Here is a 576,716-nt window from a genome sequence, read left to right as displayed (position 1 = left end):
TTTAACAGTGTATTCTGCCTTTTATGGCAAACTAGCTGTCCACAGGTTGTAAGAGCCTTTGCTCCTCAAATGTACTGTATCTGCCCTGCTAATTATCCGTCAAAATCCGCATGGATTGGACAGAGACCAAACTGTCAAAGGGAATTGATCTAATCTCTTATTTTCAAATTTCTTACTGTGTGTCGTACATCAAGATCTACCTTATTCTGGGATATCACAAAATGTTGGCACATATAGGCAATCCAATGCAACACTTCAGAAAGACTTTGAAAGCTTTTTATGCTGGACAGCCACCTATTATCCAGTGAGTGAGAATAATTCAATAGGAACTTAGGAACAGATCTACAGAGTGTTTTCAGAGATTTCCTGGTATGTCTGTATCAGTGACTATTCCATTATTTGTCTATTTACTTTTCTTTTCACAGGGAAGTTTCTTTTCAACCCTCAGTAAGAATAGCTGCCCAGAAAAGGCTCAGCCATTTCTTTTTACTTCCTTATTAACAGCTCATAGAGATGACAGCCAGAAATGGAGTCTAGCAGCCCTCAGTCTACTGCAGTCACTATTTCCAGTAGCTTACAGTCCATAAGCAAGCCGACAGAATTGGGAAGGAAAAACAGAATAGTAAAATTAAGCATGTGTTATATCATGGATGAACTAAATGTAATTTCCAACCAATTTTTTTTTGCCGCTTGTTTCGTAACACATGATAAATGAATCCTGACAGCACTATAGACTCAAGGAAGAGAGGGAACAGAGCAAACCTATGTTACAAGGCAGCTGAAAATCCTCATATAAAATCTTCAGCACTTTATAAACAGAGGATTCCAGCATGCTTGTTCTTTAGCTCTTGAACAGTGCGAGAGCAACATGCACTTCAGAAAACAAAGCAGGCTCCATACCCCACTTGAATTGCAAGATAGTCCTAAATTCTGTTTTGGCCTATGACTGGAACATAAATTAATCAATTTCTTTGGACATGTAACTATGAATATATACAAATAAATATAGATAATAATGTAGGCTAAAGAAATATAACATAAAATAAAACCCCCATGATTAGGAGATGATGCAGTTCAATTCCCTCTTGAAGGAATGACTTTGTGCTAAGCTACAGACAAGTGCATCTAAATATATTTAACAAACAACTTAATGTAGAACTGCAACTGCCCTGGGAAGCTCAGATCATGAGGGACAGTGATACAACACGTATGATATTCAAATGCTCAGAAGGGCAGGAGTCTCTGTGTCTGGTTTGGAACACTTGAATTCTTTAGTGAAGAAACCAGGAGTCAGATATTTTATTTTTTTTTAAGGTGGTAAAAAAGTGATCACACACCTAAATGGGGCTTTCAAAATGACTGTATAACTGGCAACTTTTGAAATCAAGACAGCATCCTTATTATTGTATGGCCAACTGGACTTCATATTACCCACCCACCCCCAGGGTTGCTCAAGAGTCTCCCCTGTGATAAATTGTAGGTGATGAGGTCTTCCTGTGGATGTTTGCTAACAGACCAGAGAGGGGTATGAGGCAGTTATGCTAAAATCCCATGGCATCATGACGATGCTTCTGGTATCCTCTCCTCCTCCACCAAAAGACCAGTATTTCTCAAGGAAATCAATCAGGGTTTTTTTTGCTAAAGAAACTTCAGTATGACATCCAAATATACACTGTAAACTATTTTAAGCATCCCTCTTTATTAAAAAAAAATAAATATGCCTGCTTTCCGCTCCAAATGCAAACTCACTTTTTGCTTGAGTCCAGTAAAGCAAAAGAGTAATAAGGATAGTCATTAGTTTTAAACATAGAACTCTTAATTGTGTAACGCCTTGCTACCTGGCTTAGCACTTTATTGAGGATCAGATCAGGCCTCTTCTCTCCCTAAAGCAGGTGATCTTCAGGATCTGACCCATTCATGCATAACTAAGATATGTATTCATTCATTCTGCTGCATCAGTTTGCTCTTTTCTCTCACATCCTGGGCAGGCACAAAATAGGCATTTGGCAATTTCAAAATGCTTTTATTTTAAAGAAGAAACATTTGTTTAATTTGCTGCTGTTATTTCAAGCAAATGAAGATCCTCATTTTCTTTGGCTTCTTGGCTTTGTATATTAACAATCACCTGGACTCAAGATTCATTTTAAGAGTGATGATGATAATTTACTATAGCTCTGTAGCTTGCTCTTCTTGCCAGAAGAGTTTACACAAACAATTTCAAAGCTTGACTGGAGAACCGGCCAGCATATCATTCTGGTCAATTGCTAGAAATGCATCAGGATAATGACACAGTAAGGGATTGTAAGGCAATATTGTTTCCCCAGAAGCCTTTGTCTAACAAGGTAATTTATGACCTGTTCTGGAATCCAGTCTTTACAAAACCATAAATTCACACTTGTAGTCAACTTCAAAGGGACCATTACCAGTAAAGGTGGCAGAAGGCATCAGACTGCTGCAAGCTAGATAAACGGATAAGTGAGACTTTCATGGTTTTCTCCTCTAGGACTGCTAACAGGACAAAGGCACCTAAAGGTGCAGCTGCTCCTCTGCATTTGGCCCTGTTATTTGCAAAGTTCACCACTGAATGTGCTACTTCCCTTTTACAAGGTGAGGAAAGCCTTACTCACTCAAGTGCAAAATCTCACAGCACTAGCAGAGCTTTGAAAGCTCTCTGAATAGCCTATTAACGCTTTCGTAGGGAGCCCATACTGTCCTATGAACACAATGACACGTAAAGCAAAACCCAAGGAGAAATAACAAAAAACCCAAAGAGTCAGTGCTTTGCATCCTGAAGAAAGATAAAATGAAAGCCCTGCAGAGAAGCCAGCTTGAACTGACATATGTGTCCACAACTGGAAAACTTCTCAGGGTTCTTGCAGCGCTGCCCTCTCTGTAGCACTGGATAAGCAGTGCATGTGTTTGCATCGGTGCTGCTAAGTTCAGCTGAAGCCCTTCCCTGAAGGTGGGAGATCAGGGGCCTCTGGGGGGAGTGCTGAATGAAAAAAAAAAAAAGAAAAAAGAAAACCCCCCCGCCAGATTTATACTCACTGCCTTTCAAACAAAAGCCTACCAATTTTGAGACAGTCATTCTTGTCACACTGGAAATTCACAGACCCATACATTTGAAAACAATACTCGAATAATCCCATTTTACTGGAGCAACAAAAGGGTGGTAGGGAAAGCAGGCAGCTGTCCCAGGTGATTAACTGTTCTGGATATCACCAATCTGCCTGATTAGCCACCCAGACAGCATGGGCTAGGTCAGTAGCTGTTGACAGAGAGCAGTGCCTTAGAAGTACTCCCATGCTGACAGTTCAAACTCCCACCTACCCTTCCATCTCTTCTGGAGAGATTAATTAATGTTTGCACAGTGTTACGAAGATCTAAAGAGCTGAGTGTGATCGTGGGTGCTGACCAGAATTGCTTCTGGTTACAGTATTGGAAGTGAACGTGGCATTGCTATGGGAAGGTGTGAGGGTACAGAACAAATGCCTTTTTTTCTGGCCCAACTATCTAGCAACAACAGTGCTCTAGTAGAGAAACAGAGATTCAGCACAGAGGCTGGACAGTGCAGGCTGCAGAGCAGCATAAAGGGAGAGATTCAGTTCAATAACGCCAAACCACAGAACATAAACTACTCTAACCCAGGCAGAGAACCACAGATTCTCTCCTGCTGAGGGCCATTAATCTACTGATATTTTTTTATTCCAGATTCACGCAGAACACTCCTTTCTGGGATGAGGCTGGAGGAGTTGTGCTTGCTTAAGTTCTCTGCACAGAGAAAAATTTAGGCCACTACGTTTGTATCCCTGGCAGACAAAAATGCCTAGCAAAAATATGATACGTGGTAAGATTATTGATGGATCCTGACTGAAGGGCTGGATGACAGGCTCAGTACAAGCAGCATCTGCTCAGCTCCATGGTCTGGAAACCAGCCCTTAACCCTATTATTGTCCATGCTATAACTTTGTCTTTTTAGTTGAAGTTATTAAGACATCAGTGGCAAAATTAGCTGGTGTCCTTTAGACATTTCTTTGGCCTGGGTAGTCAAAGAAGCTTGCGCTGTCTTCATTCATGGACAAGCTTTCTCCCTGGCACCAGAGGCACAGTAGAGACAATGTCCAAGTAACTTTGACGCCAATGAAAATTTTGCTGGGAACTTGACTTGCAGATTTAAATCTTTTGCTGATTGCCTTAATTTCTGCAGCTGCTTCTGACATGCTGAAGAAAAAGTACTATCACTTTTGCTTGAAACTCTAGTAAGGATTGCCTGTGTTTAACTGATAGTACTCTACCCTACCAGAAACGATGTTGGACTTCATGGAGAGGCACCTTGCCAGCTGCTGGGGAACTCCTGCTTGCCACAGCGACGTTGTTCCCCAAGATAAGATACTGCCTTTAAAGGGTCAGTTTTCTGCAAAAGCATGATGACTCTAATTTTTGATATTGAGGTTGAAAAAAAAAGCATTTGAAAAATGTGCACATGCTGCAAGTTGGCAGGACCTGGTATTTTAGTCACAACTCATCACTAGCCAGCTGTGTCTGCAACTACTCTCTCTCAGAACTCAGTCACAGATTTCCCACTTTGCAGTTTATTATTAAATAAAGAAAAAGTAGTTGTACTTTAAGTGAGCCCCAAAACCTCTGGCATTAGAAAAAATGCAAATGGTGGGCCGCTGCAAATGATGTCGAGTACAAGTATTCTGGTAACAATTACTAATTCTCTGCATCACAAATAACAACTAACTTCAGTTCCCCTCCATGACTTCTACCTGTCCTTAAACTACTCATCATTCAGGAGGTAATTGCTGCTGTTCTCAGCAGTATTCAAGAAGTTTTAATACTTGCTTGATAGCCAGTCTAAGCAAGACGTAGTGACTTGGCCCCTTAATCTTCAAATAGCAACAAGAACCCTCGATTCATTAATCAAGGAACTGTTACTTAACTGAGGGCAGGAAGAAAGGAAAAAAAAAAAAGAAAAAAACCCACAAAACCAGACCTAGACCACGAACACAGCCACATCCTCAGGATAAGGAAAGTTTTCTGTCCCATCTCACTGTATGCCTCACAATGCTCTTTCTTGAAAGGCTGACTCCCCACGTGAGCCAACACTGATGCAGTAGGACACCCCTATGCTTGAAGCAGGGGAATGCTCACAGTAACTGTAACCGCTGCCCTCACTCTGCTTTGGCAACCCCACTGGAACCTTGCTCCTCCTTTTTTTCTCTGCTTTCTCTATCCCAAAACCCTAAGCAGCACAATAATCTTTATCACAGCCTGGGCAGGAGCAAACTACCTTGTTGTGTACTCTCAGTTCCTACTACAGCAACGCAGAACACAAACTGTAGCATCACAAAAATTAGGTTGTCAGACAAGTCTATTTCAAGCACAAACGGCTTAGTCCCAAGATAATATATATAAATATGTATACATATATGTCTGCATGCTTCTGCTGGTTGTAGTGAATGCCCTTTAATTCATTCTATCCTGTCATCTTTACATTTTTTGTTTTACACCTTCCAAGTCTGAAAGTGTTCATTGCTATTTGCATTTACATTTTTCACACTGATATGAATACTGAATATTAAAGCTGGTCAAAAGAACAGAAGAATTGCATTTTTCTCCCAAAATTTTAAAATTAGGACATCATGCTATTTCATTGGGAAAAAACCCACACAAAAACCAAAAAACCCACCCACAAAAAAATCCCCAAACTTTACTATTTATCATTAATTTGTTAAAGTCTTACAGAATTAGTTTTTTCCCAGCTGGTACTGCAGTTTGGACTTCTTCACAATCTATTTTAGCCCTTAATTTAAGACAATAACTTGTCTCAGTTCAATACTAAACCGTGGAAGAGGTATTTCTGTATCTTATCCTATAGACTCATTTACAGCCACTATGTCCACTTTAGAAGAGGACACAAGCCTTCATTATCAGCCATCAAATGCTAAACCCAGTACTTTTATTGTTTCAACAATAAAAACTCCCACCTATCACATTGGGAATAAAATTGAAGCAAAATCTTGTACTGTAAGTTTCCTGTCCACCATAGTCTGCTACCATCCCTTGTCACAGATAATCAGATCATAACATTTTGTAGTTTAAGGATAGAATTTTTTTGAGTACATTGTTCCAAATGCCTTCCATAGTCCCCTCTTCTCCCCTGCTCACCCCACTCCCCAGAAGACTTGTAAACTACAAGTCTTGCTCCGCAGGTTCAGCCTGTTCCCCATGTTCTATTACATTACTTGTTTTTCCAGGGTTGTTTATTCCTTTTGTATGATAATAAAATCTGGCCTGGAATTTCATACATAAACTTAGGTCAGAATCACTGTGTCTTTAGCCTTCTAACTGAAAGGTATGGAATTTTTTTCCTGAAACAAGGGTAATATACCAAAAAATGTTGAAATAAAGGTTAAAAATATTAAAAGCAGCATATCCGTGAAAATGAAAAAGTAAACGACAGCTCACAAATCATTTCATGAAACACTGAATCAATATTTCTTTCTTTAAAACTGAAAGAGGGTAGACTTAGATTAGGAATAAATTCTTCACAATGAGGATGGCAAGGTCCTAGCGCAGGTTGCCCAAAGAAGTTGTGCATCCCCCATCCCTGGAAGCGTCCAGGACCAGGCTGGATGTGGCTTTGAGCAAACTGATCTATGGGAAGGTGCCCTGCCCATGGCAGAGGGGGGGGTGGAACTAGATGATCTTTAAGGTCCCTTCCAACCCCAACCATTCTGTGATTCTTAGAAACGTTACGTTTACAGACGCTTCACAGACATTAGTTAAACCTCCCAACAGCCCAAAATAGTATGTACCAGCTGTTGTACCAGCTGGGGGACCAGAGGAACAGCAAGTGGCATGTCCTAAACTACAAAGCCAAACCATGTCAGAGGGAAAATGAAACCGCCAAAGAGCTTGACCTCTACAGCCCTGCACAAGCCACTGGAGCAGGTCCTGTCATACCTCCTAAAATTTTGTCCTGAGGAAATGGGAGCTGTACTGATTTTGTAATATTTCTGCCCAAGTTTTTTGAATATTGGATATATTGACAGATTTGTAAATGCTGACACTAGGAAGAACTTCTGTCAAGCTCCTCCCTGGCATCCTGCATAACAAAGGCCAGAGTACCCATCTTTTTTAAGATGTATAATTAGGAAAGGTTTCAACATAACCATATCTCCATCTCCAGCCACTGAATATCCATCAGTCTTACTCATCATCCCCAATTGTGATGGTATTGTGTCTTTCATAAAGCTACTACTCATGCTGAATTTTTCTGTGCAATGTCACTTTTTCACTCCATGGGTTAAAAAGAATGAAACTGAGACCTCCATCCTGTCTTCTCAATCTCCAAAGTCTTTAGGCAAAAAGAAACAGCAGTGTTAACACTAACAAAATGAACGAGCCCCGAAAACTGTGAAGTGACATAAACCTCATACATTCTGTTGATTTACTGTTTGTCATTTGCCAGTGGTGCAAGCTTATGATATTAATATAACTGATTTTTACTAGGCTTGCACTTCAAAATGAAACTCTTGAGGCAGGATATCCATTTTCAGTAGTGTTGCTGAGGAAAGGTGGGTAAGTACACTCACCCACAGACGAAAGACAGCCTGCTCCCAGCTTACTGCCTTCCGATGTTTTCTAGCAGGTTTATACACATGCTCCTTGCATGTCAAGTCTGACAATACAGCGGGAGAGGGAGTCCCTTTTAATTTATGATGTGATCTAGTGTAAAATCTTGGGTTTGTATATAGGTTCTATTGTAAAGATATGAGAATTTTCTATTTATGCAAGTAAACTAAAGACATTTCACATCAGCTGATACTTCCACTCTTAAACACACTTCTGTGCAATTCACTCTGAGCTGACGTACATATATACAGCACTGATATACAAATTGGGGACTCCAAATATATTGCCACAATATTTTTTGGATTAAAAAGTATAAAAATCATATTAGTAGACATTAGCCCTTCCTAACTATATTTAGATATTAGGGTGACATCAAGTTGCTATATTTCTCAGTGAGGCAAAACTTCTTTCATAGCAGTCAGAACTTTGCTCGAGTAAAGCTCAAATGATTAAAAGTCTAAGAAGAAACAACACACACTGAAGGTTTGTAAGCAACATATCAGTCACTAATTGGCAGCTCGTAGGAACTTACAGTTGCCAGGGCAGGTTGGACTCTACTTGCCCACACAATAGGCCAACGTCAGCTGCTTTAAAGCAAGGAGCAAGAAAACTCACAATGAAGAGATAAGGAACAATCTACCCCTGCCTTTGAGGCCTCATCCCAACTCCTCTCAGACACCCATGCTGCTGTTGGAAAGCACTTTGGCTAAACCCTGCGTATTTAAGGTCATGCAAGTTGACACAAGTTGCCAGACCATCCAAGTGATCTAGTAGCGAAGGACAGGCTCCAGGCATGCACACAGTTTGCTTCCTTATGCTGTAACTCACTAATCTGAAAACTCTCCGTGAATGCCCAACCCCACAAACAGAAGACTCCAAAAAAGCCAGTACAGCCTCTCACCCTTATAACATGCTGCATTTAGAAAGAAATTCCATAAACTACGGTTTAGTCTACCCAGTGAGATCAGATGCCCTTGAATATCACTGGTCTCACAGCAAAAAATTATTTTATTAACCAGTGAAATGCTTTGCTTTTAGTAATACATCTGGTACAATCCTTTTCTAAGAGACTAAAACTTTAAACAAGCCAGCAAGTCCCAGAAAGTTCAATGGCAATTGAATTTGTGTGTCGTATCACAAGCTGTGTGGTCTTTGCTTTTCTTACAGAATCATTAGTTAACCTGTTTTCTTTTCCAGTTCAGTATACAGTTGTTTCTTTGAAATTGATATAGGTCCTCACCTTTACCTACACAAAACAAAATGCACCTAATACTATGCAGCAGTTTGCACTGCTTTACATCCAAAAGATTACCATTAAAAATTATTCTATTAAAAGACATTACCAGAGAAGTAAAAGGGGGAAAGCATGTCAAATAAAGCATGTAAAGCAAATAAAAAACCCAGGAAGCCTTACAAACTCCTAAACTGCAAGTTCTAAATGCAATCAGCCAGCATTCAAATGGCATTAGCAAGGAAAAAGAAAACAACCCTGAGCAGCACTGTTCTCCTGAAAGGAGTAGGGAAGTTAAGTCTGGTTTTCATGGTTAAAGGGAAAGAAGTTGGGCCTTCCCCTGGGAGCTGCTGGGATATGGTCACCACCAACAGATATAACACCAAGATCCACAGAAGTCCCGTTAACAAGCCAATGCGTCACTGCTTCCCACATCTTGTCTGTTAGCTTATCGAGCATAGGGGTTGCACTCTGTCTGAGTGCCACAAATCACTAGCTAAAATAGTTCTGCCTCTTCAAAGAGGAAGGAAGAAGATTGGGGAGTGGGGGGTGTGCAAGAGGGAGGAGACATGCTTAAAGTGATTTACGACCCCCCTTCGAGAACAAGCCAGAAGTGGGCAAGGTTTTTTTGCACCTGGACCATTATGAGGCAACAAGGATGATCTCTCAAGGAGCAGAAGACATTCAAATGTACAAGTCAAAGACTAGGATAATTCAATCTTCCCTAGGATCAGCTCAGCTTAAAGAAAAGAAAAATTCTGGGAAAAATATACATCTCCTCTCTCTTTCACAGAGTAAAAGGGAAAGGAGATTAGAAAACAAGAGGTCTTGTGTATTCAAAGTGCTAATTCAGAACTTCTTTCTCTAAGGCACTCATGAAACATTTTAATTGTCTGACTTTGCATTCAAAAACCTTGTTTGCAACTCTTAATTGCAGGCAGCTTTGAACAAATAATTGAAATGCATGGCTTGTGGGGCCTGCTTAAACAATTATAATGTGCTTTGCCAATAGGTGCTTTGTCCCATTCTTCTCCCTCCACCTTTTTCATAACGAAAACGAGCTAGCATGATATTTGGAGCAAAGTTAAAACCTTGCTAATTTGCAGCACTGAGATCTGGGACTGTGACAGTGGCCGTACCTGTACAACTGCTTGTATCAGCAAAAAATGCACTAATAGTTTAACTGAATGCAAAGAAGACCTTTTCATTTTCTGCTGAGAGCAACCCACTGGGATATTCTTTTCTAAATACAAATCCTTCATATGTCTGTTAGTTTTGCATTTCCTAAGATTTATGGAGCTATTTTCCTGAAAATTCCCTTTGTATGATTTAAGTAGAGGCTCTCACAAGTATATACAATCTTTCCAAGCAGAGTTTGAAAAATAATTTGAATAAAACTGTATCCTGTTCAGAAAACACAAATTATTTTGGCATGGTGTAGTCAAAACTGTTCTCGGCAACTTACTGTGTTCCTAAAGCTGTAATAATCTGCAAAAGAGTGTATTAATGATGAATTCACATTTATCCTTATCCAGAAAATACAAATCCGCTCATGCCCGTCTCTGAAGTTAAAAGTGCCTTTGTGAGAAAAGTGAAATTGGTTCAGGTCAGATTATTCAGTCATAACCTAAAATGGTCTCCTGTTATACTGCTCTGTTTTTCCTCTATTGGAAAGCACCTTACCTGTTTATATCTGAATGTGGTATATGATTCTCATGTTGATGTCTAAACATGTGACATTTAATCCAGGTCTGGGAATGATTAAGCATAGTTAATACACCATTTTACCTCAGACACTTGTTGGTGCTGGGTGCAGACAGGACAGAGGCTCTGAATTGGTTCTTAGAATATTCTTTTCACTTAAATCTGTTGAATTGTTAATGTGCTGACATGCAGTGATGAGTAACATATTTAGCAACTGCGATTACTACATTTGCCAAAACCAGGACTGCATCATGTGTTTCAAAGAGAGAGGAGAGCAATTAATTAGGTGCTCACTCCCTTTTAATGCAGTTTCCCTACGACATTTAGACTCTTAGCTGGGCACAGGCAGCTTGGACACCTGATCACAGTCACTCAGCTTCCTTCACCTCCGAGCACAGGTCCTGGCCTTCAGCAAACAGAACTTAAATCCTTGAGTTTCCAGATAAAAACATCAAATCTAATTTAATGAAAAAAAACAAACTGTAACTGTAAATAAAATTTAATCAAAATCTAATCTAATCAAATCAGGCTACTAAGAGCTGTTCTAGCTGAACTCCAGAAGCTGGAAAAGCTGCAAGAATTTTAAACAGCACAGAGACATGTACCATTCAACCGTCTGCCAGTACAAGGTAAAGACCTTCTATTGCTATTGCTCCTAGCTAACATGCTAAAAAAAACAGTAAAGAAGCTTTCTGTAGGCCCAGTTTTGTACTTCTTGCAGTAGAATCCACTGTGCAAAAAGCCCCTTATCTTGTTATCCCGCTGGTATTAAACAACATGAAAAGGATTCAGAACCTGACAGGATTAGACCATTAACATTTTCACAAGTAAACTTCACTGAGACTTTAGACATGTAAGCCAGTTTGGTTTTTATCTCCAGTGCCACCGTTTCAGTCTAAATAAATACCTTCTGAATATCTTGGCATAAAGAACCAACTCTATTTACAAGCATAGGTATAACTTCCTTCAGTTATAAGAAATTTGCACATATGCATTAACAAAATTTAAGCCTAAATTTATAAATCACCATGCAAGTTTATGGGGTCACATAACAGTTTTGTGATAATTATAATAAATGCAAGCTCTGGTAGGAGTTTAATAACTCATTCCGAAAATGCTTCCCATGTTCACTACCCATTTCATTGGTTACTCCCATCAATAACCCCACTAACATAAAAACAAGGTCAGCCAAGCAACCAAAAGACTGAAAAAAGTGAAGATCAAATTCTTACAAGCACACCAGGGCCTGATAATTCAGTTTCAGAGTGCAGACAATAACAAAACCAGAAAATGGCCCAACTGGAACCCATTCTCCTAATAAAGTCAGCAACGGAACAAAACTAACCCACAGTTATTCACTCTGTGATTTTCATAGTGTGTCATGCAATATGGGTCTGTCAATGTGGCATTTCATTTGCAGTTTAATCAGCCAACCTGGGGCACACTATGAACAAAGTAGCAATCATCCCCCTCCCCCATAAGTACTGTAATGGCATCATTTCCATAACAAACTCATCCTTCACCAGCATGGGATCTGGATATTTGAATTCTCTCTCAAAACACAGCCAGTTCTCAGAGCCAACTATATGAACATGCAACTCTGCAGCAAGTCATGAGAAATACTTTCATAAAATTTTGCCATTAGTCACTAGGCAAAGGACTGTGACTATTAAATTCAGAGTTTCACTGTGATGCAGGTTGCATTGGTCAGTGAAAGCTATGACTCCGAAAAAGAAACTAAGATTTAACAAATGCTTTAGGAGAGAATCTGGGTGCGAGTTCCTGGGTGTTGTAAGTCTACTGAAATAAATACAGTTAATGCTAGCAGAGGTCTGGTCTCCACATGTTCATTAATGGCATCTTTCTGTATTTGCTATCTGTATTTTAATACATTGCATTTAGATTGTGTTTTCTCACAGACAAAATAAAATAGAAATTTCTCTGTCCCAAGACAGCAGGACAGCCACACATACTAATATATAGCTTAGAAAGTGCATTTCCACTGTAGGAGAAAACCTTGCCATAGTAAACTGGGCAAATAAGGGATTACGTTACAGAGCTGTGATAGAAAACTACTGTGTGGAGGTATTTTGTGAGAAGAAGCACGGCAATAACCTGTATTCTCAGATTCCCTTCCAAGGTCCATCCTTGATCCTGTGAATCAAGCCCACTGGAGGGAATTCCTGCTGAAACCTAGAGCTGTGCATTCAGAAAGCACAGGCTGTACAGTTGCGTGAACAGACAAGCATTTTTTTCACCTAATAAAAGCATTGTTTAAAAGTTAAGCTGGCTAAATATATTAGGTGAAAGCATAAAATATTTACCATATGAATTGCTTGGTACAGACCCAAATTTTGAAAATTGTTTAGTGGACAATTTCCCGTGAAATAACTGCAATTCCACACAGGTAATTTAGTCCCACAGTTACATCTGTGCATGCCATTTTGAGCATTTGGGCCTCCCATTTCCTTGTCAGTTCCTCCAAGCATTGAGAAAACACCTCACTGCCAAAGTTCAAGAGCATAACATGTAAAAGAGGGGACTACACCTGGCTAGACTTTGCTAGCTTCTTTTACGGAGGAAAAAAGGAGAAAACCTGAGGGGGGGTGGGGGTGGGTGGTGAGAAGAAGGAAAGGGACAGAATTCTATCCCTGCAGCTGCTTAGTGATGCAAAGTCCCTGGCTGAACTCAGGAGATGGGAGCAGCAGAGTTAAGCAAGCAGTTCTGGGAGCAGCAGAGCCAACAAACTCATCCAGAAATTCATCTGTCTTAAGAGCTGGGCATCCTCTGGATTCTTTGCTGATTTTTGGAGCTTACTCAAAGTTCTTACTTGCAGTTTGGAGCTTACTGACTGGACCTTAGTGACACTGTTAATAGGGTTTGCTTCCTGTTTTCAAAAAGCTTACAGACCTTCAGTCTCTCAGCTCAGATTCGATGGGCATTGACCCACAGATCTGAATTTTACAAGGGAAGTACACTGATAGGCAAGGAGAGAATGACATATTCACAGCCGAAAAAACCACTTATTTCCTTAGAAAACCAGACTAAAAGAAGAAAGGATAGCAAATCAGAGGTTATGCTGAAAGACCTCTCTTCTCCAGTCAGCATGCCTCCTCTGCTCACATTCTGCAGCCTTGACTATTGGTGTAACTCAGTATCTCTGCACAAATCTCATTTGTGACAAATGCGACAACCCATCCGTTACTATCAGTAAAGCTTTTCTATCAGGTGATAGGTTGGGTCACCACTGCATGCAAAATATTTTTCTGTAGGATTAGCTTAGTTTAGGTTCAACATATGTAAATTAATTATTCCAATAGAATTTGTATTGCTAATAAAACAACCACTGCATTAGTTTCAGGACACCTGATCTCTAATTACAATATGACTCAAGACCCTTTCTTTTGATTTATAAGGTGCATATCAACTATACTTTTCTGTGCAAATATTTCACTCATCTTTTGTGCTTTATCTAGTATTCCAGCTACCTAGTAGCCAAAATAGTTCTGCTGAGAAATGTCTGAATCTTGCAAAAGCTTGTAATTACACATGAAAAAAATAAGTACTTTTATGGCACTGATGAAACATTTATCTAAAATAATTTGAAGCATTTGAAGATTTTTAGGCCACCTAATATCTTAGAACAGGAAATAATAAAAATATTTGCTTTATCAAAGAATTTAAACTAAGTTCTCTTCCAAGTGAAACTTTGCATGCCACACCGAAGAAATTTTAAAGTGTAGAAGGGAGGAAAAAAAAAAGCAGGCATCTTTACATTAGAGCAAGATCACGTTTCAACTAGACATTTTCAGGAAGCAAAATGGGGTGAGCTCAGCCTGAGAATCATATTGCTGAAGAGTGAATTTCAGTAGAACCAACTGAATAAAATAAATCAATAATGTATCTCCAAACCACAAGAAAAATTAGTATCTTGATTTGGATTTGGGCATGTAGTGGGATACAATACATTCATGCCAAAGCAAATTTCTAAAACAATTTTATATATGCAGCTGATAAAAAGAAACCCACTGTACCTTGCAAAATTACATTAACAGAGCAGAAAAGAAAAGCAGGGTGACAAGTGCAAGCAGAAAGCAAGCAATGGTCAGCTGACTGGCCTAATTGCCAGCTTTCAGTCCCATTCATGCATGCTGCAGTTGTTTCAAAATTGCATGAATTGACAGTGCTCTTTTAGATTTCTCAAAAAATAGGTTTGGAATGAAAATGCCAACAGTTATTACAGCTCAGGTGCCTGAAGCAACAGAATTATTGCTGAGGTGTTTAAGTGGCATGTGAGTTTCTGTTTTATTTTCATAGAGAAGTATGATTTTTGAAGTAACTGCTGCAATTGATGTGCAAATTTTGACACATTTTGTATGACAAGTGACTAGCCCAGTGGTACATCTGCAGATCAATAATAGTACATCTCAGTTACCTGACTAGTGGGTGTTTGGAAGGAGAAGGGAAAGGTTTGCAATCATGCCCAGCAGCTAAACGCTTCCCAGAGGCTTTTCCTCTCTACATTATTGAGCACCTGAACTGTTTTTATGGAACAAACTCAGATAGTATTGGCAATTCCCTGGTGTGAAAGGTTGAGGTGCATAAAAGCAGAAGTCAGAAATATATGGCTGCACTGATTTTAAAACATTCACAGATGACCTAATACTTTCCATATTCCAATGGGATATGATTTTCAATTCAATCTAATATGCAACCCCAAGTATTTCAGAAAAGTGGCTTTAGTTCCACCAAAATTCTCTGGAGATGTAAAGGCACCCACCTCAAACTGATTTTTCAGTTTTGGCTGCTTCAAAACAAAGGCATAGATACCCAAGCCCCCTTGTACTTATTAGGAAACAAAGTACTGAAAAAATATATCCTGAGCAAGAACAATAAGATACAGTCTTTGGACATGTAGTGCAAATGCCAAATTATTCCTCTTTCTAGAGAAGCCTTCTGGAATATTGGAAGCCCAAAGAATGCTTGATACTTTGCATTATAGAGTTTCTGCTTTCTTCCTCATGGGTATCTTCCCCTGAAAGGCCAGAAAGAATGTAGAAACTATCAAAAAACCTCTTTATCTCAAATATTATTATTTTTTTTCCCTGCAAAGGGAAGGAGGTAAAAATCTATGGAAATTGCAACAGGCTTCCTATGTAAAATGCTATGCAATTTTCTCTGCTAACATTTTTAAAACACAGAAATTTACTGAAATATCTTGGAACGCCTCTATGAAAAGCAGATATACACATGACCAATTCAAAGCAGTTAAAAAATAAGACCATACCTAGTCTGTTTTTCACAATGTTCCCAATTAAAAAAAAATTATAAAAATTGAAACATTTTAAATACATTCATCTCAACAATGTATTTTATGAAAGCAAATAATTATTATGTTACCAAAATGAGAAAGGTTATACCTGTCAAAATATCTTAGCAGAATAAAAGATTTATTTTTTTTACCTGATGATTTACTGCAATTTCATATCAGCCAGAAAAGGAAAAAGGGGGTTAATCAGGTCAGCTGGTGCAGAAGGTTTGAATACCAGTCTCTGATTTTATGGGAACTGCTGGCAAATGACTGGCTAAGTCATAAGAGACACAATTACCTGGTGCTATAGTCAGGGCTATGGCACAAGGGAAATAAAAGGATTCCACCTTCTTCTGACTTCAACAATGCAGTGTTCATTCACTTCAGAGGTTTATTCACTTCATTCAGATAATGAATACAAGCACAGCTGAATTAATCCTTTTTAATTTAGCACTATACCTGTGAAACAGCACAGGCAAGGACAGAGTTGAGCTGAAGGACAACAGTATGAACTTAAATGTAAAATGACACAATTTATTTGTCCCTAACTATAGTTCTAGTCTACCTAGAAGCAGCACAGTAAATTCTCTTACTTTCCACTCAATAAAGTGCTTTGTAGAAGGGTTTTATAACATCACCTTTGAAGCCTGTTCATCTTTGTTGCTTCTCACTCTTCAGCCTTTCTAGCCCAACCTTTCCATATAGTTTTATTAGGAAACAATTTATAGTATTATCATCAATAATTCTTTCTGTACCACTGGAAATATGCACAAAGATTTACAAAACTGATAAGGCAAGTTCCTGCTTCAAGGGCCTGTTAGTTGCTCAAGTCTTTATATGTATTACACTAATACACCTTATTGCAGGTTTTTAAAATGAATTATTAAGGAAGCTCAAAGTGAAACAGAGAAATTATCAAGAAACACCTACCTACAGATCCTAAATAAGAATAAAAGACCAGTTTGTTCTGACAATAGTGTCCAAAAATCCTTAGTTTTCAAGGAATATCTAAAACATTATTACCTTTAGCTCAGTTCTAATTTACTGATATCAAAGTTCGCAGCACCTGGAGCAAAATGTGCAGCGCAATACAACTAAAACAAAGAGTTTCAAACCATCCACACAAGAGAACTGGCATTCTGTCATCTCACAGTGAAAAGAAAGAAAAAGGGTTTCTCAAATTTACTGTTATGAATAAGCCCCTCTTTCCCCCCTGCAATTCTTCAGCTCCATGTGTACAGGCAGGACCCTGGGCCAGCACATGAAAAACAGCAGGCTGGCACATCCTTCATGCTAGCCCCTTGTTCCTTTCAATTTACTATTTAATTTAAAAACAAAGTCATGACAGTTGATGTGACAGCCTTGAAAACCGAGCCAAGAGCAAAATACAGTAAGATCTGCCAGCATCTGGCAAAGCCTAACACAGGCTCTGAGAGGAGTGGCCTGTACAGACTTTTTCTAAGAGTGCTATCTATCAATGCCAACTTCATTAAATATTTTGTTGACCATGAAAACATAGAAGACAAAGAGGAAAATCCACATCAGAGAAAATTCCACAGGAGAGCTAAAGCAAATGCAATCATGCTGCGAACATGCAGTTAACCCACTCGACTGGTACATACATGAGTGGAGTTCATCTTGTGGGAGAAAAAAAAGAGGAGGAAGTCTTGGGATAGCATAGAGAGAACGAAACTGGGGTAAAAGGAGCTAAGGAGGTAGTGAAATGGGAAAGGAACAGACCAGGGAGGTCAGAAAGCAGGCAGTAATCCACAGGATGGGGACAAAAGAAACTACTGGAGTTCCCACCATTTCATAACCCTCACATGGAATCAAAGATTCCTCAAACATTACCACTTCTCTGCTTTAGGCTGCCTCTGGCAACAGTGCCTCTCACTCACCTGCTGCAGAGAGACAATTTACTACTGCCATCAGCTACGCAGCGTTAATGTAGTTAGCAGAGTCACATGCAATGGACATGACAAGCAGATTACAAATTAACCATGGGTGAAGTAGGCTTAAAGAATTTCTGTTCTCTCAGGATACCACTAGAGAAAAAGTAGAAAAATAAGAGATGACATGACATATCAGAAAGACACAACATACAAAAAACTGTGCTGGTGAAATCTTTCAGGCTTACAAAACCAGGCCTTCAGAGATTGTTTAGCACTGGGATAAAGCCTGCCCATAGAGAACCTATTTAATTTCTCCTATGCATATGCATTTGAATATGTTTTTTAACCATATGATCTGTATTTCTCTTCCTTAAAAATGTCTAGGTTGTGGTTTGAGAGTATTCTTGTCTACTAGATTATCTATAGAAGTTGCAACTTCATTTCTTGCTGAAGTTGGTAAACATTAAAAAAAAAGGGTATTGGAAAAAAATTAAATGAGCAGTTATTAATGAATCTGAATTTGCTTTGGAAGACTGGATTCTATCCCCAACCACTACTTAGTTCCTCAGCAAAGTAAGATTAAATTAAACTTTGAAGAGATCCTTTTTCATAGCACATCATTCACATCTAGATTCATTATTTGAGATCTCAAAATCTCATTTGCTGATATCTTCACTTGTGCCCAAAATCAACGTGAGTTGTATCTGAATATAAACACGGTATTTAATGCTAAAGAGGATAAAAAATAAGGTCTTTGCTTCTTGAATTGTGCATGCAAATTTAGAGATTACTTTTTAACACACTATACCTCAACTAGTAATCTCTATAATGGGGCTAATCCTATTCATTCACTTCATAAAGGTGAGAGCAATTTCATTAATGTTTGAAAAAACTGCATAGCCCCCTGGGCAAATTAGTCATTCACTCTTCAAAGCAAAGTGTGAAAAGCATGTACTAAATAAATGTGTCATGTTTGAATAAGGAAAATAAGCTACTAAAACACAGACATCATATATTCTGGTCCCTGAAAATGGCCAGGACCTTATGGAAAAAATAAATACTATCATAATACTCACCCATATATAAAGCTAGCACTACCTGCCGTCAAGTTAAGGAAAGTCAGCATTCAGGGTTTGACTTGGCAAGCTTGGTCATGGGCTTTTGATGTAGCTTCCTCTGTGTAAGTAGATCCATACAGATTGAAAATCTACACCTTGCTAATCACAGTTCTGCTAGTTTTCCTTCTGCATTCTCAGAAGTAGTTTAGAAAAGAGAGCAATACCTTGTGAGACAGGAAAAGATCATCTGCTGTCACAAACCTCTTTCTTCTGTGTCTATTTACTACAATTTCCTGTTTGGTCAGCATCCTTTAAACCCCCCCTCTGTTGTGTGTCCATAAAATGTTGTGGTACCTTAATGTCATTTAAACCAGCTACTTACTTGTCCTTGCCTCTTAGTTCCTAACCTAGCATTTGTTACTCTCTGTATTACACAGTTCTTCCTTTAATGCAATCCTTCACTTTAAACTTGAACTTCTATCCAAGATGAACACTACCTCACCCTTCCTCATACTTCATGGCTGTCAGCTCTAGCCAAAGCCCTGCCACTTAGCCAAAGGTTACTGGAAATCCTAATCCCCCCTCAAAAAAGAAAAAAACCCAAGCAACATGACAGGGTCAGTGCACACAAAGTAAGTTTTGCTTAGTTTTCTTTCTGAGATACAAGAGATACCTAAAGTAAACCAGAGAAAAATTTAAATTAGTAAGAGAATATTTCTGATTATTACCTCATCAAGCTTATGATATAGATGGCAGACTCCTTAACTTCAATTTGTCATACCAACAGGCACCGACATCAGCAACAGTCAGAGCACGCAAGCTGGGAATGCAGGAATGTAGGACCTGACCAATTTGGTAGGTCAGAAGGTAAGAACAATTTCCAAGTTATGTATTTGCATGACTACCACACAGAGACCTCCAAGCACACTAGTAGACAGACTCTCTCACTTCATCTCTTTGTAGTCTACAGGGAGGACAGAGAGAAGCCACAGTGCTACTGGTATACAAGGAGACCATGATGTTTTGTCCGTGCTAATGCCCAGAAGGGAACAGTGCAATGGCAGTAGGGCTCGTTGATGTCAAACATCTCCCCATTTACACCTGCACAGATAGGAAGAATGAGTTCCGTCTAGTGACTGTGGCAATGATGACCTAATGGACATCAGAGAAATACTAAATTCAGCAGCTAATGTTGAGATAAACATGAAAGGTCTTGTTGCAAGTGACTGTGAATCCTCCAGCAGATTTCAGCAAGCTTTGGATCAGGCCCTGTTAGAGCAACTCCAAGCTCTGATTTTGATGACCAGTTCCAAAGCTCGCTCCTGCCCTTCATTTTATCAGTTCATTTTTCTCCAGCTCATGACCTCACTAGCAAAAGCCAAGATGCCAATCCAAGACACTCTGCTTTCACAGGAACACAAGACATGACTAATTTAGTATGATAAGCAAGATACAAGACTCAAATTACAAGTCACACATACCACCATGTAAGCCATTTCATTTAAAAATGAGCATAAAACTAAGTGCAGACAAGAGTAACTTTCATATCAGAATACAAATATCACTGGTATAATAATAATGTAAAATTAAAATATTAGAATCAGCTAAACTTAGAAGATAGATAGTAAAATGAATAATATATGCAAGTACAATCCAGAGTTCTGTTTTATGCATACAAGGGGAATAATTAACTGATCTGGAAACATGTAAATGAGGGCTTAAAAGCATTTTCAAAACAGCACATCCAATTTCAGTTACACACGCAGAAGTTGCTACATTATAATAATTAGATTTTTTTTCACAAAAGATTTATTTATTTTGAATAGGAGTATTAAATATTATACTAATTACTAGTTATTTTACTTTGTACCCAGGGAAAAGGAATGAATATTCATTAATTCCTCAAGCTACCAAACCCCAACAGACCTGACAGATTCCAGCATAGCTACTGATAAGTATGGGAAATGTTTGGTACAAAGTCAGGCTCATTCCACAAATCATAGCTCTGTCTTTCTCACATGTTAAATGCACTACAAGAAGCAACAGAACAACAAATAAAATCAGAATACATCAGTGTTTTTTCCTTTTCCTTTTAAGTGTTTTTTAGTATAATGCCCTTGAGAAAGCTTTTTATTAGTATTATTTTGGGAACGTTACATCCATTTTGCTGTGGTAGCAAAGGTAAAACTCAACATATTCTGGAGATAAATAATAATCATCAAAACATCTTCCGCTTATTCACCTCTTCATTATTATTTTATAATGGAAGAAGCTTTACTGGCTTCCTGTCATCATCATAGCAACTGCAGGAAAGACACTTGTTCATCAGATACAAACTAGCACAGAATAATCACCTACTTCTCAGTACCACGTAAGGATGACTGTCTAGCTTAAAGACAAGAAACCCATTCAGATTGCATAGGTTTTTTTATTTATTTGTTAAATTAAGACCAAAACTTTTCAGTGAGGAATGATCTGGGTATTCATAACTTTTGAAATGCCCAAGTGGAGATACCATATAGGTGCTTTATTTTTCAGAGACTGGAAACATTGCTATTTCCAAAACAGAGCCATTTCAGGGCATTTCCAAATGGCTGTCCAACTCAAACTCTGGAGGTTATTTTAAAGGTCACGGGTTACCAGCTTGGCAAATGGCTAAGACAAAGGGAATCAACCAGTCACCAGAATCAGAGGAACCATCAGGCTGAATCACTGCAGAGCTTGCTGCCTGCTGTCAGCCAGTGTTTGGACTCTCTCCACATGTGCGTGGATAACCCCTTCCAGGCTCCTCTGAAAACCAGCCACGCCTACCTAAACATCTTTAGAATGGTCAAAGACAGAGTGAAACCATCTGCCTGTAAGTTAATTTGATATTGATGTTGTAATTCCCATTTGTGTCATTTCATTCAAACCCAGAATAGTTGCAGACTGACTACATTTATTTCTCTAACTAGACCTAAAACTTACTGGAATTAGGTTGACTCTCTTGACAATGTCTCAACGGAAGGTATGAATTCTGCATGAGTTTGGATGCTTTCTGTTACTCTAACAGTAACTATTTCACTCTTCTTTTGAAATTGTCTTTATTGTACAGTTACATACAGTGCTAGATGAATTTTAACAAGCATAATTCAGAATGTATTAGGTCAGAATGACCTAATAGCCAATCCATTACTTTACATTATTGTAAAAACAAAACATTGCTGTTTATTGAAACAGTTTTTTTTAAAAAACCCTCAGAATTCACGAACTGCCTCCACATATCTCTAAAGAGGCCAAAATTTGAAAAGATGAAAAGATGCCTTAACAGAATTCTTACTTTAGCTGAAAGTTTTTCAACTTTGCACTTCACACTTTGAAATCAGTCTGCAATTTCACATTTAGATGCTCTCAAGAAAGCCTAAAATCTCTAATTTGGACACTCAAATTGGTATAAACAGACATTAAAAAAGTCCCTCTGTTCCCTATACACAGGATCTACATCTGATCTAGTGATTTAGATGCAAGATTTACGTAGCTTTAAAGAGTGTTTAATAACATACCTAAATTTTGCAATAACCCAAATTGTGAACTCTCTTAAAGATACCTCACACTGCTCTCCCCTTGTAATTACAGAGTAAAATAGCTTTTCTTCTACTGACTGCACATTGCTTTCCTTGTGCACACACAAAACAATCTCTCCTGAGTTTAAAGAATGAACTCTGTATAATCTGTTGAGAAATTATTTCATGTAATTTTTTATATCTCCCTCAAAAAGTCCATTAAAAAAATTAATTATCATATTAGAAGAACATATGTGTGTACTAAAGCTAAAACTACATCAAGTCCCTTCAGAAACACCAACCTTCTCCGAACTGACTATACCTATTTTGAGTTCAGACCTGGACTAAGTCTTACCACAATGAGAAGAATGAGGGGGTATTTTTGTTGGTTTGTCTTGCCTGAACTAACAACTAGAAATAGAAACACATTAAAACCCTGGCATTAATTTCACATTTCAGATGCAGTTACCAATATATTTGAACCAACTCTATCTCAGAGCAAAGCACAGAAGCATACAATGTAGTGCCTAAAAATGTATTGGGGGCCGATTACAGGTAAGCACTGGAAGCGAACTGATGCCAAATTCTTTACATCTTGGCATTATGTCCCAAAGGCTAACACTCTAATTCAGGCCATATGCCCTATTCCTAAACATTTAAATGAATCCTAAAGTTCTTTCCTGAAAAAGAGGATACGCGAAGAATTTTATCATGGAGTTAGCCAATTATTTCAATTAGTTATTACTTTTTCTTTTTTAAATGTTGCTTGTTCTTTTATAGACATGAGGTCGATTTATGGCATGCCATGATTGGTAGGAAACAATACTATGACATAAAATGCATCATTAACATTTTGAAAACCCGTATGATAGATCTGTATAGATAAATAACATAAAAGAAACCAATTAAAAAAAGGACACTGAAGTATAAATAATATAAAAAATTATCATCCAGCAAGCTACTGAAATAAACTAGTAATTAAGGTACTTACCATCAGTCTAAAACAATGCAGTCAGGATTAGGTTAAGTGAGCTGTGTGCATACTGGGTGGGGATACATTGGTCAGAATTATCCTTTACTAATTTGAGATAGCACAATAAAACATGCACTGAAATAATTCAAAGAAAATGTTATTATATTAAATGTTACCTTTTCCTGCTACTTAAGTAATTAATTATTTAAACTGTTACGAGAGAGTCTAGATTCACACACTTGTAATGACTAGGAAGATATTTAAAATTCATTACAGTACATTAAACTTCCACTGATTAGTTAGCATCACTGCAAAATAAATAAATAGCCAGTTTGCTTTGATCAGCAGAAATTCTGATAAAATCAGCAAAACACCAATTAAGATGTGAAAAATGTCACCTACTGTCATTATTCTAATGGGACTAAGACATATAGAAGAAACTGATTCAATGTTTATTTTCATATCAGCTGTACCTTCAAACTGTAAATCACTACAGCTTTTACTTGCATCTCTTTCTTACAACCCCAGAATTAATTCTGTAGATGGATTTACTATGGACCACATTGTACTAGAACAGACCATCCTATCATAAACAGAATAATAAGGTCTTGCTGCACTTCTATGAACTCCTGTTGGGAGGGGCAGTGGGGAGTAGCAATTCACTTAGAAATATGTGAACAGAGATGGAACTTGACGTGTGGGATTTTTGCCTGAAACTTTGTTCTTTGGAAGCAGGTGGAAGGGAATGAAATGATTAAGTAGAGGTGCTATATTTACAGTTACACACATTTCTTATTTATCAAGTTCCTCAGCTTTGAGGTCCCGAGCCTGCAAATAACCACATAGTTGCCTGTAAATTGGCTAGAACACTGAAGACATAGAAGGCAAAATCTCAGCAACTGGCTTGCAAATTTTAGCAACCCTAACTTTTATCAAATAAGGACATTTCATACAAATGAACAATTCCTATACCTAAACAAGCTTCTGACATTGCCAGTGTTTCTAATTTTACATACATATTCTTCAGCTGGAGTGACTGCTTGGTATCCAATTAAGACAATCAGGGTAAAAAACTGAACATAAGCTGAACTTCTTGAGCATGGCTGTGCATTGGTTTGAACGACTGCATGTTTCCTATCACCTGAGAAGCCTTGACGGCTCTCAGAAAAGAGCGCCACACCATGTATCCTATGTACCAGCTGCCCATACTGGAGCATGGGTAACACCAAAGAAAAATCTGTGGCCTACTAGAGACAAAAGATGATTAGTATTTATTCCCTCTGAGGGAAATAACCTCTCTGGGAGGTTATTTTGGTCAGATGTCTTCTGGGTGAACCAGTCCCCACTGTGAGGTGTTTCTCTATGTACACACACCAGTTTCTTTGTTGTTTATTTGCCTTTTTTAACTTTGAATTGGGAAGTTTTCATAGTATCTGGAATGGAACCTGAGCAGAAGAGTTTAGTAGTCTATCCACTGTTACCGCTTGGCCCCTTACTGACACTGTCAGCAACAGCTGGCACTTGTTTAGAGATTAATCATAGACTTGCAACCACAGGAAGTTCTGGAATAAAATACCAGTTAACAGGCAATTAGAAAACTAAATTACAAACACATACTCCTCTTGGGCTGGAGCTCCTGTGAGAGGTTAATTATGAGTGCCCTTGCAAAACAGGATTCCTATACCAAATGGACTTCAACGAAAGGAAACCAATGAGCTGGCACACAAGAGAGAAAAAAACCCCACCAAACCCAAAACCCTAACAGGTATAAGGAAGTCAGCCCAAAGATAAGAGCAGCTGGTGTGGCAGCTGGAGAGACATGAAGAGAGAAAAGTCAGAGTTTATGGGCAAATGTGAAAGAAGGCAGAGTGCATTGCACCTTAAGGAAAAATATGAAAACTAACCTTGGAGTCCATGAAGGAATTCAACAGTAAAGACTTGTCAGTTATAGGATATAGCTCTTGAAACAACCTCACAAAGGAATTCCTCAGTAAAGACTTGTCAGTTATAGGATATAGCTCTTGAAACAACCTCACAAAGGAATTCCTCTTTTCCCAGCTCTCATTACCCTTCTTCCCATGTTGACAAAATTTGCTCAGATGGCACAGCAGCAAGGAAAAACCACCACATTGCTTCCTGAGGTGTGAACACAGACTTTGGCCCAAGACTTGCTTTCTCCCACCACCTGCAGCAATGTCAGGCAACAATGCGACCAAGCTAAACCGCTGGCTAAACAGAGTACAGATACATACTGCCCTGCCACAGTCAGTATCAGGTTGCCATGAGCCTCTTAAGTTTCTTAATTTTGGTCTTGTGGAAAACCAAAACCAGTTGGTTTAACAGCTGTAACATTTCTTTAATTGGTATTTTGATTTTTACTGAATGATCATATTCTAAGAACAGATAGCCAGTATTCATGCTGTAGAACCCAGTTGCTAACCAGAATTATCAGGAATCAACTAGATACTTTTTGTTTCATTTTTTCTTTTTAAGTGGCAAGGGAAATAAGATTTATTTGCACAAACTACTATTATCCACCACATCGTAGTGTCTGAACTAGTTCTTCATGATGGCCCAGGTCTATCCGAACACAAAACAAGTGCACAAGAATGCAAAAAAACACCCAAGCAAACATTAATATATTCATCTGTTTCTCTAGCTGTCAGTCTTCATGCTCACTTTCAGGTCATCAGAAGGCAGGGAAAGTGCAGTCATGGGATACAGATCACGTACTCTAAAATGCACACCACATCATGGAGTCCTATCACCAGAATAAAAGGTAGCTTTGAGCCATACGCAGCTAATTATTAACAGGTTTTGGGAACAGCCAGGAAAAGGTGGGAAAGATTACATGTTTTCTGCTATGTGCTTTTTCTGTGTCCAGCATCTATAAGCCTCATGACATAAACAGGCATACAGTTTCTGTCACCAGCCCATGCCAGTATGAAATTTTGTAAATAATTATATTAAAAAACAAGGAAAGAACTCAGTGTTTAGTCTCAACAATGAGAAGAAATTCCTATTCTATGAGAAGACAAAATTTCGCACCAGATCCACAAAGCAGGTAACGAAAGTTTATGAAATATGAGGACCTGGCCTTACAGCTCTTATAATGCCTGCATATACGATGTGCGAAGGTGACATTAAAGCTAATGGTTCTGGGTAATCAAGAAATCCTCACAGTCTGTGGATCCCTGCTGCTCTGAGAAGGTGCCATTTTACGATAGTAGAAGAATGCAAGATGCAGCACAGATTCTCTGTTATCATACTTAATGTCCTTGGGTTTAAGTCAGCCCTTCAACACTATTTTCACACAAAACTTGTAATTTATTAATTCATGTTCTATGATGTTCATTGTTTATGAAACTTGCATCTTTCAAAACATTTTTCTCTACTATTGCAGTGTTTTCTAACAGGAAAAACAGGTACTCAAAATGTTACTCAAGTTCAGTAATTTGGATGGAAAGTTACAGATACACTGGTAATCGTAAATGGTCTGAGGTTTGAATGATTTTTCCACTCCAGTTAAATATATTGAGAAGTATATTCAAATAATTTAAAAGTGCTGGAAATAAGCAGTATTTGGAATTAATGGAAGCCATATATTCACCCTGTTGCATTCATTATTTTTAAATTATAGTTCTCACAGATTAAGAAATGCAGTGAAGTTAAAATGAAGCAATTTTGTTGCTAAATATTGTCATTTAGATTAAAATATATGTCTGTTGAATCCAAAAGCCAAACACTACTGCTGCTGCTGCTTTTATTATTTGTAATATCTAAAATAAACTGCCAACAAGCAATGAGCAACAACTGGGAAAACATTAAAAACTCCAGAAAATAAACCCCTCCTTGTATACCTGCCTCCCTGGGCAACCATTTTCTTACACAGTATGGGTTGTCAATCATATGATATGTAATAAATAAAGTAATAAATAAGGGATCTGTACATTATAGATGCTGTAATATATGGTTGAGCATCCAAAAGGCTAAAAGGTTGCTCATAACCCTCTCTCATCCATCAGTTACAGGCTAACACTCCTTATTTCAAATGCGCAACCTTTACCATATTGGTAGCACAGTAAATAATTAAAACCCTTTTATAAGCCATTTTTAAAATGAACATCACTGATTGGAAGTAACAATTAAAGGAAGAATGGAAATTCTTGTCCTGCCAAGAATTTCACCGGAGGTGACTCATGCAAATGCACAGGTCTAGAAACCCAAATATTGTTCTTCCAAATCCTCAAATCCATCTGGATTTCTGATCATTTCAAACCAGACCCTTTTTCTGGGGAAAAGTTCATTTGGAGCAAACTACCAGGCAATTTTACAGGCATCCTTTAAGGGTGTTTGGCAAAATGTTGAATGCTAGCAACCTTTGCTGACCACGGAATAAAGGGTCTTCCACACCAGAGCGGGAAAAACCTCATTCTTGAATACAGTATCACCACCAATCAACATACAAATGAATGCTCATGACTGAATTTTTAATTACATTTAAAAATTGGTTTCCTATGAGGTGCATTTTCATCCCAAAAACTCAAGACAGATGGTAAAGTTTTATTGTGACCAATTATCCATTTCAAAAACTTCAGCATATTTTAAAGGCAAACATATGAAATGCATTTTAAATTTATTTTCCTTCACATTTGTATAGAATTTATATAAACCAACCAGGTCTTACCACATTTCTACGGTTCCATATAGACTTTATCAACTTCTTTTTTTCATTCCATTCAATGAGCTATTATATTTTATATCAAATTTAAGCAAATCATCCAAGGTAAATTCTTTCAAGGGGGTGAGGATGTATCTCCAAAACAATGTTGCCAAATAAGTCACCATTTTTAGCATTTTCCTATATTCTTTCCACGCTGTCTTACTTTGGCATAATCAGCAGCAGAAGGAACACAAAAATACTTTAAAATAAAACCTGTTTCTCCATTGCTGTGATGCAAAAAGTTAACATGAAATTCCAGGAAGTCCTTGAGAATGCCCATTCCAAGGACCTCAGCAGTGGCACAATATGAAATGACATCTGAAGACTTCATCTACGGGGAAACTGAGGTGCTTAACTGACTCAAGACTTCTGGGCTGAACAGTATCTGTGTATTTTCAATTATTTGCCATTCATTGTTCTCTTCACAGCAGCTTCAAAACCAATATGCTGTTAGTTAGCTAGAAAAGAAAAAAGAAAACAAAACTAAAATTAATTTAAAAGAAAGAGAATGAGAAAAATCATCTACGTTTCACAAGCGAGAAGAATTTGTTAACACATTTATAAAGAAGTCATTTTCAGTAAGTACATACTCAGAACACTATGAAATCTTTAAAGGGTGTATGACTAACAAGTCAAGGAAACAAGTTTTCTTTTTACGCTACTTGGTTATCCTGTTTATTTCCTAATAGTTCTACATCCATAAAAGGCCAAAGGACTCTGACCTTGGCAAGCTAACTAAGCAAGAAAAGGCAATCATGTGTGCAAGGTTGTCACCTACACTACAAATTATGATAAAATATATCTCAGTATTGGAAAAAACAGCTGTATGTCTTCAGTGACATCCACTGTAGTACACTTAAGGATTTGAATAGGACAGCAATTTATTTTGCACTAAAATGTTTTATGGTTATCATAAAGCATTATGTCTTCAGAGACTGAGAGGTGATGTTTTTATGGACTGTTGCTTCTTGTTGCATTATCTTCACAGATCAAAAATTATCTCTTTTTTTTTTTTCCTTTTTTTTTTCCAGTGCCCCCCTATTGCCCCACTAATAAAAGATGTTGCACAATGGCTCAGCCTGATAAAAAGGAAACTGTGTTAAACAAATTGTACAAGGAACATATTTCTAACACATAAGAGTTTTACAATGAATGATTATCCAGCTAATTAGTGAAATAAATAATAATAATTGCCTGTCCCTCCTCATTAGACTCTTTAGAAAGAAAATGGAGCCCCAAAGCAGAGTTCTAGCTCTTGATTTGAAAAATTGGACCTGTTAATTTTGTTATCATTTTGCCAGAAAGCCAGTCCTCTTGCACAATGACAGCATGGAAAAAATGATAGGCAGACAGACTGACTGATGTGCAAGATGTCCCATTTTTAGCTTAATAGTTTTGAGGTAGTAATTGAGTAATCTGATGTGGTTAGTTTGCTCCTGATTTATCCCTTCTGAAGAGCCTGAACTACCAGTGAGGATTAGGTGGAACAAATATACCGTGTGTGCTTTTGACATGTTAATCTGATGGATTTCAGGCTTATCTAAGTCTATGTAAATTGTAGACAGTGTATAAATTGATTATGATTGAATATTATTAATATATCAAAGCCCCTTCCCCTTCATTACATGTTCTTCAGCCTCTGACCAATACCATGCTCCCACATGGCTGACACTGGTCCACGCTTCCATAACCTTTGGATTGTTTTCTTGTAGGCCACTTTTTTCCAGACGTTCCTTAAAATTCTACATTTTACACAGAAATAGAGTGCCTGCCAAAGCCAGCACATCTAAACACATTACTTGATGCTGAAAGAATTTCACTGGCTTCTAATGAGGCAGTGCATTAGCCTTAAGGGGTCTAGTTTCAATTTGATGCGTGCATTAAATGGAGCTACGCACGTCACGTAACTAATCAATTTATATAGGCATTAATATAGCTCTCATCACTGTGGTTTTCAAGCACTTCAAAACAAGCCCACAGAGGCCTTCAGAGGATTATCACAGAGAATGGGCCCACAAGAACCTTTTGTTTGCTGATATATTACACATTTTACCCTCTTACACCCCAAGTACTAGCAACACCTTGGAGGCTCTTGCACATTGTTGTTCAATACCAGTAAGACGGAAAAATCAAGATACCTTACCCAGGCCAGAAGAGATGAGACTAAAATATAGATAGGCTTTTAAGAACAAATATGGAATTTTGGTTTACTACCTTTAACACTCCCTGCCATAATCCCAGAGTGATTATACAAAATCTATAGAAAATATACAACCTGTCCAAAGATACATCCACAGAAGAAAACAGGAGTCTCCCAGTTTTCCACTGAACAGCACTTACATGGAGTCTCAAAATTCAAACCTCAGTGATTTAATCCATACATTCTTCTACCCACTTCACTGGCTCTTTCTGATACCTTCTCTTGTTTCCTTATCTTCATTCTGACTGCCAGCTCTAACTCCTCCCACTATGTTCCCCACTCCCTTGCAAGTCAGAGCTACAGCTTCTCTTTCCCTCTGCAAATCCCACATCAGCTTGGACGAACCTGGAGAGGCTTCATTTTTTACCAGCTGTCCTGAAAAGCCAGTTCATCGCTTTATATTTATTCCAACATATCCCTTTCAACAAAGTACAGTTACATTTAAGCTTTACACGAGGATTTTTTACCTGTTTGACATAAATAACTTCTTCAAATAATTTAATTATAATAATGAGAACAGCTGGGTGGAATCCTAACAGTGGCTTCATTCAGCTCAGCATGCACCTGCTTTTCACTAGTGGGAGCAAAGCTGAAATACACTTGATATAAAACTCCACTCCCAATCCTTGACACTAATTTAGTTGCAGAATGTATTTTTAGTACAGTTTAAAGATCACTAATTTTCTACACTGCATATATGAAATCAAAGCCACAACCGCGGCTTTCTCTTCACAGAAAGCAATGCACTGATATAATGGCTTTGTAACTTGTTTCAGACAGGGAAGGCAGTATCAGAACAACTGCTTTTTCACTTTACTTTTACCTACTGCCACAAAATTTGGGGCATCAGGACAAATAAATGCAATGGCCTGAATGTTAACACATTTACTTACCAAAAGTAAACTTAAGGTCAGTGTAGGGAAGTGGCCTTATGCCATGAACAAGACATGAACAAAACAAGAGTTTTTAAAGAGCCTCCTTCAGGCTGCCGCATTGTAACACTGAAGCACTTCCTAAACGACCCAACATTATTTCTTTGTATTGCTTTATAAATTTAGTCTTTCAGAAATTAAGCTTCAGTTTCCAATGTAAAAAGCAAAACCACCACCACCAAAACAGCAAAACCCCCAAGACAGTCTTCTAACTTTTCCATTCCTCACTAATTTTTAACTGAGATCATATAAAGCTGCATATTTTCACATGTACTAGACAAGGAAACTTGCTTGCTGAGTAAAATGGGTAAAAAATGGCTCTTTTTTACTAACATAGGGAAGCATCATTTTGGGTTATATTACCAGAGGAATATTTACACTTCTCTAACTCCTTTGTTTCTTTGGCTATGCTTCCCAGTAGAGTAAGCAGTCATCATTTTCTCATCTTTGTATTACACATAGCACAGGATTTCTTTTGTCATTATAAAACACTCCTGGAGCAGATTCCATTGACAAACACATAGAATGTCTAAATAACTTCCATTTCCCAATGTGTGATTCCCAAAAGCGTGATTCATAGCACATAAACAAGAGCTCCTCCCTAACTTCTACCTTATATATTCACATTAATAAATGCTTTTTCAAGTTTTTAACTACAGCATATTTTTCTAAGGTTTTTATTTAATTCCCGACTAACATATCCCACAGATGACATGTAATGTGCTAGACTGAACTGAGCAACAGCTAAGGTGGAAGTAAATACCCCTTCAACAAAACACAAACTCTGGAAGTTTTTCTCAAGGACTGTAGAATGAGTGGTGGAGAAAGGCGTGACCCAACTCTTGTTGCCTGTGTTCCGAGGAGGCAGGGCACAGCCATTCAGGCACTGCACGCTGCCCAGACAGGAGACCCTTTCTCCAGTGCTTGTGGTCAGGCTGCTGCTCCCCAACTGAAGTCGCTGCAGCTGGGAACATGGCTCTCCCAGAAGAGAGAGATGCATCCACACAGCCCAGGCTTGGGTCTGCTATAGCTGATGAGTTTGGGCTAACTTGTAGGATCAAAGGAAATTAACAACTGTTGCTGCAGAGTTTTTTTTGCCTTGATGTGTATGTTCAGAGATCAGTTCTCTTCTAATAAGTTCCAAACGTAGAGTTGTTAATGCGTCCACATAAAGAGCATGTCCTACATTTATTTTTATTCCATGTACTTCAAACAGTATCTGGATAAAACATCAATATCTCTCATTCTCATACCAGGAGAACTGGATTTGAATTGAGCAAATAACAGTTTTATATACCTAAAAGCTCAGATAAAACCCTGAAAGAAAACTCTAAGGTGTTCAGAAATGCATCTACATTCTCATTCCCAAGATGTTGAACTTGGGCTCATTTCTGATCCAAGCTTGTGGGTTCAAACTCAACTATACATTCCTATTTGTTATTTTAATAATCACGTTACTTTCATCTCCCTGTTCCAAGATAACTTAGTGCCAGCAGGATCAACCATATCATCACACCACAGTACCACAGAAAGCTAATATATGCTATTTCAATTTTTAGAAATTCTGATTCCTCTTTATGTAGAGCACACAATATGGCCCAGCACAGTTTATAAATCTCAAGTGAACCACTTTTCCAAATTATCTTGAGTCTGAGAGCTGTTCAGTTTTGCAGTCCTTCCTTTCCTTGATGCCATGTCATCTTCATTCAAAAGCTAATCCTTTGAAATATTCCTATCCTGACCGAAAGCGTATCTGGAGGGTCTTGGTGAATACGTAAGTATTTAATATGCTTTTATGTTTAATGAAGTTCTAAATCTTTCAAAGATCCCATCCCACGAAAGTTTTCTCCAAATTAATGCTTCTTACTGATCTAGCAGATTTAGGGACACTTAATTAAAAAAAACTAAACAACAAACCAAAAAAAAAAACCAAATAAAAAACCCCACACCCCATATTCCTCCCAGATATATAAACAAAACCCACAAGAGGGGCGGGGACAACGGACATGACACACACAAACCAGGACCCCCTCCCCCCAAAAAAGGGAAAAAAACCCCAAGCAAAGCCCCCTAAAAAGCTCCAACCCTGCAAAACCCCAGAATATAAAAGACTCAAACTGCTGCATTACATCCTACTGTGGAGAGGCATTTCAAGCTTAAGTCCTCAGTAAGTTCAGACACTTGTGAAGAACCAAGAGTGACAGTCAAGCTTCATGTGAGCAGTCCTGTGTGTCCCACGCAATTCACATGAGTAAGAGTGGGGAAAATATAAAACAAAATTAAAAAAGAAAATCAATACATTTCTCTATTCCTACCATCTTGCAACATCCACGTAAGTCTTCATTACCTTCAGTGGCAATATTATCGCTTTGTCATAATGGAAAAGAAGAGAAAGCTCCTCAAAAAGAGTGCAAAGGAGATGCTGGAAGAAACTGGAATTACAAAACAGAAAACAGAAGACTCTGAGGTTTAAGTGGCCAGTTTAGCCCAATCCAAGGGACACATCCCTGATTTAAACAGTTCAAAACCAGAGCTTGTTGCAGCCATCAGTGTGAGGTCCTTCCCATCCGCAAGAGCCTAGTTATGAAGGCAAGCCAGCTCAGTTGCTGAAGTCTTCAGATCACACTCTGTGAGTTACAAATGTGAATAACTGTCCTATGTTCCTCAGCTATCTGTTACAGAGTGATGGGTCTTTATTTATTGCACTGAGACACCACACTCTTTCTTTGACACCATTTACATATTGTTACTATGCCACATACTGCGAGATTGTGTCCACACATCTCTACACAAAGATAAAACTGTCAAAACAAAAACTTTTTGTAATGCTACTCATTAAAATCATTTTGTAAAGCTCATTAAAATCAATGGAAGTCTTTCCTCTTCACTGCAAGAGCAGAGAGACATATCCTTTCTAAATAATATATGAAAAACATACCACAAAAAGACAGGCAACTCAAGAAGAAAACACTCAAGGCAATCACAACCTATCCAAAAATGGACAAGCCAGGTTTGTCTTTAAGCATAGTTTTGAATGAAAGTCATATTGCACACAAGTGTCTATTATTAATCAATTGTAATCACAGCTCTAAAATGAAAAGTGAAAAAACCCTGCAACATGCATCATCCTGTTTAGTTTGGGAGAAGAGCAGCTATTTTGTCTCCGTCTTTAATGGAAGTGAAGCAGACCCCCCTCCCTGAAACATTAACCATTTCAAAAGATCTCATTAAAAGGTTTCTCTGTTTTCACTGGTTATTATGTAGCGACTACAAGAACACCTATAAATCTGATTGAATTAGGTTTTCAGGCCTTTATTCCAGATAATTTCTTCTCCCTGTGTGGACTTTCTCAGGAAATGAGATTTAATGAGTTATAGTCCTTACTGATAATCACAGGAGAGCTCATTAGCTTTCTGTCAGATTTGTACCCACTATCTGCCCTCAATATGCTTGTGACTTACTAGAGCTAAACATGATACTACAGAGAAAGCAGACATACTCAGGTGAAGCAATACAATAGATTTAAAATACTATAGAGATAAATATCTCTCCTTAATTTATTTTGAGAACTTAAAGGAGAAAAAAATCAACATGCCTTCTCTCCTTTTCTAACCTTCTTTCTCTATTATTATGGCATCATTGACAGCAAGACATACAGAATTAGAGAAAATTAAGAATGACATTTGAAGACTCCTTGCAGATACAGTAGCAGAGTAGTCTAAACAGTCCGTAATACAAGGCCCTGGGGACTGGAACACATGTCTGTTCTGGTGAACAAAATCGTGGCTTACCATGATCCTGAAAAGTATTTCAGATCAATGCATGAGGAAGTGCAGGTGAACCTGCTTTTTGACTGCCCCTCCCACATTTACAGTTCTCTACCTCAGTTTCAGGTATTTCTAATTGGGTTCTTTCCTCTCAGCCCATCATCTGCACAGCCTACTGCCTCCTGGTTCTGCCTGAAGGGCCTGGCTCTGAGCTGCTGTGCAAAGGAACTCTTAAGCCCCATGGCTGTAACGCTGGGAAAGATGCTTGTGCTCTCCTTACAATGCATTGTGGAACAGCAGTGATCATCTGATAGACTGAGATATGAATGGCCTTAGTCTTTTTGCACCTACAGTTCACATCTCCCGGAAGGGAAGGAAAAGTGAACATATGTTACAATGTTAACAAAGTTTATACAAATCATGGAAAAATTCTAAAGATGTGTTTTTTAAACATATTGAAAAGTCTGTTGAGGTAAGGAAATGACAGCAGCAAAGTAACACCATGTTGCTACATCTTTCTAGCGTGTTTATTTTAACACCATCAACAACACCCCAGATTAAGCCAAATTAAATTCCATCAGACAGAATGAAGATGAACCATAACAACCCATGACATTTTTTACTACATACTTCCCAAACTATTTTAACAACCTGCTTATTCTGTATAAAGAGGGCTGTTAAAAAGGCAGAAAGTTTCAGTGACTAACTGCATAAAGAAATACCAGAGGCCAGTGAGAAAAAGAGAAGAAATGTGATCAAATATTTGATCCCACTCCTTTTTCATTTAGAATTATCTGTTCGGATCTATCCTTTAATTTCACACTTGCACACTTCAGAACACATTTACTTTGTACCCCACAGCACTCACAAGAACACATCATCTTAATTTTCCATATGGGAAATAGGTGTGTGAGTGATTATTTTTGCTCTACCAGAAAGAAGATTCAAATACACATCACCAGCTACTGAGTCAGAAATTAGATCTTGTCTATGTTAGGCTTTCACACAGCTTCTATTCCAGTAATATATGAGCACTTCCATTACCATAATATTTGGTAGCTGTCTTCAAAACCTTCCCATAAGGTAGGAAATACGTTTATTTTCTTTCTTGCAGATGAAGAAGCAAGGCAGAGTAATCTTCCCCATGTTCACAAAGGAAGTTTGTAAATGAAAAGGAGACCCGAGTCTTTTGTGTCCAATGCTAGCGCACTTTATCATGAACCAACCCTTCAAAGCAATCAAATCATTTGAATGTAAATGCAACCAGCCAATTCTCCCATTAGGAACATGAGCGAAAGCTAAAAGCTGAAATAATCCAAATCTCGTGTGCCTTAGGATTCATACTGCTTTGCACTAAAACTCATTTCTGTCTAGCTTCAATAAACTTTTGATAAAAGTTTAAATGATAATGAGATATACATCCATCTTTGGCTTTTCAAAGGAAACTACCTTGGCCACAATGTAGATTGATGGTCAGAGCAACTGAGTGAGACCAGGAATTACAAATTCTGTCACTGCCTCAGGTCACAGCTCACAGCAAGCTAATTCACCTGTTTCATATTTTTCCTTACTATAAATGCAAAGGGAAAACAACTTGTAAGAGACTGAGATAATCCAGTGCAAACTTATGTTTAAAAAAGTTGTAACAGCTCTACATTTAAGGGGGTAATTCAGCTATTTATTACCAGTTCACTAGGTTTCATGGAGAAGTAGTAGCTTTGCATGTCTCTCACCTAGTTTTGCACAGGATCTCTCATCTCCTCTGTGTTGAGATGACCTTTCTTCTCATAAAGAGCCTCTCCTGTGGGGGCCACTGAAGCTGCAAGTTCCCTACCACAGCACTTCCAGGTAACCACGGAGCAGAGGGTCAGCTGCACGTAGCAACAGGTTGTGTTGACATCAGATTTGCAGGAAGATCCTACATTATTTGTCTAACCAGACCAGCTGCACATTTATGTATTTTTTTAGCTGTCATTTTCATAGCAACAGAAATGAGCAGCTTTTTATGCCATTATATGAGCTCTTTTTCCCAGGAAGTTAATGGTTTTAAAGTTTGAGACATTGCAAATAAGGATTGCAGGTGTAATTCCATCTCAGGATGACTTCAGGGTTCTGGTGTCAGTCATTAATCACTTGAGCTGCACTTTCTGGGCTTGTGATTTTGACAAAATCCCTTCATTTGAATTATGGCCTTGTATTCAGCACTAGGGTATGTATTATTCTACATATAATTTTTAAACACAAAAGAAACAGCATGGAAAAATTAGAATCTATCACTTAAAAGTCTAGTCCTCTTATGGCATAGGCAAACAGAACGCTCTTGGCTTTAACCTATGGGTTCCACTTCATACGTGGTGTATTTTTCATACGTCATGGGTTTTTATAAATTTGCAGTATAAAGCACCAGAGCTACGTTGCCAGCAAAATATGAGGAAAACAAATATGTCAGGGTAATGATGCCAGGACAATTCCTTATTGAAAAAAGCAGTTTATTAATACCTTACTGCTACAAGCTAGATCTTATTATCATCTTGGGTCATTTAGAATCTTATTAGGTATTCTGATGGTGGATGAATAATCCTGTGATAAATTCTTTGCCATGTCCTTCACAGTTGTCATAGCAGGATCATAAACAGCATTTATAACAATCTAGCCTGGAGGAAAAGGCTTACAATGGTCTGTTTAACATGCAGGAAATATTCAGATCGGCCGTGTCTGGTTAGATTTGAGACCCACAGGAGAGATACCAAAGTTAAATGTAGCATGGGTTTCTCTGAAGATTAGCTTTAGAAAAGGCTTTGGGTCAGGGACACGAGGACTAATGCCAATGATATGGCCACAAGCAGCCTTCTTTCAAGACAGCCGACTTGAATAAAAATGGTAGCTGCAAGTTGCTTTCTTACTGAAAAACCACGTAAGACTACTTGAGCTGCTACTTAAAGAAACATGGTTGAAATTATTTGCAATTGATTGGCTTGGAGTTCAGTCATCTACTTCAGTGATTATTATATGAAAAAATAGTATATGTACTCACATATTGAAAAATATGCAGATTTTTGCAGAGCTATAAGATAACTTGCCTACACTGTACAACTTCTTGAAATCTTGCAAGCTCAGAACTAAGTTCTTTAGAACTACTACAGAAGTACCATAGGTAAAGTAAATTCTAGGGGAAAAAATAAGTTTATATTGCTTTGAGTGGGTATTAAAAAAAAAAAAAATCACACAGTCTACAGATACAAACGCAAACACCTCCTTATCACTGAACAGAAATTACTTCTACCTGTTGTAATTCAGTGTCACTTGCTAAAGTAGGATACTAGTTACACAAGTCTAAATGCAGCAAGTGCATCTCAAACCACCAGAATAGAAGTTATTTTTAAAGGCTAATAGCAGTACAAATTAAAGCTCAGCTAAAACTAATTGTGCAGGACCCATTAGGCATATTTTCAGGAGAACGATAGTAGAAATGGGTGGCTTACTGAAAGGGACTGTGGTGACAGATTTGAGTACAGCCATGTGTATACACAAACACCGTCCATAGTAGGTGATGTTGCGCTCTTGGCACAAGCAACTGTGACTACAGAAAGTGAACAGGAAAATTTGCCTTTCTTAGAAAAAGATGAATTGCTTCTTCCACTTGAATTTTAATTACACTAAATGAACAAGTTCTACAGCTCTAGTCCTTAAAACAGAGCTTGACTGTTGGAAAGACAGCAAAAATGTCCACAGCTGAGAAGTGTAGAAATAGAGTTCTGGGACATTCACTGCTGCAATCATTTGGACACCTCCAATTAGAAAAACTCTGTCATATCCTGGAACTGGTTTGCAGCTTCAACTGCCACCTACAAGAACTGATCTTGCAGACATCTATGCGTGCACCCTATCTTACTACCAACATACAGCTACAGTCCTTCCAAGGATAGTATGTATGGCACTTAAGTTAAATGGGTGCAAGTCACAGTCACCACATGAAGAGCAAAGTACTGCCAATTGCTTAGAATTTGTTCCCAACTTTAAAAGGGAATTGTGAATATTTGTAAAGTTGAAAATGCATCTCAAAAAAAGAAACCTTAAGCTGATCAGGTGAACCCTGAGAGAGGAAAGGGGCAAAGCTCATCAAATATATTATTACTTAAAGCAAATAGTTCCCAAACAACTGCATTATTTTATCTCCTATATTATCCTGCTTTCCTCTAAGCTTTTGTTAGCTGACTGCAGATTCTCTGGGAGGTGCAGCTGTACCTTCATGGGTAGCTTTTATCACTTTGGACATGTACCAGCAGTAATAAATAGCAGCACTGTAATCACAGAGACAAAAGAAAGAGAGCTTTGAATTAAGCAGTTAAATGAACAGATAGGAGCCTGCAGGAAAATTTACAACTTAAGTTTAGCTAAAGTTGAGGCATGGTTTTTTTCCTTTTGTGACTAACATGAATTTTTCTGTTTTTTTCTGGTTTGTTCTGGTTTGTTTTTAGCGCAAATCTAATTGAGTGGAAGGAAAGCTCACTTGTAGCACTCCGGCTGCCAAAGTAGCGCAACATACATATTTCAATCACACTATAATCACGATGATATCTCAGATTTTCACATCTAAACCAACAGCAGGTAGGATATGGAATTATACTTCTGACTAAACAGAACTTTCATGGCATTTTTTCAAAATAATAAAATTCAGCATTTACTCCTTCTTAAAAATTGTGCCTTCTATTGAGAAGTAAAGGTTTTAATATTACGTTATATTTTTTCTATGTGAGAATTCCATTGATAATCTTGCTTGCCGATCAAAAAGCATCTTAAGTACACTATCACTGTGCACAGAAATTTAAAAATTTACTTTCTTTGTAAAAAAACCCATCACCAAATCTTTCCATCTGTGTTTTGATAACTGTACAGCTGTAAAAAGAAGGGCCACATGTGAAGATGATTCGTATTTTGGATGTGCAGATCAACACTTAACCAGATGGAAAGAGCAGCCGTGTAAGATTAATACCTTTTAAGATTGCAAGTTAACTGAAAGCCTTTGGAGGTTTAAAATCGTATCATTCTATAAATGCACAAAATCCCTTCCAAGGCATCTCTTGATATAATCACCTAAGCATATTAATTTACAAAACTTACAAACAAAGCTCTGATATTAACACATTTCAAATTCTAGATCTTCATAGAAGTTAGTCTTGGACTAAAAACTGAACTGTGACAAGAGAAAATATCTGCTTCACAAGTTAAACTTCCCTTTTTCTTCAAACTTAAAAGAGGTTAAATATGCTTATTTTAAAATAAGATTGCCTCTCCACCTTCTGCGCATGTCTATACAGCTGTTTTGGATTGAAGCAAAATCTCCGAGGCATTATGCAGTCATTTTTCTTCCCCCTCACCTGCTCGTGTACAATTTCTTTTTCTGCTGAAACCAAAGGGACTTCTGCCTCTGATCTGGCCTCATCTGAATCTTACCAACCAATTTCCTATGAACTCATATTGCTAGTGTTGCTAGTAAGAGCACGCGTGACCCAGCAAGAACATCTGTAGTTAATTTCATAGCATTTTTAGTGTGCTATGCGATATACGTTTCATATGCAATAGTTCAGTTTCTACATGTATTATCCCAAGTAGTGTTACTTGGCAAACCTTATAGGTAGGTCTTAAATTGACATAATCTAGCTCCACTGGGCTGCTTTTAACACTAGTCAGGTGAACTTATTTAAAAGAAAACGCACATTACTATACTCAAATTTTTTAGCCATTACTCAGCATTTTCATTCAGCTTGCCAAGCCCACCAATGGAACTGTTCAGAGAGCTTTCACAGTTTTCTACAAATCTGTCTGGGAAGATTAATTTCTGTTCAGCTGCTCACCCACAGCTTTTTACAAAAGTGCTAGTGGTAAAAGGTGCAGATATAACCCATTGGCAAAGGCAAAATACAATTCAGTATGAGCCTACTCACACAGAACAGAGCTTGCTTTAGTTCACTGCCACAGATTCACAACTCTCTAAATCGAGTTACAGAAGCCTGTGCTCAGGTAAGGTGACAACTATGACACGAGCACCTTCCCTCTAGCTTGCTAATTCACCTTAAGCCTAGCTCACCAGAGCATCCAGCAATCTCCTATAAGGCTCATCACGAACCCCAAGAACTAATTTTTTTCATAATTAGGCACCACCAACTCCCAGCTCAGAGGTTAAATGCCCTATCATAATTTTGGAACTTTGGGAATTTATTTTTCAGTTGGCACCTGTGACAAAGCCTTTAACAGCAACACCACAAAAAGACATTAACATTCACCTTAATGCGAAGGATCCTCTTCTTTTGTATACAGAAGTAGCATGAATTCCTAATTACAAGCAAAGGAATCAAAATTTGCTTGCCAAGTGTGCTGGCTAAACTATGAACGCAGCAGCTAAGGGTTTCACTTCCTTCCCAGATGCTAATGAGAAGGAGGGTGGGTCAGTGGCTCAGGGAAGAGAAGCTGAGTCGGGCTGGCCCAGTTCTGGTGCAGACCACACCAGCCAAAAAGGGACTGGGCTCCCTACTGTGGCTGCAGGCCCGGTGCTACCTGCAGTTTGTGGAGTGAAGCTCAGTCAGCGGTGCCTGCCTTGCTGCAATCACAGCTTCAGATGCATTGAGGAGATGCAGCATTTTATGGATGTGAACCCAACACTGGCTCCTAAGCAACTGCAAGTCAGATTATACCTTCAGTGGCCAAAATGCCTTCGAATTGTCACTCAAATGTAAAAAACCTGTAGCACACCAGCAGGGGAAATGATGACTCAGTCAAATCAGCTCAGCTGTTCACCAATACAAGCACCAAGCAGCAAGAATACATGCAATGCATCTTTCTACAGTTGTACCTTGCTGCCAAGAGTCATTGTACTTCTGTTTGATTTTGTTATTGACCCAGAATGTATATGTGAAAGCAGCCTATAACAGTGCAGAATATTCTACACAGGCATTGTACTAGCCTCCCAGGTAACTGAAGTGACAGACTAACAGTGTGCAAGACCAGCTTCCAAATCACTTAGCGCAAAACACAGAAATACAGTAAAGACTACTGAAGGAAGAACAGGTTCCCTGTAATTCCAAAGAGAAGAGATTTGCAAAATTTCCCATCTTTTTCCTAAATACTTTGCATTTGGTTCTGTATCCTCTTCATAAGTCTCGATGATCCCCTCCCCACTCACTCTGCTGCAAACAGAAGTATTAGTTAACAGGTATCCTAGGACCTGGCTTGGCATTCTCAGTGAAACACCTCTTTAGCTTTCCTCACACACTGAGATTCATTTACAAAACTACTTCCATTGAGAACGATCAATGTACACTATAAATCTAAATAAGTCCATATAAGATTTCGTACTGTAAACCAGCAAGATGCCCAAATGTTAGCCATGCTCTTTTGCACCTTACTGGCTATCTGTGAATGCCTAAACCAGTTGTCCTTTGGTATCAAAGCCACTCAGCTGTGAATAAGTAAATGCTTCTGGTGTACAAAGTGGATTAGATCAATTGCCTTTACAGTTCCTCATGAGTGAATGCTATATACATTCACAAACTGATTGTCTTAACTGTTGCCAATTAGAGCTTAAATGTCTAATTAACAAGAGATAGACAGAGTTCTCCACTGTTGACTTTGGACAACTGTGACCAATAGCTTTACCTGTACAACACAATGAGATGAAGAGAAGGAGAAAGTGGAAATGAGATGAGTTCAGAAATGTCTGGATAGCACTGATGTATATACATACATACGTGTATATGCATGTACATATATATAGCACAGGTTTACATTCTCCTGGCTTAGTTCTCAATACATAGTTTCTGCTAGAATATACCATCATTGTTTTCTATTGATTTCTCCTTGACTTCTATTGGCTTATCCTAGAAAATACAATCACTTTTGAGTATAAAGTAACTGTGAAATAAGAACCTACAACACTTCTATCCACAGTCATTTTTGCTACAATAACAATGGCACATATTCATGGTTCTGATATGCAAGTGTTTGGAAGCATCCTTGTAAGAAAATAATGTATGGACCATACTGTATTTCTCCTTTAAAAATATTATATTAAGAATTATTGATTTTCCTCTTACAATAAATGAGATAGGGAAAAAGCAGAATAACAAACTCTACAATGCAAACTTGCTGGATTCGTTGCAAGTCTGAACAGTTCATCAATACAGATTATGAACTACTACCAAGATAGGCTTTAGAGCCAGTAGCTAAATATACTGGCAAATACCTTGATCATGAACAGCAACAGCATTATTCTTCACTGTTCAAAGCAATTTTCAAGAAGTGAAATTAGGATTAGAGTATACAACTGCCCAAAGCTATACAAATAAATGCAGTTTAGTGCTACGTAAAACAGAAATCTGTCGAGAAAACCATTTGAAACTGGCAATAGATGCAGGCACTGCAAATAATTTTTCTGCATAGATGGATGATGCACCAGAGACCAGCTTTTATCATAAAAACTACAGTAGCAGATGCCAGTGAAATAATATTTAGCAATGACATGGACATTCTACAAAAGTCAATGAGGAAAAAAAAAATCTTCTCAGGTACATGTGTATGCTGTTAATCATAATTAAGGCAAGTGTGACAGTTTCTTGGCAACAGACACTGAGTTCCCTTCCCTGATGAACAAATCCTGCAGGAATACAATCTCTTTCATTACACGAAGCCTGCAGTTCTTTACACTAATATCCTTCACTTGGAACATTCCAAGTCATAGGGAAACTTTTGTTTTGTCAATTGCTTTCTGCTGGATAACCACATGATGACCTCCACAAAAGAAAGGAGCAAGTTTCTCATTAGTAAAGTAAAAAGAGCTTTAAAAACTAGTAATATAAACAAGCACATATACTATTGTAGACAGCAGCAGGAGAGTAGGGACAAAAGAGATTCACAGCATCCAAGTTAGGGACTTAATGCTATCCGTACCCTCAAAGAAGATTCAGAGCACCAAGTGGAATAGCAAAGCATGATTACCATAAAAGCAGCAAGTGAATGATAGTCCTGAATATGTATTTTTACTTGCATAATACAGTATCTATAACACCTAACAATGAGCATCTATATGTAAATATTTCCAAGAAAGTGATTTATAGATATACTTACTATTGACCTTTTAGTAATTAGGGGATTTCTGATTCTTCAACAACAAAAAAAAATATTGATGATTTGGAGGGAAGCAAGCATTTTCAGACAACATTTTTTTTTCCTTTAAAAAACCTTTTTGATTACAAGGTTTTGTCCAGCTGCAAGTTTTTCAATTCAAAACAAATCACATGATACCATGATTCATTAATTCTTTTCATAAAAGGAAAAAAAAGGTTGATTAAAAAATACTGAGCCATTTCAAGAATACACTATAAATGAATGTATTAGCTAAAAGGGTTGCAAAGAAACAGGGTTATGATTCTAAAAGAACGTGTAAATACCACAGAGAGAAAAGAAATCCCTTATAGTATGTATAATTACATTACTGATAATTATATCTCAGTAATGAGGAAATTACAGCAGAACACCAGCAAAGCCTCTCACAATAAATTGCACAAGTTTATGGAACAATCTCTTCAGGGAAGTGTGTGGAAACTCCCTACATCATGTGAAAGACATAAAACACAGGAGATGAAACATATTCACAATGTGCTGTGGGGACAATACTGAGCTGGAAGAGAGATGGACTGGTCTTTTCCATTTCTTAGCACTGTGCCATGAGCCTAGGAGTGTGGTTTAAAATCACCACGTCTGCTGTCTTCCAATTTTGTTGTCTGTTCCTGGCTGTATCTCACATTAGTGAGATCCCATAAGGTTTGGCAATTAGCATGAGGAAAGCAGTATGATAATCAGAAGAAATTAATGGTTTAAAAACATAATCTTACACCTCCCCTGAGACTTTTCCATGCAATTGGATTCTCAAAGAAAAGAGAGAAAAAAAAAATAATAATAAAAAAACACAGGTAATTGATTCTTATTAAGAGAATGATCTGCCACAAAATGATATCTATCTGTGTGAAAAGGATGTTAATTTTAAAGTGCTCTCAGAGTCAGTGTGAACCTAGTCTCTGACTAGCTTTCTAAGGAAAAGAGGCTCAGATCCTCCAGTGCCACCCTTCTCTTCTGCACCTGCTTGGAACAGCCAAGCACAACATGGGTCTTCATGGGCTAACAACCAGAATCTGAAAAAGGAAGGAGGATGTGACAGTGAAATAGCAATTTCTAGATTTCTGGCAGTAATTTCAATAAGAAAAGTGGAGGAATGAGCACGCACTGGATGCTCCTCTCAGTCAGTCACATGGAGAAGCTAGGACAGCTCATGAGTCATGGATATTATCAAACTTCATAAGCTATATATTGTACTTAACTATGTCCAGTGCTGAATTTTTATATGCTGCTTGGAAAAGACTGAGTTACAGACTTTATTCCCATGGTTAACTACACTATTAAACATGTGTGTTATTTATTCTGGCTTAAGTTCCTCTTTCAATGAATTGATTACTAATGTAAAAAAGCAGTCACATATACCAGAACACCCTTCCCCTCCCCGCTTCCCCCCTTCCCCCCCCAGCAGGGGGTAGGAACTAAGTGGATCTCTTAAGGACTTTTCAAAAAAATGAAATAGATGGAAACACTCAACACTTCAGTCCAAAATGCTGCTTCATATACTCAGTAAGTGACCCAGCTCTTCATTAAAATAGAGGAAAAATTCAGGATCCCTGTTGTGCAAGGAAAAAAAATGTTTCATATATAGCATTTTGACAAGCTAGTACAGGTGCTTCAACTCCACATTTTCTTTATACAGTTTTATCTATACAATACAAGTGTATTTCTGCAGCAGTTTTCCTGTGAATTTGTTCATTAGTAGTGTTCGTTCACACAGAGTAGCCTTGCCTCAAACATTTGCTCAAGTCAAAGAATAAGGCTGCATGCAAAATTCTGTTGCTCAGTTTCAGAGACTTCGTAGCAAAAATTAACGATCTAGTGCATCTTCCCATAACTGGAAATCAGCTCGCACAGCAGTTCGGCGGTCTATGTCAAACAGCGCCACCTGGTGAGCTTTGTCCTAATGACAGCATGTCTTTGCATGGTGCTCAAGAAGTTCCATTTTTCTCTTTTCGTCCAACATTGTAAGACAAGAAGATGAAAAAAAGGTAGAGAACACCCCAAATCCTGAAAAGTTGAAGTTAAAAAATTAAGATTTATATAAAATGTAAAAAATTTACATTAATCTGGATCTCAAAATTCCAAAATATTGCATACAATCTTATAGAGGTAAGTAAATTAAATTCTGCATGTAACCGAGTTATTGTTAAGTCCTTAATTTTTCTGTTTTCCTCTTCGATTGAAGTTTTGAAGCAGTGAGGTTAGCCATCCAAGTGTACTAATTCTACAAAAAGAATGGATTGTTTCCATTCAGGTGTTTGAAAACATTCATTTATACCCCCTTTTGAACACAGCTGCATCCCTAGGAGTGGTGAAAAGCATGCCTTCCACCCCTCTGAGAAGTTCTGCATCTGAACTCTACCCTCTGATTCTTTTCAGCCCCCTAGACATTTTGTCTTTCTCCAGACAAGATCTCTCCCTAACTTTACACATCTTCGTCTGTCAAAATACAACCTTCCACAATTTCTTCCATCAACCTAATCTTCCTTTCTACATCAAGTCATTGCCTCATGACCATTTTTCTCCAGGCAGCAAACCACATTCCTCTTGAACAACAATAGAAACAGAACATGTCACAAGCAAACAAATGTGGTCTTGTGGGTTTTGGTTTTGGAATTTTTTAGGGGGCGGTGGTGGTGGGTTTGGGTTTTTTGTGGGTTTGTGGATTTTTTTTTAAAGCACACCTTGTATTGTAGCATAGGCAAGACCTAGTCACTTGGAGAAGGCAGATCAGGAAGATAGGAGACTGACCTCAGGAAGAGACTCATCAAACCAAACTGAAATCAGCCATCATCAAGAGACCAGTTTATCACTAGTCACAAACCCACACTTTTCATAGCTGAGAGACAACACTGACCTCCCTGCAGGAGAGGTGGCTGTTGGTGCTTCCTCAGGAGGCTCACACTGCTGTTCCTTCTGCTGACTGGGACATGAGGCCATGAACACAACACTCGCATCAGACATGTATCCACTTTACCTGGGGAAGCTGAGCTGCAGAATATTATCTCAGACATCAGGAATCTCTACACTTCTAACAAACACAAATGATTTTTAAAACATATAGCTTATGTTCTTCACAGAACTGAAGCCCCCTTACAGTGACTGGCTTGCAGCATTATGCCCTTAACAGTTCCAAACAAAGCATCTTTTGTATCAGTCTGGCTGAAAAACAGCAAAAATACTGTATTCAGACAGATGTCAAAACAGTTCTTTTTCCCCAGGGAGAGCCTGCCTGACTGCCCTGCTGGTTTTGTCATTCTGAGAGCTCAACACAACTCTATTAGGATGAATTTTGTCATAAGATAAATTGCATGCTCAAAATGCCTCCTGAAGTTTCAAAATCCACAATTAACAATTTCATATTCATAATGGTAAACATCAATACATCTTCCTCATAGAGAAACTACCATCTGCATAAATTTAATGAGTACTTTAATACAGTAGTACTGTGGTAGCACACTCATGTCACTGTCTCTCTTGTGAAGTATGACAATATTTGCTAGAAAAATACTGATGGGATTGTGGTTTCTGAAATTATTTTCACAGGCTCCACAAAACAACTAGATATGTTCATGATTGCAGGAGAAACATACCTATCCCTCAGAGAGCAGTAACGTAGACATTGCTCTTTTAAATTTTATAAGGCTGGATATTCAAGGACCATGGAAGCTCACATCACTTTTCCCTCCAGAATCATGAATTGTGTTGATGTTTTTTTTTAATTTATACTCTGTTGTGGAGTATTAACCTGTAGAAAAGCTGCTAAAGGAGACAAAGATTTCCCTATAAAAATGTAATACCTTCTAAAATTAAATGTATTTGAAAGGAAAGCTGGATCCCAGGATGCAAATTTGTCAAATATCTTTCCCTGTTGCCTAGTGCCATCTTTTGCATTTTGGCAAAAAATATGAAACGGAAAAATATTTTCCTTGGTTTTGTTTAATTCTGCAGCACTGGATCCTTGTATTATCTGCTTGAACTGAGTTAAGTTACCAGAAAGTGAGCTTAGATTTCTTTCCCAAGCATTTGATGCCAAGTGTCACAATTAGCCCTTTGGCATTAGAAGTAGACTCCGTAACATATATAAAAGTATGTGGTTGATTATGTGCTTGGATGGAAATAAAGGAGAATGCTGTAGAGAACTCAGAGTTGGCAGAAGGTATGACTGATGCTCTCTTTGAGAAAATACAGTAACTCTTCATGAAAGATTGCAGTAAGCATTTTGAAAGAGGACGCACTGTGCAGGAAGAAAAAGAAAAATTCCACATGAGCTTTTTTGAAACTGGAGATAACCACTTAGACCACAGATGATACAGTGCAAATGGAGTAGCACAGCCAACAGTTTGATCCATTTTGTCCCAGACCATTATCATTATCTAATTACGCTCATAGCCCAAACTAAATACTCCTGATCTGTAGCACAGACACCTTTCCCCCTTATTTATAAAAACAATTTACAGCAGAGACATTCCAACAAGTCAAACTAACACTTATGTTATTAGAAACATTAATATTTGATATTTCCTTTTATAAGGAAGAAGTAACACAATATTAAAGAAGGAATGGCCATGAGCAGTTAAAATTAAAGTCTTTAATCGTCTGCCACATGACTTACCAGGCCTGACTCTGTAACACAATCTTTGATTCTATTAAACAATTCCATACTTTGCAGACTGAAAGGGTGTTCAGTACTTTTTGAAATACAAGTCACCTCAAAGTGTACAAAGTTGACCACAAACAAGAATCAGCAAAAACTGCTAGCCACATCAGAAAACATCAGAGAAAGCTTAATGTTTTTCTGAATTCCCAAGAAAAATGCTATGGCGAGAAGAGATTGAGTATTTCAAAGCAGCTGATTCACTGGTAGAGGTAGGATTTTTGCACAGTGGAAAATGAAGTATAAAAGGAAATTTTCCCTAACTGTGTAAATGAACAGCATCCACCCTCTGAAAGGCAATATGCTGTTAGCTTCTGACACATTGATGCTGTATTATTACCAAGGGCTTCTCTAAATTCTGGCAACAGTAAGCAGCAGTTTTCAGAGTTCAAAATTACAGACAGGCTGTTAAACACCCACTGTTCTCCAGCATTCTTTTACTTACCATCTAGTTTGTATTTTTGTTATGAATACTGTGTTCAACTTGTAATTTTCTAATCAACTGAAACTACAAAATACTGATTAATCTAAATGATAAGATAATTATAATGAAATCAGATGCACCACTGATTGAAGACAGATGCCATTCTGAAGAGAGTCATTGGTGCTTTAAAAATGGCATTCTTGGAATAACAGCAGGAAACCTAAAAGGATTTTTAAGTCAAATGTTACATTTTATAAGTAAATGCTATGACATACAACTATTTAGAAAGATAGAGTGGAACAAGATTGAGGGGGAGTTTTTGGCACATAATCTCTTAATGCTTTGTCTAAGAAGTCTTGTGGATGAAGGAAAAAGAACTCAGTAAAGGATTTTCATTATTAAAATGTTTTGTCTACCTGACTTTCCAAATCACTCTAACCACATCTTCTATCAAGATCACTTGAAATTACTGGGTTGTTTTCTGACATGGTAAAGAAAAATCTAGTTTCTCCCAAAATACCCTTCGGTCCTACAGAAAAAGAAACACATGCATCTCAGGTAGCTTCAGACTGATCTGGAAATCATAAGGCTAAGTTAAAAACTGTGAAGAAGACTTTTTTATTTTTTTTTAATTAGTCCTGATTCAAGTTGGGCTTTCACAAGTCCCAGCATTTCTCCTCATTCCAGGTATCTAATGACTTTCTTCAATTATTTTTTAACAAGTAGCGATGTACTGAAGTGATAATTTAAGAAGCGGTAGCATTCTTCAGGAAGAAGAAAAAAAAAAAAGACAAAATAAACCAACCAAAAAACTAGGCTAGAATTATGTGGCAGTAAGTTCACTAAAACCAGCAACATTCTAGTGTAAACTTTCAAAGAAATCAACATTTTTGTAGTTCTGGGCCTTTGTAGGTCTAGATTCCATGTTTTATAAAATACCAGCAGCTACACTTTAAAACAAATATAACTAAAAATTTTAAGAGACCATGTTTAATCCAAACATAAGTCCTCTGTAAGCTAACATGGGCGAAAACCCACCAAACAACCTATCCATTAAATTGCTGTTTTGAATACCAGGGACTGAACACCCCAGCTACACAACACAAGCCTAAGATCACAAAGCACTGAGAAAGTGCATGTTGTGGCAGTTCCACCCCATGTCTTGCTGTCAAGCAACACTGATCATGTCACCCTCCCTTCATCATGCCCTAGGCTGTTTGATTCAGGCCATGGGCGTGCAAAATGAATCTCACTCTATGTTTGTTTACAGACATATTTTAATTGTACCAGAAAAATGTTTGTAATGCAGGTAGCGTATCGTAATGTCACAGAGTGAGCTCCCTGCCTCATTTATGTGTTTCCTCTTTCCTCAACTAATTCCAATGTAAGTAATTTAATTCCCACTGCCTAAATTCCCTTTTTGGTAGCTGAATACCATATTAGTGCCCACTACCTTACTCCGAAATGCAGAGTAAGTAACTATACTGTCACAGAGGTGAGAAAGGGACCCCAATTACAACTGTATGGGGACTTGGATGTTGCAACAGGCTTTTGATCCACCCTTTTATGTTGCTCGTTACTCAAATTCCATTAAGGCTTACCCCCTTTTTTTTGTTGTTGTTTTGGTTTTTACTTCAGCTTCCATGCAGGTTTTAAGTTTATGTAAGATCAGTTAGGTCTGATTCAAAGGTGTCTTATCTGAGAACATAAAAAAAAGACTGAAGCAATTTTACATCTAACTTCCCTTTAAGTCTCATTACAGAGGAGTCTATAAGAAGTACAGCTAGGTCATGTTTTCTAATATGATTGTTTCAAGTCAGCAAACTGAGCACAGTGATGATGCATTTTGAATTTGCTGCTCAAGCACATTTTATAGATACTTTCCAGTGCTGGAAGGACTTGAAAAATTTTGACTGATGAAGTAGAGCAAACCAACTATTGTTCACCTGCCAATATCATTCACCTCTATAACAAATAATTTTCAAGGTACAGATAACTTGGAAGCTATTGAATACTTATACCCAAACAGATTTCATTACAAGAAAGAAATACCTTGGGATTTCCTTTCTTCAGAATAATCACCGTAGCATTTGTTATCAGTAGCTGAAGTTCCACACCACACTTCCAGCCCACAGCCTTTTTCTTTTTAAAGACCCCGTTATCACTATTAAAGCAATCTGCAATCAAATACAAGCCGATCATTCTGACGCAAATGCATCATACTGAAGATTGCCTCCTGTGAAGCCCAAGTTTTCTGAACTTATCTTGTGTCTCCCATAACATGAAACAATTAAAGATGTGCTGCATTAAGTTTACTAATCTTTAATAGATAACTGGAATTAGGTCTCCAAAGGGAGGGTCTGAGTGTGTGTTTACCAAAAGAAGAATGCCCAGGACTGACCAGAAATAAACCCAGAATGTTTAGTCTGATTACTTTGTTGGTTATCTGAATATAACTCACATTTTATTTAAAATTGTTTGTCTAGAAAAACAAGATTGCCACTGGAAACAAGAAATCCCTTAGCTTTCTTCTTTCCACTGGCAATCTGCTAACAGCAGCAAATTACATTCAAATTGCACATCAACTAGTATTAGTATTAATTGTAAACTAACCTCAGTTCACTTAATTGTGGGCATAATGAAGTATTACAATTAGCCATAATATATTATTTGAATAAGAAATATCAATATTATTTAGAGCAGGTGCCAATTAAAGCAGGCAGTGAAATATGCCACCAAAAAGGATTTCAATTAGAAATTCAATTTCAGCAATGACAAAGGTCCCCGTCACTCTGGTAAAATGGCTAACAGTACTAAAGTGCATCACCTCCAGGTGGGGAGGGAGGATAACTTGGAGCTCACCTGCATTTTGCACCAAGGATTTGACAGGAATTCTGGAAAGGCATGTTACAGACACAGCTGCAGACTTCTGCAGTACAGGTTTATACAGCACTGTGCAGGAGAAAGAGATTACTACATAAAACCACTAGGTTCAAGATGCTGGTGCACTGTTATTTCATCTTAAGATTGCTTGGGTCAAAGTGCACATTTCATATCTGTATAGTCACTACTGTTTGAAATTATCTTTGCTTAAGAATATGATAAATACAAAACATAGTTTTTAATGGATTTGGATGCAAAAACTCTAGGGCAAATAATTACATGCCCCTTTTTCAGTATTTTAAAACTCAAGATTAATTTCTGTCTTCTCATCTCACTTCTCTGCAGTTCTGAGCAAAATACTAAAGGTTGAAGTTTAAATCCCCACCGACATAAATTTGGATTGAAGGTGCTTAACTCTCCTAAAAAAGAAAAAGTTACCTAGTTTAGTGTTTCTACCCCCAGTTCTCTATCAGGATAAGGACATTCACTCTAAATACTCATGTCAAACCTGCTGCCAGATAGCATAACCAATGTTTTTGCCAGAATACATTTGTCTTTCCAGTAAATACATTGCATCCAGAAGAACAGTATCTGCCAAAGTGGAAACAAGCTGCATCTATAAGCAACCTAGACTAATTTATACCAGTTAAACTAGTATAAGACAACTTATGCTAAAGCTGCCAAAATCTAAATTTCTTAGCTTTCATACATTCTCATTGCTTCATGTCTCAGTTTGCAAAATTATAAAGTAAATGTAGCAACTCGAGGTTAGCAAAACATGGAAAATCTCAGGAGAAAAAATCAAAATAACAAGTATGTTCTGTGCATTCTACGCTTACTAGAAATGCTCCTTGGTTACGTTGGACTGTAAAATTGGGGTTGTTGAATGTTGCCAACAAAACACAGCATCAGTGATTCTTTTAGTTTTCCAAGTATTCAAGAGCACTAGTCAGTTCCTGACATCATGTTGCAATAACAAAGTAAGGAAAAGATTTTGATTAGCTAGGAAAAGTTGAAGAGAAAAATTGCAAGCTGAAATATGCTGCAAGTATGCTCAAAGTTTCAGCCACAGGCCCATGGTGATAGAACTTTTCTTGCTGTACATTAAGATAATTTCAGTATACTACAATTATGTGCCTAATTAAAATTAAGAAATTAGAACACAGTTAAAAGGAATGATATTTTGCTCACAGCTAATTTCATTAAAGTATTAATGAACAGGACTCATTTTATGGCTAGAGGGCAACTACTTTCTGCAAAGTACTTCCATGCTAGCTAATTTATTCATGCATGAAAAACAATCCAATGAGAAATGAGTGAGCCGGGAACTGCTGGTCCTAATTAAAATATTTAAAACACCATGTCTATTCTGTTCCATCTAGCCAAAGACCTAAGCTAGGAGCCAGCACGATACCAATTAACATGGAACAAGCAAACACACAACACCCACAGATTCTGATTAAAGTGCATATTATTGCACCATACAATATATTGTTCTACGCATGTATGTAAATGTTTAATTAACCCATGTCTAAATTTCTGTAATGTTCAGAAATCGATACTTTAAATCCTAAACAAGAGACAATCAGACTGTATGATGTTCACATTTATCACAACACTTTCTTAGCAAACTCATTGGAGTCGTCCTGCAATTCACACAGTGAAGTATTTCTTAAGGGAGGGAGGAGAGGCAGAAGCAGAGGAGGAAAAAGGAACAGGCAAAAGATTTTCTTCTCTGCATTTTAGACAGCAATGAGATTGCTGGTTGCCAAAGGCTTGGAAATGGAACGCAATGTTGGGTTAGCCTCAGGTAATACAGTATTTTTCATTAATAATTGAAGGAAGAGCCTGGGACTAAACCCATTTGTCAGTCTTGGATGGCAGCAACAAAAACAAAATAAAAATGCTTCCTTTATAAACCAAAGAGCTGTTTGTGGGGGAAGAACCCAAGGGATGGTTCCCACTAGAGAAGAACACTGCAAAGGCTCAGAGAGAAGTTGGAGACTTGCAAACTTAGTAGAAAGCAGGATCAGAAAAACAGAAAATGCTCTAAACTTCACACACAGATGAGAAAAATCTGAGTTCAAGGAGACTTGAAAAAACAGAAATTTGCCACAGTTTGCACCATCGTAGGTCTTCTTTTTTGGAAAGTTTCTAGGGTTCCCCCTCCCCCACAGTTAATCTTCAAGCATTTCATGAGATATCTGGCTCCCCACAGAGGGTTTTCTTCCCCTTTTCTATTCTGTTCCCCTACAACACTCATACACCAGTTATTTCACTAAATGCAGCAACTGAAAGAAACTAAGTAGCCTTCCTTGCTTTTTCTGGCTGACAGGGTAGCTAGTTCATCCCTAACAGATGAACAAGATTTGCAACCTGTTGATGGAAATGACAAACTAAAGAGAACACATGTTGCCAGAAATCCCACTACAGCAGCTCTCATGAAAAATTTCCTATTATCAAACCACGGAAATCTGTTAGCACAGCCAGTACTCATTCAAATTAATGTGTGCCCAGACTTCATGCACTGGCTGCAGAGTGGCGAGTTGGTAAGACAAGAGTGAGCTCACACACACTCTGACCCTTTTCATTGTCAGGTATTTTGTGCGCTGGACTTGGGTCCTCGCCCTTCTCTGATTCAAGGGAAGACACCGAAAGCTCTAATCCTCTGGACAGTACGAACACAGAGACAGCCAGCCAGAAGAGAAACAGTCATGAAGAGTCAGGGAGCTCCATAAGACTGAGGGTTTGGAAGGCAGATGAAGCTGAATGCAGAGGACAGTGAAACTGAAAGGCTGCAAGGAGCTTTTAAGGAAAATGTATAGGCCAAGAACAATAAAAGTTTCTGGCAGCAAAAGTGAAGAGAAGCATCTGTAGGGGAAAAGGCCAAACAGAAGATCTGAGAAACAGAGAAGAACAGAAAGACAGCAAAGAAAACACATGTGCAAATCCAGCAGAAGCAGACACCCTTATGCCCATGCTTAACAAGAGACATGAGCACATCTTCCCAGTCCAGGTGAACCAAGAGAATGGAAATACTAAAAAAAGAGCAGAATAATCACCCAGAGGGAAGTACTGAAACAAATTGTGCTTGCATTACAACAGTGGGATATAAGTCTGATAGTTCAAATGCAGCTTGTGGCTTTGCCATACAATGTTAGGTAGCACATATAAACTGCTCTATAAAAACACCACCTGTGCTTTGATAGTACTAGTTTGCAGTCAAGGAGTTACAATTGAAATCAGTAACAGCAGCCACCACTGCTGCTACCATTTACTGAAAGTGAGCCAGAGATGGTGGTGTCTAAGTTAGAGACTCTCTCACACAGTATTTTTCAAGTGCTTAGCTCAGTTACTCCTCATCAGTCAGCTTGAGTTGTCAAGGCTCTGCCGTAACACAAATAATATTGTGTGGAGTCATAATGGAACATCATGAATAAAACAGGTCATAATCTCTTGGAAATATTTCAATGCAGTTAAAAATCAGACTTTTCAGGACCAGCACAAAGTTCCTCTTCCCTTTGGAATATCCCACCAAGAGGAACCTAATGAACAAACTTTACAAAATGAGAGGTCTAGAGGATTTTTCTTTTCCTCCCAAGCAAGTTCATTCAGGTTTCAATCAGAATGGATTTTAAATTTAAATGCTAAGGCTTACAAGTATCAGAATATATCTTTTCCCTGAACACCAAAGGCAAGAGTTTGTGGAGAAAGAAGGAAGAAAGGAACAAAAGAAAAAGAGATATTGAGGAACTCAAAAAAGGACAAGAAACTACAGAGCACTATTAAAATCTCTAGGTACTGCTACCTTTTGCAATCTTTCTTTAAAAATTACAGTTAAATTTAAAAAGGAATGATCCACATCATGCTTTCTATCTGTTTGTTTAGGACTTTGACAAAGAAGCATTAAAAAAAAAAAACAGCTTCTGTATAATGTTACAAAACTTTACAGCCATGTCAATTTCAGCTACAACTTTTTCATATGTGCTAGCACAAACAGGGTCAAACCCAGGCAGCGATAGAAGAGCAGATAATGTAGGATATGGTTTAGTAGTGATGTCAGTCTGGTGGCATTCCTCCCAGACTCAATACTGAACTATAAGCACACTTGCAGAGTGTGAAAAGGCAAGAATGTTACTTGAGAAAGAAAGAACGTGAGAAAGAGGAAAGAAAAGGGATGCCTGGTGATAAAGAACGTAAGGGGATGAAGGTGGAATCAGACACATAAAAAAAGGAGCAAAGAAAAGATGTTCATAAGGGAGAAATATGGGGATTTAGGAAAGAAAAAGGAGATGAGTTTTAGAAGACAAAAAGAACAGTCAACACAAATGAGAATAGTGGTTTAACAGCCATAGGGAGTGCATACGGAAGCCAGGACAGCAGGACCATCTTAAAAATGAAATAAAATAAATTTATTTTAACATCCCTAACCTTTGGATTTAAAGGCCAGTCTCTGTTCAATCTCATTTGCTATCAATACTACCTACAGTGCTGTTGATCAAATTAGACATTCCAGTTAAACAAGGGTAATTTTATTAGCTTTAGTGCACATTCCTTAAGACTGTTTAAGTGCTTTTCACTGTTTTGCAAACCTTTTTTTAGCCTGCAGTGTCTTCTGTGACAGAACAATACTATAGCCTCCTAAAACGTCTTCAGTCTCCACATATGTATTCTGGTCTATTCTACCAACTCCACCAGTGAGCTGCATTGCATGTCCCACTCCAGCCTCTACCCACTGCCATAACAGCACAAACAAGTCAGGTTCAGGGTCTGCTTGGCGTACCAGACAGAAAGATGACTTACGGCTACCTCAGTCCATCCTCACCTTCTGTTATTCTTGCGCTCAGCACAGTACCTAGCTGAGTTATTTGTCTCAGCACCAACGCATAATAATTTTCAGAATCATCGTTATTATAAATTTATCACCAGCTAATGTTCTTTCTTTTAGTAAGTTTTTAGTCCTGAACTGGTAAAACATATGAATAGGACCTGTAGTTCCATACTCTACAGCTTGGAAAAACACCTTTACAGCTGATAGAAGACTAAAAGTTGTTGTGGTTCCCCCCTCAGGACTCTCTGAAAACATTAGCTGCATATCACTATCACTGAGTGGTAATGCATCTGGGACCCTTGGAACTCTATACATTTAAGATAAAATCATATCTCATGCTAAATAATTCTGCTGCCTGTCCTGTTATGCTTCACAAGGGATCCACTTAAAAAGATCTTGTATCCCATGGTAACCACTGAGGGAATTTTGCACAAACTGCTCCACATGGAAACAAGACTGCTCGCTCAGCATGACTGGCAAGATCAGGACCAAAGAGAGCTCTAGCTTGTGGGTTTTTTTCTTATTTTCTGATTCACCCCGTATAAGCAGGAATGGGTACAAATACAATATGCAATTGGCTTCATCAGTGTCGAAGAGCCTCTCTGTTATTCAGGCATCCCATATACCAAGAGCCTTCACTGTGCCTCAAACTCTGGTTGAAGCAAAGAAAGTTCTTCTAAGAAGTCTGCAGACTTTTTATCAGTGAGGTATAGTTTCTTTGCAAAGATCTAATATTTTTCTTGAGATTTACAACAGAATTTGAATAGCCCCTGTATGCTGTATACAGGGATATCACCTCTCCAAATTACTGGTGACAGGCAAACCTCTAAAGAATATACCTCTACGGATTTCATTACATTATTAGGATTTTAAAGACATTGCAAAACCGGTGTTTATCCATGATGCCTGATTTTCTACATTCTCCATAAGGAGACTGTGCTTTTACTTGTGTTCTAAATTAAGCAACACAGGTTAATTCCAACATTCTCAAGCAGCAGGAGCAAAGAGCAAACTTCAAAGGAGACACCACATTTTTATGCATCTTTAGCCAGACAAACATTAGTCCTTTTCCCTAACTGAAGCAGCTATTCTAAAGAATGTTAACTTACTGTTTTCTAAATATGCAGATGTTCTGTTGTCATAGTTTCATAAAGTAATGAACAGCTTCTTAATATTTAATAAACCTTGCATGCTGTCCCCAGGCAGGGAGCATAGACTGTTGATAGCCAACTACTAAATGTCCATTAAAATACAGTATCTCCTTAAAATGTGCTTAACAAACAGGTTATATCACCTGCAATGAAATGTGAATTGTTTAGCCACAAAACTGAAATACTCTTGCCCTAAAAGAAACCTAGATAGGTAGCAGGGAAAGCTTGTACTTCCTGCACTCTGTTCTGACTCAGAGAAAAGCTTCACCCTGTGACAAATGCTGGTCACGAGTGCCATTTAACTCAGTCTTCTGTATGGAAAAATGACAGACCAAAGGACTGTATCTAGTCAAAGAAAGTTACAGAGAAGCTATTTATAAAGCTGCTTCTTGGGAATCTTGTTTATTGTCTCTTGTGTGCAATGCAAGTCATAATATATTGCAATAATGATCTTCACTAATTGGATACAGAAGTCATTAATACAGAACAATAATATTTGTACACTTTAGTACTCGCTTTTTATGTTCTGAAAGCAAAAAATAATGCTAATGAGATTTGATAGAAAAAAGGAAAAACATTAACACAGCTAGGACTAGATGTTGCCTGCCCTTCATGGTGTTGCCACACTAGGGGTCCACCGATGCATCAGATTCTGTGCTGGACTTTGCCAGATGGCCTTGCAAGACGGAAGACGTGTCGAAGTGCTATGTAAGAAAGTGCCGAGCAAAACACAGGGAATTCCTTACTACTCCTGCCTGATCAACATGAGAGTGCAAAGGTTGTATCAACAGAGCTGTTATGTATTTGCAGTTATTCAGTAAAATCATCTTTGTCACCTGACTCTGCTCACAAATACCAGTTTGAAATAAAAGAAAAAAAAGATACATTAATACCTGGCCTGCTTTCAGCTGGTATAGAGTTAATTTTCTTCTCAGTAGCTGGTACAACACTGTGTTTTGGATTTAGTATGAAAATAATGTCGATAACACCCTATGGTTTCAGTCATTGCTAGGTAATGTTTATACTAAGTCAAGGACATTCCAGTTTCTCAGGCCCTGCCAGCAAGAGGGCTGGAGGGGCACAAGACACTGGGAGGGGGCACAGCCAGGGCAGCTGACCCGAACTGGCCAAAGGGCTGTTCCATACCATAGAACGTCACCTCAGTATATAAACTGGGGGGGTTGGCCGGGGGGCATCGGTCTGCACAGAGTGAGCAACTGCACTGTGTGTCACATGTTTGGGGTTTTCCCTTTTGGATTTTATTCCTCTCTCATTTTCATTACAGTTATTACTGTTATTATATTTTCTTTCAATTATTAAATTGTTCTTAACCCTGGAGTTTACATTTTCCCAATTCTCCTCCCCTTGCCCTGAAAGCAGGGGCAGGTGGAGTGGGGCAAGGGGCACAAGGGAAGCAAGTGAGTGGCTGCATGGTACTTCCTGTTGCCAGCTGGGGTTAAACCATGACAATATCAAAACACAAAAATGAAGTCCTCAGAAATAAATATGGAAGATAACTATCCCACCGAAGCCCAGTGTAGCCAGCAGAGAGTTTGGCTCTAGCTTTATAGGAAACATAGAAACAGGAAAAGGATAAACATGGTGCTTTTAATTGAAAAAATTAAAGAATATTTAAAATTGATCTCAATTAGCTCTGTAAGAATTTTGTGGACTGAACTTTAGCTTTTTAGGCTGTGCTTCTTCATATCTAATTGGTTCAGTGCCTGAAGAGACGGAACAAACATGATTAGAGAAAAGCAAGCTGTCTTTTAAATTCAAGAACCTCTTTGAATCTTGAATATCCCTTAAAAGTGAATTGGATCCAGCCAGCTAGTCCAGTGCTTTTGAGTTACAGGATCCTAACTGGGCTATATTTACTAATTTAAAAAGGTTGCAATAATTATAGAGTCAATATTGCCTAGATAAATGCACCTGGAATAAAATAATAACCCCCCCCCCCAACAACAACCAAAAAAAACACACCAAAAAAACACCTCACACATTCCCTGCAAGAATACAAACATAAAAAGAGAAAAGTTTGTACAAGACATTACAAATTTATTCTTCCACTGATCAATATTTATTGGTCCTTTTCTGCAGCAGCATGCGATCATATGAACCTGGGGTCATACCAATATGCAAGCCCTACCTGATTCGGAAACAAATTGGAAGTAAAAATGTTTTAAAAGGCTTTTACTCTGACATACTCAAGAAACAAGAAGGCACCATGCATTGCAAATAAAGAACACCTGCTAAAGAAATCCAAAATAATAATAGAATTTTATATTTTGTATTTCTTATCAAAGTACCACCATCCCTTATTTTTCATTAAGATTTTAACACATCTATTTGTATAACAAAAAACCTAACTGTAACTGTTCATTCTGCAAACACTCCTACTCTAACAAACTATATTCAACCTGTGGAGCTTTAAGTTTCAAAAAGGTGTGCAACAGTAGCTTTCCTGTGATATTCTCAGCAGATATTCTGATTGAAATCAGGATGCCATCTTTGCTCCTGGTCTTTTTCTGATCAAGTGATTTAGAAATATAACAATTTGAGTTATTCATAGGCATTACATTGCATGAGTGAGAACAGCCATGGAGAGAGTTTGCACGTTTCTTGGGAAAGAAGAAAAGCAAAGGTCTTTCATTCCCTTCCCATAAGGACACAGTTTTGCTGTATCTTTCAAGTGAGAGATCTACTTTCTGATTTTATAGAGTAGCTTGACTTGAATGAGCCAAAAGCCAGTGAACTTCAGATGCTGTGAGGAAATCATGGAATCAGGTTATGTTAATACTGAAAGCACAGAATTGCACTGTAGCCAGTAACTGTTTTCTCTAAATGCTTCAAAATTATTAAAAAGATGAAGAACTTTTTTAGGAACACTGAGATATATCTGCTGTGGTACTAGAGCCTTCAATGTCAGCAAGAAACTACAAAATATCAACACACTCAGATAACAATGTGATGCTAAAATGTCTATATAGAGACTGGCTTTTTCTTAACTTATTAAGGGAACCTTTGAGAATCAAACATCTCTTGAAGTAGATGAGACCTTGGTCCTTTCCTGCTACAAGACACAGTGACAGCAAATAACCATCACACTTGCTGAGTTCAGGCCTCAGTTTTCCCCACCTGTGACCTTCTAGCAACCACTGGATGAAAATGACCAATCAGCCACATTTGTTAGGCTGAGGTGTGGTTCTCCGTGTGATGAACTGCTGGGATCAGTAGTTCTATCCTGTTATTGCCCGTGGGTAAGTCTGCTTATAAATAGATAGGCATGGATAGTACTGCCCCATGCTTAAAGCTGAGGTCTAAAACCAGAAGACATGGCTACAATCAGAAACAAGAATTAGAACACAAGCTAAAGTTCAGGAAAGGTATGCTCCTGCAAAAAAAAAAAAATAAAAAAAATATGCTGCAAGCAGTATTCAACCAAGCAGGAAGGATGGATGCTGCTGCTCTTGGCATCCCACTGCAGAGTGACTCCTCCAATGTTTACTACCATTTCATCAGGGAGAATGTAGATATAAACACAGTTACCAATTCTGAATAAATTAACTGGAGCCAGACTACAACATTGCTATACAGTAAAAAGGTTTTGTTTCTCAGACAATCCACTGGGCTCCTCAAAAGCTGCACCAAGCTCCTGACAAGAGATCACCTCCTGCGAGGCTGCTGTTGAACCGCTGACCAACAGCGGCACCCAGTTTCCAAAGGGAATTTCTACCATATAGTTAACTAGCCATACTTTTTATATACTAAGGTTGAGTGTGGTGTATTATGGAGGAAAGTAGTTTTAATCTTTTAACTTCAGAAAACAAATGCTTATCACACATCAAAATCCTTCCTTAGTAATACAGAGACCTTGACACCCCAAATCTTGAGCTTAAGACTCCCACTCTGAGTAGATACTGTGATTAAGATAAATAATTAAGAACTGGGTATTGAATAAAAGTTATAGTTTACAGTAGTAGGCAGATAAAACCCTGAAGACTAATATTAAAAGGTTGAGTGATGGACTAGCATCAAATTTCTGAATTTCTTCAGCTTAATAATGATCTGCAAGTTCTCCCAGACAAACTCATTTGAAAGTTCCTGGCACTAGGTACCTCTCTGTCCTATATTTAGAACTTTTTTCTAGCATAATATGGCTCAAAAAACCCCTGTTTACACAAAAAGGCTTGTACAGCAGGCTATGAAATTGCATGTCCTAATGTCTGATTTCCATGACACTACTTCCAGCTATCACAATATATATGGATACAGTTAGGCAACATCTGTGAAGAAGGGTCTTTAAAGCAAAGAAAATAAACCCTAAACAGCCTGAACTGAATAATGAATGAGAAGTTTTGAAGCTTCCAAGCAAATAGAATGGCTGACTGCCTGTGGAAAGCAGAATCTTGAACGAAGATGCTATTGGTGCATCAGTCAGAATCTATCATTTAAACACCTTACACAGCACTCATTACATACAAAAAGGTTATTGAAATTATATTGCTTAAGCCTACAGGAGTGTTCCTGGGTAAGGAATGCTAAATAGGGCCCTAGTGAGTCAGTGAGGTGTTATTAGTGAACATCAGCCCTACTGCTCCTCTAGTACAAAAACTCACCAAAAAAACCTATTCCTCTTGCCCTTGTAATGTGACTGAGTTTGATTTTAAGTAGTTTTACTGACACCTAAAAATTCACTCTTCTAGCTAGTAGTCAAAGACACTAGCCCATTAGATTTTACAAATCTTCACACAGACATCATTGGCATATTCATTATAGGTGGCTATGCTAACACTCTGCTACTTGTGCTGTGGCTGCAATCTTGAAAGATCAGTATTTGTATCCCACACAACTGCATGCAGCAACAGTTAAAGTAGGAGCACACATCTAAAAGAAAAGATCTAAATTTCTAAAAGCATTTTATCACCTGCCTGGTTGTGAATTTGTAGTTTTAAGAATTTTAGAAAAATATAAAACCTACTTTGTTTTATCCTTGAGCTTGAAGTTTCATGAGGATTAGGATCTGACCCTGCCAACACCCTTAAATGAAGAGCATCTTTCATTTTCATAAGAGTCCATATAGAGATAGTTTCATTCTCATTTCATTCTACCACAATGCTATACCTAATGAGCTCTTTCTTTTGAGAAATATTCTGGGGAATATCATCTTCCAAAGCAGAAAATGTCTCAAATTAAAGAATTGCAAGTGCTGATTGGTTGTTGATAATATTAGTTGTCAATTATTAATTTAACCAAGAAGGTATCTGATACTTTATTTAGAAAATAATTAATTATTCTTACAAACATTCATTAAAAAACATACACATGCTGCATAAACTGGAGATGCCCCGAGCAATGATCCAAACAGGAAGCCTATCAGAGGAACACATCAACAAGCCTGTCATCAAAATAGCTCACTCCAACAGCCACTGATGCTGCACTCTTATTATAACTTGGATTAACTTAAAAAAAATATATATAACCAGTACTAGAATTTTAAGTAGAAAATGGCCTTTTTTAAATTTTATTTTGATACCACAAAAACCATTACAGACAACCTTCTCCCTCTGAACAAAAGGACTTTACGTATGTACGGTAACTCTTTTCTCTGTGGGTTTGAAATTACACACAGTGGTGCCAAAGGTAAGTCATTTCTAGAGGTTTAATACATTTCTGAGGGTTTTTTTTCTTTTTCTCCCTCTTGTGAAATATATTTGTGGCCCACAGCAATCACTTTAGACTTTTTAGACACGTCCGGATAGAGATAGATGACACAAGTAATCTACTTATCTTCCTTTTCCATCACCAATAAAAGTGACAGCCTGCCTAATTAGGCCTAATAAAGCAGCAGCCAAGAGAGGGGCTCAGCAGCGATCTAAAGAGAAATGGCATTGACCCACAGATACAGGTGCCGCCTTGAGGCAGTACTGGTATTGCTTTATCTTCAACACATTACATCTAGCTCATACCATATTCAAATGCAAGTAGCATGTTTTTCTCCTCAATTCTTAGATCAAGAACAAAAAAAAAAATCTCATCTAATCAAAAAAGGCACTGACAATTTTTCTGCCTCACATTAAAAGCAAAGAGTCATTCAGAACAGTGCACTCCATATTCTATTTTATAATATCACTTTAAGCTATTTCTTTGAATCACAGACATTTCTTTGTTAAGAAGGAAAATCAAAAATTCATCAGAAGAAGTTCTCAGGTTTTTTTTTTTTCTCTTTTTTTCCCCACCCCTTTTTTCCTCCCCCCTTTCCTTCCTTCAAACAGGCTATTGCACAGGGTTTTTAGCTGGAACCAACATTTATAGAAGTTAGGGATCCTTAAGCAATTATTAGCGATGAGAGTTTGACACGCCTGAGAGTTGTCAACAACTCACTTTAAATAAAGTAGAAGGAAAAGGAAATAAACGGTGCTCTCAGCAAAATTAATACATAGCCTTGCAAATTAAAGATGTAGTGTTTTTTAAACAAGGAAAAAAGTGAACTTTGCATGAAACAGCATTTTAAGTGTATCTTTGTAAAAATTATCAGATTGTCAAATGGCATGAAAGTAAATCAAGTCCGCAGCTACATGTGATATTTCTACATTTGCTCAAAACAATACCAAAAAGTGTCTTGGTTTTTTTGTCTAGAAGTATTCTTCATTCTTATTAGCTCAGATTGCCAAAGGCTGTTTTTGATCAACTAGTGCTAGAATACCACCACTTTCAGTACATTCCTTGCTAGTGAAGGGTTTGTACCAGGAAAGTTGAACACACAAAGGACTTTATTGCCAATTATTATTGAAGTTTCTCTCTTTTCTGAATGAAGCGTAAAGGCTACAGTTCTAAGGTCCAGAAAGGTTGTCAATGGTTTGCATAAGAACACCCTAAGTGCCCCTACCTCAAATGCCAGCTTGACTGTTATTAGTAAATAATGACAGTGATACCTGTTCCTGACAATATTTGGGTTTGATGTTCAAAATGGATGCATAGTATTGTGAGTGAAGCAATCTTATTTCATTAGAGAACTATTGCTTTGAAAATATGCAGTACTAGTCTCTGGAACAGACTGTCACAAGATAATCATCAAGACTCAGGCCACTGGAGGGGGAAGAGAGAAAAAAAAAGAAAAAAGGAATTGAATGTAACAATAGCCAACTAACAAATTTTTATAAGGAAACAGACTTCCTAGTTCAGAGCATTAACTAGTCCTTGAGCACCAAGAATTATTGAAAAACACCCTTTTTGTGTGTATCTTAATAACAGACCATCTTATATGCATATTTGCATACTACAAACATTCTGGTTCAAATCCAAAAGACTTTAAATTTAATCAGGAGATTTCAGCTTACCTTGATAGCCTTGATTCAGATCTTTAAAGATCACAGGAGAACAATGTTGCAGAAAATTAGAACACAGGAGAAGCTGACTGGTTGTGGATAAGAATAGAAAAACGCACAGTGATATTTTCTATCCTTTTTCCATCATATAAAAATGACCCTTCAGCATACAAGGCATTGGATAATGATACACACTAGTGGGTGCCAAAGAGCAGTTTTACTTTTAACTAATCAAGCTTAACTTGTTAAAACAGTCCTTCTAAGGAAAGGTTTAAATAATCCCTTACATTTAAATTCTAAACATAAAACTAGGCAAAATAATAAATGATGTCCATGCAATCAAAGCATGATGGAAACATGAAAGATATGAATAAGAAATCTATGAAAAGCTTCTTGGGAACATATGTAAAGCCATAGGTTCAGAGGCTGATATATCAACAGGCACAAATGGCAGAAGGACATACAGAACTGGGATCCGTTATTCTGATTTGACCGATTCTGATGAAGCCCAGTGTTCTGCCTAAAGATACTAATATTCTACTTCTCATTCATCAGTATGATACCTTCTCAACAGCTGATATCTTCTTGTTATTGTTTGAAGCAGGTTTTTTTTTTTAAAAGGAAAAAGGCTTTGCTGGATCACTAAGACAAAGAATGACCAGAAATTCAGAACTTAGCCCTCACCAAAATGTTTACCTCAGGAGCTCCAGAAAAGGCAGAACCACCACTGCTATTTTTAACAGGTTTTTGTTCCCCCAATTCTGTTAGAAACAGAATGAAATTTTTAAAACATTTAGCCAGCTTTAATAAGCCAAACAACATGCAAGTTACGCTGAGCTGTAACATCTGTAATTGGAAACTAAACTTAAGTAAGGGACAACCATCTTTGCTGATGTGTTGGTTTTTTTGTTGTTTTTTGGTTTGATTTTTTTACTAGCCAAGAACATAGGCATATTAACAGAACCACTTACAAGCACTGGGAAAATAGCTCTGCCACCAAAAACATACTACCACCAACATGATGAACACAGAAAAAGCGTAAGGCCACGTGAATGACGAAACACATTTTACCTACTCATTAACAGTAAGAAATTGCTGCAAGTTAGTCAATATGTTCAGCTTCAAAACCACTTGGGGTGGGAGGGTGGAATTGCTGTTACGATAGGCTTAGCCACCAGAATCACTCAAGCTAATGTTAATATCAGCTCTATTGCAATAAGTACTTGGAGGCCCCAGACTCCAGCCTCAAAATGTTCAGTAAAATTACCAAAAATGTGTACCTAGGCTGGGCAAAAGCCAAAGGATTTCCTTAAAGGCAGCAAAAACAAGAGCATCTTTTGTCTTCTTGTATATCCACCTTTTGTTTTTAGTGGCTGCCATCTTCTCTGTTTCCTATTTTAAAGCAGTCATTTCACACAGACACTCTGGAAGGTTATTTAAAGGGATCAAGTGGAGAGGCTGTAGTGGCTCAGCAGCATAAATTCAGATGACCTTAACAGACAGAAAAAATAATCCCTTACCTTTAGATTCAAACTACCTCAAGAGTCAACCTGTCACCCCGCAGCTAATCTCACTGGTTTAGGATTCTCAGCAAAAGAGGAGGATCAAGGAAAAAGAGGAGTTACCCCTAGATAATGTCTCTGCATAATCACAGGGAATAGGAATTAGCTTACTGTATTTATTGCTTCTGTCTTCTCCATGTTATGAAGGCAGAGAGTTATTCCTGCTCCTTTTACGCCATACTGAATTTGTTACTAAAAGGAGCCAGGACTTCTCCATAAGGATGTGGAAACAGCCCAGAGCAGGCAAGCACAAACATCAACATCCGCAGTTCCATGGGGTCTGAAGAGCTGGGAAAGGTAAATGATCCAACAGCATTCAGAAGGCAAGGGTTTTGTATGAGGAGGGATTATTTTGGGTCACTTACTCCAAGAATCATAAATTTGGGGCACAGAATCAGTTATGTTTCTTACTACCTGCATGCCAACTGTGCTTACTAATGGCGCTGGTTTACAACATAAACACCAAGCCCTTTCCCAAACCCTCATTTGAACAGATCCCCACAGCACTGAGGGCAATTGTGCTGAGAGCAGAGGAGAGATCCACCTCTGAACCAGCTCTTGATACTGTGGCATATGCTAGCTCAGCAGTGCTACCTCAGTCTGAACTGGTAATAGACTGACATAAACCCCTTAACCCTTAATGAAGTGAAATAATATAATTTGCTGAAAATGCTGGGCCTTCTTTTTATTATTTGAAAGGAAATAACAGATGTAGGTCAGCATATGAACATAACAGATGAACAGCATTTCACTGCCTCGCACTGGTCAAAGTTAAAATGCTCTGTTGGGACTCTTCTACCTGCAAGTTTGCAACATGCAACATCTTACTCATTTAAGACTATGGTTTCCACTTCAGTGCATTCATGATAGAAAGCTTGTCATTATATAAATTTATGGGCCAACCGGGCATTAAAAAGCATGTACATTGTCTTAGCTGTTTTAAGACTGGGAAGTTTTAGATATCACTAACAAGCACAATTTAAATGAATCTGATATTATTAGCAGTTTCTTGCCGCAGTGATATCCTCTTGTGAATGAGGCCATAGCTCCAGAAGTACAGTGAAGATCACTGCCAGATCCTGCATTAAGGAATGGAATTTTTCTGCACTAGCTTTCCAAAGACACTACAAAGCTTCCTGACTTGACTGAAGCCTGATGAGGATCGCTCTCTTGAAGACTTAGCCCAAAAGACATCTCTTAGCAAATTTAAGACAAAGTTGCCATATTAAACTTACAGTTAAGAGTATTCATTTTTGCTGACACCTTCCAAAAAGACATAACTAATTTTAGTTGAAAATATCCAGGAAGCTGTTGCTTTCTCATTTTTTAGTCCAAGGTTATATTCACATTAAGAAAAATCTTGAAATTGAAGTTGTGATCTTTTCTAAGTAGGAAGGAAAAGAGAAAAGCTTTTCATCAACTCAGTCCATTGAATGAATCTTTTACCTGGGTCTCAGATTCACACTCCTTGATACCTAAGCAGCAAATTCTTTTGGCTCTGATTTCAGTAGGTCCTCCTACAAAATCCTGAAAGTACATTCTTATGCTTGTTACTAGTTCTGCTGCTAGCAAAGACTTGTCCAACTAAAGTTAAGCAAATGTACTTTGTTAGATTGGATTTCTTGTTCATGTATCATTATCAGGAGCAACTGATGAAGAAAGAGGTCTAGATGGAACTGATGAGTAAGTGTTTTTCTGCCAAGTGGTTTTCTGCATGTTCCTGTCTCACCTACATCTTCCCTAAGTCTGTATGTACATCACCTACCCTCAAGCTGAGGAAGTACATAGATTGCCAAAGATAAATTTTAAGATAAGCTATGGTAGAAAGTGTTCCAAAAAACTGTCCTGTATTTTGTATCAAACATATCAAAATCCCACTTCATGCCCACAGAAATATACATTCTTCAAATGCTCTGTATGCTTACTTGCACTTTATGACCCCACACCTCAGAGTTCAAGGGCATGAGCATAAGAAGATACAAAGTTATGTATTTATGAAATCATCATGTGTCAACTTTTTCTTTTCCCCCCTTCTCTCTTTTTGTGAGGGATTGGGCAGGTCTAGAGAGGCAGATATTTGTAACAATGCCCTAAGGGTTAAATAATGATGTTGAGGGGGGGAAAAGTTAGGTCAACCTACATAGTTTTATATGGCCTTACTGACCAGTATGGAGCTGATCACCACAGCTAATGATTACACAGCGAAAAAAATTCCCCCCAGTGCTCCGTAAGTAAATAGAAAATGCTAACCTTAGCATATTCAAAGGAGCATTTTAGCATGCAGTCATTAAGTTATCTCTTGGTTATTTATTTCTTCTGCTTGTTATTAGCTGTGTGAAGAATATTATTCTAATTATGTCAGCCCAATCAGCAGTATTGCATGTCCAGGCTCATTTCCATTAGTTTGAGCTTTGTCTTTCACACTGTGATACTAATTCAATGAGACATCAAACATTTAAATCGACCCAGGATTCCGAGGTCAGGCAGTTTTGCCCTTCCACTCTATTAGCACTCGAGTGTAATTGTGTTTGTCACTCCCCGCATGACTAATAGTATCAGGGTGACTATCAGAGCACAAATGAGCAATGCACTAATATATTATTTTGTTCTATAATATCAATATGTGTTTATTCAGTGGTTGTGTTAGCCAAGTTGAAATGTTCGCTTTAATATAGTAACCATAAACTGTTCACTTAAACAGGGGCACTCACTCATACAATTACTTTGCAGCAATAGAATTTTGCTTAAGTGAGAAAAATGAAAAAAACTCACTTTAAAAATAAGCTTTCAGAGATGCAGCTTTGCAACCTCCATTTGGCCTAAAAGCATCAGTAAAATTATGCATAGTTCATACGCAGAGCATATATAACAATTTGCAGTGTATAAATATAAATGTATTATGAGCTATATATAATCAGAGAGTGCATAAACCATTGAAGCAATTTAAAAGCAGTTCGCATCTTTAAGAACGATTGCTAAAAACTTTAAAGCACCAGCCCTTGAACTAGAATATTTAGATGCCCAAAGAAAGGGAAGCCAAGGGATTTCCTTTACATCACTGCTATGGCGCAACCCACTGTGGAATTTCAGCATGTGGCTGACGTGAAAGATGCAGGTAATCACCAGCTGATGCTGCTCATGTACTTAAAGCTACACATTTGCTTTAAATTCCTGAAAGGGAGACATGACTAATTACCTCAAAACTTACACAAACAGGGAAAAAGGAGGGGAAAGACCCGAAAACCATATAAAAGCCCCCTAATTATTAATTCAGCAGATAATTATAAAATCTGATAATTTCAGAAAAACCTAAATTCATTCTCCTCAGAACAATAAAGCCTCTGAGTATTTTAAATGCTGCATCATTTCTTTAACAGATGGTTTCAGAATATCTAAAACTATCAATGTGCTTATTCATTTCCTTTCCTTGCTTATGTTTCAAATCAAGGTAAAAATTATTCTTTATACTTTCTAGAGCAGAACTTATGCCACCTTCGGGGGAGGCTAGCTTTCACCTATAGCATCTGCACTTTTGCACTTTCATTCCCTAGTACTGAGACAAGAACGCCTTTTTGTGCCAGTTTTAAAAATGCCAGTCAGAAGTATTACCTCACACCAGCATTACAAAATTAGCTCATTCAAGATTTGAGGGGGGAGCTTTTTTTTAATTGATCAAATACAACTTGCTTCTCAATAGTGTACAGTAGCTTTCAAGATTTTTAATGCACTACATAAAAGTTTGAATTATTTTCTATGAAGTTTATAATCTTAAATTCACATCCATTAAAAAAAAATCAAAACTACAAAACACACACAATTGGTCAATTCTAAGAGCCATCTGGCAAAATTTTGGGATGCTTTATTGGCTGTCATTATGTACGTGCACCCCTGCCTTTAGGCAGGGTTTCAACATAAGACTTGAATGTATGCTACAGTTTACACTTACATCTTGAAGTTTCACTGACTCCAAGCAAGTATGTGAAGATCTTGGTGACTCAAAATAATAATAATAATAATAAAATGTTCTTTTGAAGATGCTAAAAGCTCCCAGATTTTAAGAGATTCTGAATATTAAGAGATGAATGACCTAATCATCAATGTCTGCCTCCTCCAGGAAAGCACACTGTGTTTACATGTACAGTTGCCTATTTCACACATACATCTTTAAGTGCAGATAAGGTTCTTCCCGTAGAAGTGCATTCCAGATCATATCGGGAATTGTTTTAGAAGGAATTGTTTGTCCTGTGATGTTAACTAGAACAAGTAACTTCTGAAATTTCAGACTGAATAAAACCCACTCAGCAATATTAACTTCAGCATGTTAAGTTAGTATAAACAAAGCAAACAAACCCAGCTGACCCAATCCTTTTCTTCCCAGCTGGTTTTGTACTTCTTACTTTTCTTCAGCAAGATTAACAAAAAAACTACACCACTGACTGGGGACCAGAGTACAGAGATTTAGAAATGGCTTCAAGTTACAGGAATGGTATCTCAGCTGAACTTCTAGATGTTTGCACATAACTGAGCATTAGCAATCTGTACCCTCTTCACAGTCTCAGCTTGTTGTGAATCTGCAGCAGACCAGATTTGGCATCATGCCCAATCTAACTTATATATCTTCTCCAAATCATAAACTTCCTAAACTAATGCTTCCCTGTGCAAAGATATCGGGAAGAGGATAAATCTTCAACTTTAGCAGGCTGTTTTAATTCATTGAACCTGTGTATTAATTGAAAAAACGGTCCTTATAAATACAGATCAGAGACAAGTACATTTTCAAAGTACTCAAGTACAAAGAGACAAGACCTTTCACTATCTCAGCATCCTCTCAAGAGAGCAAACACATCTAACTTCCTACCACATCACATTTTCTGTTTATTTCCATTTCCAAGGGAATTGGAAAGTGCATTTATTAACTCTCCTAATTTACACAGCACCCTTCCTGTTCATTTACATCTTAGACAAAAATGACATTTTTATTTAATCTCCATGAGTTGCTCAAACAAAAAACAATCCCAAACCAGACAACACCACCTTTTATGGGATACATAACAAACGGGACAACCACTTTCTAGCTTCCATAAGAGTAGAAGCCCAAAGCATTGTCCACCCTGACACTGATTCACAATAGTCTTGGATGAGTTACCAAAAAGTATCTTTGTATCTCACCGATTCCTGTGTGTTGATGATGTAGTATAAGCCGCCAAGTGAAATTCAAGAGATTTATTTGGCTAAAGTATGTTTATTTCTCTACCATACAGATGCAGCAAATGTTTATGTTCTCTTCTATGCCCTTCCCAATTAGGGTATTATGTATTTCTAATGAGTAAAATTAGCTTTCATTGCTTTGAGTTTAACTTCAAAGATTTTTATCTTTCTCTGTGACAAGCAATTGCTATATATGGTAGAGCTGGTGCATGCTTTTCTATCAAAATATTTATTTTGATTAAAAAACAAGGAAAGTGTGGGTGGCAGGAAAAAATGCATTTTCTGCCCAACTCTAATTATATATGTATATATACACACATATGTGAAGAGTAAATGTACTGTTTTGCATACTTTGTTTTTGCCTACCCATTCATGGTAATTAAACCCATGTGTATTATATTTATTCCCAGCAGTTCAACCCTCCCTTTTGACAAATCAAATGTTTAAACATATTCTTTACTTCTAACAAGGCTCTATGCAATGCTAAACTGCTGCCACTTAGTTGCAGGAGCTTTGCTTTTTGTTATACACACATTGCTTTCTTAAAAACAACCAAATGTCCATCTCTCTCTTCTTTTTTTTTTTTTTTTTTTTTTTTTTTACTTTCCCCCTTTACTGATGCTCTGGTAAGCAGCAGCTCTAAACAGACAGCATTCTGCTTCCTACACAGAGCACATTACCCTTGTAACTTCTATGTGGCAACAAACGTCCAGCTGATGGCTTGTGAGGAAGTTGTACTAGCATTTTGAGGGTTACCCAGGCATCCCTAATTACACCCAGGGAAGGCTGAGAAGTAATTATCACATAGGTAGTAAAACCATAGCACAAAAGAAACCACTGCTTCCTAGAGAAGGCCTCTCCACAGATTGCATGCCACGGACAGCAGGCAGCATAGACAGCCTCAGAGGTTCCTGACTAAGTAGTACAAAGGAAGGTTAATGACAGAACTTCCTGTTCATGCCCAGTATGGTTTTGCTGATTTCAGTTCTATTTTCTATAAGATTTGATATGAATTCTTTAACTTTCTGACACAGGAATTATCTCCATCATCCATATGACTAGCTAGGTCAGATAGAATACTTGGATTCCAAGTCAGGCTGCTTTGTAAACAAACATATTCTGCAAATGAGTTACACAAGTACTGCATGTTTGGAAACAAAAGCTTTTCAAGAAAGCCTGCTATCACTCTAGACATAAACAAAAAAGTCTCAATAGCAATTTAAATGCCACTTCAAACTAAAACAATATGGCCCACTGGGATCAAGCTTATGAGCTGGTACTTGAGCTAACAATGCAGATACTGTGAACAAGGAATACAAATGCTAGGAGTGCTATGGTACAACGCTTTTGTCCACCAAACTAAATGAGGAAATGTTTGGTCCCATCACAGATAATCAAAGCTAACACTGAAAGAAAGCCTTGAGTTACTTTGAAATTTCTTTATAAAGACTACAGTGGTTACAACTTAAAGTAACAAAAAATCTGTATATTCTTCCCATTGATTTGTAAAACACTGTGTGTGTGTGTAGGAAGTTCACATACTTTAAACATTGTAAATTGGTGTGCTATTTTGCTAGCCAAAGAATGAAAACATAGCTTCAGGCATTCATCCTGGAAGACCTTTCCTTCCAAGAACAGAACAAATGAGGGGGGCAGGGGAATTTGGATAGAACAGACAATTTAAGCATTCAGGTTCACTGTACTCCCTACTTTTATTGGGAAGGAAAGTGTCCATGTTCTCTTTCTTATGCTTCTTCCCAGTTCCACACCATGTCAAGGCCTGCATATCTTTTATAACTTATTCATGACAAGTAAAAGATTGGCAGTTCAGTCAAACAAATAGTTCATAACGGTAGAGCAGCAGTACTAGCACTTGTCCAAGCCCAAGCAGAACTGTTGAGACTGCAACCCATCAGCATCCCATAATTCCACATGTTTTAGAGGAGGATTTTAGATTTGGTGAAGATTACAGTCCATGTGAAGGATAAACATAGGTAAATGTTAGAGGAAAGCCAATGCAATGCAGACAAATCATGGGTGTTTTTAAAGTAGTAACATGGGAATTTAAAAGTCAGTAGTCTCAAATAATTTCCTTATTACAGTCTGTTGAAAATCTCCATATTTCAAATCCTTAACTAATAGTTGTCTCATTAGTTTCTAATGCAGATTAGATTGTATTACTATAAAATGCCACTTACTACAGCTTTGAAACTCAACATGCATAAATTTATATATCTTTCTCTCTAAGAAAGCATTGATTTACCTCCTTGAAGTGAAACACACAGGTGTGACACTTCAAAAGGATTTGCCTTTATTTACCAGACAAAATTACAGACACATCACATTTGCAGTAGTGGCCCTGATTCCACTTTATGTGAGATATGTTGTCCCTTTGTTTGCTGCTGACAAGCGTAAAGAGCCACTTTCACTGCAGATAATAATGGTTAATTTATCACACAGAGCAGTGGCTGACCTCTGTGCGTCCCTGGCCCTCCATCACCTTCACACCTGCTCAAGCTAATTGTTAGAGCCAAGTGTAAATGAAAATCAACTGGGCTAATAATGAATGGAGGCCATTACTCGCAACAGCACGTTGCTTTACAGAGGTTTATCAAGCTACGATATAACTAGTCCCTTAGTCAAAGCTCCCTGTTTTTTTAAATGAGGATAAGGCAAACTCTTCAAGCCAGGAAAGAAAACTAGACAGTAAGGCAAAACACCTACACTTGGCATTGTTTTTATAGATCCTTAGCACAGTAAATAATAGATTGACTTAGACAATGTGAGCCAGAAATCCCAGTTCGTAAAGCTAGAATAGTATTTTTAAAATTCTGGAGCGGTGGAAAGAATTTCCCCTTTACCCATTTAACATCATACTAGTCTCCCAAGATTCATGGGTACAAGTATACTAGTTAATGAACAGGCAAACATAGATGAAAACCTAATGCAGAAGTCCCTCATAAACCATACCAGAGACATTCCTTGTAAAAATCACAAGACAACCTAGCATTTAAACAACTAAAACTTAAGGAACATTACCTTGCATGTACTCTTGCTCCAAATAGCTCAAAACTAAACCTAAAACTCCAAATAACTTGCTATCATTTAGCAAACCCAAGCTCCTACATTTATATCCATTTATCTTCAGATAATAAGAAAAGAAATTATGAAAGTATCCAACCACTTGCTCTCATAAAAAAAAAAAATTGTAAAATTTAGGGGGGAGGTTGTCCATAACTTCAAAACTGAGAATATAGAGTATATAAATAATCATGTAAGAGCTACTAAAACCTATTATAGGATCCCACGTCTGTAGTTGTTTTCTCATACAAAAAAAATCACCAGGCCATCAGTGGGTTTTATGTCTCTCCTCCAACCTCACCGAGAGAAAAAAAGACAATAGTTATATTCAGAATCACGCAACAGATAAACATACAGCTTGATAAAGATTAAAAAAAACCCCAAACCAAAAAAAATTCCACTTCCAGTTTCTCATCCATGTTCAGACTTTTTCAAGCAAAAACTCGGGGCCTACAGAGTGTGAACACTGTGTAACAAGCTTTAAACACATCTAAGCCGGGTCCTGCTGCCTTCAGTGATTTACCAGAAGAAAAGCAAATATCTGTCTTTTTGTAAGACTCTCATTACTCCTCTGTACATAACACCACAATTTTGATTTTTACTCATCTAAAAGGAACAAAGAGTATGTATTAAAATTGTCCATAATCTGATAAAATAATTGTATTTACTTAACTGAATCATTTTTATTAAAAGCAAATGCATACTTGTTCCCAGAGTATCATAAAAGCAGAGCTACTGATCAATTCAAAAGCACTTTCCCATAAGAAGTTAATAAAGAGAATGAAAACATGTATAATACTTTCCACCATGTACAGTGCATTAAGAATGTACTAGATGCTTTCAAATTAGTAAAATCAAGTGCTTTCTTGCATGAATCTGCAGGACAGAATCCAACATCAATACAAATAAATAGAGGAGCTGCAAAGAGTTACTGAACATCAGATTGCCTGTGGCAGGGCAAAGGCTAAAGAAAAATGGAAATAACTTGAAAGTGTGACATTTGGATTTTAGACAGTATTTTAAAAAAACCACCAAGGTCAGTAATACCGTTGAAATTGCATGCACACCATTCTGGGAGAAACCTCTCTGGATATATATGTATTTTACAGGTTCACACAAGCCATCCAGATTAATTTAGTAAATTTGCTTGACTTCCAGTTTTGCTACCTATTATATTTTCTCTTGGTTTTTTGTTCTCATCAACACAAAGCCAGCACAGAACTGTTATATGACTTTGGCTCCGTATTGCATTGCAAGACAAGGATAAAAGAGAAAATTCATCCAGGCTAACTTGTACACAGTCATAGCATATACAGTTTGAATAGAGTTCACAGGATCTCATCACACTTAACAACATCTCAATGACAAGCAAAACAAAAGCCCAAACTGATGTTCCATTTTCCTTAATGGGAAAATACTTTTCAATACGTGCCAAGAGTCTTGCGAAAGAAAATATAATTAATTTTGCACTCCACATGGTCAGACTTGTTTAATGACACTTACAACATTGTATACTCCACTAACTGGTGCTAGCTATTCCAGTGCTTAGGGTCCAAAAATCTTATTTGACATGAAGGTATGGCAGACAATAATTTAATGGAGCTGTACCCATTTACCCCAGAATGTGTGTGTTTATGAATAAGTAGTGAGCTATCTTCAGTTATTTCCAAAAGTAAAGTTAAAGACTAAAGAAATACAAGCACATGGAACTGTTGCTCATTTCCAGTGAAGGCTCTATGCCATTTCTTGTTATTTTTAGATCACAGAGATTTGCAGAGCTGCTTATGTTTCCCATGTCACAGAAAAAGGTAACTACCTGTTAGAATAAGTGATAACAGATTGCTACCCAAGCTACTCTAACTATTCTTTAGCAACTGCTCTTTTCCAGACTACTTAGGTACCCCGTTCCTTTCCCATATGCTGTCAGTTTGCACATGCTGTCACCGTAATAGCTAACATACTTTTTCTATAATTCAGTTTCAATTCAGTATTCTTTGTTCAGTTTTAGCTGCCAATTGAAAAAAAAAGGCTATTAAAAATGTTGAAGGAAGAAAAAAATTCTGCACAAAGTTGCCAAAGAACTTTACCCCAAGAAAGCTGTACGTTAATGCCCCATCATCGCTGTGACCAGGCTTGAGGATTCTCCCCATATGCAGAAAGCCCTGAATCAGGATGCAAAGGAAAGTCACTCATGTACAAGTAAAGGGCACACGTATTCTTTTCCAATATGTAGATCCCAAAACATTTTTTCAGAGTAAGAACAGATCCTTATAAAGAGGATACAAGCTTCCTCATGATAGACTTGATTCTCTTGGTTACCTTTTGAGCCTAACTAGAGGTAAAACCATAGACTCCAACAAGCCTATAAATCACATGCTGCAAAACAGGAACTTCAGTTCAACACCATTTTCTCTGTAACTGTTACGCTGACAACATATTTGTCTAGGAGATGGTGTACCTTCTTCCCATCCCCTCCTGCCCCACAAGATACATATACTGCTATCTGAAAGGGCATTGTGATTAAGAGTGCTTCGAGGCTATTTCAGCATCTACACCCCCTCTCACCTCCTCCCTAGCTCAGCTGAAAAACACTGTCTTTTCTCAGCATTCTCTACCTCCTCTGCTTATGCTCTGGCAGCAATGCTGAGCGTGGAGGAAAATTCTCAGTTCATCTATGGAAGCAATTTTTCAGACATTTTCCCAGGAAGACACCCAGGCCAGATGAGGATCTGTGAGTAGAACGGAAAACTGTCTTCTGCGCAGGTGCCCAGGGCTCTTCAAATACTACAGCAAGCATTCCAGCTGTCCATGATTTAAGTAAGGAAAATACATGTGCAGGGATGAAGAACTCTGATAAAGCAATTACTATGCTCATACTAGCACACATTTTGTATTATAGTCCAAAAGCAAGATCATTCTGAATATATAATCTAATTGTATTTTTAACTTTTATACCCATTAAAACTTCAAAGTATTTTATGAACAGAAAATCTATGCTACATGTCCCATGAATCTGTGCTAACCTTTTGGAGAACTAATGATCCTACTAAACAGAATTTTCCCTCTCAGTAATATTTAATACAGTAGAGGGCTTGATTGCGATAGCAAAAACAAGTTTTAGTTCCCTAGAAGAGGAAAAACACTCAAGAAGTCCAGGCTTGAACAACTGTTTTTATACACAGTTGAATTAAAAAGACAGGGAATAAAGCTTAAAGCAAAGTTCTATTTAGTGTTGCATACTTCCATATTAGTGAAAAAATGTATACTTGCAAGAGGGAAGCAAAACAGTCATTTAGATTATATAGCTTATAGAAGGAGTGCAATTCATTAATGGTAGGGGTATTCAGTACATCCAGTTAAGGGAAGCAGCCAAAAAGAGTTGATGTAATCAGAATATTCTATCCATCTATTAGGCATACAACATTTAAGAAAATTTACAAGCACCAACATTAACTAGTGTTCCCAGCCTTTACAATTTGTACAATGAACTCAGCCTTCAACAGACAGAATAATTATGCTAATAGAAGAAAAACTTTCCAAAAAAACCCCAGCCAAATCTAAGAGACCTGTCAATGCCAGTGTCATCAGTGGAGTGATAACTAGTAAAGAGCAGATATCAAAGGCTGTTTTTTTCTTCCCCTCCATGCTCTGTTCTGTTTGAGCCCATGGTGGTCACAGCTCCTTTAACAATATTTATAATGAAGGAACAACGTTGGAGATGTCAACCCTGATTATTCATAAAGGCTCCTCCTGCCCAGCTCTCCCCTTAGGCTAACTGTAAAAGTACCTGATTCCCAATTCTCAAACACAAAGGCGCACAAAGCTTGAAAGCTGAGCTGACTAATAAAGTTTGCATATCCCTAAGAACAAGAGCACACAATGAAGAAGAAAAGGAATGGCAAGATTAAACAAAAACAGTAAGCTTGGATGGGAAATAATAAAAATTTAAAGAGGCAAGAACTTAGATCCCCCCCCATACTCCTGTTCATTTACATTTCAGCATGTCCTAAGAAGCATCTGTTTTATCTCCTGACTGCTGCATCAAGGTATAATATACACCACAAAACTTAAATCACATTTTGGAGCTGGAATGATGAGAGGTTATGAGCCATATAACTTCTAGGTCATTGAACTTCAGCTCAAGAGCAATCTAGAACAAGGGGATAAGACTGACCTTGCAAACAGTTCTGGGTTACTGTTTCATTTTGGGCCTTTATTGGTACTGAAAATACATATAAATGTAGGACACACATTCAAACAGGGAACTGGGCTTACGATAGGACCTTGAGCTGGATTTGCCTGCAGTAGAGCTTCGATGCATCTGTGAGCACTTGACAAACAACAGGGGTTTGGAACTAGACTGTCTCAGATTTTTCTTAAACACACAGGGGACTAAAAGGAAACAAGGCTTTCTTTATCCCTCTGTTCTGCCTTGCTTACATTATGACTGACTGCTGGAAAGAGTAAGGGTCATCTGCCCAGGACAAGCAAGTGGGCAGGAAGGAAAATGAGATAAAGGGGTTCATGCTAGTCCAACCAGCCAGCTAGCTGCAGAAAGATAAGCCTCTTCGCTGGTTCCTTCTTGAGGCTGACTAACACTCAAGGCTTTGCCTCACACATTGAGAGGCCTGTCTAGTCAAAAGACATATAGGACTTTTATTACAAACTACTACTTCTTGAGAAGAGCCATGAAGCTGTTTGACTGCACACAGCAAGATGCTTAAGGTAGGAAGCAATAGTAACAAATACTGTATCTCACGAAAGCTACAGGGGCATTTTGAGGCAGGAATAATGAAGTACAGAATCATCCAATACAGAGTCTAAGCAAGACGCTGGGATGAACTTTCTAAATGGAGGAAATACACACGAGAGCCTCTCTCCAGAGTTCCCTTACAGGTATTTACTTCCATGACAGAATGGTTCCAGGGTTCAGAACTCATAAGCTGCCAACAGGCATGCATCAGAATGGCTGACAGACTCAGCTGGGTAGCAGAGCTACAAGTCATCAACACCTGAGATGACAGGTCCCTTGAAAGTGGGTCCAGTGGACTGCACTTGTTCAGTCTCTCTATCTGTAACCACTATGGGAAGCATACTTATAAGTAATGAACAGGAGCAAAATCTGTTTTATTCCATCTTGAATAAAAATGGACTTTCCATCACCTCACTTTCATAGACTGGAATAGTCATGGATACTGGGAACAAACTATTTTTATATTAGCAGGGTAACAATTTCAAGAGACCTCCAAAGCTGTATTTAAAGTGTGAACAAAATGGAAACAATGAAGCAGACGGAAAAATATATTAAGCAGTAACATTTTAAAAACAACTGTTACAGTGGCAAATCCACTACTCCACTAGCACGGTTTTTGGTTTGTTTCATTTTTACCACAAATGCACAAGACAACCACCTACAAAGCTGTGACAGACCTAGCATAGCTAGTTCAGCATACAAGGTAACCAAAATCTTACACAAAAGACAACAGGGACACAACTGATCCATGCAGTTCCCTCAGAGCATTGAAGACCTGTTGCTCCACTCAGTAAAGACAGGCTATACTTACAATCTAGAATAACTGATCTATGTCCAGACATGTCATCCCGGTGGGTGTGGCAGAAGATACAAGTCATCACCAATCAGTTTAATATACAGCTGAGAAAAGCACCTGAACTTTATAAATCTATAAACCAGGTAGCAGTGACAAATTTAGCAGAGTTAAAAATCGTAGCAATTATGTAGGCTCTCCATATAATTCTAGACAGACTGAAAAAACATTTTTCATTAATAAATTTACATTATCCATAACAACTTGTGTAGACTGGAACAGTCTCTCTGGAAAGGCTGAAATAGTCCTTAACAGTGACAACAAAGGACCCGCTTTCTTAGTGCAACTGCAGACACTTTCCTTTTTGTGCAAGACTCCTCTGCGCTATGAATGGAAATGGGCAAGGCCTATCTCAACTGATTTTACCAACACGTGTGTACCCTTGTGCGTCTTTTGCTGGAAGGAGAAAAGTTGCGTAAAATTTCAGAGTACCTCAGCCTAGATAGGTTTTCTGTCACCCTTTTAGCTCAAGCTATTCTGCCTCAGATGACAGGAAAGTCATAGTATTATCTCTGGGGCGTAGCAGTTTTGCCTTTACACCAGTGTTGCGCTGCTCTGATTTACCATACATTACACAAGGCAAAGGATGCTCCTGCGGGTAGTTTACCCACAGAGGGCATATTCTTTATTGGAGTATGTAAGCCAGCATTGCAGAAAGGTCAAACAGAACCTTCCTTTGAAATCTGCTTCACTTAATTCATAGTTTACAAGCGTGTCAGAAACAAACCAACTTTCCATCCAATATAGTCTTGAAAGATTTGTGCTTTTGAAATGTTACAGCTACCAAATTTCAGCCTTTCAAATTCTCCTTGTTGACTCCCCTACATACAGTGGGAGATAAAAACTAGCAATTCATTTTCAGTTAGATACTTTTTCTATCACAACCATGCTAACCTGATCTAAACAAGAGATGACTGCAGGAACAATTTAAGCACTGAGAAGTCCATAGAGCTTAGAAACTGGTAAAGCATCTCAGTTATACATCTTTCAAGTGGAAATGTTTCTGTTCAAGGATCAAAATGACCCATTTCAAAATTACCCAGTTGTTGTATCTTTGCAACATTTTTTCTTGAATTACAAGGGTCTGACATACCTAGTTCCTGCAGGAGTTATGGACCTGTGTCTAGCTAGCTCAACAGCTATGTCATTACTCTGTGACGTGCATGTATTTACAATGTCACTGTCCTCCAGAAGAGTTACCTCTGCTCAACTTTATTTATGTATCTTTGTCATCTGGAAACATAATTGGACACATTCATCTCAATTGCCACCCTCATGACCTCAGTGTAATCCTACCAGGAACACGTTTAGCCCAGTACTTGTGATACATATCTCACATCTCTAGCAAAAGAGCAGTGCATGGAGTGATGAGGGAGATGAGGAACAATACCTGACTCAGCTCACTAGCCATGAGGGCATGGCCTTTTTACTAATTAGCATGATTTCAAAAATAATTGGCCTTCTTGACTATGCCACAGATGAAGTTGAGCATGAGGAAAGAAGCACAGTAAACTCATTACTGTTTACTCATTCACTGCCAAATTGTTAAAAGAGGTCATTTAAAAGGTCAAGAATAATACTACACTACATGAGAGCTTTAATCTGAACATATAAGAATAGCAACCTAATTATGAAACCAGAATTAATAGGGAGATGGTACAGAAAAAGAAGATAAGCACAATACAGTCAGAGAAGAGTAATTAACCAAAATAGTCATATATCTTGGAACAAGCCAGCTTTACTTTTCTAGCCATTGTAGTACACTGCACATGAATTTTACAGTATACCTCACTAGTCCACTACCCATTCACCAGACTGCTGCCTGAACCTATTCACTATTTTAAGTCTCTGCAGCCCAGACAGAGATAAGAACACTAAAAAACCCTTCTTCTTATGTTCTGAGACACCCTACTGTGTGCAGTATGAGGTTGCAGGCCAGCTCTCCTGACCTGAGTCTTTAGGCTCCCCCCATAACTCACAATGGCCCTTCACAAAAACATCACTCATGAATTTTCAATAGACAAATGAGCTTTTCAGGAGATTCCTAGTAGATGCAAGCACCTCATCCTTTGCCAAGTTTTATACATAAGAAATAATAAGTCTTTAGAAAAAATAATTAGCCGGAAGTGACTCTTTACCCTAGGTTGCCTTTCCCTAGGAAGATCCACGAGCCCAACTTCCATTTATGAAATAAACTTACAAATCTCTTGCCCACTTACAGCTTTCCACTGATTTTACCAGAACGGCCCTTAATAAGGCACTATCCAGTGAAAGCAAGAACTGCCTTTGTTGAATAGGAGTCAGCTGCTTTTCCAGGTGGTTTGTATTTGAACAGATAGCCATTTCTATTTAATGGTTTTTCAGTGTTAAGAGTCACACCCATCCCAGCTGTTTAGTCTCTGTTCTATGTAAAGCTTGAAGACAGAAATGTCTATAACACTCAAAAGAGTTTGCGGCTCACTGAAGGCACGCATGGGAAGTTCATGCACCCTAGGAAGTTCTTCTGGGATCTTCAGTCTGTCTTTTCAGAGAAGTTCTAGAGCTTGTGAGCCAAGCTCGTGTGCAATTTACAGCTTTATTTACATTTGATAACACATCTAGTAGGACAACAAATTTAAAGTAATACTATCACAATGACCTTGTACTGAAATATTTCCACAAACAAATCTTGTTCAGTCTCTCTCCTTGGTACACAGCTTTCCCTGTAAAAACACTATGCCTTAAAGAAACAGGGGATGGGGAAGGAAGGAAGAATCACGTAAGCAAATTTCCCCCACACCATCACCACAAAAAACATTTAACCTTTCTCCTCATGAGCTCCTTGCCTCAGCTGTCAGGAGTTATTACCTGCCTTTGACATTCCAGCAAAGCAGTCACATTTTTGCAAGAGTGCCCATGAATCATCACACTGGAATTTGCTATTTTACCAAGAAAGAAGCACTTATTTGCATCTGACTACCTAGAACCTTTAATCAAACTCTCACTAGAAGCTAAGGACAGCACAAGAAACTTACAGCAAGTTTCAGCGGGGAAATGAAGTAACTGTTTAAAAATAACTAATTTCCTGGCAAGTCACTGCTGGTAAACTTAGCTTTATAGCATCTGCAGAAAAACATGCAGACATATGTGACTGCAGGAGCCAGCTCTCCATTTACTAAACCACACATTTAATTTAGATTTAATAAGACAGTAATTGCACATTAAGTACTCATTGACTACCTAAAATATATTTATTAAGAAATAACAGCTATGTAACTCATCTCTGTTAGATACTCACATATCTATTAGAAAGCTGTTAAACAGCATCTAAAAAATTAGCATTCGGCTAACATAAAATACACATCCTATTTAATCGAAGTGAAATACATGTTGAAGACAATTAAAGTTCCTGCTGCTTGCCTCAATTTTTCTGAACCAAGCTGTTCTCCCTATGTTTGAGGTCTCAGCACCAAACCTTTGAATAGCCATCTTTTTCTTTAAAGATTCAAGAAATTTTAAAGGAATTTTCAAGAAGAAATCTCAAGCCTTTCAAGAAATCATTCTTAGGGCCTCATTTGCTTGGCAACAGCACATCACCCTTCACAGCTCTGCTGCTCCTGACTGGGCCACAGAGGAGGGCTCTTTCTACCATATACTCCATCCTTCAGCACAAACAGGCTCCCAGGCAATTGGTTTCCATAGGCAGCAGGACTGTGCTCCTGTGCTCCTGTTGCTGTTCTTGGGATTGCTTGATTTTATTATTTAATATAAGGATACTCTGAAACTCTAAGAAGGCGTCAGCAAGCAGAAAAGTGGCTGTGGAGTTGATAACAGCTGAACTGAGGTTCTCAAAACAGTAACTTTGGATATAAAAGGAATTTGTGTATTACATCCCTACTTATGCATCAGTGAGGAATGTACCTGCCTCTGCTGAACAGGTACACACCAAAGAGATGAGCAGAAAGGGAGGTGGCATTCAATGAAGTAAAGAAAATTGCAGTCCCTAGGGATAAATTTTATAGAACTAAAAATAACACTCCAGCCACATCTGGCCTGGATCAAAGACAACAGACTTCTGACAAAGAGTTGGCGGGAGTCTGGCAAAAGACACCAAAACAAGAGCCAAAAGGAAGAGGCTGTGAAAACAGGAGTGTACGGACCCTGGTGACAAGGTCTCTACACAAATAGGAAATACTGAACTAACACATATACGAAAAGGAAACTTCTCTCTGAACATTTTCTTTAAGCCCAGAGAATTGCTTTTTGGGTACAAAAGAGCTACTGGGATGAAATGAGGTACATTCTATCCGGTGGACACTCCCTGGAATCACATCTGAAGCACCTATGTAGGGCAGCATAATGAAACTTTATTTCTGCTGCTCACAATTCATCAATTTTCTGGGTAAGTCCAAAACTCCTACAGACTCACTGGCCTCCTGCTGCAGCAATTAATTCACTTTTCCTACTAAGCTATTAATTAATTTTAAAAAGCCCTTGTTGTTGAGCAATGCATATACGTCGTTAACATCAGAGAACTCTTTTATTGCATTATTGTTTATTAAAACACAAACTCAGAAAAAAGAAATTGGGAAGAGGGAAGGTTATAAAGCAAAAAATCAGAGATGGGTCTGGAACATAGGCATACTCAGTCATGGAAATTCTGTTTGAAGCTTCACTGTCTGTTTTATTATGGATTCCATAGGCAGCTTCTAATTTAGTGCAGCTGTTAACACTCCTGCTACATCAAAAATTCCCTCTGCTGAACTTTTGTAGAGGTTTTTGTGTTAGACAAGCACCAGTCCTTTCCAACTTCAGTTTCCTAATTATGGTATTGCAGTTCTTGTTTGTACTGTAAAACCTGATCAGATTTTTAAAAAAACAAACACACAACCACCGAGTAATTTACAACTGTTGATAGTACTGTTTTTACTAGGTATTGCATCTACCCAGTGATACATGAAAGGTGCGCAATAGCTGGTCAGTAACCAGATTAGCAAATTGTTCCTAGGTATATTGATGCGAAAAGTGTATTATAACACCTTCTGTGACAAAGCACCATGTAAAAGCTTTGATCTTGCTATTCAAAGCCTTAATACTAATTTATTTTAACTGCATATTTTCAGAAAATTAAGATAAACAAATACCTCAATTACCAACAAATGAAGGGTAAAAACCTACAAGAAAGATTAACCCACTAATTGAACATTTAAAGCTTTAAATAGCAAACGAACTCTAAATGACTAATAAAAGGCTGCCATTGATAAAACATCTCTGATAAACAAGATAGATTTGTTTTTCTTCTAAGATGTTTACTACAGCCACCTTTCCTTCCAACAACATCCACAGAAGTGTTTCCCTTTTCTTTAACCTATTGAGTTTATTGTAGACAACACAATTCATACCTTTTTCCAGTAACAGTTGTTCTGAAGCATTTGTTCTGCAAAGTGACATATTGTGACAAATCCAATGATAATGGGGAATGTGGGAAATCTGACAGAAATACTTTACTCCTTGTTTCCACTAATGAGAATAAAACTGTAAGAGAGACACCTATCAAAAAATTGCAGTAAGCAATTTATTTGGTTGAAACACAAGCAGTGCTTTTTCTTTCCCTGCTCCCCTTTCTCTTACTTTGCTTAGAGCAGGCTTTTCATTTTTTTTCTTCATTTTGCTTTATATTGTCAACCAAGAACAGAGTTCCTGAGGAGACAAACAGGGGGTAAAGAAGACAAATCTGTCTCCTTTGTGTGAGAGCTGTAGGCCAGAGTTATCAACTCCTCTGCTATTCAAGACAGATTTGCATATCCAAGGCCACCCGAGGCAGAGAAGGCATTTGGAGTCTGATTTTTTTTTTCCACAAGAACACATCAGGGAGTGAAGCAAAATCAGGAAACTCTGAAAAAGATCCAAGTAACTACCCCTCAAAAAAAAAAAAAAAAGAAAAAAAAAGAAAAAAAAATCACCAAACTTTGTGGAGGGGAAAAAACTCCCATTCAAGAATTTCTTTCCTGAAAAAAAAAGGCATTTTATACATAATGAAATTTCCAAATATCCTTATTAAAGAAACTTCATGGACAGCAACTTGGCACAAGAACTTCAGATTGGCATCCATGCTGTTTCTGTATATGTCTTAATACAACACCACTACTCTGCACACAGGAATCAAGGATGATGGAGTAGCCAGCCTGCAAACCTGCAGGGTGAGTTACTTTCTCAGCAGTCTTGTACCTTAACTACAATTTGGTGATAGGAAAAATAAATAAATATCCTAAACCACAGATATAAAGCCACTGTGGTGGCTACGTACTACATTATGTATTGACTCTACCATTATTAATATACCTAATATTTGGAAATACCGGAGAAATGATACTGGTAGGGGGTAAGATTCCAATACAGTCAATCTCTAATCACAATGCATGCCTTTCTACAGATATAATACTGGAATTAATGGATCACATAATGTCAACACAGTGACACAGAAATTACTTTTAGAAATGCTCTCAGGAAAATCACAATTAATACAATTATATTTAAGTTAAAGTTAACCCTTTATTGAGAATATGTATGTGACATACGTGATGCTATGGAAACATTGTATACATTCAGTACTTCTATTGACTAATAAGAATTACCAGCTAATTAGCTGTTAATCTCTTCTCCTGCCATATAACCCATTTTTACACACACACTTGCCTTAATCTAATACAGAGCTACTTTTGGACTTGATTTTGCCATACTTCCTCACAAAAGCATTTTTTAATGCAAAAAGCTGTCACTGATAATGGTATAGGAGTACTCCGGTAAATCAAGGTGCTATTAAACCTGAATAAAGATAGCAGAATTTCATTCCATAATACACAGCTCAAAGACCCTAAGGTCCCAATTCTTGTCTAGTACCCATAATGAATAGCTCTTAGAAAAACAATCCTGACTGAATACTGAAGATAACGCGTACCATAATTGGTTCTTGACCTAATGAATAGTATCAACAACTACCTTAGCTAGACCTGAAACACTATTCAACTGCCCAGACAAAAAATCTCTCATAATGTACCATGAGACAGCATGCTACAGAACAGTACTTAGCAAAAAGTAATATACAAAGCCAAAATTTGTTTCAGCAATTAAAAATCAAAGTCCTGAGCCTAAAACTTTTAACCTGTCATTTGTTTGGTTTAAAAAGAGTGGTTGTGGATGTAACCAATTTTCCTGACGTGTCAGTAAGCATCCGAAATTAAACACTCCATAGAAACCACTAGACCTAACATAATCGTACCCATATTGTACGTTAGAGAGTTCATATTCCATGTATTTATTTATTTATTTATTTATTTATTTATACATATTTTCCAAAGAAAGTGAGGAATTTAGATTTGCTGAAGTGGAATCTGAATTTATTATCTTTACCCATGCTGTCAACATTTCTCAAGGATTTAGAAATTCGGCAGTTCAAGTGCAGGTTTCATGAGTGTTGACCACTTCCTGACATCTAGAGCACATCTCCACTTGCACCATTTTGCTTTGTTCAGCTGCAAATACTGCATGCATAATGAAATCACAGTACTAGTCACACTGGCAACTGCTTCCTCATTTCAGCTAAATGGTACTAGACAGGTACAAAATCCATTTAAAAAAACTGTTTCAAATGGGTTGTTAATGCCTGTTGCTACACCGGAAGTAGAATACTGCAGTTTCAAAATACTTACACCGAGTTGGAAAAACAAGCTTCTAGAGGCCAAATACACTTTGTTTCCTAATATATACAAGACTTTTAAGTATAAAGAGTGTGCTAACATCTAGACAATAAGAACAGTTATGATTTTAGTTCTAGTCTATTGGTTCAACTCAATGAGCCAGTATGCCCTGATTTTTTCAGTTCTAGAGGGTATGCAAGCCGTTTTCCTTGGGCTTTCTCTGTACACAATTATTTTTCAGACGTAAATAGACATAAATAATGCACACAGAGAATCTGAAGCAATTATGCCCAGCTCTCGCCCCCTTCAGGAACTACCCCAAATTAAAAGTATCACACTTAACAGTCTGTGCATTTGATACACTAGATTTTACTTTAGTATGTAATTTACCATACATTGCTACCTCTCTGGAACATTCTAACAGAATATGAGCTTTATTTTAATATATAAACTTTGCACTCAGGTAGCGATCCCAAATTTTCAGCACTAGATTTTAACAACAACAAAATAAACAGATTCAAATTAAAGGCCATGGTATAACTGCAGCAAACTAGGATTAAATTATCAAATATGAAAACAGAGGTTACTGTGGTGAAAAAAAGATCTGTTGAAGAACAAGGCATGCACTAAAATTCAAAAGTTAGAGGAACAGAGTCATGCGACCCAACCCCCCAAACATTTTGATTTTTTTTTTAATTCACTTTTTAAAATACATTTGCTTCTTTTTCTCTGCATTTTGGATTTTGGGGTTTAATAATAGTATGAGGCCACATTTTTCAAGTATTTTTCTAAATAGGAGTTCTGAAGGAGTATATTAAAAATACCGCACACAGAGAACCAAACCAAACCCGTAAAAGCCTCTCAAAATCACTGATTCACACAGGACAGAAGTTGAAGAAAAGAAAGAAACCCACAACCAAATACTCAGAGATCCGTTGAAACAAAAGCCATAGGTATTCACGGTCTGGCACAACATTTTCATGCCTTCCTATATGCAGAGAAATCTTAGTACAGCCACAAATACTAATGACAACATAAAATGGGAATTTTGCTGTGTGATACATTGGCTGGTAGCAAGTAAAGCAGCAGAACTACCTTCTCTGACCTTTCCATCGCCTGCTGTCACAAAGAGTTAAAGGCTAGCAGATGCATATATGTGAGAGGATGAGAAACCCAGCAGAACAGTGTAGAAACTTTGACCAGCCCAAGCTTTTCTTATACACCAACAAATTTCTTCTCATAATGGCATTTCTCACATGGTACATTACCTATTAATACAGTACTGAAATTAATATGTTCTTTCTTAGAAGCTCCACAGAATCCGTGTGGCTGAAGTGAGATTTCTCCCTGGGTGCCCAGACTGGATTCCCCTAATCTATTTCCTGTCTCCAGGTTAGCGGTTGCTAGAAATGTAGTACACAGCCTGTAGCTCCTATAACTAGTTGGAGGGCAAGGTAGAAATTCAAATCTAGCAAGGTCACTATTTTGCAATCCTACAATGCATTCAAGAGCAGCAAAACGAAAATTCATCTAATTATCATAACTGGTTTTTAAGCCTATGAAATTACTTCAAAGTATCTTCTAGGTCATCCAAGAAAGGTCTAAGATCTGTTCTTACTCCATCCATTTCAAAAGTATTATGACCCTCCAAGTATTAAAAGACTCATTTCAAATGGCAGACAAAAAAATTCAGCAGTGAATCTTAAACAAGAATACTCAAATCTCACATCAGGCTGTTCTGCAGGAAAAAGATAAGTAACATATAACATGTATATGTTGCTCCACAACACTTAGCATTCCTTTAGGATAAAGAATAGATCATAGTGCCAAGATGGTAAAATTGCACAAGCGCCACAAGCTATACCCTTGAAAGTACACTGTCATGAAACAGATAATATTTACAGGCAATTCTGCTCAGTTGCAAGTAATACAAGCCAGAGTTTATAGGTGTAATAATGAGATTTCACTGATTTTGTTTCCATTTGCTATGGTTAATTTTCAGAACAGCAGATTCTATAGCCCAGACTTTGAAGAGTGGACTGCTTCCTTTCCAAGAAACCTGGGACAGAGAAGAAGCTCCAGGAGAAGACAGGTCCTTAAAGACTGTGTACAGGCAATATCTGCCTTGGTTTTCTACAGGTGTCACTGTTTCAGCTTTTCCAGCCAGTCCTCCAAGGAAGAGAACAACAATTATTTCAGCCTTCTTGGCCAGGGGCAACCTGCAGTGATTAAGGCAATCAGTAGTTTAACAGCTACAGAAACTATGCAAAACAATTGCCATAAAATTTAACTCTTCTTTGAAAATGGGGCTGCTGAGAACCATTGTAGTCAGTTACGCTTCTTAGGGTATACCTTCAGAAATACTAATTCTTTTTTTCAAAGCCTTTATGAAAATGGAACTACAGCTTCTTAGACATTAAAGATCCTTTTGAAAAAGTTGATAGAAAGCTACACTTAACTACATTAGCTACAAAAGAGCATACACAATAGACAAGGTTAAGTCTTACAATAACTCTCTTTTCAGACTGATCTCAGTCAGTTCTTGCCCCTATGTTTGCAATACTGAATAGATTTCTTCCTGTACTGCTTGTAATTGCTAGGATTGGTCAATTCTCTTATACCTTTTAAATACCAGCTCCCAAACTAAATATCGGCCTCCTCAATGAAAGCAAGTCAAGTAATTGGTCACGCTGTTACACCATAAGGGACATTTTTTCAGCTAACATAAATCAATATGCTCTGTAGTCATATTTACAGATTTACACCCATCCTGGTTTAGTTATTATAATTTGTTTGCTATAATGCTCCTTTTTTTGTTAAGGGCTCTTAGCATTACCTCGCCTAGACCTGCAAGCAAGAAGATAGATAGAAAACTGACACGAGAACTGAAGGTTCTAAAATTCTGTCCAAAAATATCTTGTTAAAGAATTGGTAAAGTGACACCATTTCCACTTCCATATGCCCCTTTAGTATATAAAAATGCAAGAACTTTATCACTGTTTAATACAGTTTGAAAATATCATTTGAAGTATTATTTTTGAGTGAATGCAAATACACAGTCTCCCTGTTTATTACTGCCCCCAATATATTTTTACAAGGATTTGCTCAACAGCAGCTGAATGCAGGATTGGGAGAGCTTGAGGAGAATTTGAAGATACATGTAAAATCGAAGTAATTCAGTTGTAAAGTTACTTTAAATATTCAAACATTCAAAGACAGTAACAGCAGCAGAAAATTAACTTTTTAAAATTCATGTCTTTTCTAAGCTCAAATGGATTAGCAGCAGATTTGCGGTAATTAATTATAATTACAAGTTTCCTAGGGAAACATGGCATAATAGACTCATTAACTGTAATGGTACATTTGTTCTGTGTTTGATTCTCAGATTATTTTAACACAGTGCAACACTTGTTAAAAGTTTTTTGGGCCAGACACCTTTACCTACGCTGAATGTTTGCTGCCTCCATGAGTAGCCCCAACTGACTTCAAAGAAAACCCGCTTGGGCCCTTAATTAGACATTTTCAGCCTATGAAGGTAAAAGTCCTTCCTTCTTGGACAAATTCTGTGGTCTCTATTGAACATGCGTCAGTGGGACCATTTCTCTGGGAAGGACCATTGAATATGGCCTCACAGTTACTTCCTGGTATTCTCTTCACTCCTGAACAAAAGATACACCACCTAACCAAATATCTAACTAAATAGCACATGCTGTTTAAGAATGCACAGTTTAGAAGCACTCTTAATAAAGGTCTCAATTATATTTTTAATTTTCCAACTATCTTCTGTTTGATGCTATTGCTAAGCAAAGGAATATTTTACATCCTCATTTCATTATGGAGACATAAATGTCATTGAACTCCTTATGAACCAAATACACAGAAAACTCACTGCAGCCACTAATACACAGAGAACTCCACATAGCTATTAATAAAACTCCTCATACAAACCACGGCACTCACAATCTAGACAATGTCAGGAACACGAAAGCTGCCTCTTGGTGCATGCAGAAGATCCCCACTTTGATGCCCTTGTACTATTGTTCTCAGTTTGAAAATCAAGAGAAACCGATGATGCACTTGTCAAAGAAAGTAGCTGCAAAAATGAGGAACTGGTTAATTAAAAAATGAATGACTATTTATTTTATGGTCTTATGTGCACACAGGAAGTTCTGACGCAAAGAGAAATTAAACATCTTTTCATTTTGTCTCTATGCTTTGAGAACCATGCCCAGTAAGATTACAGATAGGAGAGTGATAGGTCCAGCAGGGATTTCTACCAATTAAGCTTCTACACTCTGGGGGGGGGTAGAGATGTTTTTTGAACCATGAGTTATTTTTGTACATATCATGGGTTGCAGTGTCTAGCCACAAAAGGGCTACATTAAGAGCAATGTTACAGGCTTCGCTCAGAGCTATCATGCTTTCCTGTAAGTCCAAACTCTAAGAAGATTTCAGTGAGAGAACTGAGAATGCTCAGTTCTGTAATACTATCAAAAGAATGATAGGAGTGCTTTTACCAACCTTTATATTTTCACAATCAAGGAGAAAAGGAAAAAAAAAAATAAATTACAAGTTTTAATTAACAACTGATACAGTTAGATGATGCCAGATTTTGTTCCACTGCCTACTTACATTATTTTCTCCTATGTGCCACCTAGCATCCCAAGAAGCTACAACTCAGTATGTTAATCTGTTAATGTCTATAGCTAAAACAGAGCTTTCAGATTACCACCTTTTTTTAAAATCAAAGGCACTGTTTATATCTGTTCTACATGCAAATAATGGTAGTATTCCTGGTACCTCTACCATACGGTGTCTTCAGAAAACATCAGTTCAGAAAACAATGGAGTAAACTACTTTTGAGTCTGTATCTCACAGTATTATGAATATCCCACTTTGTAGATGGACAATTCAAAGTCACACACATGCACACAGGATTCAACAAAGGTATTTTTCATTTGCTAGTTCTACAAGTCCATCAGACCACACCAAAGGTAACAATTTATGTATCCACAGACAGTATGATGTAAGTTATACAAGTGCGGCACCTATCTTGACTATTCCAGCTGATCTTTACAGGACTAGGATCAGGAGGCAATTAATGTATAACTTTACTTTTTTCCTTGTATAGAGTGAAGACCTGTATTTAGCATAGCAACATTTTGGCTTAAGTTTTAAGCATATTCTGAAGCTCAGGCTCTTTAGCAAAAAAGTAAACTTCATGATAATATAAAGGCATAGTATTATAAGCATGTGCTTACATGATTTTTTAGAATCTGGTGTTACAGGCAAGACTAACATACAGTGTCAGTTTTTCAGCTTGTCAAAATCGGAAAGACTAATAAAAGAAAAAAGCAAAGCTGCTTTGATGAAAAGCTATATAAGGTGAGAATATACTCTATTGAGAGACTAACTGAAGCAAAAATTTACTGAAGATCATGAGACAGATTCAGATAGTTGCCTTTATTTCAAATTTCTGTGAGTAAAGCAGGTATGGAATCAGACATTTGGAAAAAAAAAAAAAAAAGAAAAAAGAAAAAAGAATGGATAAAGCCACCCTGCCTGAAAGTGTCACTTTTTTCTTTTTTAAAATCACAAAATACTGTTTCATAACACATGAAAGAATTTATGAATAAAACTTTGATTTTAACCATTCATGTACATTAGCCAGGTATAATCTCCACTTCTTGGAAATGCATCCAATTTAGAAATGGGGTGGGGAGAGAGACTTAAACTAGATGTGCCTTAGGTTCCATTTTTCACAAAATTTTCTACCTTTATTTTACTCTTTATTTAATGCTAACTGAAATCTTAAAAAAGTAATTTAATCTGTTGCTCAGCCTCAGAATAATTTTCCCAGGACCATTCATTTCCTATTTTCACTTATTTCGCCCAGGCTATCAAAATGTAGACACACCTTGTTTTGCTTTCCTTAAGGCCAGAAGTGGAACCTGCAAATCTGGGATTCATATTTGGCCTGTTGCCTGAAGAACACAAGCTACTTCATTCAGTCTCAGCACAGAGTTGTTTTACTAGGTTGATACATAAAACTAGGCTTTCCTCCAGTTAAACAACAATAATTTGTTTCAGTTTGATATGTCCTTCTAAATAATGGTGTCATCAGTAAACATCTGGCTTCTTCCTAGCAGATTAGGCCTCCAATGAGGAAAGTGTGTTTATAATTCTAATTTGAAACACAGCACATTAATATGCTGATTCTCATAATGTTTGCCTTAACCTGTTTGGAGAAATTATGACTACAAATATCTTGTACACAACACCTCTAAACTACCAGCTTGTACAAACAACACAAGAGCCGATGCAGTCTCATACAGATGATTAGAACCACTTCAGAGGCAATCATGATTAGCACTTTGGCTTGAAGCCATATTTTACACATAAACAAAGCATCTGTTTCTGAGTTCCTGTCCCAGGCTAATAGATCCACCTCCACTATTACTAATAAGCCCATTCAAGAGAGCCAGATGGCCTATCTGAAACAGCCCTGGCTTTTTCCTGAGCTAGGCAAACCAGAGCATGGAACCAGAGTTGGCTCCAAATCATATTTCCTTGGGCTCTAGGAGCCAGTAAAATGACACGTAAACTGGCTCCACAAAAGAAGAATACAAATGCTGGTACTATCCATTATTCAGAATTGGTGTGAAGCCAACATCTGCCCCACCAGATGATCCTTTCATGTAGGTACAATGAAGGAAGATGAAAAGTACAGTACACTTCTGCAGGAGTTGTGTATTGCAACGCAGACTCGCCATTCCTTGCGGGATTTTTTTGCAGACTTCGCAAAATCCGGCCTGTGGCCAAGCAGTACTGCTCAGCTGTCCTTGCAGTACATTGTATGTACTTGACAATTGGGTGGTTTTACATATTTAATAAAAGTGTCAGATTTAATTAGTAGAACTGGGCTCTAAAAAGGAGCTTGTGCTCCTTAGTAGCAACTGCAAGTGCTGAGAGCCAAACAGAGCAGCACTTGGCTGGCTCAGTTCTAAGATCGCTTTTCTTTCCTGTGACCCAAGTTCTCATTTAACCAGTTCAGTTTCTAAGTAGATTAGAATCAAAGATGCTCCACAAGCCAAGGAGTTAATGCTGCAGGTAAACCCATAATTGACCTGGCCTAGGAAGACTATTAGAGAGAAATGTCTTTATATTTTATTTAGAAGAAGATAGGTGGCAGTGACAGGGAGAGATGGCCATTTAGGTTGCTTGCCCCATCAGACCACGTGTATAAAGAGAACTTCATTTTCCCCCTTCCACTTTGATGCATAGGGTGCTTTGTTCTACTATGCTGACAACTGAATTTCAGCAGAGTGTATGTCTGCATGAACTATCAAAGACAATTCACTACACCAGGAGCAAATGAACTTCACTCTAAGAGCAGCAGCAGGTCACATCACCCCTGCAGAAGTAAGGAAGTTTTGCAGAGATAAAGTCCTTTCAGAACAGCACAGACACAGTGAGCATGCTTCTTGTGTGTTACTATCCTGAAGCTACAGACGAAAAATCCTTTACTTCTGTCTCACGGGGATACCAGCAGATTTGCAAAGATGTAAACGTCCCCAAACACAGCTATCTTCCCCCCACCTTGCCATCAGAGACAGAAAAATGAATCACTGTATGAGGGGAAAAAACCCTCATGGAAATGTGCTGAAACAATTGAGGCCTGTCACTCCTCTTCATTAAAGGCAGGTTCCACAGTAGTTACTGAAGCTCTCTGGGACCTCTTGGGATAAAAGCCAGAATAGAAATGTGTATTGTTCTTCATATATTTTCCCCATACTGCCAGTCTTGTGAGCTATGCACACAGGGCATTCTTTGATTTTAAAGGAAAGCCCAGAAGAACAGTCACGTTTTACAGCCCAGGTCAAATGTGATCCTGAATCTGTGTCACTGTCCACACTAGTAGCTGAGAGCTCAGCTAGACTTTCCTTCGGAGCATAAAGGATTTAGTGGAAGATGCATAACCAGTATCATCCTGCTACTGCAAGGATTTCAGCTGTTTTTCCATGAAGGGATTATCTCAGTGCAGGTAAGCAAAGTATAAGACCTGAATAAAAAAATCTCTTTCTACGTTCCTAGAAATGTAAGAATGCACTACCATATACATCTGGAAAGAATGACACGCATGTTCCAGGTTTTCTCACTTCATATTTTGAACTGCACAACACTAGGCATTTGGGGGGGAGGGGGAGAGGGAAGAGAGGAGGTTTTTGTTTTTCCCAATGAGGGACAGAAAGAAGGAGCCAAGTAGAAAAAGGAAGGGAGGAAATGTGATCAGAAGCAAAACTGAAGACCTTGCTTCCAGAGGAAAAGCAGGTTCATGGGTCTTGCAGACTTCATGTAATTAACAAAACAAAATGCATAGCACTGATACCAAGCAGTGCCCACACTAGGCATTACTGAGACCAGCATGTTCTTGCAGGCTTTACCAAATCAAGTTATTTGGAATAAATCTTCGGGATTAATTCTACCCTCTGAGAAAGTTGGTTTAATAGGACAATTGGGAATGAAGTCTTAATCCAACAAAACATTATGTGTCCTGAGCAGCCCCTTGGAAAAGACACTAATGGAATTACCAAATTTTTACAGTAACTCTCAGAAGCAAGCTGACTTCAATCTGCTGCTTACGAGGCAGGGGGAAGCCCTCTATCATCTCCTTAGAGTGTGAAGTTCTCTGTACCTCTGCTGGACAATTACACTGCAACAAGGGTGCTGCCCTCGTACTCCTCTGCCAGCGCATCCTACTTTACCAAAGAGAATTCCCTCATGGTGCCACTCAGTCTTCACTTTTCCTGAGACTGATCATGAGGTTTTATCAATTTCATCACAACATAGGGATTATCAATCTAATGAAAACCTCAATGCTTTGCCATTTTTCAGAGAAGCCTTCAAATGCTATTTCCACTATTAATCTATTTGAATAAGAGCACACTGGACATATTGTGAAACAGTGTGAAACATGCATTATCACTCCTTTTAAGCTGAGTTGAGATCTCTTTACTTATTACTGCCCACCAAATGTTAATGCACAATTTATTTAATGCCTAGGTTTTGTGTGCTGAATTAGCTCACAACACAGCTGAGTGTCCCTTGTGAGTGAGTGCTCCATTTGCACGTCAAGCATCCTAGTCTATTTAGTCCTATCCCAACTGCTTAATGTCTGAAACAGAAGCATCCACTACATTCTTCCTGATATAAACAGCTAATTTAATACCCTTGGACAAAAGGGGCCTGGTGTTTTGGTAAGCTCCCATGGGCCTAACTATTACAAAGAAGGGATTGTTGAATACACACATAAAAAAAGAGGAAGAGATAGGAGGCAGGCGATCTGATCTTTATGACCCACTGATTATTCTATCAGTAAGTAGAAGCATAAATCTAGCTCCTGACCTAACAAAATACTATTTTACTTCCCTTTACTCTATATTTTATCTTTTATAGCCAATAAAACATTAAACATTACAAAAGGTTATGTTCTCACCAATATTTTCACTAAATGACAATAAATTCCAAATTGAGCCAAGCAGAGGTTTCACAGCAGCTATCCTGACAGTTGTTTGACACTTTTCCTGCAATTCACTCTGAATACACTAGTGCCACTAATACCAAGAAAGCCCATCTGGAAAATCTGACACTGAATTTGAATCAGTCTAATGACCCTCTTAATGATTTAATGGCAAATCTATACACTAATACAAAGCTGAGCTCTTTTCCAGTGATTTGGTATAGTAGTATTTACTGTGGAAAGTAGAATTCCTTCCCTCTCCCTGCCTTTTTGAACATCCCCAAATACCAAAATCAGTATCAGCTTTCTTAGCTGATCTCCCTGAGCTTTAGATCAAGGCTCTAGATTTGTCCTGGGTTTGTATTCCACATGAGTTAACAGGGGAAAATTAAAAGAAGGGGGGTGGGGAGGGTGGGAAGAAGAGAGATGAAGGGACTTTAGAAGGATCAGGAAGGGAGCAGACTAAATCTTTAATCCCTCGCAAGGCTAAGTACTCCAGTTACTCAGACTACAGGTGAACGAAGGACAGGCAGAGTGGAAAATGGGTCTGAAAAACTATACACATTTTATGGGCCATCGATGTGGGAGACAATGGCAGAGCATGTAGTTGTTTTGAACTGGATACAGTAAAAAACCACTCAGAACCACTGATCAGCAGAGTCTCCAAAGACTGAAGACAGGACAAGAGCACTGGCAGGACAGACATTGCAGGACAGACAGAACAGTTCTCCTAACACAACACAAACTTTCCCTAAATGTTTCAGTCTAAAGGGTTCACTCAGTCAGCAGCTGTTCTGTTTATTCCATGAAGCATTTTATGTTGAACTGTGCATTCTCATCTCATATGCCTGGTCCCAAGTTTTCAGAGATTCACTATTGTCCCAGTACAATGTAAGACCAAGACCTGCACCTCAGACAACTGTGAAAGTACTTAACCACCTAAGAAAATAAGTTCAGATACATAGGCTATGAAAATTGGATCAAAGCTCGAAATCATATTTCCCAATCAGTGTTTGAGCTGTAACACAATCTTTAATGGTCATCAGTCCTGAAGAATGGAACTTGGGAACTGAAAATATGAATGAGAACAGCTCAATACCTGTTGTAGCAGGTTTGCTATTTCAGGAATTAAATAAGAATATATTTTTTTAATTTAAAAGAGGAAATTAATCTCTAATTTAAAAGGGAAACTGAGGCACAGATAAGCTAAATTACTTGGATGTCACACAATAAATGAAGAACAAGAAAGGAACTGCAATTGTATAGATAATTCTGTCCCACACAGTGCTTCTTTTTTTCCTTCTGTCAATGAGTCCAAACTGCTGTCAGCCCAATTAAGCAGAGAACAGTATACCTTAGTAAGACTGTTCTAAAACATGCAGTCATATGCAGTCATGATTGCACTGGGAAAACATAGAAAATATTAGCTAGTACCTTGTTTGGGGGAAGAAGAGGACAACTATACATATTAACTACTATATTAATTCTGAATCAAGAGCAGTTTCACAACACAATGTCTATTTATAATTGGTGATGACTCAAATGATCCTTTCAATTATGATTTTCTCTAAAACAATTAGATTTTCTAGTGGCATAAGAATACATGACGACAAAGATTAAGCTAAGAAACAAAGAAAATCTGGGATCAACCAGCCAGGACATTTGCAAACCCAATTATCTTCACTGTTTAAGAGAAACTGAACAAGGTCAATGGAGCACTGTCCTGGCTGAACTGGAACACTTCAAAATGTGGTAAATACCTGACATTAGGAGGCAGTCATACAAAATGAGACTCAGACACAGAAAGGTATGTAGACGCCTAATTCCCATTGCTAAAAATGACAGGTCTAGATCTTCAAAGACATTGCAGTGCCTAGTATTCTGCATTGAAGACTAGAAGAGACAGACCTGAATTTATAGATGACTCAAGACTCAGGCTGAGCATTTCACTTACTTGGACAGCTCAGGCAGGCTCTTACAGCTTAACAGACACATCACACCAGGGACCAAAGTATTACTTTCCTATCTCATGGGTTTTGTTTGATAAATTACGCACAACATTTTCTTCTTTTCTTTCTAATATTTAATCAGAGCAAATCAATCTGTATATGTGTATTATCTGACACTTACCCAAATTCATGTCCTTTTAAAATACATTTCTTACACACAACCAAGAGAGGCATCTCTGCAGCTTATCTAATGTCAAGCTGTTTTCAGAGCTATGACCTACACTAATCCAAAATATATGCAAAATAATTCATTACAACGAAAGAGACAAGTAGACTGCAGTTTCTCTTCCTAGGTTCTATGCTGCCAAGTCCGAGTTCGACTCATGCACACATGGTCAGCCTCTGAACATTCTGTCAGTTCATCAGTTACCTTACTAAAATCCATTATTTTGAGCCTTTTGGGGCCTACCTAGCTGCAATTACTTGTTTTAAAACACTGCATTAGCACCATCTCTGATTACAGATACAGCAGCTTATTTCTGAAGTAACTGCACTTCTGATTTCTCTCCACAATCCTGTCTTCTGTGTATGGCAATAAATGGTGGAGGGAGGAAAAAAATGAAAAAGTCAAATCCCACCTTGTAGTTTTTTTTTTTTTAATCTTCTTCTACATGACACACAAAACCTAATACAGCTCATATCCAGACAGGTTTTGAACTGATAGGCCAACCCCGTTATCTCCCAGTAAAATAAATCAGCTCAAGACAGAAGGGGAACAGAAAAAGGAGGAAAATTGTCCCATCTACCCACATCAAACATGTAGCGTGTGAGACCTGAATGTATTCACAAAATAAAAAGCAGTTGTTTTAGTAAGACTTTCTCCATTAAAAAAAGGAAAAACCCCAGTAGGCCACCGTCCCAGATGTCATTAAAACTTACATCAGGCTCTTCTCACCTTGATTTACTCCAAAGATTTACTAAATAAGATCCTTTATTATAAAAGTGTTTAAAAAAAAACGATTCAAACCTTGAAGTGTTCAATGCATTTGCAATACACACACATTTGTGAGACCAGAAAAAAAATCCTCCTGTCATCCAATATTTGCAAAAATAGCATTATGAGGTAGTCACAGTTCAGAACCACTACATAGTACAATGTTTTCTGCTTTCCTGCTTTACAGGGAAAAACCACCCTGCAATGACAAAGGGAATTCAGAACTAAGAGTTCACAGTAAAACATAAAACACACCTAAAGAGCTCCTAACACAATTTTGTTTTTTTACTGGGGAGGAAAAAAACAGAAGTGGGAAAGAATCTCAATCCCTATTATTAACATATTTATTGTAAAATGCCAACTGTTGCTTTACTGATGTATTTAAGTACATAATTGTTAATACATTTGTAATAAGTTAATTGCTGTACCATCTCAGAAACAAAATTTAATCTACTATATAATCAGAGAAAGTCTACAAAGCAATACTCAATTTTTTTATTACAAAATCATTTAAAATATATTTTTCAAAAATACTCATCTTCCGTGCTTCATAAATCTAAAAGATTTCAGAAAGATTTTTTGTTGTTCATGCATTTATTTTAAAATCAAATAGTACTAAAGCTACTTTAAATAAACCTTTCTCTTTCATGGAACATAAATTCAAAACATTTAATAAATTTAACATTTCATAAAACAGTTGTTTTGGATCAGATAATCCATCCCGACTTCTACACATAAATGATAAAATATATTTCATGAGTATTGTTTCAGTAATAACAATAAAAGCAGATTTTTTATGATTTCTACAAATAAGTGATAAAATAGTATTTAATGAGTATTCTTTCAATAACAACAATAAAAGCAGATTTTCAGCTAAGTTCTGTGTATGCCTAGAAATAGCCTCCACGAGTCTTAAAGCTTGTTTTCACCTTACAAGTAGTAAACCATTACCTGAAAATAAGCAGGTATAAACCAGCCGGATGATACTTAGCAGAGGAGAGAAGAATATTGGCCAAATTACTTAGCAGCTATTCAATCAGGAATTCACAAGCAATATATCTGTTCTACAGTTAACATACCTGCATAATTACCTTGCAATCAACCTCCTTAAAGAGCAAGGTGTGATTTTTTTTCTATTAAGCATTAAACAGGACCTTAAATAAGCCATACTAAAAAAGAAATTCAATTAATATCTTCTTTTTTTAAGACACTAAAAATGCATAACCTGAACAAAAACAAATTCACCTCACATAACTGAACAAATTCTTCCTGTATTAAAATTTTTAAAAAGATTCCCTATTAGGAACACATCGGTCAGAGTGAAAGGAAGAGAAGATTAAAATACATGAATAAATGGAAATGTCTCCTTTAGAAAAGCTGCCTTAATGGCATATGTATTTTATTATTAGTAAAGATAGTGAAAATGCAAGGAGTGTGCAATGGCTAGCAATTAAATCCTAAAGTGCTAATATGGATATAGCAAAAGATACAGTGATGTATTTAATTTTCTACAGAGAAAATAAGAATGAGTACCTGTTTTAAATCAGGAAGCAGAGGATAATTTCAAGAGCAAAACCACTTCCTGCTAAAGAAAGGGGAGAAAATTCCTTTACAGTTATTGTCATTATTAGTCCACTCTTTGAAAGGTTATTTATAGAAAACCTTTCCGTTTTGAAAATTCACAACATGATTATTATATAAGAAAACATTTGGGTTGCCTATGCCTAAAAGAGAGCAATTATAAAATTTGGTTAAGTATTCTAGAGAACATAGACAATTTCTAGATACAGGAAAAATCCTGGAAGATGAAAATGAATTTTTGACATGAGGGCTTAGAGTCAGGGAATGTAAATGTTTGGAGAGAGCAGAGTTCATAATATATAGGGAGATATACTAGGATTTTTTTTGTTTTGTGTTGTTTTGACTGGTGGAATATTTGACGCTTTCTCCGAGCTCCCTCTTGTGAGCAGTTGCTGACAGCGCACCAAAAGCATCACCAACAGGAGGACTCGAATATCCTAACGAGCTGCAATTTTGTATTGTTACTTGTTTGTTAACGCATCATGCCCTAACGGACCCTGCAAATAGAAACGTTTGGTTCCAGTTTTCCCTTCCTAGAAAGAGCAGAATATAAATAGAATAACACCGCACTCCCCAACCAAAACCCAAAATCTGCTTCTTGTCTGAATAGTCCTCCACCCCTTGCCACAGTGAGGAAAAAAATCACACTTGAACAATGTTTATGAACAGTCGTAGCGTTGTTCAGAGAGCAAACATTTCCCATTTCAGACACAAAATTATATATACCTTTTTAATATTAATTAAAAAGGTATTTTAAAAGCAAGCATTTAAAGAAAGTTTCTATCTTGCAAGGATCCTTTTATTTTACAAGGATGTAAACGTTAGCTTAAGTTTTGACTGAACTACAATTAATTTTAATTAAACCATTCTAAATCTGTTTCTCACTTGTAAAACATCTTGCATTACTCCTTACCAATGCACCTCTAATAATAAACTGCTTGTAATTATAAGATGTTCAGATGCTGTGCAAATAGAGTTATAAATTGCAGAAATAAGGATTTTTGCACCACTGAACTAGCACAGCCTGATACAGACCTGACAGCTGTTCCACACTTGCAAGCATTTAGTGACTTTATCTTACTCTGAATTAGACAGTTTAGACTCTCACTTAAATGGATTCCTCTGAAATCTGAGGAAGGAAATTCTGTATACAGAACAGTAAGTCACCCTTATCCATACGTCCGGAAACCACACTGAGGAAATCACCTACCGCCATAATAGAAACATATTACTTTCTTAGTAGGTGTTTAAGCTGATGCTTGCCCAAAGATACACTTTAACCCTATATTCCAATGCGTTACACAGCAGGTCTGATAAGCGACTAGTACAAATCCAATTAAATTCTGCTATTGCTATTTGTATAATTTGGGACAGACAAAGAATCTGTGGCGATGAAGTGTAAAATATCAAAGGAAAACTTTTTGTTGTTGCATGTATTACTGGAATGGGAACTCCACAGAGCAAACGCGAAAAGCTAAATCAAGATCTGACCTGAAAAAGACTGAAACTGGAACCTTTCTTCACACATTCTTTGGACAGGAAAGATCTGGTGAGGCAAATTTTAAATATTTTTTTGCTTCTGAAGGTAAACAGTTCTTAAGATAGAGTAACAGTCTAAATTATATAATCAGCAACTAAAAGGTTGACTTTATTTTTTTTTTTAATTATGTGTTCAATTTGCCAGGTGGGGAATTTTTAGTGAAAGGTTGCAACACTGCCAAGCACCATTCTTCAAGGTATTCTTGACTTTCAAAGTCCCAGAGACTTGATTTTGCAGTACATCTGCATGGACAGGGGCCTACCTTGCATATTAGCAAGCCTGCAACCAAATGACAGGATCACCAGAGCTTGCACATTTGTTCCTACCTGAACATCAGCAAGCCAGTAATACAAAAAAAAGGAGAAAGGTTTTTTTAAAAAAATCAACACCACCAACAAAAAACTTCAGTTACATTCTAGAAAGCTTCTAGATCTCACAGGAGACTAATTTGCTTTCTAGTCTGCAGTCAGCAAAAATGGTCCTGGCCATTGAAATCACGCTGGTTTGTTTAACATTGCCTTGCTCCAAAGAAAGACTGCCTGCAATTTTGAACATCCTGTAGCAGTGAGGCAGAGCATGCTAGCCATCAAATTCTAGTTGTTCATTCCACTGACTGGAAAAATGCCTGCCGTTTGATTTCTTTTATAGGGCCACATTTGAGCAAGCAAAGTTTATAGAGATGACTTACCTAATTAGATTCAAAGACTGATTTGCTATCTCAGCGATAGTTTTTAAACGTTCAAATCTAGAGAGAGAAGCATTTTGTAAACAGGTGTGAATGACACTGCTCCATCAGGCATTAAATTGAAGCAGCTCCTGAAAAATAGTATCATTTATGCATTTAAGTTACCAATATTTCATCAACTGCTGTGTTTTTACACCAAATATCCCTTGTAGTGTACAGCCAATGATATTTCAGCAAGATTTCTCACCCTTTTAATAGCAGCATGGAACAGGCTACTGTGCTTCTCATGTCTTTTCTGACAGATTGATTTAAAAAGTCTCAAAATTACCTCTGAGAAGTGCATCAGCCTTTGAAACAGGGCTATAAACGAGGTAATGCCTGAGGGAAAACAGTTGATACTTGCAGGCAGTTCTGTATTTCCAAAGGAACAACAGCTGGGAAAGGAAAAAGCTATTTTCTCCTATGGTAATTATTTTATATTTATATTACAGTTGTACCCAAGGCCTCTGCACTAGGCAGCGTGTGGATACGCAAGCACCCAACGGACATGCAAACTTGGCCCTTGTGCCAAGATGGCTGCTCCCCTCAGCCTGCACATACAAGGGCCTCATGCCCAAGCTGGAGAGAAAGCATTGCCCTTAACTCATTTTTCCAGATGTCTGGATGTGACTTTCATACCATAGTAGGAGTTAACATTACCATAAGACAAGAAAAATGCGTTCTAGCAGGTAAGCTTACTTTGCCACGGCTACAACTGCAGACTGAAATACACGGAGGACACAGGAGTGCCGAGTGCCCTGCACCACTGCGGGGGCACAGTGAGCGCCTCAGCCCCTGTCAGCTTCGCTGTGTCGCCGACGGTGTCAAGTCGCCTCAGGGAGACACGAGCCCACCCAGTCTCCCCGAGGTGCGGAGGCGGCCAGGGCACCGCCGCCCCTGGGGCCGGGCCGGGGAGGGGGGGCAGCCCCCACCTCGCACCGAGCCCGCGCTGAGGCAGCCGGGAGGGCGGGAAGAAGAAAGGCGGGAAACTCCCCCCTCAGAGCCGCAGGCAACACGCGCTGCCTTCCCCTGCTTGTGCTTCCTGCGCTGCCCTCACGCAGCTCGGCACCCCAGCCCGGGCCTTGTGAAGGGAACACCTCTGTCACTGGCAGCTGTCTAAAATGCTTATGAGTGATTTAAAACTGTTTACCCCTTGCACACAGGCACAGGAAATGTTTAAATGTTTAAGAGGGAGTGAGAAGTGTTTGCCCCTCACACATGGGCGGAGAAAGTTGGGGCTCAGGGTTTAGTAGGAAAACCCCAAAACTAAGAGAATGGTTTTGCTTCTGCTGAGAAATTGAATCATTAAACACAGTAAGGGCTTTGAGTGAGGAAGCAGTGAACCCCAGGAGGAAAAAAAACACCACAGAAAACAGACAGCAAAGGCTAAATACAGTTCATACAGTTTTCAAATTAAAGGTCTGAAAGAGACCCATTGTCTTAAAGTAAAACTTCAGTTTTATTTATGTTTTATTAGAAACATCGCACAGAGAGGCAGTCTTTCACAAGCATTTGTAACCTCGTTTATCTTTGGAAGGTTAGTTTCTCTGGCTATATGCTGTTAGGGCCTTTGGCAGAGCCAAGCAGAGCACTGCTGCCGAGAGAAGTGCACACAGCACCAGAAAGCATACTACATCAGTGGTCTCGCAGATACAAAGGCAAGTCAAGGTTAGCTAGGCAAGTCAATCTTTTCTAGGATTACAGTAAAATGAAGAGCAAGAGAGGCACATTTGGGTTTCTTCCATCACAGTGTTCAGTCCTCTCCACCACACAGGTTCAGCAGTGCCCTCTGGTAATCCCCTTTTGTGTCTTGCTGTAAAGCAAGGGAAGAAAAATACAAAATATGTATGAGGAAACAGTCACAAAATATGAAAGTATATGCATTCTAGTCTAAACCTGTGCGGCAGAATGTTTCACAGTTGAAGCCTTGTCAGTGTGGAGGAAACTAAACTAAGTTTTACTTATGTGTAAACTGAAATTATTTATCATTCTTGCAATACAAATGCAAGGCCAAGGAAGGAGAGGAATTTTGGTACAAAAGAGAGCAACACAACAAAGGAAAGCTGAAGGACTGACTTCTGTTCCTTCTCACTGATCACTGCAAAGAACATATATCAAGTTCACTATTTTGACAATTTGCTTATCTAAAATTGACATCTTTAGGAAAAGGCTCTGAACTTCATCTACACAAGGAAGAATGTATCATATGCTGTTGTGAGGGTGTGTAGAAGATCAGTTTTCAAATAGATGCACAAGCTCTTTATCTATGCCCCAAAAGTTAAATAAAACCTAGCACCTATAGCTCCTGTCTGATCACAGAAATGGACAAAAATCACTCTAGCTAAAATGCCTACTCCCTGGGCACTGAAATGAAAGGGAGCAACCATTTAGGTGCTCTATTTTCATTCAGCAATTACAGAGCAATTAGGTTTTTTCTTTTCTTTTGGTCTGAGGCTAGGGACAGGTGAACAGAATTGTCTTTCATAACACATCAGCTGATTGCACAAAGACAACATACAGCCAAGTGGCTGCCAGGAGTTGTACCAGCTGTAGACGCTAAAGTTAAAAGGTGGGTTTTTCAATAGGGCACAGACAATAACATAATGTTCTCACTGCAGCCTCTAAAACACCTCCCGTTAATTCTAATGGTACAATTAATCCAATGAAGACTGATGCAAAGGTCCATGCAACTGATATAAAAAGAAAGCTGAAAAACTTACCTGGATAAAATAATAGAGAGATTTCCCGTATTTCCGCTTGAACTCACTCTTAATTTTCAACATGTCAACTTCACAGCGGGAGACCATAATCCTGATCAGAACCTTGTCACGGGTTCCCTTGCCCTATAAGCAGATACACATTTAGAACTGTAATAGCTGAAATGCATAAAAGGCCACTGTACCTAATGGTAAAACTCCAGGCAACTGAGATGTAACAATAAAAGATTTCTGAGGTCATTATTATGATTCCGGAATTTGAGCACGAATGTACCTTTCTCATCATCAGTGTTTGACCAACTTCCAGTCACCAACCTAGCTGCTTTAGACTGTTAAGCAGCAGTTCTGGTTCACCAGGAAGTCTTCATGGAATTGTTTAGGTTGGAAAAGACCTTTAAGACCATCAAGTCCAACTATTAGTCTAGCACAACCAAGTCCACCACTAAACCATCTCCTTAAGTGCCACACCTAGACAGCTTTTAAATACTTTCAGGAATGGTCACTCAACCACTTCCCTGGGCAGCCTGTTCCAATGCTTGACAGCCCTTCCCATGAAGAAATTTCTCCTAATAGCCAACCTAAACCTTCCCTGGCACAACATGAGGCTGTTTCCTTTCGTCCTGTTGCTTGTTACTTGGGAGAAGACTGACACCCACCCCAACACAACAACTTTTCAGGTAGTTATTTGTGGAGAGCAATAAGGTCTCCCCTTAGCCTCCTTTTCTCCAGACTAAACAAACACCCCCAGTTCCCTCAGCCACTTCTCACAGGACTTGTTCTCTAGACCCTTCAGCAGCTTCACCGCTCTTCTTTGGACACACTCCAGCACCTCAACGTCTTTCTTGAAGTGAGGGGCCCAAAGCTGAACACAGTATTCACGGTTCCTGGTATTGCCTAATGCCTGTCACCAGGCATTTCTCTTTCATCCCTTTCCTTGAGAAAATGTTTTGACACAAATTTAGTATTTTATTTTGGCATGTCAATAAAAGCTTTTTCTGCTATCAGCTCTTTGTTACTTGCAAAAGATGTGTCTAAGTTTGCTAATTATAATCAGCTGGCCTAATACAGATCATTATTATATGATCCTTCCCTGTATTTCCTTATACCAGATGCAGCTGAAAAGATGGTCTAGGCTCATAACTATTGAAGAACGCATTTGAACAATGCAAAGTCATTGTGAATTTATTCACATGCTAGTCACACATCATATGAATAAAAGCACCTAAGCAATCAAAATTTGGTGAAAACAATGCCAAAAAAAAAAAAAAAGTAGAAGGAAAGAACAGTCTTCCTTACCTTCATGGAATCATACAGTCTGTCTGCAAAGTACAGCTGCTTGTTCTGAATGCACTGGACTGGAGAGAGAGATAAGAATATTTAAACATCCTGCCCATACATGGAACAGCAGAACACAGAACCTTGGAGCCATTTTTAAAGACATGATAAGTAGTCAAAAAAACGTTTTCAGCAAAATTTTCTCCAAAAGGGGACAGAGAAATTACTTTCACCCGAGTTGTTACTTAAAAGTTGTTTGGCTAAGCTTGTGGTTGAACCACAAATGCTTACAGTCTGAGGAAGTACTTCCCTCCCGTTGCTAGTATTGTTTCAGAATGCTAGCCCTCCTCCACAGAGACCAGAACTCATTCTTCTGCTTCTATAAGCAACCTCTTTTCTGAAAACACTCATTGTATGCTAATCCATGAGATGTCCCCCTTTCAAGGCTGGGCTCTGTTTATTCTCCATTTGCATTACAGAACTCTCAGTTCACCCTTAGCCTGAAATGGATTTTCCTCTTAAAGAATTCCCTCTTAAACTTGGCAACATCCTTATCCTTTTCCTGTCATGCCACAGTACCAGCCTCACACCCTGCCTCCCCATTTCAGAGATTCCAGTGCCAAATCGACTCTTTAATTACCCTCTGGCATCCTGCAGTGCTTGTCTTCTCTCACACACATGCTATTCTCTCTCCAGCCCATGTCTATATTGAATACTTACTCTGTTCAGCTGCAGTTCCACTCTTTTGTTTTGTTTGGGGAAACAAACATTAAGACTCCTTACCAAACAGAAGTGGAACAAACAACAGATGAGAGAACACATCCATTTTTATTTTCAGCTGGAAATCAAGGTTTCTATTTTGAAGAGGGAAAAAATATGCTTCTTTTCAATACCTGTAATGTGCTAAAACATACTAGTGGATCCAATAATGCCAGCACGTCCAGTTTATTTCTCATCCAACAGCACAGAGGAAGATGGGCCCTATCCTTATCACGATTTACTGCAAGAGCACTGAAAATATCCTATCTAATAGTCTTTACTTCAGAGTAACTCACCAAGATTAAGGAAGGCATTCTCCAAATCTCCCTTAACTTCCTTCTTGATGCTCTCCAACATATCATACGGGCTATAGCTCTTGTACCTGTCAAACACTATCACAAGAAAGAAAATAGGTGAAATCAAAACCAGATCAAGAACTGGTAAAAGTAACCACCTGAATCAAAACCACAGAGACAGCAATGCCGAAATACATGATTTAAAAATACCTGTCCAAGTCCTTCTGAGACTTTTATATTAAGTACAGCCTAAGTTCGTCAGCTAATAGTGAAGTTCTATTGCTATTGCCTTTTTGTTTTCCTTGAGCATCTCCATAATCTGGTAAAATACCATCTTAACCCTGTACTAGTGTTTTTTGAAACAACAGTGATTTAGGCCCTGAAAGAAAAGCCTTCAAATGACTTTCCCATGTGCTTCTTACAGCAATATCAGAGCTGCTTTTGTGAGTCTTCACTGTCAGATTTAAACACATGATGTAGCTAAGCTACCCTAGAACAGAGGGAAGAACTAAAGGGCTTCTCAAGGTCTCCTGCAACCATGTTTTCTAGATTTGTAACATTTTTGTTCTCAAGTGTACATGATGTATAATTGAGCATTGTTACACCTGTGTAAAAAAAGAGCTCTACACACACATTCACACTGTGAGATTAACACATCCACAGAAATAACTGTATTTTCTGAAAGAAATTAAAAGCTAGGACATGAATTAAGATTTATGAGACCTCCTATTTTTATGAGTGCTTTTCACACTCATTTCAATCATATCTGGGACAAAATAGTTACCACTTCAGTATCATTTTCTCTTCTAGGAAAAAAATAAATCTGTCTCTTGAATAATACCTTTCTGCAGGTGGGGGACACTTCTTTCAGTCATAATGTTGATCCACTTGGGGACATCCGTTCCCTTTCTCTTCACACCAGCATCATAGAGCTCCTGGGGTTAGAATGAAAAGCAAAATCATTAAAATCAGGAGTTACACAAGAAGCCATTGCAAATGTATACCATTTCCTTACTGTAAAACAAGCACTCCTGGAACTGTGTCAGTGGGAGAAACACAAACGGACACATGGTTAGGCAGACGACCAGGACAAGATCTATGGATCTAGTCCGAAACTAAGCCTAATTGTTTCATATTTGCCTCTGTCTATAAATTTACTCCATATTTAACTCTGTTTACCTCTAAGTGAAGAACTGCTCTTGACAGGTACAGATGTAATAAGACAGATATAGATGTAATAAACAAGCATCAGCAGCCACTAAGTTCAATGATACTTCTCTGAATCTTACACAATTACTTGGTTGCAACCAGTGTTCACAATGTATGCGTTTCCTTTTGTTACAGACTCTCTCTGTCAATATGCCTAAGGGAAATACCAGAGAGCTTCTGTGTAAGTACTAGTCGGTAGCAACCCATGAAAACTGATAAAACTGACAACTGAAGTTACCAGGATTGCAAGTGGCAAACACCTTGACAGCATGCAAACATTACTGTGCAAGAGAATCTGAAATATACTTTCACACCTACTTTCATAAATGCTTCTCACTCCCACAGTATTTGTACTTTCAATATCCCCAAAAGCTTGAGCAACTTAAGATATTTAATGGTATTACCAGCACTTACCCTAGCATCTTGGTCAATCAGCTCATAATCAATCACAGAGGTATCTTCACACCTTTTGCCCTTCGAACAAGGACAGCAGTATTTAGAAGATGTTTAATATACAGTTAGCAGTTTGCTATACACGTTCTTTTCTCTTTGATTTTTTTAACCTGAATTTGCTAAAGAGTAACAGTACGCTCCATCCCCATTTTGAAGATGCTGCTACAAATGCTGCATTTCCAAGACAGTGAAAATATAAGGAAATTGAAAAGTGAATCAGAAATCCAATTGTTTTACTGGCAGCCATCAGTCAGTTACCAAAGGGCGGTCACATTAGGAAAAGTGGAAAAATAAGAACAGACCTACCTTGGCCAGGGCAACCATTAGCTTGCGGAAGTCACCAGATGTGTCTGATATAATGTCCTTTTCCAGTTCTGTCTTGTACACTAGAAAAGAAGAAATTATTTGCAAGTGAATGGTATCCTACAAATACTCCTTTACTAGAAAAACAGCCGCTAATTACTGTGTTTTATGCACATAAACAGCTACAAGTCAGGTGTGGAAGACAATGTAAACAAAAGCATGCTTGCATACTGCAGCAACAACAGTGCTATCACCTAGTCAGGAGAGTTTCCATGCAATCAAAGTCTGTCATGGAAAGGTAACAGGAAAGCCTGAAACTACTAAAAGGATGGGAATACTGTTTTAAGCTCAGTATCTTGTTAGATCATTCTTAGCTACCAATTAATGTTTGTTTGGTTGATAAAAATAGTATTTAGGTCTTTTCTGTTCAGGGATTTGACCGGACAACTGCAAATACAAATTTAATGCAAAAGACAAAATTTGTTATGATGAATCAAAAGGTATACTCTGTGCGATTCTGGTCTGATGTCTAAACTTTTCCATTGCTTTCCAAGTGACCACGCTCTATATTGCCAGAAAATCACATTCTTTCCTCTTTTCAACAGCAACCTAATCTACAGCAGCAACATACTCTTTGCTGATGTTTGTTTGGGTTTTTTTGTTTGTTTGTTTGGTTGGTTTTTTATATATATTGTCCATTAAGACTACATTAGTTTTGCTTGTCCTTTTTGACTTAGCTGGCACTTTACCACAATTGCTTGACAACTATCTAGCACTAGCACACAGCAGTTTTCTAATTTCAGTCTATTTGCAATGAAGCTGAACTCTGAAGCTCAGGCAAACCAACAGGCACTGGACAGCTGCACTGCTTAATTGCAATAAACATAACCAGAACAGCCAATATAAAAATAAAATTAGTAATTTTTGAGGATGGATCTTAGATCACTCATATATATATATTTATAATTAATTAAGAATTATAGCTTCAATCAGATAACATGCTTTAGAGAAGCTGAAAAACAGAATATATGCTTTTATGAAGTTTTATTTCATGCCTTTTTTGGCCAGTCTACCAAATAAACTTACAAGCATGTTTCAGTAGATTTCACATTCACCTACTTATTACAGAATTGATCCTAGAGTCCATAAATCTGACATCATCAATTCTGTCGCTATGTAAGCTACATGCGTTCTGTGAAAAAAACTCATCTAGACACAACTTCCATAAGTGGTGAATGTTCCCCAATTTGCTTGCTACCAAGCAACAAGATGAAACTATAAAACACAGACAAATATCCAGGACACCAGTACAAAATACTCTCTTATGTTCAACTGCCAGAAAATCAAAGCAGATGCTGTGTAACTAATAAAGTCACACCCAGGTGTACTTATCCAAGTAACTTAGTGTAAAAACACAGTGCATCGAAACTTTCAAAGTAAACTTACTTTCCTTGTAGACTCTGTTAATCTCACTAAGCTCCTGATTTGTTCGTGAGCAGATGATTTCAATGAGCGTGTCTTCATCAGTTCCCAGACCCTGTAACACATATATGATTCAATTAGGTGCTAGAAATGAACAGGCATACTTGAATGGTTTAAAAATATTTTACAGACATCTCCTTTCTCCCACTCTAACAATTTAACAACCATTCAGGGATATTTTTTGCTAACTGTGCCTCAGAAACCCCAGATGGAACATTTTTAGTGCCAAATACTACTCCGATAACTTTGAGATCCTATAGACATTATCTCTGGGCAACATGCCTTTGCTGTGAGCTTCTGTAACACTCAGTGGCCGCTCCACTAGCATAACTGGATGAGATCAACTTATCACGGCCCATGTATGATTGTTTTCTGTCCACTGAGAACACAGGAAGAAAATCTGATTTTTAGCATGCAAATGGGCAGCAATCAACTACTACTTCCCTGCTTTTCTTCCTTATCTCCCTCCATACACCTCCTCCACTGTAAATGCAAAGCCAAGGACGACACCAACATTAGCTTTGGCTCTGTCTCCAAGTCAGCAAAGATTTAAGCATGTTCTGAATTTCTAGCTTACAGACCCTCTTGAATTGTCCCTATCTTTCATGTACTTCACAATGCACAAATACAGATGAAACAACATTACTATTAGCTGTATTAAGAAATAAAAATTTATTTAGTACGACAAACTAAATATTCAGATTTTAAGTTTTTTTGAAAAAGCTGAATGAATTGAGAGGTCTTATGTAATATTTCAAAGCCACTTTTGTGATCAAGGTCAATGAAAAATCAGTACTTTGAACTAAGCTGCATTACTACAGTTTAAAAAGTGATATGGGTATTAGCACTATTACAAAAATACAAACCACATCAACATGTATCAGCAATCAGTTAAACCTTCTAGTTGCTCCGATACTCCAAAATAATGTGGCTTGATCAATGTGCTCTAAACCTCGTTTAATTATTTTACACAGATAAACAGTCAAATTAAAAAAAAAAATTAAAACTGCTTACACTGCAATATTCTTGTGCCTGGAGAAAGACAGGAAACTCTGAAGGACAGGCTCAGAACAGAAGACTAAGTTGGATGAGCTGAAGATGCTTCTCTCTCGCATGACCATTAAGGATGTCTGGGTTACTAGTTGGTACCGCTACCTAGCAGCCAGATGCCTCAATATTTTGAAATTTTTTACGAATAGGCTCCACTGGTGATTTTTAAATTGTTTTGTTTCTTACCTACCAGTGAACAATGCTCATGCTAATCTCATTACCCTCATCTTCCAGCATCACCAGGAGATGGAAAAAACACTCCTATGCCTCCTGTTAGGATGCTATTTGTTAAGCCCATCTGTAACAGAATGCTACTTTGTATGTGGCAAAAATGGGCATGGTTTCCACAGGACTCCATGAGGAGTCTGCTGGATAGCATCTTGGGAAAACTTCTCTGCAGTCTTTTGCATGTGGAAAATGGAGGTAATTACGTGGAAAAGTACCCTCCTGGAAAAAGTGTTGCTATTGAAGAAGGGGGAGGGGGGAGAGGAAGAGAGGACTAAACCCAAGCAGTTTTATAAAAATGGCTTACAGCTAAGAGAATTAGGAAAACTTTCCACAGAGTGGTTCTAATGGGTATTTGGGGAAGAAATGAAGGCTAACAAAATTAAAGACTTTCTAAAAATTTTTGAAGTATTTCATAAGAAAGTGTGCCAGAAAAAGAATTAACTCCTCAGAGATAACTTTGCTTTACTCAACTTTGATTCCCATGTCATAGTTTATGACGCTGTATGTATCAAGTCAAACTTAAGCTCAGGCATATTCAGAACATTAGACTAGGTGCCTGGGAGTGGGGAATAGCTGACCTACAGAGAGAATACAACATTCTACATTAGTGGCTACTCTGAGATAATGGCCTGGTCTGCGGGCTGTATATACAGCATAAAAGCTATGTAAGTATATGGTCATCCTAAATATATCACATGTAAGACGTTTAAAGAAACCCAAACGCAACAAACCGAACGATTTTGATTCACAGTAAATTACGGCTAGCCTCTACTTAAACCAGAAGAGGGCAGCATGTGGTTACTCAAATAATGGATTTGGCCCATAATTAGAGTTACCATCTTCATACTGGGTTGGTTTTTTGGGTTTGGGGGTTTGAGATGGGTTTTTTTTGGGGGGTGGTGGTGGGTGGTTTTGTTTGCTTGTTTGCTTTTTAACTGCTTTTAGAGTGTGGAGAAATTAATTAATTGGGTTTTTGTCTTGTTCTGAATTTCAACAGACAATACTTGATTTTTAATTATTTAAAAAAATACAAACCTGATCAAGTCCATTCAAAATTTATGTGATGATGACAAATACAATCTCTCAAACCTTAGTTTGCTTAGAAAGATGGATACACCAGTATGAGCACCTCTCAAAAGTCTTGATTCAGTGGCCTGCAGCGTGGATATTTCTAAAGTAGCAATCTATTCCATGCTTGCCTGTGATTGTAGGGGACCGAACACGGTGACTCACTGCTGTGCTGTTTCTCCAACGACTGCTTTTGATGCCCCATCCTCCTTCTCACGTTCTACACAGAGGCAGGTTTGGTACAGGATGCTCTTTCAAGATCAGTGATATGAGCCAGTAACTGAAAACTACTGTTTAAGCCTATAAATGCTAACGGAGGATTTAATAGCTCCAGCTAACAGCTGCTCTCTTAGTGTGTTTTTGTACTATGAGCCTATATATTGTTTTTTAAGAGCAGTCAGCAAAGCAGCAACCAGCCAGGACAGCTTATCACTTATTCTTGACCTGATTAAAATTATTTCTTTCCTTAAAGAGAGGATTTAATTAACAGTTTAAAAATCAGATGGTTCCAAAATTTCATTTTGGATGCCTTGCAACTGGATACTTAAACTGTAGTACTACAATAAAATAGTAATCAGTGGACAAGTTTGAAATCTGTGGCCTTGGACATGAAGTCCATACTCATTCTTGAGACAGCGACATCAGACTAACATACCTGAATTTCAAAGCTCATTTACCTTCATGGCAGCTTTCAATTCAGAGGCATCATACTGTGCTGGTGTCTTCAGCAAGCCCAAGATCACTGCCTCCAAATGACCTGACAGAGCAGACTTGAGCGCTGCAGAAAGTTCCTGCGAAAAAGGAGGGATGATGGAAGAAAGAAATTAATGCTTACTTCTGATCTCCAGAGAATTTAGCCTGTAGTGCTTTAAGTCTCCACGCCTACTGTTTCTTACACAACTGACAAGGAAACAGAACATAAAGAGCTTTTCTTTAGTGAAAGCATAAGAAAGAAATTAGGGCAAAGGAATTTTTTCTCATCCTTTGAAAATAAGAAGAAATCCACCAGTGGCTGACAAAGTGCTGGGAAGGATGGTGCAGACACATCTGAACAGCTCTGCTCCAGTCTTGAAGCGCTGACACTTTGCTGGAGCTAATAAGCACAGTGGATCTGCTTATTAGCGGATCCGAGTTTGACTCCCTGTGGTCAGTGCTTCACCAACATACTCCCATAGTTTTCCCAGTAGCACCGTTTTTCCTGTTTTCCCAGCCTTTTACTAGCTGAGACATCGGAAAATTGCCTGCACAGTTATTCCACTGTACAGGCCTAGTTCCTAACCAGCTAGTTGAAGAGAAAAAAATTGTCCCTAAGCACAGAAGAATTACCCCTGTCTTCAAGGAAACTATCAGAAGAGCACAGTCAAACTCTATTGTTAATTTTTAGTCAGTCCTAGAGAGAGAAACAGTCAGGTATGTTCACTTCACAGGATACATGCAAATGTGTAGAAAATAAAGTCAGAGGCATGCCCTCGTTCATGGGTTTCAGATGCAACTTGCATAATGCTAATTATCAGCTCCATTGTAGCGTACTTACAAAGCTGAAATCCATTCGATCAGCCTGGGCTTCACACAGATCAAAGTATTCCCTAAGCTAAAGTCTGCAGCATTGAGAAGGGAATTGCTGCATTTCAATTGCTGGTTTCTACACTAACAATCTGTGAGCTTGAGGAGCCAGGAAAAAGGGGGTAGAGAAAGTGACCTCAACAAAATTGCAGAGAAGTTTGTACCAGAGAGATAAAGAGCCAAGGCACCTAGTTAATTTCCAGAGTCATCTATTTAATCCAGGGTGCTAATATATGCTAATACTGTACGCGCTTACTGCATGAATTGGCCAAGACAGTGCATGGGGGTTTGGGGCATCTAGCTGCTTTAGTCTCAGAAACATTGTAGTAAAATAACTCAATTTTGGATATAATGTTTCATCGTTTATTTGTGTGAAAACAGGTTCTTCAGCCATTGGCTGAAACAGCGAAGATACCACATCTCCCTATAATAAATTTTAGGGCAATGCCATGAATTCCAATCAGTTGAGTGAAGTTTTTGCCATTTTTGCACTTTGGTGTGAAGGCTGAAGGAAATAAATCACTGCAGTAGGATTTACCAAAGTAACTGCAACAAAACACCTCAAACTGAACCAAGCGCCTGCCCTCACATTAGCAGGCTTCTGGAGAAGGTAAGGTCTTCTCCCCCCACCAGGACAGCAGGGTCTCCGCTCCACCATTCTCTGCCACAGCTAGCAGTGCTCTAAGAGAGAGGCGGGGAGCAGATAACAGACATGGTTATTTTATAAATAGCAAAGAGAAAAGGTTTTACTAAGTGTTCCAAATGAGCATCCGGATATTAGCAGTTCATTCCAAAGTTAGAGATTATTGGCTGCAGTTCGGACTGACCAGAAACACATGAAGACACCCATGCAAAATCCCAGTATTCACAGTTAGCTCCATAAACACTGGTGATGGGGAAAGATTGCATAGATCAAGCACCGTTCCTCAAGATTACCAATAGTTTCCATTAGACACAGCTCAACTCTAAGGAATGAAAACAGAGGTAGGTCTGACTTTTTAAAATTATAAAGATCTATTGAGAAATCCTGCAGCACACAAAACGAGCAGCCTAGTATAACACGACACATTGCCAGAGAAATATGAACAACCTGCTACCAAAGAAAACCATGAGGTACTGTCCCTAGAAGTTATACCTACATATCTTTTCATATCCCACTTCCTCCTCTCTTGCCATTCCCTTGTTTACTTCATTGAGTGGTTTTTACTGCAAATTTCCATTGTTTCTACAGACTGTTCTATTATATGGCACTTGCTAAACTTGATAAACTCAGTTTGCTCTTGGGTCACAGCAAGGAAAAAAGGTGAGAGAGAAACAGATGAAAAAAAGCTGCAGATTTTCTGGACTGTGCATTTTTGTGGTCATGCAGAACATTTACCAAAGCTTTAAGCAACACATTTCACCAAGGAGCCCCTTTACGCACGCTTCCCCTAGCGCACACAGGGCCTGACCGCCAGGGTGTAGATGTGTGCACACACGCATGCATCCAACTTGTGCCTGCTTCTGCATGTGGCTATAGCAGCCATGCATTAAAGTTAGTGAATTTCCAAAATTCAACTCTAGATTTACATTTGGTTTCAGATGAGCATTCTGGGCTGCTATGGGACGACTACCATTTGGGGTCTGGCAAACCTGAAAGAGATACATTCGTCATAATCCTAACTCTATACAAGTTTTCCTGGGTTTTGTGGGCATAACACTTCAATTACAGTAAGATTTTCTAAAGTTCACAGGTCAAGAGAACTGCTCTTGCCTTCCAGATAGCAAGACTCATCGAGCAGAATTCTCCACACATTTTACAGATTGCTCTCCGTGAGTAGATCAGTACCTGAGGTATTTCTGACAGAATAGTTTCTAGGGTAGTTCAACTCATTATATCACTTTGTTCCACATCTGCAGTGTTCATAGCACAACTGACTGTATTTTTTCTCACTTAAGCTAGAACTGTGAACAGAAACAGAATACTTGCCTTATGCTGAGTTGTTTAAACAACAGCAAGCATTTCCCTTTCATCTTTTCCTTCAAACTGAGGCATTTCAAGTCAATGGCTTTTCACTATTGTTTAGCATATTTCACCAGGGAATCCTGTGCCTGCCTGATGTGTCACCTGTTGAGATTTCTAGAGGTGCTAAGAAACCACCGTCTCCAACAGATGTCAGTTCCAGCTGTGCATACTCAACCAATTTGTAAGTCCCACCAGTTCTAAACTATGACAGTGTGGACAAAATGGATACATCTTTAATTTCAGTGAAAAGATAAAGCAAATAATACTTATTTCCAGTTTATACCCAGTTAACTGTGAAACTTGCAAGCCCTGAAAAAAAATCTAACTGTCCACAAGAAAAATATTCAATACTTGGTATTTCTTCATATTTTGCTACCTTTTTAGTTCTCCTCTGATAGGCAAAAGCAATATCCTGCCTCTGTTCATTGCTGCGGTTTGTCAGGATGTTGATGATGGTGACCTCATCCACACCTATAAAGACATAAGACAAAGAGTTAAAGAAGCTTTCTTGTTACTGTTCTCTTGGTATTTGTATGTCCTCTGACACTCAAAACATAGCATATGTGACATCTGGAGCAGAGCTCAACAGCTCTCATTAGTTAGTCTATGTCATGTCCTGGCCCTAGCAGAAAAGGCAACCAATTACAACCCAAATTTTTTATGTGATTCAGATCTTGGTGTACACAGGCATGTATACACCTCAAAAAAGTCTAGTTTGTGACCAGCTTTACTAATTCTGTTTCCTTTGTTTGTCTGTGCACTTGTGTTTGGTCACTAAGTGTTCTGCACAAAGTTGTGCAAGAACACAGGCTTTAAAATTGATGTGAACTTGTACTTACTAAAGCCTGCCCTGTCATTTTGGTTGACTGTTTTCAAATAAGGCTTAAGAAAGCACCTGTATTTTCTATTTAACACATAGTCACTTAACTATGACTCTAAACATAAAAATGAGAAAAAACAGTGTATTTCATTATCTCAGCAGCTCAGAAGACAGATGGGGTTTTTGACACTGGAAGAACTACGTATGTGCTATTTTCTTTGAAATATTCACTCGAAGATCCATGCCGAGTTTTAACTAGCATGCCCAGAGGACTTGGATGCTCAAACTCCCAACCAATCTTTTAAGTGAACTATGTACCAGTAAAGGTTTAGTTTTAAGTGAAGTTTTCCGAATCCATGCACTCTAAATGCAGCTACAGGCTGAATGCAAGGAGATCATTAAGATTTTTTGTGAGTTAAAAGCCAAAGCATCTAGGGTTCAATACTTTGGTTCTCAGTAGAACCTAATGCACACCACAGTTTTAGATCCTGTAGGGATCATCGATGCAGATCAATGCATATAGAGAAAAAGCTTTATGTTGTACAGGAAGCAGGATTTCCAGATGTTTTTTCCTAAATAGAGCTAATTGCTACTCTACGTTATTTCCAATGCAGGCAGCATCCTGTGACTTTTTCACTTGCTGCTGCTTACTGCTACTAACTTGCACTTCAGATTCCCCCTCGTTTTCCCCACTTCACTTGCTGCTTTCAAACTGGATTCTCCTGAACTTGCATTCCCTGGACTGGCACAGTTCTTCCTCTGATCACAATTCTCACCCGCAGCTTGGCCTTGGCAACTCAAAAGATATCCCAGAGCTTGGCTGTGCTGGAGGCTCTTGAGCTTCTTGAGATAAACATGGAGCACCTGACTTAGCTCTGTAACATGTTACAGGGCTCTGACCCAAGGGACATACAATTACCACGGCCTGCAAACATCCATGTCTCTCAAAGCGCTCTCTGCAAGGACAGCTACCATTTGTTTGTTCACATCAACAGAAAAAAAGCCAAGCAAGCTGTATTTATATTCCCTTAACTAAGTATTAAAGTCATATTAAATAGTTTCCCTTACTATGAGAGCTTATAGAAACTACCCTTGCAAGAACTCAGTCTCTGTTACTCAAAGGAAAATGTTTAGAAATGCAAGTCCTCCTGCCACAAGGTAAAACAACAGAATTGTTAACAACAGACATGAAGCAGCTGGGGCAGGGGGTGAGGGAAAGAGCTGGACTAACAAATAAGAAGAAAAGGGTGGCACACTTTGACACTGGGTGTATCTCAACAGAACTGAAATGGTCAGTCCAGGTGTACTTAAATGGTAGGTGGTTGAGATTTCCAAAGGCCTGGATGAGGACACACTAGTTTGCTCAAACAGAATCTGATTTTGAACTGAATTTTCTTACTCAGTTTAAAATAGCAAACACTGCTACATTTTTGCAAGACAATTACAATCTTTTTCCTAGAATGCTTTGTAAAAAGGTACAAGTGAAAGAATTGGAGCCCCCTGCCCCAATTCTTCAATGCACATTTGTGTCTATATCGCTGAATTCAGCCCCTAGGTAAAATGTCCATTTGTATTTCATGTATATTATTGGTTAAACAAAGCTCTCTGGCCATGCCATTCAAACACAGGTGGTGAGTAACAGCATAGCTGGAAGTAATGTCCAGATAATAAAGTCTTCCAAACAGAAGAGTTAGCAGAGTTTATAAATGGATGGACAGAGGAGGCAGCTAGAATAGCTCTCGTCATTATGCTCAAATACCAAGCTAACCTATAGCTATGCTGCGTAACCATTTGTTTTGGACTATTCTAGGCTAACTGGTGAAGCTTAGAAGAGGCAAAACTAATTCTCAGTATTATGCATCTAACACAGCGCATATTCTTCTGCAACAGGAAGATACTGTATATCTGGGGTTTTTAGTCTGATGAGTTGCGTGCCAGGTTTTGAAGCAAATAGATGAGTCTAATCTAGAGGTCAGAGCAAGCCCAGAGTTTCAACTCAAGTCTCTCCATTTACTACAAGTATTATGAATAGCTTCTTTCACATTTGCACACACATCAGTGTAAATGATGATTTTTTGATAAAACCCAGAAAGGACTGGATCAGCAGCTACTAGCAGGAGTCAAATCCCTGCCAGAATCCATCTACATTTATTTTCCTTATTACCCAAAGCAACCCCACAGCAACTGGAAGCAAAGGACTGCAACAGATATTATAAGATTAACCATACAAAGCACGAATGTTACAAAAGACCTTTTAGCCACTAGCTACAGAACCTAAAATGATGGGTCACATCCAAAATTCCCTTCTCCCTCTTCACCACATTTTTCACGATGAAATACTGTACTTGATAGCCTCACATCCTTAGCTCACGCTGAGGCAGACCTACATCAGTGCTCTTATCCACACAAGTTTGGCCTGCGAAAGCCAAAAGGCCCTGGAAAGCATCGTCTTAGTTGCAAATTTTCGTTTGAAAACATGCTGACTGCACATTTCAGCCATAATCTAATCCTGCACATTTTAAACTGCTCCCATTTTATGAAAGAAAACAAATTCTCCCAGCACAGAAACGGCCACACACAAACACACTGACACTGGGCCTTTCAGCTGTTGCAGGGCCAACAGCTAAGCCAATCTCTTGAGCTTTTTAATAAATCCTAAATTTAAACCATTCTTGGCATTCAAAAAAGGCAAATGACATTTTCAAGTTTTATCACAATTGTGATAGATTAGAAGCCCACAAACATTTGCATCCAAGTGTTTTATTCGTACACTTTGTGGATGGAAATATGAAGTTAAGTCATTGCTTTGGCATTTAATGGGAAATAAGTGCTTGTACTTCACGCTTGGGAATCGTACAGCACGGACAGGATGCTGACTCACATCTGCTGAGACGGGGTGGAGCAGGACAGCAGCTAAAATATTTTTCTTTGCTGTTCACTAAAATCTCTGGCAGTTTCAGGGTAATGAAACAGAGTTTTATTTCCAAATTTATTCTGGCTGGGCAGATTTTATCAGTGCATTTCTATCAATGGGCAACTGAAAATTAGATATTGTGGCTCATGATTTTTTTTTTTTAATAAGAAAATTCCTTGCAGATTGAAATGCAATTTGATAGGGGAGGAGGGGGCAGGAAGCAGATCTTAAAAAACCCCTCTCTGATCATTAACCACTTCTAAAAGAGGCAATCTATTGCTTTGGTCAGATTGCAATGTTATGGCACAATCAGCAGAAGAAGAGGAAATTAACACAACCCAAATGATCAGTTAGAGTTTTAAATTTTTTTGTTTACAAGACATTGTACTTCAATTTCCATGGGCCAAAACAACAGCACCAGCATTGTTCTGAACCAAATGGATGGTACGGACTGCCACTTAACTTTCTAGGATGAGGTGAGAAGAGAGCTAACGAACTTTTATTTTTCAAGAACTAGCATGCATTCATCCAGTTTATTTACTAGAAGTCTGTCCTCTTAAATTTCTTTTTCAAGAACAGCATGGACAGAATACCAGAAGCTATTTCTGTCCTATCAATATCTAGGTACTACAGAGATAATCAATCTGCATGAATGAATTAAATGAGGTTGCAACTGGCCTCAAATTATTAGTGGGAGATTTACATCAGTAGCCCTTGTGAGACGCCAACACCATTTTGCATCTGGTACTAACACAGTCTTAGGACTATTTGACTGAGCTCGTGATCTGCAATGTCTTATTTTCCTTGGATAAAACCCTGGTCCCACTGGAGTCAAAGGGAAAAATTTAGATAAAATAAGACCACAATTGCAGCTCTGCTATTTTGCTTAGCAAGATTTCACCAAACCATGTTGCAACGAGATATTTCTTTACTGATACTATTAATACTCTGAATATGTGATTGATGCAGTTTGGCACATTTCAGGCACTGTCTTCCCCCACCAGCATGTCAGCATATTTCATTTAAACTTCTGCATTAAATATTCTCTTAAAAGGTATGGGCACGTTGGATGTATTATATAAACAATGAATTAATCTCACAGAAGACCCCTGTTGTGGTCTATGTTTAGGTCCCATGTTTACACCTCATCATTGTTTTACCAGTTTCTGAATACAATTAATTTATTATAGACGCATGTTCTAAGCACTTTCCTACAACAAATTTGTGTTTGAATTCTGCCAGTCATGGAACAAAAAAGTATACCCTGAGACCTCAATACAAGGTTGCAGTTTAGGTTGCAATTAATTAACTATTCACAACCCAGTCTGATAATAAAATTATTTAACAAACTATTTGAGACACACACAGACGGAAAAGGCACACTTCAGCAGTCGTCTTTCCTACAAAGAATTAAAAGGAAACCTAATATATGCTCTGTTAATACTGTTCTATTTAGCTGGTTTCTTCTATTTAGGCTCATATACTCGAGCTAATCTAAACACAGGGCACAATGGAGCACTACAGAAATTAAATAGCCTCTTGTCCTATACAGCAAAAAGCCAACACTTATAAGCAACATGCTAAGGCACCAGATGAACTCACTACAGAAAAAACTAAGTAGCACAAAATGAAACTGGCACAGCAATGACATTTATTACAAGAGGAGCAAGCCAGAACTGTTAACAAGTTACTTGCATTACGCAAACTCTAGGATGAACTGTTGCTAGCTACAAACTGATTGTATATCGAATAGAGCTATTTTTCCACATCTCCCTTTCTAGGCTGTTGGATATGTATAACCCCCCTGCATTTAATCCAACTCCACTCAAAGCTCAGCAAAGGGCTGGGCAATATATTTGTGCAGGATTGTTTCTGCAGATAGATCTAAACCCTAATAAAAAAATCACAGTACTTCCCACAGATCCCACAATAGATAAAGAGATGGCTAACCCCTGAGGAATTAATCTGAAGAGTGTGAATGAATGCTGGAATATGTAGATATTATACAGAGCAGTTCAGACACTACCCCAGCTCTTTGCCCTAAACCAAATACACTGTTCAGCCAGTAAAACAAGTTTTGTCCATTTTACGCACAATCACCAAAATGGAGATTCATGACGCTGACTCAGGGAGTCCACATTACTGCAAAACAGCTGGATAATTAATTAGATGGTAATTTTTCAAAACTGGCCCACTCTGACTGCAAATATTGTACTTGCATATTGTTTATATCAAAATGCAAGAGGTATAACCCAAATGGTTTTTCCCTTTCTCAGTGGCAGAAAAGTTGTAGAATTTGAAGTACTGATGAGTCAAGAGAAAAAAAGTGAACACTTTCAGTGATAACCTCAGCAATTCTTGGCTACAAACTTCAAAAGTATATTCAAAGCATGCATTTAGAGAGTTCAAAATCTAACTTGGTCAAGATTTCATCAGTGAGGTCTGAGAAATCAAACACCTCCAAAAATAGGTATCGTAGAGTAAGGATATTAAAATGTTGGTCTTGAGACACAGGTGTGGTGGGGGTTTTTTTGGTGTTTTTTAATTTTGTCTTTCTTTCCTTTTTTGTTTTGTTTTTGTTTTGTTTTCTTTTCTTTTTCCACACCAGCATTCTAGCTTACAAGCAGAATCAAAACCACAGCGCATGTTCCTCACCTTTGGTCTTGATGGCTGTTTCCAGGGCAGCAGCATCCCGGTCAGCATCAAAATTTGAGTAGGCCTTAACGGTGGCATACGCACTTGGTGGGAGAGAATGCTAGAAGAAAAAGAAGAAAAACAACCTCAAAGTTAAACCATTTAATCCTGTCCTTGCTGCAGTTAGGAAAACGTGTGCCTCTTCGTCAACTAGTGTTTAGCCAAATTTTTAAATACAAGAACTGCCATAGGGTATCTGTGAAAATGGAATTCTGCTAAGAGCCACCAAACTCTGTTCTCCTGATATGTATTGTCCAGAAACCCACTCACAGCTATGCTTATTATAAAAAAAGAATATATACAAACAAATATCATATATTATTGCAGCAAAAACCTAACACATTCCAAGTTTACTCACTAAAACTCAGTCTTCTAAAATCTGGAGTTTTCTGGCTAGGTCTGAAGGAAACTGGCTACAGAAAGATAATTCACAGAAAGTTTAAGTCTGAAGTTTTTTAGATTTGAAGCCAATACCTTACTTTGGATTACAGGTTATAATTATATTTAAAAAAAAGAAAAAAGAAAAAAAAAAAGAGGAAGATGGAAGATTAACAGTAAGTCAGAACAAGTTTTGTGCCCTATATCATGGAATTTAAAGGTAATAAACCCCCCCACTTTTTAAGCCTATAGTTGTAGAAAACAGAAGTTACTATCTCCTTTTGGAACTCTATGCCTGCTGATACTTGGTTTAAGCAGCACGAGGCTAAGAAAATCAAATGACATTTCAAACTACCTGTGCTGAGAATAAGAGGATTTGCGGGTAAGATCACTTAGTAAACAGTTGCAACATTTTATAAGTTACCAGATGTTATCAGCTGTTTATTATTGTCCTCTCCTGAGGATTACAGCTGGTAACAGGAGGTCACCAGAATAGAGACTCAGCTCTTCTCAGCTGTTAGCTTGTTTCACCCTCCACGGGCACGTTAAACTAAACCACAGATTTTCATATAAATAGCTGAGAAATATTTACAAACCCCACCCCACCCAGTTCAATTTAGAGACCTAACCCTCTAGCAGAAAGGTGTCGTGACTAACGGCTGAAATGGCCATAGCTGTTTCCTAAGTGAATCAACGACCAAGCTTTCTTGGTAAAGACCCCCAAACCCGTTCGTTTCAGCCCCTAACTCCAACAGAAGGCCAGGTTCATGAACAGGGCTAAGCTATCTTTGTATCCCTAGCAGATTTTCTTACATGCAAACTGTTACAAGGAGAACAAATATTAACTAAAATATTCCATGATTTTTTACTCTATCCTATAGAGGTCAACTGTCCTGAACAGATTCCTCTGGCAGCAGCCACTGCGCCTTCTTGAGACAATCTGTGTTATGCTGTGGAGACAGGAACTCAAAAAAGCACCAATAAACTGAACCATTCTTTTGTCTCTTACCATCAGCTCAGTTTAGCAAAGTGGCCCCCGTCTGGCCCGGAGCCACACCACAAAACACAGCCTTTCCTGTTAGCAGATCGAATTGCTAACAGAAACAGTACATGGAGATGTGCAGGGCAGCCTCAGGCAAATCTGTGTGCTGAAAGATTCCTAAACCAAACCAGTAACATACACAACCATGTGGCACCGCTATCTAATTAACCAGCACTCCAGATAATCTGAAGCAAGTCACTTGGCACTTAGCAGAGTTGGGCACCTCTCCTTCCACCCACCTCTAACACTGTCTGAGTCATTCGGGCAGAGTATTTTACTGTAAGGTGACATCATATATGAGAAAATACATCGCATATTTGCAATCTGGGAGCCATCTTTTCTGCTGCCCTTCCATCCAATGCATGCAAAAGTTGGATTCGGATCCCCTGACACTCGTCAAACGACCCAGGAAGCGCCATGTACGTATTTATACCCAGGAAAGACGGAAACCTTCTGTTGGCTGCTCTACCAGTCAATGGACCATCTTCAAATTCAGCACCCACCAAAATTATGCTTTAGCCTCTCAGGTGACTGTCTTGGCTACTTCAGTGGAGTAGACAAAGTCTTACCAGGGTGATTATTGTGCTTATGAAAAACAGCCATTTAAACTCCAGACTATACGGTCTCAAAGCACTCCGGTACACTACAGTATGGCAGTACTGGTACTTTATGTTTTCCAACTGACATTCCATTTAGTTCAATACAAAATTTTCCAGGATGGGGCAGTAAAAGTCCAGTTAGTACGTAACTGCACAAGCAGCCTGGACCAGACTAAAGCAGAGAAAGATTTTTATTTTCTCCCTGCATATCTAGTGTGCTTCAAAGGTCCTCCAACTGGTCTGCTTCCTGTGAGCTTGATGAATTCAGTCCTACTGGGAAGAGCAGAACGCGAGGGAGAAGCATATATCATTAACAGGAAAGTTGAGGAGGCTTAATTGCTTCTAAAAAAACCAGGACCTTTTCAAGATATCTTCATCTCAGTATTGCCTGTCCTCAAAAAGCTCATCAGTCGGGTTTGAAAATTGAGTAAGTTGACATCATCCAGCAAGTAACCTATAAATCGTTGACTAAAATATAGGCTTCCAATCCCGAGTGCAAACATGGAGCATATGATGAAGCATAACAATACGATCTTTGTTACAGAATCTTTCTATACTCTCTTGTGGAGGCTGCAAGCATAGGTTAACTGCAGCTCATCTCCCTGCCCTCCTTAAAGAAGAAGATAACACCACGCTGAAGCAAGCAGGCAGGTTTCTTCACCTTGAAACACATCAGTCACTATGTCGCTGATACCAAATGCACAGATGCACACGACAGGACTTGAGTTCAGCTGTTTCAATATTGAAATTATCAAAATATTGAAATATGAAATATGTCTCAATATTAAACATGTTTTATTGAGAAAAATGGCTGGATGAATCAGTTAGTTGTAATATTGTAAATATTGTAAAATAATATTGTAAAATCAGTTAGTTTGCTGAATCATTACTTAGAGGAACTGGGCAAATCCTTTATGTAAATGAGCTACTCAGTAATTCCAGTTTCCAACTTAGGATCTACGGAACAAACCAGCTGCCTGGTATTTCGTACACTCTATGGCAGGATTTCTGATGAAAATGCTGGCATGGAACAGTATTCAAATGTGACTTTTGCAACTACTCACAAGCATTACGGAAGAAACATTTCTGCCCTTGAGAACAGATTGCTCAAATATTATTCCAGAAGTAATCTTCTGCTGAAACAAACACAGCCAAGAAGTCTGAAGAGCTGACTGCTTTTGCAGTACAAAATCAGGTTTGCTACTTACCTATAGCGCGTTAGCCAGGTCTTTGCAACAGCCGTTTCACAAAGATCATATGGTATAATTTATTTTGCAAGAAGTAATAAAAATAGGCAATAAGTTTGTTTGCACTGATCTCAAATCTGGAGTTACTGACTATAGAATTTAAAAGTATAGCAAGTTTATAAGCAACATGATGAAATAATGCATGGATAGGATTCACTTCCTCTTCAGTGACAGTCACAGAACCACAAATTCCTGACACTACACTGGTAACCCTACCATCCAGTGTTGCAACATAAGAAATCACACAAAGAGGCTGTGGCTTTCTGGTGTTTCAATACAACTATCAAGCGAGTGCAGATGTGGTAGAAAATACGCAATCAAACCCAAGGTTCTTTACGCTTTTCAAAACAGCAAATGAGAAAAGAAGTTTGAGAAAAATAATTTTTTGGAAGAGGTAGTTTGGTTTTGGTGACAACCAGTACAGGAATAAGATCCCCAATATTTTTATTCCAATTAAGTAATGTTCTCCATTTTTACTTGAGGGGGGGGGGGAAGGGGGGAAAAGTAAAAGAAAAGAAAACTCAGGAGGTGTCAGCAAACCCAAACACACTTCCGTCTTCTCCTGTCATGCTTAACTCACTTGTTCCTTGGGACCACAGATGCAAACCAGCCATGCTGTTTGTCCTGTGATCTCTTTCATGTGGCCCAGCATATGAATATTGCTCATGCTGCTGGCCAGTTGGAAGGACTGTCATTAAATCTGGTGACCTCATATAACTGTCCTATGGTTTACAACTGCTTTGTGGCTGAAAACTGATCGCGGCCGACTAGGTTCTTAGTCAGTGTAAGTTTGGGTAGAAGAGATGTGGGGAATCTTGTAAACTGTACAGGTCAGTACAATTGTTGGTAGAGAGCCCTGCGAAAGAAACAAGATGTGGCATTTAAGTAAAATAAACTTTTCTTGTTTAGATAGTAATACTTACATCTCCTTCAAGGCTGAGCTTGCTTAAAATTTCATGGACAGTAGACATCTTGAAAGAGTGCTGGAGGAAGAGGAAAAAACAAACCACAAGTAGACTTAAATATACTTACAATTACATCAGCAGATTTAAAGGGTTTTAAGCCACACCACCATTAGTAGTGCAACAGTGAGAGGTCTTCATTCTATTGTAAAATAAGAATTTATCTTATTATACCCATTTCTTCTGCATTTTAAATACTTAAACTAAGGAACTGGAGAATCTCTACCTTAGAAACAGAATCAATTAAGCCTGCAACTTGGTACCAGGAAAACTGTTAGCAACATTATAGTCCGGTCCAGCCCAAAGCCAAAAAGCAGCAACAAGCGGTAGCATTTAAATCAGACGCTGAATTCCTCAAGTACTCATGGAATACATTGAAACCATTTATATTCATGCAGTCATATTATAAAATCATAATGCTGTTCAATCTTTAATCCTGGACATAGGCCACAAATGCTTCTAGTATCATATGGTTTTGTAGTGGCTCCTCAGTAATAAGAATCACAGGACAAGCTACAAACACTAACATGCTTGTCAGATACTAGCTAACAAGGACTCTCCTAAAACGACAGCTCCAGAAGTAAGAGCCACTGAGGCAAGAAAATCAGTATCATTGCTCCATTGCCTGAACCTACATAACATCTTGCTAATGCGTTTAAAGAAAAACAGGGAAACCCCAGCCCTAAGACAGATGGCACACACTGCAGAAATGAACACGGATGTGATATGCCGGTGTTTCAATGCCCTGCCTTTCTTCAACTCTGGTTTGTGGCCAGGGAAGTTTGCTATTATTACTGCTTTACTGGAAGGGTCTCCCAACTAAGGAGGAAATTTTTTCCAAAGGTTAAAAACCAGAGGCACTATTGAAGAGGCTTGATGCATTCCCACAGCTCTACTCTCAAATTCCTCCACTTGAAGGGACAGACATTGCCACTCACATTACCTTCTCATCATCCAGGTTGGCACCTGCAGAAAACATTATTTTTCCTGTTGAAATTAAAGCTTGTTTCTCAGGAACTCTACAATCAAGCTGTAGAGAGCATTAGCAAATAAGGAAAAGAGTTGGCTTGATGAGAGGTAGGAGACAAAGGACGGGAACGCCTGAGTTAGTGACATTCCACTGACAGATAACTGATCCTGGAACCCAGGCTGAGCCTTGCAGGGTGCCACTCCCTTCACTCCCATACCGATCCCAGTTCCCCCAGCCCAGCTCCCAGGCACTGTGTCCTCCAAGCCAACTCCCAGCTATGGTGCAGCCAGGCCTGGGTATGTTCTTTCAAGTGGTTTTCAGATTCTTTCTTTATCCTCCATCAGTCACACCACTGATGGCATTGGGGCTTTCTCAGGCAAGCGGTACTAGCCACCCAGGCAAATCTCCCAGACAAACCACGCTCCACTCAATGATCAATCTGAAATCAAGAGCTCAGAAAACCAGCAAGGAGTTTGAAATAGTTTCTTAATATTGGAGATCTGAAACACATATTTGTATTTTGTTTTAGCTCCTGTAAATCTCCTGTGCACCAAGAGAAAAAGCAGAGAAATGCTGACTTTTAGCAGATATAGCAAGCATTATGAGACTGAAATGCAGAAACAGTTACACGGCTTTTGTGGCATAACTGCTGTAACCGGCCCTTTCCTCACCTAGAATACAGAAAGCAAGCCTTTCATCTTCTGAAGTAACCTAGGTGTAAGTAACAAAAGCAACTTTCCGTCAAGGAAAAATTAAGATCCCAGGGGAGGAAAAATAAGAGAGAATGGAAATCACAGCCATGCATCAACTAATTTGAGAATAAATCCTTTTCAGAGCAAAAATTCAACCCAGCCCTTTAAGAACAGGCTGCAGAAGTGGTAATAAGCTGCTACCTGCTATTGGCACCATTAACCATGATGGTTAGAGGGACGATCTGTTACTGAGTTATGAAATTCTCAGTGTTTACTCTTAATAAAATGAAGTGCCTAGCAACGAGCCCTTTTGTACTCCACAAGCATTACAACCGATACCAAAGATGAGCAACTGAGGTCCTTCCGTCTTGCTTGACACAAAGAACTAAAAACCACCAGTGAAAGCTGAAGCAAAGCAACTGCAGTGTAATCTTTCACAAAACAATCACGGAACAGCTTTTTGCAAGACTGCCATTTCTAAATCAATTTAAAACCACACTGAATCAGGCTTGTTGGAACAAAAAACTTGAACAAAGTCCAGGAACAGAACTAACACACCCTCACGTAGAGCTGGAACTGGGAGGTTCCCATCATCAGCACACAATGCTATGGCAACTGACCGCCCAGCAGCAGCAAGCTGGCTAAAGAAAAAAATGGGAGTTTTTGCAAGAATTCTTCCAGAGAAATATCTTTACTCAGAGAACATACACATCTCTTGTCACACCCTGCTTTGAAAGACACTCATATTTGAGGACAGACTCACTGTTCTCTGATGGACTCATTTAATCTGATGTCGTTTTGACAAGTTCTGGTGAGTTTGAACATGTAAAGAGAAAATACTTGCACTAACTTGTTTTTACTTACACTGGAAAAGATTCAACTTCTACCTTCCAGCTGTAAACTAATACTTCAGTACCTTAAGGCGAGTTTCTACAACCGGTTTACCTCCTAAATCCACATTACCTAATCCTGAATCACAGTGTCTCAAAGAGATAGCATCTGTTTCCACCTGGACTCCCCCCCAGCAATCACTGGTTTGCCAGTCTGTTGCTGTACTGGGACTAGTGTACACGCAGCTCCTTACTCCCAGAGCTGCCTGCTGGCAGGAGAGCCTGTTTAAAAGCAGCCCCGTATCTTGGTTCCCAGAGGCAGCTCACTTATATTACAGCAGGAAAGACCCGTGTGAGCCATGGAAAAAAAAAGTGTCAGGTATGCGCAAACAACCACATTGCTCAATAAGCAGAGTTAGCATTTTAAGAAGCACTTATTATACTCTTGCAGACAAAGACTGAGCAAAGGGTGTTCCCAAAGATGGGAGCCCAGGAATCCCCAGAATGAGAGAATGGAAACTGTTTCACTTGGAGCACGTTTGGGTCAGGTCCAAAAACCTGCTCCGAAAACCAGGGCACCGCAACAGAGGAGATAAGGGAAAGCAAGGAAGATCCACAATATCTGCTGTAAATGAAATAAGGACAAAAAAATCATTAATTGATATACAATGCTAAGCACAGGTACAAATGAGCCAGGCTGCATCTCCCCAGATCACTCGATAAGGTTTAGCAGATCACTTAAAGCCACTACTTGGAGAAAAAAAAAAAACTTTAAAGAAAAGGATTTCAACCCACTAAACTACACTACCACAAACATGCTTTAACCGTTGGCTTCCACAGACACTGCTAACAAGCCAGGAGATACTTTGTTCCAGGAAGGTACTGGGCACATCAAAAATTAAGGGCTTTTATTTCTAGAATTCAAGCTATTCTCACTTCTGAGACTTCACAGAAAAACACCTTTTTTTTTTTTTTTTTTAAATCAAGGCAAATAATTCCATACATTAGCTAATGGGAACTATACTCACTAGGGCTGCTCATGACAACTAGCTCCACCAACAGAAGCCACACGTCGGGAGGGATCGCTCAGGGCATGGGGGTTCCAAAAGGTTTTTTCACCCTTGACCCGTGTGTCAGTGCCTACGCGCCCCTGAGCGGGTGCAGCGTGTGAACACGAGCGCAGAAACGGCTCACACCGAGCGGGGCCGGAGCTGTCGGTGCGAGAACACGGCTCACTGCTGCGTGGCCCTGCAATCATCACCCCTCTCCCAGGGAGGGGCATCCCCCTGCCCCGCCCGGCCCCTCGCTGCGGGGCCCAGCCGGCGCACAGTGCCGGTTGCGGGATCCTGACGGGCTGCTGGGTCCCGGCGGGGTGGCAGAGCCGTGCCCGTGGGGGGCCGCGCAGGGCCCGCTGCGCTCCCGGGGCCGGCCGGGCCGGGGGCTCCGGGCTGGGAGCGAACTTGCAGCATTCCCGTTAGTCGGGCTGCGCCCCGGCGCACCTTAGCGAGGACGAGAGGAGCGCAACCGGGGCCGACGGAGCTGGGGGCCGGTTCCCCTTCCTGCCGCCGCCGCCGCACCCGCAGCGCCGGCGGGGAGCCCCGCCCGTGGGGCCGCCGCCCGGAGGGAGCCCGGCGGAGCAGCCGCGGGCAGGGCAGGGCAGGCAGGCAGGGGAGGCAGGCGAGGCAGGCAGGGGAGGCAGGCAGGCGAGGCAGGCAGGCAGGCAAGGGGAGGCAGGCAGGCAGGCAAGGGGAGGCAGGCAGGCAGGCAGGGGAGGCAGGCAGGCAGGCAGTCGCGCCCAGCCACCGGCCCACTACTCCTCCCGCCCGGGGTGCGCCCCCCGCCCGCGCCCCCGGTGCTGCGCCTCCCGCTCCGGGCCGGGCCGCCCGGCGGGACTCACCTGGCCGGGGCGGGCTGGGCGGCTCCGGCGGCGGCTGCGGCGGCTGGGCCCCGCGGCGGCCCGGGCGGGGTTTTGTAGGGCCGGGCGGGCCCTCCCCTCCCCGGCCCCCCCCGGCCCGGCGCTGACTCAGCCGGCCGCGCCCGCCTCCCGAGCAGGGAGGGGAGCGGGACGGGGTGGGCGAGGGCAGGGCCGCAGCAGATTCCCTCTCCGCATCCGCGTCCCGCAGGGCGCCGTCCCCGGGGGGCTCCGGGGCAGCGCCCGGGGGTGCGGGGCTCAGCCCTCGGCCCCAGCTCCGCCCGCCCGCCCCGCAGACGGGAGGCAGGCGACGGGGCCCCCGCACCCCTCGGGACCTTGCGCTGCCGCCGGGGCTCCCCGGAGCGGCCGGGCCGGCCCTGGGGCCAGGCACGCACCTCGCTCCCAGCCCCCCCCCGGCCGGGCTGCCCCTCCCGCTCGGGCTCACCCCAGCCAGACCCTCCGCGGCGGCCGGCGCTCGGCAACGAGCTCCCCGCGGCAAGGAGCGGCGCCCGCCCCCGGCAGCGCCCGGCCCGGGAGCCCGGGACACCCCTGCGCCCCCGCCGCCAGCCCCGGAGCTGGGGGACCCCGCTGCTGCGCTCCCGGCCCCGGCGTCGAGCGAGCAAGACACGGTTAAAATGTACTTGCAAAGGAGCTGCAAGTGGATCGCTCCAGATGACTGTTTCACTGCAACAGTGTGGCTAAGTTACCGGGGGTCGGCCTCGACTAAAGCAAGCACTCCCCTTCCCGATCCGTGCCGTTATTCCTGTCATTTAACTGTGGGACTCTGTCCCCCGGAGGTGAACACATTGCAGTAGCCCATTCAGCAGCATGTTGTCACCCAGTGGTTATTCTACAAAGAGGTATTTGCCTCTGCTATAACGGGTTTTGTAGGCACAGGCAGGGCTGTTGTGGCAGGCAAAGAGGGCAAAACACATTACCGGTTTGGCCAGGCACATAAAACCAGCGGTGGCAGGAGCAGGCAGCACAAGGGACACAGGAACGAGCCGAGACACAAAAGTAATTGCCAGGATGAAACAAGGTCAGAGATACAGAAAGGGAGAAATATTAAGAAATACTGCACTAGATTGGCACACAGAGGCAATGGAGCAGGCTGGTAAACCGATCATTGCAGAAGGTGAAAATAACATTAATAGGCCTTTTCTGAATAAATGATAGTGACACGAAGGGGACGGCCGTAGGAAAAGGCCTATCACGGAACAGCCTTTCGTCAGAGAAGAAAACCGGTGCCAGTATTGCATTAGCTTGACATGTTACCTTTCTTTTTGGCAAGGCCACTGGGGTTATTTCTCTGGGTATTATAATGAACCTGTCTTTAAGAATTAATCCCTGGGTATCCCACCTCAACTAGTGTCTGTTGCAGATAATTTCCCCCTGCTTTTCAAGTTTCTTGGGAAAAAAAAATCACTAGTGACTTGGAAAGGTGATTCACAGATCAAAAACACATTCCTAGAAGTCACAGCCATCCTGTACTGCAGTCTCGTTAAGGACTTTAGGGGTAAGCATGAGCAAAAGCCGGACACAGCCAATGTGCCTATCATGGATGCAGTTCCTCAGGGACAGTTCTTTTACCTCTCTCTCGTCAAACATTCTTAAAGCAAAAGCAGAAAAGCATAACCACAACAGCCTCAACTGAAAAAAAGAAGTATTTTCACATATGCAATGTAGTTAACATGCAACATACATGTTGCATTCTTGTATAAGATCTGCTGAGCCACATATTAATTAATTCACAGATGAGCACATCACTCTCTTAACCGAAGGCCCATTTACCTTTCAGTCCTTCACTACAGCTTGTTTCAATGACACTACTCTTCCCATTTTCTTAGAAAACTGTTCTCTTTTTAGTAACTCAATACTTAGAATTTGAAGTAGCTCATATATCGCCAACATTAATTTTGGTTACCTAGATCTTCATATAAACAGTCCACAAAAGCTCTGCTATCAAGCGGACTATTATCATTACAGCCACAGTAACTGCAGCATAAAAAGATTTCCCAGCAATTCCAACAGCTTCAGAAATGTTGTCTCCAATATCCAACTTAATAATCAATTATTCAACCTCAGAATCACACATTCACCTCGTTTAGAACAGACAGCAGCCTTTCTGAACTTACACAAGCTTCAGGGACTTTTGAAGAGATTTCAAAGGAAAAAAGACTGACAATAGGAAACAAAAGCAATCAGAGCCATGAAGACACAAACATCATATTCAAACATATTATGAATTCCCTCATTTGCTCTCCGCTTATGTAGGTCAACCGACATCAAAAGCACTTGCACCAGCTGGGGAATCCAAGTCGCATGAACCACAGAAAACACATTAACACTTTTGGCAGAACAACCAACCATCCCCTCGTACCAAGGCCTGGTGACTCTGCCCATGGAAATATGATACATCCTTCATACCTTTAAGAAAAAACTGCAAAACCAGCCAGCTGAAGGCAGCAGTCAGACTACAAAAAGGAAAGACTTCACTTATCTGCCAAACAGGGAAAGGAAATTGATTCAGTGGAGGAACAGCAGCCAAATGCCTGAATCACTTTTTCAAATGAGATACAAGCTTGTAAGTCACATGGGTTATTCCTGAAGATCTACCCAAAGCTCGGAGGGTTTGTACAGCACCTATCACAAGGGGCTCCGGTCCATGACCACTGCTCCCGAGCACTACATTGAAGTAACTACTGTCAGCATTAGGCTGGATAAAAGGCTAGAACAAGGTCTGCACTTAGGGCAAGCCCAGTGCCTCACTGTGCCTGCCTCACACATGATGTACTGGAAGAAACACGCTACAACTAGCCTGCAAGTAAGGCCGTGCCAAGAAAGGTTCTCAGTTGTGTTCACACCGCTTACCACCCGCACCCCCTTAAAACATCTGCACAGAAGGTCATATTCCAAGTAACAGGCAACTCCTCCAGCTGCAGCTACCTGCTGGTGATCTCCGGTTCCCTGCATGCTGACCACGGCAATCAGAGTGCACTTTTGTTGACTGGAGCTCCCCAGAGTCCTGCTGATGGAAACCCAAACGTCACTGTGCTAACTGCTCATTCCTCCCTTCCGCCGGCTCACTGTGACTGTGGTTCATCCTATACCCTACGGACACGCTGTAGGTGCGTTTATTCCACCCTCTCAGACTCAGTGACATTACCACTGCTAACTCCCCCATTGTTTTGTTACTGTTTAATATAGTTTGATAATTTCCCCCCCCTCCCTCTTTCAATTCAATATACCATTGTCTGCCACCTCACCACCACCTTTAACTTTTCTTGTCATTATCTCCTTCTTATGTTACACTACTGGAGGTTTGACGTGCCTAACTTGAACATTCAATTTAAGTTCCCTCCTGACCCAGGCTTTACCTCTGGAATAACATTAGTGCATATGGGCTCACTCCGGCTCTCAATAGATTTTTCTCTCCCTTCTGTCTGATTGTTTGGCTCCTTCGTCTGCACAGATCTTACTCATACTCTTTCAGGATGCTGTCTATAAAGAATCAAAGAGTTACACAGGCCATAATTATATCAATATGTATTGCCTCTTTAAACTTTTTTCTTCAATATAAAAAAAAAAAAAGAAAAAAGATCAGGACAAACGACTTTCTGGTTTAGGTGTGGCTGAGCCTCTACGTAATGTTGCCTCCCTGGAATGTGTTATGTTGCAAGAGGATAATATAAATTCCATTCTGATTAACATATTGATGGGGCAGACCTCTGGGTGTTATTTTTGCGCTTTGATTATCTGGTCTAATTTGGGAACCGCCATGATACAAATACATGCAATTTTTATTAAGAGTAATCACACGTTATACAGAAAGCTAAGTCTAACTTTAAAGTTACGCAAGTTGGGTTCCCACGGTAACAACTTGGCAAGTTATGATGCCAATGGCTATACAAGAATGGAGGAAGGACTCCAGAGAGCACACCTAGGCTGCATTAGTAAAACTCTAAACACTGGAAGTGTTAAACTTGTTTTGGGTTTGGGTTTTTTTTGGAAGGGGGGTGGCAGGGGCAAATGCAACGCCTTTCATTAAAATCCATAATGATTTACTCTAAATCTTACAGAACTGTAATTCCAGTGTATGATTTTTTGAAAAATAGATTGAATACCAGAATACCAATGCCATCTTTCAACTAACACGGTACCAGAGGACCAGAATTCTTGTTAGGTAATACCTAACCACCAAAGCCCTCGGATCAATTCTGTTCTGCAAAATCTCTTTCCTACAACGCATGCACATTCCTGCACAAATGTTACTCTCCACTCAGAATTTCATTTACTTGAAATAATCCCTTTTAAAGAGCTAGACTTATCTCTGGAATGATCTTGTGCGTTAGCCAGGTCTCTAATATTTTGTTACATGTGTATTTTACAAATGAAGCGTTATAATAGCTAAGGTAGGTGGCATGTGCTAGTTCAGTCTGGGTACAGAGAGGCAGTATGCTTCTGAATACGCAATCCAGGCTAGAAACTGGACACCTGGGCAGTATGGCTCCCAGCCCTGTGGTTTGCTGTGATGTTAGGTTGCTGCCTTCTCACTGATCAGGTCCTGGCTTTCGACTGTTAACTCTTCAGGGCAAAGACTAAGGATTGCATCCACTAAAGAAAATGTTAAACGACATAAATCACTCCATCAACATACAGGAATAAATCAGATTCGCCAAACTACTTCCAGTGTATTTTCCTCTGTTTCATACAAAGTCTAAGTTACATGAAAGCTGATGTAACCTTGTTTAAGGGATCTATTTTAGCAATTGCTGCAACTGACGAAGACGTGACAGGCATTATGTTCTACAGTTACTTCCTATGCAGAATCTCTAAGCACTTGACACATTATGTTAGAACCTGACAGCAGATACTTTTCATGGCAAGTAAAACATCTACCTCCCTCTTCCACCAGATGGCTGCACCTTGCATGTCATTTACAAAAGTCTCCTCTTACATCCTGATACTGGCTTATCACTGGCTTTGTCTTCAGCTACTTCTTGACTCTATCTGCAAATCTCTGCTGTCAGTATCCCTCCTCTGCCACATTCATGCATGTCTGACCATAACCTTACTTTAAACTCTCTCTTTTCAAAGATTTCCCTCATTACCAATGTAAATAACACCCTCTTCCTTTTATCTCACAATCTCAGTGGATCCTTTCACTCTAACCCCATGAGCACACAGAGCTTCCCTCCACAAAGAACCAGATGCCTGGGTGATTTGGGATCCAAATCAAGACAAGAGAGTAACGAAGCAAAATATTAGCTAAGACTAGTTACAGGACGCAGTCGGAAAGAAACTCGTTTAACTATGCACAAAAGCTAATAATAAGCAAGCTCTCTTAGGGCACATGTACAGCCTAATTAGTCACTACCAATTGCCAAATCCCAAAAAGTTTGAGTCACCATGGTGGAAGTCCATTGCACTGGCTGTTGGCTGTTAACAGAGAACAACACGGAACCATCCAGGCTCTCTCCAGATACTCAGAAGGTAGCAAGATCCTTTGGTACACTCACCTAGCCAACACAGGTAACAACATGGGCCAGCAACTTCAAAGGTGCAGTAGGCTTGTTCCCCTCATGACTTAGCCCATGCTATTGCATCTTCTTTCCTCCTGTGTGGCATACTAACTAGAGTAAGTCAGAGAGGTACACGCATTCAGGTGACACTGAGATTCAATGAGGTATATGCATCACGAACAAATGGTAAACCAGCAATTCAGACACGTGTACCAAAGAACAGAAAACTCCCTCCTCTGGCATGCATTCACCATGAGCATTAGTAGCATCTGGGGTTCGATTTGATTTTTAAACTAAACTGTGAATCGCTAGCATTTTGGTTTTTCAGTGTGACCCACAAAAGTAATCATCCAGTGTGTGACTAAGAGACGTTGCCTGGATACACACATAAACAGAAACGAAACACACTTGCCAAATTCCTTGTACTGGTATTGGCGGCCTGAATACACTCTGCATCTTTACATTGAATGAAACAGTCACAGGATATACAAACAGTCAGTCACTATGTGTGTAACCATGTTTCAGTGAAATGCCTCAGTCCCTCAGGGGCTTCCCAATGCCCTGCTTGATAGCCAGCAGCTGCCTTTTCATCCTAGGATCATGCAATCTGAGGCAAAACAAGGCCTGTAAAGCATTGTCAGACATTAAAGGATGTGAATTTACTTTCTGTTTTCAGGTTATCATGAACACTTTCAAGCTCAGTTTAATCTACTCAGGATTGGAGAGTTTCAATTCCATCTGAATCTAGATACCATGCTGTCTTTGGTCCTATATACATGAACAGGTTAAAAAGACATTTCAAACCCATTATGATGATTTCAGCTTTCCAATAATATCAGCAAAGTGCTGCTAGCATAAACAGACTACCATTATATATTATAGCATTAAGAGAGATTTAGAACCCATTTAGATGGCACAGTGCTTAAAACGATCACAGCTGCCAGCTCTACAATAACGTTCCCCAGACTGCCACCACACAATGTAGGAAATATTAGCAATACATGTCAGAGCTCCTGACATCATCCAGAGCAGACCAGCATGAATAGTGACTAGTTTGGTTTGTCTTCCCAAAGGACAGAAACAGCTATAAAAGATGGAAGCTGGCAAAAGTCCTTAGGGAATTTTTCCGAGGAAGAGTGTTAAAAAGTTTCATGTAACGCAAAGTCTGTTCTGCTTCATTGTTTCCCATTATTATGTGCTTTTTCCACTTTAGTGACTCAGAACACAAACAGCCCCGTGGTTTGGATTAAGCTCCTGGCCTCTGCCAAAGCACAGGGGAGGCTGTCACACCTTAAATATATCCCCGAGAATCCTGGGGAATAACTCTGACAGTTTCAAGGAATCTAATTAAGCACCATCTAAACTTACTCTGAAAATTCTTAAACAGCAGGTTCCTACAGCAAATCTGCAGGCTGGTAACTGCATACTGCAAAAAGTATCCCCTTTTTACTTACCATCGTGCCACCTCCAAAATGGCCCATGAAAATGAGTTTAAAAATCACTTACAGAATACAGTTCGCTGACAGAAATCAGCATATTATTACTACAGCTGTAATATTTCAATTAAAATCAATGATTCTGTAAAATAGCAGGGAAGTTTATTTTAAAACATAGCAACCCATTTTAGTACAAAATAACACAAAAGACTTGTGATCTTGAGTTAAGTTCTTACATGACCTGAACTTCATTATCTAATCCAGCTCAGCTGAGGTACTAGCTGGGGAACAAATGATGTCTTGCAACTCAAAGGAATGTCACAAATTCTTGATTAAATGTGACTGTCTATGCTGATGGTTTTTTGCTCTTTCATAGCAGTGGCATCTCATACCTTTAGATAAAAAATCAGGCAAAGTAACTTGACTTCAAAAAAGTTGTTGCTTGAGTGAAAAGCAAAGGCTGTTATGAAGAAATTGGTTTCTGCCAGGCAGGCTAAGACTCGCTTTTCCAGGTCTGAAGCACAGGTTTGAATTCTAAAACCAGAGATCGCTTCCTTGAACGACTCTGAGAAGTACATTAAAAGCCTATTGTTTTAGCATGAAGGCGCACATGTAATGCTTAATGTTTTCATAACGTTTGCTTTCAAATAAGCCTTCAGTAAACAGTTCTACTTGACCAAGATAACTTTCACTGCTGTGTCCTGCACGCTAGTAGCTATTGCTCACACAGGGAAGCAGTCTAACCTTTAAGCAGGTGAAACAGAAGACTGTAGTGTTAACACAACTACAGATAATTTTCAAACAGCTCCTCAACACTAAGGTTTATTTTCCTAATGCTACTATCACCCAGGAAGTCATTGATACAACAATGAGCAGCCACCACAGAGTGTATAGAATAACCCAGTTCAAAACAGCCGAGGGAAGGAGTGGAAGCCTAGCTGACTGATCAGCAAGAACAGACACGCAGAGACAGGTGGCTGTTGACCTTCCTGGGGAGACAGAAGCTGGACCAAAGAAAACCTTCAGGAGGGTTTTGCCAGTATAGAAAGCTAGAACCCAAAATTTAAGCCACAGCCCGACACAGATGTACACACACACTGAGTAGCATGAAACCATAGATACTTAAAACCAAAGAAATTTATACAATATTTTATCTTCTCAGTTTATCTCTTTGGTAGAAAACCTGTAAATGGAAAACAACACACACATTTGATAAATATGATGTTGTGTGCAGTATCTTCCCTGAAGAAGGCAGGAAACAAACTTATTTAGGCATGCATCTGCATACAGATTTACTGCTTGTTGTTAAACAACAAAAAAAGCAGCAGCCTGTAGTGACAGGTCTGTTGACCCACAAGTTTATTTTTCTCCAGACAGAACGCCAGTGTCAGTACAATATTCTTTCCAGGTTTCTTAACACAATGTGCTTTTGGATTAAGTAAGATTAAATAAGTCTGTCTAATCAGTCTTACTGTGCATTCTGCTTAGGTTAGGCACAAAGAAGCCAAAGAATTTAACAAGTGCTCACATCAGAGTTTAACTTGGAAATGACTACAAAATCTGTTCAAAGCAGCACGTGCAGCTATGCAGTAATTATATTTCCTTTTTATTACTTTTGCTAATTAACAAAGAAGATCCAGTGAGTTGCACAAGACTGTCCTGTCAATCAAGGGAACAGTACTGCACAAACACAGCGCTGGAAGTGTTAAGTACAAGGTTCTGAAATAAACCGGGTTTGACTGTCGACGTCGCTTTTAACATGGCAATGCAACCTGCTCAGCAGAGGGGACAAGAAGCAATGGGGTTCTGACAGCTACCTCCTTCCCTCTTTTTTAACCTCAAATTTGACTAGACTATTAAAATATTTGTTGAAGTGCTCTGTCTGCCAGGCAGTAGAGCCCACACTAGACAGATTGACAAGTGACTTTTTTCAGTAGGAATTTTTCTGCATTCTTCCTGATTTTTTTAAATTTTATTTTGATTTGCTTGTGCAAAGATTTGGTAGGTGGAGCTTCTGAGCGTAGTGAAACAGAAGCTGCAGCAGGCCTGGCACAGGATGGCACTCATGCCGTTCACTCAAGTATGGGATAAACAATTTTAAAAGTCCACATTAAGGTAAGAGCCATGACAGACTTGAATTATTTTCAAAGTTGCATCGTTACTCCAAATCTGATTTTCAGTGATGAAATGAAGTTCCAAATAAATATTCTCATTTTATTCATAAATGCTTTCTAAATAGTTTCTGAAAAATACACTACAACTCAAAGTTGTTTTCTGGCATTGAGAAGGAAATTGAATTTGTGATATATAATAGAGCAATGTATCTTTGAAAACATTTTAATGCAATAATTCTGGCATGGAGTAATGGAATTTGAATCTGCAAACAAAACTTAAAATTTTATTTTTCTGCAGAGATTCTTAACAGCACCGGAAAAAAAGCCAAGATACTTTTAGCAGAGAAATATATCAGTGGCAGTACTTCTGGGAAGGACTGTACCTGTGCTTGTAAGAAAAGCTGTATCTTCTTAAGAAAGGAGCTGCGACGTAACTTCTCAGAGAAGCATCTGAGAAAGTTATACGTTCCGTCAGACTTCGATGGGGGGGAGAGGCTGAAAATGCCCCAATTCCTTCTACTACTAGAGCTGAAAGCAGCTTAAATGGAGGTCAGCACCAAACATTCTGAAAGACCATGTCTGAACTGATTTTTAATGTTCTTTTGGTGACCAGCTGCTACTTAAAATACAGGGCAAGCAAATTAGAAGCAGAAGTAGTACCTCTTCAAATGGTTCAGTGTCTGCTACTGAACTTCACTGCATGGGGTTGGACAGGCACTTGCTGTTGGCAGCTCCCACCTGCCAGCACAGGAACGGATGTCTGGTCACTTGGTCCCAGCTCTCTGTGCTTCCAGCTGCTAGGCGACATCAGAAGACAGAGAAAAAGCCACAACAAATCTATTCCTAACATATTTTACAAGGGCAGTGTCTATTGTATCCCCAAGGGGTTCTGCAGTCAGAGGAGGTGAAGAGGTTTAGTCAGTCACATATGGGAACGAAAGCAGTTCGTCAGCGGTTCAACAGTGCAAATAAAATTTGAAAACACTTATTACTGCAGAAATAAAGAAAAATTAGATTTTACAACTAATAGCCCATTGCACTTATTCATGCTAATACAAAGAACTGGAAGTTCCATGGCTTTGCATATACGTCAACCAGTAACCTCCAATGCCAGGTAAGAATTCCCCCTCTAGTCCTCTAAAACTAACTTCCAACTGCCCGAACACGATGCAAAGCTATCTATACCTCCTAACACACACCAGGAAACAGGGAGAACTGGATTCAGTATCAGTGACCTTGTACAGCACGGAAAACCACATGTTCTCAGAGGGCTTCTTCCATTTTTAGTGGTTGGTGGCTCAAAGCTGAACTAGCAACAGAGTTGGTCATGAACAGAGCTGCTCAGGGGTTCACAGTAGGTCCAGTACTCCTCAGTATCCTTATCAGTCACATGGATAATAAGATGGAATAATTTTTCACCAAGTTTGCAGATGACGCCAAATGGGGAGAAGAGGTAGGTAGAGTGGACAGATGAGCCAGTATTCAGAGAGACTTGGACAGCCTGCACAATGGGGCTGACGGGAACTGCGTGAGACTTTGCAAAGATAAAGTCCTGCACCCAGCATGAAATAATCCCAAGCAGCAGGACAGGCTGCTCCATCAGCGCTGGACTACAAACATCCGCACTGAAAAACTGAGAGAACAGAGAGATCCCTGTGAAATCACTCTGACCAATTCTCCAGCACTTAAGAGCTCCCTGTTCTGAAAGACAGGACAGCACATGCTTCCCCCTTTACAGCCAGGTAAATCTGCATAAAGAAAATAAAAACTAACGAGGGAAAAATATAATCATAAGATTCTCAGACTGGGTAAGTTACGTCTGACCAGGCACTCCAAATACATGTGTAAAAGATATTCTTACAATACAGAGTGACAAAGTAGTAATTACATTTTAAAAAAGCCACATAAATTGCAATGTAAATGCACACAATCCATTCCAAACGCAGAGCTGAAGACTGAAATTACAGGACTGTGAAATCTGTGACATTTTCCCCCTAAACTCAGTGGATTAAGGCAATAAAAAAGACCAGCGTTCATTATCTGTAAAACAGCAGTTACCTGGAGAGCAAGATCCAGGCCCCTTCATTCTCCTCCAGCTGTAGTTTCCTGCTTTCACAGCTTTACAATCTGTGTTACATTTAGGAATTTACAATTTGGTGGCATCACAACAGTCAGGCTTCCCTGTATTCCTTCGTTCTCCACAGCTAACCCTCCCTTCAGGACCAGTCTATATAGAACCAGTCTATATAGAACCAGTGATCCAGCAGCTAATATCAAGCTCATTTTTTGGCTTTACTGAAACCTTTTTTACCAAATTATTTTGTGTAGACATTTTCTTTGTTTCAGATTTCAGACGTTACTGCCCAAAATAAACACGCTAACCTTTCTCCTTTATTCAAACTCCTTTAAATAGGATTTTATTTTAGATGCAAATATAAATGGTGTATACTTTGGTTCTCTCACCCCTACACAAGTGAACAAAACTGGAGTCTTTCAAACAACCAACTCATCTTAGAGCAAATTACTTCAGTGCCACTTAATGCAAAAGGGAACAGTCAAACAAAACGTAACAGTGAATTAAAAAGCCATCACAGATTCCCTACCTACTGAAACAGATAAGAAACTACAATTAGCATACTACTAGAATACTACTGTAGTGTAATAGTATACTATGAAGAGAAAGATGCAAGTCTTCTAGGCATAGAGAGATATGGGCAAATAGACCAAACATTTTTAACATATGAAACTGCATCAAGAAACTAAATTCCATACAAGTCTGGCAAAAGGTTTTGTGTATACAAACTGAAAGCTGCTTTGAATTCCCCCCACACGCTTAGTTATCTGGCAAAAAATGACTCATAGCTAAAATATGACTATTATGAGAGGTCACTAAGTGCATTTGGGATTTCGAATCAGAACTAGCTGTAATTCACAAACAGCTCTACAACAGTTCAACCTGTGATTAGTGTTATCACTGCAGCTATAAGGCAGTGGCCAAAAAAGGATTAAACCGAATAATACTATAAATAGCGCTAACAGTGTGTGTGAGAGGGAAATATCAGAAAATGCTTTGAATTTCACATAGAAAGGTTTTTAATATACCTCCATTGTTTAAGCCTGCTTTAAAAAAAACTGTCTTCAGGATTTTATAAACAGGTATGCTCCAGTTAACAATTTAAATAGTTTACTTATACTTTTATGACATTAGAATCTCTCATGTCAAGCCCATGAGCAGAAGAATGCTTGATCAGATGTGTGTACTTGGTATCTTTAGTCTGAACAAAAGACTTGGAAGAATATCTTTAAGGCCTTTGTTTTTTGTGTTAGCAGTTTAAGCACGCATACAAACAGCTCTCCAGAACATGTTCCAAACAAAAATTGGCTCAGATATTTTTAAATAGTTGTGTTGTTTGAAAGGAAAAAATGGGAAAGATTTTATTGGAGTAATTCTTGTAGCTTTCAAGAATTCATGCACTCTTCTAACAATATTCTTAATAAAGGAAAATATAGGCAGAAATCCAGAATGCAAAACAAAAGCGATGATACAGAATGTAATTTTTGACTCTCAATTTCAAGGATTGTTTCTGCTGAAATTCTGTTTGATGAAACACTAAAAGCCTGTCCCATAAAACAGCTGTAATGCAAAGCAGTCCTCCCTCACAAGCAGTCACGTTAGTTACCAAAACACCACAGAATACAATGCATTTACATACTAACATTCAAAACTGCCATTTTACCACACAACTGATATTCGCTAGGAAACTGCATGTCATCCCATTGCCTGGCCTTTTCATAGATGTAAGTATTCTCTTTTCCTAACTTCATCGTGTCAGTTGGGCTCTAAATCTCAAGCAAACTGCTGGTGTACAGCATAGTCTGGTTGGGTTTCTGGGATGATGACGAAGGCCCTGATCCTATCACTTGCTCCTCCAGGCAAACCTTAATACCTCAGGTAAGCACTAGTGCATATCAGTGTGCAATTTAATAGATTTAGGCTGTGGCCATTCAGTAATACAGTGAATAACTGCTACATTCATTTTTGAAGTAATGCCAGAATCCAAACAATTTCTGGAAATGGTTTTGGGGAAGCATAAAAATACATATTTTAACTATTTAGCTGTACTTGTAAATTTCCTAGTGCAAATTTATGGCTCTTACTATTCAAATAAACACACTTTTGTTCCCCAAACCTCATTCGTTACATCATCCTAAGAAGAAAATGTATTTTTGTAAGTAATTTAAGAACTGGCATATACTGTGCATTGAAACGATTCAGTAATTAAACCAAGTTGTTTCCCTTCCGCACATTACACAAAATAAAATACAATTTAAAAATATGTCAGAATAAAAATCTGTAGTGATTCTGGAAGAATTCAGAAAGCTGAAAAATTATTTTTCTTGTTGTTATGCGATACCAGATATTACCATCAACCACTGCTTCATTCTTCAAACTGTAGTTTTTCTACAAAAATGAGACCAACAGAAGATACTTCTGTCCCCTAACCTCAGCTGCAGGCCCTCGCTTTTTCCCCCCTCTGATTGAGTCTGAAATTTTCACTTGAAATATGCCCACTGAGGTAAGAAAGGGTTAAAGGTTTACGGAATGTTTCAGCTATGGAGCCATTTCCCCTGCCAGCTCGTTCCAGCTCCTTTGAAGCTGCAAGAAAGCCTCAGATTTTTTGTTAGTCTTGTCCTTCTCCAGGCCATACTTATCACAGCATGGTTCAGCTATTTCTACTTCAGCTGCATTTTGTTGTACTTCCTTTTCCAGTTTTTCTTCATCATTCTTTGTTTGCAGTAATTCTTCTTCAGCTTCTTTGTAGCCACACCTTCATTTCTAACAGGCTTAGCTGGATTGCCTTTTGTTTCCATAGCTACTGGATTCCCCTCGCTGGGTGTGTCAGACCGTCCCTTCGCCCCAGTCATCTACACACATATGGGGAGAGAATAAAAAAAAACAAACCCACAAGAAAACAAACAAACTAGAATTAACAATCTTAAATCTGCATTAAGCACAAACATAGACAATTACCTTCCAAGAACTGCCTTCTACTGCTTGCCATTCAGCCAGACTCAGAGGCCACATCTGGACTGGTGACAGGCACAGCTGCTCTTCCTGCCACCAGCAGGATCTGACCAGCCCTGCCTCTTTCTTGCCGATGTGCCTGAATTCCCTTCTGGCAGACACCAAAGTGCATGAGGTAATCTGGAACAGAACCACAACTATTTTGCCCTCATATGAAGTCAGGATGTGGCTAAAATATCTAACTAGGCCTGAAAAGCATCCCAGAGTTCACTCAGCCAGGCACAGTTCGCATGTGGCTTTTACACAAGTAAATCATGCTGAAGAAAAATTAAAAGTAAGAAAAATTTCTTACTTTTAAAGTGTTGTACGACCTGTTCAAAATGTTAGAGCTGAGACTGGATCTCTGAGAAATTTCTAAAGCACAATATGCATCACTTATTCACCAGCATAAATTACAAAGCAGGCTGGATTTCTAAGAAGCTTCCATAAAATTTCTATTAAAAGTTTCTTTAGATGAAGACAATTAGTTGTTCTTAAAATAAATTCTATTCTGTTTTAAAACCAGCAGCAACAAAACCCAAATGTTAGGCAGTATTAATTGCTACTTATCCTAATGATATCGGGAAGGAAGCTCACATTCAACATTTTATTTCTTTAGATTTAACTGCACTCTGAAAAAACTGCAGAGCAAATGCTGTGTAAGGTTGTTCACATTCAGTAAAAAGGAGTAAGCCATCCACACAAAATTTTGTATTTACGTCTGAGACACAGAAACTGTGTTTTCCTAAATTAAGGTACTTCATGCCTCTAGACAAAAAAGCATACTATTTTTATTTTTTAATTTTTTTTTTAGAAACAGTATTGCATATATATTGTCACAAATGTGTTGCTGTATAGAGAATGGCATACCAATGAGATTTAAGTTTCTGTATGCCTGGGAAGCCATCTGAATTGCGAGGGAAGTTTCCGCAAAGGTGAAGGAGTTCAGAGCAACCAGAGACAGAGATCAACAGCAATTTGTCGGCCAGAGCTAGCATACTTTAGAGGGCCAAAAGGAAACCTCATTTTTGCTGCAGAGAATCACCGTTATCCCTACATGAGCTTGTTTAAAGTTACAACCAACCAAGAATGGATCCAAGATGCTCCACCCTAGCTGCTGAAATTAATAAATTAAGACACAAAAGATTTCAGAGTGGCATGAGGGGACTGAGGAGAGTATTTAAGCTTTCAGGAAAGGGTAACATCAGCTGGATTTCTGCACTGCCATATGATTATCCCACACCTAGTAATGTAGCTGATTTTGTGTGTGTGGCTGATTTGCATACAACCTCTCTTGTCTGCATGAGATTCGGGGTATCAAATATTAACAGTTGGGTGCTGACTGGCATCTCCACAGAGGAAGCATAATCTGGATCCCTCCCCAGCTACTTATTTTCAGTAAGCAGGTTAGAAGTTAATATCTTAGGCCTCCAAAAGATATCAGTTTCTGCTGAAATGGCCTGAAAAGTTCAAGATCTGTGGGAAAGACAGACAGACAAATTGAGACAAAGATGGGACTGAAAAACCAGGAAACCAGGTTAAAAAGTTCCTTCCTGAAATTGATTGAAGAAAAGAAGTACATCAACAAAAAGTGCCACCACAGAGGCAAAATCAGAAAATTCTTATAAATGCAAATATTTTATGTTTCAGCTGTAATGCAAGCCTCTAAATTACAAAGCATTTAATTAAGCCAAATGCTCCACACTTTTTGCTGTTGATAAGCATTAATAGCTCACATTAAAAATAAAAAAATTAATTTTGAAAGAATTTTGCCACAAACTGGGGGAGGAAGTGTATTATTATTATTTTAATAAACCCAACACAATGTATCAGTGAATTGCAATAAACTGCAATAAAGGCTCAATGGAATAGACCTTGAAGGCAGAATTCACCTTACCTGATTTTACCTGTTTACAGTTGTGCTAATAATTTTTATTCCTGTAGTCATTTGAAAGAAAAACGACAACTCTATACCATGACTCCAACAATCTACTTAAGAGGCTCATCCTGTTGTGGAGATGCATCTTACAAAATATTCCATTTCTCTCTGTTAACAGCACAGTAAGCTTAAACATTGTTTTTCCATACTGTAATGTTTAAAGGGAGGTGAGATGAAGCTCATCCAAAATATTTTTCAGGGAAAAGGTATTCCCATTCTTGGTAGTGGATCCAGAACGCTAAAGGGTCTCTCTGACCCCCAAAGATGACAGATAAATATACTAGCTATATATCCAAGAGAGTGAAACCCAAGATTATTTTAAAGCTGCTCATCTGCTTTTCCATCAAGTGTAATACTGACCTTCTGTTTCCACATGGCTTCCTGAGGTGCAGGTGGAAAGGTGCATGGAACTCTTCCATGATTCATGTGATAGGGCAAAGGGAGGCTGGGATCTAGTGGCACCCATGGGACTGAAAGAGTGGCGGGTACAGTAGGCAGATCACAGTGAGCTTTATGTAAGTTATACGATGCTCTCGTTGTCTTGTCAAGAGAACTCTTGTAGATTGCGACTGATGAATCTCCTGCAGCATGAGTCAATAAATAAGAGCCCTCCTGCAAACTAAAGAAATAAAGTTCAAAATAAAACAAAGACATTAAAATAATATATTTTGTTTCCTTTGATCAGGATAGCTACTAAGTTTTGAACGCAAAAGCAAAACATCTTTAGATACTTACTTATCAGTCCCTGTTTTATAAAAAGACTAGAGACAAAGCATGAATTAAATTGTATTGATAAATACATACTAATTTATGCATTTATAATATATTCATAATGTACTAATTACCATCTGTGCACAGATTGTATGCATTCAACATAGCATTGAAGCATACACTGAAAACCATCCATATTTGGCAATTCTTTAACCAGCGCCTTACAAAGCATAATGCATATATGGACACAGACACAAAAAACAGACGAGCTTTAAATACATACAGGATTAAACAGTTTTTCAGGAAGATAAATATCAACTGAACTGCTCATATCAAAAATCTCAGCCACAAAACACAAAGCTATAGAAATTATGAAGGAAAAGTCTTCTGTAATTCAAATTAAGAGCCTTCACACACAGCGCAAGAAACTTGCTTCAGAAAAAAATTAAAAGATACTTGCAAACCAAAAGCCTTGAAGTAGCTAAAAAATACATGAAAGCAAGAGAAAGGTTGCGACATTGTACAGAAAAAGGCATATGCTCGTGTAAGTCAAGCTAAGCAGATCAGAACACAAACAGTATTAATTCTGCAAATTAAGCAAAAAGACTAACAAAACCCACATAAATTCTATATTACATACGTATAATATTACATAATGCTTTATATTACACATACATAAGATTACATAAAATAATACTACAACTCACTCCTGTGAACTGTTAATCATCTCAGATATGTTCAGCCTCCTCTCCTGAACAAGTGGTTCATAAAAATCAAGTCCTTATTCTTTTGCATAATTTATACAAAACCTGTAATCTCAAGCACATTTTTACACCGTACTGCATTATACTATGCTAGACCTAAAGGAACCTGTAAAATAGTTCATGTATCTAAAGTAATAAAGATCAAAGAGCAGACAAGCATACAGAAGAAATAGGATGAGCTGGGTCATGTTGCAAATACAATGAATCAGAACAGAACACTTACTCGGACACTTTCTTCAAAATGTGATGAAGTATATTTAATGAATTTGCAGGCCTACAAAAAAAGAAAAAAAAAATACAAAAGGAGTAACCTGCAAGGCTTGTTAGGGTTTCACATTCATTGCTAAAATACCCTACTAAAAATACTCACTTAATCATTCCAAGTTTTTCTGTTAAAATTTCTGGAGAAATCTTTTCTAGCATAATAAGTTTTGATGTAAAAGCATCAATACGTCCTGAAAAATATTAATTTGATTAATACACAAAAAATAAAACAAATGCAAAAGCCTAATTTGCAAACTTAGTGGATTTTAAAAGGAATAAGTTTTGCTCTTTTACAGTGTAGAACAGTGAAAAGTATTTATCAATTTTGCACAACGTAAAATATCTAGCTGCTTCAGTACAGACATCTGTATTTGGGCTGACTTTCTAAGTCAAGGAGATGCCCATGACTCCAGCAAATCTTACGTCTTGCATGATGTCTGAGATCTACAACCTCATTTTGCCATTATCTCATCAGTTAGTTTGTATCTTCTCAAGTTCTTTTGATCCTTACCACTACGCCTCCTTACTGGACCCATCACGAATGTTCATCTTTTACAACAAGTTTACTTTTGAGACCAATATATTTGATATTCTGATATGTTAGACAATTGTATTATTTGATTTTCTGGGAATTCTGTACCTTTGTCTCTTGAATTCCCCCCCCCCCCCCCCCCCAAAAAAAAAACACAAACCCAAAAAACAAAACCAAAAAAACCCCACCAACAAACCAACCCCAAACAAAACCCCAAACCCAAAACCATTTACGGTTCAGGCCTCGTTCATGGCAAATCATTAAAGACTACTTGTCTTTGACATATCTAGGAGCAACGGTTCAAAGCTCTCTCCATTACATTTTTAAAATAAAAGCTAACAAGAACAGTGTAGCCCACTTTTTCACTTGATAAGCAATAAAGATCATGAGCACATCTTGTACGCTGATGTTGTGACCACGTGTTACCTTCAGGTTCTCTCTCATGCTAAGGTTTTCTCAGAAATCTGTTCTACTCCAGCTCCCACAGGGAGGATGAGGAAAAGGCAGCATAATAAAATACGACCTACTCAGTGGAATTTACTGCCTTACTACAGTAAATGCCTCAATTGTACAGTTAAAACTGCTAAACCAAAGCACTTCACATTCCAAGCTAAACATTACTAGCAATTTGTTATGTGATGCGTAAGAACACCAAGTAAGAACTCTCATTTTAATAAATAAATAAAAAAAAAGCACCAGGACAACTCATTTCTTTTAAACACTGTACATTTGTTACTTTTGTTACTGGTATTTTGTGCAAGACTAAGCATCTAGATTTAATATTCTGCATTGCTGACTAGAGGAAAAGGAACTCTGTCAAACCACCAACCCACAACACAAAATTGTTTGTGTTCTCTATTCCTTATAACCTGTCCTCAGATCAGAAATTTCTCCATTTCTAAACTCATTGACAGCATAGCTGGGGGCGGGGGGGGAGGAGATCTATGAACTACTTATACCTGGTTTATATTACTATATCTTGTATTTGAGAAGTGACTGAAACACTTGACATTCAGTAAGTCACCCATACAGTAAGTGCTTCTTTCCAACCCATTTTTTCAAATAATTTTCAAATAATTGTAATTTAAAGGCCAATATTATCCTAGCCAAGTGAAGGTTAACTACTTTTTGCAGTAAGTTTTGCATAGGCGCTTAATGCAAATAAGTGAATAATGGTCAGGATAAAGTGTTCCCATTAACTAGCAAATCTTATCACTACTTTATTTACTGCTTAGATCAAATACAATATCTTATTTGGGAAACACGTCACAGAGATTGCTCCCTTTGCTGATGCAGGATTTCCTATCTGAGTAGCAAGGAGACTTTAAATCAACAACTGAGCAAGGCGCGCTCTACTAGCGAGAGGAGGACAGCACTCTTCTGTTTGATGATAATACCTCTGCTTTTGTGCAAGCCCTGCCTTCTTTGAGAACACACAGAATAACAAATTCAAGTAAATATCACTCCTTGCAACTTCCGCAGGAGGCTGTAGTTACACCTGCTTTTCTCCTCATTTCCTGAGTCGGCAGCACTGCTGAGTCACTGTGCTGAGCTGGGAGATTTCTCCCTCAGCCACAGAGGGATACAACACTGAAGAACAACGCCAGACAATTACCGGGCACAGACCAAGGTCCATCCGTATGTATTTGGCAATACAAAAGATCGTTGAGACAGTGAATCAAGTTTTTTCAAGACCCAGGAACTCCTAAGCTAATTTAATACTGAGAGGTCTGCCACACGCTCAAAACTTTAGAGTCTTCACTTAAGATCTCTGTAGTCTCAAAACTGAGACTTGTAGGTACTGTGTTAGTAGTGGTAAGATCACAGTTTTCAAACAGTTACTCCATACTTTCATGTCATACTGTGGGGTAAATTTTAAAAAGCAGTAAGTCTGCGGCTCTACTATGGCTGATTTAAAAATTCCTTTATTACAGTACATGATCTTTCACGTAAATTATAGTATGATCTGAGAGCTCAATTCTGTCTTTCTGCTTACACCAAATACATGATAGCAGTAGTCTTACTTTCAGGTATCAGGCTAATGAAAAATGAGATATTCACCCTATTTTAAGTTGTCCACAATACAGGTTTATTATCAGGGGCCATTCTTTTAGGGTGGAGTTTCAGGACAAAGCTTTCTGTTGCCAAGAGCACTCTGCATCAGTTGTGACATTGTATTTTTCACAGCTCCTCATAAATACAAACTGAAAGGCAGAAATTCACAGCTACCTTGCAATGTTTCTCAATGAAAGCAGAAAGAATCCCCAAGCAGAACATTATAACAGTTCCCTATTAAAAGCTGGGGTAGATGCTCTCTCGTAGAACAGATCAGTTACTTCCATGTACATCTTTTTACCTACCTCTATTACCGAAAACCTGCAGTCTTCAATTTGCCTAGCTAAATAAATCACATATTCTGTCAGTATCAAAACTTGGTGACTGCTGAGTCCAATTCTGTATTTGCAGCAGAATATTTTTTTTAATTGTAAATTGTAGTGGGAAGGGGTCATGCTGGGAATTCTAATTTACTGTGCAGGACAGTGACAACCCACAGTAATCCTGTGTTCCTTCAGAGCACGCAAAAGGAAAACCCCTGTGGACGCCAGGGTTTGCTGTTGGAAGCAGCACATCCAAGAGCTGACAAAGAAACATCACTGGAATAAATCAGTGTTTCTTAATCCCAATGACTTTTTATCCCAAGCACACAAGAGTGTTTCGGAGGGCAGGCCACTGAATCCTTCCAGCCTAGGGCTCTGTGCCCCTTTCACGGCTAGCAGTTATCTACAAAGGATACACTGGAACCTCTGTATCAGAAAGGGATGGCCATTTATGCCAGAACAAATCCTGCAGCACGTAGCCTGCTTTCTTCTACTCTCCTCAGAGCCTCTGTAAAAAGGGGTGTTGGCTGTCTGCAAACTTCTGCACGTAAGCAGTATGTTAAGTATCCTGTAACTGATGGGAGATCAGATAAAACACAAATTCTTTCAGTTTGTGTACTTCCTAAACAGATTAGCCTTCTTCCTACAGTTTCATATTTCCTCATGCAGCTTGTGAATCTGGAAATAATAAATTTTGATAAAATTTTCTACAGTGGAATTACAGTGCAATTCAGTATACTGTTCTGCTTGTTAAAAAAAAAAAAGCAAGAAATGCTTCAGTACTGTACATTAAGATATAATTAGAAATGGAGAACTACCTGTGTTATTTCTCTTTCTGTGAGGGATTTTTTTAGAGAAGGAAAACCCACAGCAAATAGCTTTTTCATATTTTATTCTAAAAATTTAATTTTAAAAACCATTATTTTCATTAAATATGGACAGCAGACAAAGATGCAGTTGGCAAAACTATTACTGCAAAATATATCAGATTCCACAGAAAACTTACAATTCTATAAGAGGATGCAAAGCTTCTATGCAAAAATCAGAAAAGAGAACTCAGGATTTCAAAAAAAGTATTCTGATGTGAGCCACCAACAGCAAAAGTGTAATTCAGTGCACAAGTGGAAAGGGTAGACAACCACAGGCCACAACCGCTGCCTTAGCAACCATAAAAACCAGAATTTTTTCTACAACAGGAAAGCAAGGCAGTCCCCACTGACAGAACATTCATTCACTGTACAAATGGGATTGCCCGCACTCCGTAGCAAGTGCCAAACATATTCTAAAAAGCATTTTGACTAACCACCTCATGGCAGATTTTCCCTTTTAAAATCTTATTAATTACAGGAGAATTGCTATCAGAGAGCTTTCCATATGTTGAAAAAGTTGTTAAAATAATCTGGCCATATTCTTTATATGCATAATTTTAATTTCTTTACAGAACATATGTATCCTAATAGACATCAGAACTTTTCTGATGCTTAAAATGTCATTGTACAAACATGAATATAGCATTTTCTACAGGACATTTGTTAGTGAAACTTTCCTTATAACATTGCATTCCTAGCGTGCTTGGTTTATGGATTTTGGATAAGTGGCCTTTACAAGTAAGATACCTTTCTGCTAATATTTCCATGCTTTTTATCCCTGTTTTATTGTAAGTTTATTTTCTGTACTCTGTATTAAAGGTGTCGTCTTTTGTACACAAGATTTGTCATTTCCTGCTTCATTCTCACTGAATGTATGTTACTTCTCATTCACAGATTCTACATTATCTCCTGTTTCCATCTGCTGCATGATACAGCACAAGGAATAACATGACAGGGATGTTTCAAGTTATATCACATATTAGGAAATTAAATTTCATGGATCAGTTAGATGCGGATGACAGAAAACCTGGAAAATGTGTGTAAGCAAGATCATTCAGTGATCAAAAATCCTGTGGAATATCATAGCTATGGAAAGAGGCTTTCAATAAACTTAAACTATGCATTATTCTTCTTCCTGTTAGGATTTCGGTTCTGTAAAGCCAGAAAATTGTTTCCAGTGCCTTAGATACGAGGCACATGTATACTGTTTTCAAAGGACGTAATTTCTCTTATAGCTGAATGACAGAACTTGGTTTAGCCCTAATCTTGCTTGGTTTTCCTCACTCTTGTATCTTTTCTGTCTCCACACTATCAGTGTAGAAATACAAACATTATTGCCTGTTTTCAAAGAAAAATAAATAACATTTGACCTTTCCCCATACTACAAGGCCAAGGAATCTGTATCCTCTGAGCCATACATCTGATCCTCTGTTTGTCTTCTATTTTGGTATGTAATAACAAAAGTATTTAAATTGATAAGATATACCTATCTATCTATCTCACATTTAATCAAGAAATATTTTTACCACTCATGCAATAATTCATATTGTATATAATTCATTAAAATAACACCAAAAAATTCCGTCCCAAAACCAAAGATGCACTAAGTCATGAAGATTACTGACCTCACAGAACTAAATTCACACTTACATTTGTCTTTGAAAAGCAAATAAATGCTGTTCTTGAAAACGAAGATTACTGGACGCTATTCATCTAAAACCAAAACTGACATATCTTCATCTACCACCCAACAGAAATTTTTAAAAAAGAGCATAAGATAAATGTGAAAAACAGAATTAGAAACTTAAAATAAATAAGGAGATATGGAATATACCTTTAATATAAATATTTTTCTCTTCTGTTATTCTATGAATATTCAGACATACATGTTTCTTAAGCAAAAATCAACACATAAACTTACCAATATAAAATAAGCATTCAGAATGCAACATACTCTCTGTCCACAACTGACATACTTCACTTTCTGTAAGAGCTTCAACACCATAATAGGCTTGGTATTCTAGTTTTGGCAACAGGAACATTGGAGTAATCTATAAAGTGAAGATATATGAAAAATCAGCGCCCACCATCCACAAAACACCCACAATTGAACTACATTTTGTAGTTGATAATCATCATAGTCTTCCACTAAATCTGAAGCAACAAAGACATTTCACAGATTGTGTGTGATGGTTCACATTCCACGAAACCCACAGTACAAACTTCAAACTACAGAGAATTTATACCGAAGAAGGTGAAAAGAAAAAAGCAGCCTAGGCAATCTTTTACAAGCAATAAAATTTTGCCACTAAGTAACTTTTCCAGGCAACTTAATTAATCTGTTCACACTTCGGTGCTCTACTGCCCTCTGCAGGAATTTAAGAAAAAAATACGTTGTTACATTTCTTTGTTAGTGGAATCCTGCCACTTACTCGTCTGTCTCACTTGAAATTAGAACCTAATACTTGGCCTCTCATTTGAAATCAGAGGCTAACCTTCGTGCAGTAACACTAACAGAAAATATAAGCTTCTTCTCACTCACAAATCACAATTTAAACTTCAGCAGGAATTTTAAAAAATAAAGTGTGCAGTTTCTCATAAAATAAGCAGCTATTCATAGGCATTTTAAGTAGTGGATCAATAGGAAAGAGATGGCATTTTTTCAAAATAGGATTCTGAGCATGGAATCTCAGCAAATAATCAGAGTAACAAAGATCTATTTCCATTTCAAGAAAGCATAAAGACCTCACAAAATGCTTGCCTACCATAATTATGGTATCCTATTCTGGAGAGGAAGATAACCGTATCATATTTGTTGAATGATTCAGAGGACAAAATAATGTTACTGAGAGTTACAGAATAAGCTTTCCTTCTCCTGATGTTACAAGAATATTTGGATTACACTTGCATTTAAAACATTTTATTCCATAAGACAAATGATTTGCTAAGACATATACCATAGTCTTTTCAAGCAGAATGAATATGAGCCCCTTTTATATTAAAATTTGTGCTCTGTTGTTCATTCTATCTCCTATTTCTCTGCTTAACTAGGCATAAAAGCAAAGCTGAATCCTGTTAAAAGTATTTATGATCATGTACATCCTCAAAGCCTTGGGCCAAAAACCTGATTACTGCATTAACTTCTAAAGAATAGTTCAAACTGACATTAGTTTACATAATTACAGATGTATGTTACTGTAACGCAGTTATAGTCAAAAAATGCAGAATCATACTTGCTTATCTTCTAATCAAGTAGGTTTAAAGAAATCACAAGCTATTCTTCTCTCTCTTCCTACAGCAAATATTTACTTTAAAGGAGACACACACTGTAGAATTATATCTGAACGTACTAATTGTCTGAGTGAAAACACAAATGCTCTGAAGGACTGGGAATCCCAGAGATGCCAGTCAAGCACAACTGTTTTAAAAAAAAACAAAACAAAAAGCTAACAGCAAAATCTGTACCTTCTGAGTTTTTTTCTTTTTATGGTACCGTGGCAATGACTTCACTTTTTGCACACTGCAACGCACAAGTAACGACAGATCATTCAAACTGAATAGCTTATACACAAGGTTGCCATCCTGAGGTGCTTTATACTCTGAGGGGTCTTCTTCAAGCATCTGAAGTTCATTTGGCAGCTTTCCTACAGAAAAATAAATAAACCAGAAAACAACAGGCTTATACATTCTTTACCATGAAGCTAATTAACTTTCTTCTCTTGCAGTAGGGTTTGTGGAGTTTTAAAATTATTTTGGTTTTTTTTAATAGGAGTTTCTGAAGTAAGATTATGGGGTGAAAACCATCTCATCAGGCACAAGAAGTCACCTACGTATTACAAAAAAAATAAAAAATTGGAAAACGTCCACTGTTACTTCTAAAGAGTGTATTTTCAAACATTCACACATATTTTATCCTAATCGTTAGATTTCTTATACAAACAGAGCTGAGAGACTCCATTCCTGTACAAATGGAGTTCAAAAGCTGATTTTATAGCCAGTGACTCAGCACAAAGGAGACAAAGCTGCTGTTTACAGCGAACGCCTCCTGAGAGCCGCCACCCCTTTAGCAGTTACTGAAGTCACTCAAGCCTCAGGTTTGGGTGGTAGCATAAGCCTCTGCTGCAAACCGAATTCGCTTCAATTGCAATACTCGCATATTCAAAAGAAATGTTAGATCTCCAAGTGCAGCTCTGAGGTAGTTTCACAAAGATCCCTGTATCCCGTAGAGATATTTTAACAAAATGCTTAAACAAGGATAAATCCCAACTTAAGATTTATTGAAAATTTAGCCAGTTCTGGTTTTTGTCCTGCAGATATGTGGAAATACGTGTCAAAACTACAACTACAAATAGACATTGCTGTAGTGCTACGAATAAATACATTCAACATTAAATTTAGAGTTTATTGTGCATCTTTGAATTAATGTATACTGTGTGAGATATTATCATCCAACTGACCAGAAATAATTTATTAAGAAAACATTTAACTTAGTTCTGGCTTTCTGCAAAAGAGACATGCATAGGTGTTTATCAGATTGCTATGGAACTTTTAATTTGTAGCAGTATGCTTTCTATTCTTTCATAGTCACATTTCAGCATCTTAGCAATACAAGTTTCACTACCTACCTTTCTTGAAAAAAAAACCCCAACCTAACAAACTCTATTATCAAGCACCTGAATTTCATACTCTGGCTTTTTAAGAAAAGGAGAAATTGAAAGAATATCATGCTGCTCAATTCTTCAAACTGAGGGAGGAGAAGTGCTCTTGTAGTGACTAGTAAAATTCAGTGAAACTGATAAAAATGTAGGAAGTGATTACACAATTTCAGCTAAAACAGATTTAGTTGTGTTAACTGTTTCCATTACAGATAAAGTAATTAAGATTCATTCCTATGTGATCAAGTGTACAGCTAGTCAGAAAACAACAGTGAAACATGTTTTCCCACCAAAATGCATCCATGCACTGGAATTAAGTATTTTGAGAAAAATATTACCTGTCTTGATGCAACCTGCCTGCTTTCCTGTCAATTTACCTAACACAGCAGTGTTGCTAAATTCGGTTGTACAGTGCAGAAGCAACTCAGGCACGTGAGAAAAACCTCAAAGTTCATGGTCTCCATGATCCGCAAGATTTCTAGATCTTGGCTGAGGTCTGGGTGTAGAATAGGTTCAATTTCCAGCTAAACGCCTGAAAACTTGGAGGTGGCTTGTAGCGAGTCCTCATTAGTCTTCTGGAACAGATTGCTAGGAGCTAAGATAGAAAGCAACTGAACTAGGAGGCTCAGAACTTAGACACTGAAATTGCAAGTTTTCTTTCAAGTTTTAATTGCATAATTTGAATAAATTTTTCTTCTATAAGAAATGCAAAATAATTCCATTTTTGATTGGCAAGAAACTATCTTTGTAGACCAGACTACTCAAATATTTGAATTTCTGAAGAAACTCAGAAAGTAACTCTTCTCACTACTAAGTTAATTCTTTTCCTTGCCTAAAAATCTTGTGTATAACAACTATGTTTCTCTAAATAAAACAGTATTTCACATGCACCTCCATGGACAAACAGCTTCTTTCTGTGGGTAAGACAGAGAAGCGTATTGTTAAATACCTCCCCCTGCCCCCAACCAAACCCAACTTTAAATCACATATCCAAATAAATGTAACAGAGGTACTATTGGGATGCTCTTCAGATGAAGGAGTTAGAATTTCGGTAAAATTTTACAGAAAAACATTTTAAAATTTTACTCCTTACACAATGCACTCAATTACTTACTCTTTGACATTCCCTGAAAAAGCGAAGTCCATGTATTTCTGGACGAGCTGCTGGGATTTGAGGCAGCGGCTGGCACAGTTTCTGTGCTGGAGGTCACCAATAGTTTTGGAGACTGATGCACATGGGCTGGCGTAGCACTAGAACCATCACAGCTCACCACTGGTTGCTCATGAGCTTTATGGGAAGGTGACTTGAGAAGTTCAGTTTGCATTTTCAAAATCTGTCCGACAGGATCAAATTCTTTGGACAACTTTCTGGTAGGCTTTCTGGAGGCATTGTTTCCCTGATCCACGGTATCTGTGCAATCTGTCATGCTTGCTAATGGAATGTGGGTGGGGGAAAGTGATCTGGCAGTCTCTGCTGAGGTATGAGAAACAGTATTTGGTACAGTTCTTTTGCAACAATCGGTGTTTTTACATTCTGTATCAATTATCAAACGCTCTTCATCCGTGTCACTACTGCATAAAGAAGCGTAAGTCTCATTTTTCTGAGTAGCATCAGACTCTCTCTTGTAACTAACAGCATTAGATAGCATACTTAGCTTTGTTTCATTGTCCAATACTTCTTTGGTCATGACATGCTGTGCTTCGTTCAGTCCTACCTCCTCCGAATTAAGGCTTTTATGAGATGAATTTTCTTCAGAGCTGAAGCACAGAATGCCATCTAATGATGGAAGCTGCATGCTGGCACATGCTGAAGCACCAGAAATGGTGTTTTTTCCTTCTTCATCTCCACCACTTATGGTGGATGTATTTTTTTTCCCCATTTTTAGGTCTTGTGATAAAACTTTAGCAGTGTTACTAACTGTAGGAAAAGTACTTTCCATTTTAGAAGTTTTTGAGAGTTTGACAGTTGCTCCAAAAGTTTCCAGTTCTGTAACATCATCATCAAAGTCCATCCCTGTGTCATTTGGAGGAGGAATCTTCCTGCACTGGTAAGTATCAGAAGACATCTTAACACAGGGAGGAAAAAATAATAGTATTAAAAAAACAAAACTAAACCAAACCAAAAATTAGAATGTGTTAATCACAAATGAGACACTGTCACATTGAAAACATGAAAAATGTTCTGCTATCCATATTTTGGTATGTTGGCTGAGAAGGGTAGTATTTGAAAAAAAAGCAAAACGAACTCCTGTGTTGAACATAGAGTATCTTAACTCCTAGGAGTTGAAAGGGCTTTCAAAAGAGAAATAAAGGTCATAGAACTTTTCCCACTTAAATGAACTGATCAAAATGCACTTTAACTAAGTAAACTAAAGCTGAAATGCCAATGTATTAGAAGCATTTAAAGGAACTAGACAGACATTTTAAAACATAGGGTCTGTAATTCTGCAGTAGAAAAACTACCAACAGGAAACCTAAATTTTCCTTCATTATCACAGAACAAGTAACTTTGCAATTATAACATAGGCTTTTGGTTTTGTTTGTTTGTAAGAAGAGGTGAAGCTACATACATCCCACTGAAATAGACTGTCCTCAGCTGGTTTGTCCATCAACACATTCGAAATCAAAACATAAGATGCTTTGGTTGCTAGGAAGTCCATTGGAATGTCATGGAAGATTTGGTTCCTCTCTCTTACTGTCATCTCCTTTCTCAGCAGAGGTGAATCAACATAAACCACTTTAGCTGGTTTGCTACCTTTTCAAGAACAGGTAGAGATTGAATACAAATTAAATTAAAGAAAAAAAAAAGACTGTAGTATAATTTAAATAATAGATCTTTTGACTTCCAATTCCAGTCAAATCCATTCCATTTTCATACTAGGAAAAATGAAAAACTATCCTCTCATTCATTAACAACAGAAAATAGAAATATGTCCAGATACAGTGTGAATTATTAAGAACCCGCAGCAGCGATACACACCACATTAACAGTCGATCATATTTTAAATGCAGTTCTAAATAAAGAATTTGTAAAATAAGAATTTGGGATTCATCATTCCTTATACAGCATTATATCATCAAATGTGTTCTGTTTTCCAAAAAGATCTTTCGCCTTCCTTTGATGAACCTCCAAAAAAAAAAAAATATTTTTTTTAAAAGTCTCATTGGCCAAAAGTGATGGCTGCAGTTTATTTTTCTTCTAATCAATAACTATGTCTGGGCTCTGCTGCCCCACTCTTTTGTTTACACCTTAAACCACATATGAATCATCTATAGATTCATTCAAAAGTAACAGCAGTACCAATATTATAAAGAAAGCAAAGGCACGTCGTGAACATAGTATCACTGTCTTAAAAAAAAAAATCTGTGGATGAAAACCCCCCATAATTAATGCAAGAGGGAAGGTGCAAAAGGAAGGAGAACCCCTTTCAAGAAACACTATATATATATCTAACATATTCTGAATGCCCTTTAGGTGTTATCTTTTAACCTAAAAATTAAAGACTGTAAAATTGATACATAAAATGAGTCAGGCATATCTTTACAGATAAGTAGTTTAATTGCATGTAGAAAAGTGCAAAATTTCTAAGATTTACCGATATTTGACAGCTTATTTACTACTATCCAAAAGTCTGCTATACAGATTTGTGTGAAATGCACACAACGTGGACATTCTAAGACAACAATCATGATAAACACTCATCATGAAAAAAATACCTCGTGTACTTAAAATTAAAAAAAAGAACAAGAGAGGAAATCTGTATTTAGATTACTAGTGGAGTACTTGACAGCTCAAGTATAGCATTCAGATGAGTAAATCAGTTTACTCAAAACAATTTTTGTTGCAGTTGGGAAGAGCAATCTCCATGGACATTCATTATTTATTCATTATTCTATGATGTAAATAGGTCCATTTAATTCCAGAAAATGCTTGCTCTCTGTTTTTTCATAAAAGTTCAGGATTTCTCTTTTTTAGCTTACTGAAATCAGTTCATATGATAGTTTTAACAGCTTCAGTTTCCTTTCCAAGGAGCAGAGCTTACAGTTTTGAAAAGCAGAAGGGCATTTAACTGATTTTTTTTCCAAGTAGAAAATAGCTGTATGTCCGAATTCAATGTTAATGATGATACCTCTAGAGGTTGTTACTATTCTCAGTAACAAGGTGGAACAAGGTATAGAAAACTATGAAATGACCTTGCTGTCAGCTTCCCTCCTTGCAAAACAGAGGACAAACTATAGCAATGGATTTTTTTAAAGTTCATTTCTTACAATAACTTCAACTAAATTAAACATTTTTCTTTACAACACAGAGGTGTCTGACTCCTTACCAGATGACAGCTGAAAACCACAAACTTCAGATTTTTGCCCTTTAAGCTGTGTGAATTAAAGTCAGTCAAATTTTATTACTTTGTTTGGTTTCTTAAATTAAAAACATGGAATTACTTCAGAGAAACTATTTTCTTACAGCTGCATTCTAGACTGCTGCTTCTCCAGAAAAGGTAAAAATCTGAGTTTACAGTTTTCATTAATCTTAGCTGCTTTCTTTTTTAAAACAAAACCCAAATTAAACTATTCTATTATTCTGTGAACTAAATCAGACTACCTTCCACTTTCCCACAGTTGGTTTAACTGGATTTTCTAATTTCCTGTCCTTCAGTCTGCTCAAAAAGGATTATGAGAATATATAAAGATCTTCATAGACAAAACCATAATTTTTGTAGCAAAACCATACTATACCTGCAACAGGCATCATTTTAATGCAGACTGGAATTTCCCATTGTTCCTTGTAGTTTAGTCCATGATTATTCAGTAAAGTAAATAACGATTGGTTACTTAAAACAACTTGAGGACAGTATTTCAAAGCAAGTTTTTCTGCATTTGAATCTGAACTAATATCCTAAACAAAAAAAAACCACCTTCAAAAAATGAACTTTTTTTAAAGCAATACACACAAAAATTTCAACTAATAAGAAAACGCCCAAACAAACATGGATTAAACCCTGCCTCCCCCAAAAAATCACTGCAGTGCCAGGCTTCAGAGTCAAATGAAAAAGCAAAAGATTCCCTGAAAGTTTTTGGCTGAATCTTATGCATCCACCTTGCAGCATGACAAAATATACTTTAACTTGTACCTTTCAGTTCATTCCTATTAAATCAATTTACACGGTTGAATAGGAATTTGGGTGATCATGAACTATGGAATGTATTGCAGAACGGCCCCCCCCCCCCAACCAACCAACCTATTAACTCACATATATTAGAGATGGTCTTAGGAGTTAAGTAATAGCACAATAAACACATATAACATTAAAGTATGGTTAAAACTGCACAGTTGTTTGAATACAGATAAAGAATCTTAAAACAAATACAAAACCATGAAGAATACAAATTCAGAATTTAAATTATGTAATTGTTAAACATTATGACTACAGGTTTCCATGAAGAAAGGAAGCTAGGAACGCTCATGAGGTGGGAGGAGAGATAACAGAAACCCAGGAGAATGAGGACCATGAGAGAGAAATAAGAAAAATCTAGCTGTGTTCTTTTTTCTGCCACCTGAGACATGATCATAAATGTTCTCTGTTTATAGCTATAACATCTCTTGAGGCATATATTATTCTCCTGTGTCATCTCTGCTACTTTCTTAAGCAAAAGTGTCTTTGCAATCACAGTGCCTCTGTTGAAAGTGTGGGTTTTGGTATGTGAACAAAGTCCTTAAAATAGTGGCTAACAAATTATCTGGAATAAACAGTCACAAAACCCGAGTTCTACAGAATGAAAAACTCATTGATTTTCTCTGCAGAAGAACACAAAAAGAAACACTGGATATTTAATGGTAAGGTGGAATGGACTCTAAAAATTGTTGAACTCTGAAATGGAGATTATGCTGTTTAGCAAAAGAAATTCCCAGGGTAAGCTAACCTGATCGACTTTTCAGAGAACTAGACAGTTTGAAGTATTTCTTTTTACCCTCAGGACTTCTTTCTTCAATCAGAAGCCGTTACACCTACATGCATTCATATGTGTGTTTACACATTCACACAGGCCAGCTTAGAAATTGTAAAGCAAAATTTAAAAGCAACAACACTGTGATAAAAAATTTGTCTAGATTTCACTCAGTGTGTGCCAATTTAAGGACCCCTCTACTGTTTCATTGAGGGAACAGAGGTTCCCTTCCTTCAAAAGGCACTAGGTCTAAAAGATAATAACCCAACATTTGAAGAGGGCAGTGTGATTGCTATAAATGAAATACTAGACAAATTAGTAATACAGTGTATGTTCCTATGGTACAAGATGTGCAAGATTGCGCGGGGGAGGGGGGAGCACGGAGAAGAAACTTAATGCTGCCACATAAAAAGAACCAAATTGCTCTTCTCTACAAAATATGCCTTAAAAATTACAATAAAAAATTACTTACATTGTGCATAATAGAAGCCTTTTCTTCTGGAGTTATAATAGATGTAACCGTTTTATAATCTGTGGGCAGCTGAACAGGCATAGTAGGGAAAGCTGTTTTACCACGTCTCGCTGTACCCTTGAAGAAATCAAGCCGTATCAGAAAATAGCTTTAACTGAAATCATGCTGACCCAATATTGCAATTCTTATACTGAAAAATACTAAGAATTTATGCAAGTACATTACGAAGTTAGCATTATATTAAAAAAACCTACTATTATTTTAACCTTTTTACTGCTAACATACAATAAAAGGGTGTTAACAGCCTTTACTACCAAAATAATTTACTTAAAATTTTCATTAACAATTATAAATTATAATTCCCAACCCAAGAATTGAGTAGTACTTGTAAAAACCCCTGAATCCTGGCATAACACAATCCAGACATAATTCTAGTTATTTGAAAGTAACACCAAAACAATACGTATGATATTACCATTACAAGAAGATTTTTTTCCAGCCTAAAGGTCAACTGTGTATGAAACTTTCCTCCCATGATACTTGTGATCTCCTGGAGAGTGTAGAACTCAGGATATTTTTGCACATGTCCAATACAAGCACGTAATAATTCCTAACATACAAAGAAAAAGTAGTTTATACATTTTATCTTTCATAAGGTTTTAATTTTCAAAAGCTTTTTTCTGCAGTTGCAAGTTGCATTTGCACACACCTTCTGAAGAGAATACAGATACATCTAGCAAATTACTGCCAACAGGCTTATTCAACTTTTCCAGTTAAAGACAGTATTTAAAAACTTAGAGATACCAGTACAACTCTATAGTAAACTTATAATCACTGGTATCAGAACTGAAACATTCTAAATGCTCAACTCTTCATATGAGGAGCTAACAACCTATGTACCGTCTCAGACCAATCATAAAAAAAAAAAAGAGTTTAGTGTTGAACTGTGCTAAATCAGGTAATTCTTTTCAGTTAAACTTATTTACCTTGGCTTTTAGAGGGACCAGTATTTTTTTATGTTACTAACTAATTTACACCAGGCCTAGGTAAAAGTCACAAAGGGAAAGACACAGGAAGATTCTGTATGTGTTGAAACTTGCCTTCATGTCAAATGAGTTATTTCTGCAAGTATTTACATATTGGTCTCCACTTCATTTTTAACTCCAGATACCAACTTAACTATAAACAGGACTTGGAGACACATTTTGTGACCTGACGACAAGCCAACTCTAAAAAATAGGCAGAAATGTAAGATATAAAATTACTAAACCAATCTCAATTTTTAGAAAAAAAAAGATAAATTCGTGTCCTCACATGTGCCCAAACCATGTGTTAATTGCAGAACAAATTTACCTTGTACATGAAAAAGCACATAAGTTTATGGTGGAATAGAAACAATCCTTCTGAATTTAACTTAATGCTCTACTCTCTGGTAAACGCATTTATTATTATGTTTTATTCCGCAAAAAAAGTGATGCAGCACTTACTAGAAAAGACTAAAAATTTAAAAAGTATGAAGGTAGGGCACTTCAATTAAGACAAGACACTATGAGAAAAACAAGCAAGAGCAAATCAACCCACTGATGGGAAAGTTTAATGAACCTGTATTCTGGAATTCTTTTCCTGAAATGTACTATTAAACCAAGAATGATATATAAAGTTGCATTCATGTTTAATTTTAGAATCAGAGTGAGTATTTAACACAGCATGAACTTGCAGATAATGATGATTAAAGCCTGAGTAACCTCTGATTAAAGTCACTTTGTAACACGCTACTATGGAGGAAAGCTTAACATTCTGTCCAACAGCGTATACTTAGGAGCAGCTTGTAAACGTAAATGCACACTTAAAATGCAATTTCTCCCTTCCAAATAAAAATATGTCATTTACTTAATTAACGACTAAAACTTTGTTGAGTGTTGCATTCAGTGAACACACATGATATCAAAAGATATCGTATCTTAACGGCTACAATAAACTGTGGGCCAGACCATGCTGCACAGACTAAGGGAAATGGCAACTTCTCACGTCTCATCCCAACATAGAATCAGCAGAAGTTCAGGAATTATCAGATTCCATGAGCAGCTCCTCTGTATCTTTAATCATGAATCTAATAAGATTATTTAAGAAAAGGAATTAAACACAGTATTGGCAATTACCTCAGTATAACGCAGTGCATCTTCAGAGATGGCATCATAATCTTGAGCACAGCTTTTTGCAGCGTTTTGGGCAAATTTCATAAATTCTGCAGTTTCGTTGTTTACTACTTCTTTCATTTGCTGGAGGGAAGGGGGAAAAAATAATCCAGTTTTTTAGGACAGAATGGAATCCTATAGGGTAGGTATGTAACCAGCAAAATTTCTAGAGAGGCTGTACAGGTGATGGTATGAAATAAGGCAGACTCTACCTGCTGCTCAATTTGGCAAGTCTTTGCATATGTTGAGTTTCACTGAAGTAAAAAAATTTTTTGCAAGGCCCATCTCCTTAAAATAGAGTAAATCCCAAACCAATGAAACACCATGCCCCAACAAACAGCAAGCTTCTCTTGATCATACACTGGTGGTTTATAAAAAGAAATGTTACAAGACATTGTTGGGGCAAGTTTACATGACAGAATCAAAAAGATACCTGAGCTCTGACTTCATAAGCAATTACATTATATAATAACAACATCGTAGGTACTAATTTGCCTGGGAATGACATTCCCATTGCTACAGCATAAAATAAAGGAATTAGCACTAACAAGGAAGCATGGGAAACCAAATGCAATGGCTCAAAAACTCTTCCCAATTAATTACACTATATAGGACTCAACTGAAATGGTAATTCCAACCAACATGAGACAGCCTTCTGCTATTTAAACAGCATTGCTGAGACTAAGCAGCAAGTGTGAACTTGTGACTTTCTACTCCCATAAGCACTGATGTGGCAAGCACAGAAGGTCAACGCACAGGCCCCCTCACACGCTAATGAAGAAAGTTCTCATTACAGGGTGCTGTCAAAGATCATATAAAAACGTATCCATCTCCTAACACTATACATGACTGCTACATGCCATTATGAAATGCTACAACCACAGTAAGGTAACTAAACTACCTTTTCATTAAAAAGTGGGGGTGTGTTTGACCAACTATCAAAGATCTACACTTACCACCAGTTGTTTAGACTACTACTAAAACACAGAATATCCACACAAAAAAATCCCACCCACCTTCAATGAAATAACCAAACACACTTTCAATTTACATTAAAAAAACGTTATCCTGAACACTTACACTTTAAACCTTTATTACCATTCATAATACTATGTTAAAAGGAAATCACAATGAATTGAATTTAAAAATGTTTTTGTTACCTTTTTCTTGACTCTTTTTAATAAAAAAGTTGTATGAGACTGATGTTCGTATGTACATATATGCAGACTTACCAGATATGTGAATAATTCTCTTTGACTTGCTGCGTTAACTTGAAAATGGTTTCTTTTTTTTGAGTACTTAGTCATCAGATATAAGTATGTTTTCTGCTCCTTCTCAGTCAGACAAGAGGTAAATGGATAGGGAACTCTAGGTTCTGGAAAAGGATCATCATCAGTTGTGCTTTTAGCCTCCACCTCAACTGGATCCACAGCCTGCATACTACAAGTCTGTCTGTTTTCTGAAGTGTCTGCCAATGCCTCCACATTTTTCTTTGCCTCTCTGAAAGAAAAGTAATAAATTAAACTTTTCACATAAATATTAATAATTGTCAGAATTAATAAAGGCAGTCATGCAAGCCTAAACTTCAAATCCAGCAAAATGCACTGTGAGATACTGTACAATGTGAATTCCTAGTCTATGTCTTAGGAATTTTCTTATTCTAAAACCTTACCTGGACAATCTAACTGACCCTTAGTACCAACTGCAGGTTTGCCACTGGTTAAAAAAAAAAAAAAAAAAAAAAAAGAAAAGTTTGTTTTAAACAAAATGGTGTATATATTAGTCTTTATACTCAATATTTAAGTGACAAGCTAAATAACAAATTTCTGGGAAAACACATTATTAATAAAAAGACAGAGTTGCCACATTTTGTCATTCACTGATGGCTGGTGTTCAGAAAGAGTTTGCACTCAGAAGGGTCTAACTTATGAGTCAAAATTGTGATAGTAATGCACAAAGACTTACCTAGAAAAAGCCTTTCTTTCATTGTAAAATAAGTAAATTAAAACTACTTAATTGTAACAATAGAAATTCCTCACAAAAAAAAGGTACACAATTCAAGAGTTTCCTTTTCTACTCTAAACTGGAAATCAGTTGCCAAAAATAATATTGGGCTAATAAGGGGCGTAGCTGCCCTAAAAACAACAAGGAAGTAACATTATATAGCTAGTTCTTAAAACAACTCCAGTATATGAAGGCCATCTTAGCCCTGCTCTATTTAAAATAACTGTTCTTAAGAGAGAAAATATTTAAGGTTAACAAAATGAACATTAACTGCTGATCTTGGAAATAGCATATTTTTAAGATACGATTTCAGCAGTAGAAAACATCTCAAGTGTCATTCAAACCCAGCAGTATCACGTCCACAGTTCTTAATAATACTTCACAGCTGTCTCTCTGAATATGAGAATGTGTCCATCCTCACGGCACAAACTGGCAAATTTAATTAAGCTGCAGCAGCGACAAGATGCTGACTCAGATATGCCAATGTAGGAACATAAAGAAATTCTAGCAGCTTAAATTGGCTATATTCAGCATGGAATGGAATGGCAGCACATCAAGATCATTTCAGTATGCAGTACTGTCATAGTCTTCATCAGGGTGCAAACCAAAATAATCTGACAGAGCTTTTCTGTCCATATTTACAGCATTATACTTTATTTGAGCTGATAGTTTAAAATTTTTCCTCTTCATTTTATCAGCAACCTGCCTTCACAGCTTCTACAGTAAGATATTTAGTGAAGTGTGTGTTCTCTATCAGAAACCCCAATATAAAAATCGACAATTTCCTCCAGTTTTTACTTTCACATTTGTCCCAACAGGTTCCTTTCTCTTGACTATGGCGACACAACCTGGTTCTACCAATTTACAAATTTTTCTGGTTGCAGCCTCTCTTCTTGCTATAAACCCATGTCTACCCTACACAACTGAACACAATCCCACTCTTGAGTGCAGTCACGTCTACTCCAGAAACACTTTTTCTACATCATCTAAAGGAATAATCCTACAGTAATACCCAGTGTACCCAGTAGCAAGCTGTGAGGGCTGTGCTCATCCAACAGATGAACAAGAAAAGCCTTCTTTAGCTGAAGACATGAGATAGAGAGACTCACGTGACATAGGCAGGTACTCCCTTCTAATGTGCATTCCCAGTGTCAGTTCATAAAAATATATCATCTCCTCCAGAACAAATTGTTTCTCCACATGCTGGACTCCTCACTTAGAGCACAGTAGCTACTTTGGTCTCCCATCCACATTCTTTGGGGTGTGAAGGTTCATCCACTTGTCACTTGTACCTCCCTGCCAGCTTAACAACTTCTTAAAAAACCCCAATACCCTAAATACAGTCCTCCAACTTTTGAAACCCAGCAGCATGAGCCATGTTTTTCACTATGTGAAACAAATGTTGATTCTACTGCCTCAACTTAAGAAAATAAAGATGTCAAAACTGCACAAACAATGCTATCTGTACCACGGGTATTCACATAATTTCATTTCCCATTTTTCAGATAATACTCTACAGTTTCTTCATTACTCAAGGAATTGCATCTCCACTGCACCCGAGATGCTGTTGGATCTGTGTAAACAGTGTTAGCTACTTCCAAAAGATACAAGTAAAAAGGCTTTCAGTGTACACTATTGTCAGCCTTCTACAAAGTGAGAAGACACAGACAGACAGCAAGACATCAGTTTCTAAAAAGAATTAGGTCTGGTTCATGGGTTACAGGATCCTTACCGTGACCAGTCAAAAAGTGTGGCTCAAACTTCATCCCTCATTGGTATGTAAATGGAAGCAAAAAACAACTAGCGCCACCCCCAAAAAATAACCCAAGCTCCATCCCACCCCCCAAAAGACACAAAAGACCAGTGGTCCCAACCTAACCTAAACTCTTCCTGCTTTCAGAGGTTTCCAATAGGTAAAGCACAGACCAACTGCTGGAGCAAGGCATCAGTAACAAATCCTTGCACGCTGGATAATAGGCAGCTTTCCCCCAAAACAGTAAGGATATTTATCAACAGGATGATGACAGACAGCAGAAAATTATAAAATAGCAGAATATACCTGTTTGATAAACGCCACAGTTCAGAGAGGCTTGGAGCCAATGAATATTTTTCATAAATTTCATGTGAGAAAAATACTTCAATGCCATTTTTTGGTGAAATATCCCTGATAATAAAAAATAAAAAACAAAACATGAACATTGCAATACACAGAAAATTAAAGGCCACATCTGCCCGACAACCAGAGCACAGAATTATTTTTTTTTTTAAAAAAGGGCTATCTACAGTGTTCATTTTCCCTTTTTATGGAAGTTACATCTACTGTCTTTCAACAGTAAAATACATGTGTTCTTCACAGTCCAAAAAAGCGCAATTTCATTAATATAGAATATAAATTGTAGATACGGTGAAATTCTGATGGAGTTACATGCTTTCAGATGTTCATTAATCAAAACCAATCACTGAGTTGAACTTGCTGGGATTTTGAGAAAAATATAGAAATCTTGGTTTTAATTTTTCAGAAAAGAGATATTTTGTCTTCTACGCAGAACTTACCTTCTAACCTCTCCTGTTTATTCACTTATTTAATATAGCCCTTCCAGTGCACGGGGCTTACACAACGCCAATCTTCCCAAACTATTCTGAAAGGCATGAGGAGAAATATATTTCCGCCTTTCTCACGAATGAACTAATTCAAACCCAACTCACCTCTCTAGACTTAAAAAGCCGAATTACCTCATTGTAGGGCTTTTCGTATAAGAACAAGCACAACGCCCCGGCCCTAACCCCGCACCGTGGCCGTGCATTACTGAGCCGTCCCTCACGGTGAGGGCCCATGAACCCAGGCACGGCTCGGCCCTCCCCCGGGCGGACGCCCTCCCCCTCCCGCCTCTCGCTTCCCGCCGCGGCGGGGCGGGGCCGCAGGCCCGGCCCGCTGCCGCCGTGCGCCTCCTTCCCTTGGCGGAGCAGGCGGAACGCGGGGACATCTCCCGCCCCGCAGACTCGCCTGCTGGCTGAGGGGGAGCGGGGGAGCGCACTCACCAGGTCAGCAGCTGCCCTCTGCCCGCCATCTTGACGGGCCGCTCAGGGAAGCGTATTCGCCCGGTCCTCCTCTCTCCGCCGCGCGGGAGCCTGCCTCACGGCATTAGCCAATCAGCGTAGCAGGGCGCCCGGTGGGCGGGATCAAGTGTAAGCCAGCCAATGGCAGCGTGGGGTTGAGCAGCGGCTAGAGGGCTGCGGCGGCCATCTTGTGGCAGGCGGCACCGCTGCGGGGCGGGGTGAGGGTGCGGCCAGCCGCGCCTCGCCTCACCGGGAGATGGCGCGTGCCTCTGGCCTCCCCGCGCCGCGGGCTCTGCTCCGCCTCCACGTTCGTCGCTGAGGTTCATCCCTGATCAGGTGCGGTGCCTCGAGTGGCAGTGGCCGCCCGGGGTGCGCAGGGGTGGCAGGCCCGGGCGGGGCAGGGCTCCAGCGGGCGGCTCCTCCCTGAGAGGGCCGGGGCTGTGGTGAGGGGCTGAGGTGCCCCGTGAAAGTTGCTGCATTTATGACCTTTCCTCCTCTCCCGGGCTTCCCATTTCCCTGGCTCACTTCCCACTTGTTAACATGCGGACAGAGCCACAAAACCTTTCTTTCTGGTGATCAGGCTTCCCAGTGTGGTAAAATGTGGAATTAAATAGTCAGTACCTGTAGGTCTAGGTGAGGGAAACTCATTTGCTTGTGGTGTTACAGGGAAAGGTGATCCCCTTCACAGTGCTACAGATAAGAGAAATGAAGAGGGAAGTGAGGATTGTGGCACGAAGCAAAATACCCACCTAGTCCTGTAACTAAAACTCTGGTCACTATATACAAATACATAAAAATACTGAGATAATTCAGAACGATGTCTAAACCCACCAACAAAGGAGTGTCTTTAGCTTGCTGGCAGATCAGTTTTAAGGACATTATTTGATTTTAATTCTGCCCTTTTTTGGCTTGTGTATCTCAGAGAAATGGAAAGCTTTCTGTCTCCCTACTGGATCCACCCAGAGCCCAGTCCTGGAGGTAGCTTTGCAAGGAGTAATCTTTAAAACCCAGGTATGACAACAGTTACATAGCTGAATGTTTAGTAGAACTATCTGAGATTGTAAATGTGGCGGGTTAAATCCTACTTCAGTCTGCATCTCTTGTAAAATCTGCAGTGCCCATTTTTGGGTTTTGTTTTAAACCATGCTACTTCCTATGCTCCTATGTGATCTTTTTACTTCTGTGGCACAAAGATGAACATCAGGAAACTTTTTCACTGTGAGGGTCACTGTGCGCTGGCACAGGTCACCCAGGGAGGTTGTGTTGTCTTCATCCTTGGAGATACTCAAAAGCTGATTGAACAGGCTCTAGGTGGCCCTACTTGTGAGCTCTGGAGGTCCCTGTGAAACGAAACCGTTCTGTGAATTGGTCAGGGGTCAAAACCACTGCCTCCTAACCTACAGTTTAGCTTTCCTTATGGGTGGGCATGGCAGTCCTCTGTTCGCCTCTTGCTTCAGAAAAATTCCTGCGTTTTACGTTGAACTTACGTAGTTGTTTATATAGTTGCTGTCTAACTTGTCACCTTGGTGGTTAGGAACTCTCCTGTGAGTGGAAAGATGGGGCAGGAATCATGTCCTGAAGATGAGAAACTTAAATCTGGATTTTCAGTGTCTCAAAGACTGGTTTAATCATGGAGCTGCTGTAGAACAAATGGCACTACTCAGTGCTACAGTTCTAAAGCAAGTGATCACTTGCACTACTATTTTTTGTAGACATGATCTGTAGGTGGAGGCTGCTTCCAGATAGAGTGCTTCAAAGATGAATGCTAATACCTATTTCTGGATTATGGTCAGACATATAAATACTGAGCTGTTAAAGCTCTGTCAAGATAGGAATTTCTGGGTAGGTGCAGAAGTAGAATTTTATGTGCCTGCAATCTAAAGACCAAGCATGCTGCTGACACTCAGGTGCTCCCAAAGTTAGCACAGCAGGGTGGAGTTACAACTTTGAATTTTGATGCCTAAATTGTATTAAAATGTCAGTTTTGATACCCAAACACTCATTTAGATCTAGCCCAAAGTGGTATTTCCACAGCCACTGGGAAGGCCTTAAGCCAGGTTTCCTGTATCTCTCACTTGATCCAGTGAACTGTGATTTCAAGCAAGACCTTCAAGGAAAGGGAAGCTAGATTAATGCATATTCATTCTGAGGAGGTTTAAAGTTGGCCACAAAGGGGAGCTTAAAAGGTGCTCAGAGTTGTCTTGTTTCCCTACTCCCAAACATTACATGATGTATGTGCTAAACAGCTCTGACAAATGTGCTTGAAAGCACAGCCTAATTTTCCAATTGGGCAACAGTGCATTCTTAAGGAGCAAACCTAATAGAGCACAATACAGAAAAACAAATTAGATGCTACTGACAAAAAATTAAGACAGATTTTTCCATTAGAAGCTGAAGTTTTATTACAGGATAACAGTACATAAAGCACATCTAAAATCGATGTGTTCAATGCACTTAATAAAGGTAATGTAATATTAAAGGTACAGTTTCTAAGTACAATATAACAACATTCATATTAGAATGAAAATTGGAGTATTTAAAAGACAACATTAAATCTCTTATTTTTACAGTCATATTTACAAAATGAATCAAAATACTTTTTTTCGGGACTGAGTAAAATAACAAACTTGAATATAAGCAGGCTATCGTAAGAGTGAGTTGGAAAGGTCCATGAAAGTGAAAAGTGATTGGGTAAAGATCATTAGCAAAGGTTTAGTACAATACTACTTTAGTATTCCTCTTGATGGCTTACGATTTATTGTGGCTAGAAAAGGAATTTATACATACTGTACACATAACAGACAGCATATATTTACATGTACAGTATAATTGCATTTAAACTTGTGTGTATTTACAGAAATTTGAGCGTATCACTCAACGAGGTTTTTTGAAGTCTTATGTGCTTAATCTTCAAACTGATGTTTATTTGTAATCAGCATTTATTCTGGTCTTGTTACGTTGAACATTTAGTAAACAGGGAGAATATACGTTAACCAAATGATTTTGCATAAATATATCAAACTATTAAAACAACAGGGAGAACGTGTTCCTGGTATTATGTTGGTACATACAAATTTAAGAGCGAGTCCTTTTCTCTTTGAAAATATCAAAAGGTGACTTAAATCAACAAGGGAAAATAAAATTGTCATGGCTTATATTTAAATAAGATTGTAGCTTCAAGAGGTTTTTATAATTGTCCTGATAGTGTTTGCAGTTAAAACATTCCACTTATGAAAATATACCCACGGTGCAGTAAAGTTTGTATTTATTTTTAGGACAACAGTATGTTTGCTGTTTAAAAAAAATTATTTATATATATATATTCCTTGGATTGAGGGTATAAAAGCAGTGCATGGAAGCCAAGAACCATGGCTTTAAAATTCACTACCTTCTATTATCAAAAAGTGCAGTAAACAGAAACATTGTATTTAATAAATTGCTCAAAAATCTTTGCTAAAGATCTTATAAATTCAGTAATATTACAGAAAAATTCTAATAAATATTTAAAAGGTTAATTACCTCCTTAGTTAGATATTTGATATCCATCAGTTTTTAAGAATTAACATGAAAACAATTATCTAGAATGAAGGAACAGGGGATAGGAAAACTTTTAAGGGTACATGACTACGTAAATTAAGGTATACATGAAAAATAAAAACAAAACCCCCAGACCTGACAAAACATTGCAAATTCCACTTCTTAATTAACTTTAGTCGCTAATGGCTGTCCTTGGATATGTATGCATGATTTATAAAGCATATCCAAGGGCTGAATTTAGCCATCAATCAATCATGGAAAATTTACAGAAAATTCGTATTTACAGTAACTGGAGTTAAGTGTGTAGGTGTGGCCTAGTAACATCCGCAGTTTGAGTGTGTACAGATCCTATTTAAAGTGAAGAGGGAGGAAGGCACCCAGCAGAATAACATCTATAAATATCAGATGCAATGACAGGATAGAACTCTCCCAACAAGCCAAATAGCTACCTCCCTTTCAGACAGACAGCATATTGTAATTACTTTATACTGGCAGATTAGATGTTTTTCTTTTTTCTGATACAATACAGGCAGACTGTTTTAGTAACCAAAAGGATAACAAGCTGGACAGAACATTTTTAATAACGTTAATAATTAATAATGTTAATAATGTAGAAAAAAATTCTACATTTGATATCAAGTATCTGTACCGGTGAAGTAATTTTCTCCTTATTAAATATACTATAGAATAATTTATATAATGACACTATGCATTTAAAGAGAAAACCATGTCCCAAATCTTGTACTCTGATACAGGTACTTGTTGGGCATATGTTGGTGTATATATATATATACACAAATATATATATATTTATATATAGTTATACTCAGTGAAATTAACAAGACCCAAAGGTGGTATTGTCTAGGAATAAAAGGGGTTTGTTTGCTTTTGTTCACAAAAGTAACTTATCTAGCACCACACATCAGAAAAACACAAAAATAGCACACTCTAGTTCTAAACAGCTATGTCTAAAATAGATTATATAGTAAAACAGATATTATACAGCATAATGTGGTATTTGATAAACAGATAAATATTTGCACTGTGTAGGCTGTTTATAGTATAAGTTTATCTATACAGAATGAAAGCAAAAAGTTAACTGTATAGAGGTGAGCAGAACAACATTAAATATTATGACTCCAAAGCAGAGACAAAGTTAGAGTTGAAAGAATAGAGCAAGATAAAATGTTTACAGGCCATTACAAGTCCTTAAATTAGTAGTAAAATAAGGAATCAGTTGCTCAAGTTTAAGAAAGCGGTAAACAAGAGATTGCATTTACATGCAGATGTCTAAAACTTGTATTTCTTTTAAATCTATGCACAAAAAGTCATTTGTTTTTATTGCTTGACATTCAGTTATGGCTAGAGTATTTTTAACCTTTTTTTTTGTACTTTGGAAACAAGAATATTGTTAAAGGTGCCATAAAAATGGACAACATTGAAAACAGTTTGCAAATAAACCACCTAACACTGCAGTTCTTTATACATTTTAAAAAGCCTTGTCTGGGGTTTGTCGTATGTTAAATATATTTAATCTGGGAAAATACATTGTAGCTTGAAGCCTCCCATTGGCCCAAACATCCAATACAAAAACACATCTCCAGAAAAGGAGCAGGCAGACAGTACAGTTACATATATAGAAGCAGCCAGTTAATGTCCTAATAGTTCAATTATTCACCACTGTTCTGTAACTTGTTTCTAAATCAATGTAGAAATGAGGAACTTTTGGATTTAGAAAGGTGTACAGTACGTATGCCTTTTTGTGAAATAAAATTCACTGTATTGCTTATGAATTCTCTGCATTAGATATAGATAGCGTTACAGATTGCAAGTTCCTGTAAAGTTTGTGCATCTACATTAAGACTTTGTGGGGTAATTTAGGGTAGTGTTTCTCAAACTGAAAGTCACAAACATTTGAAAGATGCCAAAGTGTTTAGATTCCTATCAAAATGCTGTACCGAGCAAATGTAGCTTGGCTCTCTAGTACAGAGCGAGTGTAGACGAGCACGCCGGCCAGGAAACTCGTCCCACTTAGTGGTTGCAGCTCAGCCCCCACAGTGTGGAGGAGCTGGAAGAGCTGGCTGTTGGCTGCAAGCATTTGCGCTCGCCATGGAGTTCCCAAGTACCAGCAGCAGCCCAGTTCCTTCAGTTACCGAATGCCGCCAGTAATTACAGCTGGTTTGCACTCCCTGCCCCAGAAAAAGTAAGGTCATTCCAACACATGGAGCCCTACAGAGAAATATAGCCAAGAGAGATTGTGCTTTCAGAAACCTTGAGAAACACTGACTTACAGGAAAACAAGTATACAAAGGACATATGAACACCAAAAACATGCAAATGTTAAGAAAAAGGTGTGATGTCACACAAGCTGAACAACTTGATTGTGAAGTTCAGCTTGAAGAAATGATGAGATTATGAGGGAAGACGTACAAGTGAATATTGTGGCAGAAGAAATGAACCTGTGAGTATTGATCTGAAGCCTTTATCATGTTTTGCTTCTTATTTGGATAGCCTACTTATTGCTATAAAGTTATTGCTATATTCTACCAATGATAAAGGCAAAAAAAAAATATAAAAAAGCAACATTACATATGGAAAAGGTAGAATACAGCTTTATTTTGATGTTCAAATTCTATTTAGTACCTGAATAAAGTTCCAAAGATAGACTGTATATTGTCCTAAACATTACATATTTTCCCCTCAAGTCCAGTGACTTAGCATTATTTAGTGAGCTATTATCACAGTACTAGGATTAAAGCACATACTGCAATGATTTTTTAAATAAATACTCATTTAAATTTTAAAACTTTTCTTTTTGTTGTTTTATTTGGTATCTGTATGCATTTGCCCTCATTTCCACCAAATGATTTACTGGAAGGAATATTTAAGCATAAAGAAAATAGGACACTAATATTCAAATATATTCATGGATGAAACTTTTAAAGTAATAAATATTAGCATTAGTAATTAAAAAATAATTCTAATAGTTATATTTCTCCAGCTAAGGAAAATAAAGGTGTTCTGTGCAATCTGAAACAGCTAGCACATATAGAATTTCACATACTGAATACTCAAAGAGAAAATTCTTATTATTTTTGGATATTGGATAGTAAATGCTGTTTCTGACTTTTATATTAAGAAGTTTATCTACATTAGGGAGTTTAGGAATGTGTAGAGAAAAAGAATACACGTCGTTTACACAGCTTACACTGTGCAACCTCTTTTGTTCATCAAGTACAGACTGAGGAACGTATGCCAATCCAAAAAAAGATACTGTAATATTTGGATCACCACACTACGTAGTTGAAACATCTTACAGATTGTACATATTAACAGTATGTTTAATTGTTAGGCAAGTGTGTAAAGAATATGTTCTATTGTGAATCAGCAATAGGAATTTTCTTCTACTGAAGATGCCAGAACATCAACTGATCAAGAGGTCGTACTTGCTAAGCAGTTGCCTGCCTTGGAAGGCCATTCCAAGCTAAACTGGACTGTCAGCTTGTAAAACTGTAAGAAAGCTTTCCCTATTTATTAAGCAACCTGAAGTAAACAACTGGAAGCCATGTACCCAGTGAAAAACCCCTCAATAACTTAAAATATTGGAGAATTGATGCTTTTTGCAAGCAGACATGTTTGGTGGAGAAATTCACTCTTTTCCCAGTCTACCCAAAGTCTCGAAATCTTGCTCATTTTGTTTGTACTTTTCTACCTGCTTTTTCAGGTAAAATATTGGATCAGGCTTCTAGAATTCTACAGTTTGGCACTTGGACACTTTCTAGACATTGCTGTGTTTTGGTGCTATTGTCATCACTTGGAATTGCTGTATTTGATGTACTAGATGTGACAATGTCTTCAACCTCAGTGTTTCTTTCCAGTCAGGTTTTTTTGCTTTACCATGAAGCAAACGCAACAATGACAGACAATGTCTGAAACGTTGTTCTTGTATTCCTGCGGATCTATGTTCTTTTCTATGTGACTTCATTGCCAAAACCTAATCATTACCTTTCCATGCTTACTGTACTACCATAACCTGATTTGTTCCCTTTGACAATAATTTAAATACTGTAAACCCATTTTCTATTGCAAAACACTGAAATTCAGCGGGAAAAATAGTCCTATCATTATAAAAGTGTCCAGAGGGTATTGAAAGTACTTTAAATAATTTATTTAATGAGTCAGCATGAATTTATTTTCTAAAACACAATTGCAAAACCTTTGCACTGTTCGGAGTACTTTTGTTTTGAACAAAATAAAGACCAAAGAGCAGCTATACTGCAAAAACTGAGTACAAGAATGAGGCACACCTAGAGCACTTAGGTAAAAATAATATCCAGTTCTCTTGTGCCTTGGGGGGAGGGGGAAGGGAAGAAATACTAGCATATTTTTTTAAAAGTAATTTGTTCCACCAGTAGTACTGGCCACCCTGTTGAAGAGTTTTAGAAGATCCCTGAGCACATTAGTTTCTGACTCTTAACCCCAGCTCCAAAATGATAGGGCTTCTGTTGTTGGCAACGAGATGGATTGTCATTCACAGTTAAGTCAATCATAAGGTGCTTATCTATTTACCCTTTTTTTCACCAATCAGCACAATGAACTGTCAGAAAATAACTTTTATTTTTTGTTTTTAAATAATAAAAGGGCACAAAATTTAAACAATCAATGTTTTGTGACAGTGGTTTAGGATTATTATCTGGCTGCCCCTCAACAACAGACAAGTGATTCAATCGACATTCCTTAGCAAAAAAAAAAAAAAAAAAAGAGAAAAAAAAAAAGAAAAAGAAAGAAAAAAAGAAAAATCCTGTACAAATATGTATTTTTCCCTGAGGGATCAAGGTTACACCCGCAAGTGCTCTATGTACATATTGCACTGTAGAGGAATGAAGAACATGTGCAAAAAAAGCAACAATGATTGAAGCTTACTAATCAAACCTTTTAATCATGACTGCTATGTCATCTTGCATTTTGGAATGTCGGAACACAGCTATTCCTTTAATCTAAAAATGTAAAAAAAAAAAAAAAAAAGGAAAGAAAAAGAAAAACACACCTCTACTATGGCACATTCAATGAAATAAAAAGTTTTCCAAAGACAAATAGACAAATTCCATCAAGAAAATAATACAAAGTTCGTTCGTTTGTTTTTTTTTTTGTTTTTTAGAAAAATTACATTACTTTCTTTCATTGTTTCACATTACAAAATCTTTTTTTTTTTAATGTTTACACAAATCACATTTTATTGCAGGAATATTTCAAGTGCCATCAAACATTTATAGAAGGGTTAAAAAAATAGAAGTCTCTCTAAAGTGGTCCAGACAAGGCTTTGTATAGAATAAATTCTTTTTTCCACCTTCTATTTTTGACTTAAGTATTTTGAATACATTTTCTTTATTCCATTGACACTTAACAGCCTAGAAGCAGCCACTCACACGTACCCACGCATATATTCATGTGCGCACACAAATGTACTCTCTCTCACACACACACAGGTGCACATACACGCACAGATATCTTGGTATCCATACTAAGATAGGTAAGCTTTAATAAAGAACAACCAAACTTAAAACCAGCCTCCCTTTCCACCTAATCCCATAGTTTTGCTGGCTATGTCGAAGTATATTAGGGTGTTCAAAGGACAGCATAGTATAGTATCTTTTTCATAGAAAGCCTGAAAACATCTTTGTGGATAGACAGAACACCCAGTGACAATCTCTTTGCAGACTTTAAGGAACAGATCATTTGAAATGGATATATTACCCCTTTATCTTCACCTATCCTCATGTTTTTGTTTGTAGTGAACAGGGCAGATTATGAAAATACTTATGTGAATATCCATTGACCCCCACCCAGTATGTTTTTTAACTGAATATTCAGTTGATCATCTGATACCAGGCCATAGTCCCAGAGGTTCTGCAGAGTGCATTTCCTCTGCTGCGCTGGGTTCTTACATGCGTATGGCCGTTGCCCTCAGCCACCACTGACATTATTCTGTGTCTCCTTTCATAAAAGCCTCCTTGGCAACAGAAGTCTTATCAGCACATCTGCCATGCTGTACCCCTTTTTTCCCCTCTCCATGAAGAGCAACACAAAAACAATACTCTACTGCCAAGCAGCTGTTAACTGTAATCGGGAAAGCTGAGTTACCTGGGGTATGTACGCAGAGCCTGATTTAACAAGGTGTGAGTACACAGGACAAAAAAGATAGCACTTTCTGGCCTGGATGTTCACGTCACAAGCTGTCTTCAGATGCAAAGGGCTTTCAGCTAAGGCTCTATAGGGAACCTTTTTATTGTTCTGTATTTTATTAGTAAATGCTCCAAAGTCCGTGTTGTCAATGACTTATGGGTGTAAATATGCTGAACTAGATACCAAACAAAACCATCAGCACCTAGATGCCTGGTAAAGTACTAATATTCATCAGGAAAAGGTAAGAAAAGGATGTGACTGAAAATTAATCCCCAAATATTTTGCTTGGTAGTCTGCTTATTGTCAGAAGTAGGAGTTGTACCTCACTCTCTAAAAAAGTACAGGTCTTACTTCATTATTCATTAGTTGACACTGAAATTAAGTTTAGTTGATCTTTACAGGACTAGCACCTAAGGCTGGTCACATTCGGAAAACATTTGTTAGTTAAAAGGGTTGCTTTAAAAATAGAAACACACGTTAGAATGAAAGTACCATATCATGCCAGTTACTCCAATAAAGTAAACAATGATTCTAGGAAGAGTGTTTCAGTAGGACTAAAGAGAGCATGTGCTGGGCTGCGAGCCACCACTTCGGGAGCAGGCAGGATGGAGCGGTAAAAAGATGGCTCTGTGGGCTTTTTCCAAAAGCCCCCTCATGCCTCCATCCCAGTGCTCACAGAGGTGCAGGTGCTCTCCTCCCATACTCCAGGGGCTTACTGCTTTGAAGGTGAAACATATGATGCTCATCTACCCCTCCTTTCAAACCACAGAGATCAGTGATAGCTGTAACTTCCCTGATGGGGAAGACTACAGAATTTTTAATAGGTGTCATAGCTAAATGTCTCAATTTGACCTCAGAGGAAACATACTTAAATCACAGAATAAACCTCTGTTTTGCTTATAATAACCCACTGACCTAATTTTCCTTTTTAAAATAGTTAGGCTTTGGTGTGCTTCTCTTCAATTCTGTTACTTCTCAGCGACTCTAATATATGTAAGAGATTGTTTATCCTTGGAAATTAAAGCAGTGGAGCACATTCCATCTCATTCCTTTTTCTTTTTTAAAGTTCCTGGCTTTTTCTTATGTACTTCATCAGAAACTTCATTTGTGTAGGCTTACATAGCATTCGGTTATACATGTTCATCTCATTCAGACCAATTATGCACCTCTGGCTCAGCCAGCCAGAGTTTATTTTGTGATATTGTTTATCGTGAATCTGCTTCCTTCAGAACTAGGTTTACTTGCTAAATGTGCTCTGAGACAGTGTTCTTCCTAAAGGGAATGGTAATTAATAATAACAAAGACTGTGAGATTCAGCTTATTGGTTAGTTATGCAAAATGGGAATCACAATTTCAGAATTACAGAATGCAGATTTATCGTATTAATGATTTCCAGGCATTATACAGAGTACAGAAGAATGCTTTCTAGCAACAGCGTGTCTTTACTTCGTTACTCTGTCCTCATCAACTTTAAAGTGCATCTTTTTAAATAAGGAGAGCAATGGACTTCTCTGTTCAGCTACCTGAAACTGAACTGCCGGATGCTGGAAGAACATGGGTCGGTGTCTCATAGGCTAGAGTTTGGAATTTGAAGGCATTGTTTACGATATGGAGTACAAAAGTATGTAATATTATGTATAAAAATTACTTTTCAACATACATGTCATACACACATACTTTTACTGTAGATATAGACTTGAGTAAATATCTTCAAACCTGGATTTACAGTGGGCAGAAAGACATGTTATTTAATAGCCTGATTTTCAAGGATGCTGTGTTACTCATTTGTAAACGATCTGTAATTGCTTAGTTTAACTTTGACCACGGAAACTCAGCACCTTTGAAAATGAGGCTTTTGACTTGTGCACCTAAATTTGAATTTAGGCATGTAATTTTAAACATCCAGGTTTGAAAGATTTGAAAATAAAAAGTACCCTTGCATTTAACAGCTGAAAAGCTGATTTTAATTTAGAAAATTGTCATAATTTTCAACTCTTTAAAAAAAAACAAACCACTGTAACCATTTCAGGATATGACCAGCCTCTCTTTAAAAGTAACATGGAAAACAGCAGCATAAATACCTCCCAATGTACCAGTACCTGCCAAACCTTTTTCAGTTAAACTTGAATTTCTGGTGCACATGCAACACAACAATGAACACGCTAGCATTTAATTTAAAGAAAAAGGTGCAAAATGAAAGTGCCTTATCAATTCAACAAGAAAAGCTATACCAGTAACTACATTTTATATTAATTAAAACAATATATAAACAATATCTCTTTTGCTATATATAGTCTTCATGCCCATTTACCCTGTAATATATTATAATGCTATTGTTGCTATTGCTATGGACCCTTTTCATGCCGTTCTGTCTACTGGCAAACAGTGGTAGGTGAAAAAAATCGTCCTTCATGAAACAATGAGCAAGTTGTGCAAACTGATGCTGAAATCTCTGCAATGCACACCAGTCGCTGATTACTAGGTGGACTCTCTGTTCTGATCAACAAATTGATTGTTCTGTCAAAAGTCTGGGCAGTGAACTACAAGAGAAGACAACCTTCTGACATTAGTACCCTCAGTCTGTGTAAACAGAGGTCAAGGATTGAGAAGTTGAGACAGAAAAAGGGTCCATATTTGTAGGCATAATGGAAATCATATGCATGAGAAAAACAAGTTCAACTTTGTTTCATTGTTTCCCATCCTTCGCCTGACCCCGACCACCAAGAGATGTGCAGTGTGTTGGCTCCCTAGGTCTGTGCAGGGCCATATAAAGTGTCTTGGTTTTCTTTCTTTTTTTTTTTTTTTTTTTTCCTTTCTTTTGTTTTAATGTTTGTACTTCGGACATTCTAGAAGTGCTTAGGTGATACGTTTACCCATCAATTTGCATCGCTGGCTCAAATTCTGAAGTGAACAACTCCTTGTAAAGTGGAGGAAAATGAAGTCGTACAATGTCTGGGTATATTGCTTTAAATGCCATAAGCTTTTCTGTATGTCGTCCACACAGTGCTCTTAAAGTAGACACTTTGCATATTAACTGTAAAAAAAACGAACAGAAGTCATACGGTCATATATGGAACAAAGCTTCCCGATCTTGCTCTTGGGATTAAAGCTCTCCCAAACACTTAAGAGTTCATTTCAACTGTGTACCTTAACAATGACATTTCAGATGTGCAGTCATGGATGTTTGTTATGTTAGATTTTTTAAAAGAAAGAAAAAAAAAAGACAAAGCCACTAAAAAGCTACTCAAGTTGTGAAATAAATCTTTTAAGTTCCTAGGAAAATGTATCATTAGGTTGCCTCACTTGCCTACCAAGCACTGGACTGATACAGAAATATTTCCTGGCTGGGTGTTCGTTCATGCAGTTTAGTCATTCTCTTGGAAGAAGGCAGTCCTGACTGCTTTTAAACCCACTGTCACTATTATGGAGGGAACTGGCAATGCAATAGATTAGGCTTTTCTAGTTTATGCCAAATAAGGTGAAAAGGAACAGACCAGAAAAATCTGTACTTCAGGCGTATCACTACAGTACTCCCTGAATTTACTGAGTGAATTATTTGTATCAAAGCACATACAAGAAACTTTCTTCCAGTAAAGGTATCCAAAGTATACACTGGGAAAAGAATTACATGAGCTAGGATTTGAAACAAGGACAATCTGCAAAGCCTGGGCTGGACCATCCTGCTTCTGTTGCAAGCAATGGTGTGAAACGAAGCATAAGCTTTCCGGCTGTGTAGAGTTCTAAAAGGAGCTACCTCTGTAAGGAGGTGCCTATCCTTCCCCAGTTCTTCAGGTTTATTTATTTTTTTTTTAACATCACACCACTTTTCCATTTTTGAAAAATTACACAAAGATACTTCAGATTAGCATAATAGTATGTAGGATCTTTTTTCTTTTCCCTAGGCGCCAGTATTTGGAAGAACTGCTGAGAAAAAGGCTGGGTGGGGAACTTCTCATGGAAGACTGAAAAACAAAGTTAGTTTGGGTGTTGCATGTTGTAACAACTTAATTGTCAGGCAGGCAGAGATTTCACAAGGATTAAGGCATCCAGGTTGTAGAACTGAAACAGTATTCCATGTGGCAGAAATATTGTGTACGCGAAACAGGATAAAAACTTCCCATTGCTTTTTATGAAGTTCAACATTGTAACACTTCTTTTCAGACCATTATCAACCTTGCTCCCTAGCACATTGTCATTTTGCCTCTCCTAGTTTTTAGTAAATAGTTTCAGCTAAGCGCCTTGATTTTGAACAAAGAATTCTGGATTTAACAAACTAACTGCAGAAAAGCTTTTACACCACAATTAGGATACCATTCATGAGAAAGCACGCTTTCAGAGTCATATGACATGTCACAGCATGATTCTTACCTTTGTTAGAATTCCATCTTCTCGGTGGTTCTTCTGTAGGACATGCTGAAGTGCTAGCTGGATCTTCTGTTGGAGTTTTTCAATTTTTACTTTCTCCTGAAGCCATGAGCGATCTAAATATAAATGGAGTTAACACCTCTAGTACTGCTCACGTCAATCACAGTGCACCAGGAAGTACTAAGCCTCCTACAGATTCATCTTTCTTGTTTGCAACCTTCCTTCCACTTTTGTACTATCATATAGAAAATGAGTTTCAAAATGAATAGGGTTTGGAGGGTATTTATTATGTGCATTTAAAATTACTTCTATAAAGCCTTTAATTAGAAGAATGCAGCATATCTGTGTAAGATTTATTAATCATTTGCTAACAAAGTTTGTAAAATGCAGGGTATTTACAAAATGAAGCTAGCAGCTTTTTAGTGGGAAATGAATAGATCGCATAATGAACAACCAGTGGGAGTGGATCTTCTTGCTAAGCTCTACAGTGACATACAGAAAAATCAGAGCCAAATATTCAGCTAAAAAAACCCAAACAAACCACATAAACTTCCTAGCAGAAAAGCTGTATCAGCTGCTACATCCTCTGTGGCAGAACTGTGGGATTCTGCAGCTTACATACTAAGACACAGGGCTAACACACTTCCAGTCTGGCAAACAACATAAGAACGTATTTATGATAGTCTCAATAAACCCACTGCTGCTAACAGACTCTTCCACCACCACTCCTGAGTACGCTGTGCTGCAGTCTGAAAACAGCGTTCATTTCCTTGGGGGTTCTGCCAGACACAAACTGATGTTATGCCAGACACAAACGGAGGTTCTGCGCTGGCACCTTGTTTCACCCAACCCAATAAGCCTTCCCAGAACCTGGAGTACTGTGCGTATCTACTTGAAATTATTAAGTTATTTTAGTCACAAGTATGGTAGACACAAGCTGACTCCTGGGGTGACTTGTATATCCGGCACCATCATTTTCAGGGTACCCAGTTTCGTGATGGGTTTAGATACCTAAACTACCTCGGTACCTTTGTACCAGTACACACTAAAATGGTAACCCCACTTAACAGACCTGAGGGGACACTGGAAGTGTCCTGTCACGTGCTTGAGATAATTCTGCTACAGCTGCAAGCTCACGTACATTGAAAGTTGACTGTATCTATTCAGTGGCTACCTTCTGCCTGTCTCACCTAGATTGACCCAGTGGTCTCACTCACATGCATTTAAGGTTTTGCAAAGAAGCTGAGTCCTCAATGAGGTGAAAATTTGGAAAACTAGGGCTTAGTTATCACTTCCAATTTAACAAATTTATTCCTGAATTCATAGTTTTAATGTGTTTGCTGAAATAAAAATTTTGGTCAAGGAGACACTGAAAAAGATGATGACATTTCACACTGTCTGATAGTCTTAACATTATCATTAAAAAGACTTTAAAATAAAAACAACCTCTAACAAATAAACCTGGAGCAAACCTTTATCTCTTACCTGCTGACATTAAAACAAATGCAGAAAACAAAGCTATCTCATCTTCCGTCAGGTGCATAGAACATAAACTTTTTCCAAATTCAAACACAAAACTAATGAAGTCTTCACAACCTGCCAAAAAGAAGGTACAGCTCATACCACGTTGTTTAAAACTACTTCAGAGCTACAGAGTTGTTGATTTATTCTGACGGAGGTGAAAAATGGATGTAAAATACTTCATAGGTGAATGGTCATCTTAAGGACTGTGGAGTGATGGGAGTGAGATCTCACTCACGCTTGAGCTTACTACCCCATTCCCACGAGTCCCCAGCTCCTGCACCCTGGCAGCCAGTACTTTGAAGGTTTTGCACACTGTATCTTTTCCACATTTGGTTCTTCTGGGGTAAGAACGGATAAAAGCCAAGCCATTTTCAAGCTCAGAATTGGTTTAGCTTTGTTTCTGTTCTAAATGGAACTTTCCCATGTCACTGTGGACTGGAGGTTTGAATTGTGTACTTGAAAAGTGCTGATCTTAAGACTACTGAGCACATGGAAGGTGGGGAAGAGAGGCATACAAGGTACATGCAAAAGCGAAGGGCGAAGCCAAGGTCTGAAAGCTTTTCATGCAGAAAAGGAACTCTTGTCTCCTTTCATCCATTCTCTTGCTCACACAGGTGTAAGTCAGGTTACTGCTGCTGTTACACATGCTGTTACGCAGTTCACGACAGTGGAGCCCTGCTTTGAAGGGGATTGCAACCTGATGGAAGAGGGCTCTCCTCTGCAGACCTCAGCCCCAACCCAGCCTAAATTTCTGGATGTAGTTGGTAACAGATGAAAGTTATGTTTCACTGAAACGCACATCTGATACTGCATTCTCTGAATTGTTTGCACGCTGACCTCGCACCTCGAAGTGATTTAGAAAGGCAGAGAATACTTCAGTAATTGACAGCATTCTCTGCTGCCGTATTTTCACTGCCCTCCGAAACAGCTTACATCCCAAATCTATACCAAGTGAAAATCATCCTTTTAAATCAGCAAAAATATACAGAAAAAAAATCGAAATGATAAACTGTGGTTTAATAAAAACATTGATTTGCAGTATTTTACCTGCAAGTAACTGGACTTTTTGTATTACAAAACACTATTAACATCTTCAAAGCAGTAGTGTCAGTATATCCAAAATTAGCTTATAATCCGCTGTCTTTTCCAACAGAATATATATGACTAGATATGAAATCTGGGCTTCTGTTCTCAACAAGTGTGTCCAAACCACTCTACCCTGATCTAAGTGTTGAATTTCAACACCAACAGTACTTTGCTACATAAAGTTAAGCTGTTTTAACTCCTGAAATCAGCTTGACCTCAAACAGAGCCAGCATGACCGCTTACAAAATAAGCAGTTTGAGCTTTGGAACTCTTTTATTTGGATACTATAGCCTGAATTTTTCAAAGCAGATGTCCCCTCGCTTTTCCACCTTATTTTTATTCTGTGGTTTGGTTGTTTTTTTTTTTTTTAAGATACAACACTTGACATTTCCTTACCTAAGGACTTGAAAACCTCTGGGCTAGCATACTTGCCATCAAAGTAGACTGTGTTGTTCTGGGAGTCAAAGGCACGGCACATTCTGATGAACACAACCTCTAAAGACCCTAAAACAGAAACAACGTATGTTTGACTATTTAAGTAGAGACTTCAGCTGCAAAGAGCAAGTGAGGATTTAAAAATTTCCTACGCTCTGCATTCAGTATCGATTGCGTAGGGTAGTAGGTTTCTGCAGTGTAACAGGGCAGAGGTTGATTTGCTAGTAGTATTAAAAGAATTCCCATAAACCCCTTTAGAAGTTTTTGCTAAAGCAACTTAGTTAATGCTAATAACCTCTTAATATTTTTTATTAGAGTAATGAAGTCTCTGAGGTCAAAGCAGCTCATTTAGATTTACATTCACAAAGCTTTGACGACTTTGTCCAGTATTCGTAAACTGCATTACTTCTACAACATGTTGCAATGAACAATCTGGATTTTTACCTTGAAATGTGTTATTCACTACTAGCAAGCCAAAATAAAAAATTTGAATCCAACTTTTCCATCTTTACACATTCAATGCTCCCCTTCTTCATAATGAAAGTTTCCTATGTAGACTTGAACTCATTCTAGCCAGAGTAACTAAGAAAGTATATTACTTCAAACAGACACAATTTGCAAGGTTTTCCCCTTGCATTATTTTAAATGATCATTGTCCAACACACATATATGTGTATACAATCACTATATACAGGTAACACCTTCCTCAGTCAAAACTAATAGAAGCAGACCTTAAAACTGACCCACATACCTGCTTTTAAAAGCACAATTTGATCGTTTTGACACAGTTCCATAAAGCCATCAATGCGTTTGGCAAATTCCACTACATACTGTATAGCTTCTGTTATTTTGACTGCGCATAACTGCCACATTACCTCCCTTTGCTGTTTGAGAGAGAAGAAAAATTGAAAAATTACTAATCAAGGTTTGGAAAGCCCATTTTCATAACGTAAAACTGAGCTGAAAAAACAGGTGGAGTGAATTCCCTCCAGCACTCCTGGCTACACTCTGCTTGCAAGACAAGGGGAGTTAACCTCAAAGCCAAAGCCTCGTGTGGATGAGTGACAATGCAAACACGTAAGACTTCTTCAGGGATGTCAGAAGAGATCCAGGGTGGAGTATTTCTATTTCAGAAGTCAGAAATGTCAAAGTATAATGATTCTGGTCATTTCAGTGGGAATTTTATTTGCTGCATCAAAAGAAAATGCCAATTTACACTAGCAGTGCATAATCACATTTTTCCCATCAATAACTGTGTTTTGTACTGAATGTAAATTTCCTAACTAGTTTGTCTTCATAAGGATGCATATAAAGATATACATATATATGAAGATCACCTTGTTAACGACACAAAGAAGGCATGCAAGTAGTGATTTTTTCATATGTTGATAATATTTCGGAATGAAATTACCTAATGAGTGGAAAAAATTATATTCTGGAAGGTTAAATATTTTTTTGTTGAGATGGAATACATGTTCAAAGAACAGTGTGCTTCAACAGTGCTTCCCAAGACAGTTTTCTAAAAGTAGCCATTTAATAGTATTTTGCGGGTAGGAGGCATGCTGGAAATAGAAACATCGATTGAATCTTACAATTCCCACTGGTGGTACAGCAGCGCTGGGCTGCTGTTGTACAGGTAAAACTGAAACCTGCACAGCAATGGTAGAATGAATCGGGATTGCAACCAGGCGCTGAAGGCTGGCAGTCTAGCAGAGTTCTGTGTTTGTAAGCTCAAAGAAACCCACACTAAAATTACAAAATTTTGTAAAATTACAAAACTTAGTGGTATCAGCTTTTGTTGTTGCTGACCCAGGAGATTACAAATTAAGAAATGAAAATAAAATTCTGTTTAGGACTGAACAAATTTCTCTGGTTTCTTATCCCTCTTTATCACAGAGAGGTAGATTTTAGGAGTATGGCTTTGTCTTTTCCTGTACCTGTAGAAATCGCAGACGCAAAGGATACGCTAATCATCTCGCTGCTTTTGATTCTGGCATATTATTTTTTTGAAAACACACAAAAATACACATTCCCGATAGTAAACAGAAGGCTGTGAACAAGTGAATTTTGCAGTGTGTTATGGGAACGCCATGCTTTAACCAAAGCATGCCCCAGCTTGGGGTGCTTTTGTACCTTGTTCTGGTAGTTCTCTATTTCCTCCTGCAGAAAGGTCTGCCATGTGATCTGCTGCAACTCCTCCCGCAGGTACTGGCAAGTTTCCATGTGCGACTTGGAAATGTTCTGTGCCAGGTGTTCTGCAAGGAAGAGCAGAGCGCGCCGCGCGTCAGGCGTGCGGGCCGCCCCCCGGGGGTGGGTGCGGGGGGCGCGGGGGGCCGCCCGCTGCCGCGCCTCCTGCCGGTGCCCCCGGCTGCCCGCCGGGCGCGGCCGGGGGGGCGGCGGAGCCCCCGCTAGAGGGCGCCCCGTGCCCGCTGCGGTGCGGCCAGGCGGGGCCGGCCGGGGCTGCGGCAGGAGAGCGGCTGCCGGGCCGGGCCGCAGCCGGGGGCCCGCAGGTGACACAGCCCGCGGGACAGCGGGCGGCTCGGCCGGCCCCGGCGCCACCCCGCACAGCCACCGCCCCCGGGCAGTGCGCGGGAGGGCGATGGCCCCTCCAGCCAGGGCCCCAGGGCCCCGCCGCCGTGTCACCCACGGGGCGCGCAGCCGGCCAACCCGCCCAGCTGCCCCAGCTCAGCTCCCGCTGCCCACGGCACACGCGTTCTAACAAACACCGGCAGTTCCCACCTGCCCGCTCCTCCGTCAGCAGGACACTGCCACGTGAGGCTGCCTGGGTGGGAAAATTTCTTTTCTACTCTCCGATCAGAAAGAAAAATACTAGATGACACTTACTAGAGAATCCTGATAATTAATGTAACACACTAAAAGTTTTTTTCTTCAGCTTTACAGTACTCGCTTAGTTAACTGCACACTATTTAAAATTTCCTTAGAACATTTCAGTTCCAAATAAACTGTTTTCTGCTGCTATACTTGGTTAAAAACCACCTGTAAGGCAGATTTTCATTGTATTAATAAACTAGATGCCAGAAACCTTTAGGGACACCTTCAAAAACATGAACAGCACACTGAGACACCCAAATCCCACTTCTGCTTTGTCTTTCTCTTTCCCCCTCGACTCCTCACATGTGTCTGTTGTCCCATTTCAGCACTTTGGCTGTCATCATAGCTTTCATGTATTTCAGAGCAATTTTTTTTTATTTCTTACAAGTGTGTACTTAAAACATTTGCTCTCGCTAGTAGCACCTGACAGCATTATACCCGTGCCCTTGCAGGATACAGAAGGTGAAATATTACTGTGTTAGTCACAAACCTCGGCCTCAGCTCTGGACTGTATTTCAGCACACACCTAAATACTTTCATTGAACCAACCACACCTTTCTAAATTGAAACCTTAGTCTGGAAGACAAACATTCTTCAAAAGTTGTTTGGTAATGCCAATGCTGGGCACCCAAATCATGCTCTGTAGGGTTAAATGCAAGCACTATGTAAATAAAGGTAAGCAATGTGACAAACTTATTTTTGGCCAGTGTTCCAAACTCAACACCTGGCTTAGAAAGGAAAAGCCCCTTCTGTTTTCTGTGGGCTTATTGCAAGTCTTTTAATAACCCCTGTGAGAATATTAACAACCAGTTGATTGAGACAAAGCTCACAGCAGAGCCTTTATCCTAATTTTTTCTTCTCATTTTTACCTATCTGTAACTGAAGTTATTTGAACTCAAGCCAAATGCAATATTTTGGCTGTCACAATGAATTATATTGCAGAGTACTGCATTCTGCAACCTAAGGACATTAAAAAGTAAGTATCTTCATCCCTTCCTCTCTGCAAAATTTCCTAAAAGAACATAAACTGAACTAAAAAAAGCAAAATTCGTATCACATACTTGTCCCTAATTAAAAAAAGTTAGCAAAAAGAGAAAAATTTAACTTGGGACACCTGACTTTTCAAACTATGTTTAGATTTTCATAATGGAGTAATTAGCAAAAATGTTGCCTAAGCAAGCAAAATCAGTTTTAAATGCCTGACTGTTTATGTAAGTAACAGAATCTTAAAGCTACTTCTAGTGTCCTGTTCCTGTTCGCTTATAAGCAGTTCACACAGCATGCTCTAACTTGGCTCTCAGATGCTGACAAGTCACAGTTGCGGAATTCAGCCCTAGTGTAATCATTTGGGGAAAAGTTTAAAGTAAAACATGCTAACTAATGTGGTCATTATAAGGCTCTTAGGGAAATTATCAAAACTTGCTACATTCAGAAATTTTCTTGAAGTATCTGGGGCCAGATTCTCTTCAACCAGTGGCAAAGAGAACCACCCTCAGATTAGACTGGTGCTTCAGTTTCATATTTCCCAGGTAATGGGTGAAGAGCAGAAATAAAATCAGCCTCATCACTTTTTGTTAGAAAATAATAATAAAAAAAGCGTATAGAGGTAATGCAAAAGAACATAAAATGTTCAAAAACAGCCTGCAAAAAAAGAAATACTGTTTGCTCAACACTAAAAATAAGCTTGTTAAACAGTATTCAAAGGGTCCTATTACAAGAACTACTAGAGCTGATACCCCAAGCTCCTGGTTTTTTTAGTCCAGTCCCATAAAGTGTTCACCGAGTACCCTGAGCAGGGTGTCGTGCACTTCACAGAAGAATGCCCATCCAGGCTAACGGCTGTACTGAAGCAGCATTCTTGCTGTCACCTGGCTAAACGTGTCACTTTAATCCAAAGGGTACTATTAAGACAATTACAATGGAAGCTTTTCTCTCTCATTACCTAATTCTGCCATGGACACAGTTGGAGAGGTCTCCCCATTTGTAAAAGAACAATAAGGGAAGAAGCCCGATGCTGGTGTGTAGTCACATATTGGTTCTGGTTTGATTCCATTAATATCAAGACCCGACTGATCTGGAGAAGGCTGTATGTCTAAGTAGAAGCTGCTAACTGCAGAGTCTGCTTTGCTACCTTCAGGGGTATGCCCATCAATGTAATTACTGAGGTCATCATGTAGCTCTGTTAACCCATTGGTGGTGATATTGTATGTTGGTGTTAGTGGTTCTGCCTCTCCTGGTTGCTGCTGATGATCTCGCTGCTGCTGCTGCATTCGATGTTTCTGCACCTCCGCGTACAGGCTGTCCCTCTGCTTTTTTGACATTCGACCAAACTTTACAGCTGAAATACAGACACACAACATGTTACATCTCAACAAATCCACTGCTGCATTTTCATTGTCTTGGGTCTTTAAATGCTACGTGGAAGGACACGGTGTAAAAGGCACGTCAGTGGGATGGGCAGAGCCAAGAATCACTGCTGTCAGTTACAGGTACAGAGCTGCAGCATCTGCTCTTTAAAAGACCGTTCTAACACGCTACTTAAACAGACCATTAGAAGTCATTGTTTTAGCTTAATTCATTAACTTTCCACTTCTATATTGAAAAAAATTTCTTTTATATGTCCACCAAAGTTGACAGATGCATCTCTTCAGCATTCAGATCCTACCTAGAAAAGCAGAAGCTGAAACAGAATATGCTGTCCTGAGATAACGGTCCAGTTCCTACTAGTGTATGTTCATACCACAGAGTAAACTTGGAGTTAGGTATAACCGTGTGCAGTCTATCTCACGGAGTACCTAAAGCAAGCGTTGGTGTTAGGACTGAAGCACACAGGAAGAACCTGCTTTCCATGCAGCTTACTGTGATAAGCAAGAATGATTATCTGGTGAATTACTGTTAAAAATATATGCGTGTCCGTGTGCACGTGCACATGTGTGCGTGTATCTCTCCATAAAATTATTACTACTTTGAGAAGTATTAATGTGAAGCATAAGCCAGAAGCAAATGGTTTGCAACATCCAGGGGATTCCTAGGGGCCTAGTATGTGATTTCGAGGACCTGTATTTGCTGTAAAACCTCATTGCTGAGGAAGGTGACTACCAGCTTGTACTTTTCTACAGAAAAGCAAACATGTTGGAGGGAACAGTGATGACTTGATCACCCATTTCAGGTTTTCACTATCATGTCCGATAAAAATATTAAGGCAATGTAATTCAAGAAGTAAATGCAATCTGAAAACAATCTCCTTCATCGGGCCTCACGTACACAGAACAATGAACGTGTGTTTGTAGAACTTGTAGCGTTGCAATCACTATGGCAGGGGAAAAGACTGAGTCAGATGTTCAAACTGGGTAAGCGATGGCGGCTTGGTTCCATCTGCGGGGGCGGCACCAAGTGTCAGCTGCGGATCCAGTTCTAACCCAGTTATGTAAGCTTCCATTTTACAGAGGTGGGTTTTCGTCATTATACTAGGTGCAATTTTGAGCTTAATATTAACAGCACTGGAATGCACTTTCTTTGTGAAATACATTCCTATCTTTGAAAAATCACTGCGCTATTTTCTCTTTGTGTTTTTTTCCATTATTCATTATATACATTTAAGCTTCCGTATTGTGAAACGGTTCTGATCTGTACCAGTACGGCAATCAATGTTACTTGCAACTATAGTATGTCACTTAAACTGGAATGAACACATACAGAAAATATTAACTGCATCTTCAAGAAGTGACCAGAGGCAAAACTCTTAACCCGGGAACTGCAATACTCGAGTAGGAAAAAAAAAAATCCAAGAACTTCGTACATGCCTCGATTTATATATATATATTTATGTGGATACATAGCAACATAAAAAAACCACTTGATGGTCTCAACTATCATCCCGATGCACAATTAACTTTTAAATTCTGTGTTGTTTTATTTGAACACACAGTATACTAAACATTATTTTACTTTTTGCGATTAAGCTACGTGCTAGCAGAGCTTACCATCTCGAGACATCCCCACAGCAAGGCATTTCTGTAATCGACAGTGTTGGCAGCGGTTTCTACTGGTTCGGTCAATCAAACAGTTCTTCTGGCGAGGACAGGAGTACGTAGCATTGCTTTGCTGACTCCTTCTGAAAAAGCCCTGTAATAGAGTTGCAAAATACAAGTCAAGAAGCTGTTAACTGATGGAGCAAATAAAGACTGAAAGGTAGCATGCCTAACAGAAAATAAAGTTCAAGTGTACTAAAGTCAACTAAAGGAAGTTAAGAGGTTGTGGGTCTTTTTTTCTCTTTTCTAGAAACAAATGAAAGCCCAGTAACTAGCTGGGAACAGTTCATTAAAAAAGTGCTATGCCACATAAAGGAATTATACGCTTTTTCACTGATTTTACACATCCCATATTACATATGGTACACCAGTTCTTTCCAAATGAGATAAAACTAATCCTAGACCTAGGTTTCCTTGATTCCCTGTCTTTCCTGGGTCAGCACCGATCTCCAAAACAGGGAGGATTCAACAGCTGCTACCCTGTTCTGTTCTTTGGAGCTGACAACGGCAGGCTCTGATGTTCAGCCTCACCAACATACGTATGTGTTTAAAATGCAGAACGTGATGCTGAGCAGTTCCTTCTAGAAAGAACCATTTTTAAAAATTATTTTTCTTGGTTTGATGCTAACTAATGAGGTTTTATTCAACTTGGTGCAGGATTTAGATTTTTAAAGATGGGGCAAGCTAAAACAGATTTTCTGTATTAACTCTTTTCTGAGTCAACTGCAATGGGTAGACCCATCTCCAAAGGCAGTCAGGGCTGGAAGGTTACGCAGGAGTTACAACTTAGTCCTCGCCATCAGAATGGTGCATGTTATTAACCACTATGCCAGTTGTTTGCTTTGAAGTTCATTTCATCTTTTTGCCACAGACTGTCCAAACATATGCTTGTGCATGTGTAATACCTACTTCACAAGGATTCTGCAAAGATGTAGTCATTCTAAAGAGGCATTTGAGATCAGTGAGCACAGTATTTTAGTTTTATGGTGCCACATAATGGATTAATTAACAGCGCTGCAAAGGAAATACTTCCTCAGAAAGGCTGGGCACCTTTTAATTAAAGCTGGACTTTAACCAAATTTTTATTTATTTGAAGGCCACATTCTGGAGTTCCTCGGCACATGCACACTCTGTCCAGACACCTGGTGAAATAAACAACAGGAAGGACTTCGCCGTGACAAGTAAGAGACTTCCCAGCAAACTTTCCGCTGACAGGAACATGGCAACACACGGAGATAAAGCCTCCCATTCCACCTTACAAGGAGGGCACCAGTCTTTGTCCATTACGCCCCTTTTATTAAAGCTTTAATGGGGAAGCACAGAGTATAAGAAAAAGAGGAACATGAAGATGCCTGTCTTTAATCCTGTTCGCCTGTACATTATTTCTCACCCATTTATTCTGGTCTTTGCTTCTATATGATTGAACTTTCAACTGCTTTTTAATATTGGCCAATAGTGAGGTGATCATCACTGAGACTGAAAGTATTGCACATATTGAGCTCTGAGTTGCATCTCATCCTAAAGAAATCCTAAAATACTGTGGAAATTTCTACCATTCCAACACCATGACTGATCCCTCTGGAGGACCAACTCTGAGATAAGCAGACGGCTCAATTTCCAGTTCTGTTACCACCCTTAGCGGACCCTTTCTTTCACTCCAGTGCAAATACATCTGCAAGTGCAGTGCGACTCACTAGAAAAACAGGATTGGGATCGACCTGATCAGTGACTTACTGATCAAGGTCCTGCATCTCTGCATTACCAGTCCCTTAAAATTTCAGTTCTCCAAACACTTTTAACAGTTGCACTGAGTGACATGCTCACATATGAACTGTATGAAGAAGTCTCTGCCACCACTGAGATCCTGAAAGTCAGGTTAATCAATGGGTAAAACAAACCTGGGCCAATAACCCCAAAGATCTAGACATCTTCCTCTAGCCGAGATGTACACTGAGTCTGTACTGCCAGTTTGGCATATTTCTCTTTATTAAAAATAGTCTTGTCAAGCTGAGGATTATTTTTAGTATCATAATAGAGAAAATACTGGGCTTTTCGCTTTTCCAGATTTTCCCTAGAGACACAGCTGCTTAATACATTTTAGTGGACCATATATCAGCTAAGTTACAGCTTGAAGCAAAATTTTCAATAGAGCAGAGTTGCCTGGAACTGGGGCCTTTAAAAGCACTTGCACTTTACAAACCAGAGATGTAGTAGAGTGCTTTTCAGAACAAACCCTGCAATGCTACGTGGGCTTGCTGAAAACATCAGCAGTAGCTAAAGGAAAAAAAACCCCTTGCCTCAAACTTCAGAAATGAATCTAAACTTGTCCAGAGCTCAGAAATACACGCATCTGGGATGTGGGATTGAACTGACAATGAAGTCAAACGGAGGGTTTTTTACTCTCAAAGTTCTTCTACACTGTTGTCATATACTTGGGAGTGTTCAAACCTCTTGGTGGTCCTTGGACCCCCCATAGCCTTACAAGACACATGGGGAAGCCCCTATTACAGGAGCCTTCTCTAAGTAAATACAGTTTCTTCCCAGGTTGTTTCTTCACCCCTTTTATTAGAAGAAGAGAAGGTGAGACTCTATATTCTGTTGTTCTATTTCCTCGCTTTTGCCAGAGGCACAGAGCTAGCTGTAATTTTTCCACCAGGAAGGAGGAGGTGGATGCATGCATGGTACACGTGTATACGTTCTGGCATTATGCAAACCAGCCCAGGCCACATGCTTTTAATTGCATACATGTTCGCAACCCTTATTTCACATTCAGACGATTGCCTAATGGGCCACAGGCAGAGCGGACCCCTCCTGATCAAACACACGAACCCAACCACTGCTGCACTTGAGAGGTCACTGCGACGGCCGGCAGGGTCCCAACCCGTCTCTGGTAGCGAGTGCCCAGAGCCCTGCCTCCTGCTGATGTCGCTGTAAAGATCCAGCTGGTTTTGATGGGGCATCATTGAGCTTTGCATGTCTCCCTTTTTATGTAGATGTGTTACCACAGTGCCAGAAGAAGAGCGGAGCAGATTACAAGCCATAGCTTCATCTCTGCATTTCAGACTCCTATTTATACACAAAACAATATATGGGTTTTCAAAAGCTGCCAAGAAATCAAGTTTGGGGAAAAAAAGGGCACAAGAACTTTTCATCTGCAAGTCAGTTTGAATAACAACTTGTTAAAAAGAACTTTGAAATGTAAATAGCGAAGTCTATTAATAGTTTCAGTAACTTCCCTGCTCGGTGGCTCAGTGTTACCGATGTTTGTGCCTCAGCTGGCTCCTGAGCTGGGGAAGAGGCCGTTGTGCTGCCCTGGTGTCCCAAACGGCACCGCACAGACGCCCTCCCCGGTGCGGCGCAGGCTGAAATGCTGATCTCATGTTTGGTCTTTCGACAAATTTTCATTTAATGAATTGATTCCTACAGTTCATTAACATACCCACTTCCACTTCTGTATACACATATGTCTTAATTAGCTGCTCATTGGCTGTTTAATTACAAGAAAACAGCTGACAGCTGCCTTGCTGCATCCTAGTGGCAGACGTTTTGGAATGACTGTATGCAAGCCTGTGACAACAAAGGCTTATTCATAATCCCATGATTTATGGCTAATACTTAAAGACTTCCACGTATCATTAAGTTTTGCAATATTCTAAGCAATTAACAATTAATTGCGGGGGTCATTCTTTTACTGTTTTGTAAAGCAAACTAACACAAATTTTCCTCAAAGAAACATCAGAAAAATACGCTGCCATATGAAAGGCAGGTGAACATTAAAATTGGACTTTTAACTCTTTTATGACAGTGAGTACATATTTTAGTTGTAAAGGGAGGAGAGTGCTGCGACAATATTGTTTAATAGACTTTGTTAATGAAGTATTGATAAAAAAGTTACAGGATGACTGAAAAGAGAGGAAAGATGTTCAGGTTTACATCTGTAATAAAGGCAGGTGTGAGACTGTTCCTCTGGTTATACAAGGCCCCTGACCAGCCCTTTCTGCAACATGGCTCGTCTCTTTTCTAACATGTTTTGCTTGAAATGGGCTAGGCAAAAAACTAAAATACAGAAAAACTTCAAAAGCATGAATTCAAGGTAAATGTTTGCTACACCAATATAACACTCCACATTTAACAGAGTAATGAGAAACCAGCTAGTGAAGAAAGCGAAGTAACAAACATGGACATTCCTTGTAGTTACAATGACCAAGACCACCTCCGGTCTTGAAAGACACGAGACAAAAGCCAGCACCTATAAACCTCTGAAAATGTGTGAGCCGCCCTGCACGGGTGGTCTGATGAGACCGGCTGCGTACCGCCAAGTAGGGAGGGATCACCCTCATGCGTTTGTGGGTTAGCTGGGCATGAACTGACATTATTGATGGCAAAAGCCAGTAACTGCATCTGCAAATTAAAAGACATAGTTCATTAATAAAAACTTAATGTCAAACTAAATGCTTTGCTATGTCCTTTTGAAGCATTCATGTGTTTTCTGACAATGCTGAACTGATTCAGCTGTCAGCCATGAGAAAAGAATACGGGTGTGTACAAACCAGCCTCCTTTCTCAGCATGGTCCCCCAGAGCAAAAGGCTGTTTTCAGGCTCCTGCGGCTAACGGCTGAGGAAGGGCTCCATACAGGTACTAGTTTTTTTCAGTAGTGCTACTACGACAGTATTATTTCCAGTCTTACACAGGAGAATAAACTTTCATTCCCGAGTCATGGTACAGTCTTGTGTCATTCTTCACCCGTGCTTCTGAGTAAAAGTCTGATATGATTAATCGCATCTTCCCTTTTCTCCCATTATATGTTGTATACTGGATATCAGCAATGAGTGGATAGAAAAAAACACCTCTCTTAAAATTTATTTTATTTATAATAAGCCACCAGAGCTCTCCTACATGAATTATAAAGCAGAGCCTGGTTCAAAACTTAATTTTTCACTGGGGAGAAAAAGAGGTCAGGGTGTTAAACTTAATTTTTTAAAAGCAGATTCAAATTCAGCTAAATAAGTTGATGGGTTGGGAGTACTCGGCGATGTCTGTGCAAAAACACAGCCACCAACCTCATAAAAACAGCGAGTAACATTGTATCAAGGCAGGAAATGAAAACTTCTCAAGAAACACTAACTGGCTTAATTACAAATCTTCAGTGCTAGTTATGTGAAACACAATACAACAGCAAAAGCTGGCTGGAGAACTTTCAGCTGGGTGGAATGCAAGGGTCACAAACCTGCAGAAGAGCACCAGGACCAGCAAAAGTCACTTTGACAAAAGCTTGCCAATGATTTTGTATGTGACACAGATTAGGATAGCAAAATAGCTCTTGGCAACTAAAATGTCACTTTAGGTTTTAAATCAATTCTATTTCTGGTGGTTAGTTTTATTTACATGGTAGCACTTAATATTACTATTAAGTAACATTAAAGCTCACACCAAACTGGAGCGAAAAACGGTGAGAGCTGAAAACATCCCACTTTGCTGCTGCGGCTGCTGCTGTTGCTGCCTGTAGATCATTCTTGACAGGCCAGGCTTGAGAGGGCAGCAGCACATCTGTGCGCTTCTGATGACTAAGGGCCTGATCCTGCCATCTGATGCACATGGATGGGTTTGCAGCACCTGTGCAGAACCTCACGGATTTCTCTGGGACTGTCTGTGTGCAGGACATCAGCTCCAGGAATCAGAGCACAGGACTGGGAAACCAGGGCTTCAGAGCAAGGTACTTTTTACAAGGGAAGGTTCAGCATAACATGAAGAGCAATGTAAGCATGCTCAAACCTGCCGAGATCACAGCCACAGAAAAGCTGGGAAAAAAACATACCCATACACACCTGGCTCATTTGGCAGAAGCCAAGCTATGCCAACCGCTTCGCCAGCCAAAATAGTTCTGTTGGGTGAGACTTTGTTGACATTACCGCGGAAGAGCTCAGCACAAACAAAATCCAGCTGCTACAGTAGGACATTTTAACTGCTGCCTAGGCCATGATCATTTAAACTCTTCCTGTGACCTGTGCCCACTAGCACTCCCCCGTCTATCACTACCTGCAGGTCACCTGGGCCCTGGCATGAGAGAAGAGTGTCAGAGCTAGTTCCCTTCAGAAAGGGAGATAACTTACTTAACTCAGTGGATACTCACCGGCTTTAAAATTCTGCCTGAAATTGTATGGCTGGAAAAATTTATTCTGCTACTCCAAGGAAAGGAGAAAATGCCTAACTTCATTCTCTGGGCCACAGTCTTACTCATGCATGCTCTGCTTTCAAGGTGCCAACGGGTTCCAGTGTGCTGAGCATACTTGCCTGCTTGCCTTCCCTTCTGCTGTCTCCCTCCTCCTGGCCGTTCTGGTGGGATTCTCAGAAGCAAACCGAGGACTGCACAGAGCACCCGGAGAACTCCATTTATACAGAATTTGAAGGAAGATAATTTGTTCTAAAACATACGGAACTGCACACGCATTCCTCACTATCAGGCTAGCATCTGTTGTCCTGACTGCTGGAAGTACACAAAGGACTTTTCTCCTAATAACTCGCATTTGCATTTATTCCCAGGAAAGCACAGTCACTCTGATGGAGGATGCGGATACGTCTGTGTCTTGCCCGCAGTGCTAAGTGCCTACCAGCTACATACTAACAGCTGTGACTGCGAGTATGCACTCTGTTGCTTCCTTCTGCATGCAGCCGTGCTGCTGCTTTTGGTGGGGGCTCTTCTTGCGTACAGGGCTTAGGAGAAGGCAAGGCCAAAGAACTGTGTGAAGGTGAAGCAGAAAATAATACGGCTGGCAACTTTTCTTTTCTTTGGCAGCCTGCTCCTGTTCTGCAACCAGCCCAGTTGAGAAAGGCCCGTTTTCTGCGCATACGAGCACCAGCACTACACTAACCTCAGTCTGCTGACAATGATGTTCATCACAGATCTTGAGGCAGTCTCTCAGGTATAGTGGTCCCAGACCATTTAAGGATTAAAGAGGTCTCAGACCTTGAAGGTAACTTGATGCTCTTTGACAAGACAGGCATACAGCAGAATTCTCACTGCAGATGTCTGCTGCTTCACGCAGCTGAAATTTGACAAATGCTGCTCAACTACAGAAAGCTGAAACCACTTTATTATCAACGCAGTTTTAGTGCATTTCTTGCATTTTCCACAGCAACAGCAGTTACAAAGAGCAGAAGGTGCTGTCCTGTACCATTCTACCATTCTCAGATTTATTTTTTTACCTTCCTTCTTACCAATGCTTCTATGAGACTGAGAGAATGTGTTAATGAACCACATAATAATAATAATATATAATATTATATATATATATATGATATATAATTATAATATATTATATAACCAGCACAAACGCAGAAGAAATCTCTGTAATGGGAAAGCAAGGGAGTTACTTTTGGAAGATGCGTGGTAGCACCAAGCGTGTCAGGAGAGCAGACTAAAAACTGTCATAAATATAAATTCTTCACACCTAAAGTGTAGATTAAGGGTAGAAAACCTATCAGCATGGGATTGCAACATGTACGTACATGAGGAAAGCAACAAGCTAGAGCACAGCTGTGCACAGTCTCATCCCAAGCTAGCACTGTAATTCTGTACTGCTGATAAAATGAGTGATTAGCTTCACAGCACTCTGGCCTAGTGTTAGCGTTGTCAGATTTAATTCTTGGTTGTGAGAGACAAACTAAACAAAACAGAAATGCTTCTAGCGTAATCCTTGTTCACCCGAGTAACTGAAGGTACAAATCCAGGAAAAAAATCTAAGCCGAAACCTTACACAGCAATGGCTGCACTGCAAGGAGTAAGCACTGCTTCCAGCAAGACCTGAGTATTCCTAAATGACCTGAACACTAGTAGCATGTGCTGTTTGCACAACATGATGGTCCATGCCAAACAGAAGGGATCTGTAACATGTAGCAGATTACAAAAGAAAACTGAAAAGTTGGAGAGTTCTCACATATTTCAACACAGCTTCTTAGCAAGTTACAAAGCAAAAATGGAGAGGGAGATTCAAGAAAGCCACAAACTCCCTCTCAAGTGAATCCACGGAACAGATTCTTTGTGGTATGCTAGAAGCAGATCATCTTTCTGTAGACAGTTTATAGCTCACACAGCAGAACTGCATCATTTCTGAAACGTGTCCCAAAATTTGGGGCAGGCTCTGTGTGTGTGTGTGTGTGTGTCAGAAAAATGCTCTATTTAAAACCCAAATAAAACTCGAGATTCCCCAATTGCTTCCATATTCTTTGAAATAGAATCCACCAATCCAACTTCAATGCAATGCTTGCTCTTTAGAAGAGGAAGGAAAATAATCGCTATCAAAAGGCTAAATGCTGTTTTAAGACTTAATATTTTAGAAACTTACCTTGCAGCCTTCACATGTAATGACACCATAATGGATTCCTGATGATTTGTCTCCACAGATCTTGCATGGAATAATTTCAATTTGAGCTGCAACAGAAGCACGCAGCCAGTTAATTACATTTTCTTTTAAACACCTTATAAAAGCATTCCCTGATCAGCATTTGTACAGTGAAAACTAATAACCTGCTAAACATTATACTGCATTAACTATTCATTGCTGAACTGCAAGGGTCCCCTAGAGCTTTGGACTAAATTATGGCTGCTCATTATATAATAGCTTTTGGGTTATTAAAATGGGTCATTTGAGAAGGTGTTTAAGAGCCCACAAGAAGGCTAGAATCAGCATTTCAAAGCCAAAAAGAATAGGAGAGTTCACATTTTGGCCAAAGAGCTAAGATGACACGAGAAAGGTTTCTTCCAGTCTTATTCATGCGAGATTGTAAAAGGTAAGTTTAAAGTTTGCCCTGCCTGAAAATGACTGCAGCGCCTATACCGGAGGCTCACCAGCACGCCACCCGTGCACCGGGCTGGCCAATCCTGAAGAGAAGTAACAAGGCAAACAGCAACCATGTTTTACATGAGAAACCCAAAATTCACGTATCTGAATTATCAGGACATGTTTGTGTATAAGCTACCGCAAAACGAACAAGGGAGGAAAAGGCAGCAGCATTCCAGTCCAAAAAACAAAGGAGTTGGTGCAGTCTGGAAAACGCCAGAGGGATATATGACATGAAAGCCCTGATTTTTTAAACTGCACTTCATACACAGAAAGCATACCTACTCCATTTGGGTCAGTATGTGGAAGAACCCGCACCTATCTCTAAATCACAGCACCTTCCCACACGGATACGCGGATTTAAGAAGGGAGCCCTGCATGCTCAGGAATACCTCATCAACTGCCTCTGGAGTATATGGCTGCAGTCATTTCGCTAGCGAGTCTTTTTGGATAGGACCGGTCTGAGGCAGTGCCACAGACCAGCAGCCCATGTTTTACTTCTGCTTGCCTGTGCTCACACAAAGCACAGGCTCTACACATGAGGCAGGTGATCACAATACCCCAAGAAAGCCTTTTGCTGCAGTTGGGTCAGCGTCAGGCTGTCAGTTCTCCTGAACCGGCTTAGCCCCAACAGGAGCACAAACGCAACTCTTGCTGTGTCTCTAACTGTGACATATTAACCATCAGAAGTGCTGCTAATCTCCTGCGAGGAATTGAAATCTGTTCACAAGGTGCCCGATTGTCTCTGAGAACTTTTATTTCACCCAAGTCTATGGCTACCCAGGCTGTGACAACCCACAAAATAGCGTCTAATACTGTTTTACAATGCATTAGCTTAACTTCAGTTGTACTCCTAAGGCTGCTTTCAAGAAGTCATGTCCACTCTTAGCAACACTGCATTTTACAGGCCATTAAACCTCTAACTGACTGCTTATTATTGAACAAGAATCATCTACCAATGCTGCTGCGTGCTCCACTTCATTGCAGCCCTACATCACAGTTCAGCATCAGGCCAAACCTAGAAGATAACTGTGAACTAGAAGACCAGAAGACTTTTAGCATAGCACTGACTGTGCTAAAATATTTCTTCACAATATTCTCTAGATGACATCAAATGCAACAGTGTGAGCAGCCGAGTAAGCAACCGAATAGCATCCATGTGCTCCCAGGAACCCAACAGCAGCTCAGATGCTCCGCAGAGGAAAGCAGAGCCCAGCAGCTACGGGGCAACCCTGCTTTTTCCCTGGCAGTTCCGTATCAGCAGCTTTCAAAACAGTTTCATACAGCAGGAGACCACTTGCATCTGCTTCCATCACAAGGATCTTTGCATTCTCAACCTTTAATCCCCCACCTTCCCTGCAGCAACAGAACGATAGGCTGAAATTAAAAGGTCTGTTTGGGACACTTAAGGAAGGAAATACTTCTTCCCTGCAGTCCTCCAAAAACTGTTTTAATTTCACTTTGCTCTCAGCTAACACATTAAACACAATGGAGCAGGAAGTGAACTAATAAAAGGGAAAAATAAAGTGTATGCTATTTTATTAATGTGTTACATTAATTATTACTAGAGCATCATATGTTTACGAATAAAGCTGCGAGCAGAAAGGGTAGCATAACCCCACTTTACATCAACAAATTGGACAACAGAGTGAAATTCTCAGAAACTCAAAATTCGTATAATGAGCAGCTCGGATTCAGAGAGCAATCCTGCGGGCAAGTTCTGGAACAAACCTACCAACTCCCAGTTGCGCCTTTTCAATATATGATTGCTTTTCTACTCTGCTACAGTGAATCAGCAGCCTTCTCCAACGCCTTTGACAGGGTCGTGACAAGGCTTATCTCAACAGCTACATGGCAATGTATTCTTTACATTTCACTCTTACATAGGATAATTACTGCCTTATTTTGAACAGGTATGATATAATTGGATCTTGTTTATCTACAATCTCCAGGAGGTTAGTTAAATCACCCATGAAGCCTGTCTATACAACCCCTATTTCTTAAGCAACAGGACATTTGCAGAGTGTTTCTGAAGGAACGTAACGTGCCTTCAAAGTGATGGCCTAAAGCTAGGTTACTAATAGTCTAAAAGGTGCTGTAATTAGTCCCAAACGCATTTTCCAGGGTGCTTTACTGTTAGAACAGAATCTCCACAGATTCACAGGCTCCAGCTGTGCCCGCGTTTGCTGATCGACCACTATGTGTGTGAGCAGCCACACCAAATTTGGTATAGCTTTAGAATTCCAGATTTCCTCCAATTTACTACATCTTCAAGGTACTTCCTTCCAATTAAGCAGGCAGCACTTAAAACTTCAGCTTATCATTTCACTCTGAGATACAGGACACTGGGATGAAAGTCAGAAGCATAAACCGCCTGGCACTGCCACCACCAATGGTATTACAAATTAATGCACGGAAAGACATCAGATCAATTACTGCTCCACGTGGTTGCCCTTGCGAATCAACTCATTGAAATGGAATCCCTGTCACAAGTTCATACACTTTCCATATAGCATGAAAGGACTTAGATACTTTAAACTTACTAAATGCAAATTGCCTGTGCCAAGATTATGCATTTTTCTTACGAGGGTGAAAATATTTTCCCCACTTTTAACTTTGACATGCAAATATGTACTTGCTAAAACCTTGTTCTTATGCAAACAAGGCAGGTGGGAAATATTTTTATATGTCAAGAATATGTTCCAACTTGGTTTCTCACATTCCCAGAGTTACTTAAAGCTTCCTACTGTGCTCACATTAATTGTACCTGTTCTGTGCTTACACATTATTTGTATGGTATATTTTCCAAGATTATATAAAATACTCTAATTCATGCTTTAGACTAGAATTAGCCTAAATTACAGTTTACAATTTCTGTCTCCTGGGGTGGTGCTCAGGCTGATTCTGGTTCATGCATGAGCAAATTATTTCCCAAATATGAATTGCAGAAAAAAATAAACTCTTGTGGTTGCTTAGAAACCGCTACAGATACCCAGGTGACAGATGTAGTTTGTATTCCCAGATTAAAGGCCTAAGAATCTTTCACACCCTGAAATAACAGTGCTTCGGAATACTACCGAGGATGCCCTGTGCCAAAGGAGCAATGAATAGGAATAAAAGCCCAAACAAACCACCAAGAGCAACAAATGCAAGCTCAAGCACAGAGACCCACCGTAAGCATCGAACAAGTTGCTACAGAAATGGCTCCCCAGAGAGAGAGGTGACCACTGAGAGCCGGGGGTGGTCATCGCTACGAACAGATGTCAAACACAAGGCAAACCCATCTCCAGAGGAGAGGGCATCTGACATCGACTAAGATGTCTCAGTGTATGTGACTTTAACATGTTGCTATTCCTATCACTGGAATGTCTGGCAATCTTCCTACTGCTGGAACATCATATGATCTTCATTTCACAGCAGGAAAACTGAGCGCGGACTCCCGTTTACTCAAAATCGGACAGAATAAGAATGTGAGCCCACGTATTACATGGAAAAAAAGCCTGTGTTTTCCCCCTGAACTTTTCTTCCTCCTCCATCCACTGTATCTTCACTTGGCAATTGCCTGAAGCAGCTCTGGTATGCTTAAATTACACGATGGCCTCCACCTAATTCCTAGTGAACGTGCCTACCAGACAACCAAAGCAAGCACCGAACGACGTCTTTTGCTGGCATCCAGAACAGAAGAATACATCTTATTGCCTCCTACTCCCGGCTTCACTTCTTTCCCCAAATCTGGAACAGTTTCACTGGGCTGGCCTGCCCTTCTCAGCCTCCCTCCCGCAGCCAGCCGCTCCAGACAGCCTCTCCCTTTTCATTAATTCCCACATCATGAAACGCTGCTTTATTCCTTGTCCGGTTTGAGCAGTAGAGGAGGAAAGGAATCTAACTCTGTGCTTGTAAGGAAATGCTCTGCACAAGCTCATCACAATCTTTAGTATCTTCTAACTCCTTGGGCAGTCTCAAATCAGGCCAAGAGCCCGTACAGCCAAGTAAAGCACAGGGCATCTTCCCCCCACTTCTGCCATTTAAGTAGAAACTGAGCCTCAACACAGGAAAGCATATTACCAGCCCACCCCAAAGAAAAGGTTTTTCAAAAGAAAAAAAATTATTTTCCAAAGACAGAGGTTTTTTCCTCCCCAGTAGTGTGTCCAAATGTTTGTCTCTAGCGAATTAACTGTCTTGGGGTAGAAAAAGGATTTTCCCATTCCTCCACCTGCTTTCACAGTGTTATTTTGCAGTCATACACTCACACAGATCACATTATTTTTTCCAATTCGCAACAGGTATGAAACTTCAGATTTGGCACCCTGGGAAGGGCTCTTCAATGGAAGCAAAACTCGGTCCCCTTTCCTGCCTTTTAGGTGAGATTCACCTTGCTGACCTGAGCTATCTTGAAAGTTGGGTAATTAGCTACAGTTAATTGCCTTGTCTGCTTCTAGAGTGATGAGGAAGGAAGGGAAAGAGAAAAAGAAAGGGAGGGGGGAAGAGAAAGCAAGAAGGAAAAAGGGAGAAGGGTCATGACTCATCTTATTCGAGACAAGTGAGATGAACCCCTGAGTGGAGATACCTCCTCTTCACTCACCAGAGAAGGAATTTAATGATACCTTAATTACAAGCCTAACTTTTAGAAGGTGAAAGTCAGGTGAATCCTACTGCCTCTTACTATTTCCGAATTGAAAAATCAGAATTTTCTGGAAAGGAAACCCTGAGTACACCTGTCCCCTCCCGTGGTACAGATGGTCCCAATCACTGTGTACGCTGGCACCATCGAGGCGAGAGCATTTCTATGGAGCTGCCATCACAGCTCCCACCCGGCAGCTCTCAAGGCAGCAACATCAAGAAATCCCAGGTACACACGTTCCTTTTTTGCTCAGCAAAGACAGACTCCAGCACACACTGGTTAGTCTGCCAGGTCAGTCTCTGTTCCTTAAACCCCCTACGTGCGCTGAGCATCCTTCTCCAATCCACTGGCTTTCTGAGGAAAGCACCTAACCAAAATTGCTAGCTGAACCGAGGGCTGTGGTGAGGCTGGGTGTGCCGAACGCACAACAGCCAGGACTGCAGCTGGCATCTCCTGGGTCTTGGCATAAAGCTTAAGAAGTCATCCCTTCTCTGACTGCAAGGACGGTTTAAATTCCTTTCCCTGAACGCGGCTCGCCTGTCCCCCCAGCTTCACGGGGTATGTACAATTTTGCAGCTAATTCAGAAGGGCTTTGAAATGAATACGATACATCTACAAATTGGGCTAACCTGCTTCTAAAGGGATGCACTTTGTGCCAGACATCACTGCTAGTGCTGTTTGTAAGTATATTGATTAAATTAGGAGGCATACATATTCACTGACATATTCATACATATTCATCGACTCAAACAAGGGTGCTGCATGTAATGTGGTATTTAAAGCAACATGATATCTGATCACAAACTGAATTAACAAGGAATGATTTTACTATATAATATTCTAATCTTCCTGCATTTTCAGCTTCATTACCTAAATAATTTGCTCTGTCATGTATCCTAAGTAATTTGAGCTGGCTGCAAATTACTTGCCTCGGAACACCTGCAGCTTACCAACCCTGCAGTTCTACTGAGCTGAAAGCCAGTGGCAGCACAGCTCTGCCCATTCCATCAGTACACCACATTAAGTGACCATCTGTCCACTCATATATATTAAAATACTTAAACGCCATGTACTTCTAAGGATGAGTGCTGGTTGGTAGATGTCTGAGGCATTTTTAGAGCACACAGTGTTTTGATCAAGAGCCGATGGAATTTACCTGCCCACTCCCTGTGTGAAAAGTCTGTTTAATCCATATACAATCCCCACCGTAATGGCACTCTGGCCATGAGCATGCCCCGCTGGAGCCTGCAATGATACAGCCGGTAACACGGAACACCCGAGAAGAACTAACAAAGCCCAATATCCAAGAGATGTGTGTCTCACAACTGGCGTTTCTGGGGTGCAGTAAGGTTGAAATTCCAGCAGAAGCCTTCCCAGCACATGGGCCACCCCCGGCGCCTTCCTCTCCCTTACAGATCCCCCTATCCATAGCTGAGCTGGGGCTGTGCGGTGCTGCTCAGTGCGGTACTAGCCGGGCATCTTTCTGGGCATGCTTTTCCATTTGCATGGAACGTGTAGGAACACATCTTGGGGGCTGCTGATGCTCTCAAGCCTGGCTGAAATGGGTTTGGAAATAAGGAGCATCAGGGTGATGGGCAGAAAACCAGACAAACACAAACAACCTCTCCAAGCCTCGTTTCCTTAGGAAATCACACTAGTAATAAAATAAAATAAATACTGAGGTTATGCTGGTACAAATCCTTTGAAGTCTGTGGGTGTGATGGGTGGAGTAGAAACGAACATGGCCACCAAAGTATTAATTAAAAGTAAAGTATGAGCAACACCTCAAACACACAGGGCAGAAATGCTGCAATGCCAAGATAGATCTTTGGGGCTGAACACAGCTGGATCCCTCTTAGTAGGTCACTTGATACTGTGCAGCGCTCCCTAATGCTAAAAACATTTGGCTTCAAAGAGTATTAAAGGAGATACACGGTAAACAGTATGGAACAGCCTGAGCACTTTTTGGGGCTTGTAAGACTTCTAAGAATAAATCTGAATTCTTTCAGCCTGTGTTACTGATGTGGACACATCGAAGGGAACAGTGCAGTACGAGCTCATTCTCATGCCAGGATCACTGACATTTATGTTTATTGTTTTTCTTCAAGCCAAGAAATTTTATTTACATGACTTTTAATTTAAAGAACTAAAGCTTTGATATTACATGAGGCACTGGCTTCGACAAAGACACCTTGAGTGCCTAATGAAAGAAGCTATATGGAAAATTGGTTGAATTCTCTAATAGACAAAACTGCTTCTGTGAAGTTGTTGTGGTGAGGTGTCCTTGTATATTTTTAATGTTATACTCAAATAGAAAATTGCTGAAAACACTTAACAGACCATCATAATATTCTTAACTATTATAAAGAAAAAAATAAAACAAAGAGAAATCCCAAACAACCAACCTAAGACTTCTGCAAGTGTTTAGGAGTACCAACAAGCTAAAAACCACTTTCAGGTTTTCAGAGGAACTCTTGAGAGATGATGTTTGCTCCCTCTCAGTCATGTGTGCAACACAAAGTGATTTTTATTTTCCTTTCGTGTAACAGCTGTATTTCTCTCCGCTGCCTTGGCTTTCTCCTTCCAGAAACAGTCACACTCTTTTTTGACCCAGCAATGCAGCTTGGTATCTCCACATTTGTATCACCGAGCAGCTGAAGGCGTATTTTTCCTTGTACTTTTGAGGCAAGAAGTCTGGCCATCTAGTTTGCAGCTGAAAGCCAGATGATTTGATTTCCCTTGTTGAAGGAGTGACAGAGACAACTCTAGCTTGGGACTCTGGTCACATCATGAAACCAAACCACAGACCAAACTATAATATCAGACCACTGAACTACAAGCCTAGGCTCAAAAGAATCAAGACTACTGCATCCAGTGTGTTCAGCTGTGCAGGAGCCCAGAGAAGTGGTTCTTTGGAATCAGTCTCTCGTTACTTCCCAGGGCACAGCTAGCATCTCCCCAGTTTGGGAAGGCTAGGGACTTCTGAAAGCTCCAGCTTTGTTACTACTTTCATGAACTTAGATCAAACACAAATTAGAAGGTGGCTGAAATATACATCAAGAGACGTACACTGTAGCAAGATAGAGAATAAGGATACTCTTTTGAGAGGATAAAATGAAGGCAAAACCACAGCACCAACTCTGAATACAAATTCTGTCCTTTCACAGTGGAGGAGAAGATTCATTCACTAGAGACACCACCAGGCACAGTAACAAGCAACAGTAACCAAACTTTGTGGCAAAGAACACGGGAAGAAGGACGAGAGAGGAGTTGCTATGCAATCTCCTACGCATTTCAAAACCAAACCATTTGAAAGCCACTTTGATTATTTCAATATGATCAGAAGAGACTTTCAAATTTGATAAACACCAGGTTTTGTCCCGTAATATTTTTGACTTCTCATTTTCTTTCTCGGTGACTCAGGTGCTTATGAACAAAGATTTAACCATTCCCCCATTCCACCCCACCCCCCCCCCCCCCCCCCCCAGCTTAAAATTAACAGTAGTTATACTGGTTGTGATGAACACAGTTTGGAGTATGATTAATGTGAAGACTAGGCTAAATGCAGTTCTTGTTAAATAAAGCAATTCAGAAAAACAGTTTTTCACCAGAAAAGAAAACACACTGACACGGCAATCAAGTGACTCTCTTCAGTGAAAGATAATACAGTTTTAATCAAAGCCCTGAACTGCATGTCAAGAAATAGATACTATAATCTTCATTCTAGTGCTGAGCTGCTGTGTGAGTGGGGACGCTAGTTGGTGTCTCATTTGCTCTGTCTACGTAATGAGGATAATCATTCTTTATGTCTACCTCTATCCACAGCTATCTTTGGTGACTGCTTACTTACTGCCAAATCTTGGGTCTTGGTCTTACGACCCAAGCAGCTAGCGTGCAGACCTCCAAACACATCTCCAGTGTTTTGCACTGCTTAGAAGCTGCCAGGAAACTATACAACGGGACTGCTCCTCGGCTGAGCCTTCTTAGTTTCCTTTTTCAGCTTTTAAAACCAAAGCTTACAGGTTTAACAACACAGCTACAAAACACTGCTCTTGACAGAATTACACAAAACAGAAGTTTTAGAAGTTTTCTGTGTGAGCTATTACCACAGTAACTGCCAGCACTGACTTCTTCCACTCGGATTTGCTACTGCACTTAGTAAGCAGCAAGCCAGCGCCCGCATCAGTCCTCGCTGTATGCTTCTACAGGCTTCTAGAGTTCACTCAGGTTTTGACATCCCCAGTTTCTTCCTACAGACAACCAATAACCTGGGGTGTTTGTGAAGGGGAACACATGCAGTGGGGGCACAGGCACAGTTCTGCTATGATACAATCTATACCGTGCTGGTATAACATACCAATGCATATTTCTTGTCAAACAAACAAAAAAAAAAAAAAAAAAAAAAAAAAAAAAAAAAAAGAAAAAAAGAAGTGACCTGGTAGGCCAAGACACATGTGCACCTTGAGGCAGGGAAAGTGCCCTTACACACCCGATCACACTGAGGCTTCTCATAGCCCTTGTGATTTATTTTTCTCTTAGGAAAAGCACATCTACTGATTTCTCCTTCCTGATGTCTGTATGTTGGTCTTTCATTTCAGAGTATTAATGGAGAGGAAAACAGGTGTTGAAATCTGCAGGAGAACATAATTCAGAGTACATTTATTTGCTGTAGCTAGCTGGACAATACTAAATGCATTCTCCCTCCTCCCACCAAAAAGGAACCTGTACCAAAAAGCTTAAATATATTTGTACTGCTGTCCAATTTCCCAATTCTCTGGAAGAAACTATTAAAACTTGATAGTAATAAAGTCTTTTAATAACGTAGCATTTCAGAGTGAAAAATCTGTATTACCTCTGACACTTGCTCTACAGATTAATGCACAGAGCCCCCATTTTATATGAAATTTCCTACTCTCAAGTGTTGGACCTGCCCTTCTCAAGAAGCTTTCTGGAATTCGTTGACTCCAGCACTGCCCTCTCAGCTTCTTTTCTTGATTAAGTATACTGGCTTAAGGGAACATCTCAACATCTCTGTTTACCTGCTTGCGGTAGGAAAACCAAGAAGAACTTCCCAACCACTTGTCAATTTTAAGCCTCACTTCAGCAAGTCAGCCACAAGTATCACAGCACAACAACCTTTACTTGAATTATTTTTCATAGATTGCAAGCAGTCTTAAATGATCAACACTTCGAAGGTAATCATTTTAGTCCCTACTACAAAAAAGCATAGTTACTGTATGCAGGATCATGAGAGTAACTTAGTTGCTAGCTAAATTACACTAGCATTCATTAAGGAAAGATCTTCTACTAGTTTTTTAGGACAGTGGTAAAAGGGTACTTAGAGAGTCTTAGGTGTCTTTTTATACAACATGAAACCCCCGTCATTCCATTCTGCTAAGAGGCTATGAACATTTGTGCTACCCAATTGCAAAATTACATGTCAGTTCAATGGTCTCATTAGGCTATCTACCAGCACAAATCAAATGACACCTACAGTTACTAGATGAAGAAAAACACACCTGGGAAAGGCTAACCGCTTGCAACATAGTGTCAAAATTATTAACAATTTCAACTAAATTCATTAATAAGGTGACAGGCTCCCGAATCCTTAAAGGGACATTAGGTCAGTGAGACTACAGCACCTCAGCTAACTGTGGATAATGCTGCAATTTCATTCCTTCAACTCATATGCACGTAGCTTTCAGATCAAGCATTAATACTTCCCGATACTACTACTTACAAAGTTGTCTCTGATTAGCAACCCATCACTACCACACGTTCTCTGTCACCATACTCACACTTTCCTTTATGCTTACTCATCGGCCAAATCAAGTTCCACTTCAACAGCTCCCCAGAGACAGCAACAGTCAGGTTGGAAGAAGGAATGTGGAATGAACTCAGAAGAGGTAACAGAGCAGGGGGGAACCCAGTAAGGTAAGCGTCCCTCTAAACAAGGTGTCTGTCATGATTCGGCTTTGTCCTGCCATTTTTCCAGGCTGCACAAATTTTATTGAGGGTCTGCCCTCTGCAGAAATTTCAGGATGAATCACTGTGTGTACTGAGAAAAGGGACTTTGCACGATGAAGTTACAGCCAGGCAAACATGGCTGGTGCAGAAGCCACTTCCTCACAAGAGGGCTGCACTTTGACGAAAAAACACCCAAAACCTCAAGTTACTTCTAGAAGAAAACGTTGCAGGGGAAAAAAAACCCAGACTAGAAACTCCATCATTCTGAAGTGACTGCATCTGCATTTTTAAGATATTTTCTTTTTCTTTTTGGCTGTACATGAATTTGATGTCATTAAAAAGGCTTCCTTTGATGCTATATGCCAAGTAGAATCATTAGTTTCTCACAAAGGTGCGCTTTAAATGTCTAGTTTAAATTTTCATTTTCAGATGATTCATCTAAGAGATGAACAATAACAACCAAAACCAACTTCAGAACTCTAAACAGTAAAAAGCCTTTTAGCTGCACTCACTCCTTTATTAACTCCCTCCAACACCTCCTTTCTGGATTCGCATGGCAGCCAACGCCAAGCATGAATTCTGCAACTCCTCCTGCGATACACAGCTATGGGAACAAAACCACAACCAGAGTCCCTCAAACCCCACACAAGAGGTGCATCTGAAGTCTGTATCCTGCGTCCTTCTAGCTGGCACAGGGTCGCTTTTTTCTATCCAAGGATGCTTTCCGTTGCCACTGCTGCTACCGTGTATGTGGTGTTTTGTCACAGCTCCTCTCCACCAGTCCTCTTCAGAGGCCATCAGAGGATTAGTGAAACTGAGGGGTGCTCCAGGGGAAGCCACAGCCTCAGCCAATGTAGCTCCAGCTACTCCCCTAGGTTTTGAAAGGGGGAGCACAAAATAGATCAATTATACCTGTGCTTCCTCCACCTAAAAGAAAAATGTCACTGAAATCCAAGAACAATGATTTACATCCCGTATGTGTTTCTTGGTACATATTAAGACACTAGAAAGTACAGACACTACACAGACTTACAGCCTGTTTTGTGATGCAGGGTCAAACCTCTGCTGACCAACCAACCATGTTTTTTCCTCTCCAAGAAACATGCTTCTTTCAGCCCGGTCCCATCCCAGAGGGAGCAGCGTTAGCAGTGTTAGCTCCCGCCGGGGAAGGGGACGAGAGGAAGGGTGCGGCACTTAACTGCCTACAGGAGACAGCCCAGGTAGTGAACAACGCGTAGAGTACAGTTTTGCTGTCGCTCTTTCCTAACACCTGTACAACTCTGAACACCCAATTACACCGCTTTGAGGAGACCTACACGCTCCCCCCGCCAACCACTTGCCCACGACAACCTGGGTATGTGGCAGGCCCGCTCGCCAGACCCTGCTAGCACTCAGGGCTACAGGAATGGACGCCCACACACCCCGCGCTAGGTACGGCCACACGTGCCTCTGGCTAATGACAATTCTTACCCACCTGCAGCTTTTGCACCAGAGTCTCCCACCACCTCAAACGGGCTTTACAAGGCATTTCTGCCATACTGCAAACTGACACCCTTCCCCTTCCCTCAACCACTGACTGCATCACTTGGGTTTCATGGTGATAGAACTTTTTTTTTCTTTATAATCTTAGTGGGACTTTATTGACTTGCATGAAGTTACACGACAGTCCTTCACATCCGTGATGTGGGCCGGGGCCGCCTGGCCGGCCAGGGACTGGAGAGAAGTGGCAGGAGGGTGGCCAGCTCTGCCTCTGCAGTCACGCAAGCATTGTTCTCCTCCCTCAGATGTTCTCTTGTAGAAGGGCACAGGAGGAAAACGCTATGACCTGTCCAGAGATGGAAATTTTATAGGCTCTGGCTTACAACAAAATAAACCCAGCATCAGTCCATCGAACAGTCTCAGAAACATTCCTGCCAGAGAAAGGTTTTTTTCCCCAACATGTTCTTCAAACCATGTACTGCAGTGCTGTCCCCCACCAGCCATGCTCACACCATCTCCCTGGACTCCACTCTGTTTCTGTGCTTCTTTAGATCCTCATGATCTCTGTCTACACTACACTCAGTGTTTGAAAACCACCTTCATTTTGTGACAAGGATCATGAAAGAAAAAAAAAAAAAAAAGTAGTTGTCCACAAAAATGTTTCAGAAAATTACAAGCCTGTGAAAAAAAAGGGTCTAGCAAAAGCTCTTCTGTTGCCACAATTAGATTTGGTGTTACAACCTTCATTAAAGGCCTTTCTTTTGCCTACTCATTTCATAGCATGTAATTTCCTGCCTCTCGGTGATTAAACCAACTGAAAGGTAGTAGATAAAGCAAGTTTGCTTGCTGTTTCAAACAGATATAGTAATGCTTTACACTTAAAAAGCTTTCAGAGCATCTTCAGACGCTGATTAACAAACATTGTACATAAAGCCATGTCTGAGGTCAGGCCGTGGCAGCAGATATGTGACTGAAACTTACTCCAACAGCTCTATTGCAATGCTGCATGCACAGGATACCTCCATTGCATACATTAAGGCAGCTTATAGTTAAGCTTCACATATTTAAACACTAACGAAGTCTACTTAATGGCAGTCTTCAAAATAACAGTGGCCTCCTAATCTGCTGGAGATAAAGAAGTGCCAAGATTAATGATTACATAAGTGCATCACAGAGCCCAGAAACAATAATCAGCTCTTCTGTTGTTATTTGTGTACAAAGGCTATTAGAGTCATCTGACATTCCAAAATCCAATTTAAAGTTGTTAAACTCCTTTCACGTACTTATTTGAGGTTGGAAAACTGAGAAGCTTGAAAAGGGAAAGGAAGGGTTTGATTTCCTAATTCTTTTCCCCCTTACTGAATTTGCTCTAGGCCAAATCTCTCTCTAACAAATGCAAAAAAATAAGCTTTTAACAATGTGTGGAGTAACCAGTATTGCTGTTGAAGGAATTATACCAATAAACCCCTAACATGCTTAGATAGCAAATTTCAAAAACAATGACTATGAGCAAATGAAGTAACTGTTCCACAGGAAAAGACCCTATTGAGTTGAGGGTGTCACTGCTCTCAGCTGCACAACTGACAGCAGCGGCTGTCTTCAGCAAACCAGCAGGGCGAGCGACCAAAGGTGTCCGGGCACCAGCGCTCACCTCCACCTAGTAATGGACTCGGGCGGAATTTGCTCTCTGGATTCACACAGGTACAGTATGGTTTGCAAGAGACCAGGCCGCCCTTTGCAAAGTAAGGCAAACAACATGTCAGACTGAGGCCTCTCTAAATATCGTAAAATCAATTATTTTTCCATAAAAAATCCTTTAAAATGCAAAACCACCCTCTTCGTTTCTGACAGAAGATTGAAAAGCAAGTTTAGAGACAAAATGAGCAAAATGGTCTTCTCCTGGTTCCTGCGTTGCTCCTTCGCATCCAGAGATGGCGCAGAGAAGGGGGCATGCTGACAGACAGCTCCGTCCCTGCCTTTCCCCTGGCCCTGCCGTGTGCCCCCCAGCCCGCAGGGTGCCCCCCAGCCCTGTGGTACCCCCCGGCCCTCGGTGTGCCCCCCGGCTGGCTGCACAGGTGGAGGAGAGGCACGCGGGTCAATGGGCACGCTGCACATGGCGCTGGCCTGCCAGGGCCGCCCGCACTCATGATCCCACCTGCAGCACAAGTCGCGGCAGCCCTGAGGGCAGAACATTCTGCCCACCGCTGGGCCTCGTGCCAAGGTGGCATCTACTGCAGCCGCTCCTGGCGGGGGCAAGGGCCGGTCCCAGAGCCACCGGCCTCTGGAGGCCGCGGGGCCCACTCCCTGAGCTTGGTGGTGGCTTTCTCTCCTTGTATCAGGAGAGTGGCGAGGTGACAGCTGTGACTGCAGCTAACGAGGGTAACCACGAGGATACACGTAAAGGCAGGACCGCCACAACCCAGCTTGCGCAGCAGCAGACCCAAGGCAGGCCTCCTCCTTCCCCGCTGTGACATCGGTCGCAAAACAGCCTCAGTTTCTCGTACGGCGGAACAGAACCATTGCGGACTACGTGCAGAAGTTTTTTTCCTTTATGTTTGTGAATTGATTTTTGTAGTGTTCCCCAAGGTAAAGTCAATTAAGTGATAACTGCATCTGTGCAGAGTATTCAAAATGCTAATAACCCCCACCCAGATAAGTCTTCAACTTTGCCTGCTTATTTATCTCCAGCTCTTAGAAATTATTGCCATGAATGCTCCAGTGCCTTCACCCATTATCATGGCAATCCTGCTTCTTCCTAACAAAGAGGCTAAAAGTGCCACACGTAGAGATGTACAGCTCTGACCACACTGGGGAGTAAAATGATGCAAGTGAAGAAGCATCAACAGACATACTGCAGTGTAGCTATTGGTGTATTTTGCTGCTCTCAAAGTTCATTCAGCTTTTCATCTAACCTACAGAGGTAAGAAAATCTGCTATGCTGTCAGAGGCTCACATACTCTAAAAAGTAACAGCAGTTTGCGTCATCAACTATCTAACATGATTTACCACTCCAGGAAAAGAAAAGCTATCACATTTAGTGTGGTGCCATTTGGCCATCAGACTCTAAAACTTTAATGTTTGTTATCTTTGCAGTGGAGATAACGCAATGCTGCTCACAGGCACTCGGCTCTGCGATGGCTTCGTTACCTCAACACGGGATGACACACACTACGGAGCTCTCTGGCCACATGCATTCAATGTGTCCCCATGTTTTTAAGTTAAAAAAACCCCACACCGAAGCTGAAAAACCCAGTACTGAAAACAAAGGAACTCGGTGATGTGCTGACTTACCATCAACATCTATATGAATGCCTTAATGCTTAATTACTTTTGTTTGTAGAAACCACAAGATCGCAAAATGGCCACCAGAAAAACCCAAACAGAGAACGCCTACACCTTCTTCAAACTAGTCTGACAGCACAATAAGAAGACAATCCTGTGTCCCACAGAACCAGGCAGAGTACACACATTGGGTAGAATACGAGTACAAACAGATTACAGAATAAAATGATTGAGTCAACTATTGCTAAAGTGTTTGACAGATTAAAAGGAAAACCCCAACTTGCCTCACATGGTTAACACTAGGTTCCAAAGGCCAAACCATCCAAAACGGTGGAAGCTGGCAAGCAGTGAACATATTGGATTTGTGTTTCCTCAAATAAAGGAGGCTTGATAAAAGTCAGAAGAAAATAATAGAAACAGCACCTGTATTGTTGCAATCCAAAAACAATCTAAACCATTTAATGAGCTAAGCTTCATCACTTTGTCAAGACAAGCAAACAACCTTGTAACCAGAGCTAAATGAAGCCATACAATAACTTATGAGAATGACGAAGGTAACCTCTCAACCCTTTTAAGACAGCCTTTACCTATCATTCGTGCTGACGGCTCTTTCTACGCTTGTGTTCCACATGCATCAGAAAACAGACAGGAACGAGCACCAGGCAACTCCCAATCTGTACAGTTTTAACACTGTACTATTTTAAAAGACTCACACACAGAGGCAGTTACTATACTGTCCTTGACGAAGACCCAGGACTTTTAACTAGCACTCTCCCATTCCTACTCTCTGAAGAATACTTGCAGCATAACTTTGATTATCCAAAGCTCCCAGGGGACAACTGGAAGCAGAGGTAAGCGGGGGAGCAGCCAGAGGTCTTCTGAGAATAACGGAAGCGAAAGGAGAGGAAACAAACTCCACAAAGAACTGTTGGCTCAGCTCAGCCCTAAAGTTTCCCTATTCCTGAATGGAGCATTCATTAAGCAAAATAAGCTTCTCTAAGCAAGCATTCCAAATGATTGTAAAAACCATTTGACAAAGTGAAGAATTATCGTTCGTTTTGGTACTCGACTCGAGAGAGAGAGTGACAGCTGTTGTTCTTACTGTAGCAATTTATTAACCAGTGGTACAGCTGTAACAACGCTCCTGGTAGTGTCTCAATGGTTAACAAACACCCAGATTCTTTCCAAATCTGTGTTTCCCAAAGTATTATTTGGAAAACATTGCTGGAAAAGGTTCCAAACTGAATAAAAAAATACAAACGGATACATCACAAGCCTTAACATCGGGGCAGAACATCCACGTATAGGAAATCTGTTTGGGGATCTGTGGGTGCTTTACACAGAAAGTACAAGTTTTTATTTATATTATTGCAGCACAAGTTAATGCCAATTAAGTAGGAGAGTCACTTTGGATTTAGCACAGAACCTGGCCCAGGGCACTGGCACACAGAACAGAAATAAATACTAATCATGCTTGCTCACACTGAGAGGATTAGATAACTACAGACGTAGGAAATTAAAACCACAACAAGATGACCCCATGCTCATGATTTCCCTGTTGTACCAGGTCAGTCAATATGAATAATCGACAACATAAATTGAAATCCTCAGATAAAAATAATGGTTTTACTGCTTTATTTCTCTTCACTTGCACATAAATTGAGTTGGCTATCTCTGACAATGCCATGGTTTAATATTCTAAACACACTATCTCCTTTAACAATGACTGGAATAGAAACAAGCTGCTGAGCCAGATCCTCAAGGAGTGAAAATCAACATTGCTACACAGACTTCAGTGGAAGCACATTGATCTCCACCAGCTAAAGCTTTGGGCCCTAGTGGGCAATTAGGTTTCTATTATATGCTAATTTAAATAATGTACCACAGAACATTTGCTGTACAATAAAGCAAGCCTACATTCTTCTGTGGAGAAGGACAAGCATTTGCTGTGCCACGATGAGAGTTATGGATTCTGGTTTCAAACAGCAGGATGAAGTTTCGGTATGAACTACTACTCATAATAACATTTTAAAACCTGCAATTACTCATACTATACTACTTTAGGAAGCCTGTAATTATTTGGTAAGTTCTTACCAATGTCTAGTCTAGATCGTAATTGCTAACACTGCCTCCTTCACAAAGGAACTAGTGACTATGTTAAAATCTGGGTTTTGTTAGGTTCCTACTACACACAGTGGCTGTGCTGTAATGTTACGATCTGTATTCAGTGGAGGAGGAAAACCAAACCGATTTACGTACCAACCCTGAGCCTTTGAGCAAGGCATAACCAAAGAAAACAACAATCCCACACATGTTTCTTTTGAGGCTTCTGAGATGGCCATGTCGGAACAGGGACTGTGGCCGCAGCTGACACAGGCCAGAGATTTTTCTCAACAGAAGCTGGTGGTGCTGAGGACCACCTGCAGCACCCTCACACTCTCATGCTCCAGCCCGAAGACAAAAAAAGCAGAAAGTGGGGGGACAGGGTTCAGCCACAAAGATGGCAAAAAAGATTTTTCCAGGTGGTCATAGGGCAGTTCAGGTGAAAAAACACCATCCCCACGTAAAAAACGTTAACGGCAGTCCTTAAAAAAAGGTTTTGTTCTTTTCTGCAGCAATTTCTTAAGTACAAGAACTCCTTCTCGCAGTCTGCTTTTAAATACCATTGGCGCCCTTCTTCCTGTCTTAGTCATCAACAGCCACGCTGCTAGCACGCCAAGGTCCCTGCTTAAAAGTTTTTTTGACTTCTGATGCAGTCAGGATGAGGGCACCATTCCACACTTGCAGGTTCTCCTGCGCTGCAGTCCTTCAAGCAGAACGGCAGGATTCAGTACACAGGCCATTCTGAAAGCTCCCGCAGCACAGCCAGGCGGCAGCTCTCCAAACGCCACTTCTGAGCGCGGGATCCACAAAACAGCAGGATCTCCCCACGTGTGAACCTCGCATGTGAAAGTCACAGCAGATGGCTCCTGGAGGTAATACTCCAGCTAACGACTAAAAACACGCATGCAATTCCAGTTTGTCTTCTTTTCTCAAGGCAAAAAGGTGATCAATGCGGGCTCACGAAGGCTGGTGTGGTGCAAGGTGAGATGTGCCATTAAGCTGTAACACTGGAATTAGGCGATTCCTTTTATAAACGGACTTACCCTGGTAACAGTGCTCTTCTCCGGTTGCATTTGTAACCCCTCAGAAATAGTTTAATTTCAAACAGAAGAAGTTTATATAGAGTCAAGCGTTTTTAATGATAGGCACACAAGGAAAACTCAACATGCAAGGAAGGTCTAAACCACCACCACTGTAAGAGCTCATCCAAAGCTGCCCCTGCACTCGACTTCTCGGCTGCCCCGCCACCGTGCTCTGGGTAGGCTCTACAGACACGGGGGAAAGTCAAAGCACGTGATCTGCACTTGAAAGAAAGAAGAAACTAGAACTGACTTTGGTTAAAGTTTTGGTGAACTCGACCCCACCAACTCCACCAGCGTTTTTTGCCCGCAGCAACCTCCAGCCACCGAACAGCACTGGCCTCCCCTCCCTCTGCCCCTTCTCCTGCTGCCCCTACAGCTGCACTGCCGGCGCCAAATGAGGAAGCGACTCAGGTTGGAACTGTTCCTGGGGGATTAACTTTAACCTGAATCAGTTCCCTGAGTTAATTCCTCACGTGACTGCCGAGATGCTGCTTGTGCTCACATGAGAGAGGGGTGCACTCGTCTGGCAATGCCAGCTTATGGGAGGCCAAAGACTTGCAGCACTGAACCGTTGGTTTGCTAAATCGGTAAAAGGAGATCTGGGGTAGCAGGCAGGAGGACAAGGAACACAGGGCTGGTTTTCCAAGAAACAGAATAGTTTATGAATAAGTCATTGGTTTCTATGTGCAGTCTTGCTGTGAAACTTTAAGCAAGTCACTTATTTGATGTGTCAATTCCTCAGCTGTGAAACGAGGACAACACTTTCTTACATCACCAAAGTGTCGTAAGTTGAAAATTAATGACTGAGGTACTTGGACACTCTGGTGCTGAGGGCCAACTTAGTACGTAGCTCCAAGAGCTCAGTGATTAGTGACAGGGAGGGGCTAAGGAATCAACGTATTATTTTTGGTGGACTATTTCCTTAGAGGATAAATGAGAGTAACTGCTACTTACTTGATTGCAATGAATTGAAAGAGCTCTCTGTAGCTCCCTCGTGGGTGGACACCTGAACAATTAAATAGCTATGACCTAATTTTAGTCAGAAACCTTATGTCACAAGGAATTTACAGGGAGGTGTCTTCTGTATGTGCAAAATAATTGCACTGTGGAAGCATAATTGACCAATGTGTTAATTTAGCTGCACAACATTTAAAGATAGACTGTATCCCATTCTCCTTCCTCATATTCCCAATTCCAAAACTTCTGACCGTAAGAGATATATCTGCACGATGCAAAATACCATAGCATTAGGACCGAAAGAAATGTGAACACATTGCTTCCAGCGTCAGAATGCTGGGGTCAGGTTAAAGAAAACTTTCCAGAAACAGAAAGATAAGGCTGGCAGGTAATGTTACAACCAAATCTCACTTTCTGTGTGACAGAAATGACGGAGTACCACCCAGCAGGTTTCGTATGATGCCTGTACACACCAGTGACACTGGAAGGCACTTCTTTTTAAAGTGTCATTATTATGCACGTAGAGCCATCAAGCGATAGAAAATGCAACCCAATTTTACAAGAAGTTGCTCCAACAGGTTGTTTTCCTTACAGCTAAAACCTGTCCTTTCCTTCTAGCCTGAATTTTCCTGCCTTCTTTCAGAGGAATATGGGAAACATTTCTTCCTCTCAGGCTAGCAGGATTGCTACTAAGGGATTGAGAAAGTTGGACTCCAAGTCCCTGTGCAGTCACAAGGATTGTGTGTGGGAGCCAGGGCCAGCCACGTAACCATCACAGAGTTATGCAGGCACTGAGCTTCTGTAGGATGTGTAGGTCTCACTGCAAACACCAGGAGTTAAATGATTAAATAGCTTAATGGAGCTGGGCACGTGTGTTTCTGTAATTCAGTTCATATCTGTAGAACATTAGGATTCTGGAGGCTCCTATCTGTGAAGATCCACAACACCATGTTGTGTTTCGATACATCAATAGGAATAAAAGCCAAGTAAATACTAAAATAGCTAAATAGCGTTTCAAGTCTTATTGAGCTTATGAAGTCTCAAGAGCTTATTATGTCCTTGCTAGATTAAATAGTACATATTAAAAAAATAATAAGGAAAATAAGAATTTGCCAAAGAAAGCTTGAAAGTTAAAATACCAAACTCAGGATTTTAGCTTCTGCCTGTAATTTTGAGACATCGGGCTGACAATGCTAAAAATCCCCAGAAAGGGCTAAGACTGAAATTCCCTTTCCTCGGTCCTCTGGCCAGGGGATCAACCTTAAATAATCACGATTACAAAGTTGTATCAGTGGGTTTAAAAAAAAAACAAAAACCCCAAAAAAACCCAAAGTGGCAGGAGAAAGTGAAAATCCTGTACTATCTGGATTTGCACTGCAGCCCACCGATACAAGGCAGGCTGGAATCTCTGCAGCCAGTCTGGCAGATTGCAGTTAACTGCTAGGAATGCACAAGCATTACTGGCTTTCCAAATCAGATCCTTCCAGTTTTATGGGCAGACAGTTAAGCACCCTGTAAATTGTACCCAAGACTCAAATCCTCAGTGTTGCATCTGCTTTTGTTCAACTTTTTATTTTCTGAAGTCTTGTGGTTAGGCAATGAAATGTGGATCTGCTGATTCCTGGCTATGACACAGGCTTCTTGTGTGGCCCAAGCCAAGTCTCTTAAGCTATACTTCAGTCCCCTGCTTGTGAAACAGGTAAAACACATCCTTCAGTGATGTTTTATGCATAAATTAACTTGTGGAAGCCGGTTTTTCAAAGAGTTCACTAATTAACATTATAGACAACCCTATAGATATAGAGATTGTCAGAGGGCTCTGTCTGGCAATCCTAGCCCAGGGAAAGAGCACATTCCAGAACTGATGATAGAATCTGCATAAAATTCCAGAAAACCAAGTTTACTGAATTTCACAAAGTTATTTTTTAAGAATGTGTACTTCTTGGTAACATACCTTAAAGATTTCATACAGTGTAGGGCATCTCCTACACTTAGTCTTATTTGGAATGAAATGCCACCATCAGTTTTCAGCACCACTTATACGTGTTATCTCGACAAAATGTTACTGGAGAAATTCTGAAACATTTAGTGACTTTGGAACAAAGACTTTATCATTGGACACCCTGTTCTCCACAAATATACACTTACATGTTTCTGGAGAATGCAAAGACAGTTCTACAAAACCCATGTTCGTTGGCATGTATTTTCAGATGTAATCACAACAGGGTAGATAATAGGTTTTTCTTGTGTTTATACAGGGCCTAGTATATGGCTTGTGCTTAGAATGCAGACAAAATTCCACAAACAATTTCATTTTCTAGTTTTCATAAACCAGTATAATATCTAAGCACAAAACAAATTAAATAAAGCGCAGTTCGCATACTAGGATGCCCAGAGATTAACTAGAAAGAGGCCCGACATTACTAATCCTTGTTCTGCCTACACTGACAAAAGAGGCTAAAACAAGCAGAGACTAGAACACAAAGCTTTTTTATTTTTTTTTTTTACCCTCTTTTCTTTAAATGGTATAGGATACAACTTGATAGATCTATAGTCTTCACTATCACATAATTTACTTAACCTGAAAGTATCAAACCTTTTAACCTCACCTCATTCTCAAACTTGTATCAATTCAATATTGAAAGACACAAACAAAATGATGTTTTTACTAGGTCTACAATTACAGTTTTCAGGAGCCACTGAAAAGTGACTGTAGAAGCAGAATCTGAAAATATGCTTTCAAACAAAAGCTGAACTTCTGTTTCTAGTTTTCTTTCAAATGTAGCAGCTTACCGATTACAGGAACTAAATAATAATTTCTGCCTTTGATTTTAAGACCATAATCCAGTACTGGAAAATGGATTTGCCATTGGTGCACAGCGCCAGTGAATTCACTTGCTTCATTTCAAAAGTAACAACCTTACCATCTCACTACAAGGCAAATATTTGAACAGTAAGACCAGCTGATGTCAATCCTCAGAACACAGGTAACAAACTATAATTTTTGAGTTTCTCAGTCAAAGCTCAGGTGAACTTCATCTTTATTTGTCTTGTGTTTGCTCACAGGTGATGTAATTAATCCATCAAAAGCTCTGTTGCAACATTAATGACATTCAGAATCATCATGCACAAAAATTGTTATTAAGTTTATTTAAAAAGTAAGTTGCCTATGATTTCATGACCAACTAATCAACACCATTACTTTTCTAAAACATATATTCAACTCCACGTCGCGCGGAGTGTTACATAAGGGAGGAGGGCCTGTCGCTCCCTCCCAGAGCAGGCAATATGGAGCTAAAACGTGACCAGGGCTTCCCTCGTGCCTCCACGCAGTCCTGCAGCTGGGCCTTTGCCACCACTGTGCTTCTGTGGAGTTCCAGCCTGCCTACCTCTTGGTGCCATCAAGCGTACTTCATCATCTTCAAGCAGAAAAGCACGTGTGATTCTAGAGGGAATACAACCATTGCAACCCCTGCAACTTTTAAGTATTTGGAACCCCTTTTCTGTGCCGGGGTGAGGAGAAGCACTCCTAGCCGTCAGAAACCAGACACGCTACTGCTGAATTATAGACTGTCCATTTCTGGAGTACACACTGCTGGTGCACTAAAGCAGTGTTCTGCTAGTGACGGTGCTGCTCCGAATTCTCCCAGTAAGACAACAATACTAACCTTTCAAACCGTTCTGCTACTCTGCGCTTGTCTCAGTGAGCTTAACAGGGAATTTTTTGACCAATATACTTTTACCTTGCAAGTGGAGGCAGCAGCAAAGAGCCAAATACCTATTCCAGGCAGAACCTACAGTGACAATCCAGAATAACAGGGCAAACAGATCTCTTACATGTGACTGCCTGAGCGAGATGAGTTGGAAAACAAGCATTACCAAACTGGGCTGTAATTTTAATCTTTGCCCTTAAAATTTAAAGTCTTCCCAAAACCGAAGAGAGCAGTTTAATGGAGCCTATGCAAACAAAGGATTACTAGCCCCTTATCTGATGGCACTGATCCTCCGAAATTAGGTGTTACCCAGGAAGAGCAGTGGGAAGGTACAGGGCTTGCCACTCCTAGGTGGTACCCATCTTAAATACATTCCCACGGTTTTTCACATTGCCAGAGAGGAAAAATAAACTGAGCAAGGCCAGCAGTGGTTCTCTGAGAAAGCTGTGAAAAAGCAGTTGCCGCTCCTACTATGGGGTGCAGTGGGGACACGACCCTCCCCTTCCCACCAGCCTCCACCCAGCCCTAATACCCGAGCAAGCCGTGGTGGCTCTGCAGTAGGAGGGTGCGAGGCTGGGAGGGGGAAGGCTGACAGCAGCTCTCCCAAAGAGGTAGGAACGATCAAGGAATAAGCAATGACTCACACTATATGATTTATTGCTGGGCACGGTTCCCAAATGTGTTAATAAAGTTGCAGCCAAACAAATGCACATCCCTTAGGTCTTGTCTTTGTTCCAGCACAGCCAAGACAATTGAGTATTATTTTCAAGTAAAACAAGGATGAGATTCTAGACAATATTCCTACCACAATTAATATTTATGTTTCACCGTTCTACTTCACAACATTGCCAACCCTTGAGTATTTAATAATAATTAAAAGTACAAAACAAGAAAGAAGAAAGCATACATACAGACACAGAAAACTAAGATTTTTAACAAATAAGTCAGAGCCACTCTATCTGGGTTTTAGCTTATCTTTGGTAATTTCAGGTGGTGTAAAAGAGAACAAAGAAGCGCTCCATAATCACCACATTCAAGTGAAGCAGGGTGCCAACAGAAAACCAATTAACTGTCAGGTGGTAAATGGCTTCAGTAGTTCATGGCAAAGCTCTTCTTGGAGGTCTTCTGGAAATGGAGAGAGGCCAAAGAATTGTTTGCATTGAAATGTTTACTTGATTAGCAGCAAAGCTCTAGGGAAGCAGTGATGAAGCATAAAGACCTGTGACAGGTTTCTGTAAGCAGCCCGCTCAGGTTTCACGTACCAGCTAGTGACAAAGAAACACATTTCCATATAGTGTGATCACTGTGCAAGCAGATGCTCCTTTTAGCTTTAATTAGCATTGAAAGAAAAGCTATATTCACACTTTGACTTCTGATACACCTTTGAATCATGAGAGACATGACAGCAAAATACGAACTGCCTGATTGAATATGCATTTCGCAGGGCAGTTCTGTGAGGAAGAGAACTGATGAAGCTGTTAGAAGGCCAAGGATGTACACCGGAGCGATGCAATTTATAGGATATCCTTTCCCTAGGATCACCCATTGGTAGTTTCTGAATCAAGTCTGGAGATCCCTTTGCTTCAGAAACTAGATAAGCCATGAGTTAGATGCACGGAATCACAAAATATTTCCAAGCTATATCCATGAGTAAAACCAGCAGGAATATTTCTAAATGATAGCTGAGAACCAGCTATATCCATCTGTTTCCAAAAGCCAGAGCTGGACAAAGGGAGAGGGGAGAGCAGGAGATGGAAGCTATAAAGTGCACAATTTACAAAAAAAAGCATTTTTCAGTATGAATTATGCTTTGCATGGATGAATGGAAAATACATGGGATCACATGTCAGCAGCCTGTCAAAAAACTGCAAGAAATTCATGAAAATTGGAAATGTCTTTCAAAACTGTTCAAGTCATTCACGATCAATTGATTTATCTGGTAGATTTTATTCTATGAAGTGACTTTATTGCCCACTACCCACCCATGGGGACTCACCCACCACAACTTCCATTCACCCTTACAGGAAGAGTTAGGTAGTGACTATAAAGGTACACCTTACTACGTACAGTCCAGGTCACCCATGCTCCTAGCACATGGAGCTCAAAAATTATTCTCTCACTCTTTTTGAATTCCTATTTTTGTGTTCTATAATGTACATAATATTACTACAGTCGCACATGTATGTAACACAGTAAGTATACCTATATTGGGGGTGAATGCTCAAATTTATCTGTATTTTGGTCATGGGCTGTGCGATCAAAAAAGTTTGGACACTACTGTTCTAAGCAACCCAATATGCAAGAAACAACGAGGCTACCTGTGTTAACGAGTGTACACCAGCATTAGGTTCTCCTCTTGAAAATAAAGTTAGCAGTTTGGAAACCCACTTAAATAAAAGGGAAGGACAGATAGCTTGTTCATCGCTGTTACTACAGTAGAGCTGAAGAAGCATAGCTCCACACAGGATGAGAACCTCACACACACACAAAACAGTATGTATAAATGCAGATAAAAAGATGGTCCCTGTTTCAAGGATCTTTAATGGAAATACAAAATTGTATGTTCTTTTGTGTTTTCCTTGCTCCCTACTATTCAGTTCCAAAACTCGCTGACCAGTTCACTTCACTGTCATTCTGGTTTTGTATACCTTATATGTCATCTAGGTGACAACTGCTGTGTTTTGTAAAACAGCTTGTTGAAGAGTGATTGCATACAGCTTTCTTGCTTCATGCTAGTTTATTTTAATAGACTCAAATTTACTAGGTAATCTACGAGCAAGGCAGAGGTTTCATTGACACCCCCCTAAAATCTAGCCTGTGGTTGATTTGTTATTAATCACACCGGTTACCAGAACCACTTGTGTATGTTTAGGAAGCTCATGATATTAAATCAAATGTTTTAGATAGTGCAGCAGCTTGGCACAGCAATTCCACATCTCTTTCCTCCAGCCCTGTGAACCTGAGAGCAGCAGTTTCTGTCCAAGTAAAACAAGAAACAAATCAAGTTTCCCGAGTGTGCCAACAGTGTCTGCTGGTGTCCCTGGCACAGACTGCCAAAAGGTGGTAATAAACTCCAAAATGTTTTGGGGGTGGGCGACATGGCTTTAGAGACCAGACATGAATCTCGGTAGATGGAAAGACAATTAAAGTTGGCCTGGAGAGGTGGTTTCTTCCAGTTGTCACGACCCTCTGGCACGCTTGGAACTATTCCAGAAGGCTACTAAAGGAACAAAGATCTCTTGAAGAACTGAGTGTGCAGTGTTAGAAAGGTAAAGCACAGAGGTGTCCTAGAGGGCCCTGTCTTTCATTCTTTCATGATGATCTGAAACAGCTGGCTATAAAGGGCCTAAAATGTACAGTTGTGTTGTTACGCCTCACTACACTGATAAAGAGATTAAATAAGGCACTGGCAGTTTGCTTTCAAAACAGGGTGAAAGAAGAACACAAGAAAGTGAATTAGAGATGAAGAATGTTAACATGAAGGAGCAGAAATGAAAGCAATGAAATGAAAGAAATGAGAAACTAGACAGCAAAGGAAAGAGGATCAGGCAATTACACAGCACTTCAGCAAGATGACAGTTCTGCATGCAGCCTATGCGATCCAAGGGTGACGTGAATTCCAAGCAGGAAAATTCTTACATCCAACTAAATGGAAGAGCCAAAATGGAAGGATAAAAGATGGAAATGGCATAAGTACCATGCTCCAATCTAAAAATACATACACTACTTATTTCCCAAACTGTCTTTGGGAAACTGCAATCACTAATACTTAGTTTTATTATTTTCTCTCTCAAACTCCTGAAAAGAACAAACCGGAATCCTATTAATAAAGTGTAATGAGCAAGCTCACAAAAATGGCATTAAAATCCACCGTGTTCTCATTGCATCTAGATTTTAGTTTCAGTGATCAGTCAGCACTTGATCATAAGCTTCACACAATATATTTAAGAAGTCAAAGCTGTAACATATCTTTCTTACATTAAGTTGTTTGAATGTAGCAAACCAATTATTCAATTGAACATACTTCAGAAGAAATTCACGTTGAAAATTTACCAATCTGACAAGAGTTAATGGATTTACTATCAAAAAACAAGGGAGTCTTTTTCTGCACAAACTAGTAGGCTCACTGCATAGCCAGATCTTATTGCAAAGCCAAAGACCTTAACATGATGAAAGCAAAAAGCATCAAGTGTATTAATGCCTGTTCAAAATGAATTGTCTTTTCAGTATAGCAACGCATTATCTAGTTTCTGTTCACACTAATTAAAAAAACCCCACAACTACCAACCCAAAAAACTACTCACTCTTCATAGCTTAAGAGGCCCCAAAAGCTATTCACAAAACAATTCTGTTGTCACTTTTATATAGGGTTAGTTGATGCCTCTCCCCCTCTTTTTTCCAATGAGCTAAATATAATTAATGACTTGAAAATGGAATTAGTTCAACGGTATTTGGCTGAAAGCATTTATTTATATGAATCCAGTTATAAATCATAACTCAAAGGCATATTGTAAAGAAATTTATTTCACTGAAAATTTAAATAGCAGCCTTCTATATAAAAGTGGTATTAGAGCTTAGACATTAGTACAGTCAACATAAATTCTGATTTTAACAAGCTTAGATAAACATATAAATTTTAGCTTAGTGAGTCTGCTTCGGCTGTCAATACTCTGAAATAGACACAAGCTTTAACAAACCTTTAATTCAAAAGCCCATTATTGTACCAACTGAAATAGAAAGATTCGAGTATCAAAGAGGAGTTCTTCCCCGCTGTCACGGCATTACTCTTCTAAGACACCAACTGATCTACAGCCCTTGAAAGAAAACAACTCGCTTCCCTCTCCTGGATAAAAGTCAGCGCAGTTTTTTTTCATCCATCACAGTGTAACAGCATCAAAATACACCCTCTGCATCAGCTTAAAACAAAGAATAAAACCTGCAAACCACAAAGCCATTATGTGACACATCAATTTACTTTGACAGATTCACTACAGAAAAAAAAAAACGTTTTCATTAAAAAAAATCTAAATGAAGATTTGTTTAAAGCGGTCGGTAAGAAACGTGAGGAAAACAAAGCGAGAATTCATACAGATTTACCTCTCGCTACCGTTATTCTGAGGTGCTCTTCAGCTTCATCAAGACAAGATGGATAGCTTCCCGAATCCAGCAAGCGAGACACCACATCCCCCCCCCCCCAGGCGCCAAGCCCCCTGCCCCAGCACGGGCACCGTGGTCCCCGGCAGTGCCAGCGGGACGGTGCTCCAGCGCTGCCCTGCACCGGGAAGCGGCGGCTCGGGCACAGCCTGCCCAGAGGCACGGAAAGCCCAGGACCGAGCAGAGGGCTGCCACCGGTTTAACTTTTGACATAAGCCCTTTGCCAGCTTAGTATCAGATGGTTTGGAAAGGACGCGAGAGGCGTGCTGTGACTGTCACGGGCTGTTCAGGAGCCTGAAGGGCGCCCGGTGAGACGCCCCGTGCCCGCTGCCTTGGGGTGGGTTCCAGCCCGCTCTGCTCCTTTTAACTCCTGCCACGAAGCCTGCTCCTGCCGGCTGCGTCACGGGCAGGGCTTCCCCAAGACATCCACAGTGCACGGCCGCCTGGCATGGCTCCGTGTCAGGTGGCAGCAGGAGATCCGTCCAGAGCATCAGAATGGAGACTCAGCTTCTAAACTGCAGGTTGTTTTTCTCATCTAAGACTGTTTATGCAATGTCCTGAGATTTAATAAATTGCCAGAGTAACTGCTGGTTACTTCAAAACTAACAATATTCACAACATTTAGCAGCATCTGCTAAATTGTGTAACAAAATTAATTTACCCTCTCTGACATTAAAACCATTTACTGTTAATAAACAATGCCTTCAAATATTTAGGTGGGTTCTTTAATTCAACCAAACAATGTACTTGGAACTACTGTGATGGCATCAGCAGACAGGCAAACAAATACATGCTTATTTTCATTCCTTCAGTGCTACAGGTATTCTCACTTGAAGAATACAGTCCCTCGTGTGTTCTATTGCTATACACTGAATGCCACCACAGCGTTCACACTCAACTTTCTTGTGGGTGGAAATGCCTTTTGTTCTTCCAGGCCACGACTAAATTCTCTTTGATTAGGTTGTCCCAATACCTGATGTCACTATGAAAAAGAGTATCATTCTCAGGAGTAGTAATAAGCACGGCTTCGCTAAGACCTTATTTCCTTACTGGCTCATATTAAAGGAGGGAACAGTTCTCCTGCAAGGTTATCAGAGAGAGAAAGCAGCTCAGCCTGCCTGCGCCTGCTTACAGGCACCGCTTGCACATGTGATGCACACAAGCAACTCGGCTAACATGAAGAGAAATACCAACAGGCTCCACTGCACCAACCTTACGGCCACTTGCTATGAACCAGGCTACAGGACAGCTTCCTCCTTCAGATGGTCTCTGCGACAACAAACAAGTTTTAAGAAGAAATGTAAAAGCCTAACAGTGGGTTTGGAATCGTTTCTCAATTTCTACTAATATGATTTATGAGCATTCAGACTGCTTGGGACACGACATTGTTTTCACAAGGAAAAAATGGCTAGGTACTTAAAACTAAATGAATCTCATGACTACTTTCTACTGACATTGTTTACGATGGGCTTAATTATTTACGGGAAGAAACTATCCCATTGTACATCTGCCTGAATTTTTGAGAAACAAGTAAAGGGAATAATAATTAAAATCTTGTTTGCAAAGCATTGGATTAGCAGTAAGCAATCTGGGTTTTGTCTCCTTGGATAAATCTCTTAGATAGCTGGATCAAAGTAGTCCTTTGTGAAACAGACACTTTACTGAGATGTTTGGAGACTTGGAACATTTTCCAAAGTGATAACAGTTTTGGTATCCAGCTTAATACAACTTCGAAAGCATTTTCTGAAAACTGGGATTAATTACAAATAAATGTAATTCTTCTCCCACATTATATTTGGTGATTACATTTGAAATCATGCTATGTAATTTCAATTATTAAGGTGCTTTTACACTAGTAGTAGATAAAGAGTCTTCAAAAACTGTAAAACTTCCAGCAATGAAAGTATGTTTGCCTAACAAAAACTCACTTGGATTTAGAAATAATGCCTTAGCCAGTGCACAGCAGTGCTTCTCATGTGAGATACATAGCTTTATGCCAGCTTTGGACATGCTCCTAGAACTTTAACTTCAGGCTCCAAGGAGACAAGCTGGACATCTGTGCGTGTTGCCCATTCAGAACATTCATTCACATGTAAAGAGATCCCACCACTTCACATAGTTACCAAATTGCTAATAACGCAGGAACAATCCACAAAAAGCAGTTAAACTACACAACCCCACATTATTTTTTGTTGGCACCTCCTTAAGAAAACTTTCAATTCAATTCGGGGGGTGGGGTGGGGGGGAGTGTTGAAGGATTTTGATTTTACGAGTTGCTGGCAATGCTCCTTGTGCACGCGCATACACACACTCTACAATAACAAGCCATTAACTTGACAGTTCAGGTATTTTAAAGGTGGGAAAAACAGTCTCTAAAGAGTTAGTTGTTTGGGTTTTTAATTCAAAAGTAAACTCTTTCAAAAGTTCCTTCAATTTAGCATATAAATTGAATTCATTTGATTAGTCTTTCTAAAATATAAAGCTCATCTCTTCCAAACACACTCTATGCCAGCTAGCAGGCCAGGACTTGACATACTCGAGTAAGGAAACCTCCACCTTCTTGTAACAGCATAGTACAAACATGCCTGCTGTTAATTCCTCATAGCAAGGTACGCACGCAGCCATTACATTTACTTGAGAGCAGTGATCACTATTTACATTCAATTATTATAATTTCCTGAGAAAAGGCTTGATTTCAGCATGTTGAGCATCCTCAACTCTCCGCAGTGCCCTTGTGTGCAGAAGTGAGCAGTGCTGTTAGGACTCAAGCATGTTGCAAGATCCAGGTAAAGCCACTTGCCTGGTAAAGCTCTTCAAGCACAGCTCGTTTCTCCCCATCAACAGGGTGAGGGAACAGATACAGCAATAGGCCTCCATAAAAACAGCTGTTTTTCTCTAAACAGAAAAAATATGAACCTATTTTCCCTGTAATGTCTTCTTCAAATCACCAAGAATCAATGTCTCTGAAATGCCAGAAGCTCGTGGTAACAGCTCCTTCTTCCTCCGTGGCCACAGGGACACATCACAGTACACGTACCGTCCCAGAATGAAATGCTGCAATGGGGCAGCAGCAAAGGATTCCATACCGGCTTTAAACTTCTTTCCAGAAGAGTAGCTTCTTCATGTATCATCATGTCCACCCTGACCTCCACACACACAACTACTGCATCTCTTTACCATAATGTTATAGAGGACCCTGACATGTCCAAAGAGGTAATTTACAGACTACTTGCTGTCAGTTATTTCTAGGTGTCAAAGCAAACAAGACAAACACTGGCAAAAATCAGCTACCCATTTCATATCTCAAGCAACAACATAATTATTAGAACAAATGTATGCAAAGCACAGTTTTAACAAAAGGAGTATTTTAACAATACTTAACCTGACACTGTTTAAAAAATATAAGAATACCATCTAGGGAACTCACAGAACATCAACGTGAGGGTAGTACAGAACATCGCGATCAGTGAGATCAAAGGTGTCCACAGCTGTTGCACTGCAAAAGGAAGCGCCAAGCACAGGCCTGAGCCTCTGCAGCTCCCTCAGCCCGGCCTCCTGGAGAGCCTCCTGTCCTTCCACCAAATGCAAATGCTGGTCTCTCCTGAGGTGCCCAACACGTTATTTTCAAGCCTTGATGTCTTTACATAATTCCCAGCAGTTCGTCTTAGGCTTTTACATTCTGACTTCTGTTTACTGATGCAATATTTCTCTAAGTGTGGTAGCACATCAATTAATTATACAGTAGTATGCCTAATCAGGTTTCCCAAGGGTTTTTAACAGAAACCCTTTGTATTTCTTAATGATTCCATGAGATCCTAACTATTTTCAGCCCTGCAATAATAAAAAAAAAAAGGTCTGCTGACGATACTATCTTCATAAAAGGTGAAACCGCTATTAAACTATTGATCCAAGCACACTTGGAACTTTGAAGAATTCAGACTTTATCTGGATTTTATGATTAACATTTTTATACACCACATAACCAGTCTGCACTTACAGAAAAGAAATACAAATGAAGAAGAAATACTGGAACTGAAGAACTGATGTGACCTACTTTGCATTTTAATATTAAAACAGATACATCCAAATTAATAGCAAAGTCTCCACTGCCTTCAATACAATGCTACCACCAATTTGTCAACAGCAGCCCAACAATTTTCTGTGATCAATTCTCACGTCCTGCCTTGTTCTGAAAGAGGACATGTGCTCTAGATACCCAAGATTACTCTTCTTTAGTTCTAAGGCAGACATCCAGAAACTTCCTCATTGATTTCAGGGAGAATTCAGGATTAAAAGCAAAACCAAAACCACACCGAACTACTAAAAGCCCCAACTGGCAAAAATACATCCAGCTTCCACACTACAAAAGCTCAGAAAAAGCAGTAAAACCCCCAGTTTGGTTGACTCTCACTGTGCTGGAGCTGGTCACATTTTTGGCTGAACTGCAGCTTTTATGAGGAAGGGTCATAATTAAGTAAGTGTTATTCTCATAGAATCATGGAAGAGTTGATGTTGGAAGGCACCACTGGAGACTGCCTGGTGCAGCCCCTGCTCAAAGCAGGGTCAGCTAAGCTCAGGGTTGTGGCCAGTCAAGGTCTGAGATCTCCAAGAATGGCAACTCCACAACCTCTTTGGGCAACACGATACAGCGTTTGACCACAGGCACAATAATACGTACAAAAAAATTAATCCCAAAGTAGACATTTAACTTACATATTTTATACAACTTTTGCCCATCCTCCCCCACGCAGTGCAACAGCAGCGTTGCACACATACCTCCTACCTGTCACCTATGTTTATACACTTGAGTCACACCGCAACAGAGACGGCACTGCTGACATCACGTAAGCTCAGACGCTCTTACCTAGTTATATTGGCAAGACCTGATTCGGAGACACTGCTTTTAATTCTTAATCTTACCTACTCCCCAAATCAGAAATGAAGATATGCCAGAGATAATTTCCACATTATGAAAGCAGCTTTCTCTAGTATTCCACGGGGACCTGTCTGCAAGGCTGAACTGTATCTCTATACAGCTCCTTTTGTCCTGTATTTGTTCTTTGATGTACAAATATGCCACAGACTAAGCGGTGATCTCTTTGATGTTGAACTTTTATACTTTATTGCAACTAGCATGCTTACAAGAGGAGCTGCCAGTCATTTTCTCTTCTAAACATTCAAATTTCATGAGGCACTTGCTTTATGAGTCAGATTTCTTACTTGTTTTCAGAATTTCTACAAGAACTGTGCTACCCTTCTGGAATGATAACTTGATTAAACCCCAAGATCTGATCAGGTTTTTCAAGTATTACAAATTGATACAAGTATTAGCTAATATATCTGAATGTATTTAACATAAAGTATAATTACCTAGTCAAGGTATGCATTTCCTCAGTTTCTTTTTGATAATTTGGGCTCATGCCTGGACTCTGGCAGTGACCAGGAGCAGCTGCATTAGGAACAGAATAAAGCCAAGGCAAGCATGTGGTGGTGCCTCTGCCTCCTTTGCCAGCCTCCCTCCAGCCTTTACAGTTCAGGGGCTTCCCAAGGCAGAGGTAGCCTCTGCAGTACATTTTTTTCCATAGTGCAGACTGTATACCTAAAATTTTAGACTGACAAAACCAAAGCAGATTAAGTTACAAAGTTAGTTACTTCTGTGACAAAACACTAATCAACGCTGGCAGGAATAACATGTTATAAAGTGCAAATTTACCACCAGCGCATGCCAGAGCTGCCAGTGCGATATACAGAAGAGCTTCCATTCCAAAGCACTTTTGGGGGGCTTTTACATCAATTCTAAGAGCAGAAATTCTTTGGGGTGAGATTTTGCCATTCAAAAGGTCTCTGCTTTAGAGTGACCTTTACGTCTGGCTATTTTTCCCTTCTGCAAGTATAAACACTGTGGTTGAGAGGGAAAACATCAGAAGAAAATCAGAGTATTTTGGAACAGTGACAGCAAGGAGGGAACATTTCCCCATAATGAGCTCTAGGTTTCCACAACAAAATCAGTGCTGCTACTGGTGGCCCTCTCCAAGGCAGCTAGTTTAAAGACACATTGTCAGTGTACTGGCCAGAGAAACGTGCTGCTTTGAACATTTTAATTCCAAGTTAAAATCTGAAAGCGAGGAACCTGTACTATAGTTAGTTTTGTTTAGTACGACAGAAAAAAGAATCTAAAATTAAACAAATTGGTTACAGATACTGATTTCTCTTCTAAAAACCATCTAGCAGCTGAGTAACGCGAAGCACATGTTAAGAGCTGGATGTACTCAGAGGAGCAAGCACTCCAGCACCAGCCAAGCCAGGCAGCCAGGTGCTGCACTCCTTTCTGGCTGGGAACTGCAAAGTTATTCCCAGAGATACGGGTAGACTTTTAAGAAAACTGGTTAAACAGAGCCAGCCGTAGCAACAGCGCAGACATCGCTGTTTCAGGGTCCTTTCAGGTCCAGGCAAAAGTTCGTTCTCAGCACTCACACAGATTCTATCACGTGCAGCAAAATAACCCGCCAAGAAAAACGCAAAGGTGACAAATCGCCTGTGTTACTGAGAGGTTTCACATAGAGCTTCTATCGAAGCAACCCATGCAGGACGCTGGAGAGAGAATTTTGATCCTCCTTGAAGAGAACAATAGGAAAATCAATTCCTTTCTTTAGCTGCCTCCGCTGGCCCTGCTCCAGCCCCCACGCCTGCGCCAGCCCCATGCCTTTCCACACTGCTGGCTGCCACAGGTGCTGCCAACCACTGCTGCTCCTCCTGCTATCGCTGGGGCGCATCTGGGGAGGCAGGAATGCTCTCAGCCTGTTTTCCTCGGCCATTTAGAAGGCGCCTATGCATATGAGGTTTCTCAAATGAAACATCTCTGGCTCTTTAATTAACCTGTCTGGTTTTTTTATTATCTGTTGATACAAGAACCTATCCAGCAGTTATAAACATCTTTGTGTACTCATATTTTAAGCAAATACTTCTTTTAATTCAATAATGTACTCACGGTACAAGAAAAACTCTACCCAAAGCTTAATACAATACATCTCTGTCAATCTAACAATTGCAGGGAGCGTCCCTTCGAAGGAAAAACAACGCTTAGCGTAAGCTCAGCTGCTCCAGACGATCCCCAACAATCTGACCCTGTCTGCGTGGCAGAGCGCGACCCGGCAGCAATAGTTGCAAACATACCTCTGAAACCCCGGAGTGCTCCAGCTGCATGTTACGAGCCTTAGTACCAAACCATAGTTTCACTTACATTTATATCCCCCAAAATTCATTAGTAATACAACATCCAGAACGTAAACATTTCTACGGCAAACTAGAAGGAGCTAGTCTGAGGAGGGGCAAAACCAGGGGCAATCTACAACAAGCGGTTTTCTGCAGTGCAGAAAATGGGTTTATTAATTCCCAAATTGAGCTTCAAGCAATCACTATACATTTCCCAGAAAATGTGTGTTTTCCCCACAATAACTACTCTGCCAAATCAAACAGAGACAAAGATGAGCTAATTAATTTAGCTGAATGGACAAATGCACCCATTATGAGCAACATTACAGTTGATACAGGAACAGTAGCTGCTCCTGTCAAGTAGCAAAGCAATTTATACCGTTCAAATATAAGTCAGAATTAAAGCATGCAAATGCCCGTGTATGGAAAGGAAGCTCCAAATACTTTGGTGACCAGGGATCATTTTTTACTGGCTTTCTACACTCTACCTAGACTAAGGGCTTCAGGGCAAAGAGCACCTGGAGCTTAGAGATAATTTAACCTTCTTCTGGGGTGAGAAGATAAATGACACTTCCAATCATGTCCCATTAGGCATAGGGCCAAGCAGAGGTGGCTGGACAAGACAGCACTTCTCTCTTCAGAATTAAGAGTCAGGTAAACATCAGCTCATGGAAGTTTTAGGCATGTTTAACCCATGGTGCTGCATCAACTTCTAAGACCCCTGGCAGTCTCACAAGAGGTGCAAATTAAGTGCCACATGCAATGAGAACTTGATTTCTAATTGGATCGGGTTAATTGTACTGGGTCTTAAACAGCAAATGATACTTAGATGAAGGGAGAAAATTGCTGAGCCAATCCTGGCTTCCCTGGTGTTTTGGAAAAAGAGGCAGAAATTCAGTACCACAAACACATGTCCGAGTACAGCCTTGTCCCCTTTCAAACTGCGGAGACTGAAAACCCAAGGCCCTGCATACTGTCCTATTCCCACTGTTCCAGTTCATCTATTCTGAAATTACTATTTAAAACTAAGACAGTTCTGTCCAAAATAAGCAAGCTGAAACAAACATGGCTTTCAACTGCCTTCCACATGCACGCCACCTAGCCTTTTAAGATTATTTAACTACAGCAGTTCAAAATACCACCCTACCTCCCCTGTGTAACTTGGTATATAGAAAACCTCAGTGCCCCTGCTGCCACGCCCTTTGCCTCTGGGGCAGAGAGGTCAACACATCAGCTCCTGCCATCAGGGAGAGGGGCAGCAGGAGCCACGGCCATACTGCACCCTTCCCCAGGCTTCCGTTTTGTGCAGTTAATAAAATAACAGTAGGAACAACAAAGCCTTTAGGACTTGGAGAACACTAAACAAACAGCACACTGCAGAAGACAGCGTGTGCAAATGGCAACACGACCTTTTCCTTATTTTCAGTTGACAGTGCCAAGAGTATTCTCAACAGCCCAGGTGTGAGCAGAGGTGGCAGGCGGGTGCCCGCAGCGCCTCTGACGAGCACCACCTACAGCCAGTGAAAAGCAACCCTGGCACGCAGGAACACAGCCCGTGGTACCCTGCCAACCAGACAAAACTCCGGCTTGTGGTCACTTCGGTTTGAAAGAACCCTCTGACAAACCCTTTGTCACAGCGCATCTGTCTATGTAAAGATTTAATGTCACTTTTTGGCCCCCTCGTTTGCGAATGATGAACTTCGTCTAAAGTGCATAAATAAAGAGTCATGCAGTTGGTTTTATGAAGCACCTTGTCCCAGGATTCAATGGCAATAAATAGCCCAGTATTTCAAAGAACACAAACATTACACAATAATTACATGGCTGATACCCTATAAGTATGCTGACTATTCTATTTGCATTGTTCAGAAGTGAAGAGGTTAGACTTATTTACATCCAAGTAGCTTTAATTAAGCTTTGAGATAAATGCTCTTAAAATGAAAGCTGGGATGATTATAGCTCGCTCGACATTGATTTTAGCCTAGATGGCTACGCATGTAGCATGACAAAAGGCCCAAAGGCTGGAATCGCACAAACAGAAGAGCCACAAGCTATGGGTCCTGCATCGCTCTACCATGTAGGAAAGAAAACACAAAATGCAGTGCAGTGGTGACCTTGCTGTGGTCAATGGCTTAACTGCAATGGAGCCAGGCTGAACGCTAAAGGGTGGCAGCACCCACTGCTGCTGACCGTGGCAAGTTCACATGAAGATGAACTGCACCCAGCTGCATTCCCTGGCAGCAATGGGCTATGTCTGGTGGTGAGGGCAGCAGGCTTCCCCCCCTCAGCAGTGCTGTGGAACCCCTAGGCTTCTCGGCGGGGGACAACGACACAACGCTTGCACTTGCGAGAGCTTTATATGTCACAGATGCACATTAGGTTGCACCCACAGAGCGCAAGGAGCATTAGCCACCTCAGAGACTGCCACTGCGTGGCTAACAACAGCTCTGGCTTTGCACCTTGGAGCAGACAGCACACGCACTAAGCAAGCGGCGGCAGGCTGTGAGGGAGATACCCGACCATTCACAACACTGCACTTGGATTTTCCTGGATACCCATTTGCTTCCATCAGCGTGAAGGCTTCACTTTTCCTGACAGCAAAAAGGAAACGGGCAGCAAATGCTAATTAAATTGCATTTTTTCCAAAAAAAACAGGAATCTGCCTGTGAACCTGTGCAGGCAGGCAGTCTCCCTGTAGAGCGGTGGTACTGCGAGGGGCTCTCTCCAGCTCACTGCCTTTCCCAAGCCTGTCAGCAAGCTGCCTGCTGCAGCTAACCCCCACTCAGAAGAGGGGAACAGCACGACACCCCGTGAGTCACTGCCGCCCTGAGTCACTCCCTGGTGTTCTCAACATAAGGTGCAGGCAACTGGGAGGCCGCCTGAAACTGCACCGAGCTTGCCAACCCGTATTTTGCAGAACTTCTTAGCCTAAATGCCTCTAGCAAGAAAAGAGAAAAAACCCTGGGCAAACTGAAGACTTTGTTAACCACAGGCAAGGCTCCCTTTAAAACAGTAAGAAGCACAAGAAGAAAGTCCATCTGCCAAATTCCCTAACAAGGCCTTCTGCTTCAACTTTTCAGTCTGTTTTGGTGTTCTTTTGCTGTGGGTTTTTTTTTGTTTTTGTTTTATTTGGTTGGGATTTTTTCATCCAACAAGCAGAGGTCTGCACTGTACACAGTCACCTTTTTTTTTATAACACAACTGTTCTTGGAGGCCAGAATCCTCCCCTCCCCTGTTAATGTTTATTGCAAAAAATGAGCGAAAAAAACCCACCAAAACAATCTTCAAAAAGGAAGGAGAGGTTTAGAAGACAGGTTTCTGCACCATTAGTTATACGCATATCCTTTAGATATCAGTCCTCAAGGAAAAGAGGAATCACAAAAGAACTACTGCTTGCTTGATCTCAGGAGTTATCAGCTATAATTGCAAATTACAGCTCACAGATAATACAAGAAAGGTGAATATTTATGTTTTCTTGTCTCATTGCAAATGAAAGAAACTCACAGAATAACATTCTAAAATTTATCAAGTCTGACTAATAACTCAGTCTTGTCACACACAGTTATTTTGCACACTACAAAAACTTATCTCATGGGAATACGAAGGGAAAAAGACCAAAAGAATATGCTGCATCTCAACTTCCTCTAATACTAGACAGAGAATCGCAAAGTCAGGTGAAGCTGCATGTGTAACTCAGGAGAGACATAAAGATTTGCCAGTTTTGAGTTAGTACTTGTAGTTTAGAAACAAATACACCAATTTAGGATTCTGCTGTGTAGTGAAGATGAAATACTAACAACGCTGTCAGTAATTAGTACACGATAGCGATCATTTCTATACTGTACCACAGGTAAGAGAAGCAAGAAAGATTTAAAACCCCTTAAGGTTAAAATTGAGCGCTATATCATTGGGGGGGGGAGGGCGGGGGGGCAGGGGAGCCAAACATATAAGGCTCTCTATAATGGAACGAGTAAAGAAATCAGTCTTTTTCATACACACGGGGGAAGTACTCGATATAAAGAGGACTCAGTTCTTGACAGAGGTCTCTAGACACTATTCACTGAACTTATAAATGCCAATACAAACACTCACCTCCCTGCTGCAAAGCCAAGCTTCAAAGCAGCAGGCCATTAGCCTGCATCACACCCCGAACCAGCAGCATCTCCCCCCCCCAGCCCCACATCAGCTCGCTGGATAAAACCTGACGGTGTTTCCTATGAGTGCAGAGCCCACACCCAAACACCAGCAACGCTTAACTACCCACTTCTACCGCATCGTCCCTTCATGGATTTTTTTTAAAGGGTACAGAAGTCCTTGTGTGGTGTCCACAGACCACTCCAGTTTTGCCTCGTTTCCAGAACTGTTCTAGAATTATTATTTTTAACATTGTATTGCCAGCCAGTTGGAACAGGCTTGCCGTTTTAGATAGGCAAGGGCTGTACATAAGTTGCAAGAAGAGTTTGATCTAGTGAGATGTTCAGCACCCACGGTTTTAGCTGACTCAAACAGGACGTACAGATTCTCCTTACTTGAAAGGAGCGTCCCCAACCGAGACTTGTACAGAGCATGCGACTGCCTTTGATTATCACTGAGTGAGACATAAAGGCAGATTTCCTCTTTTTTTACTTTCAAATCTTGAGAGTCTTTCAAAGGACCTGAAAAGTACATTTCAGCTATACACCTGAAACCAATCTTATCCTGTGGATGTGATGCAACAAATACCATAGGGACAAGTAAGTCATTCACATCAGTCATATGAAATTAAAGCAGCGAGAAAACAGCCTCTCAGCTAGCAATTCCAAAGGCCAGATTCTGTTAATATTTAGTCAACAGCAGTTCTGTACCAGGGTATTTGCTAAATTGGATTTGACTTTCAATAGTGCCACAGTGAAGGCAAATTTAAACATACTTCATTTCGTAAAGCATTTTTTTCTTTTTTTAAAATCCATGGCAAGGTGTTTTTTCATAGGCAGCTGTTTACTGGTGAAAAACAGAGTAATTACCAACACGCTGGCAGGTTGCTGCCAAGATACATGACGAAAAACACGTCAAAACCACGTCAGGCTTGACAGACTTAGCAAAGCTCACCCACAGTAAGCAGCACTGCACAAATCCCCAACAGGCAGCCTCCGAGCAGCCCGGCTCTGCGAGTCCGGAGCGCTGAGGTCACCTCAAGTGAGGCACGCTCCCTTTAGCGAGGCAGCAAGGGGAATCCTGCCTATCTGGGTAGGCAGAAAAAATACAGTAAGATCCAAAAATTATGTGCACTAATAAGGAAACCAGAGCCTACTTCCTTAAACAGGTATTTGTATATGATTGAATTTTCATTCAGAGACAGTCTCAGTTATAAAGCTAGTTACAGTTCCAATGACCCAACCACAGCGCCCCCAAAGTGAAGCAATTTTTCTTACAACCAGGTAACAACCGAGCCTGCTCATCATCTGGACTATCCTCCACAAAAGGGCAACAGTTTCAACTTCATCAAGGGCCACATGGTCAAAGTCAGGATTAGTAGTGCAAACTCCGCCTCAATGGTAAATGTACCTGTGTAGAAAAAGCTTAGAAAATTTACATCTGCTTTCCCACCAATCTCTATTTAGAAATGTCCGTACAAAGTGTAGCAAAACTGTTGCCAGGTTCATCTCCATGCTTTCTAAACCCACCAGTGGGCTGAACCCTTCTGTCCAGGCCTGAGGACAGCACCGGTACTCAGCTCTTGTGGGCACCAGGCCTGGTTCACCCCTGCCTCTTTACTAAAAACCCAAAAGTTAAACACTACCCTCGTGAGTCCTAGCCCCCTCCATCCTGGGCTTGCCTCCAGTTATGTACTGGCATGACAACCAGACCCATGTTTCTGCCCCAGCGCAGGTGTTTGCTCACCAATTCACAGCACCTGGTACTATTCTCCTTGAAGTCAACCTTGAAGCTTCTACCAGCGAAGATTCTCCCAGGAATAAAATTAGTACCAATGAACATGCTGGTGAAACTACCCGATTCTTTGCAAACTTGTACTGGCAAACACGTGAAGTCACACCCTCCCTTAACGCTATGAGCCGGCGACCTGGCCTGCACATACTGTAAACTGGGAATGTGAGCAGGATGGATCCTCCACAGACTCACAACAGTTGATAAATAATTTTTAAAAACCCATCAAATCTAGAAAATACTTAGTCATTATGAACTTCGATGCTTCGCCACTGCCTATTTTCTTAGAAACAGAAAAAAACTCTCCTTCCTCTCTGCTTGAAACCAGAAAGTTATGTTTCTTACCACACAGCCTGTTTTAAGGACACATCCAGCCCCTCCATCGGGCTGCTCTGTTCTCCAGCTCTGAGCATACTGGTGCGGCTATCAGCGTGTGACAGCGGGCCAAAACCTTCACTCATTCAAACCAGTATATAGTCTGGCAGTCCGAGAACTTTTCAAAATAACTGCAAGCATGTTTGTCAGAACATTATGCTGCTCTTTTTTTGTTTTTTTTTTAAAAAAAAAGTGCCACAAATTAATTTCACATGGTATTAATTTGGGCTACCTGAACAGCAATAGGAATGAAATTAATATTATTTTTTTTCACTCACAAAAATCCAATATGGAAATCTGTAACATCCCATATTCTCCTGCAGACCATGATTTTCTGCACTTCAGAACTGTAAAAGATCATAAGCACCAGAAGATGCCATTACAGCACCAAGAACAAATAAAATATGCAATTCACCTACATGTTTTACATTTTTTCCTTGTACCTTTAAGCTTATATAAAACTACATTCCCTATGCTACTGGTCTGCTTATCTTAAATCACAATATTGGATTGCAGATCTATTATTTCATGGCACTCTCAGACAAACGACAACACATTTCCTCCAGCTGAACCCCGTCCAGCAAATTAGAGGAAGGACAGGAAACCAAAAAAAGTTTTTCTGTACACTAGAAAACTAAATGGTATTAAACATGAATTAAATATACTATGTAAGTATTCTGTGAAAACTACAGAGACCTAAGCATTTTCATAGTAAAGCCATTAAGAATTATACTTTAAAACCCAGAAGCTGGGCTCCACCAAGATTTTACATCGGTGTGGGAACAGGTTTAAATGAAACTCCCAAGAGAGTAAAAAAAATATTTCAAAGTTGAGTTGCTGAAAATCATCTGCCTGCTCTTTTATAACACACCTTAAGTCTCTGTCCAGAAGCATACAAGGCAATTACACCCTCCGATTTTTTTTTGTGTACTTTCCTCCCTTTTTTTTTTTTGTTTATTTGATTTCATGGTTCTAACAGGCTTATGAGGGATATGTTGAAAAAATCTTATCAGAAAATGTAAAATTCTAAGGGACTGCTAAAATACCCATATAGTTTGCACTTGAAAAAATGCATTTCCTTTTGTTATAGATGCGCGTATTTGAATCGACCCAATTACATTTTCTTGCCAAATACATTCAGCATGGCTAATGATTAATGAATATAGTGCTTTTCTCTTTATTCACATAGGCTTCTCTCCAAGAAGAAAAGGAAGCCCAGTAATTGAAAATTACCATGCCTCAAACACTGTGCTGCTGCTGGTGTGCATTACCTACTGCTTTTGCAAAGGGGGGGGGGGGGGAAACACAATATCTAGCTAAAGCAGGATTCAATTTCCCTCCCCCCCCCAAGTAATTATTTTTTTTTAAAAATGCGAAACTTTACCTACACAATCCAGGAAAGTATTTTAGAGGGTAGAGATTTAGTATTTTAGCAAGGGCATCAAAAATAAATGTTGACAGTAACACTCTTGAGATCACTATGAAAGAATATCATATTTAAGAAAAGCCAGTTCCCGGTTTTAGTTGTTTTGGGTTTTTTTTGTTTGGTTGGTTGGTTTTTTTAAAAAACAAATAAAACCAAACCAACTGTGACTTTAAAAACGCTGCAATGCAAAGTTCTGCTGCGGTCCTCACTTTACGAGGAAACAGGGCAGACCGAAAACACACCTCGAAACTTTTCATTTCTCATCACAAACTTCGCCCGCCGCTCCTCAGCCGCAGGCTGCCCCTCTCAGGGCTCGGGTCGGCAGGCAGGGAAGGCTTCAGGTGTAAAACACCGCGCTCACTCGGGAGCTCCGATTTCTCCTTTCATTCCAAAGCCTTTTACGAACGAGCAGCCCTTTCTTCGGACGGCGTTTCAGCCCCGCCGGCCGCCTGCGGGCTCCTGCGCGTCCGCTTCCCCTGCGCTGGGGCGGATCTTGCGGCGCGCTGTGCTGCGGGGCCCCGGGTGAAGCTCAGCCGGCTCGGCCCCGCGCCCCCCCGCCGAGCCGTGCGGCAGGGAGGCGATCTCTTACCCTCCAGCTCGCCGGGGACGGTGCAAAGTGCAGCGGCTCCGCGGCCGCCCGCACCCAAGCGGCGCGGGAGCGCGGCAGCGGCTGCCCCGACCGCTGCCCGGCATCACGGCCCTGGCCCCCGCGGGCTCCCGAGCACCTGCCCCGCTCCCGGGGCCGCTCCCCGGCCCGGGCTCCCACAGGCCGCTCCGCAGCGGCGGGACGCCGAGCGCTGGCACCGGCGCACGGAGAGGGGAAGCCACGGAGCGCCGCGACTCCAGCCGGCCCCGCCGCTCCCGGGCCGGGCTCCCCCCGCTTCCCCGCGGCACGGCACGGCTCGGCACGGCGGCTCCCGCGGGCTGCGCCTACCTTTCATCGCGGCGAGCACAAAACACATCATTTGTCAGGGGCGAAGCGGCGGGGAGCGGAGCGCGGCGGGCAGGGAGGCGGGAGCGGAGGCGGGACGGGACGGGCCCTGGGCGAGAAGCGCCGCCGCCGCCTCAGCAGCAGCCGCCGCCGCCTGCCAGCGGAGAGCCGCGCCGCGCCGCCATCCCCCGGCCCATATGAGGCTCCATGTGACCCGCTGACATCAAGCCAGCCCCGGCCCCCCGCCTTGTTTACACCGCTCGCTCCGTCCCTCCCCTGCCGGCGCCGAGGGGCGGCGCGGGCGCCCGGTCACGGGGCGAGCCCGGCCCGGCAGCACCGCCCCCGCCCGCCCGGCAGCGGGGCGGCCCCGGGCCCGGCCGCACGGCGCGGCGGGGCTGGGCTGCGGGGCTGTCCCGGCCGCCGCACGCTGCTGAGACCGGCCGGCAGCAGCGGCAGCAGCGGCGGCACCGGCTCGCTGCCCGCGGCCTTTCCCCGTCCGCCGTCCCAGTTCACCCCCCCTCGAAAGATCTGTAAGTGTTATTTTAAGTAAAAAAAACCCAAAAAACAAACCCACACTGTATCGAAGCCACATCTGGGCATAACACGGCTATACACTTAATAGTCGTTGACTTGATGATTAAGCAGAACAGCATTTACATTTTAAATCCGTCTGGTGACGGGTTTCATGCTCTCCTAGGATTTACGGGGAACGCGGGAAGCATTATAGCACTGCTGGAGTTATTTCCATGTACGCGGTAGCATCAGCTGTCACCACACTGTCAGTTTGGGAGGTGAAGTTTTGCATCATTAATACGCACACATCCGCCCTACAAGAGGGGCAGCGCAAGGCTGAACACAGAAAAAAATTCTAACCTATGAAAAAATAAAACCACTTTGGTGAAAATTGCATTAACAAACCCAGTAGCTTTTCCAATCCCTATCCTAGCCGCTGGAAGAGAGTGTCACAACACATAAAACTGAAGAAAAGCATTGATGCATTACAAGCTATTTAACAGGGGACAGAATATAACATTTCATAATAATTTAATCAGAAGTATAAGCATTTAATGAAAATAAGACAAGGGAAACCAGATAAACAGAAGCCAGAGGAAGCATCTTGTTATCTGAAACAAAACCCTGTATTTAGAAAGAGCCTTTATGAGACAAGGACACTGAAACAATCCGTTATTAAATGGCCCCTAATGACTAATTCTCACCTATTTCCTTAATGAGTTCTCGATACAGCATGATATTATTTAAACATGATAAGACGCTATCCAGGTGTACTTACCATTTATCAGTCTAGCCATTCAAATCCCATTAATGCAAAATATTGTTTAAATATTTTATTTAAAAAATAATAATCCAAGAGCTAATCTGGTGCAGTAGTGTAAATTTAGCTAACATCTTCAGCATAAAGTTTTTGATCTGGGTTTGTCATCCTTACTTACATTAAGCCGTTCCTACCAGTAGCACTACAAGTACTGTGAGGTACTGCTCAGACAAGTTACAGTGGCAGATCTGGTCCCAGGTGGGTTTGTGTTCATGGAGTTTTATCTGCAGCACATGTTTTAAAGTTGCGACGCACTGCATAGAAAGCTTACAGGTCACCCTGGACTGAATCAAACACCACTGACAGTGCTGTTCTGATCTCTTCAGAACCTGGAAAATGCTGCTTTTACGTGTGGGCCAGCTGCTGCTGTGGAATTTAGATGCAGTCAGATGACTTGCAGCAAGCACGAGAGAAAAGAATGCCGTCTTAATATATTGTAACGTGGAGTTAGATCGTTGTAAACATTTCACTCTGACACAGCAAGTAATGTCAGACCTATGGCTTGAAAAATGTCACAGTCCATTAGCGCTAGTTGTCTTGTCAGACATTTAACCTTAAGGTACACAGCCTTACATTATTACTGATCTGTATTTGTTTCCAGTCCAACTGAAATGCAACTGGTAATCTGGAATGACATCTGATGTGCTAAACGGCTTCAATAATAAGCAGGCAACACAGATTTTGCATTCTTACAGATGCCTTGCAACGGTTGCTTCATAAAATTATAGAAGATTGGTCATCAGATATTTTAAGTGAGAAGAGCACATTTAAAATACTTTATTGTTGTCAATATCCCATCTAAAGCCATCTGCTAACTGACTTCTGTATGTATAAACATCCATTCACACTTCAGTTTTCTGGCTTGGTTTGACCTCATTATGAAAATGCAATTTAAAATCCGTTTCCTCCCAATTTACCAAACTATTGCAACACTGAAAGTCTCACTCAAGTTCAGACACCATATCAATGACAACACAAAGACAATGTGACAGTCAAATAATACTTAGCTCAGTATTGCAGTTTACTCGTCATGCAACTGCTCTCACCGATTTGTACAGCGGGGTTTCATTTGACATCTATGAATGCTCCTTATTTTCCAGAAGCTTGTACTTGATTGTGCTTGTTACTCAAGCATTTGATAAATACCGACAAAACACGGCAGGATTCATACCCCTACTGTTCACAGGAGCAAGAAACCACACCTCAGCCTACACACAATTCTTTCCTGGATTTCTGCATTCAAAGTCCTCCTGAAGGCATCAAATCTATGTATTAATGGTTCAGACTAAGTAGCGGCCTGCAGAGCAGACCCTGACCACATCATGCGTTCATCCTTTGCGCCACCTTTTCTTCAGAAAAGGCAGCAGCTGGTCCCAGGAGACAGCCAGGCCTGCTACCCAACAGCCAAGGCACCTTCTGTGCACACTTGGCAGGGCACACAAGCATCTCCTGCTCGGGTACGTGCCCCCAAATGTGGGGTGGTTCCAAACCTGTGCTGCAGCTTCTCTGTGGTGCCAGAATGTGGCCATTTTGGCAAAATGGAAATTCACGTTTCAGTTGCGACATTGGTTGGGAGCAGGCTGCCTGGACCTACCTGGGGCTGGCCTGCTGCCCTGACCCGACCATGGCCAGCACAGGGTGCAGAGCCTGGGCACAGGGCACAGGTTACAGGGCACAGAGCCCCGGCGCAGGGTGCAGGGCACAGTGCGGAGAGCCCCACCGCAGGGTGCAGAGCCCTGGCGCACAGTGCAGGGCACAGGGTGCTGAGCCCAGGCACAGGGCCTTGGCACACAGTGCAGGGCACAGGGCGCAGAGCCCTGGTGCAAGACACAGGGCGCAGATTCCCGACACACTGCGCAGGGCACAGGGCGCAGAGTACAGAGCCATGACACAGGGCACAGGGCCCCGGTGCAGGGCACAGAGCACAGGGCGCAGAGCCCCAGCCCCGGTGCCTGGCATGCTCCTCGCGCAGCCTGCCGGTGAGCAGCTCCGGGGGGCCGGGGGTGCGCGGTGGGCTCCTGCCCTGCTGCCCAGCTGAGCCACGGCAGTTGCACTCTCGCCCGCCCCAGCCCCAAGGCCCACCGTGGCCGGGGGAAGCTGTGAGTGCTCAGGGCCCACTGCAGGGGAAACTTAAATTCTAACCACGCTCGAATATCCAGGAACTACAAATGTGAGATTGCCAGTTTAAAGGTCTCCACGTGTTGTGTAACCTTATCACGTATTGCTCTGGGTTGTGTCGATATAAAGGGTGTTCAACTTGTTAGCCTAACCACAAGCTGCTGCAGCAATCAGAGGGAAACAACTGTTTCTAGCAACCTTTTCAACCTCTGCTAGGGGAAAAAAAAAATCTAAAAAAATTAATGTTGAATTGCTAACAGAGAAAGGGAAAATACCCATGACAGCTATTTGCACTAGTAATCAGGGAACTAGTATTTGAGTAGTCTAAGCACAGGACAGAAAATACTGAAAAGCCCTTCTCCTCCACCTCTTTTTAAACCTACTGAGCAAAGTAATACATTCAGCTTCCAAGATGAACCAGCAACCACTCCTAACTACTTGTTCAAAGACATCCCCAAACAGAAGTAGTTTAAATGCAACTAATTAAAGAAGGATGTTTATGTTGTCCTGACTTGGAACACCAGCGGAGGGCATTTCTGCGGACTGTCAGGTCATGTCCATTCTTGCCTAAGTGAAGCTGCATGGTTATGCTTCATTCAGAAAGAATTCTGAGACCTCCTTATCGCTGAAATGTAAGATTTGACTAGTAAATGCAGGATGTAACCACTACACTCCTTCTGTATACAGCAGTGGGGAAAAAATGCTCTTAAAAGAAGAAAATGTGTCACATAATAACCCCGTCTGAAGGAGGTATAACCGCACAGGATTGTTATGAAGCTGAAGTTGTCAAACAACTACAAGGTACAGCATTTATCCACTGCTCTATCACCATCACATACACAACTGCATACAAATCCTCTGGCAAAGAAATAACTGCATGCTGCGTTCTCCCATGAAGATGAAAACTTGACTTACTGGAAAAGAAATGTGATATAAAACCATTTCAATAAAATCATCCAGGGCCTCCATATTTTCAGTTTTTGCAGAGACAGCTTCTTCCCTTTGTTAAAATGACCTAGAGCTAAGTTTTCCACATATGTTTTTGCTTAACAAAAGAGCTTAGACTGTCAGTATAAATTTACACGATCATGCATATTTTTAATTGTTTTTCTGAAGTTTTCATGGGCTTTTAATGAAGTAAGTTCTTTAAAAGTTCCAGGAAATCTTGTATTGATTCAAATAGATAGTGGTAACATTTGGAAAGGCTCAAGTATTTTTCAGTGCTTCAAACACCTATAGAAAATTCCTTTCTTATCAACATTTAAATATCTCCTCTGAGGAATTAAACGCTGGCCAGAGAAGGTGACAGTAGCTTCCTGGTAAACAGGAAAAAGCAGGTGATACTGAAAGTGAAGCCTCCCCCAACTGCAACCTAATCCTAATGTCAGGTGAAGTGTTCAGCTCCCAGGTCATTACAGGGATGCAGCGCTAGATGCAACAAGAGTTTGAAATGCACAACAAGTTCTAAGCATTGTGCTGTTGCCTTTTTGGCTTCTTACACAACAATAATTATATGTGAAACCACGCAGGTGCAGCAGTTGCAGCAGCCTTGTTTACCAAATACATCCAAAACAAAGTGCAGGAAAACTGCAGCCCTAAATAATCTTCAAAATGCAAGTCACAATTCTGTCCACCCTACCGACAATCACGTTTTAAGGAGTTTCTAATTGATATACGCAACACTGACAAAAAGAAAATTGTTGTTCCTAAACACATTTCCCTTCTCTAGATTCAGTGGTATTTTAATCTTCATTTATTTCTAGCCCTCCAAGTAGCACACCGTCGAAGATGAATCTAACTGAGGTTGTCCTCATTAAGTTGCCTCTTTTTCATCTATTTAAAACTGCTGCTATGCTGACCCTGCAATCATACCATTTTGCTTCAGACAAAATACCTTCCCAAATTCTTGCTGAGGAGGTGTGCTTTTGTGCAGCATGGGCCTCAGCTATATGTCTTAATCAAGCCATTTTATACACTACCCCACAACTTCCAATTAAGTACATTGCTATCCACAACTTTTGAACTGGTTGCTGTGCTTTGCCCAACAGCTGCTACAGTTCTGCACCTGCTGAAATGAAGTATGACTTGACAAAACGTTTTGGGGTTCATCTGGATGAAAGGCAAGTCCAGAGTCATTATCATCAGCTAGGTATGCTGTCGGCAGTACAAGATGTTAAAGATCTAATCAATTGGATTGTCACCCAGTTTCCACTGGCCTTGAAATCCCTTGAAAGGATGTAACATTTGCCGCTTTTCAAAATATAGGGTAACAGCAGTACACTTTCGAATTAAAGTGATTAGAAAGATGAGGCTATGGCCAATTAATCACCTGCCACCAACTGCAAGTGGGTCCATGGAAAGATTACAAGGTTATCAAGAAATCAATCCAACTGCACTTAGTAGCCTCTGCCTTCTCTCCACGCCTAAAACGTGGTTATGAAGTGACGGGTATTGGAGTACTGATCGTGCTGCCACTGCCGAGTCCCTGTTGGATCTCAGAGAGATTCTCATCTATAGGCTTTAAAAGTTGGTCTTAGATCACACTGTCAAACCTTCTTACAATGTCCTAACATTAATGCTGCCAAAAAGCAGGAATTATTTGAAAGCTGTTAGAGCTCTCAGTTTCATGCATAATCTTACCTGCCTATTTTTGGCCGGTGTTGCTTGCCAAAAACTGCAGCTGTGTATTGTTCAGCATATCCCTTTTGGCGGGGAAAAGTCAATGGATGGTGTAAAACCTACTGCTGAGATAACTGTCAATAGCACAAAGCAAAGCAAGATACTGGTTATCCTCAAAGAAGCAACTGTTAGACTCTTGTTTAAGGATCATCATCATAGAGTCATTCTTTGGCATAAACAGGCTCTCCAAAGAACCACCTTTCCCTGTAAACCTGCTCAAGAGAATTGTGTTGGTTGTGGTGAAACATCTTCAACATATTTTGGAATCTTCAAAAGTCCTTTTGCTCCTTTTCAGCTTGACGTTCGAGCTTCAGCAGCACAGAAACAGCCCTTGGGAAGTTGCTCAGTTAACTGACCATACTGCTGGTGACAAACGAAAACAAATGCCCAGATGCAGAGATACTGGATGTCAGCCGTACAGGCGATAGTGCCTTTGGAGGCTTGCTGAAAGCAGACAGAACTGTGTAAGCGCTTTGGTCCCTTTCTGAAAAATATCTTAGTAGTATTGGAAAAGTTCTTACTTGTCTAAAAAGCCTTCGGCCTGCAGCCTTTTCAGTCAGTTTTATGGGCAACAACTGAGTTTCACGAAGTATTGGGTCCAGTTCCCCAAACTTAGCGCATACAAGTCATTTGCAGAAGAATCGCAATGCTCACAGGGCAGCCCGGTTTTCATGCATTCCCACAGGAAAGGAAAGTGAAAACTATTAAGAATGTTCCAAGCCTGCCTACTTCTCCCAGCAAATTTATGACCGACCTGACCACTGGCTTCAGGTCTTTAGCCAGTTACGTATCAGGGTAAGTAACAGTTGGGTTTTTTTTCCCTGAGGCACATTGATCAAATGGTGGTGTTTTGTTTCTTTAATCCTTGGGTTTCTCTTTCTGCCCTCTTCTGAATCATCAGGGATGGCCAAGGCAGGGAGAAAAGGCAGTGGTGAGCAGTGTGTGAGATGAAGTGAGATTATTTCTTTCTCAGAATCCCCCTCACACACGTGTCTGGCCAGATGCAGCCCCAGGAGGGAACCCAGTGGGTTTCTGGCCTTCTCCTGAGGCATGGTTCAGCAGTCAAGATGAAATGGGCATAACCCAGCGGATCCTTTGCCACTCCGTGTGCCTAGGGCATTAATAGCATTTTAGTCTCTTTTATTTCCTCTCTGCTTACAGCACAGGCTCTAATCTGTTGACAAACAGAATACTTCAACTACGCTTAAGAATAACCAGAGAAATGTAATAGTCTGCAGCCTGTGGACTGCAGCCAAACAAAATTGTCTCTTCTGCCTCCAAACTCTGGAAACTATGCCTACGTCACAGCTGCCAGAGAAGAACCGAAGCAGTCTCATGTACGGAGCAGAGGGGTGAGGGTGAGGAGCCTTCATGTGCTGAATTTGCCCTGCACCCACTTCCAGATTGATCTAAATTAACCTAAAAGAAACTGTAAGTATGCCAACATCTAAATTGTTTCAGGTCATGTCCAGCGTCAAAACTCCCTCTTATGCTACATGAGATCAGTAAACAAATTTTCCCTCTTTTCAAGAATGTAATTAAGAATGTGAGATTTAGTGGGACAAATAAGCTGTGCTGGGCATTCAGAGAACCAATGTGGAAATTATTTTTCTTTCATGGAAAACAGAAGCATCTGTCCAGTCAAGCAAACCAAGCAATGATTCTGCGTTATGAAATACTCTTTTTATAACTATTGACATTTCAGTCAGCTGTGCCACATGTCAATAGTGGTTTTATTGCTCACATTTAAACTACAGCTTTCAGGACAGGATTCATCTAACTTGACATTGTCTGATCAGCAGCATATTTCCTGCTCCTGTGAGCATATACATTATTTATACAGCTTTGCACTGGAGAGTATTTGGGCTATTATGAGAAAAAAATTAAGATCTGGCATGCTTTTATGCCTCAATGCAAACTACAAGCTTAGAACCACACATGCTTTCTAAGACAATTAAAGTTTCATATTAGGCCTCTCTCCAGAATTAGTCTTCAAGTCACAGCTTATCACAGCCTTCTAAGCCTGTCTGACTCCCTTCTTTCCAGCACAGCACTTAACAGACAGGTCTCAAATGCTGTGCGTGTCACATTTTCTCCAGTTCCTCCTCAAATTAATACTGAGCTCCAGAACAGAAATACTGGAAAGCCTAACATACCTTCTGATCACATACCAGCAGATCACTGTTAATTTCTCCCATTTCTCACTTCTTGGTATTCTGATGGTAGCTGGCAAACTGGTTTTTTTAAGAGATCAAATGTTATTGTTCTAATTAAACTCCAGCAGCTTTCACTCCAGATGTCCTCCCCCACAGCACCATTACATTCTTAAAATCATGGAAGAAAATTCATTACTTCTGATGTGTTAGTGAAAAATACATGGCAGCTGATTATGGCTTTCAAGGCTTCAACCTTAAGGATAAAATAAACTTTACTGATCTATTTTCAAAATTCAATACAGCCTCAACCACTCTATTTCAAAGAAACAAAACACTGCATACCTACTTAGAGTGATAAATAAACGATGATACAGTTCCTGGGCGTGAAATCCATACAGATAATTCCTTTGCGTAGCGCTGATTAATAGACATGATAAAGTGACACTGTTGAAGGATATTAGACTTTAGCAGAAGCAAAATAAGAAGATGATTCACTCACAAAGGTAATTATTTGAGAGCATTGTTTTACTAATAATCACCTAGTTCAGAGGAGAACACCTGCACAGTACCTTCTTTTACTTCAAAAGGGGGGTGGGGAGAGCAATATTCTAAGCTGATGAATTTGATTACAAAGCAGAGCATATAGGGCAGACCACCTATAGAGAATGATCCATTGTTTTATATAAACCCTGGTTTTTATAACCTGCATTTGTATTAATTTAGCTCGAGACAGCATTTTTTTAATCCTATTTAGAAAGCAAAACAGGTAAAGGATTTAGAAACCTTCTCATTTTCTATCTTAGTAATTTAATCTGAGCTACTACCACTTGCTTGATAAGAATAATTTTGAACTCATAATTTAAAACTCATTAGCATACACCCATCTTACAGAAAAGAATCCGCCAAGCATTTTTCACATAGGCACATCAATTCTGATTACTTCAATTCAATTTTAAAGGATCTTTGACAGGGCTACTGAAAGGCTTGTCAAAGAACAAGGAAACATTATGACATTCTTTCCCCATATCCCTTTCCAGAGCATGAAATATGAGGGGCATTTCTAATAGAATCAAGGCTAATTTAAGATACTGTTAATCTTTACTTTAAGGCTGCTGTGGCTGGGGAGGTTACCTCTAGCACACGGCAGCTGTTCTTCAGCGCACATCTGTAGTCCGGTTCCAATGCATACCCAAGTTATTAAATAACAAACTTCTTGACATAATTCAAAGCAAACATATTGCAAGCATGTATTTTACAAGCTACAATGAGAAGACATACTTAAATTTCAATAGAGGTTGTTTGGTTGTTTTTTTTTAATTTAAAAAGGTATCTGCTGCTTTTACTCATTCTGTTCATTTTTAGCTGAAGGACAAAGAGTATGTTTTTTCTTTTTACTGACTGGAAACTGCTTCCCCAAAATACTAATTTTGCTATTTTAAAATGAGTCATTTATCTGCTTTCTAGCATGAACAACTGAAATGGCTTTGTATTTTCAGTTACAGTGCATCATCAGAGCTGTTATGCTTTACATCTGTTCAACAAGTCTGTTACAATTATACAATCCACAAAAAGCCGCACGGTAGCGACAGGTAAGATACACCGCATATAGCGGGCCAGACCTTGCTTCCTGCACACACCCCAGCAGCCCCGCTGAGACCAGTGTGGTCGCCCACGCTCTGGGGGCAGACGGCACCGACCAATCCAGCACGCTGGAACACGGCTTTTCTGCAGACTGCATATAAAAAGAGCCAGGTGTTCTGCAATACCTGGGACAGATGAGTAATTTTCAAGTGAAACAGAGGTGCGTGAGCTGGGCTATGAAGCAACGAAAAAGGAGATACGTGCCAAAGAATCAAAAAAAAAAAAGAGAAAATAATTACTCGAAGACATAGGATGTATATCAATAAAAAGTAAAAGACAAAGAAGACTGTAAAAGATCAAGGTATGTTTCTCTATGCCATCACCAGAATGATAGCAGCGAGAAGAACCCCTACAATTCACTGATCAAAGACAAAGTGACAGACTGCCCACTGCTGAGGTAAAGCCTGTGAGGGACGGAGACAAGCTCTTGTGCAGGTGACTAAATGGCTGCAAGGTGCTGAATGAACAGATGACACCATTTTTTAACAAATCTGAGATGAATGGAAGCTGGATCACTTCTAACAGAAGAACTGAAGAAAACTTCAAAAGGAGGTGAAGAAGACCTGAAGTTCAGAGATATTGATGCAATCTGCACCAAACTGCTGAGGAAGGAAGCTTCTGAAGCACCACTAAAGATAGTTAATGCAACATGGAATGAACACAAATTGTATCAAATAGGAGAAGAACTACCAATGTGAAACTGCTAAGGCAGGGCAACCTACCTCTATGTGAAAAAAGGGAGAGGACTCATGCTACTTGTAACCAGAAAATCATGATCATTTTTCCTTCACAGCCTTCTGCTTAGTAATTTTGAAAAATCATACAGAAGAGATGTATGTTAAAAATCAAAGGGTATCCTGGTAGAAGCAATTACTTAAAAGATTACATTCTCTTGTAGCATGTTTCTGAAAAATATAAAACACTAGACAACTCTGAGCCTCAGTTTTAAGAGAATGAGAAAATACAGCATTCTCCGTGACAGCATCTTAGCTCTCCTCAGTGTCTATGATACAAATCCTGTATTTTCTTCCAGTATTGAAGTGAAAAGGAGACAAGTGGCAAATGGGAGCTGGTGCTAACAGAACCTTTAAAGCTCTGTGCCCAAAATCAAGCATACTACCGGAACGTGCAGCGATGCGCCGGACAGAAGAGCCTCTGTTGCTCTCAAATTTAGGAATGTATCAGTGCCTGTGGTAAAGACAGTCTGCTAATATTCTGCATTATGCTATAGATCCAATAGCAAGGGTCCCCAAACCTTGTTGTTAGGGCCAGCCCATTCAGTGACGGTAACTATATTTGATTTTGGAACTGGGCATTTTTCTGCAAGACAAAGGAAAACCAGGTAATTTTGGGTCCTCAGTAGTTTGCATGCTTATATAGTTGGGGTCTTGAAGTCCCCTAGGAAAAGGAAAGAAATTACACATATGAACTAGTCTCTAGAAGCTCCTAAAGATCTCTGAGAATAGCTAAGAGAAGGGAGGAGCAACTGCTGCTGGGGATTGAGTGCCTTGTGTTCCTCAGGGCTGCGAGCCACTTTGTTCAGAAGGCATGGTATCTCCTTGAAAGAGCGTCGGAGGGGAGCCCCATGGACCCTCCCAGCCCACAGCAAGCTTTCAGGTGTGCACTGACCTGTTACAGGAAAGATACACCATTCCAAAGCTCTAGACTTTTTACTTCTTTCTTCCTAATCTTGTCTTTTCTTCTGTTTCATCTATATAGATGTTAGCCTTACCACACAGCATTCAAAGCCACACAAAAGCATTTATTCTGTGTCAGACTTCTTTTCCATTTAAGGCTGGTACTCTGCAAAAAGCAATATGCACAGTTTCATAAGGGGAAACTAGTGCATTATTTTTGCCTTCACAAACTCTAGCCCTTCCTCTTTAGTTGTCTAGTGATCCCAAACTGAAAACATGCCAAGACATTGCAATATAAATGCGTCATTGGTTTTATCAACCAAATAAGAAAACAAATGTTTTCAAGTAATCGTTATGTTAAAATTAAGCCTACAAAACATTTAACAGTATTAAGGAGGAAGAAATACGCTGAATTTTTGTATGATGAAATCGAAAGGAAAAATTTATAAAGCCTATAAAACCAGACCCAGATTTCCTGACACAAGAACTAAATCTCATATCTGGCCCCCAAAATCCATGCATGATCAGTGGTCTACCTGTATGAAAGTGGCAGCAGCTGGGGTTCAACTGGCATAGTAACAGTAGGCAGGTCTGTCATTTTCCTAAGTGAAAAAGATGCTATCTTTGTCAGGAGAAAATTGGAATGTGTTTCATAGTGCTATACCAAATCTTCAGGTCCAATACAGCTTGAGAGGTGTATCACAAATACTCTGTGAGCACTGATGACCGTACAGCAAGGGCAAAAATCACTACATTTGTAGAGGTCTTATATCAGGTAAAAACTTTCAGTACAGATATTCCTCCTCCTTTGTTATCTGAAGTACATGTTGTCACTACTTGCAGTGCTGATTCAAGTTGTTTCACACCCAGCCATCTAGCTCGTTTTTGCTTTCATTTTCTCATGAAAATAGAAGGGCAACCTAAGGCAGCACCAGCCTGGCATTAGTTGGTCCTACCAATTCATGGGAATGTCTCAAGTGGTAATTATTTAATGTACCATGACGCTGAGCAGGATACAATCATCCCAAATTGTGAGATCATGTTCTGCCACATTTCAAGTGCTTGTTGCTGGAGATGTGACAGATTACTGATGCGATCCAAAATCCAGCAAAGACATAAAAACAAACTTAAAAGACACAGGTAGCATGAGCAGCTGAATGCCTGTACGCTTCCCACTCTGCTGAGTAAGGTGAAAAATCTCACTAGAGATAGGCCTAATTGTTTTCCGAACTGATGAAGACTAAGAAATAAATAGGAAAGGACTGGCAAAGGCAACACAATAATACTGATGGTGTACAGAGGGTTTACAAGAGTTAGGATTAGGGGATACAGCAACACTGCAGTATCTTGGTGTTCACACTACTATTATAAAAAATCAAGCCAAATGCAACTAGGTCACATTAGAAAGCATTACCTTACCTCTTTAAAGGATTATCATTTTACCAGGTTATTGTTTTTTCCCTTATCACTAAGACCCATCAATATCAGGCTGGATATTGTTATGCCTTCATGGCAATTCTGATTTTTGCTAAAGGGGACTAGCGGGAGTGGTGTGTTGTAGCTCCTCCCATTAGTACTAGGCAATGTTGTGCATATGTGCTGCAGGACATGCCACCGTACTGTCTGCACTGCACTTCCTACTCCTACACCCCTCCGAGAGTATTTGTAGCCGTGGGGTTGCAGGGAAGTGATGTTCAAGATCACCACTCAAAAGGCAGATGCACAAATGAGGGACAGGCTTGTCACTGACAATGCCTTATTTCTTCAGGTCTCCCACTAACTGAGTTGCCATTTCTGAACTGGGATTCCTGGGTTAGGGGAGTTTTCCCATCCCATCCCATGAAACCCATCCCATGCTGTCTGTCTAATGGTCCAAGTTGGGGTTAGACAGGAACGAAGGTCTCCCTGAATCACTGTGGTGCACACATCTTCTCCTCTTTAATTCTGATAACAAACGTGGTGGTATCTCAACAAAACAGGAAGCTTTTCAAAATTAAAAGAGGCAATGCAGAGAAAACAAAAGCTTCACATCACATTATTTGAGGAAAGTTTGGAAAACACTGGCTTTTTTGAACAGAAATATTTCCTGATCCTTTCTCCCAGTTTCTAGACTGGGTGGCTAAACACGGACCCTCATTTGCTGTCTCAGTTAGCATATTTTGTTCAAATATAAGTATGATAAAATGGTTTGAGGACTAAGACTTGAGATCAGAAACTCAGCAATAGAACTTGTAATGTGTTTCACGAGGTGTCAAGATGGCCTGTAATGGAACGTTTAGAGTAGAATTCAAATAGACATGAGGTTGTAAGAGTTATTCAACAGTGAGTTAATGAGAGCACTCCTTTATAAAATGAAGGACTACCGAGTGCTTTTATTGAACCATAGCTTTTTTGAAAAGCATTTACTATGGAAACCAAGTTCTGTGAAAAGATCCAGAATACAAGGGAAACCACAGGTATGGTGTCTGAACCAGCTTTCTGACCAGGGAAACAAGAATTTTAAAGCCTGGTGACAGGGGGTGATTGGATAGGAAGATAAAAGTCCCTGTTCAACAAAAGCAATGTCTGGTATCCTATATTGAAGACTGCAGTTTTTAGTGATAAAGAGCAAGCTTTACACTCCTCCCCTATATGCATTTCCCTGGCTTGAGAATATTTCATCAAAGTGGATTTTAAAAAAGACTTAGCCATTTAGAGTGGGTTTTCACTCATCATAGGCAATTGTAAGCTCTACTGATCATTTGCCTAGCTGCCCTCCCTATAGAGAAGTGTGGGAAACAACTTTATAGAGACTAAAAATATTAGGTCCATCTAGGAATGTCTGCACCAGCCACTGGACACAGAAAGTAGAAATTCTGCTGTGAAGTGGTACAGACCTGGTGCAAGCTCAGGAAATGATCACAAACCAAGAAGCCTTTCACCTCTGAGAACCCAAAATTTGCAGATTAAACTCTTGTGTTCTATCTAATCTTTCAAATCCTGCTGCATCGGAATATGGGTACGTGGGCTCTCACAAACTAAGCCCCACACTCCCCAGCTAAAACCACTGTTTATATATCTGAAATGCAATGCCACGCACATACCTGGAAGGTGTTAATTTCCTTTTTTCTCTGTATCTGCAAAACCAGCTTCATGCCAGAGGTTCAATAGTTATCAAAAGTTCAATACTTACGAAGATGGACTACCCATGAGTACAGTGCTAAAATAAGCCTATCACGAAGAAGAAGGGGAAAAAAAGGCAAAGCCCATATAAGAAAAACAATCTATTGGGTTTGTTTACCAGAACTAGAAGGAAAGCAAAAGAAAATCTATGCTGCTTTGCAACTTCTTGTCAGCAAGGTGAATTGAAAATGTGCTGAGCTACACATTTCAATATTATATGCCCACACCCAAAGGATGCACAGGGAGTGGAGATGAACAGAACTACATGTTCCTTCTTTGAATTGTACCTATTATCTAATATACCAGTAGAAACATTTCCCACCATAATCATATGCATATGCCTCAAAAGCTGTTTATCTGGCAACCTTCATTAAAGTATTAACTGGCATATCACCCTCCTAGCTTACTGCAATGATTTAGGGGGAAAAAACCAACCCAAACAAACAGAGCCACCTTTTGTCCACATTGTAAGCGTAGCAAAAAAGAAGCACAAACTGGCATTTTCTTGATGAATTTATGCAGCTTTAGAACCACAGACTGTTTACATGAGTGACACAGACTAAAGTGTTTGTCCTGCATTATAATACTGTTAAGTGAAGACAGCTGGATTCTATTCTATCAAGAACATGAATCAATAGAGTTGCCAACTAAATTCAAATGAAGAAACCAGTTACCGTTGAAACCAGCAAATAAAGAAAGGCAGAACTGGCTGCAACTAGAACACAGATCATGTTTAAAAAGTGAAAAAAATAATCAGGATGACTTTCAAATTGAATCAAATACATGTGGAAACTAGGAAAACAAAAACATTGCACTTTGAGTTGTCAGAATAATGGTTCCTTCAGTAACGTTAGTAATTCTTTCCCACCTTAGCTAGGCCAGGAGAAAGTACATGGTACCTTTTGGATGGCTGTTTTGTACCTGGTATTACTGCAGACCAAGCCTGCAAGCTGCCCATGTGGTTCAGAAACCACTTCCTCTTGCATGTGATTTGCAGAAGACTTCATCATGCACTCAGAAGCAGTTATTTCAGATTACATCTAAAACAAGCCACACCACAAGCCTAACACTTTGGGTGTTCAGTTCGTCACCTGGATATTCTGGAGGCGGGCTCTCAAATGCATTTGGCAAGCAGGACTGATAGTTACGTGCTAGTTTCACTACCCTAACGAAGAACTGCCCAAAACACTTAGGGGCAAAATGTTTTGAAAAAAGCCATGCTGTGGGAGCATGTAAAGGGTTATGTTAAAAATACTCCACTTAGCTTGCAGCTTAAGCAGGGAGTGCACCAAAACACCAAATGCTTCTACACCAAAAAAGCAGCCAGTAGGAACCTTCATCTATTTATCTCTTGTGGCTTGTCTTAGGGTCAGAAATGACCATGGTGCCAAAAGCACAGCATAGCAATTATCACCCAGTCCTATTAATAATTCCTATATGCCAAAAAACTATGACAGAAGGCTCACCATAAACTCCATCATTTTCCATTTATAAATAATACACAGTTCATAGATGATTCCACAAATAGTAGGACCGCACATCTGCAGTAACGCAGGAAAACAGACAAATCTGCATTATTGGCAGGTTTTTAAAACACCTATGGGCAAAAGTTTGTAGTTTGTCTATGGCTACATTTAGTGCAACTGACATGATCCAATCTGTGCATATTCACTGGGTATAATGTTACTATATTTACATTATAGTGTATCTAAATATATTTTTGGGAGGGTAAAAAAACTGAGGGAGTGGTGACTGAGTCAGGATCCCACATATTAGATTTCCATTTGGAATAGGATTCCCAAGGTATCTAATTTCACTTGCAGCACTGTATGTCTGGGATTTCTCAACTTCTAATTGATGGAAAATATTATGTCTGTGTTTTAATCCAATTTCTAAAAGGCATTCCCTTTATATGGTTATAAGTACTTTCAGTTGGGTATGCCAGCAGATTTTTTGGTATTGCCATACCGAAGAAATCATACTAGATTTTCCATAACGGGCATAAATTCCTGTGGCTGCTGGGTCTTGGCTTTTTTAACTATCAACAATATGTCCAAGAATGTATACTCTTAGGAGTCACAAAATACTTGGAGCATCAAATATTTGAAATTAATTTCCTAAAGGTCTATATGGATCAAAAGAAATCCTTGAGTTAAGACTGCGTCCTGCAGGAATGAGGAAAAAGAAAAACAAAATACCAGGAAACCTATTGCTAACTTTGACATGATAAGAAGAATGAGAAATACCTAAAAAGAAGCCTCATTTGTTAGCACGGGGTCCATGTGTTGGGTAAGTATATTGGGAAGCAGCATTTTGCTAGTATAAGAAACAGCAGAAGGTATTTTTAATTTAAGTTGATGAGGATCACATTCTCTCCTGATTTATCTCCATTATAATTGCATTTTACAGTAGGAGTTACCTTGCCTCTGAACCATCAGATCAGAATCAGATCAACAGGCATATGATTAGAAGCCCAAGGATGGGCACCTGCTTTGTTATCATCTTCTTTCCAACTAAGACCAGCAGAATGGACACAGGGGAGATAAATTACTGTGCAAAAATAGAATACAGCTGTCACTCCTCTGCTATACAAAATGGATCACTTGATCACGAAAAGGATCACTGAGAAAAATTGTTGATGAATTTAAAGAAAGTGGAAAAACAATAACCAATAAAAGATGTGACCAGAAAAAGAAATGGATGGATTCATATCACCAGTTTCATTTGCAATTACAAACCCATCTCTTTGGGGTGCACTTGGCTCCAGCCTACTGGCAGGAGCTCAGAAGGAGCTGTGAAGTTTAGACCCTCAGCAAGCTATACAGCAGCTCAGTGATCCATCCAGACCTGCTGTTCTGCTCAAGGCCTGTCACTGCTAAAAGAAATGAAACCACACTTCAGCCACGGTGTTCCAATTGCTGTTCAATTCCCGAGTGGCAACAAACAGCTTACTCAAAAATTACAGCTCCAAAACCCAACAAATGTATTGCATAAGTGGAAAAAAACCCAAAACTACATATATGATTTCTGAAAACAAAATTACTGCTATATTCACATTGCACCAGGAATGTAAAATTTTAAAGCTAAGACTGTTACAAGCTTGTGCCTTATGTTAAAATAAAAATGGTTTATGTACATTATTTGTAAGTTAACAATTCAGATATACTTATTTGTAAGCTAAGTATAGTAGTAATCACACAAAGACAAGGGTGTAAGATCCTAGCATCACTATGCATAGCTCCTATGAACTGTGCACATAATGGCAGAACAGATTCTCCCTATTTTCAGTACTTACCATGTTGAAAGCTCTGAAGAATTACTGCCCAGGGAAACTCAGAATTCATTAACAAACTGAGAGTCCAAAAATCTGTTCTCCAGGAAGGAAGAACTATATGAAGGTGCCATCTCCCACTTACAGCACAGTATAGACAACATTCAGTTAAACCCATGTAAACAAAGTTGCAGACACAAGAACAAAAATGATGATGCTTTGCCACAGAAAGAACAGCTCTTTTTGGAAAAGATTAAATCAATTAAATTAACTTAACCTTTACATTCCAGAGGACTGCCAAATCACCTCACTTTGGCAAGGACACTCATGTAAATAATCATCAATTAAATTAAAAATCTGGGAGAGAAATCTAGTTGAATTCCTTCTGGGAATGACTCTTGCAGATATAAATCAAACACCAATGGAGGGGAAGAACATAATAACAGTTCCTATAAATCCAAGGGATATAATTCTTCAGACACCTCCACCAATTAAAAGTCCATGCAGACCTTAAAAGCCACTATCAAGTACAAATATCCAGGCAAGCTCTAAACATGCTTATGCATACAATACAAATAGCACCTCTAGTCCACTTATCAGCAAGGTTTCAGCTGGAACACCAAGAAAACAGTCAAAAATGCTGTGACACACCGAGTCTGAGAAGCCTCCGATTGCCACACTAAGAAGGTGACTTGTCCGTTTCATTGACAGACAAAACAGGTCAGATACATACAGGTGTGCTTGCATGCCAGTAACCACATCCAGCTAAGTGTCAGCGAACAATAGGTGAAAATGAGAACTTTGCAAACCCTCTGAGTGGCCCAAAGCACATGTGATTACATCTGAATACAGCTATACTACGCAAAACTGGCCATACAGCTATTTTTAGACAGTGCTGAATAGCGTCATTTAGATATACCAGGTAATTTCAACTTACTGAGTAGTTTCAGCTGACTGGGAGGCTGGAAGATCAGAAGAGAGCATTCTGCTCTGCTACATCTACTGTTCCACATTCCGCTCATCAAAACTTTAGTCTTATCACAGTTGATGGAAGTCTTTTCAGAGATTTAAGTATGCTGCAAATGAAAAAAACATCCCTGACCTGAAGAGTTTCCCCTTTAAGCTGTTAATGACTTAGTCATTCACCAAGAAAACTAACAAGCCATATAGTAGGGAGAGTAAGCGAATGACAAGGTCGCTTCTGCATGAAGTTGGGTAGTTCTATATTTTAATCTTTCCAATCTCTACATTTACATCTTTCTAAACATAATTCTTCTAAAGAACCAGTCACTATGATCTGAAGGTTTTATGAGAAAGTCTCCTTTCCTACCTCTCCTGTCAGCCATAGGACATAAGGCAGTGAAGCTGGCAAAAAGCATCTTCTGGTGTATCAAGAATAGAAAAAAAGCTCTTCCAGCTGCTGCAGTATTGCTGTAATTGGTCTGATGGACAGTATTCTTTTAGGCTGCCTGTCAGCTTTCCAGAAACATTTGCCGTGTTAAGGGTGCATAACCAAAACTTGTGCTTTGTCCCTTGTGCAGCTGTCAGACTGCAGGAGATAATGGTTTCTTCATAGAGAAAAGGCAACAGCCATTCTCTCCTCTTGCTCTAGCAGCAGCCTTGGGAGTGCACTCAGGCAAGGTGGAGAAGCTCCGGCAATTTCAGAGACCTACAGCTGGCAAAGAACTCCAGGCATCTATTAACTTCCAAGTTAGCCAGGTAGCTTGGGCCTGGATAACACACTGCACAGGCTCTGCAGGAGACCGGGAATACTGTAACAAGGCCTTCAGCAGATCAGCACTGCATACTGCATTGTGATTTTTAGAGAGTAGTTCCATGTCCTGCAACATCTAATCTGGCAATGCTGACTCCTGGTGGAGATTTGCCAGAGTTGAAACACTGGTTCTAAAGGTCATCTTAAAATATATGGGCAGAAGGCTTGGGAAGGAAGGGGGTTAGAGCTGAGAAGCAGGAGAGCAAGTTTTCCCCATTCACAGAGTTCTCAAACACCACCTCATTTTGACTCCCTGCCTTCATGGGTCAAGGTCCAGTAGATCCCAAGTCAGGAGAGCAGCAGGAGAGAGGCATGCTTTTCCAAGATGCTTAACTAACATTCCAATTCCATCACCTGCCGAGGGCAAAAGGATACTATGCAAGTAAAAAAGGCTTCGAGTTTTGGATGAACAAGGGCCAAGAGCATGGTGGAGGTGCACCCTGTGACAGGTACACTGTGTTTTGAGGGTTTGGGTAGGACAGCATTTCTCCACGTCTCCCTGGACTATTACAGAAAAGATAGCACTTTGTGTTAAGTTTTTCTCCTCCAAACATACTCCGAATGGAACGTACAGAGCTGTGTTTCCTCACTGGCCTATCAGACACGTGGCAAGCTCTTGGCACACACAACCAGCCCGTATACTCAAGAAAAATATACACCCGCCTATGCAAATACAGCCCATGGCAGGTTTCTTCAACTATCATGTCTCGGTCTCTCACTGTAAACCTGTAAGAAATCACATTTTATTCCGTCACTGTTTCTTTGATACCTCCATTTTATAGCTAGTGGACATGAGACAACTGGAATTTAGATATGCCCTTGCCCAAGTCAGAGGAAAGTTTATGGCCAAATATGTTCTCATTAGCTTTCTGGCAGAGATACTGGAAATATTGCTGGCCTGTACGTGCCTGTATTAGTAAATGGCGTGCATAATGTTCCTACCACATCTCTAGCTGGAAGCTGTTCTGGCTATGACTTCTGCCATTTTGAGTATTAAGCATGCCTTTGAAAGATTAAGGTGGAAATTTTCAAAAGAGTCTAAGGAAGACAGGCACTCAGATCACAATGAAATTCAGCGGAGTTTATCTTCTGAAATTCTGCGTTGATTCATTTTGGTTCTGGTTCAAACAGGACATTATAAAAAGTCAAGTCATGGTTGGAGTATCAGAAGCCACGTTATTAACTTAAATTTTGCAATTTCTAAGTGATTAATACTTTGGTTAACAAGCCAGAAACCTTCAAACCCCATTTCCTTTCTGTCAGCCAGGTTCACAAAACACAGAACAGAAAGAATGTACTGCCTGACCCTCTGTTCATCTTCAATAGTGTCTGTCACCAAGCCATTTGCCTCTACTACTATGACTTTACACAACACCAATCTCATAATGACCTAGCTGGCTTAAAAAACCCACAGATGTACTACATCTCTGAAACTGCAGTTGTGGAGAGGCTGTCAAGCAAAGGAAATATTTAAGTTATACACTGACATTCTTCAGTTGGATAGCAGTGTTACTTACCTTTTTTGTGTGTGTACTGGCCATTAAACTTCATTGTGACAGATTCACATTACTGAGGTACGCAGTAAAACCTGGCTGGAAAATGCAACTGTTCAATACAGATGGCAAGACCAGCACCGGCAGGGCTAGGACAGTTGCTTTCTCTCTCAGTGCTAACACCATACAAACTGCTATATCAAGACTCATTCCTGTCTTCACCTCCAAAGGTTAGATTTGGTACAGTTTTGTTAAGGAAGGGAATGTCTTGCAGAAAGTTATAGAACTGGGAACAGCTAAGCAACGATTATTCTGCCAGTGGAATCGGCCTCTGGGAAGGTGCACTATAGCACATAGCACATAGGAAAATAAATACATTTAAAATGGGTCTGGGAGAGAAGAAGGATCCTCTTCTCTTTGAATCTCTTTCTGCTGAGGAAACCTCTCTTCCCTTTGTAACCGTATTCCTCTTGCCACTTAACAAGTAGCAAAACTGATTGAGGAACAACAGTAACAATGCAGGAGCTATCTGAAGAGGAGGTGAGGGTGGTATTTAGGCAAACCACAAGTTCTCATGCTCATTATCTCCTCACCAAATGAAGTCTTCTTACCCACCTGTGCATCGTTCTCATCCAGCTGCCCTACTTCTGTTTATTATGTAGCATTCATTAACTGGTGCTAGGGATAGCAATTGAGAGTGAGTAATTATCTCTCTAGCAGTAAGAATAAGGGTCAGATTCTTAAAGGTGACTGCTGAAGGTTTAAAAAATAGAAATGAAAAAACAATCATGCCTATTTTGCCACTTCGCACTGCATAAAGAAAGCCTGGATTTAAAGAAAGAGATACAGTTTATTTATACTCCAAAATTTTTTTCATTTCCAAAGCAGATTTTGATGGGATGCCCAGATTTCAGAGGCTCTATACTGTCAGCTCTCTCTTCCAGACAAAGACAGTATGGCCACTCTGGGTGTTCTTTATTCAGAAGGTCAATTCAGTTATCAGTGGTAAACCAGTGTCTCCAAGCCTGTCTCCTAAAGCTTTATCATGCTAAATTTCCTAAAATTATATCATGCTATATTTCCTAAAACGTGTTATTATGCATCCAGGTAACATGATTTAATATAGTAAAGATATGGTAGTACAGTATTTACCTATGCACTTCGATCACCGGTAAGGCCACTGCAGGGTTATTAGTCTGGTAGCTGAAACATACTAAGCTGGTACTGTTGTGAGGTTGCTGCTATTGTTACCCATGCTAGCTGCTTTTTATTATAATACAAACAAATAAAACAAGCCCATGATACAATATTGGCTGAGAATACTGCAATCATTAAACTATATTTTAGTATTCCTCAAGTAGTTTCCTCATTAGTACTTACAGAATGTCAAATGTCACTCGTTGCAGTGGTGAATCGGAATGGCCCACCGTAGCCTACCGCTAGGGAAAGTGGTGGGACAAGGGTAAGCAAAGGTGGAGCAGTCTTAAGATAAAGGACATATATCACTAGCACGAGAGTTCAGGGGGCAAGTTTCACAAAGTGATAAGCAATCCTAGTTCAGAAATCTTGACTAAGAACAAAAAAACCCAACCTGACAAAAGTCTCCTTTGCAACAGTAAATGTTTTGGATACTTGATTTTTTTCTTCATTATGAAGCATGGTCTTACCTTCACCCCAAACTCCTTTCTAAATACCAAAGAGTGTTTCTTTTGCCACTAGCAGGGCCTGGCCTTCTGCATGGAAAACATTTTTCTTATTAATAATTATAAATCCTACTATGCTTTTCTATAGAAATAATGTATAAAAGGCTTTCAAATGAGGAAGAAAGGGAAGAGAGGCTTTCCAGATTAGTTTTCATGTCTCATGAAACAGCTGTTACTAAGGACAAGCCTGGATTTCATGAGGAGGACAGACAGAGGGGAATGGATCACATTCAATAAATATCTGATTAAATTCTATCGCAAGCGAGACAGAAATGAATTTGCAAAATATGAGCAATGCAGTAGAAAAATATTTTCTGATTGGAAATTATTAGCATTAACACACCAAAAAATGTTAAGCAGAATCATCAATCAATATTATTTGTTCCCACTTGAAGTCTGAATTAAAGCTCCACCTAAAAGCAACACATTCGTTAGAGCCTGGATATCTACATGATACAAACTCGCTAGTAGAAAGCAAAGGAGTTAGACTGACATGGCAGGGGGCTTGGAACTAGATGATCTTTAAGGTCCCTTCCAACACAAGCCATTCTAGGATTCTATAATATGATCAAAGTGTCAGCAGGGGCTATGTCGTCCCACAGAAATTTCAGTTAGCTGATAGCACCAAAAGTTTCCCCTATTTACTGATGTTACCAGCAGCAAAAATGAAAAATAAGGAGCATACTTGGGAAATAAGTAGCACCCAGTTGGCCTATGTAAAAACTGGGAAGTCACCTCTGAGAGGGGGGATCCAGAGCATAGAGGGCAATGGCATCACCGGGAGAGAGGGGAAGTTCTGAACACACGGCGCTGGCTGAAACTGGGGTATCAGTTGGACCACTGAGCAGCTCTAGACCAGTAGTTTCAAGAAAGAGGAAAACTGCTTCCAGCAGTAGCTGACGGAGTTCGCTTGGCCCTGTCAGCTTAACTGCGTAGGAAGAAAAGCTCACACGCCCGTCGGCCCGTGGGACAGCCAGTGCCACAGCAGCAGATATGGATTAGCTCTGAGGCCACCCATTGATGTTTACGCTCAGATTAACAACAGCAGTAACACAACCCTCAGTTTGTTTGTAGGACAGCTTCTGAAGCAGTTTAAGTAACCACTCCCTAAATCTACAAAAAAAAAATTAAGCAGCCAGAATTGGTGACCAGGGCTAACTGGGCTGATTTTGCTGGAAGGGGGCTAGGGTACATTCACACACCAACACAACTGGGAGCTGGAAAAGTATTTGTATCACTTGTTTCTGCATATCTTGTTTCTCCTAGAGATGAGAGTGCTCCTCTGCCTTGTTCAGATTCTGAGATAGTAAAATTTGTGAAGTACTTTGCTCTAATGGGAATGAGGACAACCCTAGATATGATTACACTGATGGACAGATTCTGCTCAAAATTTGACGTTTTTCAGATGAACTTGGGCAATCAACGTGCTCCCAAAAGACAGACTGGCTCCTACTAGCAGGTATGTCCCCTTTGAGACACTGTGGTTTACGGTCTAGGGTTTTCTTGGGGTTTGGTTTTTCTTTTATGCAATTTGTTTCTGTCTGGTGAGAAATGTCATGAAACATGAAAGGTCATGTTTAGAAAACCCCATCATCAGATACCCAGCTTAGCTACAGAAAACAACAGCTAAGCTGATGCCAAAACTGATCAAGTTACTAAAAAGTATCTTTCCATTTATACTTAATTTGACTACTTTTTTTGCGCCCCCCCCCCCGATAGTCAGTATTGAGTCTTTTACATTAATCTTTTCAATTGCTAATGTGAAGTATAAGTTGTAAAGTCCCCACACTAAGTGGGACCTGCATGAACCTCCTTCTCAATGAATACTCAGCTAAGCTATGGGTCCCGTATGGGAAGACCACCAGATCAGTCTTGAAATGGGCTAAACACCGTGTGCTGATCAGGAATGAAATGAAATGTTAATGAAAATTTCAGAACACTGAAAAAAGTCTTGGCAATAACTTGGATGATTAGTACCCCAGAGATTTGCAGTATGTCTTGATTATTTTTCTGTTTGCCTATAATTCAATTTTTATCCTTATTTTTTAGAGATTTAATTTGAGAATGACAGTCTTGGAATTGGCAATCATCCAGTAAAGAGCTGAAAAGCACACAAGTCAGACCCTTGTGGGTCTTGCCTCTTTGTAATGCCTCTGCTTTTTCACCCTTGTACTGGGAGTAGAGCACTTTTCTAGCAATCCTTTCACCGATGGATGAAAAACACTTGCATACATGTGCCAGCACTGCTAAGTAATTATTAGAAGCAGTCACGGTAATGTTCCTCCTCAGAGTGAAAACAGGTTTTATGTAGCATGGGTTTCATGAAAGCATTTTTCAGGGGAAAAAAATTTTCTACGTTCATTGTGGAAATCATACTTGTTTCCAATTAGCAGAACTACAGATTTGCACTGTCATTCAGAAAGACTTTTAGAGATCTGAGCTGACAGATCCAGGTTCAGAGTAGTGGTTTATAATACTTATTAGTAAGCAAACCAAACTGTGTTTGGTAAGCAAAGCCAGGATTCTTTGCCCCAGAAGTAAATACATTTGCAGCAGGTAATTGTTAATGTCATTCAAGTTCTTTTGGAATCATTAAAACTCTACAACCAAAAAAGGCCCATTGCCCAAGCGTTACTCAGCCTGCTGGCTAGGGATTGTGGTAAGGCATAGGACAGTGGCCTACGAAAACATCACCTAAAAAAGTACTAATAGTAAAAGGAACATAAATATAAACTTCATAGAAACATGGGTATGCGTCATACCAAAGCACAGTTGGGAACTGATTCGCAATCACTGGCAGTGGCTTAAAAAGGAATTTTTTGTGGCTAGCATTTTTAATTTAAATCTTTGTAATTATAACAATAAGATTTTGCAGTGCAGCTGTTTATGTAAATGCTTTAAACTTTATTTACTATCTCCCCCTTTCAACCACCAAGTTATACTGAAATACAAAGGAATTCTGGATTATTTTTTTTTCCTGAGGATTACGCGGTAGCTGGCTAAAAGAGATTCAGAAACGCTGCACTAAGGAGTTAAAAACCCTAATAACATAATGGTTAAAATTCTGTTAGATGAAAAATCTTGCTATATCTGGTGGACTTGAGTCAAGAAAGGATGGGCCATCTGTACAGGGGACAATAGGAGAATTCCCTGGCTTATAGCCAGCTCATAATTCATAGAGTAGCATTATCAGCCAAAGTTAATTTTTTTTTTGATTAATCATCTGCCAGAGCTTGAGAGTTTGTGGCTAATTGTTCCATTCTTGACTGCAAAATGAATTAGGGAACAATGTGCATTCTTAAGCCAGGGAAGGAAAACATAAAGCAAACCCATGAGCACATAATGAATAGTCCAGGTTAGTTAGGTACTTTGCTCTTCTGTTCCTAAAGATGTGGTGAAAATCCACTGCTCCAAGGAACAGCAAGCATCAGCGATAGATGTTACAATCCTGCACCATGCGCTCACAGGTGACTGGACTCACGCTGGACAGCTTGGTTTGTGGAATAATAGGTTTGGGCGAGGAAGAAAGGAGAGCAGGATCACATTAAAAGGTTAACTCAGATTTAAGAAGTAACTGACTGAGGCAGCAGGTGTCTGAGGAATGATGAATAAGCAGGAATATAAAACAGACACCTTTCATTATAGGTGGATGAAAAGTACTGTTTAAAAGGATATTACAGAGCTGTTCTTGTGGCTATATCTCTATGCTAGCAATGTAAATTAAAGGTGTGCCAGTACTGTCTTGTGTAAGTAAAGGACTGAAACCCAAAATTCTCTGTTGCACCAACCATCACTGCTAGTGCCTTCCCAGCCAAATCATCACATTTCCACTGTGAGGGTTTTTTTAATTTTTGAATTCTTTAAAATACATTTTTAAAGAAAAAAAGAAATTAAGCATTAAATGCAAAGGTAAAGAGACCAAAACACAGACTAACACGTTTACACATGAGCCACAATAGGGTCATTGTGTCCATGACTCCTTCTCATCCACATTAATGACAACATGTCTACCAAAGCCCACGGAAAACCAAGATGAAAGCTAGATAAATATAATACATTGAAATTCTGAGGAAAAAATGATGCATTCTCTGCTTGGATTTCCCCTTTCCATTGAGAATGAAGGCTTAGAGGAAAAGGAAGCACCAGTGCCAATAAACAGAACTATTAAAGTAATGACAGAAAAGGACAGCAATGTTTAGATTAAACCTTCAAAAGAAATGCTAAAATTACCATGACCTAAACATAAATAACGAATGCCTAATACTATTAGATACTTTTGGGGTGAAGAAACAAAGTTGACTGACTGTAGAGAATGAACTGGCACTGACGCAGAAAAAACCCCCAGTGACTTGGAGGAAGACATGTCCTCCCAGAACCTGAGGAGTCTCTGGAGCCCCATTTCTGTATAACGCTATGAAAAAGAAAGGGTAGGAACATGTTTTTTTAGCTCACCACAAACATGCAAATGGGTGTGCTCAGCACTACAGACTGCTGAGATTTTCAAAGTACCAAAGAGACAATGGTGAGGAACTACTGATACACTTACGCAGAGCTTGGCAGCAAATGACAATCCATATAGTCAAATATGAAAGGAAATGTTACCTTGTAGGAGCCAATTATCGCAGTCTTTTTACAAGCTACTCAGCCAAGCAACACACTGTCAGCACTGTAACAAATCACACCTAGTTAGTATTTACTAGGGCTAATTTTGAGTGAGTAAGCGATAGCAGTGAAAACTTTACCACAGTACATTAAACTGCCAAAAAAATACTCAGAATCGTAGACTATAAGCGCATAGATAATGACAAGAAAAAGGTTGTACCTGTACACCTGCAAAAGAATTGGGTGCTGTGTGGAAAGCTTTTCTTTATAGAACACCTCCTTGTTTTCCTCTTTTCTTCATGGATCTCCATTGCTATGAGCAATGGAAGAAACACATGCCATAATGAGCAACGTAGCTTTTGAGTTGGAAATCAATACGAAAATAACACAGAACATGAACAGCTGCATATCAGCGATCATTTTCATGATGCACAGGGGACACAACAGCCTCTTTTCTCTCTACCCCAATAAATGTTTTCCATGTATATGGTAACATTACCAATATTGAATGCCAGCACTTCCCTACATACAGACACAAAAAGAGCATTCTCCAACCATCACTTAAATTTGAACAGAAGCAACACTAAAAGATTAATATAATTAACTTTCAGCAGTTATGTGTAATGAAGGAACAGTCCATATTTACAGAAAACCATATCTTTTCACAAACCCATTCACTTACAATGATCTGTGCATACGGGTGGCTGCCAGAGAAGTGGCAGGGTCATCTGTCCCCATGATGTGACTGAAATGGGCAGCAGTCATGGGGACCACTGCAGAGAGAACTGAGGAAAGCAAGACTCGCCACAGGCAGTTTAGCAGAGTCGGTACTGCAAACACTACTTTGCTAGGAAATTTCTAGTCCCGTTCAGAAATTGCACTTGCAGCTTTTTAGTGTGTCTCTCCAACAGCATTTCAGTTCAGATCAGGAGTGTGCTTTTGAAGTAGCTCTCCCCATTGCATCACTATGTTTTCACTATTACATGATATCACTATTACATCATTGAATGGCCTCGGAGCACATGAACAGGGTTCCGTCCCAGTGAAAGTAAACTGAAAGGTGCACTCCAGCTGCAACAGGCTTCACGAGACCAGGCTAGATCTAGTCTAGAGTCAACAAACAGACCAACCCTGAAACAGGTGCAGAGGTCAGATCCTTTGCGTCAAGTGCTCTGTCACATAGATCTGCTCCCCTTCGTCTGCACGACTTTGGTAAAGCAGACATGCCTCTGGTGTTCCAGACTGGAGTCTTTATGCTCAGTCTATCCCAAGTTCAGCTATGAATAAATTATAAACAAGTACCGAGAAGTTTGCACAGAGCGTATCAACATTAATAAAACCAGGTATTGATACATCTGCAATAAATCTTCCTCTGGCTTGTGGATAAGGCTAAGAATTTATAATTTCTTTCTGTTACATTGTTAACGTAGGAGATAGCAATAAGAGAAAAAACTATTCTGGGGAAAAATTGGAAAACTATTCTGCTACTATGTGGTGAAAATCACAGTACAAATACAGAGTATAAGTAGTACAAAGTTTATGACCTCATGGCTTAGCACCACTTACACAGTTTTCACCCTTCCTTTAAAATTTAATGACAGCATCATAGCACCACATCTGTATTCTGATATGTGGTATAATACCTATGTCAGTTACACACGTAGGTCAACACAAAAAAAATATTGGCAATTGCAGCAGTGCAGCAGAATGATAGCCAGTCTCCATATTCACTGTCTGTTGCAGTAAGATGAAGTGAAAAATGGCTGTTATGCAGATGTCTATAAACAGTCACTACCTCTTTCAGACAATCAAACACCCATTTCAGTCACCTAAATCTGAAAGTGATAAATTTACTATCTGCTTTGTGTTTGTGTGTAACAATAAATAACCAGCATGTGCCCTGAGGGCTGGGATTTCACGAAACATTAAACTTGTCACCAGGTGGATGTCTGTCATTAACTACAGTTTGAGCTGCTAGGAGAGACGCGTAAGGACAGAACTGAGGAAGTTATGTTTAAATGATGCTTGTGAAAGAATCAAGCTTTGCAGTTTGATCTATGAAGGGAAGAACCATGCTCTTACACAGATATCCCAGCAGCCAGAGGGCTGGCGAGGAAACAAGAGTTTTCTCACAGCTCCCCATGAGATGCCACATAGGCACAAGTGGGGACAAATAACCCTCAGAGAGAGTTTGAAAGATTAGCAGGTGCTAGGCAAACTCTGTAGAAGGGACTATAGAGCATACATACTGCTTTAAGTGCCACAACTTTTTCCATCAATGAGAAATTGTCTTTGGTTTTGCTGCACAGAAGAGACAATCACAGAATGAAGTAAAAAAGATACTGAAAGACATTTCCTGTGTGATGTGAAAACTGGATTTAAATCCCATCCATTAGGGTTCATACCAAACTATTTAGTTAATTCTAATAAGAAAATTCGTTGTAGATAAGTGTATTAAAGGCTTTTCTGCAATCACAAGAAGAGGAAATATAGTTGAAATGTGCATGTAACATATATGCACATTTACCCTATAGAGATAATAAACTAAATAACTATTTTTTTCCTAGTTATTTGCATAATGTGATAGGGCAATATATACAACAGCACTCATACCTGCAAATTACTCCTGAAAATTTTTGCATGTGAAGAATGAGCCATTTCTAAGTAGAGCCATATTCAATTAAACCGTATGATCAACATCAGTTTATGCTATAAAATACAGTGCATCATGATAGAAGCAAAATTGATTTTATGGCTTTTTAACCCATATATACTGGAAATGTCAAGATCAGTAGGGTGATAGTGTTGCATTTGGATTTTTTTAAAGTGTAAGAACAACAGGGGTGGGGAGGGCTAAAAGGGCTTTTCTCGTACAAGTACTTTGTATCTTAGTGATTATCAAATTCTCTTTACTATGACCTTTATGTTTCTTTGTTCCATACACATCACATAATCTTTTCTTCAACAGTCTGAGGCCCACCCCACCTGCCAGCAGAGCAATGACAGACTTCAATGTGAATGCAGTTTCCACGTAACAAGGATCACTCCCTGATAAACTACAGTTCATTGGACGTGCCCTGCCTTACTGACACGGGACTTTTCTACTGTAAGCTTACCCACTAGGCTCTGCTGAAAGTAATTTTTCAGCCTGTTACAATGTGACCCATGAACCTGCAGTTACAATTCCCAAACGGTCAGGCAATACCAAAACCCTTGCTATAGTCCTTAAGATCTGTCAGCTCCAGTAGCGCAGGATGTGTAGAGTCACGTGGAGCCATTTCTCCCAGCTTCCTCTCTTTTTAAAGCGATTTCTGCAATGCATGAGCTGAGCTATGAAGTTAAATGTGCAAAGACATTTCAAGCTCCACCAGCAACCTGATATTTATAGTCAGCCCTTAGTAAGCACAAATGACTCTGACTTCGACACTGACGCCACCTCTTTATCAGCTTAAATATTCAAGGATACTCAGAGTAAGAAGTTTCTATTATCTTAATACAAGCTTCGAACAAACATGCCTAAATTACCACCACCTGCTAATTGACAAGAGCCTAATTTCTCCTCCTCCGTGTGCGAGACTTCAGACCTTTTCATGTCTGAACATTGACAATCTGACAGTTTTAAGCTTACATCGTCGAAGACTGACACAGTGAATGTGCCAACTTCAAGTTGACTGCCACGAAAACATAAACTGTCTGACATTTAATAAGCTTGTGTTTTCATAGAAATACAATGTGTTATAGATGGTTTGTTTCCATGAAAACACATGGTTAGAAATGAAATGGAAATACTTTTCTCAACACAAAGCACAAAAATAAATAATAATCTGTGAAACAAACCAAAAATCAGGAAGTCTAGGATTTACATTTATATTAAATAACCAATAAAGGCTCAAATTTAAAAGCTAATAAAAGTATTTTTACCTCTGTTAAAATTTTGAATAAAGATGCTTTTGGAAATTCATTTAAAAGCACCAAAGGACATGAGTGCTGCATTTGATAACACAAAGTAAAGAGAGTTAACGCACATGGATGGGATGGTTTGAGAGAACTGCATTACCCTATTGGCAAACAGCCTGAGAAGATCCTAGCTTCTTTCCTTACTGAAGTTAATACCTGTAGAATAGAGGGAAAACAATAGAATACAGCACGCTGTACCACTGCAGGCACAAAGGAGAAGCTATACCATTTTGCAATGAATAGGATCTTTTAGCTCTGAAAACAAGGGCAGTTTTGCTACTGATTCCAAAAGGTACACAACTTTCTTCTTTTCTTTATGTCACTGGACCTGTCTTTGATCATCATCATCTCTAGTGGGAAAAGTCTCGTGAAGAAAATCAAGAGCACAACAATTAAAGAAGTGAAGGCTTCATGTAGAAAGTGAAGCCTTAAAGAAAAAGGATGTCTTTATGAATATGATACATTTGGAGCATGGACAGCATCAGGTTTAAATTAGTAGCTGCTGTCACATGCAGATACCTACAGGAAGGATCCTAGAAGTGCTTTTTAGAAAGAAGCTAAGCACTTTTGCTCTAATCTTGTAATCTGGGCATGCTTAGCTTGATGCATGTAGGTAGTGGTGTGATGAGTTATGATCTCACTGGAAGGAAACAGAAGTTCAAGACCTTTAATGGATCAAATACAAAATTTGCCAACACTTAGTTCCTGTTGCCATTCCTTTACACAAAATTTGGCCACCTACTCTGGCTGAAGCTTGTTTCTCCTCTTACCTAGTAGGTGCAAATATATTAAATCAGCACACAACTATTAGGTAAAGAGTAACTACATTTTCTACGTACCTTTGCTCTTTCTTTTTGTTTCTCCTTTCCTTTTCCTTCTGTCTCTCTAAAGCTCTAAGAATAACAACAATCATAGTAGATATATAACCTCAAAACTATTTGGAAACAAATGTGTAGCAAGCACATAAAACCCATCCAAGGGGCTGTCCATTTAACTCTGTTCAGTAATTGTAAACAGAAACAATAGAAGCTAAAAGAAGTAAAGACTCACTTGAGCTAAAACTACTTAAATAGTCAATTAAAAGTTTTTCTGGATTTATTATCCAGCAATGAACTAACCTAATAAAGAGAATGGTTATTTTTGGATATGTCACTCAGAACTAGCTGACTGAATTAATTTTTTTTTTTTTTGGCTTTGGGCAAATTATATTTGCACTTTGGTAATTTATCTATTTAGAAATAGAGCCATTTTTTAATGACAAATGCCTAGGAGAAAGATTTTGTGTGGGGATTAGCAAAGGGACAGGAAAGGGAAGAGGGAGAATGGAATTACACAGGTACTACTAACTTTTGGAGTGGATATTAAAGTCTCAGCAATTGTGCAAATCCCACCAGCAGGAGGGATCCATGTCAAACTATCACTTACTCATTCAATTTATAACTTCTGAATAGACCTTTTCGCTGTCAAAAGAGAGCACTATCAAGCTTGATTCGGAGAGAAGCATCATGGAAGCTTACGATGCCAGTGCCAGTAAGTGATTTTTGTATATGCAAGCCAAATCTGACACAGCTGAACATCTAAGATTTACCAGACAACATATAACAATCTACAATACATGAGCAATAGATATGCAGACGGTCTTTCATTGCTTATCCAGAACATATCATAAAATGTCAATCACATTCATATACTCAAGCTTTTTGATTTCAAGACCAGGAACTCAATACCTTGAGTCAAGAAAATAAGCAGCTAGACATAAGCCTTCCCAGTTTTGCACTTAGCAGAATACAATACCATTTCCGAGGCTGGATCTGTAATCCAACTGCAGGTTTAACCCTGGAGTGAGGAAAGCTGTCTATGTGCAAAACAAGTGATAGGTTCCCACCTGGAGTGGGTATCATACAACCTTCCATCCAGTGCCAGTGAAGAGTAGCAAATTAACATGCAGTAAGGGGAATTTCCTTGATGAACTGCGATTGCCAGGTGTTAGTTTTGAAGAATATTAATAAAATTAGCAAACTATTTGTCGCCAAGTCAAGGTTCTCTGCCTCTCTTCTCTAAGGTTCCCTGTTAGAAAGGCCTGGGATTTTTTGGTGACAACATTGTTTGCTTGTACAAGATGAAATATTCCAGAGGAATATACATTACTGCTTCATCAAAGATAGGATTTCATGCTAAAAATCTACTCTCAAAACCGTTTAAAATAAGGTGGTGAAGTCCTGTTAACGGGACATGGGAATTTAGTGTTGAAGTACCTGAACTGCCTTGTTTCTAGGCCAGCTCCTAAAAATGACGTCACCCCCCCCCCCCCCCCCCCCCCCCCGTGAAGGACTACTCACCCTGCTCTGAGTTAACAAGGGGTTTCTTACCCTCCTCCTGAAAACTGCAGGAAAAAACTGAGACTTTCATCAAATGTTTCATTGAAACATTTTTGGAAATATCAAAAGCTGTGTTTAACAGGAAAAATATTTTCAGCCAGCCTTTAGTACCTTTACGTCCTCAAACAGCATGTAAAACCATCTTTTTAGATGACCCCTTTACTTCTACTTTTACTTCAAGGACCACAACTCTGGAGTAAGCTGGCAATATAGGGAGGGAAAAGGAAAAACAGGTCAGAATGAATGAAAAATGTTAAGAGTTTAAACAGGAAACTTGCTTCATCTGTAAAAGTTGTCTTTGCAGCCAGCAAGTATCACACCTACATATCAGTTAGGCAACAGTAACAAAGATAAGGAAACACTTCTTCAGACAAACAGTGGTGGGAAGGATGGTTATCAACCGATGACTATATCTAAAAGAAAATCACTAAATGGCTTTGGTCATAAACTGGCTTTCTGAAACCAGAGGTTTCCCTACCCCTGTTGCATAGAGATTAAGTAAAACCTAATTTGAATTTCCAGAAAACTGCAAGAACACCACCACTGTTGTGAACTGGGTTTTGAAGTCAGTGATAAACACCTAAAGAAAAAAAAAGAAAAAAAAAAGAGGAAATTGCTTTGAAGGTGTGTCTAGTCTGTTGTAGAGCAAGTCACTCTGCTACAACCCCCAACCGATAGTTTAAACAAGAATTTATACGCACAAGGGAAGAAGCTAAGCCAGATAGCAAAAAGGTCTCACAACAGTTTCTGCAGCAAAATCATCATCCCCTTATTGAAGGCTTCCTGCTTAATTTACTGCTTATATTTTTTACAATAACTCATTGAAGGTACAGTTCTATTTCCATTCATGTCAAGGATATTACCATTACTGGCAGTAAGCTTCCTGAAGTCCCAGTTGCAATCCCTTAAAACTGTAACTTCTGTTTAGTTGAGATCTATTCCTTCAACAAAGTTAACACGAAACTAGACAACACAGCAATTTAAGGCAAAGTGACCACTTTGGGGTTAAAGACCAAACCTAGCTTCTACAAGTCTTACAACAGCAAGAAATATAGTAGTAAAGGATATTCACACTGCAATTCAAAGGTACTCAGACTAGAGAATATCATTTTGGTGCTTACTAATACTGACTCTTTCCCTCTCTGTCTGTCTTTCTTTTTCTGTGTATATAACATAGTCAGAAAAAAGTTATTTGAATGTGTGCTAATTAGCACATCTGTATATGCCAAATCATGCATATTTTAGCTATGCTTTTATAGCACACATACAGTTAATTGAAAGGAAACCGTTATGGCATTACAGAAAGATTGTAGTGTTTTGTCGTACAATGAATTCTTCTCATATTTTAAACTGAAATACAACTATTAAAATTTAACAGGTAATTCAACTACTCCCCTATACTAAAATTAAACCAGGCACCGTGGTTGAGTCTTTCAGTTTAATGAAAAATTTTGCATAGGCAATTTGTATGTGAGCATAGTTTAGGGAAGCTGATGACCATCTTCCCACCCCTCATGCAAATTACAAATGCAAATGAAGATGGCATTTGTGTACTCAGAAACTCAAACCAAAGTATCTGTCCTTACCTTTTGATCCAGATAAAACCCAAGAATCACCTGTACTCCTACTTAACTATAACTTGTACCTGGCAAGATTTCTGAAAAAACGTCTGAACGGTTCTCCCTGCCTGCTCCCCACCCCTCCAAATTACCCAATATACACAAAAACGTAGCGTTTTGCCAATATACTTCAAAACTATTCAACTGTTACGAAGAAAGAAAGTTTAATTTAAAAAGTCAGTATCCCAAATTCCACTGGGATTCTATGTAATTTTGGGCTAATCTGTTTCTAATTCTACTTTTCAACTGCAAATTTCAGTTGTTCAGACTGACCCACACTGCACTTTGAGGCTTTATGTCCATTTTAGGTGAGCATTAATAACTTACTTCATCATGTTAAGAGACGTGGAGGGAGAAAAACTCTGACCAGCAAAACTGTTCTTAAAACAAATACCATCATCATTTGGTCATAAGATTAAGAAACAAGCTATTCAGTATGAGTTAGAGGGACTACTTGATCTGCCGTTAAGGAGCTGCCTTATATTTTGTCTGCATGAAACTGTATTCCCAGCTGGGGTCAACATTCAAGTAATTCCAAGTTGATGTTCTCAGAGAAAGATTGCAAAAAGTTCCAATATTTTTACAGTCCTAATAAGGTTAGCCATCAACATACATTAAAAAGCTCTTTTCAGGTTCAATAGTTGTTAAAGAATGGCAAATGCACAAGTCTAGCAATGCACTGTCAAATAAATGAGTCTATTAGAAATGATGGAATCAGTCCCTGGTTTCAAAATTCAGATAATAAAATGTGCTTTTTTTGGTTCAGATACCAATCTTTGAGAAGTCCATATGACTGAGCCTGCTTTAGAATCATTAGCATTCAGCCTTACTACAACAAAAACTCAATATTGTGTTATAAGAAACAACATCATAAAGTGAAATGAACATGAGCAGAAAGGTCTAAGGACAGATTCTTCTCAGTGTGTGAAGAGAAAGTAGCAGTGGTACATCCATGGGAATAAACGATCTACTTTGGGAAAACACTTCGATTTTTCATCTTTGAACAAATGGGCAACAAGGCCTAAAGATCATGTTTTAATCCTAAATCAATCCAAACACTTTGCTGTATTCAGTAGCAATCCTTTCACAAAGACTTACCTTTCTGTAAAGACTGAGGTGACTTTATGGAATTGTTCAAATCCAACTGACAGAGTCTTGCACACTTGTTTAGTAAGTACAATTACCTCTTTGAAACCTATTGCAAAGGATGTAGTCAGGCTTCCAGCGTATTTCTCTCTACGCATAGTTTGAGCTGCCTAGCCTCAGACTACTCAAAACCAAAATATGCAACACACTTATCAAAGAAGAAAGTCATAAGCAGTAACACGTCCTGTTGGTTTTCATATTGTTTGCATTGAAAAGTATCCAGGATACAAAAGCAGATTTGGAGCAGCCTCATCTGTCAGTTTTCTGGTGCTTAAGTCACTCAAAAACAGCAAAAAACCTTAACTTCATGATTTTGCCAAGAGTAACTTCTACTGCTCTCAAAGCTGGATTAAAGTCTTAAGAATGTGGAGAGTAGCACATATTTTAGAGTTGTCAATTCAGCCCATAACACAGTTCTCTGTAACCAATGACCATACCAAAATTGTGGATGGCTGTTCTTACCAAGCTGGAAACATTCACTTCATGTAACAGCTGTAAGAGTTCTAAAGACAGGAGACTTTAAGAACAACAACAAAAAAGAGCATATGTTTTTAGGGCTAATCAAAGCCAGGTTCAGCCAATAGAAACCCTTACAGCAGCTGCAGTAGGTTTCAGATCAGTCCCACCCTTTCTCTGTTGGGGTGTTCATGACAATTCAGTATTTCTAACATCAGAGAAATGGCCTTAGGAATTAAGAGATTGAAAAGAGAAGGGTACTAGAAGTGTAAGAACAACTTTCTAGGGAATTATAAGGCAAGACTTGGGTATGAGAGAACACTGCAGACATTCCCAAGGTAATTTATGTCCATAAACAGTTTAAATTTGGTTTTGAGTCACATCCACAATCGCTTCATACCCATCAACCACACTGACAGAATTCAGGTGTCTAATATCAGAAACCTCCTAATGTTCTCCCAACACTTCATCATTCCTTAAAACATGGGCCTCCAAATAATTTTTTTAAACATGGAAGAGAATGTCTCTGTCTATCCTGTATGCTTCCACACAACAGACCAGAAAAAGAAGTGAAGTGTGACCAGAATTGGAATGTATTGATTTGTAACCTCTACTAGCATATATTAGAGGTATGAAAAGGGTCAGGACTTACCTCCAGAAAAAGACCTGCAAAATTTAAGACCTTTCTTCTGCCTCCTCTAATTGAATTTGCTAGGTAGCTGTAATTCAGAAGTATTTCAACTATAATCCACACACACACACATACATTTTGATACTGGAGGATTAAAACTTTGCAAATGCTTATCAGTCTTTATTTGCCAAAATTAATTTTTACCTGTTCGCAGTTTTGTACCTTGCTGTAGTTTGCATCCTGCTTTGCTACAGAGGCACAGAAAAACCTACCTTAAGGTATTTACCAGAAAACTCACAGTAAAATAAGTCCATAATTAATGGTTACAGCCAAAAAATCCCATGCAGACAGAAGCTGCTCCATATACTCAGAACAGAACCAGAGAAGAGACGTGACATTAGCTTCAAGTGCAGCTAATAGAGAGAGTTCCCCATGGGACTTCCAGGGCAGTGCATTTAATTGCCTGTTCTATCAGCCTTAGAGAAAATGAAATGTTCCTTCCAACTGTGCCAAAGAGTTGGGGCCCAGGCAGAAGCCAAGCTTTTGGGTAGCTAATAGAAGATTAGAGGCACCAGATTTGTCTCACCTCTGACCAGTTACTCTGTGAGGGCACAGAACATGCTTTAATAAAAGGTTCTGCTGACACTTCACCCACAGCTGCTTCCACATGGGCAAAGGGCCAGTCTTGCTCACGAATAACAGAACTTTCAAAGAGAAAATATTTCACTGCTACAGACCTACCATGAAGAACCAGAGCATCCACAGATTTCCACCTATATCCATGTCATGAAACTCACACATTCACACGCAGCTTTGTGACTTTGCGTACTCTTTCTTCCAAGCCAGCCAAAAACATTTCATGATTTAAAAAATATTCCCTCCTCTTCTCATTATTTGACAGTGCCTTCATCTTTGCCATGTACTCAGTAACTTGGCCATCACAACAAGAAGGCCACATTCATTCTCTCTCGGGTAAAACAAGTCACTAACATAGTGTGGGAGGGAATAAAACTGATCGATTGATAATGCTGGCACCAAAACCAAAGTTTTTACAGGGATGGCTTCGAAGCGGAATTAAAGGTACAATATCTAGCTGCTGATGAAGAGGTTTGCTTTGGCTCACAGGAAAAAAAGGAAAAAAAAATTTTCAAGTGTAGCAGTAGTTCAGTAAAAGTTTTGAACAAGAGAAAAGCCCTAGATAGTTGTCTTCAGATTCTTCACCAGGGCAAACAGTGCTTCAAGGACAAGCAGGAAAGTAGCTGCTATTTGAGGCAACTTCATTATAAAATCATTTTTAATAAGCAATCTGAACAAAGAGAGGGAGTGCTCTTGCAGAGAAGCCCCCAAGGGATCTTAAGGCTGCCCAGTAAAGTTATTAGGAGGTTACACACAGGGGACCAAACAGCTATTTTATTTGCCTCAGGGGACAGGGTTTAGTTTTCACCTGTTCTCTTTAGGCCTTGGTGCTAACAGCAGAGCCTGTTAACCATCAGTTTTCTGCAGGCTCCTAGTTTGTGAAGGAAAAGTATCCTTTACTTACTTTAGCCAGCACACAAAATGCATGAGATGAAGTAAACAGTACAATGCACAGTAGACATACTAAGTAATTATAAACCAGATCAGGAAAAAAACCCCAAACCAACAGTTGTTTTTCCCTTTAATGCAATTAAACAAAATCACTAACAAACTTTGAGAAATCTTTAGCAGTAGCTATAAATATAATGTGCAAAGTAAAATCAGAGAAAAAGAGAAATCCAGGTCTTGAATTCAATTAAGCTGCAAAACTTAATATGCTTGTAGAACGTTGGCAAATAATAGTTCTAGGATATTTGGACATCTGAGAAGCTGAAGAGCTGTCTTCTGTCCCAAACCAGCTCCAGTTTCTAACAAGCAATGTGCAACTGCTCAGAGCCAAAGATATGAAGGACATGATTTAGGAATGGATCTCTGCTCCAGATAGTACCAAAAGTGTGCCTATGCCCAAAGAACAAGACACTCACTTTTTTGGCTAGTCGTGCTGCAGCAGCAGCAATGAAGGTACAGTGCTCCAGGCTCCAGTTAAAGGCTTAGGGCTTGTCAGGATAATGGATATCTACTGAGACACTCCAACTTCTGAGGACTTGTTATATATAGTAGGAAGTATACAGCCAAGTTGACCTTCCCATGGTGTAATCAAACCTTCCAATTGCAGTGTAAACTCAAAACATGAATTGACCACTTAGCCTGAGTGTAAATCTCACTGAAGTACACAGAGTCAAGGTACTGCTCTAGACCAACACCCACTATAAGATTCGTGTAGTAATAGTCCCAGAGCTTGATGCGGGAGTGCGGGAAGGGGTTGGGATAGGTGCTTGGTATGGCATCTCAGATAGCAGAAGGGATTGGTCTGCTTCTACCCTCTGCCAACAAAGCTGCCAGCTCTTCATGCAAATGCTTTTATTTAGTGATAAAAAATAAAAGCACACAAGCCTCACTTAATTTGCCAGCAGAAGCTCATGTCATTAAAATCAGTGCCTACCTTTGGAAACATTTCTTATCTGCCAGAAATTAACTGAAAGGATAATTTCAGTGTCAGTAAGGGATATTCCAACTAAAGTCAAGGAATTCATACAGAGATGCCTGCTGATATAACTGTTTATGAAAAATCACTCTAGAATAACTATTTTGGCAAATGGCAAAAAGCAGAGAAGTCCCAAGTCTGAAATAAGGGGCAAATATCTTAAAGTTACAAAGGTTTCTCAATCTACAGAGGGTTTTCATATAAGTATTTTCTGTTAAATCTGGATGGATATATCTTGGCTTATGAAAATATAAAATACAGTACCAGATATGATACACAAGTACATCTATTTGCATTATAAGCAAACAGAGATAATAAAGGATGAACAAAATCAACCCACGGATCACTAACAGTGGCTTTTTCACTGTTGCACCTACCACAATGCAATCCACAAAGCACAATTGCCAGACATCACTTCTGCCAGTATCATGCTACCAGGCAGCGACACAGAATAAAGAAGCAAGTGTCAAAATCTGCGGTAGCTCAGGGAGCAGGTAACAAGGAGTGGTGACATACTGAAATGTGACAGTTCACACCAAACCTGTCCAGGTACGGAGAAGGTATAGCTGCCCTAGCCTAATTCTACCTCAGGAAGCAATGTGAAGTATTCTATATACATATGTTTAAGTTGAGAGTGAGGTATACATTCTGAACACCATTTTGCAGCAGCCTTTATGGAGTCAGAGATTTAGGAGAGAATAGTGGTAAAGTAGCACAACTAAAAAGTTCCATTATCAATAAGGGAAATCCTTATCATAAAGGCATGAGAGAACAGACTGGACAGGTCAGACAATCTTAAATTTCCCTGAAAAGTGAGCTCGTCCAGGTATAGGAACCAAGTCTGGCTGTCCGTCACTGGGACTGCCCAGAGAAACATGCACTTTCTCGCCAAACGGTGATAATTTAGTCAATTTAGATAATTTAGATAACTGTATGAAGTAGGCAGTTGTCAAACAGTTTTGGACTCGGCTCACAAAGGGCCATCACCCACGCTGCGTGTTGACAGTGATCTGTAGGTGCACTGCCACTGGAAAGTTAAACCCAATGATGGAAGTAGCACGAGTCCAGGCAGGAGCACCCCCCAGGCCCCTGCCTCTGCACTGACAAGCAAGTGTCACTAGGAGCTAGGGCTCCTGACTCTTTTTGTGCTGCAGAACAACGTACCGATGGATGGCAGGAGCTCTTGCATGACTTGCTGGAGACACAGACAGAAAACTGCGTGAAAAGAAGGCTTGGAAAATCTCTGTCTTTTTTCAGGTAATGTCAGGTAAGCAAACAACTGAAGGTACCTGGCCGTCTATGCAGATATGGACTCCAGCTATGTAATCAAACTCCTTTAAAGCTTCTAACTGAGGCCCATGACAATTTAAATGGCAAGAGAAAGAAGGTGCCGTTACATCGTGGATTCATTGCAGTATTAGCCTTCCGGGTGCGTCCACAGGAAAACACCCCTTACTTTGATAGGCAGTCAAGTCAAAACCTTTTAAGTAAGTCAGCGCCAGGATAGAAAAATGATCTGGAGAAAAATAAGGCGATTTATCTGTGTGATAGTTCTGAGTCACAAGTGTTCTGGGAGAGGCATCAAACTCATTACATGAAGTGTGGCAGGATTTAGATTTAAGATGGGAGAAATAAAATACTACACACTTCAGGACTGAGCATAAACCCAAGTCAGTAGGTATAAATGCCAGGTCCTTTGCAGCCTTCTGTTTGCCAGAATTTCAGATCTTTATTATCACTGATACAATGATGCCTGCCTGAATTTGCAGAAAGGCTGAAGCTGTGCATCAGTCATCACTCACTTTGAGTACTTTTCTATTAAGAGCATGAAATACGAGAGGAAGAGGGTTGCGTCACAAATATTAATGCAAATTAAATGATCAGAAAAGAATCTAAGTGTCAGTCATACCTTTCTTGAGTCAAAAAAAGAACTGAAACACCAGAAGTCCCACTTTGTATGGAACATGAGATAGGACTTGACCTCTACCATCTGGCTTAGCTAGAGTAAAGGTTGTATGAGGTGATGGTTAACCTAACAAATCGCCATGTGAGGCCAAGAGAGAATAGTTCTTCAAATAGACAGAGGACATGAGTTTTCACTTCAAAAGCCTGCTTAATCTACTGAGGGAGAAACTGCATTTTGAGGTGGACAAAACTTACTCTTTATAGTGCTGCCTGGAAGACTAATACAGTCCCCGTTTAAAAATGGCAGGTTTTGTAACGCTCAAACTCTGGCAAAGAGAGGATGTGGAGAAGCAGCTAATGAAACAGAATACTGGGATAAAATTGGCTGAATCAAGAAGACTGAAAATCTCTGAGGTTTTATTTAGCTAGTTACATTATGATAGAACTATACTTCTTCAGCACTATATTGCATGTGTATGAATCCTGAACTACTGTTTGATTCAGAAATGACCTGAGCACCTGTCATCAGCACAGCAGTTCAATTTCAGCTGACAGAACATTTTTGTGGCAGACTATGCCAAGAAGGGGGTAAAATATACCCAAAATATCAAACAATAAACCCAGGAAGAACTAAGTGGTGGGGACTGACCACCACCAATTCCAAAACCTGCACAATTGAAATGGCTGTAAGGATGAAGTCTGAAAAGGATTAATCTGAAGTTTCAAATGCATAATGTCTCAAACTTTGTGGTGTCATACTTCACGAATGAAGCCAAAAAGTCATTAGAAGTAAGTGCTAGTTTATAGTCAGTCAACACCCTCATAAGCCATACATTGTAAACCTGGAATAAGATGACTGCATCCATCTTTCTTAAGCAGTAGTGCAGACAACGTATATACACTTCACAAGGTGTTTGTGAGAATGTTTTTTGAAATTCCTTTGCAGAGATCCTACTCTATGTAACTTAATTTGGATATGTTACACTGAGAAAGTGATAGGCAAACTCTAGATTGATTTGATAAACAAAAATTCCTTGTGATTTGTTGTTGTTAACAACTCATATTTGAGTTGCAATTTTTGCCTTTAAGTGTTTCTATCAATTTATTTTTTCCCCAAGTCATTCCAAACCTGTGAATTTTGATGTCTACTTCTTCTATTCAATAATAACAAAAATTCTAAGCAATAAGGAAAAAAAAAATGCTTATTGTGCATGGTGCCGAAATGCCAAAGATGCACAATTTACATTAATTCCTGCTCTATGAAAATTTGTCATAACAGGAATGAATTCTAAAAGAACTTCAACCAAAACTGAATGAAACCTCATACATATTTGCTAGCAAACGTACCCAGCATTTTCATCATGCCAATTACAGCATATTGCGCCTTCTATTTTAATCCTTTCTTAATGGGCAAGCTTATCTTCCTATTATTCAGGGAACTTTTTTGTTCATGCTTCAGCAATTGCATGACAACTGATTAAAAAATCAGGGAGCTACTCTTTGACAGTTCTCTTAGAATAGCACAAACAGAGTTCTCAGCACAGAAGATGCTGGGACCCTAATTTCTGTCTTAACTAGATTAAAGGCCATATATGGTGAACAGTAGCTAATCATCTAATACATTTGATGAATACATCTTTTTTTCATCGTAAGCCTCAAACATAGCATCCACTGAGATATACACGATGACAACACTTTATCAGTCGGGTATGGCTTAAGAGCGTGTATTTCCTACACTCTTTAGGTCTGTGTTTACTATTTAATCTTCCCTACAAAAATTATGGAATACTGGAACTGGAGATGTGACCCTTCTAGCAGGTCAGTACATGGCACTGCTGTACACAAAATATATAGGGAGATTTCTGCTGACTCCCAGGTGGAGCATTACAAACCACCATGTGCAGTCATTAGCCTCTATACAAGAGAGGCCCAAGACTGAGCTAGCAAAAACACCGAATTACTTACCACCTCTAGAGAGGGTGGTCGCTCCAGGCCAGGGTTGAGCTCATGGGCAAGGCTGTGCAAGGAAGCTGTCTGTACAATGCCTGGCCTGCGGATATACAGAGGACTTCAGTCTCCTGTACTGTCAATCTCAGTCAGCATGAGCTCAAATATTCACCAAAAATGTAAGGGTCGAATTCTGCCCTCAGAAGCCTACCTGTAGCTTGCATTACGTTCAACGGAAACCACATACGCATTTCAGCCAAAGAGGATGTGACACTAAGAATGCGTTAAGTAGCAAGCCCACCTAGGCACAGGAGGACCATCATGCTTCTAAAATTTTGTGACATTTAACATTTACTTCAAAACTCATACAAGTCAGTTTCTCATTTGAAATTCTTAAATCAAGCAACTGTATTCTGTAACTCTACGGTGAGAATTCATAATCTCAAGTAAGATTTTTCATTACATGAATATTTTTAAACCAGGAATGAAGTAAGAATGCAATTAACATAAGACACTTCAAGACACCACTTTAACCCTAGAAGCTGCGGTGAACATACTTCAAATGCATAACCCTGCTAAAATACATATATCTTTGTCAATTTTGTGCAGCCTACCACCTGTTTTGGTAGAAGGTTTTCATGAGACTAATAGCCTCAGCTTTAGCCTACTCCTTTCAGATCTTGGGCAAATAAAATTCCTGCACTACCAGATTTCCAAACCTCCACAGTATCCAAAGAAACTCAGTGTATCTCCTTCAGCTACAAATTGTACCATTTTCTTGGAATTGTGTTTTTAACTCACTGCAGAGTAGATGAGAGTTGATCCCCAATAATGATGTCTTTGAAGAAGATTCAGAATAAATGTATACCTAAGTAAATGCACACATCCACATCCATTTCCAAGGTTGCCATTTATGAGGACTGTTTATGTGGTTGAGAGCAAAACAGCAACCTCCTTGTTTTCATCAAGAGCTCCTTAAGCACAAGCACAGAACGATTTACCTTTCAGATTAATGCATAGGACGGGACAGAAGACGTTAAATTAAATAATTTATTTTTCTTTGAATCATACTGTATATATAACAGACATAAAAATATAGCCATTCTCCTCACCTGTATTTCCTGGATAGGTTAATTATCAGCTAGCTGTAAGGTACACACATTAGAATAAGGAATTCTGTCTTTCTTCAAATAAACCAAGAATAAAGAATTCTCTCTTTTCCTGCTCTCTGACTTAACACATATGCAAATGCACACGCACGTATACAAACACACACATGCATTGTACATTCATTTAGACGACATTTCAGGCGAGGACTGGAACTGCTCTAAAGCAGAAAACCCACTAGAATTTGCAAAACAGAGCCTTCTCAGACCAGACCGACACCTAATAATCTTAGCGCCACAGCACAGCCTAACACAAATTCCATTTGCAAAAGAAGGCCAAATCAAAAGATATTACTTACATGTATGAGTCTTCTTTGTTACAGAAATACCTGCAGGGAAGAAATGATACCAACATTAGCAAAGTGACCACCGAGTAAATTCTTTTGACACGTATTTCATCATTGAACTATTTTATATCAGACACACAACAGCCACTATAAAAAAGGAATGAAAATTGCAATGATTTGTATGTTAGATGTGGGAGGATCTCTCTTCTTTGCATGCAGACTTCAAGAGTGTATTCTTTCCTTACACCTCATCAATAAATGTTCAAACATGTATTGCTGTATTGCTTAAATTTTGTTGCTGGAATGTGTATCAACACGCTGGTGTTTTAAAACTGAAGCTGATGCAAACAAGACACCGACAACACTATAGAAGGCCCCTTTTTTCCCACACTCATATTAACTAGTGCACATCAAACTACCCAGACAGAATGGATTTGAGCAGTACAACAATTTATTTGCTATGTTATTAAATTCAAGTAGTTCCTTAACTGCAAGCTGTAGCTTATGCTCATTAAAACCAAATGAACAGCTCTCTCAATATGAGTATTACTTGCCACAATTCCAAGTCAGATGCAAATATCTGCAAACTGTTAAATATATACTTTCTGAAGTAATAAAGATGTTTTTTATGCGAGACAGGCATGTGGCGGCAATCACCAACAACGGTCCAGTGCCAGTGAAATTTGAGAGGCATTTTAAAGAAAGCAACAGAGTGAACAGAATGAGGCAAAATTCATAATACCAAATAAAGATAAAATTAACTCTGTTAAATGTCATCGGAATTCATGCTTGAGTACAAACAATATTGTCTCCACTTTGGTAGATAAATGGTGCTGCACTCAGACCCCTCAGCATTTAAGCTTTACTCTCCTTGGGGGGAATTTTATGAGAAGAGAAAGAGGTTACTGGAAGCGGTACAAGTATTTGAAACATTTCATTTGTGATTAAGGCCTGTAATGAAATTTTGGAATTGGAATTGTTGGCTTACTGTTCATGAAAGACGGAGAGACCTGAATCTCCTTTGCTACCCTCCTATTCCTTTAACCACCTCTTCCAAAACCAAATTACTATGGAAAAGAAAAGGCTTTTATTTCAGGCTTCATTATTGTGAAACATCCCAGGGAGGCAGTAGGTTACAATAATTCAGAAAAATATAGCTATCTTATTTGTAAATTTAGAACTAACTTCCAAAGCTAACAGTTTCCAGATTATTAAAGTTTTTTGTAAATACACAAATCCACAATGCCAACTCCAAATATGTAGCTATCAATTTTAACATAAACGTTATGACGATTTTTTTTTTAATTGCACTTGTGTTACTATTGGCCTTTTGATTTTGAACCACCAAGTTCTACAAGTGTGAGCACTGGAACATTTCTTTTCCCTGAAAAGAAAAGCTGGGAGGTTCCAGCCTCTAGGAAGAGCACTTCTGAGCAGTTCCTTTGAGTAATTTTAAAGTGTGACACACTGGTAAGCAATTTACAAATACCAGAATACCAGAACTTGATTACGTATGTGTACCGACTTAAACTGAAAGGTCCTGGCCAAACCTTCATATTCCTTGTGTTAGGAATTAGGGTTGTAACCTCCAACCTAGACGCAGGGTAAGCAATAAGAACAAAAGGAAAACAAGCCTAACAAAAATGGGGGCCATGGAGATGGTCAGAGGGCTGGAGCACCTCTCCTGCGGGGACAGGCTGAGGAAAGATGCTGGGGTTGGTCAGCCTGGAGAAGAGGAGGCTCCAGGGAGACCTGACAGCACCTTTCAGTGCCTAAAGGGCCCAACAAGGAAGCTTTTACAAGGGCCTGTAGTGACAGGACAAGGGGTGATGGCTTTAAACTGCAAGAGGGAAGATTCAGATTGGGTATTGGGAAGAAATTCTTTACTGCGAGGACGGCAAGGCACTGAAACAGGCATGTTCCATCAGAGCCGCTGTGGGTGCCCCATCCCTGGCAGTGCTCAAGGCCAGGCTGGATGGGGCTTGGAGCAACCTGGGCTGGTGGGGGGTGTCCCTGCCCATGGCGGGGCATTGGGACTAGATGACTTTCAAAGTCCCTTCCAACCTACACCATTCTATGATTCTATGAAAATAAAACCTTTTAGTTACATAAGTAGCCACTACAGGGGGCAAATTCATCTTTTAAATTCATATTTTGTAAGAGCCAGCTTTCTGGGATTTTCATTCCAGACCAATCATTACTGGCTGACTCACAGGACAGGACAGCTGCATGTGTCAAGGAGGTGAGTGCTGTTATCGGAACGATAGCTTAGGGCAAGAAGAGGGACAGAGTGAGAAGAAGCAGAGAGATCTGAAGTATCTATGTCAAAATGCACGAACGGTACCTTATGCCCTCTTTGGTAAGAGAGCAAAACCGCCCCTCTCTCTAGGTTTTTTCTAAAGGTCTGCCTTACCCTTTGAATTTGACATTACAGTGGTCGTTAGAACATTTGTTATTTCACCAAGGAAGACCATTTTGCTGCTGTTTGACTTTCTGAGTGACCACTGAACAACATGTACAGCTCCTGACACAGTCTTCATCATCACGGCCTGTCCTAGCGTTCCCTTGGCCAAAGTCCCTGCCCCACCCTTGCCTAACTGGCCAGCTCCCACAATTTTAAGAGTGTTTTACGGAATGGGAAATGCAGGGAGAAAGGTCTTAAATATGAACACCATTTGCAAAAACTTCTCTCCCAACACTAGTGCTAATAAATGGATACATCAGTGCTCTTTCAGCATTATGGGAGCCATATGTGTACTTCTCTCAGAAAATAATGCTTTCTGTAAAATCACTTTGAACAGAAAGTGCTTATGCTGTCACTTCTGATTACTCACAGCCTCTTCACAATGGGATTTGCCACAGCACAAAACAGACTTAGCTGTATTCGCTGACTGAGGGCCTACTTTCCCCTGATACATGAAACAGTGATGGAAATACTAGTGCTTATATTTTTCTACCTGATTTTTTTTTTTTTTGAGATGAGTTGTGGGTTTTTCCAATCACATGTTTCCATAATAATTAACAATTACCATCTAGTAAGGCCTTTTAGCTGTTTTATGCAGATATTTTTAGATAACCTTTTAAAACAACAGAGGTATGCTTTTTTTGCATCTTCTTCATAATTACACTGGTAGTTGCAGTGAAAAAGAAGTATTTTGCTTTGAACTGTGGCTTCACAGTGACTAACTGCAATCTGGTGGAACAAGGATAAGTGTTGCCAGTGAGTTCAACAGGATTAGACTTAAATTAATCAGGAATCTTTACTTGCATTAAAATGAGTTGTGAATTTTTAAGAGGCCTTCCTTCTCACACCAGTAACTCTAAGTGACTAGAAAAACCAAGCAAAATATGTATCAGCATATCCAAACTGTTACTTAGGTTAGATAGGTTATGACTAGTGCTTTAAATGTAAGTATTAAGTATGCAACACATTTCTACATCACTGCAATCAGTTTGTTTTAATGCAGGAAGCCAATGACTCCGCTATTCAGAACATTCGAGAAGTACAATAAGCTCCTAGAAATGAGTGTATTATGGAACAAAAAAATCAGTCTGAAAACTGCTCAATGTAAAAAGGGGGAGTTACAAGATCTTTGACTTTCTTTGGACTAGTGCTAACTCCCACTTGCATATATGTTTGAATGCCTTTCCTCTGAGCTGTATCCTAGAAGACGTACACAGACAACTCATCATTCTTTCGAAATCAACAGGATCTCTTGAGAAACTAATTCTGCAAGTCCAACATACATCAGTAATGTTATTCACAAGATTAGGCATGATTAACTGGGATTGCTCTCATTTGTAAATATTTCTGGGACTAGACCATCAGTTTACATAGATATGCACAGCCACTATTATAATAAAACCTAAACCTAATACACCACTGAAAGACAAAGATTTATTTATATTTAATGAGTGGAGCACAAAGAACCTACTGATTCCCTTCAAAATGTTACTTAATGTAAAAATCCCATTTTTAATGGGCTTCATTTCAAAATGTGATAGACTAATGTGTGACCACTTGCCACTGTTAGCACTATCCTAAACAGCCAGCTTTCCATACTTAATTAACAAATAAAAAAAAAATAAAAATGAGAGGAAGATACAATCCTAACTTCAGTGTTGCTAATACAGAAAGACTTCCTGACTTAACCAACTAGACTTCAAAGTAAAGCAAAGGAAATGTCATGAAAATACCACAATATATCACTGCCATGGTTATCAGTGAGTGAAAGTTTCAGTATTACAGTTATCACAGAACTTATCACTTCAGCAGTGCAATTTGACATTCCTGATCAACACCAAATCTTAAACAAATTAACTTCTTAGACTTTTCATTGTTGCTATGCAATGCTCTTTGCAACAAGCAGCGTTTTTTTAAAAATGAAAAGAATGCATCCACCATTCCCTTTCCCCCTCCCACTAACAATATGTAATTTACCATGATGGGTGGTATTTACAAAAATAGCTTTCTGGATGCAATGAACTTTGAAAAGAGTATCTACCAATAGCGACAGGATATTCTTTTGCAAGTGGTTAGCCTGACTGACCTTCACTAGCCAACTTCAAATAGAGATAACAATGTCTTCAAGTACAAAAAGAGACTCAGATATTTTATACATCATAAGCTATTTCTCACAGTTGCCCATCCAAATAAAGAAGCATAATGAAACTCTGTGAACCCAGATCCCTGCTGCTGTTGTACAGTTGTCAACTTCCCATATTTCAAGGGGAAAGCATACTTTGATGTACAGAAAGATAAGGGAAAAGTTCCCTGTCTGGCAGAATACATTACTCTGCAAAAAATCAAAGGAGGATATTCTTGACTGCAATTTTCTTAAATCTTAAAGAAAACTCTTCCTTAGGAGTTTCTATGGATAAACACATGCATCACTGGCAAAGCTCGTAACTGATCACCAGGATTTCTGTTAAGCACCATTGTGTTTTCTTTGCTTTGCCTTTTGTGCCAAAATCAGGTGATTCACGTCGGTCTGATGACACCATATCTATGTAGATGGTATACGTATATGATGCTTTGCTCATGTGGGTGTGTATAACTATCTATCTATTTATTTTACTTCATTATACTCTCCCCTCAAGCCAGCATTTAGGCTCTAGCATGTTTTCAAACTGTCCTCCTTTTGGCTGGGGCAGAGTAAATTTTCTTCTTCTAGCTGGTGCAGTGCTGTGTTTTGGATTTAGTAAGAATAATGTTGATAAGACACAGATGGTTTTGGTTGTTGCTAGGTAATGTTTATACGAAGTCAAGGACATTTCAGCTTCTCAGACTCTGCCAGTGAGAGGGCTAGAGGGGCACAAGACACTGGGAGGGGGCACAGCCAGGGCAGCTGACTCGAACTGGCCAAAGGGCTGTTCCATACCATAGAACGTCACCTCAGTATATAAACTGGGGGGGCTGTCTGGGGGCTGCCAATCGCTGCTGGGTGACCGGCTGGGCATCAGTCAGCGCAGGGTAAGCAACTGCACTGTGCGTCACTTGGCTGTTTGTTTTTTTTCCCTTTGGGTTTTATTCCTCTCTGTTTCTCTCTCCTTTTCAATACAACTGTTACAACAATAACAACAACAACATTTTATTTCATTTATTAAATTGTTCCTATCTCAACCCATGAGTTTTACCTTTTTCCCAATTCTCCTCCCCATCCTGCTGGCGGTGGCAGGGGTGAGTTAACGAGTGGTTGCGTGGTACTTAGTTGCTAGCTGGGGTTAAACCATGACAGGAACTTAGTCATTTTATGATAGATTGGAAATCTTGGGGAAAAAACCAGTTAAAATTTTAAACTCTAAGCCTCCTGCCTGACGTATTGTGTAAAATCAGAAAGAAAATGTATTAAAAGCTTGGATCCCACTGTGTTTCATCCTGTCACTCCATTTCTTTTTTTACTCTGTCACTACACAAAGCTAGCAATTAAGGTGGAAGATTATATGTAACACTAGGGCACTTGCAGAGAACCTACCAAAGCAGAATAATAGATCTGAGTGTATTCAGAAAGGAGTTCATTCTTTTAAAAACTTTAATAATGGTTTATATTAAACTCTCTAAGGATCTCTGAGTTGACAGAATTTTGTGATCTTTGTAGGCCATTGTTTACAGTGACCAAGATAAAAATACCAGCCATTCAAGTACTGTAAACACAACTTAAGTGAATTTAACTAAACAAAATGATGTTGCAAAACAGTATCCTTGTCATTGACAGAAGAGCTGCTAATGATGATCAGCACACATTACTGAAAGTCCTCTAAGTAATTTTAGTATTTTCTTTCAAAAGTTTGAATGGACAGCAATGCTTATAGTCCACTCAAAAGAGAAATAAATTATGTGCTAGAGTAGCAAGGATCAAGGACAACATCCACTAGGCATGTAAGAACAAGGAAGCTTTTCATAATTATGAAAAAAAAAAAAACCAACCACCGCCCAAACCAAAAAAACCCAAACTTTTTTTTATTAAAAAACAACTTCAAACATGATGATCATAATTTTTTTTAATATAATATTCCAGTTTTTCCCAGACTCGTTCACAACTTTTACTAAAAAGGAAAGAGCTCACGATGCAAACCAAGGGGCTTTCAGCAGGTCTGGATCACTCTTGTTCTCAAGTTCATAGGCATATACCAAAGTCCCAAGAATCATGACTGTCCTAAATGCTTAAGTACTGAAAAAAACCAGCCTTGCTCTCCCCTAAGATTCACAGCTCTTATACCTAAACTCTATCAGAGAATTATTGAGAGCTTTATTTTTTAGGTGTTGCTTTAGTCTTACTCCTAGAATAATATGGTTATATCAGAACTAGCTACATAAAATCTTCCAAACCAGAATTTTTTTACTTTCTACTCAAATACAGATGCAGGATACAGGAGACAAACAGATCCAAAGCCCAAGGATTTTTAAAAAGTGTTCTGACCTTATTTTACTGAGATAGATGATCTTTTTAGCCCTTGCAAGGCAGACTGGCTTCCTGATTCCAAGAGTAACTTGCTGTACCATCTAGGCATTTTATGATTCCATTTTTCAGTAGCTGACAGCCTCCCCTGCCCAATATCTCTTAAAATGATAGTAGTGCCTGTGAAAAAGTGCATACAGATGACTATTTCTTTCAAAATTACACCGTATTCATGAGAGAAAACACCAGTATCATGAGTTATGTCATCCGTACAATTCTCAGTGAAAAGAATTCCCTGGTCTTTCTAGAATTTTCCCAACTCAAAAATTCTTCACAGACCCAAACTGATTTCAAACCTTTGATACCAAAACTTTTTCAAAAGAAACAAGAATTTAAAACCCAAATCCAAGATCCCAGTGTCTGTGTTTAAGGCTGAGATTCTGATACTATTGCTAATATAGATGCACTTACGTTAGCCCAAAATTAAAATACTAACTTCTCATTAGTGATTAATATTGAGCAAAGCTTTTGCCCCTAATATCATTCTGGACAACTCATCACATGCAACTCCTTGTTTCATCTCCTGCCGTAAACAATTTGTTCCTAGCTGTAGGTAAACCTTAGATTAATACTCATTTGATGCTGAAGAGTCTCATCTTTTTATGTGTGGATCTCACACACACAAATAGTTACTAGGTAATGTGAATGCTGGCACAGAGTGCCGACTTTTTTTCTCTGATGTCAGATTAAATACTGTAATTTTCCCAGATTCATTCAAACAGAACTCTTCATTATAAAAGATAAAGAGCTTTAACCACTACTTCATTCTTTTACAACCTCACTGAAGGTCCCTCTGAGCTTTAATGTTTCTTTTGTCCTCACAAATAAACAGTGTCTTAGATCAGGAGAAACAAAATGAAGAATCTTCATTAAATAGCCATTATGTTCTTATGTGATAAATGTTGCCACAGAACATACAGCCAGAAAGCAGGCTAAACACCCATCCCACGTCTGTACTGTATTTCACACAGTAAATGTCAAAGATAGCTCCGAACTATATAGGAGTATACTTCCAGCAGGAGCCTTTATAGGAAAACCATGAATTAGCTTTGTTTTAATGACTATTAGTTACGCAACTGACTGAACAGATCACAAAGTAAGGATTTCAAAATAGTCTTGCAGAGCAACACATATACATTGACAGCATCCAGCTGAATGTTCAAAGTCGCATAAATCCAAGCAAGCCCCTACAGTTCTTTTTCAGACTACAAAGTATAAGGAGACCCAACATTTCTTAAAAACTGTCACAGACTTTCTTTGAATTGTATGTTTACTTAAACTGTGGGCCTTACTGCAAGTCACCGTTTCACATAGTTTTAACAGTGACAAGAGAACATTGCCACGAGTACGGCAGACACACCACTGCAAGCACTGTAGTACTTACTGTAAGCACTATACTGCTTCTTCCCTGTGTCATTCAAAGACCAGAGCATCCTACCAGCACACTAATGGGAACAATTCATTTAACTTGCACTAGATACACGGGCAACAAGCTCTGTAACGTTTGTAGATCCCTGAGGGGAACTGATCCTCACAGCTGGCCCTCCCTACCATTTGATCCACTGACTACAGTTCTACTTTCTACTTGGTGTCATCTTAGACAAAGAAAATACCCCAGCAGATGTGAGCCATCAAATAAGTAGCACCAATTTTGCAAAATCCCTGCTTGTTGATGTTAGGAGTTGTCAAACAGCACCATTTGTAAAAGCAGCAAGTTTGGCGTGCACACACACACACATTTACATGTGCTGGACACCCCACAGCCCATACTATCGTACAGGTAGCAATATGGCTTTCATCCCCCATTTTGAAGCATAAAACTACATTCTACATGGCTGCACTCCCAGACCTACCACACCAGGCACCTCTTCCCAAGAATACTTTTGAGGTAGCGTCAAAGCAACATCTTAAACATTGCACCCTCCATTCTTACACAAGCCTTTCAGACTGCCTTGTTCAAAACTACTGACAACATTTAAAAGCACAGGTGGGCCTCAAAGAGTTTGTGGTATTTTCATAAAATCCAGAAAATTATCAAACTGCAACCAAAAATTGAGGGTAGGAGTTATCTTCCCGTGCGTTAACTCAGGCCAACCACTTTCAGTCATTTCTCCAGGTGCATGGAAATCTAACTGTCCTTAGAGCAAAACTGAAATTCTCACAGAGGCGCCCAGGAGCCGAGATACTGGCTGAGATAGCAACCACAAGGCTGCAGTGGTCCTGATGATACCAGTTCTCACCTAGAGGCAGTCCTTCAAGATGAGAGATAGAAGAAGCCTCAATGCCCCAGTTCTTGCCTTCAGGTAACTAGAACTACTATGTGAACACATTCACACAGGCTGCCAAAGCTCTTTTACTTCAGTAAACCAAACCAAAATGAAACAAACCCAAACAATTATTAAATGTGTAGCTGTAGTTCTTGTTACTTACGTTTTGTGCAACAGGAATTCATTATTTAAGAATACTGCGCAGTTAAACACACTGGATTATGATTTAAAGTGATCTGATAAACATTCTTACATCAGGGAAGGGAAAATAATGTGTTTCTATTTAGAATACATTTTAAGATACAAATGTAGATTTTTTTCCCTTATTCTACCCTATAATATCTTTCAATAAAAAAAAAAAAACTGTTTTATTTAAGAATATATCCCTTTATCTTCTACACTTTCACTGATGCTCCAGGAGACAACCGACAACATCCTCTCAATATTTCTGTGACCAGAAAGGAAGTGTTCATGAATTGTCCATAAGCAGAACATGATTATAAAACTCTGGAAGCTGTATGTATTCATAAACCACAACAATTACAACAAAGCTACTTGCTTTTACATACAGTGTTTGCACCTACAAAATTCATCATTTCAGATTTAGGCCTCCAGCATTCAGTAATACAAGTAACACATATTTACCGATCACAGAACTGTTGAGCAGTAAGCCATCTGTAGCATATCGTACCATACCCCCTTTGATATGGCAGAATCTACCTGAAATAGCATTAATATGCCACATAAAGATACTTCAAAATTTACATCTGGGAAACAGTCTCCTACACTAGCTACACACTTCTCACCCAGCTGCCCTTTCTGTAGCTTATGTTCCAGCTTAATTAAAACTATTAAAAGTCATCACTCTCAGATGTCTGTACACAGCCTGGAAGTATCTTTGTCCAGTTCTGTCTCATACAGTTATGTAGCATTTCTTTGTATTTCTTTTTGCAGAAGTATCAGCAGTTGCAACATCACTTCTTTCCATCATTCAGATTTCCACTTAGCGTAACAATTGCATTAACACTAAATATCACATTACTAGAGATGGGAAGGACTTGTCAGCATCAGGTAGGCTCTGTGTGTCATTCTGACACCAAACCTCAAGCATTCTTCAGGTGAAAGGAAACAAATGCTTCATGTTCTGAAGTACACTTTCACAGGAGTACAGTTTTAAATGTTGCATATATATTACTTTTTCTTTAAAACTAACCCAGAATCAAAATGTAAGTGAAAAGGACTGAACTGTCTTGGAACAGTTCTTCACAAGCTTCAAATCTACATCTATGCATCTACTCTCTTTTTCACAAGAGCTTAAATAAAATATGGCATCCAAAATACTTGGTTATTAGGTATGCTGCAACATGCCCTGCTGGTAAGTAACGTCCAAGTATTCTCCCTCCTTTTGGTCTTAGTCAAATATGTTCACTTCTCTTGAAATAGAGAGATCATCAAAGACTGCTGTCATTTCAAAAATTCAAAAACTCATTACCAATTCAAATATCAGACTTAACTGCCTGGTTCTCAGTAATAACCATGAAAAGGAGAGAGGGTTCACAGATTAATTCCTTCAAATAAGCAAAATTTACCTAATTAAAAATATATCTAACATTTCTTCTAACACCTTTCTATGAGGCATTTAATTTGTACACTCATCAGTAAAAGAGATAACACCCTATGATTTATTCATGTATTCAGAGTAATTCTTTTGCATAGCCAAATAAAACTGCTACTTGTTTTTGCCCCTTGAAGCCAGTGGCAATTGTATATGGCAGGCAACTTCTGGCAAATAGAAGTCCTCGCTGAAACCCAGTATTACAGCATTAAGTATGCTCTTAATCCACGTCGAAACAAAATTTCAACTTCATAAAGTTTTAACTGCTGGGTAAAGTGAGGAGAACGGACAAAGATTACTGTTAGTATCACAAAGATGCCAATGCAAAAAGCACCTTCCTACTAAGCTTTGCCTGTACCACGATCCAGTGCCTTTAAGCATTTCCTACTGTCCTCCTAAAATATTGCTTGGCCAACTCTGTGATGACAGCCATTTCTAATACGGAACAGATACATCCACAGACTATTCAAATGTACATGTCTGATGGCAATGGAAAGAAGCTGGTCAGGTTGTAAAGTTGGGATGAAAAGAGATATGGGAAAGTTACAAAATAATTGGAACTTGCTATATGTTTTATCTGAAAGATAACATTTTGACTAGCACAATCCCCACTGATACAACACAGATATGGCTTCTCTGCTGAGCTGGAAGAAATGGCGCAGGGGAAGGACACTATCAAGTGATTTATCAACCCCATTTGCTCTGACATACAAGTCGCTCTGGGAGATCTCCAACCCAAATATAGCCACAATAAAGCCCAGGTTAACTTTTGAGAACAGGCAGAAATATCATACAAGGTGATATACTTGCAAGCTACAAGCACTTCTTTTTTGGTCAATTCCTTCTCTTAACTTAGAACCAACCTGAGTAATTGCACTTTACCGAGTAACTTCTGTGACTGACTATAGGTAGAGTTGTAATGTTTGCAAAGATATGAGGACTTTAGTCAAAAAAATATGACAAGTACATTCAGGCAAACATCAAAATGCTAAGATTTATCCCACACCAAAAAACAGGCAACTCTACCATTGGTTCTTTTTGCATTTCCCTTGGTGTTACTGGGTTGGCCTTTTTGCAGTACTTCATATGATCAAGTTAGTGCTCATATATCCTCAAAACCAAGCACTATCTGCAGTTTACAGACAAAAAACCAGAAACTAAGTTGTTATGTAACTATAAGTCATGTATTTATAAACCAGGTTGCCTGGCTCATAGCAGCAATCTTAACTCAAAGACTCTCCAAGCATGGATTTTCTTACTGCATCTTTCACAATCAGTTCATGACTTTACCATGATAAGCTGCACAATGTGTCTGAGGACCAGAATTTTAATGCTGCATCTCATACTGTAACCCACATATATTTTAGAAATGCAATTTGGGCCTCCATGCTAAAAGTAGTTCAGACCATAACACACTACGGTTACATTATTATATGTATATGTGCTAAGATTTCATCGTGAATACACAGAAAATGTATGTTTCCTAAAGGTTTTTCAAATCGTCCTGTAGTATTGAATAGATAAGTCCACACCAATTACAGAGAATTCAGTGTTGTTCTGTAGATTTCTACAGGATTTTAAATGACAGCTGTCTCATAAGGTAGTTATATCTCTGAGATGCAAGCCCTTTCAAAATCACTAAGGAAATTTTTAGGCTGACTGAATTTATTGGTTCACCCCAATGACTTTCATCTACTTAACACCTTGGATGAGTTCAGCCCATTGTGCATTAAATGAAGCCGACTTTGGATAACAGGTTCTTAATATAACTGGAGGATTATTTTAAGTTTAATTGAAAGGCCATCAATATTTGTAACAAGGACCATTTTTTTTTTTTGCTCAGTTGTTCTGCAAAGCATTTATACAGTAACACTTTTGATCCAGAAAAAACGATTCCTTACACATTACTTCATCTATCCCAACTGAATACTTTAGCTGCAATGTGCTTGAACATTTGTCTTTCAGTATTCTTCTGAGACTGACTGTTGCAAAAATAATACTTTTTTCAAGCAGTCTCCTATCAGGGTAACCTTTTCTTTTTTTTTTATTTCAAAACATACTGAGGTTGAATCTCAACTTTTCATTGCTTTGCTCTCCCGAGGAAAAGAAGTAAGATTCTATTATGTTGTCTTCATCAGTTTCAATGAATGAGGGGAAAATAGGGAGAGGGAAGGATTTGTGCTAGAAGTTCATGCAAAATTTGAGACTTGAATATAGCACAAGTAGCACTTCAACACTTCAGACTCCTTCAGTGCCAAGACCCCTGGAGAGTTGAGTTTAAATCACTAAACTTATTTCAGGAAAGGGGAGAACACTCTGGAGAAAAGTCTGTCAACTCCAGCAAAATTAATAAACTGGTTGCTCCTGATGTGAACTACATTTCTTGACAGGAGTTTGACAAATTTCTAATTCCCTCTTAGCTAGCTTGTGAATACTGCACTTGTTGCCCCTTTTTAACAGTTATTTAATACTACAGCACAATAGAAGTGATAAAAAAATCTGTTTCATTCACCTTGCTCTTTCAGTGCCAGTTATAAACAATAAAGGAAAACTATGACCTTCCTCAAGGTCTGTCAAAAAGGGCAGCCTACCCTTTCCTCATTTAAAACGTTCATGTACAGAAAAAAATGTTGAATCCCTATCAGGTAATTTTTGTTTAAAGAAATCAGAATTAATACATTTAATCAGATCTCAGTTAAAAAAATCCATAACATTATGTGTTTTGTACTGAAGACGGGGCCTGATTGTCTTGTCTCGTATGTGCTACAAATCTAAATTAGTGAAATTTATTTTTCATCTCACTGCATTCATCTAGCACAATTACACCCCAAATTTGGTTGGACACTCACTTTTCAAGGTTTTTCTTTCCTGCTTCATATTAAAGACCATGTTTCTGCTTTCACTGTTTCGGATGACAGCTCTTTTGTAGCGCTCACTGCACTGCTGTGATGGTTGGTGATGCACACTAGTCAAAATCGCAGCAGATCCCTGTACTCAGGGACTGGTGGAAAAGCTAAAATTCTTTAAAGAGGTGATTATGTTCCAGAATTCAAATGCAGCTCATAATATATTTGTATGTTTTAAGAAATAGAATAAGGTGTTAATATCCCCTTGACCTAAAGTATATTTTAGATTTTCTATTTAGTGTCATTGAGGTATCTCATAAGTGTTTTTATTATAAAGACAGAAAACAGAATGGAGTCCACTTGTTTTTTAGAACATATATTAAAAAGTGGTATTTACCATCTTAGGAAAATAAGTAAAAAAGGACATGCTGAATCAATGCCCCAAAAGTGACGAAGTTTCTTTGTAGCACAAAGGCCTTTTTATTATTGTCAGATAAGGTTTTGTTTGCTTTCAGTATTCAATTATAGAGCACAGATATCCCCCAATGTATTTTTCACTTACATTAAGGCATCTGGCATGCCTGTCATTGTATGGCAAGGTTAATATGTTTTTCATGATCTTGGGCCTCAGTACACTTTTCCATTAAGTAGGAAAGATCTTCCACTAGGAGATCAAAAGAGTGTCCCCTTAAAAGCTCTGTTCCAAAGTAGGAAAACACCTGCTGGGATAAAGAAGGGCAGGAGAGATCATGTCATGTTAAGAAGTGTCCTAAGATACCGCGTAGATATGTGTACTGTACACAAAGCCAGTGATCACACCACAGCTATAATCACCTGAAAAGTACAGTTGGGACTCTGCACTTGTTACTCCCGTCTTCTGGCAGCTCTGTTAGTAGTTAGTAGGCAAACGTGTGTTCATGTTTACAGCGTACAACAGTAAATCTGTGTGGTGCATGCACCATTCCAAAACCTCCTACTGCAATGCACATGGGCTTCACCCGGATTCATGCAACGTGATTTGCAAATCAGCCTACTGCCTACCAACTCTCAGATCATCCCAGCTGGGTTAGTCTTGTCCATTTGTTCTTTCAGATCTGAAAGTTTTCTTGTTTATTGTACATTAAACTTGAAATGCAGCAGAATACTTCAAACAAGTGTTTACCACTTTCAATATGTACATCAACTTGGCACAGAAAAAAAAAGTTAATTTTAGATATAAGCCCCAAGCAAAAATCCTGCTTCCAACTCATTTCAGGCTGACTTTATCCCTTTTTTCTCCTCTGTGCACTGAACTCAGGGAAGCTATCAGTGTCATGTATCTCGTTTCTTATATGTAAGCCTGTGGAAAGAGCCCTGTTTCTACGACTTCAGTGAGCTGGTGTGATTGACACAGCATGGTTGAACCTGCCAGGCTGAAGTTGTGTGGTTAAGATCTCAACAGTATGCACTTAGACTTGAGGAACCTGTACTTGTGTTCTGGTTTTGCCATCAATTCCTCCAATGACTGTGCAAAATTCACATAATTTCTATGTATTACAATATCCTACCAACAAAATAGGTAAATTCAGCCTGTTTCTTCCTCTCTTTGCCTAGTCAGTTCACTTGATAATTTTTTTAAGATGGATCCTGATTCCCAATATAAGTTTGGATCAACTTTATTCATTGGTGCTAACTACTAAAAATATTCTCTGGAGATTAAAAATAACTGAGCATCACCACAACGAAAAAATTTTATTTTTGGAAAACAGAAATTTGGTTAAAACAAATGATTTTTCAGTCTGTTCTGTACATTATATCACCATCCACAACACCTACCAGAAACTGCAACTATCTCTAAACGTGTTCAAAATTCTTTCCTTAAACTTTCTGCTCCCTAAAGACAATGGTTCCCTCAAGAATACAGCAAGAGCTTTTACAAACACTTGGAAGCAATATGGAGCTGTGCAGCAGGGGGGGGGGGGGGGGGGAGCATGGGATATAAAGGTATGAAAATATCCAAATAATCCCACATTAGTTATTCTCAGGGCTCCAGGGAAATTAAACAAGGGTGGGAAAAAGGCATAACCTGGCTCCTTTACATACACAGCTCAAATATACAGCATTAGCAATTGAAGCTCAAGACAAGAAAATTGAGCACTGGTCTGTAAATTCATTCTAATGACATCACTGCCAGGATTATCCTTTTGGGGATGGCTTGTGTAGGGGGTTGGGAGGAGAAGGCAAAGGATTGAGGAAGGGAGATTTGATTATGTTTGAGCTATTTCGATTTGAGGATGCTCTTAACTAGCAAAATAGAAAGCATCTTATCTGAGAAAGGATTTTGCTCAGCTGCTTTAAAAATCCTCCATACATACTGAAAGTCAGCACATTCCCTGGAGGATCAGTTGGCTTGACAAACTCTAGACATCCTCTATACCATCTTAAAAAAAAAAAAAAAAAGAAAAAAGTATTTCCATATAAAAAACTTTCTTCAGGCAAAAGCATGACATGCAAGGGTTTGTCCCGGGGCAATTAAAAAAATAATTTTTTATAAGTAAATTTAGTGCTCGCAAAAGCTGCTGCATTGACAACACTCGATACCAAAGGGTTCTCTTTAATCCAACAAGCTGCAGCTGGGCAAATGTCTCCTCTGCCACTACTCTTTCTGTCACAGGAGGATGAACCAGATCTAAAGTGGGGGTGGGGGGGCTCGTGTGTGAGAGGGAGCTTAGCTCTTCAGGCTCATTCATCAAGAAAACTTTTAACACACAAGCTGTCTCACCTATTTGAAGAAAACTCCCATCCAAATATTTGAAGTGCTTAAATGACTTCCTACATTTTAAGCAGTGAAGTATTGGTCTCTGCCGAAAGGGCGAAGGCGGCTGCCAACTACAGTCAACAAAAGCTGTGAATGGAGCTATTTGGTATACAAGTGAAAAACTGGTAAGAAAATGACATCTGCCTCAGAAGATTTCTCAGATGCCCTGCAGTAAAACACTGAGTTTATCTAAGATATTGCCTAACAGCAGTTAATTTCAACAAAGCTGCTCCTCTTGAATATGATACAGAATAATATGTCAACTTTTTGTCTAAGATTATGCTTTTTGCATTGAATTTATTACTAAATTTGCACACCACACATCTACATAATTATCCCTAGACAGCAGTAATACCCACAGAATTATTCCTTAAAAAGAATAAAGAATGAATGTCATCTAAGAACAAAGCTTTCCATTTTAAAAATCTGAAATTACAGATGATCGTCTTTACAGGTGGATTTACGATCCTTTGCAGAATACAGACAATTTAGCAACTAAATCACAAAAGTCAGATCGGCTGAAATGTGATCCTTAGCTGGAGATCATGGGAAGGACTGAGAAATCACAGCCAGATACTCAAGCAGGAGGATCCCCTAGGAGCTCTCGCTGGGTCATCAGCTGAGGTAGCTGAGCACTGCCAATTCCCAGACTGGATCTGATCTCCACAGCATGGAAATCAGCCATGCTCATCTGCATCAACTAATCCAGAGCTGCTACAGCACTGCCTTGGCACATAAAGAAGGGAATTGTAACTTATTTTAACTTTAGGCATCTAATTCAAGGTGCCTAGAGTTCCTATAATTTGATATTTAGGGAATACAGTTCCATGCAGATAGAAAGTATGAATGCTCTGTACTGATTGATAATAGTTGAAGATTCACCTTCTGTTTTGTTTGCTTTTGAGAAAATTTAAGTTGCCACTACTGTGCATACTTTCTACAACTAGTCTAGCATTCCTCCCTCTTTTAAACTTGTCTGCTGTCAGATTTGGCACCAACTAATGAAACAGGTGGGGGTTTTTTGTTTGTTGTTGTGGTGGGTTTTGGCTTTTTTTTTTTTTTTTTTTTTTTTATTGCTTTCAAAGAGGACTTTACAGTCGAGGCATTCCATGGTTCTATGGGGTCACCACACACTCCACGTGCAAACAAAACTCCCATTAACTTCAACATGACCAGTATGGGATGGAATACCATACACTGACCTGCTGGGCAAGAACTATGTAATGTGGCTTGTGCCTTAAGCCAGACAGCATGGGTTATGCTCACTTTTGAGATAATACAGCCTGCCTGTAACCAACACCTGTGGGTAAATGTCTCTACTAGTTAATACACATAATAAATGTGTACTAAAACCTAGAAAACTATGAAGAAACATTACTCATGCTCATTAGAGTTATATGAAGATTATTGTATGCATTAAAAAATGATGGGATGTCTCCAAACACGTTATGTGTTCTACAGTCTAAAACATGAGTTTGTTACCTTAGAATTGACTTTTAAAGAGACATGAATACAGTGAGCTCTCACCACAATGCTGAAAACTAGACAGTTTAGCATTCTCTTGTGATCCAAATACTTATGCCAAACCAAGTATCCCCACGAAGATGTGCACTCAGTTTTCCATCAGTCCTTAAACGACTAATACATTTTTGTTTTCTTCTTTCTCCAAACCACATACTTTAAGGAATGAGAAACCTAGGAAAACTAATGCCTAAGACACTTCACATAAAAATAATACATTACTTTGTAACATCAGTAGCACTGCATAAATGCAACCAAGAGCAATATTTGAATCAAAAGTTAAGAAAAGGACACAGGAGGACAACAAAAGGAAGAAAAAAAGGAATTTGGTGGAATCTTGAAAGAATCCACTAACAACTAATTAAAAACACAGGAGAAATTCTCCAAGCATCTTCTATGTTTCCATAAAGGAATTCAATGCTTCAGTGCCCACTTCCATTTGTGCACACAGGAAATATGCATATGCACCTAAATGTGTATGTGTAAATAGCTGGACATGTATTTTTCCATACAGATGGGAAATATTGTCACCACATCTAAGGCAAGGATTTTGAATGTGTCCTTGAGCCAGGCATTCAATCTCTGTTCCCCATCAGTGTTACAGGGATAATATTGCCTCACAGGGATCCTATGGGTGAGGATAAGTAGGATTAAGCTTGAAGGGTGCTAATACATCCCAGAAAGCTCATACAAATATATCCTGATAGGTTCCTAACTAATATCATCACAGCACAACATCACGTGTTATCTGACAGTTATTCAGCAATAATATCATCCATTTGGTTTAAATTAGGAATTGCTATCCACTGTTGTTGATTTTTTTTTACTTTTCCATTTTCTACTCAAAGTCCTGGCAAATATGACGAAAAACGATATAGCAAAGCAGAGTTCAGAAAAAAACCCACAACCCTTCATAACCTAACAAGATTTAAATTTACCTTTTCTTAACCTGAATTGCCATGCTCAGCAGGGGTCAGACAAGGAATTTGTTAATTTGTGGAAAGAGCCTCTTTTGGATGCACTGAAAATGAGCAGTATTCATTACTAAAAATCATACATAAGTTGTATAAATATTTACTGAGCTGAAAGAACATGTTGGCCAATGTTTTCCACAAATCAGTAAAAGGGACTCTCTAATTAATGAAACCAAAGCTGTAGGGTTTTATTAGGCACTTAAGACCGGTTCTGGAAGCTAAACGCAAATGCCATAGTTCAAACACTAGAGTCTATTAGTCCTAGCGCACTCTTGCTCTCGGCTGACTGCTTGCAAACTGTGAAGAACATTAAGGTGGATGGGATCACTGCCAACTTGAAGCTGTTAAATGACTGCATTACAAAAAAAGCTCCATAACTCACTGTTGAATACTTTTCATACAAAATTCTCAGCCACTGGAAAGAAGCAGGGAGGGGAAAAGGTTACTTTTTTTTTTTTAAGTTAAAGTGCATTTACTACACTGACAGCAGCAGTTTCATAACCACCTGACCCACTGAATACAATTAATAACTGGAAAAAAAAGCAATAATTAATGACCAAGTCTATGTGCATTCCATTAAGTACAAACAGCTGTCATAAACATCTTAATTTAAAGAGCTGCTGGATAGGGAATTATAGCACTGTAAAAAGCTTCTTCCTTCTACTGCTCCACAGAACCGGAACATATCAAGGTTTTAAATTTTTAAACATGGCTTTCATGCTCTTTGGTGCACAACCCCCCAAAAAAAACCCAACAACCAAAACCCTCTGAAAAATCAGCTTGTTAAGAGATTCCATCTAGCAAAAAAAATAAGAGATTCCTACCTTTCTTTCAGACTGGAATGTTTCCATACACCAAAAAGAGACCATTCTGCTTATCAAGGCTTTTAATAATTTCTAAAAAAATTGTTTAAACAGTACAGAACTTAGTCTCTTTCAGGGGGGTGCTATTCCTCATCATATCCAGAATATAAGCAAATCTTCTTGCTAAAATGTCTCATCTTCTGTTAAATTGGGAAGACCTCAAGATTTGCCCAACTTTTTCTTGTGGGTAACAATGTTATCATAATTAAAGTCTAGAGTATTTGAAAGCCACAAAGAAAGATCACTTCTCATACCCAGGGTGTAGCCAGAGCAAATTCAGGGGACAGCAACTCTACAGATACAGTAATAACAAATTATTACCAAAGGAATAGAAGAATTTTGTCCATGCCAAAACCTTCTCAAAATGGCTGTCCACTGCTGTCTGCTCATTGTATACAACATTTTCGAGATGAACAGATCCTAGCATTACTGCCTCTTCTATTAAGAAAAGTCACTTTATTTGCCACACCATATTTGAACATGTGGGGTTTTTTATTGCCTCCTCTTGCCAGTAAAGAATGACTAATAACTGTAATTTGTAATTTCCCAGCTTTTGTGGTTTCTGTTTTAAGCAGCGTTCCTTATCTTTTCTGAGTTTCAATTTGGGGAAAATTGTCTTTTATACAATATTTTTTCCCATTTCGTGTCAAGTTAACACCTTCCTGGTCCTAACTATAGTGTAAGTGACAAGTACACCGACAAACAGAGCGATTATGACTTTTTTTTGGTTGTTTTGATAAGGCTGCAAACAGCCCAGGTATCAGAAACATTATCTGCGCGTGTTGGTCAAGCAAAGCGTGCTGGAATCGGACTATCTTTCAGATTCTGAGACTGAACCATGAAGACAGGTACCAACAACAGGAAATACCACTTCCCCCCCGAGAAAGTTTTTTCTTTTCAAAAGCACGCTCTGCAGTGTCCCTGCCAAAAGGGACACTTGGTACTCATTTTCAGTCCTGGCATATGTTAAATCCTTCCTTTTAGATGCACAACAAGCAGCTGACTTCAGCCTTTTGAAACCTTGATCCTCATCTCCCTTCCAAGCTGTAACTTAGCTCCTCTGCTGCAGAACCCCTGGAAAATCGGCAGTGACAGTACAGGCCACAAGGAAACTCTGGGCCTAGCCTGCCCTCTGCACAGATTACTGAAGATAAGACATGGGGAGGGACTTGTTTTCCTGTGAAATGTTGATCTTCCTTTTGAACTATGTCTTCAAAGACAAACGACTATGTATGTGTTCCTTCCCAATACTCCTCAAGCCTCGTAAAGCTCCGCTGCATGTTGTTTATTTAATAACAAACTAGAAAGCAAGAAAAATGTTTGGGTTATACCAGCACATTAGGAAAGGAGTTAAAAGTACAGATTTTAAGGAATATAGGCCAATCACCATTGCATTTTCACAACTCTCTTCAAGTCCAGATCACAGGGTTTTAAATGTTTCAAGTGAAAGAGAAACCCCCCACAGACAGACATAGAAAACCCCACAAACCAAACCAAATCCCACAGACTCAAAAAACTAAACCAAACCTCCAAACTTGTCAAAATGGTTTAATTAATTTTGTTTGTGAGCATTTTCTCAAAGAACAGCAACAGGCTAACCTCTTACTGAATTGGGGGCTGGCAAGACATCAGCTGACTCAGAGGGTATCAGGCCTTAGAACACAGTGCAGAAAGGCAGAATCAGCTTGCAGCACTGCCTCAGCAGACAGCTCAATGTATTGTCAAGTTAGCCCCTCAATCACCCACACTACCAAACACTCCTGTTCAGTCTTGATTCAGTTATCTCGCTTGCTAAACCCAAAAATTCAGCCACAGAACACGACCAGTTGGAACGTAGCCCCCCACTCTCATCCCTTTTCCAGGCATTGTGGATGTAATCCACGTGGCAGACTTAAACCCACAGTCAGCCTTGGCTAACAAAGACAGCATATGCATAGTCTAGACCTAACCTTTAATTCTGTCAGATTTGCATGATAACATGTAGCTGTATTTGAAACCAAAAAAAGCCTCTATCTATTCACAATCCTGCAAGAAAATAAAACCTAGGGTTCTGGTTAACAGAGAATAAAAAGAAAGTCTTTAACGGATAGAAATATCCACTGTTTTCCCTGTTTGTTCCACTAAAAATGCAGAATTTAAGTAATGCTTTTGTTTCCATATTTCCTTTTTCTTGCTCTTTTGCTGTAGGTGTTTTTTTGTAAGTTGGAAAAACAGAAATTGGCCATCACTTATTTTGGAATCAAGGAGAGAATCCAATAAAGCAAGGCAAGGGCATCCCAGTCCCAAGAAACACAAGCTGTGAGCTCTGCACACACAGCTGTTTCATCTTGAAAGCAAGTTGCTGGTGTATTCCAGGAACAACACACATTTTGTTCCTTTTCCTTCTTTCAGTTTCAAAAACATAATGCCAACCAACCAAACGTACCACATCATTTTGAGACCGAGCCAGGGAGAGAATAGGAAGAGCGATGGAACTAAACTTGGACTGTAGGTAAACAGCAATCCAGAATTTTGTAGTTCAACCATCTCTAACTGTGAAGTGCCAACAGAGGTTTTATAGTCTACCAGTGCCATTGCCAAGCTACTACTTTTCAGCACTTCCCAGATCTCTGCTGAAATGTAGCACTGGAAAACTTCCCAGCAGCTTTCCTACCTAGGCTTCCAGGTTTGACAGCCTGAAAAACTGGTCTTTTCATTCTAAAACACTTCAAAATGAGTAGACACACCCAAGTATGTTTTAAGGGTGGCATCCAATGACTTACACCAAATGTGTTTTGTCATTCTTAGAGCAATGAGATAGATATTCTATCGGCATAAAAGCTTGGGGGGAGTACGGGACGGGACCAATTTCTTTCTCAAAAAAATATATCAAATCTCAAATAAACAGTAACATGCACCTATTCTCATTCGAAAGAGTATTAATTTTAATTTCTGACATCTTCCCTAAAATATCATCTGTATCTTTTTCCACACAGAAAAATAACTGTGTGCCATTCCTATCTTTGGCTAGGATAGCTTTCTTCAGAACCATTCAACACTAACATCTCACCTAATACTACCTTTGTAAAGAAAATTTTTAAGAGCTGTTTGTTGCTGGTTGGTTTTCTTCAGATGAGCTTATATGAGCTCCTTCACACTTGTTAGTATATGAACACCTTGACACAGAATAGGGAGCGACAATACATTCTTGCATCTAATGCTCTGAACAGACAAAACAACCCCTGATTTTTAACAGGATTTTGATTTCTCCTCTTCTGCCCCCACCATTATGTCTATAATACATGGTTTTGCTAGTATCGGCTCGATATTTTTCTCTACCAGCAACTGAAAGCATACAGACACCATCATCACTGAAAAACATGGAACACAACAGTAACCCTACTTCAGAAAACAAAGAGTCACTTCCCACTTTCATCACATAGCTCAGCTCCAGGTATCCGTGATGTGCTGCACTCTCAATTCCATGCCAACATTCATACTTGCTTTGTTAAAGCAAGCACTGCAGAAGACGATAAAGTGATCAAACATCTTTACTGTTACTTAACTGTGTGTTCACATTTAACTCCTTTTGAGTCTCACTTTTGAAAATGACAAGGGGGAAGGGAATTGTTGACCAATGTTTCACTTGAACTAATGCAGAGTATAAAACTCTCACTAAAAGTTCTATATGATTCACTATATTCTCTACCAATGCTAATGAATCTGTTTTAACACCACCATATTAGCACCACTGTGCTAAAATGCCACCTGTGTGACCATTTAACTGAATCTGTTTGGCAAAACACCTGCATACATACACAACAGAAACTGCCTTTATACAAAGACTGCATCAAAATGTTTCAGTGAAAGTCTTAATATAGTCTCTGTTGTGAAGACAGTCTAAATATTTCATTTGTTTACAAAACTCTCATCAGCTGTAATACCCCACTTGGAATGCCTTGAGAACTAGTGCAATTCAGTTCACTTGCACTACCAGCAGAGCGAAAAACAATGACCTTTCCATAAGCATTAAAATGCTAATCATCCTATAGAGAAAACTTTATGATATTAAGTGTTATCTTTTTAGCCCTGCAAAGAGACAGAAGTGAAAGATATGCACACGATGCTTTTGTTCAACAGATCAGAGAGAGGAAGGGGTAGTGTCTGCAAAGATGGGAACCCTGACTGGCCCAATTCAACAAGTCTCATGCAAACCCCAAGTGCAGACAAGTAATTACCAATATTGGAGTTTACTGGTTACAAACAGGGTAAGTTCTAAACAGAGCACATTGTGCTTTCCTTGTTTATGTGTTCAGGTTTGCACAGTAAGGTTATGACCAGTTATCGGCTAAGTAAAAAGCAGACTTTGCTCTTCCTGCATGCTCGAAATGTGAGTTTATTCAAACCTGGAAAAACAGACAGTGGGCAGTACCTTAAACAACATCTCAAAATACCACAGCTCTAGCCTAAAACTCATGCCTGAAATCGACATGGATTTATAAACAGAGATGGATGTCTCTTTGCTTGACTTTAGTAAAGGACATTAAATTAAAACAAACAAGAAGGTGTACTTAGTTAAATTAGCAGCTTGCACTCTGTGTTTTGAGGTGCCCTCACACATTGGTTTTATACTAGAAGCTGAAGAATATTAACAGAAAGGCATCTCAGGAAGTTAAAAATGTCTGACTGCCTAGGTGCAAACAAAGTTCCTTCCCAACAGCGTGAACTTGAAAAAAAAATTAGCCCTAAGAGAAACATACAAAATAGCTATGTTTGTTGAGCAGCAAAATACAATGTATTAGTTCATTTGGAGGTAAAATAAAAAGGAAACAGTCCTTGTTTTTCATGGGATCCAAACCAGACTTAAGTCTTAGGCCTTGCTGTCTTATGGATTCCCAAGAAGTGAGTAACTGAATCCCACATACTGCCTGGGAAAAAATCTCAGCCTATTGCTCTTAAAGGTGGTAATAATAATAATAATAACAACAACAACAACAGAATATCCTCAAAATCATACTAAAGGATAACTGACAATAGTGTTTTATATTAAACCGTAATGCTCATAGTTAGACCACCGAAGCAGCCTTGGAAACATCAGAGATCTATTAGATCTTATCTTGCCAAGCTGTATAATACACTCCAAGGAAGTTCTCTCTTCTCTTTCTGCTCATTCTCATGCAGATCGGTTCCTGACAGATCCTTAGAGACTGCTTCAGGACAGGCAAAAAGCTGCATTACATAAAAACTCCAGGGATGCCAGAGTCCCTCTGTGGTTAGTGAAGCTCCCACAGAAAAGAATATTTTAACGCTTGGTAAGCAAGAGGTTAATAGCCTATATATATAAAAAAAAAACACCTCTAACAAAAATGTTATTTCAATTGTATTACATTTAGGAGCCCTGAGGGTCATGGGGTAGATAATCAAAAAGGACAAGGAGGAAATTAAAAAAGGGAAGAAGGCAATCAAAAAGGGCATTTAGAAGGACCCATAATCCTCCATAGGAAGAATACTAATTATACTACTGCATCATCTTATAATTAACCCTGATCTAAATTTTTTTTTTATTTTAGCTGTAATAACTTTCACATGTACAATGATTTGATTGCTAATTCTTGCCAGTCTTTCTTGAACAGCTATTTTAGTTTTGGTAGCTACTTTTTACATAGCAGTTTAGCATTCATTTATGAAGAAATAAGACAAAATATTTAGGTATTTTAATTATTTTGTCATCAGTCATTCTGGTTTCCTTTTATTCTGACAGTGCTGGGTAGTACACTTTTTCTTAGCCCAAAAGTCTCTTCTATTTAGGAGGGAAATTAACCTCTGATAAAATCACTGTGTTGCATCCACTTCAGCAGTCAATCCTAGCCATACGTCTTTGTGATGACTTCCATCTGTATTTCATATTTCATTTAATAAATGTGGGATATTATTGTAGCCAGGAAACTAAATTCTCAACATACCTTCATTCCATAGCAGACCCCTGCTTGGGCTCACCTACATTCTTGGGCAACTGGGCACACATTGCTGTGATATTTCTAATGACTTACAAACAGGTCGGAGTTTTTGCTAATGCAGAAAATAAGCAAGCCCCCCAAAAAGGAACTTTCCCTTGGACGATGGCTACCCATTTATGTACAAAGCCAAAATTTATTCCTGAACTAACCTGAGTTGTTGATACATGCAAAGATCTCACAAGAATATCTGGCAGCAAGAATGTATAAAAGGCAAACTCTACAACCGATCTGGAGGAATAAAAACATCCAGAAATAAGCTTGTCTGAAACCTGCCCTCAAAGGCAGGCATCTAGAGATATCACTTATTTTTCTCATTGATCTTTTGGATAATTCTAATCATACATACTCTGCAGATATAAAAGCAGACATGCTCCCCTCTTAGACTAAGATATATGAAGCAGCATACATAACAGAAATTACTTCTAACTGAATTTTTGTAGCCTGATATGAAGTTATCCTCCTATTTTCTATACTTCCTTCGTGTATCTGTAAGGCACTTTGCTAATTAGTTCTTAATGGTCACTAGATTCTCAGATAATTAACATTTGGAGGGCATTATTCCCAAGTCAGGGCCAATCTAAGGACGGTAGTCTCCAAGGCTTCCTCCATAGCATGTGTCGTGGGAGGCAGCATGGTTTTTAATATTTTAACAATCACTTTACTTCAGAAAGATAGGGCCTGAGGGTTTTGGCTTACACTGTATGGGAAACATCAGCTTCACAGAGCTCTGGACACTATGCTGTGTGGTCAGCAGCATGTACTCTCCGGACAAACACATTACTCCTCTGGAGAAAACAGAAGAACAGAAAAAAACAAAAGGCAATCTATGTGATTAACACCAATTTCATTCTGATTAACCACATAAAGTATTCTTTCCAAAGCAAGACGTTAACCCTGACTAAAAGGCAAACCCTAAACTACTTTGTAAATTATAGACTTTAGACCTGCATCAAGAAATTTTGTCTAGGCATGGTAACAGCTTGCAGAGGGCAAATCATGTCAGGATTTCTTCCCATGTCAGTTAAGACATCTGCATAAGAATTTGGGAACGAGGAATGCTAGCTCCCTGGAAAACAAGTCAGAATAGAACATCCCAAAATGGGAGTAGACCTGTCTGAAAAATCCAATACTTTTTTTGCTTCTTTTGAAACTCTATCTTAACCTAAATGTACAATCTCAATCAATATTTAATCATCCAAAAGCCACATCACCCTGAGGCATTCAATATTCTCCTATTCCTATTATTTCCAATATGATAATATTTAATATAGCCACTGATTCATAGGCATCGATAGCTGCATTCCTCTCAAATAATACTAAAAGCTGAACTTGAAGCCAGTTTAAGCTTCTATTGCAGCCTGGTCCATTAGGCAGTTGAAACTGGAGGTCTGAAATTAAAGAGTAATTATTATTTAAAGTATCTCCTCCTCTATCTTATTCAGAAATACCAACTGCAGCTGTAGTGATTTTGTCATAGGGAATTGCCACACTTGTTAGTGGTTTTTCTTTTTGCTGGTTTATCTTAAAAGGTAGTAACACAGACAGCAGTGAAATGGAGCACAGAATGTCTCATTAATGACCTGTCATTCCTAACGCCTTCCTCTTTTCGTAATTGAACAAATAATTAAGAACAAACATAGTAAACAGCTAACCCTTGGAAACATCAGAAAATAGTGCAAACTGCCATCTTGTAAATGAACTTTAGGTCAGCTTTGAATGTTGAGCAAGCATGCTCTGTTACACCCACCCAAGCTGTGCACTCACAGCATGCAACTAACCATGTTAAAAGTTTTCCTTATTAAAAGTTGAGCAGTTACATTACCACTTTGCAGCACACTTCTGCCCTGGATAACTCAAGGCGGTGCCTGCTTAAGCAGCTGCATACTCTGCAGTCAGACTAAGTATCAAGAATTTTCTGCCTCTATGGCTAAATAGAGCCCCCTCATACCACCAGAAACCTGACGCTGATATCTTTACATAGTTCTGTCAGTCACAGCAAAAGATTATTTCACCTGCTTTCAGCTATTGCTTTTGTGAATGTAACAAGAATACCTAGAAAGGGCAATAGTCACCAACAGACACTACCTGCTATTGATTTTTTCTATTTATTTTTTAATCACATCTTCAAAAAAAGTACCTCCATCATAATGAAGAGGTATCAATTTCCATTAGAGAATTTGAAAAATACAAAATGTTTTATAATTAGAAAATAACAATGTTAGAACACCAATTTGCATAAGAAAAAAAAGTGAAAGGAGTTATCAGATAATTTTTTGTGTATGTATGTATAAATAAATGCTTGCATAATTAAACCGCTACCCTTTAAGAAAAAAAATATGCTAACTCCACTGTACAAGTAAGTTCCACCATCTGGAGATGGCCCGGCTGATGTGGAAAAAGTATTCCTTACAGGAAATGTTTTTTAAACATGCCCTGCCACACACACCCCAACCAGCTTGCACCTCTTGAGGTTACTGCTGCTGGGCTGCCCTGCAATGCTGTAAGAGCCCAACATACCTCCTGCCAGGGCCCATTTATTTCCAAATCTTGTCCTTCCTCAGCTTCCAAAGGTGTACAACAGTAACTCGTGGTTCAAGGCAGAAGAAATTTTTATGATATGGCTCATGGACTCAGCGATTGTCTGAGAAATAAGCCTAAAGTACTAATCAGCTAAATATAGGCTAAGTTTACGCTAAGGGTATGAAGGAATCACAAGAATAAAAAAGGTTAGCCTAAAAATCAGAGGTGGGAGATTTGTAGGTGTTTTAACTTTGTGCTTTTCTCTTCCTCTTTCAGACAATATAAGGAACCCCTGTACTGTTTCTTCCCCAAGAACCACACATGGTGGGAGTCACACTACGGCAGCTCCCTGGTGTTTCTTCTGCAACCTTCAGCACGTACTGAACGTTGATGACAGCTAGAACCCAGTTCCTCCCTCACTCATTTGTAAAATAAGCAGGGTTCCAATCCCTTCTTGACAGCACAAAATAAAAAAGGGAGTCAATGATTTTAATACTTTAACTCAAATAAAACTGAACAGAATACAGATTAAATATTTCTTTAGATGTGTTCTCCCTGCTGAATTCCAAAAGGCATTATGCAAACAATGGAGGTGTTATTCTAAGGGGGGAAAAAGAAGCCTGCAAAAATCTAATTTAAAATGTTAGGCAACCTAAGCATAGGCCCACTACAGCTGCCTTTGCTTCATTTTTGGCTACCTAAAGCTAAGCAAGCCTGCTACTTGCATCATAGGTTCATAATGGAGTTACCCTGGTATAAAGCTGCTTTGCAATCAAATTTAACTTCTATGGGTTTGTGGAGTTTTTTTAACCACTGAACTACAGTTCACCTACTTTTTGCCCAGCAAACAAACTTACATTTCTCAGAATTTCAGTTTACTGAAGTTGTCCTGTAGTTGTTCAAGGGACAAAAAACCCAAAGAAACCACATAAGATACTCTTTCCAGCTCAGTGCACGACTATCAAAGCTCAGAGGACTTATAAATTTTCTTGAGACAATTCTGCTTCTGTCTTTTCCCAGCATACTGCTATGCTCACATGAAGACAGAATGAGACCCATAAAGAAGCCTCTTCTTTCACCCGAGGATCCCCAGCCGTACGCATGAACTCGTAAATACTGCCTTGGGTAGTGTGCACTCAAATTGTGGGCTTGTGAAATTGTAAACTTTGTTACTATAGCTGAAATATTTTTCCCTGTTTAGCAAAAGTTCTGAACTCGTACAAACAACAATGCAAGACAGAGTAGGCTATGGAAATTTACATTTCATTGGCAATCCTGTGACATAACTACTTGAATATTGAAAAGGGAGAAAGGCAGAAAGACAGAAAGATACTAATTGGTGAATGTTCCAAAGAAAGTTAAATGAGATTAGCAACAAGTAACTGACACTGTGCTTTCTAACTATGTTTCTCTGTCTAAAAGATACCCAAAGGAGACAAGGGCAGTTGGAAAACTAATAAAAATACTCACACATACTGTATCTCCATGGGCTATAAACAGGCAAGCTACAGGCAGCCTAAGCCTATGATGCAGTTGCCTTGAGAGCAACTGAGCACCCTTAAACGCATTTTTTTCCCAGCATGCTACCTGCAGATGACTAAACTGTTTTCATACATTTCCAGTTTCAGCTGATTTTCTTCTGATCCTGCCGTAACTGGCTCAGTTGCTTTTGGAGTTGCTTTCCAAGCTGACTTCAGCTTCAGTTACTTCTAAGTAGCGTTGCTAGATGTGAAGAAAAGAATATCACATCCTCAGGTGTGCTCTTCAGCCACTCTGTTTATGGCAGCAAATCAGTGTAAACTATAAACAACTGAGACTCATCAAAATCTCTCAGGACAGAAGAAAAAGAATTTTAGCCACGGACTCCGTAATATGCAAAGTAGACCTAAGTGAACTATTCATTGAGAATAATCTTCGTGGCAAATTCTCCCTTTTTCCTAGTTATGAATAGGCTTTGGCTTTCTTGAATCACTTGTGATTTAAAAGAATTTGACCTTTTCAGAAGAAAAAGTAAATTAGCAAACCATTGCCATTATACAATCAGGATCCAGTCTCACAGATCAGAGCCACATACTTGGTTATTTCATCATAAGGGACCAGTCCCGCTCCCTGATTGGTTACACAAACATTTATAATTAAAAAGGAACACTGAAGGATAGAGCTAACAGCTGAGGATCCTTGGTTCTTTTAGGGATAAATGTAGTACTGAGTTAACAATGATATTTACCATCTGCATTAGAGACTTCTACAAGATGACTGAAATTTAACCATTGGAAAAGGCTGAGCCCATTGTAATACACACCAGAGCCAGTTTTGAAGTGAGTATAGGGGGTGCATGATACCCTATATTCAGGGCACAGCCAACATCCTCAGGTGTAACCATTTACCTAGCCAAATTCTGGCTTTGGGTGTGCTGCTTGTCTCACCTAGAGATTATTTAACTATTTGGGAGTGAGGATCAAGCCTGCTTAGGCTGCTTATAAAACACACTCCATATTCTCTACCCTTAATGTTAATAGCAAACAGGAAACCCACTATAGCTAAGTCTGGGACCAAGGCCTGTTAATTGTGTCTTGTAACTTCCTCTTCACCAGCTTCTCAATCACTTCTCTAATACAGATGAGAGTATTAAAAAGCAAAAGCATTTCAGGGATTTGTTAGAAAAAGTATTGACAAAAAGTATTAAACTTCCTAGCCAAATAATTTCAGAAGTCTAATGTATTTTCAAAATACGACAGGAAGTAATTTCATTTGAAAAGTCTATTTCATTGTTCCTCTCTTGCACTGTCTCATGGTTTCGAGACAAGCCCAATTATTCCTTGTTTCTCAAAGCTTTTACAGTAAGTGAAAGATTAATACAAGCTATCAGGAACACAGCCCCCCCAACAGGCAAAATGACAGACGAAGATAAACACCTCTGCCCCTTGAGCTTCGACATAAACACAGGACATCAAGATTTGGCCTATTTCTCCCACACAGGCCTCATTTGACAGACTGCATACCAAACCACCCTGCAGGATTTGTACTAATCTACCTGGCATTGTACATGCTTAGATATTCAAGAGAAATCCCATGGTGATGTAATTCTTCACTTGCATAGCCTCTGTCGTCTCTTTGGTTGTCTAATCTCAAGTCATCCTCTGCTCACCATCTATTTTGTTAAAAGTTAGCCACAAGGCTGTACCTGCAATGACTATAATCTACAAGAGTATTTTGCCATGCCCTTTGTAGCTTTAAAGCACTTATTTCAAAATAATTTCCACAAAAGGGTATACCTATAAGCAATTAACGGCATGTTCTGTTGAGCAGTTTATGAGATTTTCACAAATTTTGGGTGAGGAGAAACCAGTTGTCCTATTTTCAAGCCCATGATCTCCACGTAACAGCCGCCTTTCAGTATTTTTGCCTTCAGTTACACTGACATTAGGTACGTTTTCCCTCAGGTAGGTGTAATTTATTCCTGAGTATTCACTGATCATCCAGTCAAAACATAGATCTGAAAGTGAAACTCCGCTTGAGAAGAAAGGTTAAGGTGGAAAAAGAAGAAAAAAAGGAAAAAGATATAATGAATTACTGTCATCACAGGCTTTTTTGGGTAGGAGAACACCTGAGATTGTGTAAGTGCTCCATTCTGTAGGGTCCATTTTATAATATACCATCAATCAAGGGTCACAATCTCAAACACTCTCAATAATGCTAAAGGCTTAACTTCCCAGTGGAGGTGGAAACTACAACACAAACTATAAATTCAGAAGCGAAGTAATCTTACTCAAAAAGTAGACTAATAAAATAAAATAGCTTCAGGGGCATGTAAAATAAAAACTGATCTTGTGCAAGAACTTTGACTGCCATTTAAAATGCAAAACTCTCATTCTGTCAAGGCTCACAGTTTTGTCTAGAAAAGCCATTCATATTCCTTGATGTGAACCGGAGCCTGAGAAATCATTAAAGGCAGCAGTAACAATACTGTTAGGCTTTGTCAAATGTGGCACAGCCTCTGCGAAATGGTTCTCTTTGAGTGAACAGAGGTAAATAACAGTAATTGCTTTGTTAGACTGCATACCAGAAATAAAGCCTTTTATACTTATGCAGAGTAAAAGTCAAAACCAGGGCAGGAAGACTCAATTTCAGCAAACAGACTGTAATGAAATAATGCTGGTGGTTCTGCTAGCCAGAAGCTTACTCGGGCCTTTGAAATGGTAATGTTCTTCACTGTGTAGCGGAAACCTAGCAAATGAAGAATCTTGTTGCACAGAAATTGATATTCTTTGAACAGATACATCTATTTTCCCTAACAGGTCTATTTTCAAATTAGCTCCACCACATTCCCTCAGCCTCCCCTGCTCCTATTTCGAAGGCTACCCACAAGGTAGCAACGTTTGCTAATCCTATTTGGACTTGACAAGATACCAACCCACAAGGAAGCTTTTCCTTTGTCCATCAAGCACATCTGTTTTCCACATCTTGCTCAAATGTCATGTTCTTGCACATGCAAAGAAAGCCTTGAGTCATTTGTGTACCTATGGTAACAGTCATCTGTCGTCTTCTCCTTGCCATGCTCTGCCTCTTCCTGAAAGCTCGTTTCGTTCAAATCTAACAGCAGGTGTTTGCAAAGGTCAGTTCCCAGTTAAATGTTCTAAAAAGTACCGTTCTTCCATCACCAATTCATTTCTAAATTAAACTAGGCCACAATTAGGCAGTAACAATTCTTTGGCCATTAAATTGGACAGCATCCTAGACAATAACATTTATAACTCTTTACCTATGCACCCCCGACACATTACGCTGCTTAATGCAAGAGAAAATCTTTCTATTCTAATACACGCTTGGCTCTTAAAAATGCCAATAAAATCTCATGTAACCTCTAAGCACATGTGCATTCTTTTTTCTGTGCACTATCTGCCATACTCCCAATCCTAATAAAAAAAAATTAAAAATCAAACGAAGCAAAAAGAGGAATATAAGGTCAAGTGACTCCAAAATGTTAGACTCTGCCATAATCACTTGGCAAGGTAAATGGTGTTCAGTTAGCTCTAATGAAGAGGTCAGAAGTAGAAAGGCTTGGACTCCAGCCCCAGACCCCAATGCTGCTCTTAAACCTCTGAGAAACTCCACAAGTTTTCAGGGCCTTCATTTTCAATGGGCTGGGGCTGGTGGGGATGATTGTCTGAGGACCAAAAAACCAAGTAAAGCCGTAGAGTCGTTCACATAATGCTACGGTATTAATATCAGGAATAAAAGAAAAGGCATCACACTCAGATGTAGGTTCCATCATGCCTTCAAACATATTGTTGTGTTTTGTAAGTCTCCCACTTCCATTTACTTTTCCAGAGGAAATTAAGCTAAGGAGGTCAAGCACGCTGCAGAGAACATCTGCATTCACTCATTTTGAGGCCAACCTGGAACGCAGATTGCATTGCATTTACACAACATGAACTTTTGTTACATCTAAACCAAAAGGAGAAAACCACCAAAGTGGGGTTCCAAGTCTGTACACTTTGTACACACAAAGCTCCCTGTAGAAGGTCCCCAAACGCTGCCTGAGCAGTTCACACTGGATGGTTCTGCTATAGGCTGCAAAAGGAAAACTTTATACACAACTGAGTATCAGTAGCAGAAAGAAAACCTATAAATGTCAAACTCAACTGCAAGGAAAAATGCTTTCCTTCCTCTGATCTCCACTTGAATGAAAGATGTGGAGGTTACATTTCAGATGAAGGAGCTAACTGCACTCAGAAAAGATTTAATGAAACATCTGCCAGTAAGCTCCTGATAGTGACATTAATCAAAGAGAGAGGAGTATAGGCCCATATGCCTATTTACTCACATTTATGAATTTGTTTACTGAGAAGTACGACCACTGGGATACAGAATGTTAGCGTGAGATCTCATATTCAATTCATACAAATGCAGATAAACATACGAAGAACAAGATCAAACAATGCTGGGTTTTGGGTTTTTTTTCTACCAACTTTCACTAGAAAATCCAGCACTTTGCAGCTTTCCTCCCAGAACAGAAACTCATGAATAGTATTAGTAGACTGCAGTGAGTAAAAGGCTCCAACTCTTTGCTGCAATGTCTTCAACAGCCCGCAAAGAGACAACTGGCACAAGTGAGTATTGGTAACACTGAATCTCCCGAGTGTTCCAGCTCAGGCCCTGACCAACTGCCTATTCCACTGACTCCCTTTCACTATCCAGAATGTTCCCTTCTGTTATTTCTGTCTGTTCCCAATCTTGTGATGTGATTAGAGTAGATGATTACGCTTACATAATAGTATCAAATTAATTTGCAGCAGAGCACAACAGCAGAGGAAATTGTTTCGAGTTCTGAAAGCTCCCCCTCCCCAGTTTATTTCAGTGACATCAGGGGATTAAGGCAAAATGGGTCAGTAGAACACTGCTGGGAAAACAACCAAAACATCAGTCCTGACCTTGTAAACGAGAGTGAGAGAGACTGCAAACAAAGCAAGCCGTTTATAGCATGTTCTATAAAGAGAGCCATCAAGGTGAATCAGCTTCCTAGGCACCTATCGCCACCTGAAAGCTGACAGAGGATGGCAGATAAAACCACACTGCACACAGACTTTCAGTAGAAACAGGCAATTTGGGAATATTTTTCCAAATATGTGGAGCACGGACTTATTTGGAGTTTTTACTTCTGTTAAGAGGATGCCTTAATGCCAACAGTAATACAACTAGTAAGCCCCTGCTACTTTAAATCAAGGTGGGGGCACCGAATAACCCCACCTATGTACAGCCCAAGGGGCCTGATATTACGCATCTCAGCTCTCTGGCATTCAGTAACTCTGGATGGTTCCCCTCTCACCTCCTGTGCAAACAATTCCCTGTTGCTGGGATGCTGAGATGGGGATCACATTATAGGGTTATACCCACATCATTTTTTAGCACTTTAAGACAGTCTTCTGACAGACATACAAAGACAGTGCCTGTAACTGGCAGATTTATATGGATTGTTGATAGTTGGCTTGATGCAGGAAAGCAACCATTAATCAGGCTTACCACACTGCACAGCTGGCACAGCTCGTTGGTGATCGCTGCTAACCCTTAATGTACAAGACATCCACAAAATATTTACCTGTCCTTTGGAAAAATAAATGCTTCTTCAACAGCTACCCCTTAAAGCTGGATGGGTAAAAAAAATTGGACCTGAGTCCAACTTCTCTCAAATACCCAAATGATGCCTTCTTGCTATCTGTTTCTTTTCATCCTTCCAATGCAGACACCTACTTTCCATCCCAAATATTTTAATGGGAGTAAATTAACAAATTAACATAACTTCTTCTGGGTTAACTACAGCTTCAGTTTACACCTTGACATGCCATAGCAGCATCCTTTGTGCTTTGCCAGCTTCATAAGCTGAGGTAAGCACAATAACTAGGAGTGGTGTGCATTTACATGCCACTGTTGCAGGCTGTACTAAGACACTTTCTGCACTTTGAAAAAGGCAGTATTTTAAAAAGGTATCCGCTTTCAAACATTCAAATTTTATCATGACAAGCAAATCGAGGCCTAACGCCATTAGTTACTTAATATCTTTCTCGTGCTTGATTAACAACTCCATCATATATTTATGCTTTCTATTAGGTTTACAATGTTAAACATGCAGACTTCTAATGTCCCTAAATTCAGCATCCTCCAATGTAGGTACGATCATACATACATTCAGCTCTCAAAATAACCCTGCATGGCTGGAAGTTGTCTGGTATGCCACCTACTTACTATATTTGTTCAAGTGTGCAATGTCACAAGATGTTGATGCATTTAGTCTCTTTTTTTCACCAAGGTAAAAAGACAGTCTTTTTCTTGTTTCTAGAGCATATGAAATGACAGAAACTCTCCATATAAAATTTTTATCAGTGATCATAGTGAAAAATGATGACAATGACACAAAGGCAAGGGCTACGCAGTTCCTTCCTGAAGCGTTGTAAACACAACATAAGGTAGTCATGCTGGAAGTAAAATCTAAACCTACTTTTCCTGCTCCTTCTTGTTTGTTTTTCTTCTCTATCAACATCATAATGCTTTAATGAAATGCAAGTACAAATGCACAGACATACTGTAATTTGTTTGCTTTTCCTTTCCCCATGTCTGTAATTTCTACATAACTAAGACAACTAGTTAGCATTAATCTGATTTACACATAATAAGAAACATAATACTTTTTTTCCTTTAACTCTATAATCATGAAACTTGCCCATCGTGTTACTGGATTACAGAAGTCTAACCTGTGGTCACCTTTATTAGATGTTCAGTCTGCTCACAGATTTTTATATTGCCTATGTTAAGAGAAAACATTAAACATTAGAAAGTTTGTATATCCTAATGTTGACTCCAACACCGCACACACTATTCTATGCTGCTCTCGCTATGCAAGATATATTAAAAAACCCAACAGCAGCACACCACAAAGCACAACATGGAAAAGAAAAAAGGAGACATACTTTAGGTTTCCTCTGTTCTGACTGCTTGGTATTTTCCTATCTTTAACACTGCCCTAAAGGCATGCCTCTTACACAATTTCTCCGTATAAAATGAAATGGACTTTTATGGGGGGGGAGAGTAGAGAAGGGATTGTAGTATTCATAAATTGTCTAAGTCAATGAAGTCTTCAGTACTGTCAAAGTTATCCACATCCGAAACACAACCAAGATGCTACCTAGACTGATCTGTCACCAAGGTTTTCTTAACAGAACACATTATTTTTTCATGCTTGTATTGCTGGATATCTAAGCAGTGCCAAATAATTAATAGTTCAGAAAGACAGACACTTAAAATTCCATAAATTTACTCTCTGCCCCTGCTTGGACACCCTATAATCAATGTACCAAAGACTACTAGTCAGGCTGAAGAATCCTCTACAAAATTATTACGTTTCTTGATACAGAACAATGTCATCTGCAGAACTTAATGAATTTCTCCATCTTCACCTTCAACAGTGCACCCAGTTCCTCCCATATGCTGATGAAACACTTTTTCAACATCAAGACATTACACTGCAGTCTTTTGATCATCACATTACTACTACCAATGCTACTAGCAAAAGCCCTTGCCCCAAGTATACTCTAAAGTCAAGCCTAATGCTACTTCCAGCAACTAACACAATGCTAGAGGAGGGAGTGCCCCTTCCTCCCCAGATCTGTAGTAGTTGCTACTAGTATGGATATGTCGTGAATGCTTTCAGCAGCATTAAATACCACTTAAGGTCACAGACTAAACTTAGTAATTGCCTTGAAATCCTAAATCAAACCCCCATTTTTTTCAGGGCTCTGACAGGCTCAGGAGCAGATTCAAACAGGATATCTGCATGTTACTGTCCCATTCTTCCTGTGAAGATCACGGAAACCTAGGCAGGGATACCTAATCGAGTTACAAACCCGTTCCCAAACTGCCATACTCCTTGGCTTAGTACAGTACTATAAACTGAAAACTAGACCCTATCTTCTTTGGTGGGCTGGGCTGCAAAGAGTAGCAGTGGATCAGACACCACCAGTTCTGGTTTGTGACTCGTGTCTGGAGAGTGGAAATATCTTGAACAATTCCGGTTAAACTGCTAAAGTTAATCTGCCAGAGCTCTCAATTCCAAACCTCTCCTGGGCCAAGTAGTCATGAATTTTAAAACTTGCAGTTCACACTACTGGCTACAGCTGGCTGATAATAACACAGTCAAGTCACAAGAAGCTTTCACAACTCATTTCATTGCATGTAAAGCCAGAATATACAGGCTAATCTATGACAATAGCCATGAAACCTACAACAAAAAGCTGCTGAGGATAAACCGCAAGAAATCAGGCAGAGAGGCCATTTTTGGATGGCTATCTATATTGCTTTATCATAGGCTGAAAAGATAATTCTAGTAACTGTGAAAACAATTTTAAAAACAAAGATCTACCAGTCCAGAGCACTACCACTTCTGTCACAAACTTTAAACCTTTCTATTATTTCAAACCCCAAAGGCAAGTAGAGATCATGCCTTCAGGGGTTTTTTTTGGTTGTTTTTTTGTGTGGTTTTTTTTTTTGTTGTTTTTTTTGTTTTGTTTGGTTTGGTTTGTTTTTTTTTTGTGAGGGGGCAGGAGGGAGAGTAGAGGAAAGGGTTGAAGAAATTTCAACAAGGTACTTAGAGCAATATTTTCATTAGGCTTGCATTGAATACCAATACTTTACAGACACTCCAGCCTGCATTTAGTGATCAACTCCTTCATAGTAACCACTGCACCACTGTGTATTTATTCTTTCTGATTTATAAGCACAAGACAATACTGAGTTCTAGCTTTACTTGTTTTGAATTTCTGCATAGGAGAAACTCCAGCCTCAGACTCCTATGTATTGAAGACGGATGAGAGTACTTTAAGGTGACAGCTGAGGGCACTGTGCTGTAATACGCAATTCATGTGCCTAATGTTTTCTTAGGTCATCAGAAGCTAATGCAGAAATCATAAAATATATACCAGTACTTCCACCATTTGGAAGCATTTTATCAAGTATCGCAGACAGCGCCAAAAGTAACATGAGATTGGCATGATTTGGACACCTGAAAAGAAGAGGCAGAGCTTTTATAAACCAACTATTCACATGACTGAATTTTCATACTAAAACTTCTTTTGACTACAGTAGGGCTAAGGATCATGCACAATAAAAAACATCCAAAAAGAGGGTGTCATATTATTAGATTTGTGATTTTAGGAATATTTTTAATAGAAACAAAGCAGAATTATGTTATGAACTAGCTGCTCAGCAACTTGCCCATTCATGGGATTTGCCCCCATACACTGAAGACACCCAAGACAAATCCCTATTGACTTACATCGGGGTTTGCCTGAGCAGACAGGCAACACTGATCCTTTAATGTGTACATGTACTTGCCAGTGCAAGGAACCATGTATTTATTTCCTCAGACAGCAGGAGCCAAATGAATCTAATGAATGTCATTTTATCTGATGCTTCTGCTGTTTATAATAATAAACCTACTTCATTCCTTAGTCTCTGCAATTTCTGTAGCAGCTGACTCAAGATTATGTCTCCAAAAAAGAAAACACTGAAGTGTTATAAACCATGGCTGTATCTTCTCTTTCTGCTAATGAGTTCAGAAAATTACATTCAAGATGCTGTTTTGCTGATTAGAATTGTCACTACCTGATTTTTGAAGGACAGAGCCATGCCTAACTGTATGTGCAGACATTTTATTAAGTTGTGGTCTCTGCTTCTTGTGTTTCAAGTATTTAAACCTTCAAAGAGTCAAAGAATGGTTTAGAAAAATACACCCTATAACCCACATTCACGGAGGTGACAGCAGCCATTTTGACGCATCTGATTTTGAGCAAAACCGGTTTTATCTGAGTTTCCACACCACAGAATCTGAAAAGTGGTTCTCTCCCGAATTTACCCAATTTTTTCAACCTATGTATGTAACACTGGACAACTAACCTAGAAATCCAAAATTGTTAGGACCAATCACAGAGTCTGAAGATTGAGGACACAGGTTCAGAAATATCTGCAGAGGCACGGGGAAACAGAAGTGAAAGGTAATCTTCTAGGGCACAGTCTGCATCTGTACTGATCCAGCTTACTCTTTCCTTCAAAGGCCTAATGCAGTCATTTTTCTACCAAAACAGAGAAATGCAGAAACCAGAAAACTAGTAAAAACAGACAGAAAACTAGAGCTATCTTACCATGCAGAGGAGTGAGACCTTTGATTAAATAGCCATGAGACTTCCTGCCAGCTGATGCCAGCAGATGTTTCATCAGGAGGACCAACAGAACATGAAGCCTATTCCTGCTACTATACAAGCAGAAGTACTTTGTCCTCTGTGGTTTTTTGCTGTAATTCAGCAGAACATCAGGGTTACCTTAGCAATGTCCAAAGCTCATTGGAGTTCAACATACAAGCCTAAATATTAATATTATGGTTGTGGCTATGAGATTTTCACTCTACTGCTTGTCTGGTTTTGGAGAAGTGGAAAGGAGAAAGTATAGGAACCAACCATCGGTATTCTTACCTGGCTGCTATGTAAAACTTAACCCTTAAGAGTTCAATTTAAGAATTTATCCAGGATAGTAAGGAAGCAGAAATACTATGGGAGTCTCATAGAAGCAGAGATGATGCTCACATTCTTCCAGCACTTCATATTTGACAAATACAGCAGTATCACACATAAACCTCTGGAACTGGGCTACAGAACCCAGAACCCTCCTAGTTTTGTTAAGGAAATAAAACACTTAATATTGTGAACAGGTAATAAAAATAAACAGGCATTCAGAAAAAATGACTCTGTGTCCTAAACGATTGCAAATTCTTCTTGAGCAGCAGCAGTACTGTTGTTGTAATGTTACAGCAGCATAAGTTTGCACTGACTTCGCCCTTCCAGCCAGGCTGAGTCACTCTTGCTCATCAGACAGAAATGACTTTACACCCTGTAACATTAGAGCCCTGATCTCCACCTGTGGTTCCTTTCTCTTAAGCCTATTTTTTGCTTCCTACCTGCTGCTGATGGTGGTACTGCTCTCCCAGCAGGCTTTGTATGCCGCTCCCAATGTGACTGGCATGTTATTAATGAAGAGGTGGCTGGTGTCTCTCATTACACTTCCACTGAGTGAAAGCACCTCAGAATTAATTTAGCTTTCACTCACAGGGGAAGACACAGTACTCCACCAAGAAGTTCACTATTCTGCTGCCTTTAGCAATAAATTCCCCTTCTTTTTTTGTTTTAACATTAATAAGGTAAGAGAATAGAGTATTTCCAAAAGAAATTAAGAAATGCAGAAGATAGATGCAAGTGCAGAGGCTCCCTGTGAGTAACCACCAAGCCCAATTCAAAGAGATAACACGCATACTGGAACAGATGTACAGGGTGGAGAAGAACTCCACAGGCAAACAAGTGGTAATAAAGCCCGCGCCTAGCGCACAGAGTTAAGCAGGTCTCTCAACCACTTAAAATTTCTTCCCTGTTTGTGAGAGTTCTCTGTGGCAACAAATGCAAAACTCCTGTGAAATTAAGAGGCATGGAAATAATTTTTCTCCCCAGGCTGAGAAGGTCAAATAGATTCAAAAAGTACTTCATATCCATCACTGTAAGAATAGAAACCTAATTAGACACCAGACATCACTGTCTAAAAGAGATCAAACTCACTTAAAGCTATCATCTGGAACATATTTTAAAAAGACTTTCCCTTGATTATTAATTCATTTACTTATACTGCATACAGGGAGAGTCATTCACTTGACACAGCTCTGCAGCCATTCATTCTCTGAAATGAACGCCTTGACTTCCAATCACTTTGTATTTGCCAGCATTACTGTTTGCTACACTTTCTCCTTTTCCTATTTCTATTTTATCTCCTACTTTTCTATCTGCCACTCTTTAAACCAGGATATTTTACATTTTATATTCTTACAGTTCAATTTAACAATTTACATTTTATGCTTACAATTTTATATTTTACTAATGGAGTAGCGGTAATACAGTGAACTACCAGAACCACAAGATGACAGCTTGTATTGTACTCATGATATCAGTAGGTTACAAGGAAAGGTACTGACAGGGTCTCCTCTTCATAGGATCAAAGCTATCAAGAAAGCGGATCAAGAAAGACTTCTCTTGCCACACGTATTTAAAGATTTTCCAGCTATACGCCAATTAAATGATGTAGTGTAATTGTCAGTTAATCATTACATAGATGGAATTGGATCGATGTCAGACCTCATTTAAGGACCAACACGTTTGCCTTAAATATAAGAAAAACACCTTGCTGAATTTAATAGGCATTTTCTTATTCCTTCATATTTGAATAAATGTAATGCTCAGGAAAGAGTACAAAAGAATAATAATTAATTTGGGCAGGCATGCTTTAAACTTTCTGCACCACTGATGAAGCAAAAGAGGTGAATGTTTCTTAATGGGCAAGAATAGAATGAGGATGAAATTAAATGTACTTTACCTTTCACTTTACCCCTAGTTTGAACAACTGTAAGACTAAGCTTAGAAGCCCAAATATTTTGCAGTGCTATTTGGTTAGTTTTTACCTTAGGCTCATGCATTCTCTATTTCTTACTTTACTAAGTGTTAAAGGTAATAAAACCAAAGAGAATTAGATCACTATTCCTCATGCTAGTTACAGATGCTGGGTAGGCAATCCAAGCTTAATTTTTTTTCTACCCCAAAATTACCTGCATCCAGAAAAATGAATCAAACTTCCTTTGAAAGAAAAAAACAACCAAAACCCAACAAAAATAAAGCAAAAGAAAAAGTTGAATTGGAGAGCAGTTACACAATCAGATTTTTTTTGCCTTTTAAAAATGTTGTTGTAGTTTTATCATTGTTACCACCGATGAGTATATCAATTACTCTTTCTATTACGCAGTTGCTGCTACAGAGTATTAATATTATAGAAACTACTATGGAGGTTTTGGCTAGGCTATTTACTCATGACATTGAAGTCCAAAATTTAATCCTAAATTAGCTAGCTTTGTCCTGATCAGCTCAGCATCTGTAGATGTACATACATATATATATACCCACATAAACAAACCCCAAACCACAGATATTAGAACTTTGAATGCAAGCCACACTGAGATGTCTCACTATAATTTCAAAAGGCTTCCTACTGTCATCCTGAAATGCCCAGATCGGTAGACTGCTGTGAAATATGTAGGAGATGCCTGCTGACTGGTTTTCAGATGATGAGGAGCATTTGAAAGCATCAAAGATTCCTGTGTGGATGTGTGTACATTAATCCCTCCCTTTGTGATATCTAGACTTGACTATGGTAACACGTTGTTTAATAGATTGCAAGACTCTGCTCCTCACAGACTGAACCCTATTCAGAAATGTCAGTGCTCCCACCAGGCTTCTTACTGATTTCAGGTGTTCTAAACTTAACATGGTAGTTGTCGAAAGATCGTGTTGTTTGAAGGCTGAGTTTACATCTCCCTATTTGTTGTCTTTGTTTCACTATTGGCAGGACTAGAACTGAAGTGCAAAATGCTCCTCAGGTAGGAAACGTGTAATGAAGAAAGGGTAGGGCTTTGGATACAGTGCTTCATCATCAAAGCTTCCTGAAAATGCAGTTCAAGTTATGCTTGCTTTAATAAGAAGTGATAATCTGCTGTTAAAAATTTGTGTCCCCACACTGCTCTAGACAAGAAAGATGCTGGAGTAGTTGTTTTGGTTGTGGTCAAATATATAGTAGAAAAGCTGATATACGATGGTGAAGAACGACACTAAGCACACACACTTCCAGTAACAGTTTTTCAAAGCAGTAAAGTTGTCATTATTCTGTTCCACTTCACATTTTCAGCTTCATTCTTCATTATGGCATTTCAACAAGTGGCATAAAATCAATTATGTGCTTATCCACCGCACTGACCTTGCTGCTTTCAGTTCGCAAGAGAGGACATTTGTACACAGAGCAGAGGAGTACAGAGGGAATAGCCACAGAAAACCTGAACTGTGCTTCATTGTGAATGGCGAGTAGTTCCCAGTTCTGATGCTGTGCTGCATACTTCTGCAGCATCTTTCTGAAACAAAAGGTTGTCTGAAACAACGGGTTCACATCTCACCTAATATGTAGAAATGAGGTCTGTGACATCTGGAAAGCCAGCACTTTGACACTATATACAGTGCTGTGCTAGTTCAACATATAGCCTCCCACAGTACTCAGGAGGGTCACACTGAAGAACGTATCTTTAATATATCAACTAAACTAAAAAAACCAAGCACAATGTAATTGAATAAGCATTCAAAGTTACTAAGTATTTTTATGGGTAATGATAACTCAAGACTGACAACAGACCTTGGCTGAAAAAGAGTATGTGATTTCATGAGGGACTGCCTCTCTCCTCTCAAAGCAAGCACAAAAGGGAGGGACAGTTTGCAAAGGGCCCGTAGCCCTTGCCTGCACTGTTCTGGGCTCATTCGTAAGTTGCTAACAAACATACACAGATTCTATGTATATTTTCATATCTTCTTCAGGACTTCCAGTGCAGTTCTCATAAAGATCAGTCACTGCCCTCTTTATTTGAGAATGACTTCTAGCTCTTCTTTAAATCCCTTCTGGTCCTTCCATACAGTCAGAGTAATAATTTTCTACTGACAGGTCTTGCCAAGCTTCCCCTATATCTATTTCCATTTCCCTTCATTTTTCTTGCTCCTTTCATTTTTTTCCTGTGTATGCTGATTCCCTAGTTCCTCTTCTACTAAATTATGCTCTATTATTTCCACAGCCTGAAGAACTCACAGCTGAAGCATTATTTCTAACCTTATTTTGTATTCCTAGCACGTCCTATAATCTGTTTTGAGTGTTATTTGCAGCCAAGATGCTGACACAGCATCAATTTTGTTTTCATGGTTTGACTGGGTAGAAGTATGCCTTACTACAGGCACTGGGATAAAAACAAGTCAGCTATCTAACACCAACACAAACACATTTAGAAGGAACCTTATTTTTTCCAGGTTGCATGTTATTGTTTCTAAGTGGTAACTACAAAGCCTCAGCCTATCTTGCAAAGAAAGAGGGGAAAAAACAGTAAATTGAAATGGTATTTTTGTTGCATATGCTCTTTCCTCCTTTCCCCATTTTAGTATGTCAGTTCTTTCCCAGAGACTAAACATTCATACCCGACCCAGACCAAAAACCACTGTAGAGCACCAGGTTGAGAGCGTCCTCAAAAGCTTTTCCGACATGTAAAAAAAAGAAATCTGCTTTCTTTTTCTCAGAGATCGCTAATACCTGAACTGACTCATTTATACTAGAGTTCATTGTTCACGTCCTTAAATATCCAAGGTATTCACATTTCTGTCTTTAACCCACACGGTTTTCCTCTCTTCATGTGAAACTATGCTTTATGAATACACAAATGTAAAATCCCATATCCAACACTTTCAGAAGCTTTAGGGGAGGTCTGGAATGTGAACCACAATCCCATTTTCTAAAAAGGCCCTTTAACAGCCAAACCAACCTCTTTAACACTTTGAAGAAAGCCAGTAAGGACAGTGACATATTAACCTCCTTAGCTCTGGCAATCTAAACTCTCCATTTATTATGAAAGTCTGAGGGAGTAATCAAGAAAGTCTAACTTTTATACTTCACTTTGACACTGTTTTGTAAGTTAGTAATAAAAACAATTGCAAAATCATCATGCTTATTTTATTTGATGTATAGATTGCAAAAATAAAGTCATTGCCAATCATATAAATTCAATGCATTAGAAAAACAGACATGCAGAAAGGTATTCTTACTCTAGCTTGTAAATAAGCATCATGTAAACTGGCATTAACATTTATAATTAAGAAAAAAATTACAGAGGAGGCAACCTCCTGAGTAACTATAGGGTTTAACACACAACAACATAGCCTATGTCCAAAGATGTATCACTTTCAAAACAATTAACTAATAATGGTATTGGAAAGCCAAGCTTACCTCAGAACAATGAGATAACTGTGGGATGCACATCACCCCACCTCAAAGGAAAAGTTTTTTTCTATCTTTTTTTTTTTTTTAAAACTCCCCTCTTTTTAAACCAGAAAGAATGTTAGATGAAAATACTAAAGAGGAATAAAGTCAGGATTTCTAGCTCCCTGAATTTTTTAGCCTAGCATCCTGAAGGAGAGGTCACTAAATGACCCTGAAGGAGAGGTCACTAAATGACAAAGAAGTGCTAATGGTCTCTCTGAGCAATTCAGCTGTTCTGCATCTAGTGCAAATGTGTTACAAACTCAGGACAAGTAACTCAGCAAGGCTGGTTGGAAAAAAGGCTGATATCTGACAGGTGAAGTTCAAGGCCTTAGAATTTCAAATCTGAGACCAGCCACTTGTTCCTGTGATTGCTGTTAGCTTCCTGTTTTGGGCACAGCCTTTGTACATTGACAGTGCTTCCTTTTATTAACTCCCAGAATTTCTTTGTAATAAGTTATATAATTTTCTTAAGAGGCAAAAAGGCAAGCTTCACTATCAGCTCATCACCGAGAGCCATATGCAAAGGCTTTTGCTGCCTTTTTTGTTTAGGTGAAAAATCTGCTACAAATAATTCCCTCACTTGGAAATGCCCAGGTCTCAGCATATGAACTTCCCCCTCAGTCAAGAGCTGGCAGCTCTCTGGATGATCCTTGCGCACTGCAGAGCCTGCTGACCTAACTGGTCTTCAGCCTAACAGTCAACAGCAAAAAGGGCTGCACAAACACATTGCCTTTCACACATACAAAAGACATCCCCCAGATGTATACACGCAGTCTCCCCAGACACCAGGCACCTACCTAACCAAGGTACTTGCACTGAAACATTTCCTTAGCTCCCTGCGTAGCACACTGGAGAGACACAGGCACTGCCCCCCTACAGGGTGCTGGGTGCTTCAGACCTGCATCAGGCAGCCTGAGCTGCCTCTGCGAGCTGTGAAGAGGTACGGGGACCTCCAGAGAGTGATTCTGACCTTGTGTACACCAGAGGCTGAATCCTGATGTACAGTATGCACTGTTTGTGACTCCTTCTTACATAACAGGTGGGAAAATTCAGAAAACTTGGAAAAAATAGCATGAAAGATAGCTTTACCAAACTATAGCTGTTAGGGATTTCAGGCTCTGAACTTCACATTTGGCTATATGGAACAGCACAAAACCCAGTTATAATTAAGAAGGATCTTGGATCCATACAATTTTCTGTGGTTTTGTTGTTCGTTTGTTTTTTGGTAGCAGAATAACATTTTTCAAACTTCAGTTGCTTCAGTTCTTTGACATCTATGTAGCGCCCAAACCAAGAAAGGATAGGTAGGCATAAACTGACAAACCTTACTGTACTTGAAACCCTTCTTCTCCAGCACATATCTTAGTGCAATTCAATTTGAGTTTTAACCAGAAGGTACAAAGGTCCAGATTTAAAACTGAAACATACTCTTACCTGCACTTTTGAAAAGAGGAGTTAGAAAGACAGGCTAAGACTTGGTTTGGGAGTATTCAGTTCAGTTCACCCAGACTGAATTCTCAATGTTATGCCTAATTATCTTGGTCTTTAATATTGTTTGTTTTTTTTTTATATGACCCACTTTAGATACGCTAATTTGAGTTCTAACAGAAATGTTTACTGATGTTGATGGGCTTGTGGTATTTTTTTCAATTTTCATTAAACTACCCAGGAGGTCCTCTACTACTAACCACAGCCAGGAAGCCCCATTAACTTGACCGAACTATGCTTTCTATAGCTTGACGCACCCTCCTTTTCATGTGGCTTTTGTTTTCTGTTGGCTCTGCCTTCTTCTCTGACTCATTACTGGCTACAGTGTCATTTAATCCCACACACCCATTTGCTGCAGCTTCAACTTCAATAACGAGCCTATATGACCATGCTGTATCCCTGTTATATCCATTTTTTACCTTAGCAAAATACTGATTTCTATCTGACCCTCCCATGCAGGATACCACACCTGCTCTTCAGCATGAGCAACTTCCAGATGATACTTATAATGCCCCCTCCAACCCCCCAACCCTTATGCATGATTGCTCTGTCACTTCATTCCTCTCTTCTTTGGATTAATTGTTTTATTCTCACTACAAAATTTATATTCCAAAACCAATCTTTTCTCTCTCTCCTTCTGCTACACTCAGACAATTTTTTCACCCTGAAGAATTAGAGCAATCATTTCTGTATCCCTCAAATTATACGTTCATCTTTCACCTATATCCTCTGTTGAACTAAAATATCCCGTCTTTGGAACCCCTATACCTATTACCCTGTTCTGCACAACTATTTGTAGCTTCTTGCTGAAACATCTGAATGCTTTCTCCTTTCTACCCTTTCCCAGGAACTTCATCAACTGGTCAGAAAGACCAGTTACCCTTTTCCTGTAATCCTCTGCCCAGCTGAACAGAAACAGGCAATGACTTGGTAACACAGCTATGCATTACTGTTGTGTTAAAAGAGGGAGAAGGGAACTGGGAAGCTTTTGAAAAACTGCAACTTAGATTTACTCTCTGCCTTTGTCTGACATTTAGCTTCATTTAGTACAGCTATTATTTTCATGTCTCTGTTCAGGGTGCTGCATAATAAAAGATACTGCTTTTGCCTGGGAATGTTTGGGTGCTATTGAAACATGTGTGTTAAACGATACATCAGATAACACTGCCTTGTTTACTTCTTTTTCCCTTCCCCCCAACACCTGTGTATCAAGCACACTTGCACAATTCTAGCAGAGATATCGGAGAAAAAAAACCCAGGATTTTTTCCCCTCAGGGTAGTGCATTGTTTGCTATTTATTTTATTATACTTTATAACTAATTTGCTAGTTATGGTATATGGTAGATACAAATATGATCAGCACAAAATCATTTTCTACTGGTTATCCTCTCATCTTTCACAGAAAGAAAACAAAAAACCAAACAACCCCCTAATATTTATGTCAATGCAAGAATAGATCAATGGATCAAAGCCAAAACAGTCCCAAGAGGACAGCAATAGTCTCTTTCCCTGTTAATGAACAGCCTGTTGTTGCAAATTCACGTAGGCTTTAATTTAATAAACACAAATGGATGAATGTGCTTACAGGATGTCATCCCCTTTAGGCTTGAAATCACTGACATGGAAGAATTGTCACACTTCAGTGAATTGAGCGCTACTCCCTACCCTTTCAAACCTTATTCACTGTGGCAACACAGACACAAAAAATGAAATTTTATAACTAACTCTTCTGCCTTTGCTGAGTTCAGTTCTTTTGAATTGGAATGTAGATTTAAAAAGTTATGTCCTGTTTTACCTGAATTAAAGATAAATTGGTTCAATTTGACTAAAAAAAAATAATATAGCAGCTTAGATAGAACAGACTTCTAAAAATCAAACCCCCCCCCCCCCCAACAAATTACATTTGCAGTTCATTTGACCTCATGCAGCTGTACTCATTTTCTGAGACCACTAATATCAATAAGCTTCAGCCCCACATAAAGCTTATTGCAAGCTAGACATATTTATTAAATAAATACTCAGTTTCAGCTAGAGGCTAAAATGTGCAATATACAGCGAGCATTATACACAGTAGTGTTCTTAATCCACTCTGGAAAACAAGCAGAGACCATCAAAATCCAAACCTCCCATGCAGTAAAATGTGCATAAAACTGAAACTCAACAACTGTTCGTTCGTCCATTGCATTACTCAAGCTGGTGAAGGTTAACAGCCCTTTTGTAAACATTACTTTCTTTTGCTGAGCAGACAGACACTTCCCTAGAAACAAAGGGAAAACAAGCGGGGTGCAAATTCCGGAGGCTTATCTATCAGTGTATTGTTTTAAAATAGTTTGGAGGAGCAGAACTCAAACTGCTATCTCACGTGCACAAAAAACACAAATGTACCACAAATCTCCATCTGTCAGCGCTTACATTCTATTAAAATGTCTTTAAAAATATTAAACCAGGAACAGTTTAACACAACCTAACAAACGCACGCCTGGAGTACCACATCACTCTTACACACTCTTGAATTTTAGCTCAGAAATAGGAAATGACTTAAAATTAATCCAAGAGTCAATACAAGCTTCTGTTGTGTAGACCCTTATTGACACAGAGCTCAAGTACAGCCTCCAGCAAGGGGTGCCTAACACATGCATGCTATACCGCAAGGCTATATTGATGGGTATCACAGGAGTTTGTTCCTTCAGTACAGAACAATTACCAAGGAGTGCATTTTGTGGGAACAGATGTAATCCAGAGATCAATTCAGATTTCTCAAGGATTTTTTTTTTAATCTATTTTACAGCTTGACTAATACTGGCTTGTTAACTTAGGCAATGTCTCAAAGTTTCTCTAACAGACAGGATTATGCTCCATGGGTGGTTTTGGTTTTGTTTTGGGGAGGGTTTGTTTGTTTTTTCTTCCAGGAAAGCCTTTTGAAAATGCAACCAGAAAAGCTATGCTTTCCAAAACAGAGTCACTCCGTCTCTTTGTCCTTCATTAGTCGTAAAGTATATAACTGGATATAATAAACTTTATTCAAACTGTGCTTCTTTTAATCTTCATTGACAAATCTGTCCAAGTACTAATTCAAAAACAGATCTGACTTCACAAAACCAGACCTAACTTAGCAAAGCTGATAGTACATAGTCATCTAGCTACTGACCTGCATTTGCATCTTGCTGTTTTCTAGAACTGATAACAGAATTAGCTAGCAGAGGTGGAACGTTAAAACAAACAAAAAAAAGCTGCTTCTGACAAGCATTGTACATAACTTCCAAAATTTGCTACCCCTAGAGTTACAGGGAGGCAAAAGAAGCTGAAAGAATGTTAAGACACCAGACAGTTCCACAGAATATGCAGGCTACAACCTTCATACCATGTCAGTTTCATTAATTTAAAAGCCATCTTCAACATTTCAATGGAGTAACTACCTGTCACGCCAACCACATCAGTCATGTCATCCAGTAGCATAGTATATTTCAGCTTAATTCATTATAAATGTCTTGCTTCAAAGTGAGAAAAGGGGATCAAAAGCTCACCTGATAGGGTATATAAACTTCAAAAATGTCAAAACCCATTTCTTGTCTAGAAAACAGCTCATAAGCCAAGCTTTATGCTTGTCTTTAGCTCTTGTGGGAAACAAATGGTAAATTTTGCTGTTTACCACAAATGGTGGCAATAAAAAGGACCACTGACAGACACTAAAAAACCTCAACCAAACAACAAGCAAAAAACCCCAAACAAACAGGCTAGGAAATTATGAAACTTACTGGTTGATACAGTTAACCCATAAACTTTTCAGAAGACTGAAGCAGGAAATTCATGTGGGGGAAAGTGACAACAGATTTCTTCCAAAATGGATAAAAGGAAACCTCAGCTGCCCTTGAAATGATGGCATATATTTCCTAAATAAGGTGACGCCACTCAAAGTACATCATCAACTTGTTAGCAAGCTTATCCTACCTATTAAACTCTTTAAATCCTCAATACCGATCAGCCTATCTAATGCTTTGATAACAAGATGTAAGAATGGACTCAACTGGAGCATGGTGCAGAAAAAACCTTCACAGCGTCCTCTTGCCTGGACATTCTGATCGCACAGAAGCCTGCAGAAATACTAGCTCAGTCACAGAAATAGTTGCAGCCAGACTGATAATCTGTTCCTGAGGTCATCCAGTTAGCTAGTTTGTAGTGTCATGCTGATGAAAATACATAGCTTCTTGTTCTAGGCAGTCTAATGTACAGTCGCGGCGGCTAGTTTATGGATCTCTGCACCAAACTCTGCCACACAGTTTGAATGTGCCATGCCTCAGGTAAATCCTTTATTTCACTTGAGCAAACCAAGGTCTGTTTTTCCTCTTTGTCTTCATCTTTAAAGAAATCTCCTCACTCCTAGATTAGCATTGCAGAACACCACGGTTCTGAGATCTATACAGACCCAGTACAGTTACTGACATATACGTCATTGTTTTGGGACTGCTAAAAGCGATGTGTTCTCACAGCTGGAAATCCTCTGAAAAAATACAGAAATGACTACAAATTTGCACTAATGAAAAATAGGTTGGATTCTTTCCACAAAAAATCTAAAATGTATCTTCAGCTGAGAATAACAACTAACCAAAAAAAAGCCAGAGCCTTATTACTGGAACCAGACTCCTCATGCTGCCTGTCTTTGCATCTCTGGAATTTGACCATGCTTCAAGCTGGAGAACAAAAGGCAGACATTCTAAAGCTTGTTTACAACATCTTAGTGTCAATCAAAGAAGGTGGTACTGGAAATCTGATGATAAAGCTTGTGCTTTTAAGTTCTAGAGCTTTGGCTGACAGATCCAATCTCAAGTCAGCATCCAAACACTTTGGGGCTTATCCTAATCAACACCCTATTTTCAGAATCTGTACCTTACCTGGCAACTTCTGGTGCCACCTTGGTGTTCTGAGAAGCCTTATCTCCAGGTGAAATTAAAAGGACAACAGGACAGTTTTCAGCTTGCAACATTAAGGCCCCATCAGATCACTCACCGCTTGTTAAGGCAGAATTCGAGCGTATGTTTCCCAATGTTTTGAATCATTAATGATTTCTGCTAAGTAAACCAGCTCCAACTAAACAAACACTAGGACATGCCTAGCCCGTATCTACTCATCGGGGATATGAAAGACTGAAATTCTAGTTCTGTTCTAATTCTCGCTTAGTAGCAGGAGCTAGCACATAGGGGTCTGGCTCTAAAGTTGAGTGGAAATCATCCCTCCGCACAGAGTGGTACATCTGAGTACACAAAAAGCTTTGGCTTTAGCCAAATTCCCTAAGCCATCAATCACTACAAAACTCACCTTGTCTGATTTTGCACTGTTCTGTATCTAGCACAGTACTTCTATACATGTGAACTAAACAATTAATAAAAAGTGTTAGGTAATGAATGTGTAAGGAGTATTTGTGATGGACAACAACAATTCTTCTGGATTTCATTTAGCAAATGTTTACAGAAAACAGTAAAGAAAACTACACAAAAGAATGTTAATCTAATCTAGTACCAGAATTTTCACATGCAATTGCTGGATACAGAAATGATTACTTACGCTAATACTGAGACATAAATTCACATACGTATTTGGTTTTGCACTGCTGTCAAGTGCTTTTACTTAGCCCATCTCTAATTTCAATAAATATATGACAAAGGAGCGGGGAGCTGCATTACAATGAACAAAGCCTCTAGTTTTGCTCTCCCCACTTACTGTATTTAGCACTGTATGACTTCTGGAGACATTTAGGCAGGAAGTGCCCTCTTCATGGCAATGGATTAGAGAACTTTCAGAGACAGACATGTGGTACTTTTATTTTTTTATAAATGTGGCCCTTTTGGGGTCCACTGGTCTGTGCCCACCTGAAATGATTTGATGTGACCATTTCCATGTGGACCACAGAGCTAGTTAGTTCTGGCTGCTCATGGTGACTGACACTTTCTGCACGGGCAAGGATGTGAGCAAGCTACGCAGGCTATGTTTATTAGGTGCCCAAGTGAATAGCGGAGGAGCTGAGCCACTCACTCCTGGAAATGATCTGCAGTTAGCTGAACCCTGGCTAGTGCAAACTTCATGGTCTCTTCTGAACTTCCTGTGACCCTCTGGGTTAAGACTGACAGTTAACGGAGCAAGAAGCTATTGAAACACAGACCTACTTTACCTTTCCCGTATCTGCTGATTTTTTCTTTTAAGCAGTTTTTCCTGTAAACGGAAGCGTTTTCTGTTTAGACAGGCTTGATAAAGTTGATGAGGCCTAATATTTAGTTAACTTATTTCTAAAAAGGCAGGTTTTACATATTTTACTACAAATATGTACAGAAAAAGAAGTTGTAATGTTCTAGAGAGGCGACACAAGGTAAATTAAGGTTTTTTTCTAGGGATACCTACCAAAATTAGCATGAACCTTATACCAGCCACAGCCCTTAATTTCAAAATAAGCACTGCAAACATTAACAAATACTAAATACTCAGCAAATATCTACAAAAATATACCGTTATTAACATTTATTTCAGATTTATCCATACACATGTGCCACTATCTTGCCTGTAAAAATCACTTCCATTTAGAGCAATTCAGTTGAATGAGATTGGAAGAAACAACTTTGAGTTTAAGGTTTAAGGCTTTGGAAGAACAAGTAAAACAAAACAAAAACTCAGTCTGCAATCCAATCACTGTGTGGCCACATGCTGTTGACTATTTCACTGTTGGAAGAGGCTGCTGCTTCCATGAGGTGAATACTGAGTACAGTAACTCCAAGTTAATGTGGCAAGGCCTAAATGCAGTTTGACACAACAGAGCTATTAATTTTACTGATCAGGTTCTGTACTCTTCTCAGCACGTTTACCAATACTCGGATGGCATGAAGTCAGCAGCCAACAGCGTAGTGCATTAAATACAGCTGCTCTGTAACACTAAGTCATCCATTTATCCTCTAAGTGTGCTCCTTCATGCAGTTTGCACCACTGCCAAGGGGACTAAGGAGAATTCACACTTGCTACAGTCCAGCAAGCTGAACTCCAGAGCTACTGGTAACTTGGCTGCAGTGTCAAGTCACAGTTATATAACCCTGGGAGCTGGGAGGCAAGCGCACAAAGGCAGAAAGAAGCAGGAACCCACATTTCAAAGGCGTTATGGTTCCGAGTGTTACAAAACCAGACTTTCTAATCTTCTAATGGACTGTAAATTTTGTAGAAGTTTGTTTCTCTTGCTCTGCCAGGGTAGAACGTTGCATAGTTTGAATCTACGCAATTAGAAAAAGCTGTGAATTGACCTCAGCCACTTGCATACACACTTTCAGCTGTAGTTTAAAGACAGAGATACTGAGCACTATCATCTGCATTCCTCAACTACACTTAATGAGCAGCTGCATATGAATTAAAGGGTTCTTGCCAGACCAAGGCACTGACATCTATCTCACTGATGGAAGCCTTGAATGGTAAAAAGGAAAAGTCTTTCAGTTAGAGCCTGTAACATGATTGAATAAATTAAATTAAATGATAGCTTTATTTCTATCAGGATGGTAGTTTTTTGTTACAGTACACCGATCACTTCAAGAAGGACAGCAACACATACAGATGATTAAAAATCTCTCAGATGACCCCATCAAACATTATTTTGTCTAGACACACCCTCAAATTCTGTTATGGGACAAATTCAGGTCCTGAGCTAGTACAAGCTAACTGCTGTGAACAGAATCCCATCAATTTACTCCAGTTTGAGATCTGGTCTTATGCATCCTTGACACCAAAACAGTTTAAAAATAACAAAAATGAGAATTACATTAAGCCACCCCCCACCCCCTTCCCAAAACTCTCTCGGGTGTTAGGGATTTTGGTAGTGCCACCTAAATGCTAATTTAAGATTAGTAATTTACTTCATACCGCAGATAGTTTGCAACATAACAAAATTCTGTCACTACTAATCTGGGTTGCTATTTAAGTAACTCCAAGAAAAGAAGGGGTGGACAAGGGGAAGAAAAATCAGTACCTCAAAAGTCTGACATCTCACAATCTGTTTCTTGTACCCAAATTACTTCAGGCTTCACAAAGTAAGGGCAAGATTTGAGATTCTTCTATTAAATCAAAATTATGAAGGCAGCTAAAAATTAAAATATTTCTCTGGAGACAGGAGCTTTATAAATAGCTTTGCAAAACACTGGTGACAGCTTGGTCGACTATACTGATTTCTATTGTTTTAGTAGCTACAAAAATAAATAGGCATGGATACTGTTAGGTGACTAAATGAAAAAAATATAGTAACTAATTTAATTAGAGGAGATATTTTTTCCTGCCAATTAAGGGGTGCTCAAACTTTGAATATCATATAAATATAAATAAATTTAAAAATGTTTTTATTTAACAGCCATCTTAGTTGCAAATCCCACAAATCACTGTAGGAGCTATCTTAATTTTAAGTTAAAACCCCTCAAATTGTAACCTCAGTCTATCATTAAATCTGACCTTTAAAAGCTGGAGTAGAAGAGGTAACTTATTTTACTTTGCATCTCTCTTGACCAAAGCCAGAAACAGGTACTGTGAAGAACATGGGAAGTTACCTTCTTATGGGAGGGTGGGGGGGTAGTTGGTTGGGGTTTTTTTTGGGGGGTGGGGGTGGAGTGGGGTGTGTGTGTGGATTTGTTTGTTTGGATAACTTGATTTTTTGTTTTGTCTAATTCTAGATAAAAAGGAGTCTGGAAAATCAGTAAGAGACTGATTCTCAATAGAGAATTTCAGTCCCAAAAAGATGAGCTTCTGTATTTTTGGATATCTTTTCAAAATTCCAAACTAACTGAGGCCCTAGTAACTCATAACTTGTGCCAGTTAGAAGTCTGGACAGCTGTATGAAAAGGAACAAATATGCAAAAAACAGTATACTTGAAAATTGGGCCTGGGGCATTACAGTAGTAAAAGTCAGCAAATATAGATTACTGTAGATGAAGGGGGCTAATTTTTATCTGCCATTAATGAAAAATTGAAAGCAAAAGTCGTCACACAGTAGCTTTAAGGATATAGGTTTAGTCTCTTGGGTTAGATGACAAAAACAGTTCTGAACAACTGGATGTCTTCCTAGATGCACTGAGGACCCTGTACAGGACAGAATGAATCATAAAGGAAACAGTACTAAGTAAAATGCAGCTTTAAAAAGAACTGAGTACCTCTCTATGTCATGAAAAACAGAACGGAGCAACTTGATAGGATCCAGAATTTAAATCACTGCAGATTAGTATGCAGATGTTGTTAATTCTACAGATTACTTAATTCATGGTTAGGATGGTAATTAATACTGTTCTTATACTTCTGCGTATCTGAGAGCATGGAGGAATGTCAGAGAGCATACCTGAAATTCTGAACCAGTAGTAAACTCTCAGCTGCATGCATGTAAGAAGCTAACAGTAATGTGCATCTCTCTAAAGGATCTAATAGATGCGCTACACTACATGATGACATTTGAAGGGGAGAGGACAATGGCATGGGTTTTGAAATCAATACAGTCTTTCAGCTTCCTGAGTATTTCTCTTCTATATTCAACTCTGTTGAAAATAGGAAGGGAATTTCTTTCAAGTGGTAAATACTTTAAATAAATAAATGGAGTGGAGATTCGGATTTTATCTGAAAATCACTAAGGCATAAAGAAGCCAAAGCAGTGCATGCAAATACTGAGACAGCCTTCTATCATCCTTTCCTTCTCACAAACACACCTAGATGTAACAGGCATGTATAGCAAAAGAAGCATCCTGAGACCTTCTATTGGGAGGTTTCTGTAGTAACATTCAGAGGATGCCTCAGTCACCTTCACAAATCTTTTGAGACTGAGCCAAAAAGCTTAAATTCTTCAATTCTACCTGGAAATTCCAGTTACTGTCAAGCAAATTACGCAGTTAATAGGGGATATCATTTTGTGCATCCATTTAAGTACTGACCACCCTCTGCTCCTTTTAATAGTTCTATGAACAGCCGCTGAGGTCCTGCTGTCTGTTCCTAATATTTTGTCTCCCCTGTCCGTGCTGTTCAGAAATACTCAGAAGCAGTATAGCAGGACTCTCAATGACTAGTATTATGTAAAGCAAAAGCACGAGGAGCTCCTCCTAAAAACACTCAGAAATAGTATTCACTCATCTTACCTGCTGCAGACAACCACAATGATAACGTGGCGTTACACTATACTGTAATGAGTTTGCAAGCCCCAGGAAAGCAATTTGCAATATGACAGGGCCAAGAGGTAAACAGTACTACCAACCTGCAGGAATACCTGGACATCAGAGCAGCATAAGACAAATGAACTAATAACTGGAAAACAAAAGGCGTGTTCTTTTAAAGGAGCACAAACCTACATAGTACTGTCAAAAGCAAACTAGAAGGAAGTAAAGGCAGTAAAAGATAAACAGATATAGTGCGCAAAATGGATCACCTTGATTACAGATAAACATCAGATTTATGGAAATACTATTTATCAGAGTACTTCGAGGACAAAGTCCTAGGTAAAAACAATGTTAGACTCCTAGGCTTACCAAGAGAGGTTATTTAAGAGGGAGGTTGCTAGGAAGTAAAACTGAGGTTGTTCAGCAGTATTCTAGGGCTCACAGGATACAAGCAGGCAGAAAAGCATGCTCCGAGCTCTCACTGCCCAGCAACATCCTCAAGCATATCCCAGCCCCCAAGGCCAGCTGGCCCTTTTGGAAACCTTTTCAACAACCCAGGTGATCTTCTGTTCTGCCTCTAAAGAGTCCTTTAAACTCAATTACCTAAGCATCCAGAGACACCTGAAATTCTGGGTGTTGGCTCCTATGAATATGAACAACACAGCCTGAAGTCTTCATTCATATGTTAATGAGTGTTGTGCTCAGAAAAACATAAATAGTTGTGAGTTTCACTGGCTAAAACCATTAGACTCACTCCATCTTGCCTAGGCAGTAATGCTAGGGAAGTTGGATACCAGTCTCTGAAACTCACCTAACCACAGCATCTAAAGTAAAGCAGCATGTTTGGTTGCATCCAACACAGCTTTTCATGTCAACACTCTAACGTATCTGATTCTCTTCATAAAATGACTCATCTGCACAAACAGAGAATAAGGAATATGAAAACAGGGTCCACATTCATACAACAGAAGTGAGCCAATATTTATGGAATAGTTTAAGTAATAAAAGATACCATTGTTAGTGCTTTTTCATTTTAATTACAGAAAACAGCAATGTACTACACCAGCGCTGCAAGGCAATCTGCCAAGAGAACTAACTAAATGTATGAAAATACTTTTACTGAAATAACTTATGCTGAATTAAATGTTTTGCTGCTTTATTTGATTTGGCTTACTGATCATTTAACTGTCACCAAATTCTGAACTTCAGAAGTGGCAATGTTTAATGACAATAAGACACTGTAGATCGTGTGTTAATGCTGATTAATGCACTTCCCAAGCGTGCTCGAAGCATTTGGCTTGCCTTGTACCTTACACTGTGCACCCAAGGCATGCATTCATCAGCACTACTGCTCAGTCTGTCATGTCTTATTGCTGAAGTAGCGCACCATTCTCAGTATGTTTGCTTTGAGCCTGCCTCAGTCAATTTACATTACACTGCCCACCCATACCCACGTTTTTGAGGTTCACCCAGCTCTTGATGATCAGGGGCCTGTGTGTTTAATAACATTTTGCTCTGCCAGTCTAATTAACTCCGGCACTATATCTGCAGTCAGATAAAATGCTCATTTCACACCACATTAATTTTTATCAGCTGAACATTAAGCAACACAAAGCTATCTATGCTTGGTTTAATTTACATACTGACAGAGCTACAAAGCATTACTGCAGTGACTGCAAAGCAAATAAGTGGAACTGGCATCAAACATGGCTCCTTCAAAATGAAATATTGATTTGCGAGACTGGCATCCCAGGGTGAAAAAGAGGAAAAGAAAAAGAGAATGTAAAATTACTTTCCCCTGTCAGAACTAGAAAAAAAAATACACATTTTGTAACCAGTACTTCCTTAAATGTTATAGCTTGAGAGGGGTATTAAAATTTAAACTTATTCTTTGATTGGCCAAGAGAAGTTAGAGGTGATGGTAATGTTTCTCATGACTTAGAAAGGAAGGGAAAAAGAGGACAGGGGGCAGGGTTGGGGGAGAGGGCACATGACAACTGTGTTAGAGAAGACATCTTAAAAGATTTTCCTGCTCTCTTCACTGGATTAAATTTAGCCAAGCAGTTCTCTTTTTGTGGACTATGGCCATAAGTCAAATTTGGAGGTAAGATGCATGAAAGACCCTGGGATTCTAATATAAAAATAAAAGTTCAGAAGAAAATTTCTGGAAATTCTGAGAGCCTGAGATTTTATTCAGAGTCTAGCAGTGACCTGTCAGTGCTATTTAAAAGCAGCTGTGACCCCCTCAGTGCCCAGAACAATAAGTGTTCGTCTGAATTAATCTGAACACATAAAAGCTGGCCACATAGATCAATCATGCCCAGCTTTTCCAGCATGTTGCACCACAATACTCAGGCAAAGCCCTTAGCTCCAAAAATAAAAATATCCTGCCTTCCGCTCAACTGGCCAAAGTGAAATCTTCACTAAGTCTAATTATGAATTGCACACCATGTAAGTGCTACAGTATAACTCCTCCTTTGGGCTTTATCTGGTCTTCTGTTCGAAGTTAAAAAATTAGGCAAGTCCAGCTGGGTTGCATTGCAAAAATCTCACAAAGCTTTAGCAAATGAGCAAAATTAATAAACTAGTGCTCTTCCACTTCTGCCTCTATGTTAAGGCAATCATTTAAATCTTTTACCTAGCGCCAGTGAGTATAAGTGATCTTTTAATGCTTCTTTCCCAGTTCCTCAGCCATTCTAAACACTAAGCAATAATTCTACTGTACTAAAAAGGTTTCCACTCACAAAAGCGCATGATGTCATCAGCACAAACAGCTCTCATGTACGCTGGCAAGGAAGAAAACTCATAGGTCCTAGAGGAGGACTGAATAGCTAATGTTCAGTGTTTATTTTCATGAAGGAAAAATCCTGGAAAAGACTTTGTAAAACTTCAAGAGCTTTCTTGAGTGATTTGCTGAAGGGCTAGGATTTCAGCCCCATTAAGCTGCATGGTTTTCTGGCCACCCTATCCTGTAAACCTGCTAGTGGCATTGATACAGTTAAAACATCTCTATGATGTTTGAAATTTTCCCTGTTCCTGTCTCAGTGGCCTCCTGTGCTTCCCTGCCCCAACCTTCAAGTCAGTAGAAGAGTAAAGCTACACTGGACTGGGCAATGATGGAACTGTTCCCTGAGGAAATTGGCTACCACTGTGAAATCTTTCTTTGCTGTTGAAGTCACCTTTATGAGGAGCTCTTTTCTCTTCAAAGAGCAAATATAGTTAATAACCTCCTACCTAGAAGCACTAATATTCAGCTTGACTAGTAAGTGAAAAATAATTTCAAAACAGGACATGGTATTACAGCCATTTCTTTTGACTGCAATGCAGTTTATTATTGTATTCCAGTTAAATGTCATATTAATTATTTACAAAATACTGATATAAATGAAATGAAGATTTGACTGAAATAATAGTTCAGTGCCTAACTCTGCCTTCTTAATGCATGTAACAGGGAACTGCTGAATAATTTTATGCTTACTCTACCACAATCTTTCCTTCTCCTCCTTTCCTGCAAAATAGACCATCAAAAAAACCCTCAGGCTCAGACATCTCTGAATCTTGGAGGGGTCAAAAATCATAATCAAATCTAGATTCTGTCTTCAGATAATGCTGAGGAACAGTTTGGTTTATCTTTTTATAACATTCCTTCGACATATGTTACAGTTAATGTCTCAGGGCACACTCACTTTATTTTCAGCTGTGCTTTGAAATATGAGAAGTAAAATAGCCCCAGAATACCATCCTAACTAAAATCAGTCATTGTTTCGGAGTAACTACAATACAAAGAGTATTGGCCCTTTCTGACTTCCTTGTCAGATTAGTAGCAGGCAGTTTTCTAAAACATTAAGTCAGTCGGAGCCCAAAGGATAACATGACTTCTAATTCAAGGTAACTGGAATAAAGAAAAGAGAAGAGAGGCTGATTAATTAGATCTGTACAGTGAACTAATTTGCATCCCTATTCTCACTGGTTTTCTAAAAAGAGAATCAATGTGTGTTTGTGCCTTACATCTTCTTGTTCTTCCCCACATTAAAAACGACAGGTTTTGCAGGTGAAAAAAACAATTTTCCTATAAAAAGGTACTATTTCCTATTGGGACACAAATTATTTTTACTGAAGTAAAATTTCCTTCATCACTAGCGCATTTGGGATAAGAAGCATGGAAATTTGTTCTTGGAGTTCTTCCAAGAACTTGCAGGACTTCCAGCACTGCTGTTATAGAAAATTTGAGAGGTTAATCTAAATTATTTCATGAGTCTTGCCACCCACGTCATCTGTCATTTCACCATTTCTGCCCAGCAGACAGAACAGTATAACCCTTCCTTGCAGCTTAAGCCTCACCTTGTGTCTAAAATGGGTATGCGGCAGTACAAAAAACATTCATCCCTGCAGCATCCCACCAATCCTGCCTCTCTTTTCAAGCCACAAACGGGATAGCCATAACAACTCTCCCTAGAGAATAGTAGGGCAAGTAAGGGAATAGATCAAGGACTCTTTGCCTTGTTTCTATCTTCCTAGCACATGAAGATGCAAAAAACAGTGAGTCATCACACTGCATTTTCCATTCAGGACTGCTGACTGAAATGACAGGTCTTACATCTGTACAGTAACACCATGTACTATGTTGGAGGAGATCCTCCCCAATCCATTCACATTTCTGTTTTAAATCATGTTTTTAGGGCAGTGAAATTTTACTAGTCATCCCAGCTGCTTTGCTGAAGTATTTTGGAGGTCCGAAGATCCTCATGAATTTCTCTTAGCATCTAAGGCTGCACTAACTGATTTCAACTGAAGTGACTCTGATACTCTGAAATAAACCATGCTTTATAGCTTGGAAAGATCTGGGCAAGTATTAGCCAGTTCATTCTCCTTTGACTTCCTGCCTCAAAAAGTGGTATGAGACCTTGCCAAGGCTATCAAACTGAACTTTAACTCTGCTTCAAATCAGCCTGAAATGCAGAGATGGGGAGACATTGTGTTATGGTCCATATTGCACTGTCTCTGAAGAAACTAATCAAATTTCTTTTCATATTTTTTTTTGGTTTCACTAGCCAAAAAGCCATTTTTCAAACTAAGACTAGATGTGCCATGAATTGTTGGCTTGTATCCTAGGCACATTTTCTAGAGCTTTCCCCCATTTTGTATAATATAGTTTTTATATAACATTATTTTCTGTGTTTCCTAGGATGGGGGAACCTAACTTACCAACCCGTAATTATTTAATCTCAAAATGAACAGATTCCTTTTCAATACCCCATTCCATCCAGCTTTCTTTCCCTAGACTCTGCTTTTGCCAGCACTTTGTGTAGACTATGTCTTTTGATAACTCAAGTAGTTTATTGCTATGCAGGCTTCAGGAGTGAAACGTCACTGGCTGAGAGGGAGCAAGTATTGGTCTTGACAGTTTGGATGCTGCTTCCTTTCTCAAAGATGACTTTTTTGACAGCACCAGAAAGCTTTGTCTGTTTTCAAACTCTAAGATATGACAGGGACTCAGAATGCAGGATAAGACAGACCATGCCAGGTCAGTGTTTTTGTCTACACAAGCTTACGGTCTCTTTGAATTTATAAAATCGAAGAGAAAAAGATGCCGGGGAAGAGGAGGGGGAAGAGTATCTCAAATTCTTGCAATAGGTATGCTTTCCACAGCCAAACCCTGATGTATTCAAGAGGAACCACACAGCCTTTGTTACACTATACACCCCATGCTTAATTGAGAAATGATTCTTAATAAGTCCTGGAGAGCTACAGGTCTTTCTATCTCTCAAATGGGAAACAATCATATCTCACAGCAACTCATTACGTATTCTTTTTGTACCACGAGTTGTTTTAAAACCGTGAAATTAGTTCTGGCAGAGTGTACAGAGAAACACCCATGAGATGAGACTGAACGAGTTATGTAAGGTTTCCACACATTCCTCATGAATGTTAACTCTTCATGGCTAGAAGTCAGCCTACTTAGATGAAGAAATATTCACATAGTATATAAAGGAAACTTGGCTTTTTTTCTTCTCTCTGACATTTCGTGTATACATCGTCTCCATATTTATGTTTGGCAAAGAAACCTCCTTTCGCCATTGTTTATTTTGATGTTTAGATGAAATATGACTGTTACCAATTAAAGAAGTTTACAGTATCTATAAATTAGTGGAGCTGGAGTTGCCTGTGCTGAGAAGTAAACTGACCCTACACTGAAAAATTTTCAAAATATATCAGATCTATTAATATAAGTAATGTCATATGAGAATACAACTGCCAGAAAATAAGATCAATGTGATGATCTGCCTGATGGCTTGGACTCTAGCCTGGATACCTCGGACTCTCCAGCAAGGATCACAAGTTTTTCCACACACAGACTGTAGCCACTGCAACTATCAGTGGGCTTTTAGCCTCTCTAGGAAGAATATTAGCCTTTGAATGTTAGTGCACACACTTTTTCTGTAGATGCTAGGGTTAGTGAATTGAAGGCCTTTAAAACTGCAATTCTTCTGTTGTCCTGCTCACCCTAGAGAGGTACAATGACAACTGGGGTCAGGTTAATGGTATAGCTCAAAAAAAATGCACATTTGGAGCTGGGAAGAGATTCCTTGCGCTCTCCTGCAAGTAGTATAGAGGGTCAGAAAACTAAGCTAAAATTTTTATTCAGCTTTGAGAGCTATGAATGGGGTCAGGGTGGCAGTGCAGCTCAATGTACATTAAGATGGGACCTTTTATCATTCCCCTTTTACAGTAAGGCTCCAGCCCATTGCTGACTAAACCAACAAGCCCGCCCGTGATACACACAGTGTTCAAAGAGACAGGGAAGAATTAATGAGACAGTGTCAGGACACAGTAGGGTCTGTATAAAAGCATGTATATCGTAAACTCAACCTTCTTGAATTGCAGGTACACTCAATTGCTCGGAGTACGAAAAGGAAAAAAAAAAATCACATTAAACTTTCAATGAAATCTTTGATTTGTTGAATTCATATTGAAAAGGTTTTGTGTGAAAACCTCACAGCTTGCTGGGCCTTTACGAATGTAATCTAATGAATGAACTGCCTTTGCAGAGTTGCTGGAAAACAGGCTAGTTCTTTAGAAATTCAGCTCCTTTTACGTTTTGCATTTTAACAAAAAAAAAAATTAAATCAAATTCTTTGACAAAAACATAGTGGAATAAATGACAAACCCCCCCACCAGAACAGAAGCAATATATTAGCTAGATTCTGTAGCTTAGATAAATAGAAGAAATAATTTTCCATTATATAGCATAAGGTGACCATCACTTTTGGAAAAAACCTTCACATGTTACATACATCTCAACTTCGGCAATTTCTTAAGTTCTTAGGATAGAAATGGTCTCATTTAAGGCCATGTGAAGTTAATGAAAGAAAACCAGAAGATGTGCTTTTTAATTTCTAACAATCTTCTGTTGATGTACTCTGCTACATACATAATGAATATCAAAAGTCAGAGGCTCCTTGTTAACTGATGGGTGTTGAAGTTCTGAATGTTATACAAATTGCAAGAAGAAAAAAAAAGTCTCATTGGCTTGTTCTAAAACTGAATTAGGCCATTATAAGAGGAAACAATTTTAGCTGCTTAAATATTTCTCAAAGCAAATGGGACCCTGGAGTTCAGCAAAACTGTAGTACTGTTTCCAAACGCCTTATTTTCCTCTCTTTAAATGTTCTGGAAAATTGCTCTGAATATGATGCCAAAATGTAAAACTGAAAAACACAAAGGATATTAGGACTGTCTGAATTACAGATGTCTCTAAAGACTAATGGCATAAAGATGTGAAACAGTCTGACCTTAAATGTCCTTATTCTCAACCTGTTTAAGGTCTTGTGTTTATTTCTTATAGTTCACTTTTATACTTGGGCTGACTAGGAATTGTGATAGGCATTCACAGAAATCTTATAAAAAGAATCTGAAATTGCTCCTTCATGGAGCTGAGCCCACTGCACATGTTACAAATAGGTAAGATTTCTAAAATCCTTGCCAACTTTTCTCTACAACCTACAGCATTTAAGAGGAACAGGTGACAAACAGGCACATACAAATCAATACCCCCAGCGGAATACCTGAGCTTGTTGCAACATGTCAGCGTCTTCCCCCAGCCTTTAAAATTTAAAGAGCCATTCACTGGCAGCTGATAAAAAAAGAAACAAAAACCCACCCCTACTACAACAAACACTTCTGTTGACAAAAAAAGAAAGAGACAGAAAATCTTTCAGGATGTCCTTCCTTGTTTACTACTGCAGACACTTGCCATATGAGAGGGCATAAGGAGCAAAGACAGATAAAGACTTCCAGTGATGTAATTCAGCTTTAAAGTTACAAAAGAACAGAACAGCCCATAGCTCTTGGAGCTATTGCATGCTAACTTTATAAAACTCCTGGTGTTCCATCACCTGTTGCCCTGAACAATGTTGGTTGTTTTTTTGTTTTGTTTTGTTTAATGGAACAGATTCACTGAGGTAAGTAGAAAACCAAGGGAATTGGTTCTTATTGTTTTGATAGCTGCAAAGTAAAAAAAAGTCTTTACCATTACATCATTTAATCATTCTCTCTTTCTTTGTCCATTCCAGAGGAAACCGATGCAATTTACTTCTGAATGCAGTGATGTGCATTGCTGGACAAATTTATTACGTTTTTGCTTCAACTGATACCTAATGTTACAAAGGTATCCCTGACTTGATGCTTCAAAATACCTTTCTGCATGCCCACAAAACTATGCAAGGACAGAAATTCAGCCTCTGCCCCCTGAACCTGTAGGAGTACAAAGGAAGCTATATACCACTACAGCCTGACTCACTTCAGTTAAGATGTTTTTGGTGATTTGATACTTTTTTCCAACTGACAGTGAACTGAGACTGAATGTATGACTGAATGCATGGCACAGAGTTTATCTCAAACTGAAAAAGGATGACATAGAATATGACCCTCCTAAAAGGTGGTCTGAGCCACTAGGAATGTGTTCAGCAGCTCTGGAACACCCCTGGCTCTGTTTGTTCTTAGTAATGGCTAGCCACAGGATGCCTTGTGCTTTCCTCACTCCTGCTTTCACATTGGTAAAACGTCAGGTGAGACTGAAGAGTCAAATCTTCCAACACTTTAGGATAACGTAAGGTTTAAACTAATCTCTAATTGCAAAAAGTAATAAAACTGACCAGCAATCCTCTTCTCCCCCTGCCATTTAAGGTTCTGAGTTTTTGTCTTGTATGTATTTTGGGGACAGGTGGGAGCAGGAAGAGACTACTTGCAGTCAACTAAATGGTTTTGGCAGAAAATACATTTTGCCTGGCTGTGAAAATCAAGACATGGCTCAAACTGTGATTTCAGCCAAACTATGATTATTTAAACATAATCGACAGCATAACATGCAAGTAAGGCTGTCCAGCTCACAGGATTCAGACCTACTGATTTATCCTAGCATAGCTGAACTCTACCCCCGATAGCCAAGGAACACCCGCCACACGAATTAGTCCATTGCTCAGAGTTACACTGACGACGACTCAAAAGATACCTCACTCCCAAAGAAAGCAACAGGATCTTCCGGTTGTAAACATCCAGCTATTTGTTAACCCAATCTAACATCCAGAATTACAGCTTATGAAAGTAAATGCAGACTCTTCCTTGTTAAAAAAAATAATCTACAAAACAACCGAACACATACATCCCCCCACCCCAACTGTATAATACTGAAGTAGAAGGGCAAGTAACTTGTGAAGTAGAAGACAAAATAATTCTGTATTCCATATAATTTCTAGCTTTTTATGGTAGAAGGCCAAAATAAACCATAGCACCTTCTAGTACTGAGAATGAAAAGCAGCATAATTCATTTACCTTCACTTGCACAACTATTTCAGCTATGGGTTTTGTGGCTCATCTCTAAACAGCCTGGGGTACAGCCAATGCATCTTTAATAGCATTTTGGTTGGTGAAATACTGCTTGGAATACTTCCCTTTTTCTTAGAAAAGTCAAGTCAAAGCTGTCAGAAGTATGAATTCTCTGTTCTTTCTTTCTCTATTTTTAAGGCATTTAAGAAAAAGAAACACCCATCAAGTTGAAAATAGTTCCTAACTCATTATATAGTTCAGTAACTTCATCTTCCCTAACCAAAATAATGCAAGTGACCAGAAGCAAACACACAAGACTTTCCATGTTAAACAGGATATTTTCAGCAGGCATTTTCAAGTAAAGAAAAATTAAGAAATGTGAAAAAAAAATTGTCTAACCCCCATCCAGTTTTACAAACAATTTAGCTACATTGTTACAGTGATGGCAAAAGGTCAACCACTGTACCAACTTTGCAGACCTTAGTACTCAAGAGTTTTCAAAGAAATTATGAATAGAATTTCTGAATAGGGCAAAATCATTCTTCTATGTTTAGTTCCAAAGTTACATCTTAACAAAGAGCTCAAGAGTTTTGACTGAAGTTAAAAAATTAAAGCAAGAAAAAAAATGGAAAAAACCCTTCATTTGTACTGATTTCAGTGAAGTCAGAAGTAACCAAGTTCACTACTTCTCAAATGGAAAATGCCAACTGACTAGTGATGAAACTTTATCTGCAAAACACTAACCTGAGCTACAAACCAAGCAATGCTTTTACTGCCCAGTAGCCTCTGAAGAGTGATACTACCATGGCAAGTGAGAATATTAGAACTTCATTGTTATTTTATGTAGCCCTATTTCTTGACAAACCAAATGAGTCAATTTTTAAAGATAAATATATCACTAAAAATTAGTAAAAGCAATTTCTTCTGTATTTCTATATAAAAAAGCTCAACATATTAAACCTAGTGGCCAAGAACTTTGGTTATCTTTAAATATATAAAGCAGGAAGCATGAATTCAGCTAATTTTAGCTCTCATATTTAACATTCCCTTTCCTGCCATTGCATTTATCTAATACTAGGAGAGCTGTCTTCCCTTTATCGTTGTGTCTCAATGCTGCATTTTAGAAAATGCAAGTGTATGAAGTAAAAGCCAATAAAGAAAAAAACGCACTTAAGTCACTATTGACTAAACCTACCTTTCTAACATAAAAAAGGTCACATTTCAATATTATTTTTGAAAGCAGTTATAGTATTTAAATGAAAAATTATTTGTTAATATACCCATTTTTATAGCTGTAAAAAGCGTTCACTGGAATTACTTAAGCAATATGTAATAACTACAATACCAGCTGCATGCCTGTGTTAAATTCAATATGCAAACAGTCTGAAAGTAAGAAAATGGATTAGATATTAGAGTTAAATAATGGTTATGCAGTCTTCCCCCTCTTTACATCCATTCCTCCTGCATTCTACTTATGGTTCCATGGTTTAATCTGGACAGGAGTAGTTGTCTGCTCCGTATTTCTAGATAGCATGCAGAAATGCAGGCAGAGTGAGAACTGTTAAAACTTCCCATTTCCTTCTAGATGCTATATTGTGGTTAAGGCACTGATCTGACTTACATTGCTACACCTGCAAGTCTCTTACGATCATTACTTATTGTCACTGCTTTGACAGAGACCCTAACCTTGTGAATAAAAGTATCCAGAAGAAAGGCTGCTGCAGTTGAGACAGTACAATGTTGAATACAGTCTGACCTTTTTCTCTTTGAGCTTCTGTATATATTTAATATTTTCATTACACCCTCTCCTAATCTTTATTCAAGATACTCATGACACCTATTAAAGGGCAGTGAACACTGCAGTCTTCACGATAGCTAAATTCTGCTGTGTCGATCATTATATCTAAGTATATTAGTGGTTTCACACTTCATTTTTCTTCCTCTAGAATTTCCCCTTGCCTGGGGGCATAAGATTCTTTCTTTCTTTCTCCTCACTTTTTAAAGATTCTCCAGCATATAGTTGTATGTTGTATAATTGCATAGCTGTCTTACAGTTCTCCATCTCTATGAAACATGCCCCTAAGTTATGCTTTCACTTATGGTTCTCTAAAGAAACAGTTTCCCAGCTGTGAGAATATCAGAGATTTAGTTAACTAATAAATACTTCAGGAATTTACTTTGGATATTGATGATGCTTTCATTAAACTGGAATACAGACAGACAGCATTCCTCCTTATGATAAAACATACTCTGGACATGTTTCCCCTAGAGACTTAGTACACAAAAATCTTACCCTTCAGTTACGAAGTTATTTATAAGCAATGTATTCTGACACAAAGAAGTTCCTGAGACTTGTTCGGAAAACTACTTTTCTCTTCTCAGAAGAAGCCTGATAGCAATCTAATCAAAACATGCAAATGAGGTCAACTTTCTTGAAGGGTTGTAGGATTTCTCCAGAGAAATTTAGAGAATGTCCTGGCACAGAGGTATTTTCTTAAGTCACTGACTTTGTCTTCTGTGGTTCTATACCATTCTATAAGGCCTCCTTGTCAGTTTGTACTCTCTGCTGGGTACAGATGCCCCAGCTGGGGAGACACTTCATTTTTAATTTAATTCTGAACACCTCAAAGGATGGTGAGCTTCAGGAAGCAATGGAATTAAAGAATTTTACATTTAGACTTCCAAAGTAATAATAATAATCTGATAAATAATAATTTATTCAACACTCAAACTTCAGTCACTTGACTTTGACACTGAACTTAAAGCTGAAGTCAAAGCAACTGTTTTCTTCCACTGCTGATCACAGTCTATTACAGTTCACACAGAAACTGACTTTGCATGCAGACTGAGATAAGAATAATAATAAAAAAAAAGTCTTTTCCTGTCTCTATTCCTTCTCTTAGCTGTCTGTACCATCCCTTTCCATGGCATTTGGCGAGAGACTGATGAGCTGAAGAAGCTGTTAAGATCCAAGTGTGTGCAATCAGCATTAAACCATTTTTATAGAAGCCAGATTAACTTGGCTGAGAATTAGAATGAGCATTTGGGAAACCCCACCTAACAACCAAAGGAGGGGGTTCTGTTAATACAAGCAAACACCACCAGCATCCTGCCTTTGCAATAGTTTACACCAGTGATACGTTAACGTCAAAGATGAAAAATATGTGAGGTTCTCTTCAGCCCTATAAAAGCACACACTTCCACAGATTATACAGAAAAGCTTGCATGTAATATCAAATGACTAGTTTGGTTTCCCAGTTTGACAAAATACATTAACATATTGCAGTCTTCCTGCAGCTTGAATATATGGCAAAATATCTGATGAACTTGTAATTTTCTCATATTATATACAGCTTCCTGCTTATCGTGTTACTACTGAAATTGCAATGAAGAACTCTGGCACCCAGCAAGTTGTACAAAACCACACATAAGCATGTCTCTACAAACAGACCATACTGCACTTAACAGTACCACAGAGCCTGGTGTCTCTGATTAAGAAAAGCGCTAAAGGGACTTCAGCATAAACAGAACAACACTATTCCAGCCTCCTAATGTACAGGGGATGAGATTTTCAGAGAGGCATGTAAGACAAGCACTGCAATTTCTGTGAAATGGTAACTGATTAAATACACAAACCGAAACATGCCCATTTGAAAAACAGACTGAACGCTCAAGGCACAGGATTCAAGACTGGCATATAAAAGGACCTACTCCAGTGACAAATTATGTACACAAAGTGGAAGAGCTGCACTGAGGCAGCCTGAGAGGGCTCTAATGCAGAACAGCCAGTTGCCTGTTGGCCTATAGCTCCCCCGACTGCTAAAATAAGCAGTTCTAATCCCATGGAAGATGGGTTAGGCCTTGAACCTAAATGGCTTTGGCAACCAGATAATGAACTCATGTAAAGAAATTCATTCCACATCCAGTGAATTGCAGATTTGTGTACGTTACTCACAGGTTAACAGGGTCAGAACTATCAATTCACACTAAAAGGGCTGGAGAGCTTCAAAGAGGGACAAACCCATTCTTTTCTTGTATTTAAGATGTGACAGTCAGGTGTCAAGGCACTGTCCATAACTGGTGTCATGTCTAGGAAGACAAGGCTCTTCCTACAAACTTTGGTGCATGTTTCTTCGCACATATAAATTGCACATAACACTGTTATGTTAAAAACTAACTAGTCTATATCTCCCACACACACCAAAGCAGAATCAAAGCAAAGCCCATGTAACTGTACATACTAAAAATGTTACTGGTTACTCTACTCCCATATTAATGTGCATAAAACATCAAACTCACACATATCACTACCTGTAAAAAAAACCAACAAACTTTTACAGTCATAGCTGTAAAAACATATCTCAGTAGCTATCATCTAACGAAGACATTGTTACAATTATTATTATATCAGATATGATCATAGCTGCATTACTGAAATACAAATAAGTAGTAAGGAAATGTAATGGCACCAATCCTACTTGATTATTTTGTAGAAAAATAACAAATAGTGATTCTGTTGATTTTTTAAAACTTCTGTTCACTGAACAATTTAGCAAATGAGTAATTTTTTTCCTGAAATTGCCTAAATACTACATTTATCCCGTTATTTTCTTCTTACTTTGTATTCCTTACTTACTCTTAAAGGTGTTCCTATAATTTCTACAGAAAGTATAAACTTCTCCCTGCACCTCAATTCACACACAAAGAGACAGAATTAATCTCCATAAACAAATCTGTAATGATGCCGATGCCTAAAACTTACAAAGCAGATGCTCAACTTTCCAAATTGCGCAACTCAAATAGTGCCTGGCAAGTAGAAATAACAGCAGAATAATGATCGTGACATCAGGACTACCTGGAGATTTGTTTAATTCCTCCCTGCCCTGACACACCACCACCATCACCACCCCCACAAGCTCTCAAGAGAAAATCTAGCAAAGGAATTCTCTCTAGACTTGTATTAGGAGGCTAAGTAGTGCAAACTCCCAGATATAGTGGTGCAAATTACAACCCAGATTAGTGAGGGTTCTGGTTCATTAAGTCTAACAGTTCTGACCTGGACACGATCAGCATGCAGATTTTCTAAACCCTGAACCAACTACATGTTCCAAATCAGGGTTTTTTTTAGTTGTGTTACATTGAAAGGAAAAAAATTGGCTTCTACTTTAACAAGTCTTGATACTAAACCTTATTTGACATAAATGTCAAAGGGAGAGTTAACATGGAGTAGGATTATTCTCTTTCCTTTACTCCTGCTCCCCATTGAGACGGGTGTAATTTATTGAAAACTGGCTGATACTTTTCTGGCTCAGAGATGATACCTTTTTTAAAAAAAATAGTACCAACTTTTCTTCACATTACACTACAAGCATAGGCACTCCTCTTCACTTAAATTCAAGTCATTTAACCCTTATGATGCTTTTGATCCACAGATCAAACAGCATTTATTACAGCTTAATTCATTACACCCTGCAATTCTCTCAGGTTTTACTGTATCTTCATCCTTGCTTTATAATGGAAAAGCAGTTAAGAGACTCCCCAGTATCAGATAACATGTCAGTGACTTAGCAAGTACCAACACCCATGAATTTGGAAGTACAGGCTCTCTCTGTAACCATCATCCCACTCTCTCAAACAATGGGCCACAGTCCCTGGCCTCATAAAACCAGAATAAGTTAACGCATCTCTATGGAGTCAGACTCACATCATGTAAGTACAATCAGAATCAGACGCAAAATATTTAATTAGATTTTGGATGTGAATTTTTCAGCCCACAGTGATTTAGTACAACTGAGTCATTCATCCATTATATAAAGTATAATACTGACTTCTTATTAATAGCACAGATTAGAGGTAGTTGAGATGAAAGCTGGGGGGGTTAAGGAGGGAAGGTTTGTTTGATTCCTATACAAATCTGCTTTTTTCACTTGAGTCACACCAGTATGAATGCAAGCAGAACCAAGCCCAGGCTAGAAAACCCAAAGCCTGGGGGTTCATAGATACAAGATCTGGGCTACCTGGCCTCAACCATTAAAGCATTTGTGCAAAACAATTATAAACAGCCCCACTGAATCCAAGGAACTAGTCATGCACTCAGTTTTAAGAGCTGAAGATGGAATGGCACTTATTGCTTAATTGACCTTAAAAGCCATCTCATAATCCTCAATTTATAATATAAAACCACAACTGAACTAAAAAAAAAAAAACACCAAACCAAAACAACCAACAACAAAGCTGTGCAGAGGCTACAACTGCAATAGCCTTTCTGCATTTCCAGATGCCGACTAATAAATTTCAGTTAACTGAAGTAAACAGCTACAAAAGAAAAGCACATTTGATCCTGGATACATTGAGTTAGGAATTTCAATTGTAGTAACAAATCAAGTTCAATCAATTATCCCACTGGAAGAGTAACTTTTCTAGGTGTCAAACTGCATTAAGATTACAGATTACTTCTAAGAAGCCTGGTTAAAGAAACAGTAACTAAAAAAACCCATGTAGGTCAAATTCAAGAATCTATCATTGTCTGAAAAGTCTGGAATGTATCTTTGAGTTTATGGAAGAGCTCTGAATTTATATTAATACCTTGAGAATGAAGCCCAGGCTTTCAAACACACAGAGCTGAATCCTGCAGTTACTACTTAAACTAATAAGTTATTAAGTAGATTTGGAGCCAAAATGCTTAAGAACAAGGAGGATGGAAAGAAAGTGCAAGTATCTTCCCTTCCCTCATTCTCAGTATGTGCTGGATAGTGTACAGAAAGAGCGTGGCTGGAAGCGTATTGCCTAGGGCTGGATCTGAGAGTTGATATGACGCTAGGTTGCTTTAGAATTTTAGGGACTTTTTGATAGCTTAATGAACAAACAGGTCAAAGAAATCCTTGTTCGCTTCCGCAATCTACTTACCCCAGTGGAACCAGTCACAAATTTTCATCAGAAGTTCTGAGTAAGCAACAAGACTTCTCCACAGATTTAGAAAAGCTGTCCAAGACATAGGCATAAAGCCAACCATAGGATAGAAAGTGAGCATATTTTATTCTTGCTAGATGGCAGAGTTGCCACTGCAACATGTTCTCCCTGTCAGCAGCCCACAGTTCTGGCAGGGTTAACCATGACAGACTCCCTCTTCAGAGTGGGCTACTGTACAGCATCAAGACAGACATTTTAGAAGGTACTTTACTGTACTGAATTAAAAGCAGGTTGTCTTTCCTCCCTTTTAGACACTTTTAAAAATGTGTGATATTGTTCCATTTTTAAATTGTTTCCAACTGATTGGTATTTGTATCCATAGTGCCAGGCAGTGAACAAACATAAAATAAAACATGCAATCCATCATCTAAAATGAAACTGTAGAATGCAAGACTGCTTACTTCAGAGAAGTATCCAATCTGTGCAGTAAGTATAATTAAAAACAATTCTTAAAAGGGGGGGGGGGGGGGGGGGAAGGGAGAGAGAAAGGTGTTTTTCAGTTTACATTTATCTTGTTACTAAATCCGAAGAGAAATATCTGAATGGTACCATCCAATTCAAACTCTCCCCCCTCCCATAAAACCCTGAACCCACCCAATTAGAACCTGCAACAGTGCCAAAATTCAAAGAAAGCCAAAGGATCAATACACCAAAAAAATAGGGGGGGGGGGGGGGGAAGAAGCTTACCAAATGTGAGGTGATTCATTACTGATCTTAGTCTTTGCAAATGCTGAAAGCAAAAATTGCTAATTTGTGCATCTCTACGGCACTGCAAAGCCCATTTCCAGCTTTGACAGAGTTTACTCATTTCTCCACCCTACACAGGTATTTGAGTTTGCTTCCTACTGCTGTATTATAGTACTAAAAGAAACTTAACAACCTACGGCTGGTGTTTCTGTGTTTGAAAAGGAGTCCAGGATCGCAAGCCAAAACTATGAAGACAGAGAGAGAAAGACACAAAACGTACCCGCTCCCATGTATGTGACCTGCATAATCAAAAATAGCCACCAGCTTTTATGGTTTTGCTTCTACCTTAAATGCAGAATAGACTTTAAGAGCTACTAGCAGTTTAAAGAACACCAGGAGACAGGTGAAATGCATTTATGTTTCCTCTCTGGCAGGGAGAGACAGAGGAAAAACTCATCAATCCCCATACTACCTTTACATATTTGTTGCCAAGCTATGAGGAAGGTTGGTGTTAGTTTCAGTTGGGAAGAACTCGTATGGTTTATGACTGCTAATGAAATTTTCATGCTATCCTAGCATATAGTAAGTTTCATCTTCTTACCTTGTTACATAAAAATATCTGGAAATGTAAACCTAAAGCTCCAAAACACAAAACATGTTAGAAATCCTAATTTCTTAAATACAGGGGTGTTTAAGTTTCAGTCTTTCCTGTTGCCCTTAAAAAGTTTTCTGAGATTATAAATCAAAATTGAGAGTCATCAACAATTTTCAGAGGGATCAAAGGCTGAGAAAAACAGGTAGTTGAGACGACACTCCATACAAGGTGATCTTTGAGCATTTGGGCAGATCATCCTCACAATTAAAAACGTTTCTAGCCAGACTAGTGTGAACCCTGAATTTATGGTCTATGTCGTTTTATTCACCCTTTAACAACAGATGCCAGTCACAGGTTTGTAATGCTGCCATCTTTGAAAAGAAACGCTAACTTTCATTTTTCCACTGTGACAGAGAAAAATATGTCCCAGTAAAATAAGAATTGACAGAAACATTTAATTCAGCTCTACAAATAAACTTAAAAAACAAATAAAGACTTTCAAAATTAAAATAGGATGGCCCTCTCATTCATTTTCAGATGTCTATCTGCTTCCTCATTTGTTTGCTATCAAGAAATATTGGAAAAATCATAGGACAAATTACTTCCAGTGAAACGGCATGATTATCTGCTGATCAGAACATTTGAGAATTGTTGCATCTTTTGGTTTTTACACAAAAACCAGAAGTGTACAACTGAGTTAGTTGTAACTGTTTTTAACTGGAAACAAGTTGCCAAAATTCTGCTACACCAAATTTGACACTAAAAGTGGAACTACATAACACTAATGGCATATAAATCACAGCTCATCAACATTTTTTCTTGTGTTGTGGGCTTACTATGATTTGCTAAGATACACATCTGTTCAAGAAACAGACAGCTTCTTTTAACACTACCATCTTCATAAACAAACCCAAAGAGTCAAGTACCATATCCAAAAAGGATGGGAAACTTTTACTAACATTTGAATTACCATTATTACAAGAAGTGTAGGGTCAACTGATGCAAATGCATCAAAAATGCATCAAAAAACCCAAAAAAAGCCCAAAACACAAAAACAAAACCCCAAACCAAAAAACCACCCAACCTAAAAAAACCCAAACTCCAAATCCACCACCTGGAAGATTGGTTTTCCCCATATGTGCATAAATCAGACATTCAATACACATTAAATCAACTTTAAAACAGGTTATAATTTAGGGAGTATGGATGGGATAGTTATTTTTCATGTATGATTCAATAGGTAAAATATATGAACATGACTACAATCACAGAGATATCACCACCCAGTAAATACTAGTCACCATATAACTGTAAGGGTTTTTTCCTGTTACTTCCCTATCCTCACGTTGGGACAAAATTACTGTCTTTTCCAAGCTGCCTAGTAAATTCAATAGTGATTTCTATAAAACAGGAGCTCCATTTTTTTGTATGTTTGCAGCACTTACCACACTAGAACCTTGGTCCTGATATATAAATAATAAAAGCAGAACACATTAGATGGAAGCAAATAACAAGAAACAAACTGCTTTTGTGAAACTTTGTATTTTCTGAGAAAATTTCTAAGGTACAGTAAGCAATCCAACTACTGTTGATTTCCTTTACTGCTCAAGGAAGAATGTAGGTGAATTTCTGCAAGACTGAACAGTTTGGAGTGGGGGAGGGGGTAGAGGGGGGAAGGCAAAGGTAGAGTGTGTTTGGAAAGCTGGAGTGCTTAAATCTTACTTTTCTGCTGACTGTGTGTGGGAGGAGGCAAATTATTAACGGAGACTGTTTTGTTTTCTTCAAATGTTAAATCATGACTTCACAAAACCTCTTGGTGGTATTGTAAGCGTTAACCGGAGTCCCAAGAGTATTCTGAAAATGAGCAAACCGACATTGCACTTACCTTCAGTAACACAGCTTCAACGTCTTTTAGGCAGGGCTAGTCTGACGGGACTATCAGAATACTTCTTCAGACTGTTAGAGTCACAATTACATATAACTGAGAGGATTATTTGGATCTGGGGAAAAACAGTATCATTTCTGTTTCCTATACAAGCCTTCCAAAATTTCTGAACTTCTGCATGTTGTGATAATTTAATCTCCATTAATTTAGCAACTGGTGATTAGAATGTCAGCATCATTTCCAGTATGTAAAACTGCACTGAAGACAAAATGAGTTTAGATTTACACTTTCCTACACTTCCACTGAAATGCCAAAACATGCAACAGACACAAGCACAAGGTACTTCCAATTCTAACAAGTCATATTACTAAACCAAAGGATAGGCATTCCTTTGATATAACCAGCCAAAATACTTAAAAATTAGTTTAAAATGTTTATTGTGCAAGTTAATTGTAAGGGATGGTAACTTCTAGTTTCTTCACTGCTGGTTTTTTTCTGGTTTTTTTTTTTTTTTTGGGGGGGGGGGGGCAGGGGAGCGGGGTTGGCCTTTGAGGAAATTTCTAAGTGTGACAACAGATTTTGCAGCTACTGAATCTGAATACAGGAAAAAATGCAAAGCTCCTTTACTTGCTTTTTGGTATGAGGCCCTAAAACCACAAACCAAATGTCATAATGGAACTGATAACAATATGGTCAGATAAACCATTTTTTGAGAAACGTCTTTGTGAAAGCTTTGCTGTTTCTACCAGATTTCTAGCACAATGATATTGGTGTCAGATAGCTGACAAGTAGTGGGGAAAAAAGAAGGGGTCCAGGACTGTACAACTGATCACAGGACTCTGCAACACTGATAAGATCAAAGCAAGCACCCTAAATAACTCATTTTAAACTAAGTTTTAAACGTTTTATTTATTTGACATGTGAAAATAAGATTGTTCAAATCTTGCATCTGCTGCAGTTGAAATCCCCATATAGCTATGATTGACAGCTTTTAGAGAAAGCACAATTGTCTCTCATTAAGTATACATTAGTATACTGAACATACCATAAACTTAGTATTTCATTGAACTCTCTGTGGCTGAAAAGCTGACCAGATAGCATTTGAGTGTAATTGCAGAAACCAGGCAGGCTCAGAAAACAGCAAAACACCATTTGTACTATAGTCATGTATGGGCAGTGAGAACTCAGCTGAAACAGACCAGAAGAAATTTTTAGTTAAATAGTTCAGTAACATTTTGTCAATATAGAAGTACCACTTTAGATCAGTATTTGCTTTCCAACCTAAATGTCTTTAAATTCTTAGCTTCAAGTAAAAGGCCAATTTTTGGAAGCAAGCATTTTAATGTGATCTACTAAAGTATTACTGAAAATATAACTAAGATTATGTGTGTGCAACCTCCTGGCTGCTAAACACTTCAGAAGATACAGATGGGGTCTTTTCTTTATCAGTATATCTCTGTCTGAGCTGGGGTCTTTTTGTGAGTCAGTTTGCAGTGATAACAGAATAGATGAAGGGAGAAAAAGATATTAATCAATTATGATGGTCTTGAAACATTCATCACTTCCAGTAGTTCTCTTCCCACAACCACAAAACAAAACTCCATAGATACAACTGTTACAGGGCTCAATCACAAGAACTGCCACCCACAGCTTTCCTGAACTATGCAGGTTCAAAGTAATATTGGAAGGGTCATTAGCGCTCTGTGGATAGCATGTACCAGTACAAACATTCTGGGATTACATAGTTCATGTGCAACCCTCTCATTTCCTTTTAAAGACAGCAGGAGAAGACATACTTAAACTGGAAAAGGCTTGCAAGAGGGCTGAAGAAATCATAGCTGTATGTGTATAGATTAGTTTGGAAATGAGGAAAAGGATTTATGTTTTGATTTGACCAAAGCTCTCTGTGTGTATGATGTAAAATTACCATAAGCTGTTCCAGCTAGATTTAGAACATGAGTAGTGGAAATACATCTAGTTACTTTCACATTATTCAATTTAGGCTGAAAGAGCTGAAGAATGACTAATACTATGAGATTTCTATTACACCTATTCCCGAATGAGTCCTGGCTTACTTGAGAAACTTTTGCCCATCTAGCACTGTTGGTTAGAGGTGTGATTTTTTTCCCTTTTTATTTTGTAACAGTACTATACCAGCAGAAACAGTAGCACGGAGGCAGTTACACCACCGTGTTTATAATTCTGCAGCTTACTGTATTCAGGGAACTGACAGAAGCTGCACCATCAAAAGCACTTTTTTTATGGTGTCAATGGGGTTTATCCCAGATGGGTTTGGTGGCAAAGCTATGGCAGCAAACAATCCATAGCACAGATTTGGCAATCTCTCTTTGCCATAGGCGTTTGTAGTGTGCCTGTACCACAACTCTAAGGGAGCTTCTAGTTTTGCTACAGAACGTAGTTCTAGCATTTTGCAAAACTGTTTGGCAGAAGTAAACCAGACAAAATAGGGTTTCAAATTTCAATGCTTTCACTTCTTAAGTAAAAAAGTCTTCAAGGCTTCAAGTGATCTAGCTCCAGTAAACATGGAGCGTTCTAGAATACGATATACTGACTTACCTGAAATGTCTACCAATGCAGTAAATTAATTATGGTCTAGAAGTGCCTACCTGTTTCTGCTGACTACAAAGAAAATCTAAGTAGTTCAAACGTAAATGTTTTCAATGCTGACATCTAAAGGCCCATAAGATGAATCCCCCCCACTGCCTGCTCCATACTTTTACAGCTCTCACATCAGCCTCGATTCTGTCATGAGAGAGATTCACAGGTTACAGTACAGGTGCATTATAAGAGGCATTTTGTTCACTTACTCCTCCTCAAGCACCACAAGCCTTCAAAAAGCTAGTTGCAGAATCACAATCTGCTACATGAACACTAGAATCAGCTGCTCAGCTGATTCTGCCATTTGGCTGAAGAAATTGATAGACTGGAAGAAACACTGAACTGTAGAAAAAAATGCTAAGTCAGTGTTTGCCAGCATTTCCAAAGTTCTTGTTTTTAGGAAAGTTTTCAGATTCTCCTGTGATGCAATAAACTGTTATGAACATCTAGGATAAAGCCGTCATTAAAAATTAGTAGTTAGCCAGGTAAAAGAGAAGCAAGGACACAAGACAGCATGTGCCTATCTAGCAGCACAAATATGGCTCTCACCACGAGATGAGATTTGACCATTCTTTCATCAGAAAGATAAAGATACTACATGTCTGGTTAGCTATGTTTCTATGAGCAATTTTAAAAAAAATAGATTTAATTTGAAAATATTAGGTTATCTACGCTACTGTAAAATGACAGGATACCCCAAGTCTGGTGTCCTGTCTTACAGAGGTTTGCATTAAATACCTCAGAAGAAAATTAACTTCTTTCCTCCAACCACACTACACATGGTCAGATTTGCAATTCTGTCATATCAAATCTGGCTTTTTTACAGATGTGGTCATTGTTTATTCCTTAAAGCATGAAAAAGTATTTTTCACCTAGTCATTCCTTTTCTTACTTCATTTATTTATCTATAAGCATTAAACTAATCACCAAAACAAAACCAGTCTAGATTTTCAGGGGTTTTTCCCTTGGGGGGCGGGGTGGGGGTGGGGGGTGGGAGAAGGAGCAGGGAGTTGTGTCAAAGTGACAAGGGTTGATGAGCACTGGATAATCTGTGGGTTTAAAAATTCAAAGTACAACAAAATGCAGAAAACAATAGAGAAGGCTAAAACCTCAAAAAAGACAAAAGCAAATTATAATCAGAATAGACAACATAGCTGATATTAAAATCAATTTGCCCTTCACTTGAGCTCACATCTGAGAAAAGGTGTAAAAGTCACACAACAATTGGGGCTCATTTGTTATAGTAACTGCTGACAATTAAGCCAAGTATTTATTTCCATATCTCTGCAACAAGGGCAGACACAAAAGTCTGAAACTATCTTGGCAGCAAGCTCATTTATAACATCCATGCTCTCAGACATTTTTGCATTACTAACTCAGTAACTGAAGTTGGGAGTGAAAGTGATTCCCAAAATATACTCTTACCATTTAAAACCCCCCTCAAATTCAGACCAAAAAACATGGCAAAGAATAAAAAGCCCAAATCACGTTACCCAGAATGAGCAACTGTGACTCAAAAGGTCACTATACGACAACCTTGGCCGTTAGCTTCAGCTCTAAAGGTCAGGTACTTTCAGCCACACTTAGAATTTACTGCTGCTCTGGCACCTAAAGTAGTCTAGGCATATTCAATGTAAAATCAATAATCTTAAGATGTGGCACAACTCCAACTTTTTCCCTTAGGTTTCTTTGATTTCCATAAAACAAAGTCACACGATATAAAACGAGACATTTCTACACTCTACAGAAGACTGCAAAACTAATCAGCTGACTTGCAACCAGCTACAATAATTTCTCAGTAAAGTTTACACCAGGTGCTCAGTAACAATGAAAAAAATAGAATTCTAATCATGTTTGAAGTAACTAGCAGAAGAAAAGGGAATCTGGTAAGACATTTTAGGCCACTAACCATTCATTTCCTTGACTGTTAGTGTTGAGCTGGTGTCTTGGTGGCAGTGTGCTATGATACGAAGTTGCCTCTGCAGTATTTCAGTTTCAGGAGACGAACACGTGTTTTTCAGTGTGAATACATCTGTCAGACATGGGCTTTTTATGTATGGTAAGCTTCAAAGCTCCCCCTCCTATGAAACCCTAATCAGAATCAAGCACACCATGTCCAGGATAAAGTTGTGTTACAATTATAGAAAGGCAATTAATTTAAATGAACTCAAAACTGGAATTTAGTGATACCCTACGGCATCTGTAACTATAGTGCTTTTCTTGCTTGTACGCATCATCATAAAGCTGCAACCACAGATATTCCCAACCTGAATGAACTAGAGTTGAACTTTTCATGATTTTGAGCTGATTTACAGAAATCATGCAAAGCTTTGAGTTTTGCATGAACAAAACTATGGCTGTCTCAAGGTATGTTAATGTTTTGGAGTTAGATTCTAAGTCCCAAATAAAGAAATGAACCCATGGAAAACTAAGCTTTGCTGCAATTTCCACACTGCCCAGAGAACCAGAAAGCAGTGGGTTTTGCTGAGTGCAGCTATCAGACTCCGAAAGCAGACAGATTTTTAACTGTCACACACCCCCACATTTCAGCTTTGCATGCATGACATCCATATGCAATAGATGTAAGTAATCTCAGTAGTAATCTTGACCTCACACATGGAAGCACCCACATACTTCTCACACCCACAAACACTTTCTTCCAAAAGTAATTAATGGAACATATAAGAATACTAATAAATAAATGTTTAATCATTAAACGCATAACCCAAAATTAGTGATGTGGGGAGCAGTAACTTTTGAAGTGCAACATCAGACTAACCAGAAGTGCAGTCTAGTAACCTTTGAATAACCAAACCAAAAATATATTATGTTTTGAGAAAGATTGACATAATCAAATACTGAGAATAGATATACAGGATTCTGACAGTAGTGATTTGTTGTTTATTCTGTTGCATGTGGTAGCATGTTATTGAACAGCATGTTGCTGGATAGTGGTGTTTTACATAGTAATTGGACATGATACAATTTTTTCTAAGTGTGGCAGTTCCTTACAGCTTTTAAGTGTGTACTTATACCCCCTTCAGTAAAAGGCATGCATAAGGACAAATGGGGAACTACTGTGGCATCAGGTCTGACTGGAAGTGTGAAATAGATCCCTCCTCAGCAGCAGGCTGACAATAAGCAGTTTGCTCTGCTCCAAACTACAGCCCTCAAGGGACCACACTGTTTCATTGGAAGAGAAATGCTCAGAGTAGGCTCCATGCTCTGTGACTTACAATATCCACAGGGGTTGTGTACATGATTCATTTTTACATACTCGTTGGCCAAGATAAAGATTGTACCTGTGCTGAAAGAACATTCTTGTGAGTTCCTAATGCATTCCATACTTGTAGTAAAAACACAACACACACAAGAACAATTGTACTATGTATTACTCAGTTTGGACTGGAGATAAAAATTTTGGTCTCGTATTCAATGAATAAAATAGATGTTTTGAATCCAAACCAGGACTCAAAACACTTATTTTACTGATGGGCTGGCAATGAACTGACATTTCTGCTACCGATTTATTTCCAGTTACCTTTTTCCCCCTGTAGCGTATGTGGATTGTATGCTTCATATAGAATCAATTTACTCATAATAAAAGTATTGAAGGAACTCTATTTAAGGAACTCTAAGGTCCATATAGAAAGCAATTCCCAGAAAAAACCGCTATTTTTTCAAAGGAGCACATCCTCTTTTCCTCTACTCCCATTCCCTTTATGTCATGCATTAAAAACCTGTAGAAGACTTTACTTCTACAAAATGCAGCTTTATAATCAAGCTGCTATCACAATAGTTTCCTCAATATATTACACCTATTATTCTTCCCTCATTAAGAGTAGGTTACACATATAACAAACTATTAAAAGGCTACACAGGACTAGAATATTTAACCCTTCCAATGCAAGAAGAAAAGAAGTATTTCTAAACATCGTCTCATACTATGATATTCAGACTCATTCTGCACAGGATATTGTGTTATTCAGTGTAATGGTCTTTCTGAGCTAGATCAGAGTCGAACAGAGTTAAGCTTTATGGATATATGGAACTCATCTGTTGAGCCAAAAGAACAGAATGAGAATGTCTGGTGAAATCTGTGAGACACCTGTTTTTCACATTCCTCTCTGCTCCCTGGAGCAAGTTGTATCCAAGGGAAATGACAATGCTTTATGAACTCTTCTTTCTCCTTTCACATTGTGTGAGGAGATAAAGAGCAGCTCCCCAAAGCTAACGGTTCTTGCACAGGCACAGTAACTGTATTTAACACATGCATACATATTTGTATCACAAAACAGCTGCAAATGAAAATTCAGAAAATTCAGCTTACATGCAGAGTATTACTAGAAAACTTCACAACAGTGTCATAGGAAAATAAAACCAAAAAGCTTAATTTTTACACTTTTTTCCCCCGATAGAAAATATGAATTCATACAAAATTTTTCAGCTATTCAAACCATTCAACTCCAATAATCTGAGCACTGAAATATATGCATAGCTATACATTTTAGATAAATCTATGTCATATATGAACATCTTACCAAGATACATATATGAAGTAGAATGTGGCAATTCTCAAAGGTCACTCTATTTTAATGAGTCTTTACGTGACTTTCCATTAAGTTACTGTATCGGGAAACAGAACTGGTTACCAAATGCATCATGTGCACAGGCAGTATGCTTTTATATTTTTTCCAAGCTGATATGTGATAGGAAGAACAGTTGGGGAAAACATCGACTATCAAGCTAAAAGCATTTTCATACTCAAGCAGACTGTATCAATCTACTTATATAAAGAAATTTACTATAATGATGATTTAATAAAGGGACAAGGTTTTGCCTTCATTACCTGATTACCTAACTATTCAGTTTAATTTTGTAAACTGTCAGAGTCACTGTGGTTCCTCTCATCCTTAGAGTGTCTGAACTATGTTTACACTCACCACAGCAGCCCACTTGAACTAGTACACTAAGTCAGGTTGCCTTGCTTCCCAGCTTGCAGAAATTGATAGCACTTCTCACAAGGGTTGAGTGATTTATACTCAGGGTACAGGTACAAGGACAGTCCCTGGTGGCAATTCTGCTTTCGCTCACTGCATATGTCCAATAGAGTAGCAACCAATCCCATTATCGAAAAAGTCCTTTGTTAGAATAGTGTCTAGCTTTTTCACAGAGAAAAGAAATGCTACAATTGAAATCAACTATTACAGTTCTGTTGGCATGCCCTTCTATACTGATGACTGGCTGCAGCCTAACTTGAAGCCATTTCAAACAGCCTTCATCCACAGGTCCCAACACACTTCCACACAGTCACTCAACAGGAACAATTTTCATGAAAGAATTTGCAAAGCTTCTAAGCAATCTATTCTATTCAACAACAACCTGGGTTCCCTCACAGTTTATCCATGTAGTACACTTGCCTTGTAAACTCAACATGCCTCTTATTCCTTAATGAGAGTCCTCTGGAATATTTTCATCACACACAAAATAACACTGCCTGAAATGAGTGGTGATAACATTATGTTCAGATTGTTCATAGCATTACAAGAAATGCACAGCATGATTTGGCTTTCATCCAGATGCATTTAACTGTGGAATCCTCAACTAGCTTCCATTTCTATCCCGTCTTTCACCCATTCAGGGGAATGAATGAAGATCTCCACACCAATAAAATTATGGATGGTATTTAATTAGTTTGCACTTTGACTGGGAACTGAGGGTTCTGGCACACAGGCACATCAGCTTAGCTGTAATAAATGTCCTCTGTGTGCTCACAACCTCTTGCAAATATGTTTAAGAGATTTTTAATACAAAAGACTAAAGCAAATCTGATTTTTCTTCCAGCTGAGGTGTATACCTATAAAGCATTTGTTGAAGGCCACATAACTTCTGGTCAACTTATGCCTGTAGCTGGTTTCTCCACTAAAAATACTGATAGGATACTTTGCCCATACTGCAGCCTTAATCCCTCATAGCATTCCTTCTAAATCTTGCACACATGGTAGCTTAATGTTGAAGGAAAATCATGTCTATTCAGCAAGACAGGTGCCCGGGTAAAACCTTGGACCTTTACTAGAATTGTGTTCCTGTGTCAGCTTGCATCCGTTATCACAAGTTGGTGAACAGTCTGCTACAGTGTTTTCAAAGACAAGGAAATAAGCATGACTTTCAGTTCTGACAAGTACTTTACGAGGTCTCAGTATCGACATGTAGTATTGTATTTGCTTAGCACTATTGCTGTTTATTTCTAACGGAAACAGTGGCATCATTTCAGCATGAAAATACACAGCAGTTCAGCCAAACAGAAAATAGAGATTGCCCTCTGAATACAGCTTGGGAAACAGAAAACAAGTGGCCCAGTCCAACGAGCAATTTTGTGCAGTATAACAAACTGAAATGTGCTGACACTTACAGTAGAACTAACTTGCACTTAAAAGCAGAACTAGGACGGATACCACTTAGAAATAAGTTGACAGTAAAGTAATTTCAAAAGGAATCACTCTCGTCCATATGAGGGCAGGTTTGAAAAAATATACTGTAACAAACAACAAGGTCCTGGCAATAACTAACCATTGAGATATCTTCTTCATTTCCTACCAATGGAAAGAAACAAAAACTTTATTTTGTTTTCCGCACTTCTTACAGTTCTATAATTCACCACATCGTGATAACTTGCTTCAGTGCTATTAGTTTCCCTTCAGGATTGTCTGAAATTTATTAAAACATGAACTTTTGTGTTTGCCTATGTAAGGGATGTTGTGTGAAGAAATGATGCTCCATACAAACCAGGAAGTGAGAAATTCAAAGGGCCTTGATGTAAGGGTCCTGGAAAAAGTCATCATCTTTTGCATCAATTTGCTTTTACTGCAGCTCTTTCTAATGATTTACAAAGAACTAAATAAAACCTGTACTAAACAAACTGGTGGCTCTGGTAACACTGGTAGCACAGCTTCTTAAAGTGCCCTTAATCCAAACATGTTGCAAAACACACATGTTTCCTGTACCTCTCTGCCACATTCCTGAGTGTACACAGTTGTTATGCCTTCACAGCATTGAGGCAAACTCCCAAGAAACAGAACACAAGTCCTCCAGCGGCTTAAAGCACATCCTATATTAGAGCTCCAAACTCAGTGAATTTTAGATTAATGGTTGAACTTGTCAGGGACAAGAGACAGCTGAAGCTAACACAGACACTGTGTTAGGGTCCTACAAAACCAGCTTTTACCTTGATCACAACAGAAGTCAATTATCCTAAACCCCCCTTATATTATTCACTTTTACAAGTGGGTGAATACCTTGTAGTACCACGTAAAGAAAAACCCCAAACTTGTTTAATGACATGCCACATTTCCTTAATAACAGCAGCTTAACTACTTTTTGTGGCTAAAATAAAAATTGCTATCAAAAAAACCCAAACCCAACCATTGCATTTTCTGCTCTGAGTAGGAAAAAAAAAATCAGAAAAAAGAACTACAGATGAAAGATGAGAGCAGGAAGAGACAGAAAATATCTCTAGATTCCTTAAAACAATGGAAAATATTTATATGCTTCTAAAATGCTGTAAATGCTTTTTTTTCTGTACAGGAGCTCAAACTGCTTAGTTTGTAGACATTATCCATTCCAAGGTACATTCCCATTTTGCTGAACACTGCAGTACATTCTAGTGATCAGCTCAGCGTCACATCTCATTCTTTCAGGCTTTGCTCTCCTATACTTTGTTTTGGTTGTTATTGCCTCTCACCAGGGAAGGAGAGATTATCTGTAAAGGGTTACTGTCAGCATGTATTTAGTAGTTATAATTGTCATACCTGAAGTACAGCAGTTTACTTATGAACTTAGTAGCCCACCAGTGGCGCCAATGTATTTCCTCTTAACTCAGACATATTATACCGGATATAAAGCAAGCTATTCCATTACACGACCTTAACCTGCACAGTAAGAATTCAGAATTTTCTTCTCTGTGCCAATTTCTGTCCATTTCTGGTATTAAGAATTACACATTTGTGTAGCAGTAAGACTGGAAAAGTAATATACTCAGAGCTACAGCAACTGGCTCTGTTAAAAACAGCCACAGTAAACAATGGAGGAATATCCTTGACATGAAGGGCTGTACCACTATCACAGGAGCCATCAGCTTTTTGCAAAAGCCTCTTCAAGAAAGTCTTTAGCAGGTGAATTATGCACAAGATTGCAACTATGTCCAAAATACAGACATATAAATGATTGACAGTCTGCCTGTTAGAGTCCATTAAGAAAAACATAATATATAGTAGGACAAAAAATCTCCCCAGTTGCTGTCAACATATTTATACAGTAGATCCTCACAGAACAGTCTTTTCACCTCACCATGTGGGAATACAAATCCCTTTAATTTAATGATGCTTTTGGTTCGCATTGTCAGGGGACACACATGAATAAATAGCGTATGAGAGTCATGTTCAAATTCTAGGAATTGCAGGTATACACTTTGCTTGCATTTGTTATGAACCAGTTTTAAGCAACACCACAGAAAACTCAATCTATTAGTACTGTGCTCATGAGGTAGAAAATTGGGATAAAGACAAACTTACCTCTTAATCACTAGGCTGGCACTCACAATCACAGTAATTTTTTTTAAGTGTTGTGGTCCACTCTAAGGAACATTCAGACTTTCAGCGTTCACATTTCAGATTTGTGTACACTGACCATTCACTAAAGCATAACAGGCTGAATTCAGACTTCTATTTTTGTTTTCACATCGGATTTCATGGCTTTGGACAGCTTTAGCTCAATCCAGAACATTTTCTTTCCTTTTTTTTTTTTTTTCTTTTTTCTTTTCATTATGAGAAATGTCTTTAAGATGATAACAAAGCAGAGAAAATTACTGTCTGAGCTCCTGAAAGTGACTGTTGAAGCAAAACATTTACTCTATTACAAATTAATAACACAATCTATAATCTATTATTGAGCACTTGAAGAATAGTTTGTACTCAAGTGGACAGAAATTCTCTCTAGAACCAGTTTGTTGCAGAAGGTAAATTTAAGAGTGGTGTCACATTTTGAATAATGTTATTTTATTGGCTGTAATTTTTCATGGTACCTGTGGGGACTGGATGACAGCTCAACACTGCAATTGTCCTTCATGTTGATATCCTTTTTTCAGTTGAGACTGTCCTGGGAATATACTAAAAGTGATTTATTTGTCCCTGGACCTGTAAAAGGTTTCAGGAAGGTGGAAATGGATGTACAGCTAGTTGAGAAGAAATAAGAAATGAGCCCAGCATACTTATTTAGCCAGGAAACTAACAACCAGCAGGGAATATTTAATCACTTCATGTTATAACTGAGTAAGACTTCTGATGGCTCATCTTCTCCTTACTGCCTGCAGTGAAAAAGCCAGCCAGCCCAGAATCAGCAGCCCACTGCTTCACAATAATGAGATGTCCTTTGGCATCTACTTTACATTGTCATCCTCAGGAACCAAACAGATTAACAGTATGCTGCATGTGCTGCTGTGACTAAATTTCCAAATGAAATAATCCTCCCAAGTTAAATTTTACTTAACAAGTAAGTAGTATCCAGTGTTCTCTATCAATAGCCTTCAAAAATCCTGTTTTAACAAAGTCAGCTAATTTTAAGATAGATACTTGAACATGTTACCATCCATATGACAAACCTATGTTCTGTTACTGTATTAAACCTGCTGACTATTGGGTCAACCAGCACAACAGTTGGTATTCCCTCAGCCATAGCAGGTAAGATAATAAAAACTAAAGAAAGGCTAAAGTCATATTTGAGTTTTGTAACTCATCATCATTTTATACTCATCATCCATCCTCCTGAAAGCAGGTGTTTGCTTAAAGAAAAAAAAGGGAGATATGCCTTTAATTTAAGTAGGCCAAGTTTTATTACTATTTAATGAAATTCAGACTTTTGGAATAGGACATTTTAAAAGCACCACAACTACGCACTGCTGTTTGTCTCAGGCAGAAGACTGGGGGGGCTCAGAAGGACTGGGGCAGTCTAACTAGACACAACCAAATGCAGCATCAGAACTTTGCTCTACAAATGACAATAGCAGCAAACTCTCATTTGTTTTGACTTTCAGCAGGTAACACACTAACAACAATAATTACAATCAACTGTTAGTGAAAACACAAAAAATAGAACAAGTTTCCGTTTGCTTTTGGGCTGCTCAATTTATTGCACCATATGTACATAAAGAAATTATGTATTATACAAGCCTCACGCATAATCTTTCCTTCTCTCAAGACCAGTTATTACTACCTGGATTATTCAAGCAAAGCATCCCCAAAGGCATTGTCATTTAATTATTTTAAAGATGAGTTATGCAGACCCACCCTAGAAACAGGCAGGTTTAGCAAGAACGCGTTCAGATCAGCAATGCTTGTAGCATGATTTAAACTGAAATAACAAAAAAGTATTATTGAAACAAGGATAGTCTTTGTCTGAAAAGTCTAACTGCACACATACAAATTTCAGCTACCAGGCTCCACCCCATAGTGGTGCACTGTGTAGCATTTCTCTAATGTACACAAATGAAATTAAAAAGATACTGTAACACATAGCTAATCAATATATTTTTAAAGATCTGTGGCTGAAGTTGGCCATATTGTATTCCTTGATGAAAGGACTCCAGATATGTAAACAAAGACTTTTTCAACAAGTCAGAAAAATTCCACCTGGAATACCATATAACATCATACTACAAACCAGGAACCCCTTCCCCGAGTCACGGCACACGTGTCCCTTTTATGAACAGGTATTTTGCGTATTTATACCATGTCAAGCATGGCACCCATTACAACACACAAATTACAGGAGTAAGACATCAGAATTTATGCATGCTGTAAATTATATTCTTGCACAACTGTAATAAAATTACACTTCATTTACAATATGTGATCCTCTCAACTTGCTATTTTGCCTAATTGCTCAAGAACATCTTCCAGACTCATCTTAAAATTACATTTCAAATGTTCAGTGAATCTCTACTTATTCCTTGTTTTGGTTAACCTTTTCAAGTAATTGAATTATTTTTATTTGTGCAGGGAGAAATACACATTTTTATTCTGAGACACCATGAATCTACTTTTCTTATAAAAATCTACACAGATGCAGCCTTCAGCCCTCAGAAACGATAAAGTATACTAAAACACTAGGACAGAACATTCATTGTAACACCAAATCCAGGTAATGTATTTGTTGTTACTATTTAAAGTACATGGATTCTATGATCCTGATGAAACACGTTTGAATATTATTAGGTTTTGTTTGTGTTTTCTTGGGTTTTGTTCCTAGTTTTCAGGGATACCATCACAAATAGGCAGGCACAGCTATGTGACCAGGATGCTGAACATGAACACAACATTTCTGTGAATACTTTTAATTTAGTAGCTTTACTAACCAAACTTTATTGCTGCTAAATAATTTTACATTATAAAAATCAAGTGCAGTCATACAGATCCATGCGCAAACACCATGTATTTTAGTTTTTCAAATCAAAGCGCTGTCCTCAGAACTAGTGTTACACACTCTGAAATTTCCTTTTCTCCCACTACACTTGGCCACCTTCAAAATTAGACCAAGGTAATTACGTGATTAGACAAGGGAAATTATAAGCATGTAGACACTCATTTCAATCTGGAAACTATAATAAAAAAAAATACAAGACTAGACATTTCCTGTCAAATTAACTCTGCAGAAGCAGTCATTTCCTGCAATTCAAGTTATATTAACAAAAGCAAAGCTAGAATGACTGGGACACTGCCATAATCTGATACTTCAAAATAAAACAAATGGAGAAAGAACTAGGGGGCAGTTCCAGACCTTTAATGTTCCTTGGGTAGAATTTATAATAATTTACCTACAGAGGTAACTATTGCTGCGTAGCTGTATGTTTTGAATGACTTTTTCAGAAAAACATCATATACAATACTTCAGCTGTTGGAATACTGACTAAACTTATAACGATGCTCCCAGGAGCAGTAACTCATAGGGGTGGAACAATTGGGGATGTCTGGCAATTCCGTAAGTATCTTGACAATTTTGGCTTCATTCTATTTTCAGAAGCATAGAGCTTTTGTAGGGTAAAAAAGTTTTTTGAAACTAAGAGCTCCGAGTTTTGATTCAATATTGTTCAAGGCCACTCAAGCAGATTTCAGGAAGTCTGCTGCTAAGCTTTTGAGTTCAGCTCTCAAGTGCAATGTGCTCTAAATACATGACCTGCATTGAACTGCTGCCCTAGCAAGCTGTAGCTATTATTCACTTCACAATACGAAGTCCATAGTACTTGAAGGCTGGATCTACATGATATATTAAATGCTTTATGAACACTACTTTCTTTAAGAGAGCACAGCCATCCAAACTATGCACAATACCATTTATCAACTACACTTCACAAAGACATTTTTAATGCCTTCCACCTTTTTTTCACCTAGATACAATTCTTAGGCAGAACAAGGTAATAAAAAAATGGGGGGTGGGGTTGGAGAAGAAAATGTTGTGCAAGATACAAACCTACAGTGTTTTCTGTCGTTGAAGATTTTCCCCTTAACTCCCCTTACTTCCCCAACAGGGCCCAATTACAACCTCTGTCCAACATTATCAGCCTTTCTAGTCCATAAACGTAATTAATAGTTTATGGACTAACTCAATGAACTGGAAAGTAATTACTCATAAAATGAGAAATGATCTCTAAACAAACATAACATTACAGTTTGTTTCCAGTGCTTTTGCCTTGACCCCATGTAACTACCTCTACGAAATGAACTAATTGTCAGTTCCATTAGAGATTAAGGTTAAATTTTGTCATTTCCAATAGAAGGTATGAATAGCATAATTAGCTAATCATATGTCTCCTTTTATTCTTTTAATTCACAAGACATTGACACTTATTCATTTTACATCTGATGACTAGATATTTGAGCCCCTCTCAAAACATAAAGGAAGTTAAATATTTGTTCTTAAATGGATGAAAAAAGATGCTTTCTTGACACATGGGTATCCTACATTTGTTCTGTCCAAAGAATAAACACCTGAGCCTCCAACAATGAGTTTACAGAAGCATATAGATACATATAGAAGGGAGTATTAGATGAAAGCAGGCATTTTAAAAGTTCATCATTCTGACTTGATAGGTAGTCATTGTAAAGACAGAAAAAGTTGATTTCTCTTTCTTGCTTTGCTGTAGTCAGGGTAAGGAAATTTCTAAACGAGTTGGGCAAAGGAAAGAACACCAAGACTAACAACGAAATTGGTCTGATCAGTTTTGAAAACAGGGCTAAAGGAATCCTTTGCAAGATTTATTCTCAATTCTGTCTAATTCTTACACATTTTGATGCATCAACTGATGTACAAAGTAACATCCAGCCAGTAGTCTCAATATTGGAAAATGTGATATGAACTAAACAGCCATTTGAAAGGAACCTTCACTTATTTATTCATCTGTCCCTCCCGGAGAACTTCTTTTGTATCAAGCACTAAGAACAATACAAGTCTTCCCCCCATAACAGTGAGGAGTGTAATGATGCAGATGTCTAAACAAGTTTTGAGACTAAAGTTAGGCCATCCCGTATATCTGCATTTTTGTCTAATAATCTCCGATAGCTCTCATTTCCAGGCAAAGGCATCTCTTCCAATATGAGAAATAATTTCCTAATACAAGATCACAATAATTTGACATTTAAGGAAGTTAATCAGAGAAATGTCTCTGTTTCATCTAAGCAATGCATAAACTAAGAATACGCCCAGCATTTTGCTAAAAGAAAATAATAAAAGGTTTTAGATTTAAAATACACAGTGAAAAGCTGTAACTGAGAAGATGAAAGATAAAGAGTAGATCGGTAGATTAAATAGAAGATGGCATGATAGGGAGAAAATCAGGCAATCTGAAAAGACCTACAACAGGGAAGACCTCTGTGAGCTGAGCTGTGCCACAAAGCATTCTCAACACAGCAGACCAGCGGGAGCTGACTGAAGCAAGAGACAGAAAGGGATCAAAAGTAAACAGGGTGCAAATTCCTTGAAATCAAGACTCACATGGCCCCTCCAGTCAGTTCTTCACTGCCACTCATATAAACAACTTTTGTATGTGGCCACATACGTCAATACGAGTAAAGAATTTGAACTTGGACATTTTTACATAGACAGTCATTTGATCTAGGTGTACACAAAGCATGTAGCATGACCTCAGTGAAAGGTCAATCTTTCAGTCGATCTTACGCATATATGAATGAAAACCTAGAAGAAATTTGCTGTCACATTCATGTTTTCAAATGTGTATTTACCCACTGAACAGAACATTTGCAGAGTCTCATCTTTATTTGCTACTCTCAGATTGCACATTCATGAATACATCTGGAGTTTTGATACTAAGTACTGCTTAGAAAAAAAATAATACAGATTTTGCATCGCAGACAGCAGGGAAATATTTGAGAACTTTAACATTCCACTACTGTCCCTGAACCTAATCGAATTAGCTGTCAATAGACTTGAAACTGTAACATCGGTCAGACAACTAAATCTCAAGTCCACCCACAATGCTCTTCGGTTTTCTTCAAAATAATAGTGAAAGTAGGCTTAATCAAATCTATTAAACAGAAAATACTGGCTATTTTCCCCACAGTGTTTAAAGGTGGTCTATGAAATGAATCTCTAATTAAGGTTAGAACACTATAAAATTATACAGATATTTATACCCTCTAACTTTGAGGAATTTATTCCTTTTTATTTATTTATAGCGGAGATAGGGGGTAAAGAAGTATGACTCCTTCATTTACTGCTATTTAGTTCTTCATTTTCAGTCTGATCATCTTTTCTTACATCATGAGATACATCAGAATTGTTTTAACATAAATATCAAGGTGATGGACACACGCAAAATTTTTCAATAGATGTAGAAGTTCTTCACTCCTTTCCTGAACACAATTAATCAAGAGTACTTGATGTGGCAAACACAAGTTGGTGCTTTTGTTTGTTTCTTCCCATGATAAAAAGACCATTCTAACTAAAAATACCATGGGAACACATGGAAAATTATAGACACATTGTACTGTGGGAAATGTTAAAAGGTATATCAGTACATTTTTAGGCTTCACATATTACTAAAATCAGTATATAGTAGTAATGACAATAAGAAGTAATACTTTTATAGATATTAAGACAGTTAAACTTGGATCTGCTAGTGTATAATATTCAAGAAGTAACTGACCAAAAGTTTGCTTTGAATTGATTGTGTACTAGAAATGTTATCAGAATCCACAAGACTTGCATTGTTTCTCACTATCATGCTGTGAGCACCTGTGACTTAGTGACAACCCACTTATTTGTAGTGTGGGAGACCCCTAAGTTCAAACCTAACTTTGCATCGCAACTCTCTCAGGATATATACTTTCATGAATAACAAGCGTAAGAAGGAGCAAGCCCTTAATTAACTGCACTTGTTAATAGCCTGGTGAACACCACAAACACCAAAAGCAAAAGCACTAAGAAAAAAGACATGGAAAAGAAGCTTTGTGCATTGAAGTAAAATTAATGTCGTTCAAGTTCAAGAAACCACAGATCAAAAGTTATTTTTCTCATCCAGTTCTTTATACAGTTCAGGATCAAACGGCTGACCGTAATCAGGCACTAGAGAAGCCCAGCACTGGCAGAGAAGGAGGGAGCAGACAGCTGTAAACCCATGGGAGCTGACTCTCACGACCAGAAGGTAAGGCAAGGCTATACACATCTCCCTCAACTCCTGAGAATCACTTCCATTACTCTCAGAAGGACGAACAGGTAATGCAGACCAACCTTTGGAATCAGGAAGCCAAGCTGCATTCTCAGAACAGTACTATACAGTGAAATAATTTACAGTTAGACCCTTATGGTCTCAGTAAACATTTGGCACATCTATGAAGAATTTTTGTCTCATACACAGAAGGAAAAATAATTTAAAATGTCCAATTGCAACTCTGAAAGCTAGGTTCTTGCAAACTTTGGCTAAGCATAAAGATAGTATGAAAGCAAAATATCTGTGGCTGTTCGTTATGGGTGGCTGGACTATCAAGCAACAACTGTCAAACCACTCAAGAAACGCCTCTGTGCAGTAATAAACGTCTCTTCTAATTTGGCTTTTGTTATTGAAAAGAATCTGTTATAATGGCACAGAGGTGGCAAGACTGACTTTCAGAACCACTGTACTACAGATTTATAATGAAACAACTACACACAGCATCAAGAGCTCTGAACATCAAGTATTTGAGGTTATTGTAAAACAATAAAGCACCCATCATAAACAAAAACTAGCATAGATTTGATGAATATCCCAGTGTCCTGTGTTAGTGTAGCAAAATGTATCTAAGGGGTAGAATCAAGAATACAGGAATCAAGCAATTAGACTAAGTTAGACTCCAAAACTACTGAGAGTCCCATAATTTGGAGCAACATGGAGCAAAATCATATTCCATTGTTTCTTTGCAAGGATTCTGTGAGTAGCAGAGTCAATGCTCATGATCATCAATTACAGCTCTCAGTTACATGCATTCCCCACTAGTCCATCTTGACCATGTAAGGAACTGATATATTGCAGCTCTGATAGTGCAGCCAGCTCACTGGCATCCTCTACATAGTATGGCTTCTGCAAACAGAGCTATATGTCAGACATTTTTTCCTCATAAATTTCCACAAATTTTCCCCTATCTAAAAATAAAATTTCACATTTTATCAATATAACTAGACAAAGGTAGGCTGCAGCATCCTCTTCACCTCTTCCCTCCTTAAGATATTAGACAACCATATGTGACTTTGGGGTAAAATTAAAACAAAGGGGTCAAAATTAATTAGCATCACTGGAGGTTACCATGGCTAAGTTGCAGTCTACTACATTATTCACACCACAGCTTATTTTACAGAAACAGCTGGTAACACATCTGCAGCTCTTCTTACATTTCATCCTAATTCTTGTCAAGTGGAGCTGAGAGACAGTATAGTCCATACCTTGTGGAATCAGGGCCCTGCTTTATTCCTAAAATGACAGGTTTCGTCCAGTAGGGACAGGCTATGTATTTCTTCTCATCTACATTCAGCAGTTGCTTTTTTTAAAGTGGTAAATACAGAAGGCACAGCTAACAGGAAGCTCTTCCCACCTGTCTGTATGAAGTTCATGTGAAGTAAGCACATGGTGTTCTAGCTCTTTCCCACTAAATCCACTCATGGGCACTTTAACAGGCCTTTCTGTGAGCCCTATTTGCCTAAAGAAAGCACTAATTGCTTTCTTCCTTTTAAAAGCAAGTATGTCTCGAAAGAAAAATAAAGCCTACTTCTCCCCTTCCCCTCAACATTATTAACTTCCTCCTAAGACTCAGAAAATCGTACCTGAAGATCCTAAAATGCCAGTTTTTCATCATAGTTACTTTTTCACTTTTTACTCAGAAGCAGGTATTTGCATATTTGTGTTCCAGCTCCACCACAGTGATTTCCCATACTAGTTCAGGAACAGCTTTTTTTCCAGAACATTTCCAGAACTGCCAGAAGTGAGAAATACCTGGTATTTTACCAGAAGCTCGTTTCCTCAAGAGATTTCTAGACAACTTTATTAGAACGAGCTCTGCAAGCTGTTTCTTGTAAGATTTGTTACTCTAAGTAACAAACTACTATTTCTCCAAAAGCAGTCAGGGCAGAATAAAAATAATGGTATCAAAGGGTAGAATAGTTAATTTCTCGGTTCTTTGGCCTTAGATCAGTATGTCAGGAAGGCTTTATTACTGAAATCATCCTTTATTATAAATAAGTTACCATATTTTGTTGCAAATTTAACCCCATTCTTTGCCAAAAGAAACAGAACTGTTTGTTCTGCAGAACTGAAATTCAAACAGCACAGTACTTGTTACAGTGATCATCTGTTGGGTCACTGAGAAATTCAAGTTGTGAGTGAGATTTGGGCTATTTAATGGCAGTCATTCTGAATTGCCCCAAACTGGGTATTTTTTTCTTAAATTTTAGAGAAACCTAACTATAGAGAGGCGTGCACTATTACAGCAATAATTGTACTATATGCTCCAGAATACAAACATTACCTTATTGTGTTTGATAGAAGGTAGCGTGATTTGCTACTGAAACGGTTTGGATAGTCTGTGCAGCAAGCACAAACTGTGTTGATTTACACCAAGTACATTCATTAGAATTAAGGAGAATACTTAAAAACAAATAGCTGGAATAAGTTACAGAGGTTTAGAGGCCAGACTTGCCTTTGAAACATAGTTTTCGTATCACTCCAGTAGGCTCTATAATTTTTGGTTTTGTTCAGAGGAGAAGGAATAAATTTACTATATTAACACTGGTTAACAGCACACTTGTTTTCTGAAGCAAAGCCAACAGATCAATTAAATACAGTGTCAACTACACAGACAGTTCCTCTAAATCAGGAACAACACAGTTTGGCAGGACAATGATGGGAAATCACGTGAACGTGATGCAAGATCTTTTTAGCTAAACAGTGTGAGAACTTTTTATTAGGCCCAGACAGTACTGGTAATCCAGCACTATTTTCCCAGATTATTCTGTAAATTCAGCACATGTGCAAAACCACAGAACCTATAAGATAAGAACTGGGAAGAAAGAGCTAAGCTGTTTCTGTGGATTCTCAGTACTATCTTTGATTTTGAAAAGGAAGTATAGATGGATATTCGAGTTCCTCATAAAAAAGGAACAAGCAAAACAAAGGCGTTTCAAGAGAGCTGGTTTGCTCCCCTTAACTAGCATAACCACTGTAAAACCAGGACTTTCTGGTTAGCTGTGAAAACTACTAGAAAATAGATTGAAATCTAATAGCAGGCATTACTCTGAACATAGGGAAAATGTCTTCATGCTTAGAAAGGGCAAAAAAAATTACATAGTCCACTGTAAAGAGAAGGCAGGATCCATTTCCACAAACTGCTGAGCAGGCCGCATAACACACTAAATGAAATCCAGACTCTAAGTACCCTGTGGGCTAGAAAGAGAACTGGAGATCCAGGAAAATCCAAATCTTCCTGCTTTTTCATAGTAAACAATTCTGACTGGCTTTTCTTCCTCATTCCTGTATGTACATGAACTTCATTAACAAACATGCATCAAAAAGGTGCTTGAGGACAAATCAGTAATTACTCTTTTGTAACAAATCAGAAGTTGCTGAGAAAATCTTCTACAAAGACTGTCAAAACAAGTCCTTTAAGGATTAGCAAAAGCTAAATCCTCTGTCAGAGATTTTTCTCAACAGCAGTAAGAGTTTTAGTATCAGAACATCTTAGAAAATATACTTTCCTTCATCTCAGAAGGGTTATCTGAATAGTGCTGCCTTCTTCAGAAACACAGATTCTATTTCTTCCCTTTTGTTTTTATGCATTTGCTGTACCTTTCACAGCAAATACAGCATTTAGCAACTCTTAAAGTGACAACACTGATTCCTTTCTCATTTCACTAGTATTATTATTGGCTAGGACAGTACCCTTAGAAAAGTTCAACTAGCATGAATGAAAGGCAATTAACAAGCTTTGAGTTAGCTATGTATTTTCAAATAATAGCCCACCTTATGTCTGGGGAATACACTAGAGATAGGTTTAATTATTTTTTTAAAATACAGACAGACTACAGAGTCTTATTTGCTTGTCATACAAGTCAACATTTGCTCTTTCAGTCTATAAGAAATTTTTGTGGAAGATTGGTTTTAAATAGTCAGAATCTTGACACATGTCAAAGCCTTTCAAACTCACATTTTGAAAAATTAATATTTAACATGCTGTCAATGAGGAGCCATCATGTTTATTGTCTTAAAGTAATTTGGACAAGTCTTTTATTTTGACTTGTCACTTGAGTTTACATCACTAACAGAAGGCAGCATCTAACTCACTCTGAGCTACTGTGAAGTAAATAACTGCGATTGATAAGCATTAGAAACAATAGAGGATTTGCTACATACACAGAGAATGGACCAGTGGTATGTGCCAGCATGATTACACTTCACATTCACCTCCTGGACTGGAACAATAAGCATGCCTTCCCCAAATGCCTTTCTGATTGAAATTTAGAAGGCTTCTCTGGATTGTATGCCCTTAGCACTAATCAATAGCAAGACAGAAAAATCACTTACATGTTTATCTTATGAATGGACCCCCCTTATTTGCCAATAGTTTATGTTTTTCAAATACTGTCCAAACAGTTTCTGGCACTCAGTTTTCTAACTTCAGCATAGCAATTCCTTTCCAGAACTGAATATATAAAAGCTTTAGGTCAGCAAATTATGTACCATCACAAGTATTAATGAACAGTTGATGTAGCCTACAAGCTAACAACAGTTTTGTTTCTACGTCACAAGCGGGTCAATAAGGGGGGGAGGGAAGGTGATTGTTCACTGAATTGGAGCCTTTTTCATTATCACAGAATTGGCAGTATTTCCTATATAGAAAGGGAAATCTCATCTTGAAACGGTGTAAGACTAGCTATTGTACATGGAAAGGCTCCATCCACTGCAGGCAGCCAGCCTACCAGTGCATCATTGCACTGTTATCACTTACTTGTACAGCAGCCTACTGCATAAAGTTGGTATACATATATATATATATATGCAACTACTTGTGGTGGTTGGTTTTTTTGGTACCAGTCTTCAGCTACTTGTAAAAAACAAACTTGTAGATGCTATCCATACCCTGATTCAGCAAATTAAGCAAACACACGAGTAAGATTTAGCTAACTGAATTCATGATCCGAATGTTAAGTTTATGCTGGATTTTTGCCCTAAACAGCTCATGCAATCTACTTTCATCATTAACATCTCAGAATTCTCAAAAGAGTACAAACTGCAATGCAGAACCTTTCAAATGTAGAGTTCAATATAGAATAAAAAATAACATATAACCAATTTAAAAGAAGTACTTTCTTGCTGTTTCTTTCTGTTACTAAAAAGAAAATCTATGGGTTGATCATGAACAGGTCACCAGGTTCCATGTTCAACACTGGTGATTAGTTGCCTCACTTAGCAATTCTGGCACAGAGGAATCATGTAAAAGACAGTCTTCAATCACATGCAAGTACTTCTGGTGCAAATACTAATGCATACAATACCAACTTCTGGTTAATAGGAAGAACTGAATTCAAAACTTTAGACCTTGTGGCTTCTGGTTTTTAACAGCTTATATGAATGTGTAATATACACACTCTCTCTTGAAACAAAACTTGCTTCTGGAGATCTTGGGAAGACAAGCTCAAGCAGCCACTGACTGACGAGAGACTGTCAGCAATATGTGTTCCCAAGTGGTCAATGTCACTGTTACATAGGTATGATAGAATCAGAAACATGTACCACATAAGCCTATTCATTCTGTCTGACAGACTATACACATGAAAATCTACATATTTTCTAATCTAACGCAGATACCAGAAGCACTGGCATTTGCAATATTTTTATGGTATCTCTAAAATAGGAACAGACATTTCTTTAGGATCTTGGCTGCTCCAGCAACCCATACGCTTGAACACCTACTGGAAAAGAAAGATTAGAAATCTGAAGAATTTGCACAAGTTACTGCCTTAACGTGCATATTTTAAAGAACTATTTGTACTACTGTTTAAGCATTTATTCTAATACAAATTGTAAAGATTTTTTCATGAGCTGTTCCATTTACATATCAACTTTTATAAAATATTTTAGATACATTCATTAATACATCAATTGAACTTTTGAAAAAGTTATAATCAATATATACTGTTACAGCCCAGTTCTTTTTGCAGCCTAAATTCTACAGGTGTAATCCTTAAACTTCCTGAGAATTTTCCAATAGATGCAACAATATGAACTAACAAATTCTAAGGTGATGAGTTATAAGCATTCTTCTCGATTCAAGAGTAATCAACAGGAATGCAAAACTGTCAACGATAACATTATAGTTTTGTTCTAATTGTAAAGCTGAATGCCAGGCCTCAAAGGGACCCCCACTAGAAGCAATGCACATCCCTAGCTACTTCCATTCATATTATACAGTTGAAGTGTAACATGCTACTCCATACTGAGATGTGGTTTTCTTCAGGCTTCCCTAAGGGAAATCAACTTAAAATATTTACATTACTGGTTAAAGATGCAGCACACCTTTCAGCCAGATAGAACTTACAAGTTCCAACTGTTCAGACATTTTCTCTTTAAAATCTCTGCTAATAAAATACTGCATTGAAGAACCATATCAGTTGCCTAACTTCAGCTTCAGAAGTTGAGTTCTTCAGAAACGCATGTTTCCTTGAGATGATACCTCAAAATACCACATATTTAAAAACCTCATCATGCACACTTACCAAGACAACACACAACCCTAAAGGCAACTGACTGGTTAACTTATCTGAACTGCAGAAGACTTACTAGCATTCCTTAAAACAGTGAAAATTCCTTGGTTATTCTAAAACTACCTTAAAAACATGAAGCCAAGAGAGAATTCTTCTTTGTGTAAGGACATAAACTAATTTTAAGTCTGCAGAATAAATCAGGAACTTCAGCTATTTTTCTGATTCATCACTAAGTTAACATACATTTCTGAGCATCTGATAATTTTCTGAAGCATTAATAATTATGTCTTCCTAACACAGACTTTAAACAGAGAAAACCCAGTGTCCCAGTTTTTAAATGAAACATCTTGTAATACATAGTGAATTACAGTCAAGCTTTAAATGTGTATAACCCTGTTTTCATCAGTAGGCAGCTATTCAATTTCCAGCCTCTCTAAAGCATACTTTCGTTATAGACTTAGCTCAGGTGATGAGCATCTCTCCCTAAGCACAGAGCTATCTTGGATTAAGCACAGCAGTCACCTCGGAACACTCCCTCAGGTTCCTGTGTCTCTCTTTCTACAGGAGCTGCCAAGCCTTTTGTCATGCTATGACTTCCAGGAGTACCTCTCACAGCATTGCAGTAAAATGAGACCATTCTGACTCTCACTAACTTAGACAATGTGCTTGTATGACATAGGCTGCACACTCTTTGAAAAGTGGTCTAGTTACTTGTCAGAATAAAGATGGCATTTCTTTTCTAACTCAACAAAACCAAAAGCAATCAGCAAAGAGAATCATGTGCACAGAAAGAACAGGGATTAGAAAAGAACCCAAATAAGAATGCAGACAAATTCAAAGTTTCTTATGATATGGCTTCACTAAGAACTTCAAATAATTTCAAGAAATTCAACAGATGAGACTTATCTTCATCTCTTTTATATGGAAAAGAATTCTCAATAAAATCCTTGAATATATCCAAATCATTACTGAGTTCTGAAACAATAAGGTTATATACTGAGCAAGAACTCTGGAGTACATTTATAAAGCTTCTCAGCTGGGAAAAGCATTACTCAAAATATGTCAAGGCTATGAACCTAGTCATGCCAACCTTCACACCACAGATATTATGCTAAAGCAGTAACAGATGACTGGTATTTGTCAGTGTCCTTAACTTGTTCGCCTGCTTTTGAAAACACAGTAGAAAACCAAGATAAGTGTCACAGAGACAGCCGGAAAAAATTAACCAGTAGAAGAACAAATACAGAGTAACACTGTTGATCTAAACAAGGAACAAATGGGGAGCATGAAAAGTATCAGTACTGTAGAAACAACGTATGGCCAGGTATTAGTTACTCCTTCTGTGACAGTTAACATGTATTTTGCTATTTTTAAAGCTGTTTATCAGAGCTCTGTCAGATAGTAACCTTCAGATTATACCAATTTGCAAAGTGAATAAAGAATGTCAGTTGCTTGCTGTTTATAGTTTTCCAGCATGAAAAGAAGTGATTCATGGTTTTGGCACAGTATACAGTACAGAATTGTCAAGGAACGCAAGTATTTCTGTCAGACAAGCCATCCCATTCCACAGGAGGCTGGACAGAATCAGTCCTCTGATACACACCAACTGGAAATGCTCTGATGTATCATTGTTTCTGTTTCCGTTTTCATTTACTAGGTTCCCTGTTCATATTTAAACTATAATTTTATTATCACAGTTTACTAAATTTCAAAACAGATCAAGTAACTTTCTTGCTTCCTATTAAGAAGAAACTAAGTCAAATAAGAAGAAAATTATTTTTATTAATAGGATTGCTGATGCACTAAATTTACAGAAATAACTACTAGACCACGCTGAATACATCTGGAAGGGGAAAGTGCTGCATCAGTGGGAAATACGTTTTATGTCCTTGGCTTACTTTGGGATTATTAAACCATGGATGTTTTGTACAGTTATTTACACAGTCCTATGATGTAAGAAGCTTTCTATTAAATCTGTACGGATAAAGTTTTGGGATAACAAGTAAATGTAACATACCCCCAGGTACTAGAATATTAACTTTGTGGAGGGGGAACTCTGTGCTACCGGTTTGAAAGATTAATGAAGACTGAACAGAGTGTTAAAAAACCTTCTTCAGATGACAATCACACAAAATCTTGTAGTCTTAAACAAGTAACTTAGATTTCTCAGGGGGACTTTTCCTGATTTCAGGAGCACTAATAGCAAAGTCTTTCAGTTTGAGCAAATGTGACTGTTGTGGTTTAAACCCAGCTGGCAACCAAGCACCATGCAGCCGCTTGCTTACTGCCCCTCACCTGAGGAGATGAGGAGGAGAATCAGAATGTAAAACTCAAGGGTTGGGATAAGAACAATTTAATAGGTAAAGCAAAAACCGTGCAGGCAAGCAACACAAAACAAGGAATACATTCACAAATTTCCACCAGCAGGCAGGTGTTCAGCCACCCCCAGGAAAGCAGGGCTCCATCACACCTAACGGTTACTTGGGAAGACAAATGCCATAATGCCAAATGTCCCCCCCCTTTCTTGCTCTTCCCCCAGTTTATATACTCAGCAAGACATCCCTTGGTATGGAATACCTCTTGGGCTGGTTTAGGTCACCTGTCCTGGCTGTGTCCCCTTCCAGTTTCCCACACCCCTCCAGCCCTCTCGCTGGCAGGGCCCAAGGAACCGAAAAGTCCTTGACTTAATATAAACATCACCCAGCAACAACTATCAACATCAGTGTGCTATTGACAGTGTTCTCACATCAGAGACAAAACACAGCACTGTGCTAGCTACTAAGAAGAAAATTAACTGTATCCCAGCTGAAACCAGGACAGACTAAAAGCATGTGTCCTAAAAACATATTAAATGAACTAAGATATGTTTGCACAGAAAAACACATCACACCAGCAGATATCTGAATTAACAGTTATTTTTGGACAAAAAATTCAAAACAAACTAACAAGTGATGAAAAAATCCCAGCCTCTTCCAGATTAAAACCCCATTAATCAATTACCTTTCCTCCATATCTCTTAATAGCTTTGAGTATAGCTCAGGTAATCCAACAAGTTCTCTGCAATAAAACTGACTGTCTGAAAACATTTTTCTGATAGCTTAAATAATGTAAATAATTATGCAATTTTTTTTTTAAACTGGAAACTACCAAAATTCAATCCTCAACCTTATTGAGAGTTTAAGCACCTAATCAGCTAAAAAAACCTGGCTTATTGTTGAATTATCTTCATTCACTGCAACCAAAATTACCACAAACTCTCACAGCAGCTTTCTGAGATGTGCCAGTTACCAAACAACAGTCATGAGAAACTGCTCTACTAGTAAGTTCCCAGTCAGCACCTTCTGAAAGATGGATTCTTTAGAGATGACACAAAGAAGAGAACAAGGAGAACTTGAGAATGGAAAGCTTTTCATTATAATTATTCATGCTCATAAACACTGCATGCTAGCCAGAGTTCCTATGCAGTTTGGAATATACCCAATTATCATGTTTATTCACACCTTAAAGGACATTTGTTTAAAACATATTTCCAGCATGAATCTCTGAAGACTTCCTACTGGTTTGCACAGTATTTAATTGAATGGCAGACAGAAAAAGACATAGTGGACCTTGCTATGAGAAAAGCAGAAGACAGACAACAAACAAGAAAAAAACCCCACCTGAATAATTTTTAGGCTAAGAAATCCTGTGTTTCTTTAACATTGATATATGTTTGCATATAGCACGATTCACATCTGCTTGAAACAAAAAGTGCATAAGTAATTGATACACTGACTCAAAGGAATGTCTGTCATGCTCTGGATTAGGACAAGCAAGACCACCATTTCCAAAGATCAGTCTAGGGCCCACTACTCATCTGTGGGGATACTGTAACCCTGTTACTACTAGTTTTTGTCTGCCACTACTACTGACTAACAAATGAGGCTGTCAGAAACAAATTATTGTGAATTGAAGCCATGCATTTGGAGTTTTAATTACATGTAAACAAGGCAACTTTTAATTAGAACTACTTGCTTCTATAAACACATAACCTTCAGAAGAGAGGATGCTAGATAAGGAAGAGATTCTTCAAGAAACATGGAAGACAAACAAGAACAAAGAGTTAAGATTGTAAATCTCTTTAAGAATTTTCCCTCTCATGTAAGTGACTACCTAATTTATTTAGGGGTAGACCAAAGAAACCAAAAATCAAGGCATGAAAATTAATTTAAAGTCAATTGGAAAAAGCTTATTTTTTTGCAAGTAGTGTGGCTTAGGGTGAAAAGCGACAAACATTTTATTCTCAATTACACATTCGTCTGTGGTGGTTCTTGCCGATGAAAACAACAGTTGCCAGGACCTTTGCATGAAGATTCAATTACCACTGGGAGAGCAGGAAGTTTTAAGCTTCAATAAAAACACTATAGGTTCCTGAGTGACATGGTCTTTCCCTTAGTCAGGTTACTATATATTCTGAGATTAAAAAAAATGAAGTAAACCCGAAACAAGTGTATCAAAGAGACGGATTAAGTCTTCTCACACATGGATTTCAAAACCAGGCCCCGTCAGAGAACCGAACCCTCCTTTAGCACATCGCGATGGCAGGGCTGCACCGCCTGCGGGGGCGCAGGGCCGGCCGGGCCGAGGTGCCGCCACCTGCTGGGCGTGCGGGGCAGCGCCCTCCGCGCCGGCCGGCCCCGGCCGCACGTCCCCGCCAGCCCTCCTCCTCCTCCGCACCTTCGCCACCGAGACGCAGAAGCCATTTTCGGCACTTTGTTCCTGCGTGACTACAAAAAGGACCCCGCCGCCCCTGGAGCAGAACGCCACGTATCACCGGTTTAGTATTTGCCAAGGTTGCACCTCAGCTGTCGTGATAAAGGAGGGCTACCAGCAGCGCCAGCCCTCCGCCAGCCCCCTGCACGGCCTGTTTCCACAGCCGGGCTGACTTTGGAGCACTGCAGTTCTCGACAGGCTAGGCTTTCAAACGGCCCGCTGTTGCCGTTGCGGTGTTTTAGGTGTGCCTCTCCTCCCCGCTGTGTCAGGTTAGAGATTAAGTGCAAGTGAGAAAGACTGACGTTATTCCTATCTTATCTGTAAGGAAGAATTACAGTATGGGTGTTTTGAAAGGGGATTCTGACACAGTGAACAATCTGGTTTGTGATGTATATGACTTTCAGACTGTTTTTTCCCTTCCTCAAATAAAAACTAATGAAAGGAAAAGGTTGTACCTGTATATAATCTCTCCAGCTCTTTTCTCCATCAACTTTTTTTGCTGCAAATGGACAAAATGCTCTTTGATAAAAAACCAAAAGCAATCTTTCTCTAACACGCTCAGTTATGATCACTAAATAAAAAGTGAATCAAACAAGCAGTGTCCCACAGGCAGTAGCAGGCACCCAGGTGAACAAACACAGCAGCTAGCAGTGACCAAGCAAATGATCCAACACAACATAAATCTCCATTAAAAACAAACCCCAAGTCAGATTTATTTTTTTTCCCATAAGAAAGTATCAGGAAAGAAACAATCTATTATTTGAAAATCTAAACCAAACATCATGAACTGCCCCCCCCCCCCCACCACCACTTTCTCCCCACATAACTAGCCAGCTTGGTTGGCCACTTCAAAAATCTCATATTACTGCTAGTTAACCAACCATGTAATTCTAATTTGTTATCACAGAGCAGGTACTGTACATGCTTATTTAGGCCATCCACATGACAAGGTAATTTGTAGTTATATAATTTCATGGTAATTATAGTTGGAATTACTATGTACAAACTGGGCATTTCTAATGTAATTACCAAAAACTAGAGGTTCAGTATTGACATGATTAGTAGAACCCTTGCAAAACAAAGTATTATGTAAGACTGACTTGGAGATTGTTTTTCCCTCCTCCTTTAGCTTTGTAATCGACAAAGAACAAAAGCACGGAAAGCTGGAGATGAAGCCAACATTTTTTGGTGTGGGTGGCACTTACCTCCCATGAGCTGACTACAGGTGCTGATTCTGCCCGCTCCTATTTGTTATCAAGGATGACACAATTTTTCAAACATTACCCCTCCACTGAAGAATTTTGGTGTATAATATTCTTTTATTATTATTTTAAACTTTAGTTGTTCAATCTGAAGACAGACACCAGTGCTACTACCCTTCTTTCTGGTGTATTCATTACCACACACTACATGGTTTCTACTTGTGTCACAGACACAACAACACAGCTGTAGCTGCGTAAGCCTGTAGAAAAAAGCTTCAATATTTGAGATCATGAACATGTGGCTTGCTGTATCTGCCTCATTTATTTATAAGTAGTCCAGGAATTAAAGGCCTGCTAGACTACATAAATTCTGTAAACTATTTTTCCTGAATTATCTTCAGTTCACAGTTCATGGTCTCATTTGAGAGAATTAATTCAGGGAAGCCTACTCACATGGTTACAGTATTTGAAGCCCAAGAGATGGTGCTGTCTTCGCATGCTGTGATGGTTAAGCCTTTGTATGAACATCTGGAAATGAAGCAATGGGCACATGCAAATATGCAGAGTATCAATTCAAATGTCCCAATAATATGATCAATAAATATAAAAAATAAAAATGGGAAAAAGTCAGCAAAAGACAACAAGAAAACTCATGATAAACAACAAAAAGGTATTTTCAGATCATGCCTGTTAGGGACAGAGACAAGATACCACATGTGACCTTTCAGTCCCACCAACAGCGAAGAAAAAAGTTGGCATAAAGAACTTGACCACAATGTTAAACTAGAATTGTTCCACTACAGCATCTCATCACATACAGATACTGTACCATACTCACCATGACATGCTGCAAATGTATACCAATGGTGTTGCAGCCAGCGAGCCAAAATTTCTTAAGTGTACTTAGTCAAAATCCTGGAAAAGCAAGAGCCAGGGAAGACTGAAGGAGTGATGAGGAAGCAGCAGTGGCTCCTCAATGCTATTTCAGTCAAAGCGCCTCATTCATGGATCTGTTTCTTCTGCTATCAATGTGGCCCACGTTACTACAAGCAGGTTTTAATAAAAAATTAAGTGCAAAAGATCATCTGTCAGTGAATACTATGAAAAATATTGTAATGCTCAATTTGTTTGGTACTGTAAAAAAATTAATCACATACCCTTGTAACTGAAAAAGAAAGACAGCTGGCTGGGAAGAAAATGCTACAGGAAGGACACAATTACAAAATGACAAAACAAAAGAGATCTTGCTAAGCACCCATCTCAGTCAAAGGATGGAGATGGGGGAAGCAGGATGCTGTGCTGGAGGTGGTTCTGCCCTGGTCCAGTAGAACTGGATGCTGGTTACAGCTGGTTTCAAAACAGTTGAAAGTTGCCGCAGCAAACTTATTTCCCTACTATATTTCTACTTCCTGGCTCCCAGAAGTAGCTGCTAATATTTTGGCAATACGGTCTAGGGTGTGAAGGACAGAAAAAGGCCTATAGACAACACTCACATTTAACAAACAGTACAAACAACTCAAACTCACATTTAAGTTACTGCATAAAGGAACAAGAAAAGAGGGAGGGTGAGCAAAAAGGTGGGCAGGATGCTTTCCAGCACTGGACAGATCCTTGAGCAAACAGTTCACCAGGCCTCCAGAATACATTTCAGTTCAGGTCAGAACATAAAACCATTATTCAGTCTTTAAACATTGAACCTATCCAGTGTGGAACTACTGCTCTAGAAGGTGGCAAACCCAAGCAAACTGGTATGTGCAGGTTTTCCCTCAAGGTCTCCCCTTGCTGTGGGGTGGGGGAAGGACCCTGGTAACTGATCAACGGATAATCTGAAACCCTCTTGGTCCAGGTGCTGTGCCAGCTACCAAGTCCTTATTAGCAGCACTACATTTCCTAACTGGGGAGGAATTAGGCATGGAAATATAACTGTCAGAGATTGCTGCCACTTATCGTTGGGCTGGGCTGCCATTCGAAACACAGCAATAGGTATTTCGGGTCTGATTCTCCCTCACTTTTAACGACCCTATTCCCTGGATCAAACAACAACAACAGACTTAGTTCACCTTTGTTATGTTTACAGACCTATTTGTATTGGTTTTACATTAACCTGAACCGAAAGAAAGCAAAACCCTACAGGGAAATGAAACAACAGCACCCGTTACTAGGCAGACCTGTAGATAGGAATTAACCGCTCCGAGAGGCACCGCCACTTCCCAGCCACGCTGCTGCCGGCTGGGGGAAACCGAAGAGGCGCCATGCAGGGCAGGGGCAGGGGCAGGGCAGGGCAGGGGCAGGGGCAAGCCCCTCACGCTGGGGAGCGGAGCGGAGCAGGGCCGAGCCGCGCCGCCCCCTGGCCAGCAGCGCCCGCCGACACCAGCTGCTCCCTCAGGGCCTCACCTCAACACCCCTCCGGTCGGGCGGGGCGGTGCCGCCGCTGATTGGCTGGCCGCGCCCGAGGGCGGGAAGGGCGGCTGGCAGCGGGCGCGAACAGCAGGTAGCTCGGCCGCCCCCCGCCGCCATTTCCCGCCGGCGGGCCGGGCTAGGGCAGCACGGGGGGTGGGCACGGCCCCCCTGCTTTTAGTCTCTTTCCATTGTATGCAGGTGAAAATTCCCTGGGAGATAAGAGAGCAGCGCTCTAAATATAGAGTATTCCCACTGCCTCCCCACTCACGCTTCTACTACGCTGCATTAACCCATTAACATTAGGCATAAACGAGAAAGAGGAAAGCAAAAGTGAGGGAGGCAATGCTGGACGCTGCGCTGGGCAGCGGCACTGAGCATTGCACGGCCTCTGAGGGAAGAACAGGAGGACCAGCTAGGTCAGGCCTGGGGGCTGTGGGCCTCTGCAGCCGGCCATTGCCTCTCCATGCCAGCTTGCCAGCCAGGGCTGCCAGCGAGCCGCCCCCCCTGCCCGCCAGAGCTACCACAAACCCCGCCAGTGCCTGCAAAGTGGTCACCGCTCTGCAAATGGCACTGCCTGCAGCCTGTGCGCCCAGTACAGCAGGTGAAACATAAACTATGGAGACTGCTAGAGGGGTCCCAGTCCCAAAGGCCGTACTTGTTCAGGGATGCGACCAGCCTTCCAGGAAGCAGCAGCGGCACACGCAGGAACCGTGTGTCACCCACCAGGAGTCTGGCAGAGTGCGGTGCCTTCACCCCAGGCAGGAGAGGCTGCCCCTATACCCAGGAAACCCCTAAAGGGGGACATAGAGGAGCTGCGCCTGGGCTTCACTTGGAAGGCTGGAAAGCTGTCAGAAGAGGAATCCATTTCCATGGTCAGTGTTACCTAATTAAATTCTGTCCCTGCAGAACTACTTGCTCAGTCTCTAGCTATGGGAAAAGTAAAGCTTTATTTCACACCTGAAAAAAGACACACACCAAAGCCACAAAGTTCAGAAGCTTGATTGTGCCTACAAAGCTGATTAAGCAGCTATGTCAGAGAAAACCTTGGATCTCCTGACACCCAGCCCAACTATTCCCTCTTCCACACCATTACTACCTAGGGACCTGTCACTCACTGACTAATTTGAGAAACTTCCAAGCTTGCCACTACAGAAGGACCTGGCTCCTTTGGGAGAGAGGAGCCAAGGCAGCAAGTGCATGAGTAATGCTGCTCACACTGCCATAGAAACATGAGGATTTCAGATGGCTTTCTCCAGCAAGGAGCTGAATGGTCATGCTCCTTTATTGGCCAGGCTTTGCAGGTACTCCCATCTTAAAATATGCATGATAAATACTCACATGAGTCTGTTTACTTAATTTCCTTTTAGGAGATAGCTTGCTAGAACAATTTCAGATTTTAAACAGCTCAGCATCAAAACTACAATTCGCCATAGAAGCAAGCTCTTCTGCCTCAGTATTTATCTGCTGAAGAAGATTTTGTTCTTCCTTTTATCATCCCCCACCATGCCCTTCAGCTACATTTCCTGTGGACACCTCTTGCATAACAAGTGTAGACAGCCACCCGCTCAGATCCTGCACCTCTCCCTTTCCTGTTTACACTACTTCTCAGAGAAAATGCCCGCCCATATCACCACAATAGGGTGTTTGGTCAAAAGACCTAACCTTTAGGTGGCAGAAAGCTCGGATCCACAAAGGTTCCCCAAATGAGGGCTTCTCTGAATTAGGCCTATATTGCCCAGAAAGAATAGCATTTTGTGTTGGTATAGAAATGTTACACTTACTCAGTGTCACATCAGTGTCCTTCCTTTTTGTCCACTATTATGTCAGAATCTCACTCTGGGCAACAGGGTACTAGGAAAAAGCAGGGAAGACTGCTGGTTGGGGAAGTGAGGGATGGTCAAGTCCAGAAAGACAGGCAAGATGCTTGCCTTCATATGGGATTTGATAATCCTACGCTTCAGCAATGTGCAGAGCAGCACAGGCATAAGAATTAAAGATGAAAGCATGAGACAAACATACACACTCCTGCTGGGACATCCAGGAGGGCTGAAATGAATGCTGCTGAGAGGACTGAGAGCACTTTCTACAATTCTGGATGGGTATCTCAGAGCAGCTAGTTCTTTTCAGTGAAGAGTACACACATGCATATATTACTTTACCTTTTTCTTCCCCTTTTTTGTTCTTTAGTTTGAGTTCCAGCCTACTGGAAAAGTATTGTACAATACCCCTGCTGCGCTACAAGTCTCCTTTTCGGTTCAATTAATGAGCCATAAATAACACGATGAAGGTGTCAACAAAGAGTGTAATTTATCATAACTTGTCAGAGGGCCGATTCTTAGGAGGAGAATGCTCATTCGCAGTCTGGCGTAACACACAAAGATTTATTCCTCACCTAGTACCTCCCTCTACTCCCTCGGCCTGCCAAAATTTATCTTGTGCTGGAACCCTCACAGGTGCACCACTTTGACAAATATGCTGTGAAGTCTGGTATTCATCACAGGCAAGCCTTTGTTGGGAAGGAGGCAGCAAGATATAAATTTGTTTTAGAAAGAAGGTGCTTGTGATTCAGTGTGCTCAGGGGTATGGGGAGAGGCAGACAGGCTCATTATTTTTAACCTCCCTGTGTCTGCAAGAGAAGAAATTGAGGTAATGTAGTTGATGTGACATTACAGTCCCTGACTTCATTACTTGCTGCCTGGTTAAACAAGCACCTAGGTAATTACCACTACTGCAGTCTTACTTAGCTTTATTTTCGCCTCACACTTGCCTCCAATAGGTAGGGCAACTGATAGCTGCTAGCACATTTTACGTAGAAAATTTTTCTCATGGCCAAGTCCTTTAAGTAAATTAAGATTCACCAGCTCAAAGGCTGTTCTTACAAAGCTGAACTGGATACATGGCTACTAAAAACATTTTTGGATGCGTGAAGCAGCCTTGTAAGACAGTATACTGAGTAAGGGGAGGTTCTCTAGAACAGTAAGATTCAGAAAACAGATAGAGGCTATGGTGGCGTAAAAAGCTAAAACAATTACATTCCTCCAGATTCACACCACAACAACATTATACATCAAAAGCATAACCACAGATTAGTGTCTTTCTTGACAAACACAATGTGCAACACTTACAGGCCTGAAACAGACTCACAGATTCAAACTGGAAATTTTCAGCATGCAAAAGCAAGGGCAGATTCAGCCTGCACCTGGACTTGATGCCTGTAAGAGGGAACACTGTGTATAATGGTCTGAACGATTCACAAGGGTTCATTGTTGCCAACAACTATAGTTTGACATTCTGAATGCAAACTGGCCCAGTTTTACCAACACTGGGACTGAGGGTAGTTTCCATTTTACAGTACCAATACAAAAATCCTCAAACTGTCATATTGGAGTGATACAAACCTGCCAGTTTTCTAAGTGAGATACAGAAGGAGCAGCAGAAAGCTCAACAGCAGAAACAAACCAAAAGTTACTCTGATATATAAGAATTATTGGCTGAAAAGAGGTAACAAACCCCCAAAAATTTACCTCTTAGTCTGACAAAATAATCTTTTTCCAAGGACAGAGAAGCTATTTAAGATGGCCTTAACAGTCATTATATTTCTTCAGATTATTTCTGAGGACAGAGCTAATTATCTGGTCTCTAGAAACCGAATTGCTAAAATGGATCACACAGATTTTAGCAATTTCTCTGAATAACGTACTTCCCTACATGTTAAAAGTGAGTTAGAAGTTACAGTTTCTGTGTCCACAGGATGGTGACTATTCATAACTAGTAAACAAGCCTGTTATACCAAGTCTGTTATATACATACACAAGTATCATCCTGCTCCAGGAATAGATAGACTTCTGCTTTTATGGCAAACTACAATTGGTAACTCCCACAGTCCTGAAAGCCATGATAATACCAGGAATCAGTTTAGGACTTCATCAGCCTAACCAGGTTTGAAAAGTCAGTGGGCTCCACCATCCCCCCGTTCTTCCACCTCTCTGAAGCGTCCCTTTAGAGCACGTAGCTTGCAAGCAGAGGCCCTTCCTCATCAAAACTATCAATTTCTTTCAAGCATTGAAAACCTTATTATTTAATACAGTTCTGTTAGTTTTGTGCTTTTGAGGGTGACCTAGTGCTACCACAGCGTTTTTCATAAAAGAAGAAAACGAGCTTTGTAGTGGCTGTAAAAGCCAAGTGCAGGGAAAGACACAGGCAGCCTAGAATTGCACACTTTCAAGAAACTTTCATCTGCCTTTTTTTATTATTATTATGAAAAAGAAGTTGTGAAACTTCTAGCTGACAGTTTTTGGTTCAAGAAATACCTAATTAGCATAACAGCAGCAACATGCTAAACAAATTAACTGCTCTAGGGTCACAGTGGCCTCCCACTGACATAGATCCAGGCAAGCACTTGTTTTGTTTTGCTTTGTTCTAAAGGTTGCCCTAGTCTGTTCTAGTCTCCGCTCCGCCAGATCATTTACTACCAGTTTCCTACAAGGCAGATCCTGCAGGAGATGTTTCACATCAGAAAAACTTTTAAAAGTAATTAAATCTAAGATGTTTTGGATGTAGCTCATGTTTCCTACCTAATACATTTTAAAAATCACTTGGCAGAGTTTGAGGAAAAACTGCTTTCCAGTGACAGAAGGGCATCAGCTGCTTATACACCCCTGATAATTCAGTGCTAGGCTGTTTTCACCTCAGTCCATGCAATACTTGCTCATGGCAAATACACTCCATGTTAGCATATGAGAACATGAATGTAAGATCCTGAGCAAAGAGCTCTAGAGAAAGAAGAAAAAAAAAATTTCCATCAGCTGAAAGACTCAATCTCTGCAAATATATCTGGATTTGCATGATACATATTATGTATATACACATATGAAGGATATGCACAAATAATGCCTTTAAGTGGGGAAAAAATATTATCAGTGTTCTAAGAAAACCTTTTCCATCAAAACATGGTATCTCTCAGCTCCCTGTCAAACGTAATTAAGGGGAGCACATGCACAACACATGCAGGGCTTACGTTCAGCGTGCTTGACACAGCTCTGGAGTGGGTGGCAGAACTAGCTTTAGGCCACTGCTCTGTTTCCCCCAATCATGGTGCTGACTGGAGTCCAAACTGACTCTTGCCAGAAGTTGCAGTTGTGGCTGGCACAAAAAAAAGAGCTGTATTTCATGAAGAGCTGGAAAATACTTTGCATTCTGTACTGGAAGAAAGATGAAAGCCCTGAGAATTTTGCAAAAGTGCTACCTTAGAACAGTTAGCAGTCTAGTAGCTTAAGCAGTTACCCAAGACAAGGGTGCCAAATCAGATTCCCATTATTAGGCAATGGATGCAGCATTTTATTATGGTAAGAGCTGCACCTCAGGCTCCAAACATAACTTTTGAAGTGGGCTTTCTTGCACCTGTAATTTTCTCAAGTGTACTATGAAAGCTAAGATGTATTAAGCTAAATGGTATTTACCGACAGAGACCTTTTTATCAGACCACAAGTTAAGATGTGAAGTCAGTGCCTGGCAATCAATATTGTCTGTTGTCTTAGAATAACATTCTAGGTACACTGACCTGTGAAAAATAAAATCACATTTGCAAGAAAAAAGTTATGTACATTTATACACAGTCATTTTTTAAAAAATACACACAACAGGTAATTTTGTAAAAGCTGGAACTAGCTGCTGTACACATAACTGTTGTCTTCGCTTTGAGCTCTGTATACCTGAACTCATCTTCTGACTTCAACACAGCAGGGGCAAATACACTTACTTGTAAAACAAAGCCAGACCTGCTTGGAGGTGGACACAATGATCAATCCACGTGCCGCAGAGGCAGTAAGCGTTCATTTACCATTATATGACCTGTAGCAATACATACTATGTCTTTTGCCAGCAGGAGCCTTGCCGGCTGCAGTACACCACAACTTTTTCAGCAATCAGTCACAACCATCTTTTGCAACCTTTTGTTTGTTGTTCATTGAGGTGAATTTATAACAGCAGGATGGAAGATTTTCTGGAGACCATCCTTCAGTTCTAAGTGATAAGGTTGATGCTGCTTCAAGTCAGCATTTACCATGAAATTGCCCTATAGATTTTATCTTTTGCATTTCCACTCCTAGTTCAACTTTGGCAGCCTGAAGAAGGCAGAAGTTTCCTTCCTTTCCTTCAAGCAGGAAGCAAACCCTGTCTGTTCTTAGAGCCTGCATTTTGTACAGCTGTCATATCCAAAAAGGCCTCAAGAGAACACTAAACTCGTTTGTAGTACTGTAAGGGAGCTTACTAAATTGAGTAAGGGAAGTTACTAAATTGAGACTGAGATGATATATATGCAGGAGATCACAAATTAATCCTTACAGTACTGGGGGCCTGATTCCCCATACATGATGCTAGCAGAGCTGGCAGATACTTCTACAAATTTTAATAACTATTTAACAACTTAATTCCCATCTAATTACTAATAGAATTACATTAGAACATGTAATTTTTTCTTTGTAATACTATTAACGCCATACAAAGGTTGACAACAGACAGGATCCATTAATCATGCCATCAATATCCACACATCTGTGGTCAGTAACCTATATACAGCTGTGGGAAATCCTATCAGCTGCCACGCTAATTACTTCTGGAATGCAGGAACTGTCAGCTGCAAGTTTCAAATATGTCTTTTTTTTTTCCTAAATGTATCATCCACCTTCAGAGAAACAATGGATGTATGTTTCTGTACAATTAAAAGCTGCCAGTCACCAAGTAAGCTGCCCTGTGCCCTACTATCAAAGACTATTTACAAGTGACAGAAAGGCCAGGGAGTTGGACTAGATACTTGGTGTGGTTTTGTAACAATCTGGATATATGCTATATACTAAGTATATACAGAACACTGTATACTCTACCTTGCTTTACCTGGGCCTCTTTCAATCACCAGGAAGACAAAAGAAGACAGCAAGACAGGCGAAAAGCACTGATTTGGGCTATGCTGCATCACAATGTTTGCTTCTGAAGGCTTATTACAATAATACAGTTGAGACTGTGTCCATTCTCATATTCAGAAGCCTCATGTATAAATTAGAACTACATAGAAAACCGTGCCGTAATTCCAACAAGTCACTTATTAATTGTAACTGCTCATTTACTACAATATGAAAAAACCCCTGTAAGAAGGTCTGGAATCTACAGAGTTTTGCTACAACTAAAGCACTCAAGCAAATGACTACTACTTTAAAGGTTCTAAAAACCACTAAATATTGAAAAACCAATCCATCTTAAGCCACTGATAAAACCTTGGCATTACTACCTTCTTGACTGTATTTTTTACATTTTTAATGATTTGAAGACTTCACCAGATTTTCTTTTTTCTTTTAAGCAATTTATAGCATTATTTTAAATTAAATTAAATTTATGAGGAGTGTTTTCAATTATTTTATGTCTCATTTATTATTTTATGTCTCATTTAACATCTCTACACATGCTTTTCCCAGATAACAACTGTGTCTAATCTCATCATCAGTCATGAAGTCATTTTAATTTGTTTTTACTTTTAAGAGTGTCTAAATGAATACGTCAGCTCAAGGTTTCGGAGGTTTTGGTTAGTTGGTTGGGTTTGGGTTTGTTTTTCCTTTTTCCCCTCCTTTCTCTCCCAGCTGATGATAATCAAAGACCAATGTCAGGTTTTCTTACTCACAAGCCCATCTCCTTCATGAAGCACAGAAACAGATCACGGTAACTTGCTTTCTTCTAGCCACCTCATCAGTGCAACATTAATTGAAGACACCTAAAATCTTCTCTTTTCCTACTCTCAGTGATGCCTTGTAGAAAGCTGGGGAAATACCTGGTCTTTAGCACTCTTTGTTTGTCTAAGCTTATTGCAGTCTTAGCAAGAAAGAACTCTGTGCGGGCAGGGAGCAATGCTTGTGGTGGTAAAGGAGCACACTCTAGATTTTTCCCCTGGCATTATCAAGAAAAGACAATTGCTTAGAAATAGAAAGTATGAAGACTCACATTAATTTAGTAACATGGCATTTACAAGTGTAATTGTTACACAATAGAAGCGTACATACAAACACATAGTAAAAGTGTGGTATTAAAGCTCATTTGATTTTTCTCACCTTTGTGTTTTACAGTTAAGGAGCCCATCTCAATTCTCACTGAGGTCAAGAGCCTAATTCCCCAAAAGGAGTGCTTCGAACTAGCATACATCATGTATTTTTCAGTTCTTCTAATTCATGGATGATGATGATGCCAATATTAAGACTAAATGCTAAATTCTTAATGAGTAATCATCTGTGAAATATTCCTCCGCTCAAATGATGTATTGAAAGTGGTTTCCTAAAGATAATTTCCCTGGACTGTCAAGGAAGGGAGAAGTTGTATTTTCCCCTATATGACATCTATGGTACCAAGCTGGAGAAAAAAAGGGAGCAGAAAAACATCTAAGTTATGAGTCTTGAGAAGCAACACACAAGTATATTTACCCTAAGGACTACTGGCAATGTAACAAGGGCAGTGATAGGTGGGAGAAGTATAGGTCAGGGCTCCCAGAGCTGAAGACTGAGTAGTCCCTTGAGAGTGGGCAAAAATGGGCTGACAGGCCTTATTTTAACTTGAGGAGGCTCTCTGAGGCCAAATGACTTTATCTAGCTTAGCCCTGGACAGATTTATACAACTGATCAAACCTAGCATTATCAATAGAAAAAAAGTAAAGATACACCAAACCCAGACATATAGTTCCTTGCACGTGAATTATGTGTCAGTTCTGTCCTGGCTTAAAAGCTTAGTTAGGCAAATAAGGGCCTTCACCAGTTCAAGTTAGACCACTAACAAACGTATAAAACTAAACCTATGGAAAGGTCAGAAGGATCAGATTCCAGCTATCTAAGCCTGAACATATAAGGGGGGGCAACAATTCTCCTTAGAAGAAAGAAATGTTGGCACGCTAGCAGCCTGTGTTTTTGCCAGCTGGACCAAGTCATCTATTGGTATTATTTCAGGAAACAGCCACTTACTAGCAGTATTTAGTAGCAGTATTTCACAAAAGGAAACTACTTTGTCTGCAAACCATCTAAAGGTGGGAGGGGTCCCAAGCAGTGTGAATGAAGATGAGAATTCAAGTGGTCTGGAACTGGAGAGTGATACAAAAGAAATGGTAATTCAGCAAGGATGAAGGCAAAATACTCAGCTTGGGTGGTGTAAACAACGGCACAAAACATGGGAAAAGGACTGGGTAGGAACTCTTCGGGGAGGATCTGATGCTTCTAAGCATCTGAAAGGAAGATGCTGCTCAGCTGGAAAAAGCTCAGAAAAAAAAGAAGCAAGCAATATGGACATAAGGAACCACTGAAAAAAACTATTTGATTTATGGTCTAGATACTAGAAGACTGAACAGATATTACAGGAGTCTCCAAATAACTGAAAGGTTGCCAAAGAGAGGAGTCATCACATTTTTCTCCCTGACTTCTACAGACAGCACTGAAAGTATGGAGCTTAAACTGCAACAAAGCAGATTTAGATCAGATGTCACAAACACCTGCCATGGATTACCTGAGCACTTACAGTGTGTCCCTCTTTGGAGTGAAGGTGGGCGCACATCTGTCAGTCAGGAATGCTTCCCAGATAAAGCTCCTACCTTCAGGCAGAGGAATGGCTAGGATGACCTCTCAAGGTACCTCCCAAGCCTGTTCACTATTACCTTCTGTGTTTGCCATAGAAAACAACACTAGAGAGAGCAATAACTCACAAATAATCCTCAATTCGCTGCACTCAGATACATGGCTTATTAGAACAGAAATGACTTTGATAAGTATCTTGGGGATCAAAACAAACAACCCAGAAGGTGTTCTGTCAACCACTGACTATTAAAACTAAACAAAGAAAGCAGATGCTCTATATCTTGGAAAGAAATTAGTAATTAACAGCATGGCCTTCCAGCCATATGCAGGACCAATTATTCAATTATCCATGGCCAACTGTTAGCTAACTGTATTTCCTGTCTTATTACACACAGTGCCACAAACTTCATTTGCTGTGATGCTTACTTCTTCGTTGCTTCCTCCTTAATCTATCATGCAGCAGTTGTAGCTCTGTAAACTTCTACTCCAGCGTAATTCACCACAAAGACTATTATAAACACCAAAATAACTGCTAATGATAACACAACAGTGAGAAGAGTTTCCATACACCTACAACCATGCAAATATAAAACAGACAGCACATCTGTATGGTAGGTACAGAATTCAATTTTCAGCTGAGATCTCCATCCATGGTGTAAATACACAAATCAGGATCCAGCAAATCTTTACAAGTACAACAAGTGAAAATGTTGTACCAAGGCTCTCCTACATTATTTCTTCCAGCAACGTGATTATGTTATGCATATGAGAATAACTTCCTTTGACATATGGGGGCTACAGCTTTTGGAGCTGAATTCCAAGCCAGCGGCATCATCAGCTTCTGAGTGACCATCATGTGTCCCATAACAATGAGAAAGAAAATCTTAGGAGCGGATTTGTTAAATTCTGCTTGACTGTCAAAGGGGCTATGAAAGCTAAATATGGTATTTTTGAAGGATTTTTTAAGCCAAGGACAAGAGCAATCAACATTTTCAAACACACCCTTATCATTTTTGCAAATACTTTTTTTAAGAGCTCGAGTTCCACGGAAAATCAATGGGACTTGGTGCTTGTCTGCGTAGCCTCATTCAAGTCAAGCTAAATCAAATTAAACTAAAGTGAAAATTACTATGTATTAAAGATCATTAAATTCTTTGAAAGACTCCTCATTCAGAAGCAAAGTGGCTTTAGTTAGTTCTCATTTTAATTCCTTTTGGAAATGCTCTAGTGTGCATTTTGGCAAAACATCAACCTTCAGACTATTTGTCCCAAAAGCACAAAGACTCAGATTAGAACCAAAAGAAATCAGAATAGATGTTCACAAAGCTTTTAGAAAAAGCTAACAAATATTGAAAACAGTGATTTAATCCAAGACGACATGGCAGTTACTAGCAAGATTGTTTTCCCTGGCTGATATCACCCACCTCCACCCCCAATAATTATTTCACCTGCTCTTGGTTTGGAATAAAAGCAAAAAACCCAGAAACAAAACCCCACCGATTTTCCCCTCTGTTTATGTCCTGGATACAAATTCTGCCAAATGCAATGACACTTATTACTGCACAACCAGATCTTGAAGTCTTGAATGTATGACAAAGTTTTTGCTCTGAGAACTCCAAGTGGCACCCAAAGGCAGGCAAGGTGGTGATGGTAGGATGGGCTGGGGTGATGGCATAAGTGATGTCTGAGTAATGGTTAAGTATCAGTAAAGTGTAGTCTCTCAATTACCAAATGAGCTGCTGCTGTAGTAACTTGCATTGCAGGGGTGTTTTAGTCTTGTAAGGATGGCAACCCCACTTCTCTGGGCAACAATAACAAGCAGAAAAATCAACATCCCTGTCCCAAGGGGCCAACAGCCTCCCAGGGATGGAGGGGGTGGTAAAGAAAAGGGGGGGGGGGGGGGGGGGGAGGCAAAAGCCTTTACTTGCTGGTGTACAATCAGACAAATAGGACTGGAAGGGATTTCAAGATGTTATGTAACCTGCATCCAGCCCCACGCTGGGATCCACAGCATCTTTGTCCTTGAGAGACTGCCCTGCCTTTATCAGCTTCTAACAATGAATCCAGAGCCCCTCCAAGCAATCTATTCCTATACTTCTTACAAGTACAGGAATCAGAAAGATCCTACATGTCTTGCTTAATGCTCCCTTGCTGCACTTGCGTGATCCACCTCTTAGTGGTGGCCTACAGGAACCCAACAACTGGCTTTCAAGACAGTTTTCTTTACGTTCCTCTTCAGAGGGAAACAGCAATAAACACAAAATTACAATTCCAAGGATTCAAAGAAAAACATTTTATTTCTAACTTTCTTAGAAAACTATAGTTGGGTGGGACCAGTTGATTGACTGAGCAGTGTGTTGAAAGGAAACACTGGGTAATACTATATCCTATGTTAGATACCATTTTTACTGCACCAAACAATATGAAAATACACGGTAGGAAAATGTGGCCCACCAACTGTGGGTCACAATGCTAACAGCACTTTAACTGTTGACACTTTTAAAGCCAAGGTAAATTAAACAGCAGGTATTATTTCATGAAAGCGAGAAATGTTTTCTCATATCTCTCCAATTGCACAGAAAGAAACAGAAAAGAAATTTCATTTGCACCCTGAACCTGTACGTCTTGGTAGTGGTGCAATGCAAATTGTCCAACCAGTAGCCAGTACAGTAAAACCAACCAGGTCCCAGGGCTCTGTTTTGCCAACAGCACAGAAGCTTTCCTTTTGTAATGGGGTTGTCATCACATCGCAGTCTCAGACTCCTGAGAATTCAGAAGAAGCTAAGATCAGCCCACTTTGTTAGTGCATAACCTATTATAAATTATTTTGCCTTGCACCAAAGCTGCCTGAGTTAAAACACATCATATTAATGATGCTGACAAAAATAATGACCTTATTTTACTTAAAGATTGCAACTAAACCGAGTAACTTGAAATAACAGATTTCTCAAATATGACCTCTCTGTCTACACATGGAATCTGCAGCAGATTTAGATGCCAAAATCCTGAGGCTCAAATACTTACTGCACATGGGAAAATCCATAAGTCATTTGACAACTACTTGACTATTACTTTGAAAAACAAATCATCACAAAAACAATCAGTATTAATTCCACATTCATGTAATTTAAGTTTCATGTCTATCTGATGGCTAGCTGTTACACTGCCTTGCTGCTTTATTTTCTCTAGATGTGTCACACTGAGGCATCTATTTTGCTATTTTATTCCATCAAACCTGAGCCATTTCACTTAGTGGGTATGAAGAAAACTCAATCCACTATTTAAGCAAAAAAAAAACCAACCCCAAACCCAAAATCCAGGAGCCTCAAAGCTAAATTTCAAGGCACGTCTTTCTTCAAGGCACATCTTTTTTTCCTCCCTAGAAGGAAAGAGGAAGCAGAAATATCCAGTGAAATACACGCGACAGAATAGAATGCAGAAAAATCCCCCAAAGCTAACATCAATAAAGGAGCAGAGATGTGGAAAAAGGAAAAAATCCAAACTAAAACAACGTTTAAAATATATGGAATGGTGGCTTATTTTGCCAATGATTAAGTCAAAAGGATGTTTTCGTTCCTGTTGTCCTACCTCTGGTTATTTGCCTGGGCCTTTGTTTAAGTAGAAAAACATGGCAGTATTTTTAGCTGACCCACCCTGAGGGAGAAGAGAGACCGACTTCTGCAAAGTGGTCCATTCTCATTTTTTTTTTCTTTCCCAGCAATTCTGTTATCCATTCATTATATACCACAGCAACAGGATCTTTCTTAGGCATCAGCAGATTTTCTAAAAATTTGTTTTTGATTTTTGCTTCTTTGCTGAAGATTCTGAATGGGAAATTGCAGCTTTGAGAGAAGATTTGCATGCAGCACTAAAAAATGTAGCACTTCCTTATGTCTGCAAGGACGGCCTTACAATAAAGTAGGAAAGAATATTACTAAGTAAGCAAGCACAGGACATTCAGATGTGATTCAATGCTAAAAAGGAGTAAGATACTCTAGGTTTTCCTATTTAAAAAAGTCCTTGAAAACATGACATCTATCAAGGTAAAAGCAAAGACAGAGTAAGTCACAACATTTAAAACCCTTCTGTATTTGTTACCAGTTCAGCAGGACTCCAAAGACAGAGATCGGTGCAGTTCAGAATAATACGAGTGATCACAGATTTGATGGCATAACAAGGCCTAAATTATGTAGCAGCAGAAATAAGCATGATACTTTTACAGTGCATCAACCGCAAGTTACTAATTTATGCTTTTTCCAGTTGTACACTGTGTGTTCCAGCCTGTTTTTAAAAAAGAATCACTTCTGTTCAGTTATGACTTTTTTCCTTCCTCTGTTTATATTTGGAGGCCATTATATAGTTATTTATTTTTGGTAATAAAGTCTGCAGGCATCAGTGTTCAAATTAATAAAATCCCAATACCCCCACCACAAATGCATAAGACTAGCACTCTCTTCGTTGACTAGGGAATGAGCTGGCAAAGCTAAAAGCTTAAGCCAAGCTTTTAAGATTTTTCTGATTCCTCTCTCTCATCCTGCCCCCCCCCCCTCGCCCCGTTAAATCTTGGAGTAAAAGAAGATTAGTGCAGATGGATGAAAATATTTTTTCCACTTCAGCATTTGCTGTCACTATTCAGTGCTAAGCGGGTTCTCATATGGTGTCACTGGAAAGATGGAAATTCCTACGCTTCTCTTAAATATAATCACCTTGCCACAAGGAAGGAAAAAAAGAGTAAAACTGGCTGTTTATTTTGCCTGGGTTTCCTGTGACTTACCCAGCAGGAGAACCTGTAAACATAGTAACATCTCAAATTGATGCCTTGCCTTTTATGAAAGTTCAGCTGGCTGCCTTCTTCTGCACCACACCACGCCGATCTGTTTCTGGCTCACTGTGCCTAGCCAGTAAATTGACCTGGACCCAGGAAAGATGAAAATATGCAGACTTAAAGTAATCCCCCTTGCTGAGCATGCAGGCACGTGGCTGGATTAACCGGGGAGGAGAGCGCGGGGGGCGGTGGGGGGAACTGTAGCAATGGGGAGGCCTTCGGGAGCCGATGGCCACCTCTCCTGCTGCAGTGGCCGGTGGGCTGGCTGGGACCCGCGCTCCTGCGGCGCTGGCAGGAGGGGGTAGGGGGCCAGGCCCCATCAGCCCCCAGCCACTCAGAGCTACACACCCGCATCTTCCTTAAGTAAGTGCATATGATCCGATACACTGTCGTGGGAACCAGAGTCCTGTATTCCCATAGTCGAATCTGGCCATTTACCATGAGTAACCAAAGGGGGAGAATGGAAAAAAAAAAAAATTAGTGTGATGCTTTTACTCATTGCAAATGTTGTAACATGAAATATAAACCTAGTTACAAACATACACTTTCATCCCCAAGTGTTAGGAAAGAATCAGCTTGCTAATGACTTAATATTCCTAACAAATATTCACATTACAAGTGGATTCACTCATGATTCACTCGCCCATGGTTTCATAAATAAGAGAAGCGGTCACACTACAGATTTCAATGTAAAAGCATTTGAAGCCTTGAAACCACCTTCGTCTCCAGCAGGGGAAACACAGGTGGCTGCTCAGGCAGTCACAGGAGGATAGATTACTGTTGCCATAAACAGCCAATGCTAAAGCTGTACCTTGGCTATTTCCTGCTATTTGAAAATAATATCTTATTTAATAAGTACTGCATAATTATTAAGTCTGATTAGTAACCATGTTTCCTTTCAACTGGAAAAGAACATTTCAATTACCAATAGTTCTGCATAAAGAGAGAGAAATCCGTTTCAGAAATCTCTGCATTTGATCTAAACTAGCTTTGTCATTCATAATGAGGATATTTTCAGTTCTGTAGCCCATGGATTATCTGAAAAAACAAAATGAAAAAGCCCATGATATTCAGCAGCTCTGCTGGCCACCGACACGTGTGGATACTATGATGCTGTGTATCTTCCCTTCCACTGCTCTTCCTCTTGTGACAGGGATCCCCACGATTCCTTACAGCCCACCCCTACTAGCTCTGTAGCCACTCAGGCTGCTCTGGTGTGTTCCATGGGCTGAGAATCGTGGGACTTTTGTTGTTGTTGTTGTTTAATGGATGCAGATTATTATCAAGGCAGGGGTTACATGCCCCTTTTTTTCACCTGTATGAAATCTATGCAGCTTGTATTCTTTTTATAGTATAGAAACTTCATGGGGACCCCCCCAGTGTCAGCCGTTGATATAAATCAGGCTTAGATTTGCTAAAACACTCTGACTGTTAGAAACGGCGTAAGAGATTCTTCCCATTTCCTTCACTCCCTCTTATCAAGGCCAAAACTGATTTTTAAAGGCATCCTGCGCAATCATCTAAACCCAGGTTCAATTCAAATAAATTTTGAACCACTCTGTACCTCAAAAATCAGTCTTGAACTGCAGAGAAGGACAGGAGTCTCATCTGTTCTTCCACAACAGGATCTGCAATGGCAGATCAGGGTTGAAGTGCACAGTTACTCCAAACTACAGGCAAGATCCACCTTCTACTCGGAATGGCATCATGAAAGATACTTGGAAACAGTGCATGAGAAGTGCGTGTAAAGGTATTGTTAAGAAACCATTAACACAAACTTCTTTGGAAATAGAGGGGTCCCTTAGCCCTCAGCCTCAAGGAACAGGCTCTCCTGATCCTCGTTTCTTATCATCTACTAAAAATGTTGATGTTAAAAGCAACCTAAGCAAAAAGAACACCTATAGACCGGCGGGTGTATCCATCTTGGCAACACAGCCTGAGAACAGAAGCTGCTCCTGCGATACCTTAATGCCAGCTTATGAAGAACTATGTATTTACACAGCACTGGATTCTGGATCTGAACAAGCTGAAGCTCTTCTAACAGCCCAGCTAATTACAAGTAGCCAAATGTTTTGGGATTGACTGAAATTCAGTGTTTTTCACATGGAAATATTCCCTAATCCTGACAATCAGAACTCAACTATGGTAAAATAGTTCCCCTGTAAGTTAAACACACAAAGAAGATCAGAGATCATAACCCATAGGGTAGGAAGTATCTGGAGCAAATTTTACAAGCACTTGGCTGGATACTTTATGTTCCTCTCAGAACAGTTTTCACATACTTAAAAATCACAGAACGTATTTAAAAACTCTTCCAAATTATAATGGGAGAATCAGAGAAACCTCGTATTTTTGCATTTGGAGTTGCTTGCTTACTATATTGAATGCATCAAGTTATAAAACACTTTTTCAACTTAGGTTGAAGAGAAGTCATACAGAACTCTTTTTTTGGTTACATTTCTAAAACTGGTCATTTAGAAATGTCTCCCTTGAATTTACTGGACTATAAAGTATCACTGCTTTCCAAGATCTGAAAGATAACAGAATAGCTGGTTTCTGGAAGCTCAAATACAAGCTTTATTTGAATGTCAAGCCATTTAACTATATTTTAGCTACTTCAAGATTTAGTGTATTTAAATGACTATGGGACTACTGTATTGTCTATGTTTTTGAAAGGAAAAGAAAGCCAGGCTGTGCTGGTTGAACACCCAAGAGTATTGCCATTAGGAGTATTTTTATAAATGCACATTATTCATTACACTGCAAAATGATCTTTATTTTCATGGCTCATGACAACCCAAACCCACAACACCTGTAGAATTAAAGGCCAGCTACGTATCTGAGTGTCTTTGAAACTCAGGTTCTGTGTGACACTGCTAAATAAAACTTTGCTGCTCAGTTTGGCTAAAATCAATAAACAAAACAACTGGTTGTTTACCTATTCATCACACATTGCCTCTGCACCTCCTTCCTCCTCACACTCTTCCCCTGCTCCGGCGTGGGGCGCTCCCCAGGCTGGGGGGGATCTGCTCCCCCGTTACCCCCCGGGCTGGGGGCACAGCCTGCCTCACCATGGCCTTCACCGCGGGCTGCCGGGGCATCCCCGCTCTGTGCCTGGAGCACCGCCTGCCCCTGCTGCGCTGGCCCGGGGGGTGCAGGGCTGCTGCTCTCACCCCGTCTCACCCCTCTCCTCTCCGGCTGCAGTTGCACAGGTTGTGGTCCCCCCACCCTGCCCCCCTGCCTAACTCCGTTATCCCAGCAGCGCTACCGCCATCGCTGCTGGGCTGGGCCTTGGCCAGCGGCGGGTCCGGCTGGGAGCCGGATGGAATCGGCTCTGTCAGACACAGGGGAGGCTTCTGGCAGCTTCTCACAGAAGCCACTTCCACAGCCCCCCACTACCAAACCCTTGCCACCCAAACACAATACATGAGCAAGTAACACTTAAATAACCTTCAAAAAAGACTTCCCAGCAAATGCCATCAAGGATTTAAAGTTCCCCTTCTGCCACTGTTCCAGCTGACATCCTGACCACGGAACAGTGGGATTACACAGAGCTGCATGTTGTTTGGCAGAACCGATTTTCTGCAAGAGAAGGGGGAGAAAAATATTCACTACACTTACTTTCTCCCTTAAATGTTAATTTCCCAGGCATTTGGTGAAAGCTTGTGCTTGAACAATCTATGTGCTGGGATGCTGACATGAGCAACTCAACAGCATATCTCCACTACACAAATTATTTTTAATATCAGAAGAAAAAGGAAAAGCTTTTTCCCAGAGAATGCTACATTCTCAAAGGCAGTTCAAGGTCACATTTCTTATATTGTGTTTACTGTCACATAGTTTGATATCATTTAATGTAACATTTCAGTATCTATTTAAGATACAACATCCTCAAAGGCTCTGAGAACTCCTTTATCCTGCGAGGTAGGAAAGGGTAAATAATCCTATTTACAGCTAGAGTTCCAAAAGTCTTGAGCCTATTCCTGCGTCAGATGACTAGACTATAGTGCTTCAAGTTTTTCCCCCAGAGTTTACATGTTTAAGAAAATAGAAAAACCTGTTACATCAAGCAAACTCTTTCAGCCTGTAATCAAACAGCCTTTTTCTTTCCAGGGGACTTTAGGTGACACTATAAATAGAAGCAGATTTCATGCTTTCTTTGTGCATAAAAGACTGTAGGTGCTACTAAAAGCAGATACATTAGAAATAATTCCTTTGATTTGACAGTTCTTAGTTTGGGCAAGAGCTAATTTTTACAGGTCTTTGCAGTATAGTTTGTGTTACTCTAATGTAACTTTCATTATATCCGTTTCCTATTAAATAAAGTAATTTCTCATAATGATGAGAACCCCGTACATCCCAACACAGAGGAAAAAAGTGGAAGAAGAAACTGGACTCCACCATTCCAGCAAACGGGGCTTGAATTTCAGGGACCCGTGTATGGCGCTGAGCAATGTGGCAAGCCTGGCCGGGGCGACTGCAGCTGCTACAGTTTCAGCCACCTGGGCAGTGCAGATATCCCACAAGAAAGTCCCAATACAACTTTACTACGCTGGTGCCACCACATCTCAAGTAATCAAAATAATATGAGCAAAATGGGTGTTATTGGCCACCTTAGAGTCACAGCTTTCCTGGCGAGCAGGGATTTGGCCTGAAGCAGCTCTCCACCCCAGCATGCATACATCTCGTTACATGCCCTGCATTTTGGTTCTGCTCTGCAAGAGCCCACTGACCCTCAGTTCCAAGCTACACGCACACAACTAGAAAAGGCATTTGAGAAAGGCACTATGTCCTGTTGAACAGCAGTTAATACAAGGGTTACGCTTCTGTCGTCTGTATTCGGAGGTCTATGCACAGCCATCACACATTTGTGGCAATTATGTTTTTAATCTAGCAGTCCCTCATAAAGTCAGCTTGAACAGAGGCTATTACATTATTAAGCGTCTGGAAATGAGTCAATTGCTAAGGAGTTCCCAGAGTTCTGTTTCCATGACATTTTGCTCTTTACCATGTGTGTGTATCGCTTATACATAGCATTTGCCTGCACTACTGGCTGCACAGACTTGTGCCGTGTTTCCATATCACTAATGTTTTAAATCTTTTTAATCTCTGTCATTCCTGAATCTTAAATTGCACTGATTTCCTTCACCAGAAATCATAACAGGGACAAGCACAAAATCAAACATTACTGTGAACAGACTGAAATTGATTTTTCAAAGGGATTTAGACAATTCCCCCAGAACCTAGTACAAATCCTTGCCAATAATTAGGGCTGTAATAAGAACAGGGTGTTCTCTTCCAGGCACTATCAAAAAAGCAAAATGCTTGCCCTCAAGAGGCTGCACCCAAGCCCGGCTGTGCGGGTCCCTTTGCCAGCACCTGGCAGAAGTACGTTCCATTTGCCCGGTCCCACTCCCTGCCCCAGCAGGATCCCAAAGGGAAGCGAAGGAGGGGGTGCCCAGCAGATGCCCCCTGCAAATGCTGCTGCCAAGGTCTTCCCTTCAACAGACACTCCAGATGCACGTGTTCTCCCACATGCATTCCACACCATTGTCCATTTACATTGTAAGACAACTTTAATTTACTTATGTGATACAACAGGTCCCTTTATTGCATTACTGGTGTTACAATATAGAACCATAGAGCCCTTTGGGTTGGAAAGGACCTTAAAGGTCATTTAGTTCCAACCCTTCTGCCATGGGCAGGGAAAGGGGAACCCGACCCTGGGTGGGCTTGAAGCACAACCCTTCAGTTAACAGCTAACGTGTGCCACCATTTCTGTTAGCAATGGCTTTCAAGCCATACTGTATTCACTGTATGTTCTGGCTGGCTAATAACTTAATCACTAACAGCCTGTAAGCGAGTGATTTTCCAGAGGTGCAACAAGTTCTAGCAACAGGTTATAAAAGTAGCAAAGAAACTGAAACATAGATTAGACTGCCAAGTATATACTTAAGAGTGAGAATAACTCCAGAATGAGATCCTTATTAATACTCATTCAGAAAATCAGCAGCTTTCAGGATCACCTTAATTACAATAAAAGGTTGTTTAAAATAATCTGTCAAAGAAGAATTTCACTTTACTGAAGAAATATTTTTTTTCTCTTTAAATGTAAGCATTCATTACCAATTTTGTGTAGAATCATTCAATTTTTACTGTAAATAAGAAAGGTCCAAGAAGGATCATCTCGTTAAGTACTTAACCACAGAAAAACAAAATAATAAAAAATCCCATTACTTAACAGAGATCTTTACTAGAAAACTGTTGGCTGTTGAGTACATCCAACAATACTGAGCTGTATTCCACAACTTTTAAGTCATTTGGGTTGAAACATTATGATTTTCAGGACTTTTCTCACTAAAACAATCACCTGGGAGCCATCCCTCTACATACCTACTACTGATTTAGCACATCTGTAACAATGCAATTGTTTATCACCTAACAGACACAGTCAGTGTGTATGTACATCTTAAAGTTACCTCATTTTTTATTTTTATGTTTTAACAATGGCACATTTCATTTGTGCTTGGTCTAAGTTTATCTTCATAAATTATAAAAGGTTTACCTACAAGAGTTTGAGACGAGGAAACCAAAACAGCCACTAGGAACTGTAAAAGAAAAGCGTTAGGTGCTTTCTAGGACAGGAGAGTGGCATTTGAAGTACATCAGTGCTGCTGAAGCGCAACTGCCATGGAAATGAAATGAGAAGCAGCACAACAGAATCTCCTGCTACTGTTCCTCTAGTTAGATTTGCATTACCAATAAATCTGGAGCTCTGGGCATCTATGTTTACAGTGCTTTCCACATGGAGAAAATTCTGTTATCAACTGCATAGCACACCTTTCTAAAGGCCATTTGACGTGATGTCAGAACTGGGGCTTGACTGTATGACAGTGACATCTGAGTTGTACCTGTAACTATGTGCAGCATAAATCCTCCATGGCAAATGCTCAGAAGCAAATCCATTCACGTGCTTAGGAGACTCATTTAGTTTAGTAGTTTTGTTTTAGCAACTCTTCCAGCTGTACAGCTGCTGTCTCTAAACACAACCAGTATGATCACTCTGTCAGTTCTACCACTACCTCACTCACCAGCTATTACAGCATAGGAAATGTTGCTGCTTTAAAGCAGGACAACAGCTCTTTCCAAAAAGAGCTGTTAGAAATTTCCAAGTACAGCTACAGAGACAAGTAGGAACTTTCCATTCTACCATCAAACACTGAACAGTTAGTTCCCAATTTTGGAGCAACTGATGCAAACTGGGGAGGGGGGCACTCACGCCTCTTTCATTGTCAGAAACTGAACAAATCTTGTCTAGAAGTGGAGGGGGTTTTGTCTGTTACGAACAGAAGCAATAAACTTTTTTTTCCTTACGTATATTTTTCATTTGACTTCTCCCCTGAAAAGGGTTTCTGCAGCAATGCAGTGGCTTTTGTCTTATCACTGAGGCACAGATACACAAGTTTACTGGAGAGGGGAAAAGGAGAAAAAGCACAACTTGGAAAATGTCTTCAACCCAAGCAGCAGCCCAGTCCACCCTACTTATCTGGGGGCTGCACACAGTGATACAGTTTTTGCATTTAAAATTCTTCCTTGAGAAGTGATTATTGATACTACAAACACAGACATGTTCTGTGGTTTGCTCCACAGTGACCTTATGGACAACAAACGTGACTGGTTTTCCCATGGTTGAAACAAGCCAAATAGCATCACTAAAAAAACATTTAAGTCATCAATGGACATTCCAGGTCTTAAAGAGTATTCACAGGTGAGAATATTCAGCAATCCACGAAGAGATAAGTTAAACCCTAACAAACTACTAGGGAGATGAAAAAGCAATGTACTCCTAACTGTAGCAACACTAAAGGAATTACATCTCCTAAATGCTATCTAGCATAAAATAATTAATGTTCCTGTTATTGATTAACTCTTGTGACTGCTACTTGCTGATCCCTGGAAAATGAGCTGAAGAAGAGACTCGGCATATTCTAAGCTTTAGATAACGCCCAGAAGCGTTTGGTCTGGGGCCCGGAACATTTCTGTAGTATTCCTGGCTTTACCACCAACCTGCATGGTGACCTGGGACAAACCACCTAACCTGGAAATGTCTTTGGGAATACCTGTACCCATCACGAAGTGACATGCGAACACCTACAACTGTCCACCTGGTAGTTACCACACTGGACACTCAGCCCTTCAGTGACAAAAGCGCTCCTCTGGTGCAAGCCAGGAGCCAGCTGCCACTGATCCCAGACCTGGGAGACAACCAGTGCTTGGCAAGGGAAGGTGTCCGACCGCAGCGGCAGTGCTGGTGCTTATTGGTATTACTGCCACGCAGCACAAGCAGGGGTTCATTGACATTCCAGGTAGAATTTTTCCTTGTGGAAGCCCTGACAGAAATCCTTGTGTGGGAAAAAGAGAGCTAGGAGCTCAGGAGACTTAAAACTCAAACAGCACCACCCCAACAGGGAGCGATTTATCAGCCACTTTACCTCATTTCCCCCTCCAACTCCACCAGAGAACTCGCTCTGGTGCTGTAAGGATATTCGACTTTAACAAGGGCAGATACTCCAGTGGGACTCAGAGTATGTAAGAATTAGGTGATTTCAGCTTTTATCAGTAGTTATTATAACAAGATACTGTCAGGACAGAACATCTACCTGCAGGAAAAGTGACTGGAAAAAGTCCAAGATTTCAAGGTAACAAAGGAAAGGAGAGTTATAAACATAGTTGAAGGGGGAAAAAAATAGTTTTAAAAAAAGGACAAGAAGAGGGGGGAAGAAACACACAAGACTAATGACTCCAAAACTTTTTCTGGGTCTGTAGTTCCCTCTTCAGAGAGACACAGCTGAGACAATGCAGCTGGCTCTGTGACAAATGTGAAAAAATAAGCCAATTTGAGCTGGTTGTTAGCAGTTGGAGCACAGCGTCTCAGATAAATGAGCGTCTGCCTCAGGTATGGCAGCAGATCTTCCTGAACCATTCCTGAGAGACTTGCCAGGATTGCAGCAGCCCTTAGCCATCAAAAGCAGCGAGAAAGTTCTCTTCAATCTCCCATCCCTGTGGTAAAAGGTGACCTTGGAGCGGGATTTTCTTCTTCATGCCCTCTGCTCCTCATACCAACTCCATCCTTCCTCCTGTCTTACAGCTAGACGTGTTGTCTTATTTAACAGTAGATAAAACCAACACTTTCCCCAGCACAGTTGCTCAAACTGATCCATGTGGGTTGTCACACCTCTGACTGTATCACTGTCTCTAACTCAAAGCGGTATTTTCAGCCTGATCTGATGTTTGCCAGGAGTCCCAGTTTGGCTCGGAAGCTCTCGTCTGTCTCTCCCGGTTTGGGCTAAGGGCCTCTTGCCGGGAGGAGGCCGTGCAGTGCCCTGCGCCTGCTCCCCCTTGCGCTCATCCCCTCTATTCAGGCTGTTTTCTCCCTCAAAGAAGTATCGCACCTGCTGATGTTGCTGCACCTACTACTTCACCTCGCCCCCCAAACAGGAAGAAAAACAAACATGCAAAATCCACAAAGAAAAGGAAAAACACCAGCCACACCCCCTCGCCTTCAAAGCCTCACACAAACAAAGAACAATGCCTTTGGCTCCTTCCCTAATTCCGTGGTAGAAGAAGCCAGATAGAGCAATCCTTGTGAAGGGCTGAGGAAGAAGGCTTGAAAGAGAGAAGAAAAACATAGGATTAATGAACAAGGACCGAGGGGGGGGGGGGGGGGGGGGAGGGGGAGAGTAAAGCTCTTTGAATCCTGAGAGGAAGGAAAGGACCTGACCTTCCCTCTCCAAGCAGAAACAGAGCTATGGGCCTGTTGGCCACTTCTGCCCGACCACATCGGGCCAAGGGAGTTTCTTTCAAGGGCCAAAACATCACCAAAGGATGGAAGTAGCTGCACATGCAGGTCTTTTCGGCCAGTCAGCAGGCAGGCATCCCAGCTCCAAGATCTCTTGTGAAACATTCCCTATTCAAAACTTCCTTCTGTTCCGAGGGCGCACTGTGGCTTCCTATGTAAATGCTCATCTCATCACAGCCCACGTAACCGAGTATGCTATTTTCAAGCAATAAACCAGTATGATTTCCATGGCAATAGCAAGGAATTTGGCAAGGCTGTTTGATAGACTTGGTCTGGTGAGAAAGTTTTTGAGACAAATAAAAAACAATTGAACCTCTCAGCACTAAGATACTCTAAAATTCTCTGTATTACCTATACAGTTTACCAGCAGGCTCAGAAGCCTCTTCTTATCTGGAGATCTGCACCAGAAAAAATTATCTTGCTTCATTAATGGGAACATGCCAATGCTACACTTGAGCTCGTCACTGTACCAGTGTATGGTGGATGAATGTCTGCCTTGAAGAATTTACAATACTTTACAGACATTTAATACATTTAGTATTTCAAATGGAATCCAGGCTCCTTTGAGGATGCCATATAACAAATTTCTATGCGTTGCTGCAATTTATCATGCATTTGTGATTTTAACCTTACACTCCAAATCACCATAGCACAAGCCAGCTTGTAACTACTTCTCCCAACAAGCCGTCTTCACATAATCAGATGACAAAAATATTACCCCCATTACATGTGGGGACTGAGACAAATGGAGGCAAGATGATTCCCCCATGGCCACCCTGCAGATCAGTGACCACGTCAGCAACAGACCCTGGTGTTCTGACTCTGCACACTCTTCTCTCAGCAGCACTGAACCTGTTGAGAAGAGAACAGAACCTTACAGGAGGATTTGAATCACTTGGATGTGGTGTGCAAATAATTCACGCTTAAACAAAAATGACTCTTGCAGAGATCTGCTTTTATAAATATACAGGCTTTCATTTTCTTTCAGCTTCTGAGAAGACTTCAGCTACCTCAGCCTTATGGGACAGGGATTGGCTGGTGGCCACAGATTTCAGGCCTCAGTTGCAAAGACTGTTGTGAGCAGATGAGCTGCAGATGCATTTCTGGGAAGGGCAAGAGAGGTAAGAATTAAAAAGAAAAAAAAAATCCATCTAACATTTAGAAATGCTTAAGAGACTGGAAAAGTGACTTCCTGTATCGCATTTAATGTTTCAAACGGTTTAGCAGCTGGAATAGCAACCTTCTAGTGTTAACATTTAATAGTTTGTGCCACTCAACTATTACGATGGAGAATCATAAAATGTATTTAACCTGTAGAGGTCTTTTACAGGAAAGAAAAATAACTTTCCAGAAGTAGTGTTTTGGTGTGGTGTGGTGGTTTTTTTTAGTATGTTTTATAAAAATAAAGCCTGAGAGAATGGTAATGACATTAGCTACACATTCATTTCCAAACGTTAAATAAACTCTCATCTAAGAGCAAGCATCAGCAGTAACTCAGCAGTTTCATTTCATAGGGGCTTAGGCAATCATCTCGGGGTTTGATCCACACAGGCCCATGCCTCACAAGCATTTATTGAAGTGCCAAAGCCCCGTGTCTCAGAGTTAAGTTACCAACCAAACAACAGTTTAAATTCATCAAAAGCAGGCATTAAATTTAATGGGATTTCAATTAGTGATGGACCAAAATCCAAGCCCCGCAATCCCCTCTCTAAAATGCAAACAAGTCTACAAACCCACAAGCCTGCCTGTCTTGTTTTGAGATCAGAACCAAGTAAAACAAACAGCAAAATTCAATCTTGCATTTTTCCAGGTCTGGACAAGCCCCAAGGCTAAAAATCTTTGCAGTTCTTACAGGCACGTCACAGAAAAGAGCAGAAAAAAAGAACAAGCATGTGTGAAATTAAATTAAGCAACAACCAAGTATAATGCTCCACGGTGACACTCACTTGGTAGAGATCCTGCAGTCACTGATGGATATCGTCCTACGACCTCAGGGCTCTGGTGCTTGAATTAACAGGAGACTACACAAACACTTTGTTTGTAGGTAGCTTTTGCATTTGGCCACAAAAGGAGACATACACACACAAACTAAAAACCATGAGAGACTTTATGAATAATGAGCATTATGGGCAGAGAAGTAACAGATGGTAGAACAAAACAATCTAATTTAAAAAAAAAGACAAAACTTCCTTATGATATGATGGAACTGCAGTGGTGTAAAAAAGAACATAAAAATATAGATGCTGAGCAAGTAGGGATGGCAGGGGTTGGTACGGCCCCAAGGTACGGCCCAGCCCTTCCCAGAACCCATCTGTATTGTCACATGAGAGTGAATCGTCTCACAGAGGCAGCAGCCGAAGCCGTAAGCCTTCACAAGTATTTGGGTTTAGCCCCAGCTAAGACAGCACACGTAATCCCAGTCATGGAAGCACCTTGAGAACCTTTAAACATACAGAGGGAAAGAAACCAAGCCACACAGAAATTAATTTACCGTACTAGAGATTAAATTATTGGCTTCTATGTCACAGGCACATTGTTTTTATGACTGATTATGTGCCCAAAGTTTTTATGAAAAGTATTTAACATGTCTGACAGATGTATACTCTCTGCCATTTAAGATATAACTGTAGTACAGACACTAGTTATTAGGTGGAAATTATGGGATCTCAGTGGTATTTCTGCCACATGGCAGGCTTTATTTTGTTTAATTTAACAATAAACTCATTATATTAACTGAATTCAATAGAAGCAGCAGGGGGAATCCTGTTAATTTAATCTTGAACATCAGAGAGCCTCTGAATGTGCTAAAAGAACCAACACAGAAGGAATTAGAGGAATGGTTTCATAAAGAGGAAGGAAGTTTCCATTTCCTCAGAATATTCCTCCTGAATTTAAAATGACTACTTCTGATTTGATATTAAAAGGTTTAGACATATGGTTACTGTTTGAGACAGGATACTGGGCTTGATCTGACCTAGTATACCCCTTGTTACGTTTTTTTAGTATGGAGAAATCCTATATAGTGGTTCCCATTAAAAGACACCACTTCCACCCCTGTTAGCACATGGGTCATATCGGCATTGCCATTCTTCCTCCTTCTCCTCCTCCTCTTGAAATCAAGAACAGTCTCACACACATCACAGCTCAGACAGTAGCTATTAGTTAGCAGTGAGTGATCATCACACCAGACTCCTCAGGCGGCAAACCTTTGTTACCAGTGACAAAGTCTTTGGGTTGAAACTCAAAAGACTATTCTTAAATTGATTCACAAGGATTACAGCAAGCTCCACAGGTTTCTCCACTGTATTAATTTGTGCCTTTCTTGACTTTTGTATTGGAAGAGAACCCTGGAGCATCTGACAAACCCTCCTCTTCTTTTTGTTTTATTCACCTATTCAAGAAACCTGCCGCTCCCTGAAAGTAGCCGTAGCAGCACAGGTAACAGGCATACCTTGATGCATTCCAGTGCTTTCTATAAGCAGAGCCAAGAAGAGACACTTGGAAACGGAGAGGAAACATCTATATTAATTACTTACTTAGGTACTTCCTCTGCTTCATACGGGTGTAACTGTTGACCCCTGAATACTTGTGGGAATCCAAAACTTGGGCTTGCACTCCCAGACCAGAAACAGAGAGTAGCGCGAAGGGTGGCGTGTGCCCAGGTTTGTGCTTTGGGATGGGAAGTGACATTCAGCAACAAAGGGAAGGGTTAGAAAAAAGGCACATTTCCTCCTGCACACACATTGCCCTGACAGGAGCAGAGGTCAATGCCACGCATCATGCTGTTCTCAGCCATGGCCCCAACAGCATCCACCTGCCTGCTGTACTGCTGCCAGGATAGAACCCAGCCACCCATAGCCACAACCTCCAGAGGTAACACAGGGGACCCAAACATGCATTTGTAGAGCAATGAGGATCGCAAGCTCTGGCAGGATTCTGACAACCAACAGATCTGCCCAACTTGACATTCTCAAAACGGGAAAGCCAATTAACTGTTGAAATTACATTTATCTCACCTGCACACACACATCTGCAATAAACTAACAACAGTACAAGGGGTTCCATGTAAGTTGGTGATCTAATCTGTTGTCCTTTCAGGATGCAGGTAGTACCGGATAGAAGAAAAGAGACTAGACCTCTGCTAGATCCTGGATTAACTATTAAGCTTCTGAAATACACAGACATCATAATATAAGCAGTTTGATTAATCTTTTACAATATTCGATGTCAGAAATTCAGCTGTGAGTTTTCATAAATTTGCAACCTGAAGAAAACACTTGGCAGCAGCCAGTGCAGACCGTTCTCAGAAGGGCGAGCTTATGGGCTTCTGGCATTGCTAAGCACATCACCGCAATTAACTCCGAAAAACACAGCATTTTTTTTCCCCACACTTTGTAGGCATCTACTAATTAAGCCCCAATACAGCTATAGAAGCCATGGTAAGAAAAGCATTATTTACATGTTTTCCAGTAGCAGAAGAGACACAGAGACAGGTTGTAAGCCTTTCACAAAGTCACGTAACAATCTGGTCACAGAGCTATTAACAGATGCCTGGATTTCTGTGTCCTTCATCCCCTGCTCCCTTGGCATGTAACACCGCTCTTCTTAGCTTCTAATTTTGAGCAGAAGACATTTTTGAGAAGATGTTGTCAAGTACAAAAGAAGAGACATGGGTAAGCAGGATTTTTCCCAGCACTAGAGGAGACAAGCCTGACCCACCCCAGCCTCCAGGTACAGCCCACCTTGTTCCCTAAGTCCGGGCACCTTAGGAAAGGCTGAGCAGAATGACATGGCCCTGGCATTCATACACAGTGTGGTTGGAGGGGGGCAGGACAAGCAAGGTAGGAGGAGGAGAGGAGGGAGGAAGAACACTTACCTAGGAGAGAAGCGAAACCAGAGGCAAAACCCCAGTCTCTAGCAGAACAAGTTTGGTATACTGTGCTTTTTTTACATTTTGGTGTTAACTAGAAAGCCCCCAGAGTATCATGATACCACTTTTAAGGAACATATTCCCTCATTCAAGGTTTGTCACTCAGGAAAAGAGGTTACAAAGGGTTGTTTCTGCTTGCAGCAGGAAAAAAATCCCAAATTCTTAAAGGTTGTGTTATGAAACTGCACTGTAGGAAACCTCACATATGCTTAAGAAATCTGGGCACCTTAATTCTGAAAATTAATTATCAGATAGGACAGAAATACATATAAAACAGTGGCAGTTTCTGAAAGGTACAGAATATACGCCTGCTTATCCTTTCACATGAGAAAGGACACAAAAAGATCCAGCCAGACATACACAACAGCTGGCAGAACACATTGCCACAGGTTATCACAAAGGCCAAGAACTCAGGAGAAACTCCTGGACTTTGTCTAGGTAATTAATGCAGCCCCGCCAGCGGGGCGAGATGAACTGTTCTGCTGTGTAGGGCCTCTGTATCTGAAATGGTGCTGTTGGAGACCAACGGATGGGACCAGGGACCTGATCTGACGCATCCTCCTAACATCACACTAACTCAAACTCACCTGTGATATTGCATCATAGTCTGCTTTTGGGGAGTTTGTGCCGTGTTCTATGATGCGGGCCACGAAGTCTGTATGCTTCCTTTTCTAAATAGACGCGCATCACAGAATGCTTTGTGTATGGCCATGTCCCAAGACTCTGTACAACCCCTGGCCTGCAGGATCCTGCTTTGCAGATGCCACAGGACACAACACAGAAATTTTTCAGCCCTTCTGAATGTCTCACAGACACTCACCTCATAACACACAAGAAAACAACCTTTTTTTCTTCTCTATTTCTGAGACTTTCTTCCATTATGTAAATTACATGTTATACTCAAGCTCATATTGACAGTGTTTCTTGACAGAGAAAAGATTAATTTGCTTATGTTGAGCATAGAAGATACAACACCCGTTAACAAAGAAAACATGAAGGCAAAGAAAAATTTCTATTTTTTTTCTTGTTTTTGTAGAGTAAGCTTGTGACCTTTTCTCCTCCTCAAGGCTACTTACACTTCTGCATAATCCTGGATTCTGCAAATGCCTCAACAAGCATCAGTCAGGACATTTGTTTGGAAAAGGCCTCAAGGCCAATGCAAGGTGCAAGGATCAAGCAGGAGTTCTTTCAAGCCAGCTCCAAAGTGATCTTAATAAAACTGAAGCATACATCAAAAACGTGGGCAAAAAGGACAAGTCCATTATCCACGGTGCTAAAAGCCTCATACTGCTGAGTTCTGAGCAACGCTAAACGCAGTTGGTGCAGCTTCTTAATCCATGGCTTCCTGAGGAGCTCTGTGAAAGTACAACCTTATCACCAGTCTGCCACTACAGTAAACATACTTCAATGCATGACTGCAGTGCGATAAATTAATTGATGGCTAAGCCCATGCCCTTTGCCACAGTTTCTGTCTTTTTTCAGGTAACAGGATAAAATTACATTAAAGTGATTACAAGGCCTTTTTCAAAGCTCAAAGCCTATATAAGACTAAACACGGAACACCAAGACACAATGAACGGAGGGAAGATTTCAAAGATCCAACGCAGCCATCTCTGTCTCGATTCCCTTAGCGTTCTGCCAGGGCAGAACCTGGTCACAAGTCCTCTTCATTAAACAAAAGAAACGTAACAGTAGAAATGTGTTTTGTGCAGCTGAGGTGTGTAATTGATAATGAAAACCAAAGTCCCTTCACAGTCAGCATAAGGGGACATGTACCGTTCCTATGTGTACAGTCAGGACTCCTGGAAGCCAACCCACCAACAAACTTTGCCAGCATGACTTTGCATTTTAATATAGTTGCTGATACGCTTTGAAAGATACAGCTGTACCAGTCCAGACCACGATGAAGTTTACTACTTTATTAATTTGCACAATTGAATGGAAAAGAAATAAAAGCAGGCAGATTAATCAACACATTAACTGCAAACACTGTTAGCTCATCTCCCTTGGAACTTTTTACTAAGGATGTCTCCATACACAGCTGCTGCATGCTAGGACCCAAGCAGCGTCCTGAGGCTTCACCTGAGTGACCAACAGATGCAGTAAACTGACAGCACTCTCATTGCCTGAGCTCTGTTTTGTAAGTTATTTCCTTTCAACGTTAAATTTTGGAACGCAAATCTACACAGCTAAACACAGAGCAAATTTTGAGCATTAGACAGCCAGAAGTAGAAGACAGCGATGTGAAACCTCCCTGTTTCAATTGACTTCTAAAATACTGCCTGACTTATAATGGGCAGGCTGCCAAGTATTTTACAAGTTCCCAGCTTAGCCCGCTTCTATCATTTCAGAGCATAAATTTAAGAGCAAAGCACTGTAGAGATTTCTCTGACTTCCCATTAGAGCTATACTATAAGCACTGCCTTGCAGTCCCCTCCTCAGACACATCTATCAGCAGCTCGGAGACCCGCATGCTAGATGGATTGAGTGAATACACTACACATTCCATTTTTCAGCCAGAATTAAGTGCACATCAGTCTGCATTAGAGACAGTATGCTAAAGATTCCCGAACACCTAGCTGACAAGCCGTATGTTAATTGCCCAAGGGTCAGAGTGACTATTTGAGAAAATCGTAGTTCTCTGTTCAATGAGTAACAGCCAAGCAATATGATTACAGAATAACGGCATCAGTTCTAAACAATCTATATATTGTGCACAAAATGATACAAAAATTTATGAGATCTTGCGCATAATTTCTCCCAATTCCAAAATACTGCCTTTTAAAAGAAGAAGTTAATAGTAATTCTTAAAACATGCACTAAAAGAACATATGCCACCATATTTCCAACATTTGGGAGCACATGTGCTACAACAACAACATTCCTTTGCTGTTAAGCACCAAAGGCTGTTTAGTGATAAGTCCAAATAAAACCCACTAATTGCAGTAGGAACAGTGGTTTACATTCACAAAGAGGCACCTGACACTGAAAAATGTTACGTGTCATTTATAATAATTGTAATAAGAAAACCATATTTCATTATAGGCCAGTAAAGACTGGGCTGAATTCCAAGCTAGCTCCGGCTGCTCAGGGCCACAGCCAGTTGGGTTTGAAGGTCTCAAGGGACGGAGATCCAGCACCCTCCCTGGGAGACCTGCTCCAGCACCTGACTGCTTGCACAGCCAGTGGGAATCCCCCTTGCTGCGAGCGGAGCGGAGGCTGCCGCCCGTTGTGCTTTTTTGTACGCACAGCTGAGAACAGTTTGCCTCTTTCCCTACAGCCCTCCCTAAGACAGCTGAAAAATGCAGGAAGATCCCAGCCCGTACCCTAACCTTGTCCCTTCCTCCTGAGCGGGCTGCATGCCCCCAGCTCCCTCGGCCCCTCCTCGCCGGCCAGTGCCGCAGCCCCTGACCATCTGAACAGCCACAGAGGCCTCCACGGCCGAGGCTGGAAAGGTTCTCTCCTCTCCTGTGTGTTCTGTCTTTCCACAGAAAGACTTTAAAAGACCTTCATTTTGTCCACTGTACAAGGGGCGACTATTTTGAAGTCTTCAGGCAGCTTCTGGGAATCGCCTCACCACCCCTCCCCCAACTTCTGGGGTTCACTACTCATTCTTAAATCCCCCCCCAAAGAACAGAAAAAGGCAATAGAACTATCAACTCATACATGCCATCTGCCTGAGTCTGCTGACAGTCTAAAACAACATTTGCATAACACGAAGGGTCTAATTGATTTCAGGGGGTTGCTAAAATTGATCTTTAAGGACAACAATTTAAATGGAAGTGTAACTATTTACAACTGATATCAAGAGCTATAGCCAATTCGTGCTAATTAACAGTCCAAAACCACTCTCCAGGTGACAAAACCACGACTTTGTATTCATCAGGACCCAAAACAAGAAACCTGAAAGCCACTCATTTCCTTCATGACAAATCTCACAGCGCAGTTAAGCTTTAGTAGTACAAAGAATGGAGAGAAGCACAATCAAAATAAATTCTAATCATCAATTATACATAGAGCATTCTGAGCTGAGTTCAAGCCTCTCATTTTAGTAGCACTTCCTTACTATGGGAGTTTCTTTTCCTTTTCCCCTCTCCTTTTTGTGCTTAATCTGGAAGATTTTCATTAGTAACACATTAATTTTTTATGCTCTATTTTCTGCATTCTTCTGTTATGTTTTAGTTTCTCATCATTTAAGACAAGAGCAGGATCTACAATCCCCCTCCAGCTTTTTCAACCCTCATAGAATAGGTTATAAGCAACACATTCATTATCATCATCCAGATAATTAGAATGTCTGTCTGTAAATATAAAAGCAGAAATGTTACCTCAGAAGAGCACTCTCCAAGGAGGGGACACTTCAGAGTTCATGGTTTTTGAAACTAAGCTCATATTTTACTAAGTAGATATGAAAATCATTTTCAGAACTTATTTTTACAGAATTCATATGGTGTAGAATGCACTTACAGAGAAGCTGCTCTGAAAGCCTTTTGTCTGAAAAGGGCCCCTATGGAAAAAGCTCTTTGATTGCCTTGGACAAGATGATGTTATAAAAAAACCTGTAAATGTCAGGAAGCACAAAGTTAATATAGAATTAAATTACTTAAACACAATGCAGTCTTTTTTTTTTTCAGGAGCAAACTCAACTGCTTTCAGGCAAGTTTTCCCACAGCCACAAAAGAAGATTAGAGATCCAGGCGCTGAGTCAAGACCCACAACTCTGGGCTGTCCTAAACTTCTAAAGGCAGAGCAGGTATTGCGTACCTCATCGTGTGCTACATTGGCTTCAGAGTAACTGAAGCGTAGTGCAGAGGAGTGAGCGGGAAGGAACCGAAGTTCTAAATGGGCCAAAATCCTTGCCTTGACTTCAGTTTCTCGGAAATATTTACCTCGCTGCAAATCTTTACTCACACGTGCTCACTGAGATGTAAACATTTACGTCATTGACAATCCACAGTCCTTTCGTCTGCATTATCGTGATTATTAACGTGAAGTGTATTTGACTTTTTAAGGCACTGTATATACAGAATCACCCTCGGTTTTGCTATGCTGGCAAACCCGGCAATCCTCCCCCAGCAGTTACCCCAACAGCATAGCAGTTAACCCCGCCTTAGCAGCCGCAGCTGGCGAAGGCGCAGACTGCTGGCAGGCGCAGCGTGTGCTGGCTCAGCCGATGGCACACGGCTACACAAACAGCACGGCAGTCTGTAGCTGCTCAGCGGAATGCACTTGCGCTCAGTCTGCAGAGGACACAGACTAAAGAAACTAGTGGTACAAGGTTGAAGAGGCTGCATGACTTAGAATCCCTTCCCATGCATCCGGGATACTGCAAAGGGGCAGATCCGTTCTGTTCCTGACCTGACGGGGGAACACATGCTTCTAAGGCATCTGACCAAGACGATGGAAAAACTCCAGTTAACTTCAATATTGCAAAATCAAATCCTTAATTCATCAGCTTGCCAACCTGCCAAACCTCAACTGCCTGTGATGTCTACACAGATGAAAGCAGTCAGATAAGTAAATGCAAAGAAGTAAAATTATTTGCCTGCAGATGAGAGATTGTAGCAGATTTTATTCATCCTTCTTGATTTTTCCTATTACTTAACTGCTGAGACATAAATTAACATTTGACTCTGCTGGTTTGTGCAGCTCATCTGTAGCACAAAAGTCAAACTCCAAGTTTCCACCTCGGAGAATCAAATCTGAAGTCTGTCTAAAAAGAAAATGCCTCTGTCTGATCTTTACTAGCCTAAGCACCAGCTGACTCCAAGCTCTTTTCATGCTTTTCTAAGAAAGTCTGGAAAGGTTTTGACATCATCATAATCATGAAATGAGAAATGTCAATCCCCTAAGCACAAAAAAACCCCTCCCCCCCAAAAAAAAAAAAAACCCCAAACACACCAAAAAAAACCCCAGACTGCGTTTTGCTGAGTAAAACATAGACACTTCTGTTGGCGTATTCTTTAAATTGATGATTCAAGATGTAAATCTGTATGTCTTGGACTGAATGCTTGGTGTAGGCGTTAACCCACAGAGATTCTTTGCCCTGCGAGGTATCTCACTTTGTCTCTCTTGCTGACTTCCTGCCATTTGGGGATTCCTTTTTGGATCTGAAATCAGTGAAAGACCGAACACCCTAGTATGCTTCCACAGGAAAACACCAAAAAGACCTCAGGATTTTCCACCATTGACCATGAGCAGTACTTTTGAAAGCAAACTGGTAAACCATCTTTTACGTGCCAGAACTAAAATCCAACAACCTCAGACCTTCCCAGGGATCTGCTTTTAGCTACCATTTAAATTCAGAGCAGGACCCAGTTGAAGTTCCAGGCCCACCTGGGCCCCCTTCCTGACTGACAATGAGACCTATAGCAGGCTGCATGTGCCCCAGCTTTGGGGTGAGTTTTGGTGGGTACTGGAATGCACTGTCAGTCTTGCACATGTACGTTCTCGTTAAAGCAGTTCTAATTTCTAAGCTCCTCTTGCTCGCTTGTTTATGGGAAATATCCCAACAAACTTATGACACTAAAAAAGAAATCCAGATTTCTCAAGACTGCTTGAGAAAGCAGACTGTATGCACCCATTTTTTTTTTTTTTTGTATGCTTATTCCTATAGACCCCAGGTATTTTGCATGCTTATTCACAATATTGACTGTCAATGGCACTTGGTTGAAATGATTATTGCACACAGCATGGCTACCTTTTAAATGTAAATTATATGCAAATACATGCAATGCCATCTTTAATGCAGATGTAGCAAAAAGTATTAAGATGTGTAAGGCCTAATTAGGTCCTACATCAAAAACTATATATAAAAACTTGACTCCAAAGTCTCAGCAAAATAAATTTGAGCTAGAAATCCCAGTGAACGCTCCTAGGGAAGCAAGGGAGTAACTCCTTCCCTATGACTTCTGAAAGCTGAAGAACGTGATGAACGCCAACGAATATTTTGTCCGTTCTTCTTTCAGCCAAAGCGCATACCTTTTAAGCAAGATGCAGATATAATGGCGCGGCTGTTTCATTCTTTTCTATCTCTTAATATTTAAAATGATGAAAGAAAGCCTTCATTTTTTATCTGGACTGCATCTGAAAGTCAGGAGTAGGGACACAAAAATTCCTGGGTGTAAGGCTCAGCCAAAATAAAGGGGGCAGGGGGGAAAGCATGGCTTATCTTCTCTAAGCCAGGGGCTGCTTGGCACTGGCCCTGCCAGTGGGCCTTTGATTACTGAATTCATTGGAATAGAAAAGCACTTGCACTTAGCAGACTCCAGAGACAATAATCAGCCTTAGGGACTTGCATTATTAATATACTGAAATAAATGAGGCAGTTGACAGCCCACAGTCACAGATCAGGTATACAGCACGGAATGGCATCTCCCCCACATACACACACATTCTTTGCTTTTAAAAACCTTTTGTTTCTGAAAACAAAACAACAACAACAAAAAGGCTACATTTTAGGGTGGAGTGGTGAATTCCATGGAGGGCAAGGACTGCGTACAGCCTGTATACGCAGATTTCGCATAGCAAGGCAATCTGCATTGTGCCATGTTAACATGCAAGCCAAGGCAGACAGACATATACCAAAAAGCATACCAGTCCGAGCACTGGCTGCAGCTGAAGGCAGGTCTAGCATCTGCCAGGCCAGAGAAAAACCTGACTGCATCCCCTTGTGGGAAAGGGAGCAAGTTTAAACTCTAGTTGCTCACAAGCAGCTATGGAGAAGCACTAAGATCCTCCCCACGCTCCAGAGGCACTTGGAGAGGACACACGACCCTCCAGTAACCGCATGCCCCCTTTGCGGGGAGGGCTAACACCTTCCCTTTCTGCCCCAGCATGCACAAGCCTAGAGGTGTTCCTCCAGCTACAAGCCACGAGTTTTCTCATCCCTTTTCTCCAGCCTGCTGTGTGCCCTTCTCTAGCACACACCTGGAATCCTCCTAGTAGCTGGGCTGCTTGGAGGCACCCCCCAAGCCCACCGCAGAGCTGCCCACAACCATGCCTTTACCCAAGTCTTGGAATGGGGCTGCAATGAGTTGGATCTTCAAGTGGACGATAAATCTGACAAAAATTTGATGTGGCTTGCTTCCTATCTCTAGCGGCAGCCTGATTTCTTTGGGGAAAGATGCTGCAAATTATTCACCATGAAATACAAAGCTTGCTTTTCATTTTAATTTTGTTCCATTTCTATCTCTGTATTTCCCTTATATCTATTTTTCCAGCATTATGAGAAAAAAGTCTGAGGCACCACGTCAGCCCAGTCCAAGCCAGACATAACATCCTGCATACGCTGCCCGGAGTATTATAAAAAATGCCTTTCATTTCTCTCCCCCCAGCCCTCGTCACCAGGCCCGTTCCCCTCTGCTGCCCACGAGCCAGCAGCGCTTTCCAGCAGGCTGCACGCTGGAATTCCAGCTCTCGCATTCCTACGGACGCAAACGTAGTTTACTGCTCTCAGAGTAGGATGGACTCAGCGAGCGTATTCTTTCCACCTTCCAAAAAAATGGGATGGGGGTTAATACTGGCCACAGTTCAGTTTTTTCCAGCTTTAAAAGACACCAAGAAACCCTCCTCAAATCCTGTCTAGGCATTGCATCACCAGCAATGAAGTCAAGCAGCTCGCCACTACGTACCATGCCACCAGATAGAGGGTATCTGGGAAGGCTGGAATTATGAGAACCCCAGAAACAACGCTGAGGATATGAAGAAAAGCAAAGCTGACAAAATGTTCATTTTATTAGTGCACAGGACGGACAGAGGAAAGAAGCAAGCAGGGTAGCTTCGGAGAGGGGACCTTTAGGATATCGGCACCTTTCAGCACAGGCATCGCCACCGCACGGGCTCTGCTGCCTTTGTGCAGACGATTTGCCATTCCTGCATTCTTGCCAGCACTGCAGCACCATTCTGAGCCTCGTATTTGAATTAACCAGGCCCAGAGGATAAAACTTTCAAATTAAACACATTCCTACAGGATTTCAGGCTCATTGTGTATGCACCAAGGAAACATAACAGCCTAAAAATAATACGTATACAGAAAGAAAGCACATTTTGCAGGCATATTAAAGTGGAATATGAATTATAAGCAAGCTCATGGGAGAAGACGTCAGATTCCATGCATAAAGGAGCTTTTGTAAATAACATCATTCTTTGTAAGCTATCACAATTATCATCAGCCATTTAATTTTGCTCACCAACGCCTCTATCATTGTTGAAATTGTCCACTTCTTCCCCCTACTGAATTGTAAAGCCCCAGATTTTACACAGTTCAAGCTAACAGCTGTACAGATTGCTAATCATGAGCTAGAATTCAATTTATATTCATTTCAGTAGATACTATTTCAATTTGCTGTTCAGATATGTATCTCACCACGTTGCCGTCATTACAGTACAATATTCAGAAAATGTTAAAGCTTTGGTAACATGTAATTGGTGTCAATGCTCCAAGTTTGTGTGTACCGAATTACACTGAAATCTTAACACTGAAGAACTCATCACATTAAAAATATTCAAATACTATACGATTGCTCAATAGTGTTTCAGAGATTTTCAATAAAGGCAACATCTGTTTAGTTTAGACTATTAAAGCAAAAACTTCAGCATTATTTTTGTGGGGTTTAGCCTTTTAGACATAGATTCACAGGGTCCCAGTATTTCAGATTACTAAATATGACAGAATATTTAAGGGCTTTGCACATTAAGCCCAATGAAAAATTCAAAATCCCTCACTGGAATTAGTAATTTAGCCCCAAGCTAATCAGAGATGTTATTCCTGTAGAACCAAAGTCTTCCAAGTTGGCCCTCAGCTTAATTTCACTGATTAAAAAATATTAATACAAGTCAGTTTGCTTTGCTACAGTCCCTTTACAAGCTAGCTGAAGCTGGTACAGAGGAGCTACAATTAAAAAAAAAATGAATAGCATCTCAGATGCACTTATTCCTCGTATCTCTTACATTAACTTATGACTGACTGGCTTTATACGCAACTTTGAAATTAACCTGAAGATGCTGAATGGGAGGCTCTCAGTTGTTAGAGCCCTCATTAGAAGAGCTTCTACTCCCAGCTCCATCAAGAGAAACTTTCTCTTGCAATTTACCCTTCCAGGAAGAGTAAGTCAGGAGTTCAAGCTTAGGCACTTACACCAGTGGTCTAATTTTCAGAAGCACGAGACAACTCAGGATACATAATCAAATCCTCAAAAGCTAATAAGAGTGAAATTCAGATCACTTTTGGTGCTTCAGTTGTTTCTTCCTACATTTTGAAGGTATTAAAATGCATCATTATGTACAAGAAACATCCATATGCTAAGAAAAATAACAGATACTGAGTAAAATAAGTAAAATATTATAACGGCAATAGGTGAAAAATGGCATAATTCCATGCCCATCAAATGCAGCCAGCCTTTTCCAAATGTCACCGTTTCATTCAATCTGTGTTTAAAGGCCTTTCTGAGGAGTGCCTGCAGCGAGCCTCCGCTCCTCCGTCAGGCTGTGTCCCTCAGTGCTAACAGCCACCTCTGCCAGGGACTTCACGGGTGATGCCTAAAATAAACCCGAGTTACATGTTCCAGCCAGCAGAAGGATGAGACACATTATCTCACATTGACACTATACTGGGGGAAAAAAACCAAACAACCCACATATTAGAGACACCCACTAAAAAAAAAACAGGGGTGGGGGTGGGGGGGAAGATGATGTCGAGTGGGGTCATTCACAGGCAGAACTTCATTTCTGAACATATTGTACTTTTAGCCCCAGCTAGTCAGTGGGAACAGACCCAGAGTGAAAAACACATGCAAATCCTTAACAGAGATCCAAAATTTACACTAGGCTGTATGCAGTTAAGTATCATCTATTCACACTGGAGCTGTATGTGTGTGAATAAAGTCTCTCTAACCACAGTTAACGATCAACATTTTTGTCTTTCTCTCAAGAATTATAAATATTTTTTCCAGATGTTTGAACACGGGTATTGGGTTGATTTGACTGTTTTTAAGCTTTGGCCAGAAGAACTGCTTCTCCATTGACACAGAGCTACAGGAAGAGAATTATTATCCAACTAGCTGCTTCCAAATTTTTCTCTCTACCTTACACAGTGGGTTTTGGTTTTTGTTTGTTTTTTGTTGTTTTTTTTTTTTTAACCCAGAAAGATATATAAAATGGGCTGTTTCAGGTATCACACGGGTTCTCAGACTCCAACTATCTCATATCCAAGAAGAATCACGAATTAAAGAGGTAATTAGGGAAACTCATTCTAACTGTAGAATCCAGACTGCAAATCTCCACATTGCTTCATATCTTGCCAGTTGTGCATAACCCTCTATAAACCAGCAAAAATAAGAAACTGAAGAGACTAAAGCAAATACTACAGCAACACCCAGAGTCAAATATGATGGCAAACACTTTTAGCTATTCTGTATCTAGAGCTTGGCAATACTGCACCTGTGAATGGGCAATGGAAGCATTTAATACGCTCTGCATCTCATAAACCTTGGACTAACAATACCGCATTCTCTCAGACAACTTGATGCCCTTGAAATCAAGGCAAAACACCCTTTAGGAAATTGCTACCTATCATGGCACTGGCTGCAATGAGCACCCAGCAACAAAATGCCTCCCCATTTCCCCTCTTCAGAGTTTAAAAAACCCCAAAATTCAAGCAGCGACATTGCCTAACAAGATACCTTTTCTACAAGCAGCTGTACTTGACTGTGGGACAAGACAAGGATACAGTATAATATACAAGCCAAATGGATGGACGCTTCCTGAGCCCTACAAGTGAGTTTGTGTACAACTCATCCTACACAACTAAATTCAAGCCATAGTCTGTGTGATGTAAGCCCACAAACCAAGCCTTGCAATTAGTCCATTTTGATCTAAGTCCTGAACACACCCAGCATACATTAAAAAATGTAAAACTCTCAGGCAAGAGGTGCTTGGTCTTTGCAGTCAGATGTTACAGCTGTCTGATCTGAGCTCCTGCACACTGACGGACTGGTGTACAACGGGGACACACCTGACACAGGGCAGGTTTCTGCAAACCAAGTCAGATGGGCTGATTTTCAGGCATCACACCACAGTGTCTTTCACCTAGAAATGAGGGCTTTCTCTAACACAATACATTGCACTACTGCTCTATCTTTGAGGCAGGCTATTACATTTATTTTTCTAAGCAATACATTGTTTTGACACTGATAACCCTATCCTTATTGTATGCTAAATGCAGCAGTTTTAAAAATATTTTTGCTGAAAGAGACTTGTGTATGTGTAAGTGTGTGTGCGCATGTACATGCTTATGCGCAAACCTAGAGGAGACACAAGGATTTAGAGGGTGGGGCAGCAGAGAGACGCAGAATTTGAATTGCAAAGTGTTACACAACCCTATTGCTAATGTTTGGTTTTGCTTTTTAACTCAAGGATCAAGAATTAGCACACACCAGGTAACACCTATAACTTACAGCTACCTTAAGGACACGTAAGGAAACATGAACACTAACAGCAATCACACGGGTGAGCTCAAATATACACAGATCACTGAAGGAAGATCCTGAATGATGATTCGCTTCTCTTTCTTAAAAGCAGATCTTTAATTCTTGCGGCTTGAGTAAATAACTGGAGCAATAATAAAGCTGGAAAGCTCTAATTCTGTCTATAATTTAAGGCAGATTTTGCACCGATGTCCTGATGAGACCGCAGGACAGCCCTGCAACCATAAGCCAGAGCTCTCCTAGCGACCTGCTGAAGAAGCAGCACACTCCTCGATACATCCCATACAAAACGTACAGCTCCCAGGGTCCCTCTCGGGGTCTTGTTTTGAGCAGTGTCTGTCTTCCTAATCACGCAAAACTATGAACATAAAAACCCAACGAAAAAAACTCAAAACAAACAAACAAAAAACCATGCTAAAGCATTTATTTGGCATTTGCCTTTCCTGGCAAGGAAAAAATTCAAGTAAGCCAAAAGGACCATCCGGATTTGTCAGTATTGCACAAGAACGTATGAAAACACCAATGCAGAAGAGTACAATGCCTAGATTACTAAAGGAAAACGATTTTTTATGGGGTACAATAGCACGGAAAGATTTTATATTTCTTTATTCCCCAGTGCTTAGGAAGTGCTGGCAGCTTCCCCCCCTTCCCCCTCAGTCTATCCTAGTAAGCTTGCCTGCATACTTATTGCATCTGCTTCTCATTTAATGACCATTGTTTTGATCTGTCAGAAGAACTACGACAAGTATCCAAATCTGCAAGATTAGGCAAATATTTTGACAATGTTGTGTGTCTCATTTTCTTGGAGAGAAAGAATAAAGAGGATTTTCACTTTTCACATAACTTCACTGAAGCTCTTAATCAAAATGCTACAGAGAATCAAATAGCAGATTGAACATACTTCTAGTGACAAAATAAAGCATGCCATTTTGTTTCCGAGAGCTTGCCAATTCTCTGCACATTGCTATCACAAGAACTCAAACACAGGACTTTAAAATATCATTCACATCGCATGGCAGCTGTTTCTAAGCTGAGAAGCCAACAAACCCAGGGAGAAGTAAATGACAACTGAATGGCAACGTGGGCTATCAGGAGGCTTGGGGCGGGCGGAAAGCACGGTCCCAACCCGAGGTTTTTACTCTGAAAGTGCTGGTTGGCCTCTCCATTGAGACTTTTGTTTGACTCACTGCAACAGCAAATATTCATAAAATGTAAATTCATATCCAAACGCTAAACCTCAAGACTCATGTCAAAGCTAAGATTCAAACTAGGACTCAGCATACATTTTAAAGGGAAATGCAACCAGCCCCAACTCAAACCACTATGTGCTGTGAATCAGTGCTGCAGTCAAGCAGAGCTACACCAATTTGTATATTACAAGAGGACCTAGACTCTAGAAAGCATATCGAGAAGCCAGCAGTAGTGATTGTTTGGCAGTGAAGGAGGAGAGCTCACTTAACATTCACTTCTAAGCAGGAAAATGAATGCTCTGAACGGTGACGAAAACCAGGGCTACAAGTTTTATGAGGACTCGGTGTCTCACAAATCTTACTCACATTTCTTTCAGCTTTTCGAGGGCTTCTTTACTCATATGTCACTCTGAGGCCTACTTCTTTTGTAGCTCTGAATTCAGGCCAGCTGCGATGCAGTCAACAAGTTAAGCATCCAAAATGGCAGATAAAGTGAATTCCTCTCTGTTGTTGCCTGAGGTAGGCTACTTGCTATGCGGTCAGGGAAAAGAAACCACTTAGACAAGGTAATCTAGTGGCCTATGTAAGAAACATCCCATTAAAGGCCCAAACACAAGACTAAATTTCTTAAGCCACAAGTTTGCTTCTACTTTCACAGTCCAAAGAGCTCAGCTGGGGAATTAAAAGACAAGCAGAAGAGGTCTTTTTCAAATTTTTCACAATTTCAGAATCACTTCTGTTCAGCTTGTAAATCCCCCAGCTCCTCTCCTGGTGGGGAAAGGACAGTTTACTGTAAGGAGACTGTTTAGTTTGCTACTTCCCACATTTTCTGAATCAGCTGACAGATATTTTAGACATATGTGAAAAAACGTCTTTGTTACGAACACTTTGTATCAATTAGCATGTGGCCAGCCATACAAGAGTAACACACAACTTCCTTCTGCGCTTCTTTTACACATTTCCATCTTCATTACAACAGAATTTTCATTAATTAAAAGCCAAGCTTGGCCAAACTTACCTACACACGAAAAGCAAATACGAATTTAGAAAAAAAAAAAAATATGTATTTTTCACCTTCGATTGTTGGTAACATCTCAACAACAGCCCAGGAAGCACACACTGACCACAACACCTGACAGCCACAACCGCTTGCCCCAGCGAGTGCCCCAGCATAATCCCAGTGAGGATTATCAGCATCATCAACCACCACTAGCCAGTCGGCCATTGGCTCCAGCAGCCACCCTTACACCACACCTCCTCTGTGCAACAGTCAGGTTGAGGAAGACTCTTTTGACATTTAGAAAAAATTTCTACGCCAAGTCTCTTGCTATACCACGCTTTGGGGAGACGCTGGAATTCACATTAGTGCCTATGCGTATCGCAGACAGAAATTGGGATAAAGCTGCAGCAGCTCTTCACACCTACAAACAGAAAACTGATTTCTGACCAACTGTCATAACCTTAAAACTTCAGAAGTTATCTATGTAGGAGCCAGGACTGCTAGGGCAGCTGGAAAGGTTTAACCATTCACAGCAACCCTCATCTCCCTCATGCTGTGTGTCCAACACAGCTACAGCAACCTCTCCACCACAGATAACCTAGAGTTTCCATTTAGAAGCTAGGATTTTTGTTGTTGGGCTTTTTGTTTCATGGTTGGGGTTTTGTGTGCGTGGTTGGTTGTGTTTTGTTTTGCTTTTTTTAAAAAGAGATGAACAAGTTTGCACCTTCCTCTCACACGCAATGATAATTTTGCCATGGTGACAGGTCAAATGAGTAGAGGCTGTAGCAGCACTAAAAGTCTTTTCTGATCCCAGACCTCGCTTTTCTATATTTCCTCAACTTTTACTGACATCACTGAGTCACTGCATTGCAAGACCAGAAAAGTCAGATGATTCAGTCTCAGATCTGGCTCACCCTCTCTTTCACACCATGCCCTTCTGCTACTATAACACAGACAGAATGATAAAACTGAAGTTGACCTCTTCCAGTATAAACACTCCCTCTGTTTGGCTAGCTTCCCTGCAAAACAACTCTCTGATTTCACTGAATCCTGCATCACCATCATGGTTGTCTTTCAACTTCATTTGACTCTTATCTGCCTATCTCCATTGTTTTGCTGCACAGGATTTTAATGACTTCTTCAAAGAACACTGGGAAGCGTAAAAATCTCCCTTCTTTTCAGTTTGACACATCCGTAATGTCACCCTCCTTTTCTACCAAAGATAAATGACATGTTAAACTGTTTCTCTTCCTCCAATATACCCATTTTCCCCATGGCAATACTTGATCACTTTATCTTTCTAGCGCCCGCTATCTTTCCTTCGTGCCTGCTTCTGCTCCTCCGTCTCATCTTCTCTTCTGTCTCTGTTCCAAGACAAGTCAAGCCTTAATCTTTTCCACAGCAGAAATACCGACCTCACTCATGACCATCACCTTAGTGTCCTCTCTGAGCTCACATGTGTTTTACTGACAAGAACTCTTGCCACATGCAGTACGGGAACTGCAAAATGAGTTCTCTCCCTCCATGGACCAGGTCTAGTAGCAGCACAGACTCGCCCATAATTCAGGACCAAAACTGCGCAGTTAGTCTCCTCAACCTGTCAACCATCTCCAGCGTAGCCATGTGCACTCCTTTTCTTTCAATAACACCCTTCCTTGAGATCCCAGGTTTGGGTTTTTTATTCATGCTTCTTCGACGCTCATTTACATCCTTTTGAAAATCTCCCATCTTTCCACGGGTTTACACAGGACTTGTCATTTCATTCACAACATAAATTTAGCCACCAGCTCTACCGATTTCACAACACTGTCTCTATCCATCCTACTCTCTCTCTGCTTATGGGTACATTGCCACAAATTTGTATCTCATCACCTCCCCTTCCTAGCTGTTCCTGTTGTCTCCTTACATAGTTCACTACAAACACCACGCTCATATCTCACATTGCAAATGGTAACATGGCAACGTGACATCTGATTTCCCACACCTGGGATATTAGAAAGTTAAAAAGGTCTGTGTCTATGGCCACCTCTATTTACATAAGCAGCGCTCACAATCAGAAAGAAGATAAGCCAGTGTGTGCACGCACTGAGGTTGCTGGAATAGCTCGAAAGACATATTTGGTCTTTATAAACCAATAAAACCACTGAAGGTGTCTCTTAATAGTGACCAAGTGTTTTTCACAAGTCGGAGACCAGAAACCCCGTCAGCTCAGCGCCTGCATCCAGAATGCACTGTACCAGCATTGTCCCCACACCTGCTCAGAATCTGTTACATCAGGAGAAAAAAAGCTAAAAAATTCTAAACAATTAGGCCTAAAGAAGTTCCTAAACAGGTGGTAAGTCACTAACATTGAGGGAACCTCTAAACCATCAGAAATTAAGTGAAATTCCAGCCACATCAAACCAACAAGCATGTTATCAATAGCTTTCCCAGGCCCCAAGTTCCACTTTTTGATTCTACATCTTATCTAGCATTTTGGCGTGTACCTGAGAGTCTGCCTTGTCCAAAATAGACATTCTTACTTCCCTAACAAGAAGCTGCTGATTTTTGCTTACCCCATAATTACTTTTATGGGTTTGGTTACATACTTCTCCTGGAAGCCTTCAAACACAGAGGTCTTCCTCCCAGTTTAAATACTGGTAAGAACTGGGAGAGGGAAGGAAGAGAGGAAGGGCTGTGCGTTAGGTTGCTTTTCACCAAACTGACTTTAACATTGGGACATCTCACAGGTCATTCCCAGCTTTTCCTCAAGTAATTGTTACTTTGTATTTTCCCCTTATACTATTTTAAAAACACACACCATTTCCCTCTCTCCAATTAATCTCATAAATTTCACCTTCACTTTTCTCATTTCATTTATGCTCAGGACTTGTGTTTACTAGGTTTTTTTTAAAATATCCTATATTTATGAATGCACTTTTTCAGAGCAAGTCTTCAAACACATTTTAGAGATGGGAAAGCATTATTATCCTCATGCTACAAGCAATGTAACTGCAACACACAGACTTAAAACCACCAACACAAGATTGAGCAAAACCAGAAGTCGTTCCTCATTTCTCTGGTTTTTAATTGATTAAGCAAAACCAGAAGTTGTTCCTGATTTCTCTGGTATTTAATTGATTAACTAAAATGCAGAAATCCCTACTGACTTACTGTGCATATACAAGTAAATTAACAATGTTTGAAGTGGACTACATCAAATGCAGGTTCTTAAATAATGATCCAACTTCTACACTGTAACACTGTTGTCATCAAGAGCATTCCTGCCACTCTGAACTAGTGTTACAGTATGAAACCAACCTACAGTATAACAAAAAAAATTCTGAAATGTTTCTGAGTGTTCCTTTGGTTTTAGGCTTCTGGGTAGAGTTGACTATTTCCAGATTGTTTCTGACAAAAATCATGTGCTACAGACAACAAGAAGCTTCAAAACTTTGCTATGGTTTGTAAAAGGGGAAAAAAGATGTTGGCAGCAGTCTCAAAATATCTATTACTTGGAAACTGTTTTTCTGACAGAAAAATGTGTGGACTTGGTCAGCCACAGGTTATGAATGTGTACCTCCCAGGGGCTGGGAAGGCAGAGTGATAGCTCCATAACGGGTGCTGGACACACATACCAGAGCTCTGGCTGCAGCTTTTCCTCCCACGCCTGTCCTGCTGTAGGTTGTCCTTCCATGGCCAGCGTACAGAATCTCTCATGAAGGAACTTCTCTTTTCGGTGCCCCAGGGTCTTGCTGCTTAAAGGGGATTTTTGCCCAAATGGCAAGGTTTTAGAGACGCCCTACAGAAGACCACATGGACATACTCATGTTTGCTTGTTTAGTTTTGGGACCACCAGCATTAAGGAAGTTTGTCTTTATTTATGTTGATATCTAGGACACTAAGTGTCCACTGATGCTCCTCCAATGTTTGGCCATTTTATTTTGTTTGGTTTTGAGGGAATTCTCTCTTATCATTGTGTGGTCTGATCCCACACTTTTCTCACGAGACAGAATAGGAAGCAAACAACTAACAAAATCCAAGCATAAGATATGCATTTAGTAAAACCTAAGATCTTTTAGAGATACAAATGTAATTACCAGCTGAAGTTTGTAGAGTGCAAGCTAGAACAGTGTTTCTGGTGTCAACAACCATGTGCTGACCTTTTGCATCAACCTCTATTTTAATTCCAACATGAATGTAATTTGCACCTGTCTAAAAGGGCTAACCACGGCCCCAGGGCCCCCGCTGACGAGCGGCAGAGCAGCTTCACTGCTGTGAGCACACCCCATAACCCAGCTGGCACAGCACAGGTCCCAGGCACGGGATGAGGGGTCCCAACATCTGGTTGAGGAACAAAGCAAAAAGAGCAGCACACCCAAAGCAGAAGGGTTGTCAAAGCACTATATTTTCTGCTAGTCCTTCTCATCTCCCTAGCAGGGGAAAACTGATGCCAGCACATCTAAGCTGATTTTCCAGAACAAACCTCCAGTTACAAGTCCACAACACTCCACACAAACACACAGTATTTTTCAGCTCAGAAAACTGCATGAAGACATCTCTGAAAATCAAAATTCCAAGTTGTCCTGCAGGTCCAGAAGTGCAAATGACTTGTCTTCCCGGGTGCTCTGACAGGCAGCAAATTGGTGGATATTCAAGGTACTTTCCTTAATTAAGAGAGGCAATGTGCGCAGTGTTTACCTCATATTTACTTTCACAGAGATAGCTAAGCTTCAGGTTCTGTTTGTCATATGCTATGATGTTAACCTATGGTATCACCCAATCAAACCATAACCAGTTCAGATCCTGCTGGTTTTGCTCAAACCCGGTACTTTTATAGGGACTGCACAACACCATCAAGATTCTGGCCGGCCAAGATACGGTAGTGACATGCACACAAAACGAATTAAAAAGTAAAGGTAAAATCTACCACTCTGAGCTACGGGACTTAAGTCCTCACTCACTCAGCTGTTGAAAACTTTACAAAAGTAGAATCTGGAAGGATGCAGGGAGGTGATTGCCGTGACAGCTAGTTGGTGCCCTTCCCATCTGAATCAGATTTAGCTGAACTTAAACCTCAAGGAACTCAGGGAAGCCAAAGCAAGAACAACCGAATTCAGCACAGGTACCAACACTGAATTTATGAAGTTGCTTGTGTGAGCAATTCTGCATCCCAAGTGAGAACAATTCCTGGCACCACCCATGCAAATTTTTCACTCTTAAGAACTCCTCATAGCTGGGTTTTGCTATGTGCTACACAGGAATTTTTAATGCTAGGAGCAGGAGCAGATGGTGTACCTAAACCTGACCTCTCCACTGCAAGAAGGAAAAGAAGAAAGCTTGCCCTCAGCGTTGTCCTTGCCTCCTCCATGCTGCACCCATGGAAGAGAGGATGTCTGGCTGGCTTGGTGTTGCCTGTCGTCTCCACATCACATTCACTGTCAAGATGAAATCAGCATTTCTAAACCAAACGCTTCTCTTTCCAGCAGGATTAATGCTAAGAGGGTTTAACTTTCAGCTGTCTAGTAAGGTCTAGAAAATACATTCTCCTGAGTCTGTTTCTTAACTTCTCATTTCAAGAACACTTTGGAACAAGTGTCTCCAGGACTGTAACTCTTTCTATTTTTTAATGCACATGCAAGGAAAAAATAACCTGAAGATTTCATCTACATTTCCCCACTGACCTGTGGCATGGTTTGGGCTAAGTTGCTTTGTGTAGCTAATCAAAAGGGGAAACAATGCGAAGAAATACAAGGCACATCAACAGAGAGGACTGGTACAGATCAACATAGTTAGATGCACGTACTCACCAGCACACACAGAAGTACATATCTAGAAATAAAATCAGGCCAGAAGGGATAAGAAGGAGGCAAATGGACAGATCACAGAAAGAAAACCATCTCTTTCAAGACATGTCAAAAAAAACCCAAACCCAAACAACATCGACAAGGGGCATGCACAGGGAAGAGCTATGCTTTCCAGTAAGGACACTTTTATTTTCACACAATGATTTTAGAAAAGCTCCTTTTCTGCTGCAAAAGTCTCTAGTGCATCACAGCCAGGGAGCCAAACCTGCTTGTGATTATTTTGCCCAAAAGGAAGGAACTACTTGCCTGCACAGCTTCAGAATTTCTCCAGTCCCAGGCTGTGGGCGAACCTTGACGTCAGTCCCAGTGTGAGCCACAAAAACCCCCTTCAACAACTCTCTCCTGTGTGGGAAGCCTATAGCATTATTTTAAGCAAGGATCCAAGATTATCCTGGTGTTTTCTTGAAATATCTATCATAGAGGCAGAGATGGGACTGAACCCAGAGAAAATGCAAACGTGTCCATCTAAAATACTTCCACATGATCTCCATGTGCAGAATGGTACATTCTAAGGGGATGTACACGTTAGGCTCCCTAAACCTATTCTAGCGTCACCACTGTTGTCCACTGTCTCAGCACAAATGTTCCTGTTACAATGCAGAAGATTTTTCTTCACAGTGGAAATAAATCTGTTATTTCTGCAATATTCTGACAATGGGAGACCCTTGGGGAAAAAAAAATATCTTCATTTTCTATTACAGACAAACATCGCCAATGTTTAATTCACAGTTCTGAGGCGTATTTTACCAGACTACTCTGATTTTCTTGGAGTATTTTGATGGGGATCCTGGTGACCAGAATGGGTTTCCAGCTACATCAATAGCAATAATAATAATACAACCAGACACTCTCATAGCATCTTTCCTTAGAAATGCAAATAAAATAAAGCCACGCTTTATTTTCAAACGGCAACAATCTTTTAAACAGCTGTTACTGTACTTGAAAACACCTAATTGCAGCAGCTAAGTATGAATGCAACCCACACACCACATCATTAAGCTGGTAAAAATTGTTCTTTTAAATCATAAACCCTTATTGTAAATTCAAACTCGTATTCCACTCTTAAGACAATCCCTACCACTCCAATTAAAATCACTGCTGACAAATCAGCATGCCTGAAAACTCACGTTGGTTTAGAGAAGTGAATTGGCACATCACAGTTCAATGAGTTTACTTTAAAAATAGACACTTATCAATTGCTGAGAACCTTCTGAGTCCTCAGGACTAAGGACGTTCTAATTGAAAAAGACTCTAACCAAACCTGACTTAGATCCATCTACCTCTCTCATACAGTCCATCCTACACTTTGACTTCTATAAATGAGAATCAATACAGAAACCTTCATATACCTTTTCAGTGGAGTTCCCCCAACCAGTTTCACAAATAAATACTCAGAGAAGTCCCAGCCCAACAATACACTGAACTGATACTGGAGTTTAAGCACAAGCTTTGTATCACTATTCTACATTTCCCCAGTGAAAACACTTAAGCATGTGCTTAAACCATAAGCACCTACTATAAAGTGTTTTACTTAAATTTGGGATTATATACTGGATTTCCTGGAATAAATTCCAAAAGGCTGGAACAGACCTTCACAGAAGCTCGGTAACTCAACAGCAAGATTAAAGTACGAGTCTGGTAAAACAACATTTCAAGAAGCTTTGGAAAAATAATTTCAAATTTTTTTTTCCCCCCAAGTAAGCAAAATCTTCAGGCTTTTGCCTGTTTGGCCTTAGCAGGCCAGATGTCTCAGGACAAGTCCGACTTGCACAAGGCTGAGACACGCCTGCCTGCCTTCTGCCTGAGCCCAGGGAGCAAGTGTTAGGTGTGCTACAAAGACCAGGGCATCGTGTCTTTTAGACAGGAATTATTTCAAACTATAATCAAAACCTCAGTTGTTACAAATGTGGTTTAACCTGGGTAGTACACCAGGGTGGCTATGCCACCTAGTGATGCTTGTCATGTACTGTTCTCAGCCCAGAGCAGGAGGAAGGAAAAGGAAGAGGAAGGAAAGCCAGAACTGAGGGGCCTCAGCAAAACTCAGTGCCTTGACCTGCTACGCAGCTGTGCATGTAATTCACTAGACAGCAAGCAGCAAAAAGCTAAAAAGAGTAGGTGGCATCCCCCCTTCTCTGGCCTTTGCAGCCACAGAAACAGCCTTTGAGCATCGCAGAAATTGGTGAGGGGACAGGGAAGCACAGGGGGAGTGTCAAGTCAGGCAAACACGGCAGACAGTGGTCAAACAAGAAGGCGACAGGATCAAGCTAATATCAGCAGGGTACTGTCACCAAGTACTTCAGAAGGTGGGTATTGTCCCATCAACTATTTATGACTTTGTTTATCCTCCTTTTATGCCACAAAGTTTCTTTTACACAAGAGATAGCTACTCTGTGTGAAGAAAAAAAAAAAATCCTCAGAGCTGGAGGATAGAGCCCATCAAACCCATCATCTTTGCTAAGAAAAACACCAGCATATTCAGTAATTCCTTTTTTCCAAAAGGATTCTAAATGAGCCAACAAGAAAATGTAGAACAATGATTTTTTACATGCATTCCTGACAGGGTTAACACACAAAATCTGACAAAATCTGTAACTGTACAACTAAACTACAGATCGCTCCGGCTGTGGCAGGAAGGCAGCAGCCATTCAGCACAGGACACACCATGCCATGGCCATAGAACCCGAGTGCTGCCCAAACCACTCTTCTCTGTAGTTTAAGCAAGAGGTGAAAGTTTCTAGGGAAGGAGACTAAGGTCACAAAAGTCTGAAGAAATAGAGCTGGTGACCACTTTAAATCTAATTAACAGAAAGAAAACTATTCAGTGGTATTGCACCTGCTAGCTAAGCCCCCCTCTGTGGCTGCCCACCTGTTTCCCAACCAACGTTTTTAATTCATTAGCTCCCCAGCTTCTCCCAGCAGCATTGAAGTTCCCTCGTGCAAGCTTTGACCTACCACCTTAAGCAAACACCCGGCAAAATGACAGGATAGAGCGATCTCTGACATCAGAACAATGGGGAAAGAAAAAGAAACAAACCAAGAACATTCCTGGCTAGTATGCATCACACACTTCTTGCTTTCCAGTTGCTCAGGATTGCTCTTTGTCTTCTTTTTCCTCTTGGTTTGCCCCAAAAGCTTCCTGCAGCTCCTGGCAGCACCAGGCTGACGGGACCGCATCCCTCCCTCTACGAGCAGCTCCCCCATCCCGCTCCCCACCTTTCCCTTTGTACAACGACCCCCTCAGTTTACATCGGTACCATTAGCGTTAAGACTGATACAAACCAGCTATTACCACATATGCCACTATAAAAGTGACAGATTGAACTGTGACTTGGAACGATTAGAACCTGTCAGAGTTTACTACCCTTCAGCCAAACAGTAAAACAGCAACGAGCCACTGTGAAGCACATTTTAATGCACCCTTACTAAACCTACATCCAATTATTAGAAGTGGCAAGAAAAGGATTTTTCAATGGCCTCATTATCACTTGGCGTACACAGCAACCGGTACAGTTTGAACAGTGAGATGAACTCCTTTGTTGAATTACTTCAAACTCTTGACTAGGTGAGTTTAAAACAGTGCTCAGGAGTATGTCCAGTACCTCTCCTGTATTTGCTGGTAAGTGAAGACAGAAATCGGGCAGCTGAATGGAGCAGCAAGCCCTTGCTCCAGAGCCGTCAGTAGTCTCTAACTGCTTAACAGGGACGTTACCAAAACCAGAGACGTCCTGGAACACACCGAGTTTAGCCACGTAACCCACAGACATTGCTTAAAAATGCCCAGTGCTCGGGAAGCTGAGCTGCACGTCAGGTGTGCCTGGGGCACACAGGTCCCCACGTCACCACTCCGCCGGGGAGCTGGCGACTCCGAAGGCGCTGCAGCAAGTGGAACTTTGGAGCCTGAGCTGCTCTGCTGTTTACAGCTTTCTGCCACACAGCCTTTTCACTGCAGCTCAGTAGCAATCCAATTTTTAATTTCAGTTCTGCCTCAATTACAGCCCTTCTTGAAGCTGACCATGACTTCCTAATTGTTTTTTCTGCCCTCAGCTTTCACACACCAATTAGATATGAAGTGCTCTCCAGCTGCACCTTCAGTTCACACGCAATTAGGGGATGCACAGAGAAGCAGAGCTGCCTGGTGACAGAGACATTTCCTGTGTTAAAACAGTAGGAAATGTGGCACGTCCTTTAAGAACACAGCTTGACGAAGCATGTAATCCCAGCCTCTGCTACGCCACAAACAGGAGTGAGTGACCTGACTGCTCGCTTCGAAAAAGGGGGAGTGTGTTAGGAAAAGGAGGGGGGAAGGTTGCCTTCTTTTTTAAGTGTCCTCACCGAGTCTGAGGATTTAATTGTACTGACAGAAAACAGAAAATTTAATTACTGGCTTGGCAATTGTTTAAACAAAAAACAAACCCCCAACCAACAAACTACAAACTATTTTAAAACACAGCCTCCATCTCCTATTCCTTCAGCATTTGTCTAGTTCACAATCTTTCAAATGCACTCTTTGTGGTATGACTGATGGACAAGTATTGTTCTCCAGTTTGAAAAATGTTTTAGAAAAACCCGTTTCTTTTTTAAAATGTTTGAAATCCAGTACATTTAGCCTTCACCAGTGAAATTTATTGCATCAACAAAGAAATTAAACCCTCTGTTCACTGCAAACATACAGCAGTGCTTCAAAACACAAGTTTTGAAAGGGAGGGGAAGAACCAAGAAAAATCAGTGTTTCAAAAATAGTTTAGCCAGGTATTTGCAATCACTCTACAAATCATTCCAGAAATCTGAACAGATATTCATAATTATCCTTACCCTTACAAAATCTCCCACAAAAGATTTGTATAGAAGTGTTTCTCTCCCTTTAGGATTTCCTTTGATAAGACTGAACACAGACCAAATCAGCGCTATTTAAAGTCTCTATAGCAGTTCCCAATCTTCTTTTTTCATAGGGAGTGGAGGGTGAAACATTCCCGCGTGGAGCGGTTATGCATCCACAAGTACAGATATCGGGTGCTTGTGTAGCTGCAGTGGAAACTTCGAAACCGCCCCTTCTCTCATCCTTCTAAAACCATTCGAGGTGCATCCTTGAAAAGGCATTGACTTTAATCGTATAAAATTCAACAAGACTTGGAATTAACCTTTTAGTGAATCTTTCACATTCAATGTGAAATAACAGAGCAGGTTGTGATGTGACATTTTTGTAGGTGAAAACATCAAAGGCAGCCCTGCCGCAGACTGATCTACCTTTGAACACCCAAGGGTATCTGAGACTGCCAAGTCTCTGTAGACTAGACAGAGAGAAAGAAAAACGGAAGAGAAAGAGATCTAAGATATTCCACTATTTAAGGTGAAGTCATTCTAACTAGGATTTAATTCAATCTTTTACACTTTGTTACTGCTGGTGGTTTTTTAATACACAGTCAAAAGAGAAAATCGGGATGAAAGGAAAAGAATATTATTTCTGACTGTCAGGCCATAATAAGGCATAAATACATGAAAATTTAACTGGCAGCACTTATTCTTTCCTTCCTTTTTAGCATTCATGCCTTAGGAATTCCTTTCTATTGGAGTTATGCAATAAACAAACAAACAAAAAAAGAGCAGCATCAGCCTTTGAAAAGCCTGCACAAAAAGGTAAGTACCTAACAACCCAGAAACATCTGGATTAATGGACACCAACTACTCCTGCCCTTCTTCCCAAGCACACACGCTGAACTCTCCTTGTGTTCTGGTTGGGGTCTTGCTGGAGCAATAGAGTCTCTGTTGAAAGCACTCCTAAAAAGATCCACTCCTGGCCTTCACTCTGGGCATAACAAGAAACACCAGCCCAGTTTCTGGCTGGCAGCTCCCCCTGTGCTAACAGGACACCCGCAGTGTATCTGGCCACACCAAGCCCCTGATCCGGGGAGCTGTGACCAGTGCACTAGCAAAAAATTGAAATGGACTGTCATCAAAATGGTGCACTACTGGATCCCACAAGGTCACAAAGCACATAAAGCAACAGGAAAATAAACACTGTTCATTTGGAGGGTTCTCCTTCCTGCTGAATTCCTCTAATAACTTCTTTTTACTCATAACAATCATAAGTAAACGTGCTTTATCTTCTCTTGGATAATGCTGCTAAAGGTTTGATTTACTCCCTTTTCAAATGCTTTCAGTATCATCTTCAAAAAACATCAGTGAATGTCAGCGTGAGGATACAAACGCTCAGTGTGATAGAGCAAGATGTTATTGAATCCAGCCATGCACCCCAGTCCACCCTGTACAAGCCATTCTGATTTGGGTGCTGGAGCTGGTGTCAGTCCCTCTGCTTCGGGGCAAGGCTCACGGGCAGGCAGCTAAGAGGGACCCTGAGCTGGTGCTCCTGGCTCCACTTGAGAGCTACGGTAATCTGGGGCCACCTGCATCATCTTTTGGCAATAAGCAATGAAGAAAATTGTACTTTTGAGACGGAAAGAGGTTGAATTGGCAGGTATGGCACCAGTCTGGGAGGTTAGCACCTCCTTCTGCTAACAACTCAAGCGCTTTATTTAAGGAAATGACAAAAGGCTAGACTGGGCCAGGGAAAGAAACAAAGAAAACCAAAAATCACAGCCAGAACAAGTTAAAGAGAAGGTCAGAATATCCACAGCAGACTGTACAGGCAAGTGGGAGAGTAGGAGATGTGACACCCTACTTCTGAGGTTGAAATGACCACATCAAGTTTATAAAACCCTACCCTCCGACAGCAGCATGTTCCCTAAGGAACGACTTTGTGTCAGAGCGGTCAACAACAAAACAGGGAGCAGCCCCAAATTCTGTCCCGGGGTTTGGGTCACAGACTCTGACTTTCTGAACAGTGGAGGTCTGCACGTGGGCACCGAGGAAACAACAGGTCACACTGGTCACACTTGACCCAGGAACCCTGCAGGCAGACCGACTGACAACAGAGAGGTCTTACTTCAGCCAGGAACAAGACCAGGACATAAAAGACAAACCACCACGTCCCAGTATACAAACCAGCCTCCAAAGACAGTGGATTCTCTACCTTACAAATACCAATGGCATTTTTATGGCTTTCAAAAGATACGAAAGAACATGCCAGAAAGTGGAGGTGGGAGGGGAGAGAAAAGAAGGGAGGAGAAAACTTGCCACTGCCTTCATGTTACGTACAACTTCTTCACACGGCATAATCCTGGCTCGACCATGCCTGAACTTCCTTCACGGAACAACGTGTCTCACAGCCTGCCAGGAGCCTTCCTCCACCTGAAGCCATCTCTCACCTCCTTCCAGAGCATGTGAAATTAAGTGAACCACTTGAAAAAGTAAAGAATTCTTAAATGGCCTCCTTTCTGAATCAGCTTGAATCTATTTGAACTTATCTTCAAAAAGATCCTGAGATCTCACATAATGGGGGAAATTATATATATGATACAATTTCTCATGGCGCTCTCGCAGTCACTAAGAGACAGAGGAAGACAGACAACTTGGAAGCGAGCTGAGATATAAAGCCTTAGATGAAGTTGCTAATTCTCACCCAGCTTCCTCCCACACATTGTGGTATCTTGACCTTGATTTCATCTCTATCAGTGATAACTTCAGTGCAGCAAAGATTTTTCTGATGATCATTTTTCTCAGAGTCTGTGGTGCCACAGTAGGCACCGGGTATGGTTTCATGCATTACAAATCTGAACTGTTAAGTGTAACATCAAAACTGTCAGTCTTTATTCTACTTCAACACAGGATTCTGGTATTCCTGAAAAAAGTTTTAATTTTAAATGTTCACTGATGCACTTGTGAAGCTCTCAAAATCACCGTGTTTTAACAGCACCGGCTAGGTACTAAGTGGGCTGAAGCAAACCCACCACAGTCCCAGCAGCAGAGCCCAGGTTCCTGTTCTCACCGTACCTCCCGAATCACACACTGCAACGCCAGCCCAGGTTCTCACCTTCCACATAAGACCTTCCACTTTTCATTGCACAACTGGAATTGCAACTTATTCTATCTGCTCCTCAGAACTGCTTTTTAAGCTTTCCTTTTTGGAGGAGTACTACAAGAAAGAAAAAATACCCCAAACCCCCACCCCAAAACATAGCAAGCAACAGAATATAGGAGTTTGACTCAAACTGCATTTCATGTGAGTCAAAAATTCAGCAGCACAGCACACCGCAATGTCAACAACTTACCAGCACAGGATGATACAATCAAGGATGGAAATTTTCTTAATGTTCTGTTATCTCTTCTTATCGCTCTTTGAGGAAGGCTGTTAAGTTGTTATATATAACTGCATTGTTAAATTCTAAGAGAAAGGGAAACACAAAGCCTGCTGATGCACCCCAGACCTGAGCTTAAAAGGAGCCCGGGGCCCTTGGGCAGGGGTGCAGCTGGGGCCCCGGTGAGGCTGGTCAGGACAGTTGGTGCACTCAGGGCTCTAACAGGGTCTAATAAGCATCAGCTGACACCAAACTGCTGGAGGAGACAGAAATACCAGGAATCTGCTTCTGAAGACAGAGCAATGCTTAAGCAGAAACTTCTGCCACATGACATTAAATGTATGCAAGTTGCTTGGTGTACTTTTTCCTTAAAGCAAAAACAAAAGACCGAAATAAGGCTTGAGAAAGCAGAAAACAGCTTTCTTAATTCATATAAGGTCCCTTTCTAACTTATTGTGAAATAGTAACATTGCACAGGTGTTGAAAATAATCTTAAGACATGAGGATCATATTAGTGTGTTGCTCCCCACAGCCTCTGGGAAGGGAAGGAACGGACATGAAGCTTCCTCGCTGCTGCACGTGGCTATCAGGAATGTGCGCGCGTGCTGAGGCAGTGCCATGCTGTCCTGCCTCACTCCTGCACTCCTGACAGCTGAAGACACACAAACGAGTGCACACCAGCAAGTGTAGTATCGGTACCTTCTACCCCATTACTTCTGTGACAGCCCCCGGGGCCCCTGCTCAGAACCAGACTGACATACAAAGACACACAGGAAAACACAGACCGTCAGAAACATCTTACAGGCTCGGCCCAGATCCCAGAGAAACTAATGACGGGCAGGTATCGATGGAGGGTGTTGCTGCTCTCCTCAGAGCCACACTTCCATCAGCAACTTAACAGGAGAGACATGCGGCAAGGAAAACTACTCTCCCTGCCTACAGATTAAAAATTTATCTCTAGTAATTTGGGATGTAATAGCTCTGCCTAAATTGCTGAAGTAACCGGTGATTTGGGATTACAAAAGACTAACTTGGAAATGGACTGATTATTAGAAACTTTTTCAGAAGTCTTTCTCCTTCCTGAAAATTGTATTATTGGAGGAGCTTCTTGAAGGCATCTGGGCTTAGATGACCAAGTAAGTTAGTGGGAAGGGATGGACAAAGCAATGAAAATGGATAATGCAGGGATACTCCACTGTAGGAAGAGGAGAAGGTTGTTTGTTCTGGTTTTTGTTTTTTGGGTTTTTTTTAATATATGCTTATAGCAGGTACACTCAGAGCAGGTTCTACTGACCAATCTGCTTCTTCTATTGCAGGCCAGAGATTGCAACACAAAACACTCAAAGAGTTAATTTAGCTTTCTGATTTTTTACAGCTAGTGACACTAACCTGACAAAGCACAACACTTAGCAACATACTGTAGTCTAAGATGCATTTCCTTCTGCAAGTGTGCCTGGAGAAACAACAAAATGACTAATAGCCAGTAAATTGTTTTAATTCCAGTAGGGTAACAATAAACATTTCAAAAAAAAGGGAATTTACTAGATGCTCAAATTTCTGAGTAGGGCATCTCCTGCACTCTGTTCTTTCTTTGGCATGCACTGGACCGAAGCCACTGCACTTCTGCACTAGATCCACGAGTGTGAACAGCATCAGCAGACTTGAGCAGAGGCAGCATCAGGCAGCCTAGCTGCAGCTAGTGCTTCAGATGTCTAGTCCTGCAAATCCTAGGCAGCAACCAAATTCCTCCTTTTCTACTTGCACAGAATTTTCAGCAGGAGACAAGAGACATACTGGGAAAATCTGGACTTCTGACAGCTCTAAGACTGTATGAATTCAACCACATCAACAGCATGGACAGGCTTTCCACACCATACTGGTTGTGTACATTCCCTCTACCTTTCTAAGAACCTAGTCGCTTCCACGGTTCAGCGTAACAAAAGAGAACAAGGGATACAAAGAAAGATTTGTCAAAGACTGTACAACAGAAACTCTCTACAGGTTGTTTGAAGAATGATGAAAAGAACATTACGAATGAATAGCATACATGTCTTCAATACATTCAGTGTCTGCCTAGCATAAAGAGACATTGTAATTTAATTTCTGAACTACTATAAGCATTAACTTTCTCTTTTCTCTCCTCAACCCTGTGTAGACATTTTTAAACTAATAACTAGTTATGGGCTGGTACAGCAGAGAAAGACAAAATCCCAGATTACCTGAAATATCATTTGGATTAAATGCAAGATCCACTTTACCACTGGGCTATACCTCAAGTCACATGCACAAGTAGCAAATGCATTTAAATGTTTGCTTAAGATCCAACAGCTGTCTACCTTTACCTTTGAAAAAACTGCTCTTCAGTAATAAAACAGAAAAAAGACAGCTCCAGTCCTTTGATAGGGTCTGGGTTTTTTCACAGTTTCCAGAAATTATGGAATGTAGAATCCTGACAGTTCTCAGTTGATGAAAGTATTTCAATACTGGTTTAAACTGCTAGTCAGAATCCAAAATCTCTGGGGCATGAAAAAATGATGGAAAAAGCTAGAAAAAACATAAAAAGTTTTATCCTGCTGTACAAATGGAGCCTCTGAGGCACAGAGAAGCAAAGTGGCTTGCTGCTAGTCACACAAGAGACCTGCACAGATCTAGGTACTGAATTTATGGCTCCCAAGTCCCCTTCCCCACAAGCAAACCACCCAACCTCCCAGTGCCCACTGCCAGCATAAAGTCTGTGGGATGAGATATTCTTATGGAATACCCTGGTAATAAAAAAAATCAAACAGGACATCAAGACTTTCTCTGAAAACCACAGCACACAAATTTTCGATTTTCTCAGTCATCAACATACTTCTAAGAAAGATACAGTGGTGCTGTTTTCCTATTACATTTTCAATATGTATTTTTACTTTTCTAAATGGACCATATGTAGCAGTCTGAGAAACTCATCTGTAGGTAAAGCATTAGCAACAGTATGTGGAAAGTATGTTATCAGTCATTCCATTACATGCATCTCTAATACAACAGATAACGACTTATGATGGCTCAACACACACGGGGGCTTTCTGCTATTTCAAAAAGTCAGCAGAGCTAACTGCTGTCTGAAACCAGCAGATTCTGGAATTTTTTACATGTCAGTTTTAGATCAGAATACTCTGCCATCGGAGGAGTCACACAAACAAGAGGGAGCATACATCCTTTGAGATTTGTCCAACCTCATAATGGGAAAATGACACTAAAACCAGAAAACCACCAGTGCTGTAGTTACTGCTAAAAAAGCAGCCACGAGCCGATTGCAAGAGGTACCGTGACCAAAGGCTCTCACAACTTAGCCAGGCACCCTCGTCGGTGGGTTTGGCCTACTCATTCAAACGCCCTAGTTGTGGACTGTGCGTAGGTGTTCGCGTACGCGGGTTTTAACAGAATAGCCGGTTGGGCCACACTGCAGTTCCTTGCTGCAAGTACCCTGAAGCTCAGCCAGCATGAAAAAGGCTGTGGAAAATGAACACGCGTTGTCTTACATTGCATCTACCTCCTTCTTTATTGCCACGAATCAGGAATGGCACTGACGCTGCATTAAAAACCCCAGATGCAGGTGGCATGACATATTCAGGGCTTACCTAGGCTCATCGTATGATGGGGCAAAAAATGGGGAAGTAAGAGAAAAATAACTTTAAAAATTAATTCTAGAAGTATAAGTAGAATAGGCAATTTATGAGCCACTTCCTTCTGGGGAGTTATTTCTACCAGCCATTAAGGTCTCAGTGCTCAGCACAGAAGTGCCACCAGCCTTACCAAGCTGAGCTGTCAGCTTGGGTGAAGCACAAGGCAGGGGAGCGTGTCCCACGGTATGTCTCTGCGCAAAGTCCCCCCAGTTTGTCCCTGTCCTCCGTTATCTTCATTTCTTTGTCAGTTTTTTTGAGAGAAGAAGTGGTTTCTCACAAAAAAATGTAGAAGTATTTTCAAACTTATCAAATTATCTAAAAATTGCACCTTCACGCAACATCTAAATATGCTTCAAGCAAGTTCGTATCTGTAAACCAAATCAGGCACAAAGTGATAAAAACGGGCATCAAAAAGCCACACCTAAAATCGTACATTTTGAAAGCATGCTGGGAAGAAGCAAAACCAAAGCAGAGACAAATGACAGAAACCGAGATCACAAATTTGTTTTACGAAGTCACAATAAGAAAGGGAGACGAGAGAGGGAAAAGGCTGGTGCATCCAGGGAGGGAAGAAGGGGTGAGTGGAAACAGCTGGAATTGTTCAGCTGTGTCAACATTCGGCTGTTTCGCAGATTGACTAGCAAAGTGTCATCTGAAACCAATTACATTCCCAAAACCCCATGGACCTAGTTCATAACATTGATTAATCCACATTGTGAAAACATCCCCAAGCAAAACTAGAACAGCTGTCAGCCCTTGGAGCTCAGAAATAGCATTTGATTTTTTTTTATTTCTTTTTTTTTAAAAAAAAAGCCATGCACATTCTTTAATAGCATCTTTGTAATTTACAGAAGATCATAATACCTGTTTCTGATTAAGAGCAAAGACGATCTCCACTGTTTCTTATCCCCATTGCTTTTCCTACATTACCACGGCTAGCGATAGAAAAAGTTGTCAGCATTAGATGCAGGACAGCACTAATTACCCACAGACAAAGCACCTGCCCGAGAACCGATACACTCCCAAAGATGCCTTTTCCTTTCCTTTGCAGCCCCTCCGGGGCCACAATTTACTTTTGGAAGGATGGAAACCTCCTGTCCCCACTCCAAGGGCCCTGAAATCCTCTCCAGGCAGGTCAGTTATGCAGAAATCATCAACTGTAGTTCTGAGCCTCCCGTGGCCACCTGGCTGTCCACCCGCTGCCCACCCAAGCGAGGCGTGGGCCAGCTCTAGCCACCTCCCCACACCACCACCTTCCTCACAGCTCTTCCTCCTGCCTTCCAGCACTGCTGAACCACCTGCTACAGAAAGATCTGGAACTTGAGGTGCTTCACTGCTGCCAACCCCATGGGCTCAAGGACCTCGCTGGCTACGAGGCACTTAACATCACAACAACGTCCTGGTCAAATCCCCAGCTCTGTCCATCTGAGCAGCACCAACCTGAACCAGTGCGCTTCCGTTCAGGGCTCCTTATTGGCTAGAAGACATAATTTCTCTGTCACATTTCCCAAGAGAGTATCAGACAGATGTATTATGACAGTCTATAAAATATTTCCAAGCTAACCAAAGTCACTGCAAGAATACTGTAACAAACAGGAGTGCAAGCGTGCATAAATGAAATCAAAAGAAATGAAGAGGGAATGGGAAGATGTTCAGTTTTCACAACTGTCAATTAAAGGCTGTAGGAAAAGAAGCTATTTGTTTCCCTGTTAATCAAGTCACTTTAATAAAGAAGGTATTTTTATGTGGAGCTCAATGTATTTAATTTTCAGATGTATCATTTTATCAGCTATTCTAAAATGAAAGTTTAGAGAAGCAGGAAGGCTCCACCAGCTAGTGTCAAAGATCAAGAGACCCCGCGCTTCAACCTGTAGTATTTTTCCTGCAATTCTATCAGCAAACTTTTCTGTCACTGGGTAACAGCAAGAGAAATTCTGTGCTGCATTTATATTTTTATATTCCAACTTCAGAGCAAGGAATTGTCAGACTGACAAGGGAAGTACCAGAGCATAAGTCCACAGAAACAAAAGTGTTCAAATCATATTGCTATTGTACGATTCCAAGACATTAGTGAAGTGACAATTCCATTTTCAATAAATACTTGGTATGTGTAACTCATTCACCACGCATCTTTTGAAAGAGTTCAGGGATTCAAATACAGATAAATGACAAAACTTTAGCATTACTGCAAAGCCTGTATCAGAATTTAAACAAATAAAGTCAAGATTGCTGGACTTAACACACCCCTTATTCTGTACTATAGAGAAATAATTCCTGGCTTTAAAGAAGCTGTTTGGGAGAGCAAAGTATGATGTTATCAGTTAGAGTATCTTTCAGCTTATCCCTTCCTTCACTCAGTCCCTCTTACTTTTAAACTTCAGTATTTCATTTCAGTTTCACAATCAAATGCATAAGATACAAACCAAAATGCAGCACAGATGATCAACTGTATCAATTCATCACTCAGAAAATAAGTTATGCCAGAATGGTTATTTATTTGGGGACAATGGCATGCTGTTGAAAGAATTTATAACCAGAAAGGTAAATACATTTCCGAATTCAAGAGAGCGAATGTCCTCTTGACTTTTTACAAAACACTCCAGCAGTATGAGCCAGTTTCCGCCATGGATACAGTGCAAAAGCTATCACCATTTCGTGTGTGTTTCTAAGCCCCAACCACGATCAGCACCCAGTATCACGGGTGCTGTATAAACAGGGGGACATCTAATAAACAAGTTCCTTATTTTGCAGGGTACCAGGATGTATCAACTCAATGAAGCACTATTCAAGTCTGTAAATTGGTGTAGTATTTACATGTGTGCTTAGTGTTAGGTATATGCCAGTAATAAGTTACACTGCATTAAAAAAAACACAAAAGAAAAATACTACTTCACACATACAGAATTCTGTTAAGACACCCACAAGCTGTTCTTGTTTCCCATAAATGTTAAAAATAAAAAATAGTAACTGGATCTAATATTTCATATTCTTCAACAGAAAAGAAATAGGAAGTGGCCTTAAATACAAACCAGAAAATTGTGATACCACAGCAAACCCGAGTTCAGACGGATGGTCCACATGCAGTAGCCAGGCTTTTTAGAGTGGCCAGTATCTGACCTTCAAAGAACAGAAGAATTCAAGAGCTACTAAGTACTGGATTCTGTGCTGTTGAACATGCAGGCACTAGGTTATATTTTCTGAGCACTGAAACTTACCATAATTTTCTCATGAAAAAGTTGCATGACTCACAACATTGGTCTTCAGGAATGCAGAGTTAAAAGTTGAAATTACTTCCACCTTATCAAAATCCTGCATGAGAAAGTGAAATTATTTCCCAAGCAATTCTTACACCACCAATGGCTGGATTCATACGGGTTGCTAATAGTAGCTAACAGACTGAGAGAATAACACATAAGGTATTCTTAAGATTATAATGAGAAAAATTTTTACAAAGACTTGTAGAATTAGGGCAAAGTACAAAGACTTATTCAAGCTGTATCACTAGCAGACATCCATCAATTCATAGAATTTAAAGTCAAAAAAAGATGAGTGGGATGATCTATTCCTGCATATCCTAAGACGTGTATATCATAGGTCATTGCATTTTACATCATTAACCGCTGCACTGAGGCACATAAATAGTTTTTGATTAAAACTTTTCTTACAGAAAAACATCCAAGCTGAATCTGAAGACTTCAGGAAATGGTGCAGCCGCTGTTCCTCCTCGTAATCCATTGCAACATTTAACCACATTCAGTGTTGAGCATTTTTACCTACTCTCCAGTTTGAGTTCACCCCTCCAGCGTTTCAGCCACTGGTTCCCAGTTTGCCTCTCTCTGTTAGTTTAAAGAGAATCCTTTAGTACCCCATATTTTCTTTCTCTGAAGACTCTTCAACACTGTTACCCTACAGCCGCCCAGTTTTCCCATGACAAATTTAAGAGATGATGCTCCAGGTGGTTGAAGACTGACCACCTTCTGCTAGTCCAAATATTTCGTGGTGACTTGCTGAACTTTACTCAATACTTCAATGTCCCTCCTAAAACATGGATCTTAAGAATGACAGGAATTATTCTAGCATTGTCTTGCCAACATACAGAGGCACATAAGCAGGCAACACTTCTCTCTCATCTCTCATTCCCATTTATACGAAGAAGTATTGCGGTGCAGTTCTTTTCCACTAGAAGCCTGTGGCCAGCTTTTACCTGAGAGGACCATCTCGGTTCTGCATGACAGTGTCTTCCCTCACTAAAGCATTTCTTTGTCTCAAGCAAGCTGATTCACACAGGCCCTCTGCTTAAACAGGCAAAACAATTCAGACCTCTCTGTGTAAAGTGTCTGCTGCTTTTTTATCTCATATTCTGCCACTCTTTGCGCTACCTGGAAATAAAGCATCAGTGATCCAGATAGGCTCTTCCCAGTAATTGACAGAAATATTGAACAGGGTTGAAACTAGTCCTGATCCTTGTCAAATGCCTGTACCAGCTCACGCTGATTCTCCACGAACATGTGTCTGAGATGAGGCAGTGAGCCGAAGCTGCCTTTGGTGCACAGACTGCTGCAGCTACAGAAGAACTCGCAGGAAGAAGCAAGCAGGAACTCCAGGTTAAATCCTGGTGAGCAATGTGGATTGAACACCCCCACCCCCCCCCCACCCCCCCGTGACTACATGAAGACCTCTGTCATAAACAGGAGCTGCAAATGGGTAAAGTTCAGAAGTTCTCAAACCCGGGAATCGCATCTGTAACGTAAAGGTGAAGTTGCGCTGATGTAAAGCAGGAGTTAAGACAATCAGGATTTCCTAGCACTGCCACTGCAAGTCTTTTTGGTTCCAAGTTTTCTGGAGAAAATATGGATCATCACCACAGATTGGTTATCTTAAAGGGTCAAGTGTTGAAGAGGAGGTATGAAATGGGTGACTAAAATAAGTGAAGGAGAACAACAGAAGGAATGTCTTCCCAAAGAGAGTAATGACCATATATAGCATGCCTTTTTTTATATATAGTTGACGCGTTTGATGTCTGAGGACCTTTCATCAACTCTGTCATCAAGTGGTATTTCCCAAATGGAGGACTGGTATTCTGTGAGTGCCAGCAGTTAGTTATTTAAGCTTTTGAAAGCATGACTGCTCTATTTATCCTTACAGGGACCATTACACCCAAAAGCATTTTGTAAAATTTGCTATTGACAGCGGGAAAGCAGGCCAGTGACACGGACACTCACAGGACAATCCTGTTACACCTCTGGAGGTGCTTGGAACAGCCAGTGCTACCCATGCAGCTCACCCACCCAGAACCGGGGAGCTCGCGACAGCCCCCTGAGCTGAGAGATCGGTGAGGTGCCCCAGGCACAACAGTCGCCGGGCTGGGTTAGTATGTTCAAACACCTTTGTAAAAATAAGTATGGATCAAGACCTGTGTGTTCACAATACATACCTTTAAAAACGGGCCTGCAGGCTTGATCTTTAATGTCTTTCAGGGTAGTACCTGGAAAGACCTGCAACTCTAACTATGTAACCAACAACATAACATAGAAACAATAATCCTGAAAAGCCAAACTATTGGATGACATGACAGTTCTTCAGGTGGCCTCATCAACAACCAAGCCTTGGACAGAAATACAGCAGAGGTTATAATACCTAGATATAAATAATTTTTTTTAAAAATCATCTTTTGATGCAGTGAAAGTATGAGATACAAGGGAAGAGTGAATCTGAATAAACGTCCTTACTTTCTCATTCTAGAAAATCATCTTCTGCTTCCTTTCACTACATGCTGAGTTAAAAAAAAAAATAAATCACACACAAAACCCACAACCACACAGAGGCATATAGTATAAGATGTTAGGGAATACGGCTTTTTATTTTTAATCATCCCCTAAGAACAAAAGTAGAGGCACATGGATAATTACTATCACGAATGCTTACACTAGGAAACCTCCTGAAGTAACGTGATGCACTTGTTCCCAGCCCAGGGGTATCTGTCTCCTTCTTCCACACCTCAGCCGCTGGATTCACTCAGCCCCAGGGATTCTCGGAAGGGACAGCGAAGGAACAGCTCTCTCAAGCTGAACCCCCACTGTGGTTAAACTGATCTGATTTTATGCCTCCTCAGCCTCTGCACCGGGACACAGTGGACTAGATTAGAGCAAAGGCAAACATGGCAATAAAGCTTCCCTCTCTCCAAATTTATGCTTAGTCACTGCTAAATTTGGCGCTGAAATCATCTAAAAGCCAAAATGGTGTGCAAACAGCAAACTGATATTATTTTTTAAAAAATATTCTACAAAAGGGTCTAGAGACTAGCAATTTGCAAACAGAAAACTGCTAAGAAAAAGCCACCATCACCTTCAATTACCTTTTTTTAATATTTCCTTTCAACGTCTAGGAACAAGTATGTAGTAATTTGATACAAGATTCAGATGTAGAAGCTATCTAGGATTTAGTTTAGTCAGTTTGGATTTAACACTGCAAGAACTTTCTTTTCTTTTCTCTGCACAAAGCTATGGCTGCCCTGTCTGCATCTTGTCCAGCCTCTAGAAGCATCCACAAGCACGCCGATACAAACCTGGGTGCAGCAACAGCACAGAGCAAAATGCGCTCTCGGTTCAATGACCCGGCATACACGCTGCACAGACTAATGCTAGAGGGAGACTATTGCTCCCTCAGCTTCTGTAGTACTACATGTAATTGCATAAATAGGGGTTGGAATTTTGGAGGGAGGACCTTTGGATCCAAGATGCCTCACTCCCCATGCCTTCTTCTAGCACTGGCCCTGATAGTTTCAAGTGACCTATTGCTATTTTGTTCCCAGACACATGCTTTTTCTAGGTGCCTTTGCTACTGTTTCATCTTTTCAAGTCACTGATTTTATGAACACTCAACCGACCCCAAAGTGCTAAATATCAAACCATCTATTTCAGTGGAGCAGGATCTGTCTGTTTGCTGAGCTCTCCATCCAGGCCAGCTTCCCAGGTTCCATTGCAGTATGAACTAGCCCTGGTACAGAGGTTTCCCAGCATACACGCTAATAAAATGACAAAACCCAGAATCCACTTGACAACTTGCTCCAGATTACACAATGAGTAGAAAAATACCTACCATGTGAGCTTACTGTTTTAACAGCACAACAAAGCAACCACACCATCGATTTATCTTTTTCCCCCCAGATACCATTTTACAGATTGCCACTGTTTATTAACACTTTAATACCTCTAAAAATACATCTTTAAGATAAACTTGGACAAAAAAAGCCGATGTGAAAGAGTCTGTCTGCATTTGTATGTTGCTGAAATGCATCATCATACACACCAAAGACTTTATCCCACAACATAAGCCTCTGCAAGAGGGAAATGTTTTCTAGAAAATGGAAATATTACCCTGAAGGTTTCTAGAAGCTATTGAAGCTATATAGATAAAATTGAACTGTAGTGCTTAATCCTAGAACTGTGGAAAGGGAGGTTTTATTTAAAAGAAAATACTTTGGTGACAGCATGATCTGAAAGGTCAGCATATAACTGAAGTTATGTTCCAGTCTTTTACAAAAAAATTATACCTACTATGCTCCTACTGTTGTAAAAAGAGTACTTTCCACAGAACTTGTACATTTTATTTTAAAACCTTGAAGCCTGTTAGTAAGTTCCTGAAGAAGACATGATTGTCTTGTTATTGTCAACACGCCCACCCACCCAATCAACCTTCAAAACATCAAAATTCACTTTACTCCCACTATCCCCTTGATGTAAATTATTCTCCTATTAATAATTCTCTTTTGTTATAGTCATCCTTTCCTGTCTTGCTCTCATCCTAATATGACCAAGTTTGATCTTACTTCTTGGGGGGGGGGGGGGGGGGGGACAGGGACGACACCTCATTGAAAAAAATATAAATATTTGGGGCAAAAATCCCTGCCTCCCCTTCAAATCACCGAAAAAACTCTCACTGTTTATGGTGAATGTCATCCTTTCATCTGCATGACTTAAAAGCATCCCTGTAATACAACTGGCTATATGACACTGGAGAAACTGGCCATTGCTAACAAGTACATGCCAACTCACCTCATATTCGTGCATTCTGTCTGGATGTGATTAAAGATTTGCTTTGCTCCAGATCACGTCTCCCTCCCCAGGGCACGACAATCGCAGGCATCCCCAAGGGTGTCATTCCTTGGAACAGCCTGATGAGTCATATTACAAAAAAATAAATATACACTGTATGCCTTCCTGGCGAACTGGACTGAGACAGTCACCAATATTTGTTCACTAATCCCACATAATGTCACCAAGGCAAAGCAAATTTGTTCCATCTCTGAATTATTCTTTTCACCCTTGTTTAAATGGGTAGTTTTATGCTGTTAAGCTGTTATGCCACTAAAGGAACAGTAAAGGTATCATGGAGAGCTAGCCTGTACATATTACAAATGTGATGTTCAACACACAAAGAATGGGCTTGTTGGCAGAAAAATCAAGGATGCTTCTAAAGCCAGATCCCTACAGCAGAAGGCATGAGCTCTGCAGTAGGATATAGGCTTCCTAGTTTAGCAGTGAATTGCTCCGATTGCGCTCGATCAGTGGTTTCCCAGTTTCATGAAAATATTGCTATAACAACCCATCATTCGAAAACTTAGGCTATCTGTTCAGCTTCTGGTATTATGGGGGTCAGAGGTACTGCTACAGCAATAGTTTCAACTCCACCAAATCCCATTTAAACACCAAAGGTGGAGAGAATAGTCTATGGGCTTGATACAGCGCAGAAGTTTCCAGCAGGTGTTGAGCTCAAGTCAGATTAGAGAATTATAAAGGTCCCCTCCAGTCCTTTCTAAAATCTACTAGAGATGCAAGTGATGCAAAATACAGCCTTTCGTATCTGCATGGTTTGTTTTCTGCCATCAGTTTTAACAATCTGTTTACAGGACGGGGTTTAGTTGGTTGTGCTTGAGTTTTGGGGGTTGGTTTTTTTCTGTGGTTGGTGGGGTTTTGTTTTGGGGTTTTTTGTTGTTTTTTTTTTCTTCCTGACTAGCTGAATTCTCCCCAGGCATCTCTGAATTTGCAGCAGCAATTCCCAGAGATTGCTCTGACATGATAATAATGGTGGGACTGCAGCTCTCTAGCTGCGAAATCCAGCTAGTGATTCTCTGGGGCTCCTTCATAGTTTGAGGTATTGGGTTTGTTTGTTTTTTCCCTGTTCTTTTCCTTTTATAATTAAAGATTTTTTTTAAAAAATCTCCCTTTGTTATTGTTGAAGACACTTTGTTACCCAGGGAGTTCATTCAAGTTGTCAAGCAGAAAAGGATTCTAAAAGGTAGAGGCAGCAAATGAATTGTCCCTTTCCCTGCGTTCTCTGTCTTCCTACATGCTTTTAGCACAGATTTTTTTCATCAGACATATATACCGATGTATAATAGGTGCCAGAACCAAATCTCTCTTGTCCCCAGCAGGCACTGGATTATAGAAACTGTCCCTGTAGCAGTTGGTGAGTTGGGCAAAGTGGTTTTTCGTATCATCACTGCAATATACTGTGCTGACTTCCCTGATAACAACAACAGGGATTTTAGCTATTCTACTGCACCTGATTTCTATGAGGTAACAGCGATAGCTAACACACACACTGGTAAACTTGTGTTGTACGTGAAAATCCAAAAGACACAGGCAAATTAACAAGCACTGGTGGGGAGATACACTACTGTCTTTTGGCAACGAACACTGAAAGATGAGCTATTTTAGCTTGGTTTTGAAAAACAGCACAGGTCAAACAATAGAACCAAGTGACGAAGAGCTGCAAGCACATACAATAGCAAGGAGTCATTTTTAGCTGAAATTGAAAAATGTTTCCTACAAACTCTGTCCAGCATGACAGAAGAACGATTTTTTAATTTTATTTCTTTTTTTTTTTTTTGAGGTGGTGGGTGGGGGTGGTGCTGGTGAAATTTATATGCTGTTCAGCAACCTTTTCATATTATACAGCTAAGACTTAAAATATGGTATTTTCCTCCTCCACACCAAAGTCTTTAATTTAAAAAATACAAGTATGTAAATTCTGATAATACTTGTACAATGTTAAGCGATACTGTCAGAAACGAAGTAGCATTGTACTTCAGCCAGTTCTTCACACCTAAAGCAACTCCTTGTTGCTGTAAACATGTACGTACTCTTCAGAACCCCCCCACCTGCAGATTTCCTTATGTTGTTATATTGAGGAATATTAGCAAGGCTTTGATTCACATGCTTAAAACTGGGTTCTGTATTGCTTATTAATGCTTTCACACTTAATATTTTTGTTTTCTTTCTTTTATAATATGCTTAGAAACAAGGACAAGAAAATATCCCTGCCTTAGAAGAATGCCATGTAGATTACCCAAGAGAAAAACCACAAAACTTAGAAAGTTCTCCTAGAGAAGGGCTGTGTGCCCCGTTCTCATAAAACAATTTTAAATCTCTCGAAAGCATTTAAGGAAACGACCCACACAGGTAGATATTCTCTTACTGGTGGAGTTAACTCAGGGGTACGTTGGTTAAAGAACAAAGCAATGCGTTAGCTATTTATACACTTACGCAATCAATACTGAAATAAACACGTGAATAATTATATAATTATCACATTAGGAAGTCCATAATGAATGATTTAATCAAGTAAAAAAAGAATATTATAAATATGGCCAAATGATAATGGAACTGCACTACATGAATAAATCTTACTGAGAAAAGGCAAGTAACCAGCAGATACTGGTAAGGGAAAACTAGTTTACACATCAAGAAGTATCACAACAAAGTTATTTAAGAATCCTAGGGGCATTCCTGTACTTCAGAGAATGAAAACAAATAAAACCCAAACCCATTTACACCAAAACTTGAAACAAGTAATGTTTACACATAGATTAATGTTGTTAGAGATTAGATCCATAAAGATCACTGTCTGCTCCTAAAGATAGATGCATGATAAGAAAGATGCCAGATTTTTGAGAGAGATATGTTCTGCTCTGAGGATTCATTTCACGATTCTATATTTGGCAACTGTTCCATTAGATTTGTTTGCTTGGGCCTGGTTACCATCATCCTCAAGATTTTCAAACTGTCTACGCAGCTCAAAAATGAATAATTTATTAAGTCCCCTGTATATGCATCTGGAGACTTTTCTTAGGGCTATGTGGAGCTGGCGTTCCAAAGGCTGAACAAGGCAGGCTTGCCTAAGGTGCCGAGCAGGCCATGAACGGCTGCAGTACGCTAGGGTGCAGGCAGGGACAGAGGCCGCCACTGTCACAAGGAGTCGTGCAAAACAGGGCAAATGTCATTCTGACCACAGAAGCCACTGAGGCCCTAGCTTGGCAAATACCTGATGACTACACAACTGGGTGGATGCAGCCCAGCTCACTAAGCACCCCGAAGTTACACCAGAAAAGCGGATCGCAGGCTCCAAAGGGGAACTGCAACTCGGGAGGCTCCAGCACTGTTGCAGTAATAATTGCACAGACCTGGTAGCTGGGGGTGACTATGGAAACAACCACTGCAGGGCTGAGAGCAGGAAGAGATGGCCAGAGGAGTAAAAGCAAGAGGAATAGTTTAAGATGAATAAAAAGAGAGAGCCCAGCCAGGCAAAAAGGCCTCCCCCTCCCTTCCTGCAGCACCTTGTGCTCTATTAGCACTTGTGAAGCTCTCTCTCCGGCGCTGCCTCTGCTCCTAATTGCTATGCCAGCCATTGGAATTGTGTCCCAGTCCACAGTGGTAACCAGCAGTAGCGTATTTATTAATAGAGCAATAACTGTACCAAGCCTTCTTTGCCTGACATAATGGTTGCTACAAACACATTTCCATTATTCTGTAATTTCAGCCAGGAGAAGCAAAGAATTGGATGGGAGAAAAGGACACGCTAGGGAGTGGCAAGAAACAGTCTCTGGAGAGCTCAGACCAACAAAAATGCATAGTCTCGAATGTGGAAAAAAATATGGCTTAATAAATCATGATCTGAAGTTGCCATGGTAATAGTAAATGTCTAGTTCCCTATACTGTTTAACTCCATACATCCACTCCTGTGGGAGAGGAACACCACCAATTTCTTCACCATGCCAAATGACACTGGAGCTTCTTATTTAAAGATGAGGACAGAGTGTGCAGCTCAGTGTAGTCAGGCTCACGACCTGCAGGGTACTTGAGGTGAAGGAACACTTTCTTTATGCAAGTCAGCTCCACGCCACACACTCGCTGTACTTTTTGCAGAACTCGCTTCCTGGTGTGGTTGCCTCCAAAACGCAGCTTGCCAGATAACCAGCAAAGCAGCATTTGCTTTCTAAAACTAGGAAACACTTTGCAATTGACTGAAGATTGCAGTCCCATGTGGAATACCGTATAATAAATTACCATAGCTGCAGGTAAATATAGATACATAGATAGAATCTGAAATATCTTTTTTATGTACCAATGACTTCTTTGGAGGGGAGGGGCTTGAGTAAGTAAAAAGAATCTGACAAGAAAAAGGATGGTGCGTGGGTCTCTCACAGAATAAGGTCAGCTCCCACAGACTTCCTCAAGCAAGTTTCTTAATGTTCCCGTATCTCGATTCCCCCATCTGTACAACAGTGTTAACATGTACTCTGCTTATCTAAGCTTATTAGCATGTAGAAAGTGATTTGTAACCTGAAAGTTCAGCGCCTATGAAAAAAAGAAAACTTTTGTTTCAAAACTTCACTGCCTCCAAGAGTATGAAAAAAAATAGCCTGGCTGGCAATCCCTGTGCTAAAAAGTACTGTCAGTGTTTATAAAGCAAAGACAAAACATTTCCACATCACATAAAGAACCAAATTGTCTAGTCATATTTAAAGCACTATAATAAGATAGATGGGTAAAAAGAAATAAACTAAAGCGACAGCAGCACTAGAAGCAATTACTTATTGGAGAAGTGCAGCTCAAAGGCAAGAGGAGAGAGAAAGTCACATTCGAAGTCACATAGCAAAGGAGCATGCCAAGAAGATTTTGGTATCCTGAAAACCAGTCAGCTTTTTCCAACTATTCCTTTAAAATACTCTCTGTACCATCTCAGAACATAATCATGCCTACAGCATGTGATACTAGGCTACCTTAGGTCAGGTAAAATGCCTTTCCTCGTTTCTTGACAGCGAGGTCCCTTAGACCACATACAGACCATGAAATCTTATTGCCAAAACCCAAACCACACTCTAGGAAACATAACCTGGGAAAAAAGAACACTTATTTTTATTAAAACAGGTCTCAGAATGCAGTGCCAGAGCACTAATCCTAAGTGCATGCAATTCAACTACACCTTCCTCGCTACAGTCTCTTAAGCCTTTGTTGCTGCGATTTCACATTACCTAAGATATATGACATTAACCTACAACACAGCCCTTGCACAATCAGGAGTTCCTAAGAGGTGCTACCAGGTCTCTTCCTACTGACCGTTCTAGGACAGTGTCAGCCACCAGTATTTTTCTCTCAGTTGTTACAGAAAGCTCTTTATCAGGCTACGTATGTATGTGATGTATATTTGAAGTACAGTTCCTGGCTTAGACCAATTTACCACAACTCCACGTTCTCTTCCTTAAAGAAATATGCTATCTGAAAAAAGGGGTAGGATTTTTAACTAAAATAAAACTTACTGTAAATCTGCATCCTTTCTAAAATAAGCTCTTTTTCTAACTTGTTAAAGGTGAACTACATAAATCACATAAACTACATAAATTTTGTAGGTGAACTACAAAATAACAGATTTCTCAAAAGAACAATAACATTTTGCACATGGTAATCGGGGAAAAAATCATTCATCACAGACTACATCTCATATGCACAGGAACACATGCATCTGTTTTAAAGAAGTGCAGCAGCTGAATGATTTCAGAGTAGTTTACACATTTTACTTTCTCGATAGAACATTTCAATATTTCAAACACCCTTTCCCTCCTCTTTCTGCATGTAATTTGTATTCCTGAGACACAGAAGGCATGTCAAAACCTGAAAGAACAGAGAAATCCACAGTTGTGAAAGCTCCTTGGTATCAACAGGTGTGCATCAAATACCATGAGCTGGGACTACATGGTTTCATGGCGCCTCCACTTTGACCATGTACCTACAGGACTCCTGCCTGCCTGAACTGCTGCAGAGAGCCTTCACAGGCTCACACGGCTAATCCAAGCTGCAGGTAGAAATATAAATTCATAGAATCACAGAATCACTTAGGTTGGAAAAAACCTTTGAGACCATCAAGTCCAACCCATGACTGCCAAGTCCATCACTGAACCACATCCCTAAGCAAAATATTCATAACAGGTTTGGGGCAGATACCCAACATACCAAGGTTATGTCACAGTGGATGCAATTTGCAACTTCAATGGAAAGACAGTGAAAGGAATCAAAGTGATCCTTTGAGGAAAGTGTGATTTACTAGCTAACGCAAGACCAGTATTTTGTATCATGAGCACAAAGACATCCGTAACTTGGCATTAAATATGTAAAAGATTTGAGCTAGGGCAATTTCCTTGGAAGCCAGCAATACTATCTTCCTGCAAACCCTTTGCTTTCTCTCCGAAAGAGGCCAACATATCAAAATATTGCCAAATTGTGGAACACACAGGTCAGATGATATCTCACTAAACTAAAAAAGAAAAAGAGGGCATCCTTCCTCACCTGAGGAAACATTATGCCAACAATGGACAGGAAACATGGCTTCTAATGACATAACAGAAGAGGCAAAAATAGTGTAAACCCATAATGAATGATGGAGTTAAAATTCAAGAAAAATTTGATCCCTAATACTCTCTCTTCTCCCCTCCCAAGGGACACAGGACCCTCAGGAAGCCTGCTGGGCACTTTCTGCATAACCTCAGACAAAGCAGACAGTATCAGAAGACTTGGCTGCTAAGCAGGCTTGGAGAAAAAGCTACGGAAAATTATTTCGTCTTGTCTGAACAAGGACCCTGCCAGTGTCTTCAAACTCAGAACCACAAGCTTATTTTTATGTAGTCACATTTACCTTAAATGTAAGAGATTTCTAAAACATACATTATTTTTAAGATGATAAATATTTCTCAGCACATTAATAATCTGGCTGCTCTGCACGTAACTTAGTCTCTCTGGAGCTAATGATTAAAGTAGGCACCGCAGCACAAAGCAGTTACGGTTTTCTCTTTCTCTTAGCCATTCTGTGGACAAAGGAGCGGAGGAAAAAAAAAGAGTACAAACATTCTAGCTACTGCAGGGTAATACTAAAGAGCCAGGCATTTGGCATATTAAGCGGCACAGAGGGGGACCTCCCCAGAAGGGGCAGCGCTAGCATCCCCACACCAGCCTGGAACTCCCTGCGCTAGCTCTCACCCATTTCCACCCTTCACATGCCATCTTATACGTTACCTGACGTACACAACTGGTACAGTATCAGGGCTGCCACAGCACTCCTCTTTGCTGTATGCTACGGCCAGCACTGCTCAAGCTGCCCAGGTACCAGGGCCAGCCTGCCAAAGGACAAGAAGTCACAATGGCATTCTGGACAGAAAGTGCAGAAGAGGTTAACAGAGAAAAAATTGTATTAATAAAACATGAAGTTATTTAAAATAGTTCAAGTATAGCAGAACTCACTTTCAGTTATGCCAGACTGGATGATGAAGTTTGTGTGATTAATTCCATTCTCTTCTTTTCATCTCAGAAAACTGTCAGCTCTGTTGTACCAACAACATACTGTTACAGTGGCATCGTGAATAGCTCTTGGATAGCAAACAAAAAATATTAAGTGAGCTTTGCCAATTACCTACCACCCGTTTTGCTCACAAGCTGCCTTATTCCCTTAAAATTCTATTGTTGGAATATCTAACCTTTTAAAAATAATAGGTACCACTTAAAAGCAATTGTTATTTTAATTGTGAATTGGGATTGTAAATCCATTCTTTAAGAAGCAATTGTACGTTCTGCTGAATTCTTTTGAATGTGCCTCCTTTAATTCCCTTGCAGGCAACTTCTGCTATAATGAAATTTTTCATTTGCAAATTAGATTTGCTTGTAGCTAGAAACAAAAAGCCATCATCAGAGAGCCAGTAAAAGGGATGCATCCTTACCTAGTAGGAACAATTAGTTGCACTGGCTGCAGTTGTAAAAGCTGCCTCTTTTCTTCTTTCTCCTCCAGCTCCATGATCTGAAGCAGGACTCAGAAACAAGGGCACAATAGGAAATTGTGTGTGTTTATAACAGTAAAATAAAATCTGCAGAGCCATGTCTTGTTACAGCATCTTAAAAGCTGGAATATAGCGTGTAGGATCCGTTCGGTAGATGTCATTTCTACATATATGTACATATACTATGCATGCATATTCATGTTACAATAGAGAAAGGAGTATTTAATTATTAATGTAGAACTACCACTCAGCAAGGGCCTTAAGCATAGGTTCACATAATAAATAATCTGTTTAAAGGCAACAGTAATCAGCTTGATGAATGTCAAACTCCACAGTCTACTCAACTTGTTTTTTCTACGTCTTATTGACACTGAGAACTCGAAATAACACAGCAATCAACCCACCTATAACCCACTTTCTCAGGCAGAAAAGCATGGTTATTCCCATTTCACTTTCAAAAAACCTGCTGACAGAAAACAAGCATGAAAAGATTAAGCAACTAATCCCAAGCTATTCAAGAAGTCTGTTGAAGAGTTAAGTATTGAAAAGGGACCTTGCAAGTTCTGTCCTCATACCTTCACACACAGCAACCCTGCTCGCCCCAGAACGCTGGGTACAGTTTAGACTTGAAACCACGTTTCCCCCAATATGCATTTTGTTTAAACTTGCAAGACTTCATATTTTCTGGAGACCAAAATAATCCTGGCACTGTACGATCCAGTTATTTCAACAACTAAACTCTGTGTGAGAGAACCAAGTATTGTATTTTTAGGTTCCATGCAAGAAGCACTGTTCATTTTTATCCTTTCAGTGGGTGATCTTTATCTCTGGCAGCCTTTGGGATATTTTCTTCCTGTTCGAACACCAAGGACATTCTTATTATGCTTCACACTAATGAATCCTGTAGTCTTCAGAGTGGGCCACAACTCATTTGGCGAAATTAGTGAAAGGGAATAGCTACCAGATGACAATGGGGAGACCTGAGAATGATCCCATTTTCAGGCATAAAAAGGAAGTAGCTGGAAACATACCTGCCATTAGGCGCAGCAGGAGCTGGAGCTTTGAAAGTAACATTGCATAAAGAGAAAGTTCTGCTTTTGGAAAAGTGAAGATTTTATCTGGATACGTAAATCTGTCAATCGCCACATGCCTTATTTCTCTTTGCAGCAGAGAGGTTTGTGAGGCCTTGCTCTCTTTTTTTTCCTGTCATCCATTTCAAATACAAAAATCTGTTCTTTTTTTCCAGCCAGCCCTGCACATCAAGCTCGGGAACACTTGCTGAAAAAGTTCTTCCGGCCTTTTATCCTGAGCCCTGCAGAAACCAATTTGATTCATAACCAGGTTACGTGCAAAATGTTGATGAAACCATCACTTGTAGCTTTGCTTTGCAATGTTTTGCAAAAATTAAAGATCCAGAATTCTCGACCTCTCTTCCCATTTCTGGAAGAAGGTATCCTGCTGTGGTAGGGTAGGATTTGCTCACAGACCACAGGAACAGGGCAGTCAGCAGGAAGAGAAAGCATAACCAGAATCTGCCAGCCTGTATTGAACCACTGTCCCACAAACTCTGTAAACTGCCTTGAGCCATATGCAGTGCCTGGTGAGTGAGAGAAATACATCCTGGTTTTCTGAGACTCCATGACAGGCATGCCGTGTTTTATACTAGAGCACCAGGGAAACGAGGCCAAGAGTATCTGAACTCCCATCTATCTCCACCACTTGGTGACCAATGTATACTTTACACCTGTGAATGAGATCATGTTCCCTCAACCCCAGTATATTTCAACTCCTGACGTTTCTGGACCGCGCTTACGATACTTATGCATTTGAGCATCACCACAAACCAGCACTTTCTGATGATTGCTCAAGACAACATACTGCATCTGGTTAAAAGAAACAGGCAGGGGTAGTGGTTCAAACCTGGAATAAAGGACATGTTGACAGTCATAACTTGGCAAACAAAGGCCGATCCTTAGCAAACGTGCTGACCATGCTGACACACAGCAGTCAGTTTAGAAGCAGGACTCAAATGCTTTTAGTGAACAGTTGTCCAAATATTGCACTTAGGCTTTTTCTCATATCTGATAGATATGAGAATTTCAAGATAAAATAGATTGGCTTAAACTAAGAGGATGAGATTGGAACATACGATAAGTGCAGAAGTATGCAGACAAGCTTTCTTGCTAAATAAAAGCATTTTATTTCTATGTCAGCAGGAAATCTGGCACAACAGAAAACCAAATCTGTAAAATACAAATATCCTTGACTGCTGACAAACTATTTTTGGTGAAGCCCACTGTTGTTCCAAAGCTCCTGGAAAGACAAAGCCTTGTGTCTCAGGCTGAACCACCTGCCCATTACCAGCTTCGACACTGAAAAAAATCTTGCTGTCAATTCCAATAACAACCTGGCACGGGCTTCAGACCTCTTACACAGCCTTCCATCCAGGATGGAGCACACTCCCGAACCCTGGCTAACCATGAAGCCAAAGCAAGCCATAGCAACCCCGTGTAAACGGCACAAAAGCCAAGAACATCTATTTTGCACTTCTCAAATTGAGGGGCCTCAATTGTCCTCCTCAAAAAGAAAGTCAGCCCTGCCTCAAGCTGTGCGCTGTGCATTCCACTCTTCTCTAACACCAAGGCTGTTCCACAGCCCTGGCTGCCCAGATCTCATCTTCTGTTTTCCTCTTTATCTTCACAACCATTGGTCCTGTGCAATAAATGCTAATGTCCCCCATATAATTACTGTCGTTTGCTATTTCTTTCTGCCTTACCACACACACTTCTCTCCACGTGGTGGTATAACACACATAGATGCAGTTCTTGTGGAAACTAGGTAGCACCAAAAGGAGAAAAAAGAAAGGGGGGGGGGGGGGGGGGGGGGGGGAAGGAAGAAACAGGTGTAGGCAGAGCGAAGTGCCTGACAATATAAGCAGTGAGAACAGAAGATGGCCTGACATGCTGCCAAAGGTAACAGGGATAGAATCAGGCACACATTTTGGACCAAGCAGGCAGCTACGTTTGTAGTTCAAACTGCATCTGCGATCCCATTTCAGCAGCACAGATCTCTGCTGCTGAAAAAAAAAGGAGGTGGGGTTAAGGATGACCCTCAGGTAAGGGATACAGACAGTGTGATGGAAGATCACACAAATCGACCAAAATTTTAAGTACCTCAAAGCCAGAAAAAGAAGCTAACACGTTATGTGCCTTTACAGTTCTAGCATCACCCCTAGCACTGAACAGGTCCAGTCTCCAGAACCTGATGTAGCACCATCTTAAAACTAACGAAAATTGACCTCCTCCCTCTGCTCTTAAAAGTACTGTACTCCACTGGCACAGCAGAAGTGAGAACAAGGAGGTTACTCTTCTCGCCCTCTCACAGCACGTACCCTTGTACCCTGGAGGAGCAGAAGGAAGCCCCATAGTTATTTAAGTGTAAAGGGTAAAGAAGAGAGGTTCTAGAAACAGCGCCAGGCTGGAGGGATGTCCTGACTGCAGAAATGGTCCAAGGTAGAAGCAGACAGACTGGAAAGAATGCTCTTTCTCTTGCATCTAACAGGAGAACAACTCTGGATTTTCAGAAAATCTGGTAAACCAATGCTTCTGCTACCAAAAGGCAACTCACTGTGTTTCCTCCTCCTGCTGTTGCTGATGCCCAGGCAGCAGAAGCCTCCTGAAGTTCCTCCGTAATGCAGGCAGCAGGCAGCAGCACCACAGCCCCAAACCCTGCTAGTGGCCTAAGCATAAGGCAGCACAAGTCTACAAAAGCCATTCTGTCAGCTGCTTGTGTGTTCTTGAAAATAGGTAAGTCCATGGTTTTTCTGGATTTGAACAGAACAGAATAAGATCAGACACAGTATTTAAAAATAACTATGATCATGCAAGAAACAGTACCTTAACATGAATGCAAAGGTGCAGAGGTGACCTACTCTAACACTTCTAACTTTAACGTGCAGCATTTCACAAACTTTAACTTACATCAGAATATATCTGAGAGACAACACCTTCCATGGAGATTGTACCTCACCACAGTTTGACAATTGTTTTCTATTCCATTGATCCCCAAAACTGTGGTACCTGAAATGGTAAAGGCCAGCTGGTTTTCTCGGTCTGGACAGCAGAAAAGAAAGGGGCCAGACAAACTGTAACCCAGCCCTGGCTTATTTGCAGATCAGACACAGGCAACAAGGTACTCCTGCTGTTACAGGGGGCAGAAAAGCCCCACCCAAATACAAAACCCAAATCACACCAAAAAAAGTAAAAATCAAAAATCACTCTGGCACACGTTATGATAAAGAAGTTTATGACATTTGATAGCTCAAAATGATTTAGATCCAAATAAACGAAAAAGCAAGCAACGTGTTTTCTTTGCAGCGTGCCTGGCATGTGCGCTCAGAGGCAGCAAACCTCTGGGACCATTACAGAGGTAACTCCAAATGAGCACTGAAAAACCCCTCCGCACTGGCCTTCCATTTCAGACACAACCATACTAAGCCCCCTCTATTCTTCCACTACCTCCTTAAATAGTATTCAAATATTTTTTTTCATTTCCCCTCCTTACTTCAAGCTAATGACTTCTCTGTATTTTATTTTATTTATTTTTAAAAAGTCTTTCATAGCAATTAGCTTCCCTAAAAATTTCTTATTCCTGGCATGAAACATCTTTAGATTTCTCCCTGGAGGGCATCTATCCTGCCTCCGTAACCGATTTCTTGAAATACAGGAGTTCCATAATTAATCTGAGAGATACTTTCTGTAAGGGATGTATGACATTTAGAGTTAGAGTAACACTGCCTTTGGTTATGCTTTGGCTTTGTTTTAATCTTTAATACTGAACTTTACTTCAATCTAAGAAGAACTATGTGAAGTGACTGTTAAACGTCCTTTATTTTCCTCTATCCTGAAGAGATTTGTTGACACTCTAAACAACCTGCGCACTTCCTAAAAATCGCCTTGGCTGATTCTGCACAAGCACAAACTAATAGGTACAGGATATTAAGCAACACATTCCAATTCCTACCACATTCATTGACTCTTGGCTCCAGACACATCAGAAACCTGTGTCCCAGAAAGCTGGGATACAAAGAAAGAGATCTATAAACAGTGCAACTCTAGATCATTTGCATGCGGGAAGGGATGAAATCCTTTTCCCTCAAACATGCTGAATTTGCCTTGCAACCACCCTAAAATGCCACTTTGCAAATGCGGTGTGTTTCATTCATCTAGAAAAGAAGCCACATCAAGCTGCCTTAGAAGGGAGTTATTTTTCTGGGGTTTCCCCTCCCGTTAAACAATATGCTACTCCTTTTCCTTTTCTTTTTATTAACTCAAAAATTAACCCATCTCCAGCTACATTTTAAAGCTCATTCCTGCCTAGCAATACTAAGGGAACACATACATATTAAATCACACCTTTGAATGAAAGCTCAGGCTTTCTATCTGCCCTGTTCATCTCTCATTTCAAAACCCCAACTTCTCATGACCCATGAAGCAAAAAAAGCCTCTTGTTCCCCCGGTCAGATTGAAGCTTGTCAGGCTCTACAGATCCCTTATCCAGGCAACCAGGAAAATGAGCAAAATCACACAAGTTTGTCTTTTTCATGGGTTTGGGATTTTTTGTTTTGTTTTTTGCTAAGTCTCAGAGTCAGTAAGTTCTATCAATTTCCATTGAACATACATTCTAACAAGCATTGAACTTTGGCTATTACTTTAACATCCCTAATTTTCCCAAATATCTTACTTTATAATGAAGGCATCCCCCTCCACCTCCAAAGCTTTCCCTAAACCAAAATGTAATTTCAGAAGAGGCAAACGACTTTACCTGATCTGAGGGGATACCTGAAGACTGATAGCTCTTTTCTCCTTTCTTACTATTTTTCTCTCCAAAGAAACATCTGACCACTTCTGCAGCTAGAAAAGGGGGCAAGAGCCAAGACATTAACCCAGGAAATGTATTTCTCATATATGCCTAATCAGCATGTCCTTCCAGTCTGGGTACAGGGGCAGCACATTGCTGCCGTACCCGCGGCTGTCATTGCATCCCAACATGAGCCACAGATTCAAACGTGAAGGTGCAGGAAACCTGAACGGCTTTGAGCTCTGACAGGGGCTGCATCCCCGTGAGGGAAAACAGTTTATTCTCCTCCTCTGGGCCAAAGCCTGCAGGATTCAATAAAAAAAAAGGCATGGCTACTCTAAGCATGAGTTACAATATGGCTTTTGCCTTCACCAAATACAACTGGATTTTACCTCACTATTTAACCCAAAACATTTTACTTAATGAAAACAAGGCCAGTGTTCACAATAATCAGTGTCTGTATGCTTGTATTTTCTGTCTTCAGAGATATTCACATAAAAACTAAACACTAAATAAGCCCCAAAATAGGTAAGCTTTAAAAATAAACCACAGACAGATGCTGAATTATTTCTCCATAAAAAATTAGATCTTAAAAATCCAGAGTACAAGTGAGGACTTTCTCAGTTTAAGAAAAAGGAATGTTATTTTTGTGACACGCACAGGGGGTCCCGATGCTGCGAGGTGTGTGCTAGGCAGTTTGCTTGATTTTAGGACCTAGGTGCATTGTATGCTGGAGGATTTCACTGCTACCAAATGAAGGATCTGATTTCGACTCTACACCTTCAATATTTCACCATTATAAGAATGGGGGGGAAAAAAAAGAAAAAAAGAAAAAAAGACATGAGCATGGTTTTCAGTACACCTGCTCTGGTGTTTATCCTCACTTGCCTAAGTAGCCTAATGTGGTATTGTGATTAAATTGTTAACAAAAGAAAAGAGACATGTCCAAAATCCACTGGTGATACTATATTTTTTTGTTGGTTGGTGGTTTTGTTTTTGGTTTTTTTTTTTTTATTATCCTTCCTCCTATTTCCTATCTCAAAATTTAAACTCTGGATATTTGACAAAGGACATCATGAATATTTTTTCCCTAGCTTATGATTTGTAATTTATGCAGGCTATCATAATGTGAATAATGAAATGATGCTTTCCATAGTTTTATTCCTATGGGTTATAAAAAGGAAGAGCATTGGCACTGTTCCTGTCATTGCAAATGGTCCTGGATTTCTGACGTCTCTCTTCAATTGATGTTAATGAGAAAAAGAATACTCAGGCAAAATCTGCTGTTGGCACAGCATACAAGAAAAAAGCCTCACAGAATCCCAAAAGGGGGGAGGGGGTGAAAGCAGGCAAATCTCTAATGCATGAAGTAATAGAGTTTCAAAAGATCTTTACAAGCTGTTAAATAGCAGCTGGTGAAGATACAAAATAAAGATTACCTAAATGGCCTCACAAGATTTGGGCAGGGCCCATACCTCAATTCAGATTCCCCCCCTCAAAATTTGTGTATGCCTGCACTAGGCATTTTAGCTGAACGAATTTACAAAAAAAAAAAAAAAAAAAAAGGCCAAAAATAAAGCTTGTCTCACTCCATTTGAAACTGTTCGAGAGGTCTGACAGTTTCTTTGGGTAATAAAACTTAAGGTATTAATTTCAACAATTTTAGCCTAGAAAAATGGTGAACTTTTACCCAAAGAAAATGGCAAACCTTCTGAGGCTCAGCCATCATGGCTAATAAGTACTGCAATGAATCAAATTGATTAACCGGATTCCCTACAGACTTCCAAAACATTTCCTTGTAATTCACAGGCAAATATACGTATGTGCCATGAGCTTGTTAGATAGATGACAAATGAGGAGAAGAGCCTCAGTGTACATACAGCTGTTCCAAGTTGGAAATCCCCTGATTTAGAATGTGAAGTCTCGGGAGCTCCTCTGGCACCATCTCACCCTTGAACACTTTGGTGAGAGCGCTGAATTTCTAGACGAACACTGCTCATTTGCAAGTGGTTTCCCTCCATCCTGCTGGTCTCAACACATCAGTAAACTCATTATGTATCCAATAATTACTTCCAAAATTACCAGTAGCTTTTTTGTGAAAATTCAAGTGTTACCAGTTAGACTGAAAAACAGAGGTCAAAGAAGAAGGATCAAAATCCCTCCAAAAAAAATCAAGGAATTCAAGGAATGTAAGAGGAACTGTGGGACCGCCTCACTGTTTCTGTGAACCCACCAAGTCCTAATAACTCTCAGCTTCTACAAAAGCACCTGATACGCAGGAGAATGCCAGGCCGCAGGGGTGGGCAGGTTACCCAGCTGGGACCCATTTCTGAAACTTGTAAAGGACTAATGAGCGGTGGTGCTGTTTTCCAGGGGGCTGGGGGGAGATACCTGTGTGGTACAGGGAGAAATCGAGCACAGCTCTAAACATTACAAGTTGTTCTAAACCATCCCTGGCTACACCGAGGAAGGAGCTGAGATACCCCGGAGAACAATATCACAGAGTCGATCACGGCAAACTGTACCTCTTTTACCAGAAACAGGATGTCTATAGAGAAGAGGGTTTGCTCATTACAAATCAATAAGGCACTCATTAAGACTTAAGGAAATCATTCTCTCAGAGACACATTTCAATATGCACAGTGAAGCTAATATACATTTTCTAGAAATATATGCATTAAATATAACTCAGAGGAATTCACATTTCTACAATGCATTGAGAAATAATGTATTGTTTTAAACACCTAGCAGTTATCTGTTTCTTACTGTCAGGCTAAAGGACTCAAGGAAAACTGATTAGGGCTCTATTTTTAGTTAAAGACGCTTAAATGATAAGCAAAGCGAGGTGGCTAATACACCTTTTCTCAGTTATTAGAAATTATTTTATATTCTAAAAAAGTCCTGCTGAATTGCTGCTTCTTCAGAGAAAGAAAAATACATACACATATCCTTGAAGGTTGTTATTGGCACCTGACAAAAACTTGCCAGTTTTTGCACGTTGAAAAATTTATTTCAAGAAGTTAAACAAGCGGGTTGCACAAAGAGTCTATTCCGCCTCAAAATACGAATCCTCTCCCTCCCCCTCTGATTTCTGCCTGCCTCAGAAATTCCCACTGCGCATGCAGAGTGCACGGGGCGTAAGCATTCCATCCTTCCATCCGAGTGCTGAAAACTGCCACATACACAAAGTTGTACTTCACTGCAATGAAATGGCTATTAACGGACAGGGATCCAGTCACACATCTTCCTTCAGATTCTCCTTATGCCCTGTGATGAAGCCACCGATGTGGAAGGCTACTGCCTAAGTTCTGCTCATGAAATATATAGGAGCCCAGGACTGCGTGTGTGCACATTTCAGGGATGCAGTCTTTTTCGAGCAGTAACACTGCCCTTGAAACCATAGCAACTCATCACCCAGTCTGATGTCAAAGTATTTCAGCTTCAAAGACTAATGCATTCCTTGGGACACCATTAAAAAGAAAAAGACAGTTTACTGTACCATTTGTTGAAGGACTAAGTAAACCTGTGTCTTATAATGCAATATTGGCTAAATATCACTTCTTAAAGGGCCTTGTAATTCATTAAAACAAAAACCCAACCCCCCCAAACCTTCATGTGAACATGTCAAACCAAGGGAAAATCCTGCATGACAGTTCCTGCTGAAATTGAGGAGTTTGTTGGTATATTACCCTAACGATGTCATAAACGGGGGTAAGTTGAGAAGTCTTCTCATAAAACCTGCCAATTTGGCAAATGGCAGAGGGTTCAGATGACACCGCATCAACTAAGCTCAGAAAGCCTCTGGAAAAGAAACTGCTTTCAAGGTACCCAAGTAAGTTGGGTAGTAGGAGCTGGGCAAGTTCCAGACAGAGTGAATGAAGGGGTTAGAACGAAGCACAGATTTTCCTTTTCCTCAGCCGTCCCTGGCTGTCTCTCCCACTCAGCTGTCAAGCAGTTTGCAAAGAGAGGAAACAAGAGCGATGTATCATTTTGTTCCCAGGCTCCTGCATACCTCAGAGATTTCAGATCACAGTAACTGTTGACTGAGCCTTCGTTTTACCTAGGGGAAATTCCTGATCTTATTGATGAGTTCCATTAAAACCAGTCTCTAGCTGGTGATAACTCAGAACAGCCTCCTCTCAGGCCTTCTTGCCTTGCAGAAACTGTTCCCATTCAATTACTGCTGCAGCTGGAGACCCTCCCTTCTCCAGCTTTTGTCTTTCTGGCAGTGCAGATATTAGATAATAATGCCAATACATCTCCATCTGTAGGACAATTAAGGGCTTCCTCTTTTAGACCCATGGGAGAGCTGGTGTGCTTCACCACAATTTTTCCCCCACATCCCACAACTTGTATGTCTTTCTGTTCCGAAATTCATGAAAATAGATTTCTGTTTAACTCTTTGGCCAGGTTACAAGCAGAGATTCACCCCCCCCTTTCCCTCTCCTCCCGTACACTCCCCTTGCATACAATCAGTCAGGTCTTTTCTGAAGTCAGGGACAGGAAAACGACAAGCATCACTTTGTGAAAGATATTACATGACAAGTAATTTATTTCTTCTAATAATAGTTGATAAGAAGGCAAAAAAGCTCTTAAACGAATTAACCAGCAGTTTCCAGGCTGGAAAACTGGAACCTGACTTCATACAAAACAGTACCACATTTCGAAAGAGCCGGTGCTCCTGCCCAGCTCTGAGGCGGTGGGTACCAACTGTCCTGCTCCCAGCGGTTTCTTTCCACCTAGAGCTGGGGGACACAGGAAGGACTCACACTTGTGTTCAAGCAGCTACACAGAGCTGCCTCAAGGCACAGTCAGAGCAGACAGCTGCCAAGAACAGCTGCCAGCAGCTACTCCAACCACAACAGCTTCTCTCCTGCCTCCTAGTAGGGTGAGTAGGCTGGGTTTCCCCCCTCCCCCCGCCCCAAAACCAAGAGAATGCTTTCCCCATGGATGCACCTTCTTGCTTCCCATCCATGCTCCATGTAGTGTTTCCCTCTGATACAGGGTGGTGCATTTTCTCTCTCTTTTTGCAGCTGCCCAGCAGCCAGAGGGGAAGGGAAAAGAGGTGGCTAGGAGCGAGAGGTGCTCGTGGGGTGGGGATACAGGTGCCAGGACAGGAGCAGAGAAGGAAGAAAGTGTGCCAGGAGTAAGAGAGAGGGGATGAAAGAGGGTGACTGTCACCCCCCTTCATCACCCTCTTGAAATATTCTGCATCCTCCAAGTTCCTCCCAGAGTAATGCTCACTCAATCTTCTTCCCCTTTTGTGTTGCACATTTCAGCCCCTTTTCAAAATGGGACTTTGCCTGTATGGACTGAGAGGCCTCGGGCTGTGCCTCTCTCAGCTGACCGTCTCTCACCTGAACACACACCTTTAATCTAGCAACGATATTCCTCCACTCCAGACTACAGAGCAAAGGTAGTACGACATGGGCACCTTTCTTGGATCTCTTCTCTCCAGTGGCAGTTTTAACTGTTTCTTTTTAAAACTCAGCAGAAAATATTTCAATGTATTTAGCAATGAAGGGGCTCTGATTCTTATTTTTCCCTCATTAAAGACAACTCCTTTGTCACAAACCTGTGCAGAGCATGACCAGATTGTGTCTGCGCTGAAGGTCAACTGAAAAAAAAATTCATTGGTCCTTCTCATATGGCACGCTCATCTGCTTTTGTACATACTCTGATGGAACCGACTCATGAATTTCTTCTGCATGTGAGAAAAACCTCTTCTCTTTTCTCTTTCCTAACGGAAGACTTTTCTTCTTAAAAAAGATATTCTTCCTACTCAAAACAAGATGGGATATAAAAGGACAGAATATGTCTTATTCCTGGTGGTGTGAAAAGATGTCTTTTATTAGGATACACATCATCACTCATATATGAAACAATTTTTCCTCTCTTGGCGAGAGCGCTGTTTGCTCAATTTCCATTAATGACTCTCACCAAGGTTTTAACCTCTTTTTACTTTCCTACTGATCTCTTGAGGCATGCTGAGGGTAGGTGGTTTTACTCATATTTGGAGAATAATTCTGTACCTTGCCATTTCCGTTTTATTTAGTAAGCCAGGCAACTGAATCCTGGATGAAAACTCAGCTGATTCATTTCTACTCTTTAAATATTTCAGAGAAAACCCCTCTACCATTTGCAAGTCAGAGACTTGTCCCACTATAATTCCTCCTATTTTCCCTGTGAATTCCCACTCCATAAAAAAAAACTATATGCTCCCCCCCCTGATTTTAATTAGCAGGCAAATGTTTTAGGTATATTTGAATTTCAGTTTCAGCTCAGTGCAGTGGGGGGGGGGGGGGGGGGGGGGGGGGGGGCGGGGAAGTACTGAAAGCAGTCCGCCAGGAAAAACAACTTACCTTAACACAAAATGTGACATTCTAAAACTGCCTGTAGTTCAGTGACAGCTATGAGAGGAATTGCAGTGGTGTCTGGGGGCTGAGATACTGATATATCACCTCTTTGGGCATTAAAATAAGAACAACTGGAGGACAATACTAAAAGAAGAATGCAACTAGTATGGAATATCAAGGTCAAGCAGGGAGATATCCTTTGGCACCAGGAGGTTTACAGTTCATTTCCTTGGAATGTATCAACTGGAAATATCAAAGTGATATTGCAGGAGGAAAAATTTTAATGCTTAAAATCACTGACAAAAATATTGAGATTTTGCAAGTACCAAGAATAAACCAGGAACCAGGACTTCATCTGGCACTCCCGTGGAGAACAGCCCCAGCACAGTGCTGTGTGTGAACACCAGCTTCTGGCCATCTCGGTTCACCAGCCTGGTTTCTGATGGCCAACTGGAAAGATACTTGCAAGCCCACACCTCCCCAGCAGAGCCTGAAATTGCCACATATTGCGTGTTTATGTATGTTAGGAAGACAGCAGATGCTGTGAGGACTATAATATATTTGGGTAATGAGAATTCCCTTTACCTAGGATGTTACAGAAGCACCTGGCCTAAAAACAGATCCTTGAAGGAGGAGCTGGTGGGGGTTTTTTTTCTCTGAACTGAAAATGCTGGAATTAACAAAATTGTGATATTATGACAGGAACAAACCATTATGGGTAATTTAGTCTAATCTCCAAGAAATCTGCAAGATAAAGTACATTAGAACCTTCATATATTAAAGTTATTTGCTTTTTTTTTACTCTTACTTTTATCTCTTATGCTTATATTTTTATCATGTTTAGTTGGTTTTGCCAGGGACCAACTCGAGATGGTTGTTTATCACATGAATAAATATTAGAAGACAGCGAAAGAATGGAAATCCAGATACACAAGATAATTGGTGCTGCAGCTTTTTAAAAGGTTTTGAGATTCATATAGCTAACGAGAATATCCTGTATTATGTTGCACAGAATTCAGTAACAGTGGAAGGGATAGAAATCCAAAATGCTTCACAGCAGAAGCCAGTCTTCAGCCGAGATGGAAAAATTATCACATGCAGCCACATGACTCCCTAATTGGGTGTTGTAGGTTTTCTTACACTTTCCTTCACAGCAGCCAACACAGGACATTGTCAGATAAAAGAGACACTAAATAGGGCAGAGCTCTGATTCAATTACGTAATTTTCATCTGGATGGAGACAGCCTAAAATTTTGGGGATATCCACCTTTAATGCAGCAACTGGTTTTAAACACATAAGTAAAAAAAATCCAGTTCAAAGCAGTGCACATTACTGCCTGTATTTCATGCTGAATCATCATAATGTCTTTCTAAAAAGAAAAAGGAGGATTTTATGTTCCAATGTACCTTCAGTTCATCTCGTTCCCTTTTTCAAGCCCTTGTATTGCAGTAGGAGCACAGAATGATGAAGTCACACTGCTGACCTGCCCTTTAACGGGACCTAACTTTTACACTCCTCTGCGTTCAACCAAGCTAGAGAGATGAATAGCTACTGTAATTTCTGTCATCTTTAAGTCTGAAAGCCAGAGTTTATCTTGGTTCCACTTCATATTTTTCCTAACCTTCCCTTGTTCTCTATTCCCATCTTTCATCTCCTCTCCATTTCCTATTTTCACCAACCACTTTTCTTTTATGTTACCTATACCTTTGTAAAGTCATCTCCTGCTCACACAATAATTTATACCTCACTTACAATCCCTTCCTTGATATAGTCAAGTAATTATTTTATGAGGATCTTAATAGTCCTTTTTCCAGCTTGTTTATGTAAAAAAACATTCTGAAAATTGCTCTTCCTGCACTGCTATCCATAATCCGCACCAGACGGCAGTGTTAAACATAGCTGTTGCTAGGACAGTTTCAGCATGAGCTATTTATCAAGACAACAGTTGTTGACTAACTTGTGAAAGGTAGCTGGGGAGGCTGGCTACCTTCCTTCATTCTGTCTCTGCCTCTCAACACTCAAATAGCTCTGTTTCATTTACCACAATTGATTCCTCTGCCCTATATATGTGATGATGATATTTAACCCCTCTTTAATTGCTTCCATTTATTGCCTGCATTCTAGATACGTTACATAGCAAGGAGGAGACATTTGTGCATGGCACTACTGTATTGACACCATCCACCAATAAAGGGAGACATTGGGTCACTATTGAGATCCAGTAAATATACACGTAAAGCACCCACTCAGGGGGCAAGAAAAAAGAAAGAGGATAGTCCCTGAACAGCAATAAATTTTAATCTACAAGCTAGTTTCACAGCTACTGCAATTCTCCAGTCTCAAACCTGTGATCAGCAGTGCCTGTAATACAGCTCTGTGCAGAAAGAAGCAGCTCTGAATCTCGTGACTGAGTAGATTTAATATCACTATTATCCAAAAACTTCTGAAGATGTCAAAGAAAGATTATTAAAACTTTCTTTATTATTAAATTATAAAATTATTAAATCACTCAAATTATCAAATGAGTGAAAGCAAGTGCACGCTAATGACGAGACAGAGACAGGCTAAAGATTACAAGGGATGGGATTTGTCCAATGTGAAGAAAAATGATACAAATAAAGACAACTCCACATGATGCATTGTAGTACCCCATAATAACCAAGAATATTATCAGTGTTATCTTCAATATTCAAAGAACACAGTAACACAAAAATGCTTGTTAGCAGCGTTACAGCAAAAACACTTAAATTATACAAAAACCACCCTAAACCATAATTAATCCCATACAGTTATATTTATTCCCCTGTAGTTTAGAGTTTAATAAAGTGAAGGAGCAATACTCCTAGGAGTGTTGTTTTTACACATGTTCGTGTAACAATGCTGACAAACTTGCGCTTGTTGCAATAAGCTTGTTGCCAGCACTCAACCCACAACCAAGTGTCCACACCTCTGCAGTGCTATCAGAGGGCCTTCGGGAGCACACCACTGACAACTGAGGCACCGAGCGACCCTGACGTGACTGCTTCACAAGCCTGTGACACAGCTGGGAGCAGCTTCAACGTACCTGTCATAACCACAGATCAATACTTCTCATCATTCAGTAGAGCTCCATAAAGCTGAGGGGAGCATCTGTGTGCCCGTGCTGGTTTGACTGGGACAGTTATTCCCTGCGCAGCCAGGGGCTGGGGAGGGGGGGGGAGTGTCTGTGCCGAGCAGCTCACCCCGAGCCACAGCCTGGCCGCTGCTCACCTCACCCCACCGTGGGCAGGCTGGGGGGCACAAGCAGTGGGGAGGGGGCACGGCAGCCCCAGGGGGTGCCCCGTACCATGCCATGCCGTACCATGCCATGCTGTACCATGCCGTACAAGCCGGGGGCAGGAGGAGGGGGGGAGGTTCGGAGTGACAGCGCTGGCCTTCCCAAGCAGCGATGGAGCCCTGCAGCCCTGGCCACAGCCGAACCCTGCCCGCGCGTGGGGCGGTGAGTGAATCCCTTGGGCTGCTTTGTCCCTGCACCGCTTCTGCTTTACCTGTTAAACCATCTTTGTTCCAACCCACCAGCTTTCCCACCTTCTCTCTTCCCACCCCCTGCCCATCTTCACTCTTAGCATCCCCTCTCCACCCCACCACGGGGGAGTGAGCTACCAGCCCTGTGGGGCTGAGCTGCCAGCCGGGGTAACCCACGACAGTACCCCACCAATTCACTTCCCCCTCCTTCCTCTCAAAGTCGAGAGAATCTCCAGAGACATGTTCATCGAATCTTATGACAGGGTTGTGCAGGCGCATACACATGCATCCATTTGCAAATACCCTGGCACAATACATCTTTCCACACTCTATCAAACAGGTCATTTGTATAAAAACAACTGGAAAAGCACAATGCAGAACAGCTACTAAAAAAACCCAAACCCAAACCCTCCACTGTGTGCCTTAGACAACCAGTAAGTTTAAACAGGGTTTCATTTAATGATACACATGAAAACATGTCCACACATGAACAACAACAAAACAGACGACGTACATGGAAGGGGGTGTCATATAAAGGCGATGTAACTTGATTCCACGAGTACGCAACCTGTGTGTAACACAGAGCATGATAATAGCTCTCATGGAAAAGTGGTTTCATACAGATTTTAAAATAGACCTTTAGAAGCAGTTTGGGGTTTTTTTGTTTTTTTTTTAATATATCACCAAGCTTCATAATTTAAAACAAATTACAAAAAATAGCAATAGGAGGATTCACGTTTCAGAAACTAAACTTTTCAGCGGGGCTAAAAATCAAAACACACATTTGGCATTTTCACAAGCCATCAAGGAGATAACATGGGTCTAATCTTTATTTTGTTTCCTGCTTCTGAGCTACTTCTCTTAATGCAAAGAAGCTCTTTCAGAAAAATACAGTAAAATAAAGTAATCACTTACCTCTTTGGGGCAGTGCTGCAGATCTAATAACAACTCTTAAGATACAAAAGGTAATCCAGTTCGGTTGCAGTGACTGAAATTTGTGTTTCATGGAATATCAAATGTGAATGTAGTAACAAGAAGGACCTCCGTGTGCATAATGACTACTAAGTAACACCAATAAAGCTTCTAACACATGCCAGGTATTTGAACAGAAGATAGATGTCTAAATATCTTCAATAACATTGCCCTCTGTGGGACTTTCATGCCAGGTTTTTCCGTATGAACCACAGTTTTCACTCTAAAAATCCTACAATCCTTGACTGATCCCTGCCACAGAGCACAGTATTTCTCATATTCCCTCTAAATACTCCCAGGAATAAATTTCACCTCCACACAGAACGGCTCTCAAAACACAATTAAAAATTTCCCTACATCAAAGAAGGCTGGTAAAGTCCAAAATGTCTTATGAAGCTGCTTTACACTTCAGGGGCAGGGATAAATTTCACCCCCTAAAATACAGTAATACATTACTTTTCCATGAACAAAGCCCAGGGGCTTTGTTTTGTTGATGCTTCGTGTCAATGAGCCTCTCTGTTTCCAAGTTCAACAAAATAGCGATACTGATGGAAAAATGGAGAATCTTGCCTACAAGGGAATAAGCTATACAGTATTATCTCATCTTGCTAATACTTCTCATTTTATATTTTCTGATTTGTGTAGCTGAAAGTTGGGCACAATTATGTTTTCCACTGAAAAGTGGAAAATCCATGAAATTTATCTACTATAACAACATTTCTAAGATGATACAAGTATTATTTCAGAAAAGTGGGCTTTGTCATTGCTGGTGTGGTACTTGGCCAGCAAAACATAATGAAAAACATCATGTTCATGAAAATGTTGTATAACCTTGTAGTGAAACACTATGTCATTGGGAACAAGACAAATATGAAGGAGCAATGGTCATATTCACAAATAAAATTATTTAAGATGGGGCTCATTTGAGGAGTATCTCAAGACTCCAGTGAAAAAAATTTGTTCTTAAGTAAATTTCAGGACATTAAAGTAAAAAATGACTGCTTTTATTATCCTTTCAACAACTCCAGCTGAAATTACACTAGAAATGCAATAAAGCGTTTTGCCAGCTTCCAAACCAAAACTAGAAACCAGGCCATTTCCACTTTTTGTGTGTTTGGCTTCTCACCCTGCAAATCAGATCCATAAATACCGTGGCGGGGCAGGACGCAGTAGCTCAGTGCTCTCGTATTATTAGAAGGGACTGTGGCAAAGGACTTCATCCAAGCCTGACTAATAGCCACAGATGATTTCTAATGACAACACTGACATAAGAGGAATAGATGCCATAAAGGAGGAAAAACATCACACATTTAAAGAGAAAGAAAATGGAAACTTCTACTGTTGCTACAACATCTGAGAAAATGAAGCACAGGGGAAAAAAAGAAGAATTCTACAAGCCTGGCAAGTATTTCTTCAGACTTGCGCAGTTTCTTTAAAGAGAACGGTTGTCACAACAGTTCACACCACTTATTTGTCAAACGCTGTTTCCCAGCAGAGGGCAAAATGCTACTTCTGTATCTGCTGTTTAAGCTGCTTTAAAGGACACCAAAAAGGATGAACAGCTGATGGTCCTGAAAGTAACAGCTCCCAGAAGGCGAGAGGGGCTGGGACACGGCCCAGCCCCTGCCCACAGCGCGGGGACACGCAAGCAGCAGCCATGTCCCTCGTGTCCCCAGCACAGGGACACCCATGCAGCAGTCATGTCCCTCGTGTCCCCAGCCTCTGCCCACAGCGCGGGAACACCCATGCAGCAGCCATGTCCCCAGCCCCTGCCCACCAATGCAGCAGGCAAAGAGGAAACCTCCTACCTTCCTCCTGGGGATGGCACAAGGCGGCATCCGCCCCCATCGTGTCCATCTCTGCTCTACCTCGGTTTGTGAAAAATACTATGTCCCTATGCTGCTCCATCATCTGCACAGTATTGACAGCTTCTCATAAAATGATGTTCTGTAGTAAATTAGTTAGTGATTCTACTCTGCCGAAAAAAAAAAAAATATCTTTACAGCTCCAGAGAGTAAACAGTGTCAGTAATTAAATCATATCACAACAAGGAAATTAAAAGAAAAAGAGAGAAAAATATTTGTATATAACAAACAACACATTCAATATTAACAATTCTAAAACAGATGAGCACATGGAATATGCTGTAAATAATTTAGGAACCAGTGCCCTCATTAATGATTTGATACTGTCAGAATGTTCCTTATTCCATTTCCCTCCCCCCCCCCCCCCCCATCTTCCACTCCCCAAGGTGGTTTTATATTTATGTAAGGTAAAAATACATATTTTGTACTTGCCTTATGATAAAACATTGCCTGAGGGGCATAAATACCCCTGTGGAAATAGCCCTTACAATCCCTGGATTCGTTGATTTCAGGACAACAGGATACAACACCTTATCACGGATGCAATCCACTAGACAACATGAACAGAGATCGCTATATCCAATTAGAGAGTATCAAAGATAATAGAGTTAGATTTGCAGAAAATTTTCAAAGATGTCATATCTTTGAACAAAACTTATTAGGGCTCCATCAGTCGTTTGAACAGTTTTAATGAAGTTGAAGCTCAGCTAAGTATGGAGTTATTTTACTTCATGATTAACTTTGAAGAATTTCATTTTTGAAGCTTTAACATCCTGTAATTAAAAAGAATCCTTAACACATTGCAGTAATTCAGTATTCAGTAATTTATGTTACAAGTTTTACTTCCAGAAACGGTCTTGATATATAGCCAAATGCTGTTAACCAATGAGTGCACTCTCATTTATTGCTGCTGGCTTCTTTAATATTTTCAGTCTCTCAGAGAAACCATATTCTCAGCTTCTCATTCAACACTACAGTGATACATTTGAAAAATGCTCTTCTTTTGGCAGCCAGCTCATCTGCTCGCAGTGTTTGCTGCTTGTTAACATTTACCTAGAGGAACGCAAGTCAATACAAATGCCAAGGTGCAGGCCCTGTCCGACCAAGATATTTCCATGAAAAGATGAAGCAGTTGCAATTACTGATGCTTACAGCTACATTTGGACATCATCTTAATTCCACACTCTCGTTCTGTTTGGGTGGGTCTAAAATTACTCAAAATGTATACTAAAGCTGGTAGCTAGCAACCTACTGCTACTTTATCTGTAAGATTATTTTTTTTTAAGTCCCCAGAACACTAAAGAAAAACAGTAATGCCACTGCTATTTTACCAGCACTCTCCAAGAACAAAACTAAAACAATCACACAGATCACACCAATGTACAATACAAAACAATGGATTTCAAATACAAAGCACAACAAATAACTCAGCTAGATTTTACAAACCTTGTTTAAATTCGCACCATTTGGAAGGATTTAGTAGCTCAGGACTGAAATGACCTTTTAACAGCACATGCTGTTAGCATGCAACCTTTCATCATAGCATGAAATGACTTAGTACTACAAAGTGTACAGTATTTAAAAAACAGAATATCTCGCACCCCACTTCGAAGCCAGCTCTCTTGCCTTCTTGGTTTTCTTCAGCTTCAGTACTATACATTTTACTAAAAAGAACAAGAAACGGAAAAATCACCTATAATAACAGAAATAAGGAGCACTATGTAAGTAATTATCTACAAGCAAGAACGTAAGAATTCTTATCCTTAACACCACAAACTATTTGCAAAGTATGTTTTTGAAGGTTATACAGGCACTATACAGGGTCCTCAAGATTTATTTCTTTCATAACAAAACTTAGAAATTTCAGCTGGGACAAGGATATATTGTATTCAGACCATAAAGATACAGCAAAAAAAGCAGAGAGTCACTTCTCAAATCTGTTAAAAGAGAGCAGGGATTTCTCACTGAAAGCACCAACTGAAGCTTTTGAGATGTCCCAGTAGCAACATGTGCAAAGACGCCTACCAGCCTGGAACTGCAGCCTGAAACAGTTCTCAATAAAAATGATTGCTTTCCTATTTTTGGAATGGAAGTAACGCACAAAACCACTGTCATCAACCAAAGAGTTAAGTATGAAAGACATCTGTATATTATTTTGCTTTGCAAAAAAAACCTCTTCAGTAACATTCCTTGGCATTAATCCATATCCAAAAGTCACTCAGCCTACTCCTACAATATCACAGTAGCAATTTAATGAAAGACTAGTGGTCCTTTCTTCCGTGACTCTGGGGTACCTGTATACCTTTTCTTTCCCAACGGGTCAGACCCCTGCAGGTGTCCTACTGGCAAGGAACAAGTGATGGAGGACAGCTTCCACTGTTCTCTAAGCAGGCTGGACCCCCCCAAAGCTCTGTGGTGGTGATGCTAAGTCGTAGCATCACACCACAGAGCTTTGGGGGGGTCCAGCCTGCTTAGAGAACAGTGGAAGCTGTCCTCCATCACTTGTTCCTTGCCAGTAGGACACCTGCAGGGGTCTGACCGAAGGGAAAGCAACACAGCTCTGTCTCCCTGGCAGCTCTATGACGGAACAGGAAATAAAGTAAGAGAAAAAAGCTGCTGGAAAGAAGCAAGCAATAAGTAAGGAGGAACAAAAACATTTCAGAGATGTTTGTTGTTTCCCTCTTCTCCCTCTCTCTCACACACACAACTCCCTCCCCCCCTCTTACATTCCCTATTATTATTATTATTGTTTTCAGTTCTCCTAACCTGTGGGGAGATATTTTGGGTAAAATGAGACAAGTCTACATGAAATGCAGGCTTCTGATGTAGACAAGAAATCTTCTTTTTTCCCCCCAGAATATTTGGCTTGACACTTCAAAGGCTTATTTCTCACATTCACAGTGATTCTTCTATAAATATATCCATCTATATGCACATAGTGACTGCAACAAATCCACGGTCACATAGGACTTCACAGCCATTACACGCACACCAAACTGCAGCCCTACAGACCTCACCGCAAACCACGGGGAAGGAACTATAGACCTTCTACAAACACCCCCGTTTGCGTTAATGGGCTAGAGAAAAATATTAACTGCAGTTTTCCTAGATACTGCTCCATGTTGCAATCGTTACCAGACAATGGGGGCAGATGTACTCCTCTCACTAGAAGACAGGGGTCTTAGTTCACACCATACCGTACACAGGCATAAGGTGCACAGAAACTCATCCTTCTGACTGCTAAATCAGGCATTTAAATAGGGGGTTACAGGCGAGAGTTTATAGCATGTAACACCGTGGCTCTTTTTTCAATAGGGGAATTATTTTTTAAAAAGCAAAGATGCATTCGTACTGTTTTCTGCTCTGTCCCTGATAGCTCTGTGGATCCCTTATTTTTGCAGGGGTTATACTCTACTGGTGTCTGGTGCCAGCCCATGCCCAAACCGTACTATTAAGTCTTCCAAAATGAATAATAGATGAAAGGAGGTGCTGCTGAAAACAGTGACAAGCAACTCATCAAGAAAAGCTGTTTTTTCCACAGTAAGAAACCTCCTGCTCAAAAGCACTAAGCCATACCTACCATCATACAGAGCATATTCTATTTACAGTATACCTATCTGGTTTTAATCACATCAGAGGAGTGTAAATCCTAGGAGTGAATCCTTTTATCTTTAAAGCCAAGAGATGTATCAAAAGTTAAAAACACAATATCAAAATATTTTCATCACATTTTGAGATTCATCACAAAGATGTATTTATAGCATCAACGAGGGGGTGTTGTGCAGACTTTCTGAACCAACTTTTATAGAAGTGCCATACCTATGCAGTATTATCATGTGAAGTACATTCTTCATTGTTTGAAAAAGCTCTGTGAGCTCTCCTTTTTAAAAGACACCACTCAGGAATTTAGCTCTCACTCTAGGTTTTGAAAAACAAGTTATCTGTAAAAGGATGGGATGCTTCACTAAATGCAGTATGACATGTTCCTGTTACTCTTTTTATTATAGCCCAATGAGCTTTTAAGATACTGGAAATGACAAAAAAGAGGTTTGTGCAATCTCCACTGAAAAACCTCAGCACAACAGCTACCTGCACACTCCAGATAAATATACCCCTTAAGTAAGGGGATATATTTAATAAGGAATATAGTTCATATTTGAATATAATCAAAATGTTGTATTTCATCTATTGATGTTGTTTTCTTATTGATATATACTTTAACAATATAGGTTCCATTCTGTATCTAGCGGTTCCATGGCCACATTATCAGAGCCACCTGAGTACTTTGCAAACCCCAGTGCATGCATTCCTTCCTACATTACCACGGAGTGTTCTTCCCTCTTCACAGAGAAGAACTAAAACAACCACACAGATCACACCAATCTATCTGCTTTCCCAAAGTCTCTGGCAAAGCAGAGAGCTGGACTTGGATCAACCACCCTTTGACCCTGAGTTTATTCCTACTCTGCCCAGGTACAGAAATGTGTTCCCAAGTGAGTCACTGCAGGCTAAAGGTCTTTAACACCGCAGGCCAAAGATTCTCAAGTCTCTGCAAGTGCCGAAGCGTGGACACTGCTAAGGTCAGAAAGAATCGACACAAGCACAGTAGTATTTTACCGTTTACTTTTGAATCTAAACATGAATAAAATTCCAAATCCCAGTTATCACAGCATTCATTCCCCTATAGCAACTTCTCATGAAGAGGACAAGGCGGACACTGCAAGTGAGAGTCAACAGAGATGACGGCAGAGAACAAACCCCTCCATTCCTGCTCACTTGAGACATTTGATGTCTACGAGTTTTACTATTTTTTCCCTGAGGCAAAGACTGGGACTGCATTTTTCCAATCCTCCTTCAGCTCATCCAGCCACATTCATCATCTCTCCTGGCATCTCTTAGCTCCTTGGTGATATCCGCTAGCTCTTCCATCTTCATCTTTCAGCTCAACCAGACATATCTGTTAGCTTTGTTATGATTGATCTAATTTTGACAATTAATAAACATGACACACTTAATGTCTTGTTACTTTAACACTGCAAATTCCTGGGAAGGCACTGTTTTTAAACAAGGTTTTCATGACTGAAAATTTAATCAGAAACTAAACCAATCCTACATACAGGTACAATAATATAATTTACTATCTCCAGCTAAATTGTCACATCTCCACATTTCTAACATCACAGCAATACGCACTCCCGAAAGTTTTCAAATGACAGGGAATAGCCAATTCAGACATATGTAACTACACTGGTGAACTGGACTGCGTTCTGATAGCTGTCTCCAACTAACATGGTCACAATACATGAAACTGTATGCATACTTTATATTGAGCTCTGTAGCACAGCTGTGGATTTTATGACGTTAACTCCTGCAACACATGGTGTAATGACTCCATAACTGTAGTGCACAGTCTGTCAAAAGAGAGGTGAAGGTTGCAAAACCTTTCTCCATCAAGCTACCTGTCAGGACTAGGGGACAAGAGTGAGTACCAGAGAAGAAGGAGAAAGAAAAGTTCCTTGCCTCCATTCCCTGGAGGCAACCTTTGCCTCTGGTATTAGGATGCGATCTGTCCAGCCAACAGAAGTTAGTCACTTCAACAAACCAAACTCAAGCCTCTACAAGAAATAAAACCAATAGAAATAAAGAACTGAATTATTTGTGCCAGCATTCCAGTAAGGGTGAAACAACAGTGTCCTCAGGACAACTGTGCTATAGATAGTCTGAGCATCTATGATCATCTGCAAAATCAATATTATAGGGAAATTCTGTATCCCCATGTGCTGGGCATTTGGAAGGGGTCCAACTCTGCACACCTCTGTGGAAGGTACACAGAAGCTGACATGATAGCACAATAATAGTATGGCAAAAAAATCCACCGTTAGTGTGACAGATCCTCCTCTGCTTCACAGTGATAACCTCTGGGAAGGCCCCAGATCCTACTGGAAGTTTGAGACCATAGATGTAGTTAATACAAAAGAATGATAATGCTTCCATGAGCTTCAATGACTTTTAAAATGCACCCACAACCTTTTCTTTGACTCTTGCACACGTACCCACCATTTACATAAGATGCAAGCCTTCCTTCTTTCTGTGCAATATGCTTCAGAGCAGTGGATAAGTCACAGTTGCCTGAATCACAGAAGAGTATTCTCCTTCCAGCTGAGCACGACCGAAAATGCAGCGGGTGAAAATGGAGCAGTACAGTTTGTGCTGTTATTACCACATGGTCCCCTACACACACCATTTGTACAGCTGTAATTGAAAGGGGTGAATTTTACACACACACCGTGAGTGATGAGCTCTCCTCTCCCCTGCTCTTGAAGTTGAGGATTGGTAAAACCATAGAGGCATAGTCTCATTTGATCGTTAAGTCACCAGAAAGAAAACATACTGCTAAAAACGCTAGAGATTAACAGATTTTCCTGGAGATTTTTTTCCCAGTGTCTAGATGACAGAATAAATTGCTAGGGCTTCACTGTCAGTTTATCTTGTCATCCAGACCCTCCAATTGAGATTACTTCTGTTCTTCACTACAGACCATCTGTTTCTCTATATAGAAAGGATGTGTGCACACTGGTTCATTAGTGTACATCAGGAATGCCCTCTTCTTGCACAATAGCACCAATTAATTGCTGTTACTTTAAGCTTTGAGAGAGCAAAGTGGAGCCTAACACCACACATACACACAGTGACAAAAAACCAACCCACTTTCATCTATAATTTAGGAAAGTGGATGCAGCTCAGCAACAGTTAAAGACTAATCTCTTATGCTTTTTATGCATTTACATAATTGATTTGCTAGATAATGCACTCTGCTTCCTTATTTAATAAACATGTTAATGATTTCAGACAATTACTCAAAACTGCCTACAAGTGTCTGCCTAAGAAACACACAAAAAAACCCTTAAAATGAAAATACACACCAAAAGGCACATCCTTCATATCACATAACACAAGATATTAAGTCAATATGTCACCCTGTCAACAGTCACTTGCTACCTGCTGTTATACATTTATTCAAACTCTCGTGTATTAGCCGGGGCTAAGGCACTGACTAGACACCCATGTGGGCTAAAAAGAGAGCTCCGGAATAAAACTGGTGTGCTGTCAAAATCTGCCTGTATGCGTACGGGGAGGGGAGCTGCGAGACAGAAGGAAAGGAGGAGGGAAATAAAATAATGCAGGCTAGGAAGAGAAGATTAGAGAAGACATCTAGTAGTCTCCTTTGGGCTATGAGAGGAAAATTATGGAAAAACTAAGCTTGTTCTATTTTCCCCTCCGCAGCTTGAAGAAGGCCCAGCAGACAAATGTATCACTTTGAATCTTGTAAGTCAGCACACATTCTAGCTGCTCTCTGGTTCGGTTTCAAGGCACTAGAGAAACTGCCGACTGTGGGGCCGGGGTTGGGGCTCACCCCCCCGGCCCCTGCTGTTCCAGCCTGCAGTGAAGGCCCCAGCACAGGGTGCTGCTGCGGAGGAGGCAGAGGGCACGCACCACTCGCTCCACCTGCACAGGGCAAGCTCCGCAGGGGGGGTAGTCTCGGGGGGCGGCGAGATGCTCAGGGCTCCCCTTGCTTGCCCTGCCACTAGAAGCTGCAGTGAGGATTTCTACAGACACATTCACAGGGAGCTCTAGCTGAATCAAAAAAAGCAGGAGGGGGAACAGAGGAAACACCAACTAGTGTAATAGCTGGTATCACTGCTTCAACAGAAACTCTAATCCCGCGCTTAGAGGAAATTCCAGCCCAAGCAGCTGCAGGTCTGATCTCCCACTTGACATAAAACACTACACAGCGAAGGGCAATTTGCTTTTGGAAAACTGGCTAACACAAGGCACTGCACAAAGCCTCCACAAAGCAATGTTCATGGCTTGCACCGGAACGAGATCCAAAAGGGTGCTACTGACCCACCCTCCCAGCTGGAGGTTAAATTGCTCCAATAACAGCCGACAACCAAGAGAGCAGAATAAGAGAAAAATTGTCAGTGTCTTATCTACAGTTTTTAATCATAACAGCTGTTTTAAAAATAGCTATTCACTCCTCTCTATGTTGGCTTAGCAATTCAGGGAGGAAAAGGAGGGAATCAATAAAAAAAATATTATGCTACACCACTGTTATCGTCATCCAAGCAAGGTTAATGGAAAAGTATCCGCAAGATGTTTCGCTAACTTCACGTTAAAAACAAAAATATAGGTATGGCTGTGCAATAAAATAAAACCAGCATATTATGAAGAGAAAATGAGAAGTGGAATGGTTTTATTGTGGCACAGTCAAGAACTTGACTCCAGTACAGTGGCAATAGCAATACTTTGTATTTCTGAATTCACTACTTTTTAATAATGCATAATATTTTGCTTGTGTAAAAAAAGCCTGCACACAATACCAATCTTATAGAACTGTCTGCTTACAAGGTGGGTATTAGAACTGTCTAACTCATCTTTCCTAATAACACTGAAGAAAACGGGCATAGAGACTTTTTACACTTCAGACCATGTCATACAAATCCCACAATTCCACAGGATACATTTGTAAGCTACCAGTTCAGCACTGTTTTTAAGGAAACACACTCACTGGTTATACTTAAGTTTCTATCGGTTTGAAACATGTTAGGAGTTGTACCAGAATGCTGTATTTGACATAAGTAACTCCTCTTGGACTGGCAAACTTTTCCATGCACTGGAAATACTTTACAATCATCACTGATGGCACACAGACTGAAAGGCAAAGTTTTTCATAACTCCACTGTCTGTAAAGTTTCCGTAACCAGGCTGTAGGTTGTTAATAAATTCTGACGGTATTTATGAGACCAGTTGAATGGTAATGACATTACTGCTCTAGAAATAATTGCCACAAACTAAAAAGCTCCAATTCTCTCTCTCTGGGTTTCCATTTGCTTTCCATTTCCGATGGATACAGAATAGGTCAGAAACACCCTAAACTCACATCCACTCAGAGCAGCAAGAGCTTGTCCCACCATTGCCCACAGGTGACCATCTGAAAAGTAACAGACTTCCCTCGATTTCCATCATGTCCCTGTTATCTGCTACTGATGCTCGGGTTGATTGCCAAGATTTCAGTTTGCAAGAACACTGTTCTCATTCTCCCCAACCTGAAGAGAAACACACAATCACAATCACTGGCAGACACAAGCCAAATACTTCCAGCTGGTAAGAACTTTGCCTACTGGACACCTAGGAAACCAACCCAGTGGAGGGGGGGCAGGGAATCTCCTAACTGAGCTATGCAGCTTCAGAGCATGATCAACCTATTCAGAATAGAACAGCAGTGTAATAAAAACAACTACTATTACAAACCTCTTAGATTTTTACTCACAGTTAACTAATTTGAAATCACAATGTATTTGATTACGTGAAGTGGGCATATAAACCAGCCAGAGTACCACTTGGAATTTTCCATACATCCAGTCACCTTCTAACCTGCAGGTTTTTTTACATTTAAGAGAAAAATATCTATGGAAATGATGGATTTTAAAAAAGAAATCACACTCCAGTTTACCACACTGCACCAGAAATTTGGTTATGCTTCTTCTTCCACAGCTATCATACCTAGAGCTACAGTAGCATCTCCTAGAGTGCACTGTGGACAGGATGTTAGACAGAACAGATAAAATCACAACAAATGATAAATGATTTACATCTGTGAAGTTGGTTTACACTTTCTTTGTCATATCATGATTCAAGATTTCCAGACAATATCTAATTTGGGAGAGGACTGCAAATTCAAACCTGGAATTAACTCTCCATGTTTGTGTGTGCAGCTTTAAAACACAGCACACATTGTCAAATCTAACCAGTAAAAGTTTTAGTTTACCCTCTTGCCCCAGGAAGGCTAAGTGCTTAAATTCAAACACAAGGCAGTGGCTAGCACTACAAAACCAGAAATGTAATCATAGTTTTCATGTAGGCCTAGCCCTGTAAAACTCTGTTTTACAAAGAGAAGTTACAACTTTTGCAGGTACTTTGTCATATATGAGATATATATAAACAGTATACATAAATGGAAGCAATGCCTTTCTTCTTTTTTTTTTGGTTGGGGCTCTTTTGGGGTTGTTTTTTTTCGACAATGAATGTGGTGCGACACTGGAACAGGTTGCCCAGAGAAGTTGTTAGATGCCCCATCCCTGGAAGTGTTCAAGGACAGGTTTGACAGGGCTTTTAGCAATCTGATCTAGTGAGAGGTGTCCCTGCCCACGGCAGGGGGGCTGGACTAGATGATCTGTGAAGGTCCCTTCCAACCCAAACCATTCTGTGATTCTATAATGGCTATAATTAAGTTTTACTTAATTTTGTTATGTATGTGTATATGCATATTTCTTTCCACACATATTTAACAAGAGAAAGAGAAGGGTCAAAATTACAAACTGAGACATAACTACTACTTCTAGTTCTATACAAATTCACTACTTACTGCTTTTCCATTAAGTCCATTTGAAAACTGAGTGAGAACAAGGAGATCAGGACTTATCCTAGCCAAACCTATTACATTCGTTAGTATTTGGCCACCTAAACCCCTTCTGCAGATCCACCAGTTCTGCTCAGCCTTCAATTCCTAATTGTTCTTTCTTCCTCAAGGTACCACGTCCATTTTCCTGCACTACTGCTGGTATTCCAACAAGAGCAGATTCAGGATGATGACAAGTAAACCCAGTATCAGCTCCATTAGTGAAATACCAAAGCCAAGACTGCCTTGTAGTCAAAATAAAAGACAGCATATGAATGCTTATAGATTATGGCTAATAAATATCCCAGCAAGTCGCAGATTAACACCTAGTGACTCCCAGATTTATTTATATTTTTATTTCAAAGACTCTGATGAGCAAACAACAAAAAAAGCAAACCTTTTGCAGAATGAAAAAAATCCCAAACACAAAAAGCATAGTACGCCCATTTAATTGCAAGTGCACCAAGCTAAATCAATTTTGTTGTTTTGGGGTATTTTTTACTCTGTGCTCAGAAACCTTAGCATCCCATTTTTGCAGTCCCTGTCAAACACCTACATGTCAGAAGGCAGGGAAGAGGCAATGTGAATAGCCCTTGTTCTGTTTCTTCAAGAGGGCCAGCACAGTAAGTCGCTTCTGTTGTGCATGATACGCCAAAGCACTCAGGAGCAAAGGTGCAATTCAGACTGCAAGGCAAAAGGCTTAACGTAGGTAAAAAAATGCCCTTTTCCCCTCTAGGTCTATTGCTTTCTCCTAACTGCTCCCACTGGGTTATATCCTCAGCTGGAATGAATCAAAATCAATGAAGCAAAGCTTATTGACACTAGTTGTTCACCTATTCTAAAACCCCTTTGCAAACAGCATATTCATGCACTCCTAATGTCTCAGAGCCTTTCTTCTCCTTATGCGCAAAAGAACACCCTTCTCTTCTACAAAACTCATCAAGACCGGTGAGTCTGTTCAGTGAGTTCTGCTCCAAAACATTATCTGATTCCAATTATAATGACAGTGAACAATATTCTTTCTAAAAATAAGAAGCCAACACAAGGATATAAAACCAGGACCTGCTCTCCTGAGATTTATGCCCACCTCCCTTCCCCCTACCCAGTGCTTCCCTCCTTTGCGTTTCTCTCTTCTTTGATCCTTTCTTCCTGGTTATCTATTTAATTTAGACTATAAGCTCTTCAAGGCAAGAGCTAGTATTCTCAGGGGTTTGAAAAGCATCATTGCAAACTTAGGGCATTCTATTAAAAAGCTATTTATAAATAAGACTCTGTTGCAGGATGAAAGTGATTTATCAGTCATGACACTGACATCAATGCAACATATACCTTGTACAGTGGTTCAGCTCACTGTCCTAGGAAGGGCGCAATCTTTTAGGATTCAACGTCTGTAAGTCATGATACATGTTCATTTAAGAAACTGCATTTTTTGGTTAAAAATAGTTGGAAAAAAATCCACTTCTGTAAGTAGAAGAGTTCCAGTTGTGAAATTCAAATGTTATGTTTATTTCACACATTAAATTATATATAAGGTGCCATGTTAAATTATACATATAGGAAGAGCTCATGTAAGTGAGGTGAAGTCTCTCCAGATTTCTCTGCTTCTTTCAAAAAAAAAAAAAGAAAAAAAGTAAAAAAAAACCTGCCACTTCCTTCTCCTTTTTATTTTGTCACCAGAAGGCGAGAACTGTGTTAAATTCTGATCGCAGGCACATGCCACAAGCCTTTAAGGGACATTTAGCTTCATTATACCCATCTGAACCCAAGGCATTTTCTGGCATTTGAAACACCTCAGTGACGTCTACATTTCTAAGACAAGAAGGCATCTATTTTCTCCTCTGTATGTAAGTACCCGTTAAGAGGCTGCTGTATCCTGTCATTCTTACAATCAATACACTGGGCAACACCACCTGAAATGACATGTCTGTCAGTAATATAGCAGACTCAGGAAAAGGTGGCCTTACTTGGGAAGTAACCTGGGGGATCACTTGCAGTCAGTTGCAGAATTATTCCAATCTCATCATCACTACTACTCCCAATACTGGACAAATATATTCAATTTGGATAATAATGTCCATCCCTTGATGAGATCACTCAAAATGGGAAGGAAGTCAAGTACAGTAACAGGCACAACATGTGGACACCACTCAAAAATTCATTACCAGGTCTACTGAAAGCCAAAACTGTGGCAATTACAAGGTTTGGAAGCAATTTATTTAGAGTACATAAAGTACTTTTCTTTCAACTGCTCATTATTGCTACTACCCAGAAGAATCATTAACAAGTACCACAGTGATGAACTGTTTCAGTGCTCACTTTGTTTCCTCTCCTGTTGCTGGGCCACCATCCTCTTCAGATTCTGAGCAGCTGCACAGGTGACCTGAAGCCCTGTTCCCAAATAAACAAGGTCTCTAAGACATAAAACTGTGCATGGAGTTTAGCAATTTTTCATTGCATTTTGGAGAGAGACAGCAATTGCTTTCCTTATCGTTTTCCTGAAACACTTCTCCTTCTCTAGCACCTCCAAAAGCCTTTGTCTGTTATTTCAACTCTAAGTGCTAAGAGCTCTTACCATTCTACTATCTTAGCATGATCAATTTCACAGCTCAGTCTCCAATGCTTCTCCTCTGTCCACCTAAGCTTCAACTTGGAGGTGCCAATAACTAGGTTCATCACAACTCTTGTTATACAAAAAGAGCTATTGAGACAAATGAGCCTACTGGCATCTTATCAAGATGAGGAGGCAGCACCACATGAAGAAAAACAGGGCAATGGATCTTTGTCACTGTACGTAGCAGAGCTCCAGCAAACCAGCTGGAATGTTTATCCATGCCTTCCTTCTCCTCCAAAGCATGGTTACTAGTGGTAGACATGGGAGTCTTTGAGAACAAAGGTATACTCAAAGAGTAAGAGCTTTCACCTGATAGGTACAGTATGACACCTATGCCCAGGTAGGTACTCAAGATGCAGGCATAACAAGATTCAAATTGCATACCAGCACCACGATAGAGAAAGACAAAATGCTTGCAAGGGAGTAAGAAGTTATCTTTTCAAAGTGCACTCCTTCTCCCACATCACCTCACTCTGTCTTGGCTTAAAACTTGCCTAACAGAGTTTTGCCTTGCTGAAGTACTGGGGGAAGGAGAAGGGAAGATGATAGCATCTGCATTGCTCACTACAAATGTCTAGAAGTGTCTTCCAGCTGGAATGAAACAAAATTCACAACCTTTTCTTCTGCATCAAAAATTATCACATAAGAATAAACATGTTGTGAACGCTGGGGATGTATTTTGAAATTAGCTATGAGCTGATCAATCTGGGACACCAAACCAACCAGCACAAAAGAAAAGCATGAGAGAGAACAGCCATCATGCAGATGGCAGAAAACAGATCAGCTCCATGAATGTTTCTGTTCTCTCTTCCCAGGCTCTCAGCTAAATGCTATAAGTCATCTGAAGAACAGACTCCCTACAAGTCTCACCAGATTCATAACCCTTTTGTTCTTCTTTTTCTAGCAATTGTTAATTTTCCCTACCTCCGTGCATACCCCTTGCACCGTCCTTAATCCTCCTACTTCCACCAAATGGAGAGATGCAATCGGTTACTTCCCTTTTTTAGCCTTTGAAAAGAGACTTTCCACATAATTCTGAAGCTATAACTTCAGCCTCTCTCTATGCATACTACTTCCACTTTATTTATTATTATTATTCACCGTTTTCCCCATATTCCCTATAGCAACAAAGTCTGTGGGAATAAGGTTTTAACACTTTTAAGTATTACTCTAAATTCTGCCTTTTTTTTTCCTAATAGAAAACACCTTCAGAAATGCTCTTTCTGCATGCTAATTTCACTGCAAATACCTGATCTAAATTCTGAATAATTAGCAAATGAGGTGACCTGTGACAGAAGCTGGTCTGCTTTAACATATGTATGAAAGCTTACCAGAGAGGGTCTTTTCAGATCAAGAACCTCTATTGCCTGAAAAGCTTATGGGATGTTCAGGAATACTGCAGAGAGTTATTTATTTACATTAATAAAACATTACTTCGGTATCAACTTGGAGAAACTGCAAGAGACTATGTAATATACCTGATTCTGAGTGAAAAAGCTCACCTCATGCCTACATGATGCACATTAATTTGCACTTCCACATTTTAAAAAACCCCAAAAAAACAAAACAAAACAGATCAAATTTCTCTGCTAGACCAGAATTACATTTTCTTATACCAAGACACTAAAGATAAAGGTATTTCCCACCCAACGTCATCAGTGCTCCTGCTTAAATTATAATCACTGAAAAGGAATGTCTGTAGCATAGGAGAAAACAACCATTTGTTGGAGAAATAGATGTTTCATCCAATGAGTAATTATCCTTCAGAAAAATAAATTGCCAGTTTTAATTTTTTACTGCATTTTTTTGCCACAAACCAACACATACAAAATATTTAAATTTGGAAGTATTAAATAAGCGATCCAAGCATAGTAACTGAGCAGTCTGTTCAGTTATGGCCCACAACCCATTTTGAAGGCTAAAAACATGTGCCAGTATATATTTATATAGGCATATACATTCTCACTTACACCGCAGGAAAAGACAAATGTGTTCTTAGATGTTATATAAAGTTTAGGGTTCATGGGGATTGTTTTTCATTTAAAAAACAAATCATTGTGTCTGCAGAACGAATTCTAACATGTAGAAGCCTATGTTCAAAACTTTCCCCAAAACTCTGAAATACTATGTTTTCACATTCATAGCCATATATTAAAACATGAAAAATTTAAAAGCAAATGCTTAAGCTGCTGAATATATATGACAGAATCACTCTGTATGCTCAGAAAGTGTCTTCTAGAAAAGCTATATGATCTCTTTCAGTGAAGGTTAAGATAACTAAAGTTAAGAACTCAGGCCAAAAAAACCCAATCACTGGAATATCTTTTAAATTAACAAATTAACTTGCTTCATAGCAAGATAATGCCCATCTATCTTAAATTATACCAGCCTGAAATGTTCATCCTGTTGTCTTCAGGGAAAGGAGGGAACTGTTTGCAAAGGGCCAGGGCATGAAGCCTCAGCCCACCAAAATGAGCTGTTCAGTAAGAAGCTACTTGGAACTCACCACCACGCAGGGGGCCGTGCCTGCTATCATCATCACCTGGGCACGGGGGGCCGTGCCTGCTATCATCATCACCTGGGCACGGGGGGCTGCTTCCTCGGATGGCTGGTCCTGGGGGAGAAGAAGTGCTGTAGTTCCAGCCAGGCTCTAACCTGCTGCTCTACAGTCCCTGAAGCTGGTGAAAGTGTCAAACGTTCAGATTCCCAGCACTGCGCAATTAAGAAATCACAGCACCCACAGTGCACACACAGATGTTACCCTGAAAATGCTGAGCGACTGGTGTCAAATGACAGAACCTCCTCCCATTTCATTCAGTTACCTTCAGAGATTCCATTATCACCCAAGAATACAACACAATAATGCAGGAGCATCTTCCCACTGTATTCTTTCACACGAAAATTTAAGTTTACTGCAGAAAAAGCAGGTTTCCAAGATGATACTTAGAAAAAATCAGCTATCTTTTGAGCTTAGGTTGACATAGGTGAGGAGGCAGTATATACTGTAAATCATGCATTCTAGAAGACAGATGGGTTTGGCAGGATTGGTAAGAGGTAAAAATGATACTAGAGAAACCAAGTAGGCAGGTGGGAGAGGTGGATGAAAGCTCTGCTCCAGCCAGATTGTATCACTCATACAAACACTGCAAAACTGGTTCTAGGATGTGCTCAAAGAGCCTCTATCTAAAGCAGAAAAAAATCATTGCCAAACTAAACACAGACATGCACACCGCTGTTACTGCGCAGCCTGCAGCATTTGTTGGTAACGGCCCCGAGACAGATCCTTCCTCCTTCTTTACCTCACACGGTACTCCAGATACCCACACAGACCACTCCCTTAGTACTATGGCACACTGCAATTGTTCGCATTCTCTTCTCCATATCTCTATTGTTAGGGAGTGTTTGGGGGAAAAAAAAATAGTATCTTCTTCCACTGGGAGCAGAGCTTGAATGGCCAGCACAGAGCCTTCCTCTGCTTACCCAGCCTCTATCTCTCCTCCACAGCTCACCAGTGCCTCCTTTCTTTGCTTTTTCTCAGTTGTAGGAGACTGCAAAACACTGCCCATTCAGCAAGTGGTAGCAGAAGTGTCTTTTACCCCACTTAAACCATTCCTTTAGTCATCCCCTCCACACCGTGGGAAACTGGCAACTTGAAAAGAGGTCATCGCAGTTTGTATTCCATGAAGACAAAGTGTTCATGGAAAATAGGTGTGATGTCCAAACGTCTCAGTCAGACAGGACCAGCACACACAAACAGCAGCATGGGTTGTTCTAATGCAATACTACACTGCAGAACAGCTGGGACTCCAGCGTCCAGTAATGTATGTCCTGATGTCAGGCAGACACAAGAACTTAACTACATTATTTATACCTTTTACATAATAGATGGAGGGAAGGAGGAGTTATAGAATGGACTTCAATCTTATCCTAGATGTCTCTGCCTATATGGATAGCTTTAGGTAGTAAAATAGACTTTCACAATGTTTTGACTTGAAAAGATTTCTAAAAATCTAGATGACAAATCAGCCAAAAGCCTCAACACATGCAAAAGCTTTTTAAGAGCTTGCCTGCAAAATGGAAAATGAAGCAGTCCCTTAAGTGCTAAATACCACATGCTTTAAAAAAACTAAGCATAAAAACGCCACTGAAAAGTAACTGCAGGTTCAAATTGGGAAAGAGAGAGAGAGAGAGAGAAAGAAAGAAAGAAAGAAAGAAAGAGAGAAAGAGAGAAAGAGAGAAAGAGAGAAAGAGAGAAAGAGAGAAAGAGAGAAAGAAAGAGAGAAAGAGAGAAAGAAAGAGAGAAGAGAGAAAGAAGAGAGAAAGAGAGAGAGAGAAGAGAGAGAGAGAGAAAGAGAGAGAGAAAGAAAGAAAGAGAGAAAGAAAGAGAGAAAGAGAGAAAAAAAGAGAGAAAAAAAGAGAGAAAAAAAGAAAGAGAGAAAGAAAGAAAGAAAGAGAGAAAGAAAGAAAGAAAGAGAGAAAGAAAGAAAGAGAGAAAGAGAGAAAGAAAGAGAGAAAGAGAGAAAGAAAGAGAGAAAGAAAGAAAAGAAAGAAAGAAAGAAAGAAAGAAAGAAAGAAAGAAAGAAGGAAAAGTCCTACACAAGGGAAAAAACTTTTTAAAGTCTACACAAATCTGAATGTTACTCCATACTGATTAAAAACCTAGGAGATTTCGTTTTGATTTATATAATTCACAGGCTGGTTGGGGTTGGAAGGGGGCTCTGGAGACCATCTAGCCCAACGCCCTGCTACAGCAGGGTCACCCAGAGCCGGCTGCACAGGGTCATGTCCAGATGGGTTTGAATGTCTCCAGAGAAGGAGACACCACGACCTCTCCAGGCAGCCTGTGCCAGGGCTCTGTCACCCTCAGAGTAAAGAAGTTCTTCCTCACGTTCAGATGGAGCTGCCTGTGTCCCAGTTTGTGCCCGCTGCCCCCTGCCCTGTCGCTGGGCACCACAGCCAAGAGCCTGGCCCCGTCCCCCTGACACCCCCGTCAGGTGTTTGTGTGCGTGGAGAAGATCCCTCTCAGCCTTCTCCTCGCCAGGCCAGGCAGCCCCGGCTCTCCCAGCCTTTTGTCATCAGGGAGACGCTTCAGTCCCCTCATCATCTCTGTAGCCCCTCACTGGACCCTCTCCCATAGTTCCTTGTCTGGAACCGGGGAGCCCAGCACTGGGCACGGCTCCAGCTGGGGCCTCACCAGGGCAGAGCAGAGGGGAGGGTCACCTCCCCCCACCTGCCGGTCACACCCCTCCTCGTGCACCCCAGGGCACCGCTGGCCCCTTGGCCACCGGGGCACACTGCTATATGTGTCTTCACCCCTAGACTGAACATGTCAGAATTTGAGAGTGATGAATAAATTCCAGTTCTACTCTAAATGATTGCACAAATGAGGAAGTAAAAAAATGAAAGATCAGCCGCTGACATAACACAGTCACTGGCCAAAACCATTAGTGGGCATGTGACATTTTTAAAGACATCACTGTTTTCCTAAAACTTCTATAGTGTCATAGATTTCTACCTGGAATTGAATGAAGTATCTTTACCTTAATGTAGAGCCTTTCAGAAAGGACAAAAGTGGCTCTATCCAAGGTCCTCTGAAATAACTTTTGCGGTCAGGCATGGTGCCCTGCAACCAATTTATGTCTTAAATAAATAAATAAATAAGAGAGAGAGAGAGCACACAAAATAAGAAGGAAGTTCTCTAACACATTCTGGATCTCATCAATACGATTACAGCACTGCTGTGAGGTATTTATATATAAACCTGACTGAAAGAAGCATGAACATATTAGCATACCACGGCAAACTGCAAATTAGGATTTTAAGCTTTACACAAGAGACCATTTAGCCTCTGTAGGATCTTGTAAGAACAATACATATCGCAGACATTTGAATATTTTTCCCCCAGAAAAAAAAGAAAGATATGAGCAAAAAACCTATAATTGTAAGCACACGTTACTCCAAATTTCTGACAGTGAAACTGGGTATTAAGCATTTGGGTCTTAAGACAGACATCCTTTCCCTGGGTATCTGCACACTCTAAACAACAGGTGTGTTACAGGATGGTAAAAACTATAGGAATCAATATACCTGGAAGGTATTTTTTTACTTCCTAGCTGCAGCAACAAATTCTTGTACACTTTTGTAAAGTATCTGGAAGTGCCACTTTGGTGCATTTGGAGCATTTCTGAAAACAATTCTGTGTAAAAGAATGGTAAGAAGACATTTGGCAAGACTTTCAGCAACACATCCAGAGCATAAGGAATGGAACATAAATATAGTTACCCTTTTCCCAGCACCCTTTCTCAGCATCTCGTCATCAGTGGGTGCAAGACTTCCCCAGCCAGACAATACACTTGGACTACCAGTTTTCAGTCAAGGAAGTAACATGAGTAACATGAGATACCACTAGATTTAGGTTCAATTTTTATTCATTATTAGGAGATCTATTCTGAACACCTGAAAAGTAGTTTAAGATAAAAATTACTAAGCAGGATTTATATGCAGGCTTTATATTGTTCATACATGCACCACACATTACCTAGTATCTTTTTGTCTTGTTCTTACTGTTGCAATAACTAATGTACAAACAATTCTGTACATTTGTCATTAATGATAACTAGCAGATATCACACTGAAATACCTGTAATTAGACTGACTCTGTTTTCCATAACCACCACAGTGTTGCTTTTAAGTAGCTTCTCTTCTGAAATTTCTCTCTTTTCAAATAGAGCTGTATACCTGCCAGCCTTATCCACGTCCTGTTCATCATAAAGATAAACATGCTGGAACTTGTTCTGTTTGCAGATGTACATTACATAAAATCTTCATCAGCACCAAAACAGGCTATCCACAGATTATTTCCATACTACATTGATATGAAGCACTTCTGGGAATAAAACAGAAGTCATAAATCCTTATTTGACTAACAGACTGTGCTAGCATTTACACACCTGGGTTCCGACAAACCCAATGGTGGATCAGCATTGCAACTACCAAACCCCATCAGTTAAATTACACTTTTTGCATCTGTATAGCCATGTAGAGCATTACCTAAATATCACAGAGAAACTGAGAGATTGTCCAGATTATAAAATACAGGGGAAATTTCCAGTGCTAACACCTTTCAATGGAAAACCCAAAGGAAATGCGGGAACTTTTTGGCAAGTACAAACCCCCACAGCTTTCAAGTGATCTTCTCAATTTCTGTATCATCAAAAGCATAACACATCATGACCTCCAACTTCAAATAAACTAGTTATATCCAACATGTATTCATAATTTTCAATAAATGAGGTATTTTATCTATAAAGTGTATGGCATGAACCCAACACAGAAGAGATGATCCCCCAGGTAAAGACTGTATAGCCCTCCCATCTTGATTTATAACTGTTATTTTTCTTCATGCACAACTTGTTCAGGCAATACAGACAGCACTATATATTTATATCATCAAGAGTAACAGAACCAAGAACTATTTTATTTTTTGATGAATGAATGTTAAAACTAAGCAAAAGCTGAGACGGATTCTTGTAGATAATGGATGTACACAGGAACTGAAGTCTGTAGTGTTATTTCATTAGAGACTGAACAGTCAAAAATATGAGTTGGATACAAAATGGTATTCATCTTCCAAACATTGTAATTCAACGTAAGTTTAAATGGCATATAAGCTCAGCATTCAACAATGCTCTAAAGACACCCAAACCCAGTGAAATAGATCACACCTTTGAGCAAGTAAGCTTCTAAACAGGCATACTTAGAGGAGGCTAGGCTCTAAATTATTATTTTTCCTAACTTCCAAACTAAAGCTACAACAATAACAAAACCAATATTCTAAAATATCCCTTGTATGCCAAATTAGAGCATTAAGTAGTATTTCAATTTTCTTTTCCATTTCAGCTTCCAACTCACTCAAACATCCTCATTGTTTTTTTACATTCCTTTTCAACAACTCTCTGTGTAAAAAAAGATGCACTGTGCTGCTATAGAGAAAACACTTCTCTTTTCCCTTTTTCCCCAAGCACATTTAGTAGCAAAGGGGTTTGAACCTGCGCAAGGCGTTGCTCAAGGCAGCCCACGTCACCACCTGTGTACCAAGGATGCAGGGAACTGCGGTCACCCATAGCAGCAGGGAGAGGTAAGCTGCAAGAATCTGCGTACTACAGTGCAGCAATCTGGATGTGATCCTGCATTTTGGTTTGACATATATCAGTTGTTTTTGTGTAGAGACTATATTTTTAGAGAACTTTCCAAAGTCTGTACTATCAAGTGCTGCCGTTCCTGATTACTAACCACAAACAAGCATTGCATTATCATCTCTCAGCAGTCCCATTTAAGAAAACAGCTGTAGAAATACTTCCAGGCTTCTGACTGCCTTATATCAGTCTCCAAGAATTAGAGCAATACATAGCACTGTGTTCCCTGTGCCCCCAGGAATTTAACTATGTGGTAAAACTCGGAGTTCCTTTTTTTGTGGAGCACATCAAGGTATTTACGAAGCTGCACCCATGTCATACTTCCCTTAAAAAGAACTTGCACAAATACTGGGAAAGAGACAAAAACCCCAAGCAAGCAGCCATCCACGTCCTAGATTCTGACTGAAAAGTAGCACTTCTAAATGAAAATGATTGTATCAAAATGTGGTTGTAGAGGAAATAACCTTGGAATAAAGCATCTCGACAGTAGCAGAAAGGATACGACAGTTCAATACCCTGAAACAAAGCCTTCTCATTACAAGAATAACTCTGCAAAAGTCAAATCCAACAATAGCTTTGTTTTCAGCAGTACCTGTGCCTTACCAAAGTCGGATTTCTCATTCCTGTAATCTACATAACCAGGCTTCCTTGGGTGCTGCCTAAATGCCCAGCTCATTTTGTCGCCCATAGTTCCTTCGATGCTCTCTCCTAATCCTCCAGCACAATCACCCCAAGACAGCTCTCCCACACTGCTGATCACTGGCAGCATTTTCCTGCCTTCCTCTGCTACATGGTGATTTGCAGCATAGCAGTAATTTAATAACCCAACATCTGTTTTCCTCCAACAGCACACTATTGTGGATTACACCTTTTAAAAAAAACACCCCCACCCCCACCACCCCAACAAAACACCACTTTAAAAAAAAGTCTTTAAGCTAACAAACTATTTGCATTTTTGCCTGGAAAACATGGATTTGATTACAAAGAATCACTGGTGGGAGAGACAGCCCCAGCTTAACTATTACTGTGAAGACACTGTTGTTCAAAAGAAAAAATGCAGACCTGTTACTACCAAAAATCACTTCACAAAGAGAGACACGGGGCGGGGGGTGGGGGGGTGGGGGGGGCGGGGGGAGGATTGGCCAGGGGCACAACAGCAGCAGATACAGAGGGAAGAGCAAATCTCGGGAAGAAAGGAGGCTCAGGTCTTGCAGATCCTACATTGCGCATCACCTCTGACTTCACAAATAAGTAACTGAAAACAACTCAGTGCAACAGAGCTGGAGAGCAACACACTGCTGCTCAGCTGTGTTCTTATTCTTGACATCCAGACAAAAATTGAAGGAGATGGCAGTAGTTGAAAGCTTTTTCAGTAATGAGGGAACTGAAGTTACCAGTTATAATTCCGGCCAACCTTCCCCCTTTTTCATGCTGGGGGGGAGGAGACTACTACATTTTCTGAGACTATGAGGCTGCCAACTGGCTGTTCTGCTGGAAAGGATTAAAGTGTAATGTCAAGGAGAACTGTTGGAAGAATGGGACTAGGAAAAGTATATAGCTGAGAGTTAGGGACTCTTCCTTGGATTTTAGTATTTCTCCAAGACCTGTGGAGCAAGGGGCTGCTCTTCAGTAATTTAATACCAACACTTCTAAATTTACTTGGCAACAAGACCAGGAGGCAAATTCTTCTCTGTAGTTTCACTGGTATAATTCCAAAGCAGTGACAGTGGAGTCAGTGGCACTGCAGATTTACACCATCATAAAAGAGTTGGACTCGCTTCACCTCCTTTACCATCTCCACAATGAACAGGATAAGGAACTTGAAAAAGCAACAATTCCATATATATTTGACAATCTATTCCTCCTGCTAACACAGACATTACTATGGTTAAACAGAAGCATTCCTTCCTTTTCTAGCACCTGATGCATGAAGCATTCCTTCCTTTTCTAGCACCTGAAGCACATTAATTGCTGCAGCTCCATCGCCATGGCTGCCAAGCCATGTAAGCACTGACAGGCAACTCAAGAAAACATTCAAGTGTGTGCATGAGTACAGGCCCACCACGTCACACACAAAGTTACGAAAGCCTCAGTCTTGTAAGGCACTCAGGCTTGCGGGTGCTCTTACCACTGCCATCCTTCTTCACCTCCAATCCAACATTTGCCACCCCCTCCAGCTTCATTTAACTTGCATAACTAGTTCTGCCAGAGAATCCACCTTTGTCAGTAAAGCAACATCCACAGCCATAACAAATTAATAGTAATAAATGAGTAGTGTCTTATAGTGACAGTAAACTGGTGGGTGTGATGAAGAAAAGATGCTCATTTGCTTGATACATTGTGGGATATTAAAATCAATGTTTGGTATTTCCAGCTATGAATCGACTCAGTTGTTTTATTAAGCTTGAAGCCTCTCCTCTCCTAAAGCACTGAAATATAACTTAGCCTAAAAAATAGTCCCAATTACATGGAGGCACAATCAGAAAGTTGAGGAAAATGGCAGTAAGGGGTCAGATACTTTTTTGCGAGGTCAGAAAATCCCAAAGGACTTGCTGTTTGCCATTTGTTTTCTTTACATATTCACATTAATGTTTTTTATTAATTTTCTTTGATAGAAATTCTCGGGACAACTTCATATTCAACCACATTCCTTGCTGTAACTGACCATTCCAAATGAAGCGTATATGAAAGACAGTGTCGAGAAAGAACTGCAGCTGCCTGAGCAGCAGCTAAGGTGTGTAAAGAGCAGTGCACAGGTGTCAGACAGAACATTCTTGTTTATGATGATCTGTTCATGAATAAACACAGATACCATGACATCCCAGATCACCAGGGCCACCAAGGCTCACATCCTTGACTTGAACAGAAATGCATCAGTGGAAAGGGTCTCGAAGCTAGAGCGTGCAAGCAAATAGTGTTTCTAAAGCCAAAGAGAGGGGTGAGAGTAGAAGGCAGAACTACTTTTATGTAATGCAGCCCAGCTTACACTACAACATTTTGCTGGCACAGTTATGTCAGTACTGAGAAGAAAAAACCCCAAATATGCCCACAAGTGGCATCACAACGCCAACAAAGCCTCCCATAGAGATTAAACTTTTCAGCAAGGTTGTCATTTGGTCAGCACAGTTTCTGTCATTTAATCTGGTGATTTTAGAACAACCAAAAGTCAGCCCTTTGACAGTATTTCATTGTCTACTGACCTACGCTACCTACACATCCTGCTTTTTTGCAGGCGTTAAGGGCATCTTCCCTCTCTGTGCAGGGCAAAGCCTCACAACTTGGACTACCCCTTAGATGCAGTGCTCAACCTCGTCTCGCTCCCGTCATGGCACTGAAACAAGACACACCACAGCCCTCCCAACTTACTGTCTCAGAGGCTACAAAAGAAGATCCTACCTAGAGTATCTACAGCCTGCTAATCTGCTGCCTTTGAAACACCGAGGCACTTTGTCCAATTAGAAGTGTGGAGAAATATTCATCCTGTCCCTGACTAAGATGAAGCACTTCTTTCAAAAGCTGCAGTGGCATGGCGCCAGCACTAGGGAGTCCAAATGTTCTGTGTGGAGCCAAGAGTTATTAATTAGTTTTATTAGTGGCAGGTCCTTAATGTGAAGTGACAGGGAAAGAGAGAATATCCCATCACTACTGAAATATAAATTGTCCAGATTTCAGTTTTGTTGTTCCACAACACACACAGGCGACCAGCCAGGGAAGAGTGAGGAAGAGTGAACACAGCCAAATGCCTGTATTCAGTGTTCCTGTATATTAATGGCGTACTGAAAAGACTCTGTTACCTCAGGTGGCTCTCTGGGGAACGGCTCATGAATTTTAATTATGAGGGAGGGAGCATTTTGAAAAATAATGCTGCCTGCATGTTAGCATTAAGCATGGCCTAAGCTAGAGCAGTCACTTCCCATGAAAATAAAACAGGCAAGATGAGGGGGACAAAGCCTACTCACTTTCACTTCAGGAGGACTGCTACTCTGAGGAGAAGAGGATTTGGCCTCAATGATGGATTCAACATTCAAAGATCAGCCTCAAAAATGTTATGAGCACAAGCCATATCAATTATTGGACAGACTAATACAGGCATGTAGGCAATTGGATCACATACTTCAGAAAACATATGTTTGGAAACAACAGTCCCATCTCAAAGATCTCAAACACAAGATCATTACTGAACGGGTTAGAAACAAGCCTCAAGCACGCTCGCACCCAGTGATGCCTTCAGGCCTGCAGCTCATTCCCAGTGCCCCCTGCCCCCTGCCTTAGCGAAGACTGCCCAGCTGCCCCGTCGGGCACTGCCATACCGCCTTGCCACTCAGCAGCTGTCTGCCAACTTGGTCTGTAGGCTGACATGTTCAAGTAAGTATATCTCGTCTATATCAGAGGTTTTAAAGCATTTAGCTAAAAACCAACAACCTGAAGTCTAAATTAGATGCACTGGTAGAAAGCAAAGAGAAAAACTTGTCTGTGCTGAAAGAATAAAGTACATTCAACAAATGCATAATACCAGTTTCACTGCTACCTATTAGTTGCACCAGCGCAGTACTGAGGTCAGAACAGCTATCGAGGATCATGCTAGGCTTCGCAGAATCCCATGGGAAGACAATAGTCATAAGGAACGTCAGATATAGGATGGAAAGTGCAAATATGAGAAGGGAGGTGAAGTCACCTACATAAGGTCACACCACAACTTGTTTTAGAGCACAAAATTTACACGCTGCTCTAACCCTCTATCCTATAACTGTAGATTATATGATATAAGACATTAAGGTTGCTTCCAGCATCCACTACAGTATGGCTCCTCCACAATACAATACAAAGAATAGGAAGTATAAATAAAAGCCTGCAGACCAGACCTCCAGCTAAGCAAGTCGTCAATGGCATTGCTTAAAACAGCTAGTGAGAAACAGAGGATAGCCACACAACTTCTCTAGAAGTCCCCCCCTTCCCCTGGCAAGTAAAGCCAAAAAAACCTTGGAGCATAAAATAAGTACTTCCAACAGTCCATACAGCAAAAGGCAACTTTTTCACTTGGAAGGAAAAAATAAGGGGAGGGGGGCAGAATGTTGGGGTGAGGAGGGAAGAGGGAAAAGAAAGGAAAAGAGAAAAGGGGTATATAACCAGCCATCCAAAACAAATGATCGTGTCTGTTTCACCATCAACCCCTCCAATGAGAGTACTGCTCTGCAGCAAATGCCACAGATCTGAGCAATCAGAGTTATCTCTAAGTAACAGTGTACCTGCAAGAAAAAACCTGGAAAAACATTAATCTGATAGAAAGCTTTAAAGCAGCTGCATTAAACAAAGCCAGCCAAGGCTACTCTCGCAAGTTCTGAAGTAAATAATTTCCCAGTGGAAAAGGAGCCCCATGGACTAAACTAATAAAGAGAACTGTATGATCTAATGGTAATATTTTTAATTAAGTTAGCTTTATCAGATTGGCAGGAATGAAGTGATACCCTAAAGAAAACTAACCTTCAAACAGGAAAAAAAAAAGGGGGGGGGGGGGGGGGGAATAATTTGCATTCAGACACCCATGAAATTCCAGGAAACCTTCAGAACACCAGTGACAGAGCTTGTTCTATTAAAATCTTCTACGAATGTTGTTGCAGCTGAAAGACAAGCATCATCATGTTGTATCTTTCTTAAGGAAGAGGTGAAAATAGTTACCTTGTTTAAAGAAAAAAGTCACCACCAGCAGCAAAACAAACCCAAAAAACCTCTCACTGCTTTGCTTGTCCAGGCCATTAGGGGAAAAAAGCTCCCAGCAAACAAAACCAAAAAAAACCCCACACAAACAAACCACAATAACATCATGACACTGCGCTCAAACCAGAGCTTCTGGCACATAGAATACAAATCCCACTGACAAACTTGTCCTAATGACAATTTTTTTTTAAGAAAAAAAGATTTAAGGGAAGGAAAAGGTTTCAAAAAGCCAAAGAGGAGCTAGGTATCAAAGGCAATGACCATTTCCACTTAGCAGTACTGCTCAGAAGAGAAAGTCACAGACTGGAGCTGCTGATGTATAAAGATTGACACAAAATATGTCTGAAAACAGTGCTGTCTTTATTAACAGTGTCATTTAACACTCAAAGAGGTCAAGGCCAGGCCCTTCCCCTTGCCCCATTTTGTTGTTTGTGGGTTTGGTGGTTGGTTTTTTTTGAAAGCAAAAACATAACACACCAACTCTACAGTTATTAATGCTTTAAAAGCTCGAGTTTGGACTCCAAAACCACGACTCTACTATCTCTGATTTCATTTTGAAAAGGAAGTGACTCACATTAGCACATCCATTTCTGCTTTTTAAGAACTTGGAATTAACTATACAGAGATGAAGCTATTAAACACAGTTATTTACCACAGCCAGAGATTTTTCTAGCATGTTCAAGAGACAGGAATTGTTTTTCCTTGTCATAATTTTTCACTGTCACACTCTCTTGAGTCTTCTCATCCTGAAAGTAGTAACCAAAATGGCTCTTCATATAACAGTGTCCAAGAAATGGAACACAAATTATGAAACATGGGAGAGCTGAATAGAAAGAAAAAAAAAAACAACTCAAAACCCACAAGTGTTTTATATCTCCTCATTCTAATTGGGATGAACAGTACATGTGTTCATTGAAAAGAGAAAATAAGCCCATTAGCTCTCCAAAAAAAGAGACAAATATCAGGGAACACTAACAAACAGAGCTCTGTCTGTCCAAAATGAAAAATACAAAACAAAAATTTTAATCCATTATGCTGGGTTTTCAGATCATCCTGCAGCAAAAGAGCCAGCCCCATCTCCGAACACTCAAATATCAGCTGACTATTGCTCCTTATTAGCTCCTGTAAGCTTTGCTTGAGGCAGAAAAACAAATGATTTTGCTCCTGGGACACCTATTAAAGCACTGATTTCTGACACTGCAGACTGCAGCACTGATTTGGCTTAATAAAATTATTTTTATATTTTTCTGAATTCTTGACCAAGTAGTAAAAGCTGTAAATTTATGGAGTGATGTGTGAGAGATCAAAGGGAATGTATCCATGCAAATAATTTCAGAGTACTAATTTCAAGGCCAGCATGCACCTATTTAACTAATCACAACAGTTCTGTGCATAAAAATTAGCAGGAAGACTACAATTAAGAAAACCCAAATAAAATATATGGCTAAGAACAGCATGTAAATTGTATATAACAATAGTGAGATACTGCTCTAAACATTCAAACATGCATTTGAGTCCTGTGCTGCAACTTTTTTTTTTCTTTTTTTTTATTTTTAAAAAAAATTGGTATCTCTGACTACCGGTGACACCCAACAACATTTCTGAACGCACTGCAGATGAGTGTGAAGGGCTGAACACTACTCGGCAACTTCCTCTACTGGCAACACCCTGGGAGGTTTATGGTAGCCTTCATTCTTTCAACAACTTCGTTTCATGCTTTCCTTTAACAAACTCCAAAGGCTTCTCCTCAACGCCCAAACGCAAGCCCTTAATGATTACAGCACAGTTTGATGACAGTTATCCCCTCTCGTACTACTGCTGCAATTGTGCCCTGGGCCCCCCTGGCTGTGCTCAGGTCCCCTGTGCAGGCTGCAGCTCCCCTTACCAAGTTTGCCCAACAGTGCACTGTGCAACGGAGCATGAGAGATTTCAGTGGCACCTTGCCAGGCTCCGCTGCAGACCGCAGGCATCGTGCCAGCAAAAAGATAAAACCCCCTCCAGGGATCATCTGGGGTACCAACACCCAACCTTCGGGCTCTTCACGCAGCCCAGAGGGTATTTGTTTCTATTTTCCAAGTGGCAAGCACGATGCTAGCATAGAATGGTGCTAATCTATTAGTGCTCCAGAGGTCTCAAAAAAAAAAAAAAAAAAAAGATGAGGATGAGGGAGAAGCACAGGGGCTCGACAACGATGTGGGGAAGATTCAAGGAAATACTCAGCCTGGGACAAACTGTCTCCCAACTCCAACTCCAAGCCCTTGCAAGAATCCAAATCTTCAACATCCCCTGCCTTCCTCCCCCCTGCCTTTCCTCACCTCCCAGGAGAGTTCATATTTTGATTAAACACATGAGAAGTTGGAGAAATGTCTTTATTATTTAACAAAGCTCTGCAAACACTCCCATGGGGAACTGAATGCCTGCATTCAGAAAGGGAACTCAACGGTGCATTTGGGCATGCTCTCAGCAGGGCTCAGAAGCTGAGCCATAACACATTAACGATATGATACATGATAGATGATCTGACCACTGTGGACTAGTGAGCATGCAGAGGTAATTGCTTTACACTAGCACAAGGATCCTCCTCCAAGTACTGCTGGGAAGAGCTGCTGGGGAACTGGGCTGAGAGCAGTTTCAGAACAGTACATGAAAGCTGAGAAGTGTTTAATCATCATAGTGCCTTACAACATGCTATTATCTAAACGCGACAGTGGTGTATATGTGTTACTTATAAAAACAACCATCTTCTCAACCATCTTCAGAACTTAAAAGTTGTGCAACAAACAACATTACCTGTCAACACATCAGTTAAAGCACTAAATAAGCCAACGGATGGCCAAACATCCAAGTCAGAGAATAGTTTCAGCAACGTAGGAAAGCAAATTAAAAAGCTCTTTATCCTCCTGCCTATGTAACGTACCAAAACCAGCCAGCTTTTTCATGGCCTGCTTTATCACTGTGTTTGGATTAGTGCAATGTGAAACGCAGCAACTGCTGTTATGTAACTAAACCCTGAGTATACAGTTGTCATTCTGGGTAAATTTAACTCTGCAGGTTTAGGACAGAGGTCTATCGCCAGGCAGACCATGGGAAATAACAGAAATTTAAAGACACAGGGCCCTTTTTTCTTTCCTCCTTGCACAGAAATGACAAGACAGGTCACTCCCATGTGAAGGGCCAAGTCTGCCTGTTACAGAAACCTGGTGGTAGCAGCCGCTGTAGCAGCGAGCTCAAGAACAACAAAACCTGAGGGAAGCACGGCTGCTCAGTGACGGAGCTGGCTCCCTTCTCTTCCACATGCATTCAGACAGCAGGCATCAGCAACACAGTTCCAGGTTTTAATGCAGTAAGGAGCCAAAGTGCACGTGCTTGTACCCTGATGAAATCATAACAAGGTGCCTTATAATGAGAATAGAGTGTATTATTAGCCCTGTTATGAAACTGGTTTAGCAATTGCAATTAGTGCTTCCCTATGGCTATCAGTTAACATTAATCTGTGAATCTCTTTTCCTTCTTTTATCATTTATCAACAAGCAAGCCACTGAGTTACCTTTAGCTGAAACTGGGGAATAAGCACTGACATCAGAACAGTGTCTGGTAATGATAATGTAGCTCAAACAACTAACATCTCCAAATAAATACAAAAAGGATATTATAATACATACATAACAGCTCAGAACGAACGTATTTTGTATTTATAGAAAAACTTCCTTGAGCCTGATAACAGTCTTGTTTTAGGGCCTTTACATACACTATTCTAATAGATTTTAAATATCATAAATTTGTAAGGTTTTTTTTTTCTTTGCATTTGCTTAAGGGCTTTGTTTAGGTGAAGAGACACTTCTAGCAACACCAACAACTCCTCCATTCTACTGTCATAGCTATGCCACCTCCTAACCAGGCCAGAGCCCAGAGGTCACTCTGACTTCTGTCCACAAAATACCTTCAGGTTTTGCTAGGAAATGCTTGCACTTACTTGGAAGTAAAACCCAACTTCTGTCATTGCTAGAATGACAGTTTTCACTTTTCTGAACAGAAGCATGTATTCAAACTTAAATGAATGAGGACGTTGCAGAGGGAATGAAGATCACATCATTGACTTCCACTGAATTACCTCCCGATAACAATTTATCCTCCAGTTCACAGGTTAGGGATAGAATGTGTCAAAGCTTTTTGTAGATTATTCTATTCCAAAGGAAAAGCATTTAAAGCAAATATGCTGAAGCCCTGCAAGCTAAAAATCTGACTGTGACATGGCAAAAGCATGTACTAAAGCGACATCCACAGATGTTTTCATATATTAAAAGACAAGCATATTAGAATGTCTCTTGAAACTCATCAAAGTACTTCTGTTTATAAGTGAAGTACAGCATACTGAAATAGGATGAGAACTGAAAAAAGAAGGGGGATGATGAAGAAAAATCAATAGTTCTATAAAATTAAACGGAAGAGCTAGCATGTGCTCATTTATTAACAGGCATGCACCATTTGGGTTATGCAAGAGATGCGTTCACTTTCTTCCAACTGCAAATCTTGTTGGGGCTGAAAAGCAGGATTTACAAAACTGACCAGGGATTTTTAGACATTCTGCAAGCCAACCAAGAAAGTAGCTCTGACTGCATTGCCGAACAGCCTGACATGCAAAGGGATCCACCTCAGCATGCCCAGATCACCTATCCTGTGTGTGGCCAGCCAAATATAATCCCTTCCACGCCAGCAGATTCACTGCTTAGGCACTGCACAACAAATAGGATTTTTTTTTCCCTTATTTTTAAAGAAACTCCAGAAAGACATTTGAGAGCCTCATCGATTCCCCAAGGGCATAACTTCTATAACAAAAATGTAATAAACTCGCATAAGAATCAGACTGATGAGTGACTAAAGATCTGGGCGCTATAACGTTCTAGATCCGCAGATCTCTTCCCGAGGGATAAAAGCAGCAGGCCAAAGTGCTTTTCAGCAGTTAGTGGATGGCACAGCTTTAGCCAAACCAATCCCACAGGTTCAAAATTTGCCTGACACAGACCTGGCTATACAGTACTGCAGAGTACTAAGAAAATTCAAAGATTAAGACTGACAATGAATGGTATAATGCTTTCTTTATTTTCTCTTTCTCTGTTTTCCCCCTTCAAAAATACGTGTCTACAAAGAAACTCTTCCATGATAACAACAGAGGAAAGAGCTCAGAGTTAGGTTTGACCAAGTACTCTTTAATTTCTTCAGCCCATTAGTTATATTCGCATGAAGATACATGTGAATCTCTGCCACCAGCATCTGTTAGAAGAATGATATACCTTTATTTTCAGAACCATTCCTTTGCAGCACTACATGAAAGTAGCTGTGCCAGATAAATCCGCTGGCTTTAAGTACTTATGCCCCGGTTGTATTATTAATCAACAGTTTCTCCCATTAACAAGTAAACTAAAAAAACGATCTTTCAACCAGAAACACACACACAAAAAGTGATAGCAGCTAGCTATTAGCCTTTGTATACAAGCCTGGCACCAGAAGCTCTGCCCAGCTACAGGACCCTATCAGCCCAGACACTCCCCGTACATTCAATGCCTGTTGATTACACCCACAAGCCACACCTATCTTCCCAATTACTCTTGGCTTCATCATTCCCTTTTCCCTCTAGGCTTGTAGACAGTTCTGTATCTTGTTTCCTAATAGACATAACAAGGCCTTTGATGTTCTCATCACTTCTCTTTAACTTCCATTATAGTCAGCATTTTCATTGAGACTGAAATTAGAGCTTAATGCTCCTAGTTTAAAAAGACTTTCAAGTAAGTTCATGAAAGTGTACCAAGTAACATGTATGTTTTTTTAAATGCAAAACCCCTACACAACCCATTGGACTGGGCTTTTTTACTTGAGACCACAATGTTCCTTTCAGAATCAAGCTGAAATGCCAGGCAAATAACAGAAGTCCTGAAAATGTTCAGCCCAATGAGGGAGCAAGAAATGTTAAATATATGCCTCCTTAGTGCTGAACTGTTACATTTATTTCATGTGAGCTTGGTGCTGTGCACTCCTCTATGACTTACAACAGCAGGAGAAACAGGGCAATAGATAATTATAGGAGGGACGATTGGAAGCAGTTGCTCAGGAAGCTCAATGAAGCTGGCAAGGAGGATGTGCCCAAAGCAGCACACTAACTTCCGATTCCTGGGTTCACACCTAAGTAATAAGATAGAAGTTTCATAGGTAGGACTTGAAAACTTCACATTTTGAACACATTTGAGGTATGAAAATTAAAGCACCCAGTCAGCCAACCAACAGAAGTTGCAAGTCAAAATCTACTCATGTATTGATAAAATGCTTCTTGGGGCATGGTTACAGTAACATACTCAGAGTAATAGAGGACCCTCTCTTTGCAGTAGACACTGAGATTCAAACCTGGTTCTCACAAGGGACTTTTTGCTCACTTCATAATTATTTAAAATCGCAAAGTTTTGTTAACAATTCTAATCATCTTAAACTATGGAAAGTTATGAGTCTTGCACAAGTCCATGTTTGAGGGCACACCAAAAAGTATAATAAAAGCTGTGTGGTTTGATAGGAGCGGTTATCTGCTTTTTCACGAGATAAGCACTGCTCTTCCCCTGCCCTGTCCCACTCCTCTTCTTGAATTGGGAAATTTCTAGCGTAAGGGGAAGGTAGATTTTTTTTCCTCCCTTTTGCAATTAAAAATCTATTAAAGTCTTAATAAGTTTTTATTCAGGCATTCTGCATGTCAAAGTGCACAAGCAGGTACCCGCTATCTAAGCCTTCTCCACAGGCACCCCAGCTTTTTGCTTTTTTCCTTCAGTGTCTTTTGTTCTTATTCCACAGTCACATCCAGGTTTTTAAGATGCTTGCAACTCATTTTTGGGTTAGCAGCAGACAAGTGTCTTCTGCTTCACCCATGAGAATATTTTGTCTACTTTCACAAGTTTCAATTCCAATTTACCTTGGACGAAGCCTGGTGCTGGGAAGACGCCATCCAAATGGCAGTGTAACATCAGCAGGACCTTCTCGTTACCCCACAAAGTTCATGAAACCTGGTAATTCATGAGGAAACCGAAGTTGTAGGGACTGAACAGAGGGAACAGAAGGGCAGGGTCTTGCCTGCTCACCAGATCAGCACCGGTAAGAGCTACTTAATTTCTTCTTGGGGGACAAGAGAAGGTGAAGAGCACACTATAGATTTTAGCTATGAGCATCACATATGGATTTCTAAATTGCCAGGAAAAACACATATTAATATATTTGCAAACAGCTGAAGTCTCAGAGCAAAGGACAGTTAGTTTGGGGACTGCCTGACAGCTCCATCATAATAGCTCATTATTTTCATGCTTTCGTAGCCTAAGGACTTTGGGCACATTAACAACAAATAAACTTCTGAGGATAATTAAAACATAACAAGAATTCCTTACTCTAAATGAATACAAGACTGAAAGCAAGGAACAGTTCCCAACATGCCGCATGTGACAAAAAGTAAAATCAATGAAGAAAGATAACAAAAACCTGGGAGTTGTTTTATTTTTAGGCAACTCCCAACCTTTTTTTCTACTTGCCAGTGTGCCTTTCTGGCTGGCTTAACTAGTTACTCAAAGCACCTGACAGTTTCAGCTGACTCAAGGAACACATTTAAGCTTTATCTGTGCAGCAGAGTTATTTGCATCAACTCAGAGTCTGTTCTTTTGACAGTTGTCTCATTTAATTGAGTAAAAAAAGCTGTCAGTCTAAAGAAACTGAGCCCAAGGTAAACTCACTTTGAACTAACCATCTGCCAGAGCATCTCTCAGGACAGCCAATACTTAAGGATACATTGAATCCAGTTCTTCTGGATGCCTAATTAGATCATTCCTGAATTAAACTGTCACCGGCCCTAAAAATTCAATGCGTACCTTGCAACTACAGAGATAAATCTCTTTTCCCTAAAGATAGGCATGAGGGAAAGCCCACAAAATGTCTTTGATAACAATGCAGTAGAACAAAAACATTTTCACAACAGATTAAATCCATACAGCAAGCCCCCAAACATATCAATTTCTACAGATATGCTGATCTAAATGCAGGGTTCCATGTTCTATCACAGCATAAATACAAAAAGCAGCAATATCCCAGAAGAGGAGAAAGCAGATAATATTGCCCTGGGGAAGATTTTCTCACAGTTCCCAACAGAACTGTGGGTCAGGCCTGGTCAGGTAATTTACTAATTAGAGTGCATATACAGGACTCCTGGTTGTTGCAGGTCTGCAGCCTTTGTAGCTGCAGTAGTAAAAGAATTAACTACTTTACATTAGTAAGCCAGCAGATGAAGAACAAGATTTGCCACTAACGTAACTAATGTTACTGAGCCTCCATCATAAATGGAGCCTGACACATAGGTAGCAAGGAGCCTGGCACTATTAAAATAAGATTTCACAGGGGTCTGATGCTCATTATCCATTACATACTCCACTGGCATTTTTTTCTGCAGAGGAATCGTTTTTAAATTCACTCCTCTACATGGATTCTCTAGTGTCTAATAATAAGTACTTTCCTTTAATTGCATGCAATTAAGCCTCTTCTGCATGCCTGTACTCACAAAACTTGCGGATATGTCATTATCTTTGAAACATCTGTCCTTCTGTCAAACATGACCAAAACTGATGGATTAAAAAGTAGTGGTGGGAGGGGAAACATATCTAAAATTGAAATCCCCATGAAAGAACGAGAATGAAAGGGAATATGAAGATGACAACCTTGAGTAAGACAGTAAAGAAAGGAAAAGGAATGAAAGCATCCTATGATTAGTCTATTGACAAGAAACAAACACAATTTGGAATTCTATCTGTGTTCATACTGTTAACTAACCTGTCACTTCAAACCTTCCATCCTTTTTAAACCTTACCATTTTCATGTACAAGCTGGTGAAGCAACATAGCACTGGAATACAATTATTAGAGACCTTCAAAAGCTACTTGGATCTAGTTAGGCTTTTCTAAAAAGTCTAGACAGACCATTTCAGGGGCTGTAGCTGAGTGCTGGAGAGTTAAAAATTAATTTAGCACTCTTAGCAGACACAAATTAGCCCTATTTATCTTCATTTGAGGTTAGAGCTGTTAGTGTCCAGTCTTGCACAGAAAAAAAAAGCTCTGAAATCAGGAAAATGTGACTGGAAAGGGAAAATAATAAGGCACCTACTTCTGTGCAACTCCATTTACAACAGAAGGTAGGAAGGCAGGAAAAACAAAAACTTAATGTACAGCACTCCTCCTCAGGCTTTTTCACTGTCTTTCTTTCATCCTCAGCATCCTGGCTTATCTAAGAAAACTATTTGTCAGCTAGCTGAATTCTCAAGTCACTGAAAATTAATTCCACATTTGTAGTTTCTTCAGTGTATTCTCAACCCTTTGAAATACACGAGGAATTAATCCATTCAAAGAGGTCTGTTGTTCAAAGCTACCCCTTCTCTCATTTTTTTGAGGAAGGATTCAAGCAAATATAAGAGCCTGGGTTTTACAACATGCATTTTGTACCTGGCCATGACCTGCTAATCTTCAAAGTCTATTGATCCACGAATGATTCTGGAATAAAGTCTGATTCTTTGGAGAGTCAGAAAGAAGCTAAAATGAGGATGTCTGGGGGGATCTGTGCAAATAAAAAGTGAAATTTCAAATTACTGTAATTAAATATTTTTTTTCAGCTATTAAAATATAGTATGTATTATGACAATTTCATGAGGATTCCTGGGTTTGGGGCTTTTTGGGTTGTGGGTGTCTTTGGGGTTTTTTTGGGGGGTTGGTTGGTTTTGGTTTTTTTAAAGAATATAGTGGTATAAAGGGTCAAATTCTACCCTCAGTTATGCAATGTGTAGATTCTGACAGTGGCTTCATAAGTGCACATGAAAGCACATTTAGGCCCTAGAGTCAGCCATAATAATTTAAATGATATTACATACATTGAGATGGGAGTGTATTTCCACTTCATTCAATCTGAAATATTTCCCAATCGGTGGTAGATGTAAATTACTTGAAGATGAAGAGTATTACATAGTGCTTGAATAAAAGGAAATTAAAAAGGTCTCAGTTTATAACAATAATTGCATTAGATCTGAAACAAACTAACTGCAGTGGGCCACCTATTCTCAACACAGTTTTGACTCTTTTTTGCTCATAATGAATTATGAGTATGACTCTTTTGACTGCTGTATTAAACCTGTAAAGAAGCAACAGTCATAAAAAAGGAAGGATTCTTCCTGCATTAACAAGTATACAGGCCTGCACCTCTCTCGGTAAAATCCTGTTCAGCTTCGCTGGGTTGACAGCCACGCTCAGCAATTTGAAAATTATGCCATTTAAATATACAAGGATCCAATACTCAACCTCACAACAATTAATTTTTTAAACCTTGGCTAGAAGGAAAAAGTAAGTAGAGAGAGATCATTTGGTCTCAATTTGCCTTTGCCCTAGAATTAAGTGGGGGAAGTACACCCTAAATAAACTTACTCCCCTCTAATTTTTACCTCTGTAAACCATGCTAGTGAGATGGATTCCTTTCCCACTCCTAGCTTTAAGCACCCATGGTGTCGATATGTGAATCTGCTGTAGTCTAATACACTGGGCTTGCTGTACAGAATTTTTATGGTTTAGAGGAGTGAAACGGGTACGCTCAGGGTGATTCCCTGACTTGATCTGGGCATCAGTCTTCAGAAAAATTACTCTCCTATATTACCCCCTAAAAATGCCCACCTCTTCTTTAGACAACAAGGAGCATTTTGAAGAACTTAGATATACATATCTACTGTGCACACATCTATGTACTGTTAGATGAAATCTATGTGAGATGACTGCTCCATGTTCTGTAATGCGAATGAGTAAGAGCTATCAATATTGCATACCTGAAGACAAGTAGGATTAGAACACCCTACAGCAGCTATCACTGTGGAAAGTGAAACACAATAGCACTTCTTATCAATCTTGGAGACCTGCCCCTTCCCTTCTAATGCTTTTCAGACAATTAAGAAAGGGAAACCAGATGAAAACAGGTAACACAGACCTTAGTCGCCTGTTTGCAAAGAAAATGGCTGGAGCTTCATGGCCCCTACAAAATAACTGAGGATCAGAACAGCTGCAAAGTTAAGACTTTGTGAGCAAACTAGGTAATCATCTTCCACCACAGCGCTTTAAGTTCTTGGACTTATGACACAAAATAATGCAGTTGAGAGTCAGCATGTATATTATTACACCATGCCTTAAAGTAACTATTATCAATGTTAAATACTTGAAGCAATCTCAAAACCTGCAGAGTACATTACTCACTCCTCTGGTTTCCAGGCATCAGAAGCCTCTCAGAACAGGTTTCTCCCATCTTCTGCTCTTTCCCAGTCTGTATTACACATTTTCTTAATGTGCCCATTAATCAGCCATCACAGACAATATTTTCATACTCCTTTCCTCGGCCCAAGCAGCAGCTTCCACTCGCTCTTCAGGATTTATGCTTCCAGGGGCAAGATCTACTCAGGATACCACTGGGATTTTTCCACATTTCTGCCAGAACTCTTTAATGTCATTGACACACACATAACCTCCACATCAGGATCAAGGGAAAATCTGATGTAGGCATCAGAATATACCCTCTCTTACTTGTCAGATCTAAATTGAAGAGCACTAATCACTCTTGGAGAGTAACTCTTTATACTTCAGGTCAGAAACTGGCAGCCTGATCTGCCATGGAAGGTACAAGTTCTTCAGGATTCTGTGCATTAGCCTGTCTGGGGAAGAAACTGAGCCTACAATCAACTTTTTTTTTTTTTTTTTTTTTAAGTTATAGCTCTTACTGTATCATTTAAAGCAAGTGAATAAATAACGGCCAAAGCACTTCCCCTCCAAAAATTCCTTTTATGTACAATGCCACAGTTTTGATAGTGTGATTGTATGTATATCAACAACAACAGCAGCAACGCTGTTCTTTCCGCGACTAAATTTAGGAATATTGTTCTATTTGCCTTTAGGAGCCCACAAATTTGATTCTACTTGTTTGGTAAGACTGTTATTTGCATTGCATGACTATTTCATACCACACTGTACATATCCAGCATCACTGAGCCAAAAGCAAACAAAAAACCTGGCACTCCTTTCACTTTTTTACAAACTCTAAATAAATTGATTTAAAAGTATACGGTTATGTAGGGAACACTCTGAGAGCCATTTAAACCTCTGCATATGTTTATTGCCACTTCCAGTGAGCCAAGGGCATACATGTAGACTACACCTGCAGGGCTCCGTGGTCTGCTCTCAGCTAACCTAAGCAATTAAGTTGCAGACTATTTAAAAAAAAAGTTCCTCTCCCTCAGGCTGAGTCTTATAAAGAGAAGAAAAACAAAATAAAACCATTAGTAATCAGCTTCACGGGGGAAGAAAAAAAAAAAAAAAAGTTGGTCATGTACCTCTGAAAGCAAAGCTGGGCCAGCAGCTCCCATTGCCACAGTACTAGCTGTCACAGGGTCTCTTTTCCCAGCAAATACTAGATCTGCCTCTTCAATATTCAGAATTGGTAGAGACTACTGCCAGCCCATAATCTTAGTTTATTTTCAGCAATCAGCTAAAGTTACTTGTCAAATCTGTACACAAAAGTGTCTTCAAAGAGACTGAAGCTTAATTTTGTCTAGCCAGAAGGAAGGTTGTTAGGACAGCATGAGCAAAGCTAAATTTCATTAAGCTATCACAAAGTTTACTCACCATGAAAAACACTTGGCTACAAATAAGAAATAAGATATATAAGGGATAAATAAGTGAGATATACCTACAGGCGAGAGACTGAGAAGGCTGGAGCACAAGCAGCACAAAGGAGAAAAAGCAAGATAGTAAAACTGAGTTACTCCAACGCAAGGCACAAGTGAAACACAGCTTATTAATTCGCAGTGGAGGGAGACCTCAATCCCATTACACTTTCAACAGACAAAGCATGCAAGTCAGTAAAATAATAATCTACTGGAACATTATTTTTATTAGTTTGATTGTCAGTACTTATCTTACTAAGACAAAAATCAACACGTTCTCTAACTCTTTCCCAGCTGTTTATCTTTCAGAAGCAGTACTTCAGTGCATCAATTTAGCAATTTATGAGCATACCTGCATCTGCTCTGGTTGTTCACCACATCAATTTTCTGAAACAAAATAATCTCCTTGTTTCCATTAATTGGTCATTACAACATGTTGATCCCAGCAGTTCATCATTTGTTATAATTTTGTCAATTTAAAAAAAAAAAAAATCAAATCAGCCTGGGAGATGATCTCTGCTAATGGGACGCCACATCCCCTGAATTTGCTGTTGTCTAAAACCTTCCTTTGCTATTTTAGAATCACTTGATAAAGCTTCTTGTTAAATGCTTTGAATGAAACCTTCACAAATCCAGGATGTTTTACTCGCTGGTTAATTACACCATAATTCTAGCTTGGCACCTCCATTTTCCTAACTGGCACTCAATCTCAAATTTAGAAAAAACTTACTGATCCCATTTATAAAAAAGCTTATATTCAAAGGGGTGAGAGTTTCAGAAACACACAGACCCAGAAAGGAAGAAGAATTTTCACAACTGTTCACTGAAAGCAAATACAGTACATGTGTCACTATCAATTACGCAGATGTTAATTTTTTTCTCTGAAGATCCACCTTTCCTCTAGGAATATAAATATTTTACTTAAATTTTAATAACCAGCAGCTCCTACCATCTTCATGTTGGAAAGAGAGATCTTTAGAAACCTGTGTAGCTTGTAAATGAAAGCTTAAACAAGCTGCTAGTTTAAATAAATGTAAGAGCATTTTTAGAAATAATTCTTATGTTAGAAAAATGACTCCCATGCCCACTTGGGTGTGATAAATGCTGAGAGTAAAACCTCTTCTGCTCCCTTCCACCATACAGAAAAGAATGAAAGAAATCAATGTTGTTTCACTGCAGATTTAACACATAATATCTTGGTAACACTTGCATTATCAAGATTCAAAGAGAAAGAAGAGCAGAAGCTTCCCTGGTCTCTTGGGAAGTGGTACAATCTACTTCAAAAGGACAACACGTATATATTGAGGAGGTAAGGAAACAGAATTTCAAGAGATATTTGTACTGCTAAAATGGGAATTTAAATCCAGGATTCAGTGAAGATGCAAAATTTAAGGAGTCAACAGAAACCTAAACCAGTTTTTAATAGCTGAATTAAAAAGGGCTTTCAATATACCTGACAACATCGTGATGAATCAAGTAGCTGAAAATCAATTGACATAACAGTGATGGGAATTAACAGAGAGACACTACCTCATTAGAAGGATTTGAGTGACGCCACAGTGTAAGGTCTTCATACCATGATAAATTTTTTGTTGCTGTTATTTGGGCTGGTTTCTGGAAGAAAAGCTCTAATTCAAACCTACTGCTGCATTTGATCTGTGTTTGAAATGTGTGGTGCACCATGTGCAGTGCAATACTCGGTTGTGTTAATTGCTGCTTTGGGGTTTTGATACAAGAAAAGTCCATGGCCTACTGCTGGCTGGGATTGCAGCTCTTCTCCAGCTTACGAAGGGTACCAACCTCCTGTCCTCTCAAGGCAGACAGCTGGCATTATCGCCATGCCAAATCTGTGTATCTAAGCTAAGTTCAGAACCAGGAAAGAGGCGGCAGAAACCTGCAGTTTTGTTTTCATATTTTTACCAGTTTTCTTATACTCCGAGGGGAGACTTCTAGCTTGGATCTCCCAGAAGAATCTCAGTATTAGGTCTCTGACAGGGAATTCATCTGCACTAATTGCTGCAAGCAAATCTGCCCCTTTTTTGTTAGAGGATACATTCTCCCTTCACACCAAACACGTACAGGTGGTGCTGCATCCAGAATAGACCATTCCAAATGTACTGCTAATATGTTTGTCAGACTTCCCCAAAAAACAAGTAGCTCCATAAAAGGCCAATCATTTCTTCTTTGGCTCTCTCTTCCCTGTGCTAGCATGTTTCTGAATTTTACTAGTTACTTCTTTTGTCAGATCACTGTAACTGGTTGTAGTCAAACTCCTTTTTACGGTGATCTGTCAAAGCCAGGTTTCTCCAGTGCTCCTTGAGCATGTGAACCAAAAAAGCAGGTGTCAGGCTTGTTTCCCTGGCTAAAACCAATGGCTACCTCCCCTTTGCTGGAAAATTTCACTGTAATACAGCTTCAGACATTAACTACCAACCAGCCAGCCTTACCAATGTTAACAATTACCTGCTTCAGCGAGATAGTGTTTCTAATAAAAAGCTGACAGGATGACTAACAATATTTTGGGTATCTCCAGTTCCTGAAAGTGCCTTTGGATAAAACTTGCTCTTAATCCTTCTCTCCAACACAACCGTGTATTAGCAACCTAAAGTTACATAACACACTGTATTTCAATTCTTCTCACATCCTGGATCTGAAACTCCAGTTCACATTAAACAGCCTTTGATGGTTGATATCATCAACCTACGTGGAGTGAACACTTGCATTTTAAGCTCAGAACCTGCAGCACTGTTTGATGCGGCCATCAAACCAGCGCCCTCCCAGCACCCTTTCGTCCCCTAGCGCTACCGAGCCATGACATACTCACCCCTGCTGATACCTGCTCCTGGCTAGGATGTGTCAAGCAGTGTCACACAGGGACTGCTGTCACCTCACATGTACTACAGCTGACCTGGGCGAAAGGGGTGTGGAAGGAAAATAGGTGGTTTTCGCCGTGTCCAAAGGAGAAGGTCATTTTGGAGAAAGGAAGTTTTAAAGGCTGGTCATTCCTTTCAATGTCTAAGCACAGATTTGATCAGGTAGACTAAACTACATGAAACACCACTACCAAGGAATTCAAACAGTTTGCACTGGTTGCTTTTATGCTCTCCTGCAAGACTTTTCCCCCTTGACATATCAACGGCCACAGTAAGAACTCTTACCTGAGACAACAAACTGATTAACTTCTGACAGTAAAAAATACACAGTATGAATGATTTGGAACACTATGCCACTTGACCATAGTAGCAGTGTGGACACCTGTATACAGATGAACAAGTGTGATATTCAGGAAACCACATCACAACTGCACTACATCCAGTTTCACCATGTGAAGTTTTAAACAAATTTAAACGAACAGACACCTTCCCATTTGGAAAATTTATGAGCAAATTTCACCAGTGATAGAAAACAAATTTATAACCACATCTGTGTCCTTAAGGAAAATGTGAAAAGGCTACTTATTATGGCAGTGCTTTGAATAATGTGTTTTTATGTTGTATTAGAAACCTCTCCACAGTGCTAGAAGCCTACCTGGTTCTGCAGAACTGAATGATTGCCATATTACTATTAACTGCACATTAAAAAGACAAATTACAAATAAAAGTGTAACCTCTAGAAGGAGGCGAATAGACTACTTAGTCCTTATTAAAGGCTGCTGGAAGTCATGCAGAACAGCTTCATGATATGATTTAAATCTAAAGTATGTTTTAAATTTAAATTACCTTATTTAAAGGTATTAAAAAATTCAAATGTCTTAATTTTAAGATAGCTTAATTATTCCCTAAATCTTTTTGGTTTATGTCTATAGCTTTTTTCTCAATAATGTCCAGCAGTTACAGGCCTCTCTGCTTAAAACAAAATATATTAGAAAAGTATGAAAAAGCAATGCAAGTCAAAAGCAATGTGTTTACAGAGAAAACATTAAATTGGAAAATGCTAATGTAGAAATACTTACTTTTCTGGAGAAATATCACATAGATATGTCAGCATTACACAAAAAACTTCAGCTGCTAACATATATACTTAAATGTGGTTGCAACAGTGCATGAGATGGACTAAAACCAAGTTTCTCTGTGCTGGTCTGGCCAAGATATGCTGAAAAAATGCTTACAACAGATCAGAATGTATACCAAAAGAAAGAATACTGCTTCCTCTTCTGCCCCCACCCCCATTTAGCTATTTCTTATAAAGTTTTAATATGTAACATACTGCAAAATCTTTTTGTAGAGCACCACAGACCTGTAGCATGCAGGTAGCAGGGAGAGCTGGAGTCTTTCATATAAATCAAACCATGTAACTCCACCGACCAGTAGTGGTATAGTTGTCACTTGATAAGGGCTAACCAGAGAGAGATCACTACAGCATCCCAAAGATGGTGAAGCGCTGCCTGTACAGCACAGCCTCTGTGAGTACAGCTATGCCAAAACTGTTGCCCTCGTCCCCAGCACTCACTGTCTCCAGCATGACAAGCTGTAGCTTGACAGAGGAAAAATTTTAAGGAAAAAAAAAGTAAAATGCTGGTGTTGCTACACTCTTCCCTCAAACACATGATAAACTGATAAATGCTCCCTTCTGCTGGCGTAGCTGCATCCACACCAGCAGTTCAGCCCGCAGTATCACAGTATCAGTGACAGAGTGTGAATTTTGCATTTCCTGTGCCAGCCAACCACCCAGGTATCCCAGGGACATGGCTGCACGGAGCCAGCCTTACAAAAGGACACCTAGAGCAGATGCTGGAGAAGAAGGAGGAAAACTGTTCAGGCACAGCTACTGCTTCCTCCTCCGACACTGACAGAGGGAAAAATGCCAGATTTCTGCCTACCCCTTCCTTGTGTAGGAAGTTAACACCTAAAAAGTCAACCCTTGAAGCAACTTCCATGCCACTTCAGTGGCCTGGTGCTGCTCACTTACTCCTCAGGCAGGGAATTAACAGGTCAACTCTCCTGCATGTCCTGCTGCCTTCTGTCCTCGCGATTTGAAGCTCACTGCCTCTCTGCCTAAACCTCCATGCAGTACGGTCCGCAAGCACTTCCATGACTTCTCAACCTGATCGTGATCTGAAGAGGCCCCAGGGGGCAACACTACTGATGTACCAACACACAATCTTGTTTCTGATTTCCATGTAGGGAAATGAAAGCTACAGAAACACGAACAGAGTCCAGAAGAAGTACAGTGCTTGCTCTGACATCATACCATTACTCTGACCCCTCCCAAATACATATTATAATAACATGTGATGTCTTAATTAAGCTATTGCTCATACACAGTGAGATAGTCTTTTTGTCTTATGCACGTGTCATATCTGCAATAATTTCATTATAGCTTTAGACTTTTTACATTACAAATACCATAAATGTAGAAGAGTAGTTACCATACAAATTGTCTTGGAACATTATGACAGTAAGATTAGAGTAAGTGGTTAGAAATAACATACTGTTGTAACTAAAATATGCTCAACCTGTAAGGGAGGAGGGACTGATAAACAAGACAGGAATTCATGAGACAGAGTAACATGAATCCAGGATTTAATATGTACCTCTGCAAAGTCACCACTTGACTACTTTTTAAAGCAATTTCTCTTACAAACAAAAAAATAGCTGGTAGTAGTCTCTAATACGACATTTAGTGCTTTTCAGAACAGCCCAAAATCTGTCCCAAGACTATCTACCAGGAAATAAATGTAGCCCTTCAGTCACTGACAAGGTTTTGAAGAAGGAACTGCACAGCTGCCTAAGAAGTTAATTTCAGAGAACAACAACAAAAGATATCTTAGTGGAAACTACCAATCCCAAACTCTTCCCCTTGATTTAAGGCACCAGGGAAAACAACATAAACCTTTTCAAGGGAAGCTTGGAACTTATCTCACCATTTATGTTACAAAATGCATTTGCTTCATAAAGCCTCCTCACAGCACCCCACCATTATATCACAATTTTTTATTTTTTTTTTTTTTAATATTTGCACTGTTCCTGGACCATAAAAACAGGCTTTCATTTTAATCTCCTTAACACACTGTGGGAAAGGGCTTCTAATTTCACAGCACTGAGATAAGACAAATAATTCATATAACACATTAGCACAACATCTATGGCGAAAGCATTTAGTCAGAGCTCATTGGAAACAATAGGGTGCTGAAGCAGATCCATGAGACGCAACTGTCTTGAGACCACACCATGCACTAAAATATATTTCATCACATTCTATAGTAAAGACAAGATCACAGAATATTAATATATGAATTGTCCAGAGGCAGTAAGGCAGTGAATTCCCCTCCCCTCAGTAGATACTGTAGCTTCCCCCACTACTCCAGTCCTTTTCTAAATGCTTTATTTTTTCAGGCTGTTCTCTAAATCAGTCTTTTTTTTTTTTTTTCTTGTGCCCTTTCATTACACTTCTTCCTTAAGTGCTACATCTTTCTTTTACCGTTCATTACCCAAAACTACCCTGCTCCCCCTTTGGCTTCATTACTTCCTTTCTGGGTTTGTTTTTACATTTTCTATTGCTGCCTTTCCAGAGCCGAGTTTGCTTCCAGTGTGCATTCTGCTTGTGCAGAGAAAAGCAGTGCAACAAAATATTTTCAGTATATTGGCACAAGTCCCCATCTCACCACTTGTGATCATTTGCTCTCAAATCCCTGAAGACTTTCTGCTTTGAACCTCTGCTGTGGAAAAGCAAAGAAAGGATGCATGGAAGAAATTCAGAGGAGACTTGCCAATTGCAGAGATCTGTGACAAGCCATTTCTACAGTCTCTGAACAGGGCTGAAAACAACAGGAAGGTGGACTTGGGAATGCCAGTCAGCCATCTCAGCACATGGCTGGAGCAGAGAAGCCCAATGCCAGGACTAAATGCAGCCTGCTTAATGGAAGCTTGTGGCTGTCTGTAAACCTAGCTGCTCTGTTGATCCCAGCTTCATCCAGAATCTTTTGTCCTTGTCCCCTCTAAGGTGAACGTTGTATGGGGGCGCATTCTTTGGAGAACTGAAACCAAGTGTTTTAGTGACAGAACCCCTTGAGCCTGTTTCTAAGAGATACAAGCACTTCTGTGGCAAGTAAATTACTTGCTAGAATTTTGGAAGGATTTTGCTTCCCTTTAAAATTAAAAAAAAAAAATTCTTTCCTTGTTCTTTTGCATAGCCTTGGATATTACACTGCTAGTCACACTAGGGCATCTCAGGGACACTGCTGACCCGGCATAGCAATTTCAGTGGAGTATTATTATAGTCAAAAAAATAAGCAACTGCAACTTCTCATGAACTAGAACCAGGAATGTCTAAAAAGAGGCAAAGTGGTATAGTTTAATTTACCCAGAAAACAAAAAAGGGAAGATAATTCAGTTATGGTCAAACCTTGTTAGAAGCAGCCAAGAAAACATAAAAGGATTTTGCCAACTAGCCAAAATCTAGAGAGATAAATACCAATAAGCCAGGTCACAAGAGCCAGCTTTCTAGATTTTCTGCATGTAAGTTCCTATGATTTGTTCCCTTTTCCCTCCCTTCTTCTCTCCATCAGGAAACGAAAAAGACTTCTTGATTGTTATATGAATAAAGCTAGGATTTCAGCAATTACAAAATAAAATTAATCTTAGCAAACACATTCCATATACAGTGACAGACAAGTGCAACTCAGGTTCTGTACATGGAAGAAATTATTGCTCATCTCCCAACAGCTGTTCTTAAGTAATGATACAGATTCTTCTCCAGCAACAGAACCACAGTATGATCCTGCAAGAAAAATTATAGTAGTGTAACAATATATCTGCCAAAGTGACTACAACCACTCAACCAGCCCTACCTACCCTGAAAACAACCGTTAATTCACCTTTTTTCCAAAGCCATTTTCATTGGTATTAAGTTTCATCTTTTTTCTTAAACAATTTCACAGTGCAGTTCTTCATCACTAGCAGTCCTCCCTTGATCTTCACTAAACCTACCCCCCTAGCTCTGTACAGTGAAGTAGTATCACTGAAATCAGCAGAATCATTCATGACACTTAGTATTAAACACACATATAAACTGTCACAGGACCAAGCCTTGTACCAGAAGAGCAGAACTCTTCAATAGGCAAGGGTAGCTTTCACGCCGCTAACGTATGACAGGCCTTAATCTCATCTCTTGCAGATTCATGTTCATGAAAATCAAATTACTTCAGTTTTTAAAAACACACCTGATTTTAGCAGAAAATAATACACCATTACAAATGTCAAGAGTATTGAACGGTAATGAAATCTGTAGAAATTACTTACCAGCTTGTTTTTTAAAGACTCTCAAAGTGTAAAGACTGGCTGGCCATTGTCAGATGGGCAGAAATGCTTAGGGACTGAAAGCACAGCACCAATACACATTGCTTCATCCATTACTCCTCCAAGCACCAGCCCTGGAAACAGTTGCTTTTCTGCTTTTGCTAACAGACTTACTTTTACATTTATTATCTCAGAAATACTATGACTCAACGTCAGATGTTAACAGTTCAGAGTATATTTCATTAGAATTTTTAAAAGGCCTCTCTGTAACAACTCAGGCAGTAAAGGACCCTTCCTAACTTCTATAGTGACAACACAAATGACTAACAAAACTTCTCTTGAAGATTACACAAATGAAGTATGACGCAGAGAAAGAAGAGGGTTTTGAAATGCCCTAGTTTCCTTTAAGATTGGTTTCATTTTATTTTATTTTTTAATATACATAGGATTTAGAAGACGCTTTATGCTGACAGTTTTTGACTTCAAGTAAAGTATTAACAAAAGCTGTATTTTAGCCTGTCTTATCAAATTTCAAGACTTCTTTCAAAGGAATTGTTTAAATCTTACCTTTCCGCCCTTAGTTAACAGATGTAATGCAGCACAGCCCTCTAACTGATTTACATTTGGTACAGACTTCGGCAAAGTCATCTATCAGTTCATAAAAAAGACATTTTTTCCCACCTCCACCGTTGAAGAGAAACTATGAGGGGAAATCCTACTTTAAAGTATTCTCACACTTCCATGACAGGAAGAAAATAAAACCTACCATCTGTATTTCACAAGCCTTGGCTTTATCCTTGACTGTATCTAACAGACCTTGCTTCAGTGCCAAAATAGTCAAGTCAAGCTCTACTAATACATTATTTAAGTCTTGGTGTCTACAGTTTTGCATATATATGTATTTCAAAAGTGTATGGCATACACTTTTACATAACTATGGAAAAAGTTCCTCTCTCACGTGTGAGGAGCTGGCAATGCTATTAGATGCATACCTGATAGCACTTATGCCAAATGGTCTACACCGCTGGGTTTCGGGGATTTTTTTTCCTTTTTTTTTTTTTTTTTTTTTTAATTCTTTCAGCCATCATTTCAAAACCAGCTGCAGACTTCTTGGCCATATATTCACCATTCTTCATGCAAACAGCCTCTTTGGACAGCATGCTCTTTCTAAGGATTTTTATGCAAGCAATAAAATAAAAGTGTGAGGGGCTCTGCTCAACCTCTTCGTAGGACGAGTTGAGGAGTTTTAATTTCCATTGCTTCTGTATATTAAACACTTTCAATCCATTTGAACAGTTGCAGAACTAAAGCACACAGACATATTGTCGATTAATGCTGTAAATATCCCACGGTCTATACAAAATGAAACATTTAAAAAGAACAGCAGCACCACAGTTTTTCACTCCGTGATCACTAGACCTGCCTCATTAATCTCATGTACCCATGTGAGGTAAATACATAGTACAACTACAAACCAAAAATCAATAAAACCTTTAAAAAGGTTTAATTTGATTCTACAAGGGAGGTTATCATAATCCGACTCTGCTTTCTTACATTCTGCTAGCAATTTCTCTCAGCTCAGTTTCAACTGCTAACTTTCTTCTCCATCTCGCTATCTATCATGCTGTTATAATGCCAGCTCAAATGCTGTTTGTAACAGCACAGCAATTTCTCATAAGTTGCCAGCTTCATAGTGTGTTCCTTTAGAAGTGCATGGAAATTATTAGATTAAATTACAAATGAAAGACTCCACAGTTGGTCATGACTACTGGAACATTTATGTACATTCAGTTGATCATGAATTTTAACTTTTATTCCTTTGCATCTTTTACGGGTCTTCTGTTTATATTCTGTTTTGCCAGATTATATGGGAAGTGCAATTGAAGACAACTTGAAAAGAGCTATACATTTTCCCCATACTCCCCAAGATCCTCAAAAGAAAAGACTGTGACACCCACCTCCTCCATTCCCTACTGGCTCAGTGCCAACAGATGCCCTACAACCATTTTTAAAACCTCTGCTAATATGAGCACATCTCATACACGGCAGTGCAACTCACGATTTAAAAAACACAGCTGTACAGGAATCTGCTCTACAAAGCAAGACCTACAACCACCCAGTTGCTCCCCCCTGGTTTGCAAGATTTCACATACCAGCATGGGACCAAACAATTAATACATCTAAAATTACCTGAAGAAAACATTGATCATACCGCAACTGGTGATCACAATAGGGTAAGCAGCAGGATCTTCGATTATCTCACTGCTGGGGGTATCATTTTCAGGAAGGTATTTCAAACCAATTTCTTGACCATACACTGCCACTGAAAATATCTAGTAATTTTCTAAAGGAATAGAGCTGTTTGACCCAATTCCGATGCAGATAATTATATTATCTGTACCTAAAATCCCTCTGAGTGTTTCAATCAGGTATGGTATTCTTCACTTTCTGTTCTGATCTGCTTAGCATGGCTGAGCGCCATTAAACAGCTGTCAGATTCCACACAAGAAGTGGCTGGATTTCAGTAATAAGCAAAATGGTTCCTGATAGTGTTTAAAACACCTGGGGATCCTTCCAAATGAACAGTGCAATGAGGCTAAACTATAAGATTAAACTGCTGTAAAATAAGCCCCACAATTTCTTCATAAAAGTACACGCCCTAATACATTTAGTCTCTGAAAAGCTCAGCTGTTGCCAAGAATGAAACATACCTCGATGAAGCTTCAGATATGAGCATGAAGAATAATTCACAAACTTTACGTTCAAGAAAATTAGAAAATTCACTCCTCGTGACATACAGCCCAAGCTATTCTCCTGTTTCTATCAGCACAGACCATCTACAACAGATATGGTCAAGTGCTAAAGCATGAGTCAGAGGACAGAGATCAGCATGTGCGTTCAGCTATCACAGAACACAATGCCAGCCTCTTCATTTGCAGTCCAAGGAGATTTTATAACCAACATTTAAAGAAGAAAGCAAACTAACTGATCATGAAGACGGTTAGGTAGGAGTGAGAGGAGGCTTTCAAACCATCAGAACAGCAAGGCTGTAGAAGAGTCTCCCACCAGAACACCGGGGCCAAAAATCCTAACAACCCTTAAAAGTTTGTTCCGTTTATGAGATTAATTGTGTATCATGGATCTAGTGATGGCAGAGGATTTAGACTCTGCTCTGCAGTGCCCTCCTATACCTATATACAAGAATCTGTGCTGGTAAGGAGGTGTGAATTGTCTGCCAGCTGTGGATATATATAATCTTAATACCAGGGGTCCTCAAACTTTTTAACCAGGGGGCCGGCGCACAGATGAAGTGGCAGGCAGTCATCTGCAGCTGCTTGGTTTCCCCCCACAACCCGCGGGGGGGAGGGGGGGGCCGGCGGATTCTGTAAATACCTGGGGGGCGGAGATTGAGGACCCTGGACCCGTATGCGGCCCGCGGGCTGTAGTTTGAGGACCCCTGCTTAATACCAACAGCTTGGTAAAAAACATTTCCAGAAGAGATTTTCAGGGCTACAAAGACTGTCTTCAGCAATAGGTGGAACACAAGATACTTGAAAAAAGAAATGAGAGGAAGAGAAAACAAGACAGCAGAAATCTGCCCATGAAATGTGGAACCTTCCATACATCCAAAAGTTTCTCTGACACCTTACCTGTAGGAACTTCCTCTTCTACCAAAGCCATGGAAGTTCAGAAAACTACAGAATGTCCATAGCGAGCTCAGGTCCAGGTGTAAGTTTACCGTGACAGAGAAAAAAAATCAGCTCCACTTGAGAAGCTGCCACTGCATCTCCATCACAACATCCTGCCCCCAGGACCTGAGATGGCAGGAACTCTTTGATGGTACAGGTGCCTGTATCTAAAAGGTTTAGGGTGGACAGACGGCTGAGGAGGTGAAACTGCCATGCAGTACAGGAATGGAAGGCCCTAAGCCAAGTGTATTGCTCCATTCTGACAGCTCCCTGTAAACTGCCTGGTTCTGGTATTCCCCTTTCCCCTTCCCCTGCCTCCCACAGCGGTACTGCTGCCCCCAGCTGCAGCCCCCCTGCTTCATGTTAAGAAGCACAGAGCCTGTAAACAAGCCTTACCCTACGCAGGACCCAGAATTGCCAGTGCATTTAGATATAACCCCCAATTTCAATTTTATTTATTTTTTTTACACTTGCTCCTACAACTGTGTGTCACTGAAAACATGCTCTTAAAAATATTTAAGTAGAGAATAGATCACTTGTTCATAAATTAATTTCAAGAGTGATACAGATATCACAGTAATTTAGAACTAGGTTGGGGTTTTTTTCCCCTCTTTTTTTTCACTGGGATGCTCTCATATTAAATCCACTGACATAAATCACTGACGTTCCAGATCTCTCCCAGCACACATTTTTGTAGCTTAAAAAACAAATACCAGAACGGGTAAGGGGGAGAGAAAAAAAAAAAAAAAATCAGACAACTTCCCAAAGCTGAATTTGCCCTTTCTATTCAAATGCAGTCCTATACCCAAAACTGAAATTGTCACACAGCCCATTAATCTCCATTACAAAACATGTTCTTTATTTAATAAAATTACAGCATTTGGTTGAATGATAACAGTATTTACATACTGGTTTATGAGCTCCTGAGATGTTTCTCAAGCAAATAAAATAAGAGAATAGGTTACGGTTTACTGAAATAAAAGAAGTGCATTGTTCCTAAGAGAACAACATACTGCTGCTATTATTGCTCCTATGCTACAAACATTTAAAACAATGTTGTCCTTTAAAGGATTCATAGCACATATCATTTACCAAAATAGGACTAAATCAGTGGTGCATACAGAATAGCCCTCAATTATGACAAAGGCAATCCAAAGAATCTACAGAAAACATCCAAATTTACAAAATTCCAAGTCCTCCTGAAAATAACACAGAAAATTTTGTACCACAACTATGCTCTGTGGAATAGTCTAAATCCAGAAATAGAAAAAATCTAGCGATAAAGAATTTTTTTGGAAAGAAAAGAACACTACAAACCTACTGATGTCACTATTTATGATGTCACATCCGTATTTGTGGAACATCACCCAAATTGAAACAAAACACAAAAAGCAAGCCCCCTCCCAATCTACCCGTAGAGAAAAGATCAGGCTGAATAGATGACATGGTAATAAATTCCAAAGGCATTCTGGAAAATAGCAGATACTCTCAGTACTTCAACAGCAGGAAAACAAAAACAAGTACCTACATAGCTGCAGCTTTCTACTATTAAATACAAAGCATCATAAAAATATCTACACACAGCATCTTCCAGTGGCGTAGGGGCTGCCTTTAAATTTTTTTTGCCAAGACATTCTTTCGATTGACTTATCACTGAGGCATCAGTTCCAAAAAAACTGAGCAATTTTTTTATCAGATTAAAAAGCTTTTAATATACTTTTCATTTCTAATGAGACAATAGTTCTCTATTAAAATACAGTTTGTACATTTATGACTATTTCTAAGGGGAGTAGTAGAACATTAAGCCTTAGACTGCAGCATGGGGGAACTCCATGGATGTCAAAGCCTGCAAAGTGAAATGAATGGCATTTAACAGCCACAGTCCAGGGCCAGAGCTGGTGAGTGAAGCATTCCGTCTACTAACCATGGCAAACCACAAACCCTTGTTGCAGAACACACACAGACTGAAATTCAACCTGCTGGACAGTGAATGCTCTTAGGAAAATCTTAAAAATTAGTGTCAGCAGTAAAAATATCTTTTCGAGGGAAAAACTGGGGGGGTGGGGTGGGGGGGGGTGGGGGTGGTGTCCATTTCCTGCTTTTTGCATGTAAGGTGTCAATTTTCTAATGATCAGTTGTGATATCAGACCACAGGTAACTTTCCAAAACATGCAGGTATGCATGCATGCTCCAATATACTAAATAAGCCAGGTAAAAATTCTCCATTTGAAAGCTGCTTTTGTTAAGTCCTGAATTTATGTTTTCAGTTAAGTGTTCTACAGAGCAACACAAACAGCATAATCTTAGCAAAATAAAAATCAAGTTATGTAAGGATCTGGTGCTCCAAACATGTTTGTATACCAAGGAATAGGGCATTTTAAAATGCTAGCGTTATAATAACTGGAGCCTCACTTGAAGATTTATTCCACAGCAAACTTTCCCCACTTCTTCATCAACAGCCCTTTCTTCATTTTTGTTTTCTTCATTCCCTACGTAAACTGGTTATTACAAACTGTGAAGTACTGAAGCAACTTTGCAGCAGGTGCAGCTATGAAAATAAAGGATATGAAGCATATTTCTAGTGTTTTGAAAGGTTTGCTACTTAAAACAATAAGAATTTTTACAGTTAGAGGGGTGTGTGCACACGTACGTAGCCCTAAGTATCTATGTATCTGTATCACCCCTCTGCATAGACTGCACGAGAGTCCAGGTCTGCCAGCTTACAACACGCTGCAGAATCATGACCCAAACAGGTAAATTCTCGAACCAAATATACCACTGACCATATGAGCTTACAAGGTAACTGTTTTAAAAATAATTTCACCTATACTGGTCACCCATTAAGGTCACTCTGTTGCCGTAAGAAATAAAGGACCATATGAAAAAAAAAGAGCAAGAAGTCAAATTCTATTTCAATAGCTCTAAAAAATACAAAAAAAAAAAGAAAATGAAAATAAGCTACAAGTCTGCTGGGACACTGAACACCTAATCCATCAAGTCCCGATTTCAAGGAGGCCAAAATGTTAATATCGTCATGTTTTCCCGCACCGTTCTGTATCTTCAGGTTTTAACTACTGGAAAGGCGTGATCTGCTGGTGCGTAGTGTGTAGGTCAATTTATTTCCAATACGCTAATTTATGCAACATTAGCACAGAATGCCAGCTCCAGTTCTCTTACTGCTCGCACTCTAGGAGCAGACTTGTATTTTCTGCCAACTCCATTACATCATCCGAAAACCCAAACATTTCTCTTTTTTTTCCGGATCCCCGCCACTCTCCCCTCGCCGCCCCCCTCCCCAGCCCGGGGGCGCGCGGCACAGGGCGCCTCCATCCCTGCCCTTGGCGCGCGCGCTCCGCCTGTTACATAACCCAGCGCCCGCTGCCGCGCGGCGACCGCCAGCCCGGGCGAGCGGCAGCGCGTGCCTGCGAGCGCCCGACCCCCGCTCCTGCCGGATTGAATCCGGGGGGGAGGGACATGTGGGTCAGCGGGTTAGCAGTGCCACAGCCGAAACATTTCGGGACCGCCGAGCGCGCACCCTCACCGCCGGGGCCGCCCCCCCAGCTCCTTTCGCATCCATACAGAAACGGCATCCCAGCGTTACATAACCGATGGGACCCCAAAGTCCATCCCCCGCCCCCCCCGGAGCCGGTGCCTGCTCCCTGCTGCCGGCCCCGCTGCCCGGCGGCACCATCTGCCCGAGCCGGCGGAGCCCTCGGCCGGGAGGGGGGGCGGGGGGGCGTTGTGTAACACCCGCCAACTACGGCCGCTCCGCCAACGGCCAGAAAACTCCCCGACAAATTAAGGAAATTTTCTCCAGTGTTTCTGATTAACCTCGTTACATAAGGCGCTTGCATTCCAAATCCACTCTCGCAAGCGCTAAATATACCCCGCGCAGCGCAGCGCAGCGCTGCCCGCCTGCCTCGGCCCGGCCCGGCCCGCCGCCGCCCGCTCGCAAATCGCCTCTAATTAAACGTTGCGGCGTGTGTCAGCTCGATGGCTTTTACTGTACGCGGATTCCCTGAGTGGGAAGCTGCCTGGGAAGGGGGGGTGTGGCCAAAAGGGGAAAAATACTGTAAAACACAAGCCAACACATGATCAGCCATATTCCAACCTACAACCAAAAACCCCTCCGTCCGAGGAGCGCCGCTCTCCCCGCCGCCGCGGCCGGGCATCGCCGCCCCGGGCCCGGCCGCCGCGGGGGGCTGGCTCCCGCCGGGCACGGACTTTTCTCCGCCCGTCATTTCTTCCAACAGCCGTGTGTATTATTACATAGCGTTATTTAATTAATTTTTACCCATCACCGAGTGATTTTACCGAGCGAAGCCTCTCTAGCGCGCTCCCCCTCTAGTCGGAGCAACGCTTCATAAATTATTTACATGTAATTAAAGCGGCAGCCTCCTCCCTCTCGCACGTCTCGGCAAACTCCGGCGGTGTTTGAAGCCGGCGCCCCTCACCGCTCCTGCGGCGGGAGCAGCGGCGACAGCGCCCTGCCCGCTGCGCTGCGCCGCGCTCCGCCGGCGTTCAGCCCTCCCGCCGCCGGGGCTCGCCGCCCGCCCGGCCCGGGCACTGCCGAGCTGCCGCCAAACTTCGGCCGCGCCGAGCACCTTCCGCGCTGTCCCGCCCGGCGGAGGGACGCGACCTGCGGCGGCAGCGGGCGCGGCGGCCAGCGGCGGGGAAGGGGCTCGGTGGCTGGTTTGCGGCGTTTCGCTCGGGGGCCGAGGGGGAGCGAGGGAGAATCCACGGGGTCAGAGAGCCCCCTCTGCAAAGTTGCGCACCTTCAAGAAACAACGGCAGCTACGAGATCATCCGCTCCGCGAGGAAATAATTTTTAAGACACGCTTAAATGAATTAAGTGAAAACAGCGCGCAAGAGAGTGAGTAAGACACCCGCAGACCGCAAATCTCCTGTTTAATCACGGATCCCCCATTCACAACAAGCCACAGCACACCAGTTGAGAAACTGTCAAAAGGAGACAGACGAGGGGGAGAAAAAAAAAGGGGGGGGGAGGAAGGACACTGCAGCTTTAAAAGTTTGTTCCCTCGAATCCAAATACTCCCGCTGTTGCTTTATATATTTATAAAATTATGTAATTTCGGGGGCACAGTACCCATCCGGATGCCACAGGCAATAAACGAGAGAGATAGGCAAGCGCCCAGCACCGCTCGATATTTTCAATGCATTCGTCCCTCCTCCTGCAGCAATTAAAAGAAGCTATAAAAGTTTGCAAGGTTTTGCAGGGGGTAGAAGCGTGGCTTGTTTGCGTGCGCGGCTTCAACAAGCACAAACGATAAACCAGGGGATTAAATTGCTGCATTTCCCCCTTCTCTCTTACCCCCCTCTTCCTATTCCCACCCACCCCCCGATCCCACTCCCCCGGCCCCCTCCCCCTTCCCCAAGTCTCCCTACCTCTGCTGCTGCTGCTGGAGTAGCTCTGCCTGCGGACGGGAGCCGGCGCATCGCTTTTCCGGGCAGGCTCCAGGTTCACCGGGGTGTCCCTGGCGCCGGCGGCCGCCTCGGAGACGCTGCTGCCCGGCTCACTGGCTGCTGGATCGGGGGCTGCCGGAGCGGACTCCATGTTTTTCCCAATGTAGATCGCTTGGAGATGGCGAGCTCCTACACTCCCTCTATCTTCTGTTTCCAGCGCAACTCTATGGTAGGGAAGCAGAAGGGAGAGAGCGAGCGTGATCCAGATGGGATGTGAGCTTGCCTGGCTGTGACCACAAGCAGCGCTAGCGAGAGCTGCACACCCCCCCGCCCCCGCACCCCCCGCGCTCCGCCGCCCGCACCGCACCCCGCGCCCGCACCGCCGCCCTCCGGCGCGGCCCCGGGGCGCGGGACGGCGGCGGGCCCGGGCGGCGTGCGGGGCGCCCCCCGCCGCGCAGCGCAGGGGCCGGGCCGAGGCCGGGGCCGGAGGGGGCTGCGGACAGGCCGGCCTCCCGCCCGGGTGCGCGCCACGGCCCGGCGCTTTGGGGGCCGCGCAGCAAGGTCGGGGGCCCGCAGGCGCCCTGTCGCCGGGCCCCGGCCGCCGGGAAGCGCGGCCGAGCGCGCTGCCTTCCCCCCGCGACGCCGCCGGCTGAGGCGGCACCGGGAGATGCCAGCCGTATCACGCGTCTCCAGACCCGCATGTCTAGCAGCCGCGCAGCCAGAGACGGCAACCTTGCAGACAATACCTCTCGCAGGGAAGTATGCTTTGACACAGGACAAAAGGTGACTAGCAAGGTGCCGGAACCCCTCCGGCTCTGCTCCGAGCTCTGCCAGCGCTCTGGCGCTGTTCGTGGTCTCGGTAGCGGTCAGCTCCTTGGCCATTACCCGATTTTAAAATAAAGTAACAGCTGCCACGACCAGTGTGCTGAGGAACACATCCCTCTTGTATAACAGAGGCCATGTTACATGCAGCCCTGCTGCCTCCTGCACAGAAGCTGCTAAAGCTGGCTGCTCTGGCTGGAAGCGTGGCCTCAGTAGACCAAACCACGGTGTTTGTACTGATCGCAGCACAAGCTTTTTCCAAACGGCACTGGAAAGCAGTTGGTATGCCACTTTCTGCCAGCCGGGATGCTGCTATGGCTGTGGACACTGCTGGGGCCAGCACCTGATGAAACTCGCAGGTAAACCTTGGACAAATCCACACGCCGCTGTCTAATCACCACTAACTGTACTGCTCCACCACAAACGGTGGCTGCTCACAACCAGCTGTGAAACGTACCATGAGTCCTGTGTGCCCAGGAGCTTGTCCGCAAACTGGATTATGTCTTGCGCTGCTGACAGTCCCCTTAGCAGGAGGGTAGTCTTGGGTCAGTCAATTTGGAGGTCCTGAAGTTACGACTATCCGTGTCTGAAAAAAAGCCACGAGAGTTCTGATTATTTCTTGGCTGCCTACATCTGAGAGGAACAGGCAGAGACTGGAGAAGACAGGGTAGCACTAAGAAGGATTCTGCATTTATTTTCAGAGCCCAAATAAATTTGAGGAGGTCAGAGCTGGACTTGCAGACCTTGCCCACTGAGTACACCAGTGCCTCTTCTCGACGATTGCGCATTCGGTGGCGGCAGCCCTGGAAGCCCTGGGGTGTGGACACGAAAGGCCATCCTGTTTCTCACCGGTGACATGTGAAACCACCTCAAGCCTGACAGAAGCTGTTCCTAGACAGCAGGCTTGGAGGGGTGGTGAGGGAAAGTGGGAGAGGGAGGCAGGAGCACAGTTTGCTCCCAGTGCCTTATCTTGAGGCTGGGGGGAACATCCCATTACTGCACGGTACCGCATGCCAGCACAGACAGGTTCACAATCTTTTGGCGTGGTCTCGCCGGAATCTGCAGAAGGCAACAAGGTGGTCCTTGCCCAATGCAAGTTTGGTGGATTAAAGCTGCAATATCCTGCAAACTCTCTCCCTTTACTTTTCACTAATTGGCAGCCTCCAAATAGAAGCGAGAATTATGTGAGCTGTGGAAACTGAACTGCCTGTTATCCTGAAAGAAAGCTTATCCCTCCCTCTTCAGATCAGGGTTTAAGCAGGCTGACCAGGCAATGTGCGTTGGGAAACTTGCCCGGCTAATAAAAAAGGACTTCATTCCTCAAAGCTGCCAAACCACTGCCTTTCACCAGCACTGGGAACAATTGGACTACTTGCCACAGTAAGGATTATTCACGTGAGTGTTTTGCAGGACTGTTTTTAGTATTGCAGATACTTCAGATTATCAGTGTGGGGTGTTTGTTGTTGTGGTTTTTTTTTTTTTCTCTTCTCCTTTTATCTGTTAAAGGCTGCTGAGATTTAGCATACCTACCATAGCTATACAATTGTCATTTGGTGCATATTTCCCCTCATTTTCTAAAACCAAACAATTTATTTTCTTAGAAGAGAAAGAAGGGAAAGAAACACTGAAGGCTACAATAGGACAACATACAGTAGAACTTTGGTTTCCAGAAGAAATTAGGGGGGGATTTACTCTTCTGTGATTTCCCAAGTGCCTAGAACATCTGATGCAATGGAGAAAAATTAATTTTATGTTGTTAAACAACATCTCTCTCATAAGTCACCAGCAATGAGAACCAGCTAATGCAGGACAGACTTGTAGCATGTTTGTAGAGGCAACAGCCTAAGAGTTTTTGTAGCACCTACATAAGGGAAGATATAAAGGAGCTTCACTCTTCTGCAGAAAGAGAGGGTGCTCAAAAAACCTGAAAGCACCATGAGAAAAAAAAACAAAACCAGGGTAACAGTGCACTTGAGCTTTATGTAGCGGAGTAAACCCAACATGACTTCTGTCAAGCTCCCTATATGAATCTGCTCTGCTGAGACATTTCCCGGGCACAGAAAAGGTCTTCCTCGTTCTTTCGTCTTTTATTTCCAGCTTCCAACCCATACCAAAATGGTTCATTAACTTTGATCACTTAGCTTGTTTAAACAAGTGAGATGGCATTAACAGCAGACAGGTATGCTGAGAAACTTGAGGAGATATGTTTGGTTAGATTAAAAAGGGCTTTAGAATTTGCTGCAGACATTACCTGGAACGGATCCCACCAAAAGTAACAGTAATGGAAAAAAAAGGTAAAAAGGTAAGAGTATCACCAAACATTTCCAGTTGATTTTGTTGATTTCATGTAGATACAAATAATAATAATATTTTTTAAAATTTTAATTGGAAAAAAAATATCACACAAATCTGTGATTCTGGAGTAGACAAGACATTGAGGATCATATGGACACTTTTTCAGAGCACCAACACAGCGACAGAATAAGCGGCAGAAAAGCTATAATGCACACAACCGTCAATGACAGAAAGCACACTCTCATGAGGGACAGGCACAAGCTACACAGAACACATACACACACACACAAGAAAATCACAGTTCACAAGGGAACAGTACACCACCACATTGCTGTAGGGTTCATGGTCCGTTAATATGTAAGGGTTTTTTGAATTTGAGGTGGTCCGTAATGGTCTTCTATATACACAGCTAATACAGCTGTTGAAATACCCCACTTTAAAAAGAATGCCAAAGTACATTCCTGACCCAGAAAGTATATAGAATCACAGAGTATCTTGAGTTGGAAGGGACCCATAGGGATCATTAATTCCAACTCCCTGCTCCTTGCAGGACTACCTAGAACTAAATCATGTGACTAAAAGCATCATCCAGGCTCTCTTATACAATAGCCCACATTCCTGCCTGTGGATCCAGGCTCCAGTGACCTCTGGCCACACCCTGCACACATCAAAGGGAACTGTCAAACGTTCCTAGGAAGCTTTGTTAGCTCCAGTCTAGCAGTTGTAGAGAATGTACTGCTGCAGAGCTGAATAATGACGAGGGCAAAGCTTGGATAACATAGCACAAAAAAGAACTAGCAAGGTATTTTGGTGCTGGTGGCATTTCCTGTCTTAGGTGTTCCCTTGTGACATTCCCCCAAGTTCTTCCAGTTACAGCTCCTCCTCCTGTACAACAAGGTGCCAGGGTTAAGGCGCATTTGCTTCCACTGGACATATTCCCTTGTCTGTGGTTTTGATGTCTTTGCAGGAAAAGAAAAAGGTCATAGGTTGAGGACATTCAGAAGAGCAGGTTTCAGAGCGGTGCAAGTAGTAGGACATCCACTAGGTCTTCAGTGGAGTCAGGTTGCACAATTCTGATTTATAGACCGATCTTGAAAGGAGAATTTAAATTGTATGCATCTATTCTTTGTAACCATATTCTGTGGCGTATCTTTTTAATGGTTTACAAAGCTTTAGTTAATTGAATTTTACAGTAGGACAAGAAGCTGCTTCCAGTTGAAACATACAGCCTATAATACCTGAGATCAACCTTAAAGTTATGCACCCCATTAAGCTTCAGCAAAAACAGGCAGACTAGTAAACTACATGTATAGAACCTGAATTAGTAACTGAACCTGTATATATTTGGCAGTAACTAAACTAAATACTACTTTGACAGCATTCTGTCTTATTCTAGATGAGAACAAAGTAAGAAATAACAGGACAGAAATAATATAACAGTACTGGAGGCACTGTGGCTGGATGCAGTTTCAGCAGACCCTTTCCCACAGCCTTTATCTCTAAGCAAAGTGGGAAACTCATCAAACAGTTCATCTAGAAGTTATACTCACAGATACAATTTTGTTTGTTTTAAAGACTGGGGAGCATTTGTTAACTGGCTAGCACAGCACAGATTCAGTGGAATCTCCTTCCTGCTGCAAACTCACAGCGTAAACTATGAGCTGCTTTTCATTGTTTGTTAAGCCTCTATTTCCACTCTCCTCTCCTGCCATTTGGATTCATTCCTTAATGGATTTTCTATTTCCAAAAGAAACTGAAGTGGGGAAGCACACAACATATGAAGTAATGGCTCCTTTGTGCTTATCTGTACAGCACAATGTCCACAATCAGCGTCCCCTGATATAAAGAGTAAGCACCAATAGCACAGGCCAGTTCTTAAAAATTTAATACTTTTTGTGACTGAATTAAGGCAAAAGGCCCAGAGATACCTGTCTTTCTCAGCATGCTATCTTCAATGCTGTTTTCTTGCAGATGGTTAAAACCTTACTGAACCTTTCCCTTTAGCAAGATGAACACCTTTCTCACATTCCATACACTGCAGACAACCTCTTCCTCCCACAAAGGTAAGCTAATTGAATTAGAGGAACAATTCAGCCTGCCCATATTCTCTGGAGAGTGAAGGGAAACAGGGAAGAGAAAAATCCGATCCAAAGGTACATTTTTCCTCTCAAGAAAAAGGAAGCTTTTTTAGTGAAGATTGGTAAATGAGACACCATTTCTGAAATGTTGGATCACTCCCAGTCCAAAGTAGGGTTGATTGTTTTTCAATTAACTCATGCTCCAGCACCTTCTTCTAAACTGTGTTTTCACTCAATAGCTGCTCACTCAAATACCACAATTATATCACACCACATTTATATCAGACTGATAACTCACAGGTTTTGTTCAAACTATATGTTTCTCCAGAAGTAGTAGTAGGTTAAAAGCAGGTTAAAGCAAGGAGAAAAAATAGCTTATCCTAAAGAAAAAAATGTTACTATTGTCTAGATGATGGTTGTGCATATGTCTTCATACATCTTTGTTGTTCCCCTGGTGGATTCCATCAGTAACGCCTTTCAAAATACCTTACCTGAAAGAACCATTCTAAGTTATTTGGCTCACTGGCAAAATCCTAAACTAATTATCAGAGAGTTCAAATGCACTTGGAAAGCTCACTTTCACTCAAAACCATTAAGGAAGTTTGCACTAGCCAAGCAAAAGCCTATCAGACTAAGCAGTTTGTAGTTCCAAATCACCCTGAATAGGAAAGCTGCAAGTTACCTGGTATCACTGTGCATTAACATGTAATTAATAAGATACTTTCTAGAAACTGTTTAATGCATGCACAGGAGGGCATAATCAAGCTGAAACACAAAGTTGCATTATTTGCAGCAATCTGAAACATGGCCAAGTAATATTCTTCCTGATTAAGTTTCCCTAAGTATCTGGGAGGTACACAGCCCGCACGTCCGTATCTGAGGCCTGTGAACAGCATACCCACACTTACACTTCAGCACAGTGAAGTGCTCACACAAACCTTATACCACTGCCACTCCTCCCTTTTGACAGTCACAATGCTAACTAGCAGCGTGCTTCACCACACTGAATTCACAACTTGTTTCCAGCATAGGACCTTCAGAAATGTGAGGAAGTTATGATAGAAACTATCTGCCTTTTCCTATTCCATTACAACCTGGGCATCCCAGAAAATGTCCTGGACATGTGGTGGGAGGCTTTCTCAGGAGGAGCCATGCCTACACACCTTCTGCTATCCCTCCTTTTTCTCCAGGTTACAGAACCTGATCTTCTAGCTAACTTAGAAATACAAGAATTGCCTTCATTGAACATGTACCAAAAATTACACTAACCATCAGTTTATTCAAGCAGCCCAGATACACAGTAGAGACATTACAGCTTAGATGAACATTAAACATTATGCCAGAAAGGCAGAAGGAAAAGTTGTAATTTAATTTAAAATAATTAGTCAGGTTTTACATAATTTGAAGCCTCATTTGATTTATTTAAACCCTGTATCTAGTAAAATATTTTTATTTCAAGGAAAAATGGAAAGCCATCTACTGCATGTAAATGCCAACCAGCATGCCCAGCGTTACAGAAAACATATATTCTCCTGCCTGCTTTAACTCTCTGAGAACTTAACATTCCACAATAGAACACAACGGCCTCTGTCTTTTATAATAGCAAGTCCAAAATTTTATGTATTTTATACAGACTGGAAGGATGAATATGAAGCTTCAAGTATTACGCTGAAGAAAGATTCCTTTGGAAGAGGAATTTCATAGTTAATATATTCCAATGCATGAATGGAACAAAGGTACAGTAACAAGGAAATGATCCATTTTTCCTTGTGTTTGGAGATGAGAGGGAAGAGGGCAGAACTATTGAACTTTCACAACTGACAGTTCTAATAGCGTAAAAAAAAATGAATCTAGTTGTTGTTACAGCTGTCTTCATGTTCTATAAAGCACCAAAACCCAAAATAAGCTTTGCAATTTTTTTCAGCTTTTTTCCCAAAATGAAAAATAAAGTGAGAAAAGTACCTTTTAATCAAACAAAATATTTACTTAGACCTGAAGTTAAAAGATGTATTTAGCACCCTTATTTTTTAATTTGTTTAAACCTGAAATTTAGATATGCTTCAAAGTAAAATGATATTTTCCTTTAAAAAAAAACAAACAAAACCCCCAAACTAACCAACCCCCCCAAAAAACAAAAAACCCAACCCCCAAACTTGTTTAAAAAGGAACATCAAGGTCTTGCATATTTTCCAATTTCTTCTTCAACAGAATAAATCAATCACAAAATTGGGTTCACTAAATTGACCCAACTATAGTTTTTTTTAGCAAAAAAATGCCACTCCATTTTGGATATGGTAAAGCTACTGATAGCTCTTTAGTAGCCTTTGTACAATCAACATGGCAATTCTTACACAATTTCAAATACAGAAGTACACAGCATCAAGACAGACTCTTGGTATGTCTTACTAGGAGACTCAACTATCCTCAGAGTCATTTACATATCAACATGAAAAAAATGACGTCTTACTGTAACGTTAAAAATGGCTTTCATACCCAGGTTTGTGACTCCAGTACGAGCATTGTGAGGCCTATGTCTATGTTAAGCCATGAGAAGCTTTTCCAAGACAAGGACTTAGACCACTGGCAAGCTGTTTTCACATGTCATTTTGGCTGAACATCCTTCTTGTTCCATGGCTATAGATGCACTCCCCTCACACGATGAATCTCAACAACCAACAGCTGCTTATGGCCATGCCCATAGCCATATTACCAAAGGAAAAAAAAAAAAGAAAAAAAAGGCAACTTATGTCTCTTAAGCCACCAATCTAACCAATCTACATAAAAAAAAAAAAAGTCTATTACAGAAAAAATATTTTTTTTTTTCAATTAAAAATCAAAGATAAGGTGGGAGGGAAGAAACACAAATTGGCACACTCACTCCCTCTCCATAAAATCAATAGAAAAAAGATGAGATAGGCATTCAGTCCAAATAAAAATGATTTCAAGGGTGCATTTTTTGGATACTTTGCTTATTTGCAACCATCTTGAATTTAAATAAATTGGACAGGGTTGTTAGCCAAACAGCTACTACCTTTAACTCTTTTGCCAAAGGTTTTGATTTACATCTTGAATTATGCAAATTATATATCAAAACATCAGGGTTTTTTCCTTCTCAATCAAAGGAGCACAGAAAAATAGCAACTTTCACCTTAAGTAAGGTCAGCAGTGCAAGATCCTAGCTAGCCCTCTATTTCTGAATCTTTCCAAGCCTATGAATACAGTATCACCTGAGATACTTAAGGCATTTCTCCGCTTTTTCTTCTTGAAAGATTCTTCGCTTTTCTTTAAAAGAAAGCTATTATTTAAAGGAAAAAAGAGGCTATGTAAAATATCCTCACAACTTAATTTAGACATGCTATATTCTCTCATTTAGAAAAATAATTGCCTTAAAGGTTTCATAGTCAAAATAGGAAACCCTTTGCTATACAGAGTTTGTTTTAGTTGATGTTTTAACCCTGTGACTAGGAGAATTCATGATAACCCACATGGTTATTCTGAAGTTTAAAGCAAAAATAAAACCTGCCATACTCCGTAGATTCTTGGAGTACTCTTCCATTTGAGCTTGTCACTTACCGAAAGAAACATAACATAAAATTTGCTATCTTTACTGTCTTCCATAATGCATGGGATTCTTTTATAAATCACCTTGGCAATCCTTGTTGGTATTGTAGAAATTTAACCACCATTTGAACATAACATAAAGCAGGTACTCAGGCAAAACTGAAGATTTTTTTAGAGTAATAAAAATCTATGAAGGTAAAATCCTTGTGGGTGAATAACTAACATGGAAATCTATTTACTTATATAAAACATGGGAAAAATATATTTTTTCCCCACATCCTTCATGAATACATTACCCTATGGACACATTAATGAAGAGCCCACAGGACTTTTCCCAGTTTCTTTCTGCAACTTCCACCATGTTTCACCTCTGCAGGCCTGCCACTAGTCACTCAAAGTAATCAACAGAAATGTCACTGGCAACAGTATGCTTTGTCTCACCTTAACATGATGGCAGTCATTTGCCTCTAATTTAAATAGATCAAGCAAATAATTTAATATTTACAGCACTAGCTTTAAACTAATACAATTTTACTCTTTTTCAAATTATCTATAATCTTTATAATACACTGATATTTTTCTGGTACATATGCCAATGAAAATTACTGCCGTGCCTCCCCTCCACTGAGACTAACAGTTTTATAAGACCTTTATGGTAATGTCCAATTACCGTAAGGAACAGCAAGATCAGTGAACAATTTTCAAAGGAACAAAAAATGGCTCACTTTAAGGTTCCTTACTAATGTTTGTGACTTTTTATAAATTGATACGAACATGCAAAAACAACATAGCAGCTCTACTTAAGAATTTTTGATTGTCTGAACATAAAGCTGAACTCATAACAGATACTAGTTTTAAATTCTCTTATCTTTTTTCCCTAGCATTGCAAAAATTGTCTGAAGGGAAAATGTTTGAAATCTGAGTTCAGATTTTAAGAGCCAAAAGATTTATATTTCTCACAAAAAATATCTAAAAAAAATTTTTATTTACTGTTAACCATTGTTTTCAGCTGTGAAATTTTAAGTCTTTCCCTACTTTCTATCCATACATCAAAAATGCCCAAATCTAACAAAATTAGGAGAAAAATGCTTAAAGAATAAGAAACAATTGGCTTTTATCACAAGGGCTTCATGCCTTTCTGCTTCAGGTAGACAAGTGGGAAGAAGCAGCATATAATGATCTTCCAAAATGGATGGTATTAGTTATTCTGTCATTTTGGATTCACAAGCAAATCCAGAAGAGTAACTTCTTACTTCAGAGTAAAAAGCCCTTAATACTTTTCCACCTCAGAATCTTCCAGTTACACTCAGGGACCTTGTGTTCTTTCATTTGGCATGCTGGGCCCCTGTCTGGTCAACTGTGAGCTTATGTTCCAACACCAAAAAAATATTTTTTTTAGGCATGCTCTTTGCATTGGTGCTCAAAGTACAAGCTTCATGGGATATAAAGTTTATGTTGCTTCTAATCTGATCTCATAACTCTATTCCATGGGGACATCTTTATCAAGGAATAGATTCTTGGCCTAGGATGCTGGAATTAAAAATTCCTTACTAATTAATTTTTAGCTGGCACAAATCATAGTCTTTTTAAGTTCAGTAGAAACTGTAAGTCTATTCTCCTTGTTTAACCACTTATAATTAAAGATAAATAAATAGCTCAGCTCTGTTTTTCCCCCAGATGAATGTACTGATTACCACAGTAGGTTTTTTTGAAGAACTTTGGTCTGTGGATGAGAATTAGTATTCTTTATTTTTTTTTAAGAGTCACTCTCCAAGTGATTTCCCCCAACAGAAACGGGATTGTGGGGCAGGTGGGGGGGCGGTGGGGTTGCAGGGTGGATAGTTCTGACATAGATCATAAAAAGTTTCCAGAAATATTTTTTAAAAGCCCACAATTATGTTTAATGCTTAAAGATGGAATATTTTTTTTAAATGACTGTGCTTGCTTACGCTTCTACAACCCTTTTCTAAGCAAAATTGTGTACACTCCGGACTGCGTACAGAGACATAGGACAACCATGCATTGGCCTAATATCTTCTGTATCTGCAATGACATCTGTGTGCCTCTTTTGGCCATGCACAATTAATATAATTTATACCTCAGACTTCATGGGCAAACAAAACATCTGTGAAGCAATAAACTCAGTTTCAATGGACTTATACTTACACTACTAGAAGTTTTTTTGAGAAGTAATACTTGGGAAAGCATACAACTAACAAAGAGTTAAACTAATCACATGCTTAAATGCTTTGCTAAACTAAGACCTCATAAATGCCAGGAATATGGTCTTTAACATTCTGAGTTTGAAGATCAGCTATTAAACCACAATTTTTTTAAATGATTGAAGCTTCCTTCTGAGAAAAACAAAAGCCTAAAATAAAATACAAGGTCTGCTTTTTTTTTTTTTTTTCCTTCATTTTAAATACCCACTATTTTGAAAATTTTGATTCAAACTCAAGGAACTCAGTGGTACCACGTGAGTCAGAAAGGTGCACTATATTTCACATTATCTTTTTCCCCAAAAATAATATTTTGCATTAGAACTATTTCACTGCTGGAAAACAGAGCTGCCTTTTTTGACTGGCCACATGATACCACTTCTGTTCCCCCATCAGCATCTACGGAATTACCAAGAGGAGAGCTAGAAGAAGCCATGACAAAAACAATCCTGTATGATTGTTGTGTTCATTGTGTAATATGCTATATATCCATACACATAGGTATAGATACACTGTGTAATCAGACTGCTCACTGTATGTACTTGGTGACTGGACTATCAGGGAAAAAGCGCAGTTGTTCAAAACAAGCCACTTGCTGGAAATGTATTTAATGTTTTCAGTATTAGCTGTGAAGAAGCTTAAGCCAAGTTACAGTACTTGTTTTGCCAGTACAGGGAAGCAAGAGATCAAAAGGACCGCAAATAGTTAAATAAAATCCCTCCGTTCTTGTCAGGCAGACTGACACAGACGCAGCAACTTGCTTGAGCTTCTGAAAAAGTTAGACAAGGGAAGTGGCAAGCCTCAGGGATGACAGACCTGTTCGACACAGCCCTTCCACTGCATCTTCTTTCCCACTCCTCTCTCCCTTTTGCTTTGCTCCATTTCTGCTGTTAAAAAACAATATCCTAGTTTGAAAGAGCTGCCTAGTCACCTGAGCCACAAAATCCCAATGGGAACAGCTCCAGCTATTCAAATATCCATGCTCAGGGTTTCAAAAAGTAGGACCTGTCCTACAGCTAGGAGAATTTCAGGAACCACCTCAGAACTGACAAAGTCCAGCAGCTGTAGCAGTGTATTGAGAGAAGCCAGTCATATCAGGAGCCATTTAACCATGATAGCAGTCAGCTTTTTCAGAATCCTGATTCTTTCCCAGATGTGTCAAGGTGATGTGTGATACTATAAATGTATGTATTTAAGCTTTTATCCAGATGCTCCTTGGTTTGTGACTGTCTTGAATTCACGCTGTGCTCACCTTCTAAAGTGCTTAAATGGTGGCAGAAAGCCATTAAAGGCAAACAGAAAAATGAATGAGGATGTGCATGGTTGAAGTGAATTTATTTTTATGTTTAAGTGAATACACACATAAACTTGTCTGTGGTATTCAGTGACCTGCACTTTCTGGAGCATTGTTCTCCACAAATACAGAAATTCAATAATTAGCTTTCAAGCTATTCATTAAATTTGTGGGGTAGATAAATAATGAATAAGAGCCAGCTATTCATTGGTATGCAATACCTGAAAACTATCTGTTATCCCTTTTGATGAATCTGACCCAAGGTTTCCTGGCTGTTGGAGGGAACTAAAACTGTAGCTGACAGAATAGCGTGCTTTACCCATCAGAAAGAACAAAATGCAAGTTGTTTTACCCCAAACTTGTAAAAACTATGGGAAAAAGTCTTTTTAGGAAAAGAGTTTAAAGTGTGCTATTGTTGGTCTAACAGACACAAAGAGCGTGCAAGCCTTCCAAGATGCAGGATAGGTGTCAGCTGTTCATGACTTAGCAACAAGTTGTCTGCCTAACCCCTTAGGTGTGTTGCCTATGAACCCTTCCTGATAACAGGGAAAGGGAAAGAAGCCCGAAACCCTCCCATCATTTCAAGACCAGTCCTGACTCATCCCTGCCACAGACTTGCTTTTTGTTACAGAGAAATTGTTTTGTTTGATTTTAATTTCATTCTGAATTGGAGCAGCATTATTATTCCCTGTAAGTAGGATAGGTTAGTGCGCAGCTATTTTATATTTAAGCAAGATTGTGCTTAATGCTTTCAATTTTAGTGCCACTGCCTCTGGAGAATCTATGATAATTCAGTGCTTGGTCACTGCTACTGTCTTTATCCCAGCAGGTTCCCAACACAAGCAGTTCATGTATTGCCATGCCAGCTCAGCCAAGCAAGACTAGGAGTTTTGTGTTTGTACTGCCTATGTCTAACTAGAGTAGCAGCTATTGACGCACATTCTGAAAAACAAAATCTCTAAATGCTCAAGAAAATAGTTAAAGCAATTGGCTCTCCAAAAAGAAGAAAAGATCAGATTGCAGTGCAGTTCAGAAAGTGCTATGAAACTCATTAATAGCAATATGTTCTCCACACATTGAAAAGATGAAGCTAATTAGTAAATTTCTGCAGTTCCCTCCAAGAAACCTTGTAGATTACTAAATGGGTCCACAATACTACTGGCATCATTCAAACATGTGCATTTACATTTGATCATTTACCAGAGTGTTTCTCACAGCTCTTCTAATTATGGACTGGGAGATGCACTTCTAGACTTCTAAACAAAAAGAGTAAAAGAAAAATCTGGAAATTCTGCATTATCTCCCTTCCTGTTTTAACTCCAGAAAGAGCAATTTTTGGATGGACTAACTTGTGCACACCTCTGTCTCTTCATTAGGAAGAAAATTATTGCTCCCCTATCACCTTCAGGCTTGCTTATGAAAGAGGCAATTCCACAGCCTTGTGCTGCAAAGCAGGACTTTGCCAGTTTTTACTTAGAAAAGACCTAATCAGGAACAAGCTAGGAACCACACCACTCCAAATCACATCAGACTGTTGTTTTTTCCCCCTACATTCTCAGAAATAGAGGGTTATTGCATTCCCAGCATCAGCATACCTTTGGAACAGATTTTTTCCCCATCTTCTCCCTGCCTTGCAGATTAAGTAAGATGGGGGGTGGCGGGGGGGAATTCTTCTGGAATCAGGAACATGCAAGCCTTAAACGTGCAGGCTTTCCCCAATCCGTGGAACACGGGCCCTCACACAAGTCCCTGGGTAGCTGGGAGAGACCTTCTATCCACTACAGCTCTGATGATAGGTAGTATACTGAGTAAAGCCAAAATTAGTTTGGCCAATTAATTGCAGGCCACTTGCTCCTGAGAGAGGCAATTCCAAAGTATGCTGTTCTATGACCATACTTTGCAAATTCCAGCTGTAGACAGTGTTCTGCCTGGTCAGTCAAAATGCTGAGAGGTATCCATTAAATAGGAAGGATCCTGATACTCATTAACAAACAGCAAAATTCATGCCTGAAAAACAGTAGTCAGACACAACATAATGCAAACCCAGCAGTGAGCACGTTAAGTCATCCCAGCAATCTTTCCAGTCACTGCAATTTTACAGTTGTTTTCAAACACAGAAATAAAAATTGAGATTTGCATTACATCCTGAATGTTCCCTAAACCTGGTACACTTGCGATCATGTGAAAATGGACAAAAAGAGTAGGAAATTCAGAGGCGGGTTCATCTTGAAGAGACTCCTCAGCCACCAGGCTTTTCACACGTGAAGACACAGTTTCAATCTGGATACCTACACTTACAGAGCAAGTCAAAGAAGCAAATCTAGTAAATTGTGAACAGCAGGACCTTATTGGAGGCTGACTGGTGTCAGGCCCGCAGACCAGTGTCTTTTGCATTAAGCAGAGGAGATGCTTGCATATCTGAATAACAGCCCAGCTTGAATTACTTTTCTCCTATATATGGATTTATCAAGCTGAAATTGTTGAGGAGCTAGAAATTGTGAATTGCAGCTTGCCCAGCTGAAGTTGCACTAGAGTTGCACTGGGGACTTGTACTAAGATGTTGGGTTGTGTCCAAGTTGCTATTTGTCAAGCTTTCTGCTTCTGAAGTGCTCAGAGGGACAAAGCAAAATTGCTGAGCTGGGACACTAGCCCACTGGTGCGCTAAACCACCTCCTACATTTCAGAAACACCTTTTATACACTTAGAAGGATGTTCCAGCTGCAGACTTTCAAGGGTAATTTTGAATCACACTCGGACTTTAAGAGGTTCTAAGAAAGTATAAGGCTACAGGCATATAGATTGATGAATACTTCAATACTTAGTATAAAGCCTTCTATGTTATTTGAGTCTATATTTATGCTTTAACTCATTAATGGGTTTAATTATGCTGCACAAGCTAAAAATACAGCTTTCTGCAGTTATTTTTCCATATAAGGGATTCAGATGCCTCTCCTCTTCTCTAGTGGAGGTCTTTTATATGATGTGATAAAACAAATAAATGCAAACTAGAATAACAGCCATATATTAGTCTGTTGAGCATTCCCAGAAAGGAAAAAATCATCTGTTTGAAGTTTCGGTGGACCGTTAAAGAAGCCAGAAGAGGCAGATGGAACTGCATTCTGTACTGGAACCTTAGGAAGATCTCTAGGGGGAGAAATAGTGGGGTTTAGTCTTCATAAAGGGAGAAAGCAATTTACTCGAAGATAGATAAATACAAATCTAAATGCTACTTTCTGGATTCTGGTAATCATAATAAACCACTCATTTTGCTACTTCTTCCAGTTTTTACTTTTATCACTTTTCATAGATAAAAGTATCTGTAAACATCTTGTTTGCATCCATCTCAGCTATACGAAGATGACTTAGGAAAATGTACTCCAGTGAATGACCTTATATCAACTAAACATGGGCTACTTTATGATTCTAGAAAGCCATACCTTAAAGAGTAGTATGGTGAAGTTTGGATAAAGATACAAATGAGGTTTGTTACTCTCAGTCAGGTTTTGAATCA

At 39.9% G+C, this 576,716-nt stretch overlaps 3 protein-coding genes and 1 long non-coding RNA gene across 12 annotated transcripts; 1 reads left to right on the top strand and 3 right to left on the bottom strand.

Moving 5' to 3' along the window:
• Window positions 1-106,295: 106,295 nt before the first annotated feature.
• Window positions 106,296-134,464, bottom strand: ANXA2 (annexin A2). Its single transcript, XM_055817322.1, has 13 exons — window positions 134,314-134,464; window positions 129,886-129,945; window positions 125,658-125,757; window positions 119,645-119,739; window positions 116,378-116,491; window positions 113,319-113,409; window positions 111,876-111,955; window positions 111,531-111,590; window positions 110,749-110,842; window positions 109,908-110,003; window positions 108,874-108,932; window positions 107,581-107,703; window positions 106,296-106,673 (listed from the first exon to the last, which is right to left on the bottom strand). Exons 2-13 carry the CDS (start codon window positions 129,931-129,933, stop codon window positions 106,614-106,616), a joined length of 1,020 nt encoding a protein of 339 aa, XP_055673297.1. The 5' UTR covers window positions 129,934-129,945; window positions 134,314-134,464; the 3' UTR covers window positions 106,296-106,613.
• Window positions 134,465-146,475: 12,011 nt separating this feature from the next.
• Window positions 146,476-174,346, bottom strand: ICE2 (interactor of little elongation complex ELL subunit 2). Of its 6 annotated transcripts, XM_055807170.1 has the most exons (17): window positions 173,748-173,859; window positions 173,254-173,358; window positions 170,863-170,906; window positions 170,423-170,690; window positions 169,155-169,274; window positions 167,471-167,605; window positions 166,996-167,112; window positions 165,315-165,474; window positions 163,148-163,332; window positions 161,692-162,643; window positions 159,388-159,566; window positions 157,844-157,973; window positions 152,250-152,334; window positions 152,103-152,153; window positions 150,765-151,023; window positions 148,433-148,606; window positions 146,476-148,326 (listed from the first exon to the last, which is right to left on the bottom strand). In XM_055807170.1, exons 4-17 carry the CDS (start codon window positions 170,627-170,629, stop codon window positions 148,135-148,137), a joined length of 2,946 nt encoding a protein of 981 aa, XP_055663145.1. In that variant the 5' UTR covers window positions 170,630-170,690; window positions 170,863-170,906; window positions 173,254-173,358; window positions 173,748-173,859; the 3' UTR covers window positions 146,476-148,134. The 6 variants fall into 6 exon arrangements, with proteins under 6 accessions (XP_055663145.1, XP_055663118.1, XP_055663138.1 ...); XM_055807143.1 differs by lacking the exons at window positions 170,863-170,906; window positions 173,748-173,859 and adding an exon at window positions 174,234-174,346; XM_055807163.1 differs by lacking the exons at window positions 170,863-170,906; window positions 173,748-173,859 and adding an exon at window positions 173,901-174,033.
• On the top strand, window positions 174,110-203,101 carry LOC114013042 (uncharacterized). Its single transcript, XR_003555884.2, has 3 exons — window positions 174,110-174,236; window positions 175,174-175,262; window positions 199,341-203,101. It is a non-coding gene; the product is annotated as an uncharacterized LOC114013042 (long non-coding RNA).
• On the bottom strand, window positions 176,628-561,185 carry RORA (RAR related orphan receptor A). 4 transcript variants are annotated; one of them, XM_055807186.1, is made up of 11 exons: window positions 560,919-561,185; window positions 296,943-296,972; window positions 206,588-206,673; window positions 198,197-198,338; window positions 196,156-196,551; window positions 193,515-193,636; window positions 192,133-192,265; window positions 191,343-191,450; window positions 189,822-189,932; window positions 188,340-188,452; window positions 176,628-187,005 (listed from the first exon to the last, which is right to left on the bottom strand). In XM_055807186.1, exons 1-11 carry the CDS (start codon window positions 561,085-561,087, stop codon window positions 186,841-186,843), a joined length of 1,575 nt encoding a protein of 524 aa, XP_055663161.1. In that variant the 5' UTR covers window positions 561,088-561,185; the 3' UTR covers window positions 176,628-186,840. The 4 variants fall into 4 exon arrangements, with proteins under 4 accessions (XP_055663161.1, XP_055663179.1, XP_055663166.1 ...); XM_055807204.1 differs by having other exon boundaries at window positions 196,345-196,551; XM_055807191.1 differs by lacking the exons at window positions 296,943-296,972; window positions 560,919-561,185 and adding an exon at window positions 251,313-251,560.
• Between the last annotated feature and the right edge of the window lie 15,531 nt (window positions 561,186-576,716).

This window comes from Falco peregrinus, chromosome 1, assembly GCF_023634155.1.
Source record: "Falco peregrinus isolate bFalPer1 chromosome 1, bFalPer1.pri, whole genome shotgun sequence".
Taxonomy (NCBI): domain Eukaryota; kingdom Metazoa; phylum Chordata; class Aves; order Falconiformes; family Falconidae; genus Falco; species Falco peregrinus.
This window is presented reverse-complemented; position numbering and strand designations above follow the sequence as displayed.

Bases quoted from the DNA above. Each gene is read 5' to 3' on its own strand.
- ANXA2 (XM_055817322.1), bottom strand. From the start codon at position 129,933: ATGTCTACTGTCCATGAAATTTTAAGCAAGCTCAGCCTTGAAGGAGAT. The intron at 125,758-129,885 runs GTAAGTATTACT...TTTTTCTTCTAG, and splicing joins AGCTCAGCCTTGAAGGAGAT to CATTCTCTCCCACCAAGTGC. The intron at 116,492-119,644 runs GTAGCAAAATAT...CCTTTTTCGCAG, and splicing joins ATCAGAGGAGAACTAAAAAG to GAACTTTCTGCAGCGCTCAA.
- ICE2 (XM_055807143.1), bottom strand. From the start codon at position 174,262: ATGGCGGGCAGAGGGCAGCTGCTGACCTG. The intron at 157,974-159,387 runs GTACAGATTTTG...TTCACTTTATAG, and splicing joins AAAAGAAAAAAACTCAGAAG to ATTACTCCAATGTTCCTGTT. The intron at 148,327-148,432 runs GTAATTGTCTAT...ATATGTGTGTAG, and splicing joins TAGAAGGCAGTTCTTGGAAG to ATGACTGGGGCGAAGGGACG.
- RORA (XM_055807186.1), bottom strand. From the start codon at position 561,087: ATGGAGTCCGCTCCGGCAGCCCCCGATCCAGCAGCCAGTGAGCCGGGC. The intron at 188,453-189,821 runs GTAAGAGATAAA...ATTTATATTTAG, and splicing joins ATTTGTTTTAATGTCAGCAG to ATCGCTCATGGCTTCAGGAG. The intron at 187,006-188,339 runs GTAAGAATCATG...TTTTTTTTACAG, and splicing joins AAGATGGAATTCTAACAAAG to TTAATATGCAAAGTGTCTAC.